At 42.4% G+C, this 576716-nt stretch overlaps 5 protein-coding genes, 3 long non-coding RNA genes, 2 other non-coding genes and 2 pseudogenes across 35 annotated transcripts; 7 read left to right on the top strand and 5 right to left on the bottom strand.

Annotated features, from left to right (window-relative positions):
- Positions 1-22424: 22424 nt before the first annotated feature.
- LOC126941186 (uncharacterized) lies at positions 22425-26334 on the bottom strand. Its single transcript, XR_007721126.1, has 3 exons — positions 25732-26334; positions 24544-24921; positions 22425-23276 (listed from the first exon to the last, which is right to left on the bottom strand). It is a non-coding gene; the product is annotated as an uncharacterized LOC126941186 (long non-coding RNA).
- Positions 26335-26530: 196 nt separating this feature from the next.
- On the top strand, positions 26531-87288 carry EMILIN2 (elastin microfibril interfacer 2). Its single transcript, XM_050767434.1, has 8 exons — positions 26531-26676; positions 27163-27285; positions 58265-58440; positions 63811-65736; positions 79945-80346; positions 82217-82249; positions 82953-83081; positions 86291-87288. Exons 1-8 carry the CDS (start codon positions 26543-26545, stop codon positions 86626-86628), a joined length of 3261 nt encoding a protein of 1086 aa, XP_050623391.1. The 5' UTR covers positions 26531-26542; the 3' UTR covers positions 86629-87288.
- LOC126941171 (myosin regulatory light chain 12B) lies at positions 52367-445284 on the top strand. Of its 14 annotated transcripts, none has more exons than XM_050767495.1 (5): positions 52367-52376; positions 428722-428826; positions 439557-439755; positions 444262-444423; positions 444776-445284. In XM_050767495.1, the coding sequence occupies exons 3-5, from the start codon at positions 439572-439574 to the stop codon at positions 444946-444948; spliced, it is 519 nt and encodes a 172-aa protein (XP_050623452.1). In that variant the 5' UTR covers positions 52367-52376; positions 428722-428826; positions 439557-439571; the 3' UTR covers positions 444949-445284. The 14 variants fall into 14 exon arrangements, with proteins under 14 accessions (XP_050623452.1, XP_050623464.1, XP_050623451.1 ...); XM_050767507.1 differs by lacking the exon at positions 52367-52376 and adding an exon at positions 75120-75129 and having other exon boundaries at positions 428726-428826; XM_050767494.1 differs by lacking the exon at positions 52367-52376 and adding an exon at positions 166702-166711.
- Positions 90168-195687, bottom strand: LPIN2 (lipin 2). 7 transcript variants are annotated; one of them, XM_050767456.1, is made up of 21 exons: positions 150497-150568; positions 142506-142640; positions 131215-131415; positions 124691-124786; positions 121274-121575; positions 113944-114051; positions 112813-112936; positions 111045-111390; positions 107755-107854; positions 104677-104864; positions 102489-102582; positions 102019-102088; positions 101154-101243; positions 100141-100223; positions 98335-98479; positions 97501-97649; positions 96874-96960; positions 95169-95321; positions 94672-94786; positions 93923-94026; positions 90168-93582 (listed from the first exon to the last, which is right to left on the bottom strand). In XM_050767456.1, the coding sequence occupies exons 3-21, from the start codon at positions 131404-131406 to the stop codon at positions 93438-93440; spliced, it is 2691 nt and encodes an 896-aa protein (XP_050623413.1). In that variant the 5' UTR covers positions 131407-131415; positions 142506-142640; positions 150497-150568; the 3' UTR covers positions 90168-93437. The 7 variants fall into 7 exon arrangements, 6 of the variants coding, with proteins under 6 accessions (XP_050623413.1, XP_050623415.1, XP_050623412.1 ...); XM_050767458.1 differs by lacking the exons at positions 142506-142640; positions 150497-150568 and adding an exon at positions 195512-195687; XM_050767455.1 differs by lacking the exons at positions 142506-142640; positions 150497-150568 and adding an exon at positions 182974-183195.
- On the top strand, positions 152261-159311 carry LOC126941102 (U1 small nuclear ribonucleoprotein C-like; annotated as a pseudogene).
- LOC126941587 (small nucleolar RNA SNORA70) lies at positions 193546-193675 on the top strand. Its single transcript, XR_007721371.1, has one exon. It is a non-coding gene; the product is annotated as a small nucleolar RNA SNORA70 (small nucleolar RNA).
- On the bottom strand, positions 237508-415314 carry MYOM1 (myomesin 1). 4 transcript variants are annotated; one of them, XM_050767432.1, is made up of 39 exons: positions 414021-415314; positions 393820-393929; positions 378913-379230; positions 357488-357628; positions 352469-352790; positions 351151-351308; positions 339536-339628; positions 337319-337407; positions 337132-337194; positions 331981-332145; positions 327634-327795; positions 319508-319649; positions 316256-316455; positions 313813-313869; positions 309068-309192; positions 302924-303107; positions 302011-302185; positions 298794-298915; positions 296637-296924; positions 294105-294301; positions 287230-287356; positions 283650-283834; positions 279599-279713; positions 267000-267156; positions 265178-265284; positions 265017-265061; positions 260783-260919; positions 257221-257365; positions 256103-256162; positions 255743-255810; positions 252380-252493; positions 251430-251517; positions 250374-250412; positions 250174-250279; positions 247272-247435; positions 243925-243961; positions 243658-243680; positions 242776-242831; positions 237508-238250 (listed from the first exon to the last, which is right to left on the bottom strand). In XM_050767432.1, exons 1-39 carry the CDS (start codon positions 414021-414023, stop codon positions 237957-237959), a joined length of 5181 nt encoding a protein of 1726 aa, XP_050623389.1. In that variant the 5' UTR covers positions 414024-415314; the 3' UTR covers positions 237508-237956. The 4 variants fall into 4 exon arrangements, with proteins under 4 accessions (XP_050623389.1, XP_050623385.1, XP_050623386.1 ...); XM_050767428.1 differs by lacking the exon at positions 296637-296924; XM_050767429.1 differs by lacking the exons at positions 296637-296924; positions 393820-393929; positions 414021-415314 and adding an exon at positions 383833-384002.
- Positions 260181-260243, top strand: LOC126941576 (U7 small nuclear RNA). Its single transcript, XR_007721363.1, has one exon. It is a non-coding gene; the product is annotated as a U7 small nuclear RNA (small nuclear RNA).
- Positions 415327-423516, top strand: MYL12A (myosin light chain 12A). 4 transcript variants are annotated; one of them, XM_050767491.1, is made up of 5 exons: positions 415368-415465; positions 417168-417268; positions 420588-420783; positions 421228-421389; positions 423027-423516. In XM_050767491.1, exons 3-5 carry the CDS (start codon positions 420603-420605, stop codon positions 423197-423199), a joined length of 516 nt encoding a protein of 171 aa, XP_050623448.1. In that variant the 5' UTR covers positions 415368-415465; positions 417168-417268; positions 420588-420602; the 3' UTR covers positions 423200-423516. The 4 variants fall into 4 exon arrangements, with proteins under 4 accessions (XP_050623447.1, XP_050623448.1, XP_050623446.1 ...); XM_050767490.1 differs by lacking the exon at positions 417168-417268 and having other exon boundaries at positions 415327-415465; XM_050767489.1 differs by lacking the exons at positions 415368-415465; positions 417168-417268 and adding an exon at positions 419571-419692.
- A 55133-nt stretch (positions 445285-500417) lies between the features above and the next one.
- LOC126941187 (uncharacterized) lies at positions 500418-525083 on the bottom strand. Its single transcript, XR_007721127.1, has 3 exons — positions 525049-525083; positions 522691-522798; positions 500418-500475 (listed from the first exon to the last, which is right to left on the bottom strand). It is a non-coding gene; the product is annotated as an uncharacterized LOC126941187 (long non-coding RNA).
- LOC126941190 (uncharacterized) lies at positions 508215-510958 on the bottom strand. The gene is made up of 3 exons (XR_007721130.1): positions 510870-510958; positions 508653-508770; positions 508215-508509 (listed from the first exon to the last, which is right to left on the bottom strand). It is a non-coding gene; the product is annotated as an uncharacterized LOC126941190 (long non-coding RNA).
- A 23414-nt stretch (positions 525084-548497) lies between the features above and the next one.
- Positions 548498-548922, top strand: LOC126941176 (immunoglobulin lambda-like polypeptide 1; annotated as a pseudogene).
- The last annotated feature ends 27794 nt before the right edge of the window (positions 548923-576716 follow it).

Below are 576716 nucleotides of genomic sequence, written 5' to 3' on the forward strand. Positions count from 1 at the left end.
GCTTAGAACAAGCCTAGTTAAGTGCTGAAGGAGGGCCCTAACACAGAGTCAGCCTGCAGGCGGGGAGAGGGCTATTGTGTTTTTAGTTCCTGGTACTCCAGGAAATTTGTCAAAACATCAGTTGAACACTAGTTAAGGAAGAGACTTCAGTGACCATATACAACAAGGAATAGTCTTTGCAAAAATAGTTTGGGAAATCACTAACTGAGTAGACTACTACAGCCTTCACACACACACACACACACACAGAGCAAACTTTAGGGAGGAGATTCTCAGAGTTGTCACATTATAGTATTATACTATTCAAATGTTCAGTTAACGACAACAACAATCACAAAGCATACAAAGAAAGAGGAAACTGTCGTTCATTTAATGGAATAAGAAATGGACAAAAACTCTCCCTGGGAAAGTCCAGATCAGACTTATTATACAACGACTTTAAACCAATTATCTTCAATATGCTCAAAGAGCTAAAGGAAAACATGGACAAAGAACTAAAGGAAATCAGAAAACAATGTATGAACAAAATGAGAATATCAGTGAAGAGAAACTGTAAAAAGGAACCAAAGAGAAGTTCTTGAGATTAAAAAGTACAATATCTGAAATAAAAAACTCACTAAGAGAGTACAACAGCAGTCGTAAGCATAAAAATGAAAAAAATCAGTGATCATGAAGATAGGACACTTGAAATTACTGCATCTGAGGAGCAGATAGAAACACAAAGAATGAAGAATATTTTAAGAAATAATGACCTTGGCTGGGCACGGTGGCTCACACCTGTAATTCCAGCACTTTGGGAGGCTGAGGCGGGCAGATCACAAGGTCAGGAGATTGGGACCAGCCTGGCTAACATGGTGAAACCCTGTCTCTACTAAAAATACAAAAAATTAGCTGGGCGTTGTGGCGGGCACCTGTAGTCCCAGCTACTCGGGAGGCTGAGGCAGGAGAATAGCATGAACCCGGGAGGCGGAGCTTGAAGTGAGCCAAGATCACACCACTGCACTCCAGCCTGGGTGGTAGAGCGAGACTCCATTAAAAAAAAAAAAAAAAAGAAAAAAAGAAATAATGGCCCAAAGTTCCCAGATTTGATTAAATACACGAATCCACAAATCCAAAATGCTCAATGAATTCCAAGTAGGATAAACTTTAACAGACCCACACCACGACACATTATAATCACACTGTTGTAAAACAAAGGAAAAGAATTTTGAAAGACACGAGAGAAGTGACTCATTACATACAAGTAATCCTCAATAAAATCGACAGCAAATTTCTTATCAGAAACCGCTGATGCCGTGGGTTGAGATGGCATATATAAAGTGATAAAAGAAAAAAAACAACAACCAGGAATTATATATAAAGTAAAACTTTTCTTTAAAAAAGGGAGAAATTAAGACATTCCAGTTAAACAAAAGCTAAGGGAGTTCTTTACTACTAATCTTGCTCTACAACAAATGATAAAGGGAGTCCTTCAGGTTGAAATCAAATAATGCTAGACAGTTAAAGCCATACAAAGAAATAAAGATCTCAAGTAGAGGTAAATGCATGGACAAATATAAAAGCCAGTGTTCTATTTTTTGTTTGTAACTATAACTTTTATTTCCTACCAGATTTAAGTACAAATGCATGAAAAATAATTATAAATTGGCTGGACTTGGTGGCTCATGCCTGTAATCCCAGCACTTTGGGAGGCAGATCCCTTGAGGCCAGTAGTTGAGACCAGATTGGGCAACATGGCAAAACCCCTTATCTACTAAAAATACAAAAATTAGCCGGGCATGGTGGAGCATGCCTGTAATCCCAGCTACTTCGGAGGCTGAAGCAGGAGAATTGCTTGAACCCAGGAGGTAGAGGTTGCAGTGAGCCAAGATTGAGCCACTGTACTACAGCAACAGAGCAAGACTCTGTCTTAAAATAATAATAACTGTTATTATAAATCTGTTATGGGGCACACATGTATGAAGATGTAACGTGTGACAATGTAAGAGTTGGGGGAGGCAAAGTTGATAGGAGCAATGTTTTTGTATACTACTGAGGTTAAGTTGGTAACTATTGTGATACTGTGTTTTAGACTAAGAAATACATGGCCAGGCGCGGTGGCTCACGCCTGTAATCCCAGCACTTTGGGAGTCCGAGGTAGGTGGATCACGAGGTCAGGAGACCGAGACCATCCTGGCTAACATGGTGAAACCCCATCTCTACTAAAAATACAAAAAATTAGCTGGGCATGGTGGTGGGCGCCTATAGTCCCAGCTCCTTGGGAGGCTGAGGCAGGAGAAAGGCGTGAATCCGGGAGGTGGAGCTTGCAGTAAGCCAAGATCACACCACTGCACTCCAGCCTGGGCCACAGAGCAAGACTCCCTCAAAAAAAAAAAAAAAAAAAAAGAGTTGGGGGAGTTGATAGAAGCAATGTTTTTGTATACTATTGAGGTTAAGTTGGTAACTATTGTGATACTGTGATTTAGAATAAGAAATATAGAGTCAGTCTTCCCTCCCTCCCCATTTTCTGGTACACTGTTCCTAAAATCCTTGGAATGTCTTAAGTGGTAAATGTCGTTTTGTATGCTAATGAGATGACTGGTGGCAGGGTGCACCTGGAAAGCCTCAGGATGGGGGCTGATTGTCAAAAGAACCAATCCTGTGTTTAGAGGGTTGGAACTTTCAGCTCCACTCACTCCCCCAGTATCTGGGGAAGACAAAGAAACTGAAGTTTGAGATAATTGCCAGTGGCCAATATTATCAGTTGTGCCTATCTAATGAAGCCTCCATTAAAAAAAAAAAAAAAAAAAAAAAGCGTTTAAAGAGTTCCTGGATTGCCGAACACTTGGAGGTGTCAGGAAGGTAGTGTGCCTGGAGAGGGTACGCGAGGTCCGTGTCTCTTCCCACATACCTTGCCCTATGTATTTCTTCATCTGTATCCTTTGTAATATATTTATAACAAACCAGTAAGTACAAGTTCCCTGAGTCACGTGAGCCTTCTTAGAAAATGAACTGAAATTAAGGATGTGGTCATTGGAACTCCAATTTATAGCCACTTGGTCAGAAAAATAGGTGACAACCTACTACTTGTACCTGGCATCTGAAAAGGGAGGCAATCCCATGTAATTGAGCCCATAACCTGTGGGCTCTGACTCTCACTCCAAGTAGATAGCGTCACCGTTGAATTGACTTGTAGGATACCCAGTGGTGTCTACTGGAGAATCGCGTGGTGTGTGGGGAAAAACTTCCACGTATTTTGGTGACCAGAAGTGAAGTATTCTGTGATGAGTGTGTGACAGCAGGAAAGCTACTTTATTTTTTTCTATCTCAATGCTATTCAAATTATATTGTCATATATTTAGAATGTTAAATGCAAACTTCATGTCAACAACAAAGAAAATATCTTTAAAAAAACCTACATAGATAAATGAGGAGGGAATCAAAATTGTTCCCCACAAATTAAAAAAAAAAGAAGAAGAGGAACAACAACAAAAAACTCAACTAAACACAAAGAAGTATTGGAGGAAATGAGGGACAAATGTATAAGATTACAGAACATAGCAAAATGGCAAAAGTAATCCTCAGAGATTACCTTAAATGTAAATGTAAATGAATTAAACTCCTCAATTAAATAGGAGCAGTGGCTCAAACCTGTAATCCCAGCACTTTGGGAAGCCAAGGCAGGAGGATTGCTTGAGCCCAGGAGTTCAAGACTAGGCTGGGCAACATGGCACAACCTTGTCTCTACAAAAAACAAAAAAAGTTTAGCTGGGTGTGGTGGTGCATACCTGTGGTCCTAGCTATTTGGGAGGCTGAGGCAGGAGGATTACTTGAGCCCAGAAGGTTGAGGCTACAGTGAGCCATGATTGTGCCACTGTACTCAAGCCTGGGCAACATAGAGAGAGAACCTGTCTTTAAAAAAAAAAAAAAAAAAAGTAATCACAGCACTTTGGGAGGACAAAGATGGGTGAATTGCTTGAGGTCAGGAGTTCAAGACCAGCCTGGGCAACATAGTGAGACCCAGTCCCTACAAAAAATACAAAAATTAGCCAGATGTGGTGGTGCATGACTGTAATTCCGGCTACTTGGGAGGCTGAGCTGGGAAGATTGCTTGAGCCTGAGAGGTTGAGGCTACAGTCAGCCTTGATCATACAACTGTACTCCAGCCTTGGCAACAAAGTGAGATTCTGTCTCAAAGGAAAAAAAAAAAAAAAAAAAAAAGAAAAGAAAGAAAGAGGCCGGGCGCGGTGGCTCAAGCCTGTAATCCCAGCACTTTGGGAGGCCGAGATGGGCGGATCACGAGGTCAGGAGATCGAGACCATCCTGGCTAACACCATGAAACCCCGTCTCTACTAAAAATACAAAAAACTAGCCGGGCGAGGTGGCGGGCGCCTGTAGTCCCAGCTACTCCGGAGGCTGAGGCAGGAGAATGGCGTAAACCCGGGAGGCAGAGCTTGCAGTGAGCTGAGATCCGGCCACTGCACTCCAGCCCGGGCTACAGAGCGAGACTCCGTCTCAAAAAAAAAAAAAAAAAAAAAAAAAAAAAAAGAAAAGAAAGAAAGAAAAGAAAAACCAACCAATATATCACATTAATAGAATGAATGAAAAAAAAGCACATGATCATCTTAATGTAGTAAAGGCATTTAACAAAATCCAACATTCTTTCATGATAAAAACACTCAGAAAACTAGACATGGAAGGGAATGTTCGCAACATAATGAAAGGGCATTTATGAAAAACCCGCGGCTAACATTATGTTCAATGGTAAAAGACTGAAATTCTTCCCCTAAGATCAGGAACAACACAAGAATGCTACATTCACAACTGATATTCAGCACGGTACTGGAAGAACTAGCCAGAGCAATTAGACAAGCAAAAGAAAAAAAAGGCACTCAAATTAAAAAGGAATAAGTAAAACCATCTATTCTGAGATATGATCCTATAAATGAAAATCCCAAGGAATCCACAAGAAAGCTATTAGACCTAATAAAGGAATTCAGCAGAGTTGTAGAGTACAAGATAAACATGCAAACATCCGTTGAATTTCTAAACACTGGCAATAAGTCAGAAAATAAATTATGAAAGTGATTAATTATAATAGTGTCTTCCAGAAGACAATACCTAGAAATAAATTTAAACAACGAGCTGAAAGACTTGTACACTGAAAACTACAAATACTGTTGAAAGAAATTAAGGATCTAAATAAATGGACAAACACCTCACATTCTTAGGTAGGAAGACTGAATACTAAGATGTCAAAACTACCCAAGGTGATCTACAAATTAAACACAGTTCTTACCACAATAACAATAGCTTTTTTCTTTTTTGCAAAAAAATGAAAATAGATCCTTATATTCATATGGAATTGCAAGAGGCACAGAAAAAAAATCATCCCGAAAAAGAACAAAGTCAGAAGACTCACACTTCCTCATTTCAAACTTAATGCAAACCTACCGTAATCAAAACAATGCAGTACTGGCATTAAGATAGATATACGTATACCAATGCAATGGAATTGAGAGTCCAGAAATAAACCCATACAGCTATTACCAAATTTTTTTTTTTTGAGACAGAGTCTTGCTCTGTTGCGCAGGCTGGAGTGCAGTGGTACAATCTCGGCTCACAACAACCTCTGCCTCCCGGGTTCAAGCAGTTCCCCCTGCCTCAGCCTCCTGTGTAGCTGAGATTACAGGTGCCTGCCACCACGCCTAGCAAATTTTTCTATTTGTAGTAGAAACGGGGTTTTGCCATGTTGGCCAGGCTGGTCTTGAACTCCTGACCTCAGGTGATCCACCCACCTTGGCCTCCCAAAGTGCTGGGATTACAGGCACGAGCCACCACGCTCAGCCAATGACCAATTTTTGACAGTGGTACCAAGTTCCTTTGATGGGGGAAGAATAGACTCTTCAAAAATACTGTGAAAACTAGAATTCCACATGGGAAAGAATGAAATTGGATGCCTACCTTATGCCGTATGCAAAAAATAACTCAAAATGATCAACAGCCTAAATACAAGAGCTAAAACCATAAAACTCTTCGATTAAAATATGGGGTAAATCATAATGGCCTTGGAATCAGCAAGAAATTCTTATATGTGGGAGGGGGGAGGGGGAAGGGATAGCATTAGGAGATACACCTAATGTAAATGACGAGTTAATGGGTGCAGCACACCAACATGGCACATGTATACATGTGTAACAAACCTGCATGTGGTGCACATGTACCCTAGAACTTAAAAAAAAAAAAAAAAAAAAAGTCTTATATGCGACAACAAAAGCACCAGCATCAAAATTAAAAATATATAAATTGGACTTCATCAAAACTCAAAACTTCTCTGCACCAAAGGGCATTATCAAAAAAGTAAAAAAGCAAACTACAGAATAAGAGAAATCATACATGATTTTCATATGTAAATCATATATCTCATAGGGATTTAATATCCCAAATAGTTGAAGAGCTCCTAAAACTCAAAAACAAAAAGAAAACCCAATTGTTAATGGGCAAAGGACTTGAATTGACGTTACTCCAAGGAAAATATATAGCCAATAAACACATAAAAAGATGCTCAACATTCTTGGTTATCAGGAAGATGTAAATCAAAACCACAATGAAATAACACTTCACATCTACTAGGATGTCTATAATTCAAAAAACAAAACACCTACAGAAAATAACAAGTACAAATGATCTCCAACTTATAATGGTTTGACAGGATTTTTTTTTTTTTTTTACTTTATGATGGTACAAAAGCAAGATGCATTCACTAGAAAACCGTATCTGAATTTTTGAATCTGGATCTTTTTCTGGGCTGGTTGGTGGTGTATTAAATGCATGTTTGGCTGGGTGTGGTGGCTCATGCCTGTAATCCTAGTACTTTGGGAAGCCGAGGCAGGCAGATCATTTGAGCCCAGAAGTTCAAGACCAGCCTGGGCAACATGGTGAAACTCTGTATTTACCAAAAAAAAAAAAAAAAAAAAAAAATGCCAGGTATGGTGGCATGTGCCTATAGTCCCCGATACTTGGAAGGCTGAGGTGGGAAGATTGCTTGAGCCTGGGAGGTCGAGGATGCAGTGAGCCAAGATCACGCCATTGCACTCCAGCCTGGGCAACAGAGCGAGACAGTCTCAAAAAAAAAAAAAAAAAAAAAAGCATTTTCAACTTACAGTACTTTCAGTGTATGATGGGTTTATTGGGGCACAACAATTTCATTGTAAGTTGAGGAGCATCTGAATTGGCAAGGGCATGGAGATATTGGAACCCTCATACGTTGCTGATGGAAATTTAAAAAATGATGCCATTGTGATTCTTCAAAAAGATAAATATAGTATAATTCCCATATGATCTAGCATTTACACTCCTAGGAGTATACCTGAAGAATTGAAAACAGGGACAGAAACAGATACTTGTATGGCAACGATATTAGTCACAGTTCTCCAGAGAAACAGAACCAGTACAATATAAATATATAGATATATAAAAAGGGGATTCATTATGGGAATTGGCTCATGCAATTATGAAGTCTGAAAAGTCCCACAAGATGCCATCTGCAGTCTGGCAATGCAGGAAAGCCAGTGGTATCATTTATTCCAAGTCTGAAGTCCTGAGAACCAGGGGAGACAGTGGTGTAACTCCCACTCCATACACAAGACCTGAGAACCAGGGAGGCTGCTGGTGTATGTCCCAGAGGTGTCCAAAGTCCCAAGACCCAAGAGCTCCCATCTCCAAGGGTGAGAAAAGATGGATGTCCCAGCTCAAGGAGGGGGGGGGGGGGAGAGAGAGAGAGAGAGAGAGAGAGAGAGAGAGAGAGAGAGATTGAGATTATTCTTTTTTATTTGTTCCTTCAAGGGACCAGATGATGCCCACGCAGCACATAGTTCTTTACCAGGTGGGCTGACCCCCCAAGGGAGTCATTCCTGAAGGGTCTACGTCATTAGTCATGCCTGCATTGGGCTGTCGTTTTTCCACTGATTTAATCACTGAGCATGGTAGTCCTAACAGATGCCCTAATGGAGCTCCTGTATTCTAGACATACTCTTCCCCACCTCCATGGTGGAGTAGTGTGCAATTTCCCCTTTGTACCCTGGATCAATCACCCCAGCCAGCACCATAACTCCTTTCTGGACCTGTTGACTCAGAGGCATGAGGAGTCCAAAGTGGCCAGATGGCAGTCTTAACTTCCAGCTCAGTGAAAGCATTCTTGTCTCCTGGTGGAAACATTCCTCCCTTTGGAACCAAGGCTTCTGGGCCAGCAGAGGAAAAAGTTGTAGGAACAGGAAACAAAAATTGTGCTAGTGGGTCACTAGGAGCAATCCCAGCTACCAGAGAAACAGCACTGTATATTGGATGCTGATTCGGAGCATATACAGCCTTCTGGAGAAACTTGCCCCAGGCCTGCAGCGTACTGCCACCTAGCTGGCCCTGTAACTGAGTTTTCCACGGAATATGTCACCATTCTGTCAAGCCAGCTGCTTCAGGACAGTGGGTAATAGGGTAAGACCAGTGAATTTAATGAGCATGAGGCCACTGCCACACATCTTTGGTGAGTTCTTTGGTCAGAAGCAATGCTGTGTGGCATGCCATGATAGCAGCTAAGGCGTCCTGTAAGTCCTTGGATGGTAGTTTTGGCAGGCGCATTGCATGTGGGGGAGGCAAATCCATATTCAGAGTGTCTCTCCCAGTAAGGAGAAAACATTCCCCTTTTCATGATGAAGCAGTCCAGTGTAATCAATCTGCCACCAATCTGCCACTCAAGGCTGACCACCTTGGAGAAGAGTGATGTATCAGGGGTTCAGTGTTGATTTCAGGCAGGTTGGGCAGTCAGCAGTGGCTATAGCCAGGTTGGTCTTGGTGAGTGGAAGTCCATGTTGCTAATGTATAACCTGCTATTATGGCCTTATGCCATTATATGCCATTATACATTATGCCATGTATAACCTGCCATTATGGGCTGGGTGTGGTGGCTCACGCCTATAATCCCACCACTTTGGGAGGCTAAGGCAGGAGGATCACTTGAACCCAAGAATTCAAGACCAGTCTGGGCAATATGGTGAGATCTTGTCTCTACAGAAATAAAAAAATAAATAGCCAGGCGTGGTGGTGCGTGCCTGAGGTTTCAGCTACTGAGGAGACTGAGGCAGGAGGATTGCATGAGCTCAGGAGTTGGAGGCTGTAGTGAGCCATGGGTGCACCACTACACTCTAGCATGGGTGACAGAGTGAGACCTTGTCCAAAAAAAAAAAGACAAGAAAAACAATTCAATATAAAAATGGACAGAATGGCCAGGCGAGGTGGCTCACGCCTGTAATCCCAGCACCCTGGGAGGCCCAGGCAGATGGATCACCTAAGATTAGGAGTTCAAGACCAGCCTGACCAACATAGTGAAACCCCGTCTCTACTAAAAATACAAAAAGTAGCCTAGTGTGGTATGCGCACCTGTAGTCCCAGTTACTTGGGAGGCTGAGGCAAGAGAATTGCTTGAACCCAGGAGGTGGAGGTTGCAGTGAGCTGAGATCACACCATTGCACTCCTGCACTCCAACCTGGGCAACAAGAGCAACACTCTGTCTCAAAAAAAAAAAAAAAAAAAAAAAAAAAGACAGAAGGCTGGAATCTGCACTGCAAAAGAGGAAACTCAAGTGGCCAATAAGTGAAGATATGCTCAACTTCAATATTAGGAATAATTAGGAATAAAGAAACAAGACCAGATACATTTCAGGATACAAAATAAATATATAAAAATCAATTGTATGTCTATATGCCAGCATTAGTTAGAAAATTAAAAACTTTAAAATTGCAATTTAGCTAGAGTTAAAGAATAATATTACAAAAATATTATTTACAAAATAATCATAATCTTAACTAATAGCAGTAGTTTTTGAAGGGGGATATGAGAAAGAGGATTTTTTTTTACAACTTGAGTTTAAAATGTATATGGATATGCCAACCAATTGGATAAGCTAGCTGAAATGGACAAATTCCTAGAAATACACAACTTACTAAAACTCAATCATGAAGAAATAGAAAATCTGAATACAGCTTGTCCTAGTCAGCTTGGTCTACTATAACAAAATGCCACAAACTGTCCTGATTAGCAATTTCCCTTTCTTCCTTTCTTCCTCTCCTCTCGTTTCCTCTCCTTTCCCCTCCTTTCTTCTCCTTTTCTTTCCTTTCCTTTCTCTCCTTTCTCTCTTTCTCTTGTTTCTTTCTCTTTCTTTTTTCAGGGTCTTGCTCTGTCACCCAGGCTGGAGTGCAGTAATACCAACACAGTTCACTGTAGCCTCTACCTCCTGGGCTCAAGTGAACCGCCCACCTCAGCCTCCTGAGTAGTTGGGACTACAGGTGGGCATCACCACACCCCACTAATTTTTGTATTTTTTGTAGAGATGGAGTTTTGCTGTGTTGCCCAGGCTGGTTTTGAACTCCTAGGCTCAAGTGATCTACCCACCTTGGCCTCCCAAAGTGCTAGGATTACAGGCATGAGCCATGGCACTAGCTAACAATTTCTTTCTTATAGTTCTGCAGATTAGAAGTCAGATCAGGATGCCAGCAGGGTTGGGTTCTTGCTGAGGGCCCTTTTTCAAGTTTCAGAGAGCTAACCTCTCCCTGTATCCTTACATGACAGAAAGAGAGTTAGCTCTCTTCCTCTTCTTATGAGAACCGATCCCCTCATGGGGCTCCTCAGTATCTAATTACCTGCCAAAGGCCCCCATTAGTTAGTTTTGACATTTTTGAACTTTATAGAAATAAAAAAATTATACTTTAATGGAAGAATCTTCTCTAACTTATTTCTTTCACTTAACGTGCTTGGAGATTCATTCATATTGATGTGCACATCAGTAGTCATCCATGTTCACTGCTGTATAGTATTCCATTGTGTGGATGTACCACAATTTATCTATATTACTTTTTTTTGTTTTGTTTTGTTGTTTTGTTGTTTTGTTTTTGAGACAGAGTCTCACTCTGTCTCCTAGGCTGGAGTTCAGTGGTGTCAATTTAGCTCACTGTAACTTCTGCCTCCCAGGTTCAAGCGATTCTCGTGCCTCGGCCTCCTGAGTAGCTGGGATTACAGGTGCATGCCACCACGCCTGGCTAATTTTTGTATTGTTAGTAGAGATGGGGTTTCATCATGTTGGCCAGGCTTGTCTTGAACTCCTGACCTCAAGTGATCTGCCCACCTTGGCCTCCCAAAGTACTGGGGTTACATGCATGAGCCACCATACCCAGCCTTATCCATTTTACTTTTAATAAAGATTTCAGTTTCTCATTTTGGCTATTATAAACATCACTGGAACTTTTTTGATTTTTTTTGAGACAAGGTCTCACTCTGTTACCCAGATTGGGGTACAGTGGTATGATTGCAGCTCACTGCAGCCTCAACCTCCTGGGCTCAAATGATCCTCCCACCTCAGCCTCCCAAGCAGCTGCCATAGGTGCATGCCACCATGCCCAGCTAATTTTTAAAATTTTTTGTTGAGATAGGGTCTCACTATGTTGCCCAGGCCAGGTACCATTTTAGTATAAGTCTCCTGATGCACTTGTCCAAGATTTCCTTAAGGGTATATATCTAGGGGTGCAATTGCTGGGTTTTAGAGTATGTACCTGTTCAAATATAAATAGTAATGCAGGCTGTTTTCCAAAGTAGTTGAACCAGTTCAGACCCTATCTTAGTCTGTTTTGTGTTGCTTTAAAGGAACACCTGAGGCTGGGTAATTTATAAAGAAAAGAGGTTTATTGGGCTCATGGTTCTACAGGCTGTACAAGAGGCATGGCCCCAGCACTTATATCTGATGGGGGCCTCAGGCTGCTTCTACTTAGGGCAGAAGGCAAAACGATGCCAACATGTGCAGAGGTCACAAGGCAAGAGAGGAAGCAGGAGAGTCGGGGAGTGCCAGGCTCCTTTTTAACAACCAGCAATCATGAGAACTAACAGAGTGAGAACTGACCCCCTTCCCCAGAGAGGGCAATAATCTGTTCATGAGGGACCTGCCCCATGACCCGAACACCTCCCATTAGGCCCGTCTTCCAACCTTGGGGATCCCATTTCAACATGAGATTTGGAGGGACAGAGGTCCAAACGATAGCACACCCCTACCAGGAGCACATGACGGTTTCTCTCCATATTCTCACTAGCACTGGGCATTGTCAGACTTGTACATTTTTTTCCATCTGTCAGGCATGCAGCGTGATCCAACTGTACAGATATTAACTCAGGAAGTGGGTATTAACTTGTACTTTCATGATTATTAATGAGGTTGAGTGTATTGACATTTATTGGCCATTTGATTTTCTTCTTTCTTTGAAGTGCAGATTCCGGTTTTTTGTCTATTTTTCTACTGCATTGTTTGTCTTTCTCTTGTTGATTTGTTGTCGTTGCTGATTTGCTAAGTTCCACTATACATTCTTTCTCAGTTATTTGTTGCAACATCTGAGAGGGCCTGGAGGCACCGGAGAAGCTTCAAAGAAGGGCTGAGGACCAGGGTCCTGTAGGTGGAGCTGAAGTTCTCCAGGCAGTGGGGCTTATCCCTGCCATCCCACACAGAGGAGCAGCTTGTGCAAGGATTTCATTGGCTGAAGGGCCTCCAATCACACATCACTGGAAAGAGGTAGAAGGGAGAAAGAATTGCTTTCTCCACTCAGCTTTCCCAGGCAAATTCGATGTGTTTCTGGCTTGAACATTCCTGTGTTTGAAGACTGCTTACAATGTGGATTAAATGGATTTGTGTATCTCCAGTTGGGGCTTTAGCTCCACCGGAGTCTTTGAAGGCTTATCACTGAGAAATTACCACAGATCTCTGAGGAGGAGACTGGGGCAGATTGGAGGACAGCATCCTCTAAATGAAATCATTTTCATGGTCAAGACTTGCTCCCTTTCCTTTTTTTTTTTTTTTTTTTTTGAGACAGAGTCTCGCTCTGTTGCCCAGGCTGGACTGCAGTGGTGTGATCTCAGCTCACTACACCCTCAGCCTCTCGGGCTCAAGCAATTCTCTTGCCTCAGCCTCCTGAGAAGGTGCCCGCCACCACGCCAGCTAATTTTTGTATTTTTAGTAGAGATGGGGTTTCACCAATGTTGGCCAGGATGGTCTCAAACTCCTGACCTCATGTGATCTGCCTGCCTTGGCCTCCCGAAGTGCTCCTTTAAAATTCTGAAGTATCTTGAAGTATTTGGCACCCCAGCCTAATAAGATTATTCATCATGAATCTGCCCTTCAAAAGATATAATTTATTTGTATTTCTCTGGGAATCATTTAGGAACAACAGTTCAAAGCTTGAAATGAGTTTTCTTCGTTTGTTATCTCTCACAGTTGACAGATCTCTCTTGCTAAGCTGCAATTTGGCAGTGCTTGGTTCTTAATCCCAGCTATTTAAAAGTACAGTTAAGGAAAACTGTAATTCTGAGGCAACGCATGTTTTGAAACCTTATTTGGCCTCTCATTATCTCATTCAACGGGGCGGGAAGCACTCAGGCTGGGGTCACATGCTTGGCCTAGGGAGAGGGTGATTATTCTGTCCTCGGACTGACCAGGCCTCGGAATGGGACAGGAAAGGCTGAAAATAGTCATTTCTTGTCTGCATCGGTAAGGCAGGAGGGTCTCTGTAACACAGGGTCACTGACAGGTAAGACGGAGACAGAAGGTCCCCGGAGGTCGGCCTCAGCAGGGACAGTGCATGTGTTTGGAGGACAGTTGAGGAAGCCCTAAACAAAGCCTCACAGAGCTTTAGCTTGATTACAGTTGTTTACAGTTGTTACAGGAGAAAACTGACGTGTAGTCTTCTGTTCAAAGTTTGAGTTTTCAACTCATTTCTGAGTTAGCATTTCTGGATCTTAGTTCTCATCCAAATCAAGTGTCGCTTCACCCCTGTATATTATTATGTGTGTTAATTTGGTCAACTGTCTTGTAAAAGTCAGATGCCTGTGTGCATGTTCTCACTCATTTGACCTATGTGATTAAACAAGTGTTATGCACCAGGAACTGTGCCAGGCATAGGGATAAAATATGAATGAGACAAATAAGAAACAAGTTTTTCTTCTGATGAGTCTTTGTTCAAAGCTAATAGCCGGGGCTGGGTGCGGTGGCTCACTCCTGTAATCTCAGCACTTTGGGAGGCTAAGGTGGGCAGATCACATGAGGCCAGGAGTTTGAGACCCGCCTGGTCAACATAGTGAAAACCTGTCTCTACTAAAAATACAAAAATTAGCTGGGTGTGGTGGCGCACACCTGTAGCCCCAGATACTCGGGAGGCTGAGGCAGGAGACTCATTTGAACCCAGGAGGCGGAGATTGCAGTAAACTGAGATTGCACCACTGTAGTCTAGCCTAGATGAAAGAGCAAGATTCTGCTTTTAAAAAAAAAAAAAGTAATAGGAGGGCACAGTGGTTCACACCTATAATCCTGGCCCTTTGGGAGGCTGAGGCAGGAGGATCACTTGAGGTCAGGAGTTGGAAGACAGCCTGGGCACTATAGCAGGACACCATCTCTATTTTAAAAAAAAAAAGGAAACGCTGGTGTCAGAGGTCAGAACAGATGTGACTTTGGGGTGGCGTTGACAGTTGGAAGGAGCCATGAGGGGCTCTCCGGGGGTGTTCGTGTTTTGCTTCATGATCCTGATGCTGGTTCCGTGGCTATGTTCACTTTGTGAAAATTCATTGAGCTGATCACTTATGATGTTGCCCAGGCTGGGTACCATTTTAGCATAAGTCTCCTGGTGCTCTTGTCCAAGATTTCCTTAGGGGTATATATCTAGGGGTGCAATTGCTGGGTTTTAGAGTATGCACCTGTTCAAATATAAATAGTAATGCAGGCTGTTTTCCAAAGTAGTTGAACCAGTTCAGACCCTATCTTAGTCTGTTTTGTGTTGCTTTAAAGGAATACCCGAGGCTGGGTAATTTATAAAGAAAAGAGGTTTATTGGGCTTATGGTTCTACAGGCTGTACAACAGGCAGCTGAGGCGAGAGGATCGCTTGAGCACAGGTGTTCAGGGTTGCAGTGAGCTGTGGTTGTGCCACTGCACTCCAGCCTGGGCGACAGAGCGAGACACAATGTATTTTTTATATATTTTTTATTTTTTGGAGACGGAGTCTCGCTCTGTCGCTCAGGTAGGACTGCAGTGGCATGATCTCGGCTCACTGCAAGCTCCACCTCCCAGGTTCATGCCATTCTCCTGCCTCAGCCTCCAGAGTAGCTGGGACTACAGGCGCCGCCACCTCGCCCGGCTAATTTTTTTGTATTTTTTTTAGTAGAGACGGGGTTTCACCGTGTTAGCCAGGATGGTCTTGATCTCCTGACCTTGTAATCTGCCCGCCTTGGCCTCCCAAAGTGCTGGGATTACATGTGTGAGCCACCGCGCCGGGCCCAACACCATCTCTTAAAACGAAAAAAATCATCACATGATTTGAACTAGCAACTTTCTGACCTCAAAACTGTTTAAAACCCCTAAAAAAAATTCTCAAGCAGGGAAAATGAAAAAACTAAAACAACATAAACATGCTATGGACAGATCAAAGCTGTTACTATCTTTGGACTAATGGAAAGTGCAAGGTGAAATGAGCGTTTCCTATTTAGAGAGTGTCAAGGGGTCAAGGAGGACCCTGCCTTCATTTTGTATGCACTTCTTACATGTTTTTCCCTAACTTTAAAAAACACAAAAACAAAGTCTTTGATTTCTTAAATCTTCTGAGGTTCTGCTTTCTAAAGGGCTTTTTGGGGGCAAAGCGATGCCAGGATTTCTGTGAAAAATAGAATATTAGAAAAAAAGATACTTTAACTTAGTTCCAATGTGTTTCAATCTTAAAAGGCTGTACTACTGGGGATTCCAATTTAATAAAGCTTTTTGTTTGTTTGTTTTCGTTTCTGAGATGGAGTCTCGCTCTGACAACTAGGCTGGAGTGTAGTGGCGCACTGCAACCTCCGCCTCCCGGATTCAAGTGATTCTCCCTCCTCAGCCTCCCAATAGCTGGGATTACAGGCACCCACCACCACGCCTGGATATTTTTTGTATTTTTAGTAAAGATGGCGTTTCACCATCTTGGCCAGGCTGATCTTGAACTCCCGACCTCATGGTGCCTGCCACCATGCCTGGCTATGTTTTACTCTTTTTAAACAAAAATTGTTCAGGCTGGGTGTGGTGGCTCACGCCTGTAATCCCAGCACTTTGGGATGCCAAGGCGGGTGGATCATGAGGTCAGGAGATCGAGTCCAGGGCATTTAAATAGACTATAGCACCACGCGTCTGTATTCTTCTTACTTAGCTCCTGAGGATGAGTTGAGAAGTATGTCTCTGATGATTACCTTTTAAGTAATGAAATCTACAAAGATAAAGCCAAGGAAAGCACATGCAAATATCCAGCTTCATCCACAACCAACTAAACCACCGAGTGTGAAGTGTTTATTCAACTTAAAAAACATATATAAACTTCAAAAGTTACCAAAATCCATAAGGCAATAAGAGAAGCACCTGTCCTGGATAGAGTGATGACTGACAGTCCAGCTCTGTCTACTTTCCTGACTTTACTAGTGCATTGATACTTACTGATGTAGCCTTTATCAAGATTTGTTAAACATCGTGTGGCTTTCAGTTCATTTTGGGTCCTTTAGAATCACCGAATAATTTATTATCCAAAACTAAGCACTTTTGAAGATGAAAAGAGACACTAAAGACAGTTAACAGTGTCACTGACCTACAACACAAGAAAACTGAGACTGACTGGGCAAATCAGGACATCTGGACACCCTACTTTTTTTTGGGAGAAAACAAACTAGAGTTTTTGTTTTTTTTCCCCACCAGCCTTTACTGTGTCTTTTTTTATTTTTATTTATTTATTTTTTTGAGACAGCCACCTCCTGCGTTCAAGCAATTCTTGTGCCTCAGCCTCCTAAGTAGGTGGGATTACAGGTGCACCCCACCACACCTGGCTAATTTTTGTATTTTTAGTAGTGACAGGGTTTCACCATGTTGGTAAGGCTGGTCTTGAATGCCTGACCTCAAATGATTCCAAAGTGCTGGGATTACAGGTGTGAGCCACCGTGCGTGGCTCACTGCATCTTTTCACAGTGGCATATCCTGCACCCTTTCCTCAAGTCCATTGCTCCTCAATCTTACCTGGTTACCTGCCCTCCCTCCCTCCTGGCTACTGCAGGGGCCGTGTATCTCAATCTAGCTAATCTACCAGCCAGCCCTGCCTTTCTTTATTTATTAAAAACATCCATTGTACAAGGTCACATTAACTATTCCCATTCCCTCTTCTCTTGCAAATCACATTCATTTTGGATATCATGGCTGATCTAAAGCAAAACCAAACCAAACAAGAAAGAGAACACTCAGCTCAAACCCACACTACTCCACAGTCTTTCCTAATTAATGTTCAACTTTTCTGATTGCCTCAAGGTCGATTTCTTCATCATCACCCAGGTACACAGGTTTTTACTATGCTGTCTTCTATTTGTTGAGTGTAATATACAGTGTTCCTAAGTCACTGCTTCTTTTCATATGTCTGTGCCTTACTCGTCCATTAAGATGAGACAGGACTAGAACTGCTTTTCTCTGGCACCCAGATTGCCTGGTACACCGTTCAATATGCAACACATCCTCAATATTCTTTTTTTGTTTTTAAAACTGAGTCTCACTCTGTCACCTAGGCTGGAGTGCAGTGGCACTATCTCGGGTCGCTGCAACCTCCGCCTCCCGGGTTCAAGTGATTCTGCCACCTCAACCTCCTGAGTAGCTGGCATTACAGGTGCACATCACTACGCCCAGATAATTTTTGTGTTTTTAGTAGAGAGGGTTTTCACCGTGTTGGCCAGTCTCGTCTCGAACTCCTGACCCCAGGTGATCCACCCGCCTCAGCCTCCCAAAGTGCTGGGATTACAGGCGTGAGCCACCGCACCCAGCCCTCAATATTCTCAATGAATAAAGAAATCTTTTGACGGCCACAAAATTCCAAGAACTTTTCTTCAGCTCACCCACCCCCAGGTGGCATTTACTTATTATTCCCTGACAGTTGAAATATAATTAATTCTCATTCTTGGATTCTTTATTTGTGAATTCACTTACTGAAATCTGTAGCCTCAAGAGTGACATTTATGGCACTTTCATGGTCATTTGTGGATATGCACACAGCAGTGAAAAATGTGTTGCTTGATGTATGTGTTCCCAGCAATGTACAAGAAAGCCCCACCCTGCCTTCTTGTTTCAGCTCACACCTGTAGATAAGCATCCTTTCACGGTAAGTTCAGTACTATATGTTTTGCATTTTGTGCTTTTTGTTGGTGATTTTGTTACAGTAGTCAGTCGGGCATGAGCAGGGCAGGAGAGAGCTCCCCTGCGGCGCCCCCCAACACACCGGGAATGTCCGGCGACCATCAGGTGATGGTTCTGCAGTTGTTAATTGTCTCTCTAAAATAATAATTGGTCTCAGCCAGAGCCAGGGAAGGGCAGGCTCCCAACAGATAGACAACACCTGAAGGTGGTGTTTAGCAGCTTCCGGATAAGATCTCAGGAGTTGGGTGAGTGGGCTCAAGCATGACCACAAGACAAGATGGCAGAGTTTAACTGCAATATGACCTTCTGTATTAGCGACGGTTCCCTAGAGGGACAGAACTATATATAAATATATATATATTTGATTAAGTATTAACTTACATGATCACAGGGTCCTGCAATAGGCTGTCTGCAAGCTGACGAGCAAGGAGAGCCAGTCTGAGTCTCAAAACTGAAGAACTTGGAGTCCGATGTACGAGGGCAGGAAGCGTCCAGCACGAGAGAAAGATGTAGGCTGGGAGGCTAGGCCCGTCTCTCCGTTTCACGTTTTTCTGCCTGCTATAATAGCCAGCAGCTGATGAGATTGTGCCCACGAGATGAAGTGTCCTCCCACACATCCTCATCCAAGTTGCAGGGTCCCATTCTTTTCCAATCAATGCCCTCACTTTAACAGTAGACACCTGGCAAGGCTGTGCATGCACCTTTCATTGCAGGTCAGCCACTTGCATGATAAGAGCTTGTGTCTGTTTTTCCAGAATTTCAGCTCTTTCTCTGCAGGAGATAAAACTCTCACTCAGGGCAATCTTAGCATATTTGAGGCTCGGTGTTGATCCTGGGTGTGTCTGTGAGGGTGTTGCCAAAAGAGATTAAAATTTGAGTCAGTGGGCTGGGGAAGGCAGAGCCTCTCCTTCTGCCTTATGCCCCTTAGTTGAATCCTTTCTTCTGAGGCAAGAATTGAGGTTGCTGCAGACCCCCTCCAGATACAGATTCATCGCCGGTAACAACTCCACTGTTTAAAATGGCTCCCAGGCATAGTGCTGAAGGACTGTGTAATGTTCTTGCACAAGAAGGCTATGATGTGCCTTATGGAGAAAATGTGTGTGTGTGTGTTAAGCATCATTTCCACATGAGTTATAGTTGCGTTGGCCACGAGTTCAGTGTTAATCAAAAAGATATATTAAATTAGGTATCTTTAAATAAAAACACACATAAAACAAAGTTCTGTATTGCTTGATTGACAAAAGCACTTTTTGGCCAGAGGCTTGTAAGAACCCGATGCTGTATTTCTCCTAGAAGCAATTGTTCGATATTTGCTAATTCGGTGTTCATGGCAACTTTATAAAACGTAAATACTGCAAATAAAGAGAACTGACTGTACTTAAATAAACATTGTTTAGAATTGCCCAGTCTGGGCCGGGCGCGGTGGCTCAAGCCTGTAATCCCAGCACTTTGGGAGGCCGAGACGGGAGGATCACGAGGCCAGGAGATCGAGACCATCCTGGCTAACACAGTGAAACCCCGTCTCTACTAAAAAAATACAAAAAACTAGCCGGGCGAGGTGGCGGGCGCCTGTAGTCCCAGCTACTCAGGAGGCTGAGGCAGGAGAATGATGTAAACCCGGGAGGCGGAGCTTGCAGTGAGCTGAGATCCGGCCACTGTACTCCAGCCCGGGCGACAGAGTGAGACTCCGTCTCAAAAAAAAAAAAAAAAAAGAATTGCCCAGTCTGAAATGTTAGAGTTAACTTGTTCATGACTAGTCCATCCTATTCTGAGTATAGACCATGATTGTGCTAAAATTTAATACTTTATTTCAGAATCACCAAATACATTTTGCCTATTTAGATTCCAGAACAATCAACTCACATTCCATAAATAAATGATGAACTACAACATAGTTTGATGTGGCTCATGTAAATGAAGACATTATTGCCTATGCTATTACAGCTCTCTTGGAAAGAGACACGCAAAAAAATTCTAAGAGCCTATTTTTGTCAGTTATTTCTTATGATGAAAAAAATGTGTTCAAAACCATACCATAAGTGTGTCAGCGATGACATCTCAAATGCAGTGTATGGCATACTGTTAAATGTAGAAAGTATTCTTAGATCTAAGAAACATCTGAAAAAAATTAAGGGATATGGGAGTAACTGATTTCATCTTTTTGAGGAAGATCTTCACTGTTGAATTGCCCAATGATCTGAATTTATTTATGCAGCATTATTAATCTCTCAAAGAGCTCATTGACTTGTTCTAAAATAAATTCCTTTGCTGTATAGAGGATAAATTTTCTAAACAATAAGCTGAGCTACATGCTTTCTCTGGGGAGCAGCAGAAAGAAAACTGGGCTAGAAGTCAGTATTCTTGTTTTTCTAGACAAAGTCTTCTTCTGTCACCCAGGCTGGAATGCAGTGGCACCATCTCGGCTCACTGCAACTTCCACCTCCCAGGTTCAAACAATTCTCCAGAGTAGCTGGGACTACAGGCGCCTGCCACCACACCCAGTTAATTTTTTGCATTTTGATTAGAGATGGGTTTTGCTATGTTGGCCAGGCCGGTCTTGAACTCCTGCCCCGAGGTGATCTGCTCTCCTTGACCTCTCAAAGTGCTGGGACTACAGGTGTGAGCCCCCAGAGCGCAGTATTATATTCTGGACAATCGCACTGAGGGCTATTCTGATTGAGTTATACACATGCACTCTTTACACTTCATTTTTGGAAGGAACTGCAGTAGATGGTCAGCTTCCATGTTGACTGGAAAACAAAAAGAATGATACAGCCCCTGAACCTTACTCCAAATTTGTTATTGTTACTGATGTGGGTATGTCAATAACAATGGTGAATATTCATCCTCCTCTCACTGAGTGCCAGGCACGATGCTAACAGTTTACATCTGGCAATCCAATGAATCCTCCCCACAGCCAGATGAGTGATTCCAATTTTCAGAGGAGAACATGGAGCATAGAAGGGTGTATTGCTTGTCCAAGATCATTCAGCTAATGGGTGAGGGTGCCGTATTTTGAACAGCACACTAACGCTACTGCATGAATTCCGAAAACCCTTTTTTTCCATGTGATCTCAATTTTTCAGTTTTGAAACTCTCAGGTGATAGTGTACAATGTATTAAGGCACACGCCCCTAATCAACGTAGAAACATTTCCTCCTGGCATCTCTCACGAAAGATGATTAAAATAACGGCCATAGTCGTTAAGAGTGTCATCTAATCAGTCAGTTGATAAGGTCTGTCTTAGGTTCAAAGGATAAGGAGATTTTTGACTCCTTAGCTTTGTATAGCAAAGGAGATATTTACAAATAAGTAAGTTAAGAAAAACTGAAGAGGGCAAGTGTTCTTTGTTTTGATTTGATTTGTTTGGTCAAAGCCTTTGACAAGAAAGCAGCTGTTATTTATAAATGTTGAAGTCTGGAGTCTCACTGAATTTGTTCTGGGCCTGGTGCAGTGGCTCGTGCCTATAATCCCAGCACTTGGGAGGTCGAAGCAGGTGAATTGCTTGATCTCAGGAGTTCCAGACCTGCCTGGGCAACATGGGGAGACCCTGTCTCTACTGAAAATACAAAAACTAGCTCGGTATGGTAGTGAGCACCTGTAGTCCCAGCTACTCAGGAGGCTGAGGTGGGAGGATCACCTGAGCCCAAGAGGTCAAGGCTGCAGTGAGCCCTGATTGTACCACTGCACTCCAGCCTGGGTGACAGACCCAGACACTATCTCAAAAAGAAAAGAAAAAAAATTGTTCTGAAGGTCCCTCTCCAACACAATGCCTATTTCAAATGAAGCTAAACAAAATGGTATCGCCCACCCCTGGCAGAGCAGGCCAGATGCGGCAGCCAGTTCATTTGTTCTCGGGGATATTTCTCTTTCCCTATTAAACTGCATTGTTTTTAAAAGAATGAAGGATATCTTTTATTCAAGATATCTAGTGTTCAAGAACTTTCTTTTTCCATCATTAACTAAGCAGAACTAGGAAGCAATAAAGATACCTAAAAGTACACTAGAAATCCAGGGAACAGTTTTTTTGAACTCCAGAAAGTAAAGAGCCAAGGCGGGAGGGTCGCCTGAGCTCACGAGTCCAAGACCAGCCTGACAACATAGTGAGACACCCATCTCTACAAAAAAATTGAAAAAAATTAGCCAGATGAGGTGGCATGTGCCTGTAGTCCCAGCTATTCAGGAGGCTGAGGTAGGAGGATTGCTTGAGCCTGAGAGGTGGAGGCTGCAGGGAGCCATGGTAGCACCACTGCATTTCAGCCTGGGTGACAGAGCAAGACCCTAGATCCAAAAACAAAACAAAACAAAACAAAAAAACAGATGAGGGATCAGAAGGGCGGAAAGCCCAGGCTAATCTCATGATTCTTGACCACATCCTAGATGCAAATCAGTTCATCTTGATCAAATGTCCCTGCGCAGATGGCTGGGGTGGGGCTAGGGGAAATGTATTTGCCTGCTGCCTCAGTGATAGTCACCCTCCTTTTCCAACAGGCAATGGAGGGGTGGAGGGGGCACCTGGGTGTGCTGGAGGCCCGAGAGGCTCACCGCTTCCAAGAAAACCATCCCTAAGCACACACAGAGCCTGATGAACAGCTTATGTCATGATCCACAAGTGAACGAGAGAATGGATTGTATGAATGACCCATTCATAATGAAGTAGTTCTTCCTTGAATTTTTGCTTTAGGTAAGTTGGTCACACAATCAAGGGTGTGTGTCCCAGGTTACTATGGGACACTTGTTTCCAAAGCAGAAGAAATTCCTTCAGATTGTTATAGAAAACATAGTTTTCAAGTGCTCATTTAAGGTAGTTGGCAGCATGGAAACAGTTCATACCTGCAGCTTTCTGGCAGCATATCCACATCATTGTTCATGGCAGGGATCAGAAGTCCTGCCCAATTAGTCCGTTTCTTAATGTGCTGAAGCTCTCTATCCTCCAGAAGCTCTCTATCCTCCAGAAGCTCTCTATCCTCCAGAAGCTTCCCTCTGTCTTGTTTCTTGTGCAAGGCATTCTGGTTCCTGAGTTTGTTGCATCCCTTCCTCCAGCTGGAAAAGAGAAAAGAAAGAGGGTCTCTTGGGATCTTGGCCTCAAATCAAGAAATAACCTTGCGGCTGGGCACAGTGGCTAACACCTGTAATCCCAAGACTTTAGGAGACGAAGGCAGGAGGACTGCTTGAAACCAGGAGTTCAAGATCAACCTGGGCAACCAAGTGAGACCCCCCCCATCTCTACAAAAAATAAAAAATTAACTGGGCATGGTGGTGTGTATCTGTACTCCTAGCTGCTTAGAAGACTGAAGTAGGAGGATCACTTGAGCCCAGGAGTTGCAGGCTATAGTGAGCTATGATGGCGTACAAAAAGTCAGCCTGGTATGGTAGTGTGTGCCTGTAGTCCCAGCTATTCAGAAGTCTGAGGTAGGAGGATTGCTTGAGCCCAGGGATATCAAGGCTGCAGTGAGCCATGATTGCACCACTGTACTCCAGCCTGAATGAGAGAGCAAGACTCCATCTCAAGAGAAAAAAAAACCCCAAAAAGTAAAAGAAGAGAATAATAGGCCAGGCACAGTGGCTCATGCCTGAAATCCCAGCACTTTAAAAAGCCAAGGCAGGAGGATGGCTTGAGATTAAGCATTCAAGACCAGCCTGGGCAACATGATGAGATCCCATTTCTACCAAAAATTCAAAAAATTAGCTGAGTGTGATGGCACACACCTGTGGTCTCAGCTACGCGGGAGGCTACGGTGGGAGGATTGCTTGAGCATGGGAGCTTGAGGCTGCAGTGAGCCATGATCACGCCACTGGACTCCAGCATGGGTGACAGAGTGAGACCCTTTCCCCCAAATAAATAAATAAATAAATAAATAAATAAATAAAAATACAAAAGAGGGAAGTAACCTTCTGAAAGTCAAGAATTTTCTGTCTTCCCAGGGCAGGCCCACAAAAACATACATGGGCTTGTGTCTGGAGAAAGACGTGCAATAAACATTAGCTCACTTAGTTGACTGTCCAGGAACTCTAACACCCTTCATTGCATGGCAGTGCCTGGAAGCCCTCCAAACACAGGCCCCGTGTCAGTGTGGGCTCACTCATGAATCCTCAGTATTTTTGCACAATGCCTAGCTTGTAACAGATGCTCAGAATGAAATTTATTTACCGATACATGCTATTGATAGCTGATTAAATATAGTACTGTGGTCATCTCAATGAAAAGTTGGTCCTTATACTCTTGGACAACTTCCTAGTATAACTTTGATTTGACAGAAAAAACAGATTGACTTGATCAGCTCAACGCACTTTCAAGTCTGAGATTTACCTGTATCAGAGACACGTTGGAGTTGTTCTCTGCTAGTTGTAGACACACACAACTTGTGTTTCCTCCATTTTTTCCCCCTCTTCCTCTTCTCCATTTCTATGCTCTGTTTCTACTCTATGAGTGTTTACCGTCGAGAGGGCGTTAGACAGGCAGGATAGGGAAGTCACACAGAAAGATACAGATTGGGTTACGAAAGACAGCTTTTTATCCCTTTCTGTTATTTCCCCCCGACGGTGGCTCTTTTGAAGGCTGGGATGACTTCAGTCCACTATTTGCATGATCTTCCGTTTAGAGTCCAGGGACAGATGATGTCCTTACATGGTATAATCTTCTGCTTGGCCCTTGTAGTTTCTGCTTAGGGACTTTTCTTTCTTTCATCTGCAAATCAGAAGGTCCAACAACACCATCAAAGAATATTAGAAACAAAATAGACCAATGGCTTCATTTAGTAGAGTAGGAACACAGGAAACGTTTTTATTTTTTATTTTTTGAGACGGATTTTCACTCTTTTTGCCCAGGCTGGAGTGCAGTAGTGAGATCTCGGCTCACTGCAACCTCCATCTCCCTGGTTCAAGCGATTCTCCTGCCTCAGTCTCCCAAGTAGCTGGGATTACAGGCATGTGCCACCATGCCCGGCTAATTTTTTTTTTTTTTTTTTTTTTTGTATTTTTAGTAGAGACGGGGTTTCACCATGTTGGTTAGGCTGGTCTTGAACTCCTGACCTCAGGTGATCCACCCGCCTTGGCCTCCCAAAGTGCTGGGATTACAGGCCTGAGCCACCCCGCCTGGCCCACAGCAAAGCTTTATTCACTTAACAAGTCATGGCCAACAGCGTCTGGTTAGCTCACAGAGGCCACAGTTTATCTGTGGAGTCTGGTAATCATGTCACTCACGACCCTGTACATTAATTAGATGCAGCAGGTCATCTCAAATACATAGCTCTTTCCAACACCCCTTAGAATACAGCACTTGGGTGGTGATTTTATTTAACATTCCAGTACTTCATCCCAAAAAGAAATTGGTGGAGATTAGTGTAACTCAAGAATAGGCAGAAAACATACAAGAAAGTTTAAGACAGATGTCTAGCGGTGCCTGAACTGTTGAGAAGCAAAGGTGAGTAAATGCCTTAGTTTCAATAGAAAAAGAAAGTTCACAGTAGGACCTCAGCAGCAGAGGCTGTGAGATCACCTTTCAAGAATTGTAGAGCTGGACCCCGAACTGCAGCAGCCACTGGGAATTGGTGAGGCTGTGACTTGTCCTGTCCTGCCGCCCCCCACGTGGACTGTAGATGATTCCTAAGGCAGAGACGGGTAAAGAAAGAAGAGAACCAGCGTTCATTTCCCCCGGACTCTGTAAGTCCATGGAGGTGGTGGGGGAATGGCCGTGTCTTGCCCGAGGAGGAAATCCGAGTCGAGCCCCCACTCCTCTCCCCACGGGACTGATAAACGTGTCCCTCATTCGCCCCGGGAGGCTGGCACCCAGGCACGACGCGAGGACAGCCAGACTCGCCGACGGCGGCAGCGTCCCGAGGGGCCGGGAGCGCGCCTGTTGGAAGGTGGGAGGCGGAGTTGCTCGGCATCTGGGAAGAGACCAAAGGAATGAGTAATTGGAAATTCTGTAACATAGACCCTTATCCCAAACCCTTTAGTTCTTCCACCCCGAGCCCCCTGCCGAGAAGCGAAGGGACTGGAGACAGGGAGACGTGGTGGAGGGAGAGTCACGTTTCGGAGAGGGAAGTGAAATAAAGAGGGCGGCACCCGGGGGGACCTGTGCGTCATTGAGGGACCGAGGAGAAGCGCAGGGCGCACGGGGCTGCAAAAGGAGAAGTAGGAACGAGAAGCCGGAGGGGGCGGCCGCAGAGCGCGGGTTGGAGCGCCGCGAAGCGCCCGAGCCTTCTGCCTTCGCGGGCGGCGCCCTGGCCGCCAGCAGCCTTGTGGCCGGTGCCCCGATCCGCCGCGCTCCGGACCCGGGCAGGCGGGAAGCGCCCGCTGCGCGCAGGATGTGGCAGCCGACACAGCCCTGGCCCCGCGCGCCCTGGCGCTGGGCGCTGGTGCTGCTGGCCCTGGGCTGCGCGGGGCTGTGCCATGCCGGCCCGCAGCCCGGGTATCCCGCGCGGCCCAGCGCTAGGAACAAGTAAGTGCGCGCCCCTCTGCTGGCCCCAAACCGCCTACCCCTCCCCGGCCCCCAGTCGAGCCCTCGAGCTGCCCTGCCAAAGACGACAAGCGGCAGCCGGGGGTCTCCCTTGGATTTCCCCGGGCGGCTCCTTCTCTGGGTGACCGCGCGCTGCGCCGCCGGCGCCTCAGGCAGAGCTGACTCCGGGGGCGTGGGCGCAGAGTGTCCCACAGACCCGGGTGGTCCGAAAACGACTCCCAGGAATTCCAGGAGCCCCTGGGACCGTGAGTGCTTTTCTTTCCCGTCTTGGTCGGGTCCAGGCGCGCGCTCTCCAGAGGCGCACCCGGGCACCCTCCGGCGTCTGCTCTGTGAAGCTCCCGCCTCCGCAGAGGGCGACGGCCCTCCCCCCGACCCTCGCTAGGTCTGGGGCTGCCGTCCCCTCTCCCCTGGCCTCATTGTTCTCCAGGTTTACACCGTGCCCTTCTCCCTCTCTCTCCTGCACCCCAGGAACTGGTGCGCCTACATCGTGAACAAGAATGTGAGCTGCTCTGTGCTGGAGGGAAGTGAGAGTTTTATTCAGGCTCAGTACAACTGTGCCTGGAACCAGATGCCCTGTCCGTCCGCGCTGGTGTAAGTCCTGGAGCCGGGGAGCGGGCGGGGCGCGCCCGGGCCGGGGCGGTGGGGGTGGGGTGAGGTTGCCGCGCTGGGCTCCAGTCCTCCCGTAAATATCTTCCAGATCCGGTGAAAACCCAGCAGCGGAAAAGCGCTCAGAGCGCTCCGCGGGGCACGGGCCACGCTGGGGTGTTTAGGGAGCGTGTGCTGCCCGAGTGAGCGGGTAGGATGCGCACGCCTTGGGAGTGTGGGGTCGCGGGGGCATGCGAGAGGATGAACAAAGCTCCCACTTCCACTTCTGTTTTTTTCCTTTCAATGTTTGTTTCTAACATAAGACAGCTGAATCTAATTAGATCCATATTGTGTGTTCTGGGGCACACAGAAGATTCCAAAATGTATACTGCTAAAGACTTTTCAATGTAGGATTCGCTGAGAGGTTTGGCTAAGTAGTGCTCTAAAACAAGTGAGTTCTGTCCATATGTCCCCATGAAACGGAATCTTCCAATCTTGTAAGATGTCTGAGCTAAAACCGCAGGAACACTGCTTAAAAGTGTGGTTCCCCAACATACCTCCCCGCAACTTAGATTCGGAGATTTGCTAGAGATTGTGGAAGAGAATGGCCGTTAAAGACGGGGAAGAATTAATCATCTCTTTGCTTATAAAGATTTCACCATCTTAAACAAACAAGCAGGAAGCAATGCAATAAAGTACAAATGCCGCTAAATACATGACACTCATTCCATTGTCATCGGGCAAGACTTTGGGGTTTTGTGTCAGTCTGATATCGGAAGATGGGCCAATGTGAATAAATGGCTGTTGAGGAGCACATGGGATGGCTGAAATTAATTGTTTCCCACTAAGAATAAGTTGTTTGTGTTAGAGCACAGTTGTCATTATAGCAGAGAATAGTCAGTAGGCGGATCTGTCTTTGGCCAAACCAAGGGACAGACTGGAACTTGTACTGCAGGAAACCTTATTCCAGAGAACAGTACATGAGCCTGAAGTCCTGTGGGAAGTGGTCGCTGGGTCTACCCCACGTGGGCTGCTGGAGGAGCTGCCAACAGGGTTCAGCTAATTCCTGCTTGGCAAAAACAAAGCAAAACAGAAACTTAGACGAGGTCCCCACTTCCTAATGTACACTGGAAAATGCTGAAATTGAATGCCCAGCTAGGCTGTCTCTTTGAGTTGGATACATTGTCAGAGAGAGAAGGTACTATCATCCGACCTTAATCTCTTAGGAAGATTGAGACCTCATCGTCTATGGCCAGCAGTCAGTGACATCAGAACCAAGCAAGGTTTTTATACCTTGTGGGAGTGATACAAATTAAGTATTCAACTCCGTTTGAATGCATTTGTTTAAAATTAGAATTGAGTTATTAGTCAGTAATATTTTATTCATCTTATACAAGAACTGCATGTTGTGGCTTGCTATAACCGTAAAACTTACTGGTGACAATTTGGAGATAAATGAATTTTTCATTTCGGGAGGTAATGCATTTTTGTTTAAAAGATGGCTTGTTTTTTGTTTTCTCAAATTATTCTAGCTGCTTGGAAAACCAAAGGATGATTTAATTGTTCTATTTGACAAAAACTCAGTGAAACTTGGTTGTCAGTGGGGAGTGAATCGCCTCCAGATTAGCAGGTTAATGCAAGGCAGTGGGAGTGCATTTTTGCCACCCAGTGAGTAGGACAACAGAATTGTTACAAAAAATGACAGATGTTTCTGTTGTTTTATTAAACGAAGCCAAAATAAGTGACCTGGGTGTTTTTCTTCAGTAATAACCATGTAAACAATTCAAGTGCATTTTTACATTTTAAGTACTGTACTGTAAATGTGAAGTTTAAGAAACAAAGACGGACTGAGTTGATGAACTTGAAAATCTTGACCTTAGTTTCAGCAGTAAATTCAGTCTTAACCTTTTTCAGTATCTTTAGGGATGGGACTGAATGGTTTACCTTATTTTTCAACTGAGGAATGCTTCCTAAGGTTTCTTTTTTGTTTGTTTGTATTGTTTTGAGACAGAGTCTTACCATGTCACCCAGGCTGGGATGCAGTGGCATGATCTTGGCTCACTGCAACCTCTGCCTCCTGTGTTCAAGCAATTCTCATTCCTCAGCCTCCCGAGTAGCTGGGACTACAGGTGCGTGCCACCATGTCCAGCTTTTTTTTTTTTTTTTTTTGTATTTTTAGTAGAGACAGGGTTTCAACATGTTGGCCAGGCTGGTCTCGAACTTGAGCTCAGGCAATTGGCCCGCCTCAGCCTGCTAAAGTACTAGGATTATAAACGTGAGCCACCATGTCCGGCCCCTAAGTTTGGAGAATTGGTGAATGAATGAAGACAAAGAAAGGAGCTTTCTTTTTATACTTAACAAGGAGGAATGGCTGTTTCACATGGAATTGCTCAGTTTTTTTCTGAGGAATCTGGAAGCCTGAGTCACCTGGGACCTGTGGAAGGAAAGTTGAGTTTTTTATTATTATTGTTTTTTAGAGACAGGGTCTCACCGTGTCACCCAGGCTGGGGTGCAGTGGCACCATCATAGTTCACTGCAACCTCTAACTCTCGGGCTCAAGCGATCCTCCCAGCTCAGCCTCCTGAGTAGCTGGGATTACAAGTACAAGTCACTGCATCCTGCTAGTTTTTTATTTTTATTTTTTTAGGGATGAGGTCTCACTATGTTGCCCAGGCTGGAAAAGAAGGTTCTTCAGAAACTCACCCTAGAGTGACTGAGGGATAATTTGTGAGCAGTGTTGGAAGTACAGGGCTGGAGGTTGGCTGAGATGCTGGAGATAGAAACGCAATTCTGCAGTTGAGAGTGACAGACAGGTTGGCGTCATTGAGGCCTTGACATGGTTGAGCAGAGCTGAGTTCTTAGGAACAGTGGAGGGGAAGGAAGAGGAAGAGCCAGGCAAGGAGAGAGAGTGAAGCAAAGATATTGGTAGAGGAAACCCCATCTTAGAGACTCAGGAGAAGTCCTGGAGGCTTCAGGCTCCAGAAAAGCCATGGGTTAGTGAGCAGGAAGCAATCGTTTCTGCGGAAAGAGACTATTCAGGTCAGTGGGGTGCAGGCATTGTAATTTGTGTGAGATTGAGGGAGTGAGTCATGAAGAAACTTAGTTATGCAGAAAACGATATGATAGGAAAAAGGCTCTGATGGGAAAAAAGGAGTTAGATAGTAGCCAAGCAGGTAAATAATTACTTAGAGAGAACTCTGGGCCAGGCAGGGTGGCTCATGCCTGTAATCCCAACATTTTGGGAGGCCGAGGCGGGAGGATCACTTGAGCCCAAGAGTTTGAGATTAGCCTAGGCAACATAGTGTGACCCCATCACTATAAAAATTTTTTTAAAAAAATAGCAGGGTACAGTGGTGAACACCTGTAGTCCCAGCCACTCGGGAGGCTGAGATAGAAGGATTGCTTAAGGCCAGGAGTTCGAGGCTGCAGTGAGCTGTGATCATGTCACTGCGCTCCAGCCTGGGTGATAGAGTGAGACCCTGTCTAAAACAGAGAGAGAGAGAGAGACAGACAGAGAGAGCGCTCTGCCTATCTGGGGACAGAAGTAAAGTAGCCATAGAGAGAGTGCTCCAAAACTGAGGGTGAAACCGCTGGGAAATGGGGTGTGATGGAGGTACTCATTCAAATAACAGGAGGAGGGCTTCTGCGCCTGGCCATGTGGTTGGGCCCTACCAGCCTCCTTAGCTGTAGAGACTGACTGCAGGCCGCAGGTGCCTTGTCAGAAGGATGAGACAGTGCCCCATTTAATATGTATGAAAAGCCTTAGATTCCAGATTGTGAATTTGAATATTGTTATGTGAAACCAGGAACAAAAGGGTTTGTTTTTTTTTTTAAATGATAAGTGGGCATTTTAAGTAATGACTTTTCTGATACTATAAAGTACCTTCTATGTGCCAGGCCCCGTGGTAGGGCTTTCTATTCCATATATTAGTTTATTTAGTTTCTGCAACAGCCCTTCAGGTTGAATGGTATTATCTCCATTTCACCAAGGAGAAAACTGAGATGAGCCATTCCCTAAGTTGCCTGTGATCGTGTGAGGGTAGCCACTGAGCCGCCTGCTAATCCAGGGCTCTGCAGACTGCCCTCTGTCTCTATAGCAATGGGAATGTGCCCGTTTGTTTGTCTGAGTGTGTGCTTTCGGTAGGTTGCACAGTACTCAACTACTAAGAGTATTTACACCTTCTTTCATAAAAGGTAATTCTCATATAAAAGTGTTGAGAAAGCATTTCCGTGTGCATTCACGTGTGTGTGCGCGTGCATGCACGTGCCTTTAACCCTCTCGTTACTGTGGGTCATTTTCCTATGATGCATGAACTGTCATTTTTCACACTATACAGTTTGGTGGCTTATTTTAATGAAACACTGGCATATTGGACTGTTTCAAGCTGTTATTAGAGAGGCGAGAGTTATCGGATATACTGCATGGACCAGTGAGCTTGACCACTTCAGGACTTCCACACGTATGTTCCCGAGCTCAGCTGCCAGCATGAAACTTGTCACAGGGGAATGGTGTTAAAAGCAGGCTTCCAGAAGAATTTAAATCCCACGCCCTAATGGTTGTGATACTAGTCTTATGTGTAAGTAATTGTGCAATAATAATTCGTTTTTTCTTTTTTGAGATGGAGTCTCGCTCTGCTGCCCAGGCTGGAGTGCAGTGGCACCATCTCAGTTCACTGCAACCTCCGCCTGCCGGGTTCAAGTGATTCTCCTGCCTCAGCCTTCTGAGTAGCTGGGATTACAGGTCTGTACCACCACCCCCAGCTAATTTTTGTATTTTTAGTAGAGACGGGGTTTCACCATATTGGCCAGGCTGGTCTCCAACTCCTGACTTCAAGTGATCCGCCTGCCTCGGCCTCCTAAAGTGTTAGGATTATAGGCGTGAGCTATTGCACCAGGCCTGCAATAATCATGCTTAACACCTATAAAGATTCACCATCACTTAGGAATTTAAAATTGGGATGTGTTCTCTCTCTGTCTCTCTCTCTAGTGCACAGGTACTAGACGTGAGGAGGACTCTGGATCCTCCGGGCACAGGATTACTTGAACAAAACATGGTTTGTCTTCCCTCCATAAATTCCTAAGGGTGGCTCAGTAGGATCTCAGGAGGAGGAGGAGGAAAGGGCCACCATCCCCTGGGAGATAAGGAGAGGCTGCAGAAGGGCCTGTGGACTCTAAATAGCACACACCTGCAGGCTGGGCATTGACCATTCAGTCCTAATTCCCAAGGTGGGTCTAAGGCTGGTTTTCCACTCCTGAGATAATTGTTTTACTTTCTACTTCTACATTCATAAAGCCAAATCTCTTAAAAATTTCATTGTATTGGGGAATTTTTCCAATTCTAAAAACTCTTGGCAGCTTGAACAGTCTGGTAGACTCTGCCACCCCCCCAGCCCTTAGGATATTCCCAGCGATCGCCCGTCAGTGTGGTGGATGCAGCCTCTGAATCTGGGCTCTCCGGAGTGGCTGTAAAGGTGGAGAGGTTCTGCCTTGGTCATGGGCTGGTTTTAGGGACAGGTATGTGGAGACATGGAATCGGAGGAGTTGGAATTCTTTGTATGAGGCACTGGGCAGGTTGACATCCGTGGGATTGAGACTGACCGCGGTGGGAATATTTCCTTAAGGAGCATCATGAGAATGTGATGAGCCCCGCCACATTCATTGTTCTCCATTCTTACAGCAACCCTCTGGGGTCATTACCCCCGTTTTACAGGAGGGCAAGTAGTTAGGAAGCAGCAGAACCTGCCTCCAAATCCAGGCCTGTTATTTTCAAACCTTACACTCCTCCCACTCCACACCCAGCAGCCCCGGGAGGTCTCAATCCACAGCCGGGCTGAGCACGCTGAGGGTGCATGTGTGATGCCCAACGCAGCGGGTGCTGCATTGCCAGCCTCCCTGGCGGGGTAGGAAGGCAGGAGGGAAGGGCCTGACATGTCTTACAGCCTCCAATACCCATTGGTCGTGTTTGGATGTACGGCTGGTAGAAAACAGCACGGTCTTTCTTCTCTTTATTGGACTGGCGTTGTTTTCTTTCATGCGTCCCAATTGTCCTACCGTCTCCTGCTCAGCCTGATGGTTTTCGTATTGGAGGCACTGGGAGGCGTCCGGCCCACAGATAGGCTGCGTTGTTGGTGAAGACATCCAAGGACCCCAGAGGTGAGGCAGGACTCTTCCCTCTGAGTTCACTTTGCCTCCAAACTCAGGGCCGAGTTTCTGTAGGGCCCAGAGTTTTCTCTTTCTGACACCACACACTGACGGGCTTATCAGCATCTGGCCACCTCCTCCTCACCCCCTCGTGGCCTGTGTTGTATCTTGGTGGAATTTTTCCTATTAGCTCTTTTTCTAAAACGATCTCATCAGTCGGGGGGAGGGATCTGGGTGGGGCCAACACAGAGCCTGTGCTGCTGAGATAATGCCCGCCAGGAATTTGCAGCAGGTGTTGAGTTCTGTTGAGTTCAGAACACCTCTAATCCTCCTCAGGTTCTGAGGGGAGCAGGTGGTTGTTCAGTTGGAAGAAAATTTGTCTGTTAGGGAATAACCTCAGCCAGGAAATGTGGCTTAAAAACACACACACACACACAACATTTGACTGGGCGTGGTGGCTCATGCCTGTAATTCCAGCCCTTCGGGAGGCTGAAGCAAGAGGATCGCTTGAGCCCAGGAGTTCAAGACCGGCCTGATTAACATAGTGAGACCTTGTCTCTACATAAAATAGAATAAACTAGCTGGGTATGGTGGTACATGCCTGTAGTCCCCGCTACTGGAGAGGCTGAGGTGGGACGATTGCTTGAGCCTGGGAGTTGAAGGCTGCAGTGAGCCATGATTGCACTACTGCACTCCAGCTTGGGTGACAGAATCCAAAAACAAAACAAAACAAAACAAAACAAAACCCCAGAATAGAACATGTAAAGCTGTGGGGGTCTGGGGGAAGAAAATGAGGGCTTACATCTTCTAGAGTCCATTTTCTGTTTTCTACATCTCCAGGAACAGAATAACTTTCAGTTCAAAAAGTACCTTTTGTGTAGAGCTTTGGGGAAATTTTTTTCCCTTCAGCTTTTAAACAAAAGTTTCGTCATCAATTGGCTGTTGGGAGGCTTGTTCCTTGGCATCGAAGGTAACTTGGAGTCAGCTGAGGAGGACTGAGCTCGTGTCAGACTCCTGCACGGGAGGGCTGGAATCCCAGGCTCCAATCCTGGAGAGCTGCAGGCTGTTGCTATTTTGAGTTTCTTTCTTTGGGTTTCCATTCCTTATTGGCCCCTTGAGGCTGCTCCCCTAAAATCTCCAGACCTTCCTTTCAAGTTTCTTATTTCTCTTGTTCCTGTCTCCTTCCTAGGTTCCCGGTGGAGGAGATGCTCTGCTTGCAGGGCCCTTTGGCTTTTCCAGAACATTTCCGCACCATTATTTTATTCTTATCACAAGTTCAGCCAGGAGACTAGGTAGGGCTGAGACTGGGGTGGTGGAAAAAGAACTTCATGCTTAGGGGCTACACTTTCTACCTCTGTCCCACAGAACAGAGAATAGCATTCAAAGAGAGGTAATGGCCTTACAAAAAACAGCTTGCTTTTTGTTACAGCTTGTTTTAATTAGGCCCTGTAATTGGTCTTCCTCTGTTCATCTGTTCCACCCACATTGGCACGTGGTATTGGAGTTAAAAACCCGGAGGTAGCCAGAAAAGGGGAGGCAGGTGGGGGCAGGCTGTAAAGCATGGCAAACAGGTGGGAGCTTCAGGGCTGTGGCTTCCGGGTTGGGCGGGTGGCTGGCGTATTCTGGAAGAGGAGATAGAAGAGTTGGCCTGAAGCTTGACGGCTCCCACCACCAAGCTGTGTGACCACAGGCAAGTCACTTAGCCCTTCTGAGGCACACTTTCCTCACGTCTACATGACAGGGCTGTGGGGAGGAGGCCCAAGGGCGGGAGCACAGCTGACAGAACTTTTAAAACTTGCGCTGTCACACTAATGTAAGGCACACCTAGCAGGCACGTCTGGTGAACACTCACTGTTTTCGTTGTCGGTTTGGAATGTTGTTGCCTCACAAAGTTTTTATCTTTGAAAAACTTTGGGTTTGAAGTTAATGCTTACTGACACATTGGAGAAAGGCTAAAGTGCTCACAATTGAAATCGTTAAATTTGGTGAATTAAGATAATCATGATGCTGACTTGCCTAAGATGAACTTTAAAAGATTAAGTGAAGCTCAGCCGGGCACGGTGGTGTGTTCCTGTAATTCCAGCTACCCGGGAGGCTGAGGCGGGAGGATCACTTGAGTCCAGGAGTTTGAATCCAGCCTGGGCAACATAGTGAGACCCCATCTCTTAAAAATAAAATAAAATTTAAATGTAAAAAAATTGAGTGAAATTCTTAGCGATGACATTGGAAGCCGAGTCAGCAGCGCAGTCTCTTTGCGGGAGTGCACATAAGTGGTTATGGTCAAAGTCAATGCTGCAGTGACCCGTGAGGATTTCTTACTGATTCTGCAGGTGTCTGTGTGCCTGGAGTAGGCCCGTAAAGAAAGGTTAGCTAGATGTTGGATGTTGCTGTGAGTGGTGGTAAACTAGTGCCAATCCCCAGGTGATCTATCCCACAGCCACTGATGTGTTCCTTGAATTCTTTTAGAAAAAAATCCTTCCTCATGTGCCTAATATTAAGATGTTACTAACGTGTGCTGCGTGTACATAATGAAGCAGGTGCCGCATCCAACAGTTACACAGAACTTTATATCCTGTTTTTAAAAATTGAAAACGGATAAACTATACCAGTGGTGAGATTCCTTCTAGTCCGCCACACAAAAGTTCTGATTTATTGTTGGCTGCATGACTTTCTTACTGCTCAGCGTTAACTGCTTCCATCCTTGATGAAGTAGTTTTCTGGGCTTAAAAATAACAACAAACCACTTGATAACATGGTACAGCTGAGCATGACTTCTTACAAAGAACCATTTTCCTGGGAGAACCGAGGGAGGAGCCCCTCATTTTCCAACATGACAGCAGTTCACACTGAAGGAAAAATAATGAAATGACTAAAACTAAACATGCCAATAAGTTTTCTTCTTTCCTTCCTGTTTTAAAATGGTGATGGGTGCTGAAACAAAGTAGAGAGCGTTCAAATGAGCCAGATTCCTGGTTCGAAAGTGCTGTAAAAGCAAACGTTTCTGGGTGTGTCACTTAGCAGGATCCAGAAGGACTCAGCTGCCCTTTTTTTTGTTCCACCTAAGAAAATACTAGAAGACGAGGGAATACGCCTAAGAATTACTCTCTGCAGTGTCAGCCTTTCAGGACAATGTATTTTATTATGTGTTTGATTAAAAGAAGTTTGGTTAAAGAAAAACAGTGTAGGTGAAGCTTTTTAAGTCGATCATTTTGATGGAAGAATTTGCTGAGACTTTGCAGCTTTTCCCCAGCTTTTCCTATCTCTGTGCACCTTTGTGATTGCACAGGTTCTACCTAATGCGCGGCCTTCCTTAGGTTCTGTTTTACAGAGATTTACTTTCAGTCCATAAGACAAGGCACAAGATGTTTCCCTCTTACTTGAAGTGGTTTCCCTACATCTGCTCGACAGGGATGTTGTGAGAGGATAATGAGGTAAAGACCTAAAAATGTTTTCTAAACCATAGTGGTGACAATGCTACTTGTTTTTCTGCTAACTGAAGCTTTTCCACATATCTTGAAACGGAGGAGGAAAGCCGAGGGGGCGATTGCGACAGAACTTAGGGCGTGGGAGGAGTTTTGCAATCCAGCCCTTCTTGGGAGAACCTTTCTCCGTTAAAGCGACTCTGGCTTGCGTTTAGCCTCTGAATGAAGGACTGGAGCAGGGAGGCATAGTCAAGCCTTTCTTAATATTTCACACATTCCAGAACCTTGAGTCCGGTCTGCTGTGCTGGCGGTGCTCAGGCCTGGTTTATGTCAGGCGTCTCCGACCTTGGAGATCTTGGGCAGCTTGCAGCAGGAGCAGCAGCCTGTTGGTGCCAGGAAGCAAGGTCAGGGCCCCCACTCCGCCACGATGGGCAATGCGCCCTTTCCCATCACAACAAGTTTCATCACCTCCTGGCCACTCTCGAGATTTGCGAGTCATTCTGTTGCATTGTTGCTGAAAATAACTGGCAAGCCAAGGCACAGATCTCCTTCTCACAGCCGGTGCAGGGGGAAAGCAGAAATGTCGCTGTGTCTCGTGTCTGGAACCAAAGAGCAAAGCACTTTCTAGACACTCCTTGTCAGAATCGTTACCGGAAAATGAGTAATCCCAATTAGGAAGCTCCTTTTGTTGTGTTTTCTTTTTTGTTTCTTTATGTTTTTTTTTTTATTTCCATAGGTTTTTTGGGGAATGACTAGTATTTGGTTATATGAGTAAGTTCTTTAGGGGTGATTTGTGAGATTTTGGTGCACCCATCACTTGAGCAGTATACACTGAACCCAGTTTGTAGTTTTTTATTTCTCAGCCCCTTCCCACCCTTTTCCCCTGAGTCCCCAAAGTCCATTGTGTCATTCTTATGCCTTTGCATCCTCGTAGTTTGGCTCCCGTTTGGCTCCCACTTATGAGTGAGAACATAATGTTTGGTTTTCCATTCCTGAGTTACTTCACTTAGAATAATAGTCTCCAACTCCATCCAGGTTGCTGCGAATACCATTAATTCATCCCTTTTTATAGCTGAGTAGTATTCCATCATATATAATTTCTTTTTTATCTTCCTTTCTTTCCTTTCTTTCCTTTCTTTCCTTTCTTTCCTTTCTTTCCTTTCTTTCCTTTCTTTCCTTTCTTTCCTTTCTTTCCTTTCTTTCCTTTCCTTTCCTTTCCTTTCCTTTCCTTTCCTTTCCTTTCCTTTCCTTCCTTCCTTTCCTTCCTTCCTTTCCTTCCTTCCTTTCCTTCCTTCCTTTCCTTCCTTCCTTTCCTTCCTTCCTTTCTTTCCTTCCTTTCTTTCCTTCATTTCTTTCTTTCTTTCCTTTCTTTCCTTTCTTTTCCTTCTTTCCTTTCTTTCTTTCCTTTCTTTCTTTCCTTTCTTTCTTTCCTTTCTTTCTTTCTTTCCTTTCTTTCTTTCCTTTCTTTCTTTCTTTCCTTTCTTTCTTTCTTTCTTTCCTTTCTTTTCTTCTGATTCTCACTCAGTTGCCCAGGCTCTGGAGTGCAGTGGTACCATCTTGGCTCGCTGCAATCTCCGCCTCCTGGGTTCAAGTGATTCTCCCACCTCAGCCTCCAAGTAGCTGGGATTACAGGTGCCCACCACCATGCCCGGCTAATTTTGTATACTTAGTTGAGATGGGGTTTCACCAGGTTGGTCTCGAACTCCTGACCTCAAGTGATCCACCCACCCCAGCCTCCCAAAGTGCTGGGATTACAGATGTGAGCCACCACACCCTGCCCTATACCACAGTTTCCTTATCCACTCGTTGATTGATGGGGATTTGTGTTGGTTCTACATTTTTGCAATTGTGAATTGTGCTTCTATAAACATATATGTGTAAGTTTCTTTTTCATATAATGACTTCTTTTTCTCTGGGTAGATACCCAGTAGTGGGGTTGCTGGATCAAATGGTAGTTCTACTTTTAGTTCTTTAGGGAACCCCCACACTATTTTCCATAGTGGTTGGGCTAGTTTACATTCCCACCAGCAGTGTAGAAGTGTTCCCTTTTCACCACATACATACATGCCAATATCCATTATTTTTTAATTTTTTTGATTATGGTCATTCTTGTGGGAGTAAGGTGGTATCACATTGTGGTTTTGATTTGCATTTCCCTGATCGTTGGTAATGTTGAGGATTTTTTCTTTTTTTTTTTTTTTTGGCCATTTGTACATCTTCTTTTGAGAATTGTCCATTCATGTCCTTAGCCTACTTTTTGATGGGATTGTTTGTTTTCTTCTTGCTAATTTGTTTGAGTTTGTTATAGATTCTGGATATTAGTCTTTTGTCAGATGTATAGATTGTGAAGATTTTCTCCTACTCTGTGGGTTGTCTGTTTACCCTGCTGAGTGTTCCTTTTGCTTTGCAAAAGCTCTTTAGTTTAATTAAGTCCCACCTATTTCTCTTTGTTTTTGTTGCATTTGCTTTTGTGTTCTTGGTCATGAAGTCTTTGCCTAAGCCAATGTCTAGAAGGGCTTTTCCAATGTTATCTTCTAGAATTTTTATAGTTTCAGGTCTTAGATTTAAATCCTTGATCCATCTTGAGTTGATTTTTGTATAAGGTGAGAGATGAGGATCCAGTTTCATTCTTCTACATGTGGTTTGCCAGCACCACCCATTTGTTGAATAGGGTGTCCTTTCCCCCACTTTGTTTTTGTTTCCTTTATTGAATATCAGTTGGCTGTAAGTATTTGGGTTTATATCTGGGTTCTCTGTTCTGTTTCATTGGTCTTTGTGCCTATTTTTATACCAGTACCATGCTGTTTTGGTGACTATGGCTTTATAGTATAGTTTGAAGTCAGATAATGTGATGCCTCCTGATTTGTTCTTTTTGCTTAGTTTTGCTTTGGCCGTGTGGGCTCTTTTTTGGTTCCATGTTAATTTTAGGATTGTTTTTTCTAGTTCTGTGAAGAATAATGGTGGTATTTTGATGAGAATTGCATTGAATTTGTAGATTGCTATTGGCAGTATGGTCATTTTCACAATATTGATTCTACCCATCCATGAACATGGGATGTGTTTCCATTTGTTTGTGTCATCTATGATTTCTTTCAGCAGTGTTTTGTAGTTTTCCTTGTAAAGGTCTTTTACCTTCTTGGTTAGCTATATTTCTAAGTTTTGTTTTTGTTTTTGCATCTATTGTAAAAGGGGTTGAATTTGTGATTTGATTCTCAGCTTGGTCACTATTGGTGTATATCAGAACTACTGATTTGTGTACATTAATTTTGTATCTTGAAACTTTGCTGGATTCACTTATCAGTTCTAGGAGCTTTTTGGAGGAGTCTTTAGGGTTTTCTAGGTATACAGTCATATCATCAGCAAACAGTGACAGTTTGATTTCCTCTTTACTGATTTGGATGCCCTTTATTTCTTTCTCTAGTCTGATTGCTCTGGCTGGGACTTCCAGTACTATGTTGAATAGAGAAATGGTGAGAGTGGGCATCCTTGTCTTATTCCAGTTCTCAGAGGGAATGCTTTCCACTTTTCCCTGTTCAGTATTATATTGGCTGTAGATTTGTCATAGATGGCTTTTATTACATTGAAGTATGTCTCTTGTATGCCAATTTTACTGAGGATTTTCATCATAAAGCCATGCTGGATTTTAAATGTTTTTTCTGCATCTGTTGAGATGATCATGTGATTTTTGTTTTTAATTCAGTTTATGTGGTGTATCACATTTATTGACTTGCATATGTTAAACCATCCCTGCATCTCTGGTATGAAACCCACTTGATATGGTGGATTATCTTTTTGATATGCTGCTGGTTTGGTTAGCTGGTATTTTCTTAAGGATTTTTTGCATCTATGTTCATCAGGGGTATTGGTCTGTAGTTTTTGTTTTTGTTATGTCCTTTCCTGGTTTTGGTATTAGGATGAAATGATACTGGCTTTGTAGGATGATTTAGGGAGGGTTCTCTTTCTGTCTTGTGGAACAGTGTCAGTAGGATTGGTACCAATTCTTTCAATGTCTGGTAGGATTTAGCTGTGAATCCATCTGGTCCTGGACTTTTTTCTTGTTGTATTTTCAAAATGCTAATATACATCTGTGATGTTTTGTGTTATTTTACACAATATGTCAGTTTGAAGGCGGTTTTTTTTTTTTTTTTTTTTTTTAAATCCTGTTTGGCTTTCTTCCTTAATCATTGATCCAATGCCTTTAAAAGAACAAAAGTAAATATTAGACCTGAGTTCTCAATAGGCAGAAACAATTGGTTATGTGTATGAAGAGTAATCTGATACATTTTTAAAAAAACAACTCTAGTTAAACCTTCATTCTGAAACTTTGACAAAGACTTAATGATGCTGATTTTAGTTTCTATGTAATTGAAATACATTATTGCATAGTCAAGAAAAGACTCTCTGGCACTTTGCTTTCACAGATTTAAAAATATCTTAATGCAGAAATTACATAGTTTAAAAAAAGCTTAATTGAAATATAATTTACATGAGTATGCCACATATTTGAAGTTGCACAATTTAATATTTTGACATATATACCCGCGAAACCAACATCACAATCAACATATCCCTAGCTAATCCCTCCCTCCAGTTTCTCCCCATGTACCCCCTCCCTGGGAACTGCTGATCCGCTTTCCCTCACTAGGGATAAGTTTGCATATTTTAAAGTTTTATGTAAATAGTCATACAGGTTGTACTCTCTTTTGGCTGGCTTCTTTCATTGAACAAAGATTTTGAGATTCATTCATGTTGTATGTATCAGTAATTGATTTTTTTTTTTTTGAGATGGGATCTCACTATATTGCCCAGACTTGTTTTGAACTCCTGGGCTCAAACGATCCTCCCACCTCAGCCTCCTGAGTGGCTAGGACTCCAGGTGTGTGCCACTGCACCTGGCTGTAGTTGATTACTTTTTGTTGGATAGATTCCTGTGTGTACCATCATTTGTATATAGTAGCTGAACACATATGGTGAAATACAGAGTGGGCAAAATAACTTACAGTATACTAAGGATACTTCTCGGAATTTCTGAAGAACAAGTGAGATGGGAAATACATTACAGATATAGAACACTAGATAAAATAATAATGGACCAGACGTGGTGGCTCACACCTGTAATATGACACTTTGGGAGGCTGAGGCAGGCGGATCACTTGGGCTCAGGTGTTAGAGACCAGCCTGGGCAACACGGCAAAACCCAGTCTCTACCAAAAATACAAAAATTAGCTGGGCATGGTGGTGCATGCCTGTGGTCCCAGCTACTCAGGAGGCTGAGGGGGGAGGTTCGCTTGGGCTGGGGAGGTTGAGGCTACAGTGAGCTATGATCATGCCACTGCACTCCAGCCTACGTGACAGACCCTGTCTCAAATAAGTAAATAAAAATAAAAACATGATGAAGTAAACATTTCACATTTATAGCCCTGGAAAATGTTGGATTAAGGATTCATAATTAGCATAAGCCATTTTGAATTGGCAGAAAGCTCAATAGGCTTGAAAGAAGACTTATTATTTGAAGACTGTTTGTTTCATTAAACAAATATTTTTGTGCAAGGCCTACATGTGGCCCAGAACTAGTTTCTACAGGGATACAGTAAGGATCTTTCTGTTGGCTTCCGGAAGTTCACATCTAGCAAGTGAACTGAAACATAAACATAAATAATTCCAACATCAAAGGTAGGAATGAGAATTACAGTAAGAGAAACACAAAGTGCTGGGGGGTGTTCAGAGGTGGAAGAAAGTTATTTCCAGCCAGGAGGAATCCGAGAACTTGTTTTCAAGTGGTGACGTCTTAGGACTTTGAAGGAAGCTTCTAGTTGAATATATGCAGATGTGAGAGAAGGCCAAGGTCAGCATAAGCCAAGACGCACGAGCAGAGACCTGGAGGCGGGTGTCCACAGGGGGTCATAGATCAAGACATCGGCAGGGTTGGTTCTCCTGAGAGCTTCGAGGGAAGGATCTGTTCCAGGCCTCTCTCCGTGGCTCGTAAACGTCCGTCTTCTCCCTGTGTCTCTTCACATCATCTTTCCTCTGTGTGCCTGTCTCTGTCTCCAAATTCCCCTACCCACCTTTTTTTCTTTAGCTACCCTGTTAACTAAATTTTCCCCATTTTCTAACAACACCAGACCTATTGGATTAGTACCCACTCTAATGACCTTGTTTTAACTTGATCACCTCTGTAAAGACTGTATCTCCAAATAAAGTCACCTTTTCCAGTACTGGGGGTTGGGACTCCAACATATCTTTCTTGGGGGCACACAATTCAGTCCATGACACTGTCGTTGGGAGTGTGGACTTTATTATCCATGCAAAGGAGGGTCACAAATGCTTTCATTAGGGACATCATCAAATTTGTTTTTCCCCCCTTTTTATGGAGAATGGGATCTTGCTATGTTGCCCAGGCTGGCCTCGAATTCATGGGCTCAAGTGATCCTCCTGCCTCTGCCTCCCTAAGTGTTGTGATTACAGGCGTGAGGCACCACACCTGGCAGGGACACCATCAGAGCTGTGCTTTCAAATGCTAACCAGCCATGTGTGCAAAATGTATTTGGGTCGGGTGACTGGGTGGGGTGAGGGGCACAGGAGGGACTCACTCAGGAGACTGGCAGTCCGTGCCAGAACTGAGGGGGATGCCCAGCTGGCAGTGGAGGGAGTGAGCACTGGGCCGGGGACCGCAGCTCCTCCTGCCCCACAGCTTCTGAGGACGTGGAGATTTGGCACTGAGCAGGGATCTGTGTGCTTCTCTGTTGAGGGTATTGCTAGAAAGAACCACATGTTGCAAAGGAAGTTGAATTAGTTCATGGCCTGTCATTTGGAGGTTATGGCAGGATTGCTTTTATCTGAGAGACAATCAGGACCTCATTATTCATCACCTGATGGTCAGAAATTAACTATAACTGTTCATGTGAGCAGTGGAGTCCATTATTATGGAGGGAATCCAAGTTTTTATTGCAAATGTTTACCTTATGGTAAATAAATACACTGTATATAATTTTCGTTTCTGTAAAGCTTTATTGTTTCAAAGCTTTTTCCTTTTTTATTTTAATGTTTGGGGGGCAAAAGAGGAGCAAATATTATAAATCTTAGTTGATATTTGAGGTAACTGAGGATTAGAGCAGGGTTGGGTCTTGTCTGATGTGACTGATCTTTGGCCAAGCTGGGACTAGTGCACCTCAGTTGTTATGGATGATAGAGATATGTTTATTGTTCATACGGTTTCCATATTAGCATAATTGCTTCATATTGAATACTGATGGCTCAAGAAAGGCTGTGGTGCCCGGGTACCACCTGGTAGGCATCCAAAGGATGCTGCTGTTGCTTCATGAATGGATGAAAAAGCAAGTGCTTTTAGCTTGTCTTTTCTTCTGCTAAGAATCATGTGATCCGGGTTGGGTTTTCAATTTTCAGTCATGGAGACTATAAATTTGAACAACTGTCCATGGCTTGTATTTTTAAAATGGAAATTGTGAGATATATAGTCTTTGAATTTTTTTTTAACATAAAAAATTCATATGGGGTCTCACCATGTTGCCCAGGCTGGCCTCGAACCCTTATGCTCAAGCGATCCTCCTGCCTCAGCCTCCCATAGTGCTGGGATTACAGCCATGAGTCACTGTGCCTGGACTGAAAATGGTTTTTAATACTCTATGAAAAAGCAGTAGCTTGCAGCTAAAGTGATGTGATACGGTAGATTCTAATTAAATCAACCAAAGTAATGATATAAATTGTAATGTAGATTACTTGGCATCTCAGTGTGACCTTTACATGTTTTTTGCCAAGCTGTGACTGTCTCTGATCTATGACACGGCTTTCAAATTGTGAGGCTTCATGTCACGCCACTATAGAGAAGGGTTTGGCGTTAACGAGAGGATACAATGACCAAAGATGTAACTGTTCTTTGAAAAAGGTGAATACTAAACACATAGGGAATTGTTTTTAATATTAACTGTGTGGCTTCTTTGAGAATCCCGTGCCTGGTTTTATATTTTATTTGTAAAAATTGATTGAGGCAAAGTGAAGTCTTTCTGGGTCGTGGGCCAGCTTACGCCCATGTTTATTATTAAGCGGACAAGAAACACTGCTTAACGCACAGATCTTAAGTGTTTTATTTAAATAAAACAACAAAATAATGCAGATTATGTGATTTTAAAAAAAACCAAAAACTTAATTTTAAAGAAATGGGAAGCAAGCCACCTATATTTAAAACTTATAGGGCAGGGCATGGTGGCTCATGCCTATAATGCTAGTGCTTTGGGAGGCCAAGGCAGGTGGATCACCTGAGGTCAGGAGTTCGAGACCAGCCTGGCCAACATGGCAAAAACCCATTTCTATTCAAAATACAAAAATTACCCAGACATGGTGGTGCATGCCTGTAATCCCGGCTACTCAGGAGGCTGAGGCAGGAGAATCACTTGAATCCAGGAGGCAGAGATTACAGTGAGCCAAGATTGTAACACTGCACTCCAGCCTGGGTGACAGAGAGACTCCATCTCAACAAAATAAATAGCCGGGTGCAGTAGCTCATGCCTGTAATCCCAGCACTTTGGGAGGCCGAGGCAGGCGGATCATGAGGTCAGGAGATCGAGATCATCCTGGCCAACACAGCGAAACCCCGTCTCTAGTAAAAATACAAAAAATTAGCCGGGCGTGGTGGCGGGCGCCTGTAGTCTCAGCTACTGAGGAGGCTGAGGCAGAATGGCGTGAACCCAGGAGGCGGAGCTTGCAGTGAGCTGAGATCGCATCACTGCACTCCAGGCTGGGCGACAGAGTGAGACTCTGTCTCTAAATAAAGAAATAAAAATTTAAGAAATGGAAAAAAATTGTGAACAGATGTCAGTTGGGCTCCTCTTCACCTCAAAAGTCTATATATGTGTCTCATTCCTCTGGAAGTACAGCAATTGGGGCAGCCCCAAATCTTCCGTATAGACAGGGACGATTCCCAAGGCTTAGTGTCCTGCAGCTTCCCGAGTTCTGTGCTAGCTGTCTGAACCACTCTGGGTTGGCCTTGATGTGAAACCTTATACCCTCAAGTTCTCTAATAGAAGTACAGTCGCACAAGCCTGCAAAAGTTGTGAGGACTTGACTGATGACTGTCACAACACAAATGACTTAAAGGACATCATAGTTGTCCCCAACCTTAAAAGTCTGTTGGCCACCCTGATTCGTCCTGGAGAAAAGCTCCTCTTTCCTTCTTACTCCTCCATGGCCACCTCCTCCATCACCCCTCACATTTAAGAGCAAAGAAACACATTCAGGTTGTATAATAGTATATATTAGTAGTTGATTACTTTTTTCTTTTTAAGAGACAAGGTCTTGCTATGTTGCCCATGCTGGTCTCAAACTCCTGGGCTTAAGCAATCCCTCCTTAGCCTCCTGAGTGGCTAGGACTCCAGGTGTGCACCACTGCACCCAGCTGTAGTTGATTACTTTTTGTTGTTGGATAGATTGTGTGTGTGTGTGTGTGTACGTGTACCACCATTTGCTGAAGACATGGTGACACACAGAATGGGGAAAATAACTGCATCAGTTCTTTTCTTTATCTCACTAAACAGCCCCCTCCCCTCCTTGGTACTGTCTATCCCTCCAGCCCGGAGGTGGGTTGGGCTCTGGCACTTTCTTCCAGAAACGCCAGGCCGCTCCTGAGCAGAATGCAGGTGAATGAAAACGCCTGCACCTCGCTATGTGAAGTGTGAATTCCGAAAACAATACTGTGTTAGCCTGGACTATGGAAGAAATTTGAAACCAGGTTATGTTTGGGTCCTTTTTCTTCCATATGGTCATAAATTAGAACAGAAATGTAAGTGTCCCTGCGTTTTCAAATCTAGATATTTTTAAAATGAGAATAAATTTGCCGAAAGGAAGAAACTATGTTTATATCTGCAAAGAAACTCTTAATGTCTCCAGATTTTCGATGCTTCTGAGTGACTGGCACCAGGTTACAGGCAGGGCCTGTTTGAGAGCTTGTCAGCATCTGTGGCCTTCACCCAAAGGTCTGAACTTGATTCTAAAAGGGATGCCACGGCCACTTCTCTTGATGTACAGGATCTAAAAACAACACTGAGAACAGTGGATGGTCAGTTCTCTCCACCTCCTGGGTTCAAGTGATTCTGAAGCTGAATCACTTGATTGAGCTGGAGGATGTGGCAGCTGGGAAGAGAAAAGCACGGGGTGACCAAAGTCCTCGAAAAGGGAGGGTGCTGGTGCTGCAAACCAGGGAAAGGCCAGGTCAAGGGATAAGCAGGAGAAAGAATGTCAGTCATTCTTGTGACTTTTGTAGTAGAACTTGGGCCATTAAAAAAGAAAGGAAATAATCGAAACAGAGTTGCTCAGCAGCTCTAAATAGAAAGGGTCGGATCCCAAGTCCAGGGAGGGAGGGTCGCTTCGCGGTGAGCACCGCGTTAATGGCTCAGGCCAGCAGATGTTCTCATGGCCGTGCCGTGGGAACACTCGGGGACTTGATGAGGGAGGGACCGTGAGACCAGTGTTCTGTGATTCTGCCTCCAGGAATGAGGAAACATGATGTCAGTTTCAGAATGGGATAGTATAGAATGTATTTGGCTGAAACAGCCTGCAGCAGCAATAATTCTTTAGGAGGATTCGGGCCTCCACCAAGTCTTGGATGGTTCAGCCATGCCAGTTAGCTAAGGCTCGTGGGATGCCCCACGCTCACTCCCTGCCTCCCCACGCTTAGGGCAGTGCCTTGAGTTTTGGGATGCATCTCCCACGGTGGAAGGCATGCAATGAGCTGTATTTCATGGGGCTGGGCGCAGCCTGCACTTGGAGATGATGTCATTTTTAGCCATGTGAGTTTGCTCAGAAGGAAGGTCCTGCTCTCCTAGTAAATCTAAGAATAACAACTTCACTGTCTGCTGCAACCAAGCTGGGACCAAGCCTCGCAGCAGAGCTGCTGTGGTTTTCTTTCATCACCTTTCTTTTGGACTGTAGAATCGCTCTGTCTTTTGGGATATGGGGGGTGATACATTGTGGGGAAAACTCCTGTTCCTTACACTATATGATCAGGGCAAAAATACTGAGAAGTGAAAAGGATTTTAGATTTTTTTTTTTTTTTTTTTTTGAGACGGAGTCTTGCTCTGTCACCGAGGCTGGAGTGCAGTGGCACAATCTTGGCTCGCTGCAAGCTCCGCCTCTCAGGTTCAAGTGATTCTCCTGCCTCAGCCTCCTGAGTAGCTGGGACTACAGGCGCCGGCCATCACACCTGGCTAAGTTTTTGTATTTTTAGTAGAGACGGGGTTTCACCGTGTTAGCCAGGATGGTCTCGATCTCTTGACCTCGTGATCGGTCTGCCTCGGCCTCCCAAAGTCTGGGATTACAGGCGTGAACCACTGTGCCTGGCCAGGATTTTAGATTTTAAAATCTAGCTTGCCATGATAAGGAAATTAATTCAAGAGGAAATGGAAAAATAAGCAGCTTGCAATTGTGGTTTCTCCAGTAGATATATCCTTTGTACTGGGAAACAGTTTCCTGTAGAATATTTTCATTTCGAACACACTGCATTGGTCTTAGATCTGTTATTTTAAAAATATGTACAAAGCTACATTATAATCTGATTTTTATTAGGGCTCTTCAATCTTTTAGATTCATTGGATACATTTTGTGTTTCAGAAATACATTTGCCCAAGCATTCTGGCTTTTAGAATTTAGATGAATTTTCCTAAAAGGCCAAGTGAAATATTTTCACATTTCTTTGCTTTCATGTTATTAATTTCTCCATGTAGAGATCTGATTAAAATATGTAATGTAGCAGAAAGAGATAAGATGAAAATTCTGATTTTGGCATTGGATGTGCTTTAAGCTGCAAGAAGGTCCTTTGGTTCCTTGACTTTATCTGGAGTGGGAGACTTTTTCAGACTGTGGAATGTTTGCATTGGAAGGGATCTCAGGGGTCACAGTGCACCTCCTAATATGCAGAGATTGGCTTTAGAGATGCACATGGTTTCAAATGGCCAATTTTTGACTGTCAGTAGGACAAAGTGGATTCAATGGGAAGTGTTTCTTCCACTGGACAGAACTACTTCTCCTTCAACCTAGTTTTGAAATCGCTTCCTATTTCAAACTTTATAACCTCTACTGCCCAACACGTTTAGCAGTGTCAATAAATATAAAAAGCCCTCTTTTTTTTTTCTCATACTACATCATCTAAGAAAATTTATTTTTTATTCATTGGTTGTTTGTTTGTTTTACAAACAAAACATTTATCATAAGTAGTTCCTAGAAAATCAGTCTACTGGCTGGGTGCTGTGGCTCACGCCTGTTATCCCAGCACTTTGGGAGGCCGAGGTGGGCAGATCACTTGAGGTCAGTAGTTTGAGACCCACCTAACCAACATGGCAAAACCCCATCTCTACTAAAAATACAAAAAATTAGCCAGGCATGGTGGCATGTGCCTGTAATCCCAACTACTCAGGAGGCTGAGGCAGGAGAACCACTTGAACCCAGGAGGTGGAGGTAGCAGTGAGCTAAGATCGCACCTCTGCACTCCTGCCTGGGTAACAGACCCATGCTCCATCTCAAAAAAAGAAAGAAAAAGAAAATCAGTCCACTGTTTTGTGAATTTCTAAATTAGAACACTGAAGTCAACTTTGTAAAAGTGAATTGCTGTGGAAAAAGGAAGGAAATTCTGACACACCACGACCTGGACGAGCCTTAAGGACATGATGCTGAGTGAAATAAGCCAGTCGCAGAGACAAATACTCTATAATTGCACTTAAATGAGGTATAAGAGTCATCAAGTTCATAGAGAACATACAGTGGTGGTTTCCAGGAACTGGGGACAGAGGGGAATGGGGAGTTGGTGTTTAATGGGGACAGAGTTTCAGTTTGGGAAGGTGAAACAGTTCTAGAGATGGTTAGTGGTGATGATTACATAACAACGTGAGTGTGCTTAACACCGCAGAATTGTATGCTTAAAAGTGGTTAAGATGCTACATTTCAGGTGGCCGGGTGCGGTGGCTCACGCCTGTAATCCCAGCACTTTGGGAGGCAGAGGCTGGCAGACCACCTGAGGTCAGGAGTTCAAGACCAGCTTGGCCAACATGGCAAGACCCCGTTTCTACTAAAAACGAAAATTAGGCAGGCTTGGTGGCAGGTGCCTGTAATTTTAGCTACTTGCGAGACTGAGGCAGGAGAATCACTTGAACCCAGGAGGTGCAGGTTGCAGTGAGCTGAGATCACACCACCGCACTACAGCTTGGGTGACAGAGTGAGACTCTGTCTCAAGAAAAAAAAAAAAGATGCTAAATTTCATGTTATATGTATTTTACCAAAATTTGAAAAGAATGAATTACGGTGGCTGGAATGAACTACTGCTCTGTGGAAACAGTGCAGTAGCGGATTCCGGGTAACCCAACCCAGTCTGCCCTCTGATGAGAATTGGAGTCTCCTGGAAATGCTCATTTTCCTTCTTTGGGGTGGGCAGTTCTTCCTCCTGGCCTGGCTAGGGTACCTCCTACCATCCCTGCGGAAACACCTCCTTTCTGGTTTCTTCCTCCATCCTCTTGGCTCTGTTCCAGTCAATACTGTGTTCCCCAAGACACGAATGGAGCAAGAAGAGCTGGCTGCAGGCCTCTGGGGGCAGTCAATGACTAGAACGAGAGGGATTTAGTAGCAAGTCGGCTTTCCCTCTCCGGAGAAATCCCGTTAAGCGAGGGTCCCCAGGGGGCACCAGGTTTTGGTTCTGTGCAGTTTTAGTAGCCTGTGTCAAAATAAAACCCAGGTCAGTGCCATAAACACAAGGACGGCAAGGAGTCTTGCCTTGTGGAGCAGCTGGAGAGATGGTCCCCTGGGATGATTCCCTCCGGGACACGTGGGTATTTTCAGGGAAGATTCCAGTCGTAGGTCTGGAATGGATGTTGGGGGAGAGAGAAACAGGTTGATGGGGGTTAGCGATCGAGATGTGAACAGAGGCGTGCCTGCTGCTGATTACTCACCAGTCTCATGTATCCCAGCGCAGCCCTGTCGGGTAGAATGTTGTGCGATGATGGAGATGTTCATGCTGCCCAACACTGCAGGCACGACCACTGCCACTTGTGCTGTTAAGTCCGTGAAATACGCCTAGTGTGATTGAGGAATGAAATGTTCAATCTTAATTGGTTTAAATGTTAAGAGCCACATACAGCCAATGGCTGCCTTATTGGACAGCACAGCCCTAGGTCAGCTCTGGTGTGATTCCCGTCCAGATCATTACAGCCTAAGGATCCTGGAGCTTGACTTGGATCTGGAAAGACTCGGGAATTCACACCTGCTTTGATTAGACCTGAGGATGACTCTGGGGTTTACAGTATGAACACTGGACTCCCTAAAACCTGCTAGCACAAGATGACTGGTCATTAATTGTCTGATTAATTAATTATTGATTTAATTTTTTTTTTTTTTTTTTTTGGCCACAGTTTCACTCTGTTGCCCAGGCTGGGGTGCTGTGGTACCTCTTTGGCTCACTGCAACCTCCACCTCCCAGTTTCAAGTGATTCTCATGCCGCAGCCTCCTGAGTAGCTGGGACTACAGGTGCACACAACCACACATGGCTAATTTTATTTTATTTTTTTTGTATTTTTAGTAGAGACGGTGTTTCACCATGTTGACCAGGCTGGCCTCAAACTCCTGACCTCAAGTGATCCGCTGGCCTCAGCTTCACAACGTGCTGGGATTACGGGTGTGAGCCACCATGGCTGGCCTAAAAACGGGGATGTTTTTAAGAAAGGATGATGGAATGTTATACAGCACTAAAAAGAAATGAATCATGAAGCCATGGAAAGACAAGGAGGAAATTTAAATACATGTTAGTAAGTGAAAGAAGCTGATCAGAAAAGGCTACAGATAGCCAGGTGCAGTGGCTCACCTGTAATCCCAACACTTTAGGAGACTGAGGTGGGAGGATTACTGGATCTCAGGAGTTCGAGACCAGCCTGGGCAACAGGGTGAGACCCTGTCTTTAAAAAAATTAGAAACAAAAATTAGCCAGGCGGCCGGGCGCGGTGGCTCAAGCCTGTAATCCCAGCACTTTGGGAGGCCGAGACTGGCGGATCACGAGGTCAGGAGATCGAGACCATCCTGGCTAACACGGTGAAACCCCGTCTCTACTAAAAAATACAAAAAACTAGCCGGGCGAGTTGGCGGGCGCCTGTAGTCCCAGCTACTCGGGAGGCTGAGGCAGGAGAATGGCGTAAACCCGGGAGGCAGTGAGCTGAGATCCGGCCACTGCACTCCAGCCTGGGTGACAGAGCGAGACTCCATCTCAAAAAAAAAAAAAAAAAAAAAAAAAAAAAAAATTAGCCAGGCATGATGGTGCGTGCCTCTTGTCCTAGCTCTTCAGAAGGCTGAGGCTGGAGGATTGCTTGAGCATGGGAGGTCAAGGCTGCGGTAAGCTGTGATTGCGCCACTGCACTCCAGCCTGGGCAAGAGAGCAAGACCCTATAGAACAAAGAAGAAAAGGCTACATACTGTATGATTCCAACTATATGACATTCTGGAAATAGCAAAGCTATGGAGATAGTAAAAAGCTGAGGGGTGAATAGGTGGGGCACAGAGGATTTTTAGGGCAGTGAAATGCCCTGTACAATACTCTAATGGTGGATCCATGTTATTATATATTTGTCCAGATCTACAGAATGGACAGCACCATGAGTGAACCCTGAGGTGAGCTATGGACTCGGTGTCGATGGTGTGTCACTGGAGGTTGGGTTCATCAGTTGTAACAAATGCACCACTCTGAGGGGGACATTGATAGGGAGGCTGTACGTGATGGAGGGAAGTATATGAGAAATCGATGTACCTCTTCTCAATTTGTCTGTAAATCTAAAACTGCTCTTAAAAGTTTGGCTGGGCACCGTGGCTCATGCCTGTAATCCCAGCACTTTGGGAGGCTGAGGCAGGCACATCACCTGTAGTCAGGAGTTCAAGACCAGCCTGGCCAACATGGTGAAACCCCACCTCTACTAAAAATACAAAAAAAAAAAAAAGCTTGGCGTGGTTGTGGGCGCCTGTAATCCCAGCTACTCAAGAGGCTGAGGCAGGAGAATCACTTGAGCCCAGGAGGCAGAGGTTGCAGTGAGTCGAGACTGCACCACCGCACTCCAGCCTGGGCGACAGAGGGAGACTCCGTCTATCCCCCACCCCCCAAAAAAGAAAATTAAGTGTATTAATTTGATAGATTTATTTTTTGAGGTAGGGTCTCTGTCGCCCAGGCTGGAGTGCAATGGGTGTGATCATGGCTCACTGCAGTCTCAACTTCAAGGGCTCACATGATCCTCCTGCCTCAGCCTCCCAAGTAGCTAGGATAAGAGGTGTGCATCACCATGCATAGCTAACTTTTAAAGATTTTTAGTAGAGATGAGGTTTTGCTGTGTTGCCCAGGCTGGTCTTGAACTCCTGAGCTCAGTGATCCTCACTCCTTGGCCTCCCAGAGTGCTAGGAATACAGGCATGAGCCACTGTGCCCAGCCTGGTATATTAATTTTTTTAAATGGGATGTTATAGTGAACAAAACCAACAAGAATTCTATCCTCATGGCGCTTACAGTCTGGCAGGGAAGACAAACACAGAGTGAGCAAACACAAGTGTGAACTGAGGGTGTGTTAGGAAGGAGGTCTCAACTTGAGTCAGTAGAAGGAGTCTTTGTGGGGGTGACGTCAAGTGGAGGTACTGTCATTTTATCACATTTTAACAGGGACACTTCCGGTCGTATGGCCCCTGGACACTGACACAACTTTTCCAGGCCTTTTTCTTTTGATACCTTCCTTCTCATTAGAATCTCCTGGGCCAGTCCAGTGTCTTGACACAGTGGCTGAACCCATAAAAATGGGAAACCCTTGTTTCACCTCCAAAAAGGGTTTTAGAGGAAGAGGCGGGGGAAAGGAGACTTGGCTGGAATGGGGGAGAGTTCACAGGGGTGAGGCGGCAGGGCAACAGGCCCAGGGTTACAGCCCCAAGGACCGCCCCCGCCCATGCCCGAGGCAGCTGTGGACGGGGCTCTCCAGAGGGCTGGGGAATTATCACAGTCACAGCCGAGGCTGGGAAGGGAGCCAGGGCTGCAGCTCCTGCTCCGCTCTGCAGTCCGCCCCTACAGCGCCGCCCAGCCCCGCCGCCTTAACTGTTCCTCTGGCTGCGGGTGCCTCGGCTTGGCCACCCCCACGCCGCAGTTAGCTGACTGATCCAGTGAGCATCTCCCGTGTGCTCGCAGCCCAGGGGCCCCTGGGGATGCTTGGGCCGCCTGCGTCTGTCACGTCCCCTGCCTGGTCCTCTGGCTCCCAGGCCTAATACGAGGGTGGCCGATTCCCTGGAGGGAGGAAATGGAACCTGGATCTGGGGCTTCTCCACTCTGGCTGCACTTGACAACGACTTGAGGCCTTTTAGAAAGGTACGAGCACCCTCCACCAATTAAGGCACAATTTTCCTGAAAATTCCTTGGCATTTTCTAAGCTCACTGGCTATTTTCCTGCAGTGCCTAAGGTGATGAAGAGGGTGAACAAGACTCCTCCTTGGTTGCTCCCCATCCTCTAGGGAACCTTCTAGCTGGCTACTGCCTTAGTGGGAACCCCTTTCTGCTGGGAAAATCCCAGTAGGGATTTGGGATTGGCCAACCCTTTCATCTCCCCCTCCCCATCACCATGCGACATCCCTAGGGAGCTTTCCCACCGCGGGAGGTGGCTGCTGACGGGTTCCAGCTGTTGGTGCCAGCCAGGAAGGCCTCTTCCCCACGCTAGACTTGAAAACTTGTCAGGAGCGCCTCCACCTGAACTCCCTTGGCCAGAAACTCAACAGCAGGCAGATTAGACGCGGAGCAGGAGTGGGGAACATGTGTAGAGTGGGAGGGGCAGGGGCTCCAGGGAACTTTCCTGCATTAGGAGCTGGGGAGCTGGCCCCAAAATAAAATTGCCTTGAAAGAAAAGAACAAAGTGTGTTGGCACAGCAAGGCCTTTCTTCCGCTCTGGGGCGTGACGGAGGTCACAGCCCCCTGCTGGGCTGGAGAGGGGGCCGTTCCTCTTCAGTGGGCACAGGAGTGTGCTTTGCCCGGCCTGGCTCGGCCTCCTCTGAGGGCGTTTCATGCAGGCCTGGGCCGTCATCTCCTGGCAGATGAACAAAACCTGAGAGCAAACACATTTCACATTCAGTCTGAATGCTCAGAGGAACCACGTTTTTCTGAGATTACACATTCTTCCGGCATTATGCTCTACTGGAGAACGCAAAACAATCCAGTGCAATGATGCTTTTTTCCCTTTTTACATTTTCGAGGACCACACAGAAGACTCTTGCTAGGTGGTGGTGGAGACCGAGGGCTGCCGTGTCCCTGGCCACGGGTGGGATGCTCAGGAATGGGTTGGCCGAAGTGGGGGTTGCCTACCTTCTTACCCAGCCCTCAGGGCCTTCTGGAACATCTCCAGGTGGGACTGCTTCCTCAAACGTAAGGCATCACCCGAGAGAAGGGCTGTTCGTGTGGGGTGCAGGGAGGACACTTGAGTTCAGCGGCCCTGCCCCTTCCAGGCTGTTTGAACTTGGACAAGTCACTTAACCCCATGAGCCTCTGTTTTCTCACTTGTGAAAAGGGGAAAATGTATAGTAGGGCCTTGGTGGAGGTGGACAAGAATGAGAGAAGGAAGAGCCCGGAAGGAAGGTCTTGTCCCCTCCTCATCCCCCCAACCCCCTGAGCAGCCCTTGTTTTTCCATTTTACTATCAGGCTTCCTCTTCAGTTTTCCTTGGAAAAGGCTGTCTGGAGCTTTCTAACATCTGCATGCCTGGCCGCCACCCCAGACCCCTTAAATCGGAACCTCTGAGGGTGAGACCCAAGCATGGGTATTTTTTTCACAGTTTCTGGAGTGATTCTGATGGCTCAAGCTAAGAACCACTGCCCGAAAGACCAAGGCAAACAGGCCAGGCATGGTGGCTCATGCCTGTAATCCCAGCACTTGGAGGCTGAGGTTGGGGGATCACTTAAGGCCATGGGCTCGTGACCAGCCTGGGCAGCATAATGAGACCCTAACTCTTTTTTTTTTTTTTTTTTTTTTTTTTTTGAGACGGAGTCTCGCTCTGTTGCCCAGGCTGGAGTGCAGTGGCCGGATCTCGGCTCACTGCAACCTCCGCCTCCCGGGTTTACGCCATTCTCCTGCCTCAGCCTCCCGAGTAGCTGGGACTACAGGCGCCCGCCACCTCGCCCGGCTAGTTTTTTTGTATTTTTAGTAGAGACGGGGTTTTACCATGTTAGCCAGGATGGTCTCGATCTCCTGACCTTGTGATCCGCCCGTCTCGGCCTCCCAAAGTGCTGGGATTACAGGCGTGAGCCACCGCGCCCGGCCTGACCCTAACTCTTAATAAAATAAAAAATTGGCCGGGCACGGTGGCTCACACCTGTAATCCCAGCACTTTGGGGGGCCAAGGTGGGTGGATCACCTCAGGTCAGGAGTTCAAGACCAGTCCAGCCAACATGGTGAAACCCTGTCTCTACTAAAAATACAAAAAATAGCCGGGCATGGTGGCAGGTGCCTGTAATCCCCACTACTTGGGAGGCTGAGTCGGGAGAATCACTTGAACCCGGGAGTCAGAGGTTGCAGTGAGCCGAGATCGCACCATTGCACTCCAGCCTGGGCAACAAGAGTGAAACTCCATCTCAAATAAATACATAAATAAATAAATAAAATTACCCAGGCATGGTGGCTGTAATCTCAGCATTTTGGGAGGCCAAGGTGGGAGGATTGCTTGAGCCCAGGAGTTTGAGGTTGCAGTGAACCATGATCGTACCACTGCACTCCAGCCTGGGCGACCACGTGATATCTATCTCTACAAAACAAAAAACGCAAGAAAAACCAAAGGAAACAGGGACAGTAGAAGGTGTGCTAGGAAGTCTAACGGGCTTGGCGGGTCCTGGCTGTCAGCAGGGCCCTCTTGGGATTCTGCAGGGTGCCTGGCCAGTCCCAGCGGGGTGGATCCTAGACCCAGGGTGTAATTGTCAGGGTGTGGCCCTCAGGGAGGATGTCAAAGGTCCATCATGTGTCAAAGGTCCAGCACATGATTTGTGCTTTCCTTAGGGAGGTAACTTTGAAGTCCACCTGCCATAGGGCTGGTGCTTGGGAGGGAATAGATTTGCTGGGTAACCCCCCTGCTGCTGTTGTCCCGCCTCCCCCATGGGCAGCTCTCAGCAACCCTGAAAAAGTGACACTCAGCCTGTTGCTTTCTGGGAATTGGCTCAAGAAGAAGGCCAGCTGCTGGTGCTGGTGTAAGAAATGAAGAGGAGCTGAAGAGTTTCAAGAGATGATTTCCAAGGCAGGAAATTGCAATTGGGCTGAAGAAGGGAGGCCCCATCCTGTGTGGCTGTGGTTTTTGCCTGTGCTGTGAACAGGGGCCGCTGTGGGGGCTGAACTCCTGGTTCCATCCCTGGTGAGCCCAGGGCTGCGGGGCTGTCGAAGTCTGTTGTGGGCCCAGGCCCAGCCCTGAGTCTGGAGGACTTTCCAGCTCACTGCAAAGCTCTCTGTGTGATATCTCAGGGCATGAGGGAATGTGCACTGTTAATAGGGCTTTTTGAGAGCTTCCAATTCTGCTTCCTGATTTCTGTCACTGACAGTATGAACCAGGGCATCTTTGTACAAAAGCAAACACAAATAGTGTGAGCTGCCATCTCCAAAAGCTGGTGGCCACCTTTGCTAGTATCGGGGAAGTGCAGCAGTAAACACACAGACATGATGGAGAGCAGGGCGCCAGGGATGTTTCTTTTTCTCTTTTTTGAGACAGTCTTGCTCTGTCGCCCAGGCTGCAGTGCAGTGGAATGATCTTAGCTCACCACAACCTCCGCCTTCTGGATTCAAACAATTCTCGTGCCTCAGGCATAGCTGGGACTATAGGCACACGCCACCACGCCTGGCTAATTTTTGTATTTTTTGTAGAGACAGGGTTTTACCATGTTGGCCAGGCTGGTCTCGAATTCCTGGCCTCAAGTGATCTGCCCGCCTCGGCCTCCCAAAGTGCTGGGAGTACAGGCATGAGCCACCGTGCCCGGCCAGGAATATTTCTTTAAAACACAAAACAAAATAATCACTAGTGACACCTGAAATAAGTCCCCACAAACTGTGAATTGTAGAACAGATGACTGGTGATACAAAAGCTCAGTTTGGGGGCTGAAAATTGTCCTTCTCAAATGGGAGTCTTGGTGGAGATTTTCTAAGCTGTGTGTTCCCCTTGCTGGGAAACAGGGGTGCTCAGGGCAGGTGGAGGATCGGAGAGCCCCTGCCTTCCTGAGGCTGATCTGAGTTAGGCTGAACCCCCCACAGCCAGATCTGAACTGAGGAGACTAACATCCCCTCTGGGCCAACCTGGAGAGCAGGCAGGGTCCTGTGTGCCCTGAATCCTCTTTATTTGGGTCTAGCACTGGAAGATGCTTGTAATGGCAGCCAATAAAGAGAGATGCCATCCCTTGTGTCCACAGGTATCGAGTGAACTTCAGACCTAGGTATGTCACTAGGTATAAGACAGTGACGCAGTTGGAATGGAGGTGCTGTCCTGGCTTTAGAGGGGGAGATTGCCAAGAAGGTCCCAAAGAGCCCGTGAAGACCCTCCAACCCACGCCCGCTCGGCCTCGAAACAGCTTGAAGAAAGCCACAGGTAACTTCTTATTTGTGATGTTACGTATGGCCACCTTGAATATTTCCGGTGCTCCTTCAAACAACGGGATTTGTGCTTTACAGTGGTGAACATTGAATGGCCTACAAATAACACACATAGATGCCTGCAGTAGCCACACATGACAAATTTATTCGTAGAAGCAGTAGCAATTGTAAGACAAACTTCCTTGCAAGTAAATTGCTTTGCTAGGGCCAGCTTGTTGTGAAAGCCAGTGCCTTAAAAATCAGGGTAGGAAATGCCAGTGGGTTCAGACTTGTGTCACCTGGAGGCACAGTGTAAAGAGATTCAGATGTAATGATGTACTGTTTGTTTTTACTTGAGTCCATACATCTGAATTTAAGGGGGTTAAAATTGTTTTTTATTTTTTATTTTTATTTTTTGAGATGGAGTCTCGCTGTGTCACCCAGGCTGGAGGGCAGTGGCACAATCTCGGCTCACTGCAACCTCTGCCTACCTGGTTCAAGCAATTCTCCTGCCTCAGCCTCTAAGTAGCTGGGATTACAGGCGCCTGCCACCACACCCGGCTAATTTTTGTACTTTTGGTAGAGACGGGGTTTCGCCATGTTGGCCAGGTTGGTTTCAAACTCCTGACCTCAGGTGATCTGCCCATCTCGGCCTCCCAAAGTGCTGGGATTACAGGTGTGAGCCACCATGCCTGGCCATCACTTCATCTTTTTAAGTTCAGTCACAATAAATGCAGCATAGTTTTCTTATGAAATTAGATGCTTAAATGATATTTTGCCATGAGGTGTTCTCAATTTTGAAACTTGTAGTGCTTCCCAACGTTGTCTGTAAAAATAGATTTTAAAATACTTTTTTAACTACAAAAGTAATGCATGTCAATTAAAGAATGTTTATAAAATATAGGAAAAATATTTAAGGATACATAATCTCATGACTAAATGACAACTACTGTTGACGTTTTGTTATAGAACCTTACTCTCTTTCCTATGTCTATACATTCATTTTGTTAAAAATTCATTCATCTCACAAATATTTATTGAACTTCTATATCTGTCAAGCTTTATACTGGGTACTTGGAATAAGTGATTAAAAAAGGCAGACATTAGACAGTAATTACAATAATTCATGACAGGTACTGGGATGAGGGAACATGTTATGGGGGCTGGTGGATTGTAATTGTTTATTTTTGTTTTGTTTCATTTTAGTTTTTGTTTGACAGAAGTTTAAGCATATTGTAGTTTAATAAGCTGAACAGCTTTATAAGGATGAATAGGAAAAACAATGATCACCCCCAAACCCTTTTCCCTCATTTTCCCTTCTCAGAGGTAGTACTTTAAACTCTTCAGATGAATCTTTTGGAATTTATCTCCACATCTATTGATTTCTCATTATGGAAGGTGAGAATTTAACTCCCTTTCATCCACTCCTCAACACATGGGTCCTATACCCCCATCCCTTCCATACAGTTAGACCATATTCTTTCTTTATTCAATATTCAATGTTTACATTGTAATAACTATGTAGATGTTTACAGCTGAGCCATGTGGTGTACCGTGAATAGGTTTTCTTTCCTACACAGCTGTTTGAATCTTACAGTTAATCATTGTCTTATGTTTTTCCTTTGCTTGGTTTTCTTTTTATTGCTATTTCAACCCAGCTCTTCTCTGGTTCTCTAAATGTCCCCTCCATATGTTCAGACACAGCAGTTTCATCTTCTTGAAGAAATCTCCTTTGAGCCTTCTCACTTGCCCTACCTGGAGGGGACATTCTCTTTTCCTGTAATCACCCGAGGATCTTAACTTACCCCTCTCCTATTGAATTCCCTGTTTCCTGTGTCGCCTACTCCCTCTTTCTTGGTTTATCCCCTTTCTTTGCTTGAGCATGTCCTTTAGTAGCTTCATGAGACAATTACATGGGAAGCAAACTTTTTACCACTTTATAGTATGAAAACTATTTTTAATTCTAGCTTCAGAAATCTAGGTCAGAAATCAGTTTCCTTCAGAATTTTCAAAATAGTGCTCAGTTTTTCTCTAGCTTCCAATATTGCTGTTAAAAAAAAGACCAAAACACTTCTGACTCCCAGTTTATTGTGTGTGACTTGAATAGGTTTTTTTTCTTGTCTCCCCCCTCCTTTTTTTGTCCTTTTAGTGGGATTTTAGGAAGGAGTAAAAATAAATGCTTATCCTCTGATATATATGTTTGAAAGTTTGTCCCCTCCAAATCTCATGTTGCAATGTGATCTTCACTGTGGGAGGTGAGGCATCATGGGAGGTGTTTGGGTCATGGAGGTTGATCCTTTATGAATGGCTTGATGCCCTCCTTGCAGTAATGAGTGAGTTCTTGCTGTGTTAGTACACATGAGAGCTGGTTGGTTGGAAGAGCCTGGCACCTTCTCCCTTCCCTCTTGCTCCCTGTCTTACCATGTGACACATTGGCCCCCTCTTCGTCTTCCATCATGAGTAAAAGCTTCCTGAGGTCCTGACCCAAAGCAGATGCTTTTTGTACAGGCTGCAAAACTGTGAGCCGAATAAACCTCTTTTCTTCACAAATTACCCAGTCTCAGATATTCCTTTATTTTAACACAGAATGGACGAACATATCCTGAATTCACTGTCATTATAAAAAACATACTATTTTTGCAACTTTTTCTTTTTTAGAGACAGGGTCTTGCTCTGTAACCCAGGCCGAGTATAGTGGCATGATTATAGCTCACAACCTTGAACTCCTGGATTCAAGTGATCCTCCCACCTCAGTATTCCAAAATGCTGGGGTTACAGGCATGAACCACTGCACTTGACCTGGAACTTATTTTTTACTGAAAAACCTGTAATGGACAATCTTCCATGTCATGAAATACTCTACAATACCACTTAATGGCTTGAGAGAATGTGAGTTATTGAACACCATCCACTACTGTTGGTCACTTAGGTTGTTTGTAATTTTTCACTATTATATATAATGTATGAATATGCATCTTTTCCTATGAAATTTTTGTACTCATTTCTGACTATTTACTAGAATAAATTTCTTGAAGTGTAATTGTAGGGTCAAAAGATTCTGAGTATTTTGATATATATTGCCAAATTATCCTTTGAAAAAAATGCAATTTGCACAGTCACCAGTGGCATATGAGCAAAGCATTTCCTTACATCCTTAATCTTTCCCCCTTCGCTGCCCTTTGTTTTGTTTCCTTTGCTTAGAATAGCATTTCCACTTGCATATGATTCAATAACTTGTTTCTTTCTTTAGTGTCTTAAGAGAGAATAAATATTTCAGTAAGGAAAACAAGGTGTTCTTTTTAGTTCTCTGCAAAAAGAAAGATTCTTGGGAGTTTGGATATCTGAATTTCAGATTTGGTTTTACTACTAATGATTTTAATAAATAATAGCTACTATTATGAGCTTGTGCAAAAGTTCAGAGGAGGAAAAAACAATGATCATTGAATTCAAATATCTATAGCATTCTAAATGAATTTCCAATGTTTTCCAGTGTAATGTGTTAATGCATTTTATTTAATTGCAACCTATGTTGTGTTTGACTTTTTCTGCTTTATATGATATGTCTCACTATAGTTGCCAGGTTTGTCAGTGTTAACCTCTTTCAGTATTTCTTTTTTTTTTTTTTGAGATGGAGTCTTGCTCTGTCGCCCAGGCTGGAGTGCAGTGGTTGGATCTCAGCTCACTGCAAGCTCCACCTCCCGGGTTCCCGCCATTCTCCTGCCTTGGCCTCCCGAGTAGCTGGGACTACAGGTGCCCGCCACCTTGCCCGGCTAGTTTTTTGTATTTTTTAGTAGAGACGGGGTTTCAAGGAGTTAGCCAGGATGGTCTTGATCTCCTGACCTCGTGTTCCGCCCGTCTCGGCCTCCCAAAGTGCTGGGATTACAGGCTTGAGCCACCGCGCCTGGCCAGTATTTCTTTTCTTTTCTTTCTTTTTTTTTTTTTTTTTGAGACAGGATCTCTCTCTGTTGCCCAGGCGGGAATATAGCGGTGCTATCTCGGCTCACTGCAACCTCCACCTCCTGGGTTCAAGCGATTTTTCTGCCTCAAGCTCTCTAGTAGCTGGGATTACAGGCACCCGCCACTACACCTGGCTGATTTTTGTATTTTTAGTAGAGATGGGGTTTCACATGTTGGCCAGGCTGGTCTTGAACTCCTATCCTCAAGCAATCCATCCGCCTCAGCCTCCCAAAATGCTGGGACTACAGGCATGAGCCGTCATGCGCGGGCGCAGTATTTCTTGTATCCTACTGTACTCAGGGCATAGTTTGTTTCTTATTGTCCTATTGCTGCAGGTTTCGATAGTCCCCTTTTTATTTATCTCTATGTCTATCAATTTATCTTTGTTTTATGACTCATCACTATCATTCGCCCCCTTATCATTATTAAAAATTAATAATTTTTTCTTTCTTTTAGATTGTTTCCTTGGTGTTTTCTCAAAATAAGATTACCCAAAATTCAGTGTTTGCATTCTTCTTTTTTTCTTCTTTCTTCTTCTTCTTCTTTTTTTTTTTTTTTTTTTTTTTTTTTAAAGATTCAGGGTCTTGCTATATTGCCCAGGATGCCCTTGAACTCCTGGGCTCATGCCATCCTCCTGCCTCCCTAGTAACTGAGACTACAGGCACACACCACCTCCCTGACCAACTTTCAATATTTGTATTCTTTGACTTAGTGAATCTTACTATATATGGTCAGATGGTGCTGTTGTTAGGAGACACTGATGGAATAGTTGCTTTATCTCTATTGTTTTTTGTCTCCCAAACTGCAAGCAGGGCTAAACAATGTCTATGAGACTCTTCGAGCACAGAGATGTTAATAAAATTAAAAGAGAAAACATTCAGGCACTGCTTTGAGGGTGAGGGTAGCATCAGATGATATGATATCATATGCTATCACCATGCAACAGCTAATGAATGGGTGGATCTTGCTAAAGTGACTTCTTGTGGTTTTACTGTATATAGTCAACTCTTGGGGTGTGGCTGCAGTTCACTAATATGGGAATGAAGTGTTCATATGATAAAGCAGATAATGAATATTTCTCCTCAGGGTGAAAGAGACCATTGGTTATCTAATTGGTGCCATGTACATATTATTTTAACAGCTCTAGGAGGGATTGTACCCCTTCTTTATAGATGAGAGGATTATAGTTCACAGAAGTTAGTTAACTTGCTCAAGGACAAACAGTAAATAGCAGAGCCAGAATGCAAGTAGAGGTCTATTTGACTCCAAAGCCCTCTTTTCTACTGTACCACAGTAATTACCTACAATTGCGTAGTGACCTATAAGTGAAGGTATACGTGTATTTTGTAGGTACCCTGTTTATTGTCTTGGCAGAATCTGGCTAAAGGTAGAAAGTGTTCATTCATGTCCAACTTTATCTTTGTAACAGATAATGAACCCAGCCAAGTCTCAGAGCCCAAGAAGACTTTGTCCCCAACTGGTACAGCACAACCAAGCCGGGCGTTAGATCCAAAAGAGGGGCCCCAGGAACTTCAGGAAAAGAAGATACAGGTGCTAGAGGAGAAGGTTCTCCGACTCACAAGGACGGTTCTTGACCTCCAGTCTTCCCTTGCTGGAGTGAGTGAAAATCTCAAACATGCCACTCAGGATGATGCCAGTAAAACACGGGCACCAGGGCTCAGCAGCCAGCACCCCAAGCCTGACCCCACCATTAGTGGAGACACAGAAACGACCCGGAGTCCTGGCGTCTTCAACACTAAGGAATCTGGCGTGAAGGACATCAAGTCTGAATTGGCTGAAGTCAAAGATACTCTGAAGAACAAAAGTGACAAGCTGGAAGAGCTGGATGGAAAAGTGAAGGGCTACGAAGGGCAGCTCAGACAGCTCCAGGAAGCAGCCCAGGGCCCGACGGTGACCATGACAACCAACGAGCTCTACCAAGCCTATGTGGACAGTAAGATCGACGCCCTGAGAGAGGAGCTCATGGAGGGCATGGACAGAAAGCTGGCTGACCTGAAAAACTCGTGTGAGTACAAGCTCACTGGCCTCCAACAGCAGTGTGACGACTATGGGAGCAGCTACCTGGGAGTGATAGAGCTTATAGGGGAGAAGGAAACAAGCCTGAGAAAAGAAATAAATGACCTCCGAGCCCGGCTACAGAAGCCTTCAGCCCAGGCAAACTGCTGTGACAGTGAAAAGAATGGTGACATTGGTCAACAGATCAAGACGTTGGACCAGAAGATTGAGAGAGTTGCTGAAGCCACCAGAATGCTGAATGGAAGACTGGACAATGAGTTTGACCGCCTTATAGTTCCAGAGCCAGATGTGGATTTTGATGCAAAATGGAACGAACTTGATGCAAGGATCAACGTGACGGAGAAGAACGCTGAAGAACATTGCTTTTACATTGAGGAAACCCTTCGGGGGACCATTAATGGAGAGGTGGGTGATTTGAAGCAGCTTGTTGATCAGAAAATACAGTCTCTGGAAGACCGTCTGGGGGGTGTTCTCCTACACATGGCCAACAACACTGGTGCAGAGCTCAGGCCCCCAGGGGCAGCAGCCCTGCCAGGAGTGTCAGGGCCAGGAGATGAGCGGGTCATGATGGAATTAAACCACCTGAAGGACAAAGTTCAATTTGTTGAAGACATTTGCCTGCAGAACGTCCAGGGAAAGCCTCATGGGATGGAAGGTGCCTTGCCAAACAGGGAAGATCGCGCAGTGCGCGACAACCTGCACCTTTTGAAATCTCTCAATGACACCATGCACAGGAAGTTTCGAGAGACCGAACGAACCATCCAGAAACTTCAACAGGATTTTAGTTTTTTTTATTCTCAATTAAACCACACAGAAAATAATGTGGCTCATCTTCAGAAGGAAATGAGCAATTGTAGAGCAGGTGAAAATGCTGGCGTGGGTGGGTTCACTAAGGGGGGTGAGCAAGAAAGGACAGTGGACACCCTGCCGTCCCCCCAGCATCCCATGACTCATTGCTGCAGTCAGCTGGAGGAGAGGTGGCAGAGGTTGCAGAGCCAGCTCCTCTCGGAACTGGACACTTGTAAGGAAAGCATGCAGGGGGTCCAGAGGGAGGTCTCCATGGTGGAGGGCAGGGTGTCTCATATGGAGAAAACTTGCAGCAAGCTGGACTCTATCTCAGGAAATCTTCAGAGGATCAAGGAGGCGCTCAACAAGCATGTCAGCAGCCTGTGGAACTGCGTCAGGCAGATGAACGGAACACTCAGGTCGCATTCCAGAGACATTTCTGGCCTGAAGAATTCAGTCCAGCAATTCTACAGCCACGTCTTCCAGATTTCTACTGATTTGCAAGATCTGGTCAGATTTCAACCATCAGCAAGTAAGTTGAATCTTACAATTCTATTTCTTGTATTTCTTCGCAGCACGCAACAACAGTTTTTAAATAATTTTTTGTTCATTTTTGATTTTGTTGAAACTTCATCAGGTAAAAATGTGACAGTATTACGCTAGATTTTGGACAGTTCACGGAATGAACTAAATGCCACCAGTCCTACCCAAATGTGGTTCCTAGATTGGTGCCTGAATTATTTGGTGCTGGGTAGCAATGAGATAAATAGATATTCTCAATGTTAGTATTTAGGAACTTCTAAAATAATTTGACAGGCCGGTCGCAGTGGCTTAGGCCTGTAATCCCAGCACTCTGGGAGGCAAAGGAGGGTGGATCACCTGAGTTCGGGCATTTGAGATCAACCTGGCCAAAATGGTGAAAACCCATCTCTACTAAAAATGCAAAAATTAGCTGGGTGTGGTGGCATGTGCCTGTAGTCCCAGCTAGTAGGGAGCTGAGGTGGGAGAATTGCTTGAACCTGGGAGGCAGAGGTTAAGGTGAGCCGAGATTGCATCACTGCACTCCAGCCTGGGCAACAGAGTGAGGTACCATCTCAAATAAATAAACAAACTAACAACATTGCAGTGTTTAAGCACATGATCTATGTATTTTACAAAAATATCAATTCACAACACATTGAAAATAAAAAAGGAAAATGGTTCTTCCCACAGACGGATGGCAAAACATTATCTATAGAATCAGGTTGGTGAGCTCAGAGTTGGGGTCAGATTTTTGGCATACCAGCTTGGGGCAGTGGATGTTGTCCTCTCTTCTACCTAGGGAGTCTCCTAGGTACCTCTCTTCAAGCATCACTTTTTATCTGTGTCATTATCATCTTCAGGGCTTAGCTGATGGCAGATAGGATGCTGTCGTATTTGTTTCCAGACACGACCGTGGATGAGAGCAGTTTAGGGGCAGGAACTATCTAAAGCTCCATAGTGCCTGGATCCAGGAAGCTCAGCAGTAGTGCTGAGAGCAATGCTAGCTACACCTTAGGCACTCAACAAATGTGTGTTGAATGAATGAATGAATGAATGAATAATATATGCAATAAGATTTTTTGCTACCTGGGGGTGCTAAACGCAGCCTCCTTGAAGGACAGAACTTCTCTTGTACCTGGGTTTATACTCTGAGACAGCCTCAGACATGAGCCAGACCTCTCTAGTTGGAGTCCGGGTGTGAAAGGAAGGAAGAGGGAGCTCGCGTTTTTGAGCACTTTCTATGTACAGCTCCGGCTTAGTCCCTTCAGGGGGACTGAATTCCATCACGGCCTCACAGAAAGGCTGTTTTCCAACAGTGAAAATGTGCCCGAAGTCATGTGGCTGTTCAGTGGGGGAGCCAGGATGGGAACCAGGCCAGGCTACATCTAAGAATTATTTCCTTCCAGTCCGGCCATGATGACTGTGTGTCTCCCAGAGCTGAGTGCAGACTTACTTGGTCCACGGGGATTTGTTGAGGGGCCTGCTTTGTGCTAGAAGGAGCCTATTTCCTGACCTCCCCGTCCCTGTTCTCTTTTCTCCCTTCCTTGCCTTTGGGACTTTGACCTCCCTGACCTGGTTCTGCTCCGGGTGACACAGGCCCTTGCACAAGGAACTGAGATTTTACGGCCTCTGTGAGCCTTGGGATTTTATGATCAAGTCCCAGATGTGACATAAAACCCAAGGCAGGGTAGGCTAGAACATGGGAAGCAGGCAAGCTCTGGCTTGGCCAGGGAGAGCCAGGTCCAGGTCCTGGCAGCTCAGGAGGGTGGAGAGGGTCCGAGGTAGGTAGGAAAATGCCCTGGATGTCCCCAGAGCACTGTGCTTATCTTGCAGATGAGGAGTCACCTAGGTCCAGGAGGACTAGGAATCTGGCCCCCACCCCAGTGTCCAGCCTGCTGCACCTCACTATTTATAACCCAGCCCTTCCCCCACTCCAGGGCCACACAGCTCCTCTATCTCTGGAATGTTGAGTAGAGGTCACAAGACCATGTATGTGTTCATAGAATGATTGTCCCTTGTGGTGACAACGCTGTCTGGTCTGTGTCTTACGATAACAGATTGAATCAGATATTTCCAGTTGATTTGGAACTCTCTGGTGGCGTGGGAAGCTGTGTTAACATTTTCACATTTGTCTGTTGCAGTAGGAGTTGGGGGTGAATCCTTTTAAAAGAGAATGTGGCTTACAAAACATGATCCCTTTGGACTGAACTCATTGTGGTGAGTGTAGACTGCATGGAGTTTTGAGAAGTTCATTGATTGGAAAAGAGCCAGAAATAAACAAGCAGAGCCTCCTCTGCCCTTGTCTAGCATCCAGGTCTAGGAGACCTGGAACCTGAGTATCAGAGGGACCTGGGAGAATCTGGAGCTAAGGTCATCATGAAAGTGACATGTCAATCAGTTAAAAGTCAACAGAATGTTTATTGAGTGCCTACCATATGCAAGGCTCTTGGGGGACCTGGAGATAAGTAGGTATAATCCTTAGTCTAAAGCATTTGCAATCACAGTGGGAAAGAGACTCAGGTCTGCAGAGTGAATGAGATCATAGCGGTTGATCCCTTTAGTTCATAAGGTCTTATTGAGCCCCTATTATGTGGTAGGTAATGGCTGTGTGGGGGAGTATGTGGATAAAAGACAGTCTGATGGGGAAACAAACAGACAGATGGTCACAGGAATGGGGTGTGCATGAGACACCTTGGGTGTTCCGAGAAGCACCCACAGTGGAAGTCAGGGAGGGATTCTCAGGAGAGAGCCCTGAGCTGAGCCCTCAGTGTAGGTATTTACACAGCAGAGTACAGAGGCTGATGAGGTGAGGAATGAGGTGACATGAGAGAAGCTTCCAGGAGGAGGTGTTACTGGATCTGATTGAGGGATGGGTGGAATTCAGAAAGCAGGAGGGGAGGACATTGTGGATTAGCTATTTATTGCTTTATAACAACCCATTCCAAATCTTGCTGGCTTAAAACAACAAAGATGTATTAGTTTCCATTATTCTGTAGGTCAGGAACCCCGGCAGGGCTTGGCTCAGCGGTTCTTCTGCTCTATGTGACATCAACTTGAGTCGCCCACTCAGCTGCATTTGGCTTGCGGTTGACTGGAAGGTCTGTGAAGACTCGGTCATATGTCTGGTGCCTCGGTGCTCCTCCACCTGGCCCCTCTCTCTCCATGTGGCCAGCCGGGGCTTCCTCACAGCATGGCGGTCTCAAGTAGTCAGACTATGGTGACTGTCAAGGGAAGTGGAAGCTGCTGGGCCTCCCACAGGCTAGCCCAGAGCTGGAGCGGTATCACTGCTGCCACATTCTATTGTTAAAGCAGGTCTGCTCTTGAAGGGTGATGTGGCTGGTATGTTTGGGGAAGGAAGGGGGATTAATGGTGGTCATGATATCTACCACAGTGAGCACAGGTCCAGAGGTGAAGATGTATGACAGTTTTGGACCAGTAAGCAGATCGCCAGACCAGGAACACACACTGTGGTGTTTCTACTTAGCCTGTTGCCCTCTTCACAGATCCTGTTTCCTTTGGAAGCATCACTGAGGTGAGGCTGAATTATCCAAGAAGCAGCCAATAGGGGAGAAGAAGGGTCTTCAACTGATGCTTAAATAGATCCAAGTCTCTTTCGTGTCCTTCTGTTAAGGGCAGGTGTTCTTTCTTGGGCTTAAAAGGGATTCCTGAAATTATATGCACACACACATATATATATAGATAGCATATATATAGCATATATATTGCATATAATATATAACATATATTATATATATATATAAAAACTTTTTTTTGAGATGGAGTCTCCCTCTGTTGCTGGGGCTGGAGTGCAGTGGTGCGATCTTGGCTCACTGCAATGTTCACCTCCCGGGTTCAAGTGATTCTCCTGCTTTAGCCTCCCAAGTAGCTGGGATTACAGGTGTCTGCCACCACATCCAGCTAATTTTTGTATTTTTAGTAGAGACAAGGTTTCACTATGTTGGTCAGGCTGGTCTCTAACTCCTGACCTCAGGTGATCCACCCACCTCAGCCTCCCAAAGCGCTGGAATTACAAACATAAGCCATTGTGCGCAGCCAGATATATATATTTGAGGCAGGATCTTGCTCTGTCACCCAGGCTAGAGTACAGTGGTGCAATCACAGCTCACTGCAGCCTCACCTTTCTAGGTTCAGGTGATCCTCCCACCTCAGCCACCCAGGTAGCTAGTACTACTGGCACATGCCATCATGCCCAGCTAATGTTTTTTTTTGTTTTTGTTTTTGTTTTTGAGATGGGTTTTCCCATGTTGCCCAGGCTCGTCTCATAACCCTTGGACTCAAGTGATTCACCTGCCTCAGCCTGGGATTCAGGCATGTGCTGTAATTACATGTGCTGGGAATTACAGGCATGAACCAGTGCGCCCGGACAATTTTTTTGGAGCAGGGGGTTGGGGGACAAAAGGTCCACACGTCTGGGCACAGTGGCTCACGCCTGTAATCCCAGCACTTTGTGAGGCTCAGACGGGTGTATTGCTTGAGCCCAAGAGTTCGAGACCAGCCTGGGCAACACAGGGAGTCCCTGTCTCTACAAAAAATACAAAAAAAAAAAAATACTTTTGAGAAAACGGTCGAGGCAGAGGGAACAGCATTCTCAAGGGCTATGAGGAAGCTCTTTTGAAAAGCCCAGAATACTGGTATGGCCAAGTGTATAAGCAAAGCAAAAGGTCATGGGCAATGAGGTCAAAGCGACGGCAGGAATGAGATCACGTGGGCTTTTGAGGCTGTGATAAAGGAGCTGGATGTTAAGTGCCATGAGAAACTATTGTAGGATTTGGGGAGTGATTACTTCCATTGAAATCTCAGCTCATCCATGCTTATAAACAGTGGATGATTAACTAGTGTCCTGGACTTGGTAATCACTCGGGAAATATTACCTATTACTTAAACCTTGCATCCCCTAGAATGGATGTTTAATCTATTCATGACTGAACTTTTCTCCCTTTCTCTACCTATAAACCCCCAGGCCTCCAGCCTTAGAAGAGTGAGAGAGGGCCTGTAAACACAGCAGACACAGGGTGAGGGGCCTTGGTGGCTCCGGGGATGCTGTAGATGGCCACGGGTTTTTTTTTTTTTTTTTTTTTTTGCTTGCCCTTTCTTTTTCTTCTTTTTAAAATTAGGGTTTAAATAGACAGTATAAAAAGCTTTAGAAATGGCTGGGCCAGTGGCTCATGCCTGTAATCCCAGCACTTTGGGAGGCCAAGGCAGGAAGGTCACTTGAGCACAAGAGTTCAAGACCAGCCTGGGCAACACAGTGAGATCCTGTCTGTAGAAATTACAAATTAGCTGGGTGTGGTGGTGTGCACCTGTGGTTCCACCTACTCAAGAGGCTGAGGCAGGAGGATCCCTTGAGCCCAGGAGTCTGAGGCTGCAATGAGCTATGATCACACCACTGCACTCTAGCCTGAGCAGTACAGCATAATCTTGTCTCTTAAAAATAAAAAAAAGCGTGGAGATCTCCCTTTTCAGCATTCACAGCTTCATGTATCTCATGGATCAATAGTTTTGTGGAACAGAATCTCATCACTTATGAACAAATTAGGTTCTAAATGGAAAGGAGGCTCGAGGCCCTTTACTCTCTATACGGTGTGGTCACGGATTTGAGCCCTCCTTCCCAGATGGACTCACTCCCATTTTCACAGGTGCGGGGAGCATCGAGCCTTCAGCCTGTCGCAGCAGGCACCCTCTTTAGTTCCTTTTCCCCAAGTTGTCCAGCGTTACCCCTACTCGAGTCTGAGTGACCCATGAGTGATTCACAGGGAGACAGCAGAGGCTGTCTCCATGCCTGGGACCCAGGATGCCCCAGCCTGCAGCCCAGTGGCAGCAGCATGTGGAGAATGGCGCAGCCCGCCCTCCCCAGCTGGTTTTAGCTTCCCCTGGCCCCACGCAGAGGCTGAGCCTCAGCTGGACCCCGCCCTCCCACTGTTCCTCTCCCAGTAGGGGAAGGAAGGGGTGCTGGTGGCGAGCAGAAAGGGTAGGCAGAGGGATAGAGCTGTGTGCAGGGGACTTCTCTTTCCAGATGTCACGCTTCCAAGAAGAGCCGGCCAGCGTAGATGTCGGCACACTAGACATAACGGCATCACTTCCTTTTTCTGTTCTCCCACCCCTTTCTGCTCATGTCTCTGAGTATTTTTCATCATAGCATTTCTTTTAGGAGTGCTGCAGGTTTCAGCCTACTATTTTTATGGAGTTATTTAAGTTATAAGAATGAAAAAGCACAGCCTTCTCAAATAACTAGTTAACCAGAAAGCCTGGCCAGGGCACTGCCTGATGCCAACATTCTGACCCCTTTGCCCCAACTCGAGATCAGCTGAGTTTGGGGAGAGTTTAGGCCCAAGGCAGCATGATGGAGTTAGGGTTTTATAAACATATAAAGGCTCAATAAATTGCTTATATTCAGGCCATAAGGAACTCCTGACAACTCGCCCCCTTTATCCTGTGGGCACCAGGTTTCTACAATGCTCTTCGGTTTGTATAAACCGCAGCTGCTTTTCTGCATCTTAGCCTTGAACTTAGAGCTGCAGTGTTCTGAGAACAGAGCTTTCCCAGAGCTGCGTGCATAAATGCCTCTGGGATCTTAAAAAAAAAAAAAAACAAAAACAAAAAACAAAAAAACAACAACAAAAAAGGAACTCCTGGGCTTACTCAGGAGATCGCTATTCAGCAGGGATGAGGTGAGGCCCAGGAATTTGTAATTAAATTTGTGACTAAAAAATCTGCTGGCTCTAGTCCTGGAAATTGAAGGCAGGCTACCCCAGAGGCAGTGGGATCTGCCCATCTCAGGTAAGCTGCGCCCAAAAACAAAGAGGAGGTAGCGGGGAGGGAGGACACAGAATGAACCACTGACTTTGACACTGCACCAGGAGAAGTCAGTTTTGTGTGAGCCCACTTACAGACTTGATTCTGTTCCAGTTTTTGAGGTCTCTCCTGGTAGCTTATTTGTGTAGCTTTATAGTGAGTCTTAAAATCAAGCAGTGTAGACCCTCCTATGCACTCCCATGTAAATTTTAGAATCAGCTTGTGAATTTTTTTCTCGCTATTTTTTTTTTCCAGATGGAGTCTTGCTCTGTTGCCCTGGCTGGCGTGCAGTGGCACAATCTCGGCTCACTGCAACCTCTGCCTCCTGGGTTCAAGCAATTCTCCTGCCTCAACCTCCAGCTGGGATTAAAGGCACCTGCCACCATACCCCACTAATTTTGTATTTTTAGTAGAGACAGGGTTTCACCATGTTGACTAGGCTGGTTTCAAACTCCTGACCTTAGGTGATCCACCCACCTCAGCTTCCCAAAGTGCTGGCATTGCAGAAATGAGCCACCGCGCCTGGTCTAGCTTGTGAATTTCTAAAACAAATTTAAAAATTCCAAGTGCTGCTGATGCTCAGCTGGGTGAGTGCCTTCTCTGTTGGGGTTCCGTGATAGCAAATTACTTTCCAGCTCAAATGTATTGCCACGGATTCTAGCATACATGACTAAAGCTGTATTTATATTTCAACATTCACTAGTTTGTACTTTGCAGAAATTTAGACCCATATTCTGTATTTAGCCCTGTCCTACTGGTTTCACATTGTTAGGTCTGGATTCTTACCATTTTGGTGTCAATATGGTACCTTCTGCAGTGCAACCAACAGTGCTCCCTCTTACAAGCTCAAGGGTGGTTTTTTTTTTTTTTTTTCCATTCAAACCAAATTCAAAAACAGCATTTATTTATTTATTTACTTATTTATTTTTGAGATAGGGTCTTGCTCTGTTGCCCAGGCTGGAGTACAGTGGTGTGATTATAGCCTTGAACTCCTGGGCTCATGCTATCCTCCTGCATCAGTCTTCTGAATAGCCAGAACTGCAGGCACAAATTACCATGCCCAGGTAATTTTTAAAGTTTTTTTTTTTTTTTTTTATCAAGACAGAGTCTGGCTATGTTGAAAGTGCTGGTCTTGAACTCCTGGCCTCAAGCGATCCTCCCACTGCAGCCTCCTAAAGTACTGGGATTGCAGGCATGAGCCACAGTGCCCAGCTCAAAAGCAGCATTGAGATGGCTATTGACTTGGAGTAGAACTATTCCAGGGAATGCAAGTTTGCCTTCTCAGCTCCAGGGATCCTTTTGCATGCCTACTTGTCAGCCAGCTTGGTGGCCTGCCCTCCTGTTCTTCAGGGAAGACCAACAACTGTTGCTTCGAAAAAGCCCGTTTGTCTAAGCTCACCCCACACCCATTCAGCACCACAAGCCACAGTTTCTCTGAATTTTCTGATGAGTCCAGCATTTCTCATGCTTCAGTCCGTGATGGTATGGGGGTTATTTCCCAGGAACTAGAGCTTTGCCACTCAGCGGAGCAGTCAACTGTGAAAGCATCTTCCGTCCATCCACTTAGCTTTCTGTATGTCAGCACTTTGATGCTTTTTTTTTTTTTTAAAGTCTGAAGTCTTGATCAGCATCTTTAAAACACTTCTCCAGTTTCAGCATTTGGTCAGCAGGTATACCTTTTGGATGGCAGGGAGGTCAGATTTCACCTTCACTGGACTTCTGATGAATTACACTTAACATTTGCACAGGGTTTTACAAATAGTGGGGCATTAGCGGGGCATACCTGCATCCATTGCTTCATCTGATTGGCATCAATTTCTGCCTGGATGACAGGAGGGCACTGCAGGTTGAGCCCGTTGCATGGACAAGGTTTCAGTGGCTTCCCCACAGCCAAGTCTCAGCCACAGGCTCTAACAGCTAAGGCCAGGCTTTCTCCAACAGCCTCTGCTCTGTGACAAGACACCCCTTAGTTGCCAAGAACTTTCCCCAGGTCTCCTCCTGCAGCCCAGCTGCTCAGGGCTCTTGCAGAAAGCAGGGCTTCCTGGAGACAGGAGGCAACCCCTGACTCCTTAATGAGCGAGGGTGTTAGTTCAGGGGGAAGACACTTGTTTTTTGGCACATCAGCCCATGAATTATTGGGGATTTTCTTAGGAAAGTCTTTGTTTTAGTAAAAGTTGAAATTGATGTTTGGTTTTGAAATTGACTTTCAATAGGAGCTTTCGAGGAGAGGGAATGGCCTTCAATCCCTACATGTCAGGTTCACCCATGGTGAGGCTGTGACCCTACCCGACCCGTGCGGGGCATCAGGCAGGCCTGGTGTGGTGTGGCTGGTCTGTCCCTATCATTCCTCAGGAGTTAAAACACATGAGGAGCAACCCTTGGCTCTTATGAAGAATTCATTTCAAATGGTCCGTTCTTGAATTAGAAACACATGTTCAGTTCAGAAAGCAGTCGGCTGCTGGAGAGGTCTCTTTCCAGAATGAGCAGAGTGCTATCCAGCCTTTGTTAAGACTTGGTCATAAATGTGTGCGTTCGGTACCCCACGTGATGCTGTGGACTGAGCCGGAGCTGGGAGAGGCCAGGGCGGGGGGCACCCATCCGAATGAGACGTCGCTTTTTCATGCCTGTCTCTGCTGTGATGTGGCGGGCTGCTTTGGAGCCTTCAGCTGTCCACGGCACTCATGCACAGACTCCCCAAGGAGACCCACTGAGGATATTTGGCTCAAGCAGTATCTAGTTCATTCTTTTTCCTCTGCCTTCCACTAGTGCAACAAGTCTGGGTGTTGAGGGAGTAATGGATATGTTAAAATGGATTATAGTAAAAGACAGAATGATCACTGTCCTATATGTATCAGAACTGCCTTGTTAGGACCCCAGAATGGCAATTATTTTTGGCAAAATTAGGGTTCCCAAATGGCTGGCATCTAATGGCTGGCAGGAATTAGGGTGCATAGCCCACAGTGCCTGTCATAGATAGGCTCAGCCTTCTTTTATTCACCCAATACTTAAATTGTTCAGTGCCAGTTACCAGGCCTTGTGCAAGGCCCTGGGGATGGCAGAGAATTAAGATGCTCAAGTACTCATCAGTCAGCCAGAGAGGAAAGGTCTGAACCACAGAAAGAGCCCCCAAAGGTCCATGTTGCTTCCTGGTGCAGAGGCAGGACTGTTCAAGCCTGCTGGACCAATCCAAGAAGGCTTCATGGAAGAGGTGGTTTTGAACTGGGACTTCAGGAGTGGGTGCCGTTGTGAGGGTGCTTCCAGTGAGGGTGCTGGAAGAGGCCATTTCAGGGGTGCACATGGCAAAGGCACGAAGCCAGGGAAGTCACATGAGAGCTGGGTACCAGTGAGCATACTGATGGCAGCCAAAGGAGGCGGGGGCTCAGAATGTCAGGCCGAGGACAGTCAGTCTGATTTTTACGAGAAGTGGAGAACAATGGAAGATTTTTGAGCAGAAAATAATATGAGAATGCTTTCTAAAGAGCATTCTGGAAAAGGTGTGAATGAAGGATCCAAGCGATATTTCAAAATTAGAATCAGCTGGGCCTAGCAACAAATTTGTGTGTGAAAGATTGGGAGGGGGTGACCAAAGGAGAAGGAAGAGTAAAATAGGACTCCGTGTGCCTGGATGAGGGAGAACAAGGGTGGATTTCAGAGGCAAAGGGTGATTTGAAGGGTTGGTGGGGACAGGGAAGAAAATAAGGGCCAGTTTGGGTGGCCTGTGCTTTGCCATTTTAAGATGCTTTGCTGACTGTAACTTATCGATGGTTGAAGGACAGAGGAAAATTGTTTCCCCCTGAGTTTTGAATGGAGAGACATATGCTTGGGCTGAAAGGAAGAAACTAGTGGGGGAGGAAGGAAAGAGAGGTTGAGAAGAGAGAGGAGTGATGTCAGATGGAGCCGATCCAAGAAGAGCAGGGAAGGGTGGGTGGGGCTCAGGCAGAGGCATGTGCCCTGGAGGCAGGCCAGCTTCTGAGCCAGGGAGACAGTGTCCAGAGAGGAGGAGGAAAGAAAAGGAAGATGAGGAGTTGACTCAAGTGTGCTTGGATTAGAGGGGAAAGGTCAGAAACAGGCCCTCAGTGTCTTCTACAATTATATTTTATAAAAATAAGTAACACTGAGAAGCTCATAATGAAAACCAGCTCTCCTGCCCCCTTCCCCATCCTTCTTCCCACGCCCCAGAGGCAGCCACATGTAACTCTTCCAGCTGTTTCTTTTCTTTGGTACTTACCTCTGTATTTCTAAATTGATTTATCAGCTTTAGACATTGTGTATTGACTCCCCTTCCTCCCAATTCCCAACAGAGTTATCCTACAGTCAATATGCAATGTCTACGCTATGCTGAGCTCAATAGCTCTCTAAGATTGTGTTACTTTCCTTTTTACTTTTCTCCTACGTGTTGCTTATACCCTATGTGTCTATTTTGGAGTCTTCCTACCCTTCAACAGCCTCTTAATACAATTTTCTATATCATAAAAAGTATCAGATCATTTGTCAGTTCAATTTTTTAAAAAATTGACCTCCTTCCTGGAATTCTTGTTCTTTCTGATCTAACCCGGACTGGTTATTCTCTAGACTTTTGCAATAAGGCTTTCAATCTGAGCCTGCCTTCACTACTATCCTAGAAATGTCTTTAACCTCTCTCCGCTTTCTTTACTCTCTGTTGCTTTTTCATTTTACTCCCTTGTTTCAGCAGTGCACATTTCCCAATACCTTTTTAAGAAAGGGTGCTTGAGACATAGCATTTTAAAATTTTTAAAGTATTGCCTGTCTAAAAATATCTTTATTCTTCTCTTGAAATTGATGGGTATTTTTGCTGGGTATAGAATTCAAGGTTGACCATTATATTCTATCAATATTTGACATTGTTCCCTTCTCTTCTAGTTTCCAATACTGTTGAGAAGCCTGGTGATGCCTTCCTGATTTGCAATTTTTATATTTTTTTCCCTTGAAGTTTGTAATACCTCCTTTTTATCTTCACTGTTCTGAATGTGGCTTGGTTTATTCCTTTTATTCAATAATTGTGCTGGGGTCTTTCATTTCCTTCAGTTCTGGGAAGTTGTGTGTTTATTTGATAATTCTCTCCTTACCACTCCATTACCCCTACATACCAGTTTTTCTGATCTCTCTTTTTCTGGAAGGACTTCCTAGGTTGACCCTTTAATTTTCTTATGATTTCCTTCCTATTGTTCATCATTTTGTCATCATCTTCTATCTTCTGAAAGATTTCCTTGATTTTTGTCTACCAGCCCCTTTCATTGAAATCTGATTTTGGCAAGTGCCTTTTTAATCAGCAAGGGCTCACCCTTATTCTCTGATTATCCCTTTTGTAAGGCAAACAATTCTTGCATCTTGGATGCAGTGTCTTCTGCTTCTCTGAGGGTAGTATGTGTTTATTTTCTTGCACTGTGTCTGTCTCTTTAGAGTTCCTTTTCATTAGTTGGTGTGGCTTGCTTTGGTCCCTGTCGTTCACACTGGCGGCTTTCCTCCTATGTCAGGTGATTTTGACTTTGGTTCACATTTAATGGGGAGACACTAGATAGAGTTTCATGACTGTGGGCATCATTATAGGGTCAATTTGAAGAATCCTTCTATCTCCAGCTAGAGGTATAAGCAAGTGGCTGGGAGCTTAACAGAGGATGGGGACTGTGAGCCTCCTTATTTAGGGAGCAGACTTTCACTTCGTGTTTTTAGACTGGTGTCTTACTCCTGTCTTCCACTGTAGCTGGTATCTCCATGGTTTTCAATCCCCCTGCCTCAGTTTCTCTGTCTAACCCAGCCTTTTTCAACCAGGGTTCCAAAGAGATGTAAACCCTGATGCCATTCTATTGTACGGAATGAACTAACTTCTCTATATCTAGAATGGAATTAGCTCTGTATCATCCTGAGGGAAAATAGAGAAAGTAATCACTCAAATTGTTTTCTCTTGGGCTTCTCTTCTGGAACATTGGTTAGGAAAGGCTGTTGGAGAAACCACCTCTCTCAGGGTGTTCTGGCAAACCTGCCTTTGTGGGGGGGGGGGGCATGTATTTGATCTGCCATATTTATCTTAGTTTTATTTTTAAAATTTTTAGTTATGTGTACAGAGTAGATGTATATATGTATGGGGTATATGAGGTATTTTGATACAGGTATGCAGTGTGTAATAATCAGGGTAATGGGGTATCTATTACCCAAGCATTTATCATTTCTTTACAAACATTCCAATTCTACTCTTTTATTTAAAAATGTGCAAAAGATAATTGCTGACTGCAGTCACCCTGTTGTGCTATCAAATACTAGATCTTATTAATTCTGTCTAACTATATTTGAACCCATTAACCACCTCCACTGCCCTTCTCCCCAGCTTAGTGAGGCTGGAGTGCAGTGGTGCTATCTCGGCTCACTGCAACCTCCACCTCTTGGGTTCAAGTGATTCTCCTGCCTCAGCCTCCGGAGTAGCTGGGATTGCAGGTGTGCTCCACTACACCACGTTAATTTTTTTTTTTTTTTTTTTTTTTGGCAGAGATGAGGTTTCGCCATCTTGGTCAGGCTGGTCTCGAATTTGGGGGCTCAAGTGATCCCCCCGCCTCGGCCTCCCAAAGTGCTGGGATTACAGGCTGAGCCACTGCGCCTGGCTCGCTTAGTGAGTTTTAAAACAAAACTGGACAGCAGGTCAAGATGCAGTCACTGATTTTTGTTGGGTCCTAATCGCCGGGCTTTGGAGCTCTGGGCATTGTGGGCACCAGACTGATGGGGGCGGGGGGATGGCGTTGCTTTGCCAGCGGTTCCTCAGCCAGACCCGGGTATTTTTAGGCGTCCTGTGGACGGTCGGGAGGGGCTTCCTGGAGGGCTAGTTCCAGGAACGAATTCAAAGGAGGAAAGGGCGGCAGCTTCCGGCTGCTTCCCAAGAGGACTGGGAAATGCGAATCGGGAGGTTCCTCCGTTGTAAGTCCCTTCGGCTGGCGACGTGGGCGCTGTGGCTGTGGCCCCCGTGGAGCCTGAGCCCTCTGCAGCTGGCGGGAGAGGCCGGGGACCCTGGGGGGAGCGTGGTTCAGACACTGCGGGGGCCGGTGGCATCAGGTCCCTTTCAGCCCTTTGCGATGCACCCATGGTGTCCGCGCGCTGTGAAACCGGGAATTGTTGGGTGCGGGAGCCAAACCGGTTTGGAGAGTGCAGCCGTCTACGCAGGAGAGGCTGGAAACCCCCCAGCCCTGGGCAGGGGTCCCTGGCGGCTCCCGGGTGACCCACGGCGCCCTCGAAGATGCAGGCGGACGCCCGCGTGTCCTGCTAGCGTGATGTCGCGGGGGTGGCCACGGAGTCCTCACGGGGACCCCACTCGCCGGGGCTCATGGAGGGGACCCCGACGGGGCGTTCAGGGCTGAGGTTTCCTAATCCCGTGTGTTTTTTTCTTTTCCCCGACGCCCAGCGGAGGAGCCCTCGGAGGCACCCTCGCCCCCGCCACCCGCAGAGACCCCCAAGGAGCCGCCGCAGCCCGAGCCCACCCCGCCAAGGCCCAGCGGCCCCGCAACCCCGGAGGACCCTGCGCGACGGCCGCCTGCGGGCCAGCGGCCCGTCCTGCCCCAGCGGCCCGTCCTGCCCCAGCGGCCCCTGCAGCCGCGGCCCCCCGAGGAGAGGCCGCCCCTGCCCGCCTGGCCCGGCCGGACCGCGCGGCCCCAGCTGCCGGGCTCCACCGGGGTCATCATGGAGACCGGCCAGGCCGGGCCTCCCGCAGGCGCGGGCGTGTCGGGGCGGGGCCTGCCGCGGGGTGTGGACGGCCACACCGGGAGCGGGACCGTCCCCAGCGCGGAAGGCTTTGCGGGCGCACCAGGTGAGGCCCAGGGCTGCGCGGGGAGGAGCATGGGGAGAAGTGCGGGGCTCGTCCAGACCTTCCACCTGAGCCTCGGGGTCTGCTGAGGGGCTTGGCGGGCCGGGGTCCAGCCTTCAGGGGACAAGTTCAGAAGTGCAGCTTTGGAGGGATGCCGAGGCCTGAGGGATCACTCATGCCAATCCAGCACGCGGAGGCTGGGGCGCCTCAGGGACAGTGCAGTCGTCCATACCTAGAATGGCCCGGCCGGCTGGAGTACCAGTGCCACATGGCAGCTCACTGATTCCCAGCAGGAAGGATCTTGGAAGCCACAAGGGTATTGGGAGCTTGGGTAGGAGCAAAGCAGGTGGCACAGCAGCCTGGCTAGGCAGGAGGGCTGTCAACCACAGGCTTTGGGACTCGGGGCAGCTTCCTGAGCTCTCTGAGCTTCCTTCAACCACGAAATGAGGAGAGTGCAGGACCTCAGAGGGTTACTGTGAGGATGGAGAAAGCCCAGTTCAGTGCCCCACTGGGAAGTGCTCCCCATGAGTTGTGAATGTCCACACCATTACTGTGATGGTGACAGTGGGGGTGGTGTCACAGTACAGAGAGGAGCAGAAGGAAGTGAGCATTTGTGGGATTCCCACCACGAGCCAGGGACTGAACCGCAGCCGGATCTCCTGCACCCCTCCCAGCTGCACCATGAAGCCAGTGTTGTTTTACAGATGAGGAAACTGAGATTTGTGGCTGTAACAGATAAACAGATGACCCTGAATGCGGCAGATCATGTCACCTGCCATAGATACATGCATAGAACAATGCAAACCAGTCCCCTCTGAGTCAGACCAGGCTGACCATCAGGGACATGCAGACACTGGCAGGGCTGGGGTCGTTCCCCATCAGTGATAGCCTGATGCACCCGTGGCCCCTGATGCCCATGGCTGTCTGGAAGGCCGGGTCACTGCTGAGAAGACAAGGAGACATTTTCTCTCACCAGCTCTCTTTTTTCTATTCCTTCTAAGACACCTGAGCTGCAGGGATCACAGCTCTTAGGCAGATGTCCTGTGTTTTCCAAGATAACACTTATCTTCCGTTAGTTCCATGTACCATGGATGCTTAGGCTCTCTTGGGCTATTTGTTCACTCATTCATCCATCCATGCACCCTTGCATGCATGCAGCACTCACCCATACATCTATCTGTGCATCCCTTCCATCCATCCACCCATCCACCCACCCACACATCTATCCATGTATCCACCCATCAACACATCCATCCACCCATCTATGCATCTATCCATCCACCCACATATGCATCCTCATATGCAGAGGCTGGGGCACCCCAGGGCCCCACGCACCCATGTATCCATGCACATATCTATCCACCCACCCATGCATGTGCACATCCCTCCACGCATCAAGCTGTGCACTCTTCCCTGCATGTATCCACTCATCTATTTGTCCCTGCACTTATGCACCCACCCATCCATGCCTCCATTTGATAAGGACTGTGTTCAGTCTAGCTGAAGAGCCAAAGCTCTTGAACAGATAACACTGCTAGAGGGCAAATGTTAGCTGGCTTGTGTGACTCTCTCAGTCGCAGAGAAGTCTCCAAGGCTCTAGCACCCATCTCTTTCTTTCCTGCAGCCAGCTTGCCCTCAGTGCCCTCTTCCCTGCCAGGGATAAATGGGCTAGCGAGGAAGCAGGGACAGGCTGGCACAAATGTACCTCTGCTTCTAGGAGGGCAGTGACAGTGGGTGCCCTTGTTCTATGTCTCTTTAATAGTGAAGACTCGATTTGAACTTGTGACGGAGGAGCAAAGAGAAAAAAGGGCTCAGAACAAGGAGCTGGTGCTTAGGATCTTGTTTGACATGCCATTTCCTTTTTGTTTTTCAGGATACCCAAGGTCACCTCCTGTAGCTTCCCCAGGTACGTCTGCTGAGAGACCAGGGGCAGGAGGAGCAGTCTCCTTGGTGGCCTCTGCCCCTCCTCTGCATGTCCTGCCTCCTCCCTCCAAGCTATTAGCACAGATCAAGCCTGGGCCCAGCCCTTCCCCACCCACCAGCACTGGGACAGCCCTCAGCTGACTACAGTGGACTAAATTCCCCAAGGTTTGCTCCCAAGAGAGGGTCAGAGTCAGGCCCAAGACGAGGAATCTTCCTTCCTCCATCATCCCAGCTCATTGAGTTTCCCAAGGGGATCACTGGGTGGGCCTCTGCCCTTGTGTGGTCCTGATGAGCTTCCTGGGGCTCCGGGTTTTATTGATTTATTAGTAAGGAAGCAGCTCCCTAGATGATGATGCACCCACTGCCTGGCCTGGCCTCCTAACATGTGTGCTCATGAGTGTGCGTGCACACTCACACACACACACACACACCCCCATCTCATATGCTTACATGCCCAGCCTCACACACACCCTCCTAACAAGAGCCTGTCCAGCTTCTCAGATTCCTCAGCTGTCCTGCCTGCTGATCTCAGACAGGGAACCCTCTGGCTCTCGGGCGTGAGGAGTTTGCTTCACCACTTTGGGTGAAATAAAATGGGCCTGACACGTAGGCTTCAGTTTTCCAGGCCCTCCCGCTAGAGGACAGAAGCATCCAGGTCAATCCATTCCATCCTTTCTCTGCTCCAGGAGCTCCGGTGCCTTCTCTGGTGTCTTTTTCTGCGGGCCTCACCCAGAAGCCTTTCCCCAGCGATGGGGGCGTTGTCCTCTTTAACAAAGTGCTGGTGAACGACGGGGACGTTTACAACCCCAGCACGGGTGAGTGAGTGAAGGGAACTGGTACTGTGTCCTCCTCCTACCCCAATGCAGGTGGGACCCACCATGGCTGGCTGGTTTCCAGGGTCCCGTGGGCTCAGGGAGGACGCCACCCTGGAGCAGATGCCTGAGTGGGCCTGCACTCCTCTGCCCCACTCTGGGCTTTCATGTAGAACGTTTCCCGGCTCGAGGGCTGCAGGCTGCATGGGTGTGTAACATTTTCTAGTGGTGAGGTCAACACGCCAGTCCTCAGTGTTCACCACTGGGGTTGCTATTCATTTTTTATGGCAGTTACGAGGGCTCTGCCAGCATAGCCCACCATGCCCTGGCCACCTCTGATAGCCACCGTTGCGCCCGTCTCTCTCGGGCTCTGACAGTCGTCCTGACACCCTGGGCCGACAAGCAGGAGGCTCCCTCAGGGTCTCCTGGTTTATGAACAGAGCCAAAGGACTGCGCTCCCCAGAGGGCTGCATGCTCCGCCACACGGTCCCTTCAGCTGGGAGCCTGAGTCTACCTGCGGCGCCTGGCGGGTCCCCCTGCCCCAGGTTGTTTCTGGGGGTCCCAAGGATCATGGGTATGGAGTTTACCTCTGAGTTCTGTGTCCATCAGCATCCACCTGGGCTGGGCTGCTCTGCCCAGACCGAGGGCAGCTTCAAGGAAAGCAGGGCCCAGGGGTGCCTGGGCCCATCAGGACAGAAGCCCAGGCAGGTGTGGGGAGGTCCCCCTGGCCCGGGGTCTTTCCTGACCTCTCTCTGCCCTCAGCAGTCGCTGTTCTGCTTCCGTACTGTGAACAGGGCCTCCTGGAGCGGGGCGGGGCGGGGCAGTGGATTTCAGGGAGGCTTTGACACTCATAAGCCACTGGGAGGGAGGGAGACTTGGTTTCCTTCTTGGTAGTTTTTAGCCACCCCCAGCCTCACATTTGCCCTGTCTGGTCACTGTCTGGCTAAATCCCATCTGTCCTTAGGCAGTGGCTCTTAACTGTTAGATTAGCAAGCCTAAGTTACCTGCAGAACTCAAGAGAAATGAATGATGAGTGTCCCGGGCTGATGAGGCTGAAGCTCGGCATCTAAGGCAGGTCAGGGTGAGAGGAATGCTGCTGACTTTCCCCCGCCGTGTAGCTTCCTCCGGGCCCCGCAGGCCTCCAGGCCTCTGCTCAGAGTGGCAGCGGCCTCTGGGATCAGTACGTCCGTGAAGGGGAATCCATATGGGTCTCAGTGCTTGCCGCGTCAGAAGAAAGAATCTGACCAAGGGGCATGAGGCAGAGTGAGACTGAGGCAAGTTTTAGAGCAGGAAAGTACACTCGTAAGACGGCCGGGTGGGTGACGAGAGATTCAAGTGCGGTCTGACCGGTGACTTGGGGTCTTATACATGGCATGCTTCCGGGGGGCTGCGTCCCTTTCCTGATTCTTCCCTTGGGGAGCCGTCCACATGCACAGTGGCCTGCCAGCGCCTGAGAGGGGGCGTGTGCGGTGTTTCCTGGAGTTGTGTGCGTGCCCACGTGACATGTTCTTCCTGTACCAGTCAAGTGCTCCCAGGAGGTCACACAGCAGTTAAACACCATTTAAACGTCATTTTTTGCCTCTTAATGCGCATGCATGAGCTTCATCGCCCAACTCCGGAGATCTTATAGGGAAGCCGCTGATTACCAGCTTCAGGTTGTCTATTGGGCGACTGCCTTTCTGTGGTGCTGGCTGCGACCAATCATTAATTTAGAGAGACAGTTAACAATTGCGGGACCATCATCTGATGGTTGCCTGACACTCCTAGTTGGGGTAGGGGCTCTCCTGCCCTGCTTCCATCTGCCTGACTATAACAAGGTCACCCTCCCCAGGTCACTCTGCACTGCCTTGGCCATAGGGATGGCTCATCTGCTTGGACAGGTCGGGTGGTGCTTGCAGGCAGGGACCGTGACCTACAGTCTCGCATTCCCAGAGCTCCCTCTTGTCTTGCATGGAGCACGTGCAGAAAGGAAATTCTGGGTGAACTGAGCGAAGCTTCACCACAGGTGACTCTGAACAAAGGTGAAGGCCACACCTAAAACGCAAGGGCTGGCGCTGGCCTCAGGGCCAGGTGCCTTAGGAAGCCTCTGAAAAGCCCTCAGTTACTTGCTGTTCAAAGTTGGGAAGGGGACTGGGTAGCTGGGCCTCTTCTGTCTTCCAGAGCAGACTGAAGGCCTGGGTCCCTGAGAACCACTTTTTTTTTTTTGTTTGTTTGTTTTTTTTTTGAGGCAGAGTCTTGCTTTGTCGCCCAGGCTGGAGTGCAGTGGTGCCATCTCGGCTCACCGCAACCTCCGCCACGTGGATTCAAGGGATTCTCATGCCTCAGCCTCCCGAGTAGTTGGGACTACAGGTGCACACCACCATGTCCGTCTAAATATTTTTTGTATTTTTAGTAGAGATGGGTTACCCATATTGGCCAGGCTGGTCTCAAACTCTTGACCTCAGGTGATCTGCCCACCTTGGCCTCCCAAAGTGCTGGGATTCCCACAGGCGTGAGCCACCACAAATGCACAGTACCACTCTTTTTAGCTCCTGGGCCCTCTGTTTTATGTCCACTCTTGGCTTGTGGCCAGTGGCAAGGTCTGGTGTCCACTGCGGAGCCCGTGAGTGATGGCCATTCCTGCCAGCATTTGGTGTTGGCACTGACTCTCCCAGCTGTGGGGTCACCTACAGCTGCTTCTGCTTAGGAAATAGTGACATGTACAGATCTTTCCACCTTCCTCACCTTCAGCCACCACTTCCTTTCCCACCCCAGGCCCAGAATGTGTGGGTCATGGGCTAAGTATCAGTGCTCACTTCTGGCCACTGCCCAGCGTGGGGAGAATGGGCCTCTTACAGGAAGAGCCTGGCACGGCCCTGGGGTTACATGGTGCTGTGTCTGCCTCTCCCTGGGTTGATGGCAAGCTTCGTTTTCATTGGCCCTACCTCATGGGTATTCTGCCCAGCAGCCAAGCTCTGAGGCTGACTTTAGCCCTTAGGTGCTTCTAATAAGGGAGAAATGCTCCAAGAGGCATTCTTAGGTCCGTGGCAAAAAGTGGTATGGGCTAAGGTGGCCTCTGCAGCACTGGTAAGCTGTAGGGGATGAGCATAAAAAGCAGCTGAGGTGGGCAGCCGGCTGCCATGGGAAGACAGAGATGGCTCGTCTCCCAGGCCCAGGTTATCACTGGGGGGCCACTTACTGCCATGGCAACGGCTGTGACTTTCTCCCCGCAGGCGTCTTCACGGCTCCTTACGATGGGCGCTACCTGATCACAGCCACCCTCACCCCCGAGAGAGACGCCTATGTGGAAGCAGTGCTGTCGGTCTCCAACGCCAGCGTGGCCCAGCTGCATACCGCGGGGTACAGGAGAGAGTTCCTGGAGTACCACCGCCCCCCAGGGGCTTTGCACACCTGCGGGGGCCCGGGGGCATTCCACCTCATCGTGCACTTGAAGGCGGGAGATGCAGTCAACGTCGTGGTGACTGGGGGCAAGTTGGCTCACACAGACTTTGACGAAATGTACTCCACATTTAGTGGGGTTTTCTTATATCCTTTCCTTTCCCACCTCTAAGGTGGCTGGGGAGAGGTCAGGGGAAAGATAGTTGTAAAAACTCTAAAGCTTTAATATATTCGGTTTTGTATGTAATGGAAGCACGGGGCTAGAGTTTTCCGCCTATGTCCCACCACCTGTCCCTAACATAAAGGCCTTCCCTCGCCGTTGAGGCCACCATGCCTTACTGCATCCGGCCAGGCTGCGAAGCGTGAGGCACATGGTGAATGTGGCCACTGACTTTTCTGTCACTAACTGGACAACTGGACGACTTGGAAAGGCCTTCACCTGTATCTACACTCTGGCAAGCTCAGACCCAGGGCCCTGGACTGGGTCTGAGCTTGCCAGAGGCTCCGTCTGACTGTGGGCTGGGAGGAGGGAGGCAGGGAGAGCTGGTCACTGTGGCCGGCCGTCTGTCTGGACACTGCACGCAGAAGTTGAAACACTGAAGTGCCGAAGTGGCCCGTGCCGCCGCAGAGACCCTGACTTTAGTGTGGGCTGTTCCACGCTTGGTTCACCATTGCTGCCTGGGACTTACCTGCTCACCCGGGCCTTGGCCCAGCTGCAAATGGGGATACGTTAGAAACTGTTCCCAAAGCTTGTCGGGCTCCTTAAATGACATGTACAATTTAAGTGCAAAGACAGGGAGTGTCAATAAAGAGGTAAAGCCATTTCCAGTTACTTTTGTTAAGTGTGGTGCCTTCCGGATCAGGAACTGTTGCTAAAAAGCAAACTGTAGAAATTTGTTTCAAAAAGGGCTACAGAAAGTAATCCTGAATAACATTAATCTCAGCTACAAAACTGTTACCCCTTCGCATCCAAGCTGTACACTTGGGTTTTGTTTCTGGCTTGTGAAGACGGACCAGATGTGCACAGAGGTCAAGGCCCCATGTGATCTGCAGCTGGAGCGGCTCCTCTGGGGATGCTGCACTCAGACCCCACAGCAGCTGCCCAGGCTAACGGAATCCCTGCTGCTTCACTGCACCACTCTCCAGCAGCCACAGCTCGCCCAGCGCTCGGGTTTCTAAGCAGCAGGAGGCTCAACCTAACGCTGGCCACACGCTGACAGCTGAGCCCATCTGAGAACACGGCATTGTCACACAGCGAGACGCCTCCACTGAGGGGAGGCCCAGGAGTATTGATCTGTCACCAGTGGCCACAGAGACCTCTCAGCACCCTCAGTTCAAGGTAGTCTCTGTGGATCAGGTTGGTAAACCCTACTGGTTAATCAAGTCCCCCTGGGGAAAGGTTTGGACAGTAGAAACAAGAGCTGCAGTTTCCTTGGCCCAGAAGATGATCTTACGCTGTAAAAAATGCTTTAAGAACTGTTTGCAAATGAATTTACAGAGTGGCCACTGGACACTTTAGAGTTCCTATTTATTTATTCCCCCAGCCACAGCTAGGTAAGATATGAGCAAGAACTAAAGATTAGCCATTTTACTATTTAAAATTTGGATCTCTTTGTCCAGGAGCGGGAGGCAGAATGGCATCTCACCCCGTTACCACAGCTGGGGAACTGGCTCAAGGGAGCTGTCAGAGTATCCTTGGCTGTCCTAGGAATGACTCATGGAAAAAGCCCCAGTGTAGCAGTGTCTTCAGGACAACCCAGCCGCCACGAGCCATCGCCCTCTCCCCTCACGCTCCTTTTGAAAAGACCGCACTCAGCGCCCAAGGGGATGTGCTCAAGAGCTGCAGGGGCAGGGCCCAGGCAGAAGGTGGGTGGTGACTACCTGCTGCTTTCCCTACTCCGCAGAAGGGTCTGGAACATCGGGTAAAACCCAGTCCTCCTGTCAGTGCGTCTCTACTCACCAACAAAGGTGAATCTCAGCTCTGTGTATTCAAGACGGGCAAAACTGAATACGCCTCATCACGGCTGGAGCCTGCCTCTACTTTGAGATAAAGCAGGATGACAGCTGGATCCTGGTCCCCTTAGGAGACGTCTTTAGAAAGGGAAAGGCTGTCTTTTTGTACAGGCAGCAGAACAAGGTCAGCTGAGCTTAAGGCTGTGGGGTTCGGAGCAGCCCTTCAAGTCATCACCCCTGAAGTAGCATGCCTGGGAGTCAGAGGCATACCAAACCCTGAGACATAATCGGGAACAAGTTCACTACTTTTTTTTTTTCTTTTGAGATGGGGTCTCACTCTGTTGCCCAGGCTGGAGTGCAGTGGTGTGATCTCGGCTCAGTGCAACCTCTGCCTCCTGGGTTCAAGCAATTCTCCTACCTCAGCCTCCCGAGTAGTTGGGACTACAGGTGCATGCCGCTACGCTCGGTTAATTTTGTGTATTTTAGCAGAGACGGGTTTCACCATGTTGCCCAGGCTGGTTGCGAGCTCCTGAGCTCAGGCAATCTGTCCACTTCGGCCTCCCAAAAGTGCTGGGATTACAGGTGTGAGCCACCACGCCCAGCCAAGTTCACAACTTCTGATATCAAGTTGTTGCTGAGAAAAGGTCAGGACACTTCTTAAGTAGAGGACTGTGACATCCCCTCCACCTCCAGGTAACACTGACAAATGGCCTCATTTACATGATTAAAAACAAAATGGTATCGTCAATAAATGCAAACCTTAAACTGCATTTGAAATTACTTCCTGGTTGGCATGTTAATCTAGCTTTCCCAGATGACTAATTTTCTCACAATTTATGTATTTGCAGCTTGACAGGGAGTATTTGCGATTGGAGTCACTGAAGCTCATGCCTGTAGCTTGGAAACCCAGCTTTGCACATATCCACACCACAGCCCCTTTTCAAACATAAATGTGTATTTTCCTTATACCATCCTATAAATGGGAAGGGAAGGACACACGCCAACTCCAGTGGGTGCAGGGCCCAACAGAAAGAAGCCACGCACAGGCACATCCTCAGAGCTCAGGGATGCAAAGTCCACTGCTCCCCTGAAGCCCTGAAAGCTGCTCTGGGTAAAGACCATTTCCTTTGTAACCAATTTCCCTGAGCTCTTGTTTTGTGTTCCTAAAGACCCATGGTTGCCATCACGTCATGGCGGGGAGGCATGAAATGCAAAACGTTTCCATCCTGAACACACGCTCCTGCCGAGGGCCTTTGGGATGCAGGGTTCAGCACATGCTGCATCTGGTAAGTGCCCAGCAATCTGAGAGGACAAAAGGTCAGTATTTAAATAATAATGGTTTTGATCAAAGTTCCCTCTGACTCTGTGATGGAAACATCAGGATTGATTGCTAAATCGTATCCACCCTGAGGAACGGTTTAAGGAAAGGTGGGGTGTCCAGGGGCCCTGGACAGGACTCCCAGGGAATTCAAGGGCTTAGGGATAGGAGGTAAACACAGCCTCCTGGACAGCCGCGAGACCACAGCACAAGTCACTTCCTGGCAGAAGGTACAAAGCAAGAGGTTAGTTCCTGGGGGTGTAGCTGTACTTCTGGAGCCAGGTTTTAAGAATAAGCAACAAAAAGGAGCTCCTCCTGTAGACAAATTTAAGTGTCAGCAACGATCAAGATACTAATTTATGGAAATTACCAATTTCTGGCAAGAATCTAAAAAGATGGTTTCAATGTCCCCTGAAGAAAAGAGCCGAATGCATTCAGTGTATGTTCGTTTATTGTTGTAACATTTTGTTTTGAACATCAAACACTGCACCAAAATATGAGCCATTCATCTTGCGACAATTGCTTTACTGTAACTAAGAGTACTGTACTGATGTTTACAATTAACTTTTGACAACTTAAAACTTATTAGTGACGTTGCCGTCTAATAATCAAATACTTCATCATAGGCTGAACATAATTATTAAAAGAGCAAAGTTTCCCCTCCCTTTCTTTCAAACAAAACCAAAAGAGTAGTTTTCACCTGGAAAGAGCACTTACTTCAGGAAAAGACTCAATTTTTAACCAATTTTATTAAACCCTGGAAGCTCAAAAACATGGGAAAACATCACAGGATAATAAACATGAAACTCCCTGGATGTCCGTTTTTGCCAATTTGCAAAAAGTGACAGAGCCGCCTTCTTTGTTCTTTAAAGGGTTGGCCTGCACCCACAGTGCCAACTGTGGAAGGGCTGTGTGCAGGCCCCAGTCACAGGGGCTATTCAGGGCCAGCACTTCCCAGTCATCCTATCTCCTTTGTCCCTCGCTTGTTCTGTGACTTTGAGCAGCTTTCATTTTAGGACATCCCATTTTTAAGTTTTTTCTTTTTCCAGCTGAAAACTATGCAGATGTTTTTGGACAGAGCAAAACGCAACACAGTACCCAAACATGGAGGCAGCCTGCATGCTCCAGGTCTACACGAGCACCTCACAGCCGGACAGGAGGCAGACAGCAACTCACACAGGACGAGCCTCAGCACACAGACAGCAAAGCAGATACGAGACTTAGACTGAACTGCAAAGAGGGAAAGGGCCACTTCACCAATGGAGTAACTGAGAGAATAATGACTTAAGAGCCCAATCTGCCTGCCATCTCCCTGAGCTGTCACCCGTCACTGAAGATAGCGCGAGGGTGATGCTTCAACTCACCATCCTAAGGGTTTGTGTACAAACACACTCGAGGGCATCTCTTTCACAGAAAGAACAAATGGCATTTGTACCAAATGGCAATGGATTTTCAGCACAAACTTAATACTTTCCTAACACTACAGCAATAGTAATCATGTACTTTCAGCAAGAGGGACTCCTTTAAACAAGGAAAAAGACTCACATTAATTAGCCTATGTACCCACTGGATCAATCTGTGTAGCAACAAAGTCTAGTGCTAGCAGACACAGGGACCAGCTACCCTCAACACAGGGCCAGGAGAGCCGGGGCCTAGACTGAACCCTCTAAGAAGGCCCATGTGTCCAAAGAGAAGAACTGTCAAGAAAAAGAAACTAGTCAAAAACTCTTTAAAGGACAACCTAAAAAGGATTAAAGATGTATATTGATTTTTCAGTACCATACATATGCAAAGAAGTCCTACTATAAGCTCAGTTAAGCACATAAAGCTCTCATTCTTCCTCTAAATAGAAGGCAGTCAAGAGGACACACAGATGGCAGCTATGAAATAAGGTGGCTGCATGGCTGCTGTACTAGAATTTTAATTCACAAACTGGGTAGAACTTCATATAAACAGAACCCAGGATCCCTAACCTACTGTACATAAATAACCTCATTAAACAAATAGTCCTTGTGAACTATTTAAACTGGGGGAAGCTTTGCATGGGAGAAGGCTCATGTGGTCCCTTCTTTGGGAACGTGAGCCTTCCCAGGTTTTGCCACTGAGAACTGTGTTTAGGGGATTTCAACACTGTCTCTGCATCCAACAGCACTAGGAAAAATGGCTGAAATCAGTCAGGGACTTTCAACTCTCCAATCTGGAAAAATATCCACCCCTATTTATCTCTAGATCAGCATTATTTTAGGTGAAGCAAACTAAAACATGTAGAGGTTGCACTAGAACGGCAGGGGCATGAAGAGTTGGCCATGAGACCACCCCGAGCACCAAGCCTGGATCTGCAGATCCCTCTCTGCTCAGGAACCACCACGTCCTGTGTTCTCGCCCATGGAGACCAAGACCTGGGGTTGGTTCTGGGCTCGTGCCAGTTCTCTCGATTTTACAGTGCAGCTCTGTCAACACTCAGCATACCAAAAGCTCTAGAGCAGCTTATGGCACACCTTTCCCTAGTGCCATCTCTTCAGATGTGATGTGAGCTCATTACAACCGCATCAGTAAATGGAGCTACCATGGATACTTTAGTGAAAATACACAGGCACCCGTGTCCCCATGGGGTCTCTCAGGGCTGGGCTGGGGACACTGCTCGGGGTCAGTCTGCTCCATAGGAGCTCCAAGATCCCTCTTGGACACGGTTTTCACGGGCCCGATTACAGGGCGTGATTCCAAAAGCCAAAGTCACACACTGCTAGCCAGTGCCTTTAAGCAGCTTCACTGTGCTTCCCTGACAAATCTGAATCACGGAATTTTACAAGTCCTGTCCCAAAGCAAGACGTTTTCCAAAGGCCCGCACCAGGCAGCAAGCAGAGGGATCCAGCGCTCTTTCCAGGACCCACTCAACTGCGTATCTGCATTTCTGAGGTCTCCTAAAAGCAGAGTTGTTTAGGGGGATGGGGGGAGTTTGGTTTTCCTTAAGACCCACCTTCCCACTGTTATTACAGACATCAAATATATCCCTGTGAGACCTGTTCTTCTGGTGGGGTCTAAGAAATAAAGGGCTCGTGGAGTCGTCACAGATGAGAGGAGATACTCTGTGGGGATCTTTCCCCAAAGAGGGCCAGGTTTATGGGACTGGGCTCAGTGGCTCTGGTGCATGGGCCCTATGGGGGGTGGGGGTCCTGCCCAACCTGGCCCACTGGAGCCGCTGACTTCTTCAGTGTAGCAGGAAATGAGGCGCCCAGAGAAGAAACGTGCACAGGCAGCTTCAGCCAGCATCACTGACTGGGCCTGCAGCAGTTCAGGGACCCTGACAGCCCCAGTTAGAGAAGCCACCTCAACTGCCCAGTGGAAACTGTAACGCTGCCCTGTGTGCAGTGGTTTGGTCCACTCTTTTTTAGCTGCTTTTCTCTTCCTTTAAAATGATGCAATGGAAGTAGCCCCTAGCTCACAGCAGGAAACGTGTAGCAACCCACGGAGGAGGGATCCCAGGCCTCCAGCCCCAGCCCAGTTCCTCCCTTCTCCTTCCAGTTGCTGAGCTGCAGACCTGCCGAGCCTCAGCAGCCAGCCTGGGAAGGCAAAGGAGGGTGGTGGGACCAGCTCCAGGAGCGCCTGTCCCCGCTGGGGAAGGCTGGTATCCGAGGTCAGCAGAAGAGCCAGCCACCTTCCCTTGCTGTGGGGAGGGGGACCGAGCCCTGCCCACCCACTGAGGTGCCGCCTCAGGACAGGTCATCCAGGTCCACTTCAGGGATCGGGTCTCGCCAGTAGCAGAAGGAGCTGAACTCCGGGCAGGGAAAAGCAGAATTCTGCTCCTTACTGAGAAGGGGGAACACATGCTCCACGAGCTCACTCAGCCTGTGATACCTAAGAGAAGGGTTGGGGAAGAGGCACAGGCTATCACTTCAAGATCGGTCAAAGGCACAAGACGGGGGGCTATGAAGCTGTCACTCAGATTGCTCAGACGGGCAGGTTCAGAGGCAGGCCCCAGTCCCATCCCAGGGCTCAAACTCCCTCTTACAAGTCTAGGAGAACCAGGGACCCCTCGAATAGTTATTGTGAAAGAGCGATACCCACAGAGATGTAGTGATCCTTTGATTGGGGCCTGATCTCAAGGATCGATCGGGGGGAAAGGGACAGGGTCTGTCTGTCCCCAGTTGCACCCATGGCTGCAGGGCGCTGGGCTGAGAGCTGAGAATGTACTTACGATGACTTGTTTCCTTTGGTTCTTTCTTGTATTAATTCACCCTTGGGGTTCACGGTGAATATTCTACAGTCTGGAACTCCAACTTGTGTGTAGGCATAGACATCCTGCAGAAGAAAATAGCAAGCAGATTCCAGGGAGGAGAACTCAGGAGGTGCTTCTCAGGCTCCTCGTGAGCCAGCAGCGCTGCACACACAGACTCGACAGAAAACGTGTGGAGGCGGCACAGTGCCGTTGCCACCGAAACTGAGCTTTAGACAAACATAAACTACAGAGTGGTGCTTGGAGAGTCAGATAACTTGGGCAGCCACCAAAGGGAGGCCAGGGGCCCTGGTACAGAAAAGGCCAGGGAAGCCACATCTGCTCACCTGAGGCCCGATGGCCCTGCAGAAGGTAGGCAGGTTGGGAAGTGTTAGCAAAGGGCCAGCACTGACCCTGGCTCTGGGGTGATCTAAGGACGCAGCTTAGAACTGCTTAGAAGAGGAGCCGGAGCTGCCTGAGGATATGGAATGGCAGCCGCAGAAATGATGGAAAAGCATCCTTCGTATAAATTCTGGGGCAGATCTGCACCTACAGGACCTCCCCAGTTGCTACAGATATTTGGAACAGGTCAAGTGAAAACTGAGCCAGCAGAAAAGACGCGTCATTTTGCTTACAAAACTGCTTTGAGAATTGGGAGATGGCTATGCCCCACAAAGTACATCCCTCTGAATTTCACCCGTATCAGAACTCAGAGCCCAGGCGATACTCACATTTGGACGGTTTCCAAAGGCAGCATAGAACGGCTGCTTGGACGGGGCAAACAGATTCTTGATATCATTTAGACACTCAATTTTGAACTTCTCTGGTTTCTTTTCTATCACTTCTCTAAGAAAAAAATACAAATACAATCACCAATCTCAAAATGGTCGTTTTTCCCCAGTGAGTGGTTCTAAAAAAAATTTTAGTGCTCACAACCACCCAATTTCTTCAATCCTTTGTAACTGGAATCTTTCCTTCTCCTTATTTGCCAGTCTAATAACTATGAAAATTTGAGTGGAAGTTTAGGGAAGGAGAAAACTTGACAGTTTCTAGAACCTTTCTTCACCAGGCCCACCACATGGCAGGTGAGCAGTTATGTGGTAGGACACCACCAGGAACCAAAGAACTGGGAGAGGCCTGGCAGCTCCAACATCTGACATCTGTTCCCACACATCCCCCCACCTTGGGCCCAGCATGTGGGGCAGCAAGTTGCCTGCCGGAAAGGTACCTGTGGAAGGCGGAGAACAAACTGCTGGGGGATAGCATCAGGGGGCCCCGGGGCAAGATCGTGCCCTTGTCATTGACCCAGTGCAGGTAGCCACGGGTCATGTCGGCCATGCCAATGGCACGGGCCGAGCAGTACAGAAACTTGTAGCCGTTCCTGAAAGAAAATACACCCTGTTAGCCCACATGTTCTGGTTAAGAGGAAAAACAATAAACAAAAAACCCTGATACTTTTTTCTTTTTTGTTTTGTCTCACTCTGTTACCCAGGTTGGAGTGCTGTGGTGCCATCTCGGCTCACCGCAAGCTCCGCCTCCCGGATTCAAGCAATTCTCCTGCCTCAGCCTCCCAAGTATCTGGGATTACAGGCATGTGACACCATGCCCGGCTAACGTTTATATTTATTAGTAGATACAGAGTTTCACCACGTTGGCTAAGTTGGTCTTGAGCTCCTAACCTCAGGTGATCTGCCCACCTCAGCCTCCCACAGTGCTGGGAATTACAGGTGTGAGCCACCATGCCTGGCCCACGCTTTTCTTTTAAAAGATCCAAATAAAGTTCCTCTCGTTTACTGTGAAAACCAAATTCTCAAATTTAGTAGGAAACTGCTTAGGATTATAAAGGTTTCAGCTTTCCATGGAAAACATGTGGGAAAAAAATGGATGTACAGGCAACTAAGGATTATGTTAAATTTCTAAGTACTGATATAAAATGTTCGGCATCTAGTCCATGAAAACCAGATTAGAGGACAGAAAAAACCTTGGACTATCTTTAAATTACACACTGTAAAGAAAAAAATACAGGGGATCTTATTTATAAAGGCAATGTGCAAGATGCAAACCACTCCATCAGACAAGAAGCAAAATTATACCCAGGTAACTGACATACTCGTAATTTTCCTATTATGGCATTCTCAACTAATGCTGAAGACACTGAGATTCTTCAGATCAATGTAATATATGTATTAAGAACCCACAAAGGCCATGGCACTGCTATCTTCCCCGCAAAGGGTGCCACAAGAGAGAGCAGCCCATGCAAGAACTATTTCCCCCATGCATGCGTGCACTATCTACTCAAAGAAATACAATTTTAAGGCTGGGTGCGGTAGCTCATGCCTGTAATCCCAGCACTTTGGGAGGCCGAAGCGGGGGGTATCACCTGAGGTTGGGAGTTCGAGACCAGCCTGACCAACATGATGAAACCCCATCTGCACTAATACAAAATTACGTGCCTGTAATCCCAGCTACTCGGGAGACTGAGGCAGGAGAATCACTTGAACCTGGGAAGCAGAGACTGCGGTGAGCCAAGGTCACACCGTCGCACTTCAGCCTGGGTGACAAGGGCAAAACTCCATCTCAAAAAAAAGAAATACGATTTTAAAATACCCAGAAAATAAACCAAAAATGAAAATCAGCTATCTTGTTAAATTCTAGCTAAAAAAATAACTATTGTTCTAGTTATAGATGTAGGCAGTGCCTGAAACACAGCACCATGAGAATTAACTGAGATGACACAGGTAAGACACATGGTTCGATGTCAATGCCAGGGGCACACGGCTCCCACACCATCAACAGGAAAGGAGTGAGGAAGACGGGGTGCTTCAGCATAAACACATGGCCTGTGTGGACTGAAGACTTACACCATTGTTCTACTGTTCTTAAAGCAAGCTTCCAGCTCACCAGAGCGAGTTAACATGTGGGGAGGTACCTACTCATTGATGGAATGGTAGAGCTTTGCTATACCCTGGTGAGTCCAGTCTTTGCCCAGCTGTGGGAGAATCTGTCCCAAAGCATCCGACCTAAGAAGACGGTAGAAACAGGAAAAAGGTATCAGGAATCAAACACATACAGTGTTTTCCTATTTGGTTGACTATCAGCTGCCAATAACTAATTGGTGGCGGGACACTCTTGAAAGGGGTTTAATCACAGCTTCAAGCAACTGCAAGGCCGTCCCATGCAAGTGCACCCACTGAGGCGCTTCTGAAAGTGGAGTCTCATGAGAACCAGATGCGTGTGTTCGGAGGTAACTGACCACCACACGTTCTCTTTTCCTCTACCCTAATGTCAAAGGGCTTCTTTGTTTTCATATCAGAATTGAAACCAAATAACTAAATCTTTCCCAAAGTGATTTTTGACATTTGTTATGCACCCTCACCATCTCCTCCATGCAAAAAAATGACCCCATGTGGACGATACTGGGGACGCCTCAGGGCATATGGCTTATAAAATGCCTTGGCTGAGGGCTTCGAGCCCAGGTGAGGAACTCCCCACCACGCACTGCCTGCCCCTCCCTGGGCACGGGGCTGCTCCCGGCCACCCACCCGAAGGATTGAGCTTACTTGGTTATTGTCCCATCAATATCAGAAATGATGATCTTGTCATTCCAGTTCCACAGGTAAATGGTCCCTGCACAGCGACAGGTGCCTTGATACTGGGTTGTAATACTAAACACAACATCATTTGGGCCATCATGGAGCTTCAGTTTTGCCTTTTTAAAAAGCATAAGAATAAAGAAAATCAGCTGAAAACATACAGTTTGAAACGATTTAAACATTTACAGAACAACAACTTGTGTCTCGGAATCCCAGCAAGAGGCAGGATGGTTTCCGTGGTGTTAGACACAGCCCACCCTGTGCCAGGCACAGCTAACAACACTGAGGGAGCCACTGCCTGAACAGTATTTTGGAGTTCCAAGGACTTCTCTGAACCTCCACAAGGCAAAAGGTCTACTACTCTTCTTCCATAACTGAGAATTACTGCTTTAGCACAGCCTGCTCTGGTCCCAGCAAGACCTTTTCATACCGAAAATGGGTCAAAGTCAGGGTGGGAAATAAGAGAGGAGAAATTGTGTCTAAAATGTCATTTCTCTATTGCTGTGGCTCCTAAGAGACAGCACCTGGCTCAGCGCTGGGTTAGCTGTGTACGACTGACTCTCAGAGATGGAGGAGGAAGGAGGTCTGGGGTGGGTGGCAGGACCCAAGCCACAGGTCCCCCAGGTGGGCCTGATAGCTCTTGGGGGTGGGGGTTGTGGTTCCACTACGGATAGGCATTGACACGACCATGCCGTGTGGCACGTATGCAGCTGGGGACAGGTGGACAGAAGAGGATGTGCATCAAATTAAACTGTTACTAAAATAAGTCCTACTGGACAACGCGGATCACGCAAGACTCACGATCTGGTCTGAGGACAGGCGCAGAGACTTCTTATATGAAGTTGTGCTGCCGTGGCTTGGGGGCTCGGTGGGGATGGGGTCCACTGTGATGGACTCTTCAAGCTCCTGTGACCCCTCATCACTCGAGGAGTCATTCTCGGCCGGCCTGTTCAACATTAGCCCAGTTACGGAAGAGGCAGCACGGCATTTTATTGATGAGAGCTTTTCTTTTTTTTTTTTTTTTTTTTTTTTTTTTGAGACGGAGTCTCGCTGTGTCTCCCAGGCTGGAGTGCAGTGGCGTGATCTCGGCTCACTGCAAGCTCCGCCTCCCGGGTTCACGCCATTCTCCCGCCTCAGCCTCCCAAGTAGCTGAGACTACAGGCGCCCGCCACCACGCCCGGCTAGTTTTTTGTATTTTTAGTAGAGACGGGGTTTCACCATGTTAGCCAGGATAGTCTCGATCTCCTGACCTCGTGATCCACCTGCCTCGGCCTCCCAAAGTGCTGGGATTACAGGCTTGAGCCACCGCGCCCGGCCTGATGAGAGCTTTTCATTGAGGATCATGAAAATAAAGATATCCTAAATCCTTTCTAGGAACGGGTAGAGTTATCCCTCCTGCCATTCTCCCGTATCCACAGCTCTTCGTGCCTGGAATACTCATCTTGTTAACTGATAAGGCCACTTGCGTAACTGGCAAGTACTTACTTTCTGACTGCGACCCGCTGTTTTCTGCTATGCCCAGTGAATGCCAGAAGGTCTACTGACTCTTGTTGAAAAGGGTATGTATGTTTCACAAGGTACAAATTAAAGAAAACATAATCGTCTACAATGATTTAACAAAACTTGGGGCTGGGTGCGCGGTGCTTCACACCTATAATCCCAACATTCTGAGAGGCCGAGTTAGGAGGGCAGCTTGAGCCAGGAGTTTGAGACCATCCTGGGCAACATAGGGAGACCTAGTCTCTACGAAACATTTAAAAATTAGCCAGGGGTAGTGACAGTTGCCTGTAGTCCTAACTACTTGGGAGGCTGAGGCAGGAGGATTGCTTGAGCCCAGGAGTTTGAGATCAGCCTGGGCAACATAGCAAGACCCTGTCTCTACAAAATACAAATGTAAAAATCAGCCAGGCATCGTGTCCCACGCCTGTAGTCCCAGCTGCTCAGGAGGCTGAGGCAGGAGGATTGCATGACCTGAAGAGCTATGATTATGCCATTGCATCCCAGCCTGAGTGACACAGTGAGACTCTAGAAAAAAATCAAAAACTAGTAAGAAAGATTTTAGACACCCCTTAAAAGATACAGGATGGGGGCTGGTAAGGGGCAAGAAAATAAAACCTCAGCCTTAGACACTAAATGAGACAGGCAAGGGCTGGGAGAAGCAAGCATGCACCGGCCTGGGGGAGGTGGACAGGCAGAAGCAGGAACAGGGTGTATCGAGAGCAACTCCTCTCAGGGCTGCTCACCCTCACTGTCCAAAGAATGCTATTTCTTCCAGGAAATGAAATCCACCCAAGCCAACCTTCAGATTATTTTTTATGTCTCCCTGTGGCTCTGGATGGGATGCAGGGGAGCAGGGGCACCGGGGACTACCCGCTCCCATACGCTGATGCCACGGCTCCACAAGGAGGGAGGTGTTTATTTTTCTAAGCTGGTGATGTTTTTTAGAAAAGCAGTTGTCATGTGCTGAGTGGCACAAATACATCACATCATGTCATATCTGTAGAAGATGTTCCCAAGAACTAAAAAAGCTGCCAAATCAACGTAGAAGTAATGGCCCTGCGAGGAGGGCCTGAGTGCTATGAGCTGGGCAGAGGACAGGGCACCCACCTGGCGCTGGCCGGCTCCTTGGAGCTGGATGGCAGGTCACTGGCTGGCGGTGCCTCAGATTTTCCCTCCTTCGATTCTGGCAGCTGTAACAGCAAGATGATAATGGCAACATGCAATTTTTTCCCTACAGATAAGCCAAGTGCATCAGCAGCCCTCTCTAGGAAAGAACACAACTGCTTTCTGAACCCACAACTTAAAAATGCTCAAAAACCAGACTCTCTACTCTGAGCCAAAGAATTAGAAACCTAAGACAGAAGTCATGTGCTTCTACGCAAATCACTGTCCCTACAGACCCAGAAGTAAAGCATTTTAAGAGCACCATTTCAAGTCACAAAACATAATACAAGCGACCCACACTTGTTAGGTCCCCAGCTTCCTTCTCCTCAGCGTAACTCAGCGTGTTCAGAAGGGACTGAAAGGCAGCCCCCCCCCCCTCATGCTGATGTGGATATGAACTTGGTTCAGGCATGACTTCCCTTCTGACATTTGAAAAACAGGTGAAAACTCCCTGAACCCTCTTTTTCAGAAGGTGTTGGGGAAAAAACTTGCTCTGCTGCATGTTTAGTATGGTTCTCTGGATGAATTTCCATGGAGACCTGGTGGGACAGATTCTGGTTATTTGTATCTGGAGCTGTGCAGGGGGACGACAACCTTCTGCTCCTATCTGATAGGTAATGCAATGCAGTAGAAAGAGCACAGGCTCTGGAGTCAGACTCGAGGTCTTGCTCCAGCTCCATCTCTCACCAGTTACGTGACTTTGTGAAGCACCCACGTTTCCTTACCTGTGAAATGGCAACTCCAGCATCTCTAGTGCTGAGCTACAGTAAAGGACCAAGGTAATGTATGCAAAGCACTTGGGACAGCACCTGCACATCGTAAGTGCTCAAAAATGGAAACTGCTATATGGTAAGATCGCACTATACAGTCCACATTCCTGTGCCTGACAAAAAGGTTTTTTGAATAAATGAAAGATTCTTTCAGCCCATGGAAATGATGACCTCTAGGTCTGTTACCTGTTTGGTCATGCTTTCTCTCTTTCGCCAAAACCACCAGCGACCAGATTTCTTTGGCATCTTGTCTTTGACCCAGGACTCAACTGTGGCCTGAAAACAACGAAGCTGGGTTAGTTTGGGCAATCTATTGGCCACACAGCACCTACTTTCTATGCTAGCCTGAAGGACAGGGCCTTACTATGGAATGTGAGAATGTGAGCAATGCTCTCTCCACACCTCCCAGACTCCTCTAGTGTTTTTAACACCTCCGAGAGACAGACCCTGTCCTACTTTCATGGCACAGCTTTGTGACAGCTCTGTGGCATGAGACCACATGGTCTGCTATGTAGGACCTTAGGGGCTGACAGGTGGGCAAATCTAATTTATCTATCTTTGGAAAATGTGGTCCTCATGAGTTAAGAGGACCAACTAGGCTGATGATGTCTTCTTGGTGGACAGATTAAAAACCAATTGTGAATTTGTATATAACACCATCTGCCCTAACCACACTGATGTCAAGCTTCTCTTGGCTACATCACCTTCTTCTTGCTGCTTCTTCCCATATTAACGGGAGAAAACGTTTTTTTCATTCATGTCCATATTTAACTTATGATTAGAAAAATCTCTCAACTTTTACAGACCATCAGAAACTAGTATTTATATCTACTAAAAATGAAATAAAGAAGTGGCAGCCCTGCTAATTTCCTAGAGTTTGGGCATGAGATATTTTGAGTGGGTACATATGACTTTGATCTTTTATATTAAATATTTAGCTCAAGTAAAACTTTGACTAGTACCCAGGTCAGAAATATGCACACATGGATTTGTGTAAGTACTGGACGCAGTGGATGCTTTCGGAAAGGCAGCAGATGGTGGATCGCCTCACCTTAGGCAAGCTCTTCTGGAATACTTGCAAGCTAAGGATCATGGGAGCTGCCAAAGCCCAGTTATAGTAACTGTGAGAAACAAAAATTGTGCAAAACCATTACACAGTGAAAGTGAGCAAGAGAGAAGGGGAGGGAATGGGGAAGGGAGAGAGGAGAGAAGTGACACATAAAATTGCTCATTCTTTTCAATAAAGATGATTAGCTAAATTTTTTGTCACATGAATCACAGCTTCAAGCACAACTTCTCTGAACAGAAAAGCCGTAAAATCTATCAAACAGAGTAACGTTTCAATGCTTCATTTAAAAATAAAATTGAAGCTTTACTTTCACTTCAAAGTCATTGCCCAGTGGCTAATTTATATGAGATGACAAGTTTTGTAAGAAGGGAAACTTTGATAAGTAACAGTTAAAAATGGCTTGTAAAAAAACGGCAAGAGTATTTAACAATTATAAAAGCTGGAGTATTTACCGATTATATATCCTTATTACAAGGTTAGGATTGTCTATAAGTCCAGGGTTTTCTGCAAATTCATGATAAGTAATGATATGCTCCATGAATTTTTCTGCAATGTAAAATAATAATTAATTTGGTTAGAGATTATATAAATCCCTATGAGATTATTATAATACTCTGTGCACTGCAGAAATCGCAGGCTAAAATCATCTTTCTAAAAAAACTAATTTTTGAATATTCATCAAAAGCAACATGTCAAATGCTTTTTTCCCCCAGGACAAGAAAAAACACTTCTTTTCTATTCTCCTTTTCCACTGTCTCCCAGTGAAAACAAACAAACTAGTAAAATGGGACACGCCAGAGACTTTCAAAAAAATACATACAGATGTGGCTAGAGAGGGATGGAAGACAAACACAGACAGACAGACACACACCCACACACACACGAAAACTCTTAAGTTCTATTCTCAGAGGAAGAAACTTTACTGGCAGGCAATGGCATAACTGGGGAATAATCTTACAGCTTTAGCAAGCTACATTATATCAAAACGTATCTTAAAATTGTTTGGGCCAGGCACAGTGGCTCATGCCTGTAATTCCAACACTGGGAGGCCAACGCAGGCCAATTACTTGAGGTCAGGAGTTATGGACTAGCCTGGCCAATATGGTGAAACCCCATCTCTACTAAAAATACAAAAATTAGCCAGGTGTGGTGGCACAAACCTGTAATTCCAGCTACTCGGGAGGCTGAGGCAGGCATGACAATCGCTTGAACCCAGGAGATGGAGGTTGCAGTGAGCTGAGATGGCGCCACTGCACTCCAGCCTGGGTGACAGAGCAAGGCTCTGTCTTAAACAATAAAAACAACAACAACAAAACACATATCTTACGATTGCTTGGAGAATTAAAAACAAACAAACACACAAACCCTAGAATCAGGCTCACGGTCTGTGAAATAAATCCAGAGTGCTTACAGAGTGAATGAGGGCATCCCATGAATTTTTGTACCCTGTGCCTAAACCTGTATTCTCTCAGATCTAGGCTAACAGAGACACTGCTCACTTGGATTGTTTCTCCAGGCAATGTGTGTATTACTTACCTTTACTTCCATTTCTGCCTCTTCCAATAAACTCTACCAGACTACGTCACCAATATTTAAAACAAAGGTGTAACTTTTATATTTTACATATTTTGTATTTCTCATTCCCTCATATATAATTTTTTAAACTGAACATTTAGGAGGATTACAAAAAGAATGTGACCTATTTAACTTTGTCCCTAGAATGAACCACAGGCCATATCACACTTTAAATTTCTTGCAAAATATAAAGCAAACAAACAATGAAGAGACAGAGAAGACACATAATGAGCTTCCTGTGACCCTGGAAAGGAAAGACTTCAGGAACACATGGTCCTGAGCCTCTGGCCACACCGTCCGCCACATCATGCCTTCAGTTTCTCTAAGGGAAAGGGAAGACAAAAGATGACAGTAGTCATGGGAAGAAAATATTTCCTTAGAGGAAAATCAAACAGGGGCCACAGGCCAAACTGAGAAATACTAAGAAGAGTTCAGTTCAAAAAGGAAGGTTAAAAAAAAATGCTGATGAATTGAGGACAGATGCACACGGCACTCAGCCCAGCCTAAACGCGTCCTGACATCTCTGCTAAACTCCCTCTCGACTCCTGAGCAAGCTTTACTCTTGTGGGCCAACCCTCCAGCCTTATACAGGAAGTAATCCTCCTAATTTTTGCCAGAAAGACCCTTTACTCAGTGGACAATCAATTTCTACAACTTCAGGGCCCTATATTCATGTCTAAGGCCCAGTGCTTTCCAGAAGGTCAGCTGGGCCCCACTCCCACAAATGTTTCAGTAACTTTACAGACGGGAAAACTGGTGCAGTGTGATGATCCCACCCTGACGGCTCAGAAAACAGGGTGGCCTGATAACTCCCAACCTCTTAATTTGAAATTAGAGCCTTTAAGGACACACTACCTCAAAGCCACCCCATAAACAGGTGTCAATGAAGACCTTAAATGAGGGTGTAAGGGTCTGACATTACAGAATATACCTGTTACCTGCACAAAATCACTAAAGAACTTACATATCCTGAAACGGCAGGATATTGCTTACATGGCAAGTTTTAACCAAGTGATGACCAGACTGCTCTCTGAAAGGAAGACGGGACACCGACACCCAACGTACCTTTTGAAATTTCTCCATTTTCACTGAGGCCCCCGCAAAGGGAGAGGGTAACGTCGGGCAAGTCCATGGCAGAATCTGAGAGACACTCAGTGCCGCTATCTGCAGCTGCGCTTCCCACAGACTGTGGGGACTGGGAGCCGGAGAGTGTGTCAGACTCAGGCCACTGCCTGGAGCCGGGCTCCGATTCACTGTGGGCAGGGGATGGGGAAAAAGATCTGCGTTATTACAACTCCTTGAATTCCTGGTTTACTGCATGGTTCTCTGGGGGCTCAAACCAAATAACACATCCCCTAAAAAGAACAGATGGACCTACAATCAGGCATAACTTTTCTTAGGTAGGGTTTAGAATTGTATCATAAATGACATTAAAGATAACCTAATATAGTACTAGTGAGAAAGTAACTGTGAATATAGTAAATATGTCACAAAATCACTACGGTCATTCACAATAATGCAAACATTTCAACTATGGCCTTTCTGATTTTTAATTAAAGGAGTAAAATAGTTATAAGTATTTATTTACATTTCCATGATGAAAATGACAGGGTAATTAAGAAAATCTGATGCTTGGAAACCTTTGATCCTAACGTCCTAGAAAAAGCTGTGGCACTTTACACATCCTGTAGAAAATTACTGTAGTCCAAGGTTATATTCTTTAAAAACTAAGGCTTTCCTAAGTTCGCCTGTCACCTCACAAAGAAGGAAGGGGAAATTCAACGAGCAAATTCTCCAGGGGCAAGACCCACCCAGAAAAAGAAACGCAGTGAGAAATAAACTGGATATCCGTAACTGTCCTTCCAGGAGCTAAACGTGAGGTTCCTGAGTATTTTCATTTTTCAAGATAAGGCACAGAAGCCAGGTTTCAGAAGGTGATCAAGGGAAACCTTATGCAATGAAGTGCAAATATGAGAGCGAACAATCACGAACGGCACAGCATCTTAAGTCTCACGGTCACCAATGCTTACTACTCTATACTCTTTCAACAGGTATTTCAGCTCACATTTGAGATATTGAGAATTTTCAAATTCACTTATTTTATTCAAAAAGCCAGTATTTTTCATATTGATTTAAAACAACAATGACCCAGCGGTTTACTCGCTCTTTCCAACAAATCTCATCTTCGAGCAGTAGGTGGCAGCAGACTACAGATATGTTGTAACTAAACAGTTTCAAAAGCTGTTTTGCATTTGAATCAACAAAAAAAATTCAGGTTTTTGGATATTTTTTTCTCTTAATAGCAATGCACACTCACACCCACAAGACTGAGATTAACTGGACTGACAGAATGTTCTCACTGGAAACAGAAAATCAGCAGAACTGTTGTTATACTGGAGGTAAGGGGCAAGGGCCAACCCTTCTGTGTTCACCGCACCTGTGTCCTCTTTCTCTGGGGCACACGGCAAGGCCCGCCTGCAGTCAGGTGTGGCCACGTGAGCACAGGACCAAGCCGTGAATAAGGGATACGTGGTGCCCCTCCCCAGGGGCCCTCTCCTATGCGATGCTCATTCCTTTCTCTGCTGCCCGTAAACTCTGGACTGAGACCCCATGGGGATGGGAGAGCCTCAAGGTGAAAGGAGCCTGTGTTCCTGAATCCCTATGGGCAAGGCCTCCCCTGAAACACCAACGCAGCACGTTCTCACAGGGGCAAGAAACAAAATTCCATCGCGGTAGGCCAACAAGATCAGGGGTTCCACCTCTACAGCAGTTAGTGTCACCCCAACCAGTAACAACATCTACAAATGTGGGGATGCCATCTGACTCAGGATGCCACCGAATACAAAAGTGTGTGATTTATACTAAAGTTCAGTGATAATTACCAATATTGTAAATTTGGTAATGAAGATGGTAAGGATCACGACATGACTATGCTTATATGGATTACAAGAGTCTCACTCACTATCTTTAAATATTTATGAAATGTTTCAAGAAGTAGTTAATGAGGTAAGAAGCTTCCTTAGCGCATGGACAGTGACTGTGAACAGGTAAATTACAGTAGTGTGGAGTAAGATATCACCACCTTAGTTACTCTCCTCACTTTTTAAAAGAGAAACTAAGACATATACTTAAGGAATACCAATATAAATGATTAAGGCCTGGGAAATGTGGGGAAAAGGCGGTAATTCTATGACAGCTTATATTTGAACTTTCCTACTGTTAAAATAAAGCCGCTTCAGTTTTTTCACCTTCAAAAAATCCAACTATTACTTCAAATGAAGTAGATATGTTGAGATAAATTTAGGACAGAGCTAGAAAGGAGTTTTAAGAACTTTCCCAAAATACCTGTAAACAATTTAAATAGCCTTATGTCAATCCCATCTTTCTATTCCAAATAAAAAACAAAATATACTTTTCAGTAATTCATTACAAGTGTTTAATTATGTGTGCCTATGGCTCGGTATATTCAAGTCACATTTTCCATGGAGAAAAGCTGTTTTTTTGTAACCACAGAGTAACAGTTTAATAGAATTCTCCTAAGATTGGAAATGAACTTGGGCAGGCAGTCCAAGTGTATCATATTTGAGGCTCTTATTTGAATTAATTCAAAGGGAAAATGTTGCAGGACAGTGAGGGAGGCTGGGTGACAGCTGTGGGGCTGCAGGGCATGTGGGGAGCATGGGCGGCTGGGGCAGCGCCTCACCAGACCCAGACCCGGCTCAGAAAAGGCTCAGGATCTCAGACTCCAAAGGAGTAAAAGCCTTCTTTGGAAAACATTTTCAAATAAAGATGTGTTTCTTTTAAAACACATAATAAAATAAATGCTAAAAACTTTCCCCAAGCATGTTGAGTTTGTATTAACCACTACAGGAAAAGCGAATCAGAAGTCATATACCCTTACGTAGGTTTAACTAGTATCTCTCTTCATTGTATTGAGAATGTCTTCATAAGTAATTATTAATTTCAAGTCACTATATTGAAATAACACATGAACTATTTCTAAATTTTCCAAAACCTGAAGCTATCATCACATTTAGCTAAAGGATACCATCATCTTGTTCTTTTTTCCTGAGATAAAATGTTTTACTCTAGAAATAATTAGACTATTTCAGAGCTGTCCTTCAATAAAAAGGACCACTCTACCTTTTAGGGAAATAAAGAGCTGCAACTTCAGGTTCTAGACCCTTTAAGTCATCAAGGTAAATATCATCAGGTCCTTGGTGCTGGCTTCTTTTGTGAACACCTGTTTAAAAAAAAAATCAGAGGTAAGAATTTAGTTATTCTTCATTTACAGTTTTGCAAAACACACACAGGTTTGCAAACAGTAAGACTGATGAGCAGGATTTGAATAGGGTTTTAATTTTATAGGTGTCAACCAACCTTTTTACTTAGGTTGGTTCTCAGCCATCCATGCCAATAGAGGAGAAGTTCAGTGCTTCATACACATACTTTGATTTTACTTATTTTCTCATTTGCTGTTAATTGAGTAATACTAGCCCCTAAATAATTTATATTTTAATGGTGAAGTCTTTTTTATATTTATAGGTAAGAACAAGCATGACCAAACTTAAGGCAACGACCTGCATTGGGAACGAGGGCATTACTCTAAAACCATGAAGGGAAGGTTGTCTGGGCACAGGATATTCACATGGTGCCCAAGTATCCACCCTGCATTACCTTCTAACTACAAAAGGACAAAAAACACTTCACAATGGATAGATGCGGCAGATAACATCTTAAATAATCACGTTCAGCATTACTATTAGTGGTCATCACGAGATACAATATGAGTACCCAATATATGCAATAAAGTGATCTACAATTCAAATAATAACTCTAAGCCTCTAGACCTGTACTGCCCACTCTAGTGACCACCAGCCACATGTGGGTACTGAGCATTTAAACTGTTGCTAAAGTGAGGTAAACAAAATTAAGATACTTCATTAATAATTTTATATTGATTCCACAGTAAAATTATATTTTGGATTTATTGGCTTAGATGAAATATATCACTAAACTTAATTTCACCTTATTTTACTTTCTTAAAATCGGCAATGAGATGATTCAAAATGACACGTGATTCATATTCCATTTCCAGTGGGCAGTATGTTCTAGAGCTAACTACCAGTTAAGAAAATACAGGAATGTCACCTTCAAAAAAACAGACAAATCCAGGACATGAAAGAGCCTGGAAGACACTGGCTGGGCTCTTTAAAAGGTTACTATTACGGGTGTAGAGTGGGTATGAGTATATGAGAGAGCGTTCTAAAATAAAAAAGATCAATTAAAAGAAACATAAAAATCAAATGCAACATGTGAACCCTGATGTGATTTTGGCTTGGGAAACAGGCCAGCTAAAAAAATATTCTTGGTACAACTAGGGAAATGTAAACATGAATTCTTCAAGATGATAATAGTACTGGGGCAATGCAGAGAATGTTCACATTCTTAGAAGGTATATCCTGGCATATTTAAGAATGAAATGTCATGCCTGCAATTTGTTTTCAAATGTTTAATAAAACACTGCATGTGGATGAATGGAGAGATGTAGGGAGAGAGGGGTTGAGAAGGAGAGAGGGAGGGCAAAATGTAGAATAAAAAGTAGAGGGGAAAAAGAATGAGGCCAAAGAATAGTAAAAACCACTCAGGGTTCCTGTCTCTAGTCAGATCCTGCACTGTGTGCTAAAGAACAAGGGTCATTAGTTCCAAAAACAAAGCATTTATCCTAAAAGAACCGGATTTCCCTCCTTAACATCTCTTAGAGCAGAACAAATGGCTACAGGCCTTTGGTGGAAGAGCAGGTGCCAAGTTAAGCCACCATTAGTTAGATGGTTGGATTTGACCATGAACACTTTCATAGTCACATTCTTTCATTTTGGATAAATTATTTCTGAGTGACCTTGAAGGTCCATACCTGTAGTATATATGTATTCAGTTGGTTTATAATTACCTAATATTTGGCGCTAGAATTTTTTTTTAAGTGAAATAGGTAGCTGGCTATATATGATGTTGGGTAATTTTAGGGAAGGTTTCACACTTTCCTAAAAATAGGATCCAAGGCCAGGATTCTGAGTATGCCTGTTCTGACTCTTACTGTACCGAGTAGTGATGGTTGGCTTTTTATTTTCAAATAGTAAGGATGTTCTGATTAAACTTGTGTTCCAAAAGTGAGGAAGAACTGTTAAACCAGCAGTTGGATGTTTTCGTTACCTATTTTATTTTTTTTTGAGACAGAGTCTCATTCTGTCACACGGATTAGAGTGCAGTGGTGCAATCACAGCTCACTGCAGTCTTGACCTCCCTGGGCTCAGGTGATTAGAATAATTTTTAAGGTAATTTTTATTATTATTATTTTTGAGACAGGGTCTGGCATGGGGTGGTGTGATCTTGGCTCACTGCAACCTCTGCCCCAGGGCTCATGCGATCTTCCCACCTCAGCTTGGGTGGGACCACAGACAACGCCACTACGCCAGGCTCAGTTTTCCATGTTTAATAGAGACAGGGTTTCACTGTGTTGCCCAGGCTGATCTTGAAATCCTGAGCTCAAGTGATCTGTCCGCCTCGGCTTCCAAAGTACTGGGATTACAAGTGTGAACCACTGCACCTAGCCTTCTACCTATTTTAAAGGGAAATAATCAGCACAAGAGATCACATCCTCATAATTAGTATGCGTTTACTTTTATCCAATATTACTGCTAAAAACCTACCTAATTTAGCCTCAACTAAGAAGATGTTTCAAATGAAAACATTTTTTCTCTATTCTAATTTTTTAAGATTCTACTTCACTTTACTGACATACCTAATCAATAAAGTGGTTAATTTTACTCACCAGTTGATTACAACTCATTATTTATTTTCTCAGTAAATGCTTCTCAAGAACCCACTGAGTAGCAACAGTCGGGAGACAGGAGTGTAAAAGTCAGGCCCTGCTCCAACTGGACTTTCCAGGGGGACGCCATGCAAAGCAATTGTAAGAAAGTGAGTGATGGGCCTGGGCACGGTGACTCACACCTGTAATCCTAGCACTTTGGGAGGCCGAGGCGGGCAGATCACCTGAGGTCAGGAGTTCGAGACCAGCCTGGCCAACATGGTGAAATGCCATATCTACTAAAAATACAAAAAATCAGCTGGGGATGACGACGTGTGCCTGTAACTCCGGCTACTCAGGAGGCTAAGGCAGGAGAACTGCTTGACCCCAGGAGGCAGAGGTTGCAGTGAGCCAAGATCACGCCAATTGCACTCCAGCCTGGGCAACAAGAGCAAAACTCCAGCTAAAAAAAAAAAAAAGAAAAAGAAAAAGAAAAAGAAAGTGTGCGATGGGTTTTGACTAGTGAGTACAAATACAGAGGCACCCATCACATGTTATGTGGAACACTGAAATAATGTGCCATCTAATTTGAGAGTACCTGGAGCCACATTAAACAAATGATTACCTTTCTTCTTTGACGGCGAGTCTACTTTAGCTGCCGGTTTGGATTCTGAGGGCGCCTCCGCTAAGGCTGGGTTGGGAAGGTGGTCTGCATCTAACATAGATGAAATCTGAGGACTCTCAAGAGGAGGTTCGAGAAGCTCTGCCACAGACGTTGGGTCACTCATCTGTGTACCCAGGGCTCTCGGTCTGGGCTTCACTATGGTACAGACAGTGTCTTCCATGGAAGCATCCTTCTCAACTTCACTTATCAGGCTGTCCTCACTGGGAATTACCCGAAAATGGGTATTTTCTGATGGTGTAATTGTAGCTGTCCTAGGATGATGGTCAGATCGTTCTCTTTTGCTGACCTAAAAAAGTTAAATTATTTAAAAAATTAAACTACTTTCAGGGTATTTGTTAGAATCTGGCAATGTGTTCATTCTATTTTTAACTTAACACATTCATTAAATATCTTACTTTGTAACATGTAAAAATTCCATAATAAAGTGAGAAAAACTAATAATTGCATTTTGCTCAATATCGTGATACTTATAAATGTTCTGGCCGGGCACGGTGGCTCACGCCTATAATCCCAGCACTTTGGGAGGCCAAGGCAGGCAGATCACTTGAGGTCAGGAGTTTGAGATTAGCCTGGCCAACAGGATGAAATCCTGTCTCTACTAAAAATACAAATATCATCCAGGCATGGTGGCAGGGGCCTGTAATCTCAGCTACTCAGGAGGCTGAGGCAAGATAATTGCTTGAACCCGAGAGATGGAGGCTGCAGTGAGCCGAGATGGCCCCACTACATTCCAGCCTAGGTGACAGAGCAAGACTCTATCTCAAAAAAAAACGTATACATTAAATGTTCTACTGAAAAGTTATACTGGGGAAGACTGAGGAAACTGACAATTTTCAGTTACTAAGAAGTAAAAAATACTCATTTTGGCGGAGAAAACAATGAAAATTTAGCCCTCCTTGGACCACATTAAGGCTCTGTTAAAACAGTGTAAAAGTGGTAAGTCTAAATTCGATCACAAATGTAAGCAAAATCTATGTTTAAAAAACCTAAATTCAACAGAAGATCTAAACATTGTCTCTCTCAAGAAATTTATCTTCCCAGTTCTTTCTTCTTTCATTATGAGCTGGCAAAAAAAGGTTTAACAACTTCTTGTTTAAAATTTCAGTGTTGGCTGGGGATGGTGGCTCACACCTGTAATCCCAGCACTCTAGGGAGGCCAAGGCAGAAGGATCTCTTGAGCCTAGGAGTTTGAGATCGGACCAAGCTGTTATAGTGAGACCTTGTCTCTACAAAAAATAAAAACTAAAAAATTAACTGGGTGTGGGAGCACACATCTGCAGTCTCAACTACTTGAAAGTCTGGTGCGGGAGAATCACCTGAGTCCAGGAGGTTGAGGCTGCAGTGAGCTTTGGCTGCACCCACTGCTCTCCAGCCTGGGTGACATAGCAAGAACCCTGTCTCCAAAAAAATAAAAAAATGCAGTGTGAAAATTTTAGTTTAAGGTGTCTTTTAAAATTTCCTTATAATAATTGACAATCATTATTATTCAGTAAATAGAAATATACACAAAATACTGCTGAATTCCTTCGGTTGCAAATATATAGTCCAAACGTTACAAAAAATGTTAACTTTGAATTTACTTTTATGACATGAGAGCACTATCATTTACATTCACGAGAGCTCAGTCAGAAACTGCCTCCTTTACTGGGTGGAGGGAGTCTTCACTTGTTTAATCAGACACTTTCCACAGGCAAGTAAACCCTAGTACCTTGGTGGACTCTGGGAATCCGCCCCACGTCCACTCCATGTGAGACTCTGATCGGAGCAGGCTCTCAGCAGGTTTCACCTCCAGCTCGGAATCACTCTTAGGACACACCGTCTGGGGATAGGTGCTGCAAACAGAACAAAGACACATGATGACTTGAAAGTCGGGATACCTTCAGTGTTGCTGAGCCTGACAGATGAAAAGAAACAAATGTGAATATATCGACTTTATCCTGCATATATAAAAACTCCACGGAAGGGAAGATCGAGTATTTCTTCCACCTGAGTTCTTTAATAATACTAAAAATGACATCAACTAGTACTTAAGAGGACTTACCAGGTCCTTTGTAAACACTGCATATTCATAATCTCATTTGCTTTTCACAAGAAGTCAATGAGAAGGAAGATAATTTTGTAGGCTAAGGAAGGGCAGGCAAATTAACATAACACCCGAGGATTTGATTGCAGAATAAACAGTTATGGCTATACTTTTTTTTCCACTATATTATTCAGTTACAGCCAACAGTTGACACTAAAAGATGAGAATTTTTAACAATTGTAGATGAGTGGGCACAATGTCTCATGTCTGTAATCCCAGTGCTTTGGGAGGCCAAGATGAGAGGATCACCTGAGGCCAGGAGTTCAAGAATAGCCTGGGCAAAATAGCGAGACTGTCTCTACAAAAAATTTAAAACTTAGCTGAGCACAGTGGTGCATGCCTGTAGTCCCAGTTACTCAGGAGGCTGAGGCGGGAGGATCACGGGAGCCCAGGGGTTTAAGGCTGCAGTGAACTATGAGTGTGCTACTGCACTCCAGCCTGGGCAACAGAGCGAGACCTTGTCTCTACTAAAAAGAAAAAGAAAAAGAAAAAGAAAAAAAAAAAACTGTAGATGGCTAAATTCCATGCTGATTATACAGATCCACAACTGGCCAACACTGTTAGAGTAAGTCAGATCAAATTTAGAAATAAAATAATCATTGAGAGAAAAGATTCATATTTATGTTAAAAGTAAACATTCAGTTCCTCGGCTGTGTGAGAGAAACGGGAAATATCATTACTATAGATTAACAGAAAAGCTAATTAATACATCCTCCTTCCTCTTTCAAGAAACCAAGAAATTTCAAAGATACTTACGTCTCTAAAGGGGACCAATCTCCGTCGGATAAGGGGTAATGATCCCCAGAATGGAAAAGCAAAGGCTCTTTACATTCCTCTTCTTTCAAGGAAGCATTTGAAGATCCTCTATGAAAGGAGAAACCAAAGAAAGGCAGGAACGATGACATTCTTGTCAGCTTTAAAAGATCCCCCAAACCTACTGATACTACAAACAATAAAAATGAAGAGGGGTAAATGATGACTAACTCTCTTTAAAATATATGAAGGAGAAGGGGGGATACACCACTGCCACCCACTATAAAACACCACAATCACTATTCACATGTGGAATGAATAGGGGGAGGACAAAAGAGAAATGTGATTTCTTTTTTCCATCCCTTAAGTGATTCAAAGGCTAAAAGAAAACTAAGGCTTTATGACTATTTCATTCAATCCTTACAAAATGAGGTAATATTTCATTGTAGATATTAAGTAATCAAGGATCCAGAGAAATTTAGTAACTTGCTCAAAGTCAAAAAGCCAGGAAGTAGTTGGATTCAAAACAAGTAAGCCTTTATTCTTTCCACTGCTCTCCCCTTTCTACTGAATGCATTTGAAAATGTATGAATATTAGCTAAAGACAAGATCTATGGCTCAAAATTTTAAAAATACCCTAAACTCTTAAAACCTCAGGACTAATTTTCTTCTTTGTTTGGCCCAAGGATTATCTGAGGTTTCCTTTACTTGGAATCTACAAGATGTGAAGATGTGAGGAAGACGATACAAAAATGACAAATGCTTTTAAGATGCATAAAAGGACCTTGGGTAGGGGGTTGCACTAATGCTAATAAGGTTTTAATCAATTTACCTGTTGGTTTCTTAAATTTGCAGAGTTACTATAACTACCTTGCCATACAACCTTGAAAACATCCCTCAGAAGCACTGTGGGCCCCCGTTTTCATCTTTAGTTGGAAATTTATCATTTGTCCTGTCTAGAGTTAATGTGAGAGTTACATGGTGTAGCATGTTGAAATCTCTGAAAAGTAAAAAGAAAGGCACAAAGAAAAACTCTGGCTGGGCACAATGGCTCATCCCAGCACTTCGGGAGGCCGAGGCAGGTGGACCACGAGGTCAGGGGTTCAAGACCAGCCTGGCCAAGATGGTGAAACCCTGTCTCTACTAAAAATACAAAAATTACCCAGGTATGGTAGCAGGCACCTGTAATCCCAGCTACTTGGGAGGCTGAGGCAGAGAATTGCTTGAACCCAGGAGGCGGAGGTTGCAGTGAGCAGAGATCACGCCACTGCACTCCAGCCTGGGTAACAGAGAGACTCCATCTCAAAAACAAACAAACAAAACTTTGCAAAGCATAAAGTGCCATATTATACGAGTTTAAAGGCTTCTTATAGACAATTCAATGTTTTAATAGGACAGATAATAAATGTAAATGAGAATATCCACACTTAGTTTGCTGGACTAAAAACAGGGATAGAAAACCAGGTTATTTTTTTAACATTACTTTTCTTCCTTTATATCGTTTTTTTTTTTTTTTTTTTTTGAGATGGAGTCTCGTTCTGTCGCCCAGGCTGGAGTGCAGTGGCACGATCTTGGCTCACTGCAAGCTCCGCCTCCCGGGTTCACGCCATTCTCCTGCCTCAGCCTCCCCAGTAGCTGGAACTACAGGCACCTGCCACCGCGCCCGGCTAATTTTTTCTATGTTTTAGTAGAGACAGGGTTTCACTACATTAGCCAGGATGGTCTCGATCTCCTGACCTCATGATCCGCCCGTCTCAGCCTCCCAAAGTGCTGGGATTACAAGCTCTTCCTTTATATCTTAATTTAACATACTCTTATTTACCACTAACTGTGACATGTTAATAGTTTTTCCATATAGCTTAATCTTTTAATTTAAGGTTTTCCTAACTCTGATCTTCTCTTCTCTAGGGCCTTACTCTGGCATACCACTCATTCAAGGGGAGAAAACTTATGCCTGAGAAAGACATCTAGGAAAAAGTACTCTATTTTTCAATAAAGGAATATCAAAAGGCAAATTTTCCCTTGAGAAAGGGAAAATCAGGTTTGTGAATGGTCCTTATTTGCCCACTCCGAAAGGACACATCAGCTTCAGCCATCACTATCCATATGTGAAAGTGGTCTGAAAAGAACCACGCTAAAGTCACACAAATTTCTAACCGAAATTTTTATATTACAAATATTTTACTTACTGGATCATGTTTCACTGCAGTATAAAAGGTAAGCCAAGAAGAATTCAGCAAAGCAAACAGGATTTAGTAAAATATTGAAACAGCAATCAGGTACCACCTGAATACACAGCCCCAGGAAGACAAGAGATGGCCTTTTTTGGTCATATCCTGACAAAAATACAGCACCATTAGTCTAGGCCCACTACAGTGACAGAAGAGTTTTATGTTGAGATCCCTTTCAGTCCTAAGATTCTTTTATTGAAATAGGAATTCTAGAAACCTGTTATGAAGCTTCAAAACGGCAGGTATGCCTTAGAACAGGGACCTGCAAAGCAAACCATGACAGAGTAACAAACTAAGCACGTAGCATGAGGCTACAGTGGAGCGCACATAGTAGAACGTGAAGACAACAGCACAAGACTGATTCTCTTTGTAAAACACAGGAGTGCTAGTACATCAGAACTGAGCAAAAGAGGTAAACGGTGACTTTCCGTCAGGGCTGGGGGCTCGGAGGCTGAGGTTCACAGCCAGTGTGAACATGGCACTCCAGCCCTCACAGATGTGCTACAACATCACATCTTTCAAATTCCGCATCATTATCTAAGCCTAACATTTTTCCAATTCAAAAGCTAACAGAGATTACATGGATGTATATGACTGCCAAAATGCACTGACCCGCACACTTGCAGTCTGTGAATATTGCTGCATGTAAATTATATCTCAGTTTTTTTTAAGTGAGAAAAAAAATCAATTGAATGCTAAAATAGCCTGAATTATTTATGTGGGATCAATTTTAGGTGCAACATGAATTTTAAACTATTTCACTGGTAGTATGTAATAGATAAATGGGGTTGACCATAACCAAAGATCACTAACTCTGTTAACAACATCTAGCGGCAACCTTAGCACAGTACTAGTCAATGAATTTCAGCGTGGCTAATGATCTCAGTTAGCACTTGGATACAGAGCATTTCCCATAAAACAAATGGAGCCCTGCAATACTTCTCTCTGTGTTCTGTGTCAGAAACGAAGGAGAGAAAAGGCAGGGAGCATCTGTAAGATCCATGTCACTCTGAGTATCTACACTCACCCCAGAAGAACATGGAGGGTTCTCTAGAAGCCAGTTATTGGTCAGCAGATGAAGTATGCAGATCATCAGAGCAGTAGGTACGATCTGTGAAAAGTCTTAGACTCCCTGGATTTAGCTCCCAGATATCACTTTTTAAGTAGGTCTGCTTTAGTGGATTACAAGTTGAGACTCCTTTCTGCTGGTCTGATACTGAGCCTCCATTTTTGCTATTGCTTGGTATTTGAAATATTTCCATCTGTGGCATGTTTCATATATTTGCACTCAAGATTATGCTAGAACACCATCCAATATGCAGAGTCTCTTCCCTCCAAAAGGCTACACATGCCTAGGTGCAATGTTTTTAATCTCTCACACACACACACACCCATCCATCCTCTAGAAGGACAAACAAGGCTTCTGTTATATTTAAGCCTAACGCCCATCTTTAGGAGGGGAGGGAGACTTAGTAGGTACAGTTTAAACAAAGCCCTGTATAGTTTAAAGCTCTCCAATTTCCAGAAATGAGTTTATTCCAGCTGTGCTATAGCAATCTGCTTTAAAAATGATTCCCTCTTCCATCTGCCTCCTTCAAGGAGCCTCAATTAACCTTAATTCTATTATCAACAAAATTCTTGAAAAGTAAAGAGTTTAAACGAAATGCCATTTGTCAAAACAAAAGAGAAACCTATTTTGTGCATTTATCTTCTCTGGAAAAATAATTTCTTTTCTAAATGGTAGGGGCTGAGGAGAATATGCTATAGGAAAGCTGCAAATTCCTCAACGCCACAGAATTCCTAGTCCTGACAACTGCAAAGGCAATTGACTTCCTATTCTTTTTCTCTTAGATTCGGAACACGTTGTTTCATATGCTGTTAATGACCATAAATAGCTTCCCTCAAATAATGTTAGAGTCTAGGTGCTGGGCTGACAGGGGCCTTGTGAAGGCCTCTTCCATCCTCTCACTTTATAGATTAAGAAACCAAGGCCCTGAGTGATGAAAAGGCCACTGTTCTACAATCTATAATGGGCCCAGTCTGTCTACCTTTTAGCTCAGTGCTCATTTCAGAATACAACCTGAATTTTCACAGATGTTTACATTTTGTTTTCTTTTTTTAAAGTCCTAATTTCTGTTGGCGGTATTATTTAAGCAGATTCTATTTTAAGGAAATTTCAGGGAAGAGTTCCTCCAGGTGGCAGCATCTACTATTCCATGGTAACCTAAAGAAAAAGCAAACCACCAACCTCCTGAAAATGACTGCAAGCCCCTAGCTTACACATGTTGTGACATGCCTGCTTACCAAGCCAGCAAGGCGCTGGCTTAAGAGATAGGCTGGCAGCCATTCACACCTGTCAACCAAATCAGTACACAGTGGATACAGCCTTTCACACCATCTGGAAAAACAAGGTATGTACTAATATTTCTGCAATGCATTGGCTTACAATATTCATTTACAAATTCCTTTAGAATAATGATTCTTGTACAATTTAGTAGGGAACTTGGCATATGCTTTAGAAATATTTTTTTAATTCCCAAGCTATAGGTTGTTCAGGAATTCTCAACTTTGCTCTATTATGTCTAACAAAGGACACACGTCAACAAAATTTTAAGGCAAAAGCATTACTTCAGTGCTCTTTTTGGTAGATCTTAGAAGAATTTTAGTTGGTAAAAATATTTTCAGGAACGAAGCACTTCTGGGAGCATTACAAGGCTGATCCTAATAAAATTTAAGATGTGTAAGCATTTCAAGTTTTTCTCAAAAGAATACATGTTTCTTGCCCAATCTATACATTTTACTATACATAAGACAAAACTTTTAAAGGAATTTATATATATATATACACACACACACACAAACATATATATTATTTTTTTTAAAGATGGAGTCTTTCTCTGTCACCCAGGCTGGAGGGCAGTGGTGTGATCTCGGGTCACTGTAACCTCTGCCTCCCAGGTTCAAGTGATTCTCCTGCCTCAGCCTCCTGAGTAATTAGCCTGCCACCACACCCAGCTAATTTTTGCATTTTTAGTAGAGATGGGGTTTCACCATGTTGGCCAGGCTGGTTTCCAACTCCTGACCTCAGGTGATCCTCCCACCTTGGCCTCCCATAGTGCTGGGATTACAGGCACGAGACACTGTGCCCGGCCTTTTTATAATGTTTTTAATATTCCTGAAGTCAAGCAGTAGAAAAGTAAAAATTCTCATACTTTATTCTCCCACAGAAGAGAAGGACAAATAGCCTTTAAAAGACTGAAAGAAGGAAGGAAAAGGACAGGAAGAGTCTCTTTTTAAGAAATTCTGGTACTTTTTATCAGCTTAAATTTCTTTGGGAATCGATGATATATAAAAGTAGAGTTCAGAACATTTATGAAGAAACTCTTCTCGGCTAGTATTTTGACACTGACAAAAAAATTACCGAAATTTATTGATTCATTCAGGATTTTAAAATTTTGTAAATATAGTGTACTCTGGTTTGTAGAGCTTAACATACTTTTCCACTATTGCTTTCCATCTTTTGTTGTTTAGTTCTATTGCAGGAATTCTGCATTCTATCAGAACTGAAATCAAAGTGTTCTATATATTCAGTGCAGGGGGAGTAAGAGAGAACACCACAGACATGACAGCTAGTGAGCAATAAAACAAGAGGAGTAGAAAACAGTTTCATGAATTAAAAATGGCTGTTACTTATAATATCGAATTGTAAAAAATTACTATCAAATGTAGATGTTTAAGATTTAAAATCTAGGTTTCAAAATTTTAGAAAATGAAGTTTTATAAAAAAGGGATTATACTATGTTATTCATTAATGCAGTATAATTATAATATACTAATACTATATTAATTAACATTTTTTGCTGGGCTCAGTGGTTCATGCCTGTAATATCAGCACTTTGGGAGGCTGAGCCGGGAGGGTTGCTTGAGGCCAGGAATTTGAGACCAGCCTGGGCAACACAGCAAGACCCCATCTCTACAGAAAATTTTTTAAAACTAGCCCAGTATAGGGGTAAGCACCTACAGTCCTAGCTACTTGGGAGGCTGAAGTGGGAGGACTGCTTGAGTTCAGGAGTTCAAGGTTACAGTGAGCTATGATAGCACCACTGCACTCCAGCCTGGGCAACAGAGGGAGAATCTGTCTCAATTAAAAAAACAAAACAAAACAAAGCATATTTTTTTTTCCTGATTTGACCCATTTAAAACAAAAGACTGGCAAATAAAACACATACTAGATTGAGATAGAGTTTATCCTTGATATATATTTGGTTTCCAGAACTAGAGAAAGAAATTATTTCCCTCTATTCTAGGATGAAAAACACTTGAACGGCACTGTTTTCCAGGAAGTAGGGTGTGACCTCTTTTCAGCAGATGGGGTGAAAACACACAAGTGGACCAGCAGCTCCCTCCACAAATAAAGAGTCTGGAAATGCAGGGCCACTTGTGGGCAGCAGCTTCTTGTCCAGTAGTCACCAATAAAGAGAATCCCCACCATGGTCCTAGTGCCAAGGTGGCCACTGAGTGGAACAGGTGAAAGAAAACGGAATCTTGAATGAGAAAATGTGTTCTACTCCCAACTGTTACCTTTCAACCCCAAGCAGTGCTGACATGAAAAACGGCATATAATGAGCTCTTCTACAGAGCAGGTAAACAAGCAGCGATCAAGATTGCTCACATAAAAAAAACCAAAACTCCTTCCTTTTCAATTCCAATAAAACAAAACTCAACTCCTCAGGAAAAAGACACCAAGCCTAAGGCCACTGGGTAGGGAAATTCCAGAGATGACACTGTGTCCAACTGTATCTGCTCACCCAGGGGCAAATCACTAATTCAGATCTTTTGACTTAGAACTTATTTGGCTCCTGGAAACTTTTTTATGGAAAGAAACACACACCAGTCTGCTACAAATGACATTTCAGTAGCGTATTTGTAGAATAGTTGAAAGGAACAAAGAAACTGCCTTTGCTGCTGGATTCCACAATAAACTGTAAAGGGAGAAAACAAGCCCAAACCTCACACTGTATATCCATAAAAAACTGGCAGCTCCTGGCTTTGCATGAACTCTAGGTACCAGCATAAGACCCTTCCCAGGCTGAGAGCCCTACCGTGCTGCCTGGGCCCCCTTGTCATCATCGGAGCTCACGCCTACATCACATGTGTCTTCTGCGGCAGGAGAGGTGGCCTGCTCTTCCTTCTTACTGTCCTGTTTGTATTTCTTTCTCCTTCGTTTTTTCTTTTTCACAGAACTTGGAGTAAAAATTGTCTCTGTTTCCAAGACGTGTGAGATGTCTGAACTCTGAGATGGTGTTTCATCTCCACCCGATTTCACCAAAGGGGTGTCAATATCTTTAAAGAACTGATCTTCAGTAGGAATTGGTGAGGTGGCAAGGTAAGCAGGAAGCTTTTCCTGAAGGAGAATGGAGAAAGAAAAGTTATCCATGACAAACTCGACAGTGAATTAAAGCAGTAATATATTGAATACATAAATTTTCACGGTGGTAAAAAAGAAAATACATATTCCCTAAAGGCAAGAAAGTCCCACTGAACTAAGGAATTGTCTACTGTACTCTGAGGAGGTCTTTCCCTTGTAAGGCAGCTAAGTGCTAGCCCACCTGGGAACAGGTAACTGAGTCTGTCTGAAGGAACTGACACACCAAGTCAGCATGGAACACCCCAAAGCCATAATGAAAGCTAAGCCCACTAAATTATTCACAAAGCAAAGATCAAAGCAGCAACAACAATCTCACGAGGTGTTACAAAGGACTCTCTCAAGAACTCACACAGAACATTCAGAACAGGACAAAGTAGAAGGCAGAGATTAAGGACACTGCATCAGACAAAGGGCAGCAGGACAGGTGAGTGATGTGAGGATGCAGTGATACAGAGTGGCCAATGCTTACGTTTTGCCAAATTAAGTGGAGAAAGGCAATTAGAGACAATATCCTATAACAAATGACGTTAGTAAATTTTTAAACCATAAAGCATTTATGTTTTAAAAAAAAGAAATATTCCTTCCTGTAGGAATTCAAAAGAAGAAAATAAGGCCCAATATTTAGAAGCAGTCAAACTCCTAATACTAAATAAATGATCAAGTCTGGTGTTCAGTAAATTCATGTCTTAGCCATTTGTTTCATTCCTTTGTATCATCAGAGGAAATGGAAGGCACATAATAGAGATAAAAATTAACCTCAGGCCGGGCATGGTGGCTCACGCCTGCAATCCCAGCACTTTGGGAGGCCAAGGCGGGCGGATCACCTGAGGTCAGGAGTTTTTGAGACCAACCTGGCTAACATGGTGAAACCCTGTCTCTACTGAAAATACAAAATTAGCTGGGCATGGTGACGCATGCCTGTAATCCCAGCTCCTCAGGAGGCTGAGGCAGAAGAATTGCTTAGACCTGGGAGGGGGAGGTTGCAGTGAGCAGAGATCATGCCACTGCACTCCAGCCTGGGCAACAGAGCAAGACTCCATCTCAAAAACAAACAGCAAAAAATTAACCTCATATAATTTAAAATACTCAAGCTTTTAAACAATAGCTCTGAAAATGTATGGGTTTCTGTAATTGTTTTTTATTAAGCTTTTGAACTCAGCTTTGATAAACATATTACCCTGAAGCTAAAGTTGATTTACCTAGGAGAAATGTGTGTTCACCAGCAACACACACTTATAGAGAAACTGTAATAAGATATTCTGAATGCCCAAAAGAAACCCAGATGAGAGGTTGTGGTCTCTGACTTTGAGGATTTTTTAATTCAATGATCTTTATTTTACTTACTGAAAGCTGTTTTGGTTTCTGGTGGTATTTCTTAGTTCTATTATAGCAATGTTTGTGGGATGAAGGTAACCTGAACGCCTACCGGTAAGAAAACAGTTAAACTGTGGTATGTCCAGACTATGGAATACTGTGCAGTTATTAAAAGCACAGTTAGGTTTAGAACTAGACTTGAAAGGAATGTTGATGACATATAATTAAATGAGAAAAATTTTGAGAGAAAAAAAAGAAAATAAATGGCAACTGGGTTTTTGGTCATTTTCCTACTCTAAATGACGAACCCCCAGAGGAACAGCAGCGTGTTGTATTCATAGCATGTGGCATAGCTTAGTAATTCCAACATTTGTTGGATAAATTAACAATTTTTTGTTTTAAAGAGAAGCACACAACACAAGAGAAACTCTGGTCAATGTAGTCACACGTGGAATAGGGAGAAAAAGGCTGAAAAGTTGACATTCTCCAAGTTGTCCTTGCTAAGCATAGTTTTTAGTGGAACTGTCAGAATAAGCCATGAAAACGAGGTAACTATCAATAACCCAGTCCTCTCGCTTACTGTGCCTGCTGATCTAGAAGTTCAGTGCTATGAATTATCCATAATTTTAAGAAACATACAAAAAGTGTTTTATTTTTGTGACACATGTCTTTCATTATGTTTCATTCTGCTCTTTGCCTCTGGTCTCTGATAAGGAAAAATGTTGCTTAGGCCAAGTAAATGCAAACAAGGTATTATAAAGACAAGTAGTTAAGAAACTAGAAAAAGCACCAGTCTGATCAAGCTTCCCCTTCATAAATCATAGTGTTTCAACGCTGCTTTACACACTGGTAACTAAGTAGTTGGTTTCTCAATCAAAAAATGATAAACAATCTCATTTTACTATTGTATTTTTTGGTAATAATTTTCTTTGTAAATTTATTATATCAAACTGTAAGTTCATCTTCAAAGCCAAAAAAGTAGTCGTGTATCCTTAATAAGTTGATGCTCATCAGTTTTGCTATTTGAGATTTTATTCTTTACGAAGAATGATGTACTGATGCCTTTGAAAGAATTTTTAAGAAGATTCACATTATGTGATCCGAGTTTCTAGTGAGAATGTAAAATCTACAAATAAATAAATAGATCCACACTGAATCCATCAAGAACAGTTAATCAGCATTCAAATCAGTAGATACAGAATGTGTGTGCTGGGGAGCGGGGATCATAACAAATCATGCTCATTTGCTAGAAGAAGTCAAACATGTAATCACTTACAAAAGGATATAGGCCAATTAATTTAACTCTCTTGAGATCATAATAAATGAATTCACCTGACTACTAAAGGTGAGGGATGTAATATCCCAACTAAAATGGTAAACATGATTCCCAGTGGAAAGGACACGTGTGGATAAACATATAGCCAGAAGAGAAATGCCTTACTCAGGCAGAAATGAATGTATTCAAGTAAGATGCAAACCAGAAGCAACACGAAGAAGGCTCACTCAAGTTAGAAAGTGATGTGCCTTCCCTTACAAAAAGTGCAAGTACATGCATTCAGCATGCTCCCTGCACCCTGGAACTTTGTATGGAGAAAAATTCCTCATCCCTTCAGCTCGTTTTTGACAGCTTAGTTCTTCAACATGAAACTAAAGCTTGTCTAGCCAACAACAGTCCTGTGTACAAACAACCATAAAAAACTGCTGAACAGTCAGTTTGGGCCACGTGCCAGGGGCCTGAGCACACTGTGTAAGGAGGGTGTGACCCACGCGAACTCACATATTCTTCTTCAGTCTCCTCAACAAAGAAAGCTTCTCCATTGTCACCCAACTTCATGTGAAGATCCACTGCATTGCCATTGATTTCTATATCAATCTATGGGAGAAACAAAATATGACTTAATGTTCAAGGAGTCTTTCCTTCAAGTTAAACTAAACCGGAACTCTGAGTTCTCAAGCCAAACTTAGTGTAGTTTTGAGGTTCCTAGAACTACAGCCTCTGAGAAACACTGCTACTTGCCCCTACCCAACCCCTAAGAAGCCAAATGGAGCTGGTAGAGGGAGAGATGGATAACTAGGAATTGAAAGAAAATGTTTCACCATCTTATTTTTACAACATATAAAAAATTTTTAAATTATTTTTCAAATTTAAAATGGAAATATTATTGTCAAACATTTGCACACTTTCCAAATTATGGCACAGGCAGGCCTCACCTCACACGGTTCAGATACACGTAAGTTTCAGGAACCTCAGTATGTGAGCTGTGAGCAACTGCATCAAGTACAACCTCACTGACAGCTCTTCAGCCCACAGATCACTAAGTAAGTAACAGGTGACAATCGGTGCTGTGACTGGTCACTGATGATGGTGGTTCCATTTTCCCAGGAACCAGGTGAAATGATGGGATAAGTAATACCATGTTTAAAAAAAAATTCAGGTAGACATATGCGTTAGGCCATTTTTGTGTTGCTATAAAGAAAATACCCAAGGCTGGGGGCAATTTATAAAGAAAAGAGGTTTAACTGGCTCATGGTTCTGCAGGCTGTACAAGCATGGCGTTGGCATCTGCTTCGTTTCTGGGGAGGACTCAGAAAACTTTTACTCACAGTGAAAGGCGAAGTGGGCGCAGACACAGTCACATAGTGAGAGCAGGTGCAAGAGACTGGGGGTGCCACACACTTTTAAACAATTGGATCTTGTCAACTCAGCAAAAACTCATCCATCCCCAAGAGGATGGTGCTAAGCCATCCATGAGGGATCTGCCCCCACGATCCAAACACCTCCCACCAGGCTCACCTCCAACACTGGAGTTCACATTCCCACCAGGCTCATCTCCAACACTGGAGTTCACATTCCCACCAGGCTCACCTCCAACACTGGAGTTCACATTCCCATCAGGCTCACCTCCAACACTGGAGTTCACATTCCAACATGAGATTTGGAGGGGACATCCAAATCTTATCTACATATTTTGTCAAATTGCTTGTTATAAAACTCCTATGTACGGGCCGGGCGCAGTGGCTCATGCTTGTAATCCCACTACTTTGGGAGGCCGAGATGGGCAGGTCACCTGAGGTCAAGAGTTCGAGACCAACCTGACCAACACGGTGAAACCCTGTTGCTACTAAAAATACAAAATCAGCCGGGCGTGATGGGCGCCTGTAATCCCAGCTACTCGGGAGGCTGAGGCGGGAGAATCACTTGAACCCGGGAGGTGGAGGTTGCAGTGAGCCGAGATCACACCATTGCACTCCAGCCTGGGCAACAAGAGTGAAACTCTGTCTCAAAAAGAAAAACAAAACAAAACAAATAAACAAAAAACCTCCTATGTATGAATAACATAACCACACTGAAGCAGGTGAGGAAGAATGGGACTAAGACCTAAGTCACCTTGGAAACAGCATTTTGACTTGTATTGTAAGTCTAAAGACATATTTTATATAAGTTACCCCAAACAAATATTGTGCAGTAGTTAGTACATTCACAGAGATTTGAGTTAGCAATTCTGAAACTATTTTGTGTTAGGATTAACTAAGCAGATATACTGATGATAATCAGAGCCATGTTTCCCGTTGAAAGAGAAAAGTTATAAATAAGGAGGGGGAAGAAGCCTGTGATGGTAGATGGGAATTGGAGGAACCCGTGTGCACTCATGATTTTTATATACAGATGCAGGGGTGTGTGTGTGTGTGTGTGTGTCTGTGTGTGTGTGTGTGTGTGTGTGTGTGTGTGTGTGTGTGTGTGTGTGTGTGTGTGTGTCTGCACACACATCCACCCATGCTCGGGCTGCCTAGAAGCAATGATACCTCAGAAGTAATGAGCACACCTAATAACCAGATCTTTGTTTGTAAATACTATTCTTCAATGAAAGGAACTGAGCTAAAATAACTAATGCCAGAGCTGAGGCAGGGAAAGTAGCTTCTTCTGGAACATCTTCAGGTACCGGGAAGTAAGGGTTCAAAAACTGATGGGAGCATTTCAAAGGCACTCAACTTGAAGGACCTATACTAACAGTCAAATTGGGACAATTTGAGCAACTAATTTCATTTTTGGAGGCTATCCATTTATCCAGGGTAGCCGGGAAAATAGAAGAATGCTTCTGTAACATGCAAATTCAGACTCTTATTCATCTACCACCTCAGAAAAATTAACACTTCACAGCCCTGACTTTTAGATATCAAGTATGACATTCCTCAATATGACTACTTACTTTATTATCTTTGTCTGACTTTAAATGGAGTTTAGTCTTTCCAAAAATTAAACCTAACATCAAATTATGCCAATATTGGCAATACTTAAAAGAATATGCTGTGAACTCTTTAGGCAACAACAACACAAAAATTTTAAAAATATTTTGAGAGAGCACCAAGTTGGAACAAATTCTTCCCACCAAGGTGATTATTTTAAAAAGGATACTAATTTGATATATTAAATGCTAGTAAAACGGTTTTTTAAAAACCCCTCATTTCCATATAGTCTTACTTCTTACACTGTGGCTTAATTGTGCTGAACATAATATAGGACTAAGATGCTGAAATGAAACTGGTATCTCTGAGAAACAGTCAATGTAGCAGACTTTCGAACTGGCTTACCACTCTTTGGGTAAGAATATCTCAAATGTCTTTTGGGAGTCTATTCATCCTGTTTCAAATCATATACAAGTTGGGTCTCAAATCTAAAAATCTGAAATCCAAAAATGCTCAAAAATCTGAAACTTCTTGAGCACTAGCATGACACTCAAAGGTAATGCTCAGTGGAGCACTTCAGATGTCAGATGTCGGATTTTCAGATTTGGGATGCTCAACCAGTAAGTATGACGTAAATATTCCAAAAAATGAAAAAAACTGAAATCCAAAATGCTCTGGTCCCAAGCATTTCAGATAAGGGATATTCAACCTGTATTTCTGGTGTGGCTTTAGCGAGTAGAGGTGGACTGTTGTCCAAGCCAATAAATATACCCCTTTTCCAGCTACAGAAACTGGTCCCAGAGATACGTCTGTTCTTTTGACAGGGAGGCTAAATACTGATACTTCTGTAGGAAGCTCTCTCTCCACTGGGGTTGAAGTGTGAACAGATTGTGAGCCTGAGGTATTGGTGGCCATCTTACATTAGAGAGAAAACACAAGTGGAAGCAGAGCTGAGAGGTGGGGAAAGAAAAAGGGAATTCTGACAGCAAGTTTTTTTGCCTAAGCTAGTAGAGGATAAATTTCTGTCATTAGCAATGAAAATAGTTTTAATACACTGGGTTATTTAACTTTGATAAATAATCTGGCCAGATATGGTGGCTCACATCTATAATCCCAGCACTTTGGGAGGCCAAGGCGGGTGGATTACCTGAGATCAGGAGTTCAAGACCATCCTAGCCAACATGGTGAAACTCCGTCTCTACTAAAAATACAAAAATCAGCCAGGTGTGGTGGTGTGCACCTGTAATCCCAGCTACTCGGGAGGCTGAGGCAGGAGAATCGCTTGAATCAGGGAGGCGGAGGTTGCAGTGAGCAGAGATTGCCCCACTGCACTCCAGTTTGGGTGACAAAGCGAGACTCCATCTCAAAAAAAAAAAGAAACTTTTATAAATAATCATCAGTTTTCTGATATCAATAAAAATAAATTTTAAAATATCAAGTAAAGGTTTACTTTATAAAATTAAACTCCTAAGTTATTAAATTTACTGGGAGTACTGCTGTTCTATCAAACAATTACAAATCCATGGCAGTGGGAAAATTATTATACTAAATCACTCTAAACAGTGGTTTCAAGCTGGTCATGATTTCAAGTTCACTTCACAGGTACACCCATATTTGAAAAACTGGGGTCTTACTTTCAAATCAATGGCCAGCTTTCCCTAACCCAAACTGACTTAAAATAAGGCAAACAGTTAATGCAAATTGCCAGCATATCTCGAAGTAGGCATGATTTCAGGTTTACTCTCACAGTTTTTCAGTTTTCTCACAGGAAAGCTGTTTTGGTAAATCAAATGGCCACATTTCCTCCCAAACATATTTTTTTGGTTTCTGAGATACTAAGGGAGTAGGGGGAAAAAAATTATCTTTTCCTGTGTCTCACGGGTACATTCCTATTAAAAATGCAACGTTTTGACAAGAGAGTAACACGATTGTGTAGCTTTTGCACAGGAATTGTACTATTTCCTAATTAGTGGCACACAGCATGCAGGAAAAGGTGATTTATCTATTTGGTCACCATTTACAGATGTATAAGTGCTTATATACATATCTGCCTGCAGGTTCCATTTTGAAAGGCTTGACACTGATCCAATGTGATAAAAAACAATCCCAGCAAAAAAAGTAATGATGATTGATACCTTAACAGCAGTTTTACAATAGATCCATACAGAACTAATGGGAAACTTTGGTTTGTTGCCAATCCCCCCAGAACAGGTCCAGACTGAAAGTAGTATTGGTATTACCACAAAGAAAGAAAAAATCCCAGAGAAGCTCAACTATGGCTAAATAACACTGTTGTGCAATGGAAAGTTTCTAAGTCCCCAAGTAACCCGCAACTGCTTTTGCTTTCTAAAGCGTGACCCTGAACAGAGGCCAGACCACACAAGCCCTATTACCCTGAAATGTCGTTCTCCTGTAGAAACTGATTTTGTAATACCTAGAAATGAGACGTTATTCCTGGAGGAAAAAATAAAAAGAATATCTAGTTTTGTGAAATCCATTTTCTTTCACTCTCAAAATAACATTTAATTTAATTAAATAGAGGGAAATTTCTATTTAAAGATCAGCTATATAAAATAGCAGAAAGCTGAAAATAAATGTTTTCGACTTACACCGGTGGTCCTCTGCCACATACTTTTAGGTCTGTGCCAGAAAACGGTGAGGATCTTTTGTTGTGTTTTAAAATGCTGACAAAGCCTTTCTATGTTGTTTAAGTAGACACTGTGGGGCAAGTGTAGAAAGAGAAATCTTACTATGTACCTGCAAAGTGTTACTACTAGCTCTGTTTTCTCATTTGATTGACACCAGATACGCTAGCAAAACTTCTAGCTGCTCCATAACCTGAAGAGGATATACAAAAAAGAAAAACCTGGCCGGGCGTGGTGGCTCACACCTGTAATCCCAGCACTTTGGGAGGCTGAGACAGGCAGATCATGAGATCAGGAGATTGAGACCATCCTGGCTAACACGGTGAAACCCCGTCTCTACTAAAAATACAAAAAAATTAGCCGGGCGTGGTGGCAGGCACCTGTAGTCCCAGCTACTCGGGAGGCTGATGCAGGAGAATGGCGTGAACCCAGCAGAGCTTGCAGTGAGCTGAGATCACGACACTGCACTCCAGCCTGGGCGACAGAGCGAGACTTCGTCTAAAAAAAAAAAAGAGAGAGAGAGAGAAAAAAGAAAAACCTACACAAATATCTTCCTCCTGAAAGAATCTTCCCTAAAACAAAATGAAAGTCAACCAGCCTATGGTCTGTTGGTTAGTATCTCAGTCAAATGTGGGGACAAGTCCTGGTATCAACACCATAATTTAGATTACAAAAGTTTTTACAGCTTTGTCAAAACAAAATGTGGTATTAATTTCCTTTAAAAAAAAAAAAAAAAAAAAAAAAAAAAAAAAAAAAAACAACAACAGCCAGATGCGGTGGCTCTATACCTGTAATCCCAGAACTCTGGGAGACCAAAGTGGGTGGATCACTTGAGGTCAGGAGTTTGAGACCAGCCTAGCCAACATGGTGAAACCCCTTCTCTACTAAAAATTCAAAAATTAGGGGGGCGTGGTGGTGTGTACCTGTAATCCCAGGCACTTGGAAGGCTGAGGTTGCAGTGAGCTGAGATCACACTGCTATACTCCAGCCTAGACAACAGAGCAAGACTCCAACTCAAAAAAATGTGTGTGTGTGTGTTTTCTTGACTATACCAACCTATTCCACTTACAATTAGTATGAAGTAACCTAAGTATTTAAAAATACTATATAAGGTAAAGGAAATTTTTATTTTTCTGAATATGCCTAAGTTGTCCCATCTAGTTTCTGTTTTGCTTTTCTGAGTTGCGACATGTAAGATTATTATAATAATTGTCAGTTTCCCTTTTTTTGAAGAGACTTCCTGCAGTCAAGCTTTCTGGTTTTAAAAGCAACTTCAAAAGCAATACATAAAGGTTGACTTCTCATAACATTGTCTCAACATCATTCAGGTTTAAAAAAAAAAAAAAAAAAAGCCCAGAAAGCTCACAATAGCGATTTATTCATAGAGGATGACTTTTCCACTCCTTGAGGACACTCACTCACTTTCTCTTTGAATCTCAGGATGACTTTTCCTCTCCTTGAGGACACTCACCACTTTCTCTTTGGATCTCAGGACTCCCAGCTTCCCAAACCGAACGTGAAAAGGTGAACACTGGTAGCTGCCATCCTGCTGCTGTACCACGATGACATCGATGCACCCAGAGAGGGTGGCCTGGTTAATGCCCTTGTAGAGCTCCTTCACAGTGACAATCACCTGCCCAGCCAGCTGTCCCACATAATTCATGGTTTGAGACTACGAGAAACAAAAATTAGATGAGATGTTAACACTAAATTTGTGATCTATTGACAATGACAAAGAACAGTCGTAACAAAAACGACACCACTCACTCGTACGCCACATTTGGTATCATTAGCCTTGTTAATTTTGAACCCAACAGTCTCATGCTACCACTGTTTTTACACATTTCCACACATGGGCCACCCCAGACTATTCTCCCTTGCATCTGAGAGGCTGCTCCAGCCAGGGCCTGAGGCATTCCCTTTTCTTTCCCAGCAACCTGGATAGTACTGACTCTGCCATTAGGGACTTTTTCCTCAAAGTTAGGACCAGCACAGAGTCACCAAAGAACCCTGACCTCCTGCCCAAGACTCTTTGGAATCTGGGGCTACTGCATCCACTTTGGCCAGAGCAGCCTAACAGAAAAAACAAACATCATCCCCAGGAGAAACCAGAGATTCATCTCCCAACAGAACCAATGTAATAAATTACTGAGAGCTATGTTTTGTAAGGAACTATTAACAGAATAGTATGGTTCAGACACATGCTAGATTAAATAAATTCTGGCAAGTTTGCCTGAGCTTAGCCTATTTATAACATTACCTCTAGGGACAAATCCCTTCAATGCCTCAATATAACTAACTGGAACATGCATTCAAGTTCTACAAAGTTCAAAGCACAGAAAAGGGTTTTACTCTTGTTCCTCAACCTCAGTTCACTATTCAAATCAGAATCAAAAGGTCTGCAAGGAGTTCTCCAGAAAGGCTCAAAGGAGAGGAAGTACAGCTGAAGCCAGGGGTGGCTTTATTGCCTTGGCCCCAACCCCAACTTTTCCGCTAATAAAAAAACAAATCCCACCTTCAGTCCTAATGTCAGATTTCACTTCCAACTATTGAACACACTCGCACATTTTATTCATTAGATACTGACACCCCTACATTATGTCAAAGTACAATTCAGTGAAAGCCATTCTGGAGACTGGAATGACAGAGAGCAACCAAGAGACCCTGCACTGCTCCAGCCAATTCAGAGGCCAACGTTCAGCCAATCACAGGGCGGACTGACTGCTCTCCAGGCTGTCTGCCACAAGCAGCTCGTGGTTTCCCTACGTCCAGCTTGGAGGCTGCCTTGAGCTTAAAGTTCCATGCTCCATGTTCTGCGTTGCCCGCTGAGTTCAAAACTGAACTGGGAGAAAGAATGCTGTCTTCTTGGGAAAACTCAGGGGCTTCCAGGATATCTGCCTGCACAGAAATTCACTCTGCTCTTCACAGATGAGTGGCCACAGCAGAACCCTGATTCTCAATTGTTTCCCGTTCCTACACACGGATGAATGTGTAATCAAGGCCATTCGGTTCTATACCATGAAGCATCGCCATAATTTTACCCTAGAAGAAATTTTTTAAATATTTTAAAGTTAATGTTACCAAGGCCCTAAAATGCAACCACAGAAGAGCTGGAAAACGCTTGTTCTGCAAAACTTACTCCTAAATAACAAAATAAGGTGACATCCTTTATGTGGTATCAAACAATTACAATCTGGTGATGGTTTTGGTTTTGGAATAATTGATTTGCCCTCAATAGCTAAACCAAATTAAGCACGTTATCAAACGCTCAATAATCATTTCTTGAATGAACAAATGAACTAGCACTAAATAAGAATAAAAAAATAAGAAACCTAAAAAAAAACAAACAAAAAAAGTGTAGAGAGGAAAGAGTGTTTCATCAAAATATTCATATAACATCCCATTATGTTTTTAATAATTAAATTTCTATTTTGAGGTCACTGTAGATTCACATGTGGTTCTAAAATACAACACAGCTAGATCTCATGCATCTTCCTTTTCATATTCTGTAAGTAATGCATAGTCACAACATGCTTTTTACCTATACAGCACACACATGAATTAAACAGCATCCAAGCAGTCAATCTTTGTATTACTGCTTGAATGGTGGGTGGCAATGTTAAAATGAATTTTATTACAAGAAACAAACAAACAAAAATCATAATTATTAGGCCTTTTCTTAAAAGAAACTAAAAAATGCTAACTTTTAAGCATTGACATTCAGCCACAAACAAGTCTTATAAACATAAATATGTAACAAGCTTCCATCAACTACAGCATAAAATTCATAATTAAGTGTAACTGTATCTATTCAAGATTATTTTAATTATCACGGTTAAGGGATGTGCTGTTATATGGGAAAATCTAATGTGTAAATGCCAGTTGCTAAATGTAGAAAAATACAGGTTGTCCAATAACTGGTTTTCTCTTGACAGATAATGAAACAATTACATTTATATCATGAAGGCTGGTAAAACAAAAGTAAAGGAAGGCCTGTAGCTCAAAGTGCTACACCCTGGGAACGCTGAGCAGCTGCTTGCTAGAAGGGTCACCGCAGCAGAGCTGGGGAAAGAGGCTTCCTCACAGTCATGTCCAGAGGAAACGCGGTTGTTCATCACAGGCACGAGGGATATGTTAAACAGTCTTCTCTTGAAGCAGAATCTAGCGCCATATACCTTATTCCTACATGCCAGCCCAGCACAGCCACACAATAAGAACCAAGTCAGACCCGTCCTGGTCAACACCTGGGAAAGCCACACTCTGAACCAGCAGCAGAAAAGATACACAATGAGGTAACCCAAATGTTTAAAAAATACAGCAAACCAACACATTATAAACTATTCCTCATATTTTATCATGAATGATGAGGGAAAATGTGGGAGGAGAAAATAAATAACGGAGAGTGACAGAGACCAAGGGAGAGCCATGCAGAAAGCAACAAACAAGAAGTCATAGAGAAAAAAGAACAAGAGCAAAGACAGAATATATAACCAGAAAGGCAGGCTGGTTTGGAGATGCCCACACAGAGAGCAAAACGTGGAAATGAAGAACAGTCACAGAAGCAGCATCCCTACCCTCGAGGCTTGCAGGCATAAATAAAAATATTAAAGTGCACTTGTTGATTCTTGGAACAAGAATACACCCAGCCCATTCTTTTAACAAATACCAAAAATGCTTCTAACACATCTCTGAAATACTCTAACATTAACAATAATCACACCAGAAGCAACTTTTTTTTGAAAGCTTATAACATCCCAAATTCTTCAACTTATACATTATCATCTCAGAATTACTTTAGAGGTGGTATTATTTCTATTTTTAAAGATAATGAAGGCTGGGTGTGGTGGCTCACATCTGTAATCCCAGCACTTTGGAAGGCCGAGGCAGGCAGATCATTTGAGGTCAGGAGTTCGAGACCAGCCTGGCCAATATGGTGAAACCCCATCTCTACTAAAAAAAAAAAAAAAATTGGCCTGCATCATGACGCATGCCTGTAGCCCCAGCTAGTCGGGAGGCTGAGGCAGGAGAATCACTTGAACCCAGGAGGCAGAGATTGCAGTGAGCTGAGATCGTGCCATTGCACCCCAGCCTGGCCAATCGAGCGAAGACTCCATCTCAAAAAAAAAAAAAAAAGTATCAGTAAATAGGTTCAAATACCAGTCCCCTTCCTACAAAAACTGCTTAAAATTATTTCAATTATTTGATGTGTTCAATCAAAAATAACTTTTGTTGAGGAAAAGAGCTATCAGAGACACAAGGTAGTTAAAAAACAATAAGAAAAATTTATAAATTATCAGCACAAAATGGACACATTCTATTTTTATTTTCATTCTGAGACAGGGTTTCACTGTGTTGCCCAAGCTGGAGGATAATGGTGCGATCTCTGCTCACTGTAACCTCCGCCTCCTGGGCTCAAGCAATGCTCCCACCTCAGCCTCCAGAGTAGCTGGGACCACAGGAATGTGCCACCATGCCCAGCTAATTTTTGTATTTTTTTGTAGAGACGGGGTTTTGCCATGTTGCCCAGGCTGGTCTTGAACTCCTGGGTTCAAGCAATCCACCTGCCTTGGCTTCCCAAAATGCTGAGATTACAGGTTTGAGTCACCACGACTGGCCTCAAAATGGATACATTCTATACCACTCTTTTAAGTGTTTCAAAATCTGTTTCTTAACTTTATCTCCAAATATTTAATCAGTGCTAGTATAGTTAGTACTACCAACAAACACACAACTACAGTTGTTACATGTCTCTCTTGTCAATGCTATGTCAACCTGTATGTTATCTCATACAGTCTTCACACACACTCATGGATTTGGTATTCCCATTTATATGTGGAAACTCGGGTTCAGAAACATCCAAGGTCAGCACACTATTAAATGGCAGAGCTAATATTCAAACTCAAGCATGAGTCTAGAACCTATGCCCTTAATTGCATCTCTAAGTGATAGAAATGCTCTAAGTAAACATGACAAAAGCCTTCATGAAGCCTCCAGATTGCTTACTGCAAGTGGGCCACTTTCAGCAATCTGAGTATCATTTTTACTTAATGCAACTTGGCTACATAATGATGAAATGATTACAGGGAGTCCAAAGAAGCCATACTCACCCTCCAAGTCTCCTCACACCACTACTATTAACCCTCCCACTGGACCACAGGCCAGTGTTACAAAGCAGACTCCTGGGAGCGCCACACGTCGTGAGGCTTGTGGACAGAGATTACAACAGTTTTTACCAAAGAACATGCCATTGCAGCTAACTTTCTGCTCACGAACATGACGAGCACGCTAGCAGGGAACAGGGACAACAGAGGCTTCAGGAAGTAGACCACAGGACACCGTTACCTAGGACGTGGGTCAACGTTCCAGCTTGCTCCTGTGCTCCTGGACCGAACTCCTTCAGGACACCCATGATTATGGTTTGCATTTGATTAGCATGTAACATTTTTCAAGAACTTCCTCAAATATACCTCATTTGATTTTCAAAAAGAGAATGTAGGTTATGATAGCAGGCATTATTAATTTCATTTTACATTTGAGATTGAGAGAAGAGGTGTGTACCATTCACTAGAACACAGTTCTACCTATACTCAGGGTCCCAACTTTCTCTACTGCCTCTGACCCCTGGCTTAAATCATTGGGTCTCAAGGTCATGTGGTGTCCCTGAGGGCAAAAAAATCTGAGGGCTGAACTCAAGTTATACTAAATCCCTATGGTTTTCTCCAAGAATCCCAGAGTAACCTAGAGGTGGCCAGGTGTCTTATATAATATAATCCCTTATGATAACGCTATTTGGGAGACTATTAGGAAGACTAGAGAAAAAAAAGAGAAAAAATCTGCTTGGGAGAGTTAGGTAAGGCTTCATGGAGCAGAAAATATTTGTTCGAGTGGAAGTATGTATAAAGGGCTGAACAGACGAAGGAGGGGAGGTTCCCAGCGGGCAGTGCCAAGCAGACAGAACAGCTTATGGGAAAATGTGCTAAGTTTGAGAGACAAAAGTGAGATGATGCAAGGCCTTGGACTCTGGGCAAGTTTACCATGTGGGCAATGGGTGCAATCAGCGCTTCTGTTCAGGGAAGTGACAGGATTAGGTCACAGGAGGAGGATGAACTGGAGAAGAGGTAGCTAAACGCAGAGAGACTACTCCAGAAGTCACCACAACAAATTCAGGCAAGAGATTGCACAGCTCTAAGGCAGAAGAGACACACAGGGAGCTGAAAATCAGTTAGTCTTGACGACTAAGGGTAGATGCTAAGGGCAAGGAAACTGGTGAGGACCATGCCCCAATTTCTAGACAGCTAGAAATACCTCTGGCACATAGGTGGCATTCAGTGAATTCTGTTGTATGAACCAACTTAGAGATATGGAAATAAAAAGAGTAGACCTGGTAGGGAATTTCCTATTAAGGTTGAACTTAAAGAACATTACTTACTACTACACTGCTTCAAAAGTTTTTGTACATGAAAATCATTTGGGGTGGTTTTAAAAAACGGAAATTTCTCTTTGTTTTAAAGCTTAAAAACTAATTATGAAGATGAGCCAGGTTAGGGAAGCATAGTTCCATGTAAAAGTAAGAGCCCTCACTACTTTGTGCTACTTCCAAAATCAGTTCAACAGAAAACTGACTACACAAAGGATCCGAGCCTTGGGAATTGTCCTGTCCTTTGTCTTTTACAGAGAAAAAATACAGGGGAGTTTTTGAATCTTTCTGAGCTGGTGCTGGGCCTCAGAGGACTCCCTCCTGAGAGAATGAGATTTAGCCAGGATGAGGTGTGCTTTGGAGGATCTGAGGTTCCAGTCAACTCCCTGTAGATCACGAACTCTGTCTTTCTAAATTAGAGCAACCCCATCACCTCCACTGTTCGAAGGCGCAGTCAGGGAGGTTTTTATATCTAACTTTTTTCCCCACTAAATGAGGAAAACTGGCAAGGAGCACACTCTGGGTCAGTATTTCTCAGAGTGGTCCTTGGACTGTCTGCAACAGAATCAAGCTTTGGTGCTTAAGAATGTAGCTTCATTCATGAAAAATATGGGAAAGGGGGATAAAAACAAATACACGTTCCTGGACCCCAACCCAGACCTACTACCTAAAAAGCTGGAAATGAGGTCTTTAAAAATCTGTTACCCAAGATTCTGACAGACACCCAAGTTTGGGAACTAACTCTGGGCTCTGTTGGCAAGAACTTTCTCCTCTTAACCCTGATTAAGTTTGTTACAAAGACTAAGTTGTTATGGGCTCAAGTTCAGATCCTGTCGTATAAAGATGTCAAGATCTGTTAAGTGTGGATCAGAAGTGGAAGCAATAGATAGTAATAGAATTTCAGACATTTTAATGACAGCTGACCTGATTATTTTATGATACTTAAATTCCAGAACTGGCAGTGCTTCTGTCAAAAAACTCAGAAATTCTGGCCTGGGAAGACTGCTTTCCTAAGGACCCCTTCCACAATTACAACCAAATATTATTTCATATCAACCTTTGGGATACGTAAGAAGAGGGGATTTTCTGATTCAATATTTCTGTTTGGGAATTTAAACAGATACATAAGGCAATGGCCAGATCTGAAAAAACAGGGCTTCCTGGATTTCAATGATTTCAGTGCTCAGAGAGGCCCCGAAACACAAGGGTGAGCCCCCGTAGCCATGTCTATAATATGGGATCCAGGCCTTGGTATCTGCTGGCTGACCGGGGTGGGAGACATCTGGCCCAAACAGATATTCATGAAAAGTGTATGGAGAGCCAAGGCCACCCAAGACTGGGAGGGCTGGGCCACCTGAGATGGGACGCAGAAGGCCCACCAGCTCGGAACACCAACACCACAGGTAGCCTCTTGCCCTCTTGGCGTCTCTCTGAATGATGAACCAGTCATAAGTTTCTTTGTGGGGTTGTTCAGAGTCCATTTCTAATGTTGCCAACAAAGGATTTAAATCAAACAGGCTAGATCCTGACTGGATAAAGCAACCTGGAGCCCTATACCACCCTCCTGCAGATATCGGCCTGGCAAGACTAGCAAGAACATGCTGCAGATGTAACCCAGATAACACTTTATTCTACTTAACAATTTAATCTGTTAAGAAAAAAAATTTTTTTTAATTTTTAAAAAATGAGAAAATATGAAGCTGGCCTTAAGCTTAGTTCTCAGGGCTGTTAAGTTATAAATTAGGATTTTTGGATCTGTCACAACGTTATTTCCTTTGAGGGAATCTGAAAGCTCCGACTTCTGCTCACTGAGTTCACTTCTCTATGACGGTTTCAACACACTCACTTTCTATAAACAGATAAACTGCTTTGTTGGACCGAGTAGGGCTTAGAAAAGGGAAGACGCTTTCCCACTATAGCAATGCACCTTCTCTCCAAGTGGTGGCCCAGACCTTTACTCAATGACAGTGTCTGCTTTCGCTTTTCAGCACGTATAACTTAAGGAAGGACCATAAACATCACCTATTTCATCTCCAAAAATTACCAGCCCCCATCTTCTACCCACTCCAGTCATCGGCCCAATAATTTTCTGGACAATCCTTCAAAAGCCAACACCAGTTTTCATCTTAATCTAATATTTTGTAAGAGAAGCAAGGACGTTTCAGGTTTCCTCGGTAAGAAGGAAGTGGGATCAAAAAGGAACGTACATCCACAACAGACTGTGAATCCCCAGAGCACAATGGCAAAGATCAGAAAGATGATGGGGGGAGGATGTGTGGGCTTGGTGGCTGAGAAGAAAGCAGAGGTGACAAGATGGGATCCACTGCTGTGGGTGCCCAAGGCCCCCGCCCTCTCCCCACCACAGCACTCACCATGCAGCATGAACATTAGGCCACCTCCAAACTGAGTCCAGTAAAGAAGGGGATGTCCCGCAAGCTTCACTGTCTCCCGGAAGCCTAGCACAGTGCCTAGCAACAGCAGGTTCTTAATAAGTGGTTTAGGATCAATGAATGGACCAATGAATAAACGAATGAATGAATGCAAGGCCTAGTGAACAGAATCAGCACGGAGAGGGAGGAATATACACACTGTTGTGTTTTGTTTTATCTCACCGACTTAGAGTAAAATTCAAGAGGTAAGTGAAGATACATATAACCGTGCACTAAAAAATATAAAAAATAAAAAATAATTTTAAAAACCCAGGCCAGGCACAGTAGCTCATGCCTGTAATCCCAGCACTTTGGGAGGTTGAGGTGGGTGGATCACCTGAGGTCAGGAGTTTGAGACTAGGCTGGCCAACATGGTGAAACTCCCTACTAAAAATAAAAAAATTAGCCAGGCATGGTGGAGGGCACCTGTAATCCCAGCTACTCAGGAGGCCGAGGCATGAGAATCACCTGAATCTAGGAGGCAGAGGTTGTAATGAGCCAAGATCACACCACTACATTACAGCCTGGGTGACAGAGTGAAACTCTGTATCAAAAACAAAACAAAACAAAGAAAAGAAATCCATGGTGGAAGTTAACCCAAAGTCCCCAAAGCAATGCTCATGTGTTCAGAAACCAGTACTTTCCTCCAGAGGCTGCTGAAGACCTCATAGAGAAAAACTTGCTTAAATCTAGTTTATGTCAGGGACAAAAATGACACCGCTTCAGGATGGGCAAATCTAAAAATATCCCTGTGAGAACAAATGACAGCCATGTAGATCATTCTGGAGAATACTGAGCAGCCCAGCAGCAACTTGCAGCAGAGACTGCTGGTCATCAGAGGAAGTCAGTGTGAAGTCAGCTGAGACAGAAGCAAGGGTGCCGTAACTGGAGATTATTACAGAAAACAAAGTGAAACACAACCACCAAGTTACCCATTTTCTACTAGTCAGCTGACTTTTATGAAAATGCCCAGTATAATTATGCTACAGAGCACAGCCTTTAAGAAAAACGGCTGGAAACAATAGTTTAATTTTCCTGTGCTCAACAATGTACCAGAACATTCATTTTCTTCAGCAACAGAACCTGGAACGGAGCAAGAAAAACTAGTGTTCAATTTCATCGTTAGATTTCAAAATAACATGTGTGGCTTAAGGAGATCCCAAAACGCCAAGCAGCATGCTCAAAAGGGGGCCCCAACTCCCTTACTCAGCCCCAACAACACTCACATGGCCCAACTTGTTTCCAACTATCACAGCTCTGTAAAACTAAACGGTTCCTGTTCCCACATTTCTCTTTAATGCTTCTCCCTTCATTTCCCAAAATGCAGACTAAGACCTTGTCATGAAGCTTTCTGATAATTTATTTCTTGTCTGTTCCCATCAAGGCTAAAATATGCCCTGTTTTGACCTCTGTACATGAGGTGACAGATGCTGTTTAACCTGATTGGCATTTAACCTGACTGGCAACTAGAGAGAAATGCAAGAAGTAAAATCATTAAGAACTGTAATCAGTTCAACATTCTGTTTATAATTAATAATGAAAGATATTAAACTATTACTTAAGTTAACCTTTGTGTAATGGTTATACCTACCAGCACAGAAAGAATTCCAGCTAAATGTTCATGCCAATTTAGCTATGAAATGAAGTTTTAAGATTACAAATAGCTGTACCTTGAACGATTCAAAATAGATTTTTCTTTAAAAAAAAAAAAAAAAAAAGCACACACTTTACAGATAGTAAAACTAACCCTTTCGTAGTGTACAGTCATTAGCTGTGACCACACATTCCTGTAGCCACCACTATAGTCAAGTCAAGACACAGATCAGATTGTTCTCCAAAACGCCCAAACCCATTTGGAGTCAATCCCTCTTCCCTGCCCATGCCAATCACTGATCTGCTTTCTGTCTCTAGTCTTGCCGTCTCTGGAATATCATATAAATGGAACCATACAGTATGTACCTTTGGATTCTGGCTTCTTTAGCTTAGCACAGTCCACATGACATTAATCAATATTCCTGCATGTATCAGTAGTCTGTTCCCTGTTAAGTAGCACCCCACTGTATGGATGTATCAAATGTTTATCCATTCACCAGCTAGAAGACATCTGGGTTGTTTCCAGGTTTTGGCAATTACAAATAAAACTACAGGTTGAGGAGTTTTATTTGTAATTGAGACCTTTTCCAAAATGCTCAGGACCAGAAATGTTTTGAATTTTGGATATTTTCAGATTTTGGAATATTTGCATATACATAGTGATCCAAGTCCAAACATAAAATTCATTTATGTTTCATATACACCTTAAACACATAGGCTGAAGGTAATTACAGAAAATATTTTCAATTAATTTTGCACATAAAACAAAGCTTTAACTGCACCTTGACTGGGATCTATCACCAGGGCAAGTGTGGAATTTTCCACATGTGGCATCAAAGCATTTTGGATTTTAGAGCATTTTGGATTTCAGATTTTTGGATTAGGGATACTCATTCTGTACTATAAACATTTGTGTACAGGCATTTGTGTGAACGTAATTTCATTTTATTTGAATATTTTAAAATGGGATTGCTAAGGTCTATTTCTACAAAGTTGATTTTACTGGTATTGTTTTTAAGGTATCTTCAGTGTCCTTGGGGGAGCCTATTATTAGAGAAATCCTTCCTTACATTATTTTACAAACTGATAATAATTTAACTGTTTTTTAAGTTTGGATTTTCACATGTGGGATTTGCTTAAAATGTAAATTCACCTCTATACTGGTGAAAATTCAAATTCATTTTCTCACGGTCTTAACTTTTTAAACATTGTATATCCTCGACAAATTACATAAGCTCCCACTCAGATGTTTTCTTCATTATTCTTCCTAATGTTAGTTACAGGGAGGTGATGAGGGAAAAAGAGGAGAGGGCGCTAACTCACCCCTTCCAACTGCCGTTTTAGGCTGGGTGCGGTGGCTCACACTTGTAATCCCAGCACTTTGAGAGGCCAAGGCAGAAGAATCACTTGAGCCCAGGAGTTTGAGAGCAGCCTGGGCAATGGAAGGAGACTCCATCTCTACAAAGAATTTTTAAAGAAATTAGTTGGGTGTGGTGGTGCATGCCTGTAATCCCAGCTACTCCGGAGGCTGAGGTGGGAGGGAACGCCCGAGCCAGGGTGGTGAAGGCTGTAGTGTGAGCCGTGTTTGTGCCACTGCACTCCAGCCTAAGCAACAGAGCAAGATCCTGACTCAAACAAACAAAAAAAAATTGTTCAAACCCCAAATGCCATTGTACATACCTCATCTGATTTAATCCTCACAACTAGGTGAGGTAAATGTTATATTCATTGTACTAATAAGAAAACTGATGTCCAAAGAAGCAACTTATCTATAGTCAAGCAGTTACCCAGAGACATGACCAAACAAAAACCCTGGTATGTCCACCTTAAATACCCATGTTAATTTCACTGAAACCTAAAACAGCTCCTAAAAATTCATGGAATTTTCAGGCTATGTGCGGTTAAGAATTTCATAAAGGCTTTTAAAAGGCTATGATGATTCTTCTATATGCTACCACACACGAAAAATCTTAAGCCTTTTTTTTTTTGGAGATGGGAGTTTTACTCTTGCTGCCCAGGCTGGAGTACAATGGTGCAATCTTGGCTTACTGCAACCTCTGCCTCCCGGGTTCAAGTGATTCTCCTGCCTCAGCCTCTCGAGTAGCTGGGATTACAGGTGCGCGCCACCACGCCCAGCTAATTTTGTATTTTTAACAGAGACGGGGTTTCTCCATGTTGGTCAGGCTGGTCTCGAACTCCTGACCTCAGGTGATCCTCCCACCTCTGCCTCCCAAAAATGCTGGGATTCCACACCTAGCCAAGCCTTTTATTATGAGTAGTCTTACAGATATGATTACGTTATGATCATAAAAGTGTGTTTTAAGGGGTATGTCCTTACCCTAAACCTTCTAAAAGAACTGTGTAATTAACCTATTTTAGTGGCGACTATTGATAACCATAGCAACTCTAAAATAAGCCAAGAAATCTGATTATTCAGCTTAATTCCACATACAAAAGGCACACAATTTTAGCAGGTTGCTATAGAAACCATGTGTAGTACTTTCAGGGTTTACTATCACTGACATTGGTGGGATACAATTTCCTTTGAAACACTCCAACTCTATCGGAAGTTCTTTCTATTTACACACCGACCTAGAAGTCAGGAAAGCGTACGATTCTTCCACCATCAAAATTACAGCCCCAGACTGGAAACAAATTAATATATTACTATAGGTTCTATGTCTAGGGAAGGACAGGTTAAACTTTGCTCATCCCCCCTTACTTCCCATCTCGTCCTCTCTCACCCATCAAAGAACTTTAGTTAATATCACAGTTAACATTAACACAATTAGGACAAGTTTAAAATGTCAAGTAATTACTTGTCCTAACTGTGTTAATGCCCTGGGTTGAAGGTCCCTCAACCTGTATCATATGGTACACCCTAGTAATGAGGGTAAGAACAAGCCAGATGGACTACCATTGCAAGTCCTGTAGCTAAGGTGGCAGCTACCAAATTAACAAGCACATGCAAAACCAAAGTTCACAGTCAGTACTCTCAACAACTGGGGTTGAAGGGCTTCTTATCAAGAAGTTTGACAGAGCACCTGCTTTAGAAAGCAAACAACACTTGGAAAAAAGAATGTAGACTGCCTGATCAAAAAGAAGATAACTCCAAGATTAAAATTAATTTGGTTTTAGTGGAATCCTGAGCCTGTCATTTGTATGCGTGGATTGTTTATATATTTTTTGAAATGTTTAACAGCTTCCCTGCGCATTCAACCCACTAAACATTTCCTGAGGTGTGCTCAATTTCTCTGACAAATTTTTATAAGCATACTAGCCATGGAACTATACCACTTCCCACACAAAACAGGGGACTGGCTTTACTAATGAGGGCTAGCTAGGAGTGACATACAAATTCTTTTTAGTATAAGAAGAAATGATATTAACCCAGTTATGGAAAACGATACTTCACCATGGAACAGAGTGTTCATTAACAAAGAGCACTGAACTAAGTCATAATAGCCTTTGGATCCACAGATATACATCCAGAAGTCATCGTTCCAAGTCTAATTAATCATAAACACCTGGGGCTGGGTGTGGTAGCTCACGTCTGTATTCCCAGCACTTTGGGAGGCCAAGGCGGGCAGATCACCTGAGCCCAGGAGTTCAAGACCAGTCTGGGCAACATGGCAAAATACAGTCTCCACAGAAAAATACAAAAATTAGCCAGGTGTGGTGGCACATGCCTGAGGTCCCAGCTCCTTAGGAGGGCTGAGGTGATGGACTGCTTGAGCCTGGGAGGCAGAGGCTGCCTCCTACACTGCACTCCAGACTGGGTGGCAGTGAGACTTTGTCTCAAAACAAACAAACAAACAAACAAACAAAAAACACCATAAACACCTGGGAAAGCTTCTAAAAATAAAACTTTCCAGAGAGGAAGGCTAAAATGAACCCTGTGGTGTTGGACTGGAATTGGAGGTCTCAGTATGAACTCATGGTTTTAAAGTATATACACAGGTAACTAGATGCAAAAGCACTGATGTGTTTATACCTAGAAAACACACTCAAATATCCTAACTCTATTAACAGGACCTAGAATCAAGGATACTCTCAAAACAATGTGCGTATCTATGGCCCAGATCTTGCTTTCTAAATATCATTCTTCAATAAAAGGAACCAGGGCTCTTTGGAGAAGTGGTTGATTCATTCCATGGCTATGGGCAGGAAAATACAAGATAATGCTGGAGCATCTTGTGGAGCCAGAGACTGGGAAATGCTCAAAATCAAAAGAGCGAGTGTATGTCAGAGAAAAAACCAGAAGTACACTTCCAAGAGCTAAACACAGAACAATTTGAGCAACAAAATAGGATTACTAGATTATAATCAGTTGAATAAAATATTCTTGAGTCCTCACTGATACAATAAATTAATATATAAGTGAGAAATGACAGCTCTTACAGATGAATTCTAATTAATGAAGAAAAAATGAAACCAGAAACTCACTATTGGAATATATCACAGTATTATTTATGGAAGGCAAGATCCATCAATGGATGTTAAAAATAGGAGGCAAAAGTTTGAGGAGAGGCCGGGCTTGGTGGCTTACGCCTGTAATCCCAGCACTTTGGGAGGCCAAGGTGGGTGGATCACCTGAGGTCAAGAGTTCAAGACCAGCCTGACCAACATGATGAAACCCCATCTCTACTAAAAATACAAAAAGAAGCTGGAAGTGGTGGCACCTGTAGTCCCAGCTACTCAGGAGGCTGAGGCAGGTGAACTGCTTGAAGTCGGGAGGCGGAGGCTGCAGTGAGCCAAGACAGCGCCACTGCACTCTAGCCTAGGCGACAGAGAAAGACTCTGCGTCTTTAAAAAAAAAAAAAAAAAAGGTTGAAGGAGAAACAAGATGTCTGGATATTCGTAAAGTATTTTCCCCAAGATACACATTCATTACAAAAGAAAAAAACTTTTAACTCTACAGTAGAGAAACCCGGAAGACACAACCATAACCAAGTGATCGGGAAAACTTAGGACACATTCACCTCAGGGACTCCTGGTATGACTCACTGAAAAGGACTTCGGAGGTATTCTGACCAAAAACACACAACCTCAATCTAATTATGAGACAACATCAGACAAACCGAAGTAGAGACAAATTCAACAAAATATCTGACCGGTGCTCATCAAAACATCAAGGTCATGAAAAGCAAAGACTAAAGAACTGTCACAATTGGAAGAGACTAAGGAGACAGGACAATTCAAGGTAAGGTGGGGTTCTGGAACAGAAAAAGGACATTAGTAAGAAGAATCTGAATAAAGGCTGTAGTTTCATTTTCAAAACAAAACAGTTATTCTTGGCCTCCATTACTGCCTTCAGTTCTGCTTCAGTCTGTCTGGGAAATCTGTATTTTCTTTTGAAAGCTCCACAGGGATTCACTCAGCGATGAGTCAGATGTGGGCATCACCGTCCTTGCGACTTGTTTCTCACCCCCGGCTGCACGCTGGGAGTCACTGAGGTGCCTGGGGAATCCTCATGACCAGGCCACCCCCTCTGCAGATTCCAGTGCAAGTACTTTTGAAAGCCTCCAAATGATCCCAGAATGTAGCACATCTCAAGCGGTGTCTCAGGACCACAGGTGCATGGAATGAGTTCCAAACCCTCCTGTTTTCTTGACAGTGAACAGAGCTGAAGGAGGGTGTAGTTCCTGTTCCTTTCCTGCCTCACTTCCTGGCCTCAAGTGATCCGCCTGCCTGGGCCTCCCAAAGTGCTGGGATTACAGCTGCAAGCCACCATGCCCAACCGGGATTTTTATTTAGATCCTTGCAGAGTTGTGTCCATCTCCTCTAGGCCAGGCCAGCAGTCTGACCTTTTGGGACATCTAAACGCACAGTGATGGAACTAAGGTGTGTTTTCCCAGCACACAAAGACTACACCTGGATCACATCTACAATACAGGGCTCACCAGGCACTCTAAGGAACTGAGTATGTGGAGTATGTAATCAGGACCAAGTATCCAGGCAAACTCAACATGGCAGCATTCATACAGCCATTTGCTGGATATCTGCCCAGCTGTGTTATTCATAAACCCAGAGCAGCAAAAAATTCAGACATATTAGTGAAGGTAAACAAAAATATATATATATTTACATGCATCTATGGGGACTCAGTTGTAGCACAATAAATATTTGCTAAATGAAGACAATTTTGTTTCCTCTACATTAATAGGCTTAGCTATGCAATATACAGTCTGTGTGGAGGCAGTTTATGTGCATGTATTTCTTAATCGTAAACTATTTCTAAGTCCTTCCTTACTGAAAACAGATGGGGGCATAAATATAAAAATGAAAACAATGAAAAAAACATAAAAATGAATAATAAATAATTTTCAAACAGCCGAAACATATTCATGTCCGTAATCCCAAAACTACTCTCCCCTAAACTCCTGAGCTCATCTGTGGCAAGCATGCTTTGAAAACAAAGACTTTCAGAGAATTTACTCCCCCAAACTGCCTGACCAGTAATCTTGTATGGTCCCCCAATATATCCTCTTAGCAGGCCTCTGTTTTCATTTCAGTGCACACTGTCACTTGGCTAGTGAGCCTACCAAAGCACACCTGTAGGTTTACTAGAATCTTCTCCCTCGAATGCAGCTACTTCTGCAGGGCTTAAGGAACCATCACCCATTCATAGCTCAGTGGCAAGAGCACAAACACTCCTGAAACGCAGGGGAGTTAGGAGGGAGGAAAGGTATCATTTTCAAGCCCAAAGTTATTAGCTGTGGAGAGTGGGAGCTAAAACATGGCTTTGAAAATGGAGCTCAGAAAATGTTTATCTCAAAAATTTTGGTGAAACCTGGCCCTTATCCAGAAAGAAAGAGGAAATTCTTGCATTAGCCCTTCCTTGTTCTAGAACTCAGAACTCTGGTTGAGTTCTCTGGCTAATTATGAGACAGTTAGGTATAGTAACATTATTTCTACAAGGAAACAAAATTCCACTCAATTAAATACTTTTTTGAACACTGGCCACGCTAGACTGAGGAACTAATTAGTTTTAGACTTGTTCACCTAGAGTTGTTCTATGAATCTGGGCAGCAATCAGTAATGACAATGTGTCATGGGTAGGGTTCCCCACCACTAACCTCAGCCCCACCCCAAATTCCAGGTGGATTCAGGGTTTCCTAACTTAGCACGAAGCACTCTGCCTCATATCATGTGCCCCACCCGCAGGGTGACTTGCCACCTCCGACCACTGTTTGTGTTATTAAATCTGGTTGAGCTTTTTGGCATCAACCAGAGGTGTCCAGGTCCTTTGATAAACAGCTCACAGAGCTGAGGATTGAGGGGCACTGCCCTCAGGGCTTCCTGGAGTCCCCTGCAGCTGGTGAGGATGTGAAGACCCAGGATCAAGCCTCACTTCTGCTGGAGAAGAGGTCTGGGCTCTGTGCCAGGGGTTCTCTCTAATAAGAATGCTCAGGTGACCTCTAGAGTCCCTCCCAGCTCTAAACTGTAGACAGGCTCCAATTCTATAAGCATTTCTGAGGATTACAAGTTTGGCTAAGAACTCCTGTAGTATATTCTTCCCAAACTTAAAACAAAAAAATGCAATCAAAGTGATTTTTTAAAATGGGGTGAAGATATGGCCAGTAGATTATTCTGGGACTTCAGGGTATTTTAATACAAAATAATTTAGCTTTTTCCTTAGCAAATAAAGGTATTGTCAATTCTTGTTTCAAAAATATGAAAACATGGTCTTTGAAATTTCCACGTTTCTAACAAAGCACAGAAATCTTCTCATGGTTTTCTAAATCATGAGATGATGCCTTTATATTCCCAAATCACAAAACCATGAGGAAAGACTCTTTCAAAACTTAAACTGTCACCTTACAAGAGGGGTGCTCAGAAAGGATGTGACTTGTAAGGAGTGTTCAGGTCACAGAAGGCCTGGACCCTGAAAAACAGGGTTCTCCCTCTCACCACACACACCCAGGTTCTAAAGTCAAACTCCTACGTAATCATTACAGGCTACTAAGCAGATATCAGATCCTTATCCCAAACGTTAGCATTAAGAAAACTCATGTTTCTCATGGGACAGGGAGGTGACTCACTAGACTTCAGTGTTCTAATGGCAACATAAAACCGAACCGTTAATAGAATGCAGTCTAAGCAAACACCCCTTGACCTCTTTCTGGAAAACACCAGCAGACACAAGTCCTAAGAACTTCCTGTGACGGACAGTTTGTGTGTGTTAGTGCTACTTAATCAATGAATAATTTTTAAAGTATTTCGTAAAAAGTCAGCAAGGTTCTCTATTCTCCCTTCTGACCTTAACAAATGTGAGTCAGCCTGTATGTGTATACACTCTATAATATTAAAATGTTGATTTCAAAAGCAAACTGCCTCCCTTGGTAGCACCTGACTCTTCCATTCATATTCAAACCACATCTTCCCATTAGTCCCTGAGAACTCTGAACAAGCACACTTTTACTAACAGATCCAAAAGCAAAAAGCAGAGTGTGATAACATTTTTAAAGATAATAAACATTTGTATAACCTTAAAACTAAAATCAGATTATGAGCCACAGATTTTAGAAACTAATTTTTGTCTCACTGATTTTACGCTTGTTTTCATAAAAATATCCATCCTTAATTTAAAAAAAATAATCTTGAAAATACGTGTTTACTTCTTACTATTTTTAAAGGAAAGCTTCCACAGGTAGAGTTACACTGTCCTCAAGTCAATTGATTTTGTTTCCTTAATGCAGATTTCTGGGACTTACATTAAGCTTATACAACTTGTTCTAAGTTATATCTTGTAACAAGAGAGAAAACTCTGGATTAAAAAAGTTCAGGCAATTTATATTTTCCCCATGTATTTCAAGCTTACAAAAATGTCTTGTTTATGATCACAGAAGAAAGCACCTGCAACCACCCTCTATAATATATCCAAATACAACGTCAGCTTCAAGACATTAGTTTACCATTCCAATAATTATGGCTAGGCCAACAAAAATTGTAACACTTTTATACGATTTTTACTACTACACTTAAATGCAAATACTATTTTTGAAACGTAATTTTTAAAAATTCTCAGTTTAAAACAGCAACTTCATTTTTTCCCTAGGAAAAAAAGTATTTTGTTAAATAACAACAAATAGAGACAGTAGAAAGACGGTACAGTGAATGAAGCAGGGTAGGTAGCCAAAGACTTCTGTTCAACATAGCACTTAGAAGTTAATAAAATTCACCACAACATTTTCCTAAGAAAGGACATTAATTAGCTTTTTTGTTTTGTGGGTGCCGTCCCCTCTTCTCTCAGTAGTGTCCAGATTGAGCAAGCAGGGAAGGGAAGAGGCACATTGGGAGATGTAACTCACCAGGATACCAGGAGGGGACTTGTCATGGTAAACATCTTGAGTTTTACTTAATGAGCCTTCACAAACCTCCTCATCTTCCTTATCATCTTCTAAGTAAAACATCTTGAAAATCAACTAGCATGTCTTTTTTCAGAGATGAAGGTGTATAACCAAAACAGAAAGCTGCTCTCTTGATAAACTGAGTACAAACCACTTGCAGACACAGTTATATGGCTAAAACAGAAAGGAAATGGTTCTAACAAAAAAAAAAAGCAATGCATACACAAGTTTACCAATGAGATTTGCTCAAAATGCCTCAACCCCTTCTCCCCGAAGGAGATAAGCAGGGGCATGGGACAGGTTGTGCCATGTGTTTACACTGATAGGCACCAAGACCTGCCCAATCACATGATGGCCACTGCAGCTTCCATCACACAGGACAGGGATTGAGTTAATGATTCTCTAAACCAATCACATCCTCATTTTTTAGAAATTAAAACAGCTACTATACATATGGAGACTGATCTTATGTAAGCTAATCATGTAAGGGAAGTCATTTACATACATTTTCCCAGCAGCAGGGAGCTTCCCAAAGTCAGCCAGATGACATGCTTCAAAGAGCCCAACTAAGGAACACTTTGACTTTGTCAGACTGGCATGACCCAAGACATTCTCACAATTCTGGGAGGCATTCTGCTCAGCACTGGATATAACAAGCAGAATTTACTTCATTTCAAGAATATGATAATGCAACATTGTAAAATTCAAACATTCCCGGTATTTCTTTGGCAGCTCTCAATAAGTCAACACATAGTAATTTCAACTGAATTTTTCTAAAAACCGAAAGCACACTTAACTCACATGGACAAACATACTAGATTTCTGAATTAAGATATACTATTTTTTTCATACCATTGTCTAGGATTGTGCTGTTCATCACAAACAGCCGTTAGCCACATGTGGCTACTGAGCACTGGCAATCAGGCCAGCACCAACTGCAGTGTGCTCCAAGTGTAATGTACACACTGGATTTCCAAGACTAAGAATGAAAAGAGAATAAAATAATCTCATAATTTCTAATATATACTACATATTTAAAGGATATTTTGGATATATTGAGTTAAATAAGGTATTACATTTACTTTTACCTAGTTTTTTCTTTTTCCACTTTTTAAAATGTGATTACTAGAAAATTTGAAATTACACATGTGGCTCACATTATATTTCTATTGGACAATGCTGCTCTAAAACCCTGAGAAAATCTTGAGAACAAGGTGGGGAAAAGGACATTCAGGCAAGTTACAGGTAAGGAAGAACTGAGGACAACTGGACTGTTCATCATTCCTTTAAAGTATTTAATTCATCAACAATACACTAGCTGATCCACATCCATTTAATGATCTTCACATTAAACCTTTTTCTCTGCATCTCAACTTCACAAAAGACAAAATTTTCAAATATTTGACCAAGCAATAGGTGTTTGGTGATGTTTAATACAGTAACACACCACAAAGGTTCATATAATAAAAATGTTAAGTGGCCGAATTAAAAACCTATTTCATCAAAATTAGAAATGGCAAAACTTATCTTGCACGCAGCATGTTTTCCTGCTTGCCTTCCAGCCCAGCAGATAGTAACGTGGCCTGCAGTACACCAAAGTGCCCAGTCACTTGCAATCTAATTCAATACACATCAGGTATACAAACTCCTACTTCCAGAAAAGAACGGTTTAGGTTTTTATGGTCTAAATTTTATGCAATGAATAAAATTTAAATCTCTTCATCCATGAACTACTGCAGCTCAGGATCCTTGGCATCAGATGGTAGTGATAAAAACCGGATATTGGGGTGCTGCCGGTGGAGAAAAGTGGAAAAAGTCAGAGGTCAGCAAGAAGGGGAGGCTAGCAGGAGAAAGAGACTAAAGAGAAACCTAAGAAGGTGAAAAAAAGAAAAGTTAGAGGGGCAGAGGAAATAAAATGTAGAAGAGATGAGAAAACATTAAACTGGATAGCAGAAGGGGAAAGCCGTGAGGAGGGTGGAAAGAAGAAAGACAAAAACCATATCCATTTTAAATGTGAGTAAACTAAGGTCCACAAAGAGGTCAGGAAATTAGCCCAATGTCACCCAACTGGTCAACAAAGGTGCCAGGACAAGAAGCCTCCCAGTTTCTGAGTCAGTGCCTTTTTGTGTTATGCCAAGCAGAGACCAAGAGAGAACACGCCGGGGATCGGCAGGAGGAGGCTGACAAAAGGCAGGAGCAAAGGCTTAGCAAGTGAGGCGTGGTGGAGATCCAGCAGGAGAGGTCAGTGGGTAGAATTCTGTTCAGCAACTCTTGCCTACAACACAACTTACACAACAAGCGGAGTGCCGAGGCCAGTCATTTGGGGTTTCCTGCTAGTGTTTGTATTGTTTCCTTGTTTTAGCTGATGACTCCCAGAATGTGCTGACTGCAAGGAACATGTACTATGGACCCATCAGAAGTTAGCTCATTTTCTAAACATCTGTGTTGCCAACAGGCACACACCTACAGTTTCCTCCTATGGCCACCTGTGGATCACCCTGACCTTAAAGGCTGGTAGCCAAAGTTCTGCTTCCAGCCCCCCGTCTGTAAGGTGACACTTTGCAGTCTTGATGGATAAATGTTAAAATCACAACCAAGATTTTCAAAGGAAAATGTTACCGTATTGTCAAACTTTTTCTCTACAGGCTAAAATAAGAATAAATGAATACTGAGAAAAGCTACTTTTTACTTTTGCATAATATCTTCAATGATCTTTTTTTTAAAAGTGTATAGAATTTGGAAGTCTTTTTCCCAAGACTTAACTCTTCAAAAAAAAAAAGTCTAGGCCGGGCGCGGTGGCTCAAGCCTGTAATCCCAGCACTTTGGGAGGCCGAGACGGGCGGATCACGAGGTCGGGAGATCGAGACCATCCTGGCTAACACGGTGAAACCCCGTCTCTACTAAAAAAAATACAAAAAACTAGCCGGGCGAGGTGGTGGGCGCCTGTAGTCCCAGCTACTCGGGAGGCTGAGGCAGGAGAATGGCGTGAACCCGGGAGGCGGAGCTTGCAGTGAGCTGAGATCCGGCCACTGCACTCCAGCCTGGGCGACAGAGCGAGACTCCGTCTCAAAAAAAAAAAAAAAAAAAAAAAAAAAAAAAAAAGTCTAACTTAGGGAAACAAAGCTAAAATGCTAGTTAGGAAAAACAGAATCTTGTTCAGATTCCACAACTTACAATGATGCTAAGTAAAATATACACCTTCTTTGTTTTTGTTTTTTCTACTACTAATCCCATAAGTATTGGTATACAGGGCTTTTTTAAGAGGATGTAACGATTTATTTAAAACTTTCCAGCTAGAATTTGCTTATCTGAAGCTGTACTAAGCTGGTTCAACAGAAATACCTTTACACCACAAGTATGTTATTTTACCATAAAACATGAAAATAACTGTACTCCCCCCAGTGGCCACACTGTGGCCACACAACACCTTGCTCCTGGATTACCAATGAAGATGTGACAAAACTACGTTTTGACTATTTAAAAATCATGAAAAGATTTTATAACCTCAATGACAAAGAATTTCATAACACCCACCAGAATTCTTCTATAGTGAAGAACTTAGGTGCATTTCTGCATTTTCAAGGCCCCTCATGACAAAGGGAACATGTAAAAGACCATGGCTCACCTGAAACAAATGTTTTCATTTACAGCCAAATGGCTCTCACCATCTACACTAAAGCACATGAAGTGTTCCTTCTCCTAAATGGAATCACTTATAATTCACTGTTTATGAAAACAACCCCAAAGGGACTGACTTTTTATTCAAAACCAAGATAAAAGTCCTCTTGCTACCATTCTTGGGTTTCTCAAACATTTGTAGTTTAACCGCTCATTGGGCAATGGTTATATAGTGTACTCAAGTTCCAGTGTTTCATAATATCCTCATACAATCTCAAAATTCTAAACAAGACAGCTAGTGGCTGGCAATTTCACTGACCTGCGAGGGAATAATCAAATGCAAACAGATCTTCCTCCAGGAACAGAAGAGGAAAAACAAGGGAGGGTCTCCTGAGGTCAGAGGCCCAGCTTAAAGTGACTCTCGCAAAGATAAACTGCTTTGAAGACTTGTCATTTATCTTTAAAATTCACACATTTCGTAGTCTATTCTGATAAGTCTATTTTTTTAATGAGAAAAAAAAAAAAAGACTAACTGGCCAAAGCTTTCTTCTACCAAGTTCAAAGCTTAATGCAACACATTTACTGTAAGAATCAGAATATGCTCGGTGTACACATCGCAGTTTAAGGAGCTTAGGACCAAACAAACTCTGTGGTCTAACCCTTCCAACACAAATGTTCGAGGTCAAGCTTACCACTATTTACCCACTATTTGGAGACGAGAGAGACAATACCGAGAGTTGCCTAGCTGTAGCAGTCAAGTGTATCTGAACATTAAGAGAGTAAAGCTAAACAGCCTAATTATGGATCAGAAGAATTATGGCCTGACTTGTGTCACAACTTTTGGACAACGTTTTCAACAAATTGAAGTCAAAAGAAATGGAAAACCCTCTGTTCTGCTCAGGCAGGAGTCCTGAGACCTCAGTTGCTTGACAGGGGTGGAGGTCGGGGGTGATGAGGGGGCCTGTTAATTGCATAATGGTTTCTGTTTAAATGTGTCTTTTTCTTCTCCCATTTCACCTCAAACAGCAGTCTGCACAGTGATGACACCGTTAAGTATACGATTTTCTGTACTAGGGTTATATTACCCCCATTTCATTCAAACTCAAAAAATCCTGTTGAAATGCAAGTCTTACTATCGTCAAATTTTAAAACACTAAATAATTTTCAAAGTGTAGTGCTTTAATCTTCTCAGAAACAAATTACTTGTTATAGACTCACAATAATAGGGGTGGCCCAGTGCATCACAACAGTGAGGCCAAGTGAAGGTACTGGAAGAAGTCAGTGCTGGGTTCCTATACTCCAGATCAATAAGTGAGATAGTTTAAAGCCTGCCCCCCAAAAACAGCAACAAGTAACAAATGAAGGTGAGCAAGAGTTGATTACATCATTAAGACAATCCAAAGAAAATATAAGTGAAAATTATCACAAAATGTATCGGCACCATGTAGGAACCCCTCATCCTCTCATTCCTTTACTTGTTTTTTTCCATGTGGACATTTCAGGTCCATCTCTGACTCCAATTTTCTCTTCTACAGCTGGTTCCCCACAACAGTTCTAATTCAAGATTTTCTCAACCACGTGAAAAACTGGTGAAGGTTATTTAAATTATTCTGTTGCTGTGATCTCTTTCAAACAATTACTTAAAGTTATTTAATTTAAAAGATACTTGTAATTAGCTGGTACTCTTCTTCCTGCCACCTTCTTCCATCTATAGAAATCAACGGCTGCTGTAATGTTAAGTACTGTACTTAGAAACCAGGTGGGTGGATCGCTTGAGCTCAGGAGTTCAAGACCAGCGTGGCCAACATGCTGAAACCCCATCTCTACTAAAAATACAAGAATTAGCTGGGTGTGGTGGCTCATGCCTGTAATCCCAGCTACTCGGGAGGCTGAGGCAGGAGAATCGCTTGAACCCTGGAAGCGGAGGTTGCAGTGAGCCGAGATCACACCTGGGCAACAGAGCGAGACTGTCTGTTCTGCAGCCTGGGCAACAGAGCGAGACTGTGTCAAAAAAAAAAAAAAAAAGAATAATCACGAGTGCTGCCAGCAGGCCAGATGGGTAACAGTATAAATTACTGATCTGTAACCTTCAATGGAAGGTTCCCATTGAATCTGGCAACCCTCATTTGTTTCTGCGGTCAGTTCTTTCTCCCAATTTCTGGTTCTTTTTCAAACTTCCATGCTCCTCAACCTGACTCTATTCTGTCACTCTATTTCCCCATCAGAACGTACAACATTCCATATTCTTGAATGCAGACTCATTTGTGCTCTTCAGGAGAAACAGCAAAAATGACTAATACACTTTGCTATGAGAATAAAGAATTTAGTTTCACAATGTTTAGAAATTCTAATGCTATATTTAAGTCTGTTATGAAGAATTTTATTTAACTGGTGAAATTTAAATTAAAATGAAAAGTAACTGAATTCTCAGATTACACTTAGTGAATCTGCCTACTTCAATCCAAAGCTCGACTAAGATGTGTAAGAAAAAAACTGAAACACTGATACTCAGTTGTATACACAAGTTATATTCTACAAATACAGATGAATCCAATTCCAGATGGTGGCAGTAACTGCATTCTCCAGTGAGGGTAAAGCTTCAATGCACTAAGTAGTAAAAGGGGAAAAGTTAGTCAGCTTTGCTAGTCTTTCAAGTTAAATGCTGGTAATGTCTAAGATTTAACCTTGTAACGTCAAGACACAGGATTCAAAAAGCAAAGAGGCATCTGAAAGTTGCAACAACATTAGAAGAAATGCGCCCTCTTCTAAGGATAAAGCACCACTGAAACGGAACAAGTGTGACATTTCATTTTATTTTTCTTCCAGACTCAGCACACTTTACACAAAAAGGTTCTCCCAGGAACAGGGCATTTAGTTTGTGTAAAAATCTTTAGCCTTTGCAACGAATTAATTGTATTCAATTTTAAAAAGTATACTTCAAGTACAACATAGGTATTTATATTGAAATCATAGAAGAAAACACAATCGGGGCAGCCAAGGACTATTTATTTAGTATTTACTCTAAGCCACATCCTGGAATTAATCCTTTGCATATATTGTCTCTGATCTACACAATTTTCATGAAAGACAGATTTGCTTTATCTCTATATTTTACAGATGAAGAAATGGAGGTTTAGAGAGAGGTTATTTAAATATCCAAGGACAAACCAGCTAGAACTCAAGATGTCTTCCACAGTACCTTCTTAGACTCATTATTTAAGCTGAAATTCACATTTACTATGCTAAGTATTTTTAAAATCTCAAACATTATGCAATGCATCTAAAAGAAAAAAATGCCTAGGAATAAATTTAACCAAGGAGGTGAAAGCTTGTACAACTAAAATTGAAAAATCACTGACAAAAAAATTAAAAGACAACCTCAGTAATAGAAAGACATCCGTGTTCATGAATAGGAAGACTCAATATCGTTAAGATGCCAATATTACCTAAAGCGATCTTCTAATTCAAGGGAATCTCTATCAGAATTCCCAAAGCCTCAAATTCATATGGAGTTACAAGGGGCCCTGACTAGCCAAAATAATATTGAAAAGAGTGAAGTTGGAAGACTTCCATTTCTTGATTTCAAAACTATTATAAAGTTACAGTAATCAGGCTGGGTGCAGTAGCTCACACCTATAATCCCAGCACTTTGGGAGGCCAAGGTGCACAGATGACTTGAGGTCAGGAGTTTGAGACCAGCTTGGCCAACACGGTGAAACCCTATCTATACAAAAAACACAAAAATTAGCCAGGTGTGGTGGCAGGCTCCTGTGGTCCCAGCCACTCGGGAGGCTGAGGCAGGAGAATCACCTGAACCCAGGAGGCAGAGGCTGCAGTGAGCCGAGATTGTACCACTGTACTCCAGCCTGGGTGACAGAGTAAGACTCTGTCTCAAAAAAAAAAAAAAAAAAAAAAAAAAAAAAAAGTTACTGTAATCAAAACAGTGTGGTACTGACATAAAACAGACATATAGACCAACTGAATAGACTTGAGAGTCCAGAAATAAACCCAAACATTTATGACCAATTGATATTTGACAAGAGTGCCAAATCCACTGCATGGTAGAAAGAATAGTCTCCTCAACAGATGGTGCTGAGACAACTCAGTTTATATATGCAAAAGAATGAATCGGAACCCTACTTTACACCATATTAAAATATTAACTCAAAATGGACCAGTGACCTAAAACCATAAAACTCTTAGAAGAAAACATAGATCTTGGATTTGGCAAAGGATTCTCAGATGTAACACCAAAAGCATGAGTAACAAAAAGTAGATAAACTGAATCTCACTCAAATTACTTTTTCTATATCAAAGGACATTATCAAGAAAAAGACATCAGACAGAATATAAAATATTTGCAAATCGGGGAGTTTAACTCCAGAATACATTTAAAAATTCCTACAACAACAAAAAGACAAATGATTCAATTAAAATATGGACAAAGGATCTAGATAAACCCCTCTTCAAAGAAGACAGACAAAATAGCAAATAAATACATGAGAAGATGCTCAACATCATTAACCATCAGAGAAAGGCAAATCAAAACCACAATGAGATACCAATTCATACCCACTATGATGGCTACTGTTTCTGTAAAAAGGGAACAGAGTGGCCAATGACTGTGACTACTGCAATACATACCTCACCCACGACTCTCCATTTATGAGAAAGACATACTGCAGTGGTAGGAAACAGAGAGAGAAATGTGAAAGATTACTATTAGAAATGGATGGAAGAACAGGCTCAGAGCCTGACTGACAAAACAAGGGTTGCATTTCAACAAGGAAAGATATTTCCTACTTCAATCTCTGTTCCTCTGCCGGCAAGAACAATGATACCACCTCCCTCCAGTCTTCTGGGTCCTCCTCACCCTGGTATGATGCCAGCAGCCCATACGGGGCCCCCTCCTAGGATGATGCCAGTGGGACCTGCTCCTGGAATGAGGCTGCCCATGGGACGCCACATGCCAATGATGCCTGGGCCCCCAATGATGAGACCTCTTGCTTGTCCCATGATGGTGCCCACTTGGCCCAGAATGACTCGAGCAGACAGAAAGGATAGAGGGGAGGCCTCCCTATATCAGTTTTATATTACTTGTTCTACTTCACCAGGAGATTACAATGCTGTGACTCTGGGTGTTTTCTTCACAGGCTGATACAGAAAAGGTGCTCCCCCTTCCTATTAAAGAGAGAATAGTTTTGGAGTAGAGAAGTGGGACAAAAAAAAAGTGCAGTTTTTATTTATATTGTGAAATATGAAAATAAAATTGTCAATGTTTTTTAAAAAGAGAAAATATATGTTAGAAAACTGGAGACACTCAAACACTTGCGCACTGTTGGTGAGAATGTAAAATGGTGTAACCACTGTAGAAAACAAGTTTGGTGGTTTCTCAAAAGCTAAATATGGAATTACCAGGCTAGGCACAGTGGCTCACACTGTGGGGGACTAAGGTGGGAGGATCATGTGAGCCCAGGAGTTAGAGACCAGCCTCAGCAACATAGTGAGACTCTAGTTTCTACAAAAAATAAACAAAATAAGCCAGGCGTGGTGGTGTGCACGTATAATCGCAGCTCCCGAGAAGGCTAAGGTGGGAGAACTGCTTGAGCCCAAGAGGTCGAGGCTACAGTGAGCCAAGACCACGTCACTACACTCCAGCCTGGGCGCCAGAGTGAGACCTGTCTCAAAAAATAATAAGGCCGGGCACAGTGGCTCACGCCTATAATCCTAGCACTTTGGGAGGCTGAGGTGGGTGGATCATGAGGTCAGGAGTTCAAGATCAGCCTGGCCAAGATGGTAAAACCCCATCTCTACTGAAAATACAAAAATTAGCTGGGAGTGGTGGCAGGCGCCTGTAATCCCAGCTACTCAGGAGGCTGAGGTAGAGAACTGCCAAACGCAGGAAATGGAGGTTGCAGTGAGTTGAGACAGCGCCACTGCACTTTAGCCTGGGTGACAGAGTGAGACTCCATCTCAAAAAAAAAAAAAAAAGTATAATAATAAAATAAAAAATAAATATAGAATTGCCATATAATCCAGCAATTTCACTCCCAGGTATATACACAAAAGAACTGAAAACAGACATTTGTATACCAGTGTTCATGGCAGCATTATTTGCAACAGCCAAAATGTGGAAACAACACAACTGTCCATTAACAGATAAATGGAGAAACAAACTGTGTTATATCCATGCAATGGAATATTACTCAGTCATGAAAATAAGTGAAGTTCTGATACATGCCACAACATGGATGAACCCTGAAAACATGCTGAAAGAAATAAGCCTGATACAAATATCATATGATTCCAATTATGTGAAATATCTAGAATAGGCAAATTCATAAATAAAAGGTAGATTAGAGGTTACCAGGGACTGGGGGAAATAGAGAGTTATTGCTTAATGGTTACAGAGTTTGGGGTCATGAAAAATTTTGGAAATAGCAGTGATGGTTGTACAACATAGTAAATGTAGTTAATACCACGAAATCATATATTCAAAAATGGTTGAATCTTACTACAATTAGAAAATTATGCAATGGGGCCAGGCATGGTGGCTCACAACTGTAATCCCAACACTTTGGGAAGCCAAGGTGGGAGGATCACTTGAGTTCCAGGAGTTCAAGATCAGCCTGGGCAACACAGTAGTGAGATCTCATCTCTATAAAAAATTTTTAGGCCGGGCATGGTGGCTCATGCCAGTAATCCCAGCACTTTGGGAGGCCGAAGAGGGCGGATCATGAGGTCAGGAGATCAAGACTGTCCTGGCTAACACACTGAAATCCCGTCTCTACTAAAAATACAAAAAAAAACTTAGCTAGGCATGGTGGTGGGCACCTGTAGTCGCAGGTACTTGGAAGGCTGAGGCAGGAGAACAGCGTGAACCCAGGAGGCGGAGCTTGCAGTGAGCTGAGATAGTGACACTGCACTCCAGCCTGGGCGACAGAGCAAACCTCTGTCTCAAAAAAAAAAAAAAAAAATTTAACTATTATTAGCCAGGTGCGGTGGTGTGCATCTGTAGTACTCAGAGGCTGAGGTGGGAGGATGGCTTGGGCTCAGGAGGTTGAGCGTGCAGTGAGCCATGTTTACACCACTGCACTCCAGCCTGGGAAAGACAGCGAGGCCCTGATGGAGGAAGAAAATAAAGAAAGAAGAAAAGGAAGAAAGAAGAAGGAAGAAGGAAAAAAGGTAGAAGAAGAAAAATAGGAATAAAATTATGCAATAAAACTCTAATTGAAATGTAAAGCAATGTCAATACAGTCCACAGTTTAAAATAAGAATATATTCATTCTTGGCTATAAATATCATCTTCTATTCCTATACTGTTACAAACTTCCTAGGTTATTCAAACAACTCATTGAATATCATTAGCCCTCAATTTCCTCACTCAAAAAGTTAATTTCTAGACAATTTCTATGTATCCTTCTAGGTAAAACAATCTGACATTTCGAACACCATGGCTTTCTGAGCGTTCAACTCTACTAAGTACAAAGCAAAGTATTTCCCACAACTTTGTTTTTACCATGAGCTTGGTGATTCCACAGTAGTAATTTCAACAAAAAATTACATGTAACTTTCATTTTATGTATACCTACACACAACAGAGAGCTTCTTCCTTCCGTCAAAAATTACATTGGACCACAACAAATTCACTTCTGATCTCAACGCAAATTCCTAATCTCAGCTTCTAAACATCTAGAAGTAACCCTAAAGAATATATAGCCCGTGAGTAGTTTGTGCCACCCTCATTTCTGAGAACCCCACTAAGCTTTGCAATATACCCTCTTTACAGAAAACATGCAAACCAGCAGCATACGTGCATACCCATACAACCATACACAGATCTGTGCTCGGAGGATCCAATGGAACCCCACTATGGTTAGTCTTCAGACCCCAAGTAAAGAACCCCTGGTTCTAAACCACACTGCTATTTGAAAGCTGAGAGCATATACATATTGAAAAAGTCAATCACCTCGCAAAGTAGTTAAAACATGCTCAATCCAGCCTTACATTACACAGTAACAGCCCTTAAAATGAAGTAGTGCAGACTGTACATAAACGTACGCCTATCATTCAAGAACTTTCCCCGTGCCTATAATGTCTCAGGTACCAATACTGCCTTTAGTCCTAGGTCCTGCACTTTAGAAGGCTCTGTGTATCACGAACCCAAAATACGAAGGCAGTAAGTATTTTTCTGATTCATTTCAGATCTCTAGGAAAGTTTTTTGAAGACAATTTAGATAAGGGAACAGGTGGTTATCACAAGCCAAGCTGCTCCAGACCTGTGCCCTGCAAGTCAGTGTAGATCTGCGCAGCAGACCTACGCTCAGGCTCCCCAGGGCAGCTGGCAAAGGACAAGGCTTCTGCAGGGTCACTGGTGGCCATGGGGGTGGTGACTGGATTTATACCTGTAAAAAAAATTTTTTTAATGATATATCATAGTTGGGGAGGACATGTAATAATATTTTATACATGTATACAATGTGTAATGCTCAAATCAGGGTAAACGGGCTATCCATCCCCTCGAACAATTATCTTTTCTTTGGATTTACGGCTTTTAATAGTTTAGATACAGGTTTTCTCAGCATACTGACATTTTTGGTCAGATAATTCTTTGCTTGGGAGGTGAGGAGTGTAGCATCCCTGGCCTCCAACCACCAGATGCCAGTAGCACCCTCCCCAGTTATGACAGCCAAAAGCAGGTCTCTGGTTATTTCTGAATGTCCCCGGGGGTGGGGTGGAGTGGGGGGCAAAACTGTCCGCAGCTGAGAACCACTGGTTTAAACAGATGGTATGTGGCCCTGTATTGATAAGCCTGTTCTGACTGGGTCCCCACAAACATGTTAGGGGTGGGCCGGCAAGCACGTGACTTGGCTGAATTTAGACGGGGAGTTTTACACCAAAGCTCTCCCACTTGCCACGGACCTCCAGGATGGAACCTTCCTCCGTTTCAGCTGGACCTAAGCTTCAGAGGCCCCCTTCATATAGCAGGGTTAAGAGCACCTGTCAGGTAGGACTGCTGTGAGGATCCCATGATGTGGTGCCTGGAAATTACCAGCTGCTTTATAAATGCTAGTTTTCTTTCTTCTTTTCATTAAAAAGGAACAATGAACTGAATAGTTCCAAGACATATGCCACAGTAAGTGCTTTAGCAGCTAACTGTTAGGATAGGATTCCAGCCATCACAGAGCTATTTAATAATGAGGGACCCTGGAAAGGAAAACAAATGACTTTCTAAATCTAAATGCTTCAATCATCAGCTCTGTGCATCCATTTGAACTTCCCAAACCATTTCCCTATTCCTTAAGACTCATCCAACTGCACCCCACTCTTCAGCCTATTTGTCCCCAGTGTTTTCTCTTCTTCCAAGTTTTGGTGTAAAACTGTCTAGTCACATCTACACTCTAGCATGAATATTGTCTTTTAAATCAATCACCTCTGAAGGCTACAATAAATTAATTCCACTGATATACCACTGTGTAACATGACATGAGGGCTCCTCTTTCTTCCTGAAAGAACCATCTTTAAATTTAATTTAGGTGCTACACAAGATAAAAATGAGTATCAATACCACATAGTCACACGACTCTTATACTCCAAAAGTAAATATAATTCATCTGACGTGCATGGTTCATCAGATGTTGCTTTGAATGGCTTCTAGCTATTTCCAAAAACCTAATCTACCTTGAAGGGTAAAGATTTTCCATCACTGGGAATAAAAGGTTACATTGTGAGACTCTGAAAGCAATTTAAAAAGGAACTTTGGGAGGCCGAGACGGGCGGATCACAAGGTCAGGAGATTGAGACCATCCTGGCTAACCCGGTGAAACCCCGTCTCTACTAAAAAATACAAAAAACCAGCCAGGCGTGGTGGCAGGCGCCTGTAGTCCCAGCTACTCAGGAAGCTGAGGCAGGAGAATGGCGTGAACCCGGGAGGCGGAGCTTGCAGTGAGCTGAGATCCAGCCACTGCACTCCAGCCTGGGCGACAGAGCGAGACTCCGTCTCAAACAAAAAAAAAAAAAAGGAAGGGGTGTTTCAAAATGTTTTCCAGAATGACAGCATAGATGAAATGTGTATGTTGCCCCTCAAGTGCAAAGCACATTTCATTGTGCAAGTTTTTAGTCATGTTCCTTCACAGTCGCATTTTTTAAGCAGGGTACCAAGTTTCCTTACTATACGTGTATAATGGAGGGCAAAACTGAAGAATCAGAGGTAATTAGCTCTATGGGCAAACTTTAGACTTACTAATAAAATGTTACGGCCGGGCACAGTGGCTCACGCCTGTAATCCCAGCACTTTGGGAGGCCAAGGCAGGTGGATCGTGAGGTCAAGAGATCGAGACCATCCTGGCCAACGTGGTGAAACTCCGTCTCTACTAAAAATACAAAAAATTAGCTGAGTGTGGTGGTGCATGCCTATAATCCCAGCTACTTGGGAGGCTGAGGCAGGAGAATAGCTTGAACCCAGGAGTTGGAGGTTGCAGTGAGCCGAGATTGTGCCACTGCAGTCCAGCCTGGCGACAGGGCGAAACTCCGTCCCAAAAATAAGTGTTGCATTGGTTATTTTATAATGTCCATGAATTACATCATCCAACATCTCCATTTCAACAGGCATGGTGATGCTGCAGAAAAGATATGATTACATGCTTACCTCCCAGGATAATTTTTTTTTTTGGGTGGGACAGAGTCTAGCTCTGTCGCCCAGGCTGGAGTGCAGTGGCGCCATCTCAGCTCACTGCAAGCTCCAGCTCCAGGGTTCACGTCATTCTCCTGCCTCAGTCTCCCGAGTAGCTGGGACTACAGGCGCTCGCCATCACGCCCGGCTAATGTTTTGTATTTTTACTAGAGATGGGGTTTCACTGTGTTAGCCAGGATGGTCTCGATCTCCTGACCTCATGATCCACCTGCCTCGGCCTTCCAAAGTGCTGGGATTACAGGCGTGAGCCACCATGCCCGACCAATACCTTTATCTATCTATTGAATATCATATATATCCCAGAACAACGGAACCACATCCCACCCTCTCCAAACGCAGCATCATTTGGTTCTACAAAGGCCTTGACAATGGCACCAAGTTTGCTGTACTTGCTAATGGTAAACTTCTGCGGAAGAGGTGCCAGTGTCAACATATCATAAACATGTACATTTCATTTTTGGAGGCTTATATATTTTTTTCTTTTCTTTTTTTTTTTTTTTGAGACAGGGTCTCACTCCTTCACCCAGGCTGGAATGCAGTGGCATGATCTCGGCTCACTGCAACCTCCACCTCCCGGATTCAAGCAATTCTCCTGCCTCAGCCTCCCGAGTAGCTGGGATTACAGGTGCCCACCACCACACCCAGCTAATTTTTGTATTTTTAGTAGAAACAGGGTTTCGCCATGTTGGCTAGGCTGGTCTCGAACTCCTGACCTCAGGTGATCCGCCAGCCTTGGCCTCCCAAAGTACTGGGATTACAGGCTTGAGCCACTGTACCCGGTCTCATTTTTGTTTTTTGTTTTTTTTTTTTTAGTAGAGATGGGGTTTTACTCTGTTGGCCAGGCTGGTCTTGAACTCCTGACCTCATGTGATCTGCCCACCTCAGCTTCCCAAAGTGCTGGGATTACAAACATGAGCCACTGCACCCGGCAGAGGCTTCTACTTTTCTAAACATAACCAATTCAAAGGAACATGAATGAAGTCAAAGCTACAGCAGTCACTTTCAAGACACCATCAGAATACCAGGCCACTATGCCCGTAACTCTGCAGTGTGCCACAATGAAACCAAGACTGCCACAATACTGATCAAAAGGTGACTTCTGCTGCATAAACAACTCACCAACCTTACATATGGCATCCATCACTGTTGAATGGCTCCTGCGGGGGGAAAGCAGGCTCTTCCATAATGACTAGAAGTCTGTTACTGTAAGTCTGCTAGATCGGTAAGCATGAATTCACAACTTCTCTCTCTTTCCTTTGGAAGTGCCTGAAGTGTCTCCTTGTCTCAGTTAAACAGAACACGGTGACCGTGAGGCAGAGTTCCCAGTGCCAGGCAGCTCCAGGCACCCTGTGCCTGTGTCTGCAGAGGAGTCTTTCCCAATGTCAATCAAAACACAGTTCAAGTTTCATGCCCTGCTTTATTAAATTCTGCATGGTGTCCACTGGGACCACATCAGAATCTTCAGAAATGTAAGGAGGGGGCCTCCCTTTCCTGGCTCTGGGAGGACACTTGGGTGGATAAAGGGAAAGGCTGTGGCCGTACCAATGGCACTGCTGCAATCAATGCTACCAATCACTCAGATTTAGGCTATTTTTAAGTAGTTTTGCAAAACAAATGCCAAGTAAGGCTGCAGCAGTGTGTTATCACAAGCTGACTTGCATACTAAGCTACTTCAACGAGAGAGAAGGACTTCCAAGAGCAACAGCAAGTCACCGAAACAGCACTTGAAAGTCCGAAAACAAAGCCTGTTTCACTCACTGGTCTGTTCAACAGCAGTGTCTATTCTATTCTGAGAGCTGGGGATCAAGCAGTGAACTTGGCTGACAAGGTACCTGTCCTTGTAGTGCTTATATTCTAATGGGGGGAGAGAGACAACAACAACATATGTTAGGCTGGGACAACTATCATAAAGGAAATAAAAGAGGGTGCTGCTGCCTGAGGAGAGGGAGGAAGAGCAGCAAGAGACACTTTAAGTAAAGAAAAGGGCTGTAGAGCCCAGAACAGGAAAGTACATGACATATATATATATATATATATACATATATATATATATATATATATTTTTTTTTTTAAGCAACAAAGCTCCAAGAAGGCTCATATCTGAAAAAAGAAATCAGAGTATAACACGGAGGGACAGAGCATGAGAAACTGGCTAACATGCTCACCTAACTATGCCAGGATATAGATAGGATTTACTTTCTCATAAGACACTGCTGCTGTTCTTTCTTTAGTCATTTTGCCAACCTTCAAATGACTTTAGAAACAAAGCAAGAGTGAAAATGAGACAACTGAGATACTGTCATTAAACATTCAGGAACATGCAGAAAATTTTAGCAGTCACAAGTCTGAACAAAAATCTCCAGTTGTAATCTAAAAATTATTTCCTAAGAGTTTCTTTCTGATCATTAGTGAAGACAGGTATAACTAAAAGTATCTTTAAAAATACTGCTATAACTAGACATCCTGTCAGAGGATGCCACATGTGTTACCTCCACTCTCAAATCCCACTGTTTGGGTTGAACTATATCCTCCAAAACAGAAAGGCTGAAGTCCTAACCTCTAGCAGCTCAGAATGTGACCTCATTTAGAAAAGGGATCTTTACAGAGGGATTCAAGTTAAAACGAGGTCATTAGGGCTGGCCCTAATCCAGTAAGACTGATGTCCTCATAAAAAAAGGAAATCTGGGGCACGGTGGCTCACGCCTGTAATCCCAGCACTTTGGGAGGCCGAGGCAGGCGGATCACGAGGTCAGGAGATCGAGACCATCCTGGCTAACACAGTGAAACCCCGTCTCTACTAAAAATACAAAAAATTAGCTGGGCGTGGTGGCGGGCGCCTGTAGTCACAGCTACTTGGGAGGCTGAGGCAGGAGAATGGCGTGAGCCCAGGAGGCGGAGCTTGCAGTGAGGTGAGATCGTGCCACTGCACTCCAGCCTGGGCGACAGAGTGAGGTTCCATCTCAAAAAAAAAAAAAAAAAAAAAAAAATAAAAAAAAAAACAGGAAATCTGGACAGAGAGACAGACATGCATACAGGAAGAACGCCATGTGAATATAAAGGCAGAGATTGAGGTGATGCACCTACAAGCCAAGGAACGCCAAAGGCTGCCAGCGACCCACCAGCAGCTAGGAGAGGATGCTAATAAAAATAAGCATCCAAGAATGAGAAAGCGTTCTTGGAAATTAAAACACAATTGTAAAATTGAGACATTCTATAGAAGGGTTGGAAAATAAATACCAGCCTGGGAAACACAGCAAGACCCTGTCTCTACAAAAATTTAAAAAAGGCAAGGCATGGTGGGTCTCACCTGTAATCCCAGCACTTCAGAAGGCTGAGGTGGGAGGACTGCTTAAGGCTGGAAGTTCAAGACCAACTTGGGCAACATTAGTGAGACCCTATCTCTGTTTTGTTTTGTTTTGTTTTGTTTTTTTATTTTAAAAAGAAGAAGAGCCGGGCGCGGTGGCTCACGCCTGGAATCCCAGCACTTTGGGAGGCCAACGCAAGTGGATCACCTGAGGTCGGGAGTTCGAGACCAGCCTGACCAACATGGAGAAACCCCGTCTCTAACAAAAATACAAAAAAATTAGCCGGACATGGTGGCACATGCTTGTAATCTCAGCTACTCGGGAGGTTGAGGCAGGAGAATCGCTTGAACCCGCGAGGTGGAGGTTGTAGTGAGCCAAGATTGTGCCATTGCACTACAGCCTGGGCAACAAGAGCAAAACTCAGTCTCAAAAAAAAAAGAAGAAGAAAGAAGAGGAGGAGGAGGAGGAGGAAGAGGAGAAGGAGGAAGGGGGCAGGAGGGAGAAGAGGGGCAGGAGGAGCAGGAGGGGGAGGAGGAGAAAATGTAGAAAGCAAATCTCCTAGTAAATCCAACAAGGATAAAAGAATGGGCAAAAGGAGGAAAAAGATGAATATCAGCGTATCAATCCAAAATGGTCCCAATATCTGACTTGTAGGCTTTTTAAAGAACAGAAACAGGAGGGGAAAAAAAGGTAGGGGAAGGCAGGGGTTGGATATTATCAAATAAATCATACAAGAAATTTCCTGGAGTCAGAAACATGATTTTCCAAATTGAAAGTTCCCACCAGGTGCCCAGCTCAAAGGATGAAGAAATACCTGCACTGCTGTGGACTCCACCTAAGATAGTCACGACAAAAACATGCCAATAGACAACATTAAAGGCTACACAAAGGATTCCAAAATCACCATATGGGCATGGCTACACAAAGCAGGACACACACCATGCCCTCCATCAGATGTACGGCACCTAGTGCCAGCCACTTACCCAACATCATGAGTGTACACAGCTACAGATGATTCTACCTGTGGGGAGAGGCCTCACTAGGCCTGATAAATACCCACTACAGTCTCTGGGTGTTTCTATGCCCTCTGGCCTGCGCAGAATCTGGTGACATACCTGCCTGCTAGCCGGGTGTAAGTAATGAAAAAAGGACAGGGGTGAGGGTTCACTGTGAAGCCAGATAAGGTGGGTACTTCCCGGGTTCCCTCCTAAGAGACTGTGTCTCATCCAAAAACTGAAATGGCAAATCCCAAACCAAGGCGCTTCATCAAGAGATGACAATGAGGTTTTTTAAAAAGAGACAAAGTAAAGGTGCTACAAAAAAAAAAATAGGTGGGGGAAAGGACAGGAAAAGGGGGAAAGGGGCGTAGAGGGAGGGAGAGAGAGAATCAAAAAGCCTTGAGACTCCTCAAAAAAGGGTAACTTCTCAAAAGTAACAATTCTAAAGGAAAACTATTTCCATTTTAGCATTCTATAGCTAGCCTATCAGTTGGGTAGGAGGTTCAAATAAAGACATTTTCAGACATGTAAGCTCTCAAAGAACTTCCTTCATGTAAACCCTTTCTCAAAAAGCTGCTGGAGGATGTGCTCCATCAAAATGGGGAAGCATGCCAAGACAGAAGACAACGCGTAATCCAGGACTCAGAATCCAACACAGGAAATTACTGGGATTCAGGGTGAGTGAGGTGTTGACTGCAGAGTTCTATAGTCCTATCAGAAACTGGGGGCCTGAATCTGTGACTGATACTAAGAAATGTAAACCAAAAAAATAATTGTTGACTCTAGAGAAAAGAAAAATATGAACTGGCGAAGAAATAAAATCACTGCACATGCTTAGCTGTGAACAACATTTAGCCATGAAAATATAAACAATGAATATTAAGAAAATTAGAAAATGGTATTGAGAGCTTAGTATAAAGAAACGTGTGTGTGACAGGAGGGTTATGTAAGAGATGAACCTTCATCTTGCAGAGTAGGAAATCAATAGAGACGGTCTAAAATTAAAAAAACAAGCTACAGTAGTGTATGCATACAGGCACGGCATCAAATCCCACAAGCAACAGAAAAGAAATGAAAGGGGCTTTTGCTAGGGAGCAGTAATCAGCTGTGAGAAAGAGAACTGGGGTTTTTCATTATAAACCTCACAGTACTATATATTTAAATGTTTAAATTACATATAAAAATAATATACCTACAATTTTAAAAGATAAACAGAACTATTACATGATGTAGCTTAATGAATAAGAATCGTATTTACAGAAATGAACACTACTAAGGGAAGGAAAATATGAACACCAAGCAAATATAAGCATTGTAAGGCTTTTTTTGGTTTTGCTTTTAATTAGGAAAAGTTACTTTCCAACTCTCAGGACCAGCACCTGTGGTCCATCTGACCTTTAGGTATGTCTGCAGATACCTTTGTTAGTAAGACAAAACAAACAAACCAGGACACTTAAATACAACAAAGTTATCTAGTTCATTCACTTGGGACAGGGAGATGACCTAAAACAAAAGTCCTATTTCTTGACTGTCATGAAGATAGCACACTTGCGGGGGGGAAGGTCCATTTCCATTCCATGGCAAGGATAGCACTGAAAGATTCAACCAGCATTTAAAAGGATGACCTTCAAAAGACAAAAAAAAAAAAAAAAAAAAATAGCCACCATAGCAATACAGGTGTACCAGTTCCTATGTTTTTCAACTGGCAGAGAATAAAATTTCATGTAGTTTTTTAATTTAAGAAAACTGGTGTCCATTCTAACGAAAATCAATTATTCAAGCTTATAGAAATATGTTAGAGGCCTTATGAATTAATCAGCAAATGTTTTTCTTTTAGTTAAATGTTCACCTGCAATATACTAGGTATAAACACCTGTGCTTTCTAGAAGTCCCATTCTAAATACAAAGATAAGGCTCCTCCTACAGGCCCACACATTAACAAAATTCATGCAGCCATAGACGAAATGATGGCAAAAATCTTAAGGATTACATTTATAAACACATGTCGTGCATAAGATTTATATACAAAATTTCTAACTTTGGCACTATGAGGATAAAGAAATTTCTTTCTTTCTGGGTCAAGAAGGAAATTCTAAGCAAACACATGAAACAGGGTTTTTTTTTTTTTTGAGATAAAAATAAGCTCCCAACTAAACATTAAATTCTCACATTAAAAATATAAGCCCAGAGCTATCTCCAAGATAGTTCCTCAGACTCTCCACAATCGCTCAAGCAGTACTCCATTCTAAGTTCCTCCTTGTCCCTGATTCACAAAACCCTGCTTTATGCAGAAGCAGACCTACTTGATTCCTCTATGACACTATCAGCTACTTCAGGACAAGAGGAATGTTCATTCACCTTTCGCCCTTTGTCCTATGACTCAACACCGGCTCCTCTGGCCTAGTAAGACCTACAGGTGGCTGCAGGCTCCAGTTTAACATATGACCTCATTTAATCCTCAGAACCAGCCTGTCAAGTAGGTACTGTTATCTCCCTATTACAAAAGAGACAACTGAGTAAATGATTCATCAAAAGAATATTCATGAATTTGGGAATTCCTAAAGGTCTATGAGTATATTTCTATTTTAATGAAAGGTTCTTCATCAGAGCTGATATGTCATTCATTTATTCAATTATACTAAGTAAAACACCACTAAAACTCCGTTAGCGGGGAGCTCATCTGCAGATGTAGTTACCAAGTCAGTCAAATGATACAATGAAGAAAGCACTAGTTCAAAAGACAGATCTGCTCAAAGAGAATTCAGATTCTCAATTGTACTAGGGGTTTCCACTGGCTACCAACAATGTGATGGGACCTGGATTTCTGACCTGTTGTGCGAAGTAAAGGACTCCAAACAGAGGGACTGGCTGGAGCCAAGGCAGAAGAACATAAATTGTGAAGATTTCATGGACATTTATCAGTTCCCAAAATTAATAATTTCATAACTTCTTACACCTGTCTTTACTGCAATCTCTGAACATAAATTGTGAAGATTTCATGGACATTTATCACTTCCCTAATAATACTCATAATTTCTTATGCCTGCTTTTACTTTAATCTCTTAATCACGTTATCTTCGTGAGCTGAGAACGTACATCACCTCAAGACCACTACTGTACAATCGATTGTAAAACGTGTGTTTGAACAATATGAAATCAGCGCACCCTGAGAAGAACACAATAATAGCGATTTTCAGGGAACAAGGGAAGATAACCATAAGGTCTGACTGCCTGTGGGATCAGGCAGAATAGAGCCATATTTTTCTTCTAGCAGAGAGCCTATAAGTGGATGTGTAAGTAGGAGAGATATCGCTGAATTCTTTTCCCTGCAAAGAATATTAATAACTGATACCCTGGGGAAGGAATGCATTCCTGGGGGGAGGTCTATAAATGGTTGCTCTGGGAGTGTCTGTCTTATGCAGTTGAGATAAGGACTGAAATACACCCTGGTCTCCAGGAGTACCCTCAGGCTTACTAGGACTGGGAAATTCCAGCCTGGTAAATTCTAGTCAGACCAGTTCTCTGCTCTCGAACTCTGTTTCCTGTAAAGATGTTTATCAAGACAATACATGCACAGCGGGACACAGACCCTCATCAGTAATTCTAATTTTGCCTTTGCCTTGTGATCTTATTGCCCTTTGAAGCATGTGATCTTTGTGACCTACTCCCTGTTCATACACCCCCTCCCCTTTTAAAATCACTAATAAAAACTTGCTGGTTTTGTGGCTCGGGGTTGTCATCACAGTCCTACCAACACGTGATGTCACCCCCAGAGGCCCAGCTGTGAAATTCCTCTTTGTACTCTTTCTCTTTATTTCTCAGACCAGCCGACACTTAGGGAAAATAGAAAGAACCTACGTTAAAATATTGGGGGCTGGTTCCCCCAGTACTGAACAAAGTAAAAGACAGGAAGCTCTATTCAACTCTGAAATTGTTTAACTTAATGATCCTTCTACACACAGTCCAGTGCCATGTAACCCAGGGGTCACAGTGTACACTTACTCAAATCAGGAACTGTCGAAATCACGAGGGAAAATCCTTGAAGAAGGCACCATGTTGGATACTGACATACCATGTCTCACACAGTCCCACTGAGCCCATTTCCTCCTCCCCAACACTAGAACAGTCACCCTCCTATCAGGATGAGCCCGAGAGCAATATTTAGCTTGTTTTAGGGTTCATGTTGTATGAGAAATACAGCTTAGACATTCAATCTATTCTCAGCCCAGCAATATGTTCATGCTGTGAAAGGCAGGCCAAAGAACATCAGGCTCACCTTGTCCAACTCATTCCAGAGCGCACCAAGGCATGGTAGGGCCACATCACCTCCCCGTCTTCCTGGGTGGTATTTCTCCCCTTGACACAACTGCCTTTGAAAACATAAATAACCCAGAGAAACCCACAGCTCCTATAAAGTAGGTGCTATCCCTCTGTTACCCATTTATAGATGCTGACATCTATAAAGAAAAGCTTCAGCTGGGTGCAGTGGCTCATTACCTGTAATCCCAGCACTTTGGGAGGCCGAGGCCGGTGGATCACTTGAGGTCAGGAATTTGAGACCAGTCTGGCCAACATGGTGAAACCCCACCTCTACTAAAAACACAAAAATTAGCAGGGTGTGGTGGCAGGCACCTGTAACCCCAGCTACTAGGGAAGCTGAGGCAGGAAAATCATTTAAACCTGAGAGGCAGACACTGCAGTGAGCCAAGATCACCATCACTGCACTCCTGCCTGGGTGACAGAGCAAGACTCTGTCTCAAAAAGAAAGAAACAAAGGAAAAAAAGAAAAGCATCTCAGCAGGGTACAGTGGCTCATGCCTATAACCCCTCAGCACTTTGGGAGGCTGAGGTGGGAGGAGCACTTGAGCCCAGAAGTTCCAGATCATCCTCAGCTGATATAGCAAGACCCTTATGTCTACTAAAACTAAAATTAGCCTGGTATAGTGGCACATGCCTGTGGTCCCAGCTACTCACGAGGCTCAGGCAAGAGGATTGCTTGATCCCAGGAGTTCCAGGCTGCAGTGAGCTGAGATTGTGCACTGTACTCCAGCCTGGACAACACAGCAAGATCCTATCTTAAAAAAAGAACAAAAAACAAAACAAAACACACATGTGCGCACGCGCACACACACAGCTTATCCAGTTCTACCTAATAAAAGTAACAACGGCCAGGCCTGGTGGCCCAACCCTGCAATCCCAGCACTTCAGGAAGTAGAAAGGGGAAGACTGCTTGGGTCGAAAAGTTTGAGACCAACCTGGGCAACACAGCAAGACCTCATCTCTATAAATAACAATTAACAACAATAATCATAATAAAGCAAAACCAAAACACTAAAATTGATTTAGGGATGATAAAGCAATGCACAGGAACTGTCAGAGTCCTTGGACAGTCGGGCAGCAGAGGAACAAGACAATGTGGTGAGGCAGGTCATTGCTGCCACACGGCTGTGGCCTCTGGCAAATCTCTTTCAGCTTCAGGGTTCTCACCTAGAAAAAAGCATTATTATCTGTACGTTGTACAGTTGTCGTCACTCTTAAAAGATACTTTATGTAAAATACTTAGCAAAGCGCCTAAAGAAGTTGTTCAATAAAGTAACTGTAATGATGATAATCTTTTGCAAATATTAAACACCTCCTCGAAATACCTAGTGTTCCTAAGTAGAAGGCATCAGCACCACTTTACAACAGACTGTCAGTGGACAGACTAGATATTAAAGACCCAAAAATGCCAAATTTCTATATTTCAAATAATGTTACCTAGGTAAGTTATTTTTAATGGCTGAGCCAGTTAGAATATCCTGCAACAGAAGATCAGTCCTTTCTTATAAAGCATTTGTTGATTGGGCACAGTGGCTCACACCTGTAATCTCAGCACAGCTGGTAGATCACCTGAACCCAGGAGAGACCAGCCTGGGCAACATGGCGAAGCCTCGTCTCTACAAAAAAAATACAAAAATTAGCCAAGCATGTGCCGGGTGCAGTGGCTCACGCCTGTAATCCCAGCACTTTGGGAGGCCGAGGTGGACAGATCACAAGACCAGGAGGATCGAGACCATCCTGGCTAACATGGTGAAACCTCATCTCTATTAAAAATACAAAAAATTAGCCGGGCGTGGTGGTGGACGCCTGTAGTCCCAGTTACTTGGGAGGCTGAGGCAGGAGAATGGCGTGAACCCAGGAGGTGGAGCTTGCAGTGAGCCGACATCGCACCACCACACTCCAGCCTGGGCGACAGAGTGAGACTTCATTTAAAAAAAAAAAAAAAAAAAAACTAGCCAAGCATGGTGGCTGTGGCGCAGGCCTGTAGTCCCAGCTATTGGGGAGGCTGAGGTAGGAGGATTGCTTGGGCTGGGGAAGTCAAGGCTGCAGTGAGCCCCACTGCACTCCAGCCTGAGTGACAGAGTGAGACCTTGTCTCTTTTAAAAAAAAAAAAAAAAAAAAAAGAAAAGCATTGGTTTAACACTTTAAATAATAAAAACAGAAAGCTTTCTCTCTCTTTAGTATTTCTCTAAGTAACTCTTACTCTCGAAGTTTATATGTAAATTGACATTATGGCATGCCATTTTCCTGCCTCAGCCTCCCGAGTAGCTGGGACTACAGGTGCCCATCACCATGCCTGGCTAATTTTCTGTATTTTTAGTAGAGATGGGGTTTCACCATGTTAGCCAGGATGGTCTCAATCTCCTGACCTCGTGATCTGCCCACTTCGGCCTCCCAAAGTGCTGGGATTACAGGCGTGAGCCACCACGCCCAATCAGGTACCTATTATTAATTTTTAAAAAAACTGTTTAAAGAGTTTAAAGAAATGTAATACGTGGACAGATGTCTCGGAGTGTTTACAAAGAAAAAAATAACACAGTCTCCTAAAACAAACAAAAGATATATTATATCCCTTATGATGCTAAGGGTAAGCCCAAAAATTTCTTAAGTTATGTTGGCTCATAAGAAAAGCACATTGTTTTACAAAGACCACAAGTTTATAGACTCAACGATCAGGAAAAATATCCATAACAACTTAAGCAGCTCCAAATCAGAGCTTCTAATTCATATTAACAATCTGATGGTTTTGCTGGCACATACCAGACAGCAATTCAAACTCATATAATCAAATGAGCCGATGACCTTATATTGAATAAATTATTTCCAAATACTTTTCTAGAGCTGTTTGCATTCTGGACACCTCCCTTTCAGAATACGTTTAAAGCCATGTCTCCAGTACAGCTGGACATATCTATCTTGCCAGAGCCATAAATGTCATATCATAATGCACTGAATAGACGAGGATGATCTTGGTCAGCATACAATTTTACTGGTTAGTCAGGGGTATATAGAGCGTCTTCTAGGCAAACTGCAATCCCACACTAACCAATGAACTTTTTGTTTATAATTATGATTCCTTTTATAAAAAGAGACCATCTTATTTTAAATTTAAAAACAGATGATTAGGCTGGGCACATGGCTCATACCTGTAATCCCAGCACTTTTGGAGGCCAAGGTGGGTGGATCACTTGAGTCCAGGAGTTCGAGACTAGCCTGGGCAACATGGTGATACCCTGTCCCACGGAAAAGTACAAAAATTAGCTGGGCACAGTGGCGCTTGCCTGTGGTCCCAGCTACTCGGGAGCCTGAGGTGGGAGGATCACCTGAGCCCCAGAAGCGGAGGTTGCAGTGAGCCTCGATTGCACCACTGCACTCCAGCCTGGGCAACCAAGTGAGACCTTGTCTCAAATAAAATAGAAGTTTAAATCAATATTCTAAGGTTATTTATCCCTTTCATTTTATTTCAGAAACAGGTAAAGGCAAAAATTCAATCTGTCACTAACAAAGTTACTTTGTACCATATATCTATTTTTTGGGCAGTAAAAGTTTCTGAAGGATGCTTTCCCCATCTTTAGCTCCTCCCTTCATCTAATACAGCTTAGTCATAACCACCAAAGCCAAATAATTTTTAAACCTAGATCCTTCCCTCCTTCCCACTTACTCATGTATTTATTTATTTAGACTCAGGGTGCCACTGTGTCATCCAGCAGTGGCGTGAAAATGGCTCACTGCAGCCTCAACTCCTCAGCTGAAGCCATCCTCTGACCTTAGCCTCCCGAGCAGCTGGGATCACATAGGTGCCCACACTACCACAGCTGGCTATTTTTGTTTTTTTTTTTGTTTTTTTTTTTTTGTTTTTTTGGAGAGACAGCTTCTTGTCATGCTGTCCAGGCTGGTCTCGAACTCCCGGGCTCAGGCCTCATACCCACTTCAAAATCAACAGATCTGTCTGGATGCGGTGGCTCACGCCTGCAATCCCAGTACTTTAGGAGGCCAAAGCAGGAGGATCACTTCAGCCCAGGAGTCTGAGACCAGCCTGGGCAACATAGGGAGACTTCTCTCTTTCAAAAGAATTGTTTCCTATTTTTTTTTTCCCCTTGGACGGAGTCTTGCGCGATCTTGGATCACTGCAACCTCCGCCTCCCAGGTTCAAGCGATTCTCATGCCTCAGCCTCCCGAGTAGCTGGGATTACAGGTGCCTGCCACCATGCCCGGCTAATTTTTGTATTTTTATTGGAGACAGGGTTTCACCATATTGGCCAGGCTGGTTTTGAACTCCTGACCTCAGGTGATCCGCCTGCCTTGGCCTACCAAAGTGCTGGAATTACAGACGTGAGCCACCATACCCAGCCAAAACAAAAAAATGTTTTAAAAACAAAAATAAATGAAATAAAATCAATAGATCCTCTCTCCCCATGGCCATATTTCAAAGATGTCGGTGTTTAAATGTTCTTTCCTCCCCTCCTTAAATCCTACTTTCTCTTGTAGAATTTGCAAACCTTAAAGGCTGTATTCTTTTTTTTTTTGTTTTTCAGAGTCTTGCTCTGTTGCCCAGGCTGGAGTGCAGTGGCGTGATCTCGGCTCACTGCAACCTCCACCTCCTGAGTTCAAGCAATTCTCCTGTCTCAGCCTCCCGAATAGCTGGGATTACAGGCACGCACCAGCTAACTTTTATAGTAGAGATGGGGTTTCGCCATGTTGGTCAGGGTGCTCTTAAATTCCTGAACTCAGGTGATCCACCTGCCTCCCAAATTTCTGGGATTACAGGTGTGAGCCACCGAGCCTGGCCCAATGCTAGATTCTTATTACCTCCATTCAACACTCTCCATCTCCCCCTCTACTCCTCCTTAGTTTAACATTTACAGATAGCAAAGAAGGCAGACTGGTATTATCCACAGGGAGCGTCAGAAAACTGAGGAAATACTATATTACTTACCCTACTACTGATTAAAACCTAGAGGAAAGCCACAGATAAACCTTGAGAGCAAATGCAAGACAATACAGAGAGCACAAAACAACAGTATCAACACAAGAAAACTGAAATAAGAAATTCAGATTTGCTAAAGGATTAGAATGGATCACTACAGCAGATTATTCAACAGGAAAGATTTTTTTAAATGCTAAAAGCTAAAAACAACTTATAAATCACTAATTAATTTATATCGTTCCTGGTTAGAAAAAATAAGGCAGTTCAGACAATTACATATATTACTAAACAAGAAAATTAAGAGACTTGGTAGCAAAGATATGAAGGCAATGGAGTCAAATTTAATATAAGTTACTGTTCAGAAAATTAAGTACCAAAATACAGATTTTCTAAACTGTTTATATATGCCAAGAAATCAGAAAAAGGCAAGGTTGGGAAGGCAACCCACAGCTATCCAAGCACCACAAGGTGTGCTTTCCTGTGAGCCAATGTTTCTCCTCCAAAGAAGTTAGAAAAAGCCTACTGTGGATAGCTCATGTTGTAAATATATGACACGACAGGTAACTACAAACACTAAGTAGTGACCGAGCACAGTGACTCACCTGTAATCCCAGGACTTTGGGAGGCCGAGGCAGGCGGATCACCACGTCAGGAGATCAACACTATCCTGGCTAACACAGTGAAACCCCGTCTCTACTAAAAAATACAAAACATTAGCCAGGTGTGATGGCACGTGCCTGTAGTCCCAGCTACTCAGGAGGCTGAGGCAGGAAAATCGCTTGAACCTGGGAGGCGGAGGTTGCAGTGATCTCACAACACTGCACTCCAGCCTGGGTGACAGAGCGAGACTTCATCTCAAAAAACAAACAAAAAAACACTAGTAAAATTCTAAATTCAAAGATTATAAAAATAGGACCATTTTTTGTTTGTTTGTTTTTTGAGACGGAGTCTCGCTCTGTCACCCGGGCTGGAGTGCAGTGGCAGGATCTCGGCTCACTGCAACTTCTGCCTCCTGGGTTCAAATGATTCTCATGCCTCAGCCTCTCGAGTAGCTGGGTCTACAGGCATGCATAACCACACCTGGCTAATTTTTTTTTGTATTTTTAGTAGAGACGGGGTTTCACCACATTAGCCAGGCTGGTCTTGAATTCCTGACCTCAAGTGATCCGCCCGCCTTGGCCTCCCAACGTGCTGGGATTACAGGTGTGAGCCACCAGGCCCAGCATTCTTCCTCATTTCTTGTTAACAATTTTAACAACATAAACTGACAAACCTGCTCACCGAAATACAGCATTCAAAGGCTTTAGCAGAAAAAGACTGAATTGCAGTCAGTGAATCAAATTAGTAAAAATGTTTACTTTATCATCATTTTAATCCTGAAAGTGACATTAAGAGTTTTATCTTGTATTAAAACACAGTGTACCTCCTAACAGATTTTTTTTCTTCTCCTTCCTTTCTGACTGAGAAGTTGAGCAGTGCCAGATGCCCAAACCCAGCTTCCACCACTTTCCTGCTGAAAATCAAGAGCAACGCAGCCCACGGAGTGGCCCCGGCAGGATTCTGGCCATCTCCCCACTACACATGGGTTGCCACTGACTCTGCTTCATTTGGACCCCAGGGTGAGCAACTCACTCACGCTTGTCTTGAAACACACGTGTAATAAATGTTTAGTGTTAGTAATAGTGTGTTACTAAAATGAAGACTCAAGCCAGCAGCAGGGGAGGTGGATTCCAAAAATCACTTAATTATCAAAGCCACTAAAGCCAAGTTATTCCAATGTCTTATTACCAAGATATAGCCATAAAACTTACTTCTCCAGGCTATAATAAATACCTTCACACTCTTCAAGTTTTAAAGACGCATTCTATATAGGATTCTGCCAACTGGTGGCTCTGTCTACCAACTTGTGAGCTGTTTCATCATGAAGGAGGCAAATGGTAGGTCACAAGACTCTGGGTCTCATTCAGAAGTATAAAAACTTACCAAGCAGTGAAGGGTATTCGAGAGAGAGAAACAGGATTTCAAAATGAAGATTCCAAACCACTGCCTACCAATCTGGCACGGCAAGTCGGGCAAATACACACTCAATGACAGTCACTGGGGTCAGAGTAAAAAGAAATGGATTTAAATTAAAGATGGAAAGACTTAAAATCAGGCTTAAAGAAAAACCTCCTGATTTAAATTGCTAAGCACCTACAGGAGATAACCAAATCTACCTCTTACCACCAATCTATCAACAAGACAAAGTCTCCAGCTAAGCGTTACTGTGCTGATACATATTAGGAAATATGTACCCAAAGCACAGAAAAATAGCTGTTGACACAGAGAACCAAGTCATAATGTAATATTAATAAAGTAAACATTTGACCTTTTACCACCTCTAACACGTGGCACCACCAGGAATATTCATCCATGCCTCACCATTCAGGGAAGGTAAGTGAGCTCACTCAGGAAGTGCCACCGGCTTCCAGGTCACTGGTAAGGACGAGCTGCCTGCTGCCTCTACCTTCATTCAACAGACCTCGACCGAATCGCATCCCAAAGCCGGCTATGTGCTTGGAACTTACTGAGCAGCTATGGATTCTGGCTTTCAGGAACTCTGGGTCCAGTCCTTAAAATCAAAAGTACTAAACACAGGGCGATGAGAACCTCTATTGCTACATTCTCCTAGCAATAAAGGAGACAAAGCCCCAGCTGACTCTATTATTTGCTTCTTAACAGTGCTTTACTGTAGTGTTCAAGGGTTTTCAAACACTTCATTTCCAGCTTCTCTTAAGCATAATGCGTCCCTATTGACTCTCAACTGTGCCATCAAACGTTAAAACAGAACCTGTCGTTTCATTTCTAACATTCTATGGCTACCTCTATCAAAAGCTGGGCATGGAGGTACTTCAGTCTGGCCAGGGCGGTTGCTCAGGCCTGTAATCCCAGCACTTTGGGAGGCCGAGAGGGGTGGATCACCGAGGTCGGCAGTTCCAGACTAGCATACAAAAATTTGCTGGGTGTGGTGGCTCATGCCTGTAATCCCAGCTACTCGGGAGGCTGAGGCACAAGAATCGCTTGAACAGAGGAGGCAAAGATTGCAGTGATAGGAGATCGCGTAACTACTCTCCAGCCTGGGCGACAGAACAAGACTCTGTCTCGAAATAAAAGAGATGCTTCAGTCTGACATACCACAATCAACTACAATTTAATTGGAGGGAAGAGCCGACGTTGGACGGCTTTCACATGCAACTTCACACTGTTGTTTTTCTCCTCTGGCTGGGTATGGCCTGAGGATGACTGCCCTCCAACAACTGAGGATGCTGCAGGAGGACCAGCCCAGCACCTGTCTCCGTCCCCTGCACTGTGCGGCCGGCTCTGCCGCTTCTCCCCTGCTTCAGCATCACCTGCCACACTTCGTCTCAATCTTAAGCCACTGAGAACGATCAACACCAGACCGTTAAAACATAAACCAGTATGGGCCACTAAATAATTCGTAAATATTTCAAAATGTATTTCAAAACCGACTTTGTATGGTCAAAACATTATATTCTAGCCAGTCCAAGTTTTAATAAACAGTAACACCCAGCATCACTACTGGGCAAAGAACTTCAACAGGGCCTACCTTGACACCAAGTCTAGAGCCTCCTTTCCAATTAAAAAAAGTGGATAAGCCCCAAATGTGCATTAAAAATTAGTTTGGCCATTTGCTAGGTAGTCCTTCAAAGTATTTCCAAGTATTCAGAGTTCCAGTACCTTTCTGAAAGAAAGGTGATCTTTCTGGTACTGGTTTGCATAATTATGCCTAAAAAATGTCATCTTGAATTTTCAATGAAAAGTCTTAAAATATTCAGGCGAGTGGAAAAAATGGTGATCCGCTGGCGTTAGAAGTTGACAGAGAGGCTCTCAGTACAAACTGTATCTGAACATGTTCCTTACAAATTAAGATCTGCACCGGGGGCTGGGGGCTTTGAGAAAACCAACCACATTTGAACCCGGTCCACACGGCCTGAAGGCGGAGGTGCGGGGCAAAGCGCCGGGGGGAAGAAATACCAGCAACTCCGCTGCCCCTGCCTCGCCGCGGATCACGTGCCCGGCGCCCCCTCCCCCAGGGCCGGGGGCGGGATAGAGACGCGGCCTCCCGCGCGCCTTCCGCACTCCCCTCCGCGCCCCAAACCCGGGGGCCGGGGTGGTCTCGGGTAACCATCCCCAGGGCGGCGGGGGAGCTGCGCGGGGTCAGAGTCCTCAGCAGCCACCACCGATGCCCCGCCGCCCCCGGCTCCCCGCGCACCCGGCGGGTCGGTCCTGCGGCGGCGGCGGGGGCCGCGTCTACGTGGCGCGGTCGCGGCGAGGCGGGGACTGGGGCGCGGGGACCGGAAAGCAGGGACTGGGGCGCGAGGAGGGGACGTCTCAGCCCGCGTCGCCCCGGAGGGTCCCGGCCTCCAGCAGGACAGCCCCGGGCCCGCGCCGCCCCGGAGGGTCCCGGCCTCCGCAGGACAGCCCCGGGTCCGCGCCGAGGGGAGGCCCCCAGGCGCAGACACTCGCCGCCAGCCCCGGAGGGACGCCGGTGAGGAACCCGGCCCGCGCCCACTTACCTGCCGCGGCTCCGCTCCCGGCCCGCGGGCGGCTCAGGGGAGGCGGCGGCTGGACTGCGACGGCTAGGACCCGCCGGGGAGGGAAGCCGAGGGGGCGGGGTCGGCCGGGGGCGCGCGCAGGGTCGGGGCGCCAGCAGCCGCCGCGGTCTCGGAAGCCGCCTGGGCCGCAGCTGAGTCGGGCGGCCCTCATGAATGGGACGCGGCGGCTGCGGCGGCCGAGCCGGCAGCGGGCGGGCGGGCAGCGCGCAGGCCCCGCCCCAGCCACGTGACGCGCGCTCCCGGCCGCGCGCCGCGCCCCAGCAGGCAAGCGGCAGGCGTGCGGCTTCTCACCGCTCCCAGTCCCGGGGCTGCGGGCCTGGGCCCCTAGCCGAGTGAGGGCGGGGCCTCGATTTTCTACTGCCTCGGGCGACAGGAGCGTTACTTTAAAAAAAAAAAAAAGTTTTTCCGGTCCCCAAGGCAACCCTGCGGCGGGTCACGTGGGACTGAGAGCCCAATTGCCAAAAAGGAATATCAAAGTGCAAAGAAAGTCTAGGGAATGAATGTTTTATAATCCCCTTTTGATCACTAGTAGTAGCACATCTCCTGTGCTTACTTACATCCCCACCAAAAAAAAACAAAAAAAAATCCTATTACACAACTGATATTTTTAAATATGTCAGGGTTCTTTTGTTGCTTTTTGTTTATTCTTTTTATCGAGGCAGGGTCTCGGTGTGTTACCCCGGCTGGTCTCCGTGTGTTACCCCGGCTGGTCTCCAACTCCTGGGCTCAAGCATCCTCCCACCTCGGCCTCCCAAAGTACTGGAATTACAGGCATGAGCCAGCGTCCCCAGCATTAAAATATACTTTTTAAGAAATGGGTGACTCACGCCTGTAATCCTAGCACTTTGGAAGGCCGAAGTGGGCGGATCACTTGGGGTCAGGAGTTCGAGACCAGCCTGGCCAAAATGGAGAAACCCCGTTTCTGCCGGGCGCGGTGGCTCAAGCCTGTAATCCCAGCACTTTGGGAGGCCGAGGCGGGTGGATCACGAGGTCAGGAGATCGAGACCATCCTGGCTAACACGGTGAAACCCCGTCTCTACTAAAAATACAAAAAACTAGCTGGGCGTGGTGGCGGGCGCCTGTAGTCCCAGCTACTCGGAGGCTGAGGCAGGAGAATGGCGTGAACCCGGGAGGCGGAGCTTGCAGTGAGCCGAGATCGCGCCACTGCACTCCAGCCTGGGCGACACAGCGAGACTCCGTCTCAAAAAAAAAAAAAAAAAAAAAACCCGTTTCTACTAAAATACAAAAAACCAGCCGGGCGTGGTGGCGCGTGCCTGTAATCCCAGCTTCTCAGGAGGCTGAGGCAGGAGAATCAGTTGAACCGGGGAGGCGGAGGTTGCAGTGAGCCGAGATTGCGCCATTGCACTCCAGCCTGGCGACAGAGAGACTCCATCTCAAAAAGAAAAGAAAAGAAATGCGGCCGGGCGCAGTGGCTCACGCCAGTAATCCCAGCATTTTGGGAGGCTGAGGCGGGTCGATCGCCTGAGGTCAGGAGTTGGAGACCAGCCTGGCCAACATGGCAAAACCCCGCCGCCACTAAAGATACAAAAATTTGCCGGGCCTGTTGGCACGCCTGTAATCCCAGCTACGTGGGAGGCGGAGGCTGTAGAATCACTTGAACCCGGCGGGCAGAGGTTGTAGTGAGCCCAGACGCCACTTCCCTCCAGCCTGGGAGCGAAACTCTGTCTCAAAAAACCAACCAACCAACCAAACAAACAAACTAGATTGCTGATGTTGTATACTATTGGTGCACACTGGTTTTTAATTTGCAGCCTATTCTATTATTATTCTATGATTGAAAGTAATGAACAGAAGCCTATGTTATTTCTATATAAATGCCAGTTAATTTATGAGGTGCATCTTGTGTGTGATCATTGATACAGTTCTGAGGGTACTGAAATAGGCATTTGCATACACAAAGCTGTTGCGTGAAGGACAGGGCTGCAGTCCAGTTTCTTCCCAGTAGTGCCTAGTGTAGCTGGGCGGTGCTTGGATCCAGGGAGCAGGCGACCACTTCCTCACTTAAGTTCCTTCTGCTTTTCTCTGAAACTCAATCAAGTTTTGCCCCATCTGTAATCAAGGCCCTACAGAAACATAGGTAGTTGCAGTGGCACACGCCTACTAGGAATTTTCCTCATTTCACTGCTTCTCACTTGGCTTCACAAGTAAAATAAAAATTTAAGAGGACTAAAATATCCCCCTCCATATTCAATGGATTTTATAAATATGGAGAAGAAAAATTAAAGCTAGAGAGAGAATTTAATCCTCAGTTTCTACGTCAATAAAATAAAGATAGTAGTGTCTTTCTTACAGAATTGTTTTGTGGATTCCCCGTGATAACTTATAAAGTGCCTACTTTAGTGTCTGCAACGTGGAACAGGCTGTTAGTGTTTATTTTCTTTCCTTTCTTCCATTTTTCCCACTTAGACTTTTCCTGTTTCTCTCAGGCTATTTTCTCTATCTCTGCCTTGGGAGGGAAATATTCTGCCAAGCTCCCTTCCTTCCTTTCATCATTCAGGAAGCCCTAGAGCTCCCCTCCCTTCCTCCAAACAACCTTGCGTTTGAGACCCCACTCAGAACGAGTGGTTCAAGTTGCTAGTATTTTCCTCATTTTCCCCATGTCTACTAGCTTACAACACCACTTAAGCAAAGCGGTGACTCATTAAGTGTTTGTTGCATGATGAATCCCTGCACCTCCTGGGCTAGGAGATCTGGAGGGGCCACCCCAGGGCCACCTACTCCACGGGAGTGTCAGAGGAAGAAAGGGCTTCCTTCCACTGGCCTCTGACCCACCGCCTTCCAGCTCCAAGGTGAGGAGCCTCACTCCACTAATCGTCCCCTCTTCCTCAACTCTGGCTTCATTCCTGCTCTTGAAAAAGCAGCTTTCGTGGCCCCTCGGTTCCCCCTCAGGCTATTGACTTACCACACAGCTTCTCTTTCCACCCAAGCTACCTGAAAGAGTTTCAGGTTTTCTCCCGTCTTCACAGGCTTGCTCCTCCTTTAACCCTGAAACTGCTCAAGCTAAAGTCACCGATGACCTTCTGGTTGCTGAATACAACAGACCCCTTTCATGTCACATGCCTCATGATCTCTGCAGGGCGAGATGCTCTTGATATTATTTCCTTCTTGAAACTCTCTCCTCCCCTCATCAGTGGGAACTCCTCTGAATTCTACATGCCTGTGCTCAGTGGCTTTCAACGCCTCAACCAGCAAGGTCCAGTGATGTCAGATTCAAACCCATTATTTGTGCTGCTTCAAACCTGCTCCAACTGAATCTCCTATCCTGGCTGATGGCACTGTCATCTGTTTAGTCATCCCTGCCAGAAACCTAGAGGGGAGTCTCATTTCCCTCTACCCCCATGCTGCCTCCATCATTCCTCCTCATGATTCCTACTCTTCCTGAGGGAATTCGTGTCACTCCTGCTCTAGCTCTCTGCAGAGCTACTGTATTGGCCGCTTTGAGGGCTCTCCTCCGCCGCACCACTCACCCCTGCTTGTGATTAGGCCCTCGCCATCTCTCTTGTGGTCCATTGTAGGAATATGCCAACTGGTCTCGCTGCCCTCTTGTCCTGCCCAATTCCAAGCATCCTCTACTCTGAATTGCAGACCTGGCCATGGCACAGGTGGTTGGCAACCCATTGTCTTGACTAAACCAGCCAAGTTCCCTAGCATGGCATCCAGCGTGCTCCTTTTCCGTCTGATTTTCTCTCCTGCACCTTCTAGTCTGTATGCTTCAGCCATTCCATCATCCCTTTTGCAACAGGATTTTTTTTTTTTTTTTTGGAGACAGGGTCTCACTCACTCTGTTGTTCAGGCCAGAGTGCAGTGGTGTGATGACGGTTCACTGCAACCTCAAACTCCTAGGCTCAATGAAGCCTCCCACCTTAGCCACCCAAAGTACTGGAATTACAGGCTTGAGCCACGGTAGCTGGGAAGAATAATTTTTCATATATTAACTTCTGTGTTTTTCCTTAGGGTTCTCTCTTTCTTCTTCTCCTTATAAGAATGCACCCAGGCATTCTGCTTGTCTCAGGAGGTTGTTGGCAGAGTGGAAAGCAGAAGTTGTCTGCAAGACATTTCCTTCCTGTCTTTTATTTCCAAAACTCTGTGCTCAGTGAGGAACCTATCTAAGTCAAGGGGGAGAGGGCCACGGAGAAAGCATATCTTTGAGGGAATCTGGAAAGCAGAGAGGGATTTTCTCTAGAGTAAGAATCAAGCCTGGAGTTGGAAGGAGGTGGTCCTATGCCCTCCTGTCTGGCAGCTCTCAGGGGAGGTCATTCAGCCTTAGAAAAATAGCTTTTTTGTTCCCAGCTTCTGCAAACCTTTCTCTGTGAGGACAGAGAATAGCCAGCAGTTTCTGTACCATCCCTGTGTGCCCAGCTCTTCTAGTAATTCAACTTCTATCGTTAACACCAGTTTATAGATGAAGGAACTGCAGCACTGAGATGTTGAGTGACTTGCCTCAGATCTCACAGCTTATCAGCAGGGATGCTAGAATTTGCCTCCAGCCCTCCTTGACTCCTAAACCTCTATTTTTTTATTCTCTTTCTAAAAAAGTTATTATTTAGCCATCAAATGAATGAACCAAAACTATTTTTTTGTAATTTATTTTTAGTAGAGATGGGGTTTTGTCATGTTGGTCAGGCTGATCTTGAACTCCTGACCTCAAATGATCTGCCCACCTTGGCCTCCCAACGTGCTGGGATTACAGGCGTGAGCCACCCAGCCCAACACAAACCTGTATTTTTACCTCCCACTACCTTCCCTCAATTGCCCTACTGCCCTACCCCAGTCAATGTATTTTTTCTTGTGTCTCAGTCCACCTTGTACAGATCACAGTTATAGTACTTATTATACACATAGTAGGTGCTCAATAAATATGTGATGAAAAAATAAGTGAAGATTTCTATTTCATCTAATATGCTCAGCTGGGTATCTAGACCAACCTTCCCACGCTGAAAACAAAAACACAAATACTGGGCAAAATAATAAAAATATATTCTGGAAGGTATCTATAAACTGGCAAGAAATTAAGAAATTGCCCCAGGACAGGGTGAAGGTCAGAACCCAGAGAGGTAAGCCGAGCCCAAAGCCGGCATATGCCTGGAGAGTTTTTGCTGGATCTAGTGAGTTTGAATGTTGATTTTTGAAGCCTTGGGAGTTTTGTGCAGCAGAAGTAAAGGTTAGTATGTACTTGAAGTGGGGAGATTAATAGAAGACCCAATAAAGGTAGAATTGCAAAAGCAAAATAGTAGAATAAAAAAAAAATTACTTCTCAAGACAACGGAGAAACCTCACTAAAGCTGGTCACATATGAACATATAAAACACATACAGGCCAGGCGCAGTGGCTCACACCTGTCATCCCAGCACTTTGGGAGGCCAAGACAGGCAGATCACTTGAGGTCAGGAGTTCGAGGCTAGCCTGGCCAACATGGTGAAACCCATCTCTACGAAAAATACAAAAATTAGCCAGGTGTGGTGGTGCACACCTGTAGTCCCAGCTACTCAGGAGGCTGAGGCAGGAGAATCACTTGAACCCAGGATGCAGAGGCAGTGAGCCAAGATCGGGCCACCTGCACTCCAGCCTGCGCAACAGAGGTAGACTCCATCTCAAAAAATAAAATAAATAAATAAATAAAATAAAATAAAATATATAAGCAAGTCTCAACAAATCTGAAAATTTTGAATGCATTGGCTGGGCACATTGGCTCACAACTGTAATCCCGGCACTTCAGGAAACCAAGTCGGGAAGATCGCTTGAGCTGGGGAGGATCGCTTGAGCTCAGGAGTTTGAGACCAGCCTGGGCAGCACAGAGGCCTCATCTCTACTAAAAATGTAAGAAATTAGCTGGCTGTGGTAGCGTGTGCCTGTAGTCCCAGCTACTCGGGAAGCTGAGGTGGGAGGATTGATCGAGCCTTAGAGGTTAAGGTTGCAGTGAGCCCAGATTGTACCACTGCACTCCAGCCTGGGCAATAGAGTACAACCCTGTCTCAAGAAGAATGAAAGAGAGAGACAAAAGAAAGAAAGGAAAATGTTTATCATACAGACTGTGTCCTCTGATCACAATGCAATTAAGACAAGAATAAACTCTTTTTTTTTTTTTTTTTTTTTGAGACGGAGTCTCCAGGCTGGAGTGCAGTGGCCAGATCTCAGCTCACTGCAAGCTCCGCCTCCCAGGTTTACGCCATTCTCCTGCCTCAGCCTCCCGAGTAGCTGGGACTACAGGCGCCGGCCACCGCGCCCGGCTAGTTTTTTTGTATTTTTTAGTAGAGACGGGGTTTCACCGTGTTAGCCAGGATGGTCTCGATCTCCTGACCTCGTGATCTGCCCGTCTCGACCTCCCAAAGTGCTGGGATTACAGGCTTGAGCCACCGCACCCGGCCAACAATCAATTTTTTTAAGAAGTAACTAGAAAAACCTATTTGGAAATCCATGGGCCAATGAACAGCACTATGGAAATGTGACAACATTTAAATGCTATATATCAAATATTTGATACTATATATGAAAATATGAGGGATAAAACTGAACAAGTTGTTAAGGGGAAACTTATAGACCTAAAAGTTTATATTACAAGAGAAAATTGTTTGAAATGTAAAGAGCTAAAAAGTTAGAAAAAGAACAGGAAATTAAAGTCATATGGAAGAAAAGAAATAATAAAGATAAAATTTTAAAAATAGTAAAATCGAAAGCAAACGTGCGATAGAAAGAACCAACTAAGCCAAACACTGCATTTGTGAAAGACAAATATTACAAACTTCTGGTGAAAAATGATCAGGGATAAAAGAGAAGGCACAACACACAATGTGAAGCATAAAGAGAAAGCTATAATCACACATGATGTAGAACTTACAAAGGTAAAAGAACTTTGTGAAGTTCCAAGAAACGTAAATTAATAAAACTGAAACTCCTAATTGTCCAAGAACTTGAATCTGTTGTTAAATATTTTCTGCAAAGAAAAATCCAGCTAAAACAGTTTGCCAGTGACTTCTACCAAACATTCCAGTAATAAGTAATTCCAATCTCACACTCTAAGGTATGGAAAAGGAGATTATCCCTCAACTCGCTTTATGAAGCTGGCATTGCCTTGTATCAAAATCTGATCAGGAGAGTGTCAGAAACAAAAATCTCAGGCCAAAACACTCTTAAATATAGACACAAAAGTCCTGAATTGAATTTCAACAATACGAATACAGCAAGGTAATACATTATAACCTAACTGGCTTATCCAAGAATGCAAGGTTAGTTTAAAATGAGAAAATCAATTAATGTAATTCACCACATTAAAAGACTAAAGGAAAAAAAAATCCTATGATAATTTCAGCAGGTTCAGAAAAAGCCTTTGATCAAATTGAATATCCAACCAGATAAAACTCAAAGGAAACTAGGAATATTTTCCCTGAAAAAAAGGGGGAATTTATAAAAGCGTATGTAGCGAGTATCATAAGTAATCATAGCTTTAAAAAAAAACTTCAATGAAAAACTATGGAGAAGACCTAGTTAGAGAAATGAAATACCATATTTGGAGATAGAAAGACCCAATCTCATAAAAATATTAGTTCTTAATAAATTGATCTATGAATTCAATGCAATTTCATTCCAAATAGAGGTTACTTCTTTAAAAGACTCGAAGAAAAACAGAGAGGGAGGAATTACTTTCTATATATTAAAACTATAGGATGAAGGCAGGGTGATATTAGTACAGGGGCAGACAAATAGTCAATCAAATGCAATAGAAATTCTCACCACACACACACAGAAAAGTATGTGAGGTAATGAATATGTTAATCCACTGGATTTAGCCATTCCACAATGTATGCATGTATCAACACATCATGTTGTACACCATAAATATATGTAACTTTTGTCAGCTTAATAATTAGGCCAGGCACAGTGGCTTGCACCTGTAATCCCAGCACTTTGGGAGGCCAAGGTGGGAGGATTGCTTGAGGCCAGGAGTTCAAGGCCAGCCTGGACAATGTGGGAAGAACCCATCTCTATTTTAAAAAATAAAAATAAACAAGAAAATATAAAAAGTAAATTAATTTTATTTTATTTTTTAATAAAGTGATAAAAAAAAAAAAGACAGGGTATCACTATGTTGCCCAGGCTGGTCTCGAACTTCTGAACTCAAGTGATCTTCCTCCCTCGACCTCCCAAAGTGCTGGGATTACAGGTGTGAGCCGCCACACCTAGCCATTTTTTAAAACTGCAATAGAAAGCTCAGAAATAGGTTCAACATACACAGACACTTGATGTATGGCAGAGGGGGCAATTCAGAATATTGCAGAAAAGATGGATTTTTCAATAAATGATTAGGAGGCGGTTGACTATTGTATTCATTTTCATTGCTATAACAAAATACCACACACTGGGTAATTTATAAAGAAATGAAGTTTCTCTGGCTCACAATTCTGCAGGCTGGACGTCCAAGGTGGATGGGCCGCATCTGGTGAAGTCCTTCGTGCTGTAACCTAGCAGAGGGCTTCTGGTGGCAAGAGGGCAAGGGATGCTAATTCAGGTCCCTCTTCCTCTTCTTATAAAGCCGCCAGTCCCAGCATGGGGGCTCCACCCTGATGACCTTATCCAATCCCAATTACCTCCCAAAGGTGCCACCTCCAGACACTATCAACATATGAATCTGGGGATTACATTTCCGACACATGAAGTTTGGGGAATATGTTCAAACCATAGCGATTACCTATATGGGAAAATTAAATTTAGACTCAACTCAGCATCATATCCCAAAATCAGCTTTAGTTGGATTAAAGACCTAAATGACAAATCAAAATTGTGCTCCTGTCATCATTTCAAGGATATACTTTCTTTTCTGCATTTTACCATTTCTGAAATTGTGATTGATTTTTTATAATAAATGTCAACTTAGACTCCGCGATTTGGGATACAAAATTTTTAGGAGACAATATAGGAGGATTTATTAAACAAGACACAAAAAGCACTAACTATAAAGGAAAAGATTGATACATTTAACTACGTTAAAGTTAGGACTTCTTTAAAAGAGACCGTAAAAAGAGTAAAACAAAACAAAACAAAAATAAGCACCATTCCAGGAGAATATATTTGCAACACATATAATCAACCCAAGATTAGAATCCAGAATATATAAAGAACTCCTATGAATCAGTAAGTAAAAATCTCGCAATCAATAGAAAGATTAGCAAAAGAAATGAAGATGAATTTCACAAAAAATAAGCACAAATGCCCGTAAACTTATGAAAAGATGTTTAATTTCATTAGTAATGTCACGCATGTCCGTGTGAAGAGATCACCAAACAGGCTTTGTGTGAGCAACGTGGCTGTTTATTTCACCTGGGTGCAGGCGGGCTGAGTCCGAAAAAGGAGTCAGCAAAGGAATGTGGGATTATAATTAGTTCTTATAGGTTTGGGATAGGCGTACAAAGTACACTCTCGAGGGGAGAATATTACAAAGTACTTTCTTAAGGGCGGGGGGAGAATATATCATATCAGTTAGGGTGGGGCAGGAACAAATCAAAATGGTGGAATGTCATTATGTAAGGCTATTTTCACGTCCTTTGTGGATCTTCAGTGGCTTCAGGCCATCTGGATGTATACGCAAGTCGCAGGGGATATGATGACTTAGCTTGGGCTCCGAGGCCTGACAAGTAATCAGGAGAATGTAAGTTAAAACTGCAGTGAGATACCACCACACACCCATCAGAATGATTGAATTTTTTAAAATTAATTAATTTTTTTTTTTCCAGACAGTCTTGCTCTGTTACCCAGGCTGGAGTGCCGTGGCGTGATCTTGACTCACTGCAATCTCCACCTCCTGGTTTCAAGCAATTCTCGTGCCTCAACCTCCCAAGAAGCTAGGATTACAGGCCTAGCTAATTTTTGTATTTTTAGTAGAGACTGGGTTTTGCCACGTTGGCCAGGTTGGTCTGGAACTCCTGACCTCATGTGATCCGCCCGCCTCGGCGTCCCAAAGTGCTGCGATTACAGGTGTGAGCCATCACGCCTGGCCAGAATGGTTAAAATTTTTAAAGTCGTTGAATGCCAGGTGTTGGAGGTGTTACTAATGCCAATGATCAACCAGCATTCAGACGCATCACTGGTTCAAAACCAAATTGTACCACTTTTTTGGGGGACAGAAAGTAGAATTTATTGGTGAGTATTAACAGGGGCCAGCAGAGTGGAAGCCATCATGAGTGCGGGGCCCGCCACTTATCCAGAGGGCCACGACTGGGGATGTATTTGGCCCCACAGCCATCTGGGATGAGCCGCTTCTCAGCCACCATGTCTTCAAATTCGTCAGCATTCAACTTGGTGAAGCCCCACTTCTTTGAGATGATGAGATGAGATGAGATGAGATGAGATGAGATGAGATGAGATGAGGCCCCTGCACAGGGCCTCAATGACATGCTCCTTGTTCTGCAGCTTGGTGCAGAGGGACATGATAACTTGGCCAATGTTAACCCTGGCCACAGTGCCCTGGGGCTTTCTTTCCAAAGGCACCTCGCATGCCTGTTTGGAGCCTACATTGGGGTAGTGCAAGGTCAGAGACATGAACATCCATGTTAAAGAAGTTGTACATGTGCAATGGCTGCAAACAGCAGCTTCCTTGGTAGTGTATGCAGCCTGTTTCTTGTATGGGTTGCTCTAAGAAACCAGGTCTTTCAGATGGATGTTCGTGTCTCTGACTCCCTATGTTGCCCGGACAGGACTTGAACTCCTAGCCTCTAGCAATCCTCTTCCCTCCGCCTCCCAAGTAGCTGGGACTACGGGTACCCAGAGTCAAACTATAACAACTTTAGAAAACAGTTTGATATCATCTAGAATGTTGAACATGAACACACACGGGGACCAGTAATTCCAATGTTAGGTACATGCCTCTAGAAATTCTTGCCCAAGTGCCCTGAAAGACACATACAGAAATAGAGCAGCATTGCTCATAATTGCAAAGAAGAGTGTCCACCAAGGGTGAGATGGATACTTAGATTGTGGTGTAATCATATAATGAAATCCTACTGATTTACATCAACGTGGATGAATTTCAAAAATAAAATCTTAAGCAAAGAGACATCACAAGATTAAAGCATGACTCTACTTATTCTATTCCAAAAATGATACACTGTTTCAAGATAAAATAGGTGATAACAGCCATAAAGAAAAATAAGGAAATGACAGAAACTGCAGGAAAGAGAGAGACAGTGCAATCCGAATTGGGTGTAAATCTAGAGCAGGGAAATGTGCTGTTTCTTGGCCTGTGTGATGGATACATAGGTGTCTGTGTGTACTGTTATTTCACAATATAAACTAAAATAGATGAAGGCTAAGGGAGAATGAATTAATAAATACATACATCTGCATTTTTTAAACGTTATTGTGCTCCTATAAGCTCTGTAAATTTCCATTCACACTTCTAAGACAAACTCAGTGTTCCTTAGAACTTTCCTAAAGCACTGCAAGGAATGGTTTTTCAACAAGGCACTGCAGTTTGTTTTGTAATAAATCCTTCTAAAAGGTGAGGAAGAATAAGTTACACAAAATGGGTCAGAAGTGCAAAAAAAACTAGTAGAAACATGAAGACTCTTCTAATAAGTCACTCACATATACATAGCCCCGGATCACTCCATTTAGGTTTTGTAAATTTTATTTATTTATTTATTATTATTATATTATTATTATTATTATTATTTTTGAGACAGTCTCCCTCTGTCGCCCAGGCTGGGGGGCAATGGCACGATCTCAGCTCACTGCAACCTCCCAGGTTCAAGTGATTCTCATGCCTCAGCATCCAGAGTAGCTGGAATTACAGACATGCACCACCAGGCCTGGCTAATTGTTGTATCTTTAGTAGAGACAAGGCTTTGCCATGTTGGTCAGGCTGGCCTCACTCCTGGCCTCATGTGATCCGCCCGCCTCCCAAAGTGTTGTGATGACAAGCGTGAGCCACCGCACCCAGCCTGTTTGCTTTCTTTGAACTGGGTGGTTTTCATTCTTAGTCCTGGGTACAAAGATTCTTCCAGTTGCTGAATGGACTTTCTGTTTTCACTGGTCATGTGCTGCCAGGTCATAAAACCAGGGATCTTCAAGGCCAAGGTATGAGAACCGCAGCTGCACAGAAATCCCCTCTGGGATCTTGTGCTGTCTGAATCCCTTGGGTCATGGGCAGTTCTTGTCAGGGACAATTCATTTCGAGATTAGGCAGGGCTGTGGTTCCACTCAGCAGACAGACCTATCTAAGGAGACCTGCCTTAGACTCACTCTGAAAATCATGATCCTGTTGGAGAACACACTGCCTTCCATAGTTTAAAACTGGGCCGTTTATAGAGAAAATGGGTTCTGTAAATGCTGTGTAAGAAAGATTTGATTTATTAGCGCTTGGAGATGTCTCTGATCCTTTGTCACACTAAGCCTTCATCATCCCATATTTTACATGACTCCTAAACAAATAACGATAGTAACATCTTAGAAGCTACAGAGGGGAGGAGAGATTTTAAAAGGCACTCACCGAGGAAGAAACCGGCTCACCAGCGTGTCTGAAAGCTGCTGTACGGCGAGGATCCTGAGGTCAGCCTGGAAAATTTCCTGGCGCTTCCAGGTTGCTGGGTTCAACAGCCATTGTCTTCAATTATTTTCAGAATAGCCACAAATTTGAATGGAATGTTGGAACTACTGCGAACCGTCCCTAAGAAAGTGTTCCCAGGGTACGTCTGGTCTCCTTAAGCCTTTCAAAAAAAAAAAACACTTTTAAACCCCTCCTTTCTTTCTCCTCAGTTTTTGGGTGTGGGCCCTGCACAATGATCCCTGATAAGAGATGCTCCTTAAACATTAGTGTCAAAAGACACATTTTCAACAAATGTAGTTGAAAGATCTCAGTTGCCCTTGTGATGAGAATCGGGCAGCACTTCATTCTATAAAACAGAGGAAGTGTTCGGAGCTGAGCAGAAGGGGTCGTCTTTATAGACAGGGAAGGGCCGAAGAGGGCAGAAGCCAGGAAAAAAGGCAGCATTAGTTTCGAGGCTATTTTTCTTGTAAGGGGAGACAGGGAGACAGAACAATAGAAAAATCATGATTAGTTAATATTAGGTCACTCTGCTTCTTTTTTACATAAGATTTAAAGCCGAGGGAACTCCGTTATCCTGCAGACTGAAGATTTACACTGGCCTGTTTGGGAAATTGGCCGTTATCTCTCTCGTGATTGCTTGGAAGTTCAAATAACAGTTTAGTCCGGGTTTGGTGATGTGAAACTGTAGCGTGGATGACTCCATTTTAATTTTTAGTCTGGTCTTTTGGGGCCTAGCGCAGGAGCTTAGTCTGAAACAATGACCTCCCATTTTTTTTTTTTTTTCATTTTTTTCATTTTTTTTTTTTTTTTTTTTTTTGAGACAGGGTCTTGCTCTGTCACCCAGGCTGGAGTGCGGTGGCACAGTCATGGCTTACTGCAGCCTCCACTTCCCGGACTCAAGTGATCCTCCCACCTCAGCCTCCCTAGTAGCTGAGATTATAGGTGTGCACCACCACACCTGAACATAATTTTTATTTAACATCACGAAAGTGAAATCTTATTGGGGAAGTGACTCTATTTCAGCAAAAAAGAGTGGTTGTCTCTCACCCTTCACTCTTCTTTTTCCTCTTCCAACTTTCTCCTTCATGAAAGTTCTTCTAATTCAACAAATGTTTGTTGACAGCACAAAGTTTTTGTTTTCTTTCTCCTTATTTATCTAAATGGCTTATTAATGTTAGACAAACTTTCTCCAATGTTAGAAAAATTAAGGGGAAGATGTATGACTTTGTAGATTATTTTCCACTCTGGTAGAAATAGAATTTCAGTGTTCTCACTAGGAGATTCTTTTGTCATTAAGTAAAAATTCCCAGAAGTGATTAAATAAATGCTCAGTAATTTTAGAGCACTATTGCAGTTATTAAAATTAGCTAATCTAGCCAGGCATGGTGGCTCACACCTGTAATCCCAGCACTCTGGGAGGCCAATGCGGGCCAATTGCTTTAGCCCAGGAATTTAAGACCAACCTGGGCAAGGTGGTGAGACCTCGTCTCTACAAAAGTACAAAAATTAACTAGGTGTGGTGGCTCATGCCTGTAGTTCCAGCTACTCAGGAGGCTGAGGTGGGAGGATTGCTTGAGCCTGGGAGGCAGAGGTTGCAGTGAGCCAAGATGGCTGCACTCTAGTGTGGGTGACAGACCCTTCCTCAAAACAAAACAAAAAAACTTTTATAAGGAGACTACTTTTGAACTCAGGGATTGCCTAGTTTGTGACTACGAACTTCTGGGAGGACAAGAAAGCATCATCACATGTCTCAAAGAATACAGGAAGAAAGAAAAAGGACAGATTTTCCAATGTTTCCTCGTTGGAGTATCTGCCATCCTCAACCCTCCCTCACCCTCAGATAACACATCCCACTCCTGCTCCAACCTCCCCTCAGAACACGAAACACACAGTACTGAGACTTTCTGTGTCAGCCCGGGAGGGAAGCGATAAAAGAAAGGCACAAACAGGGGAGTGGCAAGGAGGAGGCTGACAAGGAGGCACCCCAGGCCTCTGCATGCAATCGGCAATCAGCCATCAACTTCAGTAACCCACTGCCCTGTGGACAAGAAACAAGAGCAGTGTGGGGGCAAAGGTAGGGCACTGTGACGAAAATCTTCCTCATCGCTGATGTTGTCACGATCAAATAATGACCTTCCTTTCCAAGTTGCACGGCTCCTCAACTTTTGAGGAGCTTTCTGGAATCTTCCTGTGGTCCTGTGCCCGAAAACACCGCTCTGTGTGTCTACAGTCTGGAAGCAGATGCAGCCTGGGATGGGAGTTTTTGAAATGACTCCACAAGATTCTAAAGGAAATTCAAACCAGGAAAGTGGAATTTACAAGGGAAACAAACAGTCTTGTCTCCAGCTTTCAGACTGGAGTCTAAATTTAGATCACCATATAGAAGAGCATGCGCGGGCCTGGAAAGCTTTTCCTGCAGAGCTGACATCTCTTTACCTCTTCCCTTTTTAGCCTCCTAGAGGACATGTTATTTTGTTTTTATTATTGTTTTGGAGATAGCAGGCTCCTGAAAAGCCAGCCCCCGGCGTCAGAGAATCTTATCAACTCATTTCTGAGTTGCAGTCAAAAACCTCCTGATAATATCCAATAAAACTTTCTTTCATATCACTGTTAGAAAGTAGGTTCAGGGGCGAGGCGTGGTGGCTCATGCCTGTAATCCCAGCACTTTGGGAGGCCGAAGCAGGAGGATCACCTGAAGCCAGGAGTTCAAGACTAGCCTGGGCAACAAAGTGAGACCCCCATCTCTGCAAGAAATAAAAATGAAAAAGAGGCCGGGTGCGGTGGCTCACACCTGTAATCCCAGCACTTTGGGAGGCCAAGGCAGGCAGATCATGAGGTCAGGAGATTGAGACCATCCTGGCTAACCCGGTGAAACCCCGTCTCTACTAAAAATAAAAAAAACTAGCCAGGCGCGGTGGCGGGCGCCTGTAGTCCCAGCTACTCCGGAGGCTGAGGCAGGAGAATGGCATGAACCCGGGAGGCGGAGCTTGCAGTGAGCTGAGATCGCACCACTGCACTCCAGCCTGGGAGACAGAGCGAGACTCCATCTCAAAAAAATAAAATAAAAAATAAAATAAAATAAAAAAATAAATAATGAAAATAAAAATAAATTAAAAAGAGGCTGTGTGCAGCAGCTTACACCTGTAATCCCAGCACTTTGGGAGGCTGAGGTGGGCGAATCACCTGAGGTCAGGAGTTTGAAACCAACCTGGCCAATACGGTGAAACCCCGTCTCTACTAAAAATACAAAAATTAGCCAGGCATGGTGGCGCATGGCATGCCTGTAATCCCAGCTACTTGGGAGGCTGAGGCAGGAGAATCACTTGAACCCGGGAGGCGGAGGTTGCAGTGAGCCAAGATCACACCACTGCCCTCCAGCCTGGGAGACAGAGCAAGACTCTGTCTCAAAAACAAATAAATAAATGAGAAAGTGGGACCTGAAGGATGTTTGCTTGGTGTAACTGACACAATTGTTAAGAGCCAACTCTTTCCAATTTAAAGTCTCCGTAGCCTTTGGGCCAGGTGTGGTTGCTCATGCCTGTAATCCCAGCACTTTGGGAGGCCGAGGCAGGCAGATTGTTTGAGCCCAGAAGTTTGAGACCAGCCTGGGCAGGATGGCAAAACCCCGTCTCTCAAAAAACAAAAATTAGCTGTGCCTGTAGTCTCAGCTACTCAGGAGGCTGAAGTGGGAGGATAGCTTGAGCCTGGGAGGTTGAGGCTGCCATGAGCCTTGATCATACCACTGCACTCCAGCGTGGGAGACAGAGCGAGCCTCTGAATGCCTGGACCAGTTATATGAGGAAAACCGAGCAATCTGGAGGTATTCACAACGGCAATGCCGCCCGATAGTTCCTCTTCAGCCAATGAGTCCCCAAAGGGATTGGTTTGTGACACGCAGCACTCACTCTGATCCTCACTATTGCCTTCACGCGTCCTCCAGTCCTCTCTGTTAACTAGACGCACTCCCTTCCCCTCACCCAACTTTGCTGAAGTTGCTCCCTCCCACAGTATTGCCCTGCTCCTCGATGCCGCCAATTCTTCCAGGTTCTGTGCAAGCACTGCCTCTCCTGAAAAGTGTTCCTTCATCCCACCAACTAGACATCATTTTTCCTTTCATTTTGCTGAATGGAAAGGCAACTTGTTTGTATCTGAAATAGATCACATGTGTATCTTGTACACAGGCCCTGCATGTGATTATTTAGGTGTAAATCCAATCTTCCTTTCCAGATTATTAGATACTCGCCTGCCTGATGCATGGCTAATTTGTGTCATTTCCTCAAGAGTATTCAGCTCTGTGTCTTACACTGCAGAACCTCTATAAGCACATGATGCACACATGGATGAATGTGGCCTTACCAGCAAAGACAGATCTACTCAGTGGGTGGACAGCGTCCTACAGCTATGTCCAATGGCAAGAAAGTTGTGTGACAGTGAGTAGTGTCCTGGCCCTGTTTCCAGACAGCTAGAGTCCAGGGCGTTTAACTCCACCAACTTCCAATCTTGCTTTCCCTTTCTTCTCTCTCCGATCCAGCCAAACCCATCTCCTCATTACTGTGGGAAAACATCATACTCATTCCCAGGTCTGCAGCTTTTATTATGACATTCAGCCAACTTGAAACACTCTACTTCTCTGCTACTGATTGTCTAAGTCTTGCCCTGCCTCTGAGGCTCAGCTTAAAGTCCATCTCTACCAGGAAGCCTTCCTTGAATAGTTTAGTCCTTGATGCAGTGTGCCATGAAGAAAGGGAATGGATTAAAATAGTCTATCTCTGGGTCCTAGTTTCTGCTCAACTACTTGACCTCTGACTCCTCATTCATAAAATGAGTTATTGAATTACCTGATCTCCAAAGCCCTCAATGGTTAATATAGTCTATACTGCTAATCTCTCCATTCTTGGAACTTCTAGCACTTATATTGCTGCAACCATTTGCTTGGTACCAAACCCATGCTTACCTGCACTGTTGTTTATCTTTTTTTTTTTTTTGAGACAGAGTCTCACTCTGTTGTCCAGGCCGGAGTGCAATGGCACCATCCCGGCTCACTGCAACCTCTGCCTCCCAGGTTCAACTGATTCTCCCTGCCTCAGCCTCCCGAGTAGCTGGGATTACAGGTACCCGCCACCACGCCCAGCTAATTTTTGTATTTTTAGTAGAGATGGGGTTTCACCATGTTGGTCAGGCTGGTCTCGAACTCCCGACCTCAGGTGATCTGCCCCCCTCAGCCTCCCAAAGTGCTAGGATTACAGGCGTGAGCCACCACGTGTCTGGTTCATCCAACTAACTTGTAACACCCTCAAGGACTAAAATTGTCCTTCAATTATTTGCAGCCCTGTCATTTAGGATAGAAGTTTTGGTAATAAATGTTTTTGGTAATGATGACTATGACAGATAATTACGAATGCTTGTGCCACTTTTCCTAACGCTGCTTTGAGGATGTTGTTGCTGCCACAAACATCCTTTGTATCTGTGGAACACTTTAAGTAATGGAAGAGTTGTCTACTGACATAGGCAGTGGTTAAAACCATGGAATCCATCCCTTGTTTGCTTGTGACTTTGTGTCTTAGTGTAACTCCTTTAAAACTCAATTCATAAAGGCTGGGATTGGTGGCCCACGCCTGTAATCCCAGCACTTTGGGAGGCCAAGGTGGGTGGATCACATGAGATCAGGAGTTCAAGACCAGCCTGGCCAACATGGCAAAACCCCATCTCTACCGAAAATACAAAAAATTAGCCGGGTGTGGTTGTGCATGCCTGTACTCCCAGCTAGCAGGGAGGCTGAGGCAGGAGAACTGCTTGAGCCTGGGAGGTGGAGGTTTGCAGTGAGCTGAGATTGTGCCACTGCACTCCAGCCTGGGCGACAGCAAGCCTCCATCTCAAAAAAAAAAAAGGAAAAGAAAAAGAAAAAACAACAACAACAAAAAACCCTTAGTTTTTTGTTTGTTTGTTTGAAACGGAGTTTTGCAGTGTCGCCCGGGCTGGAGTACAATGGCGCAATCTCGGCTCACTGCAATCTCTGCCTCCCACCCGGTTTCATGCGATTCTCCTACCTCAGCCTCCCAAGTAGCTGGGATTACAGGCATACACCACCACTCCTGGCTAATTTTTTATATTTTTGGTAGAGACAGAGTTTCACTATGTTGGCCAGACTGGTCTTGAACTCCTGACCTCCTGATCTGCCCGCCTCGGCCTCCCTAAGTGCTGGGATTACAGGCGTGAGCCACTGCACCTGGCCAAAAACCTCAGTTTTTAAATTTGATTTTTGCATGGAAAGATAATCCCAATGTTGGCAGGTACTACTGACTGGCAAACCTGATCTTTAGTCTAACTCCCTCCTCCCTTATCTACCTCTACCTTAAGGGCTATAAAAAGTAGAATGTGGCTGGGCACGGTGGCTCACACCTGCAATCCCAGCACTTTGGGAGGCCGAGGTGGGTGGATCATGAGGTCAAAAGATTGAGACCATCCTGGCCAACGTCATGAAACCCCATCTCTACTAAAAATACAAACATTAGCTGGGTGTGGTGGCATGCACCTGTAGTCCCAGCTACTCGGGAGGCCGAGGCAGGAGAATCGCTTGAACTCGGGAGGCAGAGGTTGCAGTGAGCTGAGATCGCACCACTGCACTCCAGCCTGAGCAACAGAGCGAGACTCCATCTCAGGGGGAAAAAAAAGAGCAGAATGTGTGTTCCAGCTTCTCTTGCAGACAGAATTGGCAGTGTGGTTCAGTTATCACCAGTAAGACATAAATGAAGTCTGAGGTATTGTTGCTTCTCTTCTGTGTATTCTTTTATTCTGCCTGTAACACATATGTAATGGCTAGAGCTGTAGCAGCTATTTTGTAACTGCGAGTGGATAAGCAGAAAACAAAAACCACATTTTAAGGCTGGGGAGCAGAAATATAGAGGGATCCTGAGTCCATGACAGCATCATGGAGCAGCTCTTCTAGCCTTGGACTGTGTACCTTGGAAGTCCTTGCTATATGAGAAAAAAATCCTCCCATTTCCCATCGATTTAAACTACTGTCATTGAGGTCTTCTATTACTTGCAGCTGAGTGCATCTCTAATGAGTACCTCATTTCACAGTCTGGTTATAAGGGTAAATGAGATTAATGTAAATCCCTTAGAATCTCCCAGAGTAAGTCCTCAACAGACAGTTACTGTTATTGTTTGAAAGTATGCCTCCATTACCATCTATTTTCCCCCAGCCTTGTCCTGTGGCATCTGAGCTTTAAAAGGGAAGAAACACAGTTGCTTATCTGTTTTTTTCCATCAGTCTATGACTTCCTGAGGAAATACTATCATATTTCAAAGATGCCATCATAGGCAACATCTTTCAAAAAAGCAAGAGAACTAGAGCACTGAGCCAAGGTGTTGGTCTCTCCTATCTCCAATCTTCTCCTCTATGTGTACTGGATAAACACAACTCCAACAAAAAGCCTTCCCTGAGGCCTTTCTTTGCCCCTGCACTTACGAAATTTCCCCCAAGTTAATACGTGAATGCCCTTCCTTGGCTCTTCACAAGCTGCTTTTCTCTCTGTCTTCAAGCCTCAGCTCCCAAGACCCCTCCTCATAGAGACCTTCCCTGGTGACCTTTTCTTTTTTTTTTTTTTTTTCTTTTTTTTTAGACAGAGTCTCATCTGTCGCCCAGGCTGGAGTGCAGTGGTGCAATCTCAACTCACTGCAACCTCCACCTCTGGGGTTCAAGCAATTCTCCTGCCTCAGCCTCCTGAGTAGCTGGGACTACAAGTGCCCGCCACCACACCTGGCTAATTTTTTGTATTTTTAGTAGAGCCGGGGTTTCACTGTGTTCGATAGTCTCAATCTCCTGATCTCGTGATCCACCCACCTTTGTCTGGCAAAGTGCTGGGGTTACAGGCATGAGCCACCGTGCCCAGCCCCTGGTGATCTTTTCTAAGGATGCTTTCTCCAGTATTCTCCATTTGTTTTTATTTTTAAATTTTTCTTTAGAGATGAGGTCTCCCTTTGTTCCTCAGGCTGGAGTGCTGTGGTACAATCATAATCATAGTTCACTGAAGACTCAAACTCCTAGGCACAAGCAGTCCCCCACCTCAGCCCCCGAGTAGCTGGGACCACAGGTACACACCGTCACGCATTGCTAATTTTTAAATTTTTTTGTAGAGACTGGGTCTTGCCATGTTTATCAGGCTGGTTTTGAACTCCTGGCCTCTAGCAATATGTCTGCCTCAGCCTCCCAAAATGGTGGGATGACAGGTGTGAGCCATTGCACCCAGCCTACTTTCCCGTCTTACCATCCTGCTTATTTTCTCTTGTGATTATCTCATTTATTCGTTTGCTTGTTGTTTGTCTTGCCTTTTAGGCTGCACACTTCATTCCAGCAGGATCTTATCTGTTTTGTTCACCAGTGCACCTGAGACATAGCATAGTGCCTGACACTCAGTAGGTGCTCAATTAATATTTGTTAATTTCTTTTTTTTTTTTTTTCCCCCTGAGACACAGTTTCACTCCGTCATCCAGCCTGGAGCACAGTGATGCAATGTTGGCTCACTGTAACCTCTACCTTCTGGGCTCAAGGGATCCTCCCACCTCAGCCTGTGGAGTAGCTAAGACTACAGGCACGTAGTCCCACACCTGGCTAATTTTTGTATTTTTTTGTAGAGATGGGATTTTGCCATGTTGCCTAGGCTATTCTCAAACTCCTGAACTCAAGTGATCGGCCCACCTTGGCCTCCCTAAGTGCTGGGATTACAGGTGTGAGCGCCATCATGCCTGGCCAATATTTGGTAATTCATTAACCAAACCTCTAAAAGCTCAGTGAAGTTTTAGTTTTAGCCTAAAATCTATGCTGGTAAAACAGGATAAATTGGTGACTTACTGCTCACATGTCAGAAGGCTCCTTTGTTTTATAAAAAGATTCAAGGCAGATTTCAAAAAGAATTAAGCTTCACTTTCAAAAATTCCTTTTATATTCAGATTTTCAGGAACGTTGAAACGGTATTACAGAAAGTGAAGTAATCTACATCTGTATCGTTTCCACATGTGCAGCATTTAATTTGTAAAGATTGCTAAAAACGCTATGTCTCCCAAATTGTGTGTTCTTCTCATTAAATGTTTTTATGTATCATTTCATTGGGAAAAGCCGTAAAATGGCAAGGCAGGTCAATAAACAGCAGTGATAGTTCTTTTAAGCTTATATTCTAAATCACCTTGGCTTTAGCGAGACACACACATGTGTTGGGGAATTTTAGTCTATTGTATTTAGTGGCTATGATTTACGATTTGCAAAAATCTCAGAGGTTGATGAAGGTGGCAGGGAAAACAAAGCAAAGGTGCCCATGTATGGATGTGTGTGTTCTGAACAGGATGTATACTCGTGTGTTAAAGTTGGTGGCTGGGTGTGGTGGCTTATACCTGTAATCCCAGCACTTTGCCAGGCTGAGGTGGGAGGGTCACTTGGGTCCAGGAGTTCAAGACCAACCTGAGCAACATAGCAATATCCCATCTCCACAAAAAAGCAAAAAAAATTAGCCAGTGCGGTGCTGCATGGCTGTGGTCCTGGCTACTTGGGAGGCAGAGGATGGAGGACTGCTCAGCCCAGGAGTCTGAGGCTACAGTAAGCCAAGATCACACCACTGCACTTCAGCCTGGATGACGGAGTAAGACCCTGTCTCAAAGGAAAAAAAAAAGGAAACTGAATTTATAGAAGCCCTTAAAGAAGGTGAGAACAAAGAATAAGGAATAATACAGTAAGAAATATACAATTTAATTAAAACTAAAAAAGTTGCTAACTATTAAATAAACTCCCAATTAAATAAAATATTTTATTTAATTAAGTACAAGAAGAAGAAAGCTAGCCGGGCGAGGTGGCAGGCGCCTGTAGTCCCAGCTACTCGGGAGGCTGAGGCAGGAGAATGGCGTGAACCCAGGAGGCGGAGCTTGCAGTGAGCGGAGATCTGGCCACTGCACTCCAGCCTGGGCAACAGAGCAAGACTCCGTCTCAAAAAAAAAAAAAAAAAAAAAAAAAAAGAAGAAGAAAGATTCCCTAAATGTGCAGAAACTGGAACTTTGGAATTTGGACACATGATTAAAAAAAAAAATTCTTCTTTTTTTTTTTTTTTTGAAACAGGGTCTCACTCTATCGCCCAGGCTAGAATGTATTGGCACAATCTTGGATCACTGCCTCCCGGACTCAAGTGATCCTTCTATCTCAGTCTCCCGAGTAGCTGGAATTACAGGCACACACCACCACACCAGGGTAATTTAAAAAAAATGTTTGTTTTGTAGAGACAAGGTCTCACCATGTTGTCCAGGCTGTTCTCAAATTCCTGGCCTCAAGCAATGTGCCCACCTTGGCTTTCCAAAGAGCTAGGATTACAGGTGTGAGCCGCTGCACCCAACCTAAAAAGTTTTGTTTTACTTTTATAATTGTATGAAGAATAAAATAAACTAACGTTTATAATAACATATGGTATAGAAATTCCTAGGAGCTGAACTAAAGAAAACTGAAAAAAAAAAAAAACAAACTTATAATGAGTATTTGTGAGTTAGGCATATTTTATCTTTTAGTATAAAATACAAATAGAATTTTATATGGATATCTCCAGTTAATTTTCATTCACTGATAACTCCTTACATCACTTAAATCAGTAGGTTCATTTCCTTTTGAAATATGCTGATTCAAAAGCAACTAACTGAGCAAGTTTTGTGACCAAAGATAGCTAATCGCAATGGAGCCAGTTGGGTCCAGAGCACAAAACCCTGACTCACAGTGTAGCCTTTCCTGGTTGTGAAACCTTTCTCCTTCCTGTTTACATTTTTAGTTCAGCCAACATATATTGTGTACCTAGAAGAGGGCTAAATATAGCACAAGATAGAAACCAATAGGCATGGGCTGTTTGACTTTCCCTCACAAAACTCAGACAGTAGGATCTTCCCTCTAACACAATAAAGGAATTTGGATTTTGTGCAGCTGCCAAAGGACAAATGCCCACTGCAGGGTTGAAACTCCCAGCAGAAGTTATCAAGTGGAGGCAAACATTTTGCTTCCTGGAAGTTGCTTTTTATTAGACTTCGGTAGTAAAGATACGTTAGTTCCAGCTACAGATTAAGCTAGTCATGGTCTCTTGCAACCATACTGTTTAGCGTTTTGTGTTTGGACATTTTGCAAGTAACTTACAAAAGAAATTGATTTTTTTTACACAATAACAAAGAGGACTTGTTTGTTTATTGATTGATTGATTGATTGAGACGGAATCATTCTGTTGCCCAGGCTGGAGTGCAGTGGAGTGATCCTGCCTCACTGCAACTTCTGCTTCCTGGGTTCAAGCAATTCTCCTGCCTCAGCCTCCCAAGTAGCTGGAATTAGAGGCACCCCCCACCATACTTGGCTAATTTTTGTATTTTTGGTAGAGACGAGGTTTCACCATGTTGGCCAAGCTGGTTGTCTCAAACTCCTGACCTCAGGTGATCCACACCCGTTGGCATCCCAAAGTACTGGGATTACAGACTTTAGCCACTGTGCCCAGCCTGTTTATTTGTTTATTTTTTGAGATAGGATCTCTTCGGCCGGGAGCAGTGTCTCACACCTGTAATCCCAGCACTTTGAAAGGCCAAGGCGGGCGGATCACGAGGTCAGGAGATAAGACCATCCTGGTTAACATGGTGAAACCCCGTCTCTACTAAAATACAAAAAAAAAATTAGCCAGACATGGTGGCGGGCACCTGTAGTTCCAGCTACTCGGGAGGCTGAGGCAGGAGACTGGTGTGAACCCAGGAGGCAGAGCTTGCAGTGAGCCGAGATCACACCACTGCACTCCAGCCTGGGCAACAGAACGAGACTCCGTCTCAAAAAAAAAAAAAAAATCTCACTCTATCACCCAGGCTAGAGTGCGCTGGGGTGATAATGGCTCACTGCAGTCTTGACCTCCCCGGCTCAAGCAATCCTCCTGCCTCAGCCTCCTAAGTAGTTGGGACTACAGGTGTGTGCCACCATGCTAGGCTAATTTTTAATTTTTTGTAGAGATGGAGGTCTCACTTTGTTGCCCAAGCTGGTCTTGAACTCCTGGGCTTAACGGATCCTTTTGCTTTGGCCTCCCAAAGTGCTTGGATTACAGATGTTAGCCACTGCGCTCATCCAAGAGCATTTAAACATACATTAAATCACATTGTTACCGAAAAGATTTCTTCTAAGTATTCAAATTTGCCTAACCTCTAATCTCTGTGACTTCTCTGAGTGTGGCTGTAATTCACTGGATAAAGCAACAAACACATAGGCTTAATAAGTGCTTTACATGTATATTAACTCAATCCTCCCAACAACTATAAGTATTAGACTTTATTATTATCTCCATGTTACAGATGAAAAACTGATGCCCTTAAGATCAACTACTTTGCTTAAGGCCACACAGCTCAGAATGGCAACTGGAGCCCGGCAGGCCCCAGAGCCTGTATCGTCAGCCACCACAATATACAAGCCTATTTAGCTCACGTGAGAAACTTTGCACGATGCCTTTGAAAAATTTAGTTTTTCCATTACATTGTTTTCTGTTCTGATCTATTAAAATGTTTTAAGCCAGAAAAGCAATGTTATTTCAATCACTGAGATTACAGAACTAGGAAACTTTTAGTATCTATTATGCAGTGTAACCAAAAGAAATCTTGAAAAAAGCACAAGAGAAGGCCGGGCGCGGTGGCTCACGCCTGTAATCCCAGCACTTTGGGAGGCCGAGGCGGGCGGATCACAAGGTCAGGAGATCGAGACCACGGTGAAACCCCGTCTCTACTAAAAATACAAAAAATTAGCCGGGCGCGGTTGTGGGCGCCTGTAGTCCCAGCTACTCGGGAGGCTGAGGCAGGAGAATGGCGTGAACCCGGGAGGCGGAGCTTGCAGTGAGCCGAGATCGCGCCACTGCACTCCAGCCTGGGCGACAGAGCGAGACTCCGTCTCAAAAAAAAAAAAAAAAAAAAAAAAAAAAAAAAAAAAAAGAAAAAAGCACAAGAGAGGAAAAAAATTCTTTTCAAACCTTTTTATAAGAAGGACTTAGGGAAAAAGGAAATGTCCTTTCCCTTTCAATTATAAAGGTGAGTTTTAATTTCTTGGGAGGGTGCAGTCTTGTCTTTTTTTTTTTTTTTTTAGTCATTTTTTAAAGTGCAGCTTCTCATGTTTTTTTTGTTTTGTTTTGTTTTGTTTTGAGACGGAGTTTCACTCTTATTGCCCAGGCTGGAGTGCAATGGCGCAAACTCGGCTCACTGCAACCTGCGCCTTCCAGGTTCAAGCGATTTTCCTGCCTCAGCCTCCGGAATAGCTGGGATTACAGGCATGAGCCACCACACCCAGCTAATTTTGTCTTTTTAGTAGAGATGGGGTTTCTCCATGTAGGTCAGGCTGGTCTCGAACTCCCGACCTCAGGTGATCCACCCGCCTCAGCCTCCCAAAGTGCTGGGATTACAGGCATGAGCCACCATGCCCAGCCCTTCTCATCTGCTTTTAACATCTCATGATACTATAAAGAAACAAACTGACATTAAAAAATGAACATGAAAGGATCCACCCAATCCGAATTTAAAAGAAGACGAAAAACATACGGTTTTTCAAAGGTAAACAGTAACCAGATCACTCCTGAGCTTATTCCTGCATTATGTAAATCAGAAACTCTAGACAGTCTAATCAAGTCAAATTATGCTCATCACACCAGAAAGCAACCATTCTGAAGCATCTCATTTTTTCTTCTTGCTCTCAATTCTACCTGACATTCATTGTCTGGTGTTTCCTTCCATGTCTATAAACTCTATTTCTGCACCTTTCCATATAATCTTTTATTTCTTGTCCTTACAGATCTTTTTCTTACTCTTAATCTTTCACTTGATTTCCCCCCTGGCCTTTGCTACTCAGTTCTTGCTTTATTGAATTTTAGTCATTCATGATGTACCGCATTTTCCCCTGGAGGTTCTAGTTTGAGTCATTTGGAAAGATGCTTTCTTTAAAACTACCTATTGGGTACTGTACTAGCTACTTGTACTAGCTACTTGGGTGATGGAGTCATTTACACTCCAAACCGCAGCATCACAAAATATACCTCTGTAACAAACCAACACAATCCTGCGATAAAATTTGAAATAAAGAAAAAAAAAGTAGAATAGTCTGGAAAATGATCACTGATGAGCTGATTCTTGAATAGAAATATGAAATCATTCAAAATGTTTTAAATTTATCATTTAAAAAATAATTTTGGCTGGGCACAGTGGCTTGTACCTGTAATCCCAGCACTTTGGGAGGCCGAAGTAGGAGGATCGCTTGAGCCCAGGAGTTTGAGACCAGCTTGGGCAACATAGGTAGACCCTGTCTTTACAAAAAATTTAAAAATTAGCCAGGTGTGGTGGTGAATGTCTATAGTCCCAGCTACTTGGGAGGCTGAGGCAGGAGGATTGCTTGAGCCTGGGAGATCAAGGCTGTAATGAGCCATGACTGTGCCACTGCATTCCAGACTAAGCAACTGAATGAAACCCCATCTCGATAATAATAATAATTGCCAGGCACGGTGGCTCATGCCTGTAATCCCAACACTTTGGGAGGCCGAGGTGGGTGGACCACTTGAGGTCAGGCGTTCAAGACCAGCCTGGCCAACATGGTGAGACCCTGTGTCTACTAAAAAAATACAAAAATTAGGCCAGGCGTGGTGGCTCACACCTGTAATCCCAGCACTTTGGGAGGCCAAGGCGGTCGGATCAAGAGGTCAGGAGATCAAGACCATCCTGGCTAACACCGTGAAACCCCGTCTCTACTAAAAAATAGAAAAAATTAGCCGGGCGTGGTGGCGGGTGCCTGTAGTCCCAGCTACTCGGGAGAATGGTGTGAACTCAGGAGGCAGAGCTTGCAGTGAGCAGAGATCATGCCATTACACTCCAGCTTGGGCGACAGAGTGAGCCTCCGTCACAGACACACACACAAAATTAGCCAGGTGCGATGGTGCATGCCCGTAATCCCAGCTACCCGGGAGGCTGAGGCAGTAGAATCACTTGAACACAGGAGGCGGAGGCTGCAGACAGCCAATATCACACCACTGCACACTCCAGCCTGGGCAACAGAGTGAGACCCCGTCTCCAAAAATCATCATCATCATCATCATCATCATCCTGACAATCATATTTTTATGAAAATGAATAAGTGGATTAGATGGGGAGAAAAGGTGCTCTTTCTTGATACCTGGCAGACTGAGGTGACCTCTATGTCAGGAGACGATGGTGGCATTGTCCTCACCACTGTTCGCCAGCGATCCTTGTCTCTGCAGGGGCAGCACAGCTGGAATTCTGAAAGAACCTGCTCCTCTAAAACATGGATCCCAGATCTGAGCTTTAAGGGCCTTTGTTAAAATAAAACGTGTTTTTCAAAAGGGATTAGCATTTTACACTAGTAATCCTCTCACTCAGCTTGGAGGGCACAGAGGGAATGGAGCACAAAACATGAACATCTTGAGGAGGCTCGTTCTTGGGATGGGTGGGTTGTCATGGGAGGCATATCTAAAGCAGGTGTCAGAACCCAAGGGACTGGAGGTTTGATCAACCAGGAACCAGTATCAGGTGAGTAGGCTCCAGACAGAAGGCACAAAAGGGAAGTGTGGAGTACAAACATAAGAAGAATGAAGCTAGACCAACTGCTCTGGGGCTCACTTATTAGTTACATATATTGGGAGCTGTTTCTATGGGAGAAACAGATCCTAACATTCTCCACCTGTCCCGCCACCTCCGTCAAACCCCAGGAAAGCAGAGTAAAACTTGCTTTGTGAAAAGAAAATTTCTTCCATCAAGTGAGGCATCCCATTGCTTTTATTATCCCAATACTCTGAGTGAAAATATGATCTTATATGTTTATTTGCCTAAAACTTACTCCAGTTGTCACAACAAACCCAAGTGAAGGAGGAAGTAAGACCTAAAAACATATTTTATAGACAGCTGCCATCTGCCTTGATGAAACTATTAAAGCCTCCTCAAGAACAAGCCTCTTGTCCTGATTCTTGTCTTCTGTTTTATCCTCTCCCACTTTTCATCTGTCCCTTAGCTCAGATGACAGCGATTACAGCCATAGTAGCAAACTCTTAGGAGAGAGAGACTAATGGAAATTTCCCTTTTCCAAGGCAGCACAATAGAGGAAATCTTTGAGATTTTGGGGGGCAGCTGTCATTTGCACCAGCCATCCCAGTCAAAGGACATGTGTTCTGTGACTATTCTGGCAGCAGGACACAGATTCATGGAACAAAGGTGCATTCCCACCTGTGGGATCCTGGGCTGTTGGAAAGAAAATAGCAATGGTGGAAGCGTTGAGAGACTTGGTTACGTTCTTCCCTCCTTTGCATATCACTTGACCCTGATGGCTTGATTGACTTCACCTTCCTGAACATTAGTTTGCTTATCCATAAAATGAGGTCAGTAATCTGAGCATGAATTGCCTCATTGGGGTGATATGTTACTTGACGCACACGAAAGAACTTAGAAACATATTTCATACACACAATAGTTTCAGTAAAATTTTTAAGGCAGTCCCAGTAAGAAAATCCCACAAATAGGAATTCCTGATTTCATATACTCCAGTGATTTCTGTATTCCCGAAGGGAACAGAGGCCTTTCTCATTTCGATAATATGTTTTTATTTGCCCTTTGGAAAACTACCCTTAGAAAAAGCAGGCAGGAAACACAAGGAGGGGGAAAGCCCCTTCCTGACGGCCTGCTATGTGCCACGTGCTCTCCTAGGCACTGTTAAAAATGAATGAACCCCTTTAATCCTTGCAAAATCTCCATGTGGGAGACAGTGTAGTGTCCTTATCCCCACTCTAGAGGAGGACTTGTGGCGAGGGGGTCTAACTTGCACACAGTAAGAAAGGGTGGAGTTGAAGCCAATCTGTCTAACCCCAGGATTCTGCCACTGGACTCTGCTTAATTTGCTTGCTAATCTACTAGGGAAAAGTGGTAACAGAGTTACCAGGGGAGCAAAATTTACACACAAAGGACTTATTTATTTTTCCCCAAGTGACCTTTAATTAGTTATGCTTTTAGCACAAGATAACCTTTGATTGTGCTTTGCAAGACACATTTTGAATAGGTTCAGCTTAATAACGTCAATCCTGTTCCACCTACATTGAGATATTTAACAAAATGTAATCTGAGGCTGGGTGCGGTGGCTCATACCTGTAACCCCTTTGGGAGGCCGATGTGGGAGGATCACTTGAGCCCAGGAGTTCAAGACCAGCCTGGACAACACAGTGGGACCCCCATCTCTATAGAAATTTTTAAAAATTAGCCGGTGTGGGAATACATTCCTATAGTTCCAGCTACTTGGGAGGCTGAGGTGGGAGAATCACTTGAGCCCAGGAAGTCAAGCCTGCAGTGAGCTGTGTTTTCTCCATTGCACTCCAGCCTGGGCAACAGAGAAGACACTGTCTCAGAACAAATGAGAAGGTATAATCTGATGTAAGAAATCCTATAGGTGACCCTCTGTTACAGTTGGGAGCTGTGCGTTCTGATTTTTGGTCCTGCCTTGTGTCTACTCTATACATTATTTTCTATGCTTATTTTCCTCATTGGCAAGAGCTGGCATTCTTACTTAGGAAATAAAAAAAAGTATGGCACTATTCACCCTTCTTGGAGAGTTTTTAAATACAGTCAGCCCTCCATAGCTGTGGGTTCTACATCAGGGGATCCAACCAACCTCGGATTGAAAATATACAGAAAAAATATGGATAGTCGCATCTGTACGGAAAAGGTACAGGCTTTTTTCTTGTCATTATTCCTTGAACAATATCATATAACAACTATTTACACAGCATTTACATTGCATAAGGAATTATAAGTAATCTAGATAGGATTTTAAATATACAGAAGCATGACTCATGCCTGTAATCCCGGCACTTTGGGATGCCGAGGCACGTGAGGTCAGGAGTTTGAGAACAGTTTGGCCAACATAGTGAAACTCCATCTCTACTAAAAATACAAAAATTAGCAGCGTGTGGTGTTGCACACCTGTAATCCCAGCTACTTGGGAGGCTGAGGCAGGAGAATTGCTTGGAACTGGGAGACAGAGGTTGCAGTGAGCTGAGATCGAGCCACTGCACTCCAGCCTGGGCAACAGAGCAAGACTCCATCTCAAAAATAAATAAATAAATAAATAAATAAATAGATAAATAATACAGAAGGATGTGCATAGGTCATCTGAAAATACTATGCCCTTTTCTATAAGGGACTTGACCGTCTGCAGATTTTGGTATCTTTGGGGCAGTCTTGGAACCAATACCCTGTGGATATGGAGGGATGACTGTGTATCTATATCGCGGAGTCCACGGCTTCTGTCCTGCCTTCTCTTACACAGCTGTCATAGCACCAGTAACTTCCCCTAGACTTTCTCATGCCCCCGAATAGCCTCTTAGAAAGACTTCATTGTGGAAAAGTAGTCAGTGAATTCCAGAATTATAGATTTAAATGGTTTGAGGATTAGCAACGAGTCTGGTCTAGTTCTGCTTGCTGAAAAGGGTAAACCGTGCAGATGGGCCACCCACAGATGGCCCGGATTTGGATTCAGCAGGGAGAAGTGTTTACTCAAGATCGTCTGAGCAAGGACTGTGTCTGGTGGAATGTAGCCAAGACCTAGGAAAACTGCACTGAGCACCGTGCGAGGGAGTCCGGAGTGGGCAGGGGATCCGTCTGTGAGGACACGCTGGGAAATGCCAGGCCGGATGAGGCTGGGCAGCCCGCATGCTGAGCACTCTTAGGAGTGCTGATCTCAAGGCCAGCTGAGGGTGGAAGCAGTGGAGGCTTGCAGGAGACTGTACTGAGGCCGCCCAGGTAGTTATAAAATGAACCAGACAGATGGCATAGTGAGATCAAGGGAGGGTGGCAGGAAACAAAAGCAGCAATTCCTATATGCAGCAGGCTTTATGCTCCCCATTCATCAACAATCAAGCAAACAAACACGCCACCAAATACCAATCATGGCACCGTTTGCATTAAGTTCTGTGAACATGCACTGAGTATTTACCCTATGCAAGACACTGTGCTAGATGCAAAAAGAAGTTAAACAAATCTAATAAAGTAAGCAAATAAAGGGCAGAAAGGCTAACAGCCCCACTGCAGGCAACAAGCCAAGAGGAAGTTTCTGTGCATAGCATTCCCTCAACCGACCCGACTGCCTGGGCCGGAGATGACCTGTCCTTGTCCTGCGTCTGTCTGGATGACTCAGTAAGCACTTTCTTCGTGTTGTGCATCTTATACTCAGCTCATTAGTGTAGAATAAAATACTGACAGAGAAGCTCCTATGTGACAAGGAGTTGGGAGATATAATGAGGTAAGTGTGTATTGAAACATATCTAGGCATAGAAAAAGTACAGTAAGCTGGGCGTGGTGGCCCATGCTTGTAATCCCAGCACTTTGGGAAGCCTAGGCAGACGGATCATTTGCGGTCAGGAGTTCAAGACCAGCGTGGCCAACATGGTGAAACCCATCTGTACTAAAAATACAAAAATTAGCCGGGTGTGGTGGTGCGTGCCTGCAATCCCAGCTACTCGGGAGGCTGAGGCAGGAGAATCGCTTGAACCCAGGAGGCAGAGGGTGCAGTGAGCCGAGATCGTACCACTGAACTCCAGCCTGGGTGACAGAGTGAGACTCAGTCTCAATTAAAAAAAAAAAAAAGAAAAAGTACAGTAAAAAATACGCTATTATAATCTTACGGGACTGCTGTCATATATGTGGTTCCTTGTTGACCAAAAGGTCATTATGTGGCACACGACTGTATTTTGTTGTGGATCTGCATCGGTATAGGATGTTTCAGGTCCCGGACCCTCCCTTCCTACCTTGATCACCCACTACAGGGATGGTCTCAAGATTAGCAGGAGAAAGGTTGGTCTGTCTCATAGACTGTCCAGTCCGAAGAACGTGTGAGGCCTAGACCCACCGGGGCCCACAGCTGCCCTGGTGCGGGGGGGCCCGGGACAGTGCCTGGTGTCTTAGGATCCTGCAGGAGGAGGGCAGGGGGGCAGAAAAGGCCCCTGGAAACATCGAGGAAGAAAAGTGGGAGGGAGACCAGAAGTCGATGGAACTTGTAGTAAAGCATCTGAATGGAAAGAGTTCTGTGTGAGTGGCAGGGGGTCTGGATGTGAAAGTTAAGACTCACTTCTGTGTTCTCTAGACATAGGGTGTGTTTGAGCTGGCTTCCCAATAAGACTGTGTGTTCTCTCAGGTGATAAATGATACCCACACAGCCTCCAGATACTGCCATGCAAAACATACGGGTAATATGCTGATTTTGCTCCATTGAGACAATTGAGCTTCTCATGTGTGGGGTCCATGTTTCATTCATGATTTTACCCTATACATGTGACCTAGTTTATAGTTCATAGAGATGCTAAATAGATGTTTGTTATTCTTAGTGTATTAGTGTGAGGAACCCACAAGACCTACCTTACAAACTGAACAGAAAATGCACACATATAAAGAATAACATTATTGTAACATGTAAGTCTAGTGCTCAGTATTAATGGAATCCCCACATGGCTCGGAGGAAATAGTTAAAGACGACTCTGTGGAACAGAGAAGCAGCAGAGAAGAATTAGAATTTGGCTACATGGAGGAAAAAGTGATTCCAGGGGCTGGAAAACCATGAGCCAAGTTTACTAAGCAAGGTCGTGAGCCAAGGTCATTAAAGTTTCGTGTAGAGGAATAACAAAAAATACATTCTACTCACATCTGCAATCCCAGCACTTTGGGAGGCTGAGGTGGGAAGCTCGCTTGAACCCAGAAGTTCAAGACCAACCCTGGCAACATAGAAAGACTCCCATCTCTACAAAAAAAAATTTAATTAATTAATTAATTAATTAATTTTTATTATTTATTTATTTTTGAGACGAAGTTTCACTCTTGTTGCCCAGACTGGAGTGCAATGGCGCAATCTTGGCTTACTGCAACCTTCGCCTCCCAGGTTCAAGCGATTCTCCTGCCTCAGCCTCTGGAGTAGCTGGAATTACAGGCATGCACCACCACACCCGGCTAATTTTGTATTTTTAGTAGAGATGGGGTTTCTCCATGTTGGTCAGGCTGGTCTTGAACTCTCGACCTGAGGTGATCCGCCCATCTCGGCCTCCTAAAGTGCTGGGATTATAGGCGTGAGCCACCACGCCCAACCCAATTAATTTATTTTTAAGAGACAGGGTCTTGCTTTGTTGCCCAGGCTGGTCTCAAACTCCTGTCTTCCAGTGATCCTCCTGCCTTGGTCTCCCAAAGTGTTGAGATTACAGGCGTGAGCCACTGTGCTCAGCCCAAAACATTTAAACAGTAGGCAGCTGGGTGATGCTTACCTGTAGTCCCAGCTACTCGGGAGGCTGAGTTGGGAGCATTGCTTGAGCTCCGGAGTTCAAGGTTACAATGAGCCATGATGGTGCCACTGCACGGCAGCCTGGGCAACAAACTGAGTCTCTGTCTTTCAAAAAAGCACATCTAGAAGACTGGCCTATTGTGTTCACCTGGATGGAAAGACGGTTTTCTTTCTTGTCTTAACCTAGGGCCTGGGCTATTGTGGGAGCCTGGTTTGTGTTTGTTGAGAATGAATGAATATATGATTGTCTTATTGAATAATAAATGTATCTCCTGTCCTCTTTCATTCCAAAGAACAAGTGACATGGGCCTCTCTTTTCTGCCCCTCTGCCTTTTGTTTTTAAATCCTCTCTGCTTTTCCATCTTTGGATTCATTGCCCTCCTTTCTCTCCCTCCTATCCCTCTTGCTCTGTTTGGCATCTAAAGTAGAAGCATAGGAAGTGGGCTAGAAGGCAGCACTTCCCAAGGCAGTCTGCGACTTCTCTGCATGCAGAGATGGATGGCAGTCCTGCAATTACTCCCCATCACTTCCTCTGGTGATGCTCCTAGTCAGACTCCAGGAAGATGCTAGAACTGTTTTTGCCTTACGATATTGCCAGTCTTCAAGCTCAAGCTACTGTATTAACTATATTTTCCAAAGTAGGATAATTTTGTTACCAGAAAAAGATATATATTAGGAAAAGAATGCTGTGCCTTCTTGTCTGTTCGTGGGCATCATTATTTTCTGGCAATAATTAATAATTTTTTTTTATTATCAAGTAATTCAGTTTGAGTCAACTGTTTTTTTTGTGATGGATGCTATCAGAATAGGTATTGTGAATGAAAAGCTTTATTTGTTAGAGTTAATTAAGTCTTATGGCAGAATTTTGAGGCTGGTTGATGAATACATTTTGTACAGCTAGAGAATAAAATCAAATTGAATATTTTTCTTCATGATTAAATACACTTACATTTAGTTTGCTTTTCCACAAAACAGTAAAGCACAAAAAAATTCCAAAATAAACTAAAACTCACACATAATCCCACCCTACAGCCGTAACAATTTGGTTTATGCCCCTTTCGTCTTTCTTCCTCCACATTTATTTATGTGATTTTTTTTTTTTCTTTATGTTTTGAGACAGAGTGTTGCTCTATTGCCCAGGTTGGAGTGCAGTGGTGCAATCTCTGCTCACCACAACCTCTGCCTCCTGGGTTCAAGTGATTCTCCTTCCTCAGCCTCCCAAGTAGCTGAGATTACAGGCGTGCACCACCATGCCTGACTAATTTTTTGTATTTTTAGGAGAGACGGGGTTTTGCTACATTGGCCAGGCTGGTCTCAAATTCCTGGCCTCCATGATCCTCCCTCTCTGGCCTCCCAAAGTTCTGGGATTGCAGGCATGAGCCACAGTGCCTGGCCCATTTATGTGATTTTAAATTGAAGAAAAGAAAATAAACTTTCCTTACCAGTTAAGCAATATATCAATTAACATTTTGTCAGCTACACAGCATTTCCTCTATGGATTACCACAGGATTTTTTATTTTTATTTTTTAAAATCTCCTATTTTTTAGCATTAACTTTTTAAAAAATAGAGGTCTCACTCTTTAGCACTGAAATGCTTTGAGTGTGTTTTGATGTGTAAATAATATAGTGGTGAACATTCTTATTCAAACATCTTAGGCTATTATCTCTATTTTCTTATGGTAGAATTATTTAATGCAGAATTTCTGTGTCTAGGGATATATAATTTTAAGATTTTTGATACATATTTCTGCTTTTTATTCCCTTTTATAAAACTTGCTGTTTTGCTCTACCTTTAGAAAAACAATGCGAGCACCAAGCAAATTGTGAAGGCCCAAACCTTCTCTGCTCTTTATTTTGTATTATTTACTTATTTTTAACAGACAGGATTTGGCTCTGTTGCCCAGGATGGAGTGCAGTGGTACGATCATAGCTCACTATAATCTCAAACTCCTGGGCTCAAGTGATCCTCCTGCCTCAGCCTCCAGAGAAGCTGGGGCCACAGGTGCATGCCAACATGCCCAGCTAATTTTAAAATTTTTCGTAGAGATAAGATCTTGTTTTGTTGCCAGTGCTAGTCTCTTGAACTCCTGGGGTCAAGCAGTCCTCCTGACTTGACCTCCCCAGGTGCTGGGATTGCAGGTGACTTCCCTTCTCTTTATCACATAAAAACCCATTCTCTGGAAGTAATCTGACAAATTAATTCTCACAGAAAGGTGAAGCAGGGAGGATGCTCATTGTGTGAAGCTGGGAGCAGCCTCGGTCTTGCCCAGTGCTGTGCATGGGTGACTTGATTGCATGGAACTTTGGGCCAAGAGGAGCTTTATTCATACTCGCTAGCAGGAGTAGATGCAGTGCCCTGCTGGGTTGGTGTTAAGTCATAGGAAGTAACTTGATGAAGGGCGAGTGGCTTTCTCATTAAGCAGTTTCAGCCCACTGAGAAGAAATAAGGGGATATATATTTTGGGTGAGGTGAGGACAATGCACCTTTTTTTTACTATTTCTGGAATCTCATTCTATGGATTATTAAATACTCTGCCCATTAATAAAAGAGGTTAGTGGGGAAAATAGTCTTGAAATCTCAAACTTAAGCATTCCATTCTCTGACCATAATATCCTCTGGCCTGCTTACCAAAAAGCTTAAATTCCAAATATTCCTATCTCATTGGGACTACCAGTTTACTGAGCGTCATTTGTCAAATGTTCTTCTCATTCTTCTTACCCAGCCTTAGACTCTAAGGTCAAACACTATAATCAGTTTCCTGAGAACCACCCTTGGCCAGGCACAGTGACTCATACCTATAATCCCAGCACTTTGGGAGGCCGAGGTGGGCAGATCACTTGAGATCAGGAGTTCGAGACCAGCCTGGCCAACATGGTGAAACCCCATCTCTTTTTTTAAAAAAATACAAAGATTAGCTGGTTTTGGTGACGTGCACCTGTAGTCCAACTACTTCTACTTGGGAGGTTGACGCACAAGAATTGCTTGAACCCTGGAGGTGGAGATCTCAGTGAGCCAAGATCTTGCCACTGCACTCCAGCCTGGGCGACAGAGCAAGACCGTCTCAAAAAAAAAAAGAAAAGAAAAGAAAGGACCACCCTTGACTTTGTTCCTTTGTTCTCTCTCCATTTATTTACCCACCTGGCACAGCCCCGTCCTCCAGCATAACCACACTTGTGCAAATGAATGTTGCAGATAATTGCACAATGGTGCCACGAATGTGACACACAGATTTCGAATGGACCCTGGCACTTCCTGGAAACCTCCCACATCCCGCTGCTCTCCGAGATATTTATATCTTGCCTTTTCCTCTCTCCACTTACCTCATTTTCCATCTTCCTCTTAATTATTCACTCTCAGCTGACGACGTGGCCTCATAATTCCTTAAGAGCATGGGAACAGAAAGCAACATCCTCATTATCTCCCCATTAATCACCTGTATCTGGCTCGTATTCTTCCCTCCTGTCCTATGAAGGTAGAGGGCAAGGGTCCTCATCCAAGCACAGCTGAATTCCTGCCCGTCCTCTGAATGTTACCCTTTCTTGTCTCCTGAGATCTGTCTGCATCGTTTCCTCCTCCCTCTTCCTCAGTGAGTCTCGCCAGCATCTTCTAATCTATCATCTGTCATTCTAAAGTCCCCCACCCTACACTGAGTTCCCTTCAGCTACCATCTCATTTCTTTACTCCCCAGTCAAAAAAACTACTTGAAATCTATCTGTGCTCTGTGTCCCATTTTTTCCTTTCTGTTTTTTTTGTTTGTTTGTTTTGTTTTTAAGATGGTGTATTGCTCTTGTTGCCCAGGCTGGAGTGCAATGGTGGGATCTCGGCTCACTGCAACCTCTGCCTCCCGGATTCAAGTGATTCTCCTGCCTCAGCCTCCCAAGTAGCTGGGATTACAGGCACCCGCCACATTGGCCGGCTAATTTTTGTATTTTTAGTAGAGATGGGGTTTCACCATGTTGGCCAGACTGGTCGCGAACTCGTTACCTCAGGTGACCCACTTGCCTCAGCCTCCCAAAGTGCTGGGATTACAGGCATGAGCCACCATGCCCGGCCTTGTGTCCCATTTTTTTCAACCTCCATTTTCTTTCAAATTCACACCAAGGCTTCTGTCACAAAAACTAAACTCTATGACAACTTCATCCTCACTGGACACAGCTGACCATTCTGTCTGGGGGACACACACTCTTCTCTTTCACCTCCCTGATACTCCCTGGTCCTTCTTCTGCCTCCCAAGTTTCTTCTCCTCGGTTGTCTTTGCTGGTTCCTCTCCTCTTCTAGAACTCTAAATGTTGGTGTGCACCCGGGCTCTCTTTTCCTTCCTTCCCTCTTTCCAGAAGGGGTCCTCTCTTGGAAACCCATAGATTTCAGGAGCATCTGTAGTCCAATGACTCTTAAATCTCCATCGCTCCCATGATCTCTCCCCTGAACCACAGACTTACCTATCCAACTTCTTCCCTGCCTTATCCATGTGCAGGTCTAACAGGTGTCTCAAAATTAACATGCCAAATATGGGAGGCTTCATTTTCCTCCAAAACTCTTTCTCCCCATTTTTTCATGTCTCAAGTACTGGTGCCCAGCCCCTTCCAGCTGACAGGCTAAAAGTCTCCAGGTTATCCATGGCTCTTCCTTCTCTCCCTCATTCCCTATGTCCAGTGCTTCAACAGAACTTTACCCTGAAGCTATATCTCGAATCTGTCCGTCTCTCTGCAACTCTACTGCTAGCTTTAGTCTAAGCTGTCTTCAATTTTATCCTGAACAGTGGAAGAGCAACTTGACCCTTTCCCCTTTTGTTTTTGTCCTTCTTCAATCCATTCTCCAACTAAGAACCCAGAGTGATTTTTTTTTTTTTTTTTTTTTTTTGAGATGGAGTCTTGCTCTGTTGCCCAGGCAGGAGTGCAGTAGCATAATCTCGGCTTACTGCAAGCTCCACCTCCCGGGTTCACGCCATTCACCTGCTTCAGTCTCCTGAGTAGCTGGAACTACAGGTGCCTGCCACCACGCCCAGCTAATTTTTTATATTCTTAGTAGAGACAGTGTTTCACCGTGTTAGCCAGGATGGTCTCGATCTCCTGACCTCGTAATCCGCCTGCCTCAGCCTCCCAAAGTGCTGGGATTACAGGTGTGAGCCACTATGCCTGGCCCAGAGTGATCTTTTTAAAAAGTTACTGAACTCATGTTCCTTTGCTTAAAACCCTCCAGTGGATTCCCACTGGATTTAGAATAAAGTCGAAATTCCTTACCTCACTCTATGTGGCCCCACATGATCTGACGCCTGCTTCCCTTTCTGACCTTGTACCTACGTTCCAGGCATACTGACCGACTTGCTGTTATTAAAACATGCGAAGGGCAGATATGCCCCTGGGCCTTTGCACTTGCTGTACCCTCTGCCTGGATCATCCTATCTAAACCAGTTCAAGCCTACCACTCATTATCTCTACCACTCATCATCTCTACCATTCATCATCTCTACCACTCATCGTCTCTACCACTCATCGTCTCTACCACTCATCGTCATTACCATTTATCATCTCTACCACTCATCGTCATTACCATTTATCATCTCTACCACTCATTGTCGGGTCACGTCTTCACACCTCTTCACTCTTTCAACACAGTATCCTACTCTTGGTAGGCATTCAGTAATTTTTTTTTTTTTTTTGAGACAAGGTCTCCCTCTGTCACCCAGGCTGGAGTGTGCAGTGGCATGATCTCGACTCATTGCAACCTCCGTCTCCTGGATTCAAGCGATTCTCCTGCCTCAGCTTCCCAAGTAGCTGGGACTATAGGCACATGCCACCACACCTGGCTAATTTTATTTTTACTTTTATTTTGTATTTTTAGTAGAGACTGGGTTTCACCATGTTGGCCAGGCTGGTCTCGAACTCCTGACCTCAGGTGATCCACCTGCCACCAGCCTCCCAAAGTGCTAGGATTACAAGTGTGAACCACCTCACTCAGCCAATAAATATTTTTTGAAGAAATAAGCGATGCTGTGCAATGAAGCCTGTTTGTTGGTTGACTCATGATTTAATTATTTTCCAGTAAAGAATGTGTTTGGGTCGGGTGTGGTGGCTCACACCTATAATCTCAGCACTTTGGGAAGGCAAGGTGGGAGGATTGCTTGAGCCCAGGAGTTCAAAACTAGCTTGGGGAACATAGCAAGACCTTGTCCCTCCAAAAATCAGAAAAGAAACAATTACCTGGGCATGGAGGTGCATGCTTGCAGTCCCAGTTACTCTGGAGGCTAAGGCAGGAGGATTTCTCAAGCCCAGGAGTTCGAGGCTGCCATGAGCTATGATTACGCCACTGCACTCCAGCCTGGGTGACAGAGAAAAACTCTGACTTACTTTTATTTTTTATTTTTATTTTTTTTTTGAGACTGAGTCTGGCTCTGTCGCCCAGGCTGGAGTGCAGTGGCCGGATCTCAGCTCACTGCAAGCTCCGCCTCCCGGGTTTACGCCATTCTCCTGCCTCAGCCTCCCGAGTAGCTGGGACTACAGGCGCCGCCACCTCGCCCGGCTAGTTTTTTGTATTTTTTAGTAGAGACGGGGTTTCACCATGTTCACCAGGATGGTCTCGATCTCCTGACCTCGTGATCCACCCGTCTCGGCCTCCCAAAGTGCTGGGATTACAGGCTTGAGCCACCGCGCCCGGCCCTTACTTTTATTTTTATTTTTTCTCAAAGTCAGGGAATAAAAACCCTGTCTCAAAAAAATAAATAAATAAAAGCATATTCTTGGGCATCTATCCAAAACTAAAGCAGGATTAAAGTTAAGAGGAATGAAAATACAGTTACAAATAATATGTTGACATCACTTCATAGCCAGCTATTTTAAATGTTCCTTTTGAGATAGTTCCTGACACTGTAATAAAATGATAATCTAGCCGTCATCCCCTAATCTGTCCACCTCCCACGGTTGACGGGGTAGACCTCTGATACCCCTGCCAAAGTAGTGCTCTTCGGGCCCATTGAAGCCCAACTTTGTGAAGAGTGGGCAAGAACGAAGGGCAGAATGGTCCTGCACCATCCATTACATTAAAAACATTAATTCATATGTTTTCAGTATAGGATTTCTATATGTTATTTTCCAAATTCATTTAGTTTTTTTTCCCCTAATAATATGTTGTTCCTGCCCTAGAGGTTATATTTCTTCCTTTACTTCCTTCAATATTTTAAACACGATTATTTTTAGGAGCTAAGCTATGAGGACGGAAAGGCATAAGAATGACATAATGGACTTTGGGGACTCTGGAGGAGTCCTTGAGTTAATGGATCATTCCCATTCATTAACTCTAGTTCTCGGATGGGAATGATCTCTTTTGTGATTCTTCCTTGTGCTGCTTCCTTTCCCAGATGGTTTTAAATTTTTACCTATGAACTCATCTGTAGTAGGTATTTTCCACCAGTTTTCTCTCAGGAGCCAAATTCCTCAGGTTGTATAGTTACAAGAAGTTACAGGAGGAGCAGGTCAGCTGGCTGAGGCTTCTCAGGACTGGTTGTCCAGTTAGTCTGGTCTCAGTTTCACAGGTGGGACAATTCCTTGGCTTTATACAGGGAACTCTCCTCACACAGGTTTGTGGCTTTATTTTTTTTTTTAATTTTTTTTTTTTTTTTGAGACGGAGTCTTTCCCTGTTGCCCAGGCTGGAGTGCAGTGTCGCGATCTTGGCTCACTGCAAGCTCCGCCTCCCGGGGTCACATCATTCTCCTGCCTCAGCCTCCCAAGTAGCTGGGACTACAAGTGCCCACCACCACTCCCGGCTAATTTTTTTGTATTTTTAATAGAGATGGGGTTTCACTGTGTTAGCCAGGATGGTCTTGTTCTCCTGACCTTGTGATCCGTCCGCCTCGGCCTCCCAAAGTGCTGGGATCACAGACATGAACCACTGCGCCCTGCCAGCTTCATCTTTGACATGAGTGAATACCATGTATTTGATCTACGATCATTTGATGTATGAACAAGACCCCAGCAGCTCCCCACTCCTGACGTTTGAGTTCCAATACCTTCTTTATCCACTCACTTTTATACTTGCACACTACTTTGCCTTTGAGTTCACTGTTCATTTCTACCCCCAATAGTTTTCATTCAATAGATATTTATCAAATGCTTACTAATGTGCCAAGCATGATTCTAAACCCTAGACAATCAGCAATGAAGTACGTAATGTCTTTTCCCTGAACAATTGTACATTCAAGAGGCTTCTCTTTCTTCTTCTGTGCTCTAAATGTACTGAGGACAGTCCTGTTATATTTGATCTTGCATGGTTGTGTGTTTGGAGCATGTGGGTTTGTGGGGGTCCTGTGACGGAGGTAGCTCAACCTGCAGTAATAGCCAGAGGTCACCCCTCCCTTACATGTGGCCCTGTGAAGTATGCTCCTGGCATATCTTAAAGACTGTGAAAATATTTCTATCCAGAGGCAGCTGGGTATAATTAACTGTTAAGAAAATCAAGTCTGGAGCCTAAATGGCTAGGCTTAAATCCCAGACCACTTACTAGCTGTGTGGTCTTGGGCAAAAGGAACCCTCTTGGTTCCTCAGATTCCTCATGTGGAAAAGCAGCCCAATAGTAGCATCTCTCTACTCGCTTATAGAAAGGATTCAGTGAGTAAAGGGCTTAGGACAGGAGTTGGCACGTTATAAGTACTTATGAATAGAGGCGGCGTAAACACCAATGACCCAGTGCCAATCACAAGGCTCTAGGACTAGTAGGTCTTGGAGAGGTGTTTCTTGTTGCCTTTATTGTTGTATTTTGGTTTCTTCTACCTGCACACCTTGTGCGTCAGCACCTGCTGGTGAGATGGCCCATCACAGTGGTCCACCAGCCTTGCTGGGCTGAGCTGTAAGCTGGAGCAAGGTAGGGAGCCCGGAAACCAAACCAAGTTCAAACCAGGAGAATGTCTGAAGTCTCCACGGGGACTGTGTTAGTTTGCTGGTGCTGCCACATAACAAAGGATCACAGATTATGTGGCTTAAGCAACAGACATGTATTACCTTATGGTTCTGGAGCTGGAAGTCTGAGATCAAGGCGTGCGTGGGGTTGGCTTCTCCCGGGGCCTCCCTCCTCGGCTTGTGCGTGGCCACATTTTCCCTCCTTCTCCATGTGGTCTTCCCTTTGAGTTTGTGTCCTAAACTCCTCACAAGGACAGCAGTCATTTTGGTTTAGAGCTCACTCCGGTGACCTCACTTACCTCTTTAAAGACATAACCTCCAAGTACAGTCACATTCTAAGGTACTGGGGTTTGGGGGCTTCAGCATACAAATTTTGAAGGACACAATTCAGCCTGTAATAAGGACAGAATGAATTTGGCCAACGCCTCCTTTGGGAGTAGATATTAAAGCACATGCCTGTGTATACCTGTCTGCTCTGGGGTTGCCTTCATGGTACTGAGGGATTTGTTTTTTGGTTTTTTGGAGACAGAGTTTTGCTCGTCTCCCAGGCTGGAGTGCAGTGGCACAATCTCGGCTCACTGCAACCTCTGTCTCCTGAGTTCAATCAAGTCTCCAGCCTCAGTCTCTCGAATAACTGGGACTACAGGTGCTAATTTTTGTATTTTCAGTAGAGACGTGGTTTCACCATGTTGGCCAGGTTGGTCTGGGACTCCCGACCTCAAGTGATTCACCTACCTTGGCCTCCCAAAGTACTGGGATTACAGGTGTGAGCCGCCGCACCCAGCCAGCCGAGGGATTTCTTTAACATAAATACTCTTCCCTTCAGTCTTGAAACTGGCTAAAACCCTCCTGCTCATCAAAGCACAGATTAAATGCATCTGTGTCCACAAAGCCTTTTCTGATTCCTGTAATCCACCTTCCCCCGTACCCTAACCTCACCTCCCAGCAAGCATCGCACTCTGCTTGAACTCAGGCGATAGCATGCTGTCTGTCTCCTCCCTATGCACACTTTGTTTATATTGTGGTTATTCACATTCTGGTACTGCTAACACATCAGTTAGCAGTAAACATCCTGAGGGCAAATCTCCATCTGATTCGTCTTTGTTTTCTCACAGACATTGCTCAGTAAACATTTGTTGAAGGAATAAGTGAATGATAACAATAGCAGCAAAACTGGCATATATTTTGCACCTAAAGTCAAATATTGAGAAGTTCCCCAAATCCATGATCAATAATTGACTAATTTTAAGAGATAATATGCTTAGCAGAACTTTTGTCAGCTCCTCAGAGTAAATGCTTCAAGGCCAGGCACAGTGGTGCACACCTGTAATCTCAGCACTTTCAAGGCCAAGGCAGGTGACTCACTCAAGCCCAGGAGTTCGAGATTAATCTGGGCAACACAGCAAAACCTGTCTCTACAAAAAAAAAAAAAAAATTAGACAGGTGTGGTGGCGTGCACCTGTAGTCCCAGCTACTCGGGAGGCTGAGGTGGGAGGATCAATTGAGCCCAGGCGTTCAAGACTGCGGTGAGCCATAATTGCGCCACTGCACTCCAGCCTGGGTGACACAGAGACCCTGTCTCAAAACAACACCACCACCACCCACCCCACAAAAGAGAAAAACAATGAAAATGTTAATGCTTCAAAAGCCTGCCTTGTTGGGCAGAGGAGGCATGTAACTAATGCATACTTTATACAGGCCGATGAATATCTTCGGCAAAAGAAAATATGCTATAAGGGTGTGTAAATTTCAAGGACTCATGCAAGCGGTCCATAGAGAAGTGAATTGAATTAGAATTTATTTATTTATTTTGCAGTGACTAGCCTAATCTCTCTACAAAAAGTACTTTAAAGGCTATAAAAGTAAACGCTTTCTGATTTTTTTCCCCTTTTCATTTTAAAGGGAGTTCCCAGAATTTGACTCTTGTTTTGAATGATGTCTTTGTAACAAACTTCCTGTGTTGACAAAGGACACACTGAATTTCTGTTACTGTGACTACCATAGAAATGAGAGCAGTTCCAATCCTGTCACTGTATTAAGGGCTTTATACAATTTCTTTCAAGTTTTCTTATTTTTATTATGTTTGTAGCTCTATAATATACAACCATAAAACAAGCTAATATTACTATAACAATATGCAACTGTATCTCTATATATCTCTATATAACACACAAATACTACACAGTAACAGTACTTTACAACAATATCTCTACAGCATACCACTATAATAAACATTTGAAGTGACATGTGGGTTTTTTTTTTTTTTAACTTCCCCTAGACTTTGGACTTATTTTACTTTAAATTATTTATCAACAAAGGTCTGAACACTTAATAACCTCTGCCTTATGGTGATACATTTCCCCATTATTTTAGTTTTATATTATCAAAGTACAGTGAAAATGAGACACATTGTCTCTGAACCTTAGCTATGCAGGAGATCAATCTGCTTCTACTTCATAGAAGTTGTTCAAATGTCACTGACAGTTTCTAGTAGAACCAGGGACATCAAAATGTCTATTTAAAAGCTGAAGTGATTTTAGCATGACCATATTTTAAAATGCAAATGAATTTTTTCTATTACTGTAGCTAAAATGGCTTCTCATTATCATTATGTTTTTATATTTTTATATTTCCTTTGAGAAGGCATCTCGCTCTGTTGCCAGGCTGGAGTGCAGTGGCACAATCTCAGCTCACTGCAACCTCCGCCTCCTGGGTTCAAGCGGTTCTCCTGCCTCAGCCTCCTGAGTAGCTGGGATTACAGGCATGTGCCACCACACCAAGCTGATTTTTGTATTTTTAGTAGAGACGGGGTTTCACCATGTTAGCCAGGCTGGTCTCTAACTCCTGACCTCAGGTGATCCACCTGCCTTGGTCTCCCAAAGTGCTGGGATTATAGGCGTGAGCCACCGTACTTGGCCTATATTTTTACTGACAGCTTTTCTTTTTCTTTGCTGCCTTGTATTTAAAGGCAACAACCGTCTTTTACACAGCGTTAGAAATGCTGAACCACTTTTTGAAATGTTAACAACCATAATGCAGCCCAGATAAGAAGCAAAATTAAGAGCCTCAAGAAATATAAAAGTGAGAAACATTCCAACTAAAAACGTTTAAACAAAATAGTCTCGTTCTTTAGAGATGTGAAGTTTATGTGTAGAAGCCAGTACACATTTCCTGCCTCTTCTCCCTCACTTCCTGGCCCCCGGCGACACAGAGCGACTGTCCTGCTACACTTGAGTGAGATGGAAAAAACCAATTCCTCACCCCAGTTCATTTCCATGACTTCCGGCAGTGTCTGTTCAGAGGTCAAAGCTGTTGGTGATTTTCCACTTGTGCTGGACATAAACCTGGCAAAACGGCAGGAATTTTAGGGACAGAGGGCTTTCTACCATGGCAGGTCAGAAGAGCCTGGGGGAACAGGGCCTGACCCACACCAGGTGTCAAGTAAATATTTGTTGAATGAATGAATGAATGGAAGAAATGATATCTTATGGTTTGTCTTTTTTGGAGACAGAGTCTTGCTGTTGCCCTGCCTGGAGAGTGGTGGCACGATCATGGCTCCCTGCAGCCTCGAGCTCCTGGGCTCGAGCATCTGCCCATCTCAGCCTCTCAAGTAGCTAGGACTACCAGCGTGTGCCACCATGCCCAGCTAATATATTTTTATTTTTAATTTTTGGTAGAGATGGAGACGCTCTGTGTTGCCCAGACTGGTCTCAAATTCCTGGCCTCCCGAGGTGCTGGGATTATAGGTGTGAGCCACCGTGCCCAGGCAATGCCTCGTGTTTTTAATAGGATGACATAGAGGTAGTTGCTTTTTCCTTCAGTTTTGAGATGAAAACAAGGAATTGATTTCATTTTCATTATTTTTTCATCTGTACTTCAGTGCTGCTGAAATTTCTCCTGCGAGGATGATTTCAGATTTCTCAATTCTGCCCCAGCAATGAGTTGCTTCTCTTCTTTCTCTGCACAGTATTCACTTCCTTGAAGCCAAATGCCTCCTGGCAATTCAGTTCCTGGTTTTGAGTGTGTGAGGAAGACACACGCTTCTCGTGAAATTCTGGAGAATGTGTCCGGACTGCGTGGGAAGCTTATGGACCAGAGGTGCCTGTACTGACAGAAGCCTGTGAGCAAAGAGGGTTCCGAGATCTGGTTAGCTCTTTCCAGCCAGGAATATTAAGCTGCGAAGAACAAGGAAATTGAGGGGCATTCTCATATGTACTGCAGTTGGCATGGGCGTCTCCTTGGAGAGGCTTCCTGAGGGCAACTACGGGACATTTACATAACTAAGATCAGCCCTGGAACAACTGAAATAGAGTCAACGCAATAAAACACCCTGTGCTTCTGGGACACGTCCCCTCGTCTCTGAAAGGAAACACTTTGCTTCTATTTGACCCAGCAGGGTACCACCTTTTCTCCTGGCTTAGAACCAGCTCTTAGCAAGCAGAGTGGGTGGCTTTTGTGTGATACCACGGGCACTAGTAATGTCTCAGGCTGAAGTCCCAGCCCGATAGGTTATGCCCTTAACCTTTTAAAAATAGAAACGAGAGGAAAGAAACCACAAAAGGAAACCGTAGAACCTCAAGACCAGGGGAGGGGAACACTACCTTCGTAATTTATTCCAAACTGTGCCTATTGTGTTTCCAAAGTGTTTTAAATTAAACTTAGTTGTATATCGTTTTTCAGAATGTAAATATTTGTCCTCAAAAGTGGGTAGCAGGGAGCATGGACCGTCTCTGGGTAACCACAGTGTGTGTGTGAGCTTTGTGACAAGTCTACTCTGCCTTCTTGATGCTGGGCTACAATTAAAGTATGTTCCAAAAAAGTAAAAAATCCACTTAGATGTTAGTAAGTATGAGCTAAGTAATTTTGGAAACTTTCATGTGCATTTTAGAGATTGAGATTTTCATTTACATATATCAGTTGATTCTTCAGAAGCAATTTAAATAACTTAAGACTTTTTTAAACAGAATTTTATCTCTAAAGCCCAAGGTAGAGGTCAAAATGCAAATATTTGAAGCTGTGATGTGATGGCCACTGTGTATCCAGCTTGTAATCCTCCATATAATTGATGTATTAGTATTTTATCTAAACATCTTGCTGTGGGTAAGTGAAGCAGACCCACAGAACAGAACTAATGAACACTTGAGACCGTGCCAGGGGCACTATCCATCCATAACCACTTTTTCAGTTGATCGTAGTGGATGCTCAGAAGTAACCAGCACATGCAGTTTGTGCTAATAACAATACAGTGTTGGTTTGTGCCACAGATGCTACACAGTACCTGGAAGTGCTACAGTAACCGCCAGAGCAGTAAAAAAATTATTGATTCTCTGCCTCAGAGAACTGACTCTTTTTTTTTTTTTTTTTGAGACGGAGTTTCGGAGTTTCACTCTTATTGCCCAGGCTGGAGTGCAGTGGCACGATCTTGGCTCATTGTCCGCCTCCCGGGTTCAAGTGATTCTCCTGTCTCAGCCTCCCAAGTAACTAGGATTACAGGCACATGTCACCATGCCCAGCTAAGTTTTGTATTTTTAGTAGAGACGGGGCTTCATCGATTCGGTCTCGAACTTCTGACCTCAGTTGATCTGCCGTCCTTGGCCTCCCAAAGTGCTGGGATTACAGGTGTGAGCCACCTTGCCCGGCCAGAACTGACTTTTAATACCTCTATTGTGAAAGGTTTGCTGTCATCATTAACACACCACAAAGATGGGCGGGGTTTTGTTTTCGTTTTTGTAATACAGAGTATAAGAATTCCAAGTTCCTGGTGCTTTGACTCCCATTTTCCCTTTTATTTGTTCTTAGAATTCAACCCCAGTAATCATGTAAGCTTCACCTCTCCTAGGTTCTGGTCACACATCTCACATTGCCCCCTTCTCTTACATTCGGGGCTCTTTGTAGCTGATATCTTCTGAAAGCCGTAATTTCTAACCCCGAGTTTTTAGTAAACTCACAATTTCGCTATGATGCTACATTTGCAACCCCTCCCCTCTGTCTCCAGATGGCTCCCCTTTTAGCCATCCAATCATCCACCTAGCTGCTCAAGCCCGTAGATGGGCAAGTGGTCCTGAGCAATTCCTTCTCCTTCTGCCCCTGTGCAATCCACACTTAAGTCCTGTCATTACACCTCCGAAATATCTTTCAGATCCATGTGTCCTCTTCTCAGCCAATCCTCTCACAGACTGCAAAAGCCTCCTAAGTGGTCTATCCAAGGGTAGAGTGGGACTTCCTGAGGACAGAGGGATGGAGAGGCGGGGCGGGTTGTCAGTGGGGGTGAGCATTTATTCTATGCAGCGCCCTTGAAGAGACTGGCCCTGAGGCCAGAGCACCCTGGTGCTGGGCAGGGTTGACATGAAGGGAGTACATGTTTGCATATGAGGCTTGGCCAGAGGATCTCTGGCAGAGGCACATCAGAAGCAGGAAGAAGAGACTAGAAGTGAGAAAAAAAAATGTATTTCATTTTTTTTCTTTTTTCTTTTGATGTAGAGATGGGGTCTCACTATGTTGCCCAACTGGTCTCTAATTCCTGGGCTGAAGCAATCCTCCTGCCTTGGCCTCCCAAACTGCTGGTATTAAAAAAATGTATTTTGGGCCATGCACGGTGGCTCATGGCTGTAATCCCAGAATTTTGGGAGGCCAAAGTGGGCAGATGACTTGAGCTCAGGAGTTCAAGACCAGCCTGGGCAATGTGTTGAAACTCCATCTCTACAAAAAATACAAAAATTAGCTGGGTGTGGTGCCTCACACCTGTAGTCTCAGCTACTTTGGGGCCTGAGGTGGGAGAATCACCTGAGCCAGTTCCTGGAGAGAAGCACCTGAGCCCAGGAGGTTGAGGCTGAAGTGAGCCATTCACACCACTGCACTCCTGCCTGGGTGACAAAGCGAGACCCTGTCTCAAAAACTACGTATGTGTATTTACCCACGTGTTCACCAGTTCTGTCACTCTTCATTCTTTGTTGATCTGAATTCCTGTCTGATATAATTTGCCTCCGTCTGAAGATCTTCCGTTAATATTTCTTACCACATAGATTTGGTGGTGGTAGATCTCTCATCTTCAGTTTGTCAGAAGGTTTTCTTTTACTCAATTTCTGCACAACATTTTCAGCAGGTAGAGAATGGTAGGTGAACAGTTTTTTTGTTGTTCGTTTGTTTTTATTTTTGGCGATTTGAAGACCTTGCTCCACTGACCTCTGGCTTCTATAGTGTCTCACGAGAAATCCTGTATTATTCTAACTTGTGCTCCTCTGTACATAATTTGTCTTATTCTCAGCTTTTAAGATTTTCTCTTGATCTATGTTTTCCAGCAAACTCATGATGCTATGCCTTGATATTCTTCCGTATCTCTACTTAATGTATTAAAACTTTCTTCTGGCTTCTTGAACACAAGGAACATAGTTATTGTGGATGCGCGAAAGTCCTTGTCTGTTAATTCAATCATCTGGGTCATTTCTGGGCTTGTTTTGTGAATGTACTTTTCTGTTATTAGTCATATTGCTTTTTTGTATGCTGGCTAGCTCTTGACTGGATACTGGCTATTGTGAATCTTAGAGTGTGTTCATTTAAAGTGCGCTGCACCTTGTTGTGACACACGGTTTGTTGTAGATATTTGATCCTCTTGAGGCTTGCTTTTAAGCTCTGTTAGGGTGAGGCCAGAGCAGCTTTTAATCTAGGATTAATTTCTGACCTCAGGAGTGCCCCACTCCTGAGGTGAGAAACCTCTGAGGACTGTACCCGAGGCCCACATATTACAAACTCTTTTCATTCCAGCTGGTGGAAATGGAATCTGCTTCCAGCCCGTGTGAGCTCCAAGAACTGTTTGACCGTAGGCTTTCCGGATTTATCTCTCCCGTGCATTCGCAGAACAGTACTCAGCCAAGGAGCATGTGCAGACTCCAGCACCCTGTCTTCGTGCAACTCTCCTCTCTCTATTATTCTTTCTCATAAATTCTAGACGACCCAGCCTCCGTGAACCTCAATCTCTATCCCCTCAATTCAATGAGACTGACAGGTTCCCCCTGCTGAATTGCAGCCTGAGCACTCTGTCTAGGCAAGAAGAAGCTGGAGCAATCATAGTTGTCTCATCGCTTTTTCTCCTCTCAGGCATCCTGGGCCTGCACATCTGCTGGCCAATGCCCTGAACAGTTATTTTTCCATATATTTTGCCTGTTTTTCTAGTTGTTCATGGTGGGAGGACAATTTCCATAACAGTCATCCTTTGTGGGCAGACAGAGAAGTCCCGTGTGGTGCAGTTTTGCATTTGCTTCCCTGAGGCCCCAGACAGCGACCATTTTTATGGGAATTCTTGGCTTGATATTGTTTCCATGTGGTGCTGTAAATTTGCACCCCACAAACATGCAGTACTAGTTTGAGGAATCCATTACATTTTCTGTCTATCCAGAACCACCCCCAGGCAGATGGAAAGCTTCAGTATAGCTTCTCTATGTCAGTTGGTGATATTTTTACTATTCCCATTTTTGTTTTGACTAAGCCACTCATTGTGCATTTCAGATTTGTGCAGGGATCCTGGTACCAACTCACTACCTTGAACAATCCAGATCTACATCTCTCATTCTGGCATGGGTATTAAAACTCCAGTCCCAGATCTTAGGGCCTATATCTAGGCAAAATTAGTATTTCTGCATTATGTAGGCTGTGCATATTTGATTTTCACGTATTTGAAATGTCTTAGTGTAGTGACTTAAGTCCAATTTTTTTTTTTTTTTTTTTTTTGACAGATATCACTCTGTCTTCCAGGCTGGAGTGCAGTGGTGCAATCACAGCTCACTGCAGCCTTGACCTCCCAGGCTCAAACGATCTTCCTGCTTCAGCCTCCTGAGTAGCTGGAACCACAGGTTCATGCCACCACCCCCAGCTAATTTTGGATTTTTTGTAGAGATGGGTTTTCACCATGTTCCCCAGGCTAGTCTCAAACTCCTGGGCTCAAGTGATCCTCCTGCCTTGGCCTCCCAAAGTGCTGGGATTACAGGTGTAAGCCACTGCACCCAGCCTCCAGCTTTGTGATTCCAATGTAAAATGTTTAATTGACTATGATTTTATGTTCATCTTACTAAGTTTATATACATGAGAATATTTATGAAAACTCCAAATTTTCTGTATATACTTAGTTTAGTAGATAATTAAAGTTATTTAAGTTCTTGAGACAGTTTTGTTTAGGTCAGACAATAGCAGTTCTTAAAGTGGAGAGAAAATATATTAATTTATAAATAAAGCTTAACAAATTAAAGGGAATTTAGTTATGCTATAACAAGCAGCCTTAAACTTAATGTTCTTCAATGGTTAGATTTTTAAATGGAAAAATAATGTTTTAAAGTTGAACTTCAAGAATATAGGAAGATCTAGGGTTTAAAATGTGTCACTTGACTATTCTATATATATATATATACACACACACACACACACACATATATATACACACATATATATATATATATATATATATTTTTTTTTTTTTTTTGAGATGGAGTTTCGCTCTTGTTGCCCAGGCTGGAGTGCAATGGTGAGAGCTTGGCTCACCACAACCTCCGCCTCCTGGGTTCAAGCCATTCTCCTGCCTCAGCCTCCCGAGCAACTGGGATTACAGGCATGTGCCACCATGCCCAGCTAGTTTTGTATTTTTAGTAGAGACGGGGTTTCTCCATGTTGGTCAGGCTGGTCTCGAACTCCCGACCTCAGGTGATCTGCCTGCCTTGGCCTCCCAAAGTGCCGGGATTACAGGCGTGAGCTACCACGCCCAATCTATATATGAATTTTATAAAACTAAAGTAAACTCTGAATGGTCTTTTCTGTGTTCCAAGTTGATCCTTTAAGTACCACCACTTCACATTTACCAGGTCACAGGTTCATAAATTCTTATGTGTTACAAAGTACCTTTGGCATCATTAAAGTGATGGATCTATAGTTTCAGTTACATTTTTTTCCCTGTAGAAATAACAGCTTTTTACCTAAGCTATTAAATCTTGAGGTCACTGGTTTAGTTTGGTCATTATAATGGCTGAAATGATTCTTGTAACTATTTTATTGAGAAATCTCGGTGTATGGAGCTCCAAACACAAAAGCCATCTCCCCGACTCACTGCTGCCGTGTCCTATCACGCCCCTCTGCTGGGCGCAGGGGTCTTAGGCCACACTTCGATTTCATACATTTTTGTACAATTTCAGAATTTGGAACACACTGTTTTGAAATTTTGTTTCCACCTGATTCAACATCCTTCTTGCTTTCTCCCCAGTCTGGGCTCCAGCAGGTGGAAATTAGGGAAGGGGTGGGAGGTGCTGCTTGCAGAAACCCCACCTCTCCAATGCTGGGAACTCTGTCGCTGGCCCTTTGAAGGGTATGGTGGGGGCTTTTCAGAGAGTCTTAGGGGCCTCTCGCTTGTATAGCCCTTGGCCCTTGGCATGGGAGGTCTGCCGCCGCTTGAACCCTCCCCGCCCCACCCCCACCCCCACCCCCACCCCGCCACCCTCCTGCCTTTAGCTCCCCAGCAGGTGTCCACCCACTGGCAGTTTCCTTCTGGGTCGGCTTGTTCAGAGGTAGGCCTCTTGCTGAGGCAGGGAGAACTGCAGACTGCTCATGGCCAGCCACCTTCCACGGGGTCCACTTGACCCTTGGGAAGCTCATCTACTTGCCATATCTGGGAGTGAGAACACAGCATCTGGCTCCTGCTTGGTGTTCAGTGTCACAGCAGCAGCATCCAGCACTTGTCTGGACAAGAGGATTGGCCACAGTCAGATGAGAAGCAATTTCCAGCCTTAAACTTGTAAAGGAGAGGGTGTGCAGCAGTTCCTGCCAACTGCGTAAGGAAATTTCTTGCCCCATCTGCTACCTTTGGCAGGAGAAAGAAGGGGAAAAAATTGTTTTTATGAGATGGTCTTGTTCTGTCGCCCAGGCTGGAGTGCAGCGGCGCCATCATGGCTCACTGCAGCCTTGACCTCCCAGGCTCAAATGATCCTCCCACCTCAGCTTCCCAAGTAGCTGCGACTATAGGTGGGCACCACCACACCCAGCTGATTTTAAAAATTTGTTGTAGAGAGGGGTCTTGCTATGTTGCCCAGGCTGGTCTTGAACTCCTGGACTCAAGCAATCCTCCTGCCTCAGCCTTCCAAAGTGCTGGGATTACATGTGTGAGCTACTGCACCCAACAGCAAAACTTCACCTTGACCATTTTCCTAGAATGGTGTGTGTTATGTGTACGTGTGTGTGTGTGTGTGTGTGTATGTGTGTGTGTGTGTGTGTGTGTGTGTGGTGCTGGGGTCAGGGAGGACAAAACTTTCTAAAACAGCTGCTGCTGGGATGCTCTCAGCAAACCCCTCAGGGAGTGGCAAGTTCCACAGCTGGCAGTTCTCTGCGCTTAGAATGAAGGCTTCTTTTGTACCTTTTATTCTTAGCTGTGAGCCCTTAGTCTCCAATTCTGGCACGAGGCACCTCACACCATCTTATCACACGTAATTGGCACACTACGTTCAATTGCCTTGTGTATCTTATTAATGGAATGGGCTTGTGTGGTGAGCCACCGGATGTGCCGGCGCAGTGTAATTTCACACCCCGAACCTCGTTGAGCTCAGACGACTTATCTGATCATGTTGCAAGGTACTGCTTCCACCAAAAGGAATTTCAATCAGACGATGTGGCACAAGAAGCATTGAGAAAGAAGCACCAAGAACACCCAACCTAGTAGCAAAACAGCAGGAATTTGAGAAACAGTGTTGGGGAAGAGGACAGATGTGAAAACTGTTTATTCATACTGAGGAGGTTCCCAGCCATAAGGCGCCCGTTGAAAAGCACAGCACTTCTGTGACAACACACAAGACACGGCCGTGGCTTCACAGCTGCAGCTAATCCCAACTCGCCCCACAACACATTCGTCTGCCCTCTGACCATCACTCAATGTCCCTCCAACTTTATTCAAGTCTTCTCCTTAAAACTCTTTCCTAATCTCCATGCTATGAATGGTATTTTCTTAACACATAATTTTGTAGATAAAGAAAAACAATTAAAGTGTCACTAGTTGGTGCTTTTTTATGTGAATGAAAGATCTGACATTATTTCCCCCTCAACCCAGAAAAGAAGAGGGAGGAGAAAGCACGAAGATGTCTCATCCTTAACCCAAACCATTCACATCCAAGTCGCACAGGCCAGCTGGCTCTCCTCGCACCTCCGGTCACTTGGCCTTCTTGCCGCCTTTCTGGGCCTCCAAGGCAGCCATCCTCGCCTCCTCCTCTGGGATGAACACGCTGACAGTGAAGTCGCTGGTCTCCGAGCCATACTTGTTCTTCACAACCAGCCCGTATTTGCCCGAGTCAGCAGTGCTCACGCCGTTGATGGTGAAGTACGCGGTCTTCCCGGCCTCGAACTTGAGGTTGCAGTGGTCATCTGAGGCCAGGGCCTTTTCGTTCTTCAACCACGAGACCTCCGGAGGCGGGTCTCCCCACACATTGCAAGTGAGATTAAGGGCCTGCAAGACAGGTTTTATGGGAGAGAAGAAGATAAATTAGATATAATAGACACAATGTCAACAATCTTGCCAGCTACTGGCTTGGCATGACCAAAGGGAGGATAAGTAAAAACCTCCTGGACCAGGGTTTAAAGGAGTTATGTGTGTGCACCTGTGTGAGTTACAGTTCGAAATAACATCTGAGGGGACCTCCTCAAGGCCTTTTAATGCTCCTCAAGGCCTTTTTTTTTTTTTTTTTTTTTTTTTGAGACGGAGTCTCGCTCTGTCGCCCAGGCTGGAGTGCAGTGGCCGGATCTCGGCTCACTGCAAGCTCTGCCTCCCGGGTTTACGCCATTCTCCTGCCTCAGCCTCCCGAGTAGCTGGGACTACAGGCGCCCGCCACCTCGCCCGGCTAGTTTTTTGTATTTTTTAGTAGAGACAGGGTTTCACCGTGTTAGCCAGGATGGTCTCGATCTCCTGACCTCGTGATCCGCCCGTCTCGGCCTCCCAAAGTGCTGGGATTACAGGCTTGAGCCACCGCGCCCGGCCCTCCTCAAGTCCTTTATATGCTTTCTGGCTTCTGGAATGCTTATTATCAAAAACACACAAAAGAGTTTAGGTCTATTCCGCATTTTCACTTTCTCCTTCATAAACATATAGATGCCTTTTGCTCTATTGTGGCATTTTGGGTTCTGTCTCAGTAGAGGAATCTCATTGCTGTAATTGCCACCTGCTCCCTTTTGCATTTCATTTGTGTCAAAGAGCCGGGCAGCAGAACCACGGCAGCTGCTTCAGATAATGTTACCAATTTTCAAATTCCACCACCATTATTTTACTTCTCTCCTCAAACCCCACTCAATCTGTCACAGTTGCAGTGGTTCCCTACCAAAATGTATTCCTAAAGAAAATATTCTCATCTGTGCCGAAACCTTATTCTAAAAGATCAATATTCTCAATATATATGTAGATACAAGGTCTACAGTTTTACTTTACCTTACTTTTTTTAATTGGAAAAAAATTTAGATAATTGTAAATTCACATGCAGTTGTAAGAAAGAATAAAGAGATCCATAAGAAATAATAAAGAGATCAGGTGTGCTGTCTACCAAGCTTCCCCAGTGGTAACATTTTGCAAAACTGTAGTACAATGTCATAACCAGTATATTGACATTGAGGCAATCCACTGACCTTATTTAGATTTCTCTAATTTTACTGGTGCTTATTTGTGTTTGCATGTGTTTCATTCTATTCAATTTACAGAATATTTTCATCACCACAAGAACCCCTTGTGTTGTCCTTTTATAACCACACCCAGCTCTCTCCTCCAACTTCCAACCTCTGTTCCTAATCTCTGGCAACCACTCATCTGCTTTCCATTTCTAATATTTTGTCAGGTCAAAGATATTATATAAATAGAATCAAGCAGTCTATAACCTTTCAGAAAAACCTTTGTAACTCAGCACAATTACTTGCAGATTCATCCAAGGTGCTGCATGTATCGAGAGTTTATCCCTTGTTACTGCTGAATAGAATCTCATAGTATGTTTATGCCCGTAAGGGCCATCTGAGCGTTTTCCAGTTTTGAACTATGATGAACTAAGTTGCTATGAACATTTGTGTACAGGTTTTTATGTGAGCATAAGTTGTCATTTCTGTGGGATAAATGCCCAGGGATACAATTGCTGGAATGTATGATAAATGCATGTTTCATTTTTTTCTTTATTTTTTTAATTAAAAAAATAGAGAATAGAGATGGAGTCTCATTATGTTGACCAGGCTGGTCTTGAACTCGTGGTCTCAAGCAATCTTCACATCGTGGTCTCCCAAAGTGCTGGGGTTACAGGCATGAGCCACCACACCCAGCCCATGTTTTTTTTTTTTTTCCCAGAAATTGCTAAACTGTTTTTCTGAGTGGCTATACAATTTTGGGTTACATTCCCACCAGAATATACAAGTGATTCACTTTCTCCACAGCCTCTCCACCATTTGTTGTTGTACACCAGCCCACCCAGCTTCTATTCTTTATTACAGCAATTCCGATAGGTGTGGTGTGTTATTTCATTGTGGTTTTAATGTTCACTTGCCTGGTGACTAATGATGTTGAATTTACTTCACATTTTAAAATTCCATTCTTGTATTTTTATCTTACTAAAATCCAGACGTGATAAGGAAAGAACTAGGGCTCACAATGTATAGAGAAAACGCCCATCTACCCATCATTCTAAAGAGTCTTACATGATTATTTGTTACCCCTTTTGTAGGTGTATCATTTACAATTGGATAGATTAAGAAATCTGTTTATCCCCCATCACTAATTAATATTTCTTACTGAATTACCCTACAAATACATTTCAGTCAAAAAAAGAGGAGTCCAATTATTATCCTTAAACTGAATGAGCAGATTAGGTATATGCTCTTGGAAACTGTGATTACCTGTAGTTAAAGCTTTTAACAAAGTCAAACAAAAAGTCCCAAACACTCCTTGACAGTCTAGTGGTTAGGAAAAAAAAATGCAAAAAACCAAAAAACGAAACTCCCAAACACGTTAGGCGTCATGGAAAACTCTTATCCACACTTCAGATTTGAGTTCTGCATTACAAAGTACTGTCATATACATTCTCTTTAATTCTCAGTACGACCTACAGAGTTGTATATTTTTAACCTGATTAGGTGAGGAAAATGGAAAAGAGAGTTGAAGAACAAAAGAAGCCCTGCAGTGAGTGAGCTTAAAATTAACCGTGATCCTATTTTCCACCTGCGAGGAAACATAGTTGAATGAAACCTACCTCTTGCTAAAGCATTTCCACATGCCTTGCTTCGTTACCCGAATTCCAGTCACCCACTGTATGTCTTCACTGCCCTTTGAAGTGGAAAATTTGTTCTACTACAAATATCTCTACCCCTAGGACTGGTATGTTAAACTTGTTTTAATTTATTTTCCATTTATTTTTTGTAGGCAGCATCTTACTGTGTGGTCCAGGCTGAAGTGAAGTGGCATGTCATGACTCACTGCAGCTTTGACCTCCTGGGTTTCTTGAGAGAAACAGACAGGTGTGCACCACCATCCCCAGCTGACTTTAAAAAATTTTTTTGTAGAGACGGGGTCTCATTATGTTGCCCAGGCTAGTTTGAACTCCTGGGCGTAAGCAATCCTCCTGCCTTGGCCTCCCAAAGTGCTGGTTTACAGTCATGAGCCACTGCACCCAGTGGCTGTAAACTTTTTAATGAAACATAAAGATAAAAAAAGTGAATCCAGGTTAGAAATTGTGTTGATTCGCTCAGACTGTGTAGAGTTAAATGAAAGTAAGGAAGGCCTCATTTGGCATCTTTATCTTACAGGGACTCTTCGGAAAATGCACAGTACTTGTTGGGGACAAGTTGCAGTGATTTACCTGACGCCAAATTTACAATGTTGTGAACTCTTGGAGAGATCATCATAGAGACAGGTTACATCAGTTTAAAACCAAATGGAAAGAAACCAGAGGGGCATGTTCTATTTTTGTGTGTGTGTATGTGACAGGGTCTCTGTCACCCAGGCTGGAGTGATCTTGGCTCACTGCAACCTCCGCCTCTTGGGCTCAAGCGGTCCTCCCACTCAGACTCCCGACTAGCTGGGAGTACAGGTGTGTATCACTACACTCGGCTAATTTTTTGTAGAGATGGGGTTTCGCCGTGTTGCCCAGGTTGGTCTCAAACTCCTGGGCTCAAGTGATCTGTGCCCCTTGGCCTCCCAAAGTGCTGAGATTACAGGCGTGAGCCACTGCACCTGGCCTAGGGGCACATGTTCTCAGGATCCCCTGGAGTTCTGTCACAGGGGAAAAAAATTAATAAAAAAAGAAAGAAAGAAGCCCATTTTCAACAGAACTAGAGCCTATAGAAATTTCCATATTCCACTGTGTTAGAGGTAATTTCTTTCTTCAATTGTATTTGTCATAGAGTTAACACAGAACATTTTCAGTTTCCCATAATTTTAAAGGGTGACTTTTGAAAGATACTAAGTGGTCTACATATGTCTATTAGAGACAAACTTTTATCCTGATGCTTGACCTATAAAACATTAAGATGATTGGAAAACCGACTGCTTTTTTTGAGATGGAGTCTCACTCTGTTGCCTGGGCTGGAGTGCAGTGGCATGATCTTGGCTCACTGTAACCTCCACCTCCCAGGTTCAAGCAACTCTTCTGCCTCAGCCTACCAAATCGCTGGGATTACAGGCACCTGCCACCACACCAGGCTAATTTTTGTATTTTTAATAGAGACAGGGTTTCACCATGTTGGCCAGGCTGGTCTCGAACTCCTGACCTCAGGTGATCCACCTGCCTCGGTCTCCCAAAGTGTTGGGATTACAGGCTTGAGCAACCGTGCCTGTTCAGAAAATCAACTGATTTTTAACCTTGTGTTTGGTTACTTTGGTTAAGTATAAGCAGCTATGGAATAAGATGAGGGTGGTGGGCTGTTAAGTGTATCTTAAAAGAAGGAACCAAGGTTGGGGTGCTGGAACCTGTTTCTGTGCAGAAGGAACAGGCACAGGCAGGCTCCATGCTTACCTTCCCCTCCTGGATGGTGACCACATCTGGGAGACCTCCCAACACCCGGGCACGATCTGTAAGCATAGGCATTTTGGGTTAATCACTGCAGTGGCAAGGCCAGTGGCCATACTCACAAAACCACCCAGGAAGCTACAGTTCCAATTCAGTTTCCTTCTCCTGATTCTTCTATACAGTTTTCAATATGCAAAAGAAGAAAATGACCCAGGGATTCAGGATTTTTCTTTTCTTTTTTTTTTTTTTTTTTTTGAGACGGAGTCTCGCTCTGTCACCTAGGCTGGAGTGCAATGCCAAGATCTCAGCTCGCTGCAACCTCCACCCACTGGGTTCAAGAGATTCTCCTGCCTCAGCCTCCCGAGTAGCTGGGGTTATAGGCGCCTGCCACCGTGCCCAGCTAATTTTTGTATTTTTAGTAGAGATGGGGTTTCACCATCTTGGCCAGGCTGGTCTTGAACTCTTGACCTCAGGTGATCCACCCACCTCGGCCTCCCAAAGCGCTAGGATTACAGGTGTGAGCCACTGCGCCTGGCCCTTACAATGTTTCTTGATGTTTCTTTTCTCCAATACATACACACTTTTATGAGACACTGTATCTGCAAGTGACTAACAACCTATTGTATGATTTGCAGCCAAGAGGTTTCTCAGGATGTCTGGGTTGGAGCTCAAGTCAAGGGTAGGGTGACATTCTTTACAATGTAACCTGAGACCTTCTTTTCATAGATATTCTTACTCAAAAGACTAAAATGAAAACATATGTAGAACACCTAAGATTTAAAAAAGAAAAAAAAACACTTCCACTCTCCTCCATCTGTAGTCATAATAGCAAAACAAAATTATCTTTTGAATCTATCCCAGGAGTACTTGTGAAAATGGTTTACTCACTTTTCTCGGCAATGGCAGCTTGTCTGTGGTTGAGAGAAACAAACAAAGAAGAATTTAGTGTTAGTATTACTTCAAAGTAGCTAAACTTGACGACATTTTCATCGACTCAGAAACATTTTGCTGTTCAATGTAACAGTGGGAAGTGCTACTTCTACTGTATTTTCTGAAATAAAAGGCTCTTTCTAACATTCAGAGGGGTAAGCAGTAATGCAAGCTTCCAGGGAAATTAGTGCATGCAAGTGGCATTGGTTAGGACAAGGGACTTACTTCAACCTCTGGAATTCAGCATAGGCCTCCTCGTATGCTTTAAACGAAAAAACAAGAGTTAGAATTTTCTCACCCAGAATTGACGACACACAGGGATATTAAAATTCACAACTGGAGATCATTGTGATCGGTCCAGACTTTGATTAAGACTGTGCTTATGTGTTCACTCCACAGCTTAATGTGCTTAACAAGGTCAGGAAATACTTTCTAGGCACAAAATATGAAATAGTAGATTTTAGAAGCTTTCAACTCAGTCAGAGGGTTTCAGCCCCTCAAATGGAAAGGCAGAGATTAACTCCAACAAAGAAAAACATGGGAATAAATATCTGTTTCTTTTCTTTTTTTGAGACGGAGTCTTGCTGTGCCCAGGCTGGAGTGCAATGGTGCAATCTCGGCTCACTGCAACCTCCACCTCCCAGGTATAAGCGATTCTCCTGCCTCAGCCTCCCAAGTAGCCGGGACTAATCAAGTAGCATGTGCCACCACATCCAGTTAATTTTTGTGTTTTTAGTAGAGACGGAGTTTCACCATGTTGGGCAGGCTGGTCTCAAACTCCTGACCTTAAGTGATCTGCCTGCCTTGGCCTCCCAAAGTGCTGGGATTACAGGCATGAGCCACTGCGCCCGGCCATAAAAGTCTGTTTCAAAGAAAAGCTGGCTGTTGAGTAAACATCCTGAGTGTCAAACAAAAACAAAAACAAAAACAAAACCTTTCTCTTATTAAATTATCCCAGACATCAGAGCCTCCTAGATAGGCAGTTAACTCTCTCTCTGTTATGCTGTCTGGTCTATTTGGGTGAAAAAGCACAATGAGTTACTGTAATCACAGAGGGCGCTGGTGCTTGCCTGAAGCAATGTTTCTTATGCCATGATGGAGAGGGGATGAAAGGCAAGTGGGACAAGAAAATGAGATCTATATAATTCTTAAATAATTTTTTTCTGTGCCTGTAGAGTAAGCCACTTTGATTAAAGATCCAGGCAAAATGGCAGCTTCTCTGGGACTACAGGCGCCTGCCAGCATGCTCAGCTAATTTTGGTGTTTTTAGTAGAGACCGGGTTTCACCACGTTGGTCAGGATGGTCTCGATCTCCTGACCTCGTGATCCACCCGCTTTGGCCTCCCAAAGTGCTGGGATTATAGGCGTGAGCCACTGCACCCGGCCTTGTTTTTTTTTTTTTTTTTTTTTTTTTTTTCCAAGAGACAGGGTCTTGCCATTGCCCAGGCTGGAGTGCAGTAATCATAGCTTGAGGTAGCCTCAAACTCCTGGGCTCACATGATCCTCTCGAGTAGCTGGAACTATAGGTGTGTGCCACCACACCTAGTTATTTTTAATTTTTTTTATTTTGTAGAGACAGGATCTCGCTATGTTGTCCAGGCTGGTCTTGAACTCCTGGGCTCAATCGATCCTCCTGCCTCAGCCTCTCAAAATGTTGGGATGACAGGTGTAAGCCACCATGTCGGGCAGGTAGCTTCGTTTTGAAATCCCTCTCACCTCATCTTTCATCTCCTCAGTGGTCGAGGAATCATAGTATTTTAAGTCTAGAGAGTGCTTAGATAATACTAGTTTATTCCCTCATTTTACAGATGGGAAAAATAAGTATAAAGCTAGGCTTAAAGTTGCTGGTCCTGAGTTTTTCTCATCTGTAAAATGAGGGGTAGACTGGTTAGGCGGACCCAGGCTGAAGTCAGTGCTTCCCCTTGTCCCCACACCACTCTGAGAGAGAGGTGGGAATGGCCGAGCCAATCTGTGCTTGGTAGCAGTGGCAATGCTGGTAGGACAATCTACAGGCTTTTCCTTAAAAAGGATTTCAGAGTGGGGTAGTTAAATAAGCTTTGGTGGACCAGAGAGTAAAAATAACATTTTAAAAATTTTAACTTTTTCCACCCCCTTACTGCCTCCCTTTTTCGGTTGTGTTTCACACTGTCAGACGGAGAGTGGAAGAAATCCCCCGTCGCCGTGCGCTGGTGACGCAGGCCAAGTGTGTCCTAGAAAGCCTGCGTCCCTCTGGGCCGGCTGCTCCCGTTACTGCGGGTCCTGCGGAGAGTCCTTCTAGTCACCGTGAGTGGGTGCGGTGAAGACAAGGGGATTCAGCCCCAAAAACACTCAAAGCAGGGCTGAAGGGCTACGCTCTAAATGACGAATCTGCTCTCTGAGGTTGAAAGAACCTGAGTTACTGAATATTGAGGTTGTATTTATTTATTTATTTATTTTTATTTTTTATTTTTTGACAGAGTCTCGCTCTGTAGCCCAGGCTGGAGTACAGTGGCGCAATCTCGAATCATGGCAACCTCTGCCACTTGGGCTCAAATGATTCTCCTACCTCAGCCTCCCGAGTAGCTGGGGTTACAGGCATGTGCCACCACAGCCAGCTAATTTTTATATTTTTAGTAGAGACGGGTTTCACCATGTTGGTCAGGCTAGTCTCGAACTCCTGACCTCAGGTGATCCACCTGCCTCAGCCTCCCAAAGTGCTAGGATTACAGGTGTGAGCTACCGTGCCCACCTGAGGTTGTATTTTAAAATGAAAGAGTAGAGGAAAAGTCAGTCCACAGCTGTCTTTATTAACTTTAACACAGTATAGACTATTTTATTTTATTTATTTTTAATTTTTTTAGAGACAGAATCTTGCTCTGTTGCCCAGGCTGGAGTATAGCAGTGTGATCTTGGCTCACAGCAGCCTCAACCTCCTGGACCCAAGTGATCATCCTAGCTCAGCCTCCTGAGCAGTAGGGATTATAGGTATAAGCCACCACGCCACCACACCTGGCTAATTTCTTAAAATTTTATTTTTGAAGAGCTGGGGTCTCACTATATTGCCCAGACTGGTCTTAAATTCCTGGCCTCAAGTGATCCTCCCACCTTGGCCTCCCAGAGTGCTAGGATTAAAGGCCACCATACCAGCAGACTATTTTACTTTTGTAAGAAAGAATAGGATGAAGACTATAGTTCTGGGAAAGGGAGAAATGGCCCAGTATTTTTTAACTTTTTACTTATAACTGAGTATTTTTTATTATTTATTTATTTTTATATTTTATAGAAACGGGGTTTCGCTATATTGCTCCAGGCTGGCTGGTCTTGAACTCCTGGGCTCAACTGATTCGCCTGCCTCCCAAAGTAGCTGGGACTACAGGTGTGTGCCACTTTGCCCAGCTACTTTTTTTTTTAGAGATGAGGTTTCACTATGCTGCCCAGGTTTGTCTTGAACTCCTGACTTCAAGCCATCCTCCTGCCTTGGCCTCTCAAGGTGTTGGGATTACAGGCATGAGCCACCATGCCCAGCTCCCTTCATTTCTTTTAAAAGGCTCATTCATCCAGAGTAAATTTGAATCTGCAAAATATCTGTTTACCTTGTCCAGAAAGATCCACTGTCTTCTGATGTCCAGTTTTGCCATCAAAGAGCTCCATGACGTACTTTCCTTTGTCATTCGGGGTGGGCTCATTGATTTGTAGCCAGATCTGCTCTCCAGTGACCCCGGTCTTAACTCTGTCTGAGTACCTAATGGCGGCCCCACTGTGAAAACCGAAGAAAACTTCCTTAGCGTTTGCTTCCATCCAGGGCTGATCTTTACTTTGTCTCTTATTGAAGCTCTTGCCGTGAAGTTTTATAGGCTTGCAAAAAGCGAGGGATCTGTATATGTTATTCTTCTGCTTCAGAAAAATTATAGGCCATGACACACAGAACTGGGATTCCAAGGCCCAAGTTCTGACGGTCGGAATATTTATTTATTAATAACTCCTCATAGCAGTCTGAGGCCCAGGGCAAATCACAATACTAATACTTCTCAGTGGTATTATTATCTTTGTTTTAGTTTGGATTTATTTGTAGGACTAGGGTAATCTATAAAGCTAAAAGGCCAAACTACATATTATTTTACTGTATATTTCGTCTAGATAATCTATGGCTGTAAATCAGATTTCACAAGCTAGTCCAAAAACAACACTTATGGAGGCTCAAGTGGTTGACTAGACCAAATAATTAAGATGCTTATGCTTTGCTGGTCTAATAGCAATTTCCTCAAAACATCCTTTCAGTGTTCTCATTTTTGAACAAGTAATTCTTTTAGAGAAGATATAAAGCTTTTTGATTGATGATTCAATGAATTTTACTTCTCTGACACTTCAGACTGGTATATTAGAATGTCCTAGATGTCACAGAGGAATTTCCTGGAATTTGATCTATTTTAGCTTATAATTACTTTCCTAAAATGTATTCTGAAAGAAACAGAACAAAGGAATAAGCCCCAACATTCGACACTGGAATTTTACCAATTCTCATTTTTATGACTCAGTTAATAATAAATCATAATACTAGCGAAAACACTGTTTTACATAACAGTAAAGTCATCTTAAAGAAAACACAAATGGCTGCTTTGCGGCACCTGGCTCTGGCTAACTGTTCAATCTAGCCCAGTGGGCCCCAACCTTTTTGTCACCAGGGACCAGTTTCGTGGAAGACAATTTTTCCACAGACCAGGTAGGGGGAGGGTTTCGGGACGACTCAAGCACATAACATTGATCATCAGATTCTCACACGGAGCGTACAACCTAGATCCCTCACATGCGCGGTCCACAATAGGGTTCACGCTCCTGTGAGGATCTAATGCCGCAGCTGATCTGACAGGAGGCGGAGCTCAGGTGGTCATGCTCGCTCCCTCGCTCACCACTCACCGCCTGTTACACGGCCCAGTTCCTAGTAGGCCACGGACTGGTACCCGTCTATGGCCTGGGGTTTGGGGACCTCTAGTCTAGACTTCACGCAGCTGGAATCCAGTGGTAGGTAGTGCCATGATGAACCGGGCTCTGGAGCCAGGCTGCCTAGGCTCAGCCTTGACCCACCTCTTAGCTGTGTGACCTTAGGCAGGTCACCTCCCCGAGCCCTAGCTTCCTCATCCCTCAAGGGAGGAGCACCTCCCACGCAGAGTGGTGAATGTGAAATGAATTCACATATGTAAAGGGCTTTCAGCAGCGCCCCCCATACTGTCAATGCCACTGAGGGTACAGGGTGGGGAAACTTGCTATCTGTACCCTCCTGGGGATGCCACGGGACCTTCTTCTCAGTGGGGCTCCTAGGGACATTTGCAGTTTGGAACATTTGCATCCTGAGGTTGGACTGAAGGTGGCTACACTCCATCAGATTATCTATGCCAGGCCTCGGTTCTCTTTCAGCTCAGGATATTTCAAGGAAGCACGGAGGTTAAGGACACTGTCAAGAGTGTAAACAGGAGGCCTGGTTTGATTTGGAAACTGATTTCAGCTCTTGGAATCCCGGAAGCTAACTTGAATAGAGTCCCTGTATAACTGCACGGAGGTTCAAACCCATCTTCCCCAAAGTCGCCTTGAGCTCTCCAAAGCCTTCTGAGGGTGGACCAGAAACATGCTAATGTCTCACTCTGCCAGGCGCTATAACATCAACAACAATAATCTTGGGCACTCATTGGATTAGGCTTCTTTGGTGGATGCCCACTCATTCATACTGTGGGAAATTAGGTGCCTCCTGGTGCACACTGCTTCATCTCTGTTCCAGACCACAGAATGTGTTAACCGTGTGGATAGAGAGAAGGGTAAGAATGTGGCTCCAGATGCCTGGCACAGCAGAGGGAGCCCAAGCACGACTGTCTGGAGGTGGAGGCTGCGTTATAGAGGTGTCCGTGAATTATGGTACTTCTTCAATCACAAATAAAGACGTACTGTAACTATTACCGGCCTCAGCACGTACATGTTGAGGGAACGAGCTAACCTCCCAGTAAGAGAATGCCCTGGTGGTTCTGTCCTGTGCTCACCAGTGTCAGACTTGAGAATCAAGAAGACTCCTTACTTGAGAAGAACATGAAAATTTTTTCCCTATCCTCCTCTCTTCCACTGGAGAAAGAATTTCTTTTTCTTTCTTTCTTTTTTTTTTTTTTTTTTGAGAAAGTGTCTCACTCTGTCACCCAGGCTGGAGTGCAGTGGTGCAATCTCGGCTCACTGCAACATTTGCCTCCTGGGTTCAAGCAATTCTCATGCCTCAGCCTCCCCAGTAACTGGGATTACAGGTGTCCGCCACCACGCCCAGCTCGTGGGGTTTTTTTTTTTTTTTTTGTATTTTTAGTATAGACAGGGTTTCACCATGTTGGCCAGGCTGGTCTTGAACTCCTGACCTCAAATGATCCACCCACCTTGGCCTCCCAAAGTGCTGGGATTACAGGTGTGAGCCACCGCACCTGGCAGGGAAAGAATTTCTACACAGCAAGTAAGTTCCCATTTACTTACTTGTGGGACCAGTTAACTTTCAAATCCTCCACGTAGTAAGTTACAAAAGAGTACAGTCGGATGCCCTCGGCTGTGCTCTGGATTTTCAGGTCTGTAGCAGACAAAGCTGAAAGAAGAAAAGAGCATATTTCATGCATCTGCATGCCCCTCCTGGCAGGAGGATCATAAAGCACTGTTGTGGTGTGAAATGTTTAACTTACCTATTTTTTTGCATACTTCTGTCATCAGTTCCTTAAAGGCTGTGGAGAGAGATTCAGAGCCAAAACTTTAGCATAAAAATTCTCAATGTAAGGTTAAATCTCAAATTCTTAGTTCTCAAAACTTCCCTTTCTGGATGAAAGGAAATGGAAACAAGGTGAATTTGTGGACCCACTGAAAATGAGTATTCTTTGAGGAAATAGTTTAGTTTTATCAGGTTTTAAAGGATCCCTGCTTATTTTGATTTTTTTCCCCTTGAATTCTTTGTAACAATCGCCATATTTACATTCTAGAGAAAGGGCCATAAGAGATTTCTAGGAAGGTTCTTGACTTTGGGATTCTCTTTCTTCTCAATTCCCAGGAAGCCTTAGTTTACATTAGAGGACATTTTCTTACCCGTGTCATTGATTTATACTGAATTAACCATGTAGGTCTCCTGGCCTTCATCAGCCTGATAATGCTTTTCGCCAATAAACACATTTAGCCCCACCTCCGCCCAAAGTAGGAAGGTGAAATTAGTCAGATTTCTGCTGTTTGTTAGCAATATTATTTTTAAAATCTTGTTCAGGAACAAAATTGTAAGTTTGGGGGTCCCAGGTAGATTTTCATCATCATGATATATTTGTCCTTAGCGTCTCTGAAAAATGGAATTTGCTTTCTTGCTCTGCTAAAAACTGCAAGGCTTCACATTTCATATGTAAATCTTGCTTGCTACCTTTGGAGTGGACTATTTTTTGTCATGCTTCTGACAGAAGTTTTTGATCCTGGAATATTTTTATAGAGTTGAAACAAAAATGATTTAAATTGAAAACAGACCCCTTGTGGACTCTGGACTATAAATTCTCTAAGGATCAAAAATACACTTCTGATTTCGAAGACGACTAGAAGTGAGGTATTTTTGAATAAAATAGTTCACTCTGCTGGAATTTCACTTAAGCCAAAATCTGTGGACAAAAAAAAGTCAGCATGGCTTCAATTGTCAGCTCAGTCTCAATCATCATTCTGGTAAGCTGTATGCAGAAACACACAAGACAGACGCCAGCGGTTGGTGGACTGACCTTCATCCACAAGCTTCAGTCTGCTCTTATCTTTTCCTCGGTCATCTTTCAGGATAACTTCATAAATCCCAGCATCTTTCTTGGAAAACTAAGGGGGAATAGATATACCACATTGCACGTTTCATAGCCGCAGGGCATGGTATCTGTAATTTTTTTCTTCTGCTTCTTTTTTTTTTTTTTTTTTTTTTTTTGAGACAAGGGTCTCACTATCAGCCAGACTGGAGTGCAGAAGTATGATTATAGCTCACTGTATCCTTGAACTCCTGGCCTCAAGTTTGGCCTACCAAAAGCCCTGGGATTACAGGTGTGAGCCACTGCACCTGAGCTGGTATCTGCATTTTTAAAGGCCCTTGATTTACAGAACTGCGATCAAAACACTCTTTGACTAAGCATCTAACTGCGTGAGTGATGAACCGCTCACAGATGCAGACATGCACCTCTCCGTAATAATTTGACCAGTGAGCTAGCAGTCCTGACTTTTTACCTTCTAAGGCTGTAACTGATATGAGGCTTAAAGTCCTTACCTTTTACTCTACCTTCATTTATTAAAAACAGTGATCACTAGCTTTATAGTGATATATTTAAATGCCGTGCTTTTTTAAACAAGAAGTAGATAAAAATCTATCCTTAAATGAAACCATGTCTGATGTCTCTGCACTTTTAGGACCAGGAGGCTTAAGTACAACTGAAGAAGGATCCACTTCACTGCCCATATATGGATAAAAGCAACTCAGAAAAGCGAGTTGTGGCATTCAGCTAATATTGGTTTGCTGTCCACCAAATCCACACACGTCACAAGGCTAGAGAAGCTTTTGTGTTCCTACAGCAGTTGAAAGTAAGCTAATATAAATCCCCTGGTCATGAAAGGAATACAGAATCTAGTCACTGTTTTGGGATAAGACAGAGGGTAGAGAGCTAATATATTACATTTTGCATTTATGATCGCCTACCTCTGTTATAAGCAGGGTACATATACCATCCTTAAAGTCGTGCTTTTCATCCACTGATATCTCCCTCTCATCTTTGTACCACACAATATGAGTCTCCTTCTTAATATTTGCCACCTAGGAGCAAAACCATAATTACTTTTTTTAAAATAAGGAAATGTACTCTTGTGAAGTTAAATAGTTCTTAATGCAGCAAGATATAAAAGAAAAAGCACTGAACATGGAGTGAGAAGACACAGATTTCTAAAGGAATCAATGGAAAGCGATTTTAATTGAGAAAAGAGTTTACAATCAAGTGGACACCAATAGAATAAACCTAAACCAATAGCATCTCTATTTCCAGCAGTGAAAATTTGACTTTAAAATCACATGGTAAGAAAGAAAAGAGAGAATAGATACATTCATACTGATATACATACTTAAACGAAAATAGAAATCTCAAAACCAAAGGAAGACAAATCCCATCAGATTAAAATACAGGCTGTGTTAGAAAAACAAATGACTTTATTAAAGGAATGGAATGAGTAAGCCCCAATCTATATCTAAAAATTTAGTAAAAGATAAATGAGGCATTGCAAATATATGTGGAGGGGAGGCATGGATTAATAAATTAATTACTTAGCAATTTTGAGGAGACTCACTCAGATACACTAATCTCCTCATCATGTCATCTATTTCAAATGGACTAAACAACCGCATGTGGTTAAAGGGATCTTGAGCTTTATCTACAGTGCTTGATTTTTTTCTTTTTTTACAAAGGAGAATATACTCATGTATTTCTTGTATAATTCAAATTGTATGAAAAAGTAAAGACTGGCCGGGCGCGGTGGCTCAAGCCTGTAATCCCAGCACTTTGGGAGGCCGAGACGGGCGGATCACGAGGTCAGGAGATCGAGACCATCCTGGCTAACACGGTGAAACGCCGTCTCTACTAAAACATACAAAAAACTAGCCGGGCGATGTGGCGGGCGCCTGTAGTCCCAGCTACGTGGGAGGCTGAGGCAGGAGAATGGTGTGAACCTGGGAGGTGGAGCTTGCAGTGAGCTGAGATCCGGCCACTGCACTCCAGCCTGGGTGACAAAGCGAGACTCCGTCTCAAAAAAAAAAAAAGGAAAAAGTAAAGACTTCTTACAAATCAAGAAAACTATCTCAAAGAGCCCACTGAATAATGGGTGAAAGGTACATACCATTCCCCAAAGAGAAAATACAACTATAAAACCAACAAAGAAAGTGTTACCTCATTATACATGAGAATATACAGGTTTTAAAATATGAAACAATTTCAGCTGATAAATAAACATAGGAACCACCCTGGTAACTGCAGTGAAACCACTACACACAATCACTCTGCAGCTTTGGGCTTTGCTGAGTACATTGCTCTTGAAATTTGGACATAACCCTTGTGTGGATCCCGGAAGTTCTGCTTAGATAGTTGTTACAAGAGATACTAGGTCCTTAGGGCATGAAGGTTTTTAGGTGTTTTTTTTTTTTTTTTTTTTTTTTTTTTTGCTGTGGCCCCTTCCTGCACCTGCCCAAAGTGGATCGTGTCTCCTTGCATCTGAGCTTTCTATTGTCTGGGATGGCAAAGGTCATAGCTCCACATGTGGACTCCTGAGGGAGAGGAAGGTCCCAGTGTGCAAGCTAGGGTTCCGCCTGTGTTCGTTGTTTTGTTTTTGTTTTTGTTTTTGTTTTGAGACAGAGTCTCACTCCCTCGCCCAGGCTGAAGTGCAGTGGCGTCATCTTGGCTCACTGCAACCTCAGCCTCCCAGGTTCAAGCGATTCACCTGCCTCAGCCTCCCAAGTAGCTAGGACTACAGGTGTCCGCCACCACGCCTGGCTAATTTTTGTATTTTTAGTAGAGACGTTGTTTCACCATGTTGGCCAGGCTGGTCTCGAACTCCTGACCTCAAGTGATCTGCCTGCTTTGGGCTCCCAAAGTGCTGGGATTACAGGCGTGAGCCATGGCGCCCAGCCCCTCCTACATTTTTTTGAGTAGACTAGCACCAAGCAAGACCCACCATTCTCTTGTGAGTGTGAATGATTAGCTGAGCATACTCCAGGAACTGTAATGCCACATGTGAGGGGCCAAATTTACAGGAATTCCACAATAATGGAACAAAGAGCTATGGGGAGACAGAGGGAGTGGGAGGCCTTCTAGAGATGACTGTGCTGGGCCTGGAAAGGATTTTGTCAGAGAAGCTGAAAGAAGGTCATTCCAGGCATTGGAATGACAGCGTAAGCACGAACTGTGTGAATATTCACAACCCATTTCCAGGCTGCCCTTGGTTGCTCAGAATCTGGGAATGGGGCTGACTCTCCTGAGGAAGGCCATCACAGGACACCAGAGCTCCTCTGCAGAGGGCCACAGCAAGCGCAGAAGGCGAGGGATGTGTGGGCTTTTGCAAAGGGATGGTTTATAGGGAGGGGCCATGCGGATGAGGAAGTGAGTCGGGGACAGCACGACAGGGCAGCTGGGATAAGAGAGAAGCTGAGGGCTTCCGCTGCTGCCTGAGAAAGAGCTTTTCAAGCAGCATTGCCATTTCCTGTGAGGCTAAAACCTAGAATTGATTTTCCTTATATGTATTTCTGATAGACTACTGTTTCTCTGAGTTTATCAGATCTAGTAGACACTGGGGCACTTGGGTTCTGGGTTTTATCATGACAATTGTGAAATCCACACCAAATGCCACACCTACGCTTCCACTTGTCCTTGTCAGCCAGCAGGACCTTCACGCTCCCGCTCCAACCTCACCCACCAGTTCCTTACCCCAAACATTTCTGATGACTCACTCAGCTACACACCACAAGCTAAAGTACAAACTCGTTTAGAATGCCATATAGAATTTTTTTTTCCTGAATCTTTTCGAAGTCCTAATAAGACAATTGGTTTTGAGCTGCCAACTCTTTTCCCCATCTCTCCCTCAAGCCAGCACCGTGGCTTGGAGTCAGTGGCGCAGCTGGGGAACACCCAGGGGGGTTGTTGCGCCAGCCTCACAATTTACTTAGCAAGGTCCACGAAACACTGCAGCTAGAGTGATTCTGGAATAGGTCTATGACTTAGAATACAGACTTGGCTTAAGACAAAAACAATGTGAGAGTCTTTGGAGATTACTAATTAGATAAAGGTCGAGGGTCCTACTAACTAGGTCATTAGTAGTGACTAGGAATGATCACCTTGCCTTCTCATATTTTATGTCGTTTTCTTTTAAATCTTTCTTATCAACAGATGATTACAGTAACATTCAACAGTAAATATGTGTCCCACTTATCATTTTGGCTCAGATGGAAGAGATGAAAAATTGATCTTCCTCTTCTCTACATTCTATTTCCCTTGAATCAAATCCTAAAAATTTATCTATCTCTTACCTTGCATTTCAATAGTACATTACATTCACCAGTCACTTCCCAGCTCAAATACTCAGCAAAGTGAGGACCTATAAAATTTTAATGACATTAGCAATTACTCTATTAATCACAAATGCAAAATCAAAGCTCATACTTAAGTCCTAAGGTGATTTACGTCTGAAGTCAAATTTTCAAAATTCTAGATTTAGCTTTTAAATATTTTAATGTCTACCTATTTAACTGTAAATATTTTCAATTATTTTAATTTACTAGGCATTATTAACATAATAATATTCATTTTAATTTGTTATGGAAAGAACCTTGGAATATTTTGTACAAAAAAAATCAAAATTTTTCTCTTTATCCACTGCCTATTTTTACCTTGTTTCCTGATCCATTCTTGCCGCTGGAATTCAGCTTCTTTCTGGAGCTTTTTGAAAACTACAAATTGAAAAACAAGGAAGTGTGAAATTGAGTTGGGTGGTATAAATGCACATGTCAGCTACCACCCCTAAGTGATTTATATTCATTAGTGTAACACTCATACATGGTGACAAGCCTGCTCATTTTTTATCTTTATAGATGAAGAAATAGGCTCAGGAAGGTTGAATAAATTGTACAAGGTCATAAAGCTAGGAAACAGTGAAATGATATTGGATGTTGCAAACACAGAGCTCTGGCCAGCCTTTCCATTGCCTTTGTAACTGCCACATTTTAAATCTGGGTGGCAGGAAGGGAGCAGCTGATTTACTACAATCTAGTTACAATGGATGATTAGTAGATTCGCAATGCACTACTTTTGCATATTTTTATTCTCAATTTTAGTAATTTACAGTAAGTACACATGGCAAAACAGTATCATGGTTTGTTTCTGAGACACATACAGTCTTTGTTGTATTGCAATCTCCCTCACTGGAGAATTTGAGCAATAAACATTTGTTTATATATGAAAGTATTTAAATGCAGTCTTGCCTGTGGGCTAGGGATAAATTTGGTGTTCTTTTAACTTAACTTTCATTTCTATGAAATAAAATACCACGTAAAGTATTAACTGAAAACTGTATTTTTTTTTTTTTTTTTTTTTTTTTTTTGAGACAGAGTCTCACTCTGTCGCCCAGGCTGGAGTGCAGCGGTGCGATCTTGGCTCACTGCAACCTCTGCCTCCCAGGTTCAAATGATTCTCATGCCTCAGCCTCCCAAGTAGCTGGGACCACAGATGCATGCCACCACACCTGGCTAATTTTTGTATTTTTAGTAGAGGTGGGGTTTTACCATGTTGGCCAGGCTGGTCTTGAACTCCTGACCTCAGGTGATCCGCCTGCCTGGGTCTCCCAAAGTGCTGGGATTATAGGCATAAGCTACCGCGCCCAGCTGAAAATTGTATTTTGAACATTAGAATTCAATTAAGAAACAATTCAAATGACAACTTTTGTGCCATGGGGTATTTGGATTGAAGGGAGGAGCAAAGCCTGCTGGTTAATGTTCCACGGAATTCTTACCATCTCCAATGAGAACAACAGTAGAATGGTTAGTTGCTTTTCCATCTTGAAGCTGGAAAGTGTACGTTCCCTCATCCTCATCCTGTAGCTTCTCCATGAACATTTCAATGATGCCAGTGTTTCGGTCAATATGCATTTTATATTTCTTCAGTGTGAAAAGAAAATGACAGAGAAATCACCGAGGCAGATATTTTACTTGGATGACAATAAGCTTGATGAAATAAAAATAAACCCCAAAGAATAATAATTTTAGGCTAGGTGCAGTGGTTCATGCCTGTAATCCCAGTACTTTGGGAGGCTGAGGTGAGGACTGCTTGAGGCCAGAAGTTTTAGAATAGCCTGGGCAACAAAGCGAGACCTTGTCCATATAAAAATAGAAAAATAGCCGGGGCACAGTGGCTCACACCTGTAATCCCAGCACTTTGGGAGGCTGAGGCGGGCAGATCACCTGAGGTCAGGAGTTTGAGACCAGCCTGACCAATATGATGAAACCCCATCTCTACTAAAAACACAAAAATTAGCCTGGTGTGGTGGGATGCGCCTGTAATCCCAGTTACTTGGGAGGCTGAGACAGGAGAATTGCTTGAACCCAGGAGGCGGAGGTTGCAGTGAGTCGAGATTGCACCATTGAACTCCAGCCTGGGCAATAAGAGCAAAATTCTGTTAAAAAAAAAAAAAAATGGAAAAATTAGCCGGGCATGGTGGTGTGCAACTTTAATCCCAGGTACTCAGGAGGCTGAGATGGGAGGATCTCTTGAACCCAGGAGGTCGAGGCTACAGTGAGCCATGATTGTGCCACTGCCCTCCAGCCTGAGCAACAGAAGGAGACCATGTCTAAAAAAAAATTAAACATTAAAAATTAGAGTAATAATTTAAATACAATTTCTTCATAACTGAACAAGTTCTTCATATTCTTATACTCAGGAAAAGGGAAATATTATATGGAGTTTTTGATCTAGAGCAGAATGGATTACTAAAAAGTCTGAAATTTAGTTTCTTAAATCTAAATAAAGTTTTGTTACCCCAAGTGACAAAATGTCAAAAAGTTGTCTTTAGACTCTCACATTACCTTCCAGATTACATTTTATTTATCTATCTATCTATCTATCTATCTATCTATCTATCTATCTATCTATCTAGAGATGGATTCTTGTTCTGCCACCCAGGCTGGAGTGCAGTGGTGCAATCTTGGCTCACTGCAACCTCTGCCTCCCAGGTTCAAGCGATTCTGCTGCCTCAGCCTCCCGAATAGCTGGGACTACAGGTGTGTGCCAGCATACCCAGCTAATTTTTGTATTTTTAGTAGAGACGGAGTTTTATCATGATGGCCAGGCTGGTCTTGAAGTCCTGACCTCAAGTGATCTACCCACCCCAGCCTCCCAAAGTGCTGGGATTACAGGCATAAGCCACTGCTCCTGGCCTACATTATTTTTAATGAGTAGAATAAAACTATAGGCAGCAGAGGCCGGTATCTTGCTCATTTATCACTATCTCCTTGACATCTTGCACATGCATGGTATATAATAGTCAATTAATAAATATCTGCTGAATTAATACTTGAAAAAAATGCTTCTAAATCTATTTACTCTCTCTTTTTTTCTCTTTTTAGAGACAGAGTCTGTTGCCCAGGCTGGAGTGCAGTGGTGCAATCATAGTTCACTGCAGCCTCGAACTCCTGGACTCAAGCCTCAGGCCTCAGGCTCTTGAGGCTAGGACTACAGGCACACACCACCATGCCTCACCAATTTTTAAAAATTTTTTGTAGAGATGATGCTTCGCTATGTTGCCCAAGCTGGTCTCAAATTCTGAGCCTCAAGCAATTCCCCTGCCTCGGCCTCCCAAAGTGCTGGGATTACAGGTGTGAGCCACCATGCCTGGCCCTATTTGCTCTTAATGAATGGAAAGAGCCCTATTAGACTATACTTATTTTATCATATTGTTTAGACAAATTTTTTTCCCCAGAATGTAAAGATAAGTTTTAGTCACTGGGCATGCAAGCACAAATTCCATGATAGATTTGAATTTGTTAACTTTTGCTATATATAAACTATCACAGAATGAAGGCTCAGGCCTGGGATGAACTCTGTGATGCCATTCATGCTCCCGAGCCTCCCCTGCAGGAAGTCCGTCTCCAACTGAGATCACATTTTTGCTTAGCATCCCCCTATCCTATCCTGCTCCCCAACAATAAATCATTTGAACAAGAAACAACTTCAGACTATCTTTCTAAGAAACTTGACTTAAGAGAGCAGGTGCATACTCTCAAGGCAACACGTGTGCACGCTTGAACACGTGAAGGGGAGTACGTCTATATGCACGTATGCATGAATGTTCACTCACTGACTGTGGGGTGATGGGTGAGGCCAACAACACTTTTCCTTCCTCTCCCCTGGCCAGGTGGTGATCACAGCAGTCGAGGGAACATTTTGAAAGTGGAGAGGAGATGGGTCGCAGTGGACACAGGAGTCAGGAGTGACTTGTTCTGGCCCCACAGCAAGTCACTCTAGGCACTGGGAAGCACTACGCTGCATACTCTCCTAATATTCATGGTACTCGTTTCCCTCTCACTAACAAGTCCTCACATGTTTTAAAAATACATCTCAGTGAAAAGGGAAAGGGTTGCTAATAACAGTCACAAACCACACCTCCTCTGCCCTTTCAGTTTCCCATTGACACCCATGATAGCACAGGTGACAGTCAGAGCACCTGAACCCCCAGTTCTTCAGTACTACTGGGCACTGGCCTGATCTTGACTTGACTGATGTCTCTGGGGAGGACAAATAAAGCTTAGATGTTGTAGCTCTATAAAAACGATGCTTATGTTAAAAGGAAAGGAAAGAGTATTTTTTATATATATATATGTAACTACCTATGTAAATATGACACAGACATACACACAGAGAAGCATAGAAAAATGTCTTAAAAAGTATATACCAATATGTACATCAAAAAGCCATTAGAAGTGTTACAGCTCTTTTAGAATTTGTCTAGCAGGCTTTCCGGTTTTTGCTGGAAAGACCCCCCAGCACTGCCACCAAATTAAGAAAAGCCGTAAGAATGTGCGATTAGCCCTTTCTGAGTCTTTAATGCTTTTTGCAGTAAGGATGTATTGTGTTTTTAACCAGAAAAGCAATGAAAGGTATTTTTATTGAATTTTTCAGAGCCATTAGGCAAGAGGCCTGTTCTTCATATAACAAATCAAGTCCGTGCTGAGGTGTCCAGTGTGAGTATGATGTGAATTCAGGCAAGGGTATGGGCTCCTCTGCCTCCCAGGACAGCCTCTCTGTTTTCATGGGTGATCATACATCTCGGTTTGCCTGAGACCGTTTTGGTTTATGACTGTTTATGACTGTTGTCCTTTCATTCTCAAAGCGTCCCAGTTTGCATAATATGATATAGTCAATCTGTATTTTCATTTCACAGTTTTCACTTGTGAGAAGGATTTAAACTCACCCACTCCACCACCCAGCGGTTTTTATAACAACATATCCACATCCACATAAGGCTTCCTCAGTGTATTCTACAATGATACATTAAAAAGGCTAAACAGTGTAAAACCTACCGGGCCTTCAAAAATTTCCTTCTCGTTAAATATGTAGTTGACTTTGGCATTGCCAGACAGCTTCTCAGCCTGCATCCAAAACCGGACCTGGCCCTTCTCCAAAATTTCAACTGCCAACTCTGATTTAACTGGGACAGCTATGAAAAGTAAAAATAAACACAGTAATTATATTGGTAACCAATTATATTGGTGCTCATTTTTCAACAAGTGAAAAAAAAAAAAAAGGCGATGGAAATGACAATGTAGCACCTGCTTCTTGCAAAGCCCAGAGACAGTGAGAGTTGCAGGGAAAGGCTTAAAGACAGAGGGACTCAGCTCTGATGCTGGGACTGTCACTTAGAGCAAGTTGTTCATCCTCTTTGAATCATTAGTTGTCTCAACTGTAAAAATGAGGAAGATGAACTTACCTCTAGGGGCATGGGGCGCTTGTAGTCAGTATCTCTAACTTTCTACTGAGTCTTTTGGTTAGTGTTTTTTCTTGCTTTTTTTTTTTTTTTTTTTCCAACAGGTTCTCGCTCTGTTGCCCAGGCTGGAGTACAGTGACACGATCTCGGCTCACTGCAACCTCGGCCTCCTGGGTTCAGGCGATCCTGTCACCTCAGCCTCCTGAGTAGTTCACACAACAGTAACGCAGCGCCACACTCGGTAACAGTGACGCAGCACCACACTCGGCTAGTTTTTTTTTTTTTCTTTTATTAGACAGGGACTCATTATGTTGCCCAGGCTGGTCTTGAACTCCTAGCCTCAAGTGATCCTCCCTCCTTCGCCTCCCAAGGTGTTGGGATTACAGGTGTGAGCCACCTCATCTGGTTGGCAGGTGCTGTATTTTAAATTAGAAGCTTCGAAACTTATGTCAAATGTAAATTAATATTTCTTTGTATTCATTTTAAAACTACCCTTTTCAAATTTCAAGGGATGCTTTTCTTTGCATTATTCCATATTCACTACCAAGTTCAGTGTGATAAATTCATTCCAATGCAGGACTGAGAGGGGGCTCAGATGTCATCTATCGAGAGGGTTTCAGGGTGGAGAGAAGGTGGGTTTTGGAGTCCCACCAAGATCTGGACCAGTTACTCTCCTCCTTTAGATCTTGTGTCCCTCACCTGCTAACATGGATGTGCTATGAAGAGTAAATATAAGGCCAGGCACGGTGGCTCACACCTGTCATCCTAACACTTTGGGAAGCCGAGGTGGGCGGATCACTTGAGGTCAGAAGTTTGAGACCAGCCTGGCCAACATGGTGAAACCCCGTATCTGCTAAAATTACAAAAATTCGCCAGGCATGGTGGTGGGCGCCTATATCCCAGCTACTCCGGAGGCTGAGGCAGGAGAATTGCTTGAGCCTGGGAGGCAGAGGTTGCAGTGAGCCAAGATTGCACCATTGTACTCCAGCCTGGGCAACGGAGTGAGACTCTGTCTCTAAAAAACAAACAAACAAACAAACATAAATATAGTAAGAGAACACATTAAGGTACTGTGAATAGTGGTCTGTGTTCAAGAAGGTTGGTTCTCTTCCTCCCCTCACTTTACTGATCTCTTTACAAAATCTCAACTGCACCCCGGAAGACAGTGGTAACACGTCTGGGTGGTGGAGCTGAGAGCAGGGTCACTCCATCTCTTCTGTATTCCTCTTGGTCCTGGTTGTCCACACGGTGGTTTTCCAGTGTGAGCGGGATGTCTGAGTGCACCAGGGCGGCAAGGGCAGAGGCTAAGCTTCTCCCTTGCAGGACATTCATGCTTGCTACAAGTAAGTCTTGAGGAGAGTAGAAAGTACAATTTCTTCTAAAAATATCTGGAGACCTCATTCTAGGAAACTTACTATGTGAGTGAAGAGGTTACCTAAGAGGCCCAGAGTGGTGAGGGAGGAGGAAGAACAGGCCGTCTTGGAAGCCTCCAGCTCCCTTAATGTTCACTGTCCTCCCTGAGTTCTGAGAACATCGTTTGGGGAATGCTGGCCGCCTTGAATGTCCACGGGGGCACGGAGCAAAAGTGGCTGTGCATACATGGAGACAGCCCATGTCACACTCAGGGGAGCAGGCTCCAGAGGCAGACCACCTGGGTTTAACCAGCTGTGTGCAAATGATCTAGTTACTTAACCTCTCCAGGCCTCATGTTCTTCCCCTCTAAAATCAAATCACCACAATACCAACCCTTTTTAAGGTCATTGTGGAATTCAAATAAATATATCCTGCTTAACTACTCTACAGAAAGCCTGGCATATAATAAATGCTCTATTAATGTTGGCTGTTAATGTTTTGGCATCTCTTTCCTCCTCTAGTTGCTTCTACAACAACCTGGAAACACTTTTTTTGTTTTCTTTTTTCTTTTTTTTTGAGATGGAGTCTCACTCTGTCATCTAGGCAGTGGCATGATCTCAGCTCACTGCAACCCCTACCTCCCGGGTTCAAGCGATTCTTGTGCCTTAGCCTTCAGAGTAGCTGGGATTACTGGTGACAGCCACCACACCTGGTTAATTTTTACAACCACTAATTTTAGAATATAATATGTTGACACCTAAGAGGATACACCAACATATCTATATTTATATATACGTGCTTGTGCATGTCTCTCCACATATAGTGCATGTATACAACAGGGGTAACAACTGGTGTCTGCAAACGAAGGGCCATTATGCAGCATGCTGAGAATACCAAAGTGTACCCTCCCCCCACTCCCCCAAAATACCTTGAATTCTGGGTGTACGGATATATATTCAAATAAGCTATCTTTCCACACTGCAATTTAGTATCAATACTGGCAAGATAGACTAAGTCGCTTTCTATTTTTAGCTTTGTGCATTTTTATTTTTTCCATTTACTCAGCTCTAAATTTCCTTAGGCTCTTTTCTCTGGCAGTTAATGTGCCTCAGTGAAATATGTTATTTGTAGGTTTAAGGCACATGTTTAGTGGTTTTCAAAATATTTTTGAAAACAGCTTAAAATAGGAGAATTTACTGTGCCAAAGGATAAAGGAATACGATACTCGTTATTACATTCTCTAAGAAATAAGACAGTTTAAAACTTTACAAAATCTCATGAAGACAGCTTCATCAACATGCCAGCGTTTACAAAGATGGAGTGCCTATGAATCAGTAAATCGCATGAGCTACTTTGATCCTATCACCAGGCCTCTGAAAATATTCACGTTGTGACCTCATTGGTCTGAGAGTGGTAGGGGAAAGAAAAGAGCGGGTGCTATAGTATTGAAAAATGTTGCTTCCTTGGGTTAACCAAAACACCCTTGGATTGGGGGCTTTGATACTTGCATGTCAGAGTTTGTTATTTTGTGATTTTTATATTTATTTTTTGTGACAGTTTCTCACTCACCCAGGCTGAAATGCAGTGGCATAATCACGGCTCACTGCCGCCTCCAACTGTTGGGCTCAAGTGATCCTCCCGCCTCAGCCTCCCGAGGAGCTGCTGCCACACCTGGCTAATTTTTGTATTTTTGTAGAGATGGGGTTTCACCATGTTGCCCAGGCTGGTCTTGAACTCCTGGGCTCAAGTGATCTTCCCGCCTTGGCCTTCCTAAGTGCTGGGATTACAGGCATGAGCCACCTTGCCCAGCCACATGTCAGAGTTTTAATCAGTCTCAGGTTCTCCCTACCAAAATGCGACACTGGGTCTCTAATAAAAGGATACCTGAGTTTGCTGCTACCCTCTCTCTTAGCACCAATAATCAGAGTTCTTAGGCTTATGCAAGATAAAATATCTCAGTATAAATGATAATGACATCAGGCAATGCCTACTGTCTGGATTAATTCTGGCATGATCTCGGCTCATTGCAACCTCTGCCTCCTGGGTTCAAGCGATTCTCCTGCCTCAGTCTCCTGAGTAGCTGGGGTTACAGGTGCCTGCCACCACACCCAGCTAATTTTTTGTATTTTTAGTAGAGATGGGGTTTCACCATGTTGGTCAGGCTGGTCTTGAACTCCTAACTTAGTGATCCACCCACTTCGGCCTCCCAAAGTGCTGGGATTACAGGCATGAGTCACCGCACCCCACCCTCTTACAGCATTTCTATATAGTAGGTGCTATAAACCATTGTGATAGCCATTCCTGGAAAAGAAACCAAGGCACAGAGAAATAAAAGTGAGCTGCCCAGGCACACAGCTTGAGTCAAAAGTCCAGAACAAAGAGAGTCCAGGCCAAACACTTTGCTGTCATCTGATCTATTCCAGAAGTTGCTGCCTAGTGAGACTGCTCAAATCTGTGTGTGTATTGTGGATACTTACTTGGGAACTTGTGTTCATGGCTGAGAGCAAGTAAACGTTTCAATTCTGTAGGGGGAAAAAGAAAGCAATTAAACCTTAAACTACTAAAATAAAAACCACTTAAGAATAATCGAGAAATCAAAGCAACATTCGATGTGTGAATGCACTGATTTTAAACTTACCTTCCTCATCTATTAAGTAGCTTGATGCTATTCCATCAGTGTCTGTTACATCGCAAGAGTAAAGACCCAAGTCGTCCATCCCAAGGTCTTTGAAGGTCATTTTCGTCCTTCGGAACAAAATATTTTTCTTAGAAATGAGGGTGTGTGGGATCTGTGGGCCTGTGTTTCCCCTGATTCTGGGCAGTTGTATATGCTACTCCTTTCATCTGGACGCCTCCTCTCATCTCGCTGAGCTACAGCCTACGTGTTCTTGGTGTCTCAGGTTCAATGCCATTTACTCTGGGAGGACTTGCCTTACCTCCTTCCAGGGGGTGGTGGTGACAGGGGAGTGGAACTGGCACAAAGCCCACATGCCCAAGCTATGTTGCTTATCAGTGCACATCCTGCAGAAGAATATCCAGCTGAGCAGCCCCTGCTGGGAGCCAGACACTTCCCCCGCCAAGGGCAGAACCTGCTGTTGGTAACTCTGGGTGCCTCTCCTATGCCATCTCCTGCTCTCCCCTTTTCTGAACTTACCATGAGCATCTGTATTCTCCCCAGTGTATAATCCCTGTGCCTTCAGAGACAGGAACTGCTTTGTTTACTGTGTTATCCCCAGCACCCAGTACCTTGTCTGGCACATAATATGTGTAATAAGTAAATGAATGGCTCAGTGGGCAAGTTCATTGTGTTTTCTAACTTTGGCAAGCTATATTGCTAGGCAGTGTCTAAGACCAACCAAACATTGAAATGTTAAGTGTACAAACTGGGAGAAAAATTTATCGTTCAATTATCTTTTCTCGGGGCAAATGTGTTTCATGTCAAGAAATTTACAGCATAGGGGCAGAAAAAGTCCTTTAATTATATTCAGTATTTCCTTGTCATTCTACAACAAAATTGCTAGTTTTTTCTTTGATTTCTGAGATATACTGGGCTTCATTGTAATAGACAAAAGTACTTAGAAAATACTGTGCTTTATCAAATACTTTGCTTTATCATATCGATCCAATGTGGTTGACACGATGAAAATATGAAGCTTCGTAAGCTTTTGCTATAAAGCAAAGTAAAAAGAACACTCAAAATCTTGGCGTTGAAAGGAAATGACAGATCATATAGTTCCTCCATTCTCCCCACTCTCATTTTATAGAGAAAGAAATCCGAGGTTTGTGGAAGTTAAATAGCTGCCCACGGTTATACAGCCAGCTCCTGGTAGAGTTGGGCCTAGAGCTTTTCCATGTGGTGCTTCCACATAGAGCTTTCTTCCCATGTACTATTGGCTCACTCATGAGTGATGGTGAAAAAAGCAGAAGAGATTATCCTCAAACCATTTAATTTACCATAACTTGAACCAGCAGGTTCTTCCTAGCCCCCTACAAGTATCCTCGTCATTACTTTAAGATTTCCAAATTTCATAGATAATGAGAATCATCTTTAAAGCTGATCTTTATGTCAATCGAATGTTTCTAATAGCATAAATGAGACAAATAAGAAAGAACTTTAAATGGAATAAGTAAAAAGTATTTTAGAAGGGTTGTTATTATTATTTTATTTTATTAGAGACAGGGTCTCATTATGTTGCCCAGGTTGGTCTTGAACCCCTAGGCTCAAGTGATCTTTCTGCCTCAGTCTCCTGAGTGGCTAGGATTTCAGGTGTGAGTCAATGAGCCAGTCTAGGATGATTATTTTTAAGGTTTAAGTTGGTTATTATTTTCTACAATACCAGATATAAAATATATGTGACTTCATCCTCTTATTCCAAGCAATTTAAGTGGAAATCAAAGAGCTCACCTCATTCTCCTACAGTGAAAAGGAAACCCATGATTGTGATTGACATAGTCCTTACTTGTTGCCCTTGCTTTCGACTTCTAACCGTGGAGAGTCCTCAGTGGATACATAATCTTTGGACCAGGTGAACTCGGACTTTGGAGTCATCTGATCACATTCGAAGTTCAATGAAATGACTCCATCATCATCCACATTTACAACAACCTCTTTGGTTCCTATAAATCAAAAAGAAGGTACTGATACTTCGTGGAGGAAAGCAACCAAGTAAGAATTCGTTACCTTGAGATCCTTTACTTTAGCCCTAAAGTAGGGCCCTGAGCCCAGGTCAAGGAAAAGTTTTACTGCTTATGTGAAGGGACAGTCCTACTCTACGATTTGGCTTTTATGCCATAACACGAAATCTGATGGTTGCACCACGTTTCTTAAGTAGAGTCAACACCATGGACAGTAGTGTTTGTTATGTGACTGATGGTATAGTTATGGGAGCGGTTTGATTGCAATAAGGAGACAAGGCAGCTTTGGGAAAAGGGAAAGTCAATTGATTTTGATCAGGCCCTAATTCATGACTTTTGCTTCAATAATATCCACATGCAATCAGTCATCAGGAAAGCGCAGAGATGAAGAACCCAAAAGGAAATTGAATGGGAGAAAGTAGAGAAACTAAGAATCGCCTATATTCACGTATTCAAAGTCTTTAAGTCATTTAAGAGTGGAGAAATATATGGATGCCTGCTCTGTGGATCACATAACCAGAAATCAATTTAAAGATGTCCCTCTAGACTAGAGTGATAGCAACTGAGAAATGACTATTATTGAACTGCATGGAAATTTAAATGGAAATGAGTTTCAAGAGATTCAGCTCTTTCAAGAAGATTGGTTTTTGGATTTAAAAAAACCAATTCAGTTAGTGTTTTGAGTTATTCTATTTTTGAGAGTTATAATAAATTGCACCTGCACCTAATAGAGAATTCTAGGAGAATTTGTATAGCATATGAAACATTCACATCTATTCCTAAATCCAGTTGAAAGGAGTAAAATGCTCTACTCAGATTTATACTCATTCAATTGCCAGTCTAAACTTCGTTTGTTTCAGTACATTAGGAAAAATATATTTAAAAAAATAAAAATAATATACAGTTTGTTTCAGTACATTAGGAAAAATATATTATATTCAATCCCAGAAAAGTACAGCTGTATTTTTTTAAAAAGCATAAAAAAACTTCCAAAAGAATTGAATGTTTTCTCTCTAGATTATATCATAAGAGGCCAACATCCTGGCCTACTGTCCAATAAAACTTGTTAGTGGAAAAAAATTGCGAACGTTTTCCCAAGGGAAGGCCAAGAGGAAACCAGTGCCTGGTGCCTGGCAGGAAGATCTTGGTTCCTGAGCCTGACAGTTGATCTAACTTACGTCCGTACAAATGGCAGTGTATGCTTCAACTATAAATTTCCAAAAAGTGATTGTTAGCACACGCAAAGCTTAGAGAAGACTGGTTCTAGAAAATTTTTTAAAATTCCTTTTTCTTAAACAAAGGGCTACTTTCATATTTGGTTACATAGATAAACTGAAATAACAATTAAAGAAGGCTTAAGGATTCCTTAAGTTAATTGTCTGCCATATGTTACTTTTAAAGGGCTATATGTATTCCATTGCAAGTTGCAGCCCACATTTTATTTCTGTTCCTGATAACACGTGACTAATCCTCACACTCTAGTTTCGTATAATATTGAACAAATGCTCTTATTAAAACTTAAGAAAAGGCTAACACTGAAGAGTGTTGACTGTATTATAATATACAGTTTGTGTGACTGAGTAACAGAAAGAATGCAAACAGAAATTTTTGTATATCTGTGTTGTTACAGAGAGAAAAGAAGTGAGGTAATCTTGCTTTTTGCATAATCTCTATTTTGGAAGCATGACAGATTGCTCATATTCATCATTCATTGTTCTATCTGTAATCTCTTTTTAAAAGGAAGTGAATCATCCATATGCTTGCTGTTTATTACATTAGAGGTATGACAAGTTTACAACAAAAATATTGCTTATTGATTGTGAAAGATTTGACTTTTCTGAAAACAAAATAACCACAAAACAGAAAGAATATGAACAATTTAATCAGCTTCGCCATTCTCTCAATGCTGTAGATAACTTTTGTACTGTAACACCTTGCCCATTTGGAACACTGCCCAAAACCAAGAAATAAGGAAAATAAGCCTCTAATACCAGTTCTGATGTGACAAAGTCCACATGCTAGTATGCTGCACACTCACCAGAGAAGTGGAATCCCTTTTTTTTTTTTTTTTTTTTTTGAGACAGGGTCTCACTCTGTCACCCAGGCTGGAGTGCAGTGGTGTGATCTTGCCTCACTGTGGCCTTGGCCTCCCAGGTGATCCTCCTACCTCTGCCTCCCAAGTAGCTGGGATCACATGCATATGCCACCACACCTGGCCAACTTTTTTGCATTTTTTGTAGAGACAGGGTTTCCCCATGTTGGCCAGGCTGGTCTCAAACTCCTGAGCTCAAGTGATCCACCCGCTTTGGCTTCCCAAAGTGCTGGGATTACAGACATGAGCCACTGTGCCCAGTCTTGGAGTCTTTCTATACTTTGCTTGAGACAATTCTAACAAACCTAGTTGGTTGGTTTCCCTCAGTAGATTAAAAGAAAAAGAGGGAGGTAAGAAGCTACTATGAGCAGGAGCATTGAGAATAAAGAAAATGACAGCAAGAGAAGACGGAGAAAAACTAAAAAGTAGGCACAAAAACATTATTTACTCTAGGGGCAGATAGCTTCTCACCCCATAACAACATTGCTGTATCACAACACTGTGTGTTAAATAAAGGTGATACTTAAACGGCTCTAAGTCACAGAAAACGGTAAATAAGATTCAGTATACTGCATCCAAGAAGGATGAAAAGCACTTATTAAATTGCATAATTTATTTTAAAAGGATTTTCATCAGAAAGTCTTAAATGAAATTTTAAAGTATTAATGCTTTAGCAGTAAACCCTCAGGCAAATGGAACAAATGGTCATCTAAAACAATAATTTGTTCAGGTTTTTGAATGGCCAAATTTGATCCCAAACCCATGAAACTTAGAGAATAAGAAAATCCTGGCCAGGCTTGGTGGCTTATGCCTGTAATCACAGCACTTTAGGAGGCAGAGGCAGGAGGATCACTTGAGGCCAGGAGTTTGAAACCAGCCTGGCCAACAAGGTGAAACCCCATCTCTATTAAAAATATAAAAATGAGTCAGGCGTGGTGGCGCATGTCTGTAATCCCAGCTACTTGGGAGGCTGAGGCACAAGAATCACTTGAACCTGAGAGGCGGAGGTTGCAGTGAGCTGAGATCACACCACTGCACTCCAGCCTGGGCAACAGAGCAAGACTCTGTCTCAAAAAAAAAGAAAGAAAGAAAATCCTGTTTAGTTTTTGTCTCAATTGCCTCAGTTACTGAGCAAAGAATATAGAGCTGAATCACTGAAGTGCAGTTGGTCCTTCATATCTATGGGGTCTGCAACCGTGGATTCAACCAACTGTGGATCGAAAATACTTGGGGAAAAAAACAATAAAAATAACAACGCATCAATAAAAACAATGCAAATTTAAAAACAATACAGTATCCCAACTCTTTACATAGCATTTACATCGTATCAGGTATTATAAGCAAGCTAGAGATGATTTAAAGTATAAAGGAAGATATCTGTAGGTTATATGCACACACTATGCCGTTTTATAAAGGGACTTGAGTGTTCCTGGATTTTGGTATCCACAGGGGGTCCTGGAACCGATCCCCCAGGATAAAGAGGTATAACTGTATTCTGAAAAATAAACTTTGTAAAGCATTTCAAAATCTTTTGTGAAAATATGAAATGAAACAAAAGATGTTGCTTATTTGCCTTTTTAAATAAGATATGTTATTTTTAGGTTCCAAGTCACATCTGTGTTACAACTTCAACCTATGAGTCGTACATCATTACCTTATAGTTGAGTTGTAACGGAAGAAATGGGATCATTTATACTTTTAGAAAAGAATGTGGAAATTTTTTCAAAGTCTTACATTAAAAATTGTAATTTAAAATTAGGTAATTGGCTGGGCTCACTGGCTCACACCTGTAATCCCAACACTTTGGGAGGCCAAGGTAGGAGGATTGCTTGAGCTCAGGAGTTTGAGACCAGCCTGGGCAACAGAGACTCTTTATCTACAAAAAAAAAAAAAAAAAAAATTTAAATTAGTAGGGTGTGGTGGCTAACACTTGTAGTACCAGCTACTAGGGAAGCTGAGGTAGGAGGATCACTTGAGCCTGGGAGATGAAGGCTGTGGTGAGAAATGATCATGCCACTGCACTCCAGCCTGGGTGACAAAATGAGACCCTGTTGCAAAACAAAAACCAAAACAGACAAACAAACAAACTTAAGTAATTGCTAGGAGAGAGCCAAATAGGTAAGGATTAGCTATAATATCAATCAGTATCTGAGAGTTTCCCTTATCTGTGAAGCTTTTCTTGATTAATTATGTCAAATCAGTATATCATAAGCAATATTTGTAGTGGGTAGAAAAGAGAGGCATGAGCATTTCTTCAACTTATGCACACATAATTGTGGGTGCTACTGGTGGACTTACTAAATAAATGAACAATAAAGGAAACAAAAACTGTTTAAACTATATTTGGCACTTAAGATTTAAAACTTTCTTTTCTTTCTTTCTTTCTCTTTTTTTTGAGACAGAGTCTCACTCTGTTGCCCAGGCTGGAGTGTAGTGATGCGATCTAGGCTCACTGCAACCTCTGCCTCAGGTTCAAGTGATTCTCCTGTCTCAGCCTCCAGAGTAGCTGGGACTATAGGCGCGTGCCACCACGCTGGGCTAATTTTTTTGTATTTTTAGTAGAGAGGGGGTTTCACCGTGTTAGCCAGGATGGTCTCAATCTTCTGATCTCATGATCCGCCCACCTCGGCCTCCCAAAGTGCTGGGATTACAGGCGTAAGCCACCGCACCCGGCCAGATTTAAAAATTAAAACTGGTTAAGAGGATTATTTGATTGGATTTTCATTTTTCAAAAACTTGCACTGGTCGTTTATTGAGAATAGGGTTAAATTCTACATATGTCTTTTATATTTCCCTTACATATTTACACATGCCAGGGACTGGATTGAGATGAAAAAAAAACAGCTTTAAAAGATAAATGCCAGTTTAAGATTATGACATTTATTTTATCGGAAACTGTCTTGTTAAAGCTAAAGTATAACACCAACATTTTGATAAAGAGGTGAGAGGAAACCAAATTACCAATGAAACAGCCTTTGCAAAATTATGACATAGTTGACTTCATCTTGTTTCTGACCTCCAAGCTGCCCTTGGTCATTCCTGAGCATAGGCTAAGTTAACTTTGGGAGAAGGTTCGTTTATAGTTTAACTTGAAAGCAAGAATGGTAATAGTCCTCCTCTCTGTTCAGGGGCTGAAACCACTAATGAGAGGTTACAAGACAGGTGTAGTTTCTATTATCCCTTACTGCTTAGATGCCATGTGACCAGAGGTCACAAGATCTGTAAGCTTCCCAGTTGCTCCCATAGATAACATCAGTATTGTAGAATCTAAGATTGTTTTCTTTTAGATGTTTTTAAGACTGACCCCACCCAGACTCCTGACTTGGGACTCAATTTACTTTCCCATTATAGGCATCTTGGTCTTCTAAGTCACTCTTTAAAAAATGCCCTTATTCAAAGAAGCTCTGAGCCTTCAGGGAGACTGACTTGACTGACAACTCTAGGTCTCCCACTTCAGCTGGCCTCATGTCAATTAAACTCTTTCTCAACTGCAGTGCTGCGGTCGCAGTGGACTGATTTTGTCTATGCAGTGGGAAGGGATAACCTAAGGGGCGATTACACTAACAAAGAAAATATTCTAGTGGCAGTGGGTTTCCTACTTACTTTTATACTCAGAGTTTGAAGCTGGATCTCCTCCTTGACAATTTTTTTGAGGAATTAAAGAATTAATTAAATAAGGGTCCTGTACATAGCAGACAAAAAATTCGATTGCAATTTAACAAAAGATACATGATGCTCAAATGGATGATTCTCTTTATAGATGCCCTAGCAAAACCAAAGCTGATGTATTAGCCTACAAAGCAATGACAGCTTTTTTTTTTTTTTTTTTTTTTTCGAGATGGAGTCTTGCTCTGTCACCCAGTCTGGAGTGCAGTGGTGTGATCTCAGCTCACTGCAACCTCCACCTCCTGGGTTCAAGCAATTCTCCTGCCTCAGTCTCCCAAGTAGCTGGGATTACAGGTGTGGACCACCACACCCAGCTAATTTTTGTATTTTTAGTAGAAACAGGGTTTCACCATGTTGGCCAGGCTGGTCTCGAACTCCTGACCTCATGATCCACCTTCTTCGGCCTCCCAAAGTGCTGGGATTATAGGCGTGAGGCACCGCACCCAGCCAATGACAGCATTTCAGAATTTCTAACATGCCCCAGGCTAACCCACCAGATAGTGCCTTGTGGAGATTAACTTGGTACAATATCACAGAAGAAGCCTGAGAGAAAAGTCTACCCATAACGTCCTCCTCAAATTTTCCTTTCTTTTTCCTTTTTTTTTTTTTTAAGATGGAGTCTTGCTCTGTTGCCCAGGCTGGAGTGCAGTGACGTGATCTTGGCTCACTGTGACCTCTGCCTCCCAGGTTCAAGTGATTCTCCTGCCTTATCATCCTGAGGAGCTGGGATTACAGATGCCTGCCACACACCCAGCTACTTTTTTTGTATTTTTAGTAGAGATGGGGTTTCCCCACGTTGGCCAGGCTGGTCTCAAATCCCTGACCTCAGGTAATCTGCCCGCCTTGGCCTCCCAAAGTGCTGGGATTACAGGTGTGAATCACTGTACCTAGCCAAATTTTCTCTTTAGAATATCCCACAACTTAGCTGAGGTTTTTCCAAGAGCTGAGCTCCTGTCAATTAATTAATGGTTGAACTCTGAGCAATGCCTAAAGAGGCATATTCTCTCAAGTTGATTGAGGGATGTGGTTCCGATAATTAATGGGCAGGAAGCAAGTCTGATGTTCTGCTATCAAAGTAAAGCAGTCCTTGTAGCTATTCTTATCCAGATGAGAGGCCATCCCGCTTTCCCACAAAGTTGGGTTGGAAAAGTGGACCAAAATTTGGCATAACTTAGATTTTCTCAGAAACAACCTTTTAACCTGTTCATGAATATGAAGAACTTAACTAAGATCTCAGGAGACTGAGGTATAGAACGTGAGAGAGCTGTTGTGTTGTTACCTAAAAAGGATTTAAGAAGAGTTGTCACTAGTCAGCTACTCAACCTAAGCAAATCCTTCATATAGACACAGAGATCATTGTTTGTAACAGATCTCATTTTACATTACTATTATTGTTTCTTTCCTATTCTTTTCTAGTACAGACAGGTCCCACTATGTTGCTTAGGATGGTCTGCAACTCCTGGGCTTGAGTGACCCTCCTGTCTGGACTCCCACAGTGTTGGGATTACAGGGCCAAGACAGCATTCCCATGGTCCCTCCAAGGCTTGCCCAGAACTCCTGGTATCCTAATGGGTTCAAGTGTGGCTCAGGACTAAAATGAACTATTTGGAAATTAACTCATTTCATCCCACTTTTCTTTCTCCTCCCTGAAAAAAATGATAATAAAGAATAACATTTAAAAGCTTAAATAAAATCACAGTAAACTGTTAACCTTCCTACACATTTTGTAATCTGATATGATAATTCTTTCTCATATAAAGTGTTTTACATGAGCATGAATATATCACTTTTATAAGCTTTAATTATTTGTTCTCCATGGTGTGTGTGTGTGGTGATGTTTAAAAAACTGAAGAGCGGGACAGAATAGAAGCAGAGGAAAGTGAGTTAATGTAATTGGTCACGTGTAGTACTGAGCTGCCCTGGGTTTCAGACGAGGACTGGAGTCTGACCATTCAGCCTCATGCCCACATCGGAGCCTCCACCAGACTTTCTTTCCCAGCTCACCCATCATAACCAGGGCAGGCAGAACAAGACAGTTAGGGTGAAGTGCACACACTGAGGCTTCAAGACAGAGTCACACTCACTGGCAAACATGCTACTTATTCATTACTTTTTCATTTAATAAATTAGCTACTATATACCTGGTACTATGTTAGACTCTCAGCACATGTAGAGAAAAGATGCAGTTCCTATTTTGGGGAGCTATGGTCTAATGTACAGTTCACAAGCCTGTTTTCACACTGGAATTACCCAAATTGCTAAGTAAACGAACAAACAGCAATAAGTCTATGTTCAGGTACCCAGCCTAAGATTCTTTTTTTTTTTTTTTAAGAATATCTGATCTTCTGTCATCATCCCATCAGCCCTAAAGATCCTGATTTAATTGGTCTGGAGTTGAGTCTGGATAGCAGTATTTTGAAAACGTTCCTCATATGATTCTAATGTACAAGCAAGGTTGAGAACTACGGTCCTAGCAGATGAAAGAGATCAGTTAGCGAGCAAATACAAGTGCAGTTTTCTTTTTTTAATCTTTCTTTCCTTCTTTCTTTCCTTCCTTCCTTCCTTCTCCCTTCCTCCCTTCCTTCCTTCCTTCCTTTCTTTTTTGAGTTTTTTGAGATTGAGTCTCACACTGTCGCCTGGGATGGAGTGCAATGGCTCAATCTTGGCTTACTGCAACCTCTGCCTCCTGGGTTCACGCGATTTTCCTGCCTCAGCCTCCCGAGTAGCTAGGATGACAGGTGCATACCACCACACCCCGCTATTTTGTTTTGTATTTTTAGTAGAGACGGGGTTTCACCATCTTGGCCAGGCTGGTCTTGAACTCCTGACCTCATGATCGACCCACCTCAGGCTCCCAAAGTGTTGGGATTACAGGTGTGAGCCAATGCACCTGGCCAAGCGCAGTTCTCCAAATGAGCCAGCTGAGCTCATCTTTTAAAGTTAGTCTGGCTTCCTGCTTTAGAATCCTTCACTTCATGACGTCACCACTTGACCACTGAGCACACATTTGCCTTCTCATTCCTGGCAGGCTCTGGAACCAACCAGTGTTTAGACACTGGGATTGTAACGAGCTCTTGCTTAGTAGGTTATCAACTCAATCTCAACTCATCATTCCTTCTGGTAATGCTTTCTCCTAACCTGCCTTGCTCCTTGTGACCAAGCTAACTTCCATCATCCAGTTGTTGCTTGGGACCCAGCCCACCACCTGATTCTCCTGCCCGCTGCTCGGTTTCTCTGGTAAGAATACCTGCGGTCTGTACTGCCAGCGATGGTGCCCTCCAGATCACCTTCCAGGCTTTGGCAGGTCTCTCTCTTGTCTTCCATCTGATCTGGCTCACCTGGCCTTCACCTCCACCCCAGGCCTGATGCAATCAGCCACAGCTGCTGTTTTTAAAATATCTAATATCAAGGAGAGACCATCCTTTTTTATGTGCCAACTCATCCACATTAAGTATGTTTTATTCCATTCTTTTACAGACTTTTTTAGCTAATGGATTTCTTGGTAAAGCATGACACACTTAGTTCATTATCTGGATTCTTACTCCCAGCACAAATAGACAAGAATACATCCACTTGCAACGTATTCTTTGACTTCAAAGGGAGACCGGTGATCCTACCAACCCCAGGAGATTAAGTTAACTTTTAAAGTGGAATTCAAATTACACTTAAAGTATCTTGTTAGATGTATTTGTGGTTTGCTATTACGAGATAAGCTTTGTTTTCTAACTGAAATTTTAACAACGCATCCCCCCAAAAGTTGTTCTTCTGAAATAGCAATCCAAGTTTCACATCCCAAATCTTGAAGTTGATAACATGCTCCCCTGCCATGTATTCTAACATAAAAGAAATAAAGTGGGTAAAAGTAGTATGTTGATATCTAATAGAACGAATACATACAGAAAATTTTAGGCTATGTATAAAGCTTTTATAGGGACTTATAAAACCTTGCTACCTAGTTATAGCCTATTCGGCTATAGAAATCTTTTATGAGCACCTCTCCTAGCTCTCACCATCCTGTGCTGTAAATACTGTCTTTTCCATTAGATTGCAAGCCCGGTGTGCAGTGATGATGTCATATTATTCCTGGGACCCAAATGGCACCTGACACAGTAGGAGCTCAAGAAATACATGTGACAATAATGAGTGTGTGTCTACTGCATATAAAACAGGCTCAGATGTCATGGGATTCCATTTGGACTTTGTGTATCCAGCGTTCTTCTCTAGGCTGTGAGCCAGTGGTTTGTCCAGGGGTTAACAGGGTGCTGCTTAGCGTATCAGTGTTGCAGCTGTCTGTAGTTCGAGTCTGGGAATGGAATGGCATGCAAATGACTTTTGGTTCCTTAATCCAAGTCAGTGAAACAAAACTCTCACCCAGGAGGTCACCAGCAGATCCTTTTCTGGTGGCAAAATTTCCCTAGTGATGGCTCTGTTAATGTCATGCCCGTCACCTGCCTTTATGAGGCTATAGATGAGAAAATAAGAAATTGATTTAAGTTCTTTTAACAATCATATTTGGAACCCATGGCTTCCAGGGTGCTTTTGATGTAGCCCTGACTAGATTAAGAGTTTACTTGTGTAGCAATCTACGTTGTTCTGAGAGCAAACTCTGCCCTTGGGTCCTTGGAGGTGTCCATTTGGCACCTTTACTATCCACACAATTGTCAGCTGAAGGGTTTGATTTCTATAGGAATATGTGTTCTGGTGTCTTTGTGTGTTACCTTTTACCTGGTGTATACATTCCTAGCATTTTTCTGTTTTCTCATGAAATTTTGCAAAGGTTATTTACATGCAGTGTGGTGCTTCTTACAGACACCTACCACACTTTTGTCTAAGAAGGCCACTTTTGTCAGACCCACGTCCAGAGAGTAGTTCTAAGACTAGCTGAAAACAGCTTATGAAGAAATAGGATGAAAGGGAAAGATATTTTCTCAAAGGGTTCATTTTATATTATTTTGAAGTAATATGCAGTGAAAGTAGTTTTCTATATTTACATTCTTTTCTCATCAGAAAAATAAGTATTACATTCTGTATCTGTTCTTTGTTTATTTCAGCCTGAAAACAGGGACAGATTAAAGCAAAAGTGCTTGCACTAGAATGAATATAAATTTAATATAATTGGGTGATTTAAAAACTTGTACAAATTTATAGGGCATATATGCAATTCCATTACATGCCCAGATGGAATAGTGGTTAACTCATGGCTTTTAGGGTATCCATCATCCCCCAAAAATGCACATGGTACCCAGTACGTAATTTTTCATCATCCACACCACCCTCAGCCCTTACCCTTCTGAGTCTTCAAAGTGACATACTTTATTATCTCTCATTTCCAGTGCTGGTTTTTTTTTTTTTTTTGAGACAGGGTCTCACTCTGTCGCCCGTGCTAGAAGGCAGAGGTGAAAACATGACTCCCTGCAGTCTTGACCTCCTAGGCCCAAGTGATCCTCCCACCTCAGCCTCCCAAGTAGCTGGGACTACAGGCACTCACCACCACATCTAGCTAATTAAAAAATTTTGTAGAGGTGGGGTTTTGCCAAGTTGCCCAGGCTGGTCTCGAACTCCTCTTGCCTCAGCTGCCCAAAGTGTTGGGATTACAGACGTGAGCCACAGTGCCTGGCCTCTGGTGCTTTCCTTTACACAACTTTAATGAACTGAAATATATGATAGCTTACAGGTTAAATGATAAAAAAAAAATCATTATGTAATGATCTGAAACTAGTTGGACAGTGAACACAGCAAACTTTGTTCTCATAAGAAAGGGCAAGACTGTCTTCTCTAGTAATCATGGCATCTTTGAAACTGGGAAATGAGGGCTGCCTCGAATCTATAAACCATTCAGTTGGGACCACTGTTAGTTTAGCCCAGAGATCAGCAAACTATGGCCCGTGGGCTGAATCTGGCCCATTACCTCTTTTTGTAAGGGCTGCAAGCTAAGAATGGTTTTTATATTTTTAAATAGTTGAAAAAATTGAAAGAAGATTACTATTTTAAAACACAGGAAAATTATACAAGATTGAAATTTTAGAATGCATATAGCACATCATATTATATAATGCATATAATGTGCATGATAAAGTTTTGTTAGAACACAGTCATGCTCATTTGTTTATGTGTCCTCAATGGCTTCTTTTGTGTCATGGCAGAGTTAAGAAGTTGTGACAGAGACCACAGGGCTTTTGAGTGAGAAATATTACCTGGCCCTCCGCAGAAAAAGTTTGCTGACCTCTGGTTTAAACATAATAGCCACAATTACATAAATCCTACTTTTGTTTAAGGATTGTGCCCACTAACTGGGCTGCTCTAGCTTCCCCTATGATTGGGAAAATATTCTTAGGAGACTTAATGGCCAGGGTGTAATAGGAATAACATTCCAGGAATGAATGCGGGGAACAGTTGGTCCAGGAAGCCTAACTTGATCAAGAACTTCCGTGTTTTTAGATGCGCATCAGAACAGCCCCTAGACTACATCAAACCTGGCTCAACCCTGTCCCGAGGTGCCTGTGATGGGACGAATGACTGTCATGTTCTAAGATCATTACTTATCAATTACATTCAGATAGTACACATTGATGATTTTGAAAATTGGGGGAAAGCACAGAAAGGCCAAACGTTAGTTCAGTATCTCACACAAATAGGATTAGTTTTAATGAACAGGTGAAAGCCCACCTGGACGGGTCTCTGCCACAACAGGGCCAGCAAGGTCAGACGGCTTCCCAACTCCCGCCTGGTTTATGGCTCGAACACGGAACACGTAGCTGACGCCCTCCTTGAGGCCTCGAACCTGGTAGAAGCAGGTGTAGAAGCAATGGGTGTTTGATGAAGCAGTGGCCGTTTTATGTCATTTAAACAGATGGGGCTGTTTTCCTCTGTAGTAATGATTTAGTGACCTAGCACCAGGTATACAAGACTTGTGGTCTAGACTTGATTCTGTCAAACACTAAGCAGGTGACTTTAGCTGCAGATGATCTTCTCTCTGGACCATCTGTAGATAGAGAGGAGTTTCCAATATCCATTCTCACGCTGATGTTTCTCCGTTTTAGTTAATTTAGTGGCTACCAACATCAGAAACAGACTAGTGTACGTAGGAGTCACATGTGTTAGCCACTGCATTCTTTGGTAAAAAGGACAAAATATAAAGTGCTCATTATAGCATATGTCACCTTATCCCCCGATCCTTTTGAGATATTCCATGAATAATTTCAGATGAAATTCTTGGCAAAAGAGGAGAATTAAAAGCATGAATCGCAAACACTTTCCATTTGTTTAAAAGCATGTTAAACTAGTAGAACCAAAACAAACAATAATTGTTCCTGTATATTTAATATAGTTATTTCTTACTAAATAGACACGAAATTAACACAATTGTGAGTTTGAATAATTTGTGAATAATCAAAGTGTACTAAAATTCTAAATCCTCAAGTTTTTAATAATCAAGATGTGTGCTGAGAATCCACTACATATGTGCCACTAAGCTAGAGTTACGAAGAGCTGTTAAAAAAAAAAGCATTTATAATTTATTTTTGTATGACAGTCCCACTTCGTGTATATATATACACACACACACATATATATATATATACACAGAAACATTTCCTTGTAATAAAAATAGAGCAATCGCCAGGTACCTGACACATATGCACCTGCCACCTAGGTGATGACATATGGCTGTGAGCCAGATATATATATACACACACATCTGTGTGTATATATGTGTATATATGTGTGTGTGTGTGTGTATACATATGTATTTTTGAGACAGAGTTTCACTCTCTTGCTCAGGCTAGAGTACAGTGGCACAATCTCAGCTCACTGTAGCCTGGACCTCCTGGGATCAAGCAGTCCTCCGGCCTCAGCCTCCTGAGTAGTTGGGACCACAGGCATGTGCCAGTACACCAGGCTAACTAAAAAAAAAAAATTTAATAGATACGGGATTTCACTATGTTGCCCAGGCTGGTCTCAAACTCCTGAGCTCAAGCAATTCTCCCACCTCAGCCTCCCACAGTGTTGGGATCACGGGAGTGAGCCACCATGCCTGGCTTCCCACTTAATTTTTTGTAACTTTCTTAGGGTTTTGAACAATCTCATTTCTATTGTCAATACTGTTAATGTTTTATCAACATTTTAAAATTAAAAACATGTGACTTTTAAAAGCTATGTTATGTTTTAAGAAGGAATTTATTATACACAGAGGGCATAATTTTTCCCCAAAATGTTGTGATAGAGACCAATATCCAAAATGTGATTTAAATCAAACAATGTTAGAATAAAGTCATTCAATTAGGTGAAGTGTTTGTGATCATGTATTTAAATGAGGTATATATTAAATTATTAGGTTTTTAATCTAACTAATTGTATTGTGTTTACAACAGAATGTCACTATTTATGTAGTAATAGCCTTCACTGGCACTAATGGAGTTTTGAAATGGATTTTATTCTGTAAATGAACTTTAACTTAAATGCATAGAGTCTGACATATTTAAATTCTGTTTAGAAATAATGTCAGGAAACTGTGGATTTCCAGAACGACACAGAAACATTTCCTTGTAATAAAAATAGAGTAATCACCAGGTACCTGACGCATCTGCACCTGCCACCTAGGTGATGATATATGGCCGAGTCAGATTTCTGCAACATGTACAGGCAGTATATTCACATTCCAGTGTCTGGTCCCTGTGGTGACAGGGGCACTCTCCACTCTTCCATGACCACAGGGGCAATGACCACTGGCCTCAACAGCACCACAAATATGTAATCGAGATCATCGATGCAGATCTGTTTTCCTTTTTTTTTAGACAGAGTCTTGCTCTGTTGCCCAGGCTGGAGTGCAGTGGTACAATCACAGCTCACTGCAGCTTTCGCCTCCCTGGTTCAAGCAATCCTCCCACCTCAGCCTCCTGAGTAGCTGGGACTACAGACACATGCCACCACGGCCAGTTAATTTTCTGTATTTTTTTAATAGACAAGGTTTTGCCATGTTTCCCAGGCTGGTCTTGAACTCCTGTGCTCAAGCCCAGATTTGCCTGCCTTGGCCTCCAAAGCCCTGGGATTATAAGCGTGAGTCACCGTGCCTGGCCTACTTTCTTCTTTGTGCTTCTTATGTTTAATTTTTCATTCAAATTGTTAGTTTTATAATCAGAAAAATAAAAAAGATTACTTTCACTTTAGAAAAACTGTTGATAAAGTGTAAGAACTCCCCTTATGGAAGTTCGCTTCCAGGTTTGTTAGGCATACTTGATCTCAGTCTCTTTCTCTCTCTTAAAATTGCCTTTATTCTTTTTCTTTTTAAAAATGAGTGACATTAACCATTCTTTGACACATTTAAACTCTACTTCTTTTTTTTTTTTTTTTTTTTTTTTTGCTTTTTCACCTTTGTTTTGTTTCACCTGAGTCAGTTCAAACCTCAGGCCCTTGGCATCCTCTATGGTGGCAGATTGAAGACTTGGAAATTTTCATTCCAGCCATATACACCTACCACCATCATCTAGGATGTTCCCGACCTTTATTTTACACTGTACTTTGGGGGTTTCTTGGAATCCAGGGGCTTCTGGACTCATCTTGACAGCAAAAGCATCATAGGCTCCAGTCCTTCCTTGAGCTTTTCTCTTCCTCATGAAAAGATGACCTGTCTTATCTCTTCAGAGTTTTGCAAGAAGCTGGATTGCTGATTGGCATATGCTAAGTTGAGTTAACGGCATGTTGGGTGTAATGGTTTATGGGCTGTATCTCCTGGAGGATATATTTACATAGTTTAGAGTGGCTGGAAATACCTTAACCCTGGAGAGTGGCTGACAGACGGAAGGGACTTAGTTCATGAAGCAGGTCAGGGAGAGATCTTTTTGGCCAGGTACACTTTGAATATCTTCCAAAGCTCACCTTATAGGCAATGACCTCTGCTGCCAAAAGATATGACGGTGCAAACGCAGTGTGTAACATCCTGAGTGACTGTGGTGAAGTCAGTCACATTTCATTCTAAGTAGTAAGTCATGCAATCATATTTCCTACAGTTTCAGAGGCCCTCTTGGGGAGTCAGGGTCTCCAGATGCCACTGCTAACACTAGGGGGAAACGTTCTTTAGAAATTTCCTTTTGGTACAAATGAGAGATTCGGTGGCTACGGCAGAACAGTGTTTGGTTGACAGAGTTAGGAAATGGTTCATTGAGCACGCTAGAGGAACCTGAAAGGCAGTGACATGGATAAGGGGGGTGAGCGAACCTGTTCCACTAATCTCTGAGAGCTCATGTGAGAACCAGCCTGAGGAAGGAACTAACGTGAGACAGCAGTGACTTGAGAGGACCAGTAGTCACAGGCTTCCTGGTGTGAACTTTATAAAAACAGCACCCTCAAATCAACCCCCGCAGAAAAAAGAGGAATGAAAAAATCACCTTTTGGGGATGGTAAGCAGTAAGGTTTTAAGACTATGAGTAACAAAAACGTGTAGTGGGTAAGTTGAGGCAAGGAGAGAGGAAGGAGCTGTTGGGTGCGTTTCAAAGCTGTGCTAAGGAATTCAGGTTAAATATAACCAAACTGTTGCAAGCATCAGAAACTTCTCCCGGCCCCAACCTCTGCCAATGGAATCTTACCAGGAGCCCAGTATATGAAACAGATCAAAGCAGAGAGATTCTGTTTTATCTTGCTAACTTTCAAGTTAATATTAGTAGAGCCATTCCCCCCCCCCTTTTTTTTTTCAGGGAAGCTCTAGAACTGAGCATCCTCTTACCTTCAGGTATACGTTTTTAATTGCCGCCTCATTGAGCCCTCGCCACTGGTCCTCTTTGGCCTTGGCCTCCTTCAAATCCACGAAGTAACCAGTGACTGGAGTCCGCCCAGAGTGGACTGGAGGCTTCCACTGGAGAACCAGGGAGTCCTTCCTGACTTCACTACACTTGAGACTGTGCGGTGGTCCTGAGAGAGAGAGAAGCGAATGAGGAGAAATCAGAACATAGAAAACTCAAGTCTCCACACATTTAGAACTACTTGTAAGTCTTAAAGCTAATCTAACACTGGTGTTCTTTTTTCAAAATTTAGCATTCCCAAGAAAATAAGTATTCTGTGGTCATTTCCTGTCGTTTCCACACTGCTCTACCTCAGCCCACCGAGTCCCTTTAAGGGTGGCAGGCAGGTAAGGCCACTCTGAGGTGCCTCTCAAAGGGTGGACCCAAAACTTCCCTTCAGGCCGTTCTCAGGCCTGCATTAGTCTTAAAGACCTTTTATTGAAACAGTTTGATTTAGCTGCAGATTCATATTTTTTAATTTTTATTTTTAGAGACAGGGTTTTGCCCTGTTACCCAGGCTGGAGTGCAGTGGTGTGATGGTAGCTCACTGTAACCTTGAGCTCCTGGGCTCAAGGGATCCTCTCACCTTAGCCTCCTGAGCAGCTGGACCTACAAGTGTGCACCACCACACCCGGCTAATTTTTTAAGTTTTTGTAGAGATAGGGTCTCGCTGTGTTGACCAGGCTGGTCTTGAACTCTTGGGTTCAAGTGGTCCTTCTGCCTCAGCCTCCCAAAGTGTTGGGATTACAGGTGGGAGCCATCACTTCTGGCCCCCCGTTTCAGACAATTTTTGAGTGACAGCCTAAAATTTCCCCTTAATGTCAAATAGTATAAAGAAAGCAGCTCTATCTGATGGCATATGAATATACGGAGTAATGGCTCTTTCAAAGGAAAAAGCATCGCTCCCAATCACAGGGAAATCTTCCCCCTAAAGAGTATGTGCAGCCCGCAAATGGGTAAAAACAAATGATAGGTTATGGTTTACAAAATCCTTTTACCAAAGTAAATACAATCAATCCTATGGGCCTGCATCTGCACTAAATACTGCCAGGTACCTTACATTCATTTCTCTCTCTCTTCCTTAAGACAATTAACAGAAAGCTCAGCGAGGCCAAGTCACCTGACAACCCTCTGCAGGGAGAAAGCCAGAATGTGGCCTGTATGAATGCTATTCACACTCTTGGCAAATCAGAACTACTAAGCGATTGCCTGTATCTTTGCATGACCACCAGCTGCTATGCAGGTGAAAAATTCATTTATTTTTTCCTTTCTTTTTTTTTTGGTTTTTTAAATAATGACTGACATCTAGCCAACCAATCAAAATCACCTGAAGTGACTCATAGTAGCCTGAAAGCCAACCTGTAGAAGGACATACTCTGTTACGCCATGCTTTGGTGTTTTGTAATTGATAGTTCAATATTTGTTTGACCCTTTACCTTGGTTTCATGGCCACAAATATGCGTCATGCTTGCCTTCCGATGTTTTGTATAAAGCTGTATTTAAATATTAATGCCAAATACCTCACACGAATGTGGCATGTTCTGTTTTGCGAAGGGCTTTTATAAACATGATCTTGTGTCACCCTTAGAACCCAGGGAGGCGTCTAGATTGGGAGCAGTATCCCTGCCTTACACACAAGGAACTATGCTCTGTCATTTCCTAGCAGCTATAGTCTAGGGACAAGCAGACCTAGTTTCCTACCCTAATTATGCTACTTGTTACCTCTGTCACCCTCTGGGCATCATTTAACCTGAGTGTCAGTTTTTTCATCTGTCAGACAGGATGACAAAACATTCTTACTGTTTTCTTCCATAGGGGCTTTCTTGAAGTGAGACTTGCCTAACAGGACTCAGTAAGTCAAGGATGGGACTGAGAAGCCAAGATGTCAGGATGGTGGGGGGCTGCCCCCTTCATTTTTTCTCTAAGTTGAGAGTGCTTACCTGCAACCTTTTTTTGTCAATTGCATCACTTTTTTTTTTTTTTTTTTTTTTTTTTTTTTTTTAAAGAGAGAGCCTCACTCTTATCCAGGCTGGAACACAGTGGTATGAACACAGCCTTGACCTCGTGAGCTCAAGCAATCCTCCTGCCTCAGCCTCCTGAGTAGCTGGGACTACAGGCGTGCACCATCATGCCCAGCTAATTAAAAAACATTTTGTAAGAGATGAGGCCTCACTATGTTGCCAAGCCTGGTCTTGAACCCCTGGGCCCAGGCAATCCCCCTGCCTCCTCAGCCTCCCCAAAAACTGGGATTACAGGAATGAGCCACCGCACCCAGCCAACGACATCACTTTCGATCAAAAAAAATTTCTACAGGCCTGCTTGGAATTTCTTAGTCTCTAGTCAATTGCATTTCACTTTACTCAGGAATTGCAAGAATCTGAAAACAGACCCACTTTTACGCAGGTGGCAGAAAGGACTTGAGAAATACCATCTGGCCTCAAGGAACTACAAGCAAAGAGCAAAGTGTTTCTCTCTCTCTATTTGCAGAAGTCGAGAGAGCACCTGAACTGCTCTTGAGTTTCTCTTGGAATTCAGAGATTGAATTCATGTGATTCACACCTGACAGACGAGTTCAGCAAAGGCAACGTGATGGTCTTCAAGGGCAAAGGGTTTCACACAGAGGAAGGGGGTGGCACCAGGGACATAAAATCACCCACCACATACCTCACTATTGCTAGTTTAAATCTTAATGGCTTAGTAAATTTGCATTCAATTTTTATTTTATTTCATTTTGTCTTTATAGCTCTGTAAGAGTTATAAGCAAGGTAAGTTCCCCCTCACCCCCATCCTCGCCCCACTTCCCACTTTCTTCCCTGCCCACCCAACCACTCCCTATGATGACCTCTGAAGGACAGTATTTGCCAGGTTCCAGGAACTTTCTTTTGGTTCAGAGTTTGGTAAACGTGTAGAGAGAAAGGGCTGGAAAAGTCAGTGCCGAGAGGCAAGCGGAGACAGGTCAGCCTTAAACCGTAGACAGGTGTATGAAATCTATCTGTGTGATATGATGAAGGGCTGAGAGGAGGGAGGAGAGCCCAAGAAGCCATGTAGCTTGGGTAAGGAGGGATTGATTTTGGGGAGCTAATAAATGAGAACCTTCCCAGCAGCGTGACAATATATGAGAACAAATAAGTGCAGGGAGATGTGTTTGAGACATTTTGCTGTGGGATATAAATTAGATGACCTTTAAGTGGCCTTTCAGAAGCAAAAGCAAAGATTGGAATTCCTTTTAAACATTCATTTGCACTCAATCCAGCTGCCTCTGTTAATCCTACTCCTCACACAGGCTGAGTGGTGAGGGCTCTAGGATTTACTTGGAACACAAGCACAAAGAATTTATACTCAGTTTTACATTGCTATCTATTATTTAATATTATCATTAAAATATTTTAGGTAAACACGAGGGGCCAAGAGAATTCTTTTCCCTTAAATGTTGACCATATAGTTCTTTGAATTTCGTTCCAGGTTGTAGGTTCTCTTGGAGGAAATTCTGAGGTGCAGTGTGGAAGCATGGTGTCTGTGGTTTACCTGGGACGGCGATGGTCCACTCTTCACACTTGAAGCATTCGCTTACTGCAGAGGGCGCGCCCAGCCCAGCCATGTTCATAGCTGCCACTTGGAACTGATACACCATGTTTTCCTTCAAGTTGCTAATCTGCAACATTGACAACATCACAGATAGTGAATGTTCCAGGTTTGTTTTTTTCTACTTGTTGAACATTTTATTTATTTACCTTCCATGTCAGACACATCTTAGGGTGACCATCAATGAGTCACACCACTTTTGTAATCTCCTGGGTGTGGATGAAACTGTGACCTCCTTGTAGCCTACAATAGAATGTGGCAAAGGGATTGGGAGATCAAGTCCTGTGATTGTGTCACCCCATATGGCAAAGGAGAAAAGATATTATAGATTAGGGTCCCTGATCAGCTGATTTGAGGTTAATCAAAAGGGAAATTGTCCTGGATGGGCCTGATGTCATCAGGTAAGAACTCTTACAATGGGGTTTGGGCCCCTCCTAAATAAAAACATGGTACCACTGGCCTTGAGGAGGTAAATGTCACACTGAGAGCTGCCTACCCACTCACATTTGGAGAAAGGCAGCATCTAGGAGTGGAAGCGTCAGTCCTACAGCTGCAGGGAAGTGAATTCTGCCAACAACCGGAGTGGGCTTGGAAGAGGAACTCAATGTGAATGTGGCTCAGCAGACACCTGCATTGCAGCCCTGTGAGATCCTGAGCAGAGGACCCCGCGACACTGTGCCCAGAGCCCTGACTCAAGGACACTGATATAACAAATGTGGGTTGTTTTCAACCACCGAGTCTGTGGTAATTTGTTATGTGGCAATAGAAAGCTAAGGCATGTACAGGTGAAATTTAAACGAGTTCTAAGCTGGGAATCAAAATGCTCAAGTTATCATAATGTTTCTGCTCTTTACTGAGTAACCTAATATTTTTTGTGTCACTCAGTAGGAATTGGGTTGTTGAGGGTAAATATACATGATAAAATAATAAATGTTAAAACATTTGCAAAATAGAAGTGACAGAATATATTAGTGTGAAAAACATTTGTAGGAAGCAGCAAACTATAAAATATGTAAAATGTGACTGACAAGAGATGGAAAATACAGTAAGAAAAAAAAATAGACATTTTCTTTTTTTTTTTTTTTTTTTTTTTTTGAGACGGAGTCTCGCTCTGTCACCCAGGCTGGAGTGCAGTGGCGCAATCTCGGCTCACTGCAAGCTCCGCCTCCCGGATTCACGCCATTCTCCTGCCTCAGCCTCCCGAGTAGCTGGGACTACAGGCGCCCGCCACCGGGCCCTGCTAATTTTTTCTATTTTTAGTAGAGACGGGGTTTCACCGTGGTCTCGATCTCCTGACCTTGTGATCTGCCCGCCTCGGCCTCCCAAAGTGCTGGGATGACAGGTGTGAGCCACTGTGCCCGGCCAGACATTTTCAACAGAATATCAGATGAAAAAGAACAGAGAGTTTGTAAACTGACAGAAAGTCAGAAGAAATTACACAGCACATGATGCAGAAAGACTCAAAAATGGGAAAGAGAGAAAAGTTGATTAACAGACATGGAAGATAGAGTGAGAACATCAAACATATGTTTAATTAGTTTTGGGAGAAGTGCAGAGAGAGAGAAAATGAGGGAGCAACAATATTTTGTGAGACACAGAATTTTCTAGAAAGATCTTCCGAAAAATCTAACCCACAGATGAAAAATCCTCTTCCCCCTAAAATCCTGGGTAGATATATTTTTTAAAAACCCACATCTAGACCCATAGTATTTTAGGTATAGCACGCCAAAGATAAAGTGAACATATCAAAAGCTGTCCAAGAAAAAAGGCAAATTACCCTCAAACAAGCAAGCAGATCAAGAGTTGAATGTCAGTGGCAACAATAGGCCAGAAGATGGTGGAATTACATCTTCAAAGCACTTAATTGAAAGCAAATAAAGTGGCAAATATATTGGTAAGTTGAATCTATAAAACAATAATAACATTGCTGTTTGGATTTTAAAAAGAATTAAAACATAGACACATGAAAACACAATAGCATGCGAGTTGGGAAAAAGGTAAAGGGGTAAAGTTTTTAAGGCCCTTCTGTTTCTGAGATAAGGGTAAAACAAATGAAATAACTTCAGACTTCAAGTTGCACAGTCACCAAAACCAAAGAAACTCAGAATCTATAACTTTTAAGGTAGTGTAGAAGGAAAAATTGAATAATTTTTAAAAATGAGTCAAAAATAATCGAAAAAAGACAGAAAATGAAACACAGAACAGGCCGGATGTGGTGGCTCACGCCTGTAATCCCAGCACTTTGGGAGGCTGAGGCGAGCAGATCACTTGAGGTCAGGAGTTTGAGACCAGCCTGGCCAACATGGTAAAACCCCGTTTCTTCTAAAAATACAAAAATTAGCCAGGCGTGATGGCACATGCGGTAATTCCAGCTACTCGGGAGGCTGAGGCATGAGAATTGCTTGAACCTAGGAGGTAGAGGTTGCAGTGAGTCAAGATCATGCCACTGCACTCCAGCCTCAGCACCAGAGCGAGACTGTCTCAAAAAAAAAAAGAGAAAGAAACAGAACAGAAAGGACAAATAGAAAGCACAAAATAAGATGATTAGATGTTTTTTTAAAAGTAATCAGTAATAGCAAACAAATGACAAAGACTGTCAGGGAGGAAAACACAAAATTTAACTCCGTGCTATTTTTAAGAGACACATGTAAAGCAGAAAGTTACAGAAAGAAAGTTAAAGGATGAGAAGTTACATGCCATGCAAACATCACCCCACCCCAAAACCCTAGTGTATCTATAGTAATAACAGGCAATATAGACTTTAAGGTAAAATGTATTAGTAGTGGTAAAGAATCACTTTGTATCCATTTAAAAATATCACTTCAAAATACATAAAGCAACATTTTAAATGAGTGAATTTTATGGTATGTGAATTATATCTTAATAAAGGGAAATCATCCTGCATTTTTTCCTTCCTGTACTATCCTTGTCGGATATCAGTATTAAATTAATTCTAGTCTCAGAATAATCTCACTCATGAACATAGAAGCAAAAATCCTAAACGATAATTGGCAAACAAGATCTAGGTGATAGAAACAGAGTATATATAGTCTCCAAATTGAATTTATTCCAGGAATGCAAGGTTGTTTTAACATTAGACAATTACAAGAATATACCAAATTAAAATAAAAGGGAAAAAATATATAATCTTCTCAATAGTCCCAAAAAAAGTTTTTGATAATTTTAATTAACTGTTGGCAAACTGGGAATAGATGGAAACTTCCTTTAAGTGATAATAGATGTCTACAAAACACCTGTAACACACAACACGGTATTTAATGGTGAAATGTTGAAAAATTTCCCTTTAAGATAACTATCAAGCCTAGAATGACCAACATCACCACTTTAAAAAAGAAAAAAAAAAAAGAAAATTTGAGACGGTGTCTCGCTATGTTGCCCAGGCTGGTCTTGAACTCCTGGGTTGAAGCAATCCACTGCCTCAGGCTCCCAAAGTGCTAGGATTACAGGTGTGAGCCATCATGCCCCCAGCATCACGACTTTTATTCAATATTGTGCGAAAGTCGCTATGCAGAAAGTAAGGTAAGAAAATGAAGTGAAAGGTATAAAATTTGGAAATGAAGAAGTAAACTGCCACTATTTGCACATGATACGACTATACATAGAGAGACTCCAAGAGAACTTAAAGGTAACATTCAAATTATTTTAAAAATTTAACAAAAGACTATATATAGTAATTATATGTGAAATCAATATATAAAAGTTATATTTCTCTTTACTAGCAATAAAAACCGATACAAAAATATACTGGAAATATATCATCTCTATTAAAAAATAACAAATGATATACAAACCTCTGTAAAGAATCGTGAAACTTTAGTGAGAGGCTTGAAAGAAGACCAAAACAAATGAAGAAAAATAACATGTTCATGGATTAGAAGGTTCAATATTTTTAAAATGTCAATTATTCCTTAATTTATTTATAGATTCAATGCATCCTCAATCAGAATTCTAATGGGTTTAGTTGGGTTGAATGTAAGCTTTTTTTTATTGTTGCTTTCTTTTGTTTTGTCTTACTTCTTCTTCTTCTTATTATTATTCTTTTTGGTAGAACTTGGGACCCTAATACTTAAATTTATATCAAGTGCAAAGGGCTAAGAGTAGCTCTGGAAAAAGAATAAACTGGGAGACCCTGATCTACCAATCATCAACTTTACTATAAAGTTATAATTTTTTTTTTTTTTTTTTTTTTGAGACAGGGTCTCGCTCTGTCATCAAGGCTGGAGTGCAGTGGCATGATCTCGGCTCACTGCAACCTCCACCTCCCGGGTTCAAGTGATTCTCATGCCTCAGCCTCCTGAGTAAAATGTATAAAAGTAGCTGGGATTACGCATGAGAGCCACCACTCCTTGCTAATTTTTGTATTTTTAGTAGAGACAGGGTTTCACCATGTTGGCCAGGCTGGTCTCAAACTCCTGACCTCAAGCGATCCACCCAGCTCAGCCTCCCAAAGTACTGGGACTACGAGTGTGAGCCACCATGCCCAGCCTATAAAGCTATAATATCCAAATCAGTGTGGTATTCACCCGCTGTTAGACAAACAGACCAGTTGAACAGCATGGGAAGTACAAACACAGACTCATGCATATAAGGAAATGATATATGATACAGATAGCCTGGCAGAATAGCAGGCAGATGGCAAACTTTTCAATAGATGATGCTGGGACAAATATGTCTCTGTGGGGGGGATTAATTTTGATGCTTAACTCACAGCATATACAAATATAAAGGTGAATTAATGACAGAAATGTAAGTGGCAAAATAGTATACCTTTTAGAATATAATCAACTATAGTATTTCCACAATCTTGGAATACAGAAGGCATTTCATCAAAAAGGCACAAAAATCACTAAGGACAAAGCAAATGTTAGTAAATCTGACTACAATGAATTTGATGTTAAAATTAAAGTCAGAGAAGATGTGTGCGACTTACAGAATGTAAGAAATCCTGCAAAGGATTTCTATTCATAACATGTAGAGAACTTTGCAAGTCAAGAAGAAGGTATCAGAAAAATGGGCAAAAACCTTGAACAGGCATAAAAGAGGATATTAAAATGGACTGTGTACATAGGAAAAGATGTTCAAACTCATTTGACACTCAGACTGTCAAAGCTGAAAATGTGTGACTAGACCAAGTGTTGGCACGGATGCAGAGCGGTGGGAATTCTCACACACTCTTCAGAAGACAGTATGGAATTATCCATTAAAGAGGAAGATAAACAGACCCCCCAACCCAGCCATTCGACATTTAAGTGATCACCTAGAGAAACTGGTACACTTATGTACCAGCAGATAGATGTATACAAAAATGTTCATAGCTACGTTGCTTGATGTAGCTAAAAATGCAAAAATACCCCAATAGCAATAAGAATTGAATGAAAGACTATATTGTGATATGACCACATAATGGAATACCATACCACCCAGTAATGAAAAAGAATGAGTTATAGCCACATGCACTAACAGGGAAGAATCTTAAAAATACAATTTTGTATAAGCGCAGTGGCTGATGCTTGTAATCCCAGCATTTTGGGAGGCCGAGGTGGGCAGATCACTTGAGGCCAGGAGCGAAACTCCATCTCAAAAAAAAAAAAAAATGCAATTTTGTTTTATGTATTCTCAGCATGTGTATGATATTTCATAAATTTCAAATGTTAAATTGAAAGAGCAAGGTGTTGAGTTGGGGCAAGTGTCATCCCTGGCCTCACCCTCCTCTGAACCCTCATGGCACGAGATTCTGTGAGTGTTAAGAGGTGGTAGCTTGGATGTAGCTGATGAAGCTCTAGAGAAGAAAGTCATCAGCTAAAGCAACAGTGAGACTGTTCTGGTTCCCTTATGTGACCTGAGCAGTGGAGGCCCCCATGTAGAGGAGAACACATGTGAGGCCACCCTTTGTGGCCATCAAGTGACTATAACAAGGGCCACTTCACAGGTGGTGAGCTGAGTCTGGCCAGCAAGCCCATATCCCTTCATCCTCTGTAATTTGGACATTGAAAGTTAAAAACCCAGCCGGCCACAGTGGCTCATGCCTGCAATCCCAGCACTTTGGGAGGCTGAGGTGAGTGGATCACTTGAGGCCAGGAGTTTGAGACCAGCCTGGCCAACATGGTGAAACCCTGTCTCTACTGAAAATAGAAAAATTAGCTGAGCATGGTGGCTTTCACTTGTAATCCCAGCATTTGGTAGGCTGAGGCAGGAGAATTGCTTGAACCTGGGAGGTGGAGGTTGCGGTGAGTTGAGATCATGCTCCTGCATTCCGGCTTGGGTGACAGAGCAAGACTCCATCTCAAAAAAAAAAAAAAAGAGAAAAAGGAAAAAAAAAAAAAAAAGAAAAAGGAAAAAAAAAAAAAAAAAAAGGAAAAGGAAAAAAAAAAAAAAGAAAGAAAGTTAAAAATCCAGAGTGTCATTAAATCCTGAGACTCTTTTTTTTTTTTTTTTTCCTCAACTTGAGGGCTTTGGAAGGATCCTGGGACTCTTGAGGCTAGTGGCATATTAATTGTAGATACTTCGTAAGTTTTGAAAAAAAATTAGTTTGTACAGTAAGCGCACATTTCATAGTAAATATTCTAGGAAATTATTATGCTTATGTGTATGAATCAGGAAATATAAATCCTGCCTGGTTAGCCAAACTACTTGTATTCACCACAGTATATTTTTCACAAAACTCATGCCACTGCAGACAGTGGACTCTGGAGAAATGACGTGAGTCTCTTACAAGGTGCTGGGTGTGTGCGTGCCTGGGCATGCAAGCATAGCGTCATACATAGGACACGCCACGCTACAGAAAGTCGTGTGCTTACCTTGTATGCTTCCTCACTGACAGCCTTGACATTGGCTTCTCTCCATTTTCCTGGTACCCCATCAATGACCTCGCGATAGTTCACATAATAGCCAGTAATTTCTGCCCCTCCAATCTTATCTGGTTGCTTCCATCCAAGAACCACTGAGTCACGAAAACTTTCAAGACAGGTGATATCATGGGGTGGAGATGGTGGTGCTGTGGCAATATGAATAGCTTGTGAGTAGGCAGAAATGCATTTATGATTCTATATATAAACATTTCCATTGATGCCACATATGAGGGCACTAGACCTTGCAGTATAAAACTAAAATGTGAGGCTGATCATTAACTTGACATTCGACTTGGTGTATGCAATGGACACAGTAAAAAGTACACTATAATCATTATTCCAAAGATAAAATGAACCTGTCCTAGCAAAATGGTACAATACCCTGAAAGAAAATGATTCTTTTCCTCATAAGTAGAAATATTTTTCCCAAGGTTTAATTTTTGTTTCTTTATGTGGTTTAGTTTTATTTGTTCCCTGAGGAAAATGGAATGTACATATCAATTTCTGCTGCAATTTGCTTATTCAGAATTTCCATATATGTGTGTATATATATAATATACACACACATACCTTTTTTTTTTTTGAGATGGGGTTTCACTCTTGTCACCCAGGCTGGGGTGCAATGGCACCATCTTGGCTCACTGCAACTTCCATCTCCCGGGTTCAAGCGATTATCCTGCCTCAGCCTCCCGAGTAGCTGGGATTATAGGTGTGCACCACCATGCCCGGCTAATTTTTGTATTATTAGTAGAGGCAGGGTTTCACCATGTTGGCTAGGCTGGTCTCAAACTCCTGACCTTAGGTGATCCACCCACCTCAGCCTCCCAAAGTGCTGGGATTACAGGCGTGAGCCATCACACCTGGCCCAGAATTTCCATATATTTCTCAAATGATTAGCATTTCACCATTCAGGCATGCTTACCCTTGTGAGACCTTACAACTACACAGCTCTGTCTGCACACAAGAAAAATTGACTTTAGAGCTCAGCTAAATGACACCTTTGGAAAACATTTAAAAAAAACAGGCACAATCTGCTATGTGACTTTCTCTTAGTGTGTAATACTTTTGTCACATTATTTTTAATCTGATGTTGGAGTATTTTTCATGTGGTACAATGCTATACAGCTGTCACCATGTTTATCAGTGCTTAGCTAGAAAAATATTTGGAGGATATTTCAAAAGTCCTCCTTCATTTATGTGGCTTTGCTGATCAGCTCTTCACTCAACTACTGAAATTACAGTTTCCGTGAAGAGAGGGGGTGAAGTGGTGGAAAGAAATCCATCTAGAAATGCAATAACATCAAAGAGAATTTTCTGAATATTTATTTGGATTACAGGAGATAAAGGAACTATCTCATTCTTATCCAAAAAGAGTATCAGAAGAAAGAAGGCTTTTAAAATAAAATACATTTATCTCATCTCCACTTACCAGCCTCCTTCTATTCTTTACATTTAAAAAAAGCTTTCTCTCTCTCCCTCTATTTCAGAGCACTGTTGAATATGTGCTCTCAAATGAATATCTCCTCTCGAGTTGAGGGACAAAGAAAGGTGTCATAAAATAGAGGAGGTTATAGAAGTTGGGGTGGGGTAGAAAAAAGAAATGGATGAGAAGCATTTAAAAATTTATCACCACATGCTCATCAGTTCATTTTTATTTGATAGGAAAAACAATGTCTTCTAGGATATATTAGTCACAGGTACCAAATATCCTAATCAGATCATTCTTAGCCTACTGATAGATTGTCTTCAATAAATCACTTCTGGGAATGAGGATCATATATCAAACAGTATAGCTATATGTGATTATAATTTTAACTTTTAAACTTTTCATGGTCACTCAAAGATATATTTATAGCTATGTTTTTCTTTTCTTTTTTCATTTCAATAGGTAGTAAGTAGCTATTTAAATTATTATTTTAGAATTTTTAACTCTTTTTATATACTTTTTTACTTAAAAAATTAATTTTCCAGTGTCGATTTTTCTTGCAAACTATTTGAGTTAAATGTGAATAACCGCTTAATAATCTGAGGATGAGCAAGAAGGTAACAACTATGACCCTGGTACGATGTCACCTTCTTTGTGAGATCTTTCTCCTCTACGTGTTCCAAACATGACTATTTCAAAGGACCTCACACAGGCTAGCAGTACCAAGAACTTCCTGCTCTCGTATCTCATTCTCTTAGCAAAATGAGGCCAGAGGTGTATCTGCCTGACAAACCAAGAAAGGCTCTATAACCAAACCACTGGAAACATTCTAGCATCATTAAGCACCCAAAATGATGTGTAAAAGCCAAACCCATAGACAATTACTTTTCCCCGTCATCAGATGAAAGTACGCATTTCAGATGGCTAGCTGAAAACACATACAATAAGAATGGACACTGATGAAAGCAAACATGGATGAAGGATGTGATGTAGACGATGAGAGGTGAGGACATTGATGGAGACGGATGGAACAGCTTCACTTTCTCAACTCTCACCTCTGTCTGTCTTCTTTTTCAGGGGGTCAGACTTACTTTTCCCCTGAGGAGCCGCTTTCTGTGGTGGTGGGGTAAGCTCTTCCTGAACTGTTTCACTTACTTTACTCACTTCTGTTTGGCCCAGGTTTTGAGAGCTACTGGGTAGTGAAGGTTTGTTAGGTTTGCTACCAAGCAAAGCATCTTTCTGGAAGGTTGGCGGGGAGGCTTCATGCACGCGCCCCCTGGAGGCGGTTAGTCCACCAGGCTCATCGCTCAGTGCGGGACACACATCTGGAGACACTCCTCCCCCTACAATTGCCAGACAACAGAAACGCATTGAGCCCGGACAGAGTATCAGTTGCTCTTATGGGATAGAACAAAGAAAAAAAACATTAGGACCACAAGCAGAACAAAAACAATCTTGGCTTAAAGAAAATTGCTCGCATTTGCAAGAAATATGAAAGACTACATTTCACAGAATGTACACCAAAGAACATTTCAACTTCTCCATATTCCGGAAAAAGAAGAAATGAGAACAAAAAAGCCACAGATAGAATAGGAACCATTTCAATTTGCACAACCCAAAGGGTTTTTAGTATATATAAGGAAAAGCAAATCTTAGACATTTCTTGAGAGATATAAGCCCTATTATTCAACAGAATGCAAAAAGGACGATAAAGTGCACAAGAGACATAACATTAAAGATCCTGATTTTATAACACTTCGAATTATGTGCAGTACTACAGTAGTAATGGTCTGTACCTCCCAACCTCAAAGAGATATGTTTACAATGGTTCACATTATAAGGAATCTTCCTTCCTTTTCTTTCTTCTTTTTCTTCTTCTTTTTTTTTTTTTTTTTTTTTTTGATGGAGTCTCACTCTGTCCCCCAGGCTGGAGTGCACTGGCACAATCTCGGCTCACTGCAACCTCCACCTTCTGGGTTCAAGCAATTCTCGTGCCTCAGCCTCCTAAGTAGCTAGGATTATAGGCATGCACCACCATACCTGGCTAATTTTTGTATTTTCAGTAGAGACAGGGTTTCACTATGTTGGCCAGGTTGGTCTCAAACTCCTGACCTTAGGTGATCCACCCACCTCAGCCTCCCAAAATGCTGGGATTACAGGCGTGAGCCACTGTGCCTGACTCCTATGTTATAAGGAATATGAAAAAGTAATATGAGATGCTAACTGAAGACAATCAATATTAAATCATCTTTTTAAAAAACATGTGTTACTATACAAACATTTTATTTTATTTATGTATTTATTTCAGACACAGGATCTTGCTTTGTTGTCCAGGGTGGGGTGCAGTGGTGAGATCATAGTTCACTGCTGCCTTGAACTCTGGGACTCAAGTGATCCAACTGCCTCAGCCTTCTGAATAGCTGGGACTACAGACATGCACCATCATGCCTGGCTAATTTATTTTTATTTTTATTTTTAGAAATGGGATCTCACTATGTTGCCCAGGCTGGTCTCAAACTCCTGGACTCAAGCGGTCTGCCTGCCTCTTCCTCCCAAAGTGCTGGGATTACAGGTGTAAGCCCCTGTGCTCACCCACAAATATTATTTCTATTGTTTCTAATCAGCTGGGTCCCTTTTCTACTTTATCCAAGATTGGGAGGTACATCACATACACACATATGATTACTTTATTACTCGCTTTATTCCGTTGGTTACTTTGCAAGCAGAGATGAAACGTACGATTAAGCAATTCCATGTGCCTTGCATGAATTTCAGAGGGGTTTATAAGAAGCATGTTAATGTTCTGTTAGCAAAAACAAGCCAGGCTCTGGCATAGACCAAATGGCTTTTAGGGACAAGATGATCTGTGTTATGGGTGATGTACCACTTCATGGAATTGGGATGGCCCTTCGCAGTCCCAGGATGAGCACGAAGTTAGAATGGAGTTTCACACAATGGGAAATATCTGAGGAAACTGGGGCTCGTGAAGATGAAAAGGCTACGGATGCACAGAATCTGGATAAGTGATGAAGGTCTGTGAAATGACAGCTATGGAAGGTTAGACATCACTTAGAGTCAGAGAAAATGATCATCTAAGGATGCAATCATCCAGCAATATTGGAAGCTAAGTAATTTCTGGAGATGATAGTATCTTCTTTTCTAACATAGAAAAATCAATTTTTCCCCCATACAGTTATGCGTAAGGAACTTACCAATAGCAGCTTTGACTTCAATAGCTTCTGAATCCTGGGAATATTCACTAAGTCCAGCTGCATTGACTGCTCTGACCCGGAAAATATAACTCTGACCAGTCACCAATCCATGACAAGTAAATCTAAAAGGAAAAAAGTTTTTAAATATTTTCCTAGGAGGAAGATTAGGGAAGATGATTGTTAGCTTAATGGAGTGGATGTGGCTTTATGAAAACAATTCTTTTTTTTTTTTTTTGTAATTTGTTTTAAATAGAAATGGGGTCTTGCTGTGTTGCCCAGGCTGGTCTTGAACTCCTGGCCTCAAGCCATCCTCCCTCCCACCTCAGCCTCCTAAAGTGCTGGGATTACAGTTGTAAGCAGCATGCCCAGCTAATAATTCATTCTTTTAAAGAAAGAAAAAGATGTAGAAAGATTCAGGTAATGTATATACTTTAGACAAGAAGGTAACTAAGGCACTTTTCTAAACCCAACCTGTCAAAAAATGAGGAGCCCTGGTCTTCACTGAATGCTCACCAGTAAAATAGGGATAATGATGCTTACATGGTAATTTCCATGTAGAGGTTAGTTATAAAGTATATAAAGTACCTATTATAGGGCCTGGCATATATGAGGCACTTAAGAAATAATAATTAGTATTAATATTATTATTTTTAATAATAATTTTAGAGTATAACTCATATATATATATATATCTCTTTTTTTTTTTTTGAGATGGAGTCTCACTCTGTTGTCCAGGCTGGAGTGCAGTGGTGCAATCTCAGGTCACTGCAACCTCCGCCTCTTAGGTTCAAGCAATTCTCTGCCTCAGTCTGAGAAGCTGGGTAGCTGACTCTGAGTAGCTGGGACTACAGGTGCCCACCACCACATCTGGTTAATTTTTTTGTATTTTTACTAGAGATGGGATTTCACCATCTTGGCCAGGCTGGTCTTGAACTCCTGACCTCGTGATCCACCTGCCTCGGCCTCCCAAAGTGCTGGGATTACAGGCAAGAGCCCCCAAGCCCAGCCAACTCATATGTATTTTTTAACTTTTATTTTAGGCTCAGGGATACATGTGAAGGTTTGTTATATTGGTAAACTCGTGTCACAGGGGTTTGTTGACAGATTATTTCATCACCCAGGTATTAAGCCTAATACCCAATTAATAATATGATTAATGACTATTTCAGGTACATAACTATGGCTGTAAGGCATTGGTAGCTCCTTGTCATAGAGGCCTAGTCACTGTCTCCCTGCATGCCAAGGAACGTACTTACTTGGGAAATTACTATAGAATCTGAAGACAAGGTGAACAATGGATTCTAGAATTACCATTTAGATATGAAGACCCAATAATGAGGCATGAATCCATGGGCAGCTTCATCCGTAAAACAGCCTCACTCTTTTCATAGCTATTATGGCTATAAATAGCTGTTTTATGAATCACTGTAACATTTGAATCCATCCTAAGGACTGCAGCCAGAGGAAATAACAGGTCTGCTAACAAATCTGTGAGTATTAGCATGTTCAAGTATTTAACCAAGGAGCCACAATCTAGGCCAGTCCTTTAGTCCTTAGAGTCAGCTTGCTTCAGCAAATATTTATTGAGGTCTCGGTGTTCCAGACACTGAGCTAGGTACTGTGGACAAAAGATGAACAAAAAATGGTGCCTGCCCTCCAACAGCTCCTGCCTACACACCACCAGCATTTCTAAATAGTCCCAGGAAAATGCTGGATAACTCCGAGGAAAAATGAAATGCACCAATAGGCTAAAAGAATCTCTTACAAAACATATTGCCTTCCCTAATTAATCTGTTTACCTCTATTATCTCACGTTCTGCAAAACCAACTCATTCTATGGGGGTCCTCGGACTGAGAAGCGGTCCGAGCCAGAAGGTGCCGAACAAGTCTATCTGACAATTTCTGGGAGGGCGGCATCCCCCTCTCAGATTGGTCTCTGGTCTGGGTGCAGACCAGAATTCACCACCAATGTGCAAAGCTGATTGATAAAACAGTTGAAAGCAAGAATAAAAACAAGCCTCCCCCTATTAGAAACAGATACAAAGAGGCAGCAAATTATTCTGAATGTCTTTGTTTTGGTGTTACTATGTCTACTTAGCACTGGGTTTAATCTTGTTGATGTCCAGAATTTGTAAAATGTTGATACTTTTTTCTCTTCATTTAAAATTCCTGGGTAATTTATGTTAAGTAGAGCATATTAGATCCTCAGAATCTAATATCACAGTGCATATTAGATATAAAATCAGAGGCGTAAAAAAGGAAGAAGCAGCAAAAGCACTATGAAACGAACTCTTAAAATAGTTGGCATTATGTGTTGCTAAGTGTTTAACATCACAAGTAAACCTTTTTAAAAAAGATGTATTGCATCTAATATGATCAATTTTAAATTCATTTAAATATCTAAAGTGTAATTGTTTTGCTTTGCTTTTTTGTTTTTTGAGACAGGGTCTTGCTCTGTTGCCCAGGCTAGCATACAGTGGTGTGATCATAGCTCACTGCAGCCTTGACCTCCTAGGCTCAAGCAATTCTCCCACTTCAACCTCTTGAGTAGCTGGGACTATAGCACACCACCATGCTGGGCTGATTTTTGTACTTTTTGTAGAGGCAGGTTTTCGCCAGGTTGCTCAGGCTGGTCTCAAACTCCTGGGTTCGATCAGGTCTCAAACTCCTGGGCTCAAGCAGTCGGCCACCTTGGCCTCCCAAAGTGTTGAGATTAGAGGCATGGGCCACTACATCCAGCCTTGTTCTGTTTTGTTTTTTAGAGATGGGGTCTCCCTATGTTGCCCAGGCTGGCAGTGGCTATTTATAGGCCTGGTCGTTGTATACTACAGCTTCGAACTCAAGCTGTAGTTGAACTCAAGCTCAAGGGACCCTCCCACCTCAGCCTCTTGAGTAGCTGGGACTACAGGCCTGCCACTGCATTGGTTTATTTAAAGTATAATGTTTTCTTGTGTTTTTGTTTGTTTGTTTGTAGAGACAGGGTCTCATTATGTTGGCCAGGTTGGTCTTGAACTTCTGGTTTCAAGCAATCTTCCCACCTCGGCCTCCCAAAGTGCTAGGATTACAGGTGTAAGCCACCACTTCCAGCCAAAAAGTGTAATGTTTTTTTTAAAAAAAATCTCCTTCACTGGATGTCTGCGTGCTGTGTGTGTCTGTGGCAGCTCCAGAGACATATGGTGGTCTATGGTTGCCCACCCTGCACGCCCGGTTGAGTTACCGTGAGCCCTTCACGGGGTTGTTGTTACAGGGCTCCCACTTGCCAGAGCCAGCAACGCTCGCCTCTATGTAGTACCCAACCAGCTCTTTGGCATCTGTGGACTCCTCCCATGAAACTACCACCGAGGTGTCTGTGTTTCTACTCGGGATGATTTTGCCAGGAGCCTTGGGGATATCTGAGAAAGAGGAACATGGTGATCAAACTCAGGTGGTTTTAAAAATTCTTCCTTATTATCTATGCACAAACACACACCTAGGTATTTTACATACTGCATCATGTCAAAGGGACAGCTGCTTTATTTTATGATTTTCTTTTTTTCTTTTTTTTGAGACTGAGTCGCGCGCTCTGTCGCCCAGGCTGGAGAGCAGTGGTGGGATCTTGGCTCACTGCAGCCCCCGCCTCCTGGGTTCAGGTAATTTTCCCACCTCAGCCTCCTGAATAGCTGGAATTACCAGGCATGCGCCACAACGCCTGGCTAACTTTTGTATTTTTGGTAGAGACAGGGTTTCACCATGTTGGCCAGGCTGGTCTCAAACTCTTGGACTCAGGTGATCCGCCTGCCTCAGCCTCCCAAAGTGCTCAGATTACAGGCATGAGCCAACGTGCCTGGCCTACATGGTATTTTTTAAAGCAAAAAATTTAAAAACACTTAGGGAGTATGGATAAACTAAATGTCCATGAACTTCAGAAAAAACACATTATCAATATTGTTGAAACTCCCAAAGAAGTTTACTTTTCATAAACAAAAACAATGAATTTTTGTTTAATGCATAGGTTAAGTATAGCCATCAAGTAAATTTATAATATGAAAGAAGTATGTCACCATTTTTACTCCTGGCCAAATACACATATACTAGTTAGATTCTTGCTTTGAAATTTTCTCTTGAAGGAAAAGAAGTTTACAGTTGCTTACCAAGTTTGTCCCCTACCACAGTCACCTCCGTCGCATCCGAGGGCTCGCCAACGCCTGCAGAATTAGAACAGCGCACGCGGAAACAGTAGGATTTCCCCTCGGCCAGGTCAAACAGAGCAAAGCGGGGAGACTTCACAGGGAGCTCCGTGTTCACTCGCTGCCAGTTTTCTGTTCCTGCCTCACACTGCAGCAAGAACAGGGAAACTCATTGAAAGCACAGCAAGCCCAAGCGAGAATCCAGGCCAGGCATCTCCAAGTTTCATTTATCTACAACAAACTACTCCTTGTAATGCAAGCTGGACTGGAGGAGAGATTCGGAGGAAATAGGGGATGAGGCATCTAAAGTTTGTAGGATTCTCTAAATCAAACATGGCTTTTGATATGGTTTGGCTGTGTCCCTGCCCAAATCTCATCTAGAATTGTAGCTCCCATAATTCCCATGTGTGTGGGAGGGACCTGGTGGGAGATAATTGAATCATGGGGGGCGGTTTCCCCCATACTGTTCTCGTGGTAGTGAATAAGTCTCACGAGAGCTGATGGGTTTAAAAGGAGAAACCTCTTTCACTTGGTTCTTATTCTGTCTCTTCCCTGCCACCATGTAAGACACACGTTTCGCCTTCCACCATGATTGTGAGGCCTCCCCAGCCACATGGAACTGTGAGTCCATTAAACCTCTTTTTCTTTATAAATTACCCAGTTTCTGGTATGTCGTTATCAACGGCATGAAAATGGACTAATATAGCATTGTATTGTTTGAAAAATATGCTACTTAAATACTCCGCTTCTTTTGTTAACTAAATACAATAATCTGCTTACAAAAGCCTTATTTCGAGGATAGTTCGGGGTCAGGTAATTTTCTAATTAAATTTTATTTTATTTTATTTTATTTTTGAGACAGGGTCTTACCCTGTCACCCAGGCTGGAGTACAGTGGCACAATCACGGCTTACTGCAGCCTTGACCTCTTTGGGTTCAAGTGATCCTCCCACCTCAGCCTCCCAAGTAGTTGGAACTACAGGCACATGCCACCACACCTGGCTAATTTTTGTATTTTTCTGTAGAGATGATGTTTCCCCATTTTGCCCAGGTTGGTTTCTAACTCTTGGGTTCAAGTGATCCACCCACTTCAGCCTCCCACAGGCATGAGCCACTGCGCCTGGCCTGCCCATTACCTATTTAAAAGAATTCTTGATCCTTTTCTTATCACTCTCTGTTTCTTAGTCTGCTTTATTCTTCTTCAGTCATGTATCACTATTTGAAATTAAGTTATTTATTTGTTGTCTCCTCCACTGAAGAGCAAATCACATAAGCTCAGGGAGCTTTATCCACTGCTTTATGACAGAGCATAGAATTCCATCTGGCAAATAGTACATAATCAACTACAGTATTTTTTTTTCTAAATGAATGAAAGATGAAGATGTTCTTCTACTATATGATCAAGCAATCCCAGTGCTGGGTATATATCCAAAAGAAAGAAAATCAGTATGTCAAAGAGATGTCTGCACTCCCATGTTTATTGCTGCACTGCTCACAATAGCCAAAATATGGAATCAACCCAGGTGCCCATCAGTGGATGAATGGACAAAGAAACTGGTAAATATGCACAACGGAATACTATTTAGCCATAAAAAAGAATGAACTCCTGTCATTTGCAGCAATATGAATAGAATTGGAGGTCATTGCGTTAAGTGAAATAAGTCAGGCACATAAAGACAAATATCTCATGTTCTCACTCATATGTGGGAGCTAAAAAATTTGATCTTGTGGAGGTAGAGAGTAGAACGGTGGTTACCAGAGGCTGAGAAGGGTTGGGGGCGGTGGTGAAGAGAGGTTGGTTAATGGGCACAAAAATACAATTAGAAGAAATAAGTTCTAGTGTTCAATAGCACAGTAGGGTGACTATAGTTATCAATAATTTATTATATATTTCAAAATACCTAAAAGATAAGATTTGGAATTTTCTCAACACAAATAATAAATGTTTGAGGTGATGGGTACCCCAATTACTCTGATTTGATCATTACATATTTCAAGGATGTATCAAAATATTCAGTGTACCCTGTAAATATATGCATTGATTATCAATAAAATCCAGATTAAAAAAAGATGTTCTCTTTTTTTGCTCAAGTCTTAGAATAATCAATGGGAAAACTAATTTAATGAGACTCTATTCTTAAATTGAAAATGATGTAGAGTGACTTGGAAATCCTCGAATGAAGGACGTGGTGTATATTTGAGCTCTGGTAGAAGATATTGTAAGAAAACTGTCAGAAGCCTTTGATAATCCTTTTTCCCTCCTAATTTCCAACTTTGCCCATGGTTGGTCAGAGAAGAAATTTAGAAACTCTTGCCTGATTTTGCTAGAGAAATTTTTAACGGTTTCAAAAGACTTTTCTGAAATCCACATCTCGTGACAGATTGACCAGCTGTCAGGATGGTCCATTTCTGGGACTTTAAGTTCATGAGTCCATCACACAGCATGATCTTCCTTGACTTGATAAGGAGGTAACATGGCATGGCATAGAGGAGTCAAAGGGATGGGATCTGGTCCCTTTGTGTTAATAACAAGCCACGTGACCTTGGAAAGCCACACACATGCTCTCGGCCTCAGTTTCGTCTTCTATAAAACGAGCCAATTTGACAAGGTAACCTCTAAAGTTCCTTGCAGTGTTTTTTATAATATATCTTTTGTGTGTCTGCTGTCTCCTGTGGGACGAAACTCTCTCAGACCTTTAATCTTTTTGTTTATGGCTTTAATTTCTTTTGACATATTCCGCCCCGGCAAATTCTTAGGCCATTATCAGTTGTTTATACTCTCATCAAAAAATAGCTGCCTTTCACTGCGCCGAAAACTTTATAAGCCATTATAACTCTTTACACCTCTCAACTATGCCATGGAGTAGGTATTGTGGAGGTAGTATTGTATGATTGTCAACATTTTCCAGAGGAGAAGACAAGCCTGGGAAGATTGAAAGGTGACCCAGTGTAATAGTTGGATTTATGCACCTGAACCAGACTGCTGGGGTTCAAATCTCAGTTCTGTTTTGCACCAGCTCTGTGACCTCGGGCAAATTACATACCTTTCTATGCGTCAGTTTCCTCACCTACAAAACAGGCATGATCTGTTATTCCTTTCTCTGTTCCCCGCTCCCTTCTAGCCTCACGATGTTCATGCTACAGAAGGAGGAGTGGTACAGAAGGCACAGTGGCTCACAACTGTAATCCCAGCACTTTAGGAGGCTAACGGGAGGATCACTTGACCCCAGGAGTTTGAGATCAGCCCGGGCAACACAAGGAGACCCCATCTCTACAAAACATGTAAAAATATACAGGCATGATAAAAACAAAGGTATTTACCACATAAGGCTACTCTAAAAATTAAGTGGGTTAATTAATGTAAGGTGCTTAGAACAGTGCAAATCTTAGCCATGTTCATTCCTGCTGTTAACGAGTGATACAGTCCTTGTCTCTGACACGATCGGATTTTTGATAGGGGAGTGAGAGAAAGTGCTCAGGACGTAAAACACCTGAGGAAAATGTTTGGGACTAAAAAGAACACAGTAGGACGGGGAGGCTGGAAGTCCAAGGACTGATTCATCTGAGTCCCTTGCTAATAAACCGTTCGATTTCACCCATTCTGGGGATCAAGGACATGCCGTGAAGAAGAACAAGCACAGGGGTGGCCCAAAGGGCAGCATGCCGGGCGCAGGGCGTCCTGGAACAGACACGGCAGGCACAGGAGCGCACAAACCTTTTTCCCTTTAGAAAGGTCAGCATATCAGAAGAGCTGCATCAGAAATAATTTTAGTCTCAGCTCAGAACAGTTTGACATTTGGATGGCTCTGCAAATGTACCCCAGCTCCCTGGATGTGTTCTGTGTCCTCAATACCCAACATCCTGGGTGTTCTGTGTTCTGTGCCCTGTGCAGGCCTCTCTACATAGTACTGTGTTCATAAACGCCCCCTTCTGTTCCATGCCAATAGGTGTGCTGGAGGAAGAATATTAAAATTTTTAATCACAAACTCATAGGTATTTAGGTCTAGGGAAGTTATAGACTTCCACAGAGAAATTAGAGTTTATATGACCAGAGGAAAAGTTCAGCAGCAGCCAAAGCTGACTCATCTGCACAAAACGCCTCTGAATTGTTGTTATGTGTCCTTGTTATAGGAAAGACAGTAATTACTGTCACAGAGGTCATTCAGAACCTTCTTCCTGTGGAGTGTTTCAAAGAGGTTCAGTGGGGGTGTGTATTAAACACACTAGGAAATGAACATCGATCACCACTCTATTTTTGTCATCTATTTTCTTTTAAAAAGCTTACAATGCAGCCAGGCGTGGTGGCTCATGCCTGTAATCCCAGCACTTTGGGAGGCTGAGGCAGGAGGATTACTTGAGGTCAGGAGTTCGAGACCACCCTGGCCAACATGGTAAAACCCTGTCTCTACTAAAAATACAAAGTTTAGCCGGGCGTGGTGGCTCACGCCTGTAATCCCAGCTACTCAGGAGGCTGAAGCAGAATTGCTTAGACTGGGGAGGTGGAATTTGCAGTGAGCTGAGATTGTGTCACTGCACTCCAGCCTGGGCAACAGAGAGACTCCATCTCAAAAGAAAAAAAAAAAAAAAAAGCTTAGAATACTACTCAAGTTATATTATATTTGAAGTTGATATCTAGAAAGTATATAAAAATTTAATATTATTTCTGTAAAACAAGACTCTCTTGGAAGATATCCATATTGCATGTAGAGGAGATAAGGCATCCATTGTTACCAATTTCCTAGGAATAAAAAGGAAGTGAAGAATGCAGCTCAAAGATATTTGCGTATTGTCTTTATGTTGTTACCTAATTTGCAGAAGTTTGCATACACCTATATACCTATGAAACGTATTATCTTGCAATAATTATCAGGGAAGGTGACCTAATAGGTGTTACAAAATCGAATGACCAAAACAGTATTAAGGATGAAAGAGAACGACCTTTAGGAAAATTAATTGAGCACAGTATTTTTATTTTAAAAAATTCTATGATTTTGCTATGAAAGTAAAATGTAAAGTAAATGATACCTTTTCATGCTACCACACAATTTTATTTAAAAAAATTTTAAAGTACAAACACTTGTTTCATTTATTGTTCTAAAAAATGGTGCATCGCTACCAATAAAAATATAAAGTTCTTACATATGGGATAAAATAAACTTATTTTCTTTCATTTTCTCAATTATATCCTAATCAGAACCTTTTTAACAAATGGATTTTGAACCTCGTTTTAAGCAAATTCTCTTTAAATGTCATTTTCCAGTAGCCATTATCCTGTTAGTCAAGGACTTCTTGCCCCTCTAAGACCTGTGCCTTGCCTGGCAGCTCTCCTGTTTCTACACTTGTGGCAGTCAGTTCCCCCAAAATAATGTCCTGTACAGGTCTTGGCTCTTCTCCATTTGTTGGGCATAAATCCTTATCAGAACTCCCCTCAAATACGGATGTGTGGTTGATTCACATACCGTTCTCATTCGTTCCACCCATTCTGGGCCTTCATTGCATGCTGCCTTCTCTAATGTTCTCATTCCCAACATAATTGTAAGCTATCTGGGGAAAGAACTTGCCAATATTTACTGTTTTGTGATCCCTGACCTCATTCCGCTATCTGTACTCAGAGTGGAGCTAGCCAAGTACAGCGGCGTGAGGTTGCTGTCTTCCACACTCCCGACCATTTGAGAGTATTGCCCCTTCTCTGTTCCCCGCTCCCTTCTAGCCTCACGATGTTCATGCCCTGCTACAGAAGGAGGAGTGGTAGAGAGATGAAAAGCCATTACCGAGCAAGGGAGACAGGAAGGTCCCTAGAAAACATTGTCATACAGGCAATCTACTATTTCAGGAACATTTCTCTTCTTGTAGGGGCTATGATATTGGGTCTGGATCTCTTAGGAGTCTATGGGTGAGTCTTGGGGATCCATAAACCCCTAGATTTTCAGGCACAGTTCTGTGTTATACACTTCGTTCTATGGAGAAAGTTCACAGTTTATAAAGATCTAGTGAGTTCAGGAAATGTTCCCCTCCTCCCTCATTCCATTGTCCCTGGGAATTTAGCCTCCACTTTTCTAAAGAAATCGTTAGGAGGTAGTATGAGGTCATGTTGATTCTAGAATCTTACCTTTTCCACAAAGTACATAATGCCCTCATGACCACGCTGACGAGGGGGCTTCCAGCTGAGCACCACATAGCTCCGGGTGGCCTCAGTGACAGAGAGGTCTGTCGGGGGGCCAGGCACAATACCCTCTGAAAAACAACAAGGAAACATGAGAAGCACACATTCTGGGTAGCCCAGGATACTCAGAGAGCCACAGATGCTGCTCTCTTTGTGGAGGAAGAGTTAATTATGGCTCCATAGTATAAAGAAATACCTTGTCTCTAAAATTCGCCCACAACATCATTCATTCATTCATTCTTCAAATGCCATTGAGCAGTTGTTGTTGTTTTGGTTTTTTTGTGGGGGAAAGGGTCTCACTCTACCACCCACGCTGGCGTGCAGTGGTGCAATTTTGTCTCACTGCTGCCCTGACCTCCTGGGCCCAAGTGATCCTCCCACCTCAGCCTTCCAAATAACTGGGACCACAGGTGCACACCACCACACCTACATAATTCAAATTTATTTATTTATTTATTTATTTTTTTGTAGAGACAAGGTCTCCCTATGTTGCCCAGGCTGGTCTTGGACTCCTGAGCTGAAGTGATCCTCCTGCCTTGGCCTCCCAAATTGCTGGGATTACAGGCGTGAGCCACAGCGGCCAGCCCCATTGCTCATTTAGAATATAGAGCTAAGGAATCTAGGATACTCTTCTTATCTTTAGTTCTGAGGCCAGGTCAGGAGTGTTAGGGTGAAAGCAAGGACAAACTTTCAGAGGCACCCTGATCCCAGAAGTCCCAGAGCATCTAGAGTTTCGAGCCACATGAACCCCCAACAAGCAAGATTTACCCTGGCTCAGATATGAAAATAAGTGGGGCACTGAATCCTATAAGCAGACAGGCAGGAGCCAAGGACCCAGTGGAGCTGAGTTTATAGTTTTAGTAAAGTTTAGGACAGTTTCAGTTTATAGTAACAGTGAAGTTGGTCTTATCAGGCAGGGGGGAAGGAGACTGGAAATACATAGACTCCAGAGGTCAAGAAAAATAATGGGGTACAGAAAAAATATTTAAAGAAATAATGATGAAAAATTTCCAAATCTGATGAAAACTACAAACTCACAGATTAGAGAAACCTGCAAACCCTAAGCACAAGATATACGAAGAAAACTACGCAATGCATATCATAATCAAACGGTAAAAACTAGTGATAAAGAGAATATATTAAAAGCAGATAGAGAAGACACATTATATATTGAGGAACAAAAATAAGAATAAAAGCAATCATTCTTGTAGTGTAGATCTGCATTATGCTGGACAAAGCTCTTAAAGTACTGAGAGAAAAAACTGTCAACCTAGAATTCTATACTTAGTGAAGATATAGTTCAAGAATGAAGGTAAAATAGAGGTTTTTTTTCACATAACAAAGGATAAAATACCAGCACTACAAGAAATGTTCAAGGAAGTGCTTCGGGTGAAAAGAAAATCATATCAAATGGAAATCTGGATTTATACAAAGAAATGAAAAGCAACGGAAATGATAAAAATGTGAGTGAATAAAACCTTTTTTCTTACATTTTATATCTCTGAAAGATAATTGACTACAGTCAAAATAATAATATCATATTATGTAGTTTACAATAATATGCAAATAAAATGTATGACAATAACAGCACCAAGGGTAAGAGTGGGCAATGGAATAATACTGTTGCAGGCCAGGCACGATGCCTCATGCCTGTAATCCAGACAGTTTGAGAGGCCAAGGCAAGTGAATTGCTTGAGCTCAGGAGTTTGAGACCAGCCTGGGCAACTTGGTGAAACCCCATCTCTACAAAAAATACAAAAATTAGCCAGGTATGGTGGTATGTACCTACAGCCCCAGCTACTTGGGAGGCTGAGATGGGAGAATTGCTTGAGCCCAAGAAGTTGAGGCTGCAGTGAGCCATGGTCATGCCACTGCACTCCAGCCTGGGCAACAGAGAGAGACCCTGTCTAAAAAAAAAAAAAAAAAAAAAAAAAAAAAAAAAAAAAAAAAAAAAAAAGCACTGTTGTAAATTCTTACACTATATGTGAAGTAATATAATATTACTGGAAGGTAGACTATGAAAAGTCAGGTCAGGACAAAGGAGGTAAAACACGAATATCAGGAATGAGAGAGGTGACACCACTACAAATTCTGCAGATATTAAAAGGATAATAAGAAAATATGAACAACTTTATGAATGAATAAGTTTCTTGAAAGATGAAAACTATTAAATTTTACTCAAGAAAAAGTAATAACCTGAATAGTCCTAAATTTATTTTAAAAATTGAATTTGCAGTGTAAAAGCTTCCCACAAAAAAACAAAACAAACAAACCAAAAAACAAACCTCCAGGCCTAGATGGCTCCACTGGTAAATTATACTAAATGTTTAATAAAAAAAAAATAGAAGTCCACACAAGCTCTTTCGAAAAATTAAAATAATGGGAACACTTTCCACTCATTACCCTAATACCAAAACCAAGCCAAGACTTTACTAGAAAAACCACAGACCAATATCTTTTATGAATATAGATGCAAGAATTCCTTAAAAAATTTTTAGCAAATAAACTCCAGCAATGTATAACACAGCATAACATAGTGACATTCAACCCAAGACTGTGAGGTTTAGTTTGCGTCACTTACTTTATTTAGGTTTAATAATCTAAAATTAATCAATGCAATTCAACATGTTAAGTGGAAAAATAAAAATCATATGATCTTCTCAATAGAAACAGGAAAAGCATTTGACAAAATCCAACGCTTTTCCCTAATATAAACTCTCAGAAAACCAGGAGTATAAGAAATTTTTCTCAACTGGATAAAGGATATCTATACAAAACCTACACTTAATGTTATACTTAATGGTGACAGCCTGAATGCTTTCCCCCTGAGATCAGGAAAAGGCAAAGATGACCAGTCTACCACTTCTATTCAACATTGTACTAAAGGTTCTAGATGGAGCAATAAGGAAAGAAAAAGAAATAAGAGGTATCCAGATTGAAAAGGAAGCCATTAATTTATCTTTATTTACAGATGGCATAATCCTGTAATAGAAAATCCATAATAAATTTCATAAAAAACCCTAACGTTTGTGAGAATTAATAAATTAGTTCAGCAAGGATGCAGGACACAAAATCAATATACAAAAATCAATTGCGTTTCTTTCTAATAGCATCAAAAACAAATTAAAGTAAAAAGCAATACCATCTACAGCATCATCAGAAATCTGAAATACGTGAGAGTAAATCTATAAAAATGTGCAGGACCTGCACACTAAAACTACTAAGGTGAGAGAAATGAAAGCAAAGCTGAATGAATGGAGATACAGGCTATGTTCATAAATCAAAAGACTCAATACTGTTCAGTTGAAATCCCAGCATGTGTTTTGTAGAAGTTGATAAGCTGATTTTAAAATTTATATAGAAATGTAAAGACAGAATAGCTGAAACAACTTTGGGAGGAAAAAAACCAACATAAGATTAGAGGACTTGTACTGATTTTAAGATGCTAAAATTTATATGTCAAATAAAATGAAACTCAGAAAAGCCGTAGTAATAAAGACAGTATGATATTGATAGAGGGGAAAGAAAATTGACCAATAGAGATTCCAGAAATTGATCCACAAATACGTAATAAATTGAATTTGACAATGGTGCCAAGACAAATTTGTTGGGTAAAGAATAATCTTTTCAATAGATATTGCTGAAATAATTTAATAGCCATATGCAAGTATGAATGATAGTAGTAACTGAGACCCTTACTTCTTGTAACATAGAAAAAATTAATTTTAAATGCGTCACAGAGTGAAATGTAAAAACGAACGCTATAACATTTCCAGTGGGAAAAAAACAGGAAGAATACCTGGATTTGACAAAGATGCCCAATGTCACAAAAACTGGCAAATTAACACATGAAAAGATGCTCAACATTATCAATAAAATGCAAATCAAAGCCACAAAGAAATATCACTATGAACCCACTAGAATGGCTAAAATTAGAAAGACTGGCCACACTAAGTCCTAGTGACAAAGCGGGAGCAACTGGAATTCTCATGTGGTGCTGGTGGGAATGGAACACGGTACGATCATTTCAGAAAACAGTTGGCAGTTCCTTTAAAAATTAAGCATACACTTACCACATAACACATCCATTCAACTCCTAGGTATTTACGCACGATATAAATGAAAGCATATGTCCACAGAAACAGTTAAGAATGTTCATAGAAGCTTTCAACAGTGAATGGATAAATACATTGGAATGAATTGATACACACACCAATGTAGATAAATCTCAAAATAATTATGCTGAGTAAAGAAAAACAGACAAAAATGAACACGATTCAATTGATCTACAATTGTGGACAACGTAAACTACAGTGACAGAAAGCAGATCAGTGATGGCTGGAGATGGGGAGACATGAAAGGGAGGAATTACAAAGGGGAAGGGGAAATTTTAGGGGTGATAAATATGTTCATTATTTTGAAAATGGTGATGGTTTCACGGGTATATACACGTGTAAAATTTATCAAATTGTACATGTTACATATTTGCAGTATATTGTATGATAATTACATCTTAATAAAGCTTTGAAAATAAAATGGGATTCTCTGACTTAAGTTACTTACAATCTCCATATATTTTAGAATGTTCTTCCCAAAACATCTTAAGCAATACACACGGCGCCCTCTACAACAAAAGCCAAACTGCTTAGCAAAACATCAGCAATAGTATCTGGGGCAACCAGACTTCTTACCTGAAGGTTCTTCTTCAGTAACAATGATCTGTCCAGTCCAGGGTGCTGAGGGGCGACCTGAACAAAGACAAATAGAAGAATTACAAACGTTCACAAGTGTGCAATTTATCAGCTGCACTGATGAGTTGGGGAAGGGGCCAGATTAGTCACAACTGGGGTTGTTACTAGTAGACTTCTGTGTTTTCCCATGAATGGTATCAATCATGTAGAGGGCATTGTGGGAAACACAGCCCCTGTCCTCAAGGTACTCATAATCTCCTGGAGCCTGGAATCTGCCTGGACTGGCTGCGTGGACGTTTCTGGAACTGTACTGGCACAAGCTAGGTAAGTAACCTGTGTTCATTTAACTGTTCAGTATGAATCTCCTGGAACAGGTAGGCTTGCTCATCCCCTCTGAAGAGATAGCATGCGTTTGGGAGAAACATTTCCAGAAAATTGTAAGTCCAGTAGTTATTTATCTGTCATAATAAGATGAAAGAGGAGAGGGAGTGCTGATCCTGCAGTAAAGCTCAGCAAAGCAAATCTTTCCCATTACATTTTGAAAAACATTATCTCCAAAGGAAATCAGTTGAGATCCTGAGCAAGGAAAATGAATGATACGGGTACAAAGTTAAAGAGGAAATTTCACTTGTATGATCCCATAAACATCAGAAAGAGAGAGTGGTTCTACTCTTGCATTAACCAGGGGACTTTCTGTCAGAGTTTGTGCAAAAACGGAAAGGCGGTGAAGAAGATAACTTATTTTCAATTCAAACAAATCTTATTTTGATTAGAATTGATAAAAGAGGAGAAAACAAATGTATGAGATGGAATTTGCAAGTTCAGAAAAGAGGGCAGGAAGTCAGAGGGTTGGTGAAAAGTGACTGAAGAGCAATCAAGGAGCCTGATGGGACACGGTTGCTGGGGAAATGGTAATATTATTATTATCATTTTGAGATGGAGTCTCGCCGTCGCCCAGGCTGGAGTGCAGTGGCGTGATCTTGGCTCACTGCAACCTCTGCCTCCCGGGTTCAAATGATTCTTCTGCCTCAGCCTTCCAAGTAGCTGGGATTACAGGTGCCTGCCACCACGCCTGGATAATTTTTTGTATTTTTAGTAGAGATGGGGTTTCGCCATGTTGGCCAGGCTGGTCACGAACTCCTGACCTCAGGTGATCCACCCACCTCGGCCTCCCAGAGTGCTGAGATTACAGGTGTGAGCCACCACAACCAGTCAGTGACTTTATTTTAATTAGACTTTTATGATGCCACTACATGTACTGAAGGTAAAGAATAACACTGTGAATGGAGCATAGACCAGCAGTCCTCTACAAAGGTGATTTTGCCCCTCAGGTGATATTTGGTAGTGTCTCCATGACACTGCTGGTATCTAGTGGTTAGAGACAAGGGATGTTGCTCAGCCTCCGGCAATGAACAGGACACCCCCAGCCACCTCCCGCAACGACAAAGAATTACTGGCCTAAAATGCCAGTAGGGCCAAGGTTGAGAAGCCTGGCATAAGACTGAAATGTTACTATCCAACACTTCTCGTAATGTCATTTTATGTTCCCTATTGTTGGAGATGCCATATGGGTTTCCATGAAACAAATATAGGGCATGATTCATGTACCATGGTTTTGACATTAAGACTTGGAGACTAAATTTATTAAAAGATTATTATTATTGTTATTATTGAGACAGGGTCTCACTCTGTTGCCCAGGCTGGAGTGCAATGGTGTGATCACAGCTCACTGCAGCCTTGACCTCCTGGACTCTAGCAATCCTCGCACCTCAGCCTCCTAAGTAGCTGGGACTTACAGGTGTATGCTACCATGCCTGGCTTTTTTTTTTTTTTTTTTTTTTTTTGTAAAGATGGGGTCTTTCTATGTTGCCGGGGCTGCTCTCAGAACTCCTAGGCTCAAGCAATCCTCCCATCTTTGCCAAGTGCTGGGATTACAGGTGTGAGCCACCACGCCTGGCCTGAAAAGATGATTTTTGACAGTCTAATATGAGAACTCAAACCTAGATTAGACATAATGTTGTCTATCTGTTTTTCCTTTGATATAGAGAGACGTACTGTGCTGAGATATTAGTGCTCTAAGGGAGGACTCCAAGGTAAAGAAATAGACCTAGAGGCAGAAAAAAAAATTATTTTTGGAATGTATAATAATGGGAATAAGAATGTTCTCCAGGCTCTTTGCTTTCATACTTCATTCCACACACAATGCCTGGAACTCAGTTTAACAATATAAATGTTTCTGAATAAAATAAAATAAAATAAAACCCTTAAGAGAATGACTAAGGCAAAGTTTTTGGGGGATTTTTCCCCCTCGGATTTTCTGATGAAAAAAGGATTTCTTGTCTCCCTCTAGTGGAAGGGAGAGGAACAACCTTGCAATGAAGCTGATTCTTGCAGTCATTTTAAAAAGGTTTAGGGAAGGTCCTGAAAAATGAAAAGTGCTTACTTTTAAGTCTAGCTTTCTCAGCTGGATCCAGAGCAGCCACAGGCTCGGAAACTCGAGATGGGAAACCTATTCCCGTTTTATTCACAGCTCGAACTCGGAAGATATAGGAACGACCTTCGATCAATCCAGTGACAGGAAAACGAGCAAACTTCACAGGTGTGTCATTGCACTGCGACCAGTTATCTGTGCCCACCTCACACCTAAAGGAATGAGCATGATTGACAAAACTAGTAAAAGAAGTATGGCTTAATGAATATCTCCAGAGCTGCAAAATCACCCAGTTGTTTCAGATCTCCCAGTAAAACATCCAAGTCAGGCGTGGCTCGCTAGCTGCTGAACTACAGGCACCCAGTTTCACTCAAATGCACTGTGTCTTCTTTACCAAGAGGAAAGAAGCCTCAGATCCTTCCTGAACGCATAAAAGGCAGGCATCTGAGGGGTCTTGTGTACAAAGCAGAGGGGTTTGGGGGCTGCTGGGCTAAGCAGGTAAATATACCCAATCTTAGCACTGGAGAGGACCCCCAAACATCCCCCCGGCGGATGCCTTCAATTCTACCATTAGTGACTTCTCTGTTTTCCTTAGGTATTTCCTTTGAAAAACAGAGATATTATTGAGAAAACTGGCGTCGTAAAAGATAGCTATTTGCACTGTAGTTTGGAGACTAGTTCACCACATTTTCTCACTTGATGGTCATTACATCCTGTATAGAGGGTAAGGAGGTTATTGTGGAGATGTTTGTTTCTTTAACTGAAGAGACTGATGAGAGGTGGGGAGATGCCCAGGCCTGGCAGGGGCAGATTGAGTAGGTACTTGGAAACACTGATTTCTAATTGAGTGCTTTTACAGCAGTTGGTACCTGGGGATGGAGTGGGTCACTCCCAGCAGACAAATGTGACAACTCTTATCATGCTGTTGGCCTGATCAACAAAGCTTTAGGGGCTCAACATGTGACTAAATTTTACAGCATTAGGATTAAGCAACTCTTACCTTTTTTATGAGCAGAGTGCTGCACTTTTAGTTCATATCATTTCCCCAACATGGGCTCTATGTCCAAAATGTATAATTCCCAAATGATTCTCAGGGGCCTGGGGGTTGCCAGTGGCAGGACAGAGGCGGCTGGTGTGGGAAGTTTATCTCCCCTCCTCACAATCACCTTCCTCTCTTTGATATAGACAATAGACAATTTCCTTACGTAAAGTGGAATAGACAACTTCCTCACTTTCCTTATGTAAAGTGTTGTCTGTCAAACGTGGCTTCGATCCCTGCCTTCCATCCATTTCCCCTAATCCTCCTTGGTAGAAATTCTGGAGCTGCTAGGATTTTGGGGAGGTGGGGCGGTGGCAGAAGCTGATAGGGCCAAGACAATTCTTCAAACTACACCTGTCTCCAGAGATTCTGCCAGGACTCAGCCTCTTCTCTGTGCGATACTGTGGTGACCCAGTGACACTAGAGGATCCTTCCTAACCTCATGTGGGCAGAAAGAAAGGCGGGACTCACGGCTCCTGACACTGTCCGCAGCACGTTGGAGCAGAAAGAACACAAACCTACAGCCAGGCTCCCAGCTGAATTCTAGTTCTGCTACTTCTTACCCGCGTGATCTTGGGCGAGTTAGTGCTTCCTCACTGATAGGTGGTCTTGGGCCTCATTTCCTACTTGAAATAAAAGCAACGACCTCACAGGGTGGTTATGGGTTAGTGGTTAATATATGCGAAGTGTTTAGAACAATGCCATGCACACAGTAAATGCCTAATAAATCATAGCCACAAGGTGGGTATTTTCATTACGACTAAGGCCAGAGGAGAACAAAATGTACTGATTGTCCCTGGCCTTTCACTGGTCAAAGTGTAAAAATCCCTTGGAAATGTGCCAAAGACAATAAAGCACAAAAAATAATATATCTAAACCTTCACAATTCATCACTACTAAATGATGAAATGTTGTGGAAGCATTTTTTCACATGGATGGTTAAATAGTATATAATTTATTAGAAATATTTCTTACAAATAGTTCTGAGCACAATCGCCTGTATTTATGTACTGCGAGGTTCAACGCACCCTTGGTGCAAACTCATTGTGCTAATACGACACAGATTGTCCGTCTCTAGTGATTTCTACAATGAGGTTTCATTACTCAAAAATGAAAAGAGAATTGGAGCAATGATCTGAATAGAAACCAAGTCAGAGAACAATGTTATTTAGGCCAATAATCTAAACTTGCTGTCTGTATTGTCCAAACTCATGTCATAATTAATGTGTAAAGCCCAATTACTATAAATATCAGAGCCTCTAAAGTTTTGGAGAATGTAGACAACACTTGTAGATAGTGCATAATTTGCTACTATTGATTTTTTGTTGTTACTTCTTTGTATAACTTGGAAACACATCCTGAGGTAGAAATAAGACTTTGGTAGTATTACCAAAGTAAATATTCTTAAATTATTGACATATTAGGAATATAGACATTAACTATGCTGAATTCCAATTATTTCATTTCCAAGGTGGCCTCTATGAGGTCTACAAATTCATAACATTCTTGCCAAATTAGTGACATAAGCTGGTAGCCAAATTCAAAAAAATTCATCTTTGGAATTTAGGTAAATAATTCATTCATTTTTGGAACTTTTACCTAAATTCCAAAGAAGGATTTTTTGAATTTGACTACCAGCTCATGTCACTAATTTGGCAAGAATGCTATGAATTTGTAGACCTAATAGAGACCTAACAGAGGCCATCTTATAAATGAAATATATATATATATATACACACACACACACCCCTATTTACCTAAGTTCCAAAGATGAATTTTGTGACACTATGATATGAGCTGTCACATTTGTCTGCTGGGAATGACCCACTCCATCTGCAGGTACTAACTGCTGTAAAAGTACTCAATTAGAAATCGGTGTTTCCAAGTACCTACTCAACATACACACACACACACACACACACACAGAGGTACTTATAATGGGTATATATACCCATTTTATATATATATACATATATGTAGGACCATTATATGTATGTGTGTCTATGTATGTGTATGTATGTGTACATCTATACACACACAGAGAAAGAGAGAGCGAGAGACTGAGACAGAGACAAATAGAGAAAAAGAAAGATGAAGAGAGATACAGAAATAGAAACAGAGAGGAAGGCCAGAAAAGAAAATATTTCCCCTAGAAATGATGGGAGAAATCAAGACTGCATCTCTATGACCAAATAACTGTAACTGATATTAGCCTAAGCACTAACTTGTCAATAAAATATCCGAGAATAGGACTCCCTCCATCGACAGCTGGCTGTTTCCAAGAGATGATGATATAATCTTTGTTGGCCTCCAAGCACTTCACATCCAAGGGAGCAGCTGGGGCTCCTTCAATCTCTGCATCAGCATCTGTGGAGAGAGAAGGATCCCATTAACCCTCTCAGACATGCTGTCAGCTCGGCAGGCGGAGGTCTCAGTGCACACGCTTCTTACCACATCATCACAGTGGCTCCATCTTTGGCCCCAACACAGCAAGCATCAAATCTTGCTATTTGTTGACCAACATGTGTGTTTTTCACCTTCGGCAGGAAGAACATTGGGTCAGAAAATAGAAAGTGCTCTGAAAAGAACCCATGACCTTTGTCTCATGGTCCTTCCAGCCCAAAATGTTCCAAAAGAAAATTAATATAGAGATGCTGAAGATTGCATTCAGACAAGTCAGTTGTGCCAGAAAGTCAGTTCTCATGACATTGATTGTGCAATGTTGCTACGAAAAAACTAAGAAAGGCCCCCAAGAGGGACAAATGCCCCTTCTGGAGGCATCCGCAAGAAAATACGAGTCATAGAGCTTCGCCAGTCGTAGGCAAGACACTACCATTTTGAAAGAGAAAACATTTGTTTTAATCAAATGATTGTCACCAAACTGAAGACACTTAGGGAAAGAACTCCAATGCAATACTCACATCTGAGCTTAGTTTATCTGAGTTTAGTAAAAGTCCAGGATAATACAAGAAACAGTACAATCCCTTTTTATGAAATGGGATCCCCTGACCACGCAGCCCCTCAGGCACAGCTAAATTAGTGAATCAGGGCTGTTTATAGGAGGGAGAAAAGGGGGAACGAAAATATTCAGTTAGCAACCTTTTAAGTGAGAATAATTAAGACAAGAGGCAGGGTCCCTGGGGGCGGAGGCCCACATTTGCCAATTCCTCCTGGCATTTGACCAACGCTTTCATAAACGGAGTTAGTAGAAGAGGGCGAGACATGCGGGAGCCACTCACTCAAGGGAAAGCACCCATGTCAACCAAACAAACACTTTCTTTTCCTATGATCTACATTCTGTAACTCTTATGAGTTACAAGGACATTTGATAACAGCAGAAATATTTGTCTACTGCATTTAATAGGTTTGCATTACCTGTGAAGAGCTCAAGCCACTTGGGTTTTGAACATTCTGTCTCTTGCTCTGTGAACCAGCAGGAAAGCGTCTAGGCAAATATCTCCTGCAGAAGTGCTATAGGAGAATGTAACTAAATCATTGTGCCTAAAACTTAATGCAGAATCTCTGCGTGGCACTCAATGGGAAACGAGCATTTTGATGAGGAGACACGTCTTTCCTTCCAGACTTTCAGAGCACTAGATGGCAGAGGGTGGTGCTGCTGATGACAAAGGCAGAGCAGAGCTGCAGAGGAGGTGGGGATGCTGAGGCTGACATGCTTGGGCTGCAAAAAAGGCATTGCTAGAAAGCCACTCAGCTACAAGGGGGACAGCTGGCAACCTCTAGCCATGTCCTTTGCTAATGGCCTATAGCACAACAACCAGCAGCCCCTGAATTGATAGAGCAGAGTTTAGTGAGCTGGGCATCCATGGCTTAGCTGCACGATGGCAGGAATACGTTGTTGTGGAGCCTGGCAGACAGCGGGCATTCAGGGAGCCATTGTTCAGCATTTGTATAGCATTGCTTGGAACTGAGGTGGGCTTGACAATCTTCCAAGTTACTCAGGCATTCATTTGCTCATTCATTCGTTCATTCATTCGGTGCTCTTCTAGGTGTTAACTGCAAAAGTTAAAAAATAAGGATCCTAACTGGGTGCCGTGGCTCATGCCATGGGAGGCTGAGGCAGGTAGATCACTTGAGCCTAGGAATTCAAGACCAGCCTGGGCAACATGGTGAGATCCTGTTTCTATGCATTAAAAAAAAAATAGCCAGGTATGGAAGTGCGGGCCTGTGTTTCCAGTTACTTGAGAGGCTGACAGAAGAAGACTGTTTGAGTCTGGGAGGTAGAGGCTGCAGTGAGCTATGATCGCACCACTACACTCCAGCCTGGGTGACAAAGTAAGACCTTGTCCCCAAATAATAATAATAATAACCTTCTTTTTCTCAAGAAGCTACAATATAGTGTGAGAAGCAAAACATACTTGGGATGACAAGCGACAACTGTGAAGCAAGGAATCACAGTATTTGGCTTCTAGCAGCTGCTACACAGTGTGGGGCCCACAGCACCCTTCAGACAACATTAATCCTCTTCTATGCCTCTGCCCTTCCCTCTCCCAGCCCTCCAAATAGCCAAACTTTTGTAAGTTTGATTATTAGGTCAAAGATTAGCTTACTACTCTTTATATTTTGACCTCTGACACAGACTATTAAAAACTTTTTGCAAAATGTAAGTAATTCTATTGTCTTTATTGTAAAAGTATTATATATATTTTATGTGAACTGTATGATAATCAAAAAATATGTTAAAATCCCTTTTTTATAACCCAGAGATAACTACTATTAACATATTGGCCTAAATCTTTCTAGACTTTCTTCTATATTTATAAACTCAGAAATGATTATTTTTGAAACAAAGTGATCTTACTATGTAGTTTCATGTAAGCTGTTTTTTCTTGATATATTTCCATATCAATACATGTGGGTAGACACTGGTTTTCATTGCTGTGTGGTATGTCATTGTTTCATGGAGCATCTATTATACTTTATTCTATAACTTGCATATTGGTGAATATCTATATTTCTTTCAATTTTCCTCCAAACGTTTTTTTCACCTCTGTCCACTTAGCTCTTAGAACTAGACTTGTTGGAAATGTGTGTTTTTGATATTTAGTGGCAAAGACCCTGAGAAAAGTTAAACCAATTTATACTCACCAGCCACTGTAGCAGTGTTGTTCCTCCTTTACCCCAGTGGATTTTAAAAAATGTTAAATCTTTTCAATATTTTAGGAAAAATAATCTCATTTCAATTTTCTTTTTTTTCTTTCTTTCTTTTTTTTTTTTTTTTGAGATAGGGTCTCACTCTGTTGCCCAGGCTGGAGTGCAGTAAGGCAATCATAGTTCACTGTGGCTTTGACCTCCCAGACTCAAGCTCTCCTACCTCTTCAGCCTCCCAAGTAGCTAGGGCTATAGGCATACTCCACTATGCCCAACTAATTTTTTAATTTTTTGTAGAGACAGGGTCTCACTATGTTGCCCGGGCTGGTCTTGAACTCCTGGGCTCAAGTGATCCTCCCACCTGGGCCTCCCAAAGTGCTGGGATTACAGGCGTGAGCCACTGTGCCCAGCCTCATTTGAATTTTCATTGATTTGATTACTAATGAAAATTTTTTCATATACCTATTTGCCATTTTCAATTCTTCTTTCATAACATTTTAATGACATCCTTTATCACTTTATTATTTCTCTATCTCTTTCTCTCTGCATGAGAGAGAGCGAGAGAGAGATTGTGTGAAAAAAAAGAAAAGAGAAAGAGAAGGAAAGAATACATCAAAACCTCAAAGAATACGTAATAAAATGATAACACTGGATACCTGTGAGTGGTAGACTTATGGATGGCTTTACTTTTTATTTGTTAAATTTATATTATCTATTTTTTCACAATGAACACATATTATCTGTGTAATAAAATCTTGGCCAAATGTGTACAGCTCTTTACAATGTGTTTCTGCAGACATATGGTGCTTTATACACTGATCATTCTGGTGTGGAAGCTATTTTCTAAGCTGCAAGAATATCAGAGCTCCAAAACAATGCCCTGAAGTGACCTCGTGCAGCTCAATGAATACAAAGTTTAAAAAATACATATATTATTTAAACAATGGCAGTTGCTTACAAAGTTAAACACAAATTACCTAGCAATTCCACTTGTAGGTAGGTACCCAAGAGAAATGAAGATATAGGCCTATAAATATGAACACAAATGTTTATAATAACCAAAGAGTAAAAACGATCACACTCTCCATCAGTGGGTGAACGTACAGGCAAAAGGATGCATATCCATGTATTGGAATGCAATTTAATAAGAAAAAGGAATAATAGGTGTTACAACATGAATGAACCTCAAAACACGTAAAGCCAAAGAAGGCCGACATAAAAAACCATAGAGATCCAGAAATGTCCAGAAAGACAAATCTATAGAGATAGAAAGTGAATTAGTAGTTGCAGGAGGCTAGACTGGGTATGGAAGAGGGAAGTAGGGAGGAGAAATCTTTTTGGGTTGATGTAAATTTTCTTTCTTTTCCTTCCTTCCCTTCCTTCTCTCCTTCCTTCCTTCCTTCCCTACCTGCCTGTCTTCCTTCCCTCTCTCCCTCTCTTTTTCTTCCCTTCTTTTTCCCTTCTTCTCTTCTTCTTCTTCTTGTTGTTCTTCTTCTTCCTCTTCTTCTTCTTATTCATCTTCTTCTTCTCCTCCTCCTCCTCCTCTTCCTCCTCCTCCTCCTCCTTCTTCCTTTCCCTTCCTTTCCCTTCCCTGCCTTCTTTTCTTCTTCTCTCTGACTTTCATTTCTTTTTTCTTTTTGAGACAGGGTCTCATTCTGCCACCCAGGCTGGAGTGCAGTGGTGCAATCACCACTCATCGCAGCCTCGACCTCCTGGACTCAAGCAATCCTCCCACCTCAGCCTCCTGAGTAGCTGGGACCACAGGCATGCACGACGCCCAGCTAATTGTTTTCAGTTTTTGTAGAGATGGGGTCTTGCTATGTTGCCCAGGCTGGTCTCAAACTCCTGGGCTCAAGAGATCCTCCTTTCTTGGCCTCCCAAAGTGCTGGGATTACAGGCGTGAGCCATTGTACCTGGTCAAAATTTTCTAAAAGTGGAGTGTGGGTAATGGTTGTCTAACTCTGTAAATAAACTAAAAAGCACCAAATTGTAATTTAGCATGAGTGAACTTTATGGCATGTAAATTATATCTCAAAAATATGTTTTTAAAAACCTAATATATATCATTTAAAATAAATTTATAAGTGAAATCTTTCTCTAAAGATTGTAAAATTCACAATGCAATTCTGAAATTTACCTTTCCAATTTTGTCTTTTCCATTTATCTTTTCAATTCTCTCACATCAACCTCTGACAAACTGAGAATCTTTCCATTTCCTTAATTTGTGGATTTGAAAGCTGGCTTGAGTGTAAATTTTAAATTGGAACACCTTCGCCTCATCCATAGTTAGTAACGTGAAGTCTGGCCTAAACCTGGCAAAGAGGCACCTTTCTGGGTGTGGGCACTGAGAAATGCTGAGGAACCCTAGACTAGGTCAGAGTTCCCAGAAAAAGTTCACGAAGGAAGGAGCATGACAAAGATTTTTGGAATAGCCAGCAATGTTCTCTGGCTCTGGTAAAACAACGGAAAGCGGAAGCAAAGACTTAGCTTAGTTCATCCTCATCTAGCCAGGTTTATCCTGGCGATTTGGCTAAATGAACACACTTGCTAATTGCAGTGTGTCGGTTCTCACTGCGATTTTCCCAGAAGGCCAGCTCCTGTCTTCCCTGACGATACAGACTTTTTCATGATGCTTCTGTGGCGGAGAACGCCTGACACGCTTTTCAGATGTTATAGATATTCAGATATCTGTACCAGTTGCCGGTCTGGGACAGAATTCAGTGATCATTTGTATTGTTCAATGCTGATGTGGTATGGCCTAACTGTCCCCAGTAATCATTCTTCCGGTTTCCTTTTAGTACTAGGACCCCTGAGCGTTAGCAGAAAACATGGCTGGCTAACAAGAGACTGTACATCCCAGCTCCCCGCGCTGTGAAGTGTCTGCATGTGCTAAGTGTGCACCAAGCAGAAGTGATGAGTGCAATTCGGCCTCTGCCCCTCCACTCCCTTTCTTTCCCCTCCCCATAGGCTGGGATGGGAACCTGGGACAGTACCCCAGGCACGGTGCAGTAACAACATAGAGGGGGCCTGGGAAGAGGCATCAGGATCATACCCAACTTTCACATAGAGGAGAGAAACAAACCTTTTGTTATTTCATTTCAGCAGCTTAGTCTAGATCCTAATTAAAATCCTGGGTTAGCCATTGGAAGATCTACAACCTAGTTCCACTTCTGCTTCTAATTAACTGAAGTTTTTGGTAAATTACTGTACTTTTTTGAACCTCAGTTTCTGCATCTTAAAATTAAGGGGTTGTACTAGGATGAGAAGTCTAATATTTTTTGAGCCATCAACCCCTTTGACAAGCCGGTAAAGCCTAGAGGTCCTTCTGAGAGTAATGCATTTAAACACATAAAATAAAATGTATGTGATTACCAAAAAAACTAATTATATTGAAATACAGTTCTAATCACAGACCCTTTGGAAGTCTGTGGATCCCAGCTGAGCACTCGAAACGTTTATGAGTTTATGATGCTATTTAGCGCATGACAGATAAAAATGAGCTAGTCTACCTGCATTGTTTCTATTTTAAATTTTCTCTACATTATGATGCTTTAACATCTTACACACCTTTCTGACTAAGGAGGGCCTGCCTTCCTGAGGCGAGCCAATTCTTAGGGCCCAGAGGGGAGCATGACTGCTATGCAAACTAACCACTTCAGCCACACCTCCTTTATCTGGCCTGTAGAACCCAAGAACCAATATTGCTCTGCCTTAATCATCCCTGGGGCCAGGTACCAGGCAAGCAGGGACCACACCTGTAACTTACAACCTACTGAAATTATTTGAACTAGCCAATCCTAACTTGTTAATTGCCCTACTTTCCTTTCCCAAGGAAACTCCAACAAAGGCCTTGGTCTAGGCACTCCTTTGCTCCTCTTGCCCCTTCTGACTCATGACTGACACTGGCACTTTCCCATGTGGCCCTGCTGTTCCTGTTCTAGGACCTGTGAGTATCATACACGTTGTTTTCTTGTGCCTCTCCTGGATCTCTTCTTATGACTGCATCTGACTAATCATCCCGTAAGAAAACACAGACCACCACCTGGTGGCGTAAAAGTGCTAATGGTCTTCCAAAGTGCTGGGATCCCATGGAGGAATCATATTCCACGTGTACATACCCAATCCATTTAAGACACCACTGAAAAGGCCGGGCGCAGTAGCGCAGGCCTATAATCCCAGCACTTTGGGAGACCGAGGCAGGTGGATCATGAGGTCAGAAGATCGAGACCATTCTGGCTAACACGGTGAAACCCCGTCTCTACTAAAAATACAAAAAATTAGCTGGGCGTGGTGGTTGGCACCTGTAGTCCCAGCTACTCAGGAGGCTGAGGCATGAGAATGGTGTGAATCCAGGAGGCGGAGCTTGCAGTGAGCCGAGATCGTGCCACTGTACTCCAGTCTGGGTGACTGAGCGAGACTCCCTCTCAAAAAAAAAACACTGAAAGAATAGAAAGACTCCTAAAGTCAACAATTATGGTTTGTCTCAAGAATTAAGCTGAAACTCCTTGCTTCCTAGTTCACCAAAACAGAGGCTATAAAGTTCAGTTATGGGCCAAGGGACCTGAAATGAAATAATAAATGTACTCTCTGAAATACATATTAAAGACCTACACCCAAAATAACAGATCCCTCTTCTGCAGCAGCTTCTTTAAACTGAGATGGCGGGTATCATTAGGATTTAGCATCTCCACCTGAACAGTCATAGGGAACTGTACTAGTGGCTCCCTGAAGATGAAGAAAGTCCTGATATTAATGACGGAAACATGGTCTGGAAAATGGTGACTTTTGAGTTGGTGCCCTCAGGGCTCACCTTTTAACTAGGTCTACTTTTTTTTTGCTTTTGTTTTGAGACAGGGTCTCACTCTGTCACCTAGGCTGGAGCACAGTGGCACAATCTCAGCCAACTGGAACTTCAGCCTGCCGGGCTCAAGCCATCCTCCCACTCCAGCCTCCCAAGTAGCTGAGACTACAAGCGTGCACCACCATGCCCAGCTAATATTTTGTAGAGATGAGATTTTACCATGTTGCCCAGGCTGGTCTCGAACTCCTGAGCTCAAGTGATCCACCCATCTCAGCTTCCCAAAGTGCTGGGATTACAGGCATGAGACATTGCACCCAGTCAGAATTTTGAAATGACTCTTCCATCATTATGAAACATGTTTGAACTGTTTTGTAATCAAAAACTGCTTTGGCTTCAGTGTACTAAATATTGTTAGGTGTTTGGTTTTTTGCTAGGACTTACCTCGAACAAAGACATAAGCACTATATTGTTCATAATATTCTCCCATCCGTACACGGATTGTATAGAGGCCTTCATCTTCTTTGTTGAGATGGGAAAATGTCAGTGTTGCCCGCTCTCCACTCCAAAGTGTTTGCACCCATTTCGATGGAGAAAGAGGTACTCCTAGAAACATTTTAAAAGTAAGCAAATTAACTTATTTTTATTACTTCCTTCTTGTATCCCCTCCATTCCTCTCCTTAGCCTTTTCTATATTGAAAGTGATTTAACTACTAGAGGAAGTCTCTAGGACTTTGAGCCATTCTGATACGTTTACATTGGTAAAAATACCGGACCAAAAGTAAGGGGATCAGGGGCAGACACATAATCTGCAGGGGCCTGGTGTAAAATTACATTACAAGCGCCTTGTTCTAAAAGCAGAGAAAAAGTGCAATTAAAGGTGCTAAAATATGTCTTATTCCTTTAAAAAATATTTTATTACTTACAAGAATATAATAGGGGTAATACAAGTTGCAAAAAATCATACTTTTGTGCCATAATTGTATATGCAATCAATAATAATACGTTACTAGTAGGGAGACCTTGATTGATAATAAGATATTGCTGGTCTGCTTTTCTGCAAATTCATTTATTAGTCATCAAAATTAATACTTTTAGCAACTTTATTTTAAATCAAATAATCAAAAGCAGTATCAGTCACTCTTTATAAATGCAAGCTCACGAATGAGTTTCCATAATTTTTTTAGAAAGACCTTTCTGCTGATGTAACTGTTACTGGGGCTGTTAAGGAAGTTATATAGGCTATGACAACATTGGGTTAACTTTCTGAGAAACTATTTCAAAATATAAATTTTAGTAATCTAGAACTGATGACTCCAGATTCTAGAATCTAGAATAAAGGGACAATCTGGAATCTAGAATAAAGGGGTAATTATTCTAAGAAGATTTAACTCTTCATACAAATCAGTTTCATGTAAATCTCAATTTAATTTTAAGTGTGAATTTATACAGTTTCCTTTTAATGCTTTGTCCAATATGGCTTTAACTTGTGGAGGTGATACTACAAGCCAAACATGATTTCATGATTTGTATAAAATTCAGGATGTCTGTTTATGTATTCCATTACTGTATCTTCAATTATAAGTGGTAATTTTTAAACTGTCTTCCTTGTTAATAGGCTCATCCAAAGTTTCATATGAAAATGTTCTTTTCCATCAAATGCTACCATCTTTAAATTTAACTTCTAATTCTAAGCCTCAAAACCAGAGATTCGAACCTCCTTGAAGAATTCTAATAACTGCCTTATGTGCCTTATTGCAGTGTCTACATGTACACTTTTATTTTATAATATTTGACTGACAAAGTTTACTGTCCTATCGCCAGCAGTTCCTGTCCCCATGCTCAGGCCAGGAGTTAATATTCGTGCAGATCCCACAGACCTGAGTTCTGGGGAAGGCCGGGCAAGCTGGCCCCACACTGTGTGTCCCTATGCTGCCTCCACGCCGAGCCCCTTCTCTCGTCTGCAGCCATGGGACCCATCACCACTGCTGCTGCTGCTGCTGGGGCCACCACCATTGCTAATTCCAGTCTGGCCCTAGGTCCTGGTCTCTGCCATCACCTTGGAATGCCATGGTGCCACAGACTGCCCCAAGCGCTCATGTGCACACCTGAAGACCACGCCTGCTGCCTGGTGCTCACACTGTCCACTACCCACTGCTCACTGTGCCCGGGATCCCGCGCCTACATGGGTCTGAACTGCCATTGCCATATTTCCTCCTATCGTGTGCATGTGCCATAGTCCCATTGGACTCCATGTATAAAACACAAGGTCAAAGATAAAGTGATCACGAACTTCAAGAGGGTGACAGCAGAGCATTAAACGCAGGCCCAAAAAGTCAGCTCCGGAGAGGACCTATATTTCAGTCTGATCTCTTTCTATTTCAAGTCTTTTTTTTTTTTTTTTTTTTTTTTTTTAACTTTTATTTGAGGTGGCGTCTCGCTCTGTCACCCAGGCTAGAGTGCAGTGGTGTGAGCTCAGCTCATTGCAACCTCCGCCTCCTGGGTTCAAGTGATTATCATGCCTCAGCCTCCTGAGTAGCTGGGATTACAGGCATGCGCCACCACGCCTGGCTAATTTTTTTTTCTTTTTTTCTTTTTTTTTTTTTTTTTTTTTTTTTTTTTTTTACTAGAGATGGGGTTTTACCAGGTTGGCCAGGCTGGTCTCAAACTCCAGACCTCAAGTGATCTGCCCACCTCGGCCTCCCAAAGTGCTAGGAACACAGGCCTGAGCCACCATGCCCAGCTCAGTCTGATCTCTTTCACTAACTAATTATGTAACTTTCAGCAAATTACTTAACCTCTCTGTACCTTTGTTTTTTTACCTGAACAAAATGGACTTTGAATAATAAATAGTAATACAAATAATAATAATAAAGTACCTTATAGGATAATACCGCAAAGCATTATCATTATTTTTTCTTTCATTTTTCTGTATTTTTCCAAAATTTATTTTCTAAAACAATTAAACAGAAAAATTATATGATAATCTTACTAGTATCCTACTGTATGTGTCTGGAATTTTACAGTTTTTTAAGAGCTTTAAAATATAATCCTCTCTATAAATAAACATAGTGAAAACTTTAAGATAAATTAAAAGGGATGATGAAAGTCCCTAGGCCTTACTCATTGCTCTCTCCACAACACATTTTCTATTAGCTAGGAGCTAGCATAGGCCTCGCAGATAACTATGTATGTAGGGGCAAATTCAGTTTCTTAAATTTCAATGCTTTTTTCAATACCGAGGCATAAAGGGAGGCAGACAGGTCAGAGAAAGTACAAATTTTCGCATGAGGCTTTTTGTCTATATTAGACCTAATACAGACAATATAAAAGGAGGCACATGGTAGTGAAAAGATCTCCAGGCTTAGAGTAAACACCAGCAGGTCTGGAGGTCTCCTGTGGCAAGAATTTGACTGTGTGATTTGGGGTAATCCCTTATTCTCTTCAGACAGTTTCTATATCTTGGTCTATTCTATGAGATATTCTAGTATGGAAACTTAGTGTATTTGGACCTAAGATTTATTGTTATTTTATTTTATGTTTTTTATTTTGTTTTGTTTTGAGATGGAGTCCCGCTCTGTCACCTAGGCTGGAGTGCAATGGCGCAATCTTGGCTCGCTGCAACATCTGCCTTCTGAGTTCAAGCGATTCCCCTGCCTCAGCCACCCAAGTAGCTGGGACTACAGTTGTGCGCCACCACGCCCGGCTAATTTTTGTAGTTTTTGGTAGAGACAGGGTTTCACCATGTTGGCCAGGCTGGTCTCAAACTCCTGACCTCAGGTCATCTGCCCACCTCCGCCTCCCAAAGTGCTTAATTAAATCCTTATTTCTTTCTCACACCAAAGTATCATGGCTCTAGGCCCGTTTGAAGCAAAGTGAGATCAAATTGTGATTTAAAGCCAGAGTCAGAGGAACTGACAATGGAAGGAATTTCTTTCTGTTTTACCAGCCTGTTATAATATAATGTAAAACAAAAGGATCATTTTATCTATTTTTGTGTCCTTAGGGGACATCAGTATAACTTGGATATATTGCATGCAGAATATACTTATCAAAAATTTCAAAATTATAAAAAGCCTTTAATACATTAAAACAAAAGTGCCAGAGTCTGAAATTTTTCTGAATGTACTCTTCTAGTTAATTAATAATAATATCAGGATTTTATTATTTCATAAGGTTATGTTTTTTAAAGTTACATACCATTTTTGTGGTATAAATAAGTCTATGAGGATGGGTATTTTACCAAATGGATTAACTTACAAAATGAATATACCTTTTTTTTTTTTTTTTTTGAGACGGTCGCTCTGTCGCCCAGGTACAATGGCGCCATCTCCACTCATTGCAACCTCTGCCTCCTGGGTTCAAGTGATTCTCCTGCCTCAGCCTCCTGAGTAACTGGGATTACAGGCGGGCACCACCACACCTGGCTAATTTTTGTATAGTAGAGATGGGGTTTCGTCATGTTGGCCAGGCTGGTCTAAAACGTCTGACCTCAGGTGATCCACCCGCCTCAGCCTCCCAAAGTGCTGGGATTACAGGCATGAGCCACCATGCCCAGTATAATATACATTCTTTATAATTCTTTCCACATCTTACTTGCTAAAAGGAAAATATCATCTCCACAAATATGAAAGTGTTGCTACTTTGCTATATATGTAAAAATCTTTTAATCGTGTAAAGGTAGTCCCTTCTAACTTCCAGATTCCATCAGCTCTGATAAACAGATCTGCAATCTGGTCTACAACCTTCTTCGAATAAGAACCTAAGTGAGCATTCATTGTAAAGACTCACCATTTCTGTACCACTGGATCTCTGGCTGGAAATGTTTAATTTCAGGAGTGATGACTACGCGACAGCCTAGACTCATTGTCTCTCCCTCTCTCCCAAAAGACACATCAAATTTGTCATCAAAGTGGATCTCAAATTTGGATGCATAACCATACGGGGTCACAGCAACTGGGTACAAAAATAACAAATATCTGTAATTTTTTTCTTCATCAAAGAGACACAAGCAGTTTAATAAGCACAGGCAGAAAGCAGTCACAGCAAAAAAAAAAAAAAAAATGAACATATGAGCAAATGATTTATCTGGGTCAAAATGAAACTCTATATAAGAAGTATTTAGAACATATGCATATATAATTTGTATGGAAATTCTTGCTTCATTGGTTATAAAAGCTAAACGCTTATTTTTATTATTGTAATGAATAGAATTTAAAGGGTCAGGTTTAATGTCTTAAATGCAAATTAATACCACTTTTAACCTAGACTTAAATCTTTAGCTGCAACATATGCACTTTGTAATTTTAGACGTTGAGTTAATTTAAACTCTACTGCCTGTACTCTTGGGACAAAATAGCCATATCCATTATTCATAAAAATGGAGTTTTTCATCTGACAAGGGATTGATAACCAGAATATACAAGAGGCTCAAAGTACTCAATAGCAAAAAATTCAAGTAATCCAATTTAAAAATGAGCAAAAGATCTGAATGAACATTTCTAAAAAGAAGACACACAAATGGCCAACTGGTATATGGAAAAATGCTCAACATCACTAATCATCAGAGAAATGCAAATCAAAACTGCAATGAGATATCATCTCACCCCAATTGAAATGTATCCAAAAGACAGGCAATAATGCTGACAAAGATGTGGAGAAAAGGAAACCCTCTTGAGCTGTTGGTGGGAATGTAAATTAGTACAACCACTATGGAGAACAGTATGGAGTTTCCTCAAAAAACTAAAAAAATTACCATAAAATCCAGCAATCCCACTGCTGGGTTTATATCTTAAAGAAAGGAAATCAGTATATAGCAGAGACACCTGCACTCCGATGTTTATTGCAGCCCTTTTCACAATAGGCCAGGATGTGAAATTAACCTAAGTGTTCATCCCTGGGAGAATGAATGAAGAAAACGTGGTACTTATACTCAATGGAATGTTATTCAGCAAAAAAAAAAAAAAATTGAAATCTATCATTTGCAACAACATGGATGGATCTAGAGGACATTAAGTTAAGGGAAGTAAGCCAGGCACAGAAGAACCGATATCATGTGTTCTCACTCACATGTGAGAGCTAAAAAGAATTGAACTCATGGAGACAGAGAGTAGAATGATAGTTACCAGAGGCTGGGAAGCTTAGTGCAAGGGGGAATAAGGACGGGTTAGTTAATGGGTACAAAAACACAATTAGATGCAAGGAATAAGATCTAGTGTGTGGTAGCACAATAGTGCAACTACAGTTAATTTATTGCATATTTTCAAACAACAGAAAGAGTGGAATTAGAACGTCCCTAATATAAAGAAATAAGACATGTTTGAGATGATGGATGCTCCAATTACCGTGATTTGATCATTACACATTGTATGTTTGTATCAAAATATCACATGTACCCCATCAATATGTACAACTACTATGTATCCATAAAAATAAAAATAATTTTAGTTAAATAATTTTAATGTAGTTTTAAAATAAGTTGCTTCATTTTCTTTAATGATCTGAGTAATAAATATTACAAGAAATGTCCACAGGAGAAAATGGAAAAGTTTAAAATATTCTAACTTTTAAAAATATTGTTCTCAGAAATATCTTATTTATAGATTGAGTAAATGCAGCCTGCATAATCAACTCTCCTAGGTTTTATTTCCTCTTTTCACCAAAGAAAGAACTTGGGAAAGAAATGACTATTTATTGATGGGTTATTACATGCCAGACACTTTCACATTTGACATATCATCAATTCCTTGCAACAACTCTATGCTGTAGATTTTATTTTCTTCCTCTCTTTCAGGTGGGGATATGGAAGTTCACAAAAGTAACACACACCTAATGCCAGAATTTCATAGGTAGCATATGTGAAATTGAAATTCACACTCATAACTTCTCGATTCCAAAACTTAGGCCTTTTCTCATATATTTTGTCCCTCTTCCTAAGACTTCTTTCATTGCACTTGAAAATGCAAGCTAACATTTACTGAGTTCAACTTTGACCAAGTATTGGTCCAAGCATTTAATACCTATTAACACAAGCCCCATAATAGTGCTATTAGGTAAGTACCACTAATATCTGCATTTTATAGAAGAAGAAACTGATGCATAGGAAGGTAAAATAACTGACCACATTCCCCTGCAGAGCTAGATTTGCACCAGCTGGCCGTTTCTCTGCTCTTGGCCAATACATCGTACCGTCTTGATTTTGTGTGTTCCCAGGTAACCCTAATTAACAGTGATATAACTTCTCTTTGGAAGCACATCTCCCATCTGCCTCACTTTAATGTGTTGATGTTCATTGAGACCAGAGAGAGAAACAACTTGACAGATCTTGCACAGTGCTGGGAGGCTGGGCTGGTTCCAGAGCTGCCTTAGGGGGTAGAGCTGAGGGCTACTGTCAGACATTCCAGACCCAGCTGGAAAGGCAAGTAGGTCTCCTAGAAATGGACCTAACTTCTAGGTTCTCTTCTGTATTTGAGACTGGACTGGACTGTCTGCGATAACTTTGGAGTTCAGTAGAAGGCACCCCAGTTTAACAACCAGAAGACAACACATCATTCTGCTGTCATGTCCTCAATCTTTTATCACATGTACACACTATCCTGGGAAACATGGTTTAGGGCAGGGGTTGCCAAGTCTGTGGGGCAAATCTAGAAATGCCTCTTGTTTAAACCATTAAGAATGGTTTTTGCATGTTTTAGTGGTTGAAAATAATAAAAAGAAGCACAATATTTTGTGACATGAAAAGTCATAGGAAGTTTAAATCTCAATGTTCATAAAGGAGGTTTTTTTGGAACACAGTCACGCTCATTCATTCTCCTACTGTTAGGCTGCTTTTGTGTTACAGAGGCAGAGTTGAGTGGTTGTGACAGAGACCAAATGGCCCACAAAGTCTACAATATTTACAGTCTAGTCCTTTACAGAAAATGTTTGGTGACTCCTTGTTTGAAATAATGGTTTAGAATTAAAAAGACCAAGTGACACATCCCTATTCTACCACTCTGTGTGGTCTTCTCTAAACTGTTTCCTCATCGGCATAGCACAGATGGAAACGCGACTACTTCATAAGCTTTTGGGAAACATTAAATGAATCAATGTGTACAAAAATGTCTTAGTACATTGTCTGGCAGAACTGATCAATAAATGTTAAGTATTAGAAAAAAGAGCAGAGAGCTTTGTCTGTGACATCTACCAACATTCCAAGCAACTAAACCCCTACCTAGCACATAACAGGTGCTCAGTAAATAGTAACCAAATACGTGAATATGAGCCCTCTGTTTTCTGTTAGAAACAACTGCATTCAATTCAGGGGTCATCAGAGAGGAGGCTCTGTAAGACTGAGCAATAAGAGAAGTGAGAGTGAATTGGACTTTTAGTCCCTGCGTTGACAGAGAAGAGGGGAAAAGGAGAAACATGGATCACGATATGGCTGTGGAAATGGACAAGCTACATTCAGAGGATTGTGAAGTGATCAATAGGCCACTCCTGGGGACACTGGGAGACAAGTCATAGGTTCAGAATTTCCAGCTATTCTTCTTTTTTTTTTGCGGGAGGGGACAGAGTCTTGCTCTGTTACCTAGGATGGAGTGCAGTGCCGTGATCTCAGCTCACTGTAACCTCTGCCTCCCCAGTTCAAGAGATTCTCCTGTCTCGGCCTCCTGAGTAGCTGGGATTACAGGTGCGCACCACCATGCCTTTGTATTTTTAGTAGAGACAGGATTTCACGATGTTGTACCAGGCTGGTCTGGAACTCCTGACCTCAGGTGATCTACCCGCCTCGGCCTCGCAAAGTGCTGGGATTACAGGCATGAGACACTGCGCCTGGCCCCAACTATTCTCTCTCAGCATAAATCAAGAGATAGGAGAAGAACATGATTTGGGATGTGCTTCTCCGTTGCTCTACCAGTCATCCCTTGTCACCCATGGGGCTGATACCAATGATCACAACTTGGGATATTAAATGAGAAGCCATTGCATGAAATCAGTGGAGCAGGTCAGCCATAGACCTCAAGCTAGCCAGGCAGGTGAAAAACTGATCTCAGCCATTTTCAAAACTACCACTAATTTCTTCATGTTTGAAAACTAAGTTAGGGCTTGACTACCTTTTTCAGTCTGACCACTCTAAGTATATAATGCTTTCAACAACCATAGATTTTGCTTTTATTGCTTCTCATAAATAGAAGTTCTGATGTAAATGAAATGACTGACATTCACAGATTTGCAGATTACCACTGATCAGAATATTTTTAATAGGTTTTTATGTAATCACATTTAGACTTCATTTTAGATTGTACTTTGTAACTTAATGCATTTATTTATTCATTCATTATTGAATACTCACTCTGTGGCAGGCCCAACCTTGCCTTCAAGTGGCTCATGGACCAGGGAGGGAGACTGACACACAACGAGTAACAGGGTCCAGCCTCACTGACGCTCTGATGAGGTGCCGTAGCCTCACCCAGGACACCTAACCCTGATTGGGTAGGGTGTAGCGGTGGCAGTGGGGGTCAGACCTGCTTTCTCAAGGAAGTGATACCCATCTGGACATTTAAGGGTGAGAAAGAATGCTTTGATATAGTCCAGATTCGTGTGTGTGTGTGTGTGTGTGTGTGTGTGTGTGTTTGGTGAAGTCATTCTGCCCAGGTTTGTATAATGATCTTTCTCAGTTTAACCCAGAAAGACATAAAAGCATTTGCCATTTTTAGCCCATCATATCTAGGTTTTCATAAAACCAGCACAAAGCAATTCGATTCAGAAAGAGAACAGTAACCAAAAAATCTTTTTAAAAAAGTAAATAAAATAACCACAGATACCTACTATATCCAACCTAGCATATACTATGTTATATATAGTATGCATTTATTTCAGCATTATGGACTAGCTTATTATGCCATATTTTACATAGAGGTGACACTTAGTAAATGACACTTAGTAAATTTTTAAACTTACAGCTGAGGGGCATGGTAGAAACCCCAGCATGAAAGCGAGTCTCATCAAACTCTCCCTTATACCCTAGAGAAGAAAACAGAAATGGATGTGAACTGCTTTGTGATAGATTTATTTTAAAACAATGGGAAGAAATTTAAAACACACACACACACACACACTTTGAAGAAAACAAATCTAGCAAACCTACTCTTTACCACAACTGAAGCATATGCCGAAAGCTCTCCTTTAACATTCATCGCCGAGGCCCGGTACTGAGCTGTATCTTCAAAATCACATCTGAAAGAACAGATGGAAATGAACATCCATCATAGTGACAATCCTTGTAATTACTAGCTGTTCTATCAGGGAAGTCTTTGCTATCACAGCCCCCTGCAAATCAGTGGCTAACACACGGCTCTTTGGTTCTCCTGGTACAGCTACTGTCTCTGATCCAGCTACCTGTGGGATATTAGTCCACGTGATCTACTGTGGTTTCCTGCCAGCAGCATAGACTGGGGAGAACACCTGTAGTTCACTGTGACCCTAGCCTGGGTTCATTTAAAATGTCAAACAAAAAAAAAGGCAACCAAGTGCTAGGCACATAAATTACAGAGTGAACAGCATTGTGATCTACTTACTTGTCTAAAGTTGCATTGGGAGGAGAAAATGTGCAGGCATGTAACCTTTGTAGCAAGTAACTACCTGGAGGCACACTGGAGGGTGTGACTTTCCTGCTGTCCTGCCCTTGTGGTGGGTTTCAGTCTGGGGGCAACCAGGCAATGGGGAAGAGAAAGCAGCAGTCCCTCCGTGTAGATTCCCGCAACCTCCCTGAGCCAGGTTGGTCTATGTGTTCTGGCTTGAAAGCTCATCTAAGTTATTTACACTTCATTTCCACTAAGGTGCAGGCCATACTTGGAGTTTCAGCTCACAGCATAACACAAGAAGCACTTTTTTTTTTTTTTTTTTTTTTTTTGAGACGGAGACTCGCTCTGTCGCCCCGGCTGGAGTGCAGTGGCCGGATCTCCACTCACTGCAAGCTCCGCCTCCCGGGTTTACGCTGCCTCAGCCTCCGGAGTAGCTGGGACTACAGGCGCCCGCCTAATTTTTTGTATTTTTTTAGTAGAGAGGGGGTTTCACCGTGTTAGCCAGGATGGTCTCGATCTCCTGACCTCGTGATCGGCCCGTCTCGGCCTCCCAAAGTGCTGGGATTACAGGCTTGAGCCACCGTGCCCGGCCAAGAAGCACTATTTGGATGTTCTTCTAAGTTATAATACAGAAATTGGAATTCTTATAAAAATGGACCATTAGGGAGAAGAATGGTCTCATGGAGAGATGAAGAGGCTAAGGTTTCAAAGCAGGTTGTTTTATGTCTTATCATTGCCAGTTTCTCGTGTTCTTCATTGTTTCTCAGGATTTAGTTTCATTTGTGTAAACTTTTTTTGTTGCTGAAATTTTACAGACATCAATAGAACCCCAGGAAGGCAAATACAGTTGCCCTTCTCATAACTACTTAATTTTGAAAGTAACCACATAGCTCACTGCTGCTTCAGTCGAACCACCCACTGGCAGAACTGACCTGACCTTGGGTCAGGGTCAGTGCTTGGCAAACATCACAGGGTCCTAGCATCACTTGGCCAACTCCTCTGATCTGAGGAGAAGGCTATACGTCTCTTGAGAATGAATAATATAAATTTCACCTTGACATTTATGCACACCATGGTTTTATCTAAACTGAAAATGGTGGGATCTTGTTTAGCTTTTTCATTGACCTAACTAGGTTTGAATTTCAAAATCATCTTGGGAGGCATAATAAACATTTGGGAACTTAGGAATTTTGATGTAGGCTTCATTTTCAAATTTTGCTTTCGATTTTACTTTAAGCTCAAACATCTCAATGTCTAGCCTGCTTCACATACACAGATTGACAGAGTACATACTTTCCCATGGTTCCTGGCAAGCTGAAGGAAAGAACATTATCTCCAAGTTTAGACCACATTCAATGCCACCTACCTGGATCTCCATGGCCTTTAGTTATTAAAAACAAGAGAATGTGATGATGATATTGATTTGGGACTCTGAAATGATTACTGAATATAAAAGCCTCTTTATGCAACATATTTTTCTTACTTACATCTAAATTCCCAAGTATAGAAAAAGATAAATAAAAATATGCAAATTGGTTTTTTTCTGATCATCTTTGACTAAATACAAATATAAAATCACTTTGGGAGGTAGTGTGAGCATGGTAAGAATCAGTCATACATATCACTTTCAGGTGTGCACCCAGAGAAGCACCGTATATGAATGTCCCTCATTGTGATCACACAGCATTGGGATGAAATGGGGAGAATGGGCTGTTAACTGCAGGGGTGAGACGCCTCCCTGAGCAATGTTGAGCAACACATGGACACTGATGTTCTCTTACGCATTAATCTCCAGAGTGTGCATTCCATATCGACTCTCAATAATGTACTTTCCAGGGTTTGCATGGACATTTATTGGCACCTGGTTTTTATACCTGTAACAGAACGGAAACAAAATGAAGTAAGCTGAAGTGTAAACAACTTCACGATTAAACACACACATACAATTCTTGTTCTTGCAGGAACACCTATAAACAGAGCACTGAGGGTAGCAGCAGCATTGATTAAATAAATGTAAGTAATATTAGCTTACGTGAAGTGTACCAGCAATACAATCACACTTCTTGATGAAGTGCTTTCCCCTCCTCTATAAACTTACATGAAAAATGTTGACTATTCACAACAATATGGCTGAATGTCATGTAACATAATGTTACCGAAAAAAGCCAGTTTCAAAAGAGTGCACAGCAGAATGATTGCTTTTATATAGAATACAAAAACAAAAAGACTAATTAATGCTACTAGAAATCAGTAGTGTGTTGGGACGCATGAAGGAGGCTTCTTGGATGTCAATAATGTTTATTGATTTGGGTGTCAGTTACATGAGTGTGTGCAATCTACAAAAATTCACTAAAGCAATTCATTTATAAAAGTGTGCAGTCTTTGGGAAGCCGAGGCAGGCAAATCACTCGAGGTCAGGAGTTCGAGACCAGCCTGGCCAACATGGCGAAACACCCTCTCTACTAATAATACAAAAAATTAGCCAGGCGTGGTGGCACACACCTGTAATCCCAGCTACTCGGGAGGCTCAGGCATGAGAATTGTTTGAACCCAGGAGGCAGAGGTTGCAATGAGCCGAGATTGTGCCACTGTACTCCAGCCTGGGCGACAGAGTGAGACTCTACCGCAAAAAAAAAAAAAGTAGGCTGTCTGAAAGGGAAACAAGTGAAACCCAGTTCCTCCTTTGGGCAGAAAATGGTTTTTTGTGTGCATGTTATATTACAATTAAAAAGGTTTTAGGCCAGGCATGGTGGCTTATGCATGTAATTCCTGTAACTCCAGCAGTTTGGGAGGCTGAAGTGGGAGAATCACTTGAGGCCAAGAGTTAGTGACCAGCCTGGGCAACAAGCAAGACCCTGAATCTACAAAAACTACAAAAAATTAGCTGAGTGTAAACCTGTAGTCCCAACTACTCTGGAGGCTACAGTGGTAGAATAGCTTGAGCCTGAGAGGTTGAGGCTGCAGTGAGCTGTGATCGCACCACTGCGCTCCAGTCTGGGCAACATGGTGAGACCCTGTCTTAAAATAAATAAATAAAACAAATAAGCTTTTTAAAAATAAATAAATAAAACAAACAAATAAATACATAAATAAGCTTTTTAAAAAGTTGACCACTGTTGATGTAACAGAGAGGAAGGCGTTGTGTTGGGGGTTTTATTGTTGGCTGTCTGTGAAGGATGAGAGCAAAACATTCTTCCTGCTAACATTCTTGCATGTTGTTAGAAGCAATATCATTGTTTGTTTTTTTCTTTTCTTTTCTTTTCTTTTTTTTTCTGAGACAGAGTTTCACTCTTGTTGCCCAGGCTGGAGTGCAATGGCATCATCTTGGCTCACTCCAACCTCCGCCTCCCAGGTTCAAGCGATTCTCCTGCCTCAGCCTCCCCAGTAGCTGGGATTACAGGCACCGGACACCACGCCCGGCTAGTTTTTTGTATTTTTAGTACAGACGGGGTTTCATCATGTTGGTCAGGCTGGTCTCAAACTCCTGACCTCAGGTGATTCACCTGCCTCGACCTCCCAAAGTGCTGGGATTACAGGTGTGAGCCACTGCACCCAGCCTGCAATATCATTGTGTTGAACAATCGTTATATTTAAGTGTTTTATTCAATGTCATAAACAAACACAGCTCTTGCCTTGGAAGAATTTATAATACAAATCATGAAAGGAAACTTCTGACAAGAGCTGAAAGCCTCCCCTTTTCTGACTGTTCCATATCTGGTTAAGCCTCGCAGCCCTCAGAGAGTGGATTACGCAGAGGGGCCTCTCCCTGGGACCCTGTCTTCCGGGTCTGTACGTGGTGCCTGGATTCTTCACCACTTCCTCATGTTCTCAGCAGCCAGTGGCTATGGTGCTGGACCAGGCTTTTCTACTTAAACCATTTTCTGCCCAAAAGAGGAATTGGGTTTCACTTGTTTCCCTTTCAGACAGCCCACTTTGCATGTACAAATGACGTCAATAACCCTGATAAACACAGCTGACATGGAGATTGACTATGAGCCACGCAATGCTCTAAGTGCTTTATGCATACATTGGTAAGTTCAGTTCTCACAACCACGGTATGAGATAGTGTTTTTAACCTCATTTCCCAGATGAAGAAACCAAGGCATGAGGGTTTCAGGAACTTGCCCAGTCACACAGCCAGGAACAGCAGAGGGGGGATCTGAACAGGCAGCCTGGCTGCTGACCCATATGATGCTTCCATTTTCCAATTGTTCTCTCTGCATTTCATTTCTTTAGACTTGTGGACATGATCATAAAGGGGTTTGGGAGTAGGGAACATGATAGAAAGGGAGAGAAAGGAAGAATACTGGCTTCAGTCAGCTCCTTCCTTTCCCCAACTCTCTCTCTCACACACACATACACCCCTACATACTTAAAGCACATTATTCATTTTCTACACTTAAAAAAAAAACAACAAAAAACACTCTCCTCCATATAGCAAAACCAACTCATCCTTCAAGATTCAGATCAAACACAACTTTTTCAATAAACTCTTCTCTAAAATATGATACAATATGAATTGTTCCTGCCTCTCTGCATCAGGGTTCATTGCTTCAAATTACTAAATATAACATTGATCAAAATTATGGTTGGATATGTGTCTCTTCTATTAAGTTGCCAAACCTTTGAGGTTGGGGATTGTGTCTGATCCACATTTACTTTTTGTTGTTGTTGTTTTTGAGACAGGGTCTCACTCTGTCTCCCACGCTGGAGTGCAATGGTGTGATTATAGCTCCCTGCAACCTCCACCTCCCAGGCTCACGCAATCTTCCCACCTCAGACTCCTAAGTAGCTGGAACTGCAGGTATGCACTACCACGTTCAGCTAATTTTTTCTATTTTTTGTAGAGACGGGCTCTCGCTATGTTGCCTACGCTGGTCTTAAACTCCTGGACTCAAGCAATCCTCCCACCTCGGCCTCCCAAAATGGTAGGATTACAGGCATGAGCCACTGCACCTGGTCTGATCCACATTTACTTCTATTCCTACTCCTGAGGAAGAATGAGTCATGGGCAAACACCAGGCCCTGAGAATTGGTTAAATTGGGTAGAACAGAATTATCATGTAATGCAATAGATTAATTGTAGCTTCATAATTTTTTTGGCTGAGAGAACAGAGTTCTGATAAACATACATGTCAAGATATGGATGATTTTATTTTAAATGAATAGAGATGAGGTCTTACTATGTTGCCCAGGCTGGTCTCAAACTCCTGGGCTCAAGCGATCCCCCTGCCTCAGCCTCCCAAAGTTGGATGATTTTAAATAAATGCACACGAAGAAAGTAAGTTGATGCTCTGAGTCTGAGTTCCCTCAGATGTGGAATGGAGAGGGTGGGACTGGCTCAACAATCGCAGCTGCGTGGCAGGTGCAGCAACATAACCTTCTCCAAACACAGAAGACCCTACAAGTTGATGCAGTGCTGTTTCCTGCCAGCAGCTTCAGACAGCTGTCTCAAAACGGCTCGAGCAGACAGGACTATCTGATCAGAGATGGCCTGGAAAAAGAAATCTACTGGCCACTCCTAGTCTCCAGCATTCCCCGTTTTGATGAAGGACAGGGTAGAACATATTAATTGGCATGCTCTTCTTATATAATTGGTTTAGGTAATTTCACGCTGGACTCAGAAGCTCACTCTGGCTCTGCTCTTTCTTGTGCTGGAGGGTTTTCAGTGGTTCCTCTTTGCCTAAGAAAAGCGCTGTGATACCAAAAGCTGTGACATGTGCTGTTTGACCAAATGACTCAGTGACACTCAATTTGGCTTTTGATCAAAAGTATTGCTCGTATCTCTATAAAATTTTCATTACAAAGTATTCTGCAGGTCAGGAGTGGTGGTTCATGTCTGTAATCTCAGAACTTTGGGAGGCTGAAGCGGGAGGATCGTTTGAGGACAGGAGTTCGAGACCAGCTGGGTAACATGGCGTGACTCCATGACTGTAAAAAATAAATTTTTAAAAATAAAATAGAAGGCTATTTTGCAGCTCCCATAGTTGCTTCACCATCCTTTCCTTCCATTACTACTCAATTTAGCACCTTAATACCTTTTCCCCAGCTGATGACTTTTCTATTATCGCCACATGGTAAGAGAAATGGGTTCAAAATACACACACACACCACACATCACTTTGACTGCAGAGTTTGTAGTCTTTTCTCTGGAGCTCCAGATACCAATGTGAGAAATTCTTCATTTAAAGCAGTGGGCAAGGATCAACTCAGAAAGATATTTGATACTATTCTCCACACAATTTCACCCAGTGAGGCATTTAGGTTTGGAGTCACTTGAGACTGGCTGTCTTTAGCTTTGAGTCAGGGAAGAAAAGAAGGATTTGGGGCCTGTTCTGTATACACTTCACAGCTTGTTATTTCTGGAACATGAAATTCCAAGCTGAGTAGTCATCGGCTAATTTTGGAGGTTAATCCACACCCTGGGATTACGTGTCAGAAGCTTTCTTAAATCCCTGTGAATATACAGATGTATACCATCTCCCTTATCATTTTTATGTAATGTCTATAAATTGTTAATGAGCTTTCAGTATACTATAAGTTTTTCCAGTGACATTTCCTTTATGTGTGTAAAACACACAATTCCCCCCAACAAATGTCAGTTTGGATGTTGGGCCGAGTTTGATAGTATGGGGTCACAGTAAAAGCTCCTTGGCAGTGTAAAGCATGATCAAGCAAAAGCCTTCACGAAAATTATTTTCTATCCACAAATAATGCACACCAAGATGATCTCTTTTTTGAGATGGAGTCTTACTCTGTCACCCAGGCTGGAGAGCAGTGGCGCGATCTCTGCTCACTGCAACCTCTGCCTTCTGTGTTCAAGCGTTTCTCCTGCCTCAGCCTCTCGAGTAGCTGGGAGGAGCTACTCGAGTAGCTGGAGGAGCGCACCACCACGCCCAGCTACTTTTGTATTTTTAGTAGACATGGGGTTTCACCATGTTGGCCAGGCTGGTCTCAAACTCCTGACCTCAGGTGATCTGCCTGCTTTGGCCCCCAAAGTGCTGGGATTATAGGCGTGAACCACCACGCCTGGCCAAAGATGATCTTTAACCAACTGAATCTCACCACAAATGAGATTGCTGCTTAGACTCCAACCTGTTTTGAATAAATCGCTCTACACCCACTTTAAAAACTAATTATCTGAAAGAGAGAGAGAGAGAGATCCCATTGGGATAGATTTTGGAATTAAGTAAATAAGAAAAATTCAAAATAAAACTCGAAATCCTTATGTTGGAAAACTGTTGTAAACTGTAAATAATTTGTGTTAACCATTTTAAATATAGGTTGTTTTTCCTATGATAATATGGTAGTAACTGCTAAATTTGAATATGTGATGAATAATTCTAATATTGAAAATAAACTCAATGCATGATTCTATTATGAAATTTACAAACCCTCATAATTTGTGAGACTAGAAGAAGAGTTTTCCAAATCTCTGCCTTCATAACTATTTTATTCCTAGGTTTTGAATTATTATAATGGGCTTAATGACAAATTTCTTTAAGTATCTATTTGACAATGACTTTTGGGTGAAACCGAATAATTTTTTTTTTTTTTTTTGAGACAGGGTCTTGCTCTGTCCCTCAGGCTGGAGTGCAGTGGCGCGATCTCACTCACTACAACTTCAACTTCCCAGATTCAAGCGATTCTCCTGCCTCAGCCTCCTGAGTAGCTGGGACTACAGGTGCCTGCCACCACACCCACATCTACTAAACCACACACCACATCTACTAAATGTAGATGCCACCACACACCACATCTACTAGAAATTTTTGTATTTTTAGTAGAGATGGAGTTTCACCATGTTGGCCAGGCTGGTCTCGAACTCTGGACCTCAGGTGATCTGCCTGACTCGGCCTCCCAAAGTGCTGGGATTATAGGCGTGAGCCCCCGCGCCTGGCTGAAACTGAAGAATTTTAAACACGTATTGTAAATGTTTTGCTTGAAGATCGAGTCCAGTGTCCAACATATACACATGAAAGGATGAGTGCCGAGTGAGGGAATGACAAGTACACACTAATACCAACACATTGCTCCAGAGAGTTTTCCTGATCTCACTGCAGGCTACAGTCAAGATTTCCACTGACAAATTCAATCCAGGCTTCAGGCCAGAAACCAGCTGAATCCCGCTCTCTAAAAAGTATATAATTAACACTATTCTCTCCTTTTAAAGAAAACTTTTTCCTTCTCCACTATTTCACAGAATGTTTAAAATTTGACCAGGTGATACGTTTATATGGTTCAAGAACCAGAAAGAATAAAGGGTGCACAGTGAACCCTTCCTGGTGAACCCTTCCTAGCACTTTTGTCCCTTTGACAAGGTTCTCCCTCAGGGTCAATAGCTTTTCTTAGGTTCTTACATATACATATCCTTCCAGAATTTCATTATGCAAATAAAACAAACACAAACATAAATGCTTTTTTTCTGCCCCTTTTAAACAGAAAGACTCTTATTATACAAGTTATTACATAAATGTACCCTATTAAATTTTAAAACTTTAGTTTTTCTCACTACATATGTATTTTCCCTTCTATGTTGACAGAGTCCTCCTGCAGGATGGCCAGCTTCACAGTATGGGCGCAGCAGCATCCTCCGTAACTTACTTCCTTCCTTCCTTCCTTCCTTCCTTCCTTCCTTCCTTCCTTCCTTCCTTCCTCCCTCCCTCCCTCCCTCCCTCTCCCTGTCTCTCTCTCTCCCCCCTTTTTTTCTTTCTTTCTCTCTCTCTCTTTCCTTTCTTCCTTCCTTCCTTCCTTTCTTTCTCTTTCTCTCTCTCTTTCCCTTTCTTTCTCTCTCTCTCGCCCTTTCTCTCTCCCTTTCTCCCTTTCTCTCTCTCTCTCTCTCTCTCACAGAGTTTCACTCTTGTTGCCCAGGGCTACAGTGCAGTGGCGCGATCTTGGCTCACCGCAACCTCCACCTCCCGGGTTCAAGTGATTCTCCTGCCTCAGCCTCCCGAGTAGCTAGGATTACAGGCGTGTGCCACCGTGCCCAGCTAATTTTGTATTTTTAGTAAAGACGGGGTTTCTCCATGTTGGTCAGGTTGGTCTCAGAGTCCCGACCTCAGGTGATCTGCCGGACTCAGCCTCCCAAAGTGCTGGGATTACAGGCGTGGGCCACCGCGGCCGGCCTGTAACTAACTTTTCTACTCAGGCCAGTGCTTAGACAGGCTCCCTGCTGTTGTCAGAGCGAGTTGGGAATAGGACGGTACTGCATCCTGTCTCTGCACCTGACCTGAATGAGGGATGTGTGTGCCCTGTCATTCAGTGCTCTCTGGGTAACCTTTAGGTTCCACATAAATAGATTTGGTTAGTAACGTGGGATTGGTTGGAGAGCGGCTGCTGAGTGTTTGTATCATAGGCCTCAGGAACTCCCATGACATAAAGATGTCCAGTGGAAACTTGGAGCCAAACTCTCTTTGGAAAGGCTTTTGCCTGAACCAGGCCCCGCACACGTGCCTTTGAAAGACATGGCTAAGGACTTAACTGCTATGAGCGGAGGCAGTGTGATTATATGAAGCATCATCACAAGTTTACTCCTTTAATAAACCTGCTGATATTCAGGAAGGGCATTCTCAATATTCTCTTTGTACTTCTCCTCAGTGTCAGGCCCAGGAAGCTGCAATTGGATACCAAAAAGGTATAAATGCCAGCAATGTCATCACCAACAATCTTGGCTCCTGCTTGGGTTGCGGATTCCCAGGTCTTCAAGGGGAAGGCTGCTTACTGAAGATTGCATGCTCTGTACCAGTGGTGCAAAGTCAATTAGCACTCCAGTGAACGACTTTTTTCTCATTCTCTTTTCTTTTTTTCTTTTCTTTTTTCTTTTTCTTTTTTTTTTTTTTTTTGAGACAGGGTCTCACTCTGTTGCTCAGCCTGGAGTGCAGTAGTGTCATCTTGGCTCACTGCAACCTCTGCTTCTCGGGTTCAAGTGATTCTTCTGCCTCAGCCTCTCGAGTAGCTGGGATTACAGGCATGCATCACCACACCTGGCTAATTTTTGTATTTTTAGTAGAGACGAGGTTTCTACATGTTGGCCAAGCTGGTCTCAAATCCTGGCCTCAAGTGATCTGTCCACCTTGGCCTCCCAAAGTGCTGGGATTACAGGTGTGAGCCAGCTCGCCCAGTCCAGTTAATGACTTTTTAAAAACGTGCCCAGGAATATATACTAATCCCATCCAGAAGTCAACTCCCAGAGGTGGATTTACCTTGAAGCAAATGAAGCTTAAGTTTCAGGGTCTCTCACTATCCAAATCCCTGCAAGACCTTATGTCCTGGCTTATACTGCTAATTTATTTATTTAGTTTGTAAAGAGTGCCCTCCGAGTTGTATCAGCTTCATGCCCACAAAACCTGAACTTGACCCTGTTTACTGCCATTTCCAATTGTCAGTTATCTGCTAACTGATTGTCCGAGTTTCAGCTTTACCCAGGGCAAATCTTGCTCTCAGAAGTATAGTTAACGATTTTCTTAGTTGTCTCCCAGTTCTTTTTTTTTTTTTTTAGCTCTGTTGCCCAGGATGGAATGCAGTGGTGAGATCAGAGCTCACTGCAGCCTTGTTGTTCGTTTTAATATTTGTTTTTCACTTAGCTTGCAAGGCAAGGAGACTATCTGTGATATGCTCTGGTCTGTCCCTCGTGGGAGAATGTACGATAAGGAATGGAGTCACTAGGACTGATGCTTTGCACGAGGCTCAAGGGAGTTGTTCGCTGCAAGAGCACTAACGGGGGTGCAGGGACCAGAGGAGGCCCATCCAGTACTTCTGGAGAGGAAGCTTGTCTCTGTGTCTTCCCTTTTATTTGAAATGAACCCCTAGGACATAAACTTCACATGTAAAGGATGTAAATATTTCAAAGCCACCTGTGAAGGGTTTGGGGCTCAACTCAACCGCTTCTCAGCTCTGTTAGTGAGGATAACTGGAAATGGACAGTATTTCTATTTTTGAATTTAACTGGAATTTGAAGGGTTGACAGTTTGGTCATCTCCTATTTTTCTAGAGACTTTCCATTCTTTTTGTTTTTGTTTTTAAGTATTTTTTTTCCAGATCAACAGAGCACAGTGTGAGGAGTCTAATCTCTGAAGTTCAGCTCTGCTTTTGTGAAATCACACTGCTTTTGCTTAATAACACCATCAGTGTATGTGGCTGGGTTTTTATTCAAGCTGCAGTGTAATTAACAGAAAAAATAAATGCTTAGGAATTGAATATTTATCTCCCAGAAGCTACTTTGTGTCCTTTTGATAATCATCTTTAATTCTAATTTTTTTAAGTGGGAAAACACAGATAGGATACGGTGTAATAAACACATTTATTCAACAAAGGCCTCTAATTCTTCATTTATTATTGATACATTTTAATTCATGAAAGAAGAAATATTTTTACTAATATTTCTTGCAGCTGAAAATTTGTTATTGTTTGTGCATTTCTATAGGAAAGTTTGGAATTTCTTTTTTTTTTTTTTTTTGAGGTGTGAAGTAATTGGTTTTTTAAGAAGAAATGTCCCTTTGACAGGCCGAATTGTGCAACTCCATAGTCACAGAGAAGGGCAGGCAAAGGCAGAGTGATTGCTAACTTACTTTTCTATTTTAAAGCTTGTAAATTGATTTTTTTAAACTTCATTTTTATAGAAATATGTTTCCACAGTTCTCATCTTTGTTTACTATAAATTATTTGCCCCGATAATTCATAGCCAGTTTTGATTTTTATTCTTTGGTTTTCAAATTCAGAAGCCCTGAAAAGAGTTTACATGCATAGAAAAATTGTGAGTAAATCCAAAATCATCAAAGACAGATTAAGATTACAAGTAAAAATTCACCATATGCTCCTTAAGAACCACCTTAGAAGCCGGGCACGGTGGCTCACTCCTGTAGTCCCAGCACTTTGGGAGGCCAAGGTGGGCAGATCACCTGAGGTCAGGAGTTCGAGACCAGCCTGGCCAACATGGCGAAACCCCATCTCTATTAAAAATACAAAAATTAGCCAGGTGTGGTGGTGCACGCCTGTAGTCCCAGCTACTTGGGAGGCTGAGGCAGGAGAACAGCTTGAACCCAGGAGGTGGAGGTTGCAGTGAGCCAAGATTACACCACTGCACTCCAGCCTGGGTGACAAAGCGGGACTCTGTCTCAAAAGAATAACCTTAGAGAAATAAGTGGGTTTATCTTGTCAGCTACCTCCACAGTGCTATGCAGGCATCTGATCAACATTAGAAATAATAGAAAAGAAAGGAGAAGGAGGCAGATACTCTGGGTGACAGTGACATTCGTGTAGTGTTTATATTGCAACCTAAGGTGCATTTATCACCACTCCTGAAGATAAGAAAAAAGCATGCAAATACCTGCACCAGAGAGTAAAACTGAAATATCTTTTTTAATTGGCTCAATTATTTTCATACTTCCGCTCTCTATGGCAGATATTTGTGACATGTGACAGGAAAGTTCTCAGTTTAAGGACCACAAAGCCACTGACAATTGCAATAGGATATATTATGGAAGGAGAAAGAGTGCTTATTCCTTACGGAAAGAAAGTATCTCCTGCCCCCTGTTGGGTAGTATCTGGCATCCAATTCTTTCTTTTGTTTGGTGTCAGAAAACACATTGATGCAACTTGCTTATGCTCTCTGGTAAAAAAATAAATTAATTAAAAAAGAAAGGAAGAAAGAAAGAAAAGAAAGAGAGAAAGAGGAAGGAAGGAAGGAAGGAAGGAAAGGAAGGAGAAAGAAAAAAGAAAGAGAAAGAAAAGAGAGAAAGAAGAAAGAAAGGAAGAGAAGGAAAGGAAAAGAAAGAAAGAGAAAGGAAAAAGAAAGAGAGAAAGAAAGAAAGAAAGAAAGAAAGAAAGAAAGAAAGAAAGAAAGAAAGAAAGAAAGAAAGAAAGAAAGAAAGAAAGAAAGAAAGAAAGGGAGAGAGGGAGGGAGGGAGGGAGGGAGGAAGGAAGGAAGGAAAGAAGGAAGGAAGGCAGGCACATTCAGGCCTTAGCTCATACGAGGGGTAGAGATGGGAGTTTTAGTTACTTTGTAAAAGGCAGCATTGCTTCCAATCACAAAATCCTGCCCTGCTGTGTGAAGTTCATTGATGGAAGCTAATTTTTACCTAACTTTTATCATCCATAGCATTTATAGACATATGTTTGGTAAGTATATATGTTGACTAAAATGCAATACTTCATATAAAATAAAGACCCATTTGCATAATAGGATTATAGAGTATTATCATGTAGCATATATACACAAGAATGTTTTTTCTTCCCACACATACAAATTCATCTCAATACCCTTCTTCACTCTTTGGAAACCTATACAATCTTACAGATGTCTTCACTGACTCTTGCATATGGTGGTTCTGTGTGTTTCACTAGAGGTGAACTTAACTTTGTGTAATGAATTCTGTTAGTTTTCATAAAGATAACATACCACGTGACACGAGGTTCTGGCCAGCCTGCTATGGAGCAGTGCAATTTTACATTCTCCTTCTCCCAAACCGTGTGGGAGCGAGGTTTAATGATAAACTCAGGAGCGTGGAGAAGATGGTCTTCATTCAACTTAGCATGATATGCCTCGGTTTCTTCTAACTGAAATAACAAATAAGCAAACATATTACCAAAATACCACTAAATCAAAGTGACTTTTGGTGCTAAAATAACAAGTAGAAGCCAAAAGTTTTATTTTTCCATTTGGAAGCTTAATTTTGTTTAGAGAAAATGCACTCCCTTCTCCCTTTTAAGAACAGAGGTAGTTATTTGACATTTAACATTCCAAGCTTAAGCAACATCTTTGATTTCTTTTTCTTTTTCTTTTTTTTTTTTTTTGGCCTGGGCTGGAGTACACTGGTGCAACCTGGCTCACTGCAGCCTCTTCCTCCCAGGTTCATGCAATTCTCGTGCCTCAGCCTCCCGAGTAGCTGGGATTACAAGCACTCACCACCATGCCTGGCTAATTTTTGTATTTTTAGTAGAGATGGGGTTTCACCATGTTGGCTAGGCTGATCTCGAACTCCTGACCTCAAGTAATTCTCCTGCCTTGGCCTCCCAAAATTGGGATTACAGATGTGAGCCACCACATCTGGCCATATTTTACATAGAGGAGTATTTTACTTACAGTATTTTACTCCTGTAAGTAAAATACTCCTCTAAGGTGGATTTCTTAAGGCTCTTTAAAATCTTTAATTTCCTTAAAACCTAAAATTCCATGGAGTTTAAAACTATTGTTTGCTTTATTTGACCTACATATTAATATTTTAATGTCTTTCTCCTTGTTTTCTTATGTTTTGTTTCTCCAAAAGATCACATATTCTTCATTTGAAACACATCAGTCAGGTGCAGTGGCTCATTCTGTAATCCCAACATTTGGGGAGGCTGAGGTGGGTGGATCACTTGAGGTCAGGAGTTTGAGACCAGCCTTGCCAACATGGCGAAACCCCATCTCTACTTAAAAAAAAAAAAAAAAAAAAAAAAAAGAAAAATTAGCCAGGTGTGGTGGCGCATGCCTGTAACCCCAGCTACTTGAGAGGCGAAGGCAGGAGAATCGCTTGAACCCGGGAGGCGGAGGCTGCAGTGAGCTGAGATTGCGCCACTGCACTCCAACCTGGGGGACAGAGTGAGACTCCATCTCGAAGAAAAAAAAAGAAACAAATCCATCTACATCTACACACACACACACACACACACACACACACACCCCTTATGACATGCATTTCTACCTTTGTAAGTTACGTTAAACTGTCTTTTCTTACTGTTTTCCTCAGGGACAGGCGTTCTGCCTTTTCTCGAATTGCAACTTTCCTTGACTTCTTTTCAAAAGTTTCTTCCTGTTGAAGAGTGGACGTGGCCTGTTTGGAAACCACGGACTGCTTGGATGCCATGGATTGCCTGGATGCTGTGGACTGCTTGGATGTCATGGACTGCTTAGATGCCGTGGACTGCTTAGATGCCGTGGACTGTTTAGATGTTGTGATTCCTTCCTCAGTAGCAAGAAGATTCCTCTGGGCTATATAAGCAGCAGCTTCTTTAATTCTTTCTTCTTCCGTATCTGTAATTCCACTGACATGCTTTTGACTAAAACACAATAATGGCAAAATGTAGATGTTGTGGATGGCAGTGATAAGATTGAGTAATTTTTACTAAGTTCAAAGTACCACACCTCAGACACTGTATCCTGCACCAAAAGAAAACCCGATATAGAAAAAGCAGGTAAATCAGAAGCTGACGCTTCATGTAAGGTGAGGAAGTGTTCCTCACCTTAACAAATAACAATAATAATAATAATGATAACAGTAATTATAACACCTATGATGGCCCTGGTGCTTTTCACATACATGATCTTGTTTCAGCCCCATATAAACCCTATGAGATAAACTTTTTTTTTTTTAAGATGGAGTCTCGCTCTTGTTGCCCAGGCTGGAGTGCAATGGTTCAATCTCAGCTCACTGCAACCTCGGCCTCCTAGGTTCAAGCAATTCTCCTGCCTTAGCCTCCCAAGTAGCTGGGATTACAGGCTACCATGCCCAGCTAATATTTTGTAATTTTAGTAGAGACAGGGTTTCACCATGTTGGCCAGGCTAGTCTCGAACTCCTGACCTCAGGTGATCCTCCAGCCTTGGCCTCCCAAAGTGCTGGGATTACACTCGTGAGCCACCATGTCCGGCCAAGATAAATTATTATTTCTGGTTTAGATATATGGTAACGAGGTTCAGAGAAGTTAGATAACTTGCCCAAGGTCGTCTCACGGATTGTCTTAGTGTGTTTAAACATGATTTTGTTTACAATAAAAGATTATGGTTCCTTTCCAGAAAAGCCATATTGTCAAATGAGATCTAGTTTGTTTGCCTGTGACCCTGATACATGAGTAGGAGCTTGATCTGGATTCTGTCACTTTGCTGATATAATGCACTGCCTGGAGTTGTTGCAGTATGAATAAGTTCTGAATGTACATGAGGTTCCTTATGTCTACTGGGTTTCTTTCTAAGATAATATATGTTGTGTGTGCATATACTATGTGTGCACCTATAGTATATACTAAGAAATTATCAAACTTGTGATGGAAGTGGTGACATTTATAAATGTGACTCGTTATTATTCATAATTGATGACAATAGTGAGGGAGTGGTAACATCTCAAGTTCAATGCCTACTGTGGCAGTTTATGATAGAATCTGTGCTGTGATTTATTCATGTTGTTTAAAAATATTTGAATTATTTTAACATATTTCAATGCCTTTTGTTGTAAAGCCCCTCAAATGTTTTAGTGAAAGATTATATCGAGGATTCTCTTGAAATTGAGTCTCCTTAGACCTCTTACGTCAGAATTATACATTCCAAGAATGATTGCTTCAGTATGTAAGCAAATGCTGCCATTGTGTTAGCAAGTTCCTAGCATCTAAATCTATGTCGCTTGCTGAGGAATAAGATTCCACATTTGCCAAGTTTGGGGTTTCTCATGGACTATTCCTAAAACATCTGGCAGACGAGATGAGTCCATGTTGTTTCTGACTAAATGTAGTGAGTAAATTTTAAGTTTTTTCCTCTCTCTCTGTAAATATTAATAAGAGAATCCCTACTATGGATGTTAGTAATATGTCCATTATTATTTGAGGGGGAGGAGGAAGATGAAAGATTTTTAGTTTAGTGTCCTCACATAATGACTTCTCAATCTTTTTTGAACAAGATAGGAAGTGAATGAATTACTAACTGAATACAAAACAAACCATGGAGAATTTGCTTGGAATTCTCTATAGAAGTCAACATACAATAGGGAGATGTGAAATGAGCTTTGTGATCTGTTTCAATTCATGTAATGATGGATCATATTCAATGCTAGTCTTGCCCCAGGCTCCAAGTAAGAGAACTTTATGTTTAAGTTCTCATTACTACTGATACTGGATAGGTTGGCACAGCTCTAGAGGGCCAAACGAAGTGATAGTCTCCTTGCCTTTTCCGTTTACAAAGAAGCCAAACTTCGGAAAAAAAACCTTGTAATTATTTCACATGAGAACTCAACTACACTTAAAAAGTATGTTAGACCCAGGGCAGTAGGGATATTCTCCTTTAAGTAAAAGTCAGGATTTATCAGTGATAACCCTTCTATAATCTGGACACAAAAGTAAAACTGTGAGGCTAACATGTTGACAAAAGTATACTACTACGAAGTAAAACTAAATTTAAAATCTCCCAGTACTCTGCGAATCTGTGACAATCTCAATTCAAAATCTCTTGCCAACAGAAAGTTTACTCAATTTATTAGAATATAAGTGGAATTTTCAGGTGCCATGCAGAGGAAATGGTGTTTTCTAGAAGCACAGTGTGAGTGCAGAGGGCATGTCCACTGCATTGACCAGGCCTACGTGGGACTTTCAATTCTTTCCCTCCCAGGCATGCAGCTTTCAGCAAGTCACTCTGCCATGATTTCCTTGTCCAAAACGTTGATATATTAATATCTCTGCAGGGTTGTATGGAGAATTTAGCAAGATGGTTTATATAAAGCACCTTGCATGAGTCCCAGCAAATAATAATAGACACTCAACAAATGTTCATTTTTTTCCATCCTCTTCTCAGATTGTTGATACTGCCAAAACCGTTGTGAAATGTTATTTTTGACACAGTAATAGAGTATAGGTGATGACACCGTATAAGATATAATGGAGAACTAGAAATAAAGCCTAGAAAATCAATTTTTATTCACATCTTTTTTTTTTTTTTTTTGAGAGGAGTCTCGCTCTGTTTCCCAGGCTGGAGCGCAGTGGCGCGATCTCTTGGCTCACTGCAACCTCCACCTTCCAGGTTCAAGCGATTCTCCTGCCTCAGCCTCCCGAGTAGCTGGGATTACAGGTGCCTGCCACCACACCCAGGTAATTTCTGTATTTTCAGTAGAGAAGGGGTTTCACTGTGTTAGCCAGGATGTTCTCAATCTCCTGACCTCGTGATCCGCCCACCTTGGCCTCCCAAAGTGCTGGGATTACAGGCGAGAGCACCACGCCCGGCCTCACATCTTCTTTTATCAGTTTATTTGGTAAATGATCACTTCCTGAGACTGGCCCAGAAGAGACAAATAGTTTGGTGTGGACAGAGCAGGGAGAAGATGTTAGGAGTAAGAAGCTTCATTTCATGCCCTGCCAGGTGGAGTCATGTCACGTAGGCTAGTGTTAAGCTGATGTGGTTTTAAAATGATTTTTTGAAACAGAGTGGGAAAAATACCGGAGACAAAAGACTTTACCCCTCTAGCCTACCATCACTTATAAGGAATGCGAGTTACATTAAGCTACTGTGAAGAGGACAAATGGCTGGACATGCATACTTAGCAGCGAAAGCGTGTTTGTCTGGAAAGTTCACTTTAGAAAATCAGAGAGAGCAAAGATATCAGCTAAAAAGCCAAAAATAGAATGTTATTTATCCCTTTACCTTCCTAATTGGGTTCAGAGCAATTATGACATTAGCCTCCGACACAAGTCAGAAAGGAACTGTCAGAGGGCAATGGAAAGAAAAACACAGGCAACAGATGTAGGTCACCATCAATCACAACCAAATTATTTCCTGACTTCCAAGAGGATCTACTTTTCCATGACATTTGCTCTTAGAGGATGGCCTCACTTTGAGCGTCACCTGAGCTATGGGAATAACTCTGTGTTCAAAGAGAAGTAAACAGGAGATGAGCCAGAAAGTTCCTGTTGAGCTTTAATCTTGGTGTCCAGGACAAGTCTCCTTTCAAGATTCCTTTGAATATTATTAATGCTCAAAAATAATGTTATGTAATAAAGATAGAAAATTGGCATCACACAGACTTGTGATTTAGTGATTATTTTGTTTGAAGTTTTCCTCAAAGCAAATAGCAATCTATTTCCCATTGAACAAGGCATTCAAATTATGATGAGATTTTTTCCCCCAGTGAATAATAATTAAAACCACATTGATAACCAAGATATTTTTCAGCTACCTAAACGTGTCATCTTGGGTTTTTTTTAAAGTTCACCCAGGCCAGGTGTGGTGGCTCATGCCTATAATTCAAGCACTTTGGGAGGCCAAGCAGGGAAGATCACTTGAGCCCAGGAGTTCAAGACCAACCTGGGTGATATAGTGAGACCCCATTTCTACAAATAATTTTTTTTTAATTAGCTGGGCGTGGTGGCTCGTGCCTGTGGTCCCAGCTACTCGGGAGGTTGAAGTAGGAGGATTGCCTGAGTCTGGGAGGTTGAGGCTGCAGTGAGCTGTGTTTGTGCCACTGCACTCCAGCCTGGGTAGCAGAGTGAGACCCTATCTCAGAGAGAGATATATACATACACACACACACACACACGCACACATACACACACACACACACACAGAGTAATAAAAATTCACCCAACATTTTACAGTTTTGAAGCTTTCTTTTTACTCTGGCTATCCTGTCCAATCACTAGCATTCCAGGATCCACTTTCCATTCCAGCTAGTTTTATAATCAGCATTAAGTTCTGATCATTCTTGTTTGTCATGTAGCCATCCTATGTAATGGCAAAATTTCTGAAAAGGAAATCCCTTTTAACATAATTATCACGTCTCTCTCAGTGCATGGTTCTGAGCTTCCTCAGATCTTACTCAATCAGTATATAGTAAGTGCTTAATAAAAGGTTAGCTGCTTTTACTATAATCTGACAAGTGCTCAATAAATGTTAGCTGCTATTTCTATAATCTGTCCACAGCAATTATGACTATAATCTGCTACTCCTATAGCACTTACTACATACTTCTTAATAATTAAAGCCAGGAAGAACAAGCACACTCACCGTCCCGAGAAAATGGGTACCATGTAGTCACTGGGCAAATTTTCTTTCTCTTCTCCAGACAGAAGGCTGTGCTTGGCTCTCTTTGGTTTGGGGCTCAACTTGGATGAATAATCATCTAACAGTAGACTGGAATCTGTAAGTCTGAAATAAACCACCTAACATCAGACAATAATAACAAAAAAAAAGGCATTTACAACATTCAAAATACTGATACAGGAAGTTTTAATTTGGGAGAAATTTTACCAAATCCTAGATCTCTAATGTTATAATTATCTTTTAACTTTAGAATCAAAGTAGAGTTAGAAAGATTTCAAATAACAGACTCTATAGAGACAGAAAAGAAAAATAGTGATAATAATTTTATGGCTCCAGTAATTTCATGGCTTTTTCCCCCACTTAAAGTTTCAAGGGAAAACAGTGATGCTTTTATGATAGTTCTAAATGCCCTTTTGTGTTAATGTCATGTTGGAAATCTAGGCAGACTATATAAATGGTTTTGATACATGGTGCATCCAAATTCTTTTGGGAGCTTATTTAAAACGCACACTTTTCTAGATAGATCCATTCTGATGTAGGACCCTTGGTTTACACTGAGACCTTTATGTATTATAGGTGACTCCTGCCTTTGAAGGGATGTGAGGCTTATTAAATAATAGAGTTAATATATTTTATGTGAACACATGATGCCGATTGACTCAGTGATTCACAAGGGTGTGATAAAGAAGCCTTTGGTCAGTTCTGTCTTCCTATGCACACTGGTGCAAATGTGCACTTGGAGGTAGTTAGTGTTCTAATAAACCAAAAAAATGACTAGGGAAGTGGAAAACATGAGAGCAGAGATAGCAGAGAAAAGGGATTGATGAAATGAAAAGAATAGTGTTAATTTGTATAGTTCTTGAATGAAATGAAATGCATTCTTATACAAACATACACAATTTGGCATAAACTTCAGGAGTTCATGGACTCCCTGAAGTCAATCCGTGAACTCGGGGCTAAAAGTCCCTAATCTACACAGTAAGGAAAGATGTTAACAATAGGAGTCTGTATAGGAACTCTTCTGTACTATCCTTTTAATCATTTTGTAAATTTGAAACTATTCTTAAAAAAAAAAAGTTAATTTTTTTTAGAAGCCCCCGGTCTAGAGGATCTCTAAAGACAAGGTGAAGAGGGGTATTATGTCATGGGAAAAGCCAAGCTACCCAGTTGAAATAGGAAAACCTTCCAAACCTTGACCATTTCCTAATCTTCGAAAATCATTTGAAAAAGCAAAAGGGATTACCTAATCCAAAGCAGAAGAGAGGTCAAGCATATACATGGTACAAAATGGATATATGATGATGCGAGAAAACAAGTAGCACAGGGCTTTGACATGCAGGGCAGGCAGCAGCACCTTGAATCCTCCCGGGAGGTCTCCTGGAAATGGCCTAACTCTTCCTTCCCCATATCTACCCCCTCCCCCAGAGGTGAATATCTATCTCTTTTTCTATGATCAGCATTAAAACTAAAGGTTAGAACTTTGAATTCAAGCTTGTGGATTGGTTACCAACTGGAAGCCATGGTGACATTTGTTCCTGGCTGGCTGTCCTGGGCAGCAGCAAAACGATTGCATTCTATACCCCGGCAGGTCACGAAGTACAGGCTGTGCTTATACAGGTCTAAGTTTAAAGTGGTATTTTCCCTCACCTCTTTATTCCATTACCATCCAAAATAAAATAATTATGGGGCTTAAGAGTTTCATTTTTTCCCCCATTTCGAACAGCTGGATTCCAATTTCTCTCCTATTTTTCTGCTTTTGCTTTTCTCTCTTTACTCATTCTAGTGGCTACAGGAGATTCTCATGAGTTCATTATTTTTTGACATTTATTACATCAAAATAGCTATGATTTCTTATTCTTTTCATTGCATTGCTCCTTTTTCTGTCATTTATCCTTTAAGACAAATTCTTAAAATAATGCATTTATTACATAGAATGTGCTATAATATGAGTACTCCATTCTCACAAGTAAATCACAGGAGCTGTTTTTTTTTCTTGTACATCATTCCAATGTAGGAGCCGACTTTTTAATAGTTGAACTTTATGCTAAAGACTCATGGCCCTTTCATCAGCTTCCACTTCATATTTCATTTGGAACAGAAGAATTTTTAAAAAGCATTATGATGCTATGTGTTATATAGTACTGCTTAGAAAATGAAGATCTCCACTTTTATTATGCTAATATTTCTTCGAGACTTTGATTTCTAATAAAGAGTATATGAAGAACTAGATGTTAAAATACAATGCGAACTGATGATTTAGTAATGCTAAGACATTTATTTATTGAGGCTAGCAAACAAAACTAAATCAGGCCGGGCCGCGGTGGCTCAAGCCTGTAATCCCAGCACTTTGGGAGGCTGAGATGGGCGGATCACGAGGTCAGGAGATCGAGACCATCCTGGCTAACCCGGTGAAACCCCGTCTCTACCAAAAAAATACAAAAAACTAGCCGGGCGATGTGGCAGGTGCCTGTAGTCCCAGCTACTCAGGAGGCTGAGGCAGGAGAATGGCGTGAACCCGGGAGGCGGAGCTTGCAGTGAGCTGAGATGGCGCCACTGCACTCCAGCCTGGGGGACAGACGAGACTCCGTCTCAAAAAAAAAAAAAAAAAAACTAAAACAGAGAGATACAAACTTTAAAGAAAGTGACTGTTATAATAAGCATAATTATCTTAAGAAAAACATCCATAGTCTATTTTGTCATGATCCATGACCTCTGAAGTCCAACATCTTACTCTATCGAATTTTAAAGTTGAAAAATGTTTCTAGAGGAGTTACATATAATATGTAGATTTTAAATTTCTTTGATCTTAAATCAAAGAGCTAAATAAAGGCTTGCTAACCCCTTGGGCTTTTATGTATTTAAATTTTGAAAATAAGCCAACAACTTACTTCTGAGTAGTTACCAAACTTAATATGTATGGATTGGTGTCCGTCGTTACCTATTAAAACTAGATGTAGTGTTTTTTAATGTGCTTAGCTTAAATCTTGAAGCTTTCTGAATTTTGATGAAAGCAATCAAATTAAGCAAAAGGCAAGGGTTAATTGTGTGTGTGCACAGGTATCTATGAGCCTGTAACTGTATCTATATCTAGGTACATCTTTTTGTACTCCCCACCAATTATGCTAGTCCTTGTTAATATGTCTGCAGTTAACAGATTTTAAATACATATCCTGCTGTGTAGGACATTATCACATACATCTATGACTGGTAGCACCACAGGGAAGAGACGTAGCCAAGGTACAACATGCACTCTCTGGAAATATTCCAGGAATTCAGAAGTAGACTTACACCTGCGTCTAATTCAAATACTGAAGAGAAAATATTATAACCCCCTGCTTATTCAACTTCATAACAGGAAAAGCAAGAATAAAACCATTTATAGAATTTCAGAGCTGAAAGCGGACTTGGGGATATTTATACCAGGCCCTTGATTTGACAGATGTGGAAAGCAAAGCCTGGAGAGTGTTTGTAAGTCACCCATGCTCACACAGTGAGTTGGTGGTGAACTGGGACTGGCACTCATCTCTTCTTGATTTTCAGGTTAGTGTTCTTTTCACTATACCAGTCATCTCCAACGTTTTTTTTTGAGACGGAGTCTCATTCTGTCGCCCAGGCTGGAGTGCAATGGCGCGATCTCAGCTCACTGCAACCTCTGCCTCCCGAGTTTAAACAATTCTCCTGCCTCAGCCTCCTGAATAGCTGGGGTTACAGGCGCACGCCACCATGCCCGGCTAATTTTTGTACTTTTTAGTAGAGACGGAGTTTTGCCATGTTGGCCAGGCTGGTCTCAAACTCCTGATCTCAGGTGATCTGCCTCCCTCGGCCTCCCAAAATGCAGGGATCTCCAACTTTTATGATCAAGTACTCTTAATTTTTAAAATTGGGGGCATACTACCTACATATGTTTATTTATAAGTTCTATCCATATACTACTGTATAAATAGTCCAATTTTATGAAACATTCAATCAATAGAAAAAAGCTAAAGATCGCATTTGATTTTTTTTTAAAAAAAAGAAGTGTTACAGCCAGGTGCAATGGCTCACACCTGTAATCCCAGCACTTTGGGAGGCTGAGGCAGGCGGATCACGAGGTCAGGAGATCAAGACCATCCTAACTAACATGGTGAAACTCCATCTCACTAAAAAATACACACACACACAAAAAAAATAGACGGGCGTGGTGGCAGGCACCTGTAGTCCCAGCTACTTGGGAGGCTGAGGCAGGAGAATGGCATGAACCCAGGAGGCAGAATTTGCAGTGAGCCGAGATCACGCCACTGCACTCCAGACTGGGCAACAGAGCGAGACTCCGTCTCAAAAAAAAAAAAAAAAAAAAGTGTTACTATTTCGTTCTATACCCCAGTGGCTTGCCTTTGTGGACTGCCCAGTTTGGAGACCATAAAACCATGTCATACTGTCCATGATGACTTTGATGTTGATTCGTTGTTCCTGAATTTATTCACCTAAATTGAAGTTATAAAATAATCAGTTACAGCTAAAATAAAGCACAAAAAAAGTCATTAAACTGAACATAAAATAAAATGTTGGCCCCCTAAAGTTATGTTTATAATCACCATATAATTTGGGGAAATTGTTCCAGGTTTACTAGGATGAATAAATGTATTCACGTTTATGGGAAGTGTAGACCTGCATAATGGCTATGTTACTTTCTGAAAACATTCTGACAGCCTATCAGCATGTTTCAGAGAAAGGATGAACTGTGGGCATTGTCTCCACTGACTGTGCTCCCAAAGCCAGCATCACCCATCCTTACGTGCTCAGGGTTAGGCTGCATTATTGGTTTCTCTGTCTTTCCCACTGCCTGTGACTACCTGAGAAGAGGGATGGTCTCAGTGATCTTCATATCCTCAGCATTGTACCCAGTGCCTGACACAACTCAATAAATGTTTATTGAATGAAGTGAAATAAAGATTTATGACCAGGTGCAGTGGCTCACACCTGTAATCCTAGCACTTTGGGAGGCCGAGGCGGGTGGATCACGAGGTCAGGAGTTCAAGACCAGCCTGGCCAAGATGGTGAAACCCCGTCTGTACTAAACATACAAAATTTAGCTGGGCATGGTGGCGGATGCCTAGAATTCCAGCTACTCAGGAGGCTGAGGCAGAGAATTCCTTGAACCCAGGACGGGGAGGTTGCAGTGAACTGAGATGGCGCCACTGCCCTCCAGCCTGGGCGACAGAGGGAGACAGCATCACAAAAAAAAGAAAAAGAAAAAAAAAAAAAAGATTTATTCTCCTGTAACCAACCCTAGCGCAAAGATTCTCAACCCTGGTTTCACATCAGAATCAGATGAGGAATGATTAAAAATGGCTGAGGCAGAGGTGGGACTTCCAGTATGGTGGAAGGAATAGTTCCTCAGCTCCTCTTTCCAAAGCAGTGATGATATAGAACACATTGTCAAAAATAACCAATCAGGGCTCTGAAAATCAATCAAAGGCATATGCTACACTGAGAAGTTATTCATAGAACAAACAAACAAATGAATTTCATGTATGAGCAGCGGGAGTCTGTGTGTCATTCCTGCCTACGCTTCTCCCATCCATTACTCCCAGCTTAGTCCATAAGGTAGTTCAACCAAGATGAGAAAAGGCATGAAAAGGAGCAGCCAGGGAAGAATGACTTGATTTGGGCACAATGTGATAAACCCCACATCCAGCAGCATTGTCAATAACAGTAGCAATCTAGGTGGCAAACAAACAAGGGAAGACCAGCAGCTCAGCTAGCCTGAGGTTACAATCAGGCTTGGGACAAGCAGCAGACTGGTAGATCAGCCAGAAATTTACCAGGAAAATCTGGAAAATAAAATAGTCATAGGGGCCTTCAGAAGCTCTCCATACAAATATGTGTAGGAAAGATTGGAGAGGCCCAATTTTTCCATACATCATTGGCTGACTGTAAACCTGTGCACACGTGCAGTGGACAGGCAAGAGAGCCTGGAATTAAGCAAAACCAGACTTACTTAAAAGTTACCTGCACACAGGCTGGGCACGGTGGCTCACGCCTGTAATCCCAGCACTTTGGGAGGCCGAGGTGGGTGGATCATGAGGTCAAGAGATCAAGACCATCCTAGCCAACATGGGGAAACCCCGTTTCTACTAAAAATACAAAAATTAGCTGGGCATGGTGGCACATGCCTGTAGGCCCAGCTACTTAGGAGGCTGAGGCAGGAGTATCGCTTGAACCTGGGAGGCGGAGGTTGCAGTGAGCCGAGATCGCACCAGTGCACTCCAGCCTGGGGGACACAGTGAGACTCCGTCTCGAAAAGCAAATAAAAAATTACCGGCACACTTTAACTGTGCTCCCCAACACACACACAGATCTACTGCCAGAGGGTGGAAGATTTATTGTCTTGAGCTGTCTGGGCACAATGTCTGACCACTCATTGGCCATTAATCTATGCAAACACAGTGTGATTCTTAGGAATTTAGGCTTAAAAACGAGAACAAGAATTTAAAAAACAAAACAAAGCTGAGCAGAGACACCTACAGCCACATAGTAGTTAAAGAGATTCTACAAGTATGTCCAGCCAAATTATTAAACAAAACTTGAGATCACGCCACTGCCCTCCAGCCTGGGCAACAGAGTGAGACTCCAGTTCAAAACAAAAACAAAAACAAAAAAACCCAAAAACAAAAAAACAAAACCAAAATACAGTAACAACACACTTTGAGGAAAATTCAGAATTCAGAATTGTAACAATGTATTATCTGACATGTCCCATTTTTAACAACAATAAAAGTTATGAGACATGCCAAGAAACAGGAAAATGTAACTCACACCAATGAGAAAATAGTAGTAAACCAAAATTGTCTCTGGGTTGTCCTTGATGTTGGGTTTAGCAAAGACTTCAAAGCAGCAATTATAAATATGTTCAAAAACTGAAGGAAACCATGTTTACAGAGTTAAAGGAATGTATTACAACAAGGACTCAACAAATAGAGAATGTCAACAAAGAAATATAAATTATAAAATAAAATCAAAGGACACTCTGGAGTTAAAGTGTACAATAACAAATGAAAATTTCTTAGAGGGACGCAACAGCAGATGTTAGATAAGGGAAGAAATAATCAATAAAGTTGAAAATAGAAATTACCCAGTCTAAAGCACAGAGAGATAAAAGAATAAAGAAAAATTAAAAGAGCCTCAGAAACCTGTGAGACGATGTCAAACATACTAACATGTGAGTAATGACAATGCCAGAAAGAGAAGAGACAGAGAAAGGGCAGGAAAATATATTTGAAGAAATAATAGACTAAAGCTTCCAAAATTTGATGAAAATACTAATCTGTGGATCCAAGACACTCAAAAAACCCAAGTAGAATAACACAGAAAGAGACACACAGACCTGGAAATATCGAAGTCAAACTGTTGAAAGTCAAAGCCAGAGAAAAACCTTGAAAGCATCAAGAGTAAAATGATTCTTTACACACAGGGGAACAATAATACTGTGAATGGTAGACTTCTCATCAGGAAAATTGGCACTGACATGACATATTTAAGTGCTGAAAAACAATGTCAATCAAGAATTCTATATCTGGCTGGGCGCAGTGGCTCATGCCTGTAATCCTAGCACTTTGGGAGGCCAAGGTGGGTGCATCACTTGAGGTCAGGAGTTTGAGACCAGCCTGTCTAACATTGTGCAACCCCGTCTCTACTAAAAATACAAAAATTAGCTGGGCGTGGCAGTGCACTCCTGTAATCCCAGCTACTCAGGAGGTTGAAGCAGGAGAATCACTTGAACCTGGAAGGCAGAGGTTGCAATGAGCCAAGATCATGCCACTGCACTCCAGCCCTGGCGACAGAGTGAGGCTCCGACTCAAAAAGAGAAAAAAATAAAAAGATTAAAGGTAATTTAATTGTAATTTAAACCCACATTAAAAAAATGGAGAACACCAGAAAGTAAATAATTGGGTAAATACAAAAGACAGTGTGTGTACATACACACATACACTCATGTGTATGCACATATATGTATATAAGCTTATACATACTATGTATATAAATTTATATGTATATAAGCTTATACGCATATATGTATGTAAATTTTTACGCATATATATTCTATTAAATTCTTTTTTTTTTTATTTTTTTATTTTTTTTAGACAGAGTCTTGCTGTGTCAACTAGGTTGGAGTGCAATGGCGTGATCATAACTCTGTAACCTCGACCTCCTGGGCTCAAGCCATCCTCCCACCTCAGCCTCCCAAGTAGTTGGGACTACAGGCACACATCACCATGCCCAGCTAATTTCTGTATTTTTTGTAGAAATGGGATTTCACCATGCTGCCCAGGCTGGTCTCAAACTCTTGAGTTCAAGTGATTCACCCACCTCAGCCTCTGAAAGTGCTGGAATTACACATGTGAGCCACTGCAACTGGCCTTCTCTTAAATTCTTTAAAAGACATAATATTGTAGAAAATATTTATTGCATTGTGTTGTTGGGTTTACAACATTCATAGTTGTAATATACTTGACAATAGTGCAAAGGAGGGAAAAGGAAATGAAGCTATATTAGAGAAAAGTTTCTATGTTTACTGGTATTCAGTGAGTATATATTATCTGAAGTAGATAGAGATAAGTTAGTATGTGTATTGCAATTCCTAAAGCAATCCCTAGGAAAATAGCTCAAAGAATATAGTCAAGAAACATAAGAATTAAAACGATACACTAAAAAGTTTCATTTAATACAAAATAAGGCAATAAAGGAGTAATTAAAGAGATATGAGATACACTAAAAAAAGTGGCAGACATAAATACAACTATATCAGTAATTTTATTAAATGTAAATGGAATTAAAAAACTGCAAGGAACAGGCAGAAGTTGTCAGACTGATTGGAAAAAAAAAAGATTCCACTAATTCACTTATATGCTGCTACAAGAGGCACACTCTAAAGACACATTTGTTAAAGTAAAAGGATAAAAAAGATATACCATGCAAATGGTAAGCTATATTAATATAAAACATAATATGCTTTACATCAAGAAATAACATTAGAAACAAAGAGAAACATTTCATAATGATAAAATGGTCAATTCCTCAGAAAAACATAATAATTATAAATGTATATACACCTAAAAACAGATCCCCAAAATACATAAAGCAAAAATGACAGAATTAAAAGAAATGTGAAACCGAAAAATAATGGTTGGAGACTTCAATATTCCACCCACAATAACTGATAGAATAACTAGATTTAAAACATCATCAGGAACATAAAATACTTGCAAAACACTATCAATTACCTTGACGTGACTGATCTTTCTTGAGTACTTTACCCAAGGACAATAGAATACTTATTGTTTTCAACATTCTCAAGGAGGGTTCTTATGGTAGTTCACAAAACAATCTAAATCAATTTAAAAGAACTAGAATCATGGAAAATATATCCCCAGATAACAGAAGAATTAAACAAGAAGCTACAATAGAAAAATATTTAGAAAATCCTCAAATATAAGGAAATTAACAACATACTTTTAAATAACCTATTGGTCAAAAATAAATCACAAAAGAAATTAGAAAATACTTTGAACTACATAAAAACAAAAACACAACTTATTAAAATATATGGGATATAGCTAAAGCAGTACTTAGAGGGACATATATAGCTTTAAGTGTTTGTATTAGAAAAGACGGTCTCAAACTAATAATCTAAGCTTCCATCAAAAGAAGCTAGAAAAAGATAAAACTAAACACAAAACAAGCAGAAGGACAATATAACAAAGATTAGAGGGGAAATAAAAAGAAAACAGAGAAACAATAAAATTAATGAAACAAAAGTTGGTTCTTTGGAAAGATCGTGACAATTAGTAAGGCTTTTGCTAAATTGACTACAAATAATAGAAGACACAAATTATTAAAATCAAGAATGAAAGAAGAGACATCACTAACAACCTTATAGGAATTAAGAGGCTCACAAAGAAATAATGTAGATGCCTTTATGCCAACAAATTAGACAACTTAGACAAAATAGGACTCCTATAAAGACTCAAATTACCAAAACTAACTCAAGAACAAATTTAAAAATCTGAAGAGATCAAGAACAAGTAAAGAACTCGAACTGGTAATTTAAAATTTTCCTACAATGAAAAGTCCATGCCCAAATAGCTTTGCTAATGAATTCTATCAAATACTTAAAGAAATAATACCAATCATTTATCTTTTTTTTCCCAAAAATAGAGAAGGGAACACTTTCTAACTCATTCTATAAGGTCAGTATTACGTGATATCAAAGCCAAACAAAGACATTATAATAAAAGGAAACTACAGACCAATATCCATCATGAATATAGATGCAAAAATCCTTCATAAAATATTAAGAAATAGAATCCAGCAATATAGACAACCAAGTGAAGATTATCCCAGAAATGCAAGGCTGATTTAACACATGAAAACCAATCAGTGTAATATACCATATTAATAGAATAAAAAACAAAAACCATACTATCATCTCAATAGATGCAGAAAAAGCATTTGACAAAAGTCAGCATTCTTATTAATAACTCTCAATAGAATAGAAATAGAAGGGAACTTCCCTAACCTGATAAAGGACATCTATGAAAAATCTACACCTAATGTCATATTTAATGGTAAAAATAAAATGCTTTCCTCTTAAGACTGAAACAAGGCAATGATCTGCTCTTACCACTTTTATTCAACATTGTACTGGAGGTTCTAGTCAGGGTAATTAATTTTTAAAAAATTGAAAAGATGTAAGTCCACCTTTTGTTACAGATGATATAATCCGATGTGTAGAAAATCCTAAAAAATACACACACAAAAATTGCTAGTACTAATAAATGAGTTCAGCAAGGTCATAGGATATAAAATCAAAACACAAAAATCAATTATATTTCCATATACTAGCAATGAATAATCCAAAAATTAAATTAAGACATCTCCATTCACAATAGCATCAAAGTGAATAAGATATTAAGGAATAACTTTAACAAAGAAGTATAACACTTGTACATTGACAATTACAAAACATTATTATGATAAGTGAAAGAACAACTAAATAAGTAAGCATTCCATGTTCATGGAATGGAAAACTCAACATTATTAAAATGATACATTTTTTCAAAATTGATCTACAGATTCAACATGATCCTAATCAAAATCCTAGTAGACTTTGTTCTTTGTAGAAATTGACAAAATGATTCTAAAATTTATATGGAAATATGAAGGAACTACATAGGCAAACAATATTGTAAAAGAAGAACTAAGAGGACTTACATTCACCAGTTTCAAACTTTTTATAAAACAGTATGGTACTGGTATAAGAACAAGCATATAGATTAATGGAACAGAATTGATAGTCCAGAAATAAACCTCTACATTTATGGTCAATTGATTTTTGATAAAGGTATCAAGAAATTTAATGGGGGAAGGGATAATCTTTTTAACAAACGTTGCTGGGGCAATCAGTTGTATTGTACACCCATATGTGAAAGGATGAATTTAGAGCTTTACTCAATATTATACACAAAAAGTTACTTCAAAATGCATCACAGTTCTAAATATTAAGCGCTGAAATGATAATACTCTTAGAAGAAAAGATGAGAGAAACTCCCTAAGGTGTTGACTTAGTCAAAGAGTTCTTAGATATAATACCAAAAGCATGATTTGAAAAGAACAAAATTGTTGAACTGAACTTCATCAAAATTAAAAACTTCTGGTCTTGGAAAGACACTGTGGTGAAGAGAAGGAAAAGACAAGGCACAGAATATGAGAAAATATTTGCAAACATATCTAATAAAGAACTTGTATCCAAACTATTTAAATAACTATGACAACTCAATAAGAAAAAAATCCAATTAAAAAATGGGCAAAAGATTTGAATAGGCATTTCACTAAGGAAGATACAGAAATGGCTACTAAATGCAAAAAAGATGGTTAACAAAATTGGTCATTAAGCAAATGCAAATCAAAACCACATTACACACAAACCTCTATTACACATACATTATAATGGCTGTAATAAATAAGACAGAAAATAATAAATGTTGGCATGGATGTGGATAAACTAGAATCTCCATACATTTTTGTGGGAATGTAAAACAGTACAACAACTTTGGAAAACCACTGGGTAGTTTCTTACAGAGTTAAATGTAAACTTAGCATACAACCCAGCTGATATTTCAGAAAGTGCATGAGAAAGTTTATTTCAAACATTATTGAATAATCTCCTTGTTCAATCGTTCACTATATATATATATATATCACTATATATATATATATATATATATATAAATAAAACATGTTATATGTTACAATACCACTGAAATCCTCACAGGTTTATTTCTTAACATTCTGTAGCAATTTCATTTATTCGACAAAAAAACTTACTGAGTATCTACTGTGTGTAAAATACTGTGTTTGGCACTGGGGTAGGAGTAGGATACAAAGATAAATGTAAAACCCTTGTATTCTGAGAGCTTTACGTCTAGTAAGGGAGTAAATATATGATGTCAATCAAGGAAGAAAGGATGGAAGAACACAAAGAAGGCAGGCCAGTAACCACAAAGCCAGTGCAAACAAAATGTGAATTCACACACTCGAGAACGAGTTTCTGTCTAGAGTTATCAGGGAATCCTTTGTGGAAGAGCTGGACGTTGAAAGATGGGTAGGACATCCCAGGATGAAAAGCTCTGTTTTTAATGCTGACCTATCTATGTGTTGTCATTAGGCTTTACTGAGTGGCCACAAAAGAGCTGAATTCATTTTTTCTATTCTAACAACGTTCCTTTAAAAACTTCATCTTTACATATATTTACAGCTCAGTACTGTTCACATATATGCAAGATGATCAGTCGTTTACTGGAAGAGAGAAAGAGGCCATGTTTTTAAGCTGTGGGTCAAGCTTTTTCTGGGCCTCCTCTGGGCTGTCTTTGCTCCGGTTAGCTGCTCCTCTGCAGAGCTTCAGCATCTGAATTATGGCTGTCATCTTCAGGACCCAGTGCAGAGTCACTGGGAATTTGCATTCTCTTTTCTACTCTCTACTTTTCTATCAGCCACAATTTCCTCTTTGCAAAACCTGAAAAATGATGCTGTTCTTTGGACTTTTGTGAAAACGTTGTTTTGGAGCTACTTTTGATTGACAGCAGTTTGGTTTTGTGCTCCTCCTCCTTTGATACAGGCAATCCCGGTGGCCTAACACCTACTGATTTTTCATTCTCCCATTTCCCAGTCTTGACACACACGGAGGTTTCAGGAGAACATCAAAGTTCATGGACAAGTAGGAAGCTGAAAAGAGTCCTCTTTTTGCTAATATGCTTTTCAGGAAAAGTTTCTTATGGTACAAACCTGAATTTATTTAGATCGACATGATCCTTGAAATTTATCGACAGGTAGCATCATAATAAATACTATGATGTCAAAATAAATAACCTTCCCTTGGATTTTAATTTTTTTGCATTATTTATCTTACACTAATCTCTTCTCTTCATTTTGCTCTTAGCCATAGAAATATCTCACTTTTAGCTTTTTTTAAATTAAAAAAAACTAAATAGGAATACAACCACAATTTTTTCATTTAATTTATTGCTTTATTTTTTCCATGATTTAAATTTCCATTGCTATTTTTACTCGCTTTTTACTCGCTTTTTCGGTAACTTTCCACAGTTAGTGTATAGCCATGATATAAAAACAAATGTCCTAGGAATGCAGAATATTCATTTGTTCTAGAAAAGGTGAATGTGTAAAACTCTGAGAGAATTAAATATCGTATGGTTCTTATCTATATACATCCTTCAGTTTTTATTCACTTCTGACTACTCCATAAGTGAATTTAATCAGACTAGATTATGGTTTTTAGGCAGGAGTAAAAGAGTTTACCCCATATTTCCTAGACATTATAGTATAAAGACACTTGACAATAGTACCAGGAAATGCCTTATGAAGTCTAAGGTTGTTTCTTTGTGAACTGAGGTGTCCAGGGTTTGTCAAAGCAGGTCTTATTCACTTATTTATAATGCAGCCCAGACGCCAACATCCCACTCTACTTTGGGATGGTCACTGGGGTTGACTAGACATTGCATAAAAGTTACCCTACTCTTGCTTTCTTGTTTCATCTAAAAGATGGCTGTGGGAAACCTCAAGCCTGTTGCAAGGGCACCCTTGGGCTTCCAGAGTCCAGAGATCTCTCTGTGGATGTTCAGTTACACCCCATTACCTGGCCAGTGCCGATACTGTGGAGGTCAAGGCTCTGCAGGGACAGAGCAAATGTTTCACCTCTGAGCCCAGAGAGGTAGCAGCTTTGCCCTTCCTCCTCCTCTGGCTGACTCATTCTAATCCACTCTAGAAAAGGACATGCCTTCCTTCTCACAGCATGATTCACCTGCCTAGGGAAGATGATGCCATTCTGAGTGTATCTGGTGCCATCTCAACTTGATTTAGGCTGCATGAGAGCCTGACAAAAGAGTCAAGCACAGGAGGCAAAGAAGGAACCATGTCTTTCTGGGCCTCACTCTACATATCTATGAAAGGAAGGGCTTAAATTATATGAACTTTTGGTCCTTTCTTGCTTTAACATTCCACAGTTCTATGGATCTATAAATTGCCAATTATGGGAACCTGTTGTTACCAGGAGTGAGAATCCTAGCTATGTCTCCCTGTGTTTACAGCTGAGGAAGCTGGAGCAGGAGGCTGGTACATAGAGAGGACCACTCTCCTTGGATTTAGGGTTGGTCTTTGGGATTCAGAACATAATGCAACAGGCCGGGAGCAGTGGCACACACCTGAAATCCCAGCACTTTGGGATGCCAAGGTGGGCGGATTGCCCGAGCTTGGGAGTTTGAGACCAGCCTGAGCAGCATGGTGAAACCCCATCTCTACAAAAAATACAAAAATTAACTAGGCATGGTGGCGTGTGCCTGTAGTTCCAGCTACTTGTGGGCTGAGAGGACTGAGCCAAGAGGATCCGCCTGAGCCCAGGAGGTGGAGGTTGCAGTGAGCCGAGATCGCACCACTGCACTCCAGCCTGGGCAACAGAGCAAGATCCCATCTATTAAAAAATAAAAACAACATAATGCAACAGCCTTTTGAACAAAGTAACTCTGGCTTTTCTACTTTCATAGCTATTTCCCTCTGAACTTCTACCATATAGGAGATAATGTGGCTCATCATTTTGTTGGTATTTAAATACTGGAAGACAAACCCTAGAATATTGTATTGATTTTTGTTACCCATGAACTATGATGCTTTTTTCTTATATATAATAATAAAATTTTATTTAGAGAAGAAGCAATAAAATCATTTCTAAAGGAAAAAAGTAAAACCTTGATATATCAGCAACAATAGAGACAAGGTTTCACTATGTTGCCCAGGCTGGGCTCAAACTCCTGGGCTCCAGCAATCCTCCTGCCTTGGCCTCCTTGAGTGTTGGGATTACAGGCATGAGCCACTGTGCCCAGACTATCAGCAGCTTCCTAAGCAAATGTCATTTCCAGTAACAGTCAATTGGCTCAATATTTTTTGTTATTCAGATTCAGCCACTTCAGTCTCCAGATGGATTTGAGTCTCCATACAACTATCGTTATTTCAAGGTGCTTTTCCTATTACATACCAGAAAAACACTAACAAAAGAATAAGGCATTTCTTAGACATGGCGTGGATGGAATCTGGGAAAATGGGGAACAAGTAAATGGTTTTACTATCATCATATCACCTAAAGAGAGTCTCAGAAGATTCGTTATATGCGCAAAATCTCCACAGACCATTTCACAGCCTCAAAACTCCCTGGTTAAGGGTGCTGAGGAGCTCTGAGAGAAATCTGAAGGAATTCAGAACTCAGCCATAACCAGTAGACCCTCACATCTGGCACCTGCTCACACATCCCCTCTTCTGCACATCTGGCCCTGGCTGGACCACAGCATTAGCCTCCTAACAAGGGAGCTTGCTTCTGCAACAGCCACAGTGATGCCGTTACCGCTGAGTCAGAGCATGTCACTATTCTGCTCAAAACTGTCATGGATTCCTTCTTTAACTCAGAATATCGACTCCCTTCAATGGCCCACAGGCCCTCCATGATCAGTCCTGCCCCACCCATCACGTTCCTGACATCCTCTCCACCTGCACTATCCATCACTCCCCTCATTCCCTCGCATGGGCCTCGATGCTGTTCTGTGCTGTAAGGCCTTGCAGTGGCTGTCCCTGATGCCTGGTCTATTTTCCCCAGATAACCTCATGGCTAACTCTCTGAGCTACTTCATGTCTTTGCTCAGATATCACTTTCTCACAAGGCCTGACTGCCCTCTTGAAAATTCTAACCTGTACTCCTGGCCCACATTCCTGATCTCTCTTACCCTGCTGTTTCTTATTGTTTCTATAACATGTATTACCTTCTGGTATAAAATATAATTCTACTTAATAGAACAGAATTCAATATAACGTGCTCAGTAATTTATCCCAAGCACCTACAGCAGTGCTTAGCGCTCAGTAAATATTTACTGAATAAATGACTTAGAACGCCTAAACCTCACTGAGTGTTCCCCCTGTGCCAGCCACCACACTCAACATCTTACGTGATTATCTCTTTTCGACTTCACAACATGAGGGACAGTCATTTTCCTCATTTTACAGAAATAGATATGTAGAAAATAACATGAATCTACAGCTCATAGCTGAGGTTAGGACACAAAAGTGTCCACAAGGCAGATTTCTTTGGTAACACATTTTGAAAGGATATTGGGGTAGGAGATGGAACAAGCTTTCAAGTTCTCTGCACTCTCTGCTGTGTTTAGTGGTCTCTATTTTTAGCATTGGTATCTTCTGTCTGAATTATAACTGTTTTGAATGTTAGCATGGTCTTCACCAACTCTAGTAGTTTCAAGAGGTTATAAGCTGGTTGACACACTGGGGGTGGTTGATCAATGTGACATAGGGGTAGGTGAGGGGCATGGTTTAAAGTTAGGGTGCCCAGGGAAAGTCACTCAAGCCTCAGTGTTTGTATACCCAAACTGCTGTCTCTGAGACTCCTTTGCAAATATCTATGTCTGATTCTAAATGGTGGGTTAAAGTGTCTGTAAGTTTCCAGGATTGGCATTCATGGACACTCCTTGGGTTTTCTTTGTTAGAATTTGTGTCCTTCCATCTACTGTACCCTGCTCTAAATCTTGGTTATTTTGGTGCTCAATAGCTTCTCTACAAGAAGGCTAAATCAAAGGAAGCACAATGCAAAACTACATATTGATGTTTCAAGGAAAACCCAGTGGTGTATGATCAAGGGGAGTTGCTGACTGTAACTGGCATGACGTGCCCGCGGAAAGGGTGGGGACTTGGGTATGACGAGGGTTCAAATAACTACTCTGCTCCTTCCTAGTGTAATGAAGAAAAGTCATTTAATCTCCTTGGTTTCCAATTTTCTCATTTACGAAATGAGGATAAAAATTTCTACTGTTCAGAGCTGTTCTAAAGACTCGGTGGTATAGAGAATGCAATGCTGAATTATGTCATATAGGCTGAATTTTAGTCTGTTTAGAATAAATGTCTACTGTTACCATGGAAGGCTGAGGAACAGCTCTAAATCTTCCCATAACCTGAGAAACCTGCTGTGCTGTTCTCTGGTTTTTGTAAGCTATTCATTCTTGTAAGTCATTCATTCTACTTACAAGAATAAGAAAACATTCTTTTTAAATTATTTTCATCTTAATGTATGATCCAGCTTACTTGCAAGAATGGAAGGTGCCTGCTTTCCATAATCCCACCTTTTCTGTAAACATCTGCCTTATTTCATCCTAAGTCCTTATAACATTGGCATTAGGAAAGAGGTCCTCCGGTCATACACTAGACTCTGTTATTCATTTTTAGACTTTCTAGAGCAATGGTTCTGACCTTTGGTGAGTCACAGAGCTCCCTGAAAATCCGATGAAAGCTACAGTCCCTCTCTCCAGAAAAGTTCTCATCTGTGCATAATTTTGCATATAATTTCAGATCATCCAAGACTCTACTGAAACCATTCATGGACAGAGGTTAAGAACCCTTGCCTAATGGTTGCAAAGTGGTCATGAGTAACACTGCTCCTTTAATCCTGATGATATTTTGTTGATTAGCATGAAACAGTAGTAATCTTGTCATTTTAAGAGTTTTTGTTTTCCTAAATTATTTTCTTTATTTTTCCCACTGTGACCAAGAACAAAGGCATTTAGAGTAAGCCGTCCAGAATTTACTTTATAACCCGTGGCTCAGAATACAATTGGTAACTGATCTGTACTGCAAGCGCACTGACACTAAACTAGTCATTGTTCCTAAGACTCACTAAGGTCAGCCAAGCCCTGAGCACATGTAACTCTCCATAGTTTCCACTTTAACCCTGGACATCTAACTACAAAGCAGAGCTAAAAATAGACCAAGCGGAGCACTTACACTCCACAGAGGCACATTTCCAACCCTAGGGGTTTTAATCAACAACACTGTACACAATCCAAAGAGAATGCTTTCATTTAGCATGAAAAAGTTGCTTCATTTTGAGCAAGCTAAAATATAACCTAAAGGAATTATGAAGACTTTGAAGTGTTCAAAAAATATTATCTGCACCTGTGTTCTAGGTCTAAAAAAAGAAAGACTAAAATACCTTCAGGATTGAGTTGGCTTTCTTTGTCTTTCACATTGAATTATTCAAAGGAAAACATATTGGCATTTTTCCCCCTCTTGTTTCTAGGTCAGCATGCTTCTACCAAAAAGTTTAAGTTGTTCAAACATAGCAAGCCATAATAAATACCTACCTACAAAAATATATACATAGTAGGAAGGAAAAAGTAATGAGTTTGAACATAGAAAAATAATTACAGTTCCATTCCCTAGAGAAAGTTTATTGTCTAAGGCTCTTTATGGCCAAAATGGCTAAGTCTCCTGAGGATTATATAGAGCAAATGTTTTCATAATAAAATTTGCTTAAAGGTTTAATTACTAATGATATATCAGATTATGAATAAATATAAATATTGCATATGTGGCTAAAAGAAGGATTTGTATAAAATTAAAATAATTTTAATATAAAATTTTGCAATAGAGTTGAGAAAATAAAGATCCTTTAAAAATACAAATTCATAAAACTCTGGATTCTACAGCACTGGGGAAATGAAATAAGTACACAACTAGTTACCTTGACAACTGCCTTATAATGAAAATGCCCATCTTTTATAAACCTAGCACAGACAGTCCAGGAAAATGGATATTTAAAATGTAATCTTTCTCTATTATATGTATTTTCCTAAATGAGGTTCTTAAGCATATCTGCAGAACATTTTTCAGGGAAACAAATTGAGGCTGTCATATACATTTGGTATTAATTCCTCCCAGCTTTTCTTTGGAAGGCAGTTCGTTTGAAACAAGTGCTAGAAGAAATGAATTCACCTCAGTGACAGTATTTCCATATCTGCAGCCAATGTATGATCCTTATGAATAGCCCACGGCAGAATATGACCTATGAACTTGAGACTGCGAAGTGATCCTGTTCCATTTTAAATGGAATTTCAGAGTGTTGCCATCATACATTCCAGGTAAACCCCAGCAGAATCTGGCTGTTACTGAACCCAGCAGAAGCTCCCAGGAGGCCACCTTCACTGATAAAATGATAGCTATAGATCAGATGCTGCTCAAATCCAAGAGGGATTTAGGAATTTCTGCCTCTGGAAGCATGCGTCACTTCTAGTTAAACTGACCACTCTATTATTTTCTCAATACCTTTTTAGATTGCCAGAGAAAACAGCTTTTCTAGTTGCCCTACCGGATATTTTGTGGACTTAAGTTTTGTAAGACTGAAAACTATGTTACGTTTATAGCAAAAAATGCAACCTATGCCAGATACTTTGGAGAAGAGGATTAGAGGCAGAAGGTGGTTATTGACCACATAGCCCAGAAATGTCTATGTTTTGAAGATCAGCAATTTTTTTTCTGTGGAACACAGATTTTAAATAAAAGTCACATGTATCTTGCAAGTGTTTTTTTAATCTCCATGAACAGGGGATCATTCTGAATATGAAGAAAATAAAACTTGCCTTGGACTGAGAAAGTAAATATCTGCCCATCACTCATCAGGCTGAAATAGCAGCCACAGATAAGCCAACTGCAAAGTGAACAGGAAATGACATTTCTCCAGAGACATTGCTGTTGTAAAGTGTCACGGTAACCCCCTTCTTCGAGTGACTATAGACTCACTGAGAAACTCTTCTCTAATATCAAAGACAATCAGTGAGCTTGCTGTTTAAAATTTTATCAGTAAGAGTAAAACATCTCACTCTTGCCTGCAGGATCTTAGTTGCTTCACTGAAGCAGAGAAGCAGCCTCAATTCCCACTTCTGGTGAGAAGTCCCAGATAAGGGGTTTGGGGATGCAACAGTCCACACTTATCTTAACTTTATTGTTTCCAAAGAAACAGCACCCTGGGTTCACTTTGCAGACCAGACCTGCATCTAAGCTCCACTCTTCCCAGAATCCTAAAATAGCCCCTTTTCCTCTAGTGTTTAGTCTCCTTCATTGCATTGGGTCAATAAACCTAATTTCGTCAGAATACAGGTTGGTTCCTATTATTCTTTGACTGAAATAGGGCCATATTTTTATCAAATGGTCGAGCTAAAGAAACTATTTGTTGCATAAATAGTAGTTCTGAATTTAAGTATTTGCTATTAGATATTGAAAAAATATTTAATAGAATACATCTTTGCAGTAGTTCAGTCTCCTGTGACCTGTGAATTTTAAATTCTATATATCAGCTTCTCATCTAGGCAGAAACATTCTGAGTGCGAGGAAACCCGCTGTGAGTACTGAAATGATCTTTTGTGGCCCTGCTGCTGCTAAAGTAACCTGTGGCAAAATTTCCCTGCTCTTAGAAATAGCAAATTGGCAACACAAGCAAGGCTTGCCCGTGAGAACACCAAGCTCTTTGTGAAGCTAAAAGAGACAATAAAGGGAAATAGGTAGGCATGGGTCCCAGGTCTCCCAACCAAGGTCTGCCTGCACACTTGGTTGAAATGCTGGGCTGCCGTATTTAAGAAGTAACTGGGAGAGGCTGGGCACGGTGGCTCACGCCTGCAATCCTAGCACTTTGAGAGGCCCAGGCGGGTGGAACACCTGAGGTCAGGGGCTCGAAACCAGCCTGGCCAACATAGCGAAACCCCGTCTCCACTAAAATTACAAAATTAGCCGGGCGTGGTGGTGCATGCCTGTAATCCCAGCTACTCAGGAGGCTGAGGCAGGAGAATCGATCGAACCCAGGAGGCAGCAGAGGTTGCAGTGAACTCCAGCCTGGGCAACAAGAGCGAAACTCTGCCTCAGAAAACCAAGACCAAACCAATACAAAACAAGAAGTAACTGGGAGGGTGACTCAGCGCACACGCCTCTTCCCTGAGGTGGGAAGAGTGCTTCCGACATACCCATGGGAGGAGCCATAATCATAGGCTGAGGCCGCCTTCCGACTGACGTCAGAGCTCAGGGCGTACTGTGAGGCCTGCTGCTGGAAGGAGGCGGCGGACGCCTGGCGGAAGGCCTCGGCTTCCTGGCGGTGCGCGGCGGAGGAGCGGCTGCTGTAGGCCGTGGAGCCCTGGGTGTAGATGGCCGAGCGCTTCTTCTCATGCTGGTAGTGGCTCACGGTGGTGCGGAGGTCCTTGTTGCGGTAGCTGAAATCATAGTGCTGGTGGGACCTCTGATAAAAAGGCAAAGACATCCTGTGCCCCTTGAAGGAACCGGGCCACCTGAAGGAAAACAACACTTTTTGAGTGAATTATTAAGGAACAAATTCCATAGAACAAGTCATCTAAATCAATGTGTAAAAATCAATACACTTGGCTGGGTGCCGTGGTTCATGCTTGAAATCCCAACGACCATCTCTTGAGGCCGGGAACTCAAAGTCAACCTGGCCAACACAGTGAGACCCTATCTCTACAAAAAGAAAAAAGAAAAATTTAGCCCGGTGTGGTGTGTGTGTCCGTAGTCCCAGCTACTCCGGAGGCTGAGGCAGGAGGATTGCTTGAGCCCAAGACTTCGAGGCTGCAGTGAGCTATGATTGACCCTTGCACTCAGCTTGGGTGACAGAGCAAGACCCTGTCTAAAAAAATAAAATAAAAATTAATATTCTTATCTTTTCCAAAGAGTAAACCAAAAAGGGTATGAAGTTTAGCATAACTGGATATTCAAAAAACTCTCCACTTCATAGCCCAGATGGGCTTGTCCTGTCATTGTACCTTTTTAAAAAAAATTATATCTAGGAGGTTTTCCTAGAAAAACAAAGTTTTTCTAACCTGGCTATTGTGCTTTTTCCTCAGACTCTCCACAATACATATTTCTAATTTTCTGCCATTTCATTCTTCATTTGGGACTTCATCTGGAAGAATGTGGAAGGATAGAGTCATGTGGTGTTCATTCAACAAATAATTAGCAGCACCTACTGTGCGCCTGGCACCATCCAGCCCATCAAATCCAGTAGTGAGGCTGGGAGTGGTGGCTCATGCCTGTAATCCCAGCACTTTGGGAGGCTGAGGCAGGCGAGTCACTTGAGGTCAGGAGTTGAAGACCAGCCTGGCCAACATGGCAAAACCCCGTCTCTACTAAAAATACAAAAATTAGCCTGACATGGTGGTGGGCACCTGTAGTCCCAGCTACTCCGGTGGCTGAGGCAGGAGAATCACTTGAACTCAGAGGCAGAGTTTGGAGTGAGCCGAGGTTGCGCCACTGCACTCCATACTGGACAACAGAGCAAGACTCTGTCTCAAAACAAAACAAAACAAAAAAATACAGTGGTAAACAAAACAGACAAAATGCCTGCTGTAATCACCTTGTTCAGAACCATACAGTCTACTGCAGGAGAAAGACAATAGAGAAAACAAGTCAAGTATGACATAGGTTAATATGCCAAGAACCAGAGAAAAACAAAGCAGGTAAGAGGGATGGATGCAATTTTCAACAGCCTCAGCAGGGATAGCTTCCCTAGAAAGTACATCTGAGCATGAGACTTTCTGGGGAAGAGTATTCCAGAAGGAAGACCAGAGCAAAGGCACTGAGGAATGAACATGACTATCGTGCTCCAGGAACCGCTGATTGGCAGGGGTTCTGGGGTGGGAGAGGTATAGGAGATGATGTCAGAGAGGTGAGCTGTGAGCATGGGGGATGGGCTGGTAGTGTAGGGTCATGTAGGTAGCAGTAAGGACTTCAGCTAATACTGTGAAAGGGCTGAGAAGCCATTGGAAGACTCTGAGCTGAGACTCATTCTTGCCGATGTCTGAAGATCGACTGTGGAGGGAAGAGAGTGAAAGCCAGGAGACCTATGAAAGGGCTGAGTTGTATCCTCTCAGAATTCCTAGGTTGAAGCCCTAACCTCCAGTACCTCAAAATGTGACCATATTTGGAGATAGGGTCCTTAAAGAGGAAGTTAAGTTAAAATTAGGCCATTAGGATGGGCCCTAATTCTATATGATGGTGTCTCTATAGGAAAAGAAAACCAAGACCCAAATATGTATATAACAGAGGGAAGGCCATGTGGAGACACAGGGAGAAGACAGCCATCCATGAGCCAAGAATAGACCTGAGAAGAGACCAACCCAGCTGACACCTTCATCTTGGACTTCAGCCTCCAGAGTTGTAAGGTAATAAATTTCTGTTGTTTAAGCCACCCAGTCCATGGCACTTTGCTGGCAAAAGAATACAAAGTCCACTGCAATTGTCCAGGCTAGAGGTGACAGGGGTAGCAGTGAAAGTGTGAGAGGTGGTCAAGCTCTGCACAGGTTTTGAAGTTAGAACCAATGGCATTTGCTGAAAGTTGTGAATTAGGATGTGAAAGAAAGAGATGACTCCAAGGTTTTTGCCTGAGCAATTGAAAGACAAGTTGCTATTAACTGAGATGGGGAGGAATGTGGGAAAGTATCAATTTGGGGTGGAAAAACAGGCGATTGATTTTAATGCTCTACATCTGAGACGCCTGTTAGACCTCCCAGAGGAGACATTTTAAGTGGGAGTTGGATACGTGACTCTGGAGTGCAGGGGAGAAGTCCAGGATGCAGATTTACATTTGGGAGTCAACAGCATATAGGTGGTATTGAAAGCCAAGAAAACAGATGAGCACCATTATACACGGAAAAGAAAGTCCTAAAAGAAAACAGATGAGCACCATTATACACGGAAAAGAAAGTCCTAAAAGAAAACAGGTGAGAACCATTATACACGGAAAAGAAAGTCCTAAAAGAAAACAGGTGAGAACCATTATACACGGAAAAGAAAATTACAGGCATGGTGGCTCACGCCTGTAATCCAGCACTTTGAGAGGCCAAGGCAGGAGGATTTCCTGAGCCCAGAAGTTTGAGACCAGCTTGGGCGACATGGTGAGACCTTGTCTCTATCATAAAAATCTAAGATAAAATAAAATAAATAAAATAAAGTTCTAGAACTGAACCCTGGAGTATGCTAATCTTATATATAAGCTCTCTCAAATCTCACAAACACTTCAAGCAAAGGTATAGTCTCAAAGCAGAAAAAAAAAACAACAAAAAAAACACAACTGTTTGCTCCATAAGGAACATACAGGCTTCTAGTCTCCCTACATAAAGAGGTAAGAGAGTCGATTCCCAGGGTGGCAGCTGGCATTGTGAACTTCAGCTAACAGTTCTACTGAAAGTCAAAGGGTATGTTTGTTTAGCATAGGGTGGGGAGACATCACATTGCCTTAGCATTCTTGAATAGTCTATCCACTGAAGCAGGCCTATCAGCCATGTTGACAACCCTGGATGAAGTAATAGTTTTATAAAAGCTCCACCCCCCAAGTGTTTTAATGCTGTAGAATTAGTTTTAAAGTGATCTGTTTTCTCCAAATGTCATTTTTTTAAAAATTCAAAATGAAGAATGAATCCTTCTAAACTCAGCATATTCTTTGTCAAGTTTAAAACTACTTTTTATTTAAACTATTTTAAAAGTCAGCATGTATTCCCTAGAGAAGAAAATCGAGCAAACTTCACTCCAGAAATATTTATCTTAGGGCTCATGGAAGATATCAATCTACATGGCATTTCCTAAGAGAAAAAAATAGCTACTAGCAAGCAACTTTGCTTCAACCCTTAAATAGATGGCTATTTTCTGTTACAAAATATAGAGGATAATTACCATGTATAACTAATAACTACTAGACGAAAGGGGTTAGAAAATGTTAATACAGAATTATATTAGGCAGTTATAAAGATATTAGAGAAGTTTCTGTTATGATACTACATTGTAACATGGCACATGTTATTTTAATGATTTTCAAATAAATAATAAAGAACCTTGTTATGTTATAAACTAAATTCACTCCCCAGATGATTTGAAATGCTGTTATTTTCACAAAATAAAATCTTTAAATATCTTGCCCCAATACTATTTTTTACTCTGTTTCATTTCTCCCAAATACATTTATTTTTAATAATACTTAATATTCCTCTCACATAGATAGTAGGTTACAAGTAAACGGGGTTTGACTTGAAGTCCTCCCTGCTGTTGTCACAGTCCTGACCTCTGGAACAAAGGTACAACCACCTCCTCTTCATCAAGTAAGCCCTTGAAGTTAACTAAAGCCAGGATTAGCCCCAACACATGACAGCTGGAGAAGGTTGGGAGGAAAGATGGTTTTAGTGTCTTTTGTTTCTTTAAGACCTAAATTTTCTTTCTGAAAATAATTTGAGAATTTAGGAAGAAATACAAATTCCGTAGCTGTAATTTATGATACCTTTGTGCAGTCATTAAAGGGCAAAAGCTGATGAAAACGATTCCCAGAAAAATCGCTATGTGGGGCTCTATGTTGCCTCTGAAATATTACTTAACTGTTTTGAGGCCATATCATTGTGCACGCTCACATTTACCCACATTGCATTGTCACAGCAAGATCCCTGAATTATAAACTAGTGACTTCAGAGTTAATTTTTCTTCTTTCGGTCTAATTTGTACCCAGGGAGCATTGTATGGCACCCACAGGATTGAAAACACAGGGCCTCCTGTCTCTCACCCATTTCAGATTTCAACCAAACCGTGCTTGGAAGGAGCACTAAACACACGCTTGCAGTTCAATCCGAGGCAAATACGACCTCCTTACAGTTCCAGGAACAGCAGCTTAATTTCAAAAGAATACAGTGATGTGAGAGAAGAGCTGTGCCAGCCCAACTGGCACCCGGCTGTTCTGGTTTCCCTCCCTGGAGCTTCTCTTTCCTATTTCTCTGTGATTCTGACATCTCTTTGAGAAAACTGCTGAGTTCAGAAGACAGAAAGAAAGCACTTACACTGCAGTGCTGCTAAGCTCATAAGCTATCAAGTGCATTCTTCTGCTTCAGTGTCACACTTACCAGTTTCCAAAGGAGTGATGGTGGTGGAAATGTTCCGATGAGGCCGAGGAGCTGGATGAGAGAATGAAAACTCCGCCTAGGTTGAGTCCAAGAAAATGTTAAGAGGCAGGGCTAAAGACAGGACCCTGGAGGCCAGTTCAAAAATAATGCATGTGGTCAGGCAGTCGAATGTCAGGCCACACAACCAGCCTTTTATGGCCAAGAAAGCAGTTAAATATAGCAGCAGATGGGGAGGGGAGTCCCAAACCAGGAGGAGGAGAGGGGCGCGGGCAGGTAGCTGCCTCAGTGATATAATTGTATAATGCCGGTCAATGGGTCTGGCCCAATTAAACAAAATATAGGATTTTTATTTGGCAACAGGAGCTATTTTCAATGTCACTTTATCATTAGATAATGTAAAAGTGTAATGGAAAGAGTGGTTTGTGTTAACAGCTAAAAATAGGTGTAGTAATATGAGTCTCAAAATGGACTTCATGGAATTTTAATGCCAAGATATGGTTCTGGGCATGCTGTTAGTAACACACGTACAGTACATTTAAAAGATACAAAGTGAAAAAAGAACTTGAAGCTAACTAAAGGCAAAATAAGGAAGAAATGGGTTACACGTGGTGGCAATTTTTACCTGACATCACAGTCACTATTTCTCTCATTTCAGGAAAATTTACAAGGTGAGGTCCTAGCTTCAAGCCTGACTCTCTCTCTCTCTCTCTATATATATATAGATATATATTTTTGGGGGGGGTGGGGGATGGAGCCTCGCCCTGTCGCCCAGGCTGGAGTGCAGTGGCGCGATCTCAGCTCACTGCAAGCTCTGCCTCCCAGGTTCAAGCCACTCTCCTGCCTCAGCCTCCCGAGTAGCTGGGACTACAGGTGCCCGCCACCACGCCCGGCTAATTTTTTGTATTTTTAGTAGAGACGGGTTTTACCGTGTTAGCCAGGATGGTCTCGATCTCCTGACCTCGTGATCCACCTGCCTCAGCCTCCCAAAGTGCTGGATTACAGGCGTGAGCCACCGCGCCTGGCCAGGCCTGAATATTTGATTCCCTGTTCATTAACTAAAGCCTTTTGAGATGCAACTCAGTGTTTCATCCTTCCTAACTCAGAGTAGGGTCAGTCCATCTAACAAGAGATTCCCTTTCTTCGTTCTTTAAATGGTGTGACCAATGAAGAGGAGGTATAACCCGGTAGTGACAGCCTGTGTTGATTCAGACCAGATCTAGATCCCACTATACTGATAGCACTTAGTAGCCATGTAATCTCTAGCAGTTTATTTCTCCTTCCTAAGCTTCAGGTTTTTTGTCTATAAAATGGGGATAATAATATCCAAATTATAGGATTGCTGTCGTGATTAAATGTGATACTGCAGACACAGCACTTGACCTAGTGACAGTTACATAATATAGACTCAGTAAATATCAGCTATTATTACTGACACCAATAATATAAAAACTCATTGTTAGATTATATGTATGCAGTAGGTTGGTGTTTTGATCTATTGGCCTTATGTTCTGACAGTGATGTTACATCAACTGAATAAAGGTTACTTGTGTCTATCAAAATTGTTTTTCTTTTTGATACAGGGTCTCACTCTGTTGCCCAAGCTGGAGTGCAGTGGTGCAGTCTTGGCTCACTGCAACCTCTGCTTCCCAGGCTCAAGCAATTCTCCCACCTCAGCCTCCCGAGTAGCTACAGGTGCGTGCCACCAAACCCGGCTAATTTTTTTTTTTTTAACTTTTGGTAGAAATGGAGTTTCACCATGTTGCCCAGGCTGGTCTCAAACTCCTGGATTCCAGTAATCCACCTGCCTCAGTCTCCCAAAGTGCTGGAATTACAGGCGTGAGCTACTGCACCCAGCCTCTATCAAGATATTGAACAGACTCAATATTATAGTATACTTCATCATGACTTTCTTGATGATCACTACAGTTAACACTGTTCAGGACCTATCCAGTGCCAGACATTGGGATAGGCAGTTTATATACATGATCCCACTGACTTCTTATCATACCTTGCAAAGTACAGCTCCATTACCTCGTTGAGGAAAGCAAGGCTTCTAGAAGGGAAGGCATTTGCCAAAGATCACACAGCTGGTAGATGACAAAAACGCAACTTCATTCAGAGATATTTGATTCCAAACGCTGTGTACTTGTAGTCATGTATTGCTATCTCCTCCAGTGTACTTTGCTGGTAAGAAACTAGATATTTTGAAATGGCCCTTCAAGTGCAATATGGGTCTTCACTTGTAATAGAGGGTTAGCTTCTGAGCTACTCAAAGTATGTAAAAGAATCTATTCCACCTAGTTCTGATCCAGTTACCTGTGAAATTCAGCCTGGAATTTCTTCATATACATACATCTGCTATTAGTGAGCATGTGGACATTTTAGCTATCTGGAAGCTATAGGCGAGTTTTCCAAGTGTTATGTTCCCCAAGCATCCATTTGTTCTCTAAACATCCAATACAGAATGCAGTGATTCTTCTCAAGTCTTATCCACCAGCCATTAGAATGATTCCTGGTGAGCCGTTTCTCTAGAGAATATTGGTAAATTGCCCCAAATCTTCTCAAAGCAGAAAAGAGGAAAAATAAACAAAAATAGGAGATATAAGTCCTCCTAATAATAGCTAATATTTAATGACTATTTGCTATATGCCAGGATGTAACACTGTTTTACAAGATCTTATTTGATTATCATATACATGAATATCATGAAAACATTTTATGGATTAAGAAACTGAGATTTACAGCCAGACATGGTGGCTTACACCTGTAATCCCAGCACTTTGGGAGGTCAAGGCAGGCAGATTGCTTGAACTCAGGAGTTCGAGACCATCCTGGGCAACATGGTGAAACCCCATCTCTACAAAAAGTACAAACATTAGCCAGGTGTTGTGGCATGTGCCTGTAGTCCCACCTACTCGGGAGGCTGAGGTGGGAGAATTGCTTGAGCCTGGGGAGGTCGAGGTTGCAGTGAGCCAAGATCATACCACTGCACTCCAGCCTGAGCAACAGAACGAGAGACCTTGTCTCAAAAAGAAACAAACAAAAAAAAATTGAGATTCAGAGAGATTAGCATCCTTAAAGTCACACAACCAGAATGTGACAGAGGATGGAACCCAGCACTGTTCCACACAGAGCATAGCCTCCTATATATCACACTGTGCTGCCTCTCAACCATTTAACTGTGTGTGTATGCCTGTTTGTGTGTATGTGTGTGTGTGCACAAACACACAGTTATGTTGATAGAGAGTACCATGTGCCAGTACTGTCCATTAGAAGGAAGAACTGTTACAGAAGAAGAGTTCCATTTATGTTTCTTATGTAACAGACAATAATTTATCAGGTCAGAATGTACTGGCTACAAGTATCAATACATTTAAATATTTACTGAACTTTCATCCTTGTTAAAAATACAAAAATGGGAAAAGTCCACACACACTATGGAAAAACTAAAATATTATCATTGATTCATTGATACTCAGGATCCCTGTGAAAGCCAGAGTTTATTCCAAACAAATATAAAATAAGTTTAGACAAAAGCAGCATGAGCTAGACCCAGGAGAATCTCCTAAGTGATCTTTCTGCTGTGGTATCATCTAGATTCAGGTTTTTCTAACAGCAAATTTATCTGAATTACAACTAGCTACATAATAAATTACATATGGTGATGTACTGGATAATAAAACTAAAGAAGAAAAACTTGGGCTCATATGAATCAATTATTGTAACTTAGTTATGATTCCTTTACAGATGTGGACTCTAGTCAATTACTCTTACTCATTATACACTTACAGATTTGTAATTATCCTGAAAACTTAATGGAATGCTAACCAGTGGTTAATTTCAAATTTCCCAGAAAACCATCTAATGTAAAAAACACTTTTTAAAAAGTATATAAGCCTAGAAACTTCAGAAAATATTTGCTTCCAGAATTATAGCCAGTTTTCAAAAACAGTTTTAAAGTAGATACATTCTCTCTTCCAACTAACTATAAATGCATTAATATTTTTATAAGTGTGAAGTGATGAGTTTAACTAACAATAGTGTATCCTAAAAGCCAAAATAAATGTATGAATTGTATTTAGCCACCTATCAATTTTCCAGCTCATTTTTGTTTTATAGACTAGGTAGTTAGCACAAATCTATACACGAGCGAATAAACAAAAGAAATAGTCTTCATTAATTAAATATAATGGAAACAAACAAAAATTAAACTCCAACTGAAATGAAGAACATTTTTTCTTAACTTGCTGGTTTTAGTTAACAAATAAAACTCATGCATCAATAATATACAAAAAGGCCCACATTTACTCAAGTCAGTTGATAAAGCATTTACTGAAAACCTGTAAGATATCAGGCATTGTACTATGTCCTAGTATACAAAAGTAACTAATTCATGCCCTCAAAGTAGCCACTAAAGTGATGGATTAGAGCCCTTTGTCTTTGTTGGGTAGACAAAAATTACATAAGACTATTTATGTTACAGTGTGATAGGTGAATGATGAAATGATGGACACAGCACAGAGGAGTATGTGATTAGTTTTTATAGCTGTACAAAGCAAACACAAAAAGAATCCCTCTCCTTTAAAAGATAGGGATTAGCCAGTGTGGTGGCTCACACCTGTAATCCCAGCACTTTGGGAGGCCGAGGCCGGTGGATCACTTGAGATCAGGAGTTTGAGATGAGCCTGGCCAACATGGTGAAACCTCATCTCTACTAAAAATATAAAAATTAGCTGGGTGTGGTGGTGCGCACCTGTAATCCCAGCTACTCTGGGAGCTGAGGAGGGAGAATTGCTTGAGCCCAGGAGTCGGAGGCTGCAGTGAGCCGAGATGGCGCTCCAGCCTGGGTGACAGAGCAAGACTCCGTCTCAAAAAAAGAAAAAGAAAAAGAAAAAATAATAAAGGGATAAAGGGATTAAGGGAGCAAATCTACTGTGCAAAGCACTATGCTACATATGGGGAAGCAAAAATGACTGACACTGGCCCCAGAAACAGGGATTTCCAAATTCTAAGCAATATTTCTTCAATGGAGATGCTTTCCACGGAAGGAAAGGCTTAAATAAATTGTTCAGTGAGCTCTTTTGAAAGCTGTAAATTTGCTGTATCCTTCCTACCTCAGTGTTGCCTAATTTATAGGCAACACTAAAATAGAAAGACACCATATTTGGCATCTAGTCCTGTTGTTTATTAACTTTGAAAAATCATTTCACCTCTCTGAAGCTCCATTTTCTCATCTGTAAACTAAAGGGCTTCGAGCCAGATGATCACTAAGGTGCTTTCCAGCTCTAATAACCTGTGCTATCAATCCACAAAGTAACTGTTCTATTCTTGCTTTGCTCATAAGCAGATTAGCAGCATTCTGTGCGGAGCAATTTGTGGGAAGAATAAAACAAAGCCTCCTTGATCCAAAAATTCTGCTTCTACCTGCTGGCTCACATCTGAAATACTCCTCCCTGAGAGTGTCATTTTATGACTTTAATCCCTATTATGCTGCAAATAATCCAGAAAGATATTTCAGTATGTTATTGTTTCTTTTAAGTCTTTGTGTGTGATGAGTGGGGGAGATGGAGGGAAGCAGAGCCAGTGGTGAGTGTGGGAGTGGCTGGAGGGTGGGGCCTAGGACTCTTATCAGAAGCCAAATTTCATCTAGCTATTAAATGAACTAGATCTAAACTAGGTGAACTAAAACTAAAATTAGTTTTGTTTTGTTTTGTTTTTGAGACACAGGCTTGCCCTGTCGCCCAGGCTGGAGTGCAATGGCACAATCTCAGCTCACTGCAACCTCCGCTTCCCAGGTTCAAGAGATTCTCCTGCCTCAGCCTCCGAGTAGCTGGGACTACAGGAGCCTGCCTTGACACCCGGCTAATTTTTGTATTTTTAGTGGGTTTTGCCATGTGTGCCAGGTTGGCCTCAAACTTCTGACCTCAAGCCTCCCTCAGCCTCCCAAAGTTCTGGGATTACAGGCATGAGCTACTGCGCCTGACATAAAATTAGATCTAAATCTAAAATTAGATCTAGTTTGAATGTTGAGTGTATCTGGGCAATGGCAAAATTAAGGCCAGTGCAGTTGACATCTTGCATCAGAATCCACAGACTGTGAGGGGCCCCTGTGAGCTCCCTTCCCAGTTGTGGATGGGGGAAGAAGTGCTGGGTTAAGCCCAGCCCTGGAAAAGGGCATGCCTGCCATGGTGCAGAACTGGTAGTAGGCAAGTGGTGGGACAGGGCCCAAGCCTTAGTCAGATCTTTGCCTATTACCCTGTCCTCTAGACTAGACTCCAAGCCATTAGGAAGCACAAACATAATTCCACAGTGGTCTTGGTTTTTGTGAAATGCTCCACTCATGCTTATGTAAATGGAATTATTATTATTATTTTTTGTTGTTTGGTTATTTGTTGTTGTTGTTGTTGTTTGAGATGGAGACTCACTCTGTCTGCCCAGGCTTGGGTGCAGCGGTATAATCTCAGCTCACTGCAACCTCCACCTCTTGGGTTCAAGCAATTCTCTGCCTCAGTGTCCTGAATAGCTGGGATTGCAGGCACCCGCCACCACGCCTGGCTAATTTTTTTTTGTATTTTTAGTAGAGACAAGGTTACACCATCTTGGCCAAGTTGGTATTGAACTCCTGACCTTGTGATCCACTCACCTCGGCCTTCCAAAGTGCTGGGATTACAGGCGTGAGCCACCGTGCCCGGCCTATTATTATTATTATTATTATTATTATTATTATTATTATTTTGAGACGGAGTCTCGCTTTGTCGCCCAGGCTGGAGTGCAGTGGCACTATCTCGGCTCACTGCAAGCTCCGCCTCTCAGGTTCACGCCATTCTCCTGCCTCAGCCTCTCAAGTAGCTGGGACTACAGGCGCCCACCACCACACCCAGCTAATTTTTTTTGTATTTTTAGTAGAGGCGGGGTTTCGCCGTGTTAGCCAGGATGGCCTCCATCTCCTGACCTTGTGATCCTCCCGCCTCGGCCTGCCAGAGTGCTGGGATTACGGGAGTAAGCCACCGCGCCCGGCCTGGGATTACTTTTTATTCTTCATTAGTCGCCCATATTCTCTCTTCTCAATTCCTTCCTGCATCAAAGAAGTTCATTTTGCCCATCTGAACCTTCTTCCCCTGTTCACAGGAGGAGGGAAGCCCTTTATTTGTTAAGGTGCACCTGGCCCTTGAATTGTTAGATAATTGAGTAGAAGCTGATAACATACTTCCCTATAAACCAAAGGCGGGGGATAGCAAGTGGCCTTTGTTGAAGCTCCCAATACAGAGGGGGAGGAGTGATCTTGGCCTCTTCCAGAGCCCCAGACCCCAGAACAAAGGCTTGGCCCCTCTCTCCCTAGACTACCCTTTATGGAGGTGAAGGAGAGCAGAGTCAGGATGAACGGGCAGCGTCTTAAATGCCGAACATGTCCAGAGTCCAGCCTTAGCCACATTTAGTATGTCCCAAGGCCATGGAAAGTTGACCGTGGTTATGCTGATTCACACCCTCCTCCTACCACGCCCTTCCCTGCCCCGCTCTGGTTAATGAAGAATGGTCTGCATGCTGTGTTATGGCTGAGGACAAAGAACAGGTCAGGCAGCCAAGGCTGGTTAATCTTTTTGCTTTCCTGTGTCTGTCAGGAATTGGGTTGACTTAGACTGAAATATTGCCCTTTCATCATTCACCAGTGATTGTCAGTAAATGTTGTGTTTGAATTTCCAGAAATACGACACAATTTCAAAATCTTGCACTTTGAGAAGACAGATGGCCCCATCAGTATTTTCACGTAATGGCATTAGCAACTAGAACTAGAATCAAACTACTGGAGAATCAAAATTCCATTTCATGAATCTGTTCATTTGTAACCCTAATGCATGCATTATGTGGGATTTGCTGAAGACCTAAGGAATGTCGTGTTCCATTCATTCGCCAGCATGAAGGGTGCACTGGATGGAGAGTAGAAGTGCTGCAGTAAACCAGGCACTGGGATTGAGGACAGAATGTGGACTGTCGCTATGACAAAGGGAGAATGCATTCAGACAGAGCTCACTATGTCCTCTTCTGCTTCATACCTTCCAATGGCTCCTCACTGCCTGTTCTTCCCCAGGTGGCCTCCTCAGCATGGCATGAGAGCATCTTCACCTATGAGCCTCCGTAATTCTCCAGCTCCGCCCCTCTCCATTCCCCTGCCTGCCTCCTGAGTTTCAACCACAGGTAATTCCTTGCAAGCCCTCAAACTCCAGGACTCCAGTGCCCCGGTTCCCTCACACCTGTTGCTCCTCTCAGCCCTGCCAGCACACGCACACTTCCTCACTACCTTCACCCCGCTCCTTCAACACCCTGTGCCATCTCCTTCTGGGAGACTTCCCTACTTCCACTAGGATGGGAATTTTGTCTTGTAGTATTTATGTGTTTACTTTTCTGTCTCTGCACAGTGATAGTCACTGGTAGGAGTGGGATCTCTATGGCTAGGTGCTCCCAGTACCTAGCAAAGCTCCTGACCCACAACAGGCCTTTAATAAAGAATTACTGAATGAGGAAAACTGGGAAATGTGGCATAGGACAACTCCTCAGGACATAGGGACTCCTTAGAGATGGGAAAAGCAAGGGCTAGGAGTCAGTGTGGCCAGGGATCAGCTGTTCAGCTGTGGGGAGGCCAACTGCTGCAAGCCCCTCTTAACCTGCCTGTGAGGCTCAGGAGCTGGTGGGTAGATTCTGGGAGTGGGACAAACCCCTAAGCCAGAAAACTGCCTGCACCTATAGTCCGGGCCAGGGAGCTGGAGGTGAGTATTAGAAAGCAAGACCCCAAAGCCCATTTTCTAACATTTTTTGTCTCTACCTGTTTTTCTGTCTATTCATAAATAGATATTTGGAATTATAATGACTTCCAAATGATGAGATGCTTTCTTTCTTTCTTTTTTTTTTTTTTTAACTTTCTTGTTTGTATTTTTTTTACTTGATTTTAAGATATAATTAGCATCAAGAACTGTGAAGGTATATACATACAACGGAATATTATTCAGCCTTAAAAAGGAATGAAATCCTGACACACACTACAACATGGATAAACTCTGAAGACATTATGCAAAGTCAAACAAGCCAGTCACACAAGGACAAATAGTGTATCATTCCACTTATATGAGGTACCTAGAGTAGTTGAGTTTATAGAGAAAGTAGAACAGTGGTTGCCAGGGGCTAGGGAAAGGGGGTAATGAGGAGTATTGCTTAATGGGTAGAGTTTCAACATGGAATGATTAAAAAGCTCTAGAGCAATGTGAGCTGGGTGCGGTGGCTCACACCTGTAATCCCAGCACTTTGGGAGACCAAGGCGGGCGAATCACAAGGTCAGGAGTTCAAGACCAGCCTGGCCAACATGGTGAAACCCGGTTTTTACTAAAAATACAAAAAAATTATCTGGGCATGGTGGCAGACGCCTGTAATCCCAGCTACTCGGGAGGCTGAGGCAGGAGAATCGCTTGAACCCAGCATGCGGAGATTGCAGTGAGCCGAGATCGAGCCACTGCACTCTAGCCCAAGGGGCTGTGTGAGACTCCATCTCAAAAAATAAATTAATTAATTTTTAAAAAGCTCTAGAGATGTGTAATGGTGATAGTTATACAACATTGTAAATGTACTTACTGCCACTGAACTGTATCCCTAAAATGGCTAAAATGGTAAATTTAATGTTATGTATATTTTACCACAATTCTTTAAAACAAGAACCCAGGAGTCAGAGATTTTACTCTACGTGCAAGCTAAAAAGTGAGCCTGCTACAGTTTCATGGGTGTTAACAGAAGACACAAGACAAAGAGCTTTACTCCTGACAGCAAGAGCAGTGACTGAGTGTCAGCATATTCTTCACTGGTTTGCCAGTCCCCAATCCCCATGTTCCCACAGGACAACGTGATAAAGACCAGGTGACACCTGCAGTCACGGTGGGCTGCATTACAGAAGAAAAATCTTGACTTTAGAGCACCTGACTGTTTCATCATGAGCATTCAGCTTACCTGCCCTTTGCCGCAGAGGGAGATATTCTTGTTCCACGGGATAGTAAGCGTGTCTGCCTTTTGCTCTGGCTGGAGATACTTCCTCTGTCTTCAAAGGCTGCAGAAACAGGCTGGAACAAAGGAGAGCCAGAGTTTCGCTTGAAACATGTGCTGAAACACAAGAGACCCGTGGAGAATTGTCTCCCAACAATGACTGTGTGTTATTTTTACAAAAACAATATGTTTTTTTTTTCCTTTAAAAGTAAGAACCAGAATCTGAGTCTCCAGTTTCAATTCATTTCGAATTTCCTTTTAACAGTTTATAAGTTTATAGCAATAAAACTGACACACCATAAATTAATCCATTTTAAGAGTAAAGTTTAGTGAGGTTTAGTCAATTTTTACATTGTGCAACCATCACCAAAGTCCGGTTTTTTTTTTTGTTTTTTTTTTTTATAGGTTAACTTTTCTTTTTTTTTTTTTTTTTAATTTATTTATTATTATTATACTTTAAGTTCTAGGGTACATGTGCATAACGTGCAGGTTTGTTACATATGTATACTTGTGCCATGTTGGTGTGCTGCACCCATCAACTCGTCCTTTACATCAGGTATAACTCCCAATGCAATCCCTCCCCCCGCCCCCCTCCCCATGATAGGCCCCGGTGTGTGATGTTCCCCTTCCTGAGTCCAAGTGATCTCATTGTTCAATTCCCACCTATGAGTGCAAAATCCGGTTTTAAAACACAACTATCACCAAAATCCAGTTTTAAAACACTTCCATCACCCAGAAAGGTTTCCTCAGGCTTATCTGCAGTGAATCCTGGGCCCCACGCATGCCCGAGGCCACCACTGACCTCTGTCTCAACAGTTCAGCTTTTTCTAGAAATTTCACACAAATGGAATCCTACCATATGTAGTCTTTTGTGTCTGGTTTCTTGGCAAGATGTTTTTGAGTTTCGTCTGTGGTGGTGTGTGATTTGGCAGGTTGTTTCTTTTTATTGCTAAGAAGTGTTTCATTGAAAGACTACATTGTGTTTTTCCATTCATCAACTAACGGACATTTGCATTATGCCTGGTTTGAGGCTATTATGAATAATGCTAACTTAAATCTTAAAACTTAAAATCTATTTTTCCTTATTTAACCGAATGAAACACCAAAGCACTGACCAGGATGGGCATGGTGGTTCATGCCTGTAATCCCAGCACTTTGGGAGGCCAAGGTAGGCTAATTGCTTGAGCTTAGGAGTTTAAGACCAGCCTGGGCAACATGGCAAAACTCCATCTCTACAAGAAATACAAAAAATTAGCTGGGTGTGATTGCATGTGCCTGTAGTCCCAGCTACTTAAGAGGCTGAGGCAAGACAATTGCTTGAGCCCAGGAGGTCGAGGCTGCAGTGAGCTATCATCATGCCACTGTCCTCCAGCCTGGGCGACAGAGTGAGACAAAACAAAAAAAAGCAAAACAAAAACTAAAGTATAGAGAAATTCAGTTATTTGCTCTAGAACACACAACTAAAAAGTATTAGAGCTAGGATTCAAATTCAGATAATTCAGATCCAGAGTTAATATGCTTAACAGTGTGCAACATTTCCTCATAAATAAAAACAAAGCATTTCTGATGAAATTCTACTTCTACAATTTCTAAAATAATGTAGATACCATTTTTTCATGTGAGACAGGTCTACATTTCCAAGTATAAATGTGATTACATTCTGTTTTCCTCTTTCTCTCTCATTCCCCAACAGTCTCTTTTCTTCCCTCAGTCCACACTGAAGCAGAAATGAAGATGTAAGAACAAAACAAAACCACCCTTCAGACTTTGCAGTCTCACATACGAGCTTGCAGAGCTAGCGTTTCCTATCTTGCTCACTAGATAACACTAAGCTTTAAAGGAAGAGGAAAAAGGCAGAGTACACTAGAATGGGTAAGCCAGGATTGATAGAAGGGATAGGTGGTCCTCAACCTGGAAGGAAAAGGACATTTGGTGGAAAGAACAGGGGAGCAGAGAGAAAGAGGATAATTTATTTTTTTAAATGGCCTTTTAAACTTGGAGACGCTATGCTAAGTGAAATAAGCCAGACACAAAGAACAGATACTGCATGATCCCACTTATATGAGGTACCTGCGATAGTCGAATTTATAGAGAGAGGAAGTGGAGTAATAGCAACCAGGGTCTGAGGTGGCAGGGTGGGAGGAATTAGGAGTTAATGTTTAATGGGTATGAAGTTTCAGCTGGGGATGATGAAAAAGTTCTGGAGATGGGTAGTGGTGATGGATGCAAAACAATGTGAATGTACTTAATGCCAGAGAAACTGTATACTTACAAATGGTTAAAGCGGTAAATTTTATGCTATACATACTTCATCACAGTTTTTAAAAATGAACTCTTGCTAGTTCATCACTGCTCAGCACAGACAGCCCATCATTCAGCAGTCCTGGACACTGATAACCTCACCCTCCACAACAGAGATGTTGGAGGAGGAGATAAGGGCACCCATGAGGATTCAACCCTTTCAGCTAGGAACAGTTGCTGTCTCTCTATGAGGGGCAGTAATGGAGACACCAGTATCACACTTGGTTCTCACCAATGTCCTACCCTGTCCACAGTTGTCCTTTCAATAACAATGAATGAATGTGTTGTATTGCTCTGCTATAATTTGTTACCTGGTCTCTAAGTGTTGAGCACCTGGAAATTTCCAGTCATTCACCAGGACTAGAAGCTGGAAGCAGGCACTTGGAGCATCTTTAGTTCAATCCAGCTCTTTTATCACCTCTCTGTGACTTCTTTTGAGAGGGCTTTCAGCCTCTCTGGCTCTTGTTTATTCATAGATCCCCTAATAGAGTGGGATTGGAAGAGTGGTTTTCCTTCCTGGCTGTACATTAGTATCACCTGAGGAGCTTTTAAACCGTACTCAGGCCTAGGCCATATTCTAGGACTATTAACTCCATATTTCTGGCATGAGACATGAACATCAGTGTTTTTTGAAAGCTCCGAAATGATTCTAACATGCAACCCAAGAGAAAAAAAAAATAACTTCTTAGGTCTCTTTCAGTTCGAAAAGGATGAAAGCCTGAATTAAAAAGAAAGCTATAAATATTTTGTACAAATAGAAGTATTCCTTTTTAACTACCTCCTTGGGAAGTATTTGCCCAGAAGGTACTATGAATTGGAGGGTATGTTTTATGAGATTGCTATTTGGAATAATTAGGCTAATGTATAATGCCATCAACCAAATATGAATGTACTCTTTCCTCATTGTCCCATCAATATTGGAATGGTTAATTTTAGTTTATTTTAGCAAGTTTAACAGAAGTGAGATGTGGCCGGGTGCGGTGGCTCACACCTGTAATCCCAGCACTTTGGGAGGTCAAGGCAGGTGGATCACCTGAGGTCGAGAGTTCAAGATCAGCCTGACCAACATGGAGAAAACCTGTCTCCATTAAAAGTACAAAATTAGCCGGGCATGGTGGCACATACCTGTAATCCCAGCTACTCAGGACGCTGAGGCAGGAGAATGGAGAATCAACCCAGGAGGCGGAGGTTGTGGTGAGCCGAGATTGCACCATTGCACTCCATCCTGGGCAACAAGAGTGAAACTCCGTCTCAAAAAAAAAAAAAAAAAAAAGTGAGATGTATCTCATAGCTATTCTCAAATGCGTTTAAAAAATTGTGAGGCTGACCATGTCCTTAAATGTTATCCCACTATTTGGCTTCCCTCTTGTGTGAGGTATCTTTTTCCTGAGATCATTATTAATCTGTTAATGTGATAATAAAATAGCTATCATTATTGAGACCTATTGTGTGCTAGATACTACACCAGAGCTTTACAGATATTATTTTATATATTTGTTACAAAATTTCTTCAAGGCAGTTATTATTCCCAAGTTAAAATGAAAATGAGGCAGGAGAACAGGGTCTGGAGGCAGGGAACCTAAGGCCGAATTCATGCTGACTTCCTAGAACTCAATCACAAAGAAAACCCCAACTTTCCATGCCCAGGTAAGAAAAGGACCAGAGGCTAATCCCTTTGCAACCTCCCATTTTCTGAGTGGCAGATGAAAAATTGAAAGTGCCTCTGATTTGTCCCCTCTGGGAGACAATCAGGCTGGTTGCCGGCCAAGTTTTCATTTGCATAGTACTATAACTTTGTAACTTCATTTCAGCCTCTGATTGGTCACTTTCTGCAACCAATCAGACCTTTGCATAGGGTGTAACTTTGTAACTTTGCTTCAGACTCTGATTGGCCCCCTCCTGCAATCAATCAGACTGATTCCAGGCCAGTACTTCCTTTACATAGGGGGTACACCTGTACACCAAGTAACCAATGGGGAACCTCTAGAGGGTATTTAAACCCCAGAAAATTCTGTAACTTGCCTCTTGAGTTGCTTGCTTGGGCTGCTCCCACCATATGGAGTATACTTTCATTTTCAATAAATCTCTGCTTTTGTTGCTTCATTCTTTCCTTGCTTTGTGCATTTTGTCCAATTCTTTGTTCACAATGCCAAGAACTTGGACACCTTCCACCAGTACAAAAAACCTAAGGCTCAGAGAGGTTAGGCAAGTACCCCAAAGTGACACGGCTACTAAATAATAGAGCTGGGATTTGAATCCAGTTCCAGCTGTCTCTCAAGCACCATTCTCTTTGCTAGACAGAAAAGCACTCAATGCCTGCACTACTCATACCCCTTCCTGAGGAAAGCTGCCCTACTAATGTTTAGAACCAGGTGACCCTACTTTTTGATCCTAGGTGATGGGTCATTTCAGATCCAAAGGTAACAGTGAATGGCCTGGGCCAAAAAGACAAGCCAAGCCAATCACACTCCTCCCGTGAGAACTTGAATTTGAAAAGACTGAGTGTCAATACACTTAATAGAAGGAACGAAAGTCAAAGAGGCTGAATCAAGGTATGCCACGGGTGTATTTGGAATCAGATGAGCCACGGCATGCTGAAATTATGAGGGACTGAAAATTAAAGTTAGCGGAGAAATATAGGTGGTAGGGAGCAAACAAAACAGATGGGCTTAAAGAAGCAGAGGTGCAATTGGAGAACAAACATTTGGCCCATGAGACCCTTGAGAGAAAACCTGAAGAGCCAAGCCTTCAAGTTACCTCTGTTTTCAGCAGTAATCCAGTCATGTGTATTCCTAAAATATGCATCCTTTTTTTTTTGTTTTTTTTTTTAGATGGAATTTCGCTCTTGTTGCCCAGGCTGGAGTGCAATGGCACAATCTCGGCTCACTGCAACCTCTGCCTCCTGGGTTCAAGCGATTCTCCTGCCTCAGCCTCCCCAGTAGCAGGGACTACAGGAGTGTGCCACCACGCCCAGCTAATTTTTGTATTTTTAGTAGAGACGGGGTTTCACCATGTTGGCCAGATGGTCTCGATCTCTTGACCTCACGATCCACTAGCCTCGGCCTCCGAAAGTGCTGGGATTACAGGCATGAACCACTGGACTGTCCCTGTTCTTTGCAATCAAATAAACCAAAATAAAATATTCTTTCTATTAAATGTTTGCTAGTGTGGATATTAAGCTTTTACTTGTCATTTATCACAAAAAGTTTCCATTTCAGTTCTTTCCTTGCTTTTTTTCATTACATTTTGGCTTTTTAAAAGTAGAACCTGGCCAGGAGCAGCGACTCACATCTGTAATCCCAGCACTTTGGGAGGCCAAGGCGGGAGGATCACCTGAGGTCAGGAGTTCGAGACCAGCCTGGCCAATATGGCGAAACCTCGTCTCAACTAAAAATACAAAAATTAGCTGGGGGTTGTGGCACGCTCCTGTAATTCCAGCTGCTTGAGAGGCTGAGGCACAAGAATTGCTTGAATCTTGGAGGCGGAGCTTGCAGTGAGCCGAGATGGCGCCATTGTACTCCAGCCTGGGCAACAGAGTGAGACTCCATCTCGGGGAAAAAACAAAAACAAAAAACAAAGTAGAACCATCCATCATATAATCAATAACCACTTCACCAGTCAAAAACTTACATTCATGCAAACGATAGTAACAGAAAGCAGATCAGTGGTTGTGTGGGTCTGGGGGAGGGAACAGGTGGGAAGAGTTGGGAGCAATGGGACACAGTGGAGCCTGAGAGCACTCTGGGGTGATGGTGTGTTATTATCTTGATTGTGATGATGGTTTCACAAGTGTATACATATATTAAAGTTTGTCACTGGGTACAGTTTAAATATGTGTAGTTTATTGTGTTCTAATAATACCTTAGTTAAAGCCATTTTTAAAAATATTTATTCTTCTTCCCAACAAGGACACTTACACAATTCTATTCAACGTATTATGCTTTATGTTCTATGCTTACCTATAAGTCACCTGCAATTAATTGTGATATATGCTATGTGAAATTAATTATATGTTTATATTTTTCAGTTTTAATAATCTATTTTCCAGCTGTATTTTATAAATAATATCTGTCACCATTGGAAAATCATGTGGTGAGCACTGTAGTTTTAAATTTATTTCTATTAATATTTTTCATTCCTTGGCCAATTTTCCTGTTTTTAAACATAGCATCATCTGATCTGGAGGTTTGAAATTTTGTTACTTTGTAGTGTTTTAAAGTCATGCTAAGGCATGGACCCTAATGAGCATTTTATAATGGAAAGGGCATAAAATAGAAAGAATTACTGTAAGAACTAGTATAGATATATTAAAGATTTTATGCATTGTTCTCCCCTGCCTTGGACAATAGTTTTTATTGTGCCTTTATAGCTAAACAAGATCTGTCTATGGCTAATCTGGCCACTTCTATTACCTACGTACCACAAAAATGTCTTTCTGGACCTAGCGGACCATACGGAAGTTTGGTAACAACATTCATCTGGTAGAGTTTCAACACAGGATTACTTTTGTCATTTATCCACTTGCTAAAACTCCCTTACTTTTTCTACTACTTTTGTTCCAAAGTTCTTAAAGTTTATAGATTTAACTGAGGTTTTACTAAGCACACATGACTTGGCTAGCACTCTGCAAGGTACTGAGAGTACAAACAGAGTAAGTGACTCTTGGGAAGCATGTCCCCTTACCCCCTTACTATCAGGGCTTACCCTTCTTCCTCAAGCAAATAATGAACTGAACTGTGTAGCACATGGCAGGACACTGAAGAATAGACCCTGGTAAAGCCCCGCACACTCTGCGAGGTAATGCAAAAAGAGGGGTTATGTGTTCAATGCTGACAAGTCATATGAATGGAAACTGTCCACAGATTCATCTACCGTTCCTTCTCCAGAGGAAAGAAGAACTCAATCAAAAGTCATAATACATCTACAGGTGGCTGGTAAAGTAGAGGCACTGATTTCCGTGGAATTGGGCCTTGCTGGAAATTCTGCAAGAGACCATAGAGACACTTTTTCTGGGAAGAACAACAACAAAAAAGTCAACATTCCAAGTAAATATTCCCACTCCAAATGATTAACACAGTCATTCTTATCAATAGTTACTATGTTTCACTGATTAATATAGCATAGAGGCTGAAAGGTCAGGCTTTGAAGTTATAACAGACATGTGTCATATTCCTGCCTTTTCCTCTTACCCAGAATCTGATCCCGGACAGGTCACTGACCTCGCTAAGCTTCAGCTCACTCATCTGTAAAATGGAGGTGACAGTCATTACCTTGCAGCTAATGTTAATGAGAGATAATGTGAATAAAACACTTTGCAGAGAGCTTGGCTCATAGGACGTGCTCAATAAAGAAGAAGAATATAATGTTTATTATCATTGTTAAAAGTATACATTGAAAAATTTCTACTTAGCTAATGTAAAAGTAGTATGTGTTTACAAGCCAGTTTGGGAAGCAAGTCAAACATACATGAAACAGCAGAGGAAAATCCCAAATTATGTAACATTGTTCACTGTACTAGGATGTTCAGCATGACATTCCTGTTATTTTAGAATTGTGGGAGATGTCCCAAAAGCTGGAAACGTTCATTGTCAGAACATCTATTCAGGACATGCTACAAGACTGTGGAATTAATTTTGTGACCCCCTAGTTAGTTATCCACCTCAGGAATTATAGGAGGTAAGAAGATCAATCTTTAGACCCAAGAGATTCTAGGGAGACCAGCATCCAGAGTCGTTCAGGGAGAGTTGCCAGTGTGCCACACCCAGTCCACACACAGTAAGGAGTGGGCGGCGCTTCTCACAGCATTTTGAAGCTATTGCTGCCCCACCTTCAGCCTGCATGGTTGCTACAGGAAAGCATGCTGCCAGCCTAATTATTGTCCCATTGTAGACACTCCCTTTTTTCTGGCAGCTTTTACCATTTCCCTTTTACCCTGCATGTTCTGCAGCTTCATTGTGATAGAACTTACTATAGATTTTATATATTTTATTTTTTCTGCTTGATATTCAAAGTACACTCTCCATGTGAATGAAAAATTTTGACTGTCTTTCAGTTTCAGAAAACTCTGTCAGTATCTCTTTTTATTTTTTTTTTTTTTTAAGAGACGGGGGTGTCATGCTGGGTTGCCCAGGCTGGTCTCAAGCTCCTGGCCTCAAGCAATTCTCCCTCCTCAGCCTCCCAAAGTGCTGGGATTACAGGTGTAAGCCACTGTGCCTGGCCCGACATATTTTTAATATTTTTTTTCCATCATTCTCACTTTATCTTGTTCTGGCTTTCCTATCCACAAATATATACCATGTCATCTCAATACATCCTCCATGATTCCTGATAGCACTTCTACATTTTTTTTCTTTTTGTTTCTTTTTACTGTGTTTCGGTTAAGGCCTCAGTACTGTCTTCTAATCCACTACCTCAAAATGTCCCAAATGATAATTGTCATTTCCTACCATTACCACACTCTGCCTTCCAAACTATTTCTCCTCCTTACTTCAGTCAGTGGCCTTACCATCTGTCAGAAATCCTGAGCTTCTCCTAGACTTACCCTCTGCTGATCCTCCATACTATTACTAGAGTGATTTTTAAATAATATGATTCTGAACATACTAATCCCATACTTACGACGTATCAGTGGCATCCTACTGACCTTTAGAAACATGGCTTAGAAGTCACTCAGGACACGGTCCCGCTTCCCCTGTTGGCCTCATGATTCTACATTTTCCCTTTGTATTCTGCCTTCCAGCGATTCATTCATTCAAATATGCACCTTTATACACTGAGTGCCTATAATGTGCCAACTACTTTTCTGGGCCTTGGGATACTTTAGTAAACAAATCATGCCAAAATATCTTCTTCATAGAACTTAGTAGGGGAGATAGATAGTAAACAAAATCAGTAAAGTGTCTGGTGTGTTGGAAGTAATAAGTACAACGGAAAAAATAAGCCGAGAGAGGGGAACGCTGCGGGTGGAAGCTGGGTGATGGAGACTTAAATGGAATGACCAGAGAAGGCTTTACTGAGATGGTGATATCTGCTTGAGGAGTTGAGGGCATGAGTAGTGAAGAATCTGAAGAAAGAGCATTGAAATCAGGAATACCCAATGCAAAGGTCTTGAGGTGGAAAGTTACCTGACTAGTTCAAGAAGCATTCAGGATGTCAATATAGCTGAGCAGACTGGGAGGGCAGGAAGTAGGAGATGAGGGTGGGGAAGTTCCCAGAACCTGAGTTACTGGGCCTTGCGGGCCATGGTAAAGCGTTGGGCTTTTACTCTAAGTGAAGTAAGACACTTCACTCAGTGTAGTGACATAAGTAGAGGTAGTAGGACACTTCACCATGGAGGGTGTCAGGAAGAACAATGATGTGCTCTAGTTTATATTTAAAGGATTACTCCGTCTGCTATGTGGAGAACAGACTACAGGAAGAAAAGGAAGAAAAGTACTTAGACCTCTTTAGGAGGCTATAACAAAAATCCAGGCTTGAGATGAAAATGACTTGCACTGGGATAGTAGCAGTAGAAGTGGCGAGACTTAAACAAATTCTGGACGTATTTTGAAGGACTTCGCTAATAGGCTTGTGCTAATTATGGTTTTAGGCCATGGAGATACTTCTATAAACGAAGAAAACAGAAAACCCTACCAGAATTGACTGAAAGGTTGAGTGAGGGGCAGGAAAGTAAAAGAGGTGGCAAAGGTGAGTCAAAGGTTTTCGGCCTGAGCAACTTAAAGGATGAAGAAGACAAACAGGACGAGCAGGTTTTGGAGGTAAAATTAAATCAGTTTCGGAGTGTGAAGGTTTGGATGCCCAACAGACATCCTCATGGAGCTGTCAAGTGAGAGGTTAGATATGTGAGTCTGGAGTGGAGGTCAGAGGTCTTGGCTGGAGATACACACTTGGTGATCGGTGTATAAGTGGTATTTAAAGCTATGAGAGTGGATGAGGTAAGCTCAGAAGGACGGTTGACAGAAAAGAGAAGAGATCCAAGAACTGAATCCTGGGCTACTCCGTGTGATTAGCGAAATTAGGAGGAATTGGCAAAGAAGATTGAAGAGTAACCACAAATGAAGGCTGAAACCAGGACAGTGTGGCATCCTGGAAGCCAGAGAAGAAGGTATTTCAAACGTGAGGGAGTGATCACCTTTTCTAATACTATTTGAGAAGTGACAATTGACTATGAGGATGTAGAAGTCACTGGTGACTTTGATGAGCATACATTTGATGGAGTGGTCAGAAAAAAAAGATTTCTTATAGCAGATTCAAGAGGGAATTGCTCAGAAAAGGATCACTGAGGAAGAAAAAAGTAAAAACTAAACTAAAGAGAGAATTGGGTTTGTACACCCATGTTCATAGCAGCAGTACTCACAATAGCTAAAATGTAGAAGCAACCCAAGTGTCCGTCAACAAATGAACAGATAAGGAAAATGTGGTGTATACATACCATGGAATATCATTCAGCCTTAAAAACGAAAGACATGGCCGGGTGCGGTGGCTCATGCCTGTAATCCCAGCACTGTGGGAGGCCAAGGCGGGCAGATCACGAGGTCAGGAGATTGAGACCATCCTGGCTAACAAGGTGAAACCCAGTCTCTACTAAAAATACAAAAAATTAGCCGGGAGTGGTGGCGGGCACCTATAGTCCCAGCTACTCGGGAGGCTGAGGCAGGAGAATGGTGTGAACCCAGGAGGCAGAGCTTGCAGTGAGCCGAGATCACACCACTGCACTCCAGCCTGGGCAACAGAGCAAGACTCTGTATCAAAAAAAAAAAAAAAAAGGAAAGACATTCTGACACGTTACATCGATGAACCTCAATAACATGCTAAATGAAATAAGCCAGTCACAAAAAGACAAATAACTCTACAATTCCATAACTTATATGAAATACTTAAGAGTGGTCAGAATTCTAGACAGAAAGTAGAATGGTGGTTACTAGGGGGAAGGGAGGAATGGGGAGTTATTGTTTATTGATCATAGAATTTCAGTTTTACAAAATGCAAGGAGTTATGGAGCTGGATGGTGGTGATGCACAACATTACAAATATATTTAATCCACTAAGCTTTTAGTCCCCAACCTTTTTGGCAACAGGGATCTGTTTAGGGGAAGATGGTATTTCCAGGGACTGAGGCAGTGGTGGCAGTGGGGGGCAGGGAGGCAACGATTTCAGAATAATTCAACTCATTACATTTATAGTGCACCTTATTTCTATTATTATTACAATGTAATATATCAAGAAATACATATACAACTCACCATAATGTAGAATCAGTGGGAGCCTGAGCTTGCTTTCCTGCAACTAGATGGTCCCATCTTGGGGGTTATGGGAGACAGTGATAGATTATCAGGCATTAGATTCTCATAACGAGCACACAACCTAGATCCCTCACATGCACAGTTCACAATAGGGCTCATGCTCCTGAGAGAATCTAAAGCCACTGCTGATCTGACAGCAGGCGGAGCTCACACAGTAATGCGAGCGATGGGGAGCAGCTGTAAATACAGACAAAGCTCACTCCCTGGGTCCTGGGGGAGGTGGGAGGCAGGGGGCTGCACTAAGCTATACAATAAACAAGGTTAAGATGGGAAATGTCATGTCATGTACATTTTACTAAATTGGTGGGGGGTGGGGGTGGGCATTGAGAACCATTGAATACAGGTGACTCATTTAAAGAGCTTTCTATAAGGGAGCAAGAAAATAGGACAATAGCTGAAGAGAGTTTTTGTTGTTGTTTATGATATGGTAGATTCATTTTCTATTGATGCTGTAACAAATTACCACACATTTAGTGGCTTAAAACAACACAACTTAGTCATCTTACAATCTTATAGGTTGGAAGTCCAATGTGGGTCTCACCAGACTAAAATTAAGCTGTCAGGGAGACTGTGTTCCTTTCCAGAGGCTCTAGGGGAGAATCAGTTTCCTTGCCTGTTTCAGCTTCTAGAGGCTTCCTGCATTCCCTGGCTCCCGACCCCTTCTTCCATCTTTAAGGCCAGCAACATTGTATCTCTTTGACCCTTCTTCCACAGTCACATCTGTCTCTAACAGTCTTCTTCTGCTTCCCTCTTCTTCCTCCCGCTTATTTTAAGACCTCTTGTGGCCACACTGGGTATACCCAGATAATACAGGATAATCTCTGTATTTTAAGGTCAGTTCATTAGCAACCTCATTCCATCTTCTCCCTTGATTCTCCTTTGCTGTGTGACCTAACACAATCACAGGTTCTGGGAATTAGGACAGGGATATCTTTTGGGGGTCCTTAGTCTGCTTACTACATATGGGGTACATTACAGCATTCATGTCGGACACTCCAATAGAGAGAGAGAACTTGATGATGCAGGAGAGGGCAGAATTGCTGGTGTGGCCAGAGCGAGAAAACAGAAGAGCTGGCTTTCTGTAGGAGCAAGGGGAGTTCCTCTCTAGTTAACAGGAGAGGAGGGGGAGGACAATGCATGAAGACAGATGATGGCCAGTGAGTAAATGTGGTGGGGACTTGTGAGAGCCATTATCTTCTCAGTGACTTAGAAGCAAGGTCGTCAATTGAGAGTGAGGATAGAATAGAATGTGTTAGAGGTGTGAAGAGACAAAAGTTATAAAACTGACATCAAATAGACAAGAGCATGGGCCGGGTATGGTGGCTCATACCTGTAATCTCAACACTTTTGAGGCCAAGGCAGGCAGATAGCTTGAGCTCAGGAGATCAAGACCAAACCTGAGCAACGTGGAGAAATCCTGTCTCTACAAATAATACAAAAATTAGCCAGGTGTGGTGGTGCACACCTGCAGTCCTAGCTCCTCAGGAAGCTGAGGTGGGAGGACCGATTGACCCTTAGGAGGCCAAGGCTGCAGTGAGCCATGATGGTACCGCTGCACTCTGGCCTGGGTGACAAAACAACACCTTGTCTCAAAAAAAAAGAAAAAAAAAAGAGAGAGGAGCATGAAAAGACTAGAGAAATGTGGGCATCGAGGGCCCACTTGAAGTCTGTGGTCATTAATTTAAAGTGCAATCACTTAGCTTGTTTTCTACACTCAAGTGGACAAAGGATTCATATACTAATTAGTCAGGGTAGTAAATTTCTCTGTAAGAAATTTACATGGGTTATCGCACTTTATCCTCACAACCACTGAATGAAGTGGGCACTATTATTATGCCCTTTTTCAGATAAGGACACTAAAAGATTGGCTAAAGTAAGCATCAACTACAATTTTTGTTTTAGGTATTAGTTTTATTAGGGGATTCAAAAATAATATTTGTGTCATAAGATTAATTTAGTAAACGTAATTTGATCACTACATTCATTCATTAACCAACTATTATGGTATCACTATTTTAGGCTATATACTTCAAAACAGCTTAGATATCAGGAATCTTTGTCTTTTAAGAGTTGAAACAGCATTTCTCCAGTTAACTATCAGAGCCAGTGATATGGTTTGGCTGTGTCCCCACCCAAATCTCATCTTGAATTCCCACATGTTGTGGGAGCGATCCGGTGGGAGGTAATTGATTCATGGGGGCAGGTCTTTCCTGTGCTGTTCTCGTGATAGTGAATAAGTGTGACGAGATCTGATAGTTTTAAAAAGGAGAGTTTCCCTGAACAAGTTTTTATTCTTTTGTCTGCCACCACGTGAGACATGCCTTTCATCTTCTGCCATAGTTGTGAGGCCTCCCCAGTCACATGGAACTGTAAGTCCATTAAACCTCTTTCTTTTTTAAATTGCCCAGTCTCAGATATGTCTTTATACAGCAAATTGGTACCAATAAAGTGGGGCGCTGCTGAAAAGATATCCAAAAATGTAGAAGTAACTTTGTAACTGGGTAACACACAGAGGCTGGAACAGTTTGGAGGGCTCAGGAGAGGAAAATGTGGAAAAGTTTGGAACTCCTAGAGACTAGTTGAATGGCTTTGCCCAAAATGCTAATACTGATAGCAACAATGAAATCCAGGTTGAGATGGTCTCAGATGGAGATGAGGAACTTGTTGGGAACTGGAGTAAAGGTGACTCTTGCTATGTTTCAGCAAAGAGACTGGTGACATTTTGCCCCTGCCATAGAGATTTGTGGAAGTTTGAACTTGAGAGAGATGATTTAGGGTATCTGGCAGAAGAAATTTCTAAGCAGCAAAGAATTCAGGAGATGACCTGGATGTTGTTAAAGGCCTTCAGTTTTGAAGCAGAGCATAAAAGTCAGAAAATTTGCAGCCTGAAAATGCAATAGAAAAGAAAATCCCCTTTTCTGAGACAAATTTAAGCTGGCTGCAGAAATGTGCATAAGTAACGAGGAGGTGAATGTTAATCCCCAAGACAATGGGGTAAATGTTTCCAGGGCATCTCAGAGGTCTTCATGGCAGACCCTCCCATCACAGGACTGGAGGCCCAGGAGGAAAAAGTAGTTTCACGGGCCAGGTCCAGGGTCCCTATGCTGCACGCAGCCTAGGGACTTGGTGCTCTGTATCCCAGCTGCTCCAGCCATGGCTGAAAGGGGCCAAGGTACAGCTCAGGCCATGGCTTCAAAGGATGCTAGACCCGAGCCTTGGCAGCTTCCACATGGTGTTGAACCTGCAGTGCACAGAAGTCAAAAATTGGGGTTTGGGAAACTCCACCTAGATTTCAGAGGATGTATGGAAACGCCTGGATGCCCAAGCAGAAGTTTGCTGCAGGGATGGGGCTCTCATGGAGAACCTCTGCTAGGGCAGTGCAGAAGGGAAATGTGGGGTGGGAGACCCAAAACAGACTCCCTACTGGGGCACCACTCAGTGGAGCTGTGAGAAGAGGGCCACTGTCCTCCAGACCCCAGAGTGATGGATCCACGGACAGCTTGCACTGTGTGCCTGGAAAGTCACAGACACTCAACGTCAGCCGGTGAAAGCAGCCAGGAGGGAGGCTGTACCCTGCAAAGCCACAGGAGCGGAGCCGCCCAAGACCATGGGAACCCACCTCTTACATCAGCGTGACCTGGATATGAGACATGGAGTTAAAGGAGATCATTTTGGAGCTTTAAGATTTGACTGCCCTGCTGGATTTTGGACTTGCATGGAGCCTGTAGCCCTTTGTTTTGGCCAATTTGTCCCATTTGGAATGGCTATATTTACCCAACACCTGTACCCTCACTGTATCTAGGAAGTAACTAACTTGCTTTTACTTTTACAGGCTCATAGGTGCAAGGGACTTGCCTTGACTCAGATGAGATTTTGGACTGTGGACTTCTGAGTTAATGCTGAAATAAGACTTTGGGGGGCTGTTGGGAAGACATGATTGGTTTTGAAATGTGAAGACATAAGATTTGGGAGGGGCCGGGGTGGAATGATATGGTTTGGCTCTGTGTCCCCACCCAAATCTCATCTTAAATTCCCATGTGTTGTGGGAGGGACCCAGTGGGAGGTAATTGAATCATGGGGACAATTATTTCCCATACTATTCTCATGATAGTTAATAAGTCTCATGAGATCTGATGGTTTTAAAAAGGAGAGTTTCCCTGCACAAGCTCTTCTCATCTGCCAACATGTGATATGTGACTTTCATCTTCCACAATGATTGTGAGGCCTCCTCAGCCACATGGAACAGTTAAGTCCATTAAACCTCTTTCTTTGTAAATTGCCCAGTCTCAGGTATGTCTCTCTCTTTTTTTTTTTTTTTTTTTTTTTCCTGAGACGGAGTCTTGCTCTATAGCCCAGGCTTGAAGGCAGTGGCATGATCGCAGCTCACTGTGACCTCCCCCTCTCAGGTTCAAGCGATTCTCCAACCTCAGCCTCCCCAGTAGCTGGAATTACAGGTGTGCACCACCATGCCCAGCTAATTTTTGTATTTTTAGTAGAGATGGGGGTTTCACCATGTTGGCCAGGCTGGTCTCAAACTCCTGAGCTCAAGTGATCCGCCCACCTTGGCCTCCCAAAGTGCTGGGATTACAGGTATGAGCCTCTGCGCCCGACCTCGGGTCTGAAAACAGACTAATACAGCCAGATAATTTATTATCTATATAATCCTTATTTCTTTTTTTGTTTGCTTTATTCATGTTCTCTGTTCTTACATCTCATTTAGTATTTTAATTTTTCTAAGCATGTATCTATTTAACTTATTTTTTCAAATTTTCTAGTATGGAAGTAATAAGTATCCCCAAATACCCTTAATCCAATTTCACATAATTTTTTATCCCATTTATCATCCCCGACTTTAATGATAATTTTGATTAAAGTTTTTTAAAAAGCAGTTCTTTATATATGTAGAATCTTCTATATCTTTGTAATATATTGTTTGTAGTTTTGGTGCTCTAAAATTAATTATACAGATTTATGTAAATACTTACTCATTTAAAAGAAAGGAGCTCCTCCTACTGGTGTCCTGAATTAATGGATTAGTGTTAATTGTTACATCATACATATTTCATGTATGAGGAATTAAAATTCCATTTATGTAGGCAAAACCAGAATGTAAGCCATGTCTCTTAACATTCAATAGTTTCTTACATGCAATAAAAATTGCAAGTGATGCGTATAAAATCATTGACTTAGGTTGTAAATACCAAGATCCATTGTGCTATGCTTCCTTGCTGTTGTTTGGGTAACAAATTTTCCTACTTTGGACCAAAGAAGAAAGCACAGTATAGTACAATAAAATATGGGCTTTGGATTGGACCACTTACGAGCTATGTGCACTTGAACAATTGACCAGTTACCATGTATTTACTGGCACCTGTGGATATTTGGCATTGTATTAGGAGTTAGAGATATGTGTATAAATATCCACATATTTACCGTTTTCCTTTCTATTCTTCCCCTGGACAATCAGAGACATGAGTTATAATCCAGGTTCTTTCATTGCCTTTTGGGAAACCTGTGCAGATCATTCAAGTATTTGAGCTTGTATCCCAATCAATGATATGGAGGTAATAATATCTATCTCACAGGGTTGCTGTAAGAATTAAATACTAGAAATGTTTATACAGAATACCTAGCACATAATAGGCACATATAATAATAACTGTTCGTTCCATTTTTTTCTCCCTTTAGATCTGATGTGGGGAAAAAAAACGACGACAGCTTACTCTGAGGCAGGAGCAATGGATAGTGTCCTTGTAGAAATTATAGTACTCCCAAAATAATTGATTACTATAAATATTGAGTTTCCAAATGATTAGTGCTGGGTTTTCTCAACCTAAGCACTATTGACATTTTGGGCTGAATAATGCTCTGTTGTTGAGGGCTGTCCTGTGCATAGTAGGACGTTTAGCAGCATCCCTGGCTGCTCCCCACTAGATGCAGCAGCTGTCCCAATTGTGAAGAGCAAGACTGTCCAGACATCACCAAATGTTCCTTCAGGGCAAAACCCAAGCACCACTCCTCCACCATTGAGAACTACTGCAATAGTGGATCATAAGCTCACATTTAGTGGGCCTTGAGAGGTATTTTTAAAATTAAGTGACATAGAATTTGCTATAGACTGAATTGTGTGTCCCCTCCCTGCCAAATTCATATGTTGAAGGCCTAAACCCCAATGTGACTATATCTGGAAATATAATTAAAATATAATTAAGGTTAAATGAGGTTGTAACGGTTGGCCCTAATTCCATTAACACTGAAGCCTCATAAGAAGAGGAAGAGATCCCAGCCATTTGGGAGGCACAGGCGGGTAGATCACTTGAGGTCAGGAGTTTGAGACCAGCCTGGCCAACATGGTAAAACTCTGTCTCTACCAAAAGTACAAAAAAAAAAAAAAAAAAAAAGAAAGGCCAGGTGTGGTGTCTCATGCCTGTAATCCCAGCACTTTGGGAGGCTGAGGCAGGTAGATTACCTGAGGTCAGGAGTTGGCAACCAGCCTGGCCAACATGGTGAAACCCTGTCTCTACTAAAATACAAAAAAAAAAAAAAAATTTAGCCAGGCGTGGTGGCACATGCCTATAATCCCAGCTACTCGGGAGGCTGAGGCACAAGAATTACTCGAACCTAGGAGGCAGAGGTTGCAGTGGGCCGAGATTGAGGCACTGCACTCCAGCCTGCGCAACAGAGTGAGACTCCATCTCAAAAAAATAAGTAAATAAAAGTAAAAAAATAAAAATACAAAAAAAAAAAGAATTTAGAAAAGTTAAAAAAGAAAAAAGAAAAAAAGAAGAGCAAGAGAGCGAGATCTCTCTGCCACATGGGAACACAGGAAGAAGGCGACTGATTATCTGCAAGTCAGGATGGGGCCTTCAATCGAATTGGCCAGCACTTTGATCTTGGACTTTCCGGCCTGCAGAAGTATGAGAAATAAATTTCTGTTGTTTAAGCCACCCAATGTATAGTATTTTGTATGGCAGCTAAAGCAGACTAGTAACAGAATTGAAAAGAACAGAATAGAAAATTTTGAAAAACATTATAGGTAGTCAAGTATTTCTTAGTGAAATAAATTTCTTACTCTGAGTATTGGTCAAAAGATTGAGGGAGGATGGCTTGAGCCTGGGAGATGGAGGCTGCAGCGAGCTGTGATCATGCCACGGCACTCCAGCCTGGGCAATAGAGCAAGACTCTGTTTCACTCTATTTGGAGCAGAATTCAAGTCTCCAAACTTTTAGTAAAAACGTGAGAAGGAGATTATCACGCGGAGATAAAGATCTCCCATAGGGTCCAAAAGGGTAGATATATCAGAAAGATTCAGAGGCCTTTGATGGTGGGTCCAGTCATCAAAACTGAACATCAAAACACTAGGTGGACATTTGAAGAACATTTTAACGAGATGTTATTTTTCCACATTGGTTGACTAACCATTTCTAAATCCATAGTTGTGGAATGAATAAATGAATGAACACAGACTACACAATTCCTGTTCATCTTCAATCAGCCAGGCTCTCTGATCACCTCCAGACAATCAGGCGTGCTGCTCCCTCTGCCTGGCATGTCTCTCTCCTTTTCTTTCTCCACTGAATTAATTCTAGAATCAGCTCTTTAACATCCCCTCGGGGACACCTTCCACTAGTTCCCAGACAAGTTTATTCTTCGTTTGTGCTCCTTCAATAGGCCCTAACTAACTGTACCCTAATTATTATATCTGTTCCACCCTTGTTCCCTGATACCCCGCTAACTCCGCATTCTTTCTATTCCCCCCCGCCCCCATCCCCAAGGTAGCAACAACTATGTTCTGTTCCAGAAAACATAAGCCACAGCCCCCACCACAGTGCTTGGCAAGGCGGTTGCCGCTTAATACCTGCTGACTGAGTGGCAGGAAGACAAGGCAATTACCTGACTCAAATAGGTGGGAACTGAACAATGAGATCACTTGGACTCGGGAAGGGGAACATCACACACCGGGGCCTATCACGGGGAGGGGGGAGTGGGGAGGGATTGCATTGGGAGTTATACCTGATGTAAATGACGAGTGGATGGGTGCTGACGAGTTGATGGGTGCAGCACACCAACATGGCACAAGTATACATATGTAACAAACCTGCACGTTATGCACATGTACCCTAGAACTTAAAGTATAATAAAAAATAAAATAAAATAAAAATAAAAAAATAAAAAATAAATTAAAAAAAAAAGAGAGAAGCAAAAGAATGCTGCCTTCAAGCTGAGGGGAAGACTGAATTGTCCATTTCCTTCCGCTCTAGTGTCCTCAGGAGAGGACGTTGGCGGAGCTGGTGCTCTCGCGGTGGCAGGCCACCACCCTGTGGAGGTGTCATGCACTGCAAGTGCTCGCAAGCTCCAGGAACAAACGCAGCCGCGCAGTTGTCTGGGGTTTGCCCCGTCGCTGCCAGCCCTCTCGCTGAGTCCCCGCCCTCGCTGATAAGAGCCCACTTGGGACCCCCGTTACGTGGATGGCTTCCCAGGACCTGCCCTTAAAGACTCTGATTTAGTGCGTTGGAAATGACGCAATTATTTTTATTTTTAATTGGTACCCCAAGTAATTCTTACCATCAAGGAAGTCTGGGAAACAGATCACGTTTGTTTCAATCACCTGTGGAACTGGAGCGATTTTTTTTTTCCCCGGTGACTTTATTACGAAGTTAACTTTGGAATATGCTAGTGGTTAATACACGGAATGTTCCCGAGATCCCTCAAGAAAGAAGCTACGAATACTTAGAAGATACTATTCCGCAGCGTTTACAGTTAACACTGTCCGTTCCAGAAGGATTCGAGTGACGGCCTGCTTTGAAGGCGAAGACCACAGGGCAACCCAAGCTTCAGAAGGGTTCTGGCCAAGGGAGCCACACTGGTCACTGTCCCCTAGTGCTGGGATGACGGCTCGAGTGTTAGAGGATGCCACTCACTCCTCTGGTAGATGAGGTCAGAGAGCTGAGGGGACCAGAACAAGTCTTCCTTATCGGATTCCGGGCGGAAAAAGAGAAAGTCCTCCAGGAGTTTAATAAGAGTCATTGTTGCGAATTGTTCTAGGCAAGGAGAACTCAGGAGAAATAGGCCCAAGTTTTGATTTCTGTTTTCACCAAGCCGCGAGTCCTAATCGTAGCAAGAGGTGCAGGGGAGTCGCCTTCCTTCCCGCCTAGTGGGACCCAAGTCAGGCTGTCTTTGTTAGCCAGGGTCAAAGGGGCTCTGCCAGGGAAAAACGACGGCAAATGTTTTTCAAGAGGGAGGAAGTCTCCAGCCACATGTGACCTTATGAAATCCGTCTGGGCCAAAAAGATAGTGGACGCTTGGCTGAGGGCCCCAGGGACACAGGTTTCCTCCTGTAAGGAGGAGGCGGGACTCTTCATAAAATTACACTGCACACAGAGCTAGCATCAAGGTCCACTCCCGGGCTACACACACAGCTCCGAGGTCCTCAGGCGGAGACCCAGACCCCGCGAGGGGCGTCAAGTGCAGGCACACTACCGCGGAGGCTGGAGCCCGGCCTCGGGGCGGGGCGAGGGCCAGTCACGTGTGTCCGCTGCCGTCTCCTCGATTTCCCTACAAGGACTTGGGCCGACGGGCCCCGCCCTTCGCCGTGCCCTGGAATGTGCGACCAAGCAAAGCCACAGCACGGACGCAACCATCTGCGGAAAAGATAGGGGGGAGGAAGACTTAACACTGCAACAAGAGGTACAAAAAAGACGGAAACTCAGTGAACAGGACCCAGCGAACCATGATATATTGCTTTATACTCTAGGTCGCCCACTTTAGGCTTCCTTCTCGTGCACTTGGTCAATACCGCGCTCGCTGACCACACTGGCGACTTCCCTCCATGTCGCCCCTCCGAGAAGTCTGGCCCACTCTGCGGGCCAAGAAAGGTGACCGGGCTTCCTTCCGGCTTGCTAAGCGGAGGCCGGAAGCGGTGGTTTTTAGCGGCTCTCTGGGTAGTAGGGTGGTGTAGTAGCGGCAGCGAGGGGCTCGCAGAGGTACTCGGATTCTCGTAGCTGTGCCGGGTGAGTGGCACTCGCGTTCGGGCGCGGGACACCCATCCCGGGGACCCGTCTCCGCGGGGCAGCTGGAGGGCGGCGGGGCTCCTGGCGCCGGGAGCGCACCTGGGCAGGTGTGCCACCCAGGTCCCCGGTTGTGGGATCCGAGGCCATGGCTGGGAGTGGCCCAGACCGAACTTCGCTCCGGGGCCCAAACTTGGAGCCCGGGAAATGCGGCTTCGCTCACTGGCGCCTTGATCTTGGACAACTGCCGGGCCCGCGAAACCCGACCCCTGCAGAGCTAATCCCGGGACTATTTTTGTTTCTAACGTCAACTTGCCCGATTCAAGAGGGTTTGCGCAAAAAACGTAGCCCATTGTCCCCCCGCTGCAGCTGTTGCAGCTGTGTGGCTACATTTAGTAGGAATAACCAACTCAAATTGGGAAGTTCTTCAACTCAGTACCCGCTTCTGTAATTAGAACTTTTTTTCTTTAAGCGATGAAATTTTGGACAAAGAGATCTGGAGTTTAGTTTGTGGCTCCAGGAAAAACTCCAAAATATAATGCCTTGTCCCATGTGGGGGGAAAGTTTGGGCTAATTCAATTCTCCATGGAAGTGTTTTCTTTTAAAGTAGTTTAGTAGGTATATGAATGTATCTATCAATTTCTTGAGAGACCTATGGATTTAGCAGAGATTTTAACTTAAGTGCAAAAAGTTTTATATCTAAAGGCGAATAAAGCGAATATTTCTTAAAATTATTGGTATTTGTTTTATGTTCTGGAAGGGCTCTGATAAACGGTCATCAGAAAAGCACTTTATTTTCAAAAGCGAGGCTTTACTGGCAAGTCAGCCCTAACAGCCAATTTTCTGTCCAGTGGTGAGAACTTTTGGGTGTGGCAGTCCTAGAGAACGAATCCTACCTTCAACCGGAAGTTTGCATAAGAAATGAAAACTTGGTTTACTTGGAACTGAAGCACTAACTTGAAAATACACTTTTTAAAAATTGCGGTTAGCACCAGAAAATAAATTACACTTTTTTTTTTTAAGTGCATTGATTAAATGAGGCGGTGTATTTGTTCAGGGTTTAAAAAGCCGACCAAATGATAGGTGCTATCACACTACGCAGTGTTTTGTAAGATGGTAGTTTTTTCTTGAAGAATATCTGATATTTCTCAGAATATTATCAATCTGAGTGTTCGTTTTGTAGAAAAAGTTTCTAGGTTATTTTACATTTATTGCCAGTTTGTAAATGCTGGACTCTAGGGTTCTAACCAGAGCACTCTAATGTATATATTGGTATGGATTAATCCCATTTTATAAGTGAATATAGTTTCTAGAGATCTGAAAAATCTTCTCGTGTCCTTTGGTGTGTGGGGAAAGCCACTTTGAGAATCTGTTCTATTTCTGCCACCTATTAATCTAGTCTAACATTTTCTTTAATTGTGTTGTGTATCTCGTTATAGCCCATAATGATTCTGAGTTAAAACACAAAATAAAAAACAGATTCATTGCCACCAGCGTTCACCTCCCCTGACTTAAAAAAAGGTTATGCTCCTTTAGATTAATCTGTAAACTCAGTCTCCTGACTGCCCTTCATCCACTTTCTCATGCTTCTGAAATCCTCTTATATTTTGTAGAAGCCTGTTCTTAAGTCTCCTTGCTTTACAGTTTCATACAACATATACTCCTTCACACCAAAGATCTTTCATTTAATCCTTCAAAAATAAAGACTCAGGCCGGGTGCGGTGGCTCACGCCTGAAATCCCAGCACTTTGGGTGACTGAGGCGGGTGGATCACGAGGTCAGGAGTTCAAGACCAGCCTGGCCAAGGTGGGTGAAACCCCGTCTCTAACAAAAATACAAAAATTAGCCAGGCGTGGTGGGGGGCATCTATAATCCCAGCTACTCCGGAGGCTGAGGCAGAGAATTGCTTGAACCCTGGAGGTAGAGGTTGAGATGCGCCATTGCACTCCAGCCTGGGCGACAGAGCGAGACTCCATCTCAAAAATAAATAAATAAACAAATATAAATAAATAAAGACTCGACTTTATGATTGAAGAGCTTTCGTAACTTGGAAACCTTGGGTCCTTACCTGGCGATCTTTGCATCCTAAATAACTACACTGACATGAAATCTTTTCAATTTATTTTACCCTAGCTTGCTTTTTGCAAAAAGCAATTTCAACTTTTTTAGATTAAGGCGTATACCCTAGTTTTCTAAACTTAGATGAGAGTTGTGCATTTGCTGAAGGCTTATTACATGAAGAGTGATAGTCTCCATTGTTTGCGGGAAAGTAAAACGAACAGCAAACTAGAATAATAGCAAAGAGGACCCTGACAATATCAGAAATGATCTGCTCCTTGAGATCATAGCACTGTTCCTGATTTGACTCCCTCCACCATTGTTTATTCCCCCCACACTTTTAGTTTGATAGGAAAAAAACCCCACAGTTTCTGTATTTTGGAACAGTGACTGAACTCCCTATCGCTGAAAGGTTTCTGGTGGAAAATAACTCAGAGATAAGAATCCAGCCTCCTCGAAAAATTAAAGGCCTAGGTAGTAACTTGCTCAACATTACACTATCAGTTTTTGGTAGAATTAACTACCTTAATTTGTTAGAATTGAGACTAACACCCAAATTCTTAATTCTAACTATGCCTTGTAGCTTCTAAATGATCCCACACTGGGTTTTTCAAGGTCTTCCTCCTCCCCAATCACTTAACTACTCAGAAACATCTTTTCTGAACTCACAACATTTAATTATTATGTACCATCCTACAAATTATTTTTCATTATTGTCACACATTGTTTTAAGTTTAGAGTCATACTTCTGGAATGAAAACTATGACTCATTTCATAAGTTGAACCAATCATCTCATTTCTTTATAGTTGCCTCCCCAACTGTATTTTAAGCTCCTTGAAGATAAGACACATGCCTTACATTTCTTAACTCTTAAGTAGTATTCAACGTAATTAATAAGACATTTGATACATATTAGTGTAATGAACTGTTCATAATAAGATTGATAAGATTAAGTCTTGAATATGCTGAAGAAGAGCTCTATATGAAGCCACTGTCAGTGCTGACAAAAAAAAACTTTTTTACTTTAAAAATCTATTTTATAATACATTTACAAATTCAAAAAAGTGCATGATTAAAAGAATAGGAAATACATCAGAATTCAGAAAACAAACTACAACCAAACCTAAACATTTTGAAAAGGTATCTAGAGGACCCCCATACATTTAGTAATATGAGATTTTATATAATAGATTAAAAAATCAGTTGTGGCAGCCGTTTGACCTCATCAGTTCTTTGTTCTTAAAATAGCTGACATTTCTGCATCATTAGGGAAAGACAATGTTGTCACACAAAACAGACTATTTTTAAAGATGTGCTTTGGCTTGCAAAGGCGTGACATGCCTAAAATATGAAAGTGATATGGACTGGTAAACGTGTCACACATTGGGTCTCAACCTCTTGCTGCAAGTCCTTGAGTACATTTAAGAGATGGAGGAATAATATACTCTATAACTCTTTGTTGTTTTTAAAGACAGCACTTACAACAAACAGGAAAGTACAACCCTATGTAGTTTAGATATGAATGGGATTTACTACCTCCAAAGGTGTTATAGAATGAAAATATGCATTTATGAATGGTTTAAGTCATGAAAGGCAGCATCCTAAAAGTTGATTAAAGAATTCTAGGAAATTTGGGAGCAGCATATATCATAACTTCTGTGCTGTGTAGGATATATCTTTTCAACAATATATTCCAGTTGCCATATGGTGCTATATTGGATGGGCTGGAATTTGTGACTATCCTTTGTGGAATTTCCTATTAAAATCTGAAAACAGATTTAGCTTTTAAAAATTTGAGGCAGAGCTTTTCTGATCATTCCGTAATTGTATTTAGTCTGGACGATGTGGTTATAATCAAGGAAATAATGTAAGAAATTACTTTTTAAACACATCGGAATCATATTCTTAGGGTCACTGTGGAGTGCTGAGATCTAGGTGGTAGTTCATTCTTTGCAGTCCACAGACTTATTTTTAGAGCGGTGGCATAGTGTTTTGCCAGATCATAGCTAAATGTTTTCAGAACGTAAGCTTTAAAATTGTTATCCTGGTCAGAGTGAAATCAGTAGTGCCTATTTTAGACCTGCCTGGAAGAATATAACTCAATGCAGTGTCTTACTTTTGCTGCTGAGCGGTTTTGCAGACTACCATCTTCACTGCAACTCTGAACGATGGTATGGTAGAATTTTATTGTCTGATGACTATGGATCTTCAAACAAATTTTTGTAGTTTTTAAAAAAGACTGAGTATTGAAAGTTGCCTTTTTATTTTAGGTATTACTAGACATTCTTTCTAATTTTAACTTAAATTTTACTGGGATAAATTTAGATAAGAGAGCAAAGGTAGTTTCTACCTTTAAGATGTTTTCTAAAACATTTAAATTATTTTAAAAGCTTGTACTCTGATTTCTGTTTAGAGGTCTTAGATACTTCCAGTGATTTAGTGTGACTGTAATACAAGAAACTGGTTTGGATAGAGTATAATGTCTATAAAAACTGTAGATGAATTCCCCTCAGTTTTTTTATCCTTTACTGTTAGCCTTTCAACAAATAGTTTTCTTGAACTACTTTTGCCTAGAGGTGAGGGTACAATAAAAAATGTTAGTTGAAAGTGGAAGAACAATATTTGTCAATAGAGATTAGGAGATGAAGACCTGTTCCATCAGTTAGTCGTTCTTACTGTTCTTCACCTTTCTGTCCACCGTACTATGGAATAGCCAATTTAGGCTAAGGCTGCAAAGGGTGGACCTACTGAAGATGAGTTAGTATCCCTCAGCACCCCCATAGTGCTGAAGTATAGAACTTGGGAGTTTCCTAGGTAACTAATTTTTTTTGCTGCTTGGTTTTTTATTGTTATCAAATTAGCAGATTTGGTTATCAGCTGTTGTTAGCTATATAGCAGTACGGGTCATATGTAATCTTGTTGACATGTGTCTTCTAAAGACACATTTCTGAATAGCTCAAACATATCAGGAAGGCTGATTCTGTGTACTTTTGTTAATCATTGTTTTGATTCAAACTTAAGTAATCTTAGATGTTTAGTTTTTATTGTATTTCCTTTCCTAATTAGGACTTAACCACCACCATGTCAAGCAAAAGAGCAAAGACCAAGACCAAGAAGCGCCCTCAGCGCGCAACATCCAATGTGTTTGCCATGTTTGACCAGTCACAGATTCAGGAGTTCAAAGAGGCCTTCAACATGATTGATCAGAACAGAGATGGTTTCATCGACAAGGAAGATTTGCATGATATGCTTGCTTCATTGGGTAATGCTCAGTTTAAATATTAATCTATTGGATAGAATTTCCACGGTGCCTTTCATGTTGATTTCATGAGTCTTAAAGCTCTGTAAAGCCTGTCTAATGGTTTGAGTAAAGTGTGGAATGGTGTTTCCCACCGAACCACCAGCAGATTCCTGACCCTGTCTTAGGATTGGGTTGGGGTTCGTGTGTGTGTGTATGAAAACACTAATCTAGATTATGGAAGCAGTATTATTCCTTCTGACATTCCAATGGAATATCATATACTCTCCAGACTCTTTAATAGGCCCTATTCATTAAGAAAACTTTCCCCCGCAAGTAGTTTTGCTGTCATGAGTGCAAACAGTAAACTGTATGAATGATAATCTTTCTTACCAAAATGTTTACTGTCATTAATAGTTGATATGTATTATAATGTAATTTAAATTATGACCCCTTTTAAAAATTTAGGGAAGAATCCAACTGATGATTATCTGGATGCCATGATGAATGAAGCTCCAGGCCCCATCAATTTCACCATGTTCCTTACCATGTTTGGTGAGAAGTTAAATGGCACGGATCCTGAAGATGTCATCAGAAATGCTTTTGCTTGCTTTGATGAAGAAGCAACTGGTAAGTGAGAGGTAACCTTTAATTACAAAGTGATTTAATTTTTAGTTATGGTAACTAAAATATACAGTGACTTAAAATAGGATAACACCGTCAGGTTTGTACTACACCTGTGTTTTTAAACAGAGTTCTCTTGGCATGTTTGTCACTCACGTTCTGCTTCTGCCCTAAGTATTAGTTTACAATGAATAGGTTGTATTTGAAACCTCTTTGGGAAACTTGTATTACCCCTTTCCTAGCATGTTAACTCCACAAGGGTTAGGCTATCAGAAAATATGTATTGAATAAAAAACTTTTAACAGAATAATCTTGATGAAGTATAAATTGTTATAGGCTATGGCACCACTACAATCCTGTGTGTGTTTACCAGGTATCTGTCAGCTCTCAAATTGTTTAAATCTGACATTTAACCTCTATTTTAAAATACACCCAGTAGAACTTAGGGTCTGGAATTAGACTATCTGGCTTCATTGTAATTTGGGGCAAGTTGCTTGACTTTCTCTAAGCCTCTGTCTTCTTATTTGTAAAATGGGCAGTATTACCTACCTCACAGGGTGGTTGTGAGAAGTAAATGAAGTGAGATGTACATGAAGTACTTAGCATACTGTGTGGCATAGAGTTAACTCTCAAAAAAACAAAATGTTAACTATATAGGGGCCTGATCCTTTGGCGGAAGTGTAAAACATAATGAGGGAATATTTTCCATGACACCCAACTCAACATGGCATAGCCAAGTATGTTTAGTGAAGGAAGGCACAATCTTGGGTTGCCTGCATTAGTGGGACTAGTTTAAATACTGCGTGGTTGCCAGGGCCTACTGATGGAAGCATGGTCTGTGGCTTTCAAGGCTCCCCACATGTCCATGCCAGTTATTTGGGAAATCTTAAAAATACCAATACCAGAAAATCTTCGGTGACATCTGATTCTTGTAGGCAGGCAGGTTTTATGAGAACCCTGGTATCAAATTCCCAAAGAGCACACCTTTCATTTTACCACTGCACACCCCCACTGCCTAGCACAGTGCCTGCCACATAGTTAGTGCTCAAATATTTATTCCATGTTTTTGCATGTGCTGGGACTGGCCATATTTGTTATAATAATTGGATTTGTAAACAGTAAAAATCTCATTTTACATCTGAGAAAACCAAAGGTCAGGGATAAAGTGAAATGCCTGAAATAAAATAGCTTGTTAAAACTGGGCCTCAAGTTTCCAATATTCTTTCCACTGTACCACTTTATTGATGTGTATGATGTAGTGTTGATTTTAGCGTGGCAGGTCAATGTTATTTGCTTGTAGAATAACACATGACCATTCATGCCACTTTAAGGAACCATAAGGCTAGATTCTTTAACCATACTTTTTATTACTTTGTTTAGGCATAGGTTTAGTCTATTATCAAGAGATCAGAAGCTGAATGTGGAGGCAGAATGATAGAGCAGAACGACGCTGCTAAGCATCTGGGCATTTTTCTAGGCACTTCCCTGCTGAGGCTATTTTAAGTAGGTGGACACCCTGGAGTTCACATATTTGCATGTTTATAGTTTTTAACATACAGAACATGCTTAGTCGAGTATAGATATTCTTTGTGATTGACCCTCAGAGTAGTATGTATTCTGATCCCTTATTCTGTATTCTCCAGGCACCATTCAGGAAGATTACCTGAGAGAGCTGCTGACAACCATGGGGGATCGGTTTACGGATGAGGAAGTGGATGAGCTGTACAGAGAAGCACCTATTGACAAAAAGGGGAATTTCAATTACATCGAGTTCACGCGCATCCTGAAACATGGAGCAAAAGACAAAGATGACTGAAAGAATTTCAAATTCCAGCCAAACGTTCCTTGTTGCCACTTTGGGTATTTTTGAGATTTTCTCTTGCATGCCCTTAGCTTTACAGCTTTTGCATTTCCTGTTGTATTTATTCTCAGCCATTTTGGGCATATGTATCTTTATACTCAGACTGGAAAAGGGACTTTCTATTGATATCATTTTCAGAATAGAAAATAGGGTAATTTAACCTACCAGCCCTTTCCCCTAATAACTGTGGTCTATACAGAGTCAATATATTTTTTTCAGAGAAAGTTATTTGCTCGATTTTTTCTGAATCATAATTAAACTTTATGATAAAACACTTACTTGTTTAAACTTCTTATTTACCGAACTGGGCCTTTGTTGGTTTTAGTTGTATCTTCCAAAGAAAGGTAGATGAGGAAAATCCTAGAAAATGATATGGTTGTTAGCTTTCTCTTCCTCCAATTTTCCTAACAATCCTATCTCCTCTACTATCCTCCTCCTCCTCCCAAGGATATCCAATTTTAACTGCCCTAATCAGGTTTTCTGCACTTTGTCTTCCAATTCTTCAAATAATTTCCTGTAGAATTGGCATACATATGATAGTTTCCCTAGCTTTAAGTTCTTAAGTTGACATACCTGCCAACATTTCTGCTTTATTTAAACTTTTGTAATTTCTGATTATTTAAAATTAGACCAGGTCACTGAGTGTAATTTCAATTTTTCATATTTTTAAAAACCATTTTGGCTTAAAGGTTCTGTGGAATGCTACCAAAGAGAGATTTTTTAATGTTATGTTTTAAAGTGCTGGAAATACAATGCAGTATTTTTTTATTATATGTAGTTCTTCTTTAACACAACAATGCCTATTGAAAGATATTTATGCAGAGATTCACCACGAGTCCATGTATGAGTTTTGGACATTCCTGACCTTCCCACAATCAAAACAGCTGAACCTACATGCCTGGGAAAGTGAGGTCATTATTTCAGTCCTAAAAATAACTTCTACTATTTGCAGAAATGCAGAACTGTTTCATAGTTAATCAGGGAGTGGCAGACAGTTTCATTCTTTTTCAGCTTTAAAAATCTGACTCTCAAAGGGCTTCAGGATTCTCTTTTTTTTTTCCAGACAGGGTGTCTCGCTCTATCATGCAGGCTGGAGTGCAGTGGCGCGATCACAGCTCACTACAGCCTTGACCTCCTGGGCTCAAGTGATCCACCCTGAGTAGTTGGGACTACAAGCATGCACCACCGTGCCTGGCTAATTTCTCAATTTGTTGTAGAGACAGGGTCTCATTATGTTGCCCAGGCTGGTCTCAAACTCCTGTACTCAAGTGATCTTCCCACCTCTGCCTCCCAAAGTGCTGGGATTACAGGTCTGAGCAACCATGGCCAGCCCAAAACTCCCACTCTCAAAGATTCATGAGTTTTAAAATATTTGAAACGGAGAAAAATTTGGTTGAAAAGAGTTGACAATTAGCCCATGAAGATGAGTAATTGACAATTACTGTAATAACTTCAAGTTTTATGCTATGATTATCATGACTCTCCTTGGACAAAACCATTACCTCATTCGGTAAACAATTACTAAAAGCCTTCTGGGCAGCAGGCCTTTGCAGCCAATAAGATCAGCTAGATCCTGTAACCTGAGAAGGCCAATGCTATAGGAATAGATGGACTAATCAAAGCTAGTTCTTGTCTTCTTCAACGTTCGAATCTTAGGACCTGCCTTCATTCTTTGTCTTTTGTTACTGAATTTTATTCACTGGTTAAGCCAAAATACTTTTTCCAGGCTATGGCCATGGTGCTAAAATCTTGTTTTTTGAACTGAATTTCCATGTCAAGAGAAAAAATTATCATATGCTTTGTTAAATCTCCAGTGAAGAACAGATAACATTGTTTCCACTATATGAAATACAAGGTACTACTAAAATGATCTCTTGCAGGGTTCCTGTTTCCCTTTCAGATAACTGCTCAAAGAACCAACTTGCATTAAGAACAATGATGTACCCTGAATGAAATAATTCTCCTAATTTAGTAATACCATTCTTTGCTTAAACAAGAATGATTGCCAATAGAAAGGTAAAAGCATCCATTTCAATGGTGTGTTTGACTGAAAAATCAGTCTCAAAAGTTTCCACGATGAAAGTCAAACTTGAAACAAACCATTTCAAAAGATCTGACTAGGCATATTGGCTCACATCTGTAATCCCAGCACTTTGGAAGGTCGAAGTAGGAAGACTGCTTGACGCCAGAAGTTTGACATTAGCCTGGGCAACAAAGCAAAACCCCATCTCTACATAAAAAAAAAAAAAAAAATTAGCCGGATATGGTGGCGGGTGCCTATAATCCCAGCTACTCCGAAAGCTAAGGTGGAAGGATTGCTTGAGCCCAGGAGTCCAAGGCTGGAGTGAACTGATTGTGTCACTGCACTCCAGCCTGGGGTGACAGCGAGACCCTGTCTTTAAAAAAAAAAAAAAAATCGGACAAAACCAACCTAATGGGGGTGGCATCCTTATCTACCTGCATATGATATGGTCATTTGGATTCCAGGCCCCAAATTTTACTTGATGAAAGAACCTATGACTTGAGAGCAGGAATTGAATGCTCCTGGGAAAGAAAGGAGGAAGGCCTGAGCATAAGAGACAAGTAAAAGCAAATTGAGAAGGAAAGGAAACCATTTGCTACAAAGTGAAAAGAGGAAGGACAGCAAGAGGTTTAACACCTAGACTTGAGGATCAGATAAAAAATGATCAGAGTTTGGAGAGGTAAATGGAGCCACAGAAACAGTTTTATGGAAACCTAGTTAATGTCAAGAGTAAGGAGGTTAGTAGTGTCCAACACAGAACAGTGGAGTATGGGAAGGTTTAAATGAGACGCCCCCAGATTTGACAAGTCGTTAGTCATGTTTGCTTACCTTTTCTGTCCATAAAGCGATTGTTGTAGCTAATCCCGCACTGAAGAAATGCCCAGTTTTCCCCGTGCTGCTTATTCCATTTTCACTTGCTCTTCCATCTTCCAAGTCCCTATATCTTTTTAGTCTAGATTTCTCTGTGTCTGCTCAAATAGCAGGAATTGTGACTTCTCCAATGTTTATCCACATACATTTTACAGTTGTAATGAGTTTACAACTTGTTTTTTCATTTACTAAAATTATATCTCATGTTTTGGCATAGCCACTGTTGTTTTAAGTATATTGGTTTTTCAACCATTCTTAACTTCAATTATCTTTGACGTGGGTATGCTATAAACAATTTTCCAATGATAGATATTTAGCTATCCAGCTATTTTTGTTAGTGAATACATTTTTATTAATGATTAAATAAAGCCTATATAGGCTTTTCTTTTGCATCTAAAGAGAACAATGTACCTTAGAATTATTTCTTCAGAATAGTGCTGTCAAATAGAAGCTTCTGTAATTATGGAAATGCTCTCTGTGCCATACAATAAGGACACTAACCACATGTGGCTATTGAGCACTTAAAATGTGTCTAATACTGGCCGGACGCGATGGCTCAGGACTGTAATCCCAGCACTTTTGGAGGCCGAGGCACGTGGATCACAAGGACAAGAGACTGAGACCATCCTGGCCAACATGGTGAAAACCCGTCTCTACTAAAAATACAAAAATTAGATGGGCGTTGTGGCACACGCCTGTAGTCCCTGCTACTCGGGAGGCTAAGGCAGGAGAATCGCATGAACCCGGGAGGCAGAGGTTGCAGTGAGTCGAGATCGAGCCACTGCACTCCAGCCTGGGCAACAGAGCAAGACTGTTTCAAAAAACAAAAATGTGTCTAATACTGCCAGACGCACTGGTGCAGTGTCTCTCACCTGTAGTCCCAACTACTTGAGAGGCTCAGGTGAGAGGATCGCTTGAGCCCAGGAGTTCCAGGTTGTAGTGCATTATGATCACACCTGTGAATAGCCACTGCATTCCAGGTATCAAACGTTATCAAATACAACTGAGGAACTGAATTTAAGTTTAGCCACATGTGGTTAGTGACGATTGTATTGGACAGCACAATTCTAGAAACTTATATTTTTTAATTATTTAAACTATCGAACCAAAACCTAGACTACAGTTAAGGAAAGGGTAAATATTGTAGAACCAGGTGTGACTTTTAAGCCATTGCTTTTCTAACACTATTGAGAAAATACATACAGTCATGAACTGGATTTAGAGCTGTGCTGCTGGGATGAGGACCACCGCATCAGCATCATGTGTGCTTACCAGAAATTGGAATTATCCTCCACCCTTTACTCACTCAATCCTAATACTCGGTTTTGAGGCTCAAAAATGTTTTTTAAAGTCTTGTTATTAGGCGTGCTACTGTTTAAGAACTGCTATAGAGTGCTGAACACAAGCTCCCTCCCTTCTAGGAATTTCTGATCAAAGATTTCTAGAATATATAAACTCCCTAAGAGGCTTTGAATTCATCTCTCAGCATGCAGCACATGTTAAGGCAATAAGAAGAGTTCAACAAAGATTTGCTATTAGATTGCCAATCTTCCACCATCCTGAAGCAATGCTGTTTTAGTAATGCTAGATTACCTCAAGGTGAGGGAAAATATCTTGAAGAACACAGCCACAAACACGATCTAGAGCAAAACCTGAAAAACGTAGCTTCTTGTTTTCCTTTTTTTTCTTCTTCTTCCTTTTTGTGGAGAACGGGGTCTCGCTATATTGCCCAGGCAGGTCTCGAACTCCTGGGCTCAAGCTATCCTCCCGCCTCTGCCTCCGTGAGAGCTCGTATTACAGGCGTGAGCCACTGCGCCCGGCCGCTTCGTGTTTTTCTTTGTGTGTGCATGTATGTGTGTGCGTTGCCATTTTCTTGATAAAGTTAAGAAAGTAGTTTGAATAAAACTTTCTTGTGGCTAAAGGAGGAATGAAACAGCCATAGGCTGTGGCCGTAGCCTCATAAGGCCGTAAACCTTATGAGGGTAAGCAGAGAGGAGTAGGTTAAAGGATTTAACTCGGGCTGGAACGCGGTTTGAAAAGAGAAAGGGATTCTGGAGCGGAAAAGAATCCGCCCAGGCGCCGCCCTCACCTTCTTAGCATTACATGGGACGAACCCTAAAACCTGTCTTGTCTGAAATTCAAATTTAGAAGAACTGTACTTTTACTTTCTAAATCTGGCAACTCAGGGTTCGGCGCCAGGGGACCCCAAATCCTCGGCGGATCGCGCCCCGCCTGGGTCAAAGAGTACCCCAAATCCTCCGCTGATCGCGGCCCGCTCGGGTCAAATTCCAGCGCCCGGCCCGGCCGCGCCCAGCGGGCCAGGAATGCGGAAGGGCCGCGGAGCTGCCAAAGGAGCAGGGGACGAGGGCCCGGCTGCGGGCGACCGCCGCAGCGCCGGCGCTATATCGCAGCGGATCGGAGCAGGCCGAAGGGCAGTTAAGACCCCGGCCGTGTGCCTCCGGCCCCAGCAGCCCAGCCGCTCGGCTGACACACAGACCCCCGCGCCCAGGCGCGAACACTCTGCGCACCCCCGTTCCACTTGGTCCAGCCGCGCCTTCCGGTGCGCCTTCCGCTCCGCCCCTTCAGGCAGGAAGTGTCGGCGCCGCCACTGTCCGGCCACAGCCTAGCGCTCTTCGCTGTCGCTTGTTGTCTCGTGCAGGGCGACCCCGGTTCTGGTGTTTGGCGCCGGGTGAGTGGCGCTCGACTCCGCTCGCGAGACCCCTCGGGCCGCCTCCGTGTCCCCGCGCCCCCTCCCGTCGCGCGCCTGCGGCCGGACCCCGCCCCAGCGCGGCCAGGCGTCGGCGGGACCTGTCAGGCTGGCTGAGAAGGGGGCATGGGGCCGGAGGTGGAGGGAGGAGGGAGGAGGGTTGGCGGTGAGGCCCTGGCCCGGAAGTCCGGAGGCTGGGAGGCTGCAGGCGATGGAGTCGGCCGGGGGAGACGCCCTACTGGAGAGGTGGCCGGGGCCCGGCGGTGCGTGGGTCGACCCTTCACCACCTGGGTGACCTCACACCCCTGGGCCCTGGACCGCCCGCCGGCCCCGGGGTCGACGCCTGCCCTCCCGGCCCACCGGCGGGCCCTGGCGGTGGATTAGGGCGGACCCGGGCGTGTTCGTGTGGAGTACCTGCCCTGTGCCCAACACTGTCCTAGATGCTTTGGAGGGTGCAGGAGCCTCCTAGTGCACGGTCTTGCCTAAGTGAAGCCTCCAAGGAAGCTATTAGCATGCCGGTAGCCGAGTGTGTGGTTGATACAGGCTCAAATGTAATGATTTACATAGAGTTGTAATTCGCTTAGTGTGTCTTGCATCTTGTAAAGGTTTAGTTTATTCGTGTTGTCTGAAGAAAGGACAATTAACAGAAATAGGGAAAGGTTACTTGGAAAAGAATCGTGACCTCACTGAAGGCCTTGGATTCAGCCCTAGGAGGGAGAACTTAGCGTTTCCGGCTAGATGTGTGGGAGGTGGTAACGAGCAAAACTCAAAAGCTGGGAATTGTCTCCTGTGAAAAGCAGACCGTAGGGTATGGAACCCATACCGGCGGGTATGGAACCGAACTATAACGACTTATAGTAGCAAATAAGGGTAGATAGGTAAGTGGGACCTTCTTATGGATGTCTTGAAAACTTAGAAGAAAGAAAAGATTATGTAAGAAGCCATAGAGAGTAATTTTGGAGTCTTCACTAAGGGAGTAATAAGAAAGGGATGTTTAGAGGATTCATTTGGCCGCTTAGTTGAAGGTAGATTTGGCATGGTCTTTTGGTAAGAGAAGAATCAAAGCATTTAGAATTCAGTAGGACCTAATAGATTACCTTGTGAAGCCTTTGCGTTTTATAACTGAGAAAAACGAAACCCAGAGAGGTGAGGTAATTTGCCCAAGGTGGTAGACCCTCCTGGACTTCGTAACTAAGAGCACAGCTTTTGCCTTGTTTAGGCTCTGTTGAGTGAAACAACTTTTATGATGGCTGACTCGATGTTCATTTATGCTTTGATGAGACTAAGCTTGGACAAGATGAACTGCAACTTCTAAAGGACAGATCCCCAGACGAGAGTTGCTAAGGTTAGGAAAGGTAACAGGATGTAGAGCCCCAACATGGAGCTAGTTTTCCCTTTCTCCCAAGATTCAAAGACTCCAGGTATATTTGGGGATAAGTTTATCGTACCCTTTTTGCCAGCATCTTTGGGATCTTCCTTCCTCACTCCACACATTTAACTTTGGGGTATCATTGCTTGTTACTCCCAGCTATCCACATTTTCATGGCAGAGAATTTCAGCTGCCTGTATGCAGGATGTTACTGGCTAGTGGTTCAAGCTCTGGAGCTTGATTTCCTGACTACAGATCCTGACTCTAAGTTCTGCCATTTTCTAGCGGTGTGGCAAGTTGTTTATTCTCTTTACCCTGATTTTCGTATCTGAGAGAAGAGAATGATAACAGTACCCATATGATGAGTTGTCGTGAGGATTAAATGTGTTAATACATACGAAATCCTTAAATCAGTGCCTGGCACATCTTTAGCACTCAGTTATTGTCCCTGGTTAGTACTGCTTCTTCCAGGTATGGAGCAGTGGGTAGCTGCTAAGTTTCCTTAGGGATCTCTTGGGGAAGAGACTGGAACCATAGGTAGACCATAGAGAAAAGCCTCATGTTGGAATTCAGATCCGGGACCTACCTTGTAATGAACATATATGTGTAATTCTGTTACAGGAAGGAACTATATATACACACTATACACAACTATATATACTATACATATATATATATGTAGTTGCTTAACTAGGATTATTTGAGCACCTGCCGTGTGCAAGGCACACTACTAAGTTCCACAGTCCAAAGTGGAAAGGCAGAAGGCAGTAAAAGGAATGAATATGGCCAGGCATGGTGGCTCACACCTGTAATCCCAGTGCTTTGGGAGGCCAAGGTAGGAGGGTCATTTGAAGCCAGGGGTTCAAGACCAACCTGGGCAACATAGCGAGACCCTGTCTCTACCCCTGCACCCCCTCCTTGCAAAGTAGCTGTGTATGGTGGCTCATGCCTGTAGTCCTAGCTGCTCAAGAGGCTGAGTTAGGAGGATCACTTGAGTCCAAGAGTTCAAGGCTACAGTGAACTTTGTGCCATAAACCCAGTAAGAGAGGTGAATTTCAAAAACAATGTATTGAGTGAAAGAAGACAGGCATATATATGAATATATACTGTACAATTCTGTTTATAAGAAGTTCAAAAACAAAACTAATCTATGGTGATAGAAATCTGAACAGTGGTTGCCTATGGGAGATGGTGATTAACTTGGAGAGAATTTTCTGGAACAATGTTAACATTTGTAACTTAATGGGAGTGATAGTTACATGGGTATACACATTATAAAAACTGATTAAGGTTTGTACATTTGACTATATAAATTTCACTGCAGTAAAACAAAATGATATGGGAGGCTCAGAATAGAAAGTTTGCAGCCAACTGGAATGATCATAAAACCTATAACAAAGAAATGTCAGTGTTACATGTATGTGGTAAGTGTTAAAATACATATAGAGTACTAGGGGAAATGCTTCATGGTGTTAAAAAAAAGTTGAAAAAATTGAGTTTGACTCCTTGAAAAAAAATACTTCTAATAATTTATGGAGCTATCTTTTTTGCCTAAATAAAACAATTATATGTCATTAGGTATATGAGGTTAATTTCGGAAGTATTTTAACTTGATATAAACTAAATTCTGTTTATGACTGCTGTTTTCAGACTGTTGCTTATGTGTCCAGTCATTTGAGTCTTCCAGTTAGAACATTCATCTTGACTACAGTAATAACCACAAGAATCCATGATAAATTTCTAAAGATTCTGATAGACCTTGAAGAAGATGAGGTGGAGTAAAAATGACCTTAGGTTTTAGCCCAAGAACTACTCTCTGCTTTTCTGTGTGAGTTCATCTACTCTGAGGGCTTTACTCACACACATCAGCACTGCTAACAAGACCCCCTCAGAGTCCTGTCCTCTACTAGCATTCTACTGTGGCCCAGCTAAAATTTGAGTTGTTTATCATCCTTTGCTCACAAAACCAGCTCCTCCCTCCTCTCCTCAATTATCTCGTTTTTGAGTGGTGCCTTTATAGTACCAGGTTTTCAGTTAGTACTTAGGAAAAAGGACAGAGCTTTGAGGCTCTAATTAGAAAGCAGGAATAACTAGCAAATCAGGAAGTGATTTGCTGGTCAGAGCCAGAGGAATTCAGCCAAAAGAATAGGATGGTGGTGATAGGAATGTTGAGGAAGGGTGACTCGTGCAGTAAAAAGAACCTACAGAACTTGAATGGAAACTAAGTAGAAGGAGTTAAACTTTTCTCTTCAGAAATAGAAAATTCCCTGTGCTATGCAAACTTGACTGTGGTCCCTTGGAACTTGGACTGTGACTATAATTCTGAAATAAAGGCATAGCCCTATTTTAACATTAAAGAGGTCAAGGAGACAGTGGCTTTGTAGCTTTTCTATTGGTGTATAACAAATTACTCCAAAACCTAGCACCTCAGAAACAATGAACAATTTTTGAGGGTCAGAGCCAGAGCAGCTTAGGTGGGTGGTTCTGACACAGGGTCTCTCATGAGGTGGCATGCGGGGGCTGCAGTCGTCTGAAGGAAGATCAGCCTCCAAGATGGCTGACACATAGCTGACAAGTTGGTGCTGGCTGTTGGCAAGAACCCTCAATTCCCTGCCACATGGATCTCTCCACAGGGCCGTGTGAGTGTCTTTATGACCTGGCTCCTGCAGATTGAGTGATCCAAGACAGAGCAGGGAAAAAGCTGCAAGGTGTATTATGACAAAGCCAAACACCCTCATTTCACAATATCTTTTTTTTTTTTTTTTTTTTGAGGCGCAGTCTTGCTCTGTCCCCCAGGCTGGAGTGCAGTGGCGCAATCTCGGCTCACTGCAAGCTCCGCCTCCCGGGTTCACGCCATTCTCCTGCCTCAGCCTCCCGAGTAGCTGGGACTACAGGCGCCCACCACCGCGCCCTGCTAATTTTTTGTATTTTTAGTAGAAATGGGGTTTCACCATGTTAGCCAGGAGGGGACTGCACAAGGGCATGAGAATTGTTGAGGGCTTTCTGGGAAGCTGGCTACCACCATGACCAGAGGGGCAAGGTGAAGTGTTCTGAGGGCCAGACAGATAACAAACTAATACCAGCTGGGATGAGGAGATGGAGGGAGTAGAGGGGATTGCTTGTTGAACACTTACCACCTACAGGGATTTCCGGGATGCTGGTCAAGTGATTCCTTATTGTACAGTTGTTTAAAATATCTGAAATTTAGGTTATATAAAATGTTGTTTTATTAAATGTTGGCAAACTAATTCAATTTTTAAAAGAGGCATTTTAAAGGTCATCCCTGCGGATTACTAAATGAACCTCTGTGCAGACTGCATATAGTTTGGTAGCTGCCAGGTTATGACTTCTGATCTACTTAACACTTACTTTATGGATGAGGAAAATGAGGCCTGGGAAAGCCGAAATGACCAGCAATCATACAACTTGTGAATGATAGAACTGGAATTAGAATCCACGTCTCCAACATCTCCATTAAACCATAATGACAACATTGAAAAACTAAGGGCAGCTAGATGCATGAACAGCCAATGTGGTCTAAGTGGTTAACTTAACAAGTTAAGTGGTTCTCAACCTTCAATGTGCATTGAAATCACCTGGTGCATTTTTGAAAATACAGATGCCTGGGCTCCACCCCCAGACCTTCCATTACCTTGAAGCTACAGGCATCACTTATTTGAAACTTCTGAGGTGATTCTGACGCGCAGCCAAGATTGAAACCAGAGGATTTAACTGCTTTAGGAGCCGTATTTACTTGCTCTAGCTGACTTCAGATACTTGAAGGAAGAAGCCTCAAAGCAATGGTGAGGAAATCATAGGTAGCTAACAGAATGTGCTCTGTGAGCATCTTCCCCATGCTTCGATAGAGCCGTATATGCTGAAGTATATAGACAGTTTCTACTTATTAATGATGATGGTGTCCATGTTTCTGTTTGCATGTCAGTACTGCAAGTGACTTTACAAACGTTTTTATTATCAACTAAGTATGTTGATACCACAGCCAGCTATAATACATAATACAGTAGTCTTATATGATGCTGCTTTCCACTGTCCATGGTTTTGCTTCCTCCGTTTCAGTTACCTGTGGTCAACTGAGGTCTGAAAATAAGTGAGTACAGTACAGTGAGATATTTTCAGAGAGAGATCTCATCCACATAATTTTTATTACAGTATATTATAATTGTTCTATTTGATTATTGTTAATCTGTTACTGTGCTTAATGTATAAATTAAACTTTATCATAGGTATGTATGTGTAAGAAAACAGTGTGTGTAGTCATTCATCAGGATCTGCAGAGGGTTGGTTCCAGGACCCTCCTGTGGACACCAGAATCTGCAGATGCTCAAGTGCCCCATATAAAATGGCATAGTGTTTGCATATAACCTACACATATCCTCCTGAATACTTTAAATCATTTCTAGATTGCTTATAATACCTAATATAATGCAAATACTATATAAATAGTTGTTATACTGTATTTTTTATTTGTATTTTTATTGTTGTATTTTTTGTTTGTATTTTTCCAAATAAACGAACAATGGATTCTCGGTTGAATCTGAGTGTGGAACCTGTGGATATGGAGGGCTAACTGTTTGGGTTGGGTACTATCCCTGGTTTCAGACATCCACTGGAGTCTTGGAATGTATCCCCCTCACATAAGAAGGGACTGCTGTATCAATTCCTACATGCCTGCCTTTGATGTAACCTCTGAGTACTACTTATATCCTTTAGTTCACTTTATAGTAGAAATTTATAGCAATATCAGTAACAGTGTTGCAGAGGGAGGAAGAAGTGTTTTTACTGCTATTGAGGGTTATTACATTCATTTTGTGCTGTGTTCTGTATGGCTATTTTCTGTCTTTAAGGGTTGGGTTGGTTTTTTGTGTTTTTGTTTGTTGTTTTTGAATGCTTCTTGGTTAAACATTAATAAATTGGACAGTCCTAGATCAGAGTTTCAAAGGAAAGCCATGACTGATAGTTGCCACCTGACTAAACCCAACCAGGACTACTACACTGCACAATTCCAGGCAGTGCCATTCACATTTCATTTACTGACTGCAGCTCTATTCTGTACATTGGTGTCTCTGGTATAGTTTGACTTGGTTTGAAAACTCAGTTTGTCTAGGATTTGCATTTAGAGGAATGTAGGTGCTCAGAAATCAGTGTTGAATTATATTGGTGGCATGGCAAGTTTTAAAAATTTTATGCTAAACTCAATTAGAAGAGTATTTCGTAGGAAGTAGAAAATATACAGGGAGAAGCAACCTGTAACAAATGGGATTTGAATCCTAGCTCTGCCGCGAGGTGACCTTGGGCAAGATTATTTAATATCTTTGACCTTCAGTTTCTTCACTTGGCAGGGGGGCATGTTTCAGTTAACGTACATAATGTTTCCAGCATGTGAGTCACCTAATAAATGGTAGTAGCTGTAAGTTGAGTAGACCTTTAATTCTCTCTCTGGTCCTAGGGCAGAGAAGTAGATCAGGGCAATTGGGGTTGGAAAAATAGCAAGAACAAAGATATACAAGATAAGAAATGGCATGGTACCTTGGGGACATTTGCAGTTTGGTGTTGCTAAAGGAAAAGTACAAAGCAGGGAATGACTAGAGAGGAGGCTGGAAAGGTCATTCTAGAGTAGGGAAAGGAAGACTCATGCGCCATGTTTAGGAACTTGGTACTTTATCTTTTAGGAAGTGGAGAGCCAAAGAAGATTTTAAAAAGTGGAATGATGAGGTCATATTCATATTTTAGACAACCCTGGCTAGAAAACTAAGGGTAGTTTTGAGAGAGCCGAGAGGCAAGGGGATAGTGAAGAGGCCATAGAAATATTTTACACAAGAGATAATAATCCAGTTTAGGGCAGTGACAGAGGAATGAGGAAGATGAGCATCTCTCAGAAATATTTCTTAGAGGCAGGGCTTGGTTCATCAGGGAGAGGGATTGGAGAGGGTGACTCCTAGGTTTCTGGCTACTGGGTAGATGATTGGAAACAAAGATGGTAAAGTTCAGGAGCGGGGAGATAATTGAGTTTTCAGCATGTTGATTATGAGTGTCTATGGGGTATCCAGATGGGTGCCTTTCACAGGCATTTGGATGTGTGAGTCCGAGGCTGCAAGGAAAGGTCAGGCCTGGAGGTTCAGATTTGGGAGGTGTAGGTGTTGTCAGAACAGTGAAAGTTGATGAGATCATCCAAGGAATGAAGACTGAAAAGAACTTTAAACCATGTGCTGCTAGAATACTGGGAAACATGAATATTTAAGTGGAGATAAACATCTAAGAGGGAAATGGAGGAGGAAGTCTTAGAAATAGGAGAACTGAGCTAGAGTAAGTCAAATACACCATTGTACATAATCAGTCTTCCTCATTAGAGCATAAGTTCTTCAAGGTTGGGACCCTTTCCACCTGGGAAAGTTCATTTCTACTGTTAGGGAGCACCAGGCTAACAGTGGCTGAATCTCCAAAGAAAAGAGGGATAAAATAGTGTGATGCAGTAGACTGATCCAAGAAGATTTAGACCAGATTTGGCAATTAAAGCAGTTGCTGTAGAAAACAGAAAGCCAGATTGTGGTGGGTTGAAAAGTGAGTGGGAAGTGAGAAGGTGGAGGAAGCCAAGATACTTATTTCAGAAGGGAAAGAGAGAGGGTGGTAATTTCTTTGGGGGCCAGAGTTCCCTTCAGATTGATTATTTTGATGCAATTTTGCCTCACTTTTCAGCTGATATTGTGTGTGTTTTTATAGGTACCATATACAATACAAATGTACCACTGTTTTTAAATGAAGTATGAAACAAATTTAAAATATGGTATTACCACATGGAGCCTTTATCTGCTCTAACGTATTTTGATTAGGACCAGTTAGTGAATTGTTTTTTGTTCTCTTCCATCAACTTGCCTTCTCTGTTTCCTTTTCTTGGGCATCACCATCAGATGGTGATGGCTCTTCTAGCCTTATCAGGCTAACTACCTACATATTCTTTCTCACAGGCATTTCCCCTAATAAAAATCCTTGGGTGTTTAATTCTATCTTGGTATCAGCTTCTTAGAGAACTCGTACTAAACTTCAAAAATGTTTAAATATAGTATATTTTTGGGTTAACTGTAGAAGTAGCATGATACAATTGACTGATTTTGATTTGATTTGATTTGATTTTTTGAGACAGTGTCTTGTCACCCAGGCTGAGGTTAGGGGCACCATTACGGTTCACTAGACTCGACCTCCCAGGCTTAAATGATCCTTGCACCCCAGCCTCCCAAGTAGTAGCTGGGACCACAGGTATGCGCCACTACACCTGGCTCATTTTTTTATTTTTTTGTAGGGACAGGGCCTCACTTTCTTGCCCAGGCCTGTCTCAAACTCCTGGGCTCAAGCAGTCTTCCGGCCTCAGCCTCCCAAAGTGTTGAGATTACAGGTGTGAGCCACCGCACCTGGCTTGATTAGTTTTTAAAAATAAATATTTAACTCGTTGGGAACTTTTTCTAAATAACTTGATTACAAAAATGACTTGCTGATACTGAGAGAGAAAGAACTAACATTTTTGCCTTCAGACGTACTTGACTATCTTGAAGAAATTGAGTCAAAATTTTTAGCATTAAAATGAACCTTATAAGTTTTGGTATGTGAACAGGAATGAAAACATAATCAAATGCCTTGTTAGTAGACTACATTCTGTCTGATTTAACCTTCGATATAACTAAGGTCAAATAACACTAAGTTACAGGGAAGAGAAGAAAATTAACATTTATTTAGGACGTACGTGGGGAGGGTGAGGAGTTGGAATGTTAGAGTAAGGACTGTAAGGCTGGTGTACTTCAAAACTACACCACTAAGTCAAGCTTCAAAACACCCTGTGCGTGTTATTTAGCTTGAAGAAATAGAAGTAGACAATACATTTATATAAAAAATCCCAATACTGGAAGTCCTGGAGACTCAGGTCCAAAAATCCCCCTGCTCGATCATTGACCTGTCTAGTCATTTGTTTTCACATTGTGGGAAGTTACAGAAACAGTCTGCGAGACCATCATTGCTGACAGCAGTTTCAAGTTTGGCTGTCCTAAGACCACCCTTGAGTTTGATTATTTGCTAAGACTCACAGAACTCACTGAAAGCTGTTAGGCTCAGATATGTAGGTTTTCAGAGGTTATATGTAGCTAGTAATGGTGGAGCTGAGATTTGAACTTAACGACTTCCTAACTCCAGAGCTGATGGTATTTTTGTGTGTTATTTATTATATAAAACTGCACATAAAAAATGAAATGACAACTGTCTTTTCTGCTTGATATTTAAATTATTGGTGGCTTTCAGTAGAGTGTTGGAGGCTACTACCAAAGCCATATTACAGAGAATTGAGAAATGATTGGGAAGAAGAGAAAAGGGGCTGGGCACGGTGGCTCCTGTCTGTAATCCCAGCAGTTTGGGAGGATCTCTCAAGCCTCGGAGTTCAAGACCAGACTGGGCAATATAGTGAGAACCACACATCTCTAAAATAAAAAACAGAAGGAAAAATGACAGTTCAGCATCAGACTGGTATTCTGAAAGTCTTGTCAAGGGAAAAGGGAAATGCAGGGATAGCTAGAAAGATGAAAGGGTAGGTTTGATATTTATAAAGATGAGACTTTTTTTGAACATGACTAGTCTTTTTACATATGTTATCTCATTTAGTTCTTTGCATTGAAGTAGATATCATGTTTTACTGATGAAAAATTGAGGCTCAGAGAGGTTATATTATACTGGTAGTAAGATGGGAATAAGAGTACCTACCATAGGCCACTGTTGTGAGGATTATATGGGGACAGTCTTTGTCAGAGTAAGAGATCAACTTTGGAGACTTTCTCTTTGAGGAAGCCCTGGGCCTTCATAACAGTGCTTGGCCAGAGTAAGTACTCCATAGATGCTAGCTATCGTTAGATATTTTAAAGTCTCACTTCATAAAAATCGGTCCCCTGAAATTTAGGAGAAGGTACATCAATAATTTCTATTGTGTTTCTTTGTTTTTTAGAGATGGGAGTCTCACTATGTTGCCCAGGCAAGTCTCGAACTCCTAGTCTCAAGTGATCCTCCCACCTTGGCCTCCCAAAGTCTTGGGATTATAGGCATGAGCCACTGGTGCCTGGCAAATTCTGTTCTTAATGTTTCAAAACTGCTTTTTTTCCACTCAGTCATTTAATTGTCCCATTGGAAATACAGTTTAGTTGCATACTTATTCCTATCCAATTGAAGTAATAATTCCATATTGATATCTTTACATACTAACTTTAGGTGTTATGTATTCTGTTTTTGCTTTGTTTTATAATTTTGGGTTTTTTTGTTTGTTTGTTTTATGTTTTTGTGTTTTTTTAAACTCCAGAATTAAACAACCACCATGTCGAGCAAAAAGGCAAAGACCAAGACCACCAAGAAGCGCCCTCAGCGCGCAACATCCAATGTGTTTGCCATGTTTGACCAGTCACAGATTCAGGAGTTCAAAGAGGCCTTCAACATGATTGATCAGAACAGAGATGGCTTCATCGACAAGGAAGATTTGCATGATATGCTTGCTTCTCTAGGTAGACTTTATATTCTTTATTTGTATTTTCCCAAAAATAATAATTTGTCTCTCTATGAATCATTTTTTTGTGTGTGATGTACAAATATTTCTCTCCTTGTCTCAGAAGGCTTCTAGAGAGATTTCCAGGTGTGGGAGGTGCCATTTTGGGGCTTGGCCAGTCATATGGGGATAAGCCTATAAGGTTGGGGACCTGGCAGATGCTGTGCCCAGGTAGACTAACGTTCCTGTTAGCTAAATTTTTTAGGTCTCTAGATGGAAAGCCAAGGCATGGCTAGGCAGCAAAATACCAGAGTTTCAAATAAGTATAGCTAAATAATATACTCAATAAAGGTTGAGTACGGGTTATAAACAAGGAGTGACAGTAAGTGATGATGGTTATCTCTGCGGAGGAGGGGCAGTGCGACTGGAAAAGGGAACAGGGAAGACTTTCACAATATTTTGTATGACTTTTTTTAATAACTAAAGAAAATGTAAAGATACAGGATTTAAAGCACACATAAACAGCCATTTGTATGTTGGTATATGGGTGTTAATATTCCTTTTATGATTTTGTTATTGTTTCTTTTGATCTTAAAAAGAAGGACAGGAGGCAGCATCCTACATGTTCTGCCCAGAGTCAGCAGTTATTTTACAGTTGGGAGTCAAGGAACTGCAGGCAAAGGAGACCTTGATAGGCCAAAGCGGAGGGGGTGAGGCAGGCTGGGAGCGGGTCAGGGATGGCCTACAGTGAGACTTTGCACTCTGTCCTACTGCTTGGCTGACTGGCCAAAAAGGCAAAGAAAGAGGTGGGGTTTTTTTTTTTTTTTCTTTTAATGCCTACAAAATGATTAGCTAGCTTTTATTCTTCTAACTTTTGATTTTGATTATTTCTCCTGACACACTGAAAGTAAAGTTTAGGTGTGTACTTATTCCTATCCAACATATGATTTTGAAAAATTTTAAGCCTACAAAAAGTGGAAAGAACGTTATAGTGAACACCTATACATCTTTAGCTATATTCACTGATTGTTAACATTTTGTAACTTTTGTTTATCCAAGGTGAGAGTAGAATCAAAGATTTTTATCTGATTTGTTGACTTGCAGTGAGATTATAACCTAGTGTTTCTCACATTCAGAATGTCTGAGTATATTCTTGGGCAAGTCAGTACTGAAGAAGGCCTCTGAGGAAAATTGAGGAACTTAGCCGTCTTCCAAAGATTGAACTCTCAAGTCTATACTCTGCCTCTAATAGATGCTCAATAGATATTTGTTGAATGAACAAGTTGTGGTAGAGCCAGAGGTTGTCTTTGAGGCCTTCTGTTTTGCAGAAACCCATCCTTTTAAAGATATGTGTTAAAAGAACAACTTCAGCCTAATTAAATTTAAGGGAGTTTAACTGAGCAATGAACAATTTGCGAATCAGGTACCCCCAGAATCACAGCAGATTCACAGAGACTCCAGTACAGCCACGTGGTAGAAGAAGATTTATAGACAAAAAAAGGGAAATGACGTACAGAAGTTGGAAGTGAGGTATGGAATGGCTGGATTGATTACAGCTCGGCATATGGCTTATTTGAACATGGTTTGAACACTCAGCAGTGTATGAATGGTTGAAGTATGGCTGCTGGGATTGGCCAAGACTTAGCAATTGTTACGGGCTCGTACTCCTAAGTTAGGTTTTCAATCTTGTCGGACTATTAAGCTAGGTTATAGTTCATCCACAAGGACTCAGATGAGAAGTACGGAGTCTTTCTCCGGCCATATTTAGTTTGCTTTAGCATATATATTTACTTTTTAGGGGAACCTTCATACATTATTGGTAGGAATGTAAATAAGTACAGCCACTGTGGAGGACAGTATGGCGGTTCCTCAGAGAACTACAAATAGGAGCTCTCCCACGTGATCCAGCAATCCCACTGCTAGGTACATACCCCCAAAAAAGGAAATGAGTAGTATAATTGAAGAGGTACTGCACTCCCGTGTTTATTCCAGCACTATTCACAGCAGCCATGATTTGAAAACACCATAAGTATCCATCACCAGGAACAGATTTTAAAAATGTGGTAGTTATGTACAATGGAATACTATTCGGCCATAAAAAATGAGATCCTGTCATTGCAACATGATGGAATGGAAGACATTATATTAAGTGAAATAAGCCAGGCACAGAAAGATAAACTTCACATGTTCTTACACATTTATGGGAGCTAAAAGTTAAAATAATTGAACTCATGGAGATGGAAAGTAGAAGGATGGTTATCAGAGACTGGGAAGGGTGGGGAGAAGAATGGGAATGGTTAATAGATACAAAAGTATAGATAGAATGAATAAGATCTAGTATTTGATAGAACAACAAGGTGACTGCAGTCAGCAGTAATTTATTGTACATTTTAAAATAACTCAGTATAGTTGGAATGTTGGTAACACAAAGAAATGATAAGTGCTTGAAGGGATGGCTATGCCATTTACCTTGATGTGATTATTATGCACTATATGCCTGTATCAAAGTATCTCATATACCCCATAAATACATACACCTCCTGTGTACCCATAACAATTGAAATAAATATGAATTTTCAAAAGATATGTATTTACCTTTCAAATCAACAGATTACATTGCGTGTTTTGAGTGGGTCCGTAAGTGCTTAGCCTAAACCAATTCATTTTAAATCCCTGTAGCTTTTTGTACCCTAGAGTTCTCTTCACACCTTTTGGTTACAGTTTTTCTTCCCCCCAAAAAATGCTGCAAGTGATTGGGTTAAATCTGGAGGTAAGAAAGTAGATCTTTTTTTTTCTTCTTCTTCTTCTTCTTTTTTTTTTTTTTTTTTTTTTTTTGAGATGGAGTCTCGCTGTGTCACCCAGGCTGGAGTGCAGTGGCGTGATGTCAGCTCACTGCAAGCTCTGCCTCCCATGTTCATGCCATTCTCCTGCCTCAGCCTCCCAAGTAGCTGAGACTACAGGCACCTGCCACCATGCCTGGCTAATTTTTTGTATTTTTAGTACAGACGGGGTTTCACCGTGTTAGCCAGGATGATCTTAATCCCCTGGCATTGTGATCCGCCCGCCTTGGCCTCCCAAAGAGCTGGGATTACAGGTGTGAGCCACCGCGCCCAGCCGAAAGTAGATCTTTTTAGCTACTTTAGCTTATTCAGTGAATCTTGAGTTTAATTTTGGGCTAATTTTGATATTGGAGCATTGAGTAAGTGTAATCAGGTAGGATTGGAATGCAGTGAAATAGATGCCAACATGATGTTTAAATTTCACCCAAATTCCCAGAGTTAAAACTTACATATGAACTATAATTGTAGCTTTGATTGTCATTCTAGCTTTGGCTTAGTTGGGTGTAATTTTGAGATGCTTCCTTAGATACGAATATCTGACTAATAGATATTCTTTTCATGTAAAATCATATAAACTTAATGTTGGAAGATACCTTTGAGATACAAACTTTAACCAGTCAGTGTTAGATTTTTTTAAAAAAGAAGTAAATTCTACATAGGGCAGCACTGAATGAAGGATCTGGAATACTGGGTTTGAATGCCAGTTCTGCCACTTCCTCCTATGTCCCACAACCAGTGGTAGAACTGGGATTCAAACCCAGTATTCCAGACCGTTGGTTCAGTGCTGCTTCCCCCACACCGTGGGGCCTCAGAAACACTCCCACCATGTCTGGCCATTCCAGGGAGATTTCTTCCAGCTCCTAGGGAAAGGCCAGGGGAGTTCGCCACTGCACTAAAGAACTGTTCACACTTGGGATGGAGATTAAGATTTCCCATTACAAACAATACCAAACAAGACCACAGTTCAATGACGTGTGTAAACAGTGTTTGAAGATATCTAACATTGTTCAAAATAAGCTCCCAATTCAAAACCATGCTAATAGTTTAAACTTAAATGGCCAACTTATAAATACAACTTTGAAGCATACCAACTCATGGGCATCCGTACCACAACTGGAAATGTGAATATTTAGATTGTTTTGAATGACTCTATTGAACCGACTCCCCTGATGAACCGTTGATGTTATCAGCATTCAGGATATAGGCTGGGCGTGGTGATGCACACCTGCAATCCTGTCATGTTGGGAGGCCAAGGCAGATGGATCACTTGAGCTCAGGAGTTCAAGGCCAGCCTGGGCAGCATAGTGAAACCCAGTCTTTACAAAAAATAAAAAATTAGCTGGGCATGGTGGCACATGTCTGTAGTCCCCCCCAAAAAAAAAAGTTGTAATAATGTGGTACTGCCCGGCTTCAGGTTTTTGTTTTGTTTTTAATGAAAAATAAGAGAAAGTTCACATAAACGAATAAATAGCCTTCAGGGTAAACCTGGAATACATTTTTATAATGATGTATCAAATATTTTTTAAGTTGTCAAAAATAATCTTTTTAAAATGTTCTTAAAGTTAATTGAAAAATTGGTGTCAAATGATGTAAATTTTTAAAATATGTTGGGGAGCATAATAGTGAAATAACTATTGAAGTTAGATTTTTTTGTCTTTAAATGTTAAAATGTGCATTTTTAACAGGGAAGAATCCCACTGATGCATACCTTGATGCCATGATGAATGAGGCACCAGGGCCCATCAATTTCACCATGTTCCTCACCATGTTTGGTGAGAAGTTAAATGGCACAGATCCTGAAGATGTCATCAGAAATGCTTTTGCTTGCTTTGATGAAGAAGCAACAGGTGAGCACTATTTGTTTATGCCCAGCCTCATTCCAGACTCGATGAAGTACTTCTCTTGAAATAGAAAGGGTTTTCTTTTTTTACCTTTGGGAAAATACTTGCTTAAGAATAATTTTGTAAGTATATGATCTGTTTCTGAGCTTTTAAATGATTTGATCTAATATTAACACAGAACTCTAAGAATAATTGGAAAACATAATGGTATAGTTCATATAGCCTTAGTTCACTAACTAACTTTGTTTCTAGATATGGATATTCTGAAATATTTTATAAGATTGACTAGCTTTAGAAATGAACCGTTAAAGTGCCAGGAAGTAGTGATGACTGCTTTCTTCTTTCTGTTGCCTTCCAGGCACCATTCAGGAAGATTACCTGAGAGAGCTGCTGACAACCATGGGGGATCGGTTTACGGATGAGGAAGTGGATGAGCTCTACAGAGAAGCACCTATTGACAAAAAGGGGAATTTCAATTACATCGAGTTCACGCGCATCCTGAAACACGGAGCAAAAGACAAAGATGACTGAAAGAACTTTAGCTAAAACCTTCCAATTACATTGTCTTACTCTGTTTTATTTCTCAGACACTTCCCCCACCCTCATAGAACCTGTTGCATGCAGCTTAGTTTCACAGCTTTGCCTCTTTTTGATGTATTTATTCCAGACCTTTCTGCCACTTAGCACTTGTATAATCAGACTGGAAATGGGGATGAGGGTGTAAATTGTATTGAAAAAGAGATCGCGAATAAAAATCAAGAAATGTGAAAGCCCAGAAAAATATATTCGTATTTCTGGTTTTGCTGGATTTTTACATTTTTATATAATAAAAATGTTATTTTGAAATAAAGATTATGCTGACTCAAATGCAGTGTAATGGCAAGTTAAACAAATGAGTGATAGGTGCGGGTAGTCCTTTTTTCAGGTTTTCAACTTCATATGACTCAGGTTTTATGGTAAAATTGATTTTTCACATGTATGGGACAGTGTTCTTCAGAACTTTTAAGTACCCTTTAACATTATTATGCAGTGCAAACTAGTTATGCCATTGTTTCTTTCATGCTTCTAGTCAGATGTTTATTAAATGATAAATATAAATATATCTGGGAAAACATTAAACATTGCATTCATCTAAGATTCTGAGAAGAGGCAAAATTCTGAAGATTAGTTGTTGTACATTTACTGTATGTGGAGCATTGTGCCTACACAGTTTTTATTGAATCTTCCCAGCAGCCTTGTGGGATTTTTATTAGCCTTGTATTTCAAGTGGGAGGACTTAGCATAGTTGAGTAGTTGATCAGGGTAACTATTAGGACATGAGAGTTGGAATTCCAACCTAGGGCACCTAACTTCAGAGCTCGCAGTGCTGGAAGCACGGTACTGTCTATGAAAAGCCCCAAATTTCTAAAAGAGTCAGGACATTTCTATTATGATACAACTCTGTAGTCACTATTGAAATTTAAAATAATCTTGGGGTAATTGGTTATTGGAACAGAATTTCAGAAAATTCTATCCCAGGTTGAAATAAATAATACTATTGTGTGTTTGAAAGCAGTTCATGTAACACATAGACTAGAAAGCTGAAAGACAAGGTTGCTCTGAGCATTTAGAATCCTTAAGGCCAAAGTATGAGAATAAAGAGAACAATCTAAAAAAGGAAAAAATCAGTTTTAAAAAATTAACCAACATTGTTCAACACCGATTTCTCCTCCTAAAAGTATTGTGATGGTATTTTATCTGCTTAGCACCAGAGCTTTTATATGTTGTTTAATATGGGTGCTTTACAACTTGGGGTAGTAGGCCAGTCTGTATTCACTTGCTAACAGTTAGCCTGGGCCTCCTTTTATCATCAGAATGAGGGGACAGCTCATGAACTTTCACATTACCTAATCTTGGTCTCTGAGGTATCAGTTCTACTTTATATTAATAGACCTGAGGTTTAGACTGAAGCTCCTGCCCAAGATCTAACAAATACAAGAATCCACATCTGGCTCTTTTTTCCACTTAGAAGCTTAAAAGTCACCACAAAGTGTCACAAAACCAGGTGGAGAATTGCTGTGTGTTTCACAGGAAACAGGAAAATATGGTGGGATAATCTTGATGATCACTGAACCACTGTCAACCACCTGTTTTGTGCCTGACACTGTTGCAAGGGTTGGGGATAACGGGGATGGGACAGACAAGGATGCTGCCCTGGGAGACTGCATTCTCTGCTGGGAGACGATCCATGTGCAGTATCAGGTCAGTGCTGTGCAGAGAACTGGGCAGGCATGACAGGGTGGTCAGGAAAGGCCTCTGAGGGGGTGGTAAGCTGAGATGTGAATGACAGGAAGGAGGTCCGGGGCCCCTGTGAAGATCAGAGTGAGGCTGTCCACTCCAAGGCACGCGTGGCAGGAGCATCGGGAGAGCACATGGATGATAGGGGTCCAGGGAGGGTATTTGGAGCAGAATCCTAGTGTGAAATGTAGGGAAGAAAGGTGATGTACATTCTTAAAATCAGTGTTGGCGCTGTGTCTAGAATGGAGGGGAACCAAGAGAAGCAAGAAGGCCAGTATGGAGGCTGTTGCCATTGTCCAGGCAAGAGCGGGCAGCGTGGACTCGGCGGGGGAGATGGTTATAAAATGCCTCTCCAGGTCCTACCTGTTTCCCCCCCTGCAGCTCAGCCTTGTTTCCATCTCTGGCATAATTGTAACTGTGCTTATTTTACTGATCTGCTTAAAGCCAGATTTGAAAAATTGAGAGAAAAGTTTTGAAGATTAAAAACAAAAAAACGTAGTTGTTTCTCGACTGCCTTATGTTTACCTGACACACTGTTCTGTTTCATTTATATTATTTGTGAAGAGTGTTGTGGAATCCAGTAGTGGAAGACACCTGGGCCAAGACCTTGTTTCTTTTTGGTGTCCAGTAAATATTATTAATGATGACAATGAAAACTTTGCCTACTTAATATCTTTCTCCTCTTGAGAACCACATAGTGACAGTCTCCTAATTTGGTTGATCCCATGGCCACTGCAGTGAGAATATGTGTGTGTGTGTGTGTGTGTGTGGTCCCATAGTGAACATGTACTGAGTATTCACTATGTACTAAGCACGTTACACAACTGCCCTTTGAGGGTTTTTTTTTTTTTTTTTTTTTTTGAGACAGAGTCATTCAGGCTGAAGTATAGTAGCACAATCTTGGCTCACTGAAACCTCCACCTCCCAGATTCAATCAAGTGCTTCTCATGCCTCGGCCTCCCAAGTAGTTGGAATTCAGGTGTGCACCACCACACCTGGCTAATGTTTGTATTTTTAGTAGAGAGGGGGTTTCACTATGTTGGCCAAGCTGGTCTCGAACTCCTGACCTCAAGTGATCCCCACCCACCTCGGCCTCCCAAAGTGCTGGGATTACAGGCGTGAGCCACCGCGGCAGGTCTGAGGTAGGTATTTTTATTATCCCTATTCTACAAATGAAATGTCAAGGGGCAAGGAAGTAACTTATCAAAGTTACACAGGGAATAAGCAGCGGGGCAGTCACCTGAGCCCAGGCAGTTGCACTCCTGCCAAGAAAATGATTATGGAAACACCACCACTAGTTTCTTATGGTCATGAACCAGTTTTACAAGCATGTTACTGTGTTTGATCCTCAGAACTCTAGGAAGTGGATAAAGTAGGAATTGTCATCCCATTTCACAGATGAGATTACTGAAGTTACCTGACCTACTCAACTTTGTATAACTGAAGAAGCTAGAGGAGTGTCCAACTTCTAACCTTTTTGACCAAGGTGGGTGCTTCTCATTAAACCTGTAATTTCCTAATTAAATAATTAGTACCTGTAGCCTGATCAGAATGTCTCACAATGTATTTATTTAATATTGTCTATCCTGAAAAGCAGCAGTTACACCGATTTGCATCTCAAAATTGATATGTGTTAAAATATAAGAAACAGAAATATAAAATAAATTTATATTTCTTAAATTATAAGAAACAGTTTTTGAAATAGAAACATAAACCGCTGAAAAATCGGGTATAAAATGGTCCCTTAGAAACATCATCTGGGAAATCTGAATAAGGATGTAAAGGATTATCACATACTAAAATATCAAGAAAAGGTTTCTTGTATAGAAAAATGATGAAGATGACGGATTGCACACATCACAGTCTCAAGTGGATCTTTTTTTTTAGAACGGTTGTCATAGGCAATTTTAGAGACAATAACTAGAAGTGTCACTAGGTGGCACGATTGTTCTTAGTATAGTACTGTCTTAACCTATTCCCTAATGAATGTGAGCTAGAGCAGCCAAATCATGAGTATGTAGTATGTATTGCCAGTAATGCTATATTGCCAGTAATGCTGTAACTTTGTCAAAGTTGTTTCTTAAATAATTGATTAAAAGTCTTACAATTAAGTTCATGCTATTAAGTTCATACTATTTCATGAACCCCAAATGTAGGGAACAATCTCTAGGACTCCTTTTTACAAATATCAATGGCAAATTCCCTTCCCCTTCTCCACCCCTTTTGCCTTTTCCTTCCCCTTCCCCTCTCCTCTCCTCTCCTCTCCTTCCTTCCTTCCTTCCTTTCCTTCCTTCCTTCCTTCCTTCCTTCCTTCCTTCCTTCCTTCCTTCCTTCCTTCCTTCCTTCCTTCCTTCCTTCCTTCCTTCCTTCCTTCCTTCCTTCCTCTTTCCATCATTCATTTACAAGTATTTATTGAGTGCTTGGAAAGTGCCAGAATCTCAGCTTGGCTCCAGCTGCTTTTACACAGAAATAACGACCTTTATTGAACATAAGACCAGACTTTGCACTGAAAAGACCAGACTTCCTCCACTTACTGACTTGAACAAGTCGTTCTTGTTACCATTACTTCTATTTTAGAGATGGGAAGGCTAAAGCACAGAGCCAGTGGGTATGTATGAAAATACTTTGTAAAATTATGCTTTATATAGGAATGCTATTATTACCACCTCAGGAATGTTGAGAACTGTATCTATTATAGTTCTAGATAATATACTCTAATAAGGCACCTAAACTGATTAAAAACAGCTCTAGCACAAATGACTATAAGACAGCTTCCATTTTTTTCTTTTTCTTTGAGACCGAGTCTCACTCTGTCACCCAGGCTGGAGTGCAATGGCATGATCTCGGCTCACTGCAACCTTCGCCTCCCAGGTTCAAGAGATTCTCCTGCCTCAGCCTCCCGAGTAGCTGGGACTACAGGCACGTGCCACCACACCCGGCTAATTTTTGTATTTTTAGTAGAGACAGGGTTTTGCCATGTTGGCCAGGCTGGTCTCAAAAGGTACAAAGGTATTTTGGGAGATGTGTATGAGCGGGTGTGTTTAAATATAAAACTGTTCTAACATGTCTTCTAGACCAGCCTAATCTTTCACCAGCCGCACTTGACAGCGGTATTGCCAGGACACAGGCTTCCTTTCAGACACTCATTCTGAATGAACTTGATGATGATTCATATTTCCCCGTGGACACTGGGAACTAGCACAGCAAAAACCAATCTGAAGACCTTCGTCTACTCGCATTTTTTAACAATTCGAGTGTAAATTGAGATTGGCTCATTTGGGAGGTTGTGCTTACTGTACTTTTCTCAAGTAATCTTTTTATACAATCTATTTATTCAGTTCTTACTTACTGAAGTGTACATTACATCTGAGAGCCAAGGGTGATAGCAAAACTAGGACCCTTCTCTCTGGGAGTGTTTTAATGCCCAGCACTCCGGAAGCACGTCATGAATGTGAGTTCTCTTCTGTTACCAGGGTGCCAAACAGCTGTTCAGGAGCTGCGACGGGTGTCTAACAGCTCACTGAAGAGGTCAAAGAGAGCTTTTAGAAACGCTTGCTCTGACAGTGATGCTTGTTCTCTCAGTGCTACCGCTGATCGCCTTCATACCAGCCAATCACGTAGCTGAGAACTCAAGCAAACATGAAAAAGAAAAACGTCAATTTGAAGAGTTTTGTACTGAAAATATCCAGGATTTCCTGATTATTTTACAGATAAGCTAAAGAAATTCAGTATATGATCTGTGTTTCATCCAGCCAGATGACAAACAGTTGGGACCAGGGGCCACTTGCTGAAAGGCATCTTGAGAGATAAACTCCCACTTCTCAGATTGGAAGACTAAGGCCCCAAAGCCTCCAGAACTCTGAATCCAGGCTTCTTCTGAGCCACTGTGGTCTCACCAGTTTATCAGGCAGTGGCATCAGCCTGCCCTACCCAACTCCAGAGTTTTTCCTTTTGTTTTTAAATTGCCCTTGAGTTCTGCACCCTCTTCTCCTCTTCCCCATGGGTATGAAAACACCAAGGATGTCAACAGGAAAAGACAAGGGTCTGTAAACAGAGAAGCAAGCAGGAAACAAGGCCTGCATTCATGGGAATAAACTGAGCAATCCTAGAAAATTTGCCATTCATAACGGCAAATTTTGATCAGTGGTGCTGAGAAACTCTTCCCAAGCAAAAAAAGGCTTGTGTCTCTCTGAGGTGAGCCTCTCTCCTTGCTCCAAATCTGGTCTTAGTTCCCAGGTCTAAGGTAGCCAGGGGATCTTCACAGCATACTCCTTGAACACTATCACATTTATATAACTTTGTCCCTCCCTTGTTTGTAAGTCTGGCTATTTCTTTCCCTGTTAAAAGACAAAAAGGGTCTGCAACCCCAACCTCTTCACAGAACACCAACCCAACAAGAGCAAGAATCTCTCTTTGTCGGATGGGCTTGCCACGCAGAGCTGCGGACCCTGAGTTGCCTGGCGGATGGGAAGCAAGCCCACCTTGCCCTGTGGAGGGGAGGGCTGGAGGAGAGCCTACTGCCAGTCCACAACAGCCACATGGAGAGAACTGCAAATCCGGGCTGGCCGTGCAAATCCAGGCTCATTGTCAGGCTGGCAGCATTGGCCAGGGCTGAGTAAATCAAGTGAAATAGAAGGCAAATGGATGTGACCAGCTTATTACCAAGAGGAAACAGACAAGGTAATTTTAAAGAGATGAAAAATAAGCTTTTCTACTCTCCATAATGATGGAAATGGAAAAGGTTAGATTCTGCTTACCTTTTCAGTGCAAATCTGTGTTTCTATGCATATGATTTTTGCTGTGACTTTTTTCTTTTTGACCTCATATGTTTCACGTGTCTGTTATGTCACTGCTACCACTTTGCTACTTTCCCTGAATATGTGAAAACAGACCTCGATTTTGAAACTCTTCCATGGCACATTTTTCTTTTATTTGAAAAGATGCATTTAGAAAATACAAGGGCACTGTCCTACTTTCTTTATACCTGGGCTAAATTGGACATAGGTATCAAAATTAGCTACCTCCTCACCTGTGAAAGAGACACTGATAACAGATTGGGGGTAGGATGGGCTGGCCGTGAGGACCTGTGGTGCAGGATGGGGTTGTCCAGGCCAGGGCAGTGTGAGTCAGGGACAAGTATGTGTTCCAGCTTTTGTGCTTGTGTCACAGAGGGCAGAAATGACAAGCAGATAGGGAAGTCTGTGGCTTTGGTTTAAAGTAGAGCCCAGGTAGAGTCCATACTGTATTTAGAAATCAATTCATGTGTAATATGTGTGTTCCATGCATGTGTGCATGTGTGTGTTCATGCAGCCATAAAGCAAACATCTCTGGAAAGACACACCAGAAGCAGGTTTCTGTTGTGGTGGGAATTTAGTAGCCATGGACCAGGGGTGAGAAGAAAACTTACTTACCTTGTAAACACTTTCTTTTTAAAATTTTAGAGTGTGTGCTTGCATTTCCCATTAAAACTAAAACATCTGATACTCAACTAAAGGATATATTCTTGGCAAGAGTAGGAAAATCTCAAAGTAGTCCCATTGAGCAATTTCTTCCTTGGCATAAGGGGAATAAAATCCTGGCTGTCACCTCAGTTTGAAGGGAGGTTAAAGTGGGTTATGTTTCCTTTATGACTTTACTACAGAGGTCTTGGAAGGGCCAAGCGTATGTTCCCACGTAAGCAAGTGGCTGTTGAGTACCATGGGTTTGGGGGCTCCTGATAGCAGTGCTACTGCAAAGACGGTGAGAACTTTGGTGTTTGTGTTGGTTGGGCCTGGATGCCACCTTCCTGGCCCTGTCATTGGGAGACCCATATTCTTAGAAAGATCTGAGCTGAAGTGGTGGAGATTGAGAAAATGAATGAATTGGAAGGAGATTCTGAAGAAGTAGGAGTGGCTGAAGAATCTGTGAGCTCCTCTATTGACAAGGAAGAGCTCCCTTCCCTGTGGCCCCCAATACAAATGTGAAAAGCAACCCCAGGAAAAAAAAAAAAAGATCACTGACAACAGTAGAAAAAAAATACTGTGGGTGGGAAATATTATATTACAGGAGACTAGTTAAGGAGCTCCTGCTGCACCTCGGTCAAAAAGGAGTGAGATGGTGAAGAAGGGGACAGTGGCAGAAATGGCAGGAGTGACACCATGGTTTCCCTCCCCTGGAAGACAGGGATCAGGATGTCGCTGCCGGTCTACCTGAAGGTAACTTAGTAGAAATTGACAGACAGCATCTGTATTATCAGTTCTTACACTGCTATAAAGACATACTTGAGACTGGGTAATTTATAAAGAAAATAGGTTTAATGGACTCACAGATCTGCAGGATGTACAGGAGGCTTGGCTGAGAGGCTTCAAGAAACTTACAATCATGGCTGAAGGGGAAGCCGTCACGTCTTACATGGTGGGAGGAGGAGGAAGAGAGAGAACGAAAGGGGAGGTGCTACATACTTTCAAACAACCAGATCTTGTGAGAGCTCTATCAAGGAACAGCAAGGGGGACATCCGCCCCCACCAGACCCTTCCTCCAACACTAGGAATTACAGTTCGACAGGAGATTTGGGTGGGGACACAGAGCCAAACCATATCAGCATCCAAGTGTATATCAGATCAAGGCCTAGGGAACTCACGCAAAGGCAGTATCAAATGCATCCAACTTTGCCAGGAGGAGGGAGCTAAAGGGTCAGGCCAGGTGGGATGGAGAGTGAAGGGAGAAAGTGCAAGTAGATGCCAGAGTGGCCTGATTTTGTGGGTCACTTGCAGCTGCTGGTGAGCATGCTAGGAACCCTAAAGGAGACAACAGGGAACACATGTATGGGGATGGATAGGAGTCTGGGATCACTCACTTTCAGGCCTACGGAGTAGCCGAGTGGGTGGAGGTATAGTCAAGAGAGCAAGAGTTCAGGACAAAGTTTTGGGGGAGAAAATGATGAGTTCACTTTTAAACTTTTTTTTTTTAATTTTAATTTTTTATCTTTGTAGGTCCACAGTAGGCAAATATATTTATGGCGTGTATGAGATATTTTGATACAGGCATGCAATGCATAATAATCACATCCATGTAAATGGGGTTTCCACTACCTCAAGCATTTCGCATTTCTTTGTGTTACAAACATTCCAACTATACTCTTTCAACTACTTAAAGATGTACAATAAATTATTGTTGACTGTAGTCACCCTGTTATACTACGAAATACTAGATCTTATTCATTCTCTCTAACTTTACTTTTGTACCCATTAACCCTCCCCACTTTCCCCTGCCTCCAACTACCCTTCCCAGCCTCTGGTAACCATCCTTCTTCTATCTCCATGAGTTAATTGTTTTAATTTTTATCTCCCACAAATGACTGAGAACATGTGAAGTTTGTCTTTCTGTGCCTGGCTTATTTCACTTAACATAATGATCTCCAGTTCTATCCATATTGTTGCAAATGACAGGAAATCTTTTTCTTTTTTATGGCTGAATAGTTCTCCATCATGTATATATACCACATTTTCTTTATCCATTCATCTGTTGATGGACACTTACGTTGCTTTCAGATCTTGGCTATTGTGAATAGTGCTGCAATAAACATGCGGAGTGCAGACACTTCTCTGACATACTGATTCCCTTTCTTTTGGGCATATACCTAGCAGTGGGATTGCTGGATCTTATGGTAATTCTGTTTAGTCTTTTGAGGAGCCTACAAACTCTTCTCCGTAGTGGTTGTACTAATATACATTTCTACCAAGAGTGTACAAGGGCTCCTTTTTCTCCATATCCTCTCTAGCATTCATTATTGCTTATCTTTTGGATAGAAGCCATTTTAGCTGGGTGAGTGATAGATATCTCATTGCTGTTTTGATTTGCATTTCTGTTGATCAATGATGTTGAGCACCTTTTCATATACCTGTTGATTGTATATCTTCTTTTTTTGTTTGTTTTTTCTGAGATAGAGACTCACTCTGTCATCCAGGCTGGAGTGCAGTGGCGTCATCTCGGCTCACTGCAACCTCTGCCTGCTGGGTTCAAGCGATTCTCCTGCCTCAGCCTCCCCAGTAGCTGGGATTACAGGCATGCACCACCATGCCCGGCTAATTTTTGTGGGTTTTTTTGTTTGTTTGTTTGTTTGTTTTAGTAGAGACGGGGTTTCACCATGTTGGTCAGGCTGGTCTCAAACTCCTGACCTCATGATCCACCTGCCTCGGCCTCCCAAAGTGCTGGGATTACAGGCGTGAGCCACTGTGCCCACCCTGGATTCTCTATTCCTTTCCATGGTCTATGTATCTGTTGTGCCATTACCATGCTATTTTGATAACTATAGCTCTGTAGTACAATTTAAAGTCAGGTAATGTGATTCCTCCAATTTTATTCTTTTTGCTCAGGATAGCTTTGGCTACTCTGGTTCTTTTGTGGTTTCATGTAAATTTTAGGATTTTTTTTCTATTTTGGAGAAGAATGTCATTGGTATTTTAATAGAGATTACATTGAATCTGTAGATTGCTTTGGGTGATATGCACATTTTTAACAATATTGATTCTTCCAATCCAAGAACATGAGATATCTTTCCATTTTTTTGTGTGTCCTCAATTTCTTGCATCATTGTTTGATAGTTTTCATTGTATAGAGCTCTTTCACTTCTTCTTCCTCTTTTTTTTGTTTTTTTTTTGAGACAAGGTGGTCTCTCTCTGTTGCCCAGGCTGAAGTATGGAGTGCAGTGGTATTATCATAGCTCACTGCAACCTGAAACTACTTTGCTCAAGCGATCCTTCCACCTCGGCCTCCTGAGTATCTGGGACTACAGGTGTGCACCACCACACCCAGCTAACTTTTTTACTTTTAGTAGAGATGAGATCTTTCTATGTTATCCAGGCTGGTCTTGAACTCCTGGGCTCAAGTGATCCTCCCACCTTGGCCTCTCAAATTGCTGGGATTATAGGGATGAGCCACCATGCCCATTTCTCTTCTTTGGTTAAGTTCATTCCTAGGTATTTTATTTTATTTGTAGCTGGTATAAATGGGATTACTTTCTTAATTTCTTTTTTCAGATAGTTCAATATCGACATATAGAAATGCTACTGATTTTTATATGTTGATTTTGTATCCTGCAACCTCACTGAATTTAATTTGTTCATCAGTTCTTTTTTCTTTTTTCTTTCCTTTTTTTTTTTTTTTGAGACACCATCTTGCTCTGTTGTCTAGGCTAGAGTGCAGTAGTGTGATCTCGGCTCACTGAAGCCTCCACCTCCCAGGTTCAAGCAATTCTCCTGCCTCAGCCTCCCAAGTAGGTGGGATTACAGGCACACACCACCACAGCCAGCTAATTTTTGTATTTTTAGTAGAGACAGCGTTTCACCATGTTGGCCTAGTTGGTCTCAAACCCCTGACCTTAGGTGATCCACCTGCCTCGGCCTCCCAAAGTGCTGGGATTACAGATAGGAGCCATTATGCCCAGCTGTTCATCAGTTCTAATAGTTTTTTGGTAGAGTCTTTAGGTTTTTCCAAATATAAGATTCTATCATCTGCAAACAAGGATAATTTAACTCTTCCTTTCCAATTTGGATCCCCTTTATTTCTGCATCTAATCTGATTTTTCTAGCTAGGACTTCCAGTACTATGTAGAATAACAGTGGTGAAAGTGGGCATCCTTGTCTTGTTGCAGATCTTAGAGTAAAGGCTTTCAGTTTTTCCTCATTCCCTATGACACTAGCTATGGGCCTGTCATATATGGCCTTTGTTATCTTGAGATATGTTACTTCTGTACCCAGTTTTTTTAGCGTTTTATCATGAAGGGATGTTGAATTTTGTCAAATGCCTTTCTGCATCAATTGAAAGGATCATATGGTTTTTGTTTTTATTCTGTTGATATGATGCATCACATTGATTGATTTGCATATTTTGAACCATCCTTGCATCTCTGCGATAAATCCCACTTGGTCATGATGAATGAAGTTTTAATGTGTTGTTGAATTTGGTTTGTGAGTATTTTTTTTTGAGGATTTCTGCATCAAGATTCATCAGGGATATTGGCCTGTGGTTTTCTTTATTTGATATATCTTTATCTAGTTTTGGTATCAGGGGAATACTGGCCTTGTAGAATGAGTTCAGAGATATTGCCTCCCCTATTTTTCAGAATAGTTTGAGTAGGACTGGTATTATTTCTTCTTTAAATGTTTAGTAAAATTCAGGAGTGAAGCCATTAGGTCCTAGGCTTTTCTTTACTGGGAGACTTTTTATTATGGCTTTGATCTCAACACTTGTTATTGGTCTGTTCAGCTGTTGGATTTCTTCATGGTTCAATCTTAGCGGGTTGTATGCATCTAGGAATTTATTCATTTCTTCTAGGTTTTCCAATTTATTGGCAGGGAGTTTCTCATAGTAACCTCTAATGATCCTTTGAATTTCTGCAATATTAGTTGTAATATCTCTTTTTTTATCGCTGCTCTTTTCTGGTTTCCATTTGCATAAAGTATCTTTTTCCATCTCTTCATTTTCAGTCTATGTGCAACTTTATATATGAACTGTGTTTCTTGTAAGCAACAGATCATTGGGTCTTGTTTTTTAAGATATATTAATATTGAGCCACTCTGTATCTTTTGACTGGAGAATTTAGTCCATTTACATTCCATGTTAAGAATGAATTTCTGCCATTTTGTTGTTTGTTTTCTGGTTGTTTCATGTCTTCTCTTCCTTCTTTCCTTTCTTCCTGTCTTTCTTTTAGTAAACGTGATTTTCTTTGGTGGTATGTTTTAATTTTCTGCTTTTCGTTTTGTGTGTGTTTTTTTTATTTGAGATTACCATGAGGCCTGCAAATATAACTAGTTTTATAACTGATTATTTTAAACTGATAATAGTGATTGCATAAAAAAACTAATAAGCAAAGAGAAAACTAATAAAAACTCTACACTTTAACTCCATCCCCTACTTTTTAACTTTTTGTTGTTTCTATTTATGTCTTATTGTACTATGTCTTGAAAAGTTGTTGTGGTTATTTTTGATAGGCTCATCTTTTAGTCTTTCTACTCAAGATATGACTAGTTTACATACCACAATTACAGTGTCATAATGTTCTGTTGTTTTCTGTGTTCTTACTATTACCAGTGAGTGTTGAACCTTCAGATGATTTCCTATTGCTCATTAATGTCCCCTTCTTTCAGATTGAAAAACTCCCTTTAGCATTTCTTGTAAGACAGGCCTGGCATTGATGAAATCCCTTGGCTTTTTTTTTTTTTTTTTTTGTCTGGAGTATAGTGGGGGAGTCTTTATTTCCCCTTCATGTTTAAGGTGTATTTTTGTTGGACATACCATTTTAGGATAAAAGATTTTTTTCTTTAGCACTTTAAATATGTCACAACACTCCCTCTTGGCCTGTAAGGTTTCCACTGAGAAGTCTGCTGCCAGATGTATTGGAGCTCCATTTGTATGTTATTTGTTTCTTTCTCTTGCTGCTTTTAGGATCCTTTCTTCATCCTTGACCTTTGGAAGTTTGATTATTAAATGCCATGAGGTAGTCTTATTTGGATTAAATCTGCTTGGTGTTCTATAACTTTCTTGTACGTGAATATTGATATCTTCTCTAGGTTTGGGAAGTTCTCTGTTATTATTCCTTTGAATAAAGTTTCTATTCTGATCTCTCTCTTTACCTCCTCTTTAAGGCCTATAACCCTTACTTGAACTTTCTGAATTACAGATGCTTGGCATCCAACTGGTCCATGTTAAATCCAGAAAGCATCTAGGTAATACAAGAGATGTGATGGAACCTAAGAGAAAAGGGTCTCAAGAAAGAAAATGTGACAAAAATGTCAATTGCTTTGACAATATGGAAGTAACTAGTGCTCCCAGTGAAAACATTTTTGGTAGAATGCTGTCTTAGTCCATTTTGTGCTGCTATAACGGAATATCTGAGATTGGATATTTTATAAAGAACAAAAATTTATTTCTTACAGTTCTGGAGGCTGGGGAGTCCAAGGTTGAAGGGCCTATATCTGAAGAGGGCCTTCTTTCTGCACCATCCCATCATGGTAGGCAGAAGGGCAGGAAAGCATGAGAGAGAGTTGGGAAGAGGGCTGAACTTATCCTTTTATTAGAAATCCATTTCCACAATAATGGCGTTAATCCATTCATGAGGACAGAGCTTTCATGACCTAATCACCTCTTAAAAATCCCACCTCTCAACACTGTTGCATTGGGGATTAAGTTTAGGACACATGAACTTTGAAGAACACATTCAACCCATAGCAATTTGTGTCCATAAAAACCAGATTACAATAATTGAAGAAGTAAAGGAGAGGTAAGGGGACTGCTTCAGTGGGAAATGAACTTGATGTAATAATTACTTCCAAATAGAGTGACCAATTGTCCCCATTTGCACAGAACTGAGGGGTTTTCTAGGATACTGGATTTGTGTGCAAAAACTACAAATCAGGACAAGTTGGTCATGCTACCTCCAAGTACACTATCAGGCAGGATGCTCTAGAGTTCACAAAAGAGACAAGGTGAGAGAAAATTAAGATGCTGAAATCACAAGGTTTATTTATTTATTTATTTTTTCTTTTCTTTTTTGAGACAGAGTCTCGCTGTGTCACCCAACTGGAGTGCAGTGGTATCATCATGGCTTATTGCAGCCTCATCCTTCTGGGCTTAAGCAATCCTCCAACCTCAAACTCCCTAGTAGCTGGGACTACAGGCACACACTAGCATGCTCAGCTAATTTTTTATTTTTATTTTTATTTTTATTTTAGAGACAAGGTCTCACTATGTTGCCCAGGCTGGTCTTGAACTCCTGGGCTCAAGCAGTCCTCCCACCTCAGCCTTCCAAAGTGCTACGATTACAAGTGTGAGCCACCATGTCCAGCCTATTGCGTAAATTTTAAACACAAAGCAAGAAGCAAGTGGAAACTGAGATAAGTTATCACACTAAGGATAGGATCCAAGTTGGATGTAAGAGTCATACAAACAAAATCCTGTGCCATACAATGTTCATATTCCTATCTCTGTCACATACAAAGACACATCAGAATTCCCTACTGATGGCATGGTCTGATGCAGGGACCAGGGTCAAGAGTGAGCAAGGAGACTCAGCAAATTGAACATGCCTGGAGCCAACACATGCTTCCTCTTTCAAAGAAATGGAGGACAAGCAGCCTGTGCATAACTGAAACTCGCCAACAAAGTGCTGAGGAGCTGTAGATTTATCTGCATATCTTGGACAGAAATCACATGGGGCAAGAATAGTTGTCACGATTCAGCAGCTGATTTAAATATGACATAGCTGTCATTCAAGAGGATACATGATCTGTGATTTTACTAATATTTTAGGTTTACTTGGTCCTTCTATCCTTTCCTATCTACAAGTAGAACACTTGGTATTTCTATTCTTTTAATCTATGCTTATCAAACATGTTCTGTATATGCTATTTATGTTTAATTTAAAAGATTTCTAACTTATTACATTTGCTATCATTCCTCAACATGTTTTATGAGTGTCATTTATTGTTCTACTTGTTTGTTTCTCTTGTTATTTACAGAAGAATTGAATATTCTCAAATACTATAGAAAAATCATATCATAGAAGTAATGATAGCATGAATAGGCTTTTTGTACTCAACACTTGGGTGTAATGGAAAAGAGAAAAAAAGGCTATTTGCTATAGGAATTTACAGAATCAGGGGAAGTTTAAAAAAAAAAAGTTGAAGATATAGAACAGCCAGAGACAGAAGTTAATTGATGAAGCATGACTATTGAGAGAGAATAAAAGGTGGAGGAGAATTGGTAGGAGATGGTATTCTCTTACAGGAGAAGAGGGAAGAATAATGGGTGGCAATGCAAACATGTATCCAGTGGTGGGTGGGATTCACCAGGTGTGTTTCAGTTTACTTTGTGAAATAACTTGGCTCTTAAATAGTACTTCCAGGCACTGGTTGATTGATTTACAAGTGTTTACTTTTTATTAAGTGTAGTATGGTGGCCTTGTAATGTATTGACTTGGCTAAGCTGAACTACGTTTTCCACAGTTTTGTTTCTTGCATGTTTCTGGTTATGGTGGGCCACAAGGGAGATTCTTGTGAGATTCAGAAAGCAGATTGGGAGCTGCAGTCACTTTGTAACTCACGCACATTGTTGCTGATCTGCTGACTCACTTCATCAGCATGAAGCAGCAGCTGGGCCTGCTCTACCTTCCACTGGGTTTTCCCTCAGCTTCCCTGACTCCTGGGCCGTGTGTGTGTGTGTGTGTGTGTGTGTGTGTGTGTGTGTGTGTGTGTGTTTGGTTCCATGAGGATGGGTTCCCACTATCAACACCAGAAGGAATATGAACTGACGTGAGTTTCAATTTGTCCTGCTGGATTCTAGTTCATGCTGTGGGTTCCAGGCTTTCCTTGATCTTCCTCACTTTATATCCATTGTCCCTTTCTAACTCCCTGCCCTCTGGACTTCAAGCTCCAGTATCAGATGAAAGGACTACAGTCTTACAGAGACTCTTTAACCAGTTCCAACATTTGTGGAAGGCTGTATTTCTATAAAATAATACCCTCAGATTATGCCTGAGTTTATGTTAATGATACCACTCAGGATAGGGGCTGGACATGCCAGAAAAACCATCCATGTGACAAGAGGGTTGGGGCTTTGAGCAATGTGGATATCAGCCTGACTTCTGACCTCTGACCCAGGGAGGAGCAGGGGGCTGGAGACTGAATTTGATCACACTGCCAATGATTCAACCAATCATGCCTACGAAATAAAACCCAAATAAAAACTCTGGACATGAAAGCTAAGGGAAACTTCCAGGTTGATAATCATATATCAGTGTGCCAGGAGGATGACAGGTCCCTGAGCATAAAGAAGCTTTGAACTTGGGACCCTCCCAGACTTTGCTCTCTGCACCTTTTCATTTGGATGCCCCTGATTCGTGTCTTTTATAATGAAACTCTAAGCCTTAGTATAGTGCGTTCCTGCATTCTGTGAGTCGTTCTGGTGCGTTATTAAACCTGAGGAGTTAGTGGGAATCCCTGCATTTGTAATCAGTTGGTCAGAAACACAGGTGGCTCAGGAAACCTGGAACATATAATAGCTGGTATCTGGGGTAAGAAGCATCCTGTGAGTGGCTGTCCCCTTAACCTGTGAAATTTGACTTTACTCCAGGTCAGGATTGTATTGCAAAGAGAAAATAATATATGGATCCCCATGTAGGCATCACCTAGCTTCAATAAGAATCAGCTCATGGCCAAACTTGTTTCATCTATAACCCCTCCTATCTCTTTTCATCATTATCCCTCACCCCTCTTACCTGTATCACTGGGTTACTTTGAAGTAAATCACTGACAAATCATTTTGTCAGCAAATCACTGATATTTGTTCATACATATTAAAGCAGATATCTCTAAAAGAAAAGACCGTTCCCCTCCCACCCCCTTTTTTTTTTTTTTTTTTTTTTGAGATAGTCTCACCCTGTTACCCAGGCTGGAGTGCAATGACGCTCTCAGCTCACTGCAACCTCCACCTCCCAGGTTCAAGTGATTTTCCTGCCTCAGCCTCCTGAGTAGCTGGGAGCACAGGTATGCGTCACCATGCCCAGCTAATTTTTTGTATCTTTAGTAGATACGGGGTTTCATCATGTTGGCCAGGCAGGTCTCAAACTCCTGACCTCGTGATCTGCCTGCCTTCGCCTCCCAAAGTGCTGGGATTACAGGCATGAGCCACTGCGCCCGGCCTCCTCACGTTTTTTTAAGAGACAAGGTCTCACTCTGTTGCTCCCAAGATGGCAGATTGGAGGCAGTGTTAGCATGCCTCTTCCACTTGGAAAGACAAGACAGTGTGTAGAGACTCACACTGTGAACTTTTCTCCTAGAAGCAACACAGGAACTTAACAGGAGAACTGAACGAAACCACAGACGCTTTGAAAGAAGCATTGGGCTGCAGCCTACACCATGAGCCAGTGGAAAAACTAAGTCCCCAGAGTGTGAGACAGGAATAAATTGCATCGGGAACATACACTCCCACTTGGGAATCTGGCAATCCAGGCCCATGAGGGAAGAACTTCACCCTATCCAGCAATGGAGATGATTTTAGTGAGCACTGGGTAATTTATGAGAAAAAGCATCACTGGGATGGGCTTTGCATGCACTCCCAGGCTCCAGTGAGGACAGAAGGAAGGAAGACATTCCTGATCCTACCTCACAGAGGATTGTGCAGAAACCTGCCAGCTAACTCAGGCAGCAGTCACAGGTTGACAGAAGTTCCCAACTGAGATTCACAATATAATCTCGAATGGGGACAAACTCCCTTGGACAGAACCAAGGAGTGAATGGGAAATGTGCTGCAGCCACGGGTGCAGGAGCTGGGTGCCCCTGCTTCAGGGGTGGACTGGGAGGGGCGTGGCTTGAAAGCTTTGGTTGCTGTCTCCTTGAGGAAGGCTTATGGCTTGGGGCAGTCTTGAGTTCTGAATGCAGACTGCCTGGATTCTAGCAAGCTGCTGCAAGCAGAACACTGCGGGTGAGGGACCTGACTTGCCAAGTACATGGGAACGGGTGGGGCCTGCTACTCCCTAACCCCTGTACAGAGACTTCTGTGCAGCAGAGGCAGCTGCACCCCTCCCTGCAACATTACCCCTGCAGCCAGAGAAATGCTCTCTGACCTCCAGAGGGGCTACTGCTTACCCCGCATATGGGGAGCCAGAGCATGAACCGGCCTGACCCAGCCGCCACTTGGCTTTGCTCCTTCATTTGCTCTGGTAGCTTAACACAAAGGACAGAAATTTTCTGGAGCTCTATGGCGCCACCCATTACCTGAGCCACCAGAGTACCTCTCCTGGGTAACCTGAGGCAAGCACAAATCCCACTGCAACTACTGCAGCTAGTGCTCTTTGGCAAGTGCAACCTTCTGGCTGGAGGCCAATTGACAGTCCATTACAGCATCTCCAAGTAGAATAACACACTGCACCAAGGAAAGAGAAAACCTGTGCATGACCTCAGCTATCACCATTGCCTGCATCATTCTGGTTAACCAGGGGGTTCTGAGTCTGTCCACATGACCAGTTCATTACTACTACTACTGGCATTTGAGAAATCTTTACCAGACAAAGAATTCAAAAGGTTGATCATTAAGCTACTCAAGGAGATATAAGAGAAAGGTGAAAAACAACATATAGACATTTAAAAATCAATTCAGGATATAAATGAAACATTTTCTAAAGAGACAGATTTAAAAAAAAACAACAGAACTTTTTGAAATGAAAGACACATTTAGGGATTTAGGGAATTACAAAATGAGCTGGAAAGTTTTAGCAATAGTCTAGACCAAGAAGAAGAAAGAATTTCAGAGCTCTAAGAAAGGTTTTCAAATTAGCCCAATCAGACAAAAATAAAGAAAAAAGAATTAATAGAAATGAAAAAAGTGTACAGGAAATATGGTGTTATGTAAAATGGACAAGTATAAGAACTACCAGTGTTCCTGAAGGAGAGGAAAAAGCAAAAAAAGAAAAAAAAAATGTGGAAAACTTCTTTGAGGGAATAATTGAGAAAAACTTCCCTGACCTTGCTAGAGATTTAGACATCCAAATGCAAGAAGCTCAAAGAAGTCCTGGGAGATTCATTGCAAAAAGGATATCACCAAGGAACATAGTCATCAGACTATCTATAGTCAGTGTGAAGGAAAGAATTTTAAGAGCAGTGAGTCAAAAGCATCAGATAAGGTACAAAGGGAAAACTATCAGACAAATAGTTGACTTTTCAGTATAAAATTTACAAACCAGAAGGAATTGGGATCCTATCTTTAGCCTTTTGTGTGTTTGGTTGTTTTTGTTTTTGTTTTTGTTTTTGAGACGGAATGTTGCCCTGTTGCCCAGGCTAGAGTGCAGTGGTGCAATCTTGGCTCACTGCAACCTCCACCTCCCAGGTTCAAGAGATTCTCCTGCCTCAGCCTCCTGAGTAGCTGGGAATACAGGCACACACCACCACGCCCAGCTAATTTTTGTATTTTTAGTAGAGACGAGGTTTCACCATGTTGGTCAGGCTGGTCTCAAACTTCTGACCTCATGATCCACCCACCTCAGGCTCCCAAAGTGTCTTTAGCCTTCTTAAACAGATAACTCTCAACCAAGAATTTTGTATTCAGTAAAATTAAGTCTCATAAATAAAGACAAAATAAAGTATTTTTCAGATAAGCAAATGGTGAGGGAATTTGTCACTATCAGACCAGCCCTACAAGAAATACTCAAAGGATTTCTAAAGCTTGAAACAAAAGGTTGACATAAATCAAAACAGAACCTTTTGACACATAAAGCTCATAAGGTCTATAAAACAATAACACAGTGAAGAAAACAAAATATCTAGGTAACAATCAACATGATGACTGGAACAGTAGCTCACATCTCAATATTAATGTTGAATGTAAATGGTCTAAATGCTCTACTTTAAGGTACAAATTGGCAGAATGGATAAAAAATCACAAACCACATATCTTCAGTCTTCGAAAGACTCACCTAACACATAAGGATTCTGATAAATTCAAGGTAAAGGAGTGGCAAAAAAGTTCTGTGCAAAAGAAAACCAAAAGTGAGTGGAAGTAGCTATTCTTAAATCAGATAAAACAGACTTTAAAGCAACAACAGTAGAAAAAAAGACAAAAAAAAGTCATTACACAATGATAAAAGGATGAATCCAACAAGAAGATACTACAATCCTAAATACATATGCCCGTAACTCTGGATCTCCCAGATTCATAAAACAATTACTTCCAGATCTAAGATGAGAGATAGACAGTAACATAATAGTAGGGGACTTCAACACTTCACTAACAGTCCTAGACAGATCATTGAGGCAGAAAGTCAACAAAGGAATGCTGGTCTTAAACTACACTCCAGAACAAAGTGACCTAACAGACATTTACAGAACATTCTACCCAAGAACTACACAATATACATTCTTCTCATTAGCACATGGAACATTCTCCAAGATAAACCATATGACAGGCCACAAAACAAATCTCAAAAAACTTTAAAAAATCAAAATCATGTCAAGTATCTTCTCAGACTATGATGGAATAAAACTAGAAATCAACTCCAAAAAGAACCTTCAAAACTATACAAATACATGGAAATTAAACAATCTGCTGCTGAATGATTTTTGGGTTAACAATGAAATTGAGATGGAAATTTAAAAATTCTTCAAAATGAATGAAAATAGTGATACAGGGTATCAAAACCCCTGGAATACAGCAAAAGCAGTGCTAAGGGAACAGTTTATAGTACTAAATCCCTATATAAAAAAGTCCGAAAGGTCACAAATTGACAACCTAACATGACACCTCAAGGAACTAAAGAAACAAGAACAAACCAAACCCAAAACTAGCAGAAGAAAAGAAATAACAAAGATCAGAGCAGAACTAAATGAAATTGAAACAAAAATTACAAAAGATTAACAAAACAAAAAGTTCTTTGAAAGGAGAAATAAAATCAACACACCATTAGCCAGATTAACCAAAAAGAGAGAAGATTCGAATTAGCTCAATTCGAAATAAAAATGGAGACGTTAAAACCAACACCACAGAAACACAAAAGATCATTAGAGACTACTATGAACACCTCTATGCAAAAACTAGGACATTTAGAGGAAATGAATAAGTTCCTGGAAACATACAACCCTCCTAGTTTGAATCAGGAAGAAATAGGAATCCTGAGCAAACCAATTACAAGCAGTGAGATTGAATCAGCAACGATTTTTGGGTGCCAAAACACAACTAAGTCAATTATCCTGATACAGGAATTGACATATATTATCATCAGATGGGCATTTCAGAGGTCTGCTAATCTCTCTTTTTTTTTTTTTTTTTAGGTAAAGGCCTCACACATTCATTACTGAACCCAGCCAACCAATCCCTTCATAGCACATACAGAAAAAATATATTCCCAATAAAACATGTCCAACTGTCCAGATAGTAGTGACATTTTCAGCTTGATATGGTAAGCTGGTCTGACCTTGGCACCACGCCATCTCATGTGCGATTCTTTATAGACCCAGCTGACTGCTCCTCCAATGTCTCCTTTTGTAGTTGTGCCTGATTTTATTACCAGCTTTCATCTGAATCCACTGGGGAATGGGACGATTTTGCTTTAGTTTCTTGGCCAAGAATCGCTGAATCCTGAAAGTCTTGTGAGGAGACATGGGGAGAAGCGAAGTCAAGCACACACCAGGATGGCAGAGAAAAGTGGTCTGCTAATCTTAATCTTCCATTCAAAATAAAATGCGGCCGGGGGCAGTGGCTCACCCTGTAATCCCAGCACTTTGGGAGGCCAAGGCGGGCAGATCACGAGGGTCGGGAGATCCAGACCATCCTGGCCAACACGGTGAAACCCTGTCTCTACTAAAATACAAAAAATTAGCCGGGCATGGTGGTATGCACCTGTAGTCCCAGCTACGCAGGAGGCTGAGGCGGGGGAAATTCGCTTGAACCTGGGAGGTGAAGGTTGCAGTGAGCCGAGATCGTGCCACTGCACTCCAGCCTGGAGACAGCAAGATTTTCCATCTCAAAAAAAAAAAAAAAGAAAAGAAAAGAAAAGAAAAGAGAAAATGCCACAACAACAAATATTTATTTGATACTAAACAGCAAACTTTCTGATTCTGTGTGTCCTGTCCTTCAGTAACGAACTGTCCTTTGACTTTGTTTTTTGTTTGTCTTGTTTTTGAGATGGAGTCTCGCCCTGTCGCCCAGGCTGGAGTGCAGTGGTGCGATCTCGGCTCACTGCAAGCTCCGCCTCCCGGGTTTACACCATTCTCCTGCCTCAGCCTCCCGAGTAGCTGGGACTACAGGCGCCCGCCGCCACGCCCAGCTAACTTTCTTTAATTTTAAGTAGAGACGGGGTTTCACTCTGTTAGCCAGATGGACTCAATCGCCTGACCTCATGATCCGCCCGCCTCGGCTTCCCAAAGTGCTGAGATTACAGGCATGAGCCACCGCGCCCGGCTGACTTTGTTTTAAAGTAATAAATGCACATGATAAAAATTTTCAAACTAAACAAAATGAAATGAAAAGCAAAAGTCTCCCTACCCCAGCCTCCTCTCCACTCCCCAGACATAACCAAGACAATTATTTACCTTTCTAAAAATTTCGTGATGATTCTACTGGTGTATATTATGGAAGCTTTGTAGTTCAGCTTGGTCTCAATGTTCTGCCAAAATCTATTTGGTTTCATATTTGACCTGGAGTCGACTTAATAGTCAAATGCCAAATTCAGCATCCATTCTAGCATTCTCAGAGCATGATCAATTATCATCCAGATCAGGGGATCTGCAATTTACAGCTCTTAGGCCGAATCTGGTCTCCCTTGTGCTTTTGTAAATAAAGATTTATTGCAACTCACAACACTCATTTAGATACATTAAGAGTTTTCAAATAGTTAAATAAATAAGGCAATAGACTGGCAGTGCACAGATTTTAAAATAATTTGATAACTTTAAGAAAAAATATAAAATTCTTTTTTGGATCCACAAGTATTTATAAAAAGTATTAATACACGGAAGAATAATTGAGATCAGAGAGTATCAAAATTCAAATTCCTGGAGACTTGTTTGGTGAAGTAGGTAAGCCAAATGCACCTTAAGAGTTTTATTTAGTTATTTGGTATTTAATATTTCCTTAGTTTTATTGGTTGTTTTCTAAAAACTACATGTAATTTTTATTTTAGCCAAACAGTACCCTTATATTTTCCACAAATTAATTGCATGTTTTATTTTTTCACTTGTGGGTTGTGCTCTGCTTCAAAATTATATTTAAAATTTACTTCAAAATTATGTTCTAAAATTTCACATTTCACACAAAATTTTCAACCATTTTGATTACTTTATATTTTACGTGAAACGCTACCTTGAATTTATTTTGAAATAAGACAGGAATTGAAACTTACATTTTTCCCTAAATGGTTAACCAATTGAACCAACACCACTTATTAAGTAATTACTCTTGTCCCACAGACGTTTATCATCTAAAAATATGACTAGTAAATTTTTAACTAATATTTGAATTTTTAAATTAATTCCAGATTTATTCTTGTAACCCAGCAGTTTCGTTCTACAGTGGTATAATCTGCTTTAGTCATTGTTTTAATGAAATATTGATTTTAATTGCCAGACATTTGGAGTTCAGCCAAACTGTGAAGTTAGTGATGAAGCACACATAAAATTGTGTATCTTTTAAAAATGTACATGAATGAGACTCAAGTACACATGCTATATTTAATTTTTAAATTTAGTGACATATCTTGGATATTTTTCCATATCAGGACATACCACTCCAAGACAGGTATTCATCCAACAGAAATAAAAGCATACGTCCATATGAGACTTGTACGCCAATGCTCATTGCAGCTCCATTTGCAATAACTTCAACCTGGAAACAACCCGTGTGCATCAACAGGTGACTGGCTAGATGAATTGTAGAACATTCTGATGATAGAATACTTTTCAATGATTAAGAATGAATTGGCCAGGCACGGAGGCTCACGCCTGAAATCCCAGCACTTTGGGAGGTGAAGGCAGGCGGATTACCTGAGGTCAGAAATTTGAGACCAGCCCGGCCAACGTGGCGAAACCCCATCTCCACTAAAAATATAAAAATTAGCTGCGCATGGTGCACACCTGTTATCCCAGCTACTCCAGACGCTCATGCAGGAGAATCTCTTGAACCTGGGAGGTGGAGGTGGCAATGAGCCGAGATTATGCCACTGCACTCCAGCCTGGGTGACAGAGGGAGACTCCATCTCAAAAAAAAAAAAAAAAAAAAAAAATTAAAAAAGAAAAAAGAATGAACTATTGATATATACAACAACATGGATGAATCTCAAAGTATTTATGTGAGTTAAGCTACACAAAAAAAAAGTATTACTGTATAATTCCATTTATATACAATGATAAAAATGCAAACTAATCCATAAGAGCAAAAAAACAAATCAGTGGTCGCGTAGAGACTGGGGGTGGAAAAGAGGAGTCAGGGAGGGAGAGATTGCAGGGACACAAGGACAGTTTGAGGTGACAGATATCTTCATTATTTTCATGTAAGTCATAGTTTCACAGATTTATCTATATGTCTAAACTGATCAAATCATTTAAATATGCGCAGTTTTTTACATGTCAATGTTATCTCAATAAAGAATTTTAAAAAATAAAAGGTTTTCAGGAGTTTGTAATGTGTTTACTCACACCCTCCACAAACTTAATTTTATCAAATATTTTTTGAATAAGAAATTTTAAATCTATTAATGAAATTAGCCCTTTTCAGTGATGTGCATGGCAACTACTTCCCTGGTTTGTTTTGTTTGTCTGGAGACAGAGTCTCTCTCCGTTGCTCAGGCTGGAGTGCAATGGCCCCATCATGGCTCACTGCAACCTCCCGGTCTCAAGCGATTCTCCCACTTCAGCCACCTGAGTAGTTAGGACTACAGACCCACCACCACACCTGGCTAATTTTTTGTATTTTTTGTAGCGGCGGGGTTTCACTATATTGCCCAGGCTAGTCTGGAACTCCTGGGCTTAAGGGATCCACCCACTTCAGCTTCCCAAAGTGCTGAGATTACAGGTGTGCGCCACCACACCTGGCCTGTTGCTTGTTTTCTAAAACTATATTGAGTCATTTTTTTTTTTTTTAAAGCTAAACAGAAACCTTATATTTTCATCAAATTAAATGTTTTTTTTTTTTTTTTTTTTTTTTTTTTTTTGGTTTGTGGGGTTGTGTTCTGCTTAGAAAGAAGATCTACTTCAACAATATGTACTTAAATTTTTCTCACTTTGTTTTCAATTGCTTCCTATTTCTGTCTCAAATTTCTTTTGGAATAATGCAAGAGTTAAAATATACTTTTCTTTAAATGTTTAGTGAATTGAACCAACAATGTTTATTGAATAATTGCTTTTGTCTCACAGATTTTTTATCACCTAAAAATACTTTTTTGTGCCGGGCGCGGTGGCTCACGCCTGTAATCCCAGCACTTTGGGAGGCCGAGGCGGGCGGATCACAAGGTCAGGAGATCGAGACCACGGTGAAACCCCGTCTCTACTAAAAAAAATACAAAAAATTAGCCGGGCGCGGTGGCGGGCGCCTGTAGTCCCAGCTACTCAGGAGGCTGAGGCAGGAGAATGGCGTAAACCCAGGAGGCGGAGCTTGCAGTGAGCCGAGATCGCGCCACTGCACTCCAGCCTGGGCGACAGAGCGAGACTCCGTCTCAAAAAAAAATAAATAAAAAATAAAAAATAAAAATACTTTTTTGTTTGTTTTATTTCTGGACTTTTTAATCTACTCAGTTGGTCAGTTAATTGTTGAAGTTTTGGAATCAATGCTCATTTCTGTTAGGACTAGTCTCCCTCAATTCTCTTCTCTTTTAGTATTTTTTTGCATAATCATTTTCCTTATTTTCTAGCTCTTCTTTTTTTTTTTTTTTTTTTTTTTTTGTCAGAGTCTTGCTCTGTCGCATGGGCTGAAATGCCGTGGCACAATCTCGGCTCACCGCGACAACCTCCAGGGTTCAAGTGATTCTCCGGTCTCAGCCTCCTGAATAGCTAGGATTATAGGTGTGCACCACCACACCCAGCTAATTTTTGTTTTTTGTTTTGTTTTTTTTTTGTTTGCTTGTTTGTTTTTTAGTAGAGACGGGGTTTCACCACTTGGCCAGGCTGGTCTCTAAAATCCCAACCTCAGGTGATCTGCCTGCCTTGGCCTCCCAAAGTGCTGCGATTACAGGCCCGAGCCACCGTGCCTGGCCTCTAGCTATTCTTTAGTATTTTTCTTTTTCTTTTTTCTTTTCTTCCCCCCGAGATAGAGTCTCGCTCTGTCATCCAGGCTGGAGTGCAGTGGCGCGATCTCGGCTCACTGCAAGCTCCCCCTCCCGGGTTCACGCCATTCTCCTGCCTCAGCCTCCTGAGTAGCTGGGACAACAGGCGCCCGCCACCACACCTGGCTAATTTTTTGTATTTTTAGTAGAGACGGGGTTTCACCATGTTAGCAAGGATGGTCTCGATCTCCTGACCTCGTGATCCACCCACCTCGGCCTCCCAAAGTACTGGGATTACAGGTGTGAGCCACCACACCCGGCCTATTCTTTAGTATTTTTCAAAGAAGAACTGGAAATGAGTTTCCCAAGGAGTTAATATCTTTTATTCATATTGTCTTTTTAAAATTCTTTGTGCATTTGCAATTTTTTCTTAATGTATTTGAAGAATATGCAATTTAGTCCATAAAGATTTATGATAGGTAAAGCCTCACTCCTTTACCATCATAAAATTTCTCTTTATCATTTTTCAACTTTTTCTTTGTTTTGAATTCATCCTTGACTGATGTTGATACCAGATCTCTTTTTGCTTTCATTGTCTTTAGACTTATTAATCTACCTTTCCCTTGTATCTTTCTTTCTTTTTTTTTTTTTTTCAAGACGGACTCTCACTCTGTCACCCAGGCTAGAGTGCAGCGGCTTGATCTGAGCTCACTGCAACCTCTGCCTCCCGGATTCAAGCAATTCTCCTGCCTCAGCCTCCCAAGTAGCTGGGACTACAGGCACATGCCACCACGCCTGGCTAATTTTTGTATTTTTAGTAGAGATGAGGTTTGGCCATTTCAGCTAGGCTGCTCTGGAACTCCTGACCTCAGGTGATCCAACCGCTTCAGCCTCTCAAAGTGCTGGGATTACAGGCGTGAGCCACCGCACCCAGCCCTCCCTTTTATCTTTCTGAATAACTTTGTTTCTAACTCTCTTATATATGACATTTAATCTTTTTTTTAACCCAATCTGGTTTTTTTCTCCTATGTATTTACTACATTTATTTTATTTATATGTAATATACTTGATATTAATTTTTCATCAGAATATAGTTATAGTTTTAATACAACTTTTGTTTTGCTTAATGATTTCTGCTTTCTTTGCTTTAAGTGTGTACTTTTCGAAACTTGGAAGTCTGGTTGTTTACTTTTAGATCTTCTAAGCTATGGAATTTTTGTTCAAAATCTTTTAGCTTGTTTATTTTTGAGGAAGTTGCAGACAATTTGGTTTAGAGGAAGGGTTATGAAATTTTCCTCCACGTTTTGCTCTATCTAAATCAGATCTGTAAGGGAAAAATAATAAATATTCCTCTTTGCCAGACATACAGTCTTATTGCAACTACATATTTGTCCTATAGAGCAAATGCAGCCATAGATAGTAAGAGATGAATGGGTGTGGCTGTGTTCCAGTTAAAATTACACGGACAGACACATTTGTATTTCATATGTCAAAACTATTTTTAAATGATTTACAAATGTAAAAACTATTTTTAGGCTGTAGCTAGATTTAACTCAGCCCAAAAGCCTGAGAGTCAGGAGAGGCAATAGTGTAAGTTCCTATCCAAAAGTGTGCAAGCTTGACACCCAAGAACAGCCAATGTTTCAGTTTGAGTCCAAAGGCGGGAAAAGGCTGACGTCCCAACTCAAAGCAGTCAAGTAGGAGGAGTTTCCCTTTTACTCAGCCTTTTTGTTCTATTCAGATCCTCAACTGATTGCATGAGGCCGACCCACACTAGAGAGAACAATCTGCTTTACTTGGTCTATTGATTCAAATTTCAGTCTCATCCAGAAACATCCTCACAAACACATCTAGAATGTTTGACCAAATGCCTGGGCACACCCTGGCCTGATCAAGTTAACACACAAATTTAACCATCACACATTGCAATCTCAGTTTTCTGTTGCCTTACGTCACCTTTGATTTCTTGTTTCACTGAATTCATACACAGATGCTCCTCAACTTACGATGGGGTTATGTCCTGATAAACCCATCGTAAGTTGAAAATATTGTATGTAAGTAAAAAATGCATTTAATACACCCAACCTAGCAAACATCATCTATGGAATGTTTGCTTTTTTGTTCCATTTTGTTTGATGAAGTTCCATCATCTATGGAACTTTTGCATTATTGTAAGGTCAAAACACTGCACGTGAAACCGTCATAAATCAGGGGCCATCTGTACTTTAAAATATTTTCCTAGACTGCAAAACTTTGGTTTTAGGACTTTTTCTTCACATTTTAAAGGTATGTTCCTTTCAAGATATAGTTTTAATCTTTCGTTCCTTTTTTTTTTTTTTTTTGCTATATTTTTGCATTTTCATATACTCCTCCTCTCCATACTACTCTTTAACCTGTGGGGCTCTATCCATGTTTTCTATTTTTGCAGATATAGTGTGGATGAATTTTTATTTATTATTTTTCTTTATTACTTTTTCCCATTGCCCTGAGACTCATCTTCCTCTTAGAAATTCGGTTTGAGGTTGCATCTTTTGTGCTCTGTCTTTTCTCCCAGTGCCTGAGGAAAAGTTGAAGGGAGCATATATCGGTTAGGATTAGACTTGACTGTAGTAGAGAAAGCTCAAAGTAACAGTGGCTTAAATCGAATGAAGTTTATTGCTGTCTTACTTAGAAGTCTGAGTAGGTCATCACAGTTGGTATGACACTCTGCAGTGTTAGAGTCTCAAGCTCAAGTTCACCAGGTGGTTCCAGATGGTCACTGTAGCTCCAGCCATCACATCTACTTTATAGCCAGGAGAAAGAGAGAAGAAGAGGAAATGGGAATGTCCATTCCATTTAAATATCTTTCCACAAGATTTCCATATTGCATAGGACTTCACCAATGTGGTTGCACTTAGCTACAACGCTGGTGTAGAAATATATATTTTCTTCTGAGTAGGACTTGTGCCCAATAAAAACGTGTAGATTTTTCTGCTAAGGAAAAAGGAAGAACAGACAGTGGGGGCAACTACTGGTTTCTTTTCTTTTCTTTTCTTTTTTTACTTTAAGTTCCTGGATACATGGGCAGAACATGTGGGTTTGTTACATAGGTATACATATCCATGGTGGTTTACTGCACCTGTCAACCCATCATCTAGGTTTTAAGCCCCTCATGCGTTAGGTATTTGTCCTAATGCTCTCCCTCCTCTTGACCCCTACCCCTCTACAGGCCCCAGTGTGTGATATTCCCCTCCCTGTGTCCATGTGTTCTTATTGTTAAACTCCCACTTACGAGTGAGAACATGCAGTGTTTGGTTTTCTGTTCCTGTGTTAGTTTGCTGAGAATGATGGTTTCCAACTTCATCCATGTCTCTGCAAAGGACATGAACTCATTCTTCTTTACGGCTGTATAGTATTCCATGGTGTATATGTGCCACATTTTCTTTATCCAGTCTATCATTGATGGACATTTGGGTTGGTAATGCTAATGATTATCTGAGCCTTCAGCAAGTTGTAATCTTTTTGCTGGTGGAGGGTCTTGTCTCAATGTTGATAGCTACTGATCAACCAGGGATGTAGTTGCTGAAGGCTGGAATGGCTGTGACAATTTCTTAAAATAAGACAACAATGAAATTTGCCTCATTGATTGACTCTGTCTTTCATGAAAGATTTTTCTGCAACACAGGATACTGTTTGATAGCATTTTATCCACAGTAGAACTTGTTTCAAAATTGGAGTCAATCCTCTCAAACCCTGCCACTGCTTTATCAAATAAGTTCATGTAATATTTGAAATAATTTGTTGTCATTTCAACAATGTTCACAGCATCTTGAGCAAGAGTTGATTCCATCTCAAGAAACCACTTTCTTTGCTTATCCATAGAAGCAACTCCTCATCCATTCAAGTTTGTTCATGGGATTGCAGCAATTCAGTCACATCTTCAGCCTCCACTTCTAATTCTAGTTCTTGTGCTATTTCCATCCCATCTGATGTTCCTTCCTCCACTGAAGTCTTGAACCCCTCAGAGTCATCCCTGAGGATGAATTTTGAGGGGTCCAACTTTATCCATGAGGATTAACTTTGAGGGGTTTGACTTTGAGGATGAACTTTGAGGGGTTCAACTTTGAGGTTCCAGAGAATTAACTTCTTCTGAACTTCTGTTGATGTTGATATTTTGACCTCCTTCCATGAATCACCAACATCCTTAATGGCATATAGGACAGTGAGTCTTTTCCAGAAGGTTTTCAGTGTATTTGCTCAGAGCTGTCAGAGGAATCATTATTGCAGCTCTAATCTTACAAAATGTATTTCTTAAATAATAAGATTTGAAAGTCAAAATGACTCCCTGACCCATGGGCTGAAGAATGGATGTTGTGTTAGCAGGCATGAGAACAACATTCATCTCCTCGTACATCTCCATCAGAGCTCTTGGGTGACCAGGTACCCTGTCAATGAGCAGTAATATTTGGAAAGGAATTTTTATTTCTGAGCAGTAGGTCTCAACAATGGGGTTAAAATATTCAGTAAACCATGCTATAAAGAGATATACTGTTGGCTGAGCATGGTGGCTCACACCTGTAATCCCAGCACTTTGGGTGGCTGAGGTGAGAGGATCACTTGAGATCAGGAGTTTGAAACCAGCCTGACCAACAGGGTGAAGCCCCGTCTCTACAAAAAATATAAAAATTAGCCAGGCCTGGTGGCAGGTACCTGTAATCCCAGCTACTTGGGAGACTGAGGCAGGAGAATTGCTTGAACTCAGGAGGCAGAGGTTGCAGTGAGCTGAAATTGTGCCACTGCACTACAGCCTGGGCAACAGAGCAAGACTCTGTCTCAAACAAAAAAAAAAAAAAAAAAAAAAAGGAAAGAAAAAGAGATATACTGTCATCCAGGCTTTGTTGTTTCATTTAGGGGGTGTAGGAAGAGCAGATTTAGCATAATTCTTAGGAGACCTGGGATTTTCAGAAAGGTAAATGAACACTAGCTTCAACTTAAAGTCACCAGCTGCCTTAGCCCCTAACAAGAGAGTCGGCTTGTTCTTTGAAGCTTTGAAGCCAGGCATTGACTTCTTTCTAGCTATGAAAGGCCTAGATGGCATCTTCTTCCAACAGAAGGCTGTTTCGTCTACATTTAAAATCTACTGTTGAGGGTACCCACCTTCATCAATTATCTTAGATCTTGTGGGTAAGTTGTTGCAGCTTCTCCATCAGCTCTTGGGATTCATCTTGCACTTTCATGTTATGGTGATGCCTCTTTCCTTAAACCTCTTGAAGCAATTTCTGCTGGCTTCCAACTTTTGTTCCGTAGCTTCCTCACCTCTCTGAGCCTTCACAGAATTGAAGAGAGTTAGGGGCTTGCTCTGGATTACGGTTTGTCTTAAGGGAATGTAGTGGCTTGTTTGATCTTCTATCTGCACCACTCAAACCTTATCTATATCAACAATGAGGCTGTTTCATTTTCTTATTATTCATGTGTTGACTGGAGTAGCATTTTACATTTTCTTCTTTTGCATTTCACATTGTTTTTGCTTTCACAACATGGCTATTTAGCACAAGAGGCCTGGCTTTTAGCCTATGTTGGTTTTTGACATGCCTTCCTCACTAAGCTTAATCATTTCTTGCTTTTGATTTGAAGACAGAGATGTGTACTCTTCCTTTCATTTGAACTCTTAGAGGCCATTGTAGGCGTATTTATTGGCCTAATTTCAAAACTGTTGTGTCTCAGGGAACAGGGAGGCCCGAGGAGAGGGAGAGAGATGAGGGAATGGTCACTCACTGGCACATTTGGTGGTGAAGTCAGAACACACAATATTGACTGATTTCGTTTGCCATCTTATATGGGTATGGTGTGTGGCACCCCCAAAAAATTGCAATAGTAACATCAAAGGTCGTCATAATACATATAATTAGGGAAAATCTGAAATATTACAAGAATCACCAAAATGTAACCCAGAGACAGGAAGTGAACACATGCTGTTGGAAAAATGAAACAGATAGACTTGCTCAATGCAGGGTTGCCACAAACCTTCAATTTGTAAAAAATGCAATTCCTGTGAAACACAGTAAAGCAAGGTACAGTAAAACGAGATATGCCTGTAATTATAGCTGACATTTATCAGGCACTTACCAATAATATCCTTGCTTAAGCACAGCTTACTGTCATAAAGAAGCGCAAATTTTTTTTTTTTTTTTTTCTTTTTTGAGACTGAGCCTCACTCTGTGGCCCAGGCTGGAGTGCAGTGGTGCCATCTTGGCTCAGTGCAACCTCTGCCTCCCGGGTTTAAGCAATTCTCCTGCCTCAGCCTCCCGAGTAGCTGGGATTATAGGCACCCGCCACCACACCTGGCTAATTTTATTATTTTTAGTAGAGACGGGGTTTCCCCATGTTGGCCAGGATTGTCTCGAACTCCTGACCTCAGGTGATCCACCCCACCTTGGCCTCCCAAAGTGCTGGGATTAGAGGTGTGAGCCACCATGCCCAGCGAAGAAGTGCAACTATTTCTTTCAAAATTATACTCTTTTATTTCACTTCCTTTCCCCTCCTCTTTGTTTTAATGTATTTACTTTTTATTCTTAGAGACTGAGTTTTGCTCTGTTGCCTAGGCTGGAGTACATTGGCACATTCGTCGCTCACTAAAACCTTGAACTCCTGGGCTTATTCAGTTGATCCTCCCACGAGGACCACAGGCACATGCTGCCACACCAGACTAAGTTTTTTTAAAAAATTTTTTGTAGAGATGGGGTCTCGCTATGTTGCCCAGGGTGGTCTTGAATTCCTGGCCTCATGTGATCCTCCTGCCTCGGCCTCCCAAAGTGCTGAGATTACAGGCATAAGCCACCATGCCCAGCCCCCTCCTCTTTGTTTTAATGAGACACTTACGTTGTAGACATTCCCGCCTACTCCCAGATTATAATACTAACCTAACAGGTCCGGAGAACTGTCATATATTGCTTACTCACTTTCTTGCCCACCTTCCTGAAAGGAAGACAAAGTTGCAGCTTTCCTTTTGTGTGTGCCTGTTTCCTATCACCTCTACTACCCCTCTGCATCACTCAGATGTACTATAACATGGTCAGTGACCTTGGTCATTTGATTTTCATTAACACTCTTCAGTACTTTTGCTTCCCTTTTGGAGTGGGGGAGGCTTTCATTTTATATCCATCTTTTGGGTATGCAGATGTAGGCAGAGATTGTTCTTTTCTTTTTCCAGAAAATATAAATCCCAGGGCAATGTATCATTGATTCTGGTTTTCACTTAAATGCCTACCATGGTCAAGAGAGATGAGTTGTAGTCTTTGTTTTGTCCTGTGAGCAAAAATCCCAACTTACAGGAAATGGCGTTGTATCAGAAACCTTCCTAGGAAGTACAGTGACTGATGTGAGCTCGGCAGTGGTACCACCTTGCTCCAGGGAGACGTCACGCTCTGTGAGAACAAAACCAGGAGAGAGACTCTGCCACCCCAGCTCCAGGCCAGCCATGGCCCCCCGGGGCTCCATCTGAAAAGACTGCAGCATCAGCCTCCCACCTCCTAATTCTCATTTCTGGAGCAAAATATCATTTTGTGTCAGCTTGTGGTTTTACCTCTAGTTAAGAGCACTCCTATTTTCTTTCACCACTCTCAACATGTTTGTATTTGTTGTTAAACAGGGTCAGAAAATACCGTAGAGAGTAGTCTAAAGGGAAAGTATGTGGTGTGGCAGGACAATCAAGATTTTAAACAAATATCAATGACCAGTTTTGCTTCCACGTTTTGAACGTATAGTGAAGAGTGCTTTTATAGTTTTATACCAGATCAGCCATGAACTTGATCTTTACTGTTCACTGTGATGCTGCATGAAGTCTGCATCCAGTTGTTTTGTAAGCTTTTCTATTGAAGTCTTAGCTCTCTGACTTTAAGTGTCCGGGGACAGGGTTACTGTCTGTAGGGGACATGGCTACTGTCTGTAGGGGACAGAGCTGGCTTTGCCACTGCCACCTTCAGCCTCTTGAAAGTTGTTAGCTTCCTTCAGCACACCTGAAAGGGTGTTGGAGTGGGGTGTTCTCAGTCCCAACAGATGCGAGCAGAGGGCATCTACTCTTGATAGGAAGGGTCACATTAGGTCAGCTGATGGCCAGATGAGGAACTCTGGGTTGGGTTGCATACAATCAGGAGCTACCCCCACCCCCAGTACGTTGATGTTCCAAACCAGACACTCCCTCTGCACTCCAGTGCAATTTCGGCATCCTTTAAAGTTCCTGCTTTGGGACTCCAGAGTAATTACCCCCATACTTTAAAATCCATTTCAGAACCTGCTTGCTCCCTGAAGTCTCTACGCTGAAACCCTGCAATCTTCCTGCAGCTATTTTAAAGCATTAAATAAGAAACAATAATATTTCAATATGTATATTCTGCGATATTAAGCACACAGTTGGTGAATAGTTAGAGCCAAGTTTTGGTCCAGAGTCAAAGCAGTGAGAAACAGAACAGGTATGAAAATTGAACTTAAGGCTAAAAAAGAAAATCAATGTCCTTCTGAAATTATTTTCCTCCTTCCGCGTCATTAGGCTTTCTCTGATCTCTAGAGCATGCCAAAAGTTCAGGCACAAATAAACCATAAAAAGAGAAGTCTAGAATAATTCTCCTTTAAAAGAGATGTATTAAATCTAAGATCTTTCACACAGTTATATTTTAAAAGAACACAGTGAGCAAGGAAGATAAGTTAAAAGATTGTAACAGAGTGTTTTTTTTTGTTTTTGTTTTTTTAATAAAATAGATTAAAACTTCCTTATCCAGTCTACGACCCCATGCCATTAGTTGCTTGTTTTATGTTGTTGATGTTGTTTTTTAATAGTGAAGCCTTCAAAATGAACCTTTGGTGTTAAAGGCCAGAATAATGGTTACCTTTGTGGGAAATTGATAAGAGGTGGCCTGAGGAAGACCCCTGGGTGTTTGATCTGGGTGGTGGCTATAGGGAGGTGTGCACATGTGTGTGTATTTGTTAAAATTTATTGACCTGAACACTTAGGACTTGGGCACATTGTTAATGTAAGTTACACCTCAATAAAAAAGAACTGAAAAATGAGGAAATGAGGGAAGATTTGAATTACACTAGTTTATGAAGAGGTGCAAATTGTGTTACTGGTTACCTTCGTGCAATGCCCTGAGCTGCCTGACAGCTCACACGTGTGTTCAGTGAACGCAATCGTGGACTGAAAGGCTACACGGCACTTTGCAGGTGTATTGAATCACCCATGAATCTGAGGGGTGTCTGGCCACCAGCAGTGACCTCAGTTTGAAGGGGATTGTTAGTTCCCATGTATTTAAGCCACTTCAAAATTATTCAATGAAAAACAATGACCAGCTTTGAGGCCATTGCTTAATACATGTAATGTATGACATTTTTCAGGAAATGGTTCTCTAACACTGAGATCTAAATGAATTGAAATTTGAGGCACACTTGGAGAAATTTCCCAGACACCACAAAATCAAGATAGCAGAGTGCAATTGTCAGTCACTTGGCCTGGGGCCATGTCAAATGAGGACCTGGCCTCATCTTGGCTTGTCACCAGCTTGCTGAATCACTTTCAAGTCTAAGTCATCTGAATGCTCTCGACCTCAATTTTCTTATTTAAGAGACAAGAAGATCTCAAGTCTAGAATTATGGGGCTATAAAATTTTGAGTTTTGTAAACTGTTTGAATGGATGTATTGGGCAGTTACCTCTCCCCGTGGGAGAGGCGATGCTTTAAAACATAAGATACATAGATGACAACAACAACAACAGAAAAATCCAAACAGTATAGAATAAGATTAAGTCTCCCTCTCCATCAACTTCCAGCCCTTTTCTTTAAATATGAGTCCATAATTATTTATCCTTCAAGAATTGTTTATACAAATATCAGCATATATGTGTATAGTCTCGAAAACATTTATACAAATGATACACTAAATACTGACTATATTTTGCTTTTTTTCTCACTTCATATCTTAGAAGTCTTTACATGAAATGTGTAAATTTATTTCAATCTTTTTAACTGCAGCACATTATTTCATTGTATGCCACACTTTATTTAATCAGTCTCCTACTAATGGATGTTTGAATTATTTCCAGAATTTTTTCTTTTTTTTTCTTTTTTTTTTGAGATGGAGTCTCGCTCTGTTGTCCAGGCTGGAGTGTGGTGGCTCCATCTCGGCTCACCACAACCTCTGCCTCCCAGGTTGAAGCGATTCTCCTGCCTCAGCCTCCTGAGTAACTGGGACTACAGGCGCCCACCACCACATCCGGCTAATTTTTTTTTGTATTTTTGGTAGAGATGGAGTTTTACCATGTTGGCCAGGCTGGTTTTGAACTCCTGACCTCAAGTGATCCACCCACCCTGGCCTCCCTAAGTGCTAGGATTGCAGGCTTGAGCCATGGTGCCTGGCCCAGAATTTTTTCATTACAATTAATGCTCTAATGAACATCTCTGTATGCATTTAATTAATACTTTTGCAAATGTATCCCATAAGGTAAATTCCCAGTAGTAGAATTACTGGGTCAAATGATGTGTGTTTTAAATTTTGGAAGACTGTAAAATTACCCTTCCAAAATTATCCTGCCACTGACCATGTAGCAAGGTCCTCTTCTCTGTCCCACCTTTCCAACACTGAGCATTATCCATTTTTTAACATTTTTTGTCACTTATAGATAAAAATGTGGCAAGTGACAGATTTGAAGATCAGAATTAAATGATGTAAGATTGATTACCAAGTCTAAACTATTTCCTTGTATTTGGCCTAACAAAGAGACTCTTCCATTTTTAACTGATTTGTTTTGCATTTGTCAGCTTGTCAATGTAGTATATGTTAATGTTGGAAGTTTAACAATTAACTAGATTTGCTTGTGCAACTAAAGAATATCACAACTCACCTGACATTTGTGTTGTGTTTTAGTACCTTATTTTGTTTCAGAAAATGTGTCCCCTAGTGGGCATATCTTCTTTAATTTTTTTTTTTTTTTTTTTTTTTTTTGAGACAGAGTCTTGCTCTTGTTGCCCAGGCTGGAGTGCAATGACGCTGTCTCGGCTCACTGCAACCTCTGACTCCCGGGCTCAAGAGATTCGCCTGTCTCAGCCTCCTGAGTAGCTGGGATTACAGGCGTGCACCACCACGTCTGGGTAATTTTTATATTTTTAGTAGAGAAGGGGTTTTAACATGTTGCTCAGGCTGGTCTCAAACTCCTGACCTCGTGATCCGCCCACCTCAGCCTCCCAAAGTACTGGGATTACAGGTGTGAACCACCATGTCTGGCCCTTCTGTAATTTAACTGATACAGTTGAGAGCACAACACACACGTCACTGGCTGCATTGTGTCCTGTGATATGGCTGCTCCTAGAATGACTCAGAAAAATAGATTATATTTTACAAAACATGCACAGTTTTCTCAGGTTAACTCATTGTAGATTTTCCTCACTGATCCAGTAGGATTCACTCTAACAGCTACCTGATAGTCTTTCAAGAAGGGCCGAGTACATACCCTATCTTGATGTGGCTTCAGGCAGAATATCAACCATATTCTATTTGCATCTGACTTCCTAGATTTCCATGGGAATAGCCGGTGGAAATGTGTATATTTACAGAAAGGAAAAATGGCCCTCAGTAACAACAAGTGATGAATTCAAAGTCAGTAGGTCGGAACACACCTGAAATACAACTTCACACTTTCCAATCTTCGATGCTTAAAAAATGATCACACACAACTAACTGTCACTATTCCCACAAGAAAATACTAATAATTTCTAAAAATTTTTACAACTTTCCTTTGAACCACAAAAATAAGCATTGATCTGTCATGAACACATTTCTAAAGTCTGCTAATAAATACTGTCATTAAGCCCTCTAAAAAGTACCTGTGGGTATATTTGCCATAGACATGGTTTTTAAAACAACCACAATGAAACGGAGAAAAGGAAATAAAGGAAAAGTTAGAGAATGGCAGATGGAGAGGCTGGAGAGGAAGACTAGAAAGGAACAAAAGGGAAGTGGTGAGTCAGGCTGAAGAATACAGGGTCAGCCAGGGGCCAACAGGGGAGAGGGAGGATTGTTTTCAAATTTGTGTTGGTCCAGCCTAATTTATTTCACCAGTTATACAAGGTCATAGGTGTCCATCTGAAAGGCTCTCTTAGGACACCTACTATTATTATTAGATATGTAAAATAGAATTCATGTTACTAATGAGATATTTAGAGAACATTTATAATACGTGCTAAAAATATGGAAGGGAAAATTTGCTTCAGGAAATATAGAGTAGATGTAGTTTTCTCTATTCCTCCCATTAGGTACAATGTTAACCCTGGACATAATATATGAACACACATAAGAAAACTCTGAAAAGGGAAAGAAAAAGTAGATCAGTTAAGAACCTTGAGACTCAAGTAACAAAAAGATGAGTTGCTTGGCTTTGCTTTTCGCCATGTATAGCTAATACTTGCAGCTGAAGAAGTCAACAATCCAGAAATGATGGCAAGTACAGGCAAAAATATTAGGCTGGTGCAAAAATAATTGCAGTTTTTGCCAATGAAAGTGATGGCAAGAACCACAGTTACTTTTGCACCAACCTAATAACAACAAAGGTCTTGTCTCTCTAGTCAAAGGACCAGGTGAGGAACAGCCTAGCAAAACAGAACACTTAGACAACAGCCACTTTGGTCCAGCCAAACACCATAGAAAAATCTCCAGTTCTACCTAAAAACAATATCCTAAAATTGATTTAGGAATGATTAAAAAAAAAAAAAATGGACAAGAATTGTTAGAGCCCTTGGGCACTGTGGTGGCATGGAAGCAAAGACAATGGAGGAAGGTCATTGCCACCACATGGCTGTGGCCTGTGGCTTCAGGGTCCTCACCTAGAAAACAGTGCTATTGTCTGTACCTTGCAGGGTTGCTGTGACTCTTAAAAGAGGTAATGTATGTAAAAACCTTAGCACAATGCCTAGGCTAAAGAAGGTGTTCAATCAGGTAACTGTCATAACAATGTTAATTTTTTACAAACATTAAACACCTTCTAGAAATATCTAGTGTTTCCAAGTAGTAGGCATCAACACCATTTTACAGACTAAGAATCTCAGTGGATAAAGTAGACATTAAAGACCAAATTCCAAATTTCTACCTTTCAAATAATGCTGCTTAGGTAAGTTATTTTTTATTTTTTATTTATTTATTTTTTTGAGACGGAGTCTTGCTCTGTCACCCAGGCTAGAGTGCAGTGGCACGATCTCGGCTCACTGCAAGCTCCGCCTCCCAGGTTCACGCCATTCTCCTGCCTCAGCCTCCCGAGTACCTGGGACTACAGGCTCCCGCCACCACGCCCGGCTCATTTTTTTGTATTTTTAATAGAGACGGGGTTTCACCGTGTTTGCCAGGATGGTCTCGATCTCCTGACCTTGTGATCCGCCAGCCTCGGCCTCCCAAAGTGCTGGGATTACAGGCGTGAGCCACCACGCCCAGCCTAGGTAAGTTATTTTTAACTGGTTGAGCCAACTAGAAAATCCTGCAACAAAAGATGAGTTCTTTCTTATAAAGCATTTGTTTAACACACATTTTAAACTTGTAAAACAGAAAGCTTTCTCTCTTAAGTAATATTTCTCTAAATAACTTTTATTCCCATATACTTTATATGTAAATAGATGTTGTGACTATAATGTCAAATAGGTACCGATTATTCTTAAAAAAACAAATGTTAAGAGAGTTTAAAGGCTAGGCAAGAGGATTGCTTTGCACCCAGGAGTTCGAGCCTGCAGTGGGCCGTGGTTGCACCGCTGCACCCCAACCTGGGCAACAGAGCAAGACCCTGTCTCTAAAAATACATACATACATACATAAACAAATAAATGAATGAATGAAATGAAATATGCCAGTGTACTCTGACAAAACATGTACAGGACTTATGTTTCATTTCATTTATTTATTTATTTGAAACATGTATAGGACTCATGCACAAAATGCTACAAAATGCTGATGACAGAAACTGGAAAAGATCTAAATAAATGAAGATGCATCCTGTGTTCATGGATTGGAATATTCAACATAGAAAAATGGCTAATTCTCCCCAAACTGATAAACAAGTTTCACACAATTCTTATCAAAATCTGGGCAAGATTTTTGCAGATACAGACAAGATCAGTCTAAAATTTACATAGAAAACTAAAGAAACTAGAATAACGGGCCGGGCGCGGTGGCTCAAGCCTGTAATCCCAGCACTTTGGGAGGCCGAGACAGGCGGATCACGAGGTCAGGAGATCGAGACCATCCTGGTGAACACGGTGAAACCCCGTCTCTACTAAAAAAATACAAAAAAAACTAGTCGGGCGAGGTGGCGGGCGCCTGTAGTCCCAGCTACTCGGGAGGCTGAGGCAGGAGAATGGTGTAAACCCGGGAGGCGGAGCTTGCAGTGAGCTGAGATCCGGCCACTGCACTCCAGCCTGGGCGACAGAGCCAGACTCCATCTCAAAAAAAAAAAGAAACTAGAATAACGAAAACAATTTTGAAAAAGAAGAATAAAGTGGAAGTAATCAGTGTACTCAATTTCTAGAATAGACAAATAACATGTAGCGTATTCATACCATGGAATACTATACAGCCATGAAATGAATGAACTACAGTACGGATACAGGCATGAGATGAATACATCTACACAACTTTGGATGCAGGAAGCCAGGCACAAGACTATGTATTGTACAATTCCATTTGTATAAAATTTTAAAACAGGTACAACTAAACTAGGTATTTTAGAGAGGAATACTTATTCTCTCCTCACCTGTAAGGTTTCTGCAGAGAAATCTGCTGTTAGTCTAATGAGGGATCACTTATGTGTGACTTGACACTTTTCTCTTGGAGTTTTTAGAATTCTGCCTTTGTTTTTGACTTTTGACAATTTGACTGTAATGTGCCTCAGGAAGGATCATTTTGGGTTGAATCTTTGAGTTCCTTAATCTAGATGTCTACACCTCTCCTCAGTCTTGGGAAGTTTTCAGCTATTATTTCATCAAGTAGGTTTTCTACACCTTTTCCCTTCTTTTCTGCTTCTGAAACTCCCATAAGACAAATATTTGTTCACTTAATGGTGTCCCATAAGTCTTGTAGGCTTTCTTCACTGTAAAGTCAAGACAGAACTTCTGTTAGCGGGGGCAGGGGAATGGGTGTGATTGGGAAGGAATGTGAGGGGGCTTCTGGGATGCTGGAAATACTTGATTTCTTATGGTTATAGGAAGCTTGCTTTATAAAAATGTGTCAAGCTGTACATTTCTATTCTATGCCCTTTTCTGTAAGCAGATTGTATTGCTAAATATAAAGTCTATTTTTTTTCTCTCTTTTGAGACAGGATCTTGCTCTGTTACCCAGGCTGGAATGCAGTGGTGTGGACACAGCTCACTGTGGCCTGGACCGTCCTGGGATGAAGCGATCCTCCCACCTCAGCCTCCTGAATAGCTAGATCTATAGACACATGCCACCATGCCAGGCTAGTTATTATTATTATTTTTTTTTTTGTAGAGATGGGGTCTCACTTTGTTGCTCAGGCTGGTCCCAAACTCCTGGTCTCAAGTGATCCTCCGGCCTCAGCCTCCCAAAGTGCTCGGATTACCACTGTGCCTAAAGTCTATTTTTTTTTCAAGGATCTCTTACCATCTTTGAGAAGAGAATCTTGTATGAATTATAGAGGAGCATGATAGAAGTCAGGAAGAGTGGCTGGGTTGAGGGAGGCTTTTTATTGCAATAATCCAGGTGTCAGGGGACAAGAAGCAGGACTAGGACATTAATAGCTGGGATGGAGAGATTAGGGAACTTTTGAAAGCAAATGGAGGAAAGGGGAATGTCAGCGTTGGTAGCTAGTTTCTAAAGATCGTCCCCAGTGAGCCACACCCAGTAGTGTTGTCTCACATTGATTCTGGACTGGGCCATTCAAACTGATGGAATGAGGCAAAATGGTACTACATGACTTCCCATGACTTCCAAGGCTAGGTTGGAGGAAGGTTTGCCTGGGCCTCTTGGATTGAGAGCCCAGCTCTCATGCCATAAGAAGCCCAAACCACCCAGCTGAGCTCCTAGCTACCAGCCAGCATCACCTGCCAGCCACAGGAGTGAGCCGTCTTGGGCAGCTAACTGAGCCATGAGATGATGGTAGCCCCAGCCAACATCTGCCCTTAATGACCTAAAAGAACCCAACAAGAACTACCTACCTGAGCCAATGGACCTCCAGAATCAGGAAGGACAGTAAGGAATTGCTGCATCACTGAGTTTGGGGGAGGTTTATTTTGTAGCATTGAATAGCCAGAACACAGAGAACACACCAGGTTGTGCTTGGGTGACTGGATGGAGGGTGATATTATTAACTGAGATAGGTAATATGGGAGAAAGAATAGGTTTGGTGGGGTAAATAGGTTTTGTTTTGGACTTTGAGATGCCTGAGGTACTTCTAGATGTAGTTCCCTAGTAGACATCCGTATGTACAAATCCAAAACCCAATGAAGAGATCCAGGCTGAAGATGGAGATCTGGAAGACATGAGCATATAGCCTTGAGTGCCTCACCCTACCCAAGAAGTAGGACTACTCCTCTTGCAAAGATTAGTCCAAACAGTACCTCCTCTATGGCGAATCCATTGGCATTGGTTTCTAAAAACTAGCTATTCTTTTCCCAATAATTTGGTAGTTCTTTGGCAATATCTTATCTACGTCTCTTACCACACTACCCTATAATGATATATTTACATGTCTGTCTTCCCCAGTAACTTGTGAGGTGACCCGAGATAGGACTGTAATTTAATCATGTGTCTCATCGTTCCCAAAAGCAAGTAGACCTTCAATAGATGAATGAACAAATGACGATTAATAGGGATTCGCTGTTCATACCTTACTGAACAAGCTAATTTCTTACCAAGCTAAAACTAGAAAATAACTCACTATGTGATTAACACTCTGAAAAGAATGTTTATTTACCTATATATTTCACCCTGTTTTAGACTTACTCCTCTCCAGAGATTATTTCTAATTATACAAATTTATCTTCTATTTGATATTTAAATTGGGAGAGAGTTTATGGATCATATTTTGAAGATACTCTTCTTTTTGTACGATTGAGTAGTTAGTAAAAAAAAGAGAGAGACAGAGAGAATACCTTAAGATTCTGTGAATTAAAGAGAGTTATGGGTTTTTCTGTTACCCAATAAGGGATTTCAAGTAAATTAAACAGCTTTAGGGCACTCCTTTGACTATTTTAGAAAATTATGAAGACAACTTTACTCTAAAACCTCTGATTTTTATACCATGGAATGCAATGCACTTTAACCCAATAAACATCATTAATTTATTTAGACTTTGGAAGAGTCAGTGTGAGAATTTAAATCATAGGCCCATAGGCTACCCTATAATTTTAGTTTTCTATCCTTCTCATGAGTAAAGAAAACAGCTGTGTTTATCCACTCATGGCTGACAAAATCCCTTTGTTGGTACTGCACTATCAAAGTTACTTGTATAAACGCAAAATCTGGCAGCATGTTAATTTCAAATTATCACATGTACTTGAATGAATCTTTAGAGAAAGAACTGCCAATTTTAAAGGGCTACTGAAAGTACTAAAATATTTAGCAGACAAGAGGTCTGCCAAGAGCTTTCAGGGCCCAACTGCTTCCTCAAATTACACACTAGACATAGAAGATTAGGGGAATGTTAACAGAATGAGAATATTAGTTGTGTAGATGAAATCTGAACTGCTGAAATTAGATTGGGAGCAGCTAGCCTCACCCAAGATTAAGGGTTGATGAGGAAGTGCCTTTCTAGAACAAGCAAAATTCTGAATACTGGTTGGCGATCACTATCACTGCAAAGCTAGCCAGACTTTTGATTGGAAGACTGGAAGAAAAGAGAAACTGGTAAGGATTTAAAGAAACCCCTAAAAGGTAGTTTAACTTGTAAAGACTGGGTTTTTGGTGGATTCATTTATTCAGTAAAGATTAAGTGCTGATGCTACCATCTCTATGAAAGCAGTCCCCTTGAGGCCAGTGGTGTTTGGGTTAGTTTTTGTTTTTGTTTTTAATTAGGAACAAAGCTACTCGCAAAACAATATGTTTTATCATCGTCCATGATATGACTCCTGCCAGTTTTCCCAATTCAAACCAGACTCTCTCTTTAAGCTCTCCAACCTTGCCATAACACCCACTTTTTTCCAATCCTACTCTTCGATCCATGGTTCTACCCTTGACTACAAATTAGAGGTATGTGAGAAGTTTTAAAAACAGGCAATGCCGGGGCCCACCCTTAAAGGTTCCAATCACTCTGCTCAGGGGTGGGGCCCAAGCAAGGGTATTTTTTAGAAGTTCCTCAGGTGATTCTGAATGTGCAGCCAGTGTTGAAAGGCACCGCCTTAACTCCCTGCCTCCTCCCCTGGAAGCACTTTCCGGCCCCTCCTCCCCATCTCAATCAATCTTTCAAGCTTCTACTCAACATTCCCAAGCATCACTTCACCTGTAAGTCATTTCCTGACTCCCCCAGGAAGAGAAGCATCCTTCTCCCTTGTGACCATCTATGCACTCTGCATAGTTTCATCACAGCACCTGGCGTACATTTTTTCAGGGACAGGTCTCTCTGTTTCCACTGGAGTTTGAGTTTATGAGGGTCAGGTTCATCTCGTAACCCCTGTGTCAATAAGTGTTGCCAGGAGGAATGAGTGACAAATATTAACTACTTTTCGAACTCCATCTTCTCTGGTTTAAATCTCTAGAATCCCTTGGGGCAATATTTCCAAAACTACTGGTATTCCAAAGACCCATAAATTCTCTAAATTCTCTACTGCAGACCTCGCAGTGGAGATAGTGATAGTGTGGCTGTGAGAGGGACTGTGCAAAGCTGTAAAATTCCACCTTTAGACCCAACTGTTACGACACACTCCCTCAGGGTCTTTGTAGTCCACTCTGGTATTCTGAAAATAACAACGATAAAAATACTTGTATACCAGACACTCTTCCAAGGTTTTGACATAGATCTTCATTTCATCCTCATAGCAATGAGGTATTAGATACCATTAGGTATCTAACATTTGGTATTTGCTAGATACTAATAATATCCTCATTTTACAGTTAAAGAAATTGACACTAAAACTTTACCTACTTTACCTATATAGCTCTGCATTTGCAACAACCCTGTAAGAAAGTGAAGCTGATGATACAGGAGGTAGAAAGAAATTATTTAGGCAGATAGTGAGAACCCAAGAGTCCTCAGCAGAGCTTCCCCTCCAACAAAAAGCAGCCCCAAAAATCTTTTCTTTTCGTAACAAAGAGAAGCCTGAAAAATTGAGTTGCAAACATAGATAAACAAGATGGAAGCTTGCACAGGGGAGTGACGGCAGCTGTGCCAATAGAAAAGGACTACCTGGGGGCCAGCCATGTCCAACATGGAGGCTCCATCTTCCGTTTTTTTGTTACAACGTGTACAATAATAAAGAAATAGGCAACACTGTGCAGCTCAGGCAGAGACGGGCCTGGATAATAAAAAGGGTTAAGACAGGGGATACCAGAGATTCTTGCCCTATGAAAATGGCACAACGGGTCTAACCAATCTTTCTTGTCCTTTCTTGCCTATGTAGATCAGATACCACCTCCCCACCAGCTCATCTATAAAACTTCCTGCATTTCACCACGGATCCGGCAACCCATTTTTCCAAGACTGCTCTCTGTAGCAGAGAACTCTTCTCTTTCTTTTGCCTATTAAACTTCCACTCTCAACCTCAATCTTTGTGTGTCTTCATTATTGTTCTCAGTGGCCGTGAGACAATGAACCTCGAGTGTGACTCCAGACATTGAGGCTGTTTCACTTAGAGGTCAAACAACTTGCCCAAAGACATGTGGCTATTAAGTGGAATCAAACCCATCTCTGCCACTTACTCATTTAAATCGTCAGAAAGCACTGTTTTATGGATCTTAATGACCTATTATGTCTGTGAGATTATTTTGTCCGCAAATAATAGAAAAACACAATTCGGATCCATATAAACCATAAAGAAATGTATTCTTTTCCACAGGAAGTCCAGAGACAGGGTAGCCCCAGTCATGATGTGGTGGGTACTTCAGCTTCCTTCTCTACCTCTGCAGTTTCCCCTACGTTGTGCAGGCTTCGTCTTTAGGTTGACTCCTCTCCCTAGATGGCCATTGAGATCCTACCTAGTCCTCACAGAGACATAATAGCAGGCCTTTTCCTAACTGAGCACTTCCAAGGGCACAGGAGAGCCATGAGCAGCTAGAGGAGTTGAATAGGTGCTGCAGAGCCAATCACCATCTCCCTTATTCCTTATACTCACAGAGCATGCTCGAGTTTTCAGAGTACTTTCATGGTGATTATCACTTTCAGTTTTCACAGTGAGCTATGTGAAATGTGAGTTTTGGATTATCCTCACAGCTAGATTTGTTTGCAGGTTGTTATGTTAATATTCAATATATTAAGGTACAAATCTCACAATCTAATACTTCCTTAGGTTTTTTAAGTCCACCTTACAAATTCTGTTTTTTAAGTCAAATGAATTTGGTAATCATCTTACAGAGAACTTTTTTTGTTGTTGTTTGTTTGTTTTATTTGTTTTGTTTTGAGACAGAGTCTTGCTCTGTTGTGCAGGCTGAAGTGCAGTGGCATGATCTCAGCTCGCTGCAACCTCCACCTCTGGGGTTCAAGCAATTCTCCTGCCTCAGCCTCCTGAGTAGCTGGGATTACAGACATGCACCACTAAACCTGGCTAATTTTTGCATTTTTAGTAGAGACAGGGTTTCGCCATGTTGCCCAGGCTGGTCTTGAACTCCTGACTTCAAGTGTTTCACCCACCTCGGCCTCCCAAAGTGCTGGGATTACAGGTATGAGCCACTGAATCCTGCCTACAGAGAACTTTGATTAAAACTTCGTCCTATTTATAAACAAAATCAAATATTTTAGAACCTTTTATACTGCACTTATAAATTTATTTCATATTTAATTTTATTAAATAATTATCTGACTTAATAAATGAAACCTTCCTGAGCACTAAATAATTCTTTTACATTTGATATGTTCAATTAAACTGATAATATGTTGAACATGACGTTCTCTTAAATAATTAAGACCTGGATATAAATTTACACACATCAGAATCAATTATGCATTTGTGTATTTTAAAATGGATTTACAAAGCAGTTGCTAGAATAACTCAATCATCTTAAAACATGACAAGTTTATAAAACATCAAATATGTATAAACTCCTTAACCCCAAAATACAAATACGGTGAGTTTTGTTCTCAAAACTTATTGGGGTAAGGCACTTCCCACTCAGGCTACAATTTTCCCCATGTAACTACAGCTTGAGGTTGCACAACCACCAAAGATTTTGGCCACGAGGCTGAGTTCTTTGGTAACTAAATGAATTCTATTTGTGGTTGCTATGTCAATTACTCCTTAATTTCAGGAGAGGGATAGGTCAAGTAGCCCAAAACCAAGATCCTTCTGATTATCTCAGAAGAGTTTACCCCACTCACATCACTTGATTGGACTTTGCATCTCTTTGGCAAAGATGCGTAAATGTTTTCCTTGTTCCTTTAAAGAACTTTGAATTTGCCTGATTCCTACATTTCTTCTTATTCTTAGGATTTCATAACTCTTATATGGTATTAAAATGATATCCAGTTGAATTCTGAGTTTGTTGATTAGTTTACAACTTGCAAGGTAATTCAACTGACACACTTTAGGTTATACGAGTTACCTGCAAGTCGTGTGGTAGGGCTCTGAACTATATGCGGTACTTTTCTCTCAGAGCAAACCTTCTATGGCCCATAACTCTTGCCTCTGGTTAGAGAACGGTCATTTGCCCAACTTATAAAGTTAGCCAATGAAAAGAGTAGCAGCCCTCCAAAGTGGTATAAAATTAGAAACATCTGAAATCTGTAACTACAAAAATAAACATTATCTAAACTTAAGCAGAGCCTACAGAATTACAGCTGCTATGATTCCCCTCTGAGGGAGTTTCTTGATTGGGAGAAGATGGGCCCTAACATCAGCAAGTAAGAATTCAGCTACCTGTCAGCATAAAAAAGCCTAGTAGAACTTTCTCTACTTTCCCATTGAAGCCCAAACCCTACTCCCACTTTTTAAGTTGATATAAAATTCTTTACATCTGCTTATTCAGGGAGTTACTCATTACTGAGTACTCCCACATGTGCATGTAAATAAACATTGCATTTTATTTTCTCCTGCTAATCTGTCTATTGTAAGTTAATTCTCAGGCTCCCAACATTTTGCACCTAAATGGGTATATTAGTCTGTTTTCACGCTGCTAACAAAGACATATCTAAGAGTGGTTAATTTATAAAGAAAAAGAGGTATAATGGACTCACAGTTCCACGTGGCTGAGGAGGCCTCACAATCATGGTGGAAGACGAAAGGCACATCTTACATGGCAGCAAGGCAAAAAGAGAATGAGAACCAAGCAAAAAGGGGCTCCCCTTTATTAAAACCATCAGCTCTCACGAGACTTATTCACTACCATGAGCACAGTAGGAGGGAAACTGCCCCCATGATTCAATTATCTCCAGCTGGGTCCCTCCCACAACACATGGGAATTATGGGAGCTACAAATCAAGATGGGATTTGGGTGGGGACACAGACAACCCGTATCAGTGGGTAAACAAAGTTTCCTCTCTACACTTTTAGCAAGCGTAGGATGGAATGATTAGGACTCCCTACTTAATCTAGAGACAGCAGTGATCTCGGACCTCTGACCAAGCTGGTAAAGGTTAACCTTCTTAAGCATCAGACTCCTGGGTCTCTGCTGGGGCCCCGTGAGTGACTCCGTTTCGTAAGTGACTCTGTTTGGTGGTAACTTTGGCCACTTCCTTTCTTGTTGATGAGACTTTAATAAGGACAAAGTCATGGGACTTTAGTGGCCCTTTCGGAAAACTTAAGATCTCCCCAAACTAGCTCCTCTAAAACCTCTCTCTTACCATCTTTCCTCCTCCTTTTACTGCCTTGAGTGTTCCCTTCAGCTCCTTCGACATGTCCCCTTCAAGACCCTACCTCCTCCATCCCTCTGTCTGCCCCTGTCAGATCTTTTCTTTCCCACTCCAGCCCCCCATCTCTTTACATTCACTCAAGCTTTAGGTCTCCTTCCCTCAACAGGGTCTCTTGAGGGGTTGAGGGACCCCAAAAGCAATCATGTGAGGCTAAAAAGACTTATTGAAAATAGAATGGATGCCTCATCCACTCAGATGGGATATGGAGACACCCACACAACCGCTTGATGTGTGCTCAGTCCCTTAATCCACAAACTCAGTCCTAAATTTTAGTCCACAAACTCCATAAGATTACCAAAAAAAAAAAAAAAAAAAATCTTAAACTCTTTCCTGTAAATATCCGTGGAAAGTTTTAGTCCTCATATTGAACTGGTAATCTCAACATATTCCATCTAATAAAGATACAATTTGGGTAAAAGTATAAAGGGGAGTAAAGACGGGAACCAACACTTGTAAACCAGGGAATTTTGTATTACTGTGTTTACACCTTGGGTGCTGTGACTATTGTTATAGATGGCTAAAAATTTTAGGATGAAAGCCATCAGTTCTCTATTTGCACTAGTTTGTATGTATGTATATATGTATGTTATGTACAGGTGATATTTTCCTATCTCTGATTGGTATTGACAAATTAATCTCTAAAATCCCTTAAACCAGTTCTAATTGGCTTAGACAAACATGTGCTATATAAATTAAAATATTCCTAAAACTTTCAAAAGTATAGAAATGAACCCAAATGTTTTTCAAGTTCATGTAATTTGGGTAAATCTTTGGTAAATAAGACTAAATTGAATTTGTTGCTTTAATAAAAACAGGTGGTATGTCTTCCAAGTTATCAGCATTAAGCGTGAAACAAGTGTGCATTTTATTTGCCTTGGATTTACCAGTTAAATAACCTTATATCTGTCAGATGTTTAAGATTTAAAAACTATAAACTTAACCTAAAGAACAACTGTACAAGTAAAGATGCAATAAAAATGAATTGCATGATATCCATTATTTCTTGTATATGAAGCACAGAAAAAAAGTATTTAACTTTTTAAATTTTAGTTTTATTTATTTTAGGTTATTTGCTTTTTTGATTTTTTTGATAATTGCCTAAAATAAGTTAACAGAAAAATAACTTGAGATGATAGGTAGCTTTGTTTAATGTCTTAAGAAATTTTCAGGCTGGGCACAGTGGCGTGCACGCCTGTAATGCCAGCAGTTTGGGAGGCCAAGGCTGGTGGAGCACTTCAGACCAAGAGTTTGAGACCAGCCTGGGTAGCATGGCGAAACCGCATCTCTACAAAAAATACAAAAATTAGCTGGGCATAGTGCTGTGTGTCTGTGGTCCCAGTTACTCAGGAGGCTGAGCTAGGAGGATACTTGAGCCAGGGAGGTAGAGGTTGCAATGACCTGAGGTAGCGCCACTGCACTTCTGCCTGGGCGACAGAGTGAGACCCTGTCTCAAAAAAAAAAAAAAAAAAAAAAAAATTTAGCTGGGCATGGCGGCTCATGCCTATAATCCCAGAACCTTGGGAAGAGGAGTTCCAACTTGAAGTCAGGAGTTCAATACCAGCCTGGGCAACAAAGTGAGACCCTGTCTCTACAAAAAATTTAAAAATTAGCCAGGCGTGGTGGTACATGCCTGTAGTCCTAGCTACTCAGGAGGTTGTGGTGGGAGAATTACTTGAGCCCAGGAGTTCAAGGCTTGCTGTAGTGAGCCATGATCCCACCACTATACTCCAGCCTGGGTAACAGAGCAAGACCCTGTCTCTAAAAAAAAAAAGAAAGAAAGAAAAAAAAATTTCCATTAACAACCTAAACAGAATTGTTAAGAATACATTTATTAAGTTGATATAAGTGGGGTAAAAATTTTATGAATGGGCTTTTTAACAGGTATGTTTTATAATATGTATGCTTTAAGATAGTTTCAAAAACCATTTTGGTGACTTGCAACTTTAGAGTTATGCTAATGAATAGATATTCATTAAAAATCTAGATCATTTCTAAGTAAGGATCTCCTGAAACATTCATTATTAAACCAAAGTTTATATATTTTCAGTTTCTTTTTCTTTTCTTTTTTTTTTTTTCTTGAGACAGAGTCTTGCTCTGTTGTCCAGGCTGGACTGCAGGGCACCATCATGGGTCACTGCAGCCTCGACCTCCCAGACTCAAGTGATCCTCCTACCTCAGCCTGTCAAGTAGCTGGGACTACAGGCGTGCGCCACCATGTAAGGCTAATTTTGGTATTTTTTTAGAGATGGAGTTTCACCATATTGCCCATGCTGGTCTCAAACTCCTGGGCTCAAGTGATTTGCCTGCCTTGGCCTCTCAAGGTGCTGGGATCACAGGCATGAGCCACTGCACCCAGTCTTGATTTCTTATTTTTACAAAGAGACTAAAGATACTTGGGTCTGTAAATAAACTTTTTTTTGTCATATTGAAAAACTGTATTATGAAGAGGCATATAAGCATTATGAAATGATATATTCGTAAACTGCTAGCCTGCTATGGAATTTTGGAATATGGCAGACAATTCACAATTGTCTACTTTTCATTACTGTCTAGTTTCCTCTATAAAAGGAAGGTTACTAATGATAAAAATTAATTATAACCAATATAAGTAAATTAAACTACTAAAAATAATAACAGTGAAGGGATACAAACACAAGGGGCTGGGCATAGTGGTTCATGCCTGTAATCCCAGCACTTTGGGAGGCTGAGGCCAGAGAATCACTACTTGAGTCCAGGAGTTCAAGACCAGCCCAGGTAAAACAGCAAGACCCTATCTCTTAAAAAATAAAAATTAGTTGGGTGTGGTGGTGCATGCCTGTAGTCCTAGCTACTCAAGAGGCTGAGAAAGGAGGATTGCTTGAGCCCAGGACGTCAAGGCTGCAGTGAGCCTAGATTGCACCACTGTACTCCAGCCTGGGTGATAGAGCAAGATTCTGTCTCAAAATAAATAAATAAAATAAAATGAGCTTTAGTATTAATAGTACCTATTAGCAAAATTAGAGTTTATTTTCCATCTTTCTTAAAATGACAAAAATTTCTTGGATTATTGGTCTGCTCTTAATAAAATACTGTAAAAAGTTTTTCTTACCGTTTAAGTAACCTACTCATAAAACAAAGATTCTATGCCTTAGCAGGATCATTTTCTATGTAGTCTTTATGATGTCCTCAATTATTTAAGGGAATCAAATCTCATTTTTAAAAGAGCTAAGGTTTTCCTTACAATCATGTTACCTCCTATATTTACCTTTGAAATCTTTATCACTTTGATTAAATAGGTAACTAAGTACAGCTCCTAACTTATGATAGTTAAATATGCCATTTTTTGACTTTACGATAGTGTGAAGGTAAAACACGCTTAGTATGCTCCTTGACTTACTACGATGAGATTACATCTGGATAAACCCATTGTACGCTGAAAATATGGTAAGTCTGTTGTTTTGCAGTGATCTGTCATCCTACTTAATCAAGTAGAAATGAAAAATTTACCTTTTCTTCTCAAACATTTTGACATTTTACATCTTAGATATATTGCCTTCCCAAATTCAAATCCTAGATAAAATTTTAATCTCAATTCACTTTGAGATTTTCCAGAAGGCCTCTGTTATTTTACATAATAAAAAGAGATCAATTTTTTAAAATTAGGTTTTTTTGATATGTTGAATTGCATGAAAAGCATTGTCAGGGAAGAAGAGATGCTTAACCTTCTCTAATTATACTCATGTGGGTAAATATTATTACTATAACTATTTCAGAAGTTATACAAAATTTCTAGAAGTTTGGCAATGCCCTCACAGGACATGATGTGTCCTGGTAATGTCATCCCTGCTATTAGACAACCACAGTATAATGTTATCAGTGGCAACTTCAGTTATTATTTTAAATGTTGTATGCCACGAAACAACCAAATTCTCTTCTCCAATTGCATTATTTTTGTAATGAACTCTCATTGGATTTTTAACCATGGTCATTTTAAGTCTTTTGTCATCCACAGACAATTGTTTTATGTCATTGCTTTTCTAAAAGCTCTTGCCATCAACTACAGGCCAGAATGCTTCATCTTCAACAAAAGGGGACTATTTCAGACACCCATGAAGAGGACCATGCCAGATACTGTGGGGCACAGGCTTCTGATGGCATTGCTTAAATAACTGAAATCATATCACTTAATTGAGTAAGGGTTTCTAGAACTCTAGTGGAGAAGCTAATGGGTTCATAAAACTGCCAATCCAAGATCACGTAGAACAAGAATTAGTTATGTGGGACTAAATGAATTGATGAAAGATAATTATGGCTTTTGTTTGGAACATTTCTGTTTCTTTAACATTCCATTTTCTGGATTTAGGGAACCTCTTACTCTTTTCTCATAAGTTACTTATACTTGTAACAATTTCATAGATTAAATGTTTGTAACAAAAATGAAAAGTTTTTCTTTTCTTTCAGCCTGATCCCTCTAGAATTCATTAACTCTCAATGAGTACTCTTATTTTCATACTTATTTGCATACATTCAATAAGAATTTGTTCTTCTTATAAGAAGGCATGATTAGAAACATTGGCTGTATAACTAAGGCTTTGACTAGTATGTCATATTTAAGAATGATGTGCATAGAATCAGATATGATCAGTTTTTTAAAATTTTATTTTGGGTTCAGAGGGTACATGTGCGGATTTGTTACTTGGGTAATTTGCATGTCGCTGAGGTTTGGTGTACACATGATCCTATCACCCCAAGTAGTGAGCATAGGACCCGACAGGTAGTTTTTCAACTCCAGCCTCCTTCCCACCCCCTCCCCCTTCTACCAGACAGTTTTAAAAACTAAAGTTGACTTTATGGAGCCAGTGCTTACAAAGTCCTCTTGGAAAAACCATCCTGGTATCTGACTTATAAGGTTTCCAGTCCTCAAGAGAGTAAATAAGGTCACCTCCTGGCAAGTCCAAGAAGCTTAGGATATTTTGGGGACCTCAAGAAGAGAAGCATTCACCCAAATGTATAGGTATTGCCAAAGTCTCAGAGGAAGTTCCTGGCTTGACTTCCTAGCTTCAAGAGGCTTTTAAAAGTCCAACCTGTGATTCTGTATAGAAAATTCCAGCAAAGCAAGCTTTAAAAGTCTCTGAGTTCAATTACTCTTCTTGATGCACTTATGTAAATAATCAGGCCAAGCTTAATGAGACTAGACTTGTAAACAAGAATAATCTTACTTTGATTATTTTTGATCAAAATAGGGACAATGATTGAGAGAAATTTTATGTTTCAATAGAAAACTATCATCAAACATTGTGAATTATCATATTCTAGTCTTGTTCATTGCTTTTGAGGTTTTATTATCTACCTATAAATTTGACCGAATTCTGCCGTCTTCTACATTTTTATCAAATTCTCATTTTTTCTAATTGTCTTCAATATCAGGCTCCAAATTAACATTTCCAATTCCTACCCTCACCTTCCTGACTTGGTGTTGTTGAGACCTAAAACCTGATTGCTGAGCGTCTAGGTTCTCTTGTGGCTCTCCTTTGCCCAAAGTCCTATAAACTGAAGTTGAGTGACTTGATATAAACTTCAAAGGACTCATCACTACAACAGTGTGGGCCTCTGAGGAAATTCACCAGAACACCCACATCTTCCATGATCTGATCTGAGAAGTAACCATGACTGTGACTCTAATGTCTATACCATCAACAAAAATAGTTACCTGTGAACTGAGAAATCTGTCAGATTGCCACTGCTATCTTCACTCCACCATCTAATGATGCTTCAAGCCCAGTGTCTAGAAATCATCTCAACTGGCTGAACTGTGGACTCAAAAATTGCGTCTATCATCTGCTCTCACCATTAATCTTTGTTTTTCTTTGTTTTTCCATAGAAATACCCCTCATGCCCAAGACTAGGAGATTGGTTTGACAAAATACTGTGTAGTGTGCTTATGTTAGGTCTTTGGCGCTAATGATATTTGTTCTGATGTATGTTCCTTCCCTTTGCAGATCCTTACCTCACAAGGCCCGACCAGTGTCTTTTCTCCACAGCAATAAACCCAGTTCCTTGTTTGTGAAACACCTGGGGAAGTATTAAATGGGGGAAAGGAAGGAATTAACAGTCCACCAAAATGGTATGAAAATTACTTTAAACTCAAAACGTCTTCACAATCAGCAGCCACAGAGAGAAACATTATCTAAACTTAGGCAGAGCCTCCTGAATTACAGCTTCTATGACCCCTCTCTGAGGGAGTTTGAGAAGTGTGAGAAGACTCATCCCAGCATCAGCGAGTGATAATTTAGCTATCCGTTATCATCACAAGGCCCGATCGAACCTTCCCTACTTTCCCGTGGAGTCCAAACCCCACTCCACCTGTCTGTTAAATTGGTATATAAACCTTTCACTCTGCAGCCATAAAAAAGAATGAGATCATGTCCTTTGCAGGGAAGTGGATGCAGCCTGTAAACCATTATCCTAAGCAAACTAACGCAGGAACAAATACTGCATGTTCTCACTTATAAGTGGGAACTAAACGACAAGAACACATGGACACACAGAGGAGAACAACAATACACACTGGGCCCTATTGGAGGGTGGAGGGTGTGAGGAGGGAGAGGATCAGGAAAAATTACTAATAGGTACTGGGCTTAATGGCTGGGTGATGAAATAATCTGTACAACAAACCCTCATGACACACGTTTACTTATGTATCAAACCTGTACTTGTACCCCTGAACTTAAAATAAAAGTAAAAAACAAAAAACCAAAACCTTTTACCTTTTAGTATTCAGGGAGTTGCCCATTATTGAGTATTCTCACATGTATGTGTAAATAAACCTTGTCCTTTCTTTTGTTAATCGGTTCATTGTTACTTAATTCTCAGGCCTCTGACCATTGAACCAAAGTGAGTAGAGAAAAACATTTTCCTCTTAGACTGTCTGGGCAGCTATTAAAAAATACCCTAGACTGGATAATTTATAAAGAGTAGAAATTTTTTTTCCTTTTTTTTTTTTTTTTTTTTTGAGACGGAGTCTCGCTTTGTCGCCCAGGCTGGAGTGCAGTGGCCGGATCTCAGCTCACTGCAAGCTCCGCCTCCCGGGTTTACGCCATTCTCCTGCCTCAGCCTCCCGAGTAGCTGGGACTACAGGCGCCCACCACCTCGCCCGGCTAGTTTTTTGTATTTTTAGTAGAGACGGGGTTTCACCATATTAGCCAGGATGGTCTCGATCTCCTGACCTCGTGATCCGCCCATCTCGGCCTCCCAAAGTGCTGGGATTACAGGCTTGAGCCACCGCGCCCGGCCTTTTTTTTCCTTTTTTTTCTGAGAGAAGTCTCGCTCTTGTCCCCCAGGCTGGAGTGCGATGGCTAGATCTCGGCTCACTGCAACCTCCACCTCCTGGGTTCAAACAATTCTCCTGCCTCTACTTCCCAAGTAGCTGGGGTTAAAGTGCCTGCCACCACGCCCGGCTAATTTTTGTATTTTTTAGTAGAGACAGGGTTTCACCATGTTGGCCAGGCTGGTCTCGTACTCATGACCTCAGGTGTTCTGCCAGCCCCGGCCTCCCAAAGTGCTGGAATTACAGGTGTGAGCCACCGAGCCCAGCCTATCAATAGTAGAAATTTATTTCTCCAGTTCTAGAGGCTGGGAAGTCCAAGAGCAAAGCATCAGCACATTTGGTGTCTGGTGAAGGCCTGTTCTCTGCTTCATAGATGGTGCCTCTTGCTGAACCCTTCCATGGCAGAAAGGCAAAAAAGGGCTCAGAAGCTCCCTGAGGCCTCTTTCATAAGGGCACTAATCCCATTCGTGAGAACCCAGCCCTTATGACCTAATTACCTCCCAAAGGTTCCACCTCTTAAAACCATCACCATGGGGGTTAGATTTCACCATGTGAATTCTGGGTGAACATATACATTCAGGCCATACACCTACTAACACCAATGACCGAGTGCCAGTGTAAGTCCCATTCTCCCAGCACATGCTACAGGGCCCTTTCCTGAGTCCTGGGTTACCCCAGGGTCATATGCTCTGGTTGGCCCTGGATAATCCTGGTTTACACCACAGAAATTATTTGCCACATCCTCTTTTATTCTTAAAAGTTTTCCTCCTTTGGATAATAAGTTATATTAATTAGGAACATAACAGATCCTGTCTGCAAACATAACATGTCCCAAACTTAACTCCTGATCCAGCAAATGGCAACTCCTTCCTTTCCGTTTTTGAGACCAAAACCTTTGAAGTTACCCACGCTCTCTTTCTCTCATGCCTCACTTCCAATCCATACTGGTTCTACCTTCAACACATATTCAGCCTCTGATTCTCACCACCTGCTCTTTGACTTGGATCTAAGCCACCTTTACTTCATACTGAATTATCACCATAGCCTCCCACCAGACCTTCCTGATTCCACCTTTGTCCAGAGTGAAACTCTTAAAGTATAAGTTGAATCGCGTCAATCCTCTGCTCAAAACCCTCCGAAGCTACCCTTTCATCTCTGAGTAAAAACCGGGTCTTTACCATAGCTTACAAAGCCCTGAGTGGTGGGACAGTGACATTCCCCACTCCACACTACATGCCCTTTCCATCTCATGTTCTAACTCCTTTCTCCATTTTGCTCCAACTCCCTATGGCCCTGTGTGGTTCCTCACATCTACCAAACATGCTCCCTGCCTCAGGGCCTTTGCACTCACTCGCCCCTCTGCCTGGAATGTTCTTTCCTCAGATCTGTAAGACTTACTTCCTGACATTTTTCAGGTTTCTGCTCAGATGCTCAAATCTCATTTTATTTTTAAAATGTCTTCATTTACCACCTTATATAAAATAGTCATACACATACACACACACCCTGTTGCAAGTTGGGTTCTCTGAAAGCAGATACTGGGGTGCAGGATATTTATTAAGGCTTAGCACCTGTGAAAGGAAGATATGGGAGAAGCAGAATGGAGCAGAGGGTGAAGTTGAATGGAGATACAGGCTTGACAAAGCACTGGCCAATTTGGCAGGGAGTTGTAGAGCAAATGTTGCTCATCAGAGTTGTCCGTATTGGGTAGAAATGACCAGGACTCTTGCTTTGTGTAACCACTGGGTGAGGGTTGCCTTGGGAAGGGCATGACCTAGGGCAAAATAGCAGCCCGCAACTGAGGCTGATCCTGAAGGAACTGACAGCTGGAGTCTGCTGCTGACCACGCCCCATAGCTGGGCAACAAGTTCTTCCTTAAAGGGGGATCTGAGTGGAGCATCTTTGTGTCTACTATACCCATCCACCTCCCCCCATCATGGTAATAAAACTTCCTGAGGGCAGAGACTGGTTGTCTAATAAACACTAATAAACCACTGGCACTCAGAAACTGCCTGGTTCATAGTAGGGCTCAATAAGTGTTGGTTGGTTGAGTGAATGAAAAGGTTAATAAATAAAATCAGTTCCTAGGTTGGATATTTATTAAGACTAAATGCAAGGCTGCCTTAAATTTTTTTTTATCTCAGTGGTGCTCCTTCAATCTTTCATCATGAAAATATCTCGGCCGGGCACGGTGGCTCAAGCCTGTAATCCCAGCACTTTGGGAGGCCGAGACGGGCGGATCACGAGGTCAGGAGATCGAGACCATCCTGGCTAACACATTGAAACCCCGTCTCTACTAAAAAAAAATACAAAAAACTAGCCGGGCGACGTGGCGGGCGCCTGTAGTCCCAGCTACTCGGGAGGCTGAGGCAGGAGAATGGCGTAAACCCGGGAGGCGGAGCTTGCAGTGAGCTGAGATCCGGCCACTGCACTCCAGCCTGGGCGACAGAGCCAGACTCCGTCTCAAAAAAAAAAAAAAAAAAAAAAGAAAATATCTCAATCATTTTTCTCCATGCCTGTTATTGATATAGAATGACAACACAGGATAATGATGCATCTTCAGTAACCTGAGAAGGAAGCATTCTTGGTGTTCTCTAAAGTCAGATTTCTTTTATGTATTTATTTATTCGTAATCTGCTTCCACAGGTTGAACAGATTTCTTTTTGATAGACTGTGTGGCAGAATGACAGAGTACTACTGGACATGGGGTCTGAAGATCCAGGGTTTAGTGTCAGATCTGTTACTGGATGACTTTGACCTTGAGCAAGTCACAGCCTTCTTGAATCTCAGTTTCTTCATCTAAAAGTAAGAAAGTTGAAAATATAATTTTCAGTATTTCTTCCAGCTTCTTGCATACTGTAGTTTTCGTCATTCAGGCCCTTGAATTGTACATTTATGTGATATTTTGCCTGATTATCTTTAGACAGAGTTAAAAAAAAAAAAAAAAAAGAGCTATTTCAAGAAGGTGGGTGAGTGATATAAACAACGAAGAGTTAAAAGAGGGAAAGGAGGCTGGGTGCAGTGGCTCACACCTGTAATTCCAGCCCTTTGGGAGGCTGAGGCAGATGGATCACTTGAGGTCAGGGGTTCAAGACCAGCCTGACCAACATGGCGAAACCCCATTTCTACTAAAAATACAAAATTAGCCAGGTGTGGTGGTGTGTGCCTGTAATCCCAGTTACTCGGGAGACTGAGGCAGGAGAATCACTTGAACCTGGGAGGTGGAGGCTGCAGTGAGCCAAGATTGTACCACTTCACTCTAGCCTGGGCTACAGAGAGAGAGACTCCATCTCAAAAAAAAAAAAAAAAAAAAAAAAAAAAGGAGGAAAAGGAAAACTAGGCAGTAGGCAGATGGTGGCTGAAAGCAGCCCCTTCTGTGCACCGATCCATCCTAAGAGATCACCTGCCAGGGCACAGGCCAGTTCAAAGGCCAAGCATAATCCTAGGACAGGAGAACGGATGAGTCTATCCCAAGCTCTATCAGTAGGAAGAGCAAATATACCACTGGAGGCATCAGACTAGAAAAAGAGGTAGGGCACCCAAAAGGGTATCAGTATTTGTTTATTGCCTGTCTTTCATCTCTCTCATAATCTCTCCCCTACATTGTAATCTCCATAAGATTACAGAATAGGCACCTAATAAATATTTACTTAAAAATAAAAGATGTTAGCATCTGTAAAGCAGTGATGTTCACATATTTTTTTGGAAAGCAGTCACTGTAAGAAACACATTATTTTTTTCACATAGGACCCAATACTTCCATCAGTCTATCTATCTATCTATCTGTCTATCTATCTATCTGTCTGTCTGTCTGTCTGTCTGTCTATCTATCTATCTAAATTAAAATGAGTTTCATGAAACAAATCTTACTCTTGCTAGGCACAATGCTTTCTGTTATTTTAATCTTCTATTTCTTTATCTTAACAATTCTGACCCTGACCTAGTCAACTCATTTAGCAACCTCACAGGGCGGGAGGGAGGCCCCACCAGTCAGTGTGATGGGATCACCTGAGCTGGAAATGGAGGTTCCAGCTGAATCGGAAATTTATTCTGATTTCACGCTCTGCAGGAAGCCTTAATATTTTAACAAGATTTCCTCGTGGATTTGCCTTCAGGGAATGAATGTGTTCATCAGCAAACATGAGTATCCATCTTGTCAATATTTCTATCAATTAATTGATAGTCTATAGTAATTAATCAATCAATTGATATTCTATTTTATATACCACTCTCTTGTGAATTTGATTAATGTGAGTCAGAATCTGAGAAACTGTTCACCTCTGGATGCCCTGACAAGGTCATAATTCTACAAAGAACAGACCCCAGACTGTACAGAGAATAGGCCAGCTCTGTGATGATTTAATGGAACACTCCCTTCGGGACAGTCTAATGCTTGGAGCAGTTTGGAAAGACACCAAAGATCTTTTTGGATGCTGTCACTAATTTTAGACTTGATAGTGAAATCATTTGTAAACCTGTGTAAGCCTCTCTGCTTACCCAAATAAGAATGTTTTATAGAGATGACAGACTTCAAGTTTGTTTTTTATAAAACTCTCTTATAGCACTTGTCCTTTGGTAATAATAACAGAATCATTTCCAGAGAATTCATAGTTAGCACACATGAATATCATATAGTGGAACATGGTTTCTTGCCCTTGGAGACTATATCATAAATACAACCTCCAGGGCAAACTAAACCTAAACAATATGCTCACATAAGCATGTGCTTATTCAATCATGCATTGAGTTTGGACAGGGTTTTATGGTCTCCACATGTGTGCAGGCTCACTTGTTCTTTAGGAAGTCAGGATGGGTGGTGTTATAACTGTGATTCTGAAGACTTAAAATAATCCAACAAGGTCACGTGCTCAGTAATAGAAGAACTAGGCTTCTTGCCTAGTCAGCCTAGTCAGCTGTCTTCCTGTGGTTTCACAATAACATTTGAGTATGACAATTCTCTTCTGCAGGGCTCCAACCTCTCTGATGTCCGACATGCTTATGAGCGGGTTCCAACACACTGCAGTTCTATTTCCAAGTCTACTCATCCTTCCAACTTACACCTCACATGGTGCACATGGAAAAGACATAAATTTGGCTAACTTTGTGCAATGCAAGAGGGGCTATGTACACTTGCCACTCTTGAAACTATCCTCTTGACTCTCGTGGCTGGAGAAAGCCATCTGATCCCAAGAGTTATCTAGATCCAATATCTGGAGGGTACTTCAAATCAGAACCAATAAAGCAACAAAAGGAGGTAATCAGGAATGAATGCATACCAAGGAATGAGCATGATGGACAGCTGACCACACAGTTTATATAAACATGCAGCACACTGCAAAGAATATAGAGTGAGTTTCTTGGACCAGCTTCCAATTTGTCTCCACTAAAATGTAATGAAAGTATGGGACTTCAAATACGTTAAGTTAGTCACTGTTAACCCCTGGAGCTTTTCAAAACCATCCTTACTCAGACTTTACTCCAGGTGGACACCCACCCCATTCTAAGGGTTTGATAAGTGACTATTCCTGTTGTTTAAAGCAGGCATTGGCCGGGCTCGGTGGTTCATGACTGTAATCTCAGTGCTTCAGGAGGCCAGGGTAGGAGGATCACTTGAGTCCAGGAGTTGAGACCAACCTGGGCAACATAGTGAGACCCCACCTCTAAAAAACACAGAAAAATTAGCTACCTGGGAGGCTGAGGTAGGAGGATAGCTTGAGCCTGGGAGGTAGAGGCTGCAGTGAGCCCACTCTAGCCTGCATCAAAAAACAAAAATTAAACTAAAAAATGTAAAAAAATAAAGCAGACATTGGTACCAAATATTTGCATAAGGCTCTTTTCCTAATTTAGTGCTTCAGTGTTTTGGCCATATCTTGACATTATCTACATTTCATTAATCCTGAAGTTTCCCACTTCTCTCTAAATACCTATTGAAACACAACAGCGCAGTGGTCTTTTATCTTAGTGCGTGGCTGTTGAGTTCTCAGATTTAATTGTTGTCAGTTGCTTGGTGATAATATCATGGAGGTGAGAAAAGAAGAGGCAGCTGGGTAATCAGCTTTGCAGGCAAAACAGTATAAATTCCAGGGGCCCTGCCCCCAAGTAGCCACACTGGACCTGTGTGTTCACTCAGAACAGCTCCAAAACCCCTAGTACTTCTGTGTCACCCATTTCCCTACAGTTCCCAGAGAAGCACTCCCATTCAAAAGTGTGCAACCCCTCCCATACCCTTCTTCGTGACTTACAAAAAAATTCCCAGATTTTCTTTTAAGTATTCATCCCTGATGATAAACAATCTATATTTTTCCCGAAAAGAATGGCCTCATTCTCTGCAGTCACTTGAGGGTTATTAACATGTTCCTTTACAAATCCTATAGACCAAGTGGATTAGCTATAGCCACTTCACAGTTGGGGTCACTGCAGTCTAGAGAGAAGAGGGAACGTGCCCAGCATGTAAGGCATGATCTACTGATTGGTTAACAGATTTACTGAGTGCTGTTTATTAATTGATGCAATCCTTAGAGTACCAACATTATCCTCATTTTATACATGTGGAAATGATAGAGGAAAGAGAGGCACAGAGAAGCTGAGTCACTGCATTTGGACACACAGGTAGTAGGTGGCAGGGTGGCCACACACTGGAGCCCTTGCCTGGATTACCACCCTGGGTGTGGAGACAGCAGTATTCCTGGAGGCTGAAGGAAAGGATCCAGACTCAGTCTGCAGAAATGCTCTGAGTCCTGGCTTCTTCAACAGGACGGTTCTCTCCTGTTCACATATTCCTTAAGGAAAACATGGGACTCTATGATGTTTAATATAATAAAGAACAGGGCTTTTGACTGCAAACCTCTCTAAGGAATGATCATCCAGTAAAGGGTATGCAAAACAGAATTATTAAATAAAGAGGTGGAATGACTTTAACTACCAATCCCTTCTCCAAGACTGAAATTGCAGAAAAAGAGACGGGGGCTGCTTATTTAACTGAATTTCTAGAAAGCAGGCTCTGATAACCACTTGCTCCTGTCATCTTGGTAAGTGGATTCCTGCACAAGGGAGAAAGAAAGTCATCAAATCCAAATGACTTCAAGCCAGCTCCCAAAGCAAGCCTGGCAAATTGCTCAGCTCACAGCAGGTAAGAGGACTTCTAGGGAGAGGAGCTCACGCGGCACCTCCTAGCTGGGGCTGCTGGAGTTGGCAAAAAGAAATGCCTGACACCAAGCGGAATTTGAATTTCAGATAAACAATGAATAATGTTTGTATGTAAGTATGTCCCTGTTGTTTAGCAATTCAAAGTCAGTGGGGCATCCTGTATTTTATCTGGCAACCCTAATCCCAACACTAAAAAGATCATTATAAGTACATGGTATAGTTTCCCTAGATGACTAAGCCTTCCTATCTCATTATACCCTGAAGACCTGAACTTCTTTCACTAAAAAGAACAGGAAATTCTACATTTATACATTAAATAATGTAGGGAATTAAAATATGTCTGATAGAAATCAAACCAACCAGCCAGGCGCAGTGGCTCACACCTGCAATCCCAACACTTTGGGAGGCCAAAGCAGGCGGATCACTGGAGGTCAGGAGTTCAAGACCAGCCTGGCCAACATGGTGAAATCCGGTCTCTACTAAAAATGCAAAAAGTAGCCGCGCGTGGTGGCGCATGCCTGTAGTCTCTGGTACTCGGGAGGCTGAGGCAGGAGAATGACTTGAACCTGGGAGGTGGAGGTTGCGGTGAGCCAAAATCATATTGAACTCCAGTCTGTGCAACAGACCAAGACGCCATCTCAAAAAGAAAAAGAAAAAAAAGAAATCAAACCAACCTACCAGTAGTGTGAGGGGGATTTTATTACTTCCCTAGTAAAAGGAACGATTAAAAGTTGTTGAAGGCAAGATGTGATGGTGTGCACAGGTAGTCCCAGCAGTTTGTGAGGCCAAGATAGGAGGACCACTTGAGCCCAGGAGTTTGAGACCAGCCTGGGCAACATAGCAAAACCATGATTCTACAAAAAATTTTTAAAGCCAGCTGGGTGTGGCGGTACATGCCTATAGTCCAAGCTACTCAGGAGGCTGAGGCGGGAGGGTCGCTTGAGCCCAGGAGCTCGGGACTGCAGTGAGCCATGAGTGTGCTGCTGTACTCCAGCCTGGGTAACAAACAGAGCAAGACCCTGTTTCTTTTCTTTTCTTTTTTTTTTTTTTTTGAGGTGGACTCTCACTCTGTTGCCCAGGCTAGAGGGCAGTGACGCGATCTTGGCTCACTGCAACCTCCCCGCCCCTGCCCCAGTTCAAGCAATTCTCCTGCCTCAGCCTTCCGAGTAGCTGGAATTACAGGCACCTGTCACCACACCAGGCTAATTTTTTTTTTTTTCCCCGAGACGGAGTCTCGCCCTGTCGCCCAGGCTGGAGTGCAGTGGCGCCATCTTGGCTCACTGCAAGCTCCGCCTCCCGGGTTCGAGCGATTCTCCTGCCTCAGCCTCCTGAGTAGCTCAGGCTACAGGCGCCCGCCACCACGCCCGGCTAATTTTTTGTATTTTTAGTAGAGACGGTCTCAATCTCCTGACCTCATGATCCGCCCGCATCAGCCTCCCAAAGTGCTGGGATTATAGGCGTGAGCCACCGCGCCCGGCCTAATTTTTGTATTTTTAGTAGAGACGTGGTTTCACCATGTTGGCCAGGCTGGTCTCCAACTCCTCACCTCAGGTGATCCACACTCCTTGGCCTCCCAAAGTGCTAGGATTATAGGCGTGAGCCACTGTGACTGGCCAAGACCCTGTTTCTAAAAAGAAGAAAGGAAGGAAGAAAGAAAAAAATGTGTAAAAGATGACTGAGCTGGGAATGAAGAGAAACGGGTTCTGGTTCTGCGACGTCTAACCCTATAATCAGCTCCACCGCCTGCCACACAGCTTCCTTCCTCCCCTACACTTCAGCTCAAATCCTGGGAATGGCTTACCTATTTGTAACGGCGGAGGAACCAGGGAAGAGGGCCTGAGATGGAGGATTTCTGTATTTTTGTGTGGCTTGCGGGTTGAAACCAAACTATTGCTTAATATTTAAAAGTGCATATCTAATTAACACAATTAAATATTTTAACAATTCTATCTACAATATATGCACCTGTTTTCATTAAAAATAAGAATGATACCTCTCTGTCCCTGAAGAGAGAGCTGGAGAGGAGTGGGTGTTGCAACGCTCTGCCACTAGTGAGCATCAGGTATCTGATTATTTTCTGAGGGTCAGATTCCTCACCTGAGAAACAAGCTGGACTGAAGACCAGCTGGACTAGGTCTAGTTCTAGGCATTCTAGAACTCTTTGACTTGACAATTCCTCAGTAGGCTTTTGTAGGCTGCAGGAATTTCCCAACTCAGAGAAGAGAGTTAGTATCACCGCTTAGCTACTTTCAGCTAGGGGACAAAGTGGCTCCAGCTTTACTGCCAAATAACAACCACAAAATGTGGCCAGGCATGGTGGCTCACACCTGGAGTCCCAGCACTTTGGGAGGCAGAAGGGGTGGATCACTTGAGCCCAGGAGTTGGAGACAAGCCGGGGCAATATGGTAAAGCCCTGTCTCTGCCAAAAATTTAGAAATTAGCCCCGCATGTTGGTGCCTGTTGTCCTAGCTACTCTGGAAGCTGAGGTGGGAGGACCACTTGAGCCAAGGATGCAGAGGTTGCAGTGAGCCGAGATGGCACTACCGCACTCCAGCTTGGGCGAAGGGAGTGAGACTCTGTCTCACAAAAAAGAAAAAGAAAAACCAAAACCATAAAATGGAAAGGACTGAACCTTAAGTCAAAAAAAAATCCTTATTAAATAATAGCAGCCTTCATTCTTCTTCATTAGCAAAACGTGCCAAAGGAGCAGTTGTTCAAAGGCGATTGCCTCTGGCCCGTGCCCACAAGCCTCCTTTCAAAAGGAAATTAACCCTGTGAGTCATGACACAAGCATATTCACACTCCAAGTGAGATAGGAGTCAGATAGCGTCATAAACCTTCCACCCCAACTGTCTGAACAGGTTGAGAGGATTCTGGAATTACTGCTCTTTGGGCCATTTCCCAGGTGGAAAACGTCCACACAGTCACTGTGGTTACTTGCTTACTGCCTGGCAGTAACCATGAGTTCCCCAGGCTTCACGCTCCACCCGCTGTCAGCTCATTGTGCAGGTAGTAATTCCTCAGTTACCCACATTTATGTTTTGTACGTAATTATTTCACTCTAAATATCAGCAAAACTCATTAGCAGGTGTCTGACGTTGGTAGAAAGCCTCCTGACTATCTAATACTAGGAGTAAAAGAAAACATAATGGCTATTTAAATATGGCCACACAAATGTGCTGAAATGTACAATACAAACTCCAGTGGATCTAAATTGAAAACTTTTCTCAAAAAGTTCAAATCTTTGAAAAGTATATTTAATAACACTTTTTAAAGTTATTAAATTACAACAGAAAGACTTCGAGTTAGAAAAGCTGGATTGCCTTTAAAGTAAAGTAATGATAATAAAACTTATTATTATAAAATTGTTTGGGCTGGGTGTGGTGGCTCATGACTGTAACTCCAATAGTTCAGGAGGCCAAGGCAAGAGAATCGCCTGAGCCCAGGAGTTTGAGAGCAGCCTGGGCAATATAGCAAGATCTCACCTTTCGCAAAATGTTTAAATTAGCTGAGCGTGGCGGCACATGGCTGTCGTTCCAGCTGCTTGGGAGACTGAGGTGGGAGGATCACTTGGGCCCAGGAGTTCCAGGTTGCAGTGAGCTATGATCATGCCATTGCACTTCAGCCTGGGTGACAGAGCAAGACACTGCCTTTATAATTTAAAAAAACAAACAAACAAAAAAACAAAAACCAGGGGCAGTGAAAGCATCCCTTTCCTCTAATGACACAAAGTATTTAACAATATGTTTTGCTCCATTTGCGCTTAACAAGTGGGAGTGATGGTTGGTGAAAATATTATTCAGGAACAAAGAGACCTTTGGATTCCTCTCCCTGTATATCAACACTCAAAATGAAGGCGGAGCCCTTTTTTCTCTGTTTTCTTTTTGGATCAATGTGAATAACTCACCAAGATCAATTAGTTCCCACAGCAGATCTAGGGTCGCTCTCTATCCAGCTTAAATTCTCCAGATGATGGCCAAATCTTCATTTTCTTTTCCAGCTCTACCTGTGCTTAACATCTGGTTTGAGATTTTTTTTTTTTAATTCATTTAAAAGCAAAAGTGAACTGGATTCTTCCCTCTGGAGCTCTGGGAGATAGAAGAGTGTTCTTTGCATTCTTCATGTGTGGCCCAGTTTTCTTGTGGGGCCAGGCTTATGTTTGACAGTCCCCAGGGACTGTGCAGCAGCTGCAATAGTCCTAGCCTTCCAGTAAAGGCACTTTGGGACCTGTGACAAGGCACCAGGACTACTGTACAGGGCTCCCTGCTCTGCCTGCTGCCAGCGTCTTCTGTGGCCACTGCCTGAGTTTGAGGGGAGTCAGGGTGGTAGACAACTGACAGGTACATAGAGGTACTGAGACAGCTCCCAGAAGCGCCCCAGAGTGCTGGGGCCCTGGTTCTGGATTTTCTATGTGCAGTCCCCAGGGTTCAGACCTTTATGTCCAGGCCTGGAAAATGAAAAATGCAATTTTCCTTTTGGTTCATTCAATGAAGCCATCTTTCAACACCTTTTCTGCATCCCTGGATCTCCTCACATTCTTCCTCCCACTCCTTTGGGGAAGTCAAGCTTGTGGTCTAGAACTCATCCATGACTTAATCATCCTTGGTGCCTCCCCTCCCTCCTTCTTTCCCTCCCTCCCTCCCACCTTTCTCCTTTCTTCCTTCTTCTTTCCTCTCTCCTTCTCTCCCTTCCTTCCTCTTTGAAACTATTTTGTTTCTCTTTCTTTGTTCTCTTGCTGAATTTCCCATCTCTGTCCCACTTGCCAAGCCTGGAGTCTTTCAGAAGACTATAGGTTACTCTAGAGCAGCACTGCTTAATGGAGATATAATGTGCGGCACACGTATAATGTGAAGTTTTATGGTAGCTGCATTTTATTTTATTTTATTTATTTTATTTTTTTGAGATGAAGTCTCAGTCTGTCACCAAGGCTGGAGTGCAGTGGTGCGATCTCTGCTCACTGCAACCTCCACCTCCCAGGTCAAGCGATTCTCCTGCCTCAGCCTCCCGAGTAGCTGGGATTACAGGCACCTGCCACCAGGCCTGGCTAATTTTTGTATTATTAGCACAGACGGGGTTTCACCATGTTGACCAGGCTGGTCACGAACTCCTGACCTCAAGTGATGTGCCTGCCTCAGCCTCCCAAAGTGCTGGAATTATAAGCATGAGCCGCTGTGCCCAGGTAGCTGCATTTTAAAAAGTAAAAAGGAACAGATGAAATTATTTAAATAACATTTTATTTAAACCAGTATATTTGGGTATTATTTCAACGATAGTATCATTTCAATATGTAATCAGTATAAAAACTGAGCAATATTTTGCATTCTTTTTATCATACTGAGACTTTGAAATCCTGTGTGTATTCTATACTTACAGCACATCCCAATTTGGACCAGCAGCATTTCTTTTTTAAAAAAAGTCTTCTTGGCCGGGCGCGGTGGCTCACGCCTGTAATCCCAGCACTTTGGGAGGCCAAGGCGGGCGGATCACAAGGTCAGGAGATCGAGACCACGGTGAAACCCCGTCTCTACTAAAAAAAAAAAAAAAATACAAAAAATTAGCCGGGTGCGGTGGCGGGCGCCTATAGTCCCAGCTACTCGGGAGGCTGAGGCAGGAGAATGGCCTGAACCCAGGAGACGGAGCTTGCAGTGAGCTGAGATTGTGCCACTGCACTCCAGCCTGGGGGACAGAGCAAGACTCTGTCTCAAAAAAAAAAAAAAAAAAAAAAAAAATCTTCTTGTGTTTTTAATGGACAAATGATAATTATATATTTACAGGATACAATGTCATGTTTCAAGACAAGCACATATTGTGGAATGATCGTGTCAGCAGAGCAGCCACATTTCAAGTGTTCAGTAGCCACATGTGGTTGGTGGTGGCCATATTGGACAGTATACATGTAGAGACTAATTTGCCCTCACGTTGTTGTGGCAAGGATTGATAATTACCTCCCAATGTTTCTTTTCCCTTCCAGTTTAATAATAGAACTTCAATTTTTAGGTTTTATTTTTTAGCCTCCCCTGCAGCCCGGTGTGGCCATGAGACCAACTTCAGGTCAACGAGATGTAAGTGACAGCCCAAGATTCCACGTTTCTCCTCGTGGGGGAAAGACGTGCTCTTTGCCAGCTCCACTCTGTGTTTAACATCTGACTTGGGATAAAAGATCTTTACAGAGGAAGAATAAGCTGACTTCTCTCCTCTGGAGTCTGGGAGAGAAGAGTGTTCTTGGTCTTGTTTCCTCAGTTGGACTGAGCCCTGAAATGCCTTCACAGAACTGTCATGGCAGCCATGGGCTCTTAGCCCCTGTACTTCTCTGGGAGAGAAATAAGCTTCTGCCTTATTTAAGCCATGGGTATTTTGAGCTTTTGTAATGCTCCTAATCTGAACTGATTCATTTCCATAAGATGGTTTTTGCCCACAACAAAATCAGTCACAGCAAGTAGCAGGTAACCTTGGAAAATACTTTTGGCACCACCTCGCAAAAACATCTGCAGTCCCGTGTCCATTGCAGCATTATTCACAATTGCCAAGATATTGAAACAGTCAAAGTATCGATTGATAGATGACTAGATGAAGAAATTGTGGCATAGATACACAATGGAATACATACTCAGCCTTTAAAAAAGCAGATCCTGCCATCTGTGACAATATGGATGAGCTTAGGGGACATTATGCTAAGTCAAATAAGCCAGACACAGAAAGAAAATTACTGCATGATACCAGCCTGGACAGTATGGTGAAACCCCGTTTCTACTAAAAATACAAAAAATTAGCCAGGCATGGTGACATGTGCCTGTAATCCCAGACACTTGGGAGGCTGAGGCAGGAGAATCACTGAACCCAGGGAGGCGGAGGTTGCAGTGAGCTGAAATCGTGCCACTGCACGCCAGCCTGGGTGACAGAGTGAGACTCCGTCTCAAAAAAAAAAAAGAAAAAAGGATAATACTGCATGATCTTACTTGTAAGTGACATCTAAAAAACTAAATTCAATAAATTGAATATGTAGAACCAGAGAGCAAAAGGGCGGATACCAGAGGTGAAGGGGGCCGGGAGGGGAAGGGTCGAAATGGGAAGATATAGGTCAAAGAGTACAAAGTTGCACAACTGTTGAATGAATAAGTTTAGAAATCTAATGTACAACATGAGGACTACAGTTAATATTCTATTTTATATTGGTAATTTGACAAGACAGTAGATTTTAGGTGCTCTGATCACACACACACATACACACACACACACACACATATACATACACAGTGGAAAAGTAGCTATAGAGATAACGTACCAATATATCAATTTACTTGACCATAGTGACCACTTCACTATGTATATGCATGTCAAGATAAGTATATTGGCCAAGCACAGTAGCTCACGCCTGAAATCCCAACATTTTGGGAGTCAAAGGCAGAGGATTGCTTGAGTCCAGGAGTTCAAGACACGCCTGGGAAATATAGTGAGACCCCATCTCTACAAAAAATTTAAAAATTAGCTGAGCATGGTGGTGTGTGCCCGTAATCACAGCTACTTGGGAGGCTGAGGCAAGAGGATTGTCTCTACAGAAAAAAAAAATTAGTTGGATGTGGTAGTATATGTCTGCAGTCCCAGCTACTCAGGGGCGCTAAGGCCAGAGCATCACTTGAGCCCAGGAGTTGGAGGCAGCAGTGAGCCATGGTTGCACTGCTATGCTCCAGCCTGGACAACAGAGTGAGGCTCTGCTTCTCACAGAAAAAAAAAAAAAAGGTAAGTATCTGAAAATATACTCTACACCTTAAATATATTCAATTAAAAAAGGAATAAGAAAGTAAGAAGTAGCAATTTTTTCCATTTTCCATAGTTATAACACTGAGAATAAATTTAGTTCTGTTGATCGAAAAACAAAAATTTTTAAAAATAAGTCATTAGTTTTTTTTAAAGTTCATTAGCCATTGTTTCTGTGACAGTCATTTTATTTCCCTTGCACCTTTGTGACTGAGGTTTCGTGTAGTGACACGGGCATAAGGAGGACCCTGCGTGGGTCCCCTGAAATGTGGTCGCAAAGCAACCACCAGTCCACATTCCTCGGTCCACAAGGATGTCACGTGAGACTTTTGCTAAGTGTCTTGCTGAAATAAGTCATTTCTGACTATGATATTTGCCTGCTCGTCCAGTGGAGTGCTACGGCATGGAAACGAGGCTGTCTGGCACAAGCTCAGGTTTCAGGGAACTCATGAGAGTGCCTAGCAGTCATTACTTTCTTTAATAAATGCGCACAGAGCCCCTTCGATCATCTGTTCCCGAGTTTTCCTGAAGCTCAACATTAAATGTAACCGGCACACAGACCCGTAAGCCACCTTTCCTGTTGTGTGGAAAATCTGGAACTCATTTACCCATCTCCTTTCTTTTGCTGTCTCTCCATTCCCCCCAGTTTCTCCGGTTCAGATGGTCCTGTGATCACATCTGCAAGTTCTTTCAGGACTCTGGGGTGCCATCTAGCTAAGCCAACAGCCATCCCTGCTCTCATTTTAAGCAGTTAGATGCTCTCTCTGCCTGTGTTGAGAGCATTCAACTTGGGCTAAAGATCATTCTGCTTGACAGAAAACAAAAGTTTTATCTTTTGTGCTGTTTTATCAGATACATTACACTTTTTTCATTTACATTGATGATCTTTCTTTTTGTCTTTCCTGGATCTATCAGGGCAAAATGTTATTTGCTGTCCCTAATATGCTTTACACTGCAAAATCTCATTAAGTAGATATCAGTTTAATTCAAGATATACTATCCAGAGCTGCAAGGATTCCCTTGCTGCTATAGGATCCATTGGTATGATAGGTTAATTTGTATTATTATAAATATACTAAAGGATTCCACATGTAGTTCTATTTTTTCCTATTCCTTTGAGTTTTGAATTAGTCTTCAGTCTTTGTCATATATTACAAATAATGTTTTTAAATTAGTAAGTATCAGAAGTAACATGCATCATGTACTAAATCACACCATTCTGTTCTCCATAAATGATGTCGGTATCAGAAGGCACATATTTCTTTCTCTCCATGCTTCCTGTCCAGTGAACATGTTTACATGCCCATTCGTGGCTGATCTGTCAGATCTCCAAACACCAAAGAAGGCCTGCAAAACCTTACACATTGGCCTCTTCGAGGACCAAACCAACTGAAAACCTGTATTGGCTGCGTGAGTCCCAGTTCCCATGAGGGATGTCACCCAGCCACCTGGTGCTCACGCTGTGCATTGCTGCAGAGGAGGCCTCTGTTTCCTCCAAAGCTGGTCAACTCTCACTGTAGGATTTCCACTGAGGGGCATGGCAGGACTTTCCTAAGGGGGCTGCAGAAATAACCCAACAATCACCCCGCTTTCCTCCCATTGCTGCCTGTTCTTCAGTGCATTTTTACATTTGGCTGGGGAGCCTCAGCCATTGCAGGAAAGGGAGTCTGGGAGAAGGCTAATGGGAGAGAGGCCCCTTATAACTGCTTCAATTTGAGCAGATTTATTCCTGTTTTCAAAACTTGTATTTGTTGTATTAGTCAGAGTTGCTCAGAGAAACAAAATTAATAGATGATTGATAGGTAGATGGATAGACAGATAAATAGATGAGAGAGGACATGTTAGAGGAGTTGGCTCACCTAGTGATGGAGGCTAACAAGTCCCTTGAGAGGCCATCTACAAGCTGGAGAATTTGAGGTGCCAGTAATATGGCTCAGTCCAAGGAAAAAGGCCTCGGGACCCGAGGGTCACTGGTACAAGTCCTGGAGTGCAAAGGCCAGAGAACCTGGGGTTCAGTCTAAAAGCAGAAGAAGAGCTTTCCTAGCTCCGGAAGAGAGAGAGACCAATTTGCCGTTCTTCTGATTTTGTTCTGTGTAGACTCCAGCCAATTGGATGGTGCAAATCTTCCCCACTTAGGCACGTCCGACTGCCACGCCAGTCTCCTCGGAAACACCCTCACTGACACACTCCAGAATAATGTGTTATCAGTTCTTTAACTTGACACCTAAAATTAGCTGTCACATTTGGCATCCTCCAAAGATTTTGTTTCAAAAAAAATCCTTCGAGATGGTTTATAGTAATAACTATCTTTGGAGGCTACTCCTATCTGCCCCCCCACTTAAGGGTGGTAGATTTCGCAAATAAAAATACATGACGTTCGACTGAATTTGAATTTTGGATATGTAATAAGATTTTTTTAGTATAAGTACGTCCCGTATTTTTCATGGGCCATATCTATACTGAAGAATGATCAGTTGTTTACATGAAATTCCAAGTCAGCTGGCAGTCCTTCCCTATCCAATGAACCAGCGGCCCTTTGTCCCACTCCAGAGTCGGACAAAGCGTGCCTTGTCTCACTGACCCCTGTTGTGGATGAGCCCTGCGTCCTGCAGCAGCAAAGTAGGGCCACGCCCCTCAGGCCCGGCCTCTGCTCTCTTCTCACTCCCGCTCCAGGCCTCACGGACCCAGCTCACCTTAACGTTTATCATCAGAACCAACGCCCCTTTCAGGCTTCCGGGGCAGGCTGACTTTCATTTCTCTTTATCACTGCAAATGACCCACATCAGCCTTTCCAGCTGTCAGCTGGGAAACAGAATCCTTCAGTGATTTCCCAACAGAGGCTCTTAGCCGAGACTGTCGATCTACAGTTGGCGGGTGTTAGGGGTGAGGGTGGCGGGGGCTGACAGATCCCGAGGAAGGGCCCAGAGGTTGAGGGAGGTGGGAAGGAGGAAATGTGTTCTGCCACAGCTGTAAAAGGAAAGGAAGGATCTAGAAGATGGCTTAAAAAAGGATCCCGTCTAAGATAGCAAAGACGTCTGACCACGTGCTTCTGGTACTTCCCATCTTTTCTCAGCAAAGAAGGAGGAGCCTCCAAGGTGGAGTTTGAGCGCATTCGCGGGTCTGCCATTTAGGGGCCTCGCCCAGCCAGGAGCCAACTGTGGAACCTTCCTGGCCTTTCCCCATGGAACGGGTGCTAGTGCCTGTCGTGCTGGGGTTGCGTGGGTGTTAAATGAACTAACTCTCAAAGTTGGATTCCTATGCCTTCCTTTCTCCATTTTCCAAAACTAAATTTCTTTTCTCTCACCAAATAAAACTGAAGTTAAGGCTGGGTGTGGTGGCTCACGCCTGTAATCCCAGCACTTTGGGAGGCCGAGGCAGACGGATCACTTGACCTCAGTAGTTTGAGACCAGTCTGGCCAACATGGTGAAGCCCTGTCTCTACTAAATATATAAAAATTAGCTGGACGTGGCGGGGCATGCCTCTAATTCCAGCTACGCAGGAGGCTGAGGCATGAGAATTGCTTGAACCCAGGAGGTGGATGTTGCAGTGAGCTGAGATCACACCACTGCACTCCAGCCTGGGCGGCAGAGTGAGACTCTGTCTCATAAAAGTAAAAATGAAGTTAAACAAAATAAAATGATTATGCCTTGGAGAGAATAAAGTGAGGAGGAAAAAAAGAAAATAATCATCTAAAAATATTGACCTTAAAGCAAATTACGCAACTTAATTTGAAAATATGCCAATCAGCCAGGGAATATGAGGAGATTCTGTTGATGGACAGTGGACTGAACACACACATTTACTGCTTCTCCTTCCAGAAACATGACTGAAATTATGGCAAAGGGACAAACAAAAGCTGTAAACACACAGAACAAAGAGTACAGGAGGGAAGACAATAGCAAAGGCCGAAAGCAGGAAGAGTGGTGAGCTGACTCTGCTCCCCATAAGGCAGTTCGGTTTCCCACGGGAAGCACAAGGCAGCCAGGGAAATGGCAAGGCAGTGCCATTCTGGAAGAGAGATAAAGGAGGGAATGGAACAGGGCAGGTACATCCTTAGGACCCTCCCTTACCTTCAGCTGAGTGAGTCCCACCTTGTTGGGGGGTGGGGGTGTGTGCAAGTTGCTTCCTGAATGTTTGCTGTCAGGTGTAAACCCCACAGGCAAGAAATCGAATATTTTTCTTTTCTTCTGGGGAAGACGATCAACATGAGAGAAAAATACCTAAAAATCCTGAAACTGAGGGTGTGGAAGGGTCCTCACTGAAGAAGCTCAGCCTCCAAGCAAGCCTAAGCTCCCTTCCATATATGCAAAGTATTCAAACAGCTTTTTAGTAGTTAAATTTTATGCAACGACAGGAAGCCAAGGATGATCAGACATCTGAGGGGGAGTTTCGTATATGAAAGGTGTAGTTCTAAACATCAGTTGGGGGGAAAAATCAATTCAGAGGAAACCTGGGCTATCCATAAAAGTAAAAACTTAAAAAAATTCAGGAACATTCTCACAGAGATGAACAAATATTTTATCCATGCAACAAAAACAAGATGTCACCAAAAAACTTTTCAGGAAAAAACCCAACTCTTTTTTGTTTTGTTTTGTTTTAGACAGAGTTTTTGCTTTTGTTGCCCAGGCTAGACTGCAGTGGCACAATCTCAGCTCACTGCAACCTCCGCCTTCTAGTTTTAAGTGATTCTCCTGCCTCAGCCTCCCAAGTAACTGGGATTACAGGCACCTACCACCACGCCCAGCTATTTTTTTGTATTTTTAGTAGAGACGGGGTTTCACCATGTTGGTCAGGCTGGTCTCGAACTGCTGACCTTGTGATCCACACGCCTCGGCCTCCCAAAGTGCTGGTATTACAAGTGTGAGCCACCGCTCCTAGCAACCCAACTCTTAAAAAATTGAAGTACCCACATTTAAGATGCCTGTAACCATAAGACATCCCATTATTTTCTGTACCATTAAAAAAAGAAAGCCATGCATGGTGGCTCACTCCTATAATCCCAGCATTTTAAGAGGCCAAGGCAGGAGGATTGCTTGAGCCTGGGAGTTCAAGACCAGCCTGGCTAATAGAGAAAGATGCCATCTCTACAAAATTAAAAGATAAAAATTAGCCTTGTGTGGTGGTAAACACCTGTAGTGAGCTATGATCATGCCATTGCATTCCAGCCTGACCAGCAAAGCAAGATCTTGCCTCAAAAAAAAAAAAAAAAGAAAAGAAACAAAACAAAAAAACAAAAGAAAACCACTAACCAATGTATGACACTGCTTAACATTTACAAGTTTTGCCTATTGAAAAAGTCTTTTAGTGTTACTTAGAGATAAATGTATGAAATATCACCATTGCTTGTTTATATAAAAGAAAAAATAAGCAAAACACTTTACCTAAGGAATTCATAAACATCTTCACATTTAAAGTGTGAGTTCTCTGAAACCAGCTCAGAATTATTGACATTGTTTTTTCCCCATTTAATATCTTTCTCCATGTCATTAAGAGTATTGATGATGCATTATATTTTAGCCAATTGTTCAACTAGTGTCAGAGATTTTTTTTCTAAGCTATTGATACCAATTTTCAAATTTTGAAGCTAGCACTTAATTTGGCTTCATTTAACTTAAATAATCATTTCGCTTTTCTCCATTGAATCGCATCACTGAATGTCATGCTGTGTTGGCCCAAGGTCTGCAGGAATCTTCTGACAAACTAAGTTTCAATGCTTCAATGATAATCCTGTACAATGCACAAATCGGTCATACCAACTCCTTGTTGCTTTGAAAGTTTACTCATTTATTCCAAAAGATTTGACATTTTTACTGCCTTCAGTTGCATTTCCTGATATGTAGTATCAACATGTGTGGCATCAACCATGCATATAACTCAACTGAGGAGACGGCAAGCTTGTGTATGCAGAAGCAATGGCAATGACGCTGTGACTGGTACCTGAACAATGGTCATTGTCACGGTTCATTATTTATGCAATACATTCTGACCACAGAGGTTATAAACTGTGAAAAACATACATCTTAGAATCAATTAAGAACATTTAAAAAATAGCACTCACAGGCCAGGCACGGTGGCTCACGCCTGTAATCCCCGCACTTTAGGAAGTCGAGGCGGGTGGATCATGAGGTCAGGAGATCGAGACCATCCTGGCTAACACGGTGAAACCCTGTGTGTATTAAAAATACAAAAATTAGCCAGGCGTGGTGGCATGCGCCTGTAGTCCCAGCTACTCAGGAGGCTGAGGCAGGAGAATTGCTTGAACCTGGGAGGCGGAGGTTGCAGTGAACCATCTCAAAAAAAAAACCAGAAAGATAAAGAAAAAATAGCACTCACTAGAACAGATGGAAGATAAAATTTAAGAAATCTCTCAGAGAATAGGAAAAAAAAGACACAGAAAAATAAAACGAAAGAGAAAAGATAAGAAAATTAGAGAACCAAACCAGAAAGTCCAACAAATGAATAACAAGGGTTTGAAAGAGAAGAGAGTACAGAACATAATAGAGAAAACAACAAAGAAATGATTTGAGACCATTTCCTGAAACTGACCTATAAGAGTTTTCAGGCCCAGCACTGTGGCTCACACCTGTAATCCCAACAATTTGGGAGGCCAGAGGATCACATCAGCCCAGGAGTTTGAGACCAGCCTGAGCAACATAGGGAGACCTTATCTCTGCAAAAAAAATTTTTAAATTAGCTCAGTGTGGTGGCACACACCTGTAGTCCCAGCTACTTGGGAGGGTGAGGTGGGATGATCACTTGAGCCCAGGAGTTTGCTGCCACAGTGAGCCGTGATTGCACCACTGCACTCCAGTCTGGGTGACAGAGCAAGAGCCTGTCTCAATTAAAAAAAAAAAAAAAAAGCAGCTTTCAGATGGTAAGAGCACACAAAGTGCCAAGAATAGTTATAGTAAGACTTTAGGGTACATCATTGTGAAGAATGAAGAACTTAAAAGATCTTAAAAACTTCCCAACAGGGCTGGGCATGGTGGCTCACACTTGTAATCCCAGCATTTTGGGAGGCCAATGTGGGAGAATTGCTTGAGGCCAGGATTTTGAGTCCAGCCTAGGCAGTATAGTGAGACCCCACCTCTACAAAAAAATTTTAAAACTTACCCAGAGGCCGGGCGCGGTGGCTCAAGCCTGTAATCCCAGCACTTTGGGAGGCCGAGACGGGCGGATCACTAGGTCAGGAGATCGAGACCATCCTGGCTAACACGGTGAAACCCCGTCTCTACTAAAAACACAAAAAATTAGCCGGGCGAGGTGGCGGCGCCTGTGGTCCCAGCTACTCGGGAGGCTGAGGCAGGAGAATGGCGGGAACCCGGGAGGCGGAGCTTGCAGTGAGCTGAGATCTGGCCACTGCACTCCAGCCTGGGTGACAGAGCGAGACTCCGTCTCAAAAAAAAAAAAAAAAAAAAAAACTTACCCAGGCATAATGGTGTGCACCTATAGTTGTAGCTACTTGGGAGGGTAGGATCACTTGAGCCCAGGAGTTTGAGGCTACACCTCTAGTCTGGGTGACAGAGCAAGACACCATCTCTATTTTTTTAATACAGTCATATTACTGTGAAATGATCCAAAGTTTTATTCTTAAGAGGGTCTTGTGCCCCAGTTACAGGGAAAATTCTTTTTTTTCTTTTCTTTTATTATTATTATTATTATTTTTAAATTATACTTTATTTTCTAGGGTACATATACACAATGTGCAGGTTTGTTACATATGTATACATGTGCCATGTTGGAAGACACCATCTCTAAAAACAAAAACAAAACAAAGAAACTTGCCAAAAAAAAAATCTGATTTCTTAGAAAGGAACAGGTCTTAGAATGGTTCTGGACTTCTTAATGACTACATTGTATGCAAATAAAAGAAAATAATATAAAAATTCACAGGAAAATGATATTTGTATTTTGATTTCTCTTTCCAGTCAAATTTTGATTAGATATGAGACTGGAATGAAGATCTCTCCAGATGTTCAAGGTCTCAAAACATTGATCTCTGAGTACCCTTTCCCAGAAAGATACTAGAGAAAGCATTCCACCAAAATAAGTGAAAGAACTTAAAAGAAGACATTCCGTGAAGAGACTGAGAGAAAATCAGATGTATTGAGAGGAGATTTAGACCATGGGAAAATTTAGAAATATGCTAATATATGTTGCTTAGAAAACTAAGCAAAGGCAAATACTTGACATTTACTAACCCCAGTGAAAATACAAAGTTAGCAGTAGAGGAAAAGTCATCATCGTATACTGTATGGCTCAGCTACACAGCAGTGGCTAGCATTTAGAGTCATAGTAATCAGTGAATATTGATGTACTCAAAATTGGGATATGTAATGGGAGTATGGGAGGTGGTCAAGTAACATTTGTAGGAGATGGGGACATGGAAGGAGGCAGCGAAGAATTAAGTCCTTACCTTCTGATGTGGGAAGTCAGCAGATGGTACCTAAAAACGAAAAATCAAGAAATAGCAGTGTAAGTGTGCTATTAGTGATAGGAAGATGAAGACCAACAGTTGTTGCTGAAAGTTTGAGATTAGTTTCCTTCTGCTATGATTTGAATGTTTTTCCCTCCAAAGCTCATGTTAACATGTAATTGTGATTGTAACAGTATTAAGAGGTGGGATCTTTAAGAAGAGTTTGTGAGGTCCTGCGGGCTCTAGCCTCCTGAATGGACTCACGCTGCATTACTGTGGGAATGGGTTCACTTCTTTTTGTGCTCTCTCTCACCGTCTTTTGACCCTTCCAATATGTGGCACCTTCCACCATGTTATGTAGCAACAAGAAGACCACCACCAGATGCTGACATCTGATACTGGACTTTCAGCCTCTAGAACTGTGTGCCAACAAATTTCTGTTCATTAAAAATTACGCAGTTGAGGCTGGGTGCGGTGGCTCACGCCTGTAATCCCAGCGCTTTGGGAGGCTTAGACAGGTGGATCACCTGAGGTCGGGAGGTTGAGACCAGCCCGGCCTACATGGAGAAATCCCGTCACTATTAAAAATACAAAATTAACCGGGTGTGATGGTGCATGCCTGTAATCCCAGCTACTCGGGAGGCTGAGGCAGGGGAGAATCACTTGAACCCGGGAGGCGGAGGTTGCAGTGAACTGAGATCACATCATTGCACTCCAGCTTGGGCAACAAGAGCGAAACTCTGTCTCAAAAAAAAAATTACGCGGTCTGTGGTATTCTATTATCGCAATACAAAATACACTAAGACATTTCTAGACATTTGATAGCCAGAACTAGAATGAAAAGGCAGTGCAAGGGACTGCTCTTTTTTACAGTAAACCTTATAGAATCATTTCATTCATTAAAGTGATATGCGTAATAAATAAATAATAACAAAATATTTGGAGAGTAGAAACAATAAAAGAGGCATCGTAATGAGGTAATTACCAGAATGGGAGGCTGGGGCCCAAGTCTTTTAACTTCTGTAAGACTCAGTTTCCTCACATATAAAATACAAATTATAGTAGGGACCATAATTTTCTGGGCTGATCACAAGGGATAAATAAACTAAGATACATATAAAGGTCTTGTAAATTTAAAACACCATAGAAATGTAGAAAATTGTATTTATTAAGTGTGTAAGGCAAAAGGCAGAGTAATAAAACTAGTGTAATGCAAAGAAACATCTGGCTCTTTGATACTTGTTTGCAGTCCTCAGAAACTTGAACTGAAAAATCTCTGCCATTCATAGTAGATGGCATGGTTAATGTTTATGGAAAAGAAGATGGTGCCACCTTTCACAGAGCACTGAGGCTGCTCTTATGAAACAAAACACCAATGGAGTCTGCAGCCAAACTAGTGTTTTATGTGCATTGTACACATATCCAATGTGTATCACATGATGCTTCCCAAGGTTGCTCCTGAGCCATCTTGCCTACATGCCACACAAACATGGCTGTCCATTTTGGCTGCTACAACAAAATACCTTGTAAACAGCAGAAATCTGTTTTCTACAGTCCTAGAGGCTGAGGAATCCAAGATCAATGTGCGAACAGATTCTGTGTTGGGTACGGGCCGTTCTCAGGCCTTCTTGCTGTGTCCTCACATGATGAAAGAGGGGAACAAAGGACCGCTTCTGTAAGACACTAATCCCATTCACGAGGGCTCCACCTTCATGACCTAATCAACTCATAAAGGTCTCACCTATTAATACTAATGCATTGGAGAAAGATTTCAACAAACGAATTTTGGGGGTGACACAAACATTCAGACTATAACAGGGACCAAGTCTGTGGTGTAGGTAATAATACTGCACATATTTCAAATTCTTGGTTTTGAAAATATGCTGTGGCTATGTAAGATGTTATCACTGGGGGAAGCAGGGTGGCGGGAACACACTGTACTATTTTTACAACTGCTCGAAAGTCTAAAAGTAATTCAAAACAAAAAGTTAAAAAGTAAGTATTTAGATCCAACCAATGCCCCAATTTAAAGAGAATCCAAACTACATCTGGACCCCAAAGGAGGTCTGAACCTTCCAAGAACACTGGACTGTGCGGTGCTACAGCAAGTGAAAGGCTGTATCAACACCTAACAGGCTGATCTCTTCTCACCAAGGAACGGGCTTTTCCCATTTCCATTTTCATGAACCATTGGTTCAATACTTCCCCTGAAGCCACAGTTTCATTCATGCCATTAAGAAAAATTATCAGGTATATTCGCCAACCTTGGGAAAAGAATATAATCATTTTGTTTTCTTTCAGACACAAAGTAGGAAATCAGAAGCCCTGGGTAACTTGAAAATCCCAACTTTGTTTTATTTAAGGGATGCCAAGACTCCTTGTGCCCCTGGCACTGTGGGTGGGGAAATTTCCTGCATGCCAAATTGCTAATGCAAGATGCATTAGCCCATAGCTTTAGACGTTCCAGATTTCTTGGCACCAAAGGGTTATGAATAATCCTCTGAACTCCCCTTGACTGTTGGAGGACTTTCAAAATATTTTCTAGTCCTTACTTCTACTGCCCTTTGATCTTGTCAGGGAGAATGCAGGAGACCAACTTCTTTATTTCCTGGACTAGCAGCAATGCTTCTCCAACTTTAACAAACATAGGAATTAACTGGTAAAAATACAGACTCACAGGCCACACTCCTTGAAATTCTGGGATGGGGCAAGTTGTACCCAATACTGACAATGATTCCGGGTGATCTGATGTGGGGTTGACTATATATCACACTGTGAAAATCACTGGCAGAGAGATATAAAAGATAAAGAACATCCTAAAAAAGTGCTTTGAAGGCTGGGCATGGTGGCTTATGCCTGTAATCCCAGCACTTTGGGAAGCTGAGGCCAGTGGATCATATGAGGTCAGGAGTTCAAGACCAGCCTGGCCAACAATGACGAAACCCCATCTCTACTAAAAATACAAAAATTAGCCAGGTGTGGTGGCCGGCACCTGTAATCCCAGCTACTTGGGAGGCTGAGGCAGGAGAATTGCTTGAACCCAGCAGGCTGCAGTGAGCTGAGATTGCACCACTGCACTCCACACTCCAGCCTGGGCGACAGAGACAGACTCTGTCTCAAAAAAAAGAGCTTTGATGTGGTTTGGATGTCTGTCCCTTCCAAATCTCATGTTGAAAGTGGAATCTACTGGGAGGTATCGAATGATGGAGATGGGTCCCTCATGAATGACTTAGCACCATCCCCTTGGTGATGAGTGAGTTCTTTCTTACTTAGTTTACACGAGATCTGGTTAAGAGTCTGGGACCTCCCCCTTCTCTCTCTTGCTTCCTCTCTCATCATGTGATACAGCAGCTTCCCCTTCACCTTCCGCCATGATTGTAAGCTCCCCGGAGCCCTCACCAAAAGCAGATGCCAGCACCACCCTTCCTGTACAGCCTGCAGGACTGTGAACCAAAATACACCTCTTTTCTTTATAAATTACTCAGTCTCATATATTCCTTTATAGCAACACAAACAGACTAATGCATCTTTAAAAGAAAAGAAAAAAAAGAAGAAAGAAAGAGAAAGAAAGAAAGAAGGAAAGAAAGAAAGAAAGAGAGAAAGAAAGGACGGAAAAGAAAAGAAAGAGAAAGGAAGAAAGAAAGAAAAAAGAAAGAAAGAAGGAGAAGAAGGAAGGAAGGAGAAAGAAAGAAAGAAAAAGAAAGAAAAAGAAAGAAAGAAAGAAAGAAAGAAAGAAAGAAAGAAAGAAAGAAAGAAAGAAAGAAAGAAAGAAAGAAAGAAAGAAAATGGCTCACTATCCACAAGATTTAGTTAAAAGATTACATGAAAACCAAAGGGTTTTGGTGAGGCATGGTGACTCGCACTTGTCCCAGCACTTTGAGAGGCCAAGGTGGGAGGATTGTTTGAGCTCAGGAGTTTGGATCCAGTCTGGGCAACACAATGAGACTCCGTCTCTCCAAAAAAATAAAAAATTAGCTGGGGATGGTGGCGTGTGCCTGTGGTCCCAGCTACTCAGAGTGGGGACTCTGCTCTCTGACGTAAGGTTTTCTGTTTTGTCCTACAACACTATGGGAGGCAAAGTAAGTCATGGGGTCACACCTTAAGGTCAATGGGAGTGGAGTAATGAACTGCAACCCTACCATGTGTCTGGAGGGTGGAGAGCAAGAAATATTTGATGAATATCACAAAGGAGTCCTGCAGAGGGTATTTCAGAACAATCATTCAATTGGGAGGATTAATTGAACCCAGGAGGTTGAGGCTGGGGTGAGCAGTGATTGTGCCCCTGCACTCCAGCCTGGGTGACAGAACAAGACCCTATTTCAAAAAATAAAAAAAGAAAAGAAAAGAAAATCAAAGGGTTTAACATGAGCATTGAACCATTAGAAATGAAAATGTGATACTGGTTCATCAGTTCACATTGTAGATATAATTTTCCCTTTAGTAATTAATCATTGAAGAATAAGATACTAGAATTGTCCAGTTATTTTCACCTCTGAGATAATGGCATTGATGTTGTTATTTCAGTAAGCCTAACTGGGACAAAATGAAGCTGAATCCCTTAGTGTTTTCCCCACGTGGTCAACACTTGCATCTAGAGTGACTGAGTTCTTTTCAAAGTAACAAGTAGAGAGTAGAAGTGGGTTAACGTATAGACTTGCTGAGATTACGTGAATTGTGAGTATTTTCGGGAAAGTTCAAGGAGCAAATTGCATTTAAAGCTGGGGCAGTATGGTCTTCAAATAGTTTTTCTTTTTTAGCTACTCCAAGCCAGGTGAGATTTCCCTTTCCTGAACAGCATTCCTATTAGCATCTCATTTACCTTCAAACTTGGCCATTTATCAGCTCTTCACCCACAAAACTTTTGTCCTTGGCAGGACTGAGTTCAGGGCAGAGCACAATCATATCACCTCCTACAGAGCTTTGTATATAGTAACTGAGCAATAAATATGTGTTGTATGAATCCATGAATAAATACATTTAGATAAGCAGCCAGTCAAACCACCGCCACCAGATAAATTCCCTTTGAGAGGGGAGGAATACATGCTCCAAAGAGCCCTAAATTTAGATTCAGAGCAACTAGTCTTTGCTTCCTCAATTTATAACCAGTAAACCAGTGCTGTCCAAGAGAAATATAGCACAGATTACAAATGCAAGTTACCTATGTACTTTTCCATTTTTAGTAGCTCTGTTCTAAAAAGTAAACATAAATAAGCAAAATTAATTTTAAGATCATATTTAACTCATCCAATGTCTCTAAAATATTATTTCATCATGTAATTAAGAAAAACTGTTTTTTCCAACAACCAAGAGCAGGTAAAATATAAACTATTAATGAGATTTGTACATTCCTCTTTCATGCCAGTTTTGAATCTGGTATGTGTTTTATTGGACCAGCCACATTCAAATGCTTGATTGCCGCATGGGGTTGGTGGCCGTGGTGTTGAAGGACACAGCTCCAGAGTTATTTTGGCTGTGAATAAACCCCGATTTCCTTTTTTGGGACACTAGAATAATACCTACCTCGGCCGGGCGCGGTGGCTCAAGCCTGTAATCCCAGCACTTTGGGAGGCCGAGACGGGCGGATCACGAGGTCAGGAGATCGAGACCATCCTGGGTAACACAGTGAAACCCCGTCTCTACTAAAAATACAAAAACTTAGCCGGGCGAGGTGGCGGGCGCCTGTAGTCCCAGCTACTCGGGAGGCTGAGGCAGGAGAATGGCGTAAACCCGGGAGGCGGAGCTTGCAGTGAGCTGAGATCCGGCCACTGCACTCCAGCCTGGGTGACAGAGCGAGACTCCGTCTCAAAAAAAAAAAAAAAAAAAAAAATACCTACCTCATAGGACTTCTGTGAGGATTAAATGAAACCATGAAGTGTGAAGGTGTAGGGTGGCTTCTAACAAGGTTTATTTCTTGCTTTCCATTCATTGATGGTTTATTTCTTGCCACCCGTTCATTCACTGGGGACTCTGCCCTCTGACTTAACGTTTCTATTCTGTCCTATTACATTTTAGGGGGCAAAGTAAGTCATAGGGCCACACCCAAAGGTCAATGGGAGTGGAGTAGAGAACTGCAACCCTACTGCGTGTCTGGAGGGTAGAGAACAAGAAATATTTGATGAATATCACAAAGGAACCATGCAGAGGGTATTTCAGAACCATCATTCTAATAATCATTTTTGGCCAGGCACGGTGGCTCACGTCTGTAATCCCAGCACTTTGGGAGGCTGAGGCAGGCAGATCACGAGGTCAGGAGATTGAGACCATCCTGGCTAACACGGTGAAACCCTGTCTTTACTAAAAATACAAAAAAAAAAAAAAATTAGCCGGGCGTGGTGGCGGTCGCCTGTAGTCCCAGCTACCACAGAGGCTGAGGCAGGAAAATGGCGTGAACCCGGGAGGCGGAGCTTGCAGTGAGCAGAGATCGCACCATGGCACTCCAGCCTGGGTGACAGAGCGAGACTCCATCTCAGAAAAAAAAAAGTCATTTTTACTAACTTTCTGAAGGACTCATTTCTCTAGTCCATACTACCACTAGAGATAGCATTTCAAACACAGTTTCTTTCTCCCAGCACATGTTTGTGAAAAGGGGTAAAAAGGATGGGGGAACCCCATGAAACATCCCAAAATGTTTTTTGGGAGGTGAATTAATTTTTTTTTTTTAGAGATGAGGGGGGTCTCACTATGTTGCCCAGGTAGGTCTGTCTTGAATCCCTGGCCTCAAGCGATTGTCCCACCTCAGCCTCCCAAGTCGCTGAGTTACAGGCATGAGCCACCACATTGGGCCCGAAGTGTTCACATACAGTTCATACAAAGGTCTTCATCCTGCTATGTCTTTGCACATGCTGGCCCCGCCTGGAGCACTGCTCATCTGTTCAGAGTCAGGTTAAATGCCACTTGCTTCATCCACTTTTTAGATAGATCTTTCCCATGCGCTCTATGAAGCCGTTCCAGGAGCTGGGGATTCCACAATGAAGAAACATCAACTTTCTGCCCTCCTGAGTTTGCTTGCCTCAGTTTCCTCTACAGAACTTCATCTTTCCCTTTTAAATGGCACTTCTATGACAGACTATTGCAGGACAGTCACTTGTCTGGACGTCTCTCTCTTTCACTTCTCTGGAGAAGGCTAAGAATCTTACTCATATTTAGAGTCAGCTTCTTCATATTCTCTAGGTTTGGAGACAAGGTTGCCTAAAAGATTAGCCTCTAAAACAAAAATGCAGACGTCAACTAGTATGTCAACTAGTATATCCGTCATAGAAGCAACTCACCCTAGGATAGGGCTGCTGATGGGTGAATCTAGGGATAGTGGCCAAGATAGATGAAAAAATCAGCGTAAGAGGTACTAGTGCATTTTATGCTTGATAAAAATGGGACTGGAGAGTAAGAACTGATTATTGAAACACAAGCAAGAGAGCCATGGCATCTGACAGTTCCACCAGCACTAGAGATGCAAAACCTATGGTGGAACAGTTTTCTCATCTGTAAAAAGGGGGTAACAGCTACCTCATGGGCTGTAGAGACTAAACCAGAGAATCTTTGTAAAGTCAAGGAGATAAAACAATATGCTGAGAGATTTCTCCTTGTGATTGACACAACCCAAAAAATAGACCTCCATAGGGAAATACCTGCCACTTACAACCATGCCTTTTTCATTGCATAACAATGCGAATGTACTTACTGCAACTGAACTATCACACTTAAAAATAGCTAAAACGATATTCTACCGCACTGGAGCAATCACAGCAACAAAACAAAAACACATATTTTTCAAGTTTAAGTGGACCTTAAAAGAGCCGGACTCTAGATCTACAAACATCTCTAGCAGAGAAAATTTTTTTTTTTTTTTTTTTTGAGACGGAGTCTGGCTCTGTCGCCCAGGCTGGGGTGCAGTGGCCGGATCTCAGCTCACTGCAAGCTCCGCCTCCCGGGTTTACGCCATTCTCCTGCCTCAGCCTCCCGAGTAGCTGGGACTACAGGCGCCCGCCACCTCACCCAGCTAGTTTTTTGTATTTCTTAGTAGAGATGGGGTTTCACCGTGTTAGCCAGGATGGTCTCGATCTCCTGACCTCGTGATCTGCCCGCCTCGGGCTCCCAAAGTGCTGGGATTACAGGTGTGAGCCCTCGCGCCCGGCTGCAGAGATAAATTTTCTAAAGAGCTTAAAATGCTTTCGTACTGAAAAGATGCCAATATTATGTATATCCAGCAATTGTGTCCATTAATATTCTCTTGATAATGCTTTATCTTTTCCTAATTTTTTCTTGCATTAAGAAATCAATAACCCTCCCCCCCACACACACACAAAAGAAAAGTGGGTAAAGGGCAAATTTCTGAAATATTATTATTAAATGTTTAAATATTTAGAAGTATTAAAATATGTGCAACAGTTTGCACAACTCTTCTTGTGATTCAGCAAAGAATATCTCGGCCAGGCGTGGTGGTTCATGCCTGTAATCCCAGCACTTTGGGAGGCCGAGGTGGGCAGATCACTTGAGGTCAGTAGTTCAAGACCAGCCTGGCCAAAATGGTGAAACTCCGTCTCCACAAAAATTAGCCGTGCATGGTAGCACGAGCCTGTAATCCCAGCTGCTCTGGAGGTTGAGGCAGGAGAATCTCTTGAATCTGGTAGACAGAGATTGCAATGAGCAGAGATGGCGCCACTACACTCCAGCCTGGGCAACAGAAAGAGAGTCCGTCTCAAAAAAAAAAAAAAGAAGGATTTCTTATGCATTGCCTATAGCTAAACATTAGACAGACAATACCATAGTGTGACAGAAATAATTGTCTCATGTGTCATAGTGAGTGAATCATTCAATTAAATAAGCAATTACATGATCATTTCCAGTAGAGGCTGCTGCCATTCATTTCAAAATCATATCATATAGCTTTAGAAGAAAACTTTAAGATGATGTACTAAAATTATTCATTCAGAAACCAGAAATGGTTAAATACTTCCCCTCTGTCTCATCACTTTGTTGTTGTGTGTGTGTGTGGTTTTTTTTGTTGTTGTTTATTTTTTTTCTTTGGAGAAAGTGTCTCGCTCTGTTGCTCGGCCTGGAATGCAGTGGCATCATCATGACTCCTGGGCTCAAGTGATCCTCCCACCTCAGCTTCCTGAGTAGCTGCCACTACGGGCATGCGCCACCACACCCGACTAATTTTTACATTTTTTTTGTAGAGACAAGGTCTCACTATGTTGCACAGACTGGTCTTGAACTCCCTGCCTCAAGTGATCTTTCTCAGCCCTGCAAAATATTGGGATTACAAGCATGAGCCATCGCACCCCGCCTCATCACTTTGAATAATACATTTTAAATCTGTAAACCATTATTTTATAAAAGTTATACAGACTAATCTAGGGAAAACTAAATACTATTCCTACTTTAAGGAAAACCATTGTCTAATGATAAACTTTAAAAAGAATTATAATTAGCCAGGCATGATGACATAGCCCTGTAGTCCCAGCTACTCAGGAGGCTGAGGCACTAGAATTGCTTGAACCCAGGAGGTGGAGGTTGCAGTGAGCCGGGATCGTGCTACTGTACTCCAGCCTGGGTGATGAGTGAGACTGTCTAAAAAAGAAAAAAAGAAAGAAAATTCTCAGAAATTATTTCCATAATTAGCAAGTACATAGAATTGATGTACGATGGAAGAGATAGAGTCTAAGGTAAATTATCACAATTCTGCAAACTATCCAAAAGTAACATTTTTCAACATAAAAATATTATATATTAAAGCACATTAAATAGCATTCCCACTAAAAGGAACCAGGGCTGTCTGGAAAAAAGGCTAATTTCAGTTTGGGGGTAGGGAAAGTACAACAAGGTAGGCCTGGATCATTTTTGTTTGAGAAGATAAGAAAGTGTTCAAAACACACAAAAACAAGTAGAAAAGACACAGGAGCTGAATGCAGTGGCTCACGCCTGTATTCCCAACACTTTAGGTGGCCCAGGTGGGAGGATCCCTTGAGGCCAAGAGTTCAAAACAAGTCTGGGCAACATAGTGAGACCATATCTGTATACAATTTTTAAAAAATTGGCTGGGCATGGTGGTCCACACCTGCTGTCCTAGCTACTTGGGAGCTTGGGGTGGGAGGATCCCTTGATCCCAGGAGTTAGAGGCTGCAGTGAATGAGCCAGTGCACTCTAGCCTGGGTGACAGAGCAAGACTTTGTCTCCATTTAATAGTAATTAAAAAAAAGACACAGGAGTCTACTAGAAGAGGCTTCACTGGCCAAATTTGGAAAACTTTGAGCATCCAAAAAAAAAAAAAAGACATCTGGCGCATAATACCTTAACCAAATGATCAAATATGACATCCCTGATGTTAGGGCAAACTGACATGACGCACCTGCTGGTATGAGAAGAACACACTACCACCTGGGCCAGTCAAAGTGAATAATCTGAATTTAATTCCAAGACAGTCTACAAAACAATTGGCCTGGACACTTTACAGGTTGTATCTCAAAAGAAAAAAAAAAAAAGGCAGCAGAACCACTTGAAATTAAAGGAGATGAAAGTTACATGACGTTAAATGCAACACTTCATCCTAGACTGAATCCCTGATTTTTTAAAAAAGAAGAATTTATGAACAGTATTATTGGGAAAACTGGTGAAACTTGATTATTGGTGGTTATTTTAAATATTTCAATAGTAAGTAAATTTTTGATAATAGTATATCAATGTCAAATTGCTTGAATATGATCAAGGTAAAGTGGTTATATAGGAAACGATCCTTTTTTCTTAGGATTGAGGAATTAAATAGGAATATAGCATAATGATAGAAGTTCTTTGTGCTATTCTTTTAACATGTCTATAGGTTCAAAAATTTTCAAAACAAAATGGGAAAAATCACATTAACAAAACTCTAGTAAAAGGTTCTTTACTATGCATGTTTGATTTATCCATATTTTTGCTTAACATTGTCTTTGTCTGACCTTGTCGACATAAAAGGAGGAGGCTGTGGCACAAAATAAGATTTAAGGAGTTTACCTGTGCCAAAGTGTAGACAGCTGCCCAGAAGACTTAGACCCAAGAAACCTTGAATGTGAGCTCCGTCCAGCCGTTGTTACAAGCAAGTTTTTAAAGGCAAAAAAGAGGGACGAGGAGTGAGCTCATACAAAGTTGTTGTCAGGAACTCTCTCTGGTTTCAGAAATAACAGGGATTAGTGACTGGCTATACACTGCTCGCCTATAGGGTACGGCTTATAGTGTCCAGTGTGGCATTATTAGGGTAATTTATAGCTACTTGTGGCAATAGCAAACAGTTTCAAGAGATGAATACATAGCTTACGAGGGACGTGATTGCTGTCTCATTTTAATGGCTCTCTGGTCCTGATAATTTAAAAGGACTCGCATTCCTCAGATAATGGATTTTTTTCTAAGCCAGGCATTGTGGCTCAATCCTGTAATCCCGGTGACAAGCAGGAGGCTGAGGTGGAAGGAAGGATCACCTGTGTTCAATAGCAGCCTGGGCAGCAAAGGGAGGCCTTGTTCCCCATAACCCCAAAATGTAAAGAATTAGCCAGGCATGGTAGCCCACACCTGTAGTCCCAAGCTACTTAAGAAACTGAGGCAGGAGGACCCCTTGAATCCAGGAGTTTGAGGCTGCAGTGAGCCATGATCAAACCACCATACTTCAGCCTGAGTGGCAGAGAGAGACCTCGACTCTTGAAAAAAAAAGAAAGAAAGTTCTTTTGTTTTGTTTTGTTTTGAGATGAGTCTTGCTCTGTCGCCATGCTGGAGTGCAGTGGCACAATCTCCGCTCACTGCAACCTTTGCCTTCTGTGTTCAAGCGATTCTCCTGCCTCAACCTCTGGAGTAGCTGGGATTACAGGCACGTACAACCACACCCAGCTAATTTTTGTATTTTTAGTAGAGAAGGGGTTTCACCATGTTGGCCAGGATGGTCTCGATCTCCTGACTCGTGATCCACTCTCCTTGGCCTCCCAAAGTGCTGGGATTACAGGCGTGAGCCACCGAGCCCAGCTTTTCTTTTCTCAACCTTGTCTTGTGAATTTTTATGTTGAGGTTTGTAAGTTATTTTCTAGTACTTTAAACACAGTAATTGTTTTGGACCACATGTAATAGACAATTAATGCAGTTAAATCTCCCTGGCCTGAAGTTTATGCTTTTGGTAAATTAAGGAAATTATAAAGAGCACACATTCTACCTTGTTGGAATTTGGCCATCATGGGCCATCATGTTGCATGGCTGGATGGTGAATGAGAAGATGAAAATGGGGTCAGGAAATTTTAAAGCTGGAAGAGATCTTAAAGGTTACGTTAAAAGAAAAACCTTGGCCAAATTAAATTTACCAGACTTTAATTGAGAAAAGAACAATTCGTGAACTGGGCAGACTTCCAAGCCCAGAGGAGGCTCAGAGAGACTCCAGTGCAGCCACGTGTTGGAAAGAGGTAAACAGAAAAAGGAAAGTGAGGAACAGGAAATGGAAGTGAGGTACAGAAACAGATTGGTTACAGCTCTGTGTTTGCCTTATTTAAACACGGTTTGAACAGTTGGCCCCCTTTAATTTGCCAAAACTTGGTGATAGGCACAAGAGTAGGTTACAGTCTGTTTACTCTTCCATTTAGGTATGGTTTACTATGTACAGAGAAACCTTTAGGCCAAAGTTAAAATACGTAAGCAGGCTGCTGTGGGCTAAGCTCGATTTAATAGTTATGAACGCAGCATGGTTTTGCTCTTATGTGGCTGTTTCTGCTGGGCCATTCTGACACATGTACCACCTAGTGATGACCTTTGATCTGAGGGGACTGGGAGATCCTTGATAAACAGTATCCTCTTCTGTCCTGCCAGGGGATAATTCTAGGGTGAATTATACATGGCTCCTCAGAGACTTTCCAGCAGGATTAAACTCCAGTTACCTAGAGCAATGAACAATTTGAAAATGCACCCTTCCCCTATTTCATCCTTTCCAGTCCTTCCCACCATGAGGAGCACTTCCCAACATCAATGATCTGCCTGGCAGCACATTTCTCAGGCTCTGCTTGAAGACACCCACATTCCATAGAGCCTTTCCTGGTGCCTCTGAGCCCTGGGCTTCTCAGTTTCTCTAGAGATAATTGTCTTACTTCTCATGGATGCCCTGCTCCGCCAGGATTAGGAGCACATCCAAATTCCCTGCCAAGGTAGTAGAAACTCCTTCATAAATTTACCACCTTGCAAATATTAGTGGATATTTGCGGTCTCCTTTTTCCATTCTCTTTACTCTTGTAAGTTTCAATATTTTAATTTTGTATTGTTATTTTAGTTGGGGAGCACTGCAATATACAATAACCAAACATTTTTAAAAACTCAAAGATGGACTCAATAGCAGAATGGAAGTGACAAAGTGAAGATTTAGTGAGCTTGAAGACAGAACAAAAGATATGACTAACCTAATGACAGAGAAAGAAAAAAAAACAGAGCTTCAGGTTTCAGGTGTTATTAGGACTATAACAAAAGATCAATCATTAATATCATTTGCCATGTTTTGGCACCTTATGAAATGTTCTTATGGTATTTCTCCTTTTTGTGTTGTTATTGTTGTTGCTAATATGGTGAATTGCATTGATTGATTTTTTTTAAAACAGTAGGCCAAGTTTGCATTATCTTAGTGAGGATATATTACCCTTTTTGTTTATTAGTTGAATTTTGTTAATATTTTGCTAATATTTACAGCTATATTCATGGAGATATTGAACGAAATGACATGTAATAGAAAAATATGAAAATAACAATAATCTGGATTTACATGCATGTGTTATAGTAACAAAGACCAAGGAACACTTGGCTGTTAAGAAATGCAGACGTGCATTATGTTTCTTATCTTGAATGGGGGTAGAGAGTTGGGCATAGCACCATGTCACTTTTGGCTTTGTCATTTAGAGAAATGCTGATTTATTTGAAAAGTTTAAAGGTAGTCACCGACAGAATTTAAAAATCAGTTATGAGACAAAATAACACAAGAAAGATCAGCTATCAGTCATAACAATGAGTATAAATAAATTAAACTCCTTATGAGAAGACAAAGATTCTCAGACTGACTCGAAGAAAACAGCATCCAACTCCAAGTGTATGGTATTTTATAGGGTTATCATTAAAAACAAGTATCAGAGACCAGACGCGGTGGCCCAAGCCTATAATCTCAGCACTCTGGGAAGCCAAGGCAGACAAGGTAAAACTCCGTCTCTACAAAAAATACAAAAACTAGCCGGGTATAGTGGTGAATGCCTGTAATCCCAGCTACTCGGGAGACTGAGGCAGGAGGATCACTTGAGTCCAGGAGGCGGAGGTTGCAGTGAGCAGTGACTGCACCACTGCATTCCAGCCTGGGCAACAGAGCAAGACCCTGTCTCAAAAAAAAAAATCAGAAAACATTAAAAGTGATTTCTTTCCTAGTTTTCTAACAACTTAAAAGTGCAGATGCTGAATTTTTTTATGCTCTCTTAAATATGCTGCTTTAAGAAAAAACTGTATTGGACTACTAATATAACACATTATAGTAATTCATTTTCTTTCTTTCTTTTTTATTTTTGAGACAGAGTTCTGCTCTGTCACCCAGGCTGGAGTGCAGTGGCACAATCTTGGCTCACTACAACCTCCCCCTCCCAGGTTCAAGCGATTCTTGTGCCTCAGTCTCCCAAGTAGCTGGGATCACAGGCAGCACAGCTGGCTAATTTTTGTATTTTTAGTAGAGACGGGGTTTTGCCATGTTGGCCAGGCTGGTCTCAAACTCCTGACCTCAAGTGATCCTCCCACCTCAGCCTCCCAACATGCTAGGATTACAGGCATGAGTACCACACCCTGCCAGTAACACATTTTTTACTATTGAATTATCATGTAGTTTCTGATATAAATAAGGAAAGAAAACATGGCCAAAGATTTATCAAACATGCCTAAACAAAAAGTAAATACATAAAGCAAGGATAACAATACTAATATATGAGAAGAAATCAAGGCAAAAGCCTCAAATGAGATATAAATGGCTATTTTATTTCACTGTATTTTTTGCTTATTTCTTTATCTTTTAGAGAGAGAAACTATGCTCTAGGAAGCAGAGATAATACAGAACCTTATAAAATGTAAAGTTTAATTTTACTTTTGCCATACCCATGAAGCCAGCTGTTCCTGAAAGGAAACCACTGTCCTGTAAGTTAATAAAGGTTACACTTCATGTACTTGGAAACAGAGAATACTATTGTGTCCAAATACAAATGTGGAAGAAGAAATGAATAGCATGCTACAGGATTTATTTTTTTTAGAGAGGGGGGTCTCACCATGTTGCCCAGAGTGAAGTCCAGTGACTATTCACAGGCCTGATCTCCTAGGTTCAAGCAATCCTCCCACCTCAGCCTCCCAAGTAGCTGGAACTATAGTACGGGATATTTTAATATATCATTCTCAGTCTCTGACAAATTTCACAAGCAACAAATAAACTAGACTATGGATTGTATAGTAATATCAACAAACTTACTTTAATAGCTGCACGTTATGTTGTACAATGGAGAATATACTTTTTTCCCGATGTAAATGAAACGTATTAGTCAACGAGGAAAATACTGATAAAATTTAACAGCAGAAAACATAGCACACATCCTCAGACTACAATGTGCTGAAACAAAAAACTAGTAATGAAATTTTAAATTCTAAATAATCAAGATACTTGGAATTTTAACTATAAATGCGTTTAAACATTAATATGCATTACATAAAGGAAGAACTTCTAGATTCTAGAATCAATTTCCTTCAAATTTTTTTTCTCGTAGACTTATGTACACAAAAAATTATGAATTGTGAGCTTCAGTTTTACAATGATAAAAGAAAAACATTGATTTTTATCCCATGAAAAAAGGCATATAGATTGTTTGTTAACCATATGGAAGTTACAGACCACATGAAGTTATATATAAAAGTACAGTGGACATGCTACTCATGGAAGAAAGTGGCATTTTCCTTGAATGGATTTGTTTTTTGCTAATATTTGTTATCAAAGCCACTGAAATGAGTAAGAGAAAAAAGAAAAAAAATGAAATAGCAAACACTTCAACAATTATCTGGCATGTATACCAGATAATTTATTAGCTATGAAGAAAGAGAAATAAGGCCGGGCATGGTGGCTTATACTTATAATCTCAGCACTTTGGGAGGCCAAGAGGATCACTTGAGACCAGGAGTTTGAAGCCAGCCTAGGCCAACATAGCAAGATCCCATCTTCAAAAACAAACAAACAAATTAACCTTTAAAACAGAAAAATAGGGCCGGGCGCGGTGGCTCAAGCCTGTAATCCCAGCACTTTGGGAGGCCGAGACGGGCGGATCACGAGGTCGGGAGATCGAGACCATCCTGGCGAACACGTGAAACCCCGTCCCTACTAAAAAAATACAAAAAACTAGCCGGGCATGGTGGCGGGCGCCTGTAGTCTCAGCTACTTGGGAGGCTGAGGCGGGAGAATGGCGTGAACCCGGGAGGCGGAGCTTGCAGTGAGCCGAGATCCGGCCACTGCACTCCAGCCTGGGAGACACAGTGAGACTCCGTCTCAAAAAAAAAAAAAGCAGAAAAATAAAAAGAAGAAATAGAAGAGATGAGAGACTCAATAAACAGAAAAACTTGTCAAGATGTGGCTAAATTAAATCATATTTTCCCAACATGATAATATTATTTTGACATCATATTCTACAATAAGAAGTGGTAGGGTTTTTGTTGTTGAGTCAACATCTCTTGCTATCATGAGATCACATCAATTGTAGCTTCCACATCCATTTTCAATGGTGCCAGCAAGGGTGTCTGATCAGCAGTGAATCAAATGAGGATTTGCTCTTTCCCCATGACAAAGCCTGTTGCTCTAAGTGAACTTTCATTAGTTTACAGCTGTGTGACTTTCAATCTTTTTCTTTTCTTTTAATTAAATTATTTTTTATTTTTGTAAAGATGGGGTCTTGCTATGTTACCCAGGCTGATCTGGAACTCGTGGACTCAAGCAATCCTCCCACCTTGACCTCCCAAAGTGCTGAGATTACAGAAGTGAGCCACCATGCCTGGCTGTGTCTCTCAATCTTAAACTGCACCAGAGAAACACTCTGCCCTGAGGACTTCACATTAATATGATTGTTGTTTTAGTGGCTGACTCACTTCTCAGAATTTACCTCTATCTGAGTTGATGCCAGAGTCTCCTGGGTTGTGACTTCACAAATGAGACACCTGAAAAAATGGTGCTCTCTCCAGGAGTCACAGACTAATGAAGTGGAATGGAGGGGTCCATTTGGGTTTTCTCCTTTGTAGTTCTTTGTATATTTAGGCTTTCTACAGTGTTTCCCATGAGTAGTCTACATTTATTCTGTTTTATAGGACAGGTTTTGTTATTGTTGTGTTTCAAGAGCTTATTTAATAAGTCTTCTAATTCATTATTTTGTTTTGTTGCTATTCATTCTTTTTTTTAAAAAAAAAAAGAATATTGCTGTCATCCTTTAAGCATTTTTTATTTGCTTATTGAATTTTTTTTTTTTTTTTTTTTTTTTTTTTTTTTTTTTTTTTTTTGAGACGGAGTCTCGCTCTGTCGCCCAGACTGGAGTGCAGTGGCCAGATCTCAGCTCACTGCAAGCTCCGCCTCCCGGGTTTACGCCATTCTCCTGCCTCAGCCTCCCGAGTAGCTGGGATTACAGGCACCGCCACCTCGCCCGGCTAGTTTTTTGTATTTTTTAGTAGAGACGGGGTTTCACTGTGTTAGCCAGGATGGTCTCGATCTCCTGACCTCGTGATCCGCCCATCTCGGCCTCCCAAGGTGCTGGGATTACAGGCTTGAGCCACCGCGCCCGGCCTGCTTATTGAATTTTTTAAAAACCCTAGGACCCCACTTTTAGTGTAATAACCATATATACAACACTTTCTGCAGAATCAGAGATCTGTAAGGAGGAAACTGTCATTCTATGACACTAAAGCCCTCCCTACCACTCAAAGGAAACTGTCTCCAGCACCACAGTTCTATAGATTCTACTGTGTCTGCTTTTTTCCTGGACCTCCTTAAATCTGTCACTGCATTAAAAGATTTCATATTGTTCTCATTTGAATTTTTTTTTTCCTCTTCCTTTTACAGGAGTAAAGTTCTTATTAGGAGTTGCATAGTTTTTAAATTCCTACATGTCAGGAGAAACCTTTTTGCCTTTTCCCACTTTGATGCTAATAAGACTAAAAATAGAAATCTATCTTCAAAAGCTCCATGGAAGGGAAGAGAGAAAGAAAGGGGAAGGAGAAAGAAGGGGGAAAAAAGGGGATAGAGTTAAACTGGCCCAAACATTCCATGACATTCTTGAATAACTTATGATTGCCCCAGGGCCTTTGTTTTGGTTGTGTACGCTATGTAATAATCGTAAAACTTAGTGGCATAAAGCAATGCCCATTTGTTTTACTATCTCCAATGATTCTGTGCGTTAACTGGGCTCAGTTGGGCCAGTTTTCTGTCCCCAGTTATGTGGGATGCTTCTGAACTCATCAGGGTTTTCCACTGGGTGGCACTATTCTGATGGCTTCCTCCAGTGCTGGCAGAGATGCTGGCTGTTGGCTGGAGGACCCTCAGTTGGCCCTTCTATGTGGCTTCTGCTTTCCACAGCATGACAACTGGGACTGAGAGTTTCCAGAGGAAGGAAGTGGAAGCTGTCCGTCCTCTTCAAGGCCAGGGCTGGAACTGGGGTGCGGCTCCTCCCTCTCCAGTACTTTGAATTTGTTGGGTGTAGAGCTTCTCCAGAGGCATCTTCAGGAAAATTCTCTCTTCCATCTGATATTTTGGGCTGTGGTATTTTCCTTATTTTTGGTCCTGAAAATTTGTCTACATCTTGCATATTTACTTGTAGCTTTGTAGTCTGCTCTCTTTCTTTGCTTTCCAGCACTCTGCCATTTTATTGTCTTTTGCATCTTTTTTAAAATTTATCTTTCTTTGAGACAGGGTCTCTCTGTTGTCCAGGCTTGAGTGCAGTGGCCCAATTACAGCTCACTGCAGCCTCAACTTCCCAGGCCCAAGCGAAGTGATCCTCCTACCTCGGCCTCCTGAATAGCTGGGACCATAGTCATGTACTGCCACACTTGGCTAATGTTTTGATTTTTCATAAAAACGGGATCTCCCTATGTTGCCCAAGCTGGTTTTGAACTCCTGGTTCTAGTGATCTTCCTGTCTTAACCTCCCAAGGTGCTGGGATTACAGGTATGAGCCACCTTGCCTAGCCTCCATTTGTAAATTCTTAATTTGGTTCTTCTTTCAGACAGCAGTTGTTGTTTCACATACATTCTTTCAGGAAGATTTTATTAATGCTAAAATTATAAAGTTCTTGCGCATATATATACACACATCTTTTTTTTTTTTTTTTTTTTTTTTTTTTTTTTTTTGAGACACAGAGTCTCGCTCTGTCACCCAGGCTGGAGTGCAGTGGCATAGTCTTGGCTCATAGCCTCTGCCTCCTGGGTTCAAGCGATTCTTCTGCCTCAGCCTCCTAAATGGCTGGGACTACAGGCGCTTGCCCCCATGCCCAGCTAATTTTTGTATTTTTAGTAGAGACGGGGTTTCACCATATTGGCCAGGCTGGTCTCGAACTCCTGACCTCGTGATCCGCCTGCCGCAGCCTCCCAAGGTGCTGGGATTACAGGCATGAGCCACTGCGCCTGGCCAGTTCCTGCATATTTTAAGAATGTATTTCCCAGGCCTTTACAATTGAATGATATCCTGGGTAAGTAAGAATTCTTGTGTTCTATTTTTTCTTCTCAAAATTTCCCATTATCTTGTTCCTCTAGTGTTGCTGTGGATGGAAGTCTAAAGCCTGCCTGATATATATTCTTTCCCTTTAAAGGTGACAGGTTTCTTCTGCCTGGATGCTTGCAAGACTTTCTCTTATCCTTGAAATTACTTCATCAGGATATGTCTTAATCTTGTTAGAACTCATCAGTTTTTTCTCCATACATTGTTTCAACCTGAAGATTTAGATCTCTTCTTTCAGGAGAATCACCTATGAAATCTTTGAATAATTTTCTGTTCCATTTTTGTTGGTTTTTCCCTGGGAATACGTATTATGTGTGTGCTGAATCTTCCTTGTTTCTTTTCACGTCTGTGACTCACATGTTAGCTGAAGTCACTTGGCCCTTTGAGATCTAGATAACTGGTTAAGTCCCAGCCAGCTCCAAGACCTATAAAAACCATAGACCTCACAATTTCCACTAAATCCTTCCCTGTTTCTTTTCATATTCCCACAGCTATAAAACTCACACCTTTTTTTTTTTAATTGGTTTTCACAAGAAATCAACTAACACCAGCTTCCTTAAGCTTTGAGGGTTTGTGACCTTCTGTTGCTTGTTTCCTCTCTCATAGATGGTGGCCCCAGTCCCAAATTCTGCCCCCATGTGTGTGCAGAGTAACTTCTCTCTTTCCTTAAAACCTTCTTACTAACTTACCAAGCCTGGACTTGGGAGTGGGGTGGGGTTGGGAAACTTAGAACTCATTTCTACCCTTACAATCTGCTCAACCAAAGGCTTTAGTTACAGGTGCATTCAAGTGTTCAAATGATGTCATCAAGTTTCTATTTCCCACTCTTCCTCTCAGGTTATGTTTGTCTCTGCCTCTTTTTGCATTTGGCCTCACTGTCTCCTGACACAAATATGTTCACTACATGTGGCAGGAGAGATGGCTGCTGGTAGTCCCAATCCTGGGTATAAACTTACAATTCGTGGTATAAAAGTGAGACTCTCCCTCCCTTTCCCAGTATTTCCTATATTAAATTTCTTGAAAGAAATATGACTGGACTTGATTGGGTCAATGCCCAATTGCATTGTGTAAACACGGCTGGGGTGGTGTGGCTGGACGGGGGTGGATTGTATACCCACCCCATAGCCAGGCCCATGGGAATCATATGGGATGCTGTGAAGACCAATTCTCCAGCGTAAAGAGGAGTGTTTTGTTGAGAGGACAAAAGCAACAGATGTCTACCACACCTCACACTCTTTGGTATGGAAATGTGCCCTAGCTGTATTCTCTTTCCTTCCCCTGGATCATCCTGCCTCCAGTTAAGTTATTTTCAGGTCCTTTCAGAATCTTTTCACTTAAATATGCATAGATATGTCTATCCTGTTAAAGATTTGGGGAACTTGCATGGGCTTGCATTTTCGTCTCTCTCGTGATTCTTCTTTTTCTTTTTCTGTCTTCCCCATAGATTTCAGGGAGAGGCATTAACAGGGGGAAGTTACTTTTATGAAAGGTCTTTTGTTTGTTTTTGTTTTGCTTGCCTGTGAAATATGGTGGAATAAATAAGAATAGGGGAAAAGACTGAAGGGAAAATGACCTCATAAATGCCAATCTTTCAGAGAGAAATTAGAGTTGCTGTAGTGGTTTCACATACAAGGGGCTCAGTGAGTAACAACAGGGCAATTCCCTGGGTAAAAATGCCCAATCAGCTACATATCTGAGTCAAAGAAAAATCTTGCTTTGAAGCTATTCATTGAAAGCAATACCAGTGGCTCAAGCCTGCAATCCCAGCACTTTGGGAGGCCGAGATGGGTGGATCACGAGGTCAGGAGATCGAGACCATCCTGGATAACATGGTGAAACCCCGTCTCTACTAAGAAATACAAAAAACTAGCCGGGCGAGGTGGCGGGCGCCTGTAGTCCCAGCTACTCGGGAGGCTGAGGCCGGAGAATGGCGTGAACCCGGGAGGCGGAGCTTGCAGTGAGCTGAGATCCGGCCACTGCACTCCAGCCTGGGCGACAGAGCGAGACTCCGTCTCAAAAAAAAAAAAAGAAAGCAATACACGCGTATCGAGCACTTAAAGATTTGCTAGGCACTGAGCTAAGTACTGAGTACAAACACGGGTGATTAAAACAGACTATGTCTTAAGAGCTCAAAACCTTGCTTTTGTGTTGTATACATTTTTTACTTCCTCTGTGCACTCCATTCTTTATTATAAGTGATGATTTCAGAAGATTTCTCAGTATTTTTCTTTTAAAAAAAAATACTTTTATGTATAATATAGCCACCATTTAGTGAGGTCCTGTTGTGTTATATATACTTTATGTACACTATCTCTAATCTTCTGCAGATGAGAACAGAGGTTTTGTTTTTTGTTTTTTGTCTGTTTGGGTTTCTTTGATGGAGTTTCGCTCTTGTTGCCCAGGCTGGAGTGCAATGCCTCACTCTCGGCTCACCGCAACCGCAACCTCCGCCTCCGGTTCAAGCGATTCTCCTGCCTCAGTCTCCCGAGTAGCTGGAATTACAGGCATGCACCACCACATCCAGCTAATTTTGTATTTTTAGTAGAGATGGGGTTTCTCCATGTTGGTCAGGCTGGCCTCTAACTCCAGACCTCAGGTGATCCACCTGCCTCAGCCTCCCAAAATGCTGGGATTACAGGTGTGAGCGACTGCGCCCAGCTGAGAACAGAGGTTTGAGTTAGTCAACTCCTCAAATCAAGTGGCAGAATTTAAAGGAAATGAAAGCAGTTTCGCAGAGAGATATCTGCACTCCCATGTTTATTGCAGCATATGTTTCAATAGCCAAGGTACAGAAACAACCTCTGCAAATGTGGATGAATAAATGGATGAAGACAACGTGGTATATATGTGCAATGGAGTGTTACTGGAGTTTAAGAAGGAAAGAAATCCCGTCATTTGTAACAACCTGGAGGATATTATGCTAAGTAGAGTAGGCCAGACACAGAAATGTCCCATGATCTCCCTTATATGAGGAATCTAACAGAGTCAAACTCATAGGAGCCCAGGAGTAGAACAGCGGTTGCCAGGGGCTGGGGGGTGGGAAAAATGGGAGATATTGGTCAAGAGGTATGAAGTTTCATTAGAAAATGAGTAAGTTCTGGAGATCTATGTACAGCCTGCTGACTATGGTTGACAATACCATATTATACACTTGATATCTGCAAAGAGAGTGGATCTTAAATGTTCTCATCACACCACACAAATGGTAGCTATGTGAGGTAAGATCGTATTGTTAATCAGCTTGATTACGGCAATCATTTCATGATGTATTTCATGATGTATATCAAAACATCGCATTATACCTTAAACACATAAAACTTTTCTTTGTCAATTACAGCTCAACAAAGCTGAGGGACAAAACCAGCTGGCAGAGCCAGGTTGGGAGTTGTAATCTCCAGTCTTTCTCCAACTGTGGTTTCTCCCTCAAAGCTTTTCTTTGCATGTTCTCATCTCTGGCTCCCTAGGGTAGCTGCCTCTTACTCTAATGGTTCCTCTTTGTCACCCAGTTTACCTTTTCCCACTGGCCCACACCACAGTATCTGGCCTGTCTCGGGTCAGGTGTCCATCCTTGGTCCAATCAGTTGTGAGTGGTGTGGGAGGGCTTATTAGAGGCAGAAGTCTCCTTAGAAGAGGATGTGAATTCTCAATCTCTCTCCTGCTGCCATGTGAAGAAGGACATGTTTGTTTCCCCTTCCACCACGATTGTTTCTGCTCCAGCCCAGCTCCTGGACTGGCCCCAGGTTCTGGCCCTATGGGTTTCAATCCAAGCATCATTTACTGTTGCACGTGTTTGGCAGCAGGACCCAGCTCACTGTCTTAGGCAAGCCCAAGGCTCCTCGTTTAGTACTCTGTTCCCGCCCTCCTCTGAGGAGCTCCAAGCTAACAAGGCCACCCTAGTGTGTCTCATGAGTGACTTCTACCTGGGCACCATGACAGTGGCCTGGGAGGCAGACAGCATCATCATCACCCAGGACATGGAGACCACTAAGCCTTCCAAACAGAGCAACAAGTATGCGGCCAGCAGCTACCTGAGCCTGATGCCTGAACAGTGGAGATCCCGCAGCAGCTACAGCTGCTGGGCCATGCATAAGGGGAGCACCATGGAGAAGACAATGGCCCACACAGAATGTTCCTAGGTCCCCGGCCCTCACCCCACCCATGGGGGCCTGGAGCTGCAGGATCCCAGAGGAGGGGTCTCTACTCCCATCCCAAGTCATCCAGCCCTTCTCCCTGCACCCAATAAACCCTCAATAAGTATCCTCACGGTCAAACAGAAAAACAAAAAACAAAAAAAAGGAAGAAGATGTGAATATTAGTGAAGACCACTGGCCTTCAACACAGACATGCCTGAATGCATGATTTCATTAATTTGTTAATATGACTTTATTGGATTTTGCGTGATAGCCGGCAGATGACTTGCCAAGAGTCATCTCATGCAGATGACAAAGCTAGCCAACATCTGAATGAGATCAGTATCGAAAAGTGACAGGCCAGGCTTGGCAGCACGCACCTGTAGTCCCAGCTACTCAGGAAGCTAGATGGGTGGATTGCTTGAGCCCAGGAGTTGGATTCCAGCTTGGGCAACATAGTGAAACCTGACTCTATTTTTTTTATTTTTAATTTTAATTTTTGGGGGTAAATGTAGGTATATATATTTAATGGGGTACATGAAATGTTTTGATACAGGCAGGCAAAGACTTCAACTCTTAAAAAAATGACAATCTAAATGTCAAAAAAAGAGTGGTTAAGCAATTATACTACACGTTGTGATATTAAATAATTGTCAAGAGTTATATTTTCTTTTCTTTTTTTCTTCTTTTTTTTCTTTTGAGACAGAATTTTGCTCTGGTTGCCCAGGCTGGAGTGCAATGTCACCATCTCGGTTCACCACAACCTCCGCCTCCCGGTTTCAAGCAATTCTTTTGCCTCAGCCTCCCGAGTAGCTGGGATTACAGGCATGCGCTACCACGCCCAGCTAATTTTGTATTTTTAGTAGAGATGGGGTTTCTCCATGTTAGTCAGGCTGGTCTCGAACTCCTGACCTCAGGTGATCTGCCCACCTAGGCCTCCCAAAGTGCTGGGATTATAGGCATGAGCCACCACGCCCAGCCAAGAGTTGTATTTTCAAAAGATTTTGATTACATGGAGAAATTCCCAAAATATACTAAATGAAAAAAAAAAAGCACAATAAAATTCTAAATGTGTCTTATGTTAAATGAACATAATGTGCATTTTTAATGATTAGAAGGTAATATGAAGTTTAAAAGCGGATAAAGGGCAGGGCACAGTAGCTCACACGTGTAAACCCAGCACTGTGGGAAGCCAAGGCAGGAGAACAGCTTCAGCCCAGAAGTTTGAGACCAGCCTGGGCAACATGGCGAAACCTCATATCTAACAAATAATACAAAATTAGCTGGGTGTGCGGCACGTGTCTATAGTCCCAGCTACTCAGGAGGCTAAGGTAGGAGGATGGCTAGAGCCTGGGAGATTGAGGCTGCAGTCAGCCAAGACTGTGCCACTGCACTCCAGCCTGGGTAACAGGGCAAGACCTTATCTAAAAAGAAAAAAGAAAAAAAGGGAAATCAAGATAATCAAAAGAATTCTAGAAACAGGAAAGAAAGGCAAGAAAACAAAGACTTCTCAGCATCGGTGTCAAGAACCAGAGGCAGAGAGATCCCAGAGCAGACAGACACATTTTATTTTGGTAAAAATATTTGGTAGCAGAGTTAGCTGCCTTTTTTGGGTTCCACAGAGCTGGTTTGTGATTCTTAAGCTTACTAAGTACGTTGGCATAGGGAAGGTGATGCTTTCCCAAGTATCTCTGACTTTTGGAGAACTTTCCTCTCTCGGCTAGAATACTAGGCTGATGGTCTGGCTTACAAAGTAGCCCCCTGTTTAGATAGAGCGAAATGTTGATCTCAGTTACCTCGTTCACCTCCAAGTTCACCATGGAAGCTCTGAAACTTCAGAGCAGAGAAAGCAAACCCTAAACTGTGCTCACCTTGCTCCAGCCAAAAGAAACCAAACAGGTTCAACCTGTAACTGCCTATCGACCTTTCCCATTTGCTCACCCCAGAGAGTTTTGAGATCATTCCACAAAGATACCAGCTTTTCATATTTGGAACTAAACGAAATGCTCAGGTCCCAGGACCTCCTATGCTTGTAAGCTGGCTCCAAGACACAACGCCTCTACTGTTTGCTACTGACAGTCACACCCACATGCATTTTGAGGTTGTGGAGGTAGATGTTTGTGGATGAGGAAGGAACACATTCCATAAACACAAACTGGAAAACCATTGATCAGATGGAACAGGGAAGAAAGTCTACGAAAGAAGGCAAGCCACAAGGTGGATATGAGTCAACAAAGCAACAGAAACAGGCACACACACAGTGTTTGAGGATGTTCAATAAGAGCATTGTCTGTAAGACAATTCTCTCTCTTTCTCTGGCCCTCTCTAGTGAAGACACAAGTCGAGTATTGTTGCAGACAGAACCACAATGGTAGCAGAGAGTCGGGAAAACAAACTGTGAGGAGAGAGTGAATAAAAACTAAGATATTTATACAAGTGCAATAGTAATCAATAAATATATGAGTGCTTGCATTTAAAGAAATAACAAGGTAGTGAGAAGAGAATAATTGTGGGGATTAGTTCCCACCATTTGCTGGCAGAAGCATAAGGTCCAATGATCAAATTCAAAGGTTTAAGTTAAGCATTCTGAGCTTAAGGGGAAGGGAAAAGTCTCCCCCAGACTGGGATAAGCTCTATCTTCAGGCTGTTCGGAAAAAATAGTGGTTAACATTTGTTGCATTATGCCATTGTCATGTACCCTCCTAAAGCCTTAGATGTATTAGCTTATTGACTCCTCACAGAAACACTATGAAACAGGTGTGATTGGGTGCACATGTGACAAATTATGAGACTGAGATACATGAAGTTTAAGTAGCTTGGCCAAGGTCTTGCTGCTAGTGTCAGGACAAGATTTTGAATCGAGGAACCCAGCTGTTACCCAGGAGACCGGAGCTCCAGTTTTCTTTCTTTCTTTTATTTATTTTTTTTCTATTTTATTGATTTTTTTTTTTTAGACAGGGTCAAAAAAAGTCCTGTCACCCAGGCTGGACTGCACTGGTGAGCTCTTAGCACACTGCAGCCTCTAGCTCCTGGGTTCCAGTGATTCTCATGCCTCAGCCTCCTGAGTAGCTGGGATTATGTGCGTGTGCCACCATGCCCAGCTAGTTTTTTCTATTTTTAGTAGAGACGGATTTCACTGTGTTACCCCGGATGATCCTGAACTCCTGGCCTCAAGTGATCTACCTGCCTTGGCCTCCCAAAGTGCCAGGATCACAGGCGTGAGCCACCGCGCACAGCTGGAGCTCTAGTTTTCATACAAGGCACACACTTGAAAGCTTGCTCTTTGGCCTCCCCTTTCAGTTTATTATTGTGATAGTTAATTTCACATGTCTTAAAATTACTTAATTGCACCAGGAGTGCTCAGATTAAGTATTGTTCTGGGGGGCCGGCCATAGTGCCTCATGCTTGTAATCCCAGCACTTTAGGAGGCCCAGGTGGGCAGATCACCTGAGGTCAGGAGTTCGAGACCAGCCTGGCCAACATGGTGAAACTATGTCTCTACAAAATACAAAAATTAGCTGGGCATGGTTGTGGGTGCCTGTAATCCCAGCTACTTGGGAGGCTGAGGCAGGAGAACCACTTGAACTCAGGAGACGGAGGTTGCAGTGAGCTGAGATCACGCCATTGCACTCCAGCCTGGGTGACAAGAGTGAAACTCCATCTCAAAAAAAAAAAAAACATAAATAAATAAATATTGTTCTGGGTGTGCCTGTGAGGGTGTTTCCGTCTGAGATCAACATCGGGATCAGTGGACTTGGTAAAGTAGACTGCTTTCTCTAATGTGGGTGGGCACCATCCAATTCATTTCCAGCCTGAAAAGAACAAAAGGTGGAGGAAGGAAGAATTTGCCCCCTTTTGCTTCCACCCTGGCTACTTGAGTTGGGGGAGGTCTTCTCCTGCCCTTGGACTGGGATTTACAACGTGGGATTCCCTGGATCTTAGGCCTTCAGAGTAGGACTGGAATTGCACCACCCACTTTCCTGGGTCTCCAGCTTATAGACGGCAAGATCATGGGACTTCTCAGCCTTCTAATCATATGAGCCCATTTCTTAAAATAAATCTCTGTATCCCATCTATATCTACAGCTGCATCTTTATCTATATCTACCTCCTATTGGTTCTGTTTCTCTGCAGAATCCTGACTGACTAATACAATTATAATACCCCAATCTGCCCAGAAGTCTGACATAACATTGGGGAACTGGGCAGAGATATTATGAGTGACTCTGCCTTCAAAAAGTCCCCCTTTCTTCTTTCCAGCTTCTAACCAGCTTCAAGAAACATCCTGGAATCCATAAAAAATACTTATCGCGATATGTCTGCCCATCAGAAGAACTTCTTAGAATAAACCAAGATTTAGTACTGACAACAGTGTATATTTGCACACAGTTGTATAAGTCCTTACTTTTTTTTAACAAATGTTCTCACTTATTTCTTACAAAACCCCAAAGCACGTTGAGGCTAGTATTATTCTCCTCATTATATAGGTGAGATAACTAAAGTTCTGAGAGCTTAAGTGACTTGTCCAAGGTCACTTAGCCAACACATAACACAGCCAGCACTAGAATCCAAATTCAGTGAGTGGTCTTATGTGATGGATCCTCTGTAGGCCAGAAAAAGTCCCTGTTCTTTGGGATCTCTCATGTCACTGATATGGTAATACATAACCCATAAGAGATCTTTAATAGATATTGTTGAAAGATTTCAGTAACAGAGACAGGGCACAGTGGCTCACGCCTGTAATCCCAGTACTTTGGGAGGCTGAGGCGGGTGTATCAACTGATGTCACAAGTTTGAGATCAGCCTGGCCAACATGGTGAAACCCTGTCTCTACCAAAAATAGAAAAATTAGCCAGGCATGATGGTAGGTGCCTGTGATCCCAGCTACTCGGGAGGCTGAGGCAGGAGAATCACTTGAACCTGGGAGGCAGAGGTTGCAGTGAGTTAAGATCACACCATTGCACTGCAGCCTGGGTGACAAGAGTGAAACTCTCAAAAAAAAAAAAAAAAAAAAAAAAAATTTCAATAGCAGAAAGAATTTTAAAGTGTTAGTTTAAAACTGTAGTAGTGCCTGCATTCTGAAGTAGAAGTTTGGACGATATTTTTATTTTGTTCTAGAAGGGACCTTTTCTGAGCCCTTTCAGTTCATTTTTCTTAAGGACGGCTAGCAGTTGAATAATCTGAATGCACATATTTCAGACTGAGATGGCAGGTGTTGTTTAATAATATAATGCTGTCATTAATATAACTTTCAATAATGTAAAGGTACAGAATGTTGTGGTTTGAATGTGCCCTTCAAACTTCATGTGTTGGAAATTTAATCCCCCAATTCAAATGCTGATTGGAGGGGAGGCCTTTCAGAGGCAATTAGGATTAAAGAAGGTCATCAGGGCAGGGGCCCCACAATAGGACTGGTGGCTACACAAGAAAAAGAAGAGAAGCCTCAGATGACACTCACCCTCGTGCCTTCTCACCATGTGATGCTCTCTTTCATGTTATCATGTAGCAAGAAGGCCCCCCCCCCCCGAGGCTGGTGCAATGCTCTTGGACTTTCCAGCCTCTAGAACTATAAGAAATAAGTTTCTTTTCTTTATAAATTACCAGTCTTAGGTATTCAGTTAAAGCAACAAAAAATGGACTAAGGCAGGGAGTGTCTTTGTCTTGAGCAGATATTTTCTTTATAATTTCTACAAGATGTTTGCTTCTTGTACCTGAAAGTGGTAGAAGTGAGGGAGATGAAAAGGAGGAACTGAGCCTGAACAACAAAGTGGTAGGCTGGGGATGGAAAATAGATGGCCCAAGGGGATTTCAACTGAAGGAGTGTGGCCAATGGGCGGCACTAGCAGTGATAATAGATATCCAGACTTAAGGTTCCCTTTTCTGAAGAACAGTTCCCTTGTGCTCATCTCTACCCATGTAAAGTCTAAAACATGGCAGCCTTGCCTTCCATCCTTTGAGAAATAAGGCACAGGACTCTGCACCTAGTGTAGGAGGGGAAGGGTTAGGGAGGAGGGTAGCAGGCTGAGAAATGGTTATGAAACAGCCAGAGGTGAACAGCAGAGAAGCCTTGAGGTGTAGGAATATAAGATCTGAGACAAGATAACCAGAATGAAAGTGTGAAAAGGATGGCCAGGCGTGGTGGCTCACGCCTGTAATCCCAGCATCTTGGGAGGCCAAGGTGGGTGGATCACCTGAGATCAGGAGTTCGAGACCAGCCTGGCCAACATGGCAAAATCCCATCTCTACTAAAAAGACAAAAATTAGCCAGGTGTGGTGGTGGGCGCCTGTAATCCCAGCTACTCTGCGGGCTGAGGCAGGAGAATCACTTGAACCTGGAAGGTGGAGGTTGCACTGAGCTGAGATCATGCCACTGCACTCCAGCCTGGGCAACAGAGTGAGACTCTGTCTCAAAAAAAAAAAAAAAAAAAAAAACAGAAAGTGTGAAAAAGAGAAGCAACCTTCACCCACCCTGAAGGAGACTCAGAAACGTCTGTGGAGGAAATTGGACTTGCTGCAGACAAGTAGGGTGGGAGTTTCAGCTGCTTTGTATAGGCTTTAAATAGAAGTGTTCCCTTGGCCACATACACATACCCAAGTACATACATACGCCCACGAGCATGTTGAAAGCTAGAGGACCCGGGGAACATTCAGGTTACTTTTGTTAAAAACATGAACTACCATATATCCTGAATTTTAGAAGAGAAATGTATATAACCAGAAAATGATATTAGCTTATACTCAGGCTATCTTTGTGGATGATGGGGGACAGTGATCGATAGTAAGTGAAGGGAAATGAAACCACAGAAGTAACAGAACTGCAACTAGGGGGAAAATTATTTATTCAAGTCATATGTAAATATGTGCCTTTTTGAAAGTACAACTTTGTCACTCTTAATGGTTTTAGAAATCTGAGAGGGGCCCTGTGCTATAGCCCAGAGAGATCACTGTTTCGACCAGGGGAATTCAGATATTGCTGACATTCATTTTTGTAAGGAATACAGTAGATATCTGAATAACAAATAACAGCCTGTAAATATTTATATATATGAAATAATCCTGTTTATATATTTGAAATAATCTGCTATCTATTAACAGAAAGAAAATATTAGTATGCAGTAGGTACATCCAGTCATAATGGGCAGCTCGACATTTCTGGAAGAGCCATCTGCAATAAAACAATAGTATTGTAAATATTTAAAAGACAGTAATTAAACTCAGCATTGAGGTGAACTCCACACTGATTTTAGTTACTGTTTTTCTTCAGATTCCACAAAGAGGGAAGTACTCCAAAGAAATCTTTACATTCTAGAAAGATCTAGTTTTTATCATGATGCATTGTTTAATACTCTTAAACTACTTGTCTGTGAGACTATGCTTTTTAGGAATGAATGTGATTCTGTTACTCCTAATGTGATAACAGTAACTCCTGGGTACATTTTAATCTTTGCAAAATTTTAACTCAAAATAAAAATCATCCACTAGTGTGAAATATTTCAATGACATGATTCCAATACAGATTCAAGATGAAAACATCAGGTTTCCTTCAAAAGGAATTTTACTCTCCTTTTACGAAATTGTGTAGGTATTTATATAAGTTAATTTTGAGAATTTTTAGCTAATCATACATTTATTTATCAGTAAGTGATTGAAATCGAGTCCTTTTAGAGAAGGAAACCCAATTAAGATGGTGTTGTGGTTGAACTGTGTCCCCCAAAAAAAGTATGTTGAAATCCTAATCCCCAGAACCTCAGAATGTGACCTTATTTGGAAATAGGGTCACTGAAGATCTAATTGGTTAACATGAGGTCATACTGGAACGGGGAGGCCTCCTAATCCACTATGACTGGTACAGGACGATAACCATGTGAAGACAGACACACACAGGAAGAAAGTCATGTGACCACAGAGGCAGTGATTAGAGTTATGCAGCTACAAGCCAAGCACTGCTTGTGACACCAGAAGCTAAGAGAAAGGCACGGAACAGATTCTCCCTAGAGCCGTTGAGAGAGCATGGCCCTACCAATGCCTTAATTTCAGACTTCCAGCCTCCAGAACTATGAGATGATAAATTTCTGTGTTCTGAAGCCACCCAGCTGTGATATTTTGCTATCACAATCCTGAGGAATAAAAACAGATGGGAACAGATGTACCCACCTGTCTTTGGGTCTATGAAGTAGTACAAAGGGCATAGGCTTTGAGGTTCAGCAGAAGTGGAAATTAACCCCACCCCAGTCAATTCCTTTGTATGTGACTTTACACAAGGTAATTAAGGTAGCTTGCTTCCTCAGCAACATGATAGAAGTAAGATCTTCATGAGATAGTTAGCAGGGCATGGTGGTGCATGCCTGTAATCCCAGCTACTCGGGAGGCTGAGACAGGAGGATAATTTGAGCTCAGGAGTTAGAGACCAGCCTGAGCAACATAGCAAGACTCCATCTCAAAAAAAGAAAAAAAAAAGGTTGTTGAGGGCATCAATTGGTGATTGGTGAATATACAAAAGTTATGGGGCACATAGGTTCTCAAAAAATACTAATTTACAACCCGTATATATGAGCTCATTTAAGTGGTCCGTTAATATTATTTTATGTGGTCATGGAAATTAAGAGCTTTTTTTTATTTTCAATAATTAAAAAAAAACAGTATCTATAAATCCAAACTTCTAGTGACCTGGATGTTCAGTAACATTTTTGGCAGTAATGATTTAAAAAAAAATGAATTATTCATAGTTAACGGGAAATAGACAACCATTTTATTTATGTGCTGTACAGTTTTGTTTGGTCAAAGAAACTCTAGTCCCCTAATTTAAAGAACACTCTGGAAAGGAAGTATCCCACACAAGAAATGTGGTGGATGAAAACTCCCTATAAAAAGTTTATTCCTTTAATTATATGCTAAAAAAATATATTTTTAGAAGCAGTAAAATTATAGTCTTTCCAAGAGTACTGTAATGTGAATTATCCAACCTAATGACTCAGTTTCAAAGTATGAATTATGTATTAGTCTCATTAGAAAGGGATAAAACTTGTCATTCAATATGGGGGAATGACATATTATTTATGTGATCATCCTTCTGAGATCCTATTAAAATGATAGTAAAGAAATAAAAAGGGCAGAATCTAAGGGCAAAGGGCAATTAAGAGAAAACGAAGACCTAATGATGATCACTGATCTAAATCTTTCAATAAACTTCTAGAAGACAGAGAAGGAAGTGATAACTAGAGAAACACAGTGGAGGTGAAGGAACTCAAAATATGCCACTCAGGCTGGGCACAGTGGCTCACACCTGTAATCCCGGCACTTTGGGAGGCCGAGGCAGGCGGATCACCTAAGGTCGGGAGTTCAAGACCAGCCTGACCAACATGGACAAACCCCGTCTCCACTAAAAATACAAAATTACCAGGCGTGGTGGCACATGCCTGTAATCCCAGCTACTTGGGAGGCTGAGGCAGGAGAATCGCTCGAATCCGGGAGGCAGAGGTTGCAGTGAGCCAAGATCGTGCCACTGTACGCCAGCCTGGGTGGACAGAGTGAGACTCCATCTCAAAAAAAAAGAAATAAATAAATATGCCACTGTGGCAAACAGACTTTTTTGAGTTAAGGGTCTTGAAAAAAACAGCAAGAACAAGATCATTCTGACCTTCCTACTGTTTATTAAAAGCAGATGATTAAATTCCTGTGTGACAAATATCCTCCCTGTACCAGAAGGAAAATATCACTCTTATCATCATCAAGGATAAGAAGTTGAGGCCAAGGAAAATCTGTACCGACAAACCGTGTTAGACTAATCCTGATCCTCCTAGCCACTTCTCTATTCAACGAACCACCCTTCTCAAGCTCCTTTGACTTGTCACATTTTCACAATTTACTTTGCGTTGTCTAATTCAGTATCTCTGTGTTTATCTCTAACTGCCTCCTTGAGTCTCCATTTCCTTTTGAAGGCTCCCATGCCGTGTAAAACTTGCAGTAAATAAATGTGCATGCTTTTCTTCCATTGCTACAGCTTATGTCAATTTAATTCCCAGGCTCAGCCAAAAAACCCTAAAAGGGTAGAGATAAAATTTTGCTTCCTCTATAAAGGGAATTCCAGCCAGGAGGATGCATGGAGAGACCGTATCTGAGAAGGAAGCCAATCCGCCTGCAGGACCCAGTGTGCAAGGGCTCAGAAAATTCACTTCCCACATTTTCTTTTCTTTGCAAATTACTTGGCAATATGCCTCAAGAATACAAAAGAGTAAACCAAGGAAAAGACACCAGGATCCAGGAAACAGTGGTTTCAAATGAGGTAAGTAATTAAGGGAAGTCCCTGGGTGACAGCTGTGCAGCAGATCAAGGTAGCAAGTAACAAAGGCCTTCGGAGGAAGTTATCTTGAGGAAAAAAGAGAGTTGAGTATTTTTCAAAATCTTACACTAACTTTGAGATTTTGTAATAATAGAAAGATACCAACAATGCAAAAATAAAAAAGAAAGAAAGAAAGACAGGAAGACAAGTAGAAAGCCACCTTATTAGGATAATCTGACTGCAAGCAGCAGGAAAACCAAACCAAGAAGGCTTAAATAAGACATTTACTGTCTGACATAACAAGAGCTTTATAGGCAGGGAAACTTTAGTTGACTGGTTCATTCAGTATCTGATTCTTCAAGTGCATGGGTTCTTTACATCTTTCTTTTGTTTTTTCTTTTTCTTTTTCTTTTTTACAGTCCAGAGGTCTTTTTTTTTTTTTTTTTTTTTAACACCTATGAAGTCATGAATTCATAGGGAATAGGTTCCAGCAGCTCAGGCTGCTTCCCATTGGTTCCCACACAGTGTGCGTCTCCGGGTGGAGCAGCCCCGTGCTTCCGCTGAACCCGCGTACCTTTCTCTTTGGCTTCTTTTTCTGACCATTTTCCTTCATGCGTTTCAGGAAGCTATCTCGGCTCTTAGAGTGCTCGATGTACTCAATACGCACATTAATTATCTGGCAAGAATCTTGCCCTTAACTTGTTTGTTAACACAATGCCAACAGCATGCTGGGGAACATTGTAGACTCTTCCAGTTTTGCCAAGGTAACACCTGTGGGACATTCGTTTTTGGACAGTACCCAATGTCTACACTATCACCTTTCTTTTTTTTTGTTTGTTTTTTTTTTTTTTTTTTTTTTTTTTTTTTGAGACAGAGTCTTGCTCTGTCGCCCAGGCTGGGGTGCAGTGGCCGATCTCAGCTCACTGCAAGCTCCGCCTCCCGGGTTTAGACCATTCTCCTGCCTCAGCCTCCCGAGTAGCTGGGACTACAGGCGCCCGCCACCTCGCCCGGCTAGTTTTTTGTATTTTTTAGTAGAGACGGGGTTTCACCGTGTTAGCCAGGATGGTCTCGATCTACTGACCTCGTGATCCGCCCGTCTTGGCCTCCCAAAGTGCTGGGATTACAGGCTTGAGCCACCGCGCCCGGCCCACTATCACCTTTCTTATAGATTCGTATATACGTGGCCAAAGGAACAACTCCATGTTTTCTAAAAGGCCTAGAGAATATATATCAGGTGCCTGTCCTCTTTCCTTTAGTGTTTGTCATTTTGACAAGTTACTGGAAAACGGCGGTTCCGGCCAAAAGGCTACATCTCTCTTTCTGCCATCTTCACTCATCCAAAGGCAGGCTCCCCTCATGGTAACAAGATGCACACACTCTTTCAGGGTTCATACCCAACATGGCAGAATCCCAAAGAAAATACTCTATCTCCCTTAGAGAAAGGAAAACTTGCTGGAAGCCCCTAGTAGGCATTTTCTCCTGTCTCATTGGCTAAAACTGTATCCTCTGCACATCTGAACAACTACTGGAAAGGAGAATGGAACCACTGCAGCAGGGATTGTTAATTGCCTCTCAATATCCATCTCCCCCTCCCTCCTTTCTATGATAGAACTTCTCTAAATTGTATCTCGACACATAATCACTAAGCTAGAAGCAACTTTTCCCATCCTCTCTTGCACCTAGGTGTGGCCATGTTACGACGTTCTGGCCAATAGGATATGAGTGGAAATGATGTGGGCAATTTGTAAATTTTTCTTTATAAAAAGTTGTGTGTTCTCCACTGGCTCAATTCCTCCGTTCTGGCTAGTATGAAGATTCGGTGGTAGTGGGTCAGCTTCAAACATGAAGATGGGGGCAATTCCCAAGGGGATGACAGAGCCATAGGTAGAAGGAGCCTGGGGACCCAGGACATTCTCTTGATGCTCAGCCTCTCTCCTCTTACACTGTCAGCTAGCTAGGAATTCTACCTGACAGACACTCTATTTATGTTGGTGACTATTAAAGTAGTGGCAGGGGCCGGGCGCGGGCTCATACGTGTAATCCCAGCACTTTGGGAGGCTGAAGCAGGCAGATCACTTGAGGTCGGGAGTTCGAGACCAGCCTGGTCAACATGGCGAAACCCCATCTCTACTAAAAATACAAAAATTAGCCAGGTGTGGTGACAGGTGCCTGTAATCTCATCTCTCAAGAGGCTAAGGCATGAGAATCACTTGAACCCGAGAGATGAAGGTTGCAGTGAGCCGAGATTGTGCCACTGCACTCCATCTTGAGTGACACAGTAAGACTCTGTCTCATAAATAAATAAAGTAGTGGCGGGTGCTCTGGCTCATGTCTATAATCCCATCACTTTGGGAGGCCAAGGCAGGTGGATCACCTGAGGTCGGAAGTTCGAGACCAGCCTTGCCAACATGGTGAAATCTTGTCTCTACTAAAAATAAAAAAATTAGCCAGGTGTGGTGGCAGGCGGCTGTAATCCCAGCTACTTGGGAGGCTGAGGCATGATAATTGCTTGAATCCAGGAGGCGGAAGTTGCAGTGAGCCAAGATCGTGCCACTGCACTCTGGGCAACTGAGTAAAACTTTGTCTCAAAAACCAAAACAAAACAAAACAAAACAAAAAAATCCAGAAACTTCCTAAAGTAGCCAAAGCAATATCCCAATTACTGCAGTGGCCATGCTTCCCTTAGACCAGTGGTTCTCAAAGTATGATTCCCATATTGAGAGCACTAGTATCACCGAGGAACTTGTTGGAAATGTACATTCTTGGGCCTTGCCCCAGACCTACTGAATTGGAATGTCTGTGACTGTATCCCAGCAACCTGTTTTTTGTTTTGTTTTTTTGAGACAAAGCGAGACCCTGTCTCAAAATAAATTAATAAAAGAAAAGAAAAAAGAAACTTAAAAAGAGAAGAGATGAAAGAAAATGGGAAGAGATAATGTCAATAGGCAACATCATGAAAAATGAAGGTGCTAATTTAAAATCATAAATGCAAGGAAAGAGGAATTCAAAATAAGAATATAATTCTATTGTTAGAAGGGGCTGGGTAAAGGTGTACTAAATCTTCATTTTGCATAAAAAGAAAGTCAATAGGTAGTTCCCAAAAATACTATATTAAGGCCAAACAAGGTGTTGCATGCCTCTAATCCCAAGGCTGTGGGAGGCTTGAGGCAAAAGGATTGTTTGAGGCTTGGAGGCAACATAATGAGATCCCCATTTCTACAAAAAAAAATTAATGAATGAATTAATTATTTTGAGATGGAATCTTACTCTGTCGCCCAGGCTGGAGTGTAGTGGCATGGTATCGGCTCACGGCAACCTCCACCTCCCGGGTTCAAGCAATTCTCCTGCCTCAGCCTCCCAAGTAGCTGGGACTACAGGCATGCGTCACCATGCCTGGCGAATTTTTTTGTATTTTTTTTCAGTAGAGATGGGGTTTCACCATGTTGGCCAGATTGGTCTTGAACTCCTGACCCCAGGTGATCCGCCCACCTCAGCCTTCCAAAGTGCTGGGATTACAGGTGTGAGCCACCGCGCCCAGTCAAAAAAAAATATATATTATTTTTTAAATTAGCCAGGTGTGATGATGGACGCTTGTAACCTCCCATCAGGCTGAGGTGGGAAGATAGATTGAGCTCAAGAATCTCAAAGTCACAGTGAGCTCTGATTGTGCCACTGCACTCTAGCCTGCATGACAGAATAAGATCCTGTCTCTAAAAACAAAACAAAACAAACAAAACTGTAAAATACTGTATCAAGAAACAACTGCCAGGCACGGTGGCTCATGCCTGTAATCCCAGCATTCTGGGAGGCCAAGGGAGGTGGATCACTGGAGCTCAGGAGTTTGAGACCAGCCTGGGCAACATGATGAAACTTGATCTCTACAAAAAAATACAAAAATTAGCTGGGCATGGTGACACGCAGCTATAGTCCCAGCCACTCAGGAGGCTGAGGTGGGAAGATTGTTTTAGCCAGAGAGGCCGAGGCTGCAGTGAGCCAAGATGGTGCCACTTCACTCCAGCCTGGGTGATAGAGCAAGACCCTGTCTCACAAAAACATAAATCAAAGCAAAACAATGCCTGCGTTAGCATATTATTTAAGGATATGAGGCAATCACCGTAAGAATAAAAACAGACGATTCAACTAGTTAAAAAGAATTTTCCCTTTTGGGATGGGGACTGTGAGAGGAGAGCTGTTGATTTTCATTATAAATCCTTCTGTACTGTTTAATTTTTTTTTTAACCTAGGGCATGTATGCTTATAATGAACCATTGAAAAATTATGCTTTCAGAGGGGCTATACACAAGGTGGGACACAGTCCTCCCACTCTGAGAGCCTCTTTGTGAAGTTCTGCTTTGTCCAGGAGGGGGTCACCAGAATGTTTGCAGAGCCCCCGCCAGCGCTGTCTCATGAAGCAGCTTTACAAATGGTCGGATGGGACAGGGTTTCTGACAAAAGGCCCTCTCCTCATTGGCATAATCCTCTGGACAGCTGTACCGGGTGAATGGGAACAGCTCAGAGCCGTCTGTTGGCAGGGTTGCTGCTGTCACCTCTTGCAGAATTTCCTCTCGACCACCCTGCTCTCTCATTCAGATGTCCAACACACAGCCTTAATGGGTAATGGATGTTTTCACCCAGAGAATCCTCCTCATTAGCCTCTCAGTTCTGACCCGGAGGCTGAATGTTCACATCATGGAAAGTCATAATATTTCCACAATCATTGGCCCCAAAGCACTTGTTCAAATAGTAATGGTAGTTAGGATGCTGTAAGAAGATCAATTAAACCATGTCTACGTCTTTACATTTAGCTGGTATGCTTCCTCCTACCATATTGTCCTGTTTGTGATTTACTCTGTACCCAAAAGCTGATGTCAGACTTTCTGCTTTCAACACCAAGTAATTATGGGTGGAAACGGGGGAGGTTGAAGTGGTTTGGGAGTGGAGTGACATGTAAGGCAGTAGTTTTCAGATCATTTCCGGTGGCGCCTTGGTGTGCTGCAAAGATACTTTCATGGAAATGTCCCAGGGATTGGTCAGGACCCTGGATCCTACCTCACTCGAATCAGAGTAGCTCATTTTTGGGGTTTTTTTTTTTTTGAGACAGAGTCTCACTCTGTTGCCCAGGCTGGAGTGCAATGGCACGATCTCGGCTCCCTGCAACCTCTGCCTCCCAGGTTCATGCAACTCTCATGTGTCAGCCTCCTGAGTAGCTGGGATTACAGGCACCCACCACCATGCCTAGCTAATTTTTTTTTTTTTTTTTTTTTTTTTTGGTATTTTTAGTAGAGATGGGGTTTGGCCAGGCTGGTCTGGAACTCCTGACCTCAAGTGATCTGCCCACTCGGCCTCCCAAAGTGCTGGGATTACAGGTGTGAGCCTCCAGGCCCGGCCAGCCCACTTAATCTTAAACGCAGTCTTCCACTTCATACAACACACAGGACATAGGATGCAGCAAGTTGGAAAAATTACTCATACCACCACCCAGATGTGCAAAGAATTTAGAGTGCATTTTCCCTTTGCTTGCTCATTTAGAAGCACACCTGCTCCTCTTCACCTCCCAGGTAGCAAGGGAAAGGCTAGATTTAATCTCATTACAATATTTCCATTTCTTCCCATTTATACAGGCTTGTTTCAGCGTAAACATTTGGTCCATTCGAGGTTCAACTTCCCACTAGGGCTAATGAACATCTTTACCTGGTTGAGTAAATGTTTTCAGGTAAAATACTCTCTCTCTCAAATTTAGTCTCCTCCTCCCTGACCTGGTAGAAAGGGCAGGACTTACTATATCCTTGTGATGCCTGTAGGATAAAAGGGTTCCTGAGTGGTATGTATCTCAGGCCTCCTCTGGTCTCAGAGGCAATGCCCCAAGCCTGCCTGGGTACTGTTTGCCCTGCTGCTGTTGGGGGTGAAATTTGCTGCTGGGATCATTCGTGGCTTGGTCAGTGCCCAGCGGGCGGTCACCAATAACGTCACTCCCTCTGAGCCTATACCACACTCTCCACCAAACCTCTCCCGTGTTGGGCCACACAAGGCTCTGCTATCAAGCCCTCTCGCTCTTGCCCCCTGGGGACCCACAAAGCCCCTGGTCCTCAAGTCAGCCACCTCTGTGTCTTCCTCCATCCGAAAGACCTGCAGAAGCTTCCGAGCCTGGTGACACTTGTTGGGGACCAAGCAGCTTGCACAATGATACTCCATCCTACTCCGCCCCAGCCACGCTGCATGACCTCATCTCAGCCCAAAAACAGACATTGGGAACATCCGACCATCCATCCGTTTCCCCCGCTCTTTTAGGCTACCTGCAGTGACCGCAGCAGCAGGGGCGGCGGGAGTTGCCTCTCCTCTTCCAGCCTGGAAGAGCATGTATACTACGCCCCTCCTTCCGGGGTTGACTCCCGCCCGCCCCTCGGGGTGGGAAGGGTTCAGGAAACACAGGCCAGCTTATCTTAAGGAAACATGGTCAGGAATCTTTCAAAAACATACCTGTTGCGAGGGGGAAAGAAACCTCCAGGACAACAGTGATTTGCCTCAGCGGGGCAAAGGCCAGGCCTGATGGAAGAGCCCAGCCTTCGCCGAGCGCCGCAGGGAGCCAGCGACTCGCGGCTGCAGTTCCAGTCCCGCCGCGAGCCTGAGGCGTGCGCATGCTCGGTGCTGCGCGGGGCTCCTTCCTTACCGCAGGAGCCCCTCGTCGAGAAACGCAGGTAGGCCGCATCCTTCTCGTCGCTGTATTCCCCAGGACCTGTGGTTCCTTATATTGAGTGGCATGACTGCATTCCTGCCCTTGCCGTTGACTCATTCTTTGCCCTTGTCAAGTTTCTTTGCATGAGTCGGTTTTTCCCCCTCTCGTTAGAACTGATAATAAAACAGACTTACCTAGCCAGGACAACATAGGGAGACCCTGTCTCTACAAAAAATAAGAAAATAAAATATTAGCTGAGTGTGGCGTCACACGCCTATAGTCCTATCCACTTGGGAGGCAGGAGGATCACTTGAGCCCAGGAGTTCAAGGCCGCAGTGAGCTGTGATGGCGTCACTGCACTCCAGCCTGGACAACAAAACGAGACCCTGTCCCCCAAAACCAAAAACCTCACAAGGCTCTTCCAGGTGTGAGCTAAGATAATGTATTGAATGTCCCTTGGTGAATTCAGAAATGCTGGGGATAAAATATACGGAACTCTCAAATACATCCGGATTATTAGCAGTGTAATGTCTACAAAGAAATACTCGTCGTCTCGTTAGCATTCTTTTATTTAATAGAGTAAAAAAGAGCGAAGATTTTAAAAAATTAAATTCATGGAACTGTTTTTATGTTAAAGGAGGGAAACATGGATTGTGAACATTTTTATTCTTCTTGGCCAAGCCCTTGTACAATAAAGTTTGCTAACTACCATTATCTCATTTGCCAGTCATTAATCCAGAGAGATATATTTAGAATCATTAAAGTTTCTCCCCCCAAAATTAGGTTGAGATTTTATTTGAATTTTGTTAACCCTGACATCTTTATAATATTGAAACTTTTCAGGAAAATGATAGTTTCCTTTGCTTATTCGAGTTGTTATTTTTCTCTGAGTAGATTTTGGAGTTCTCTTCATACAGTCTAGTATACTTTATAAAGATTTTCTTGATAATTTTATAAATTTCTTTTTGGCCTGGACAGTGGCTCACACCTGTAATCCTAGCACTTTGGGAGGCCAAGGCGGGAGGATCACTTGAACTCAGGAGTTCAAGACCAGCGTGGGCAACACAGGGAGACCTCGTCTCTATAATTTTTTCAATTAAAAAAATGTTTTTTTTCTGATTACAAATGAGACTTTTCTCTCCTTCATGGTTTAACTATTTATAGAAGATATATAGTTAAGGGAATGATTTTTGCAAATTCATCCTATAGCTGCCATAATAAAAATACCAAGAGTGATTCTTAAAAGTACACCTGTATCTTATAGTATTTAGCAGTTGCCAAATGGCAGGCACTATGTCATAGGTTTTAAATGTATTTTCTCAGCAAATTTTCACAATAATCCTATAAATTAATAATAGTTATTATCCTAATGTGTAGATGAAAACGCAAGCCCAGTGAGATGACATAATCTGCCTAAGGTCACACAGTTCATTACTAAACACGAATTAATTCTCTTAGGTTTTCTAGATACACAATCATATCATTTATACAAAATGACAATTTTGTCTCCTCTTCCCAAGGGCTATGTGTTCAATTTTTGTTCTACACTTTACTGAACTGGTCATAATTATATTAAAATGTTAAGTAATTATTCTCACTTAAATACTTCTAAACCCTTTTCCATTCAGTGGATATGCGTATATGATGCTGTAGTCAATAGAAATAATGATCACAATAATCCCTAACACTTACTGTGAATCCAGGCAGTCTAAGTCTGGAATTGATGTTCTCAATTACACAACTAATTCAAGAGTTACCGCACCTTGTTATAGCATGTTTCAGGCCACTCTAGCATGATCCACATGTTTCAAACCTTCTCCACCACCTCCCTTCAGTTTTCTGGCTTTGTAGCCAAAGTTTGTCTCTAAGTCTAGCCCCTGTTGGGTTGGTGATCCTGTTTACCATGAATCTAATCTGGTACTTTCTTATGACCTGTTTTCAGTAATGGTCCCTTGGCTCTACTCAGTGAACTTAAATAAACCCATCTGTGTCCTCTCTAGACCTCAGAACCCCATCCTATTTAAGTCCAGTTTCCTTTTACCAACAGATCCTGATGAAGTCTCTTTCAACATTCCTTTCAAATATCTTTGAAAACAGAAAATAAGGAATTTCGAGAGTTTTTATTCATCAAAACCCCATAATAGCTATGCCAGCATGGTGGTGCACAGCTGTAGTTCAAGCTACTCTAAGGCTGAGACCAGAGGATCACTTGAACCCGGGAGTTCAAGGCCAGCCTGGGCAAAGTAAAGAGACCTCTTCTCCCCACGTCTCTAAAAAATAAAAATATTGAAAGCCCCAATGTCCAATGTCAGAAAGATCAAGGAGAAAGTGATACTCTTCTACACTACACTTTTAAATTCTTTTTAAAGGGCAATTTGACAACGCATGTAACAAATTTTGCATATTCCTTGACTCAGAAATCTCACTTATTGGCCTCCTTCTCCTCCAGCCCTGTCACCACCTCTGTCCTGGAGAAGAAGCCATATTTGGTCTCCCTCAATGGGCAAGACAGAGGCAACGCGGGCACCATGATCCCGGCTCTGCCTTCCGGCAACCCGCAGCTCACTGCTCTCATCCTGGAGCGGCTAAGAGCCAGGCCCATGTGGCAACTTCTGTTGATGCTGCCTGGCCACTGTGGACACCAATCCAGCTTACCAAAACCCGAGGCGGAAAGCCGAGCATTGGATGTCCACACACCTGGATGAGCAGGACTGGAATCTTATGATGCACAAAAGCTTATTGCGAAATGATCAGGGACAGAGTGAGGTTCAGTCAGGGACACTGGAAGCTGGAGTAGACAGGGTTATTTCTCAGGCAGAGGATCCACAATCAAATCACAACCTCAGGCCGCCAATGGAACGAAAAATTCGTGAGATCCTGGGTGCCCAGAAGACAGCGATGTTGCCAGCGCCGCCTTTAGAGCCTGCAGACCAGGACCCTCCAGCTCCAGCCCAGGGTGCTTCCCGGGAACGTGTCCAATCTCTTTTGAAAGCTCTATTTAATTACTGGTGAAGAAGTGACTGGTTACATAAGAGTGCAACTTCAGCCGGGCGCGGTGGCTCAAGCCTGTAATCCCAGCACTTTGGGAGGCCGAGGCGGGCGGATCACAAGGTCAGGAGATCGAGACCACAGTGAAACCCCGTCTCTACTAAAAATACAAAAAATTAGCCGGGCGCGGTGGCGGGCGCCTGTAGTCCCAGCTACTCAGGAGGCTGAGGCAGGAGAATGGCGGGAACCCGGGAGGCGGAGCTTGCAGTGAGCCGAGATCGCGCCACTGCACTCCAGCCTGGGCAACAGCGTGAGACTCCGTCTCAAAAAAAAAAAAAAAAAAAAAAAGAGTGCAACTTCAGAATGAAGATAGGCCAAGGTCTCACTGATTTCTATATTTCAGCCTTGGCTATGGGCAGTGTCCAGTTGGAATGGGGAGCAAGTTTGGCAGTGGGGATGTTGACCCAGTTGTCCCCTGTATTGTGCCGCCATTTGGCCAGCCTGTCCAAGGATACGACACCCAGTAGACACTGCAGAGAGATAAAGAAACACTGTAGTAACCTGGGATTGTCCTAAAACAGACTTTTATACTTGAACAAGGAGACTCTATGTGGATTCAGCGTTTGTGCTCTGGAATACACCAAAGCTACACTGAGAGAACGTAACCAGTCCCAAAGACAATTTCAAAGAACAGTAACAATATAAAGGGTAGTTGGGAGTAGGTGTTTGACAGTGCTTATTTGATATTGTTTCTCAGAGTTGCAAGCTGGAATGTAGAAACCACCAGCATCAGATACCTAGAAAGTTGTTATGACCTTCTTGTTCATGAATCTTCTAGCCAGCTTCCTTTCCCGTGTAAGAGGTGACAAAACATGGAACCCTAGAATGTGTGAGGAAGCTTGGACGTTAGGTATAAAAAAAAAACATTTGTGGCTGGGCACGGTGGCTCAGGCCTGTGATCCCAGCACTTTCGGAGGCTGAGGTAGGTGGATTGCCTGAGGTCAGGAGTTTGAGACCAGCTGGACAACATGATGAAACTCTGTGTTAACTAAAAATACAAAAATTAGCAGGGTGTTGTGGCATGCGCCTGAAATCCCAGCCGCTCAGAAGCTGAGGCAGGAGAATCGCTTGAACTCAGGAGGCAGAGGTTGCAGTGAGCCGAGATCACACCACTGCACTCTAGCCTGGGCGACAGAGCAAGATTCTGTCTCAAAAAGACAAAAGAAAAGCATTTGCAGGCTCTCTGTCTAGTGCCTCTTCCTGTCCTGCAAAGGCTAGTAAGTCTGGGGTGTGTTTAGTTTATTCTCATGCTTGTGTTTTTTTTTTTTTTTTGTTTTTTTTTTTTTTTTTTTTGAGACGGAGTCTCGCTCTGTAGCCCGGGCTGGAGTGCAGTGGCCGGATCTCAGCTCACTGCAAGCTCCGCCTCCCGGGTTCACGCCATTCTCCGGCCTCAGCCTCCCGAGTAACTGGGACTACAGGCGCCCGCCACCTCGCCCGGCTAGTTTTTTGTATTTCTTAGTAGAGACGGGGTTTCACCGTGTTATCCAGGATGGTCTCGATCTCCTGACCTCGTGATCCACCCGTCTCGGCCTCCCAAAGTGCTGGGATTACAGGCTTGAGCCACCGTGCCCGGCTGCTTGTGTTTTTTAAGAAAAGTGAGTGGTAAATAAATGGCTTAAGATTTATAATAAGGGTGGGCTGGGTGGCTCATGCCTATAATCCCAGCACTTTGGGAAGCCAAGCGGGGCGGATAACCTGAGGTCAGGAGCTCGAGACCAGCTTGGCCAACATGGTGAAAACCCGTCTCTACTAAAAATACAAAAATTAGCGGGGCATGGTGGCAAACCCCTGTAATCCAACTACTCAGGAGGCTGAGGCAGGAGAATTGCTTGAACTTGGGAGGCGGAGGCTACAGTGAGCTGAGTTCGTCCCGTTGCACTCCAGCCTGTGCGACAGAGCAAGACTTTGTCTCAAAACAACACCACCACCAAAAAGATTTATAATGAAATCAAATAAAATTTGATAGTCGGCCGGGCGCGGTGGCTCAAGCCTGTAATCCCAGCACTTTGGGAGGCCGAGGCGGGTGGATCACGAGGTCAGGAGATCGAGACCATCCTGGCTAACACGGTGAAACCCCGTCTCTACTAAGAAATACAAAAACTAGCCGGGCGTGGTGGCGGGCGCCTGTAGTCTCAGCTACTTGGGAGGCTGAGGCGGGGGAATGGCGTGAACCCGGGAGGCGGAGCTTGCAGTGAGCCGAGATCACGCCACTGCACTCCAGCCTGGGAGACACAGTGAGACTCCGTCTCAAAAAAAAAAAAAAAAAAAAAACACACATATACACCATGGAATACTATGCAGCCATAAAAAAGGATGAGTTTGAGTCCTTTGTAGGGACTTGGATGCAGCTGGAATCCATCATTCTCAGCAAACTATCACAAGAACAGAAAACCAAACACCGCATGTTCTCACTCATAGGTGGGAACTGAACAATGAGATCACTCGGACTCAGGAAGGGGAACATCACACACCGGGGCCTATCATGGGGAGGGGGGAGGGGGGGGGAGGGATTGCATTGGGAGTTATACCTGATGTAAATGACGAGTTGATGGGTGCAGCACAGCAACATGGCACAAGTATACATATGTAACAAACCTGCACGTTATGCACATGTACCCTACAACTTAAAGTATAATAATAAAAATAAATTAAAAAAAAAAAAAAAAAAAAAAAAAATTTGATAGTCTTTTTAAAAAAATCTCACTCAGAATTTATCCTAAGTAAATCATTATGGATAAGCACAAATATATTTTTACAAAGATGTTTATTTTGATACTACTTATAGAGGTTAAAATTTTGTAGCACTCTAGATGTGCAGCATGGTTTTGTTTGTTTTTTGTTGTTGTTGTTGTTGTTCATTTGTTTGTTTTGAGATGGAGTCTCGGTCTGTGGCCTGGTCTGGAGTGCAGTGGCGCGATCTCAGCTCACTGCAACCTCTGCTTCCCGGGTTCAAGCTATTCTCCAGCCTCAGCTTCCTGAGCAGCTGGGATTGCAGGTGTGCACCACCACATCCAGCTAATTTTTGTATTTTTAGTAGAGGAGGGGTTTCGCCATGTTGGCCAGACTGATTTCAAACTCCTGACCTCAGGTGATCCACCCGCCTCAGTCTTCCAAAGTGCTGGGATTACAAGCATGGACCACCGCTCCCAGCCTGTTTGTTAACTAAATTCTACTACATCCGGAGAAATATTTCACTACATGGAAACGTTTATGATACGCTGTTAGATTAAAAAAGTATATCACAACTCAACATGTAAAGTATAATCCCATTTGTGTTTATATATCTATTATTGTCTATATAACTGCTATTTTAAATTTATCTAGCTACCTATCCATGTATATATCTATCGTTATTGAGATCACATAAAACAAAAATAGATAATTCCAATTATTCATTTCTCACTAATGGAATTATTAAGAAATATGCTATATTTCTTCTTTTTGTTCACTGTTTTCTGAATGTTCTACAATTAGCATGTATCACTTTTGGAATAGTAAAACCGTTATTCTGGCCGGGTGCAGTGGTTCACGCCTGTAATCCCAGCACTTTGGGAGGCCAAAGTAGGAAGGTCCCTGGAGCCCAAGAGTTCAAGAGCAGCCTGGGCAACAAAGGAAGACTCCATCTCTACAAAAAAAGTGGGGAGTTATTCTTAACAGCTTTCTGTTAGTTAAGCTAAAGGCAGAGAGACAAAACATATAGGGCTTACATATGATAGAAGTTGTTTCTTTTGGCCGTGCGCGGTGGCTCAACCCTGTAATCCCAGCACTTTGGGAGGCCGAGATGGGCGGATCACGAGGTCAGGAGATCGAGACCATCCTGGCTAACACGGTGAAACCCCGTCTCTACTAAGAAATACAAAAAATAGCCGGGCGAGGTGGCGGGCGCCTGTAGTCCCAGCTACTCGGGAGGCTGAGGCCGGAGAATGGCGTGAACCCGGGAGGCGGAGCTTGCAGTGAGCTGAGATCCGGCCACTGCACTCCAGCCTGGGCTACAGAGCGAGACTCTGTCTCAAAAAAAAAAAAAAAAAAAAAAAAAAAAAACAGAAGTTGTTTCTTTTTTCCTCTCCCCAAATTATCTGTCGGTGCAAGGGCCCAGTGTTACAGTGAAGCTGTACTCCACAAAGTTACTCAGGGGTCCTGATTTTGTGCTGCTGTTATCTAAGTTGGTGTCTTTTCCACGTGGTAGAAGCTGGCTAACCTCCACTTCCACATTCCAGCCCAACGAAAAGTCCAAGGTAGGTAGATATTTCTTTAAGGGGATGACCTAGAAGGTATACACTTTGTTTTCACGCACCATTGGCTTGAACCTAGTCACGTGACCACATCAGTCAAGAAGGCAGGCTGGGATCTACAGTCTCCAGCTGTCAGCCATATGCAGTTGTCCCTTGGTATCCACGGGGAATTGATTCCAGGATGCTACCTCAGAAACTAAAATGTGCAAATGCTCAAGTTCATTATATAAAATGACATAGTAGTTGCATATAACCTGTGCATATCCGCCTGCATACTTGTAATCATCTTTAGATTACTTATAGTATCTAATATAATGTGAATGCTATACAAATAGTTGTTATACCATATTATTCAGTACAGATGCAACTATAGTAGGCCTAACTACATTTTCTATCCACAGTTGGTTGAATCTGCACATACAGAACCCATGGAAACCCAGGGCCAACTCTGTGTGTGTGTGTGTGTGTGTGTGTGTGTGTGTGTATTCAGCTAAAATTTAGGGGGAAGGGATTATTACTAAAGATGATTAGGAATAGTGAGAGATGGACTCATTGGACTCTTACTTAGATATTAAAAATTTAGGCTGGGCTCACGCCTGTAATCCCAGTACTTTGGGAGGCCAAGGTGAGCGAATCACCTGAGGTCAGGAGTTTGAGACTAGCCTGGCCAACATGGTGAAAACCCATCTCTACTAAAAATTCAACAATTAGATGGGCATGATGGAAGGTGCCTGTAATCTCATCTACTCAGGAGACTGAGGCAGGAGAATCACTTGAACCTGGGAGGCCAAGGTTGCAGTGAGCTGAGATCGTGCCATTATACTCCAGCTTAGGTGACAAGAGCAAAACTGCATCTCAAAAAAAATTAAAAAATAAATTAAAATGTACAATAGTTATAATACTGTGATTTTGGCACACGAATAAATAAAAAAGGACAACCATAAATACACTGGAACTTATATAAGATTAAAGCATATAAATTAAGATGGAGGAAAATAAACTCAATAATGTTGAGAGAATTGAAAAACCATTTGGAAAAAACAAAGTTAGATTAAATGACAAAATTCATTCCACATAAAGACTTAACTTTCTGTAGGGAAATATAGATGAAAATGGCAACCAGATTATGACCTCTGCTTTAGTTGGTTCCCCATGCCACAAATTTCTGGACCTTATTGAGAATAATTATCTTTTCCTTGACCTTCGGCAACCAGAACTGCAAACCATACACCACATATAGAAGACATCATGCTTGTATTAGGTCAGGAGAATGCTTTATATTTTTTTTGTGTTTGTTGGTTAGTTGGTTTTTACTTTCTTATGAAGCGTCTTTTTTATGTTGATCTTCTTATTGTTGATCTTCTTTATTGATAGATAAAATGCACAAAACTCATAATCCACATAGTGACTTCTAATTCCCATCAAGGGACTACCCTAGATGCGTATCTGATTCTGTATGCTCCATATAAACATTAGTCTCCCACTCAACAAGAAAAGAGCAAGCTGGGCACGGTAGCTCACGCCTGTAATCCCAGCACTGTGGGAGGCCGAGGCGGGTGGATCACCTGAGGTCAGGCATTCAAGACCAGCCTGGCCAACATGGTGAAAACCCTCCTCTACTAAAAATACGAAAATTAGCAGGGCATAGTGGCGCCTGCCTGTAATCCCAGCTACTCAGGAGACTGAGGCAGGAGAATCACTTGAACCTGGGAGGCAGAGGTTGCAGTGAACCGAGATCGTGCCATTGTACTCCAAACTGGGCAACAGCAAGACTCCATCTCAAAAAAACAAAAAAAAAAAGAAAAAGAAAAAAGAAAGTAACCTGATTTAAGCATGGGTAAAGGACTTGACATTTCTCCAAAGATAAAATACAAATGGCCAACAAACATAAAAAGATGTTCAATATCAATAATCATTAGAGAAATGCAAATCAAAACCACAATAAGATACCACCTCACACCCATTAGAATAACTACTATCAAAATAAATAAATATATAAATAAGCCCTGGCACGGTGGCTCATGCCTGTAATCCCAGCTCTGGGAGGCTGAGGTGGGAGGATTGCCTGAGGTCAGGAAGTTTTGAGACCAGCTTGGTCAACATGGTGAAACTCCATCTCTACTAAAATACTAAAAATGCAAAAAATAGCCGGGTGTGGTGGCACGCCTCTATAATCCCAGCAACTCAGGAGGCTGAGGTGAGAGAATTGCTTGAACCTGGGAGACCGAGGCTGCAGCGAGCCAAGATCATGCCACTGCACTCCAGCCTGGGCAACAGAGTGAGACTCTGTCTCAAAAAAAAACCACAAAAAACATACATACATACATACATACATACATACATACATAAAATAAGTGTTGATGAGGATGTAAAGAAATTGAAAGCCCTATGCATTGGTGGTGGGAATCTAAAATGGTGCAGCCACTATAGAAAGCAATATGGTGGTTCCTCAAAAAATTAATAAATATAGAATTACCATATAATCTAGCAATTCCACTTCTAGGTATGTTTCTAAAAGAATGAAAGCAGGGCCTCGAAGAGATGTTTGCACACCCATGCTCATAGCAGCATTATTCACCATAGCCAAGGTGTGGAAGCAACCCAAATGTTCATCAATGAATTAATGGATAAACAAAATGTGATGTAAATATATAATGGAATCTTACTCAGTCTTGAAAAGAAGGAAATCCTGTCACATGCTATAACATGGATAAATCTTGAGGATATTATGCTAAGTGAAATAAGCCAGTCACAAAAAGACAAGTCCTATATGATTTAACTCATATAACGTGTTTAAAATAGTCAAATTTATAGAGACAGAAAGTAAAATAGTAGTTACCAGGGGCTTGGGAGAGGTAGAAATAGGAATTGTTGTTTAATGGGTATAAAGTTTCAATTTTGCAAGATTAAAAATGGCAGAGATCCCTGAATGTAATTAATGCTACAGAACTATACACTTAAAAATAGTTAAGATGGTAAATTTTGTATGTGTTTTTTACTACAATTTTTTTTTTTTTTTTTTTTTTTTTTTTTTGAGACAGAGTCTCGCTCTGTCACCCAGGCTGGAGTGCAGTTGTGCAATCTCGGCTTACTGCAAATTTTGTCTCCCAGGTTCACGCCATTCTCCTGCCTCAGCCTCCCAAGTAACTGGGACTACAGGTACCCACCACCATGCCCAGCTAATTTTTTGTATTTTTAGTAGAGATGGAGTTTCACAGTGTTAGCCAGGGTGGTCTCGATCTCCTGACCTCATGGTCCACCCACCTCGGCCTCCCAAAGTGCTGGGATTGCAAGCATGATCCGCCGCGCCCTGCCTTTACTACAGTTTTTTTAAAAGTTTGAGAAGGCTGGGCAACAAAGTGAGACCTCATCTCTACATTTTTTTTTTAATTACCTGGGCAAGGTGGCATTCATCTGTAGTCCCAGCTACTTGGGAGGCTAAGGTGGGAGGATCACTTAAGCCTGGGAGTTTGAGGCTACGATGAGCTATGATCACACCACTGCAGGATATCCAAGAACTGTGGGATAATTACAAAAGGTGTAACATACGCATAATTAGAGTTCCTGAA

The sequence above is a fragment of the Macaca thibetana genome, chromosome 18 (assembly GCF_024542745.1).
Source record: "Macaca thibetana thibetana isolate TM-01 chromosome 18, ASM2454274v1, whole genome shotgun sequence".
In the NCBI taxonomy this organism is placed as follows: Eukaryota; Metazoa; Chordata; class Mammalia; order Primates; family Cercopithecidae; genus Macaca; species Macaca thibetana.

Excerpts from the sequence above, each read along its gene's own strand:
- EMILIN2 (XM_050767434.1), top strand. The coding sequence starts at position 26,543 with ATGTGGCAGCCGACACAGCCCTGGCCCCGCGCGCCCTGGCGCTGGGCG. Across the intron at positions 58,441-63,810 it reads CAGCTTGAAGAAAGCCACAG|ATAATGAACCCAGCCAAGTC; the intron begins GTAACTTCTTAT and ends TCTTTGTAACAG. Across the intron at positions 83,082-86,290 it reads CGTTTACAACCCCAGCACGG|GCGTCTTCACGGCTCCTTAC; the intron begins GTGAGTGAGTGA and ends TTCTCCCCGCAG.
- LPIN2 (XM_050767454.1), bottom strand. The coding sequence starts at position 150,598 with ATGTTTTACTTAGAAGATGATAAGGAAGATGAGGAGGTTTGTGAAGGC. Across the intron at positions 111,391-112,812 it reads GATTCCCAGAGTCCACCAAG|GTCAGCAAAAGAGAACGATC; the intron begins GTACTAGGGTTT and ends TAACTTTTTTAG. Across the intron at positions 95,322-96,873 it reads CTCTACCATTCCATCAATGA|GAACGGCTACAAGTTTCTGT; the intron begins GTAGGTACCTCC and ends ATTTTCTTTCAG.
- MYOM1 (XM_050767432.1), bottom strand. Across the intron at positions 357,629-378,912 it reads GATTATGGCTCCTCCCATGG|ACTTACAGATTCCAGTCTAC; the intron begins GTATGTCGGAAG and ends GGTTTATTTCAG. Across the intron at positions 256,163-257,220 it reads TGTTGTTCTCATTGGAGATG|TTTTCAAAAAGCTCCAGAAA; the intron begins GTAAGAATTCCG and ends TTCAATTTGTAG.
- MYL12A (XM_050767489.1), top strand. Across the intron at positions 420,784-421,227 it reads TGATATGCTTGCTTCATTGG|GGAAGAATCCAACTGATGAT; the intron begins GTAATGCTCAGT and ends TTAAAAATTTAG. Across the intron at positions 421,390-423,026 it reads CTTTGATGAAGAAGCAACTG|GCACCATTCAGGAAGATTAC; the intron begins GTAAGTGAGAGG and ends TGTATTCTCCAG.
- LOC126941171 (XM_050767495.1), top strand. The coding sequence starts at position 439,572 with ATGTCGAGCAAAAAGGCAAAGACCAAGACCACCAAGAAGCGCCCTCAG. Across the intron at positions 439,756-444,261 it reads TGATATGCTTGCTTCTCTAG|GGAAGAATCCCACTGATGCA; the intron begins GTAGACTTTATA and ends CATTTTTAACAG. Across the intron at positions 444,424-444,775 it reads CTTTGATGAAGAAGCAACAG|GCACCATTCAGGAAGATTAC; the intron begins GTGAGCACTATT and ends GTTGCCTTCCAG.